This window comes from Peromyscus californicus, unplaced genomic scaffold (genome assembly GCF_007827085.1).
Source record: "Peromyscus californicus insignis strain IS unplaced genomic scaffold, ASM782708v3 Scaffold_5__1_contigs__length_169319896, whole genome shotgun sequence".
In the NCBI taxonomy this organism is placed as follows: Eukaryota; Metazoa; Chordata; class Mammalia; order Rodentia; family Cricetidae; genus Peromyscus; species Peromyscus californicus.
The window spans coordinates 53,119,394-53,627,235 of record NW_026294573.1 but is presented as its reverse complement, the minus strand read 5'-3'; the positions used below and the strand labels follow the sequence as shown (position 1 = coordinate 53,627,235).

Below are 507,842 nucleotides of genomic sequence, written 5' to 3'. Positions count from 1 at the left end.
GGTGATACACACCTTTAATCTCAGTACTCTAGAAGCAGAGGCTAGCAGATCTCTGAATCTGAGACAAGTCTGGTCTACAGAGCAAATTCAAGAGCAGTCAAGTTTAGACAGTGAGGGAAAACAGAAAGCTAGTGAAGATGTAATTAAACATGGAGCCATGTTCCAGCGCCAGTAAGCAGCAGAACTTAGCAGCTTTGGCCATGTGGTTCTAGAGTTACGGACAGAAGAAAGGGGCTATCCAGTTTGCCTCCATATCTAAAGAAAGCCACTGAAGCCAGGCATGTGTCCCTGAATGGAGGCCTAGAGAGGCCATTTTGTGAAGCTGTGAAGTTGAAGCCTGGATTGAGTTGGAGACCCCAAGATGTTAGAGATGTCAGAGCCGTGGGATACCAGCTGAGGAAAGCTGCTAATAGGGGGTGGAACCAGCACAAGAGAAAGAAGTGTGTTATAGTCACAAAGCTAAAAGGAACTGGAGATTTGTTTTGAAATCAGACATGGAGATGCAGAGTTTTGGAGTGCTTTTTGGTCTTGCTTTGGTCCAGTATTTCCTCATTATGCTCCCTTCCCTATGTTTTGGAATGCTAATGTATATCCTGTGCCATTATATGTTGGAAGCATGTAATCTGCTTTTTTATTTTGATTTTACAGGGGATTGCAGTTCAGAGATTGCATGGATCTCAGAAGAGACTTTGAACTTTGGACTTTTAAACATTGTTGAGACTATGATAGACTATGGAGACTTTTGAAGTTTGACAGAATGTATTTTTGCATTATGATATAGCTATAAGCCTTTGGGGACCAGGAAGTGGAATGTGGTGGTTTGAAAGAAAATGACTCCCAAAGAGAGTGGCACTATTACGAGGTGAGGCCTTGTTGAAGGAAGTGTGTCACTGTGGGAGTGGGCTTTGAGGTCTGTTTTGCTCAAACTTCCCTCAGTGTAACTATTAGTTGACTTTCTATTGCCTCTGAGTCAAGATGTAGGACTCTCAGCTCCAGCACCATGTCTACCTGCATGCCACCATGCTCCCCGCCATGATGATAATGGACTGAACCCCTGAAACTGTAAGCTGCCCCCTCAAATAAATGTTTTCATTCCTAAGAGTTGCCATGTCATGGTGTCTCTTCACAGCAATAAAAACCTAACTGAAACAATCCTACCACATCTTAAGAACTCAAGTGAGACTGATTTGAAAAGTAGTGAACTAATTTGCTTAGAAGAGGAAATTTCAAGACAGGACAACATTCAAGTTGTGTTTTTAAATGGTTATTCTACATTTACCTATTTAGTTGTGTAGGAATACATGGTATGTGCCACAGCATGCACATAGAGGTCAGAGGGCAACGGGTAGGAGTCAGTTTTCTACTTCCACCACGTGGGTTCCAGGAACCAATCTCCAGCCATTTGTCTTGGTGGCAAGTGCTTTTGACCCTCTGAGCCATTCTGCTAATCATAAGCTGTGTTCTTATTCAGGTCTGGGGATAGACGAGTGAAACAAAATGATGTGGAATACATGCAGTTTAGTCAGGAAATGTGTGGTGATATATTGTGTACCCTAATAAAGCTTGCCTGAGGACATAGCCAGCCACTAGATTAGACATAGAGGCCAGACAGTGGTGGCACACACCCTTAATCCTATCACTCGGGAGGCAGAGATCCATCTGGATCTTCGTGAGTTCAAGGCCACACTGGAAACAGAGCCAGGCCGTGGTGGCACACACCTTTAATCCCAGTACTGGGAAGCACACATGCCTTTAATACCAGGAAGTGATGGCTGGGCAGAGAAAGGTATATAAGGCATGAGGAAACTGGAACTAAGGTAGTTCAGCTGAGACCCTTTCAGGTGAGGACTCAGGCTTTCAGTCTGAGGAAACAGGACCAGCTAAGGAGTTGGTGAGGTGAGGTTGGCTGTGGCTTGCTCTGCTTCTCTGATCTTTCAGTTTTCACCCCAATATCTGGCTCTGGTTTTTTACTATCAGACCGTCTAAGATTCAAACAACAGAAATGAGCATGAATGAGTTAACGGTTGCAGGCGAGGTGGCTACAGACAAAGTAGCTGTAATTGTTAAGTGGTCAGCACCATTGAAGAGAAACTTCATCTCTGTACTGGGACAGTTAGAAAGATGTCACGAGGACAAGGCATCATCAGTGCTAGTTTTTGAAAATACAGAGGCTCCTGCAACTGTGACCCAAGGGGTGAGCTGTATCTCCAGCTGGAAGTAGAATTTGGCAGTGTCCTTCACTCGGTCCTGTTTTTTCAGACATATAAGATGCAAATGTTTAAAGACCTTGAAGACACTTACCAAGCTTCCAGAAAGGTGCTGGTGCCAATTAATGAGAACAAACTTGGACTCCCTGAAGAGCAGCTTTGAGAAGCCAATGCAAGAAGCTAGGAAGATGAAACTTGGGTTTCAATAGAGACAAAAGAATGTTGAGTACTAAGACCATGGGATGTTCACTAAGAAATACTGCAGGCATGGGATGAAACCAGACAAAGAGAGAGGTCATACATGGTATAAACAGCAGATCTGGAGGGACTGGGATGCCCAAGCTTGTTGGAGCCCCTATGGTTACATAACAAGCCCCAGATGCCGAAAGGACAGTGGTAGGGCTTGGTCTTTACCCTGTGGGTTTTGGTATTTCTTTGACTCATTCTTTAATTTTAGAATTTTAATTTTAATTTTACTCTGGACTGTAGTAGAATATTATTTTAAGGTGTGTTACTTTTGTTTATGTTGTATTTGTTGAACTCTGTGAAACTGTGCTACTGTGCCTTTCTAAAATACCTGATGGTCTAATAAAGAACTGAATGGTCAATAACAAGTCAGAGAAAGGATAGGCAGGGCTGGCAGGCAGAGAGAATATGTAGGAGAAAGGAGATAAAAAAAAGAGAGAGAAGAAAAGAGATGGAGGAGTGAAAAGGGGAACAAGAGAGAAGGAGGAGGATTCCAGGGGCCAGCCACCCAGCCACACAGCAAGCCACAGAGTAAGAGTAAGATTGGCAGAAATAAGAATGGGGAAAGCCAGAGGCAAAAGGTAGACAGGATAATTTAAGGAAAGCTGGCTAGAAACAAGTCAAGCTAAGGCTGGGCATTGATAATTAAGAATAAGCCTCCATGTGTGATTTATTTGGGAGCTGGGTGGCAGGCCCCCAAAAGAGCAAAAGTAAACAACACTGGACCATTGCATATGGAATGTATGTAAATTGTATTTTGATTTTACAGTAACTCATAGTTAAAAGATTGCCTTGAGTCTCAGAAGAGACCTTATCCTTTAGAGCCATGTTGAGACTGTTAAAGACCATAAAGACTTTGACAGTGGACTGAATGCATTTGCATTATGAGTAGGCTGTGAACCTTAGCAGGGACAGGGGTGGCATGCTGTGGCTTGAATGTGAAATGTCTTCCACAGTTCATGTATTTGAACACTTGGTCCCTTGTTAGTCGTGCGTTTTGGAAGGTTGTGGAACTTTTAGGAGGTATAACCACTCTGGAGGAAGGAGGTCACAGGTAAATCTTGAGTTTTTATAGCCTGGTTTCTCTTCCTGTCTCTGCTTTGTTTCCTGACTGTAGATGTAACCGGTCCAGCTGCCTCATGTTTGGGCTTCTGCGCCTTCCTCTCCGTGAGGGACTGTATGTATCCCTTCTTAGCCTGCCAGCCAAAGTCAATCCCTTTTACTTTAATAGCTTTTATCAGGTGTTTGGTCACAGAAAAGAGAAAAGTAAATAAAATGCCCACCTTAAGGGACTGCTGTGATGCCAGTGTGACCATAACATACATCCTCCTTAGTAACACACAATCACTGCCTTAGTGACTCCTATGTACTCCCTGCCTTCACTACCATGCACATCAGTCTTTTAGTAAATTATTTTTTAAAAATTACACCTAAGCCGGGCGGTGGTGGCTCACGCCTTTAATCCCAGCACTCGGGAGGCAGAGCCAGGCGGATCTCTGTGAGTTCGAGGCCAGCCTGGACTACCAAGTTAGTCCCAGGAAAGGCGCAAAGCTACACAGAGAAACTCTGTCTCGAAAAACCAAAAAAAAAAAAAAAAAAAAAAAAAAAAAAAAAAAAAATTACACCTAACATACAAAATGGTGTAGTGCATTATGACATTTCCATCCATTGGACTTTACTCATATTTTTTTCTTCTATTACATCTCCCCTTTACTACTGATCCCTCTCCTCTCCCTAAATATTGTTCCTCTGCTCCCATGTCACACATGCATGGAAACCACAGAATGTTAGATGCCAGAACTCTGGGATGTCTGCCAAGGAAAGCTGCAGACATGGAGTGGAGCTGGCCAAAGAGAGAGGTCTGAGGACTTGAGTGAGGCAGAATTAAACGTTATGGGATAATTTGTTTGGAAAATTCAATACAGGACAGCTGTCAGGTCGTGTTCTTCTTATCCAGGTCTGCAGAGAGAGAGTGTATGTGTCTTAGGGTTTCTGTTGCTGGGAAGAGATACCCATGACCACAGCTGCTCTCATAAAAGAAAACATTTAATTGGGTGGCTTACAGTTTCAGAAGTTTAGTCCATTATTATTATGGTGAGATATGGTGACATACAGGCAGACATGGTTCTGGAGAAGGAGCTGAGAGTGGACAAGAAGCTACATCTGTATCTTTCAGGCAACAGGAAGTGATCTGAGACACTGGGTGTGGCTTGAACATTTATGAGATCTCAAAGCCCACCTCCACAGTGACACACTTCCTCCAATAAGGCCATACCCACTCCAACAAAGTCACACCTCCTAATAGTGTCACTTCCCTTGGGGGCCATTTTCTTTCAAACAAACACACACACAAACACACACACATACAGAGAGAGAGAGAGAGAGAGAGAGAGAGAGAGAGAGAGAGAGAGAACACAGCAGGTAGAACAGAAAGATATGAAGGTGTGTAATTTGTCAAGGGAAGGAACGTATGTTTAAAATTACAGACAAGGTGGCTACAGACAAACCATCTGTAACTGTTAAAGCCATTAGCAACATCAAAACACACTCATGCACACATTTCCACATAAAAAAGGAAGCATGCAATATTTTGTCTTCTCCCATCATCTTCTGTTACTTTTTTCCCACTCATTTGAGACCCTTTCCTCTTCTCTTACAGTCTCCATCTACTTTTGTGTTGCACACACACACACCTGCACACAGACACACACACACTTAAATCTATAATACACATGAGTGAAAACATGCAATGGTTTCTTCTAAGTCTGTTTTATTTTCCTATTATGATTTCTAGTCCCATTCCATTTTTCTGCAAAGGACATAATTTCTTTCTTCTTTATAACTGGAAATCATTTCCATAGTTCACAGGTACAATATTTTATTTACCCATACATCTATGGATGTACACTGTGAATACTAACAGCATTGCTAGAAACATGGATGTCCAGTTCATTCATTCCTTGGGTTTGTTACTCTGCCCTATTCCAAGTGACTGAGAAAGCTGTTAGTTTTGAGTGGTGTTCTGTGAAGGCTGCTCTGTCACTTGGGCCATGTGATCCCACAGACCTGATGGCACTTGTGGCATCAGTGGCAGATAAGGATGCTATTTTGAGTCTTTGACAAAGCTCCATAGGTGAATCATAGTGGAGGCCCTCAGGATCTCAGAGAAAGAGCTTACAGTCATCTGCAGACAATTAACACAACATGTGAGAGAAAAAATTCAATGTTTAGCTTTCTGAGTCTCGCTCATTTTGCTTAAAATGATCTTGAGTTCCACTCATCTTTCTATAAAGGACATATTTCATTACCCTTTATGGCTATCCAAATCTCCAATGACTATTTATACCACATTTTCTTTACCCATTCTTCTGTGAATGGAAGTTGAAGATGTTGTAAATATCTTGGCTGTTGGAACAATACTACAGTAAGCACATATTTCCAAGTATCTGTGATATGCAAAAGTGGTGTAGCTGGGTCACATGGTAATTCCATGTTGCAGCCAGTGCTCTTAACCACTGAGCCATCTCTCCAGCCTGGAAGATTTATTATTACTGTGCTGTGGAAAAATTGTCTTGTACTCTGTAAAGATTTGTCACTTGAATTGGTTTAATAAAATACTGTTTGACCAGTAGCCAGGCAGGAAGTGTAGGCAGGGTGACCAAACTAAGAATGCTGGGAAGAGGAAGGGTGAAGTCAGGAGTCGCCAGCCAGACACAAAAGAAGCAAGATGAAAATGCCATATTGAGAAAAGGTACCAAGTTATGTGGCTAAGCAGGTAAGAATTATAGGTTAATTTAAGTGTAAGAGCTAGTTAGTAATAAGCCTGAGCTACCAGTCAAGCATCTATAAGTAATGTTAAGTCTCCCAGTCAATTATTTGGGAAGCAGCTGCCAGGTATTTGGGAGTTGCTGGCCAGACACAGAAACTTGTGCCCACATTACTGGCTCAGCCCCATTAAAGGTATATTTAAATAGTCATAAATGTCTTCTTGATATAACATTGGAAGTTCATATGTGTCTAGGAATGTATCCATTTTCCCTAGATTTTCCTGCTTTTTGAAATATATGTTTCAATGTATAAATGGCAGGTTACACAAACCATTGCAAACACTTATTTGTGGTCATATTTCTAGACCATACTAATACATGGATAGTGATGTATCATCATGGTCTTGATGGGCATATACGCATTTCCTTAAAAATGGATGATAAGCAATTTTTCTTTCTTTTTTATGACTTACTTATTTGCTTTGCATTGCTTAATTATTTTTTCTAATCAGACCACTTAACAGAATTTTCCCTGTCTCTTCAAAAAAATGTTTAAGTAAATTAATATACAGATCAATTCATTATAAAAAATAAAAATATTCCTTAATAATCCTCTGGATTCCATTGGTATTTGCTATTGTTCCCCTAGTTTTCACCTCTGCTTTTCTCAGTTTGGGTCCTCTCTTTTTTTTCTTTGGTTAATTTGACTAAGAGTGTATCAATATTTTTTTCCCCAAGGAACAATTATTTGTTTAATCAATTCTTTAAACTTCTCTATTATTCTCTGTCTTATTCATTATTGTCCTGTTGTTTTATTATTCCTTCCATTACAGTTTTACAATTGTTTTTATTTGTTTGTTTGTTTTGATATAACTTGTTCTTGTTTTATAACAATGGAGAAAACCATCATTAGGTTACTTACTATTATTTTTATCTGGTTTTAAAAATTATTTGGAAGATTATCATATGGAAACCTAATATGGCAGAAACTTCCTAAAATACATAAATATATAAAAAGAGTTTAATGGAGTCACCATATAGTGGAAAAGACTGTACCTCAACAAGACATATTCTACCAAATAAAATTCTCAGGATCAGGAATGGATTACATCCTTCTGAGTTGTTGTCCAAAGAGGTCATATAGACACCGTCCCCAAAATATTACAGACTGTTGTCAATGCTATTGGTTACTTTCTGAAGCCTGACAGTACAACCATATTACCAAAGATAACAACATACTTATGGCATAAAACATGGAGAAATCAAGCTGGTGCTCATCAGGAAGCTTCACCAGAAGGTACTATATACCCAAAGAGAGGAAGGTAATTATCAACCTTAACTAATTATGAGCTCTGTGAGCTACAATAGCGACCTGATTGTAAGATGTGCCAACTGGTGTAATAGAGACACAAATGTTACTTGATTTCAGACATACTCCATAGGATAGAACCCATACCTGACACTTAATGATTCCAAGAACCTGAGACTAGATGGGTCATAGGCCCTAAGGGAAAACTTTCCACTATTATTCTGTTAAATGGTCATAGCAATAACGAGACTCCTAATGACATATTTCTATACCCATAGATCAGTACATCACTCAACCCTCATGAGAAAAGCTTCTTCTTGAAGTAGATGATAATTAACAGAGACCCACAACTAAACAATGCACACAGAATGAGAAACTCTGGAGCACTCAGCCCTAAATGGGATGTCTTCATCAAACCTCTCCTCTCAAGGCTCAAGGATCTATGCAGAAAAGGATGCAGAAAGACTATAAAAGCCAGAGGTAAGCCGGGCAGTTGTGGCGCTCGCCTTTAATCCCAGCACTCGGGAGGCAGAACCAGGCGGATCTCTGTGAGTTCGAGGCCAGTCTGGTCTCCAAAGCAAGGAAAGGCACAAAGCTACACAGAGAAACCCTGTCTCGAAAAAAAAAAAAAAAGCCAGAGGTAGTAGACAACTTCAAGGAAACAGTGTTCTTCAAACACAACAGGACTGATACACATATGAACTCACAGAGACTGTGACAGTATGACCAAAACCTGAATACTTTAAGCTGGACCAAAAAAAAAAATCTCAGCACAGAAAAGATAAAGTGGGCACAAAGTCCTTTCTCTTGCCAAGGAGCTACTTAAAAATAGTAGTTTCTGGGAAAAAGAAAATCCGTTTTCTCCAAAAGAGCAACACTGAGCATTGTTAGAGCACTCCAGGACAGGCTGCATGCTCAGAAGTAGTTGGCCAACACAAAACAGACACTATGATTTTTTTTTTTTTTTTTGGTGCTTTGTTTTGTTTTGTGTTGGATTTTGGTGGCTTTTTTATTAATTAAATTTATTTATTTATTTTTACATCTGATAGCAGTTTCCCCTCCCTCCTCACCTCCCACTCCCTCCCCCACCTCCCTTCTGCCCCACCTCCACCCACTCCTCCTCTGTCTCTGTTCAGAACTATGCAGGCCTCCCATGGATATCAGCAAAGCATGGTATATCAAGTTGAGGTAGGACTAAGCTCCTCCCCTTGTATTAAGGCTGGGAAGAGTAATCCAGTATGAGGAATAGGTTCCTAGAAGCAGGGCCTGTCCCTAAGACTTTTTTTTTTTTTTAAATAGAGAAAGATAATGTGAAGTTGGGTGTGGGAAGGATCTGAAAGGAGCTGGAAGAGGTGAAAGAATATGTTCAAAATATATTGTATGAAATTTTTTCAAAATAAAGTAAAAAAATAAAAATAAAAGGGTGCTTTTAAACCCAAAGAAGCAAGAAATATCACTAAACGTCCTGGGGACTGGGACAGGAAGGGCACAGCCACAAGAACCACGACACAACCCTGTGAGATTTATGGATGTGTTGCTGTTGTTGCTGCTGCTGCTGCTGTTGTTGTGGTTGTTGTTGTTGTGGTTGTTGTTGTTGTTGTTTGGCTCTCTCATCTTCAGAGCTCATTGGGATAGTCTGGTTTCTGTGCCTCTTCTTAAAGGAACATCTGCATGAAGCTTAGCTGCAAGGAATGGGGAAGCCTGGTGTTGACTACTGTCTTAGTTACTGTTCTATTGCTGTGAAGAGACATCATGACCAAGGCAGCTTTTAAAAGAAAGCATTTGATTGGGAGTTTGATTATAGTTTCAGAGGGCGAGTCCATGACCATCGTGTGGAGGGCATGGCAACAGGCAGGCAGTGCGGCCCTGGAGTCATAGCTAAGAGCTTAGATCTGATCCAAAAGTTGCAGGCAGACAGAGTGAGACTGGGCCTGGTGTGGGCTTTTGAAACCTCAAAGCCCATGTCCAGTGACATACCTCTCCAACAAGACCATACCTCCTAATCCTTTGTAAACAGTCCACCAACTGGGAACCAAACATTCAAGTATCTGAGCCTATGGGGACCATTCTCAATCAAACCACAATTATCAAATGGTTACTGAAGTGGCCTTGTCTTGGCTATATGCCAACAGGACCAAGGATGAAGTCAAAACCTTGGATTCTATGAACCCCTGGAGGCAGGATACCAAACTTCAGATCCAATGAAGCCTGTTTGCTATCAGGGGTCTGTGGTTAGACTTGTCCAAAGTGACCTCTGGGACCTCAGAGATAAAGACTCTCTATCCTGCAGAGGCCCTTAGTACCTCAGACATCAGAACCCTATTCCTGTATTTACCTCAGATACTACTGGAACCAAAGCTCCTGTTTCTCAGAGGACCCTGAGCAGTTGGGGCTGCACTGACCTCTAAGCGGGATGGAGACCTGGTCACTAAGTGCTCACTGGTTCCACAAAACTACAGGCCTAGTAACTTAGTACTGTCTGGTCTGGCAGAAATAGCCTGGAGATCTTAAATTAAATCTTGGTTATTGGCCATTGCTCCTTAGAACTGAAAAGGCTACCATTGTCTGTTTCACACTATCACCTTGAACACCAGTATTCCCAACCTGCTACCTTCAAAAAGCCTAGAAGCTTTGCCCTGCTAATTTTTTCACTGTCATAGCTAAACTTAGCTGTCAATTTGACATACCTAGGAAGAGGTAAAAAGAGTTATTATTATTATTATTATTATTATTATTATTATCCTCCTCCTCCTCCTCCTCCTCCTCCTCCTCTTCCTCCTCCTCCTCCTTCTTCTTCTTCTTCTTCAGGTTTTTCAATAAACATAAATGAGGCTTAAAGATATTAAGGGATTTGTTAAATGTGTCTTGCAAGTCAGTGGCTAAAACAGGATTCAAAGTCAAGATTTTGAATTGTAGACAGTGTAAGAATGGACCAAACATAAGAAGTAAAGGAAGAAATCAAGAATGTAAAAGTTATGATGATGGAGATTAGGTGCTCTGAATGTGAGGGAGCAGAAAGGAAAAAAAGTATTTCTGGCCCATCTCTAATTCAGTCTCTTTTGTTCTCAGACAGGCCTGAGATGTTGATGCCAATATCTCGTCTGATGAGTGAAGTGTAATGAATGTGTGCTTTTCTTTCTTGTACAGATGTGAAATAGTTTCCCAAAATAGCCACGTCCAACTGTTAAAATCCCCAAGTTCCCAAACTCTCTCAACAGGAAGTAAGTAGTGGACATCCAGATGTTTCTCCTCACAGTGTTTGTGCAATGTTTACATTTATCTTTTTCTTGTCAGACCATGACTTTATAAAGTACTTCATTATGGCCATTGGTCAAAGACACTAAGAAGGAAAACGGAGGGAAGCATGGATCCTTGGTGCCACGTGGCCCTTTAGCAAACAGTATATCTCAAAAAGCACTCTGAGAGCTACCATTCCAGGAAATGCCTAGACACAAGAAATACATCAAGTACATGACTCGGGTGAGATGGTCCCATTTCTAGAGAGAGAGAGCTCACATAAGGAGCAGCATCCCTGATGGGTTCATCTTCTGCAAGTTGAGAAGAAAATGGATCTGTCTGAAAATCAGAGTCTGCTGGAGGCATGCATATCCACCCAATGTTTTCTTGCAGGAAGCAAGCAAGCATAGTGCATAGGCTACTGATGTGGGTATTTCTGGTTATCCCTGATACTGTGCCAGCAACTGGGTTCCAAGTGACCAGCATTTTGTATGCATGGCCTCATCCAATCCTCACAACAGTCCTAGGACATGGGTATGATTTTTCATGCCCTGTCTATATAGAAGAAGAAGTTGAAAGTCAAGAAATTGCTGTCATTTGAATGTGAAATATCCTCCACAGGTTCATGTGTGTGAATATTTATTTGCTCCACCAGCTGGCCTTGCTCTTTGGGGAGGTTATAGATCTTCTGGGACAATGGCCAAGCTAACCTACGTGAATCCCTAGGGGTAGGTTTTAAAGGTTATATCTGCTTCCAGTTTTGAACTGAGCTCTCTGCATCCTGGCCACCAAGATGAGAGACACTGCCACACACTCTCACCACCACAAATTCTGCCATGATAGGCTTTAAACTGTGAGCCAAGATAAATCTTTCCTCCCTCCAGTTGCTTCTGTCAGGTATTTTGTTACAGCAATGGAAACACACACACACACACACACACACACACACACACACACACACACACACACACACACACACACACACACCAGCTAATATGTTAAGCAGCATACTGAGTCAGACACCTGGTAATGGCTGAGCTAAAAGTCCAGACTAAGTCTACATGATCCAAAGACATGGGATTTTGCCTCCATTCCTAACAGTGTGGGGCTGCCAGTTTTAATTAGTAGCTAGTCTAAAGAGAGTCCTTCCCCACCTCATCTGTAGCAGCTAATTTGCTTAGAAGATGGGCCACATCTGATTCCTTTCCTTCCTTCCTGACTGCTGGTGTTTTGTTCTTTCTCTGAGCTCCCAAAGCAAAATACAAAATGAGGGTTACATGTGCCTGGCGGGTCACAATGGTTAGCAGTGGAGAATAAAATACAGGCTTGGATGCTGGAGGCCACTCTCCTGCCAGGTAAAGATGACCAAAGAGATAACTTTTCACACTTTCAACTGATAGCACACTTGACTTGTGGGTCTTTCTTCCTCTTCAATTTTAATCTTAGGAAAACCCCATTTGTCCCACTACTAAAGGGAGCAAGGGAGGAAAAACTGAAAATGAATATGGCTAATATTGTTTATGTAGATCTGCTATCCCATTAGCAGGTTTATGATTTGAGTGTAGAGTGGCATTTAGTCCAGAAACGGCATTTTCTTTGTTTTATTAACTGGGAGTTTAATTGGTTTGTCCCCTTTGGCCCAGCTGGAGAAATGGCTGCATCCTTCATGCACACACTGTACATAATAATAGTCCAAACAAAAGCCAGACATCTGCTCACCAGACCTGCCCCTCCGTCCTCCTCAGCACCAAGGGAAGCATCTCCACCGAGTCTCCAGTTGGACTTTGCAGGAATGTTGGATCTCGGCAGTGGTTTTCCTCTCACCTTTCCTGCGCGTTTATAGGGGCCTTTGAAGTTTCTCGGAACAAACAGGGTCTCTGTGTTTCACTTCTTTCTGAGCCAACCCTGGGGCCTTGGTCCCATCAGCTCCTTATTAAGTGTTTAGTAATTTCAGTATCCACCTTTCGGTCTTGCTCGCTTTGCAAACATCTGGAAAGAATTAGCTTCCAGGCCTCTGTAACATACCTATTTTGTGGTTCTAGGGAGAGTTGTGTGCTAGGGGATGTTGTTGCCCTTAATGAGCCTTCTTTATGGTGTTTAACTGTAAAAGGTCCCCTCGTTAATATTAATAGACAAAGAAAGCAATGCCACTCCACCCCTATTTGACAAGAAGTGTATTCTGAGCAAGAATTTTCATGCTGAAAAGGAAAGAGAAATCATGAAAATGAGATGGAAATACAAGATAAATTAAGGCATTATAACAGTAGTAGGGTAAAGTGCTTGAACTAGGTACAAATCTATACACGATGTATTCTATAGGACAAACTACTAGCCTTGTGTGGCTTTCGAAAACTAAAAATGAGACTGTTCAGATTAAAGTGTTGCTAGGTTTGATAATACTACACCTGCAATTCCAACACTCAGGAGGCAGATGCAGGGGGGTTGCTACAAGTTTGAGAACAGCCTGGACTACATAGAGGAACCTTGTTTCAAAAAACCAAAATGAAGCAAAAAGATTAAAATTTAATATATACATTAGATTTTTTAACCAAGTATTTAAAACATAAAATACCTCATTAGTTATTTTATATAACTATATATTGAAAAGATAATAATTTTAAGATGTTAGATTAAATAAAACATACTGTTCTTTTCACCCATTCCCTTTCTTCTTCAGTGCAGCCATTAGAAAGTTCAAAGTCACATAAGTAAGTCGAACGGTGCCTTGCACCATCTCTCACTGGGCAGCAGGGCATTAGAGAACTGGACAGATTTCTCAGCAGGATTAGAGCAGAACCTAAATGATTCCAGTTACTGGGAATCCACACATTACAGCTGAGGCTTCTAAAGAGCCTCACTGGATCACAACACCAGGAGCAGGCAGCTGGCAGAAACTACCTATTCATAACATTGTTTGTCTCTCTTTGGTTTTCAAGACAAAGGTTCAGAATTGGTTGCTAAATGCACTTTGGAACAAACTCAGAAATAAGAAGATGATTACAAGGAGCTGCCAGAATTAACTAAAGCCCAAACACACTTCGTTAAATTCATTTCCATTTTTAATTAAATGACTAGACGGACAAATCTAGGGAATTATAGAAAAATGTCTGGTTTCAGAAAACTATGGGACAAATCTTCTGATGCAGCCAATGTACTTAGCTCTCTGAACGCCATGTCAGAGATCAATGGCAAGCAATCAATGTTCTGTTACTGTATGTCTTCTCTGAACCCCAGACTGGGAAAGAGGTTAAAATGAGGCCTGGTCTTTGTGCAGTGGGTGGCTGTAGGACAAAGTGTTAAACGATCTTATTAATAAAAACCCAGAGCCAAAGACTAGGGTAAAAAGCTGAGAGATCAGAAAAGCAGAAAGAAGCCAGCCACATTCTTACTACTTGGAGATCCTCCACCAAAGAGAGTTATTTCCTGTATACCTATGTCTATATGCCTTTCTTTCTTTTTTTTTTTGAGATGGGTTTCTCTGTGTAGATTTACACCTTTTCTGGAACTCACTCTGTAGCCCAGGCTGGCCTTGAACTCACATAGATCAGCCTGCCTCTGCCTCCCGAGTGCTGGGATTAAAGGCGTGTGCCACCACCACCCAGCGACACCTATATGCCTTTCTGTTCTGCTATCTCATTTGCTCTCTCTGTCCAGCTACATCACTTCCTCTTCCAGCCCAGCTCTGTCACTTCCTGTCTGTCTGTACAGACCTCTAGACCTTTATGGTTAACTACTGTTGGAATTTAAGGCATCTGCCACCATGCCTGGCTCTGTTCCCAGTGTGGCCTTGAACTCACAGAGATCCAGATGGATTCCCTGCCTCCCAAGTGATAGGATTAAAGGCGTGTGCTACCATTGCCTGATGTATATGTTTAATATAGTGGCTGGCTTTTTCCTCTGATCCTCAGAGAAACTTTATTGGAGGACACAGACAAAATATCACCACAGGTGCAGTTAATAGAGGGCCACAACTGGTCAAGGTAAAAGGAATAAGTGACTATAGAGTGCCTGCCTCTAACTAGGACATCTATATCACATGATCTCCCCACCTAAGTTCAGGGAATATCATGGAAGAAGTAGTGGAAAAAACTGTAAGAGGCAGCAGTCATGGAGAAGTGCTGGGAATTGGTGCTTTCTTGCCATGAGGAGGCCACTGTACTCACAAACTCACAGAAGCTGTGGTTGCCTGCACAAGACCTGTACAAGACCAAGCCAGTCACTATTCCAGCCTACACAGCATGAGGCTTCACCCCTAGCTGTAGATGTAACCAACTGTCTTATTAAATATGAAACACAGAGCCGATTCAGAGAAGAAAGCCAAGAGGTCAGAGCTACGAGCCTTACCCTTCCTGCTTCAGCCAAGAGAGCTCTCTGAAAAGGAGCTACTTCCTGTGTGTTTGTCTTTATAGCCTTTTGGTTCTGCCTTCTCATTGGTTGTAAACCCATGCCTTGTCACTGCCTGTCTGTAAAGACTTCCAGGTCTTCTATGGTTGGGATTGAGATTAAAGGCGTGTGTCTCCAATGCTGGCTGTATCCTTAAACACACAGAGATCTACCTAGCTCTGTCTACCAAGTGCTGGGATTAAAGGCATGCGCCACCACCGCCACACTCTTGCTATGGCTCTAATAGCTCTGACCCCCAGGCAACTTTATTTATTAACATACAATTAAAATCACATTTCAGTACAAGTAAAATAAAGAGCACTGCCTGCTCTTCCAAAGGTCCTGAGTTCAATTCCCAGCAACGACATGGTGGCTCACAACCATCTGTAATAAGACCTAGCTAAAGTGCTTTTGGCAGATTAGGACTGCTGAGAGAAGTGAAGTCACTTCTTTAGCAGTGTGGCCCCATGGTAGTATGTGCAGGCTCCAGTGGGTGACCTCACACCCAGGCACACATGGGTAGCACTGATTGTACTCAAACGGTTATGAAAAAAGAAGAGGCCGGGCGGTGGTGGCGCACGCCTTTAATCCCAGCACTCGGGAGGCAGAGCCAGGCGGATCTTTGTGAGTTCGAGGCCAGCCTGGGCTACCAAGTGAGTTCCAGGAAAGGCGCAAAGCTACACAGAGAAACCCTGTCTCGAAAAACCAAAAAAAAAAAAAAAGAAGAGAAGAAAAGAAGTTGGGAAGTGGAAAGAGGATGGAGGTGTCTGAGAGAAATTGGAAGGGGTAATAGTGGATATGTTCTAAATACATTATGTAGGAAATTAGCAATAAATGAATAATGAAATCTTAAGGGTAACAGGATATGGAATGGGGACGGGTAAAGACTAACACACATAGAAAAACCAGAATATTTTAGGATATGGAGCATCATTGATCATGTAGGTCCATGCTAGTGGAGCTCAGAAGACAGTAAGATGGGATTGGGCTGTAGCTCAGTGCAAGAGCCCTTGCCTAGCCCTTGCCTTAGCACTTGTGAAGCTCTGGACTCAGCGGACAGTCCCATGAAGGAAAACAAAAAGCAGTAAAATATTCAATGAGTATCAAACACCCCATGTTCTATGTGAGACATTACTCTTTTTCTGTCCTGATTTCCTTGTACACGGCACTGTGTTCCACAAGAACATTTTCACACAAGCTTATAATGAACTTGTAATATTCCCCTCACGCCCCACCGTGTCCCCTTTTCTCATCTTCCTCCTCCTAGCCATGCCCTTTCTTCCTCTAGACAACTTCTTTTCTACTTTCCCATCATATGAACATTTATGACCCTATGTGTCCATATATGACCTTATGGATCTGCATAAAATCTGGCTTTCACTTTCACATCATATGTGCATTTATGACTTTATGTATCCATATAAAATCTGAACCCAGAAACGAATGAAAACATGCAACATTTGTCTTTCTGAGGCTGGCTTAATTTATTTGCATAATTATTTACAATCTCATCTATTTTCTTACAACTAACATCCCTGTGTTTGTATTTATGACTGTATCTTAACCAGGTTTTCTCAAGCCACTCTGTTAACAAGTGTCTAAGTCTTTGCCACTGTGAGCTGTGCTGCATTAAAGATCCATGTACAAGTGTTGCTGTGACGTGTTCAGTGGGGTCCCTTAAGTAAATAATACCCAGGAGTAGTGTAGCTAGGGCCTGTGGTAGGCCTATTTTTAGAGCGTGTTTGTTCGCTTTGGTTTAATTTTTAATTAACACACAATATATTTGGTTTCTTTATGGCATCTCAAACACAATTTATTTCAATCAAGCCTCCTCCTTCCCCATCCCCCTGCCCCTCCTCATGCCCTCCTAACCCTGGGTGCCTTTTATCTGCTGTTCTGCCACATGTGTCTGGCCACACCTGCTTCTTCCTCAACACCTCTTTCTCCCTCTTAGGATCCATTTTCTAGTTTCAAGACCTATAACCATGCTGATCCCCATATATATGTACATACACATAAACATTCAAAGTTAGGATCCACATATGAGAGAGAGCATATGGTATTTGTCTTTCTGAGTCTGGATTATCTCACTTAATATAATAATTTCCAGATCTATCCTTTGTCCTGCAAATTCCATAATTTCATTTTTCTTGAAAGCTGAATAAAAATTCCGTTGAGTAAGTACACCACATTTTCATTATTCATCCATCGACTGATGGCTATCTAGGCTGATTCCATTTCCTCGCTATTGTCAATAGAGCAGCACAAATGGTCAATAAATTTTTTTTTTAATGTTTGATGTCCTAAGCCATCAGGGAAATGCAAATTAAAACTACTTCGATATTCCCTCTCAACCCAGTTATGGTATCATCAAAGCAAAAATGACAGTGAATGCTGGTGAGGATGTGGAGAAAGATGAACCCTTTTTCACAGGTGGTAGGAACGTACACTGGCATGGTAATTATGGAAATTACTATGGAAGTTTCTCAAAATATTAAAAATAGAACCTACCATATGGCTCAGTTATTCCACTCCTGAGCATGCACCCAAAGGACTCTGTATCCTACTTCAGAGTTACTTGCACATAAATAAATGTTCATTGCTGCTCTTCACCTGTGTTTTTTATCTTTTCAAAATATAAATGATTGGGCCATAGGTGATGGTACATGCTTTAATCCCAGCACAGGGGAGGCAAAGGCAGGAAGATTTCTCTGGTTTGAGGCCAGCCTGGTCTACATGTGAAATCCAGGCTAGCCAGGGCTACATAGTGAGACCCTGTCTCAAAACACAAACAAAAAACAAAAAAACAAAAGATCATGGCTGTATGTATGTACATACACATAGGTACATATATTTTCTTCAGTACTGAGACTTGAAGACAGGGAGGGCCTTGAACATACCAGACAAACGCTTACTGCTGATATAAGCCACCAGCTCATTGCTGCTTTTCTTTTAGTTATTTCGGGATCCTTAATACTGATTTCCATGGTGACCAAACAAGTTTACATTCCAACAAGCAGTGTGTACGCATCCTCACCAGTAGTTATTGTTTCAGTGACTGCTGTTCTGACTGGGGTGGGAGCTGGAATTCCGATGTAGTTTTGATTTGCATTTTTTGATGTCTGGCGAGGTTGAACATTCTCTCCTATGTTTATTGGGCATTTGTACTTCGTCTTTTGAGAAGTGTCTGCTGATCGTTTCACTGAGTTGTTTGATTTCTTGTTACTTAGCTTTTGGGGGAGGAGAGGAGTTCTTGGTATAGCGTAGACACTGATTCTCTGTCAGAGGCACAGCTGGCAAAGCTTCTCTTCTCTTCTACAGGCTGGCTCTTCACTTAACACTACCTTTGCTGTGCAGGAGCTCCTAAATTTCATGGTATTCCTCCTGCCCGCTGTTTGAAATATTTCCTAAGTAGCCAGAGTCTTCTTTGGCTCTCAAAGCTTATGTCTCTGCCTTAAAGTGTTTTCCCTCCCAGAGGTTCAGAGTTTGAGGTCTTCCGTTGAGGTCTTTGACCCATCTTGAGTTGATTTTTGTCCAGGTTGAGAGGCCGGGATCTGATTTCATTCTTTCACATGAGGTAACCAGTTTTGTCAGCACCATTTGTTGAGGAGGCTGTCTTTACCCCCATTGTATACTGGGGCATCTTTGTCAAAAAATCAGAGTTGGAACTGTGTGGGCTTATGTATGAGTGGTCCATTCTGTTCCATCTGCATGTCTACTTTTGTTCTAGAACCATTCTATTTTCATTATCACGGGTCTGGAGTAAAAGCTGAAATCAGACATGTTAATATGACCCTCCTTCTCTTCCTATAATTTTGATTGAATTCATTGTTTGACAATTTCATAATTGTAGAAAGTGCATTCTAGTTACAGTAATCCCCATCCTCTCTAATCTCCCTCCCATGAAACCTCTCATCCCTACATTCTCTATGTTCTCTCTCTGATATTCATGTCTCCTTGTTTTGGACCCAATGAGTTTAACTGGGGTTATCTGTGTGATCATGGGTGTTTGGCAGTAAGTACAAAACCAAAGATAATAACAGCCCCTCCCCCAGAATCCATCAGTAGCCAATACTTCAGCAAGGGAGTAGGGATGCATGGGCTCCTCCCCAATCAATGATTGACTTTTGATGGGCCCAGTGTTGGGTAGGCCCACTGCAGGCATCCACAGCTGCTGTAAGGCCATGCCTGCATTAACTGTGCCAAGCTGGAGGATTTCACAGTCGTTTCCCCTATATCCCAGCTCTTACATTCTTTTTACCCCTGCCTCCTCAATGATCCCTGAGCCTTAGAGGTGGTGGTATACATGTCCTGTTTAGGGCTGAGCACTCAGCTGTCACTTATTCTCAGCACCATGAACAGCCTTGCATCTCTGTATTCACTATTACAAAGAGGGACTTCTCTGATTAAAGCTGAGAGTAGCATTTGTCTATGGGTATAGAAATAAATATTTAAAAGGTAGCTTGGGACCAAAACAATTTAGCTAAACAACAGTAGTAAATTGACCCCTAGGGCCTAAGATTCTTCAGCTATGAGTTTTTTAATGAGGTTTGTAGTATCAGGCTGAATTATTTCTTGTGCAGTAGGCCTCAAACCCAACCCGTGAGCAGTGAAACAAGCATTATTGTGAAGTTGAGCATTTCTTGTCTGGCAGGTTGGTATTGTAAACCGTAGGGCTCACCACTTAGAAAGACCATTGATAACAACACATCACACACACACACACACACACACACACACACACACACACACACACACACACACACATAGAGCTTGTATAGCACTTTCCAGTCCCATGAAAACTAGCCATTAGAGAGGAAGTTTCTAGCTAAGTTCCAGCTTGATTTCTCTAAACATGATAAGCAAGGAGTGTGGTGTCTTCAGTAAACAGGGTCTTACCAACTAGCCCTGATGGGCAACCAGGGAAAGTGGCAAGAGCCTGAATTGTTCTAAAGGAGTCCTGGAGCATCCCTGACCAACAGCACATGAGGATGCACACACCTGGCCCTGGGGTTTTTGTCTAAGAACCCTACCCTTCAGAAGTAGCACTGCTCAGACAAGCAGGATATTTCCTTCTAATGCTTTTTTGTTTCAACTTCCATATTTTTAACTGACTTACAACGAAGCAAGTTTCCACATGATTTTTTTCATGCAGCCTTAGTTTTAGTTCATTCTTCCTCTCTCCCCCTCATCACCTGTCCCCCACTCCCCATTTCTGCTTCAACTTTCTCATCTCTGCTTTGATATCATCTATATTCTGCTCTCCTCCCTCCCTTAGGGCAACCCTAACCCTAACGGTCCATTGAGCTTCCTTACCTCTTCAGGTACTCAAGCCTCTAGCATGATTCTTTTTTCTCAGGATTGCTTGAACCACCTAAGATCTTTTGTGTTTCCATGTAAACTTCAAGAATTTTTTCTCTGTGAAGAATGGCATTGGAATTTTAATGGGGCTTGCGTTGAATCCATAAGTTACTTGTGATAAAGTAGTCATTTCTGTGACCTATTGTCTAGAAGGAAGGAGTGTCCCCTGCTTTGGATGTCAGACTATTGAAATGATGAATCCCAAGGAACTGGAATTTCCCTCCAGGAATCTCATCTTGGCGGAGGGAAGAAAAGGATGAAAACCTAAGCCGTGTAGCCAGAGGAGAAATTTGTCTTCTTGAAAGAGAATAGCTTGTAGAAGAGACTGGAGCTGGGACAATGAATGGTCATGGAAGGGTGGGGTTGTACCTTGGCTGGGAATGTTTACCTATATATAACTAAACCTTTTGCCAGGACCTTGAGGATGGACTTGGCAGTGGTGGGAGATGGGAAGTGGGTGCTACAGGATCTCTTTTTCCCTCTTCCTCATGTGGACACAATGACTAAGTCTTCATTTTTTGCTTTCACTATTAATGTAGCTTTTTTTAATTGACTTACTAAGAACTGCTGGCTGAGCCTGGCTTGTTAGAGCTTCCAGGGGCACAGGCTTTGACCCTAACACTAATAGCATTTTTACAATATTCATTCCTATAATTTATCATTATGTTCTTTCCATCTTCGAGGTCATTTTCCATTTCTTCTGCGTTTTAAATTTTTCATTGTAAAGGTCTTTCATTTCCTTAGTTAAGTTTACTACAAGTGGTTTTTGTTTTGTTTTTTTGTTTTGTTCTTCTTTTTTGGTTTGGTTTGGTTTTCTGTTTGAGGAAATTGTGAACTAGATTGTTTTACTGAGTTCTTTCTTACCATGTTTGTTACTGGTACATAGGCAAGCTACTAATTTTTCTGTGTTCGTTTTGTATCCTGTCACTTTGCTGAGAGTGTTTATCAGCTCTCAGAGACCTCTGGGTGAAGTCCTCAGTGTGTCTTATCTATAAAAATCATCCAAAAATCTTACCTTATTTATAAAAAAAAACAAAGGAAGCATGCTTTAGCATCTTCCTGTCCTATGTGCATCCCTATCATCTCCTTCTCTTCCCATGCAGGGCTACCTGAGACTTCCAGCACTGTACTGAGTAACAGGGAAGAACATGGGCATCTTTGTCTTACTCCAGATGTTAGTGAAAATGCTTTGAGTCGTCCCCCCCCATTTAACACTACGCTGACTGTAGGTTTGTTGTTTATAGCCTTCATTGTCTTGTCGTTTTTCTTTTTCTTTCTGAACTAAGACAGCCTAGTGCTGGTGTAAGGCAGTCCTAGACTTACAGTCCTTTTGTTCAGAGCAGCAAGTAAGAGAATCAAACAACTGCTAGGTAGAGAGTCCAATTACCCCATCCCCACTATCCTCTCTCTCTCTCTCTCTCTCTCTCTCTCTCTCTCTCTCTCTCTCTCTCTCTCTCTCTTTCTCTTGCTCTCTCTCAACAAGGAACTAAATGTCAGGAGTGCTTCCTATGTAGACTTAAAGAACTTACCATTAATATCAGCAGGGATTTTTAATAGATTTTTTACAGTGCCTTAATAATGCATAACACCTCCCCATGCTCAGAGAAGTAGATTCATCTATCTTACGTTCACATATACTTATACTTCTGTTGCATCCCCTTTATCACTTCCTGCCTCCACTACCCCCCTGCTTCTTGTGTGCTTAGCAAATGTCCACTGAAAAGTTATGGTTGTTGAAATGTCCTGGCCTCTGTAAGATATAGCCTCTGTGTAACTCATCTACTGGCAGAACAATGTTGCTTTCACACTGATCTTCTTTATTACAGTAGAGGCACAAACGATCTTTGAATATTTGGTACCCGGCATTGTGCCTGACATTAGATGATGCTCAATGTATGATTGGCCAGAGAGTTGCCACGTGTATCATTCCATATGGAGGAAGCCCAGTTTTGGAAAAGTCATCATTGTTCAGGTACTTATCCTAGAATTCAAACTGAAAGAAGTGTTCAGAAATTGAACCTCTAGTCATAGAATATAGGTCCCATTTCAGCTGACCATCTCTTAAGCAAGCTCACCATTGTAGCAAGCTTTCTCATAGGGCTTTCTTGGACCACCAGCCTGCAAATAATGAAATGGAAACTTATTATTAATTATGAAAGCTTGGCCTTAGCTTAGGCTTGTCCGACTAGCTTTTATAACTTAGATTAACCTGTTTCCATTAATCTATGTTCTATCACGTGGCTCAGTTACCTTTGCTCTGTACTGTATGTCCAACTTCTTCAGAGTCTCCCTGGCATCCTCGCCTTTCTTCTTCCCAGAGTTCTTGCTCTCTCTCCCCGGAAATCCCACCTATTCTCTCCTGCCTAGCTATTGGCCATTTATCACGTTATTAAACCAATCAGAAGGTGCTCTGGCAAAGATATATCCTCACAGTGCACAAAAAGATTATCCCACAATACACCGTAATTCAGACCATATGGACACATCCCTAGGTAGATGACTTTATGATCCTCAGAGCTGTTCGAGTATGGTTTTCCACGTCTCTAGCAATAGAAGTTTCTCTGTCTATGCTTCTGTTTCAAGGATAAATTATTCTTATTTAAAAAAAAAATAAAAGCACTCCATGCTCATTAAGGAAAATTTGCAAAGCAGAGAAAAGCAGAAGAGAACAAAACTGTTTCCAGTTAGTGCCTCACTATGTAAATAGTGGGGCTGTAATATTTTAGAGTATGAATTACTCTCTTATTGATGCAATGTAATAAAAGCCAGATGACAGCACGTGCTGTATACCAAAATAAGAGCCAGATCTCACGGAAAACACGTAGGTGGATGTCATAGTCAGTTTCTGAAAAATACATGCAGTCAGTTACTCCAGGCTCAGCCACACTGTGGGAGAGATGAGTTCCTGGAGTGAGAGGTAGTGCGCACTCATGAAGAGTGCATGGTACTAACCCTGAAGTCAGGACAAGCTCCAGACCCTGTTCCCTCCAGTGCCTGTTTATGCAATTACTGGTCAGTACCTCAGACTGCAGGGGTAGATGCAAAGCCCTTCGTAAACGTTACAGAACCTCTCCAAGCCTCATGAGCTCTGTGGCTGGCTTCCCATGTGCTGCCAGAAGATCAGTGGTGCCTGACACTACACCACTATGCCTATTCCATTCGTCTGGCTTTATCTGATCATGCAGGCACTGTATCATTTTTACACTATCACAGGAAGAGTGGGTACAGTACAGTAAGAGTGAGAGAAAAGGTAAAACAGAGTAAAGCCACATAATCCCACAGTGTACTGTTTTACCATTGTTCTCTTCTATTAGTGGTAATCAGTGTTCATTACTTTCCGTGTCTGATTTATAAGTTGAGCTTTATCGTAAGCATGCATATGTAGGAATATATATATATATATATATACATATATATATATATACACATAAATATGTGGTTGCATTAGTTGCTTATTAGTTACTTTTTTGTTGCTGTGATAATACAACATGATCAAAAGTGACTTAGAGAAAGGCTCATTTTGGCATAAAATTCCAGAGGGAAAGTCTGTAATTGGGCTGGAGAGAGGCATGGCAGCAGGCAGCTGGAGCAGGAAGCTGAAGGATCACACTTTCAACCACACTCAGGAAGCAGAGAGAGCAAACTGAAAGCATGGGGCTATAAATTCCCCAGGCCTGACCCCAGTGACATGCTTCCTTCAGCAAGGTTGTACTCCTAAAAGTTATGTAACCTCTCCAAATAGCATTACCAACTGGGAACTGCATGTTTAAATACAAGAGCCCATGGGGAGAGTTCTCATTCAAACCACCACCACGTTTCAGGACCATGGTTTCAGTTACACACTGGGATCTTGACTATCCCTTGCAGATAAGGGAAGAGTACAGTAAGTAGGTCAAAAAAGCTTTCGGACGAGGAAAGTATACCATTAGGAGGCTCTACCAGAGAGCTCACCCTCCTTCATCTTCATGAAGCAACTAGCCCTGACAAAAGTGTGTCCTGACTTCTTGCCACTGCAATGGATTCCTATATGTGCATAGACGTTTGTTTTAGTTATTGTTAGAAGTGTTTTTTGAACCCAGAGTAATGTACCCCACTTGCAACTAAAGTGGGCTTACCTCTACTCTTTACAAGGCATGATGCCGGCTTCTGAACATACAAGGAAGCAAGAGGCAGTGTGGCTAAAAGACTACCCTGCCTCCCTATGTGAGGACCACAATGTCACATCTACTGATGTGCCAGTCATTGTGCTCAGCATTTTTTCAGATCTAAGATACCTAATCTTCATAACAAAGTATGAATTAGCCAGTGTTTCTTTTCATCTCCAAAAGAAGAAACCAAGACTCATACCTATGCATTTTCCTAACTCACACTCCTGGGATTTTAAGCAAAAGCTCAAAACCCACACCCCCATGAATGTGACAGAGTTAACAGTGAGAAGCCTTTCACTGAGGGTGGAGAATTTGGAGTTCAAGTTCACTGCTGTCTACATCGCCATTTTCCCTGTTAGCTCTGGTTCAGGAATGACCTGTCACAGGAGGCTGTTTAAGTCAGACTGCTCCAAGCAGATGACTCCTCAGCTTCCTGGGGCCCTACTTGGAGAGATGCATTTAAATTCTGTCTTTCCTTCCAGCTAAGCTTCAGACTTAGCTTCCTCCTTTATGAAGAATGCAAGGAAGGACTAGAGGAATAGATTTAGCTGTAGATTCAGTCAGACTCCTCTCTCTCTCTCTCTCTCTCTCTCTCTCTCTCTCTCTCTCTCTCTCTCTCTCTCTCTCTCCCTGTGGCTTCAGGTACATGTGTTGTTATTTTTGAGCTCTAGTTTCTTGTCCACATACTGTGGCTCTCTCACAGGAGTGTTGTGGTTTCTCACCTCAAAAAGGTCATTCACCACAAATGAGTTCAATCCCTTTCAGAGATGAATGGATGGTTCAACTAATGCAAATCAATAAATGTAATGAATCATGCAAATAGACTTAAGGATAGACATCGCACAATTATATTAATAGATGTAGAAAAGGTTCTTGACAAAATCCAACATCTCTTTATGATGAAACAAGGAAGAAACTAGGAATATGTGAAACATATCACTGTTGGCTTGTCCAACTTTGACATGATGATTTTTAATGTTATCTTATCTTTTATTTTGTTATGTTTGGTTGTTATCTCCTAGAAGCTGGTTCTTTTCTAATGAGAGGGAGAAATGGAGTAGATCTGGATGGGAGAGGAGGTGGGGAGCAACTGGGAGGAGTAGAGATAGAGGAAACTCCAATCAGATTAAAAAAAAAAACAAAAACAGAAACAAAAACTGGATTCTGAAGATGGTAAGTTTTAAAGGCATGGGATTTATTTTATTTCCCTTGAACCAACTCAGGTAGGATGTTATTAAACGTAAATGTCACTCATCCTAAAAAAGAAGCTATGAAAAGACAACTACGGAAAAACTGCAGCTGGTCACCCCAGGTCCTGAAGGCACAACCTCGCCTGGGCTGTTTGAAGCGGTTTGTACCACACCTTTGCTATCACAGAACCTGACAGACTCCAGATGGCTCTGAAACCATTCCCACATTGGTCAGAAGGAGAGCACTTCCCCTAGTGGAAGATCTACTGTGACTGATGCGGAGAGGCAACACCATGATTGGACAAAACCAGAAACCTGGATGGCTGGGGTCAGTACTAAGAAGCAAGGGTGTAATTGGCTCAAATAAGCAGCTATGGCTGGCCCCAAAATAAATGGCTCTGATTGACCCAAATAAATGGCTGTGACTGGTCTAAACACTACTATTCAAGCTCACTTAGTGAATCATCTGGGAGACATCTGGGCCCTGGCTTCCACTGGCAACCACCACATGACAGCTGAAGAAGTGGTAGTGGGACTCTCCCACCTGGTAGATGACCCCACCCACCTGCCATTGATCCAATAGTCAGAGGACAACCTCTCACTGAGCGATCCTGGATACAACACAAATTTCCCAAGTGGCTATTGAGCGCCCAGCTCCTGAGCAGCTATAGATCCTTTGACTCACATACCTGTCTCTGTCCAGAAGAAAGAAAGAAAGGAAGAAAAAGAAAGAAAGAAAGAAAGAAAGAAAGAAAGAAAAGAAAGAAAGAAAGGAAGGAAGGAAGGAAGGAAGGAAGGAAGGAAGGAAGGAAGGAAGGAAGGAAGAAAGAAAGAAAGAAAGAAAGAAAGAAAGAAAGAAAGAAAGAAAGAAAGAAAGAAAGAAAGAAAGAAAGAAAGAAAAGGACTAACAGCTGGCAGGACTCTGCTCATGCTAGCACTAAGCTGTCTGGAACCCTCCCTAGATACCTTGAGACAATTACGAAAAGATTGCAGGTCACTGCCCCAGCTTCTGAAGATGAACAGAAGAGTCCCTTTGTTCTACACATGCCGGAGATAAGTATTCCAAGTCATCCCAGCAGTGGCCAGTGAGTTACAGAAGAGGCAGGGCAGTCAACCGCCTGACTGCAGAAGCAGCTGACCAACGTGAGAGTAGTCCGTTCAGGAAGAAGGAAAGCATGGAGAGGAAAATCAGAGAGCAGAGAGCTGATAGAGGCTGGAAGGAGCCCAAGAGCGGAGCCTGCAGGCCCTGGTTACCACCAGAGTTTTAGAGGGCAGTCTAGGAGTCCCCATCCCCAAGACCTGCAGAGAGATACCACTCGCTGCGGCTTCCACCTGATTACGGTGGTTGGCAACTACTGACAAACACAGAGGGCAATAAAAGGTCTAAGGACCAGTATTTAAAGTGCATCTCCTTGTCTCCCCAAGATTTCTATCTGTGTCGAGCAAAAGAGCCCTCCAGTAGCTACCTAGCACGAAAAGTATGAAGCGGAGCTGGGGAGATGGCTCACTGTGTAAGAGCACTTGCTATGAATTCAGATCCCCACCACACACGGAAAAAGCTGGGCATGGTCATGTGTGCCTGTAACCCCAGTGCTGTTAGAAGCAGAGACAGGAAGACCGCTGGACTTGCTGACAAGCCAGTCTAATTGAAGGAAAAAAAAAAAAAAGTGAGGCCCTGCCTCAAAGGAATACGGCAGAGAATGATAAAGCAGGACATTTGACCATCTACTCTGATCTCTGTGCACATATAAATGTGGCCATCCAAACATACATGTGCTCTCATACTACACGAATACACACACACACACACACACACACACACACACACACACACACACACACACTGCATCTGACTTTTGAGGATAAATTATAAACTAACTAGCACACCACATTGATTGTCAGGACTCTAAGACCTAACCCATATACTTTGATGATGTCAAAGACATCATCATCATTGTCCCAAGGAAGAAAGAAGGCTTATTAATAGGCCACCATGCCCTCCAGTCCTATGAAACACTGACCAGCCTTGCCATGTACCCAGCAGGAGTATGGGGATGATACAAGAAAACAGGACCTTACCCTTCAAAATTGCTCGACGATCGAAGAGTCCCTTTACTTACTTTTGGTGAATAATGAAGTCTGAGGCTGCCTGAGCATTCAAGGAGAAACTGTATATCAGGGCAAGATGAAAATTCTGCTTTTCCGGAGATTCTTATTTTTTTTTTCCAAAAATAAATTACCTTTTAAGGCACTTGGGGTAGGCAAGTACTTTCTGAATAGAACACCAATACCACAGGAAGCACCCCCAAGAATCAACATCTAGGACTACATGAAATTTTTTAAAAAAAAGTCTCTTTGTAGCAAAGGAAACTACCGGCAGAGCGTACGGGCAGCCCACAGGAGAGAAAATCTATACCAGCCATACTTCAGACACGGTGCCAACATACAAGACCTCCAAAGAGCTGCAGAAATTCCAGCCATACTTCAGACACCGTGCCAACTACGGGACCTACAAAGAGCTGCAGAAATTAAATACATACATAGTCAACAAGTGGACTAATGAACTGAGTCCACAGGTTAAAAAAAACCCAAGTGGCCAATAACTATTTTTAAAAAGTGTTCAATATCCCCAGTCATTAGGGAAATGCAAATAAAACCACTTTGAGGAACCACTTCAACCCCGGAAGGATACTGTCATGGAGAAGTCTGACAATAAATGCCAGAAAGGATATGAGGAAGGGGAACCCTTATTCACTGATGATAGGGGTGCAAATTAACACAGCCACTATAGAAATCAATATAGAGTTTTCTCAAAAAATTAAAAAAATAACACCATATGATCTGTTATTCCACTTCTGGGCATATATCCAAAGAACTCTATACCCTGCTATGGAGATATTTGCATATTTGTGTTTATCACTACTTTATTCACTATAGCAAGAAAGTGGAAGCAAACTAGATATCCATCAACAGATGAATGGATAACGAAAGTCTGGTAACATATAAAACAGAATATTATTCATCTCTAAAGAAAATGAAATTTGCAGGAAAATGGACGGCTTTAGAATGTATTTTATTAGGTGAAGTCACCCAATCTCAGAAGGAAAAAAAAAATGTTCTCTCTCATATGTAGATCATAACCTATAATGTAGCCTGGGGTGGTGGCACACGCCTTTAATCCCAGCACTCAGGAGGCAGAGACAGAGAAATCTCTGAGTTCAAGGCTAGCGTGGTCTACAGTGTGACCAGGACAGCCAAGGCTACTGTCTTGAAAAAAAGAAAGAGAGAGAGAGACAGAGAGAAAGAAGAGAGAAAAAAAGAGAAAGGAAAAGAAAAATGGTATGAAGACTGAGTCCTAACCACTGACTAACCTATAATGTATACATGTATGTGAACAAACACACATGTGAGTACAGTACAACATATAGAAAGGGTAAAAGTAAGTGATGAGGAAGGACAGGACTCAGGAGTCATAAAAGTATAGAAAACTGTTTTTAGTTTTTATTCTGCCATGGTTCCCTCTCTCCTCTCACATTCTTTCCTCTCCCATTTACCCCCTCTCTCTTTCTCTCTCTTCTATCGAGGACTAGGGGGCGTCCAGCCCCTCGATAGTCCCCCTCCCAAGGTCTGGGAAGAATCTACAACCAGCTGATAATTATTTTTTTTGTTGTTTTTTTTGTTGTTGTTTTTGTTTGTTTGTTTTTCGAGACAGGGTTTCTCTGTGTAGCTTTGCGCCTTTCCTGGAACTCACTCTGTAGCCCAGGCTGGCCTTGAACTCACAGAGATCCTCCTGCCTCTGCCTTCCAAGTGCTGGGATTAAAGGCATGCGCCACCACCATCCGGCTTTGATAATTAATCTTTGAGGAAAAGACATGAATCTATGTACACGAAACTCCTTAGTCCATACACTTTATTATTCTGTGTCAGTTTTTTCTCTACACAGCTTCAGTTCTGTTCTTGTGCCTAGCTCCTTTCTTACCTGATTTCTCTCTATATTTATCAACTGCTCCCTCTAAGTTTTATCTTAATTCCCTCATCTTAATTCTGTCTCATCTAGGTACTTTTCATCTCATTCTTACCCAGCTAGTATTTCCCCATCTGACTCTTCCTCATCTTCCATCTCGTCCACACGTTCTCTCTGGTCAAAATCCTCCTTATCCCTCTCCATTCTCTGTCTCTCCGTTCTCCACGTTCCTCCCCAAGTCTCTCAGGAGTCCAGTTATAAACCCAAGCCATAGCAGTCCCCTGGTCAAGCAAGATCACCAGGCTTGAATTCTATGAGGTCATAAAGGTAGGTAAGAATGTTCCTCAGGCAGTGACCACCAGGCTTCCAGGGTCAAATAGAGGGGTGATAAGAATCACATAGAGGGGCAGTAATTGTTAATTACCATTTGCAACCCAAAAGGGATGTGACTAATGAATTAACTAAAGGCTAAATTTGGATAATATCTAAGAAGAGGGATCTTATGTGCTCAACTATAATCTTAAGCATGATTGGTAGAAAATGTTAAGAATCTGTAAGTTGCTTTGTCAATGGGAGAAAATAAAACTGCCTTCTTTTTTCCTGTGGCTCCTATCTGTCCAAGCTATCTGCCATTTTTCTGCAGGGTGAGGGAAAGTGTGCTTAGTCACTAGGCAACCTGTGTACAGCTAGATGCCTCTGGTGATAGTTAAAGAGAGATCTGGAACTAGAGGTAAGATTTGGGAAAGGAGGAAGTTAAGCTTAATTGGCACATCCATCAGGCCTTCTCAAACAGGTGGACGCTTAAGAGAGTACAGAGGTGTCTCTGATAAGGTACTTTCTTCTGTCTGGGGATGGATCTGGCCGGATGCTGCCAATGACGATAATTACAGAGAGGCTTGAACTGGGGTTCTGGCTCTGCATAGCTGTCAGCGCAGAAGGTTATCTAAATATTCCTTTAGTAGAGGGGAAATGGTGCCCCATAAATGATGGAACAGCTACAACAGCACACAAGAAACTCATAGCAGGAAACGGCTGATAATCAAAAGCCAAATATCACCAAGACTCCTTGAACCTTAGCTTGACCTCTGGAAGGCCCATGGCTTCTTCCAGGTATTAGCTTTGTCACAATCAGCTGAAATCCTACTTTGTATATTTTTGTGGTTTGCAGCTTGTTCTCTCTCTCTCTCTCTCTCTCTCTCTCTCTCTCTCTTCTCTCTCTCTCTCTCTCTCTCTCTCTCTCTCTCTCTCTCTCTCTCTCTCTCTCTCTCTCTCCTGCTCCTCCTCCTCCTCCTCCTCCTCCTCCTCCTCCTCCTCCTCCCTAACTGCATAAAAATACAATTGATAGTGAAGTGTATAATCATACAACCCTAAGCAGAGGTCCACAGCTTCAGAATGGCCATTCTAACTATATAGAAGTTCATTGAGAGGTGGAGAGTTTGGACTGCGCAAGTGTGTGCTTGAGCAGTAACCTTCTTTTTGTTTGTGTGTCCATTTAAAGCAATTTTTATTTAGAAAATGAAGATGAGGCTATTCCCTAGACAGCCAGGAAAGTGAAGAGAGTGGTTTTGCCACCCATGCTGCCCTGTGTCTGAGGCGGCCTTCTAAGCCAAGAAATAAAAAAACGGTGAGACCATTTTAATCATTGCTGAGCTCTCTTGTAACATATCAAAAGGGAATCCCAAATGCCTAGCCAAACACCTTCAAATTGCCTTTCACTACATCTGAGTCATATAGATTCCCCCACATCATGGCTCCTCCTCCTCCTCCTGACTTCCTCCCTCCTGCTCTCTCTCTGTCCCGTCCCGTCCCCCCCCCCACCCCCCTTCATAAGCAGAACTTTCCACTCCAGCTCATGCCGAGCCTCCTGACTTATTCCTCCCGTGGCTGGTAGCTCTCTCTTCCCTCCTGGAGTAAATCAGTCTCCCCCTTTCTGGCCCCCGTTCCAGTCACCAGCACTGTATTTTTGTATTTGTGGCAGAAGTTTAATAGGTGGGATGCAGGGGAATTCTTTGCAGAGGCCAGAAAGCCCCTGAGAAAGATTTGTTTCCTTGTGGTCTAAGCAGCGAGCACTCCGGGGCCTGCTGGCCTGCTTTTCTTTCTGAGAGCTCCCACATTTTAGGCCATTGCTCACTCTAAAAGCATGAAACCGGCGTCATCAAAGCTTAATATAAGTCTCCCTTCTCTAACGGACTCAAGCCTTTCCACTTTGTCCACAGCTAGGCAAAGCCTGTGTCCTGCGGGTAGCCTGCTCTAAGAAGGCTGGTTTTTAATGCCACCTTCCCATAAGGTAAGGACCCTGGCCTCTTCATTAACCATCAGCACTGTGTCTGGAAAGGGGGACGAACTCACGTGTTATTACATCTAATATTTATTAAAATGGATTTAAATGTGCCTAAATTTCCTAAAGCATTTTCCGTCCTGGAAGCACGAACTCCGTGTCACTCAAGTCATGACACCTAGAGCACACACAACCGAGTTCCATCCCGACTCCAGCCGCCATACAAGTGGGTCACCAAAACGCCCTCCTTGTAGAGGTTGGCCAAGCGTCTTGGGGAGGGAGAAGCCATCACTTTTTCTTTACTTTGACCAGACTCAACCCAAAACTCATTCTGGCATCTCAAGAGTTAATCTGCTGCCATCTAGTGGCTTTCGGCCAGCATGCAGGACACCCAACTCTCAGGAGAGGGATAAGGGTGACCAGATTGGAGGTGGGGTGCCTGGAGGCAGGGGCGGGTCTCCGTCCTTCCATCTCAGAGGATACTGGTGGAGGCTCTTTTGAAAATAAATCAATCTCTCTCATTCTCCCTCCCCCACCCCTCCCTCTCGGTCTCTCCTCCCACCGCCTCCCCCCACCCCCTTCTCTGAGGCAAATAGGGCCTGTTTCCTGCCGACCTGAGGCAGAGCAGCGGTGCAGGCTGGGATCTCTTGCAAGTTTTCCGCTGTGGGGTGCCGCAACAGCTGTGACCCTTTCTTGATTTTGATGTAGACTTCAAGGGCGCCGTCCCCAGCAGGGGAACATTTTTACCTCAGGAGCCTATTCACTTTGGTAGCCTTGGCAGGGAAAGTTCCAGAAGCTTTGATTACACAAATACCTCTGCTAGGTACAGGCCCAGTCTTGGCAACCTGGGGAGAGAGAATGTGCACGTAGGCTGATTAAACCAAACGACCTGTTTCCTTTGCTGGGACTGGGGGCTGGGGGGTCTTCGGCTTGGAAATGATGTTTTCCCTTAGCTGCGTTGCCTGGAGACTTGAAGGGTTTAATTAGGACTGGGGAGGATTTTTTGGCTTCTGCAGCTGCCTTGCTCTCCCCCAGGGTTGCAGAGTGTGTGTTTGTGTGTGTGTGTGTGTGTGTGTGTGTGTGTGTGTGTGTGTGAGAGAGAGAGAGAGAGAGAGAGAGAGAGAGAGAGAGAGAGAGAGAGAGAGAGAGAGAGAGAGAGAGAGAGAGAGAGGAGAGAGCGCCTGGGGCACAGGCCAAAATGTCTGGGAAGGAACTCGGGACTGAAACAGATGTGGTTCCTTTGACTTCCATCGATTTCACTTAGTAACTTAACCTTCTGAACCACAGTGAGACTGTGTGGTTTCTGTGTCACACCCTGGAATCAGGACAACTCACTGGACTGTAACTTTCCTCCTTCTATCTAGGGCCCTGCTTTGGAAACTTGTCTAAACATTCCCATGCAAATACAGGAAGGACCGCCTTGGGCCAGTGTCTCCCAGACTGTGAGTTCCAAGGAAAGAAGCAGGACAGCCTAGGGAGTTACTGCTCTTGCTTAGAGAAAAACAGCCAAAACCATAAAACCATAGTTGTAATCCTTCACTGATAGCAGTGTCCTGCATTAATCCTCTGCGTTTGGAAGGCTGGAGGGAGAATTTCCTTGCTTGCTTTTCTGTAGCATGTATATGCTTACAGTACTTATTTTTCAATAAGTTATAAAAGGATTAAATACATAAATATAACCCCTTAGGCTCAAAGCCAGGTTTTTCTAGCAATGGTCAGGGTTTTGATTTTGTCATGTTGCCCTGCTCTATCTCCTGTATGGAGTGCAGGCAAACAGACTACAAACATGTCTGCCACTTTCCCAGAGCAGCCTGAGCAGACAGGGATGGATTAGTCAGTGAAAACCAGTTGTCTCTCAGAAACTGAAATCAAAGACACCGGAAGTGCTGCAATCCTTACCTTCTTACACAGGTGCTGTACAGGAGGGTGTTCCCACCCCTCCCCAGCCGCTGTTTCGCTGTCCATCTTAGCTTATGGACACGTGGCTCCAATAGCATTTCCCTATGTGTCACTAAGTCCAAAAATTACATTTTTATAGGAATATCACTGACACTGTGTTAAGATGCACTCCAATGACCTGAGTCTAAACGGTCACTCTGTATGACAACACAGAAGTATCTGGATTAAATATTCCACATCACTTGAGGTGAGAAACTTTCGCTCTAACATCAGGTAAAGCGTGGCTATGTGTGTTGGAATTCCTGGCCACTCCCCCAGTTACATGATGGCACATGCACTGTCCTTTGAAATTCGTGTGCTGCATGGTCATGTAATTTGCACGTAGTGTGATTGCATAATCTATGCACATGCGTGGCGTATCCACATAAGCCCATATGCACATGTGCGGGAAATCCATAAAAAGCGGGTCACACACACACACCCCCACTCCTTGTACAACCATTTCCATAGGCCTAAGCACACTCCCCTCTGTTCTCTTTCCCCTAATAAACTCTTATAGTGGGTTTTGTTGTGCCTCGTGGCTTTCCTCACACGGTAAACAGCTCCACTTAATGAATAACACAGCGCCACATAATAACTAACAATGTGTACTTGGTGCTACAGTAGAACTTAGGAGAGAACGTCTTTGGGTTTTAATTTTTTTTTTTTTTAAGATTTATTTTTATTGCATGGTTAAATCAGGATTAATGGAGGCTAAGGGAAGTAAAAGGAAAACAGGCCTCTCCGGAAGCAGCGTTTTTTTCCCTTCATGGAACAGCCAAAGGGCCGTTGTTTCTCCGCATAAGTGCAGTCTATGCATGCATGGCATGGGGTGCTTGAAGGTCTTATTGGATGGAAGAGGGACCATAGGGGATGGGCCATTCACCGGCAGTCTCTAAGTGGTAGATACTACTCTCATAGAAGTCTGTTGGTCTTCTTATCAGAAGCATCAGGACCCCCTCAGCCTACAGGTATCATCAGAGACCTCAACCTTCCTGCCCAGGGCTTCTTGAAACTTTTAGGTCATTAATCCTGTAGTGTGTACACAAGTGTTTGCCTGTGATATATATGTGCAGCACACTTGCAGTGCCCATGGAAGCCAGAAGAGGGTGTCAGATCCCCTAGAACTGAGGTTAGACACAGTTATGAGCTGCCATGTGAGTGCTGGGAACGAAGCCTGGGTCGTCTGTAAGAGCATTATAAGGCCCAGGAAGGAATGTTGAAAACAAACAAAAGTAAAATGGTATGATAGATGACTTTAACTGCTATTTTTTGTTTTGTTTTGTAATTGCTATTTAAAAAAAATCATGTGAATATATAGAAGCAGAGAAAAGAATGGTGGTTACCAGGAGATATGTGAAGGCAGAGGAAGTGGGAAGACACAGGTCAAAGGTTACAGACTTCCAGTATATAGGAGAAGCCTACAGAGCTAATGCATTCTATCAAAATCATTCTTAATAACATATTATATACTGGAAATTCACGAAGGGAGTGGCGTTTCAATGTTCTTACTATAAAGTACATGGATGAACACACACATAAATTTCTTAATTAAAAAATCATTTCAAGAAGTAAATGTACATGGAAACATCATGTTCTATGCATTTAATATATACAATAAAAAGGAAGGACAGGGGGCTGGAGAGATGGCTCAGAGGTTAAGAGCACTGGCTGCTCCTCCAGAGGTCCTGAGTTCAATTCCCAGCAACCACATGGTGGCTCACAGCCATCTGTAATGAGATCTGGTGCCCTCTTCTGGCCTGCAGGGATACAGGCAGACAGGACTCTGTATACATAATAAAAAATAAATAAAAAAAAAAAAAAAGGAAGGACAGCCTATGCATTATTGAATATGCTAATAGAATACACAGTGCACTTCCATACACACCACCTTCTCTGCATAATCTGAGTGACCTCACTTGCACATTTGGATTCCCTCAGCCTAATTCTTTTTTTTCTTCAAGTAACTCTCTTAGATTAGTGTTGTGCTACCTCCCCCCGCTCCACACACACACATTTATTTGTGAGAACAAAGTCAGAGTGTTCTTTTTAAAATGTAAATTTAGGCTGGGAGGTGGCTCAGTCAGTGAAATTCTTGAAAGGAAGCCTGAGGATCTCTGTTCCATCCCTGGGACCCACATGGAAGAAGGAGAGGACCAACTCTCAAAAGCTGTCCTTTGACCTCCACATGTACAATGTGGCACAGACAGACACACACATGCACGCACACGCAGTGTGGCACAGACACACACATGCACACACACACACACACACACACACACACACACACTAAATGAAACCCTGCACATACACTTTCTTGACAGCTTGTGCTTTCACCTTAGTTACATCACTAGACTGAACCAGAAACATCCTATGCACAAGGATTTCCCCCCTGTCTTGTTCACAGCCTAATCTTAATAGACAGGACCAGGTCTAGTATATAGAAGAGAGCCCAAAAAATGCTGTGGAACAATCCTTTTCTACACTACAAATATGTATTACTCTCATTTGCTAATAAAAAGCTGATTGGCCGATAGCTGGGCAGGAAGAGACTGAGTACAAGAGCCAGACTAGGAGAATTCTGGGAAGAGGAAGGGCGGAGTCAGAGAGATACCAGCCAGTCCCCAAGCAAGCAGGATGTGTAGGAATGAGCCACATGGATAGAAATAAGGGTTAATTTAGCTGTAAGAGTTAGCTGGTAACAAGCCCAGGCTATCTGCCAATCATTTATAAGTAATACTAAGCCTCTGAGTCAATTGTTTGGAAAACAGCTGCCAGGTATTTTTGAACAGGTGGATGGGAGAGAAATGTCCGATTACAAAAAAATGTTTATGCAATAAATTCCATTTTGCCTTAGATGTTCTCCGAGATAAACCAATTGCTAAATAATGAGAGTTTGGAGCCTAAAAGGTATGTAAAATTCTTTACCTGGAAAACTGGGCTCGGTGCCTGTCTTTCCTCTCCCCTGTGCAAACAGCCCTAGATGTCCTCAGGACACTTGAGTTGGTGACCAGACTTCTCTCAGCTCATTCTGATGACCCTAAACATGGAAGATCCATACAACTATGAAGAGAAATGGAAACACTTCCTTTTTGTTTTTCATAGCATTCAGGTTGCAGTGACAAAGCTAGCAAGTCATGTGAAGATTCTTATAAAATGACCTGAGCAAGGGTCTTTCTCTGTTGTGGAGTTATGGCTGCGGTAAAACATGTAAAGGTCACCCCAGATTTTTTTCTCAGTGATATTGTTACTTGAGAAAAACAAAACCTGAGGCCCAGTGTATATGAGGATTGGAAGCTTTGAACTGCAGCTGATTGCCCCCTCATCTGAAAAATGACATAGGTTAACTAAGTGCCCTCTAAGGCAGCTCTGAAATGCTCTGTAAGAGTTTTTCACAAGAACTTCTGGCTTCCAGAAAAATACATTGCTCTTGAGGAAATCAAACTTTTATTGCAGGGTTTAAAAAATATATAAACACCTTTATGTATCTGGCAGGGAATCCAGTGACAAGCACTGTGGAGGTGAGATCTGCCAACAACCACACCATCTCCAGCTCAACAGTTAGTGCTCAGCTCAGCATCAACTCAATGCATTCAAGAAACTGACACCTTCATAACAGCTTTAGAGGAACTTTGCAGAGACGCAAAAGTGAAGTGTCACCTGCCTGTATGGAAAGAATTAAGATCCCTACAAGTCAAAATAAATAAATAGTAAGGTGATTTTATATTTTGTATTGTTATTTAATCAGTATTCACTAGCTTTCAGCTCCCTTCCCATTGGTGTTGGGTCCAGCCATGCAATTTACTTTCGTCAATGAAGTATTTGTGGCTATGGAACTTCTCCTAAGTATGTTAAGTTGGTTTCACTTTAACCTTATACACTGATTATCTGCCTTGAGACAGCACCTGGATAGCTCATGTCTCCATAGCCTGGACTAAAAAATCAAAGCAACAACAACAACAAAAAAAAAAAACATAATGTCAGAGTTGTATCTTAAATACTTATAAACATAGCAGAAATCAACCAAATCAGTCAAATTATAGTTGCTCTACAAGTTTTTGAGTATGAGAATAAATGATGTTAATGTTGTTCTTAGCCACAGTAACACAGTATTACTGTGTTAGAGAAAGTTGACTAATACAGAATGCAGCATTGTGTTATGAGACACTACAGGCAGGACAGTTAAGGGTACAATTTCTGAACTTTGACATACCTTCATTTAAATCTCACTCCTGTTGTTTACTAGAGGTGAGATGATATGTAATTGAAAGATTATTTTATTTTATTTTATTTTATTTATGTTTTGTTTTAGTTTGTTTTTCAAAACAGGGTTGTAAGCAGAGTTTTCCTGTCCCAAAGCCGCTCTCAAATAATCATTACTCATTGGCTTAATATTACTTATAAATGCTCAGTCAATAGCTCAGGCTTGTTACTAACTAACTCTTACATTTAAATTAACCCATTTCTATTAATCTATGGATTGGCTCATGACTCATGGTTTATTACCTCATTTCTACACATCCTGCTTTCTCGGCAGCTGGTTGGCTGGTGTCTCTTCTGACTCTGCCCTCCTTCTTCCTATCATTCTCAGTTTGGCTTTCCCACTGAACTTCCTGCCTGGCTACCAGCCTGTCAGCTTTTTATTAGCCAATGAGAGTAATACATATTCACAGTGTACAGAAGGATTATTCCATAGCACAAGGTTTCTCTGTTTAACAATCCTAGCTGTCCTGAAAATCACTTTGTAGACTAGACTGACCTCGAACTCACAAAGATCTACCTGCCTCTGCTTCCTGAATGCTGGGATTAAGAGTGTGCCACCACCATCCAGCTATTTTTTTATTATATTATATGTATATAGTGTTGGCCTGCATATATGTATGTGCATCATGTTCATGCCTGGTGCCAAAGGGGGCCAGAAGAGAGTGTCAGAGCCCCTCAAACTGGAGTTATAGACAGTTGTAAGCTGCCATGTTGAGACTGGGAACTGAACCCAGGTAATCATAAAGAACAAGTGCTCTTCACCACTGAACCATCTCTTCAGCCCTGGTGCTGTTAACATCCTTATGGTTTACTATCTTCATCTACAAAACAGAGACAACCATGGTACCAATTTCATAACACCACTGTGTAGTCAGAAATTTTTCTGTGTCCTGCCCAGTCCACAGCTGCTCAGACCCAATAAACACACAGAGGCTCATATTAATTACAAACTGTATGGCCATTAGCTCAGGCTTATTACTAACTAGCTCCTATACTTAAATTAACCCATAATTCTTATCTATATTTAGCTATGTGGCTTGGTACCTTTTCTCAGTTCTGCCTTGTCATCTTGCTTCCTCTGTGTCTGGCTGGCAACTCCTGACTCTGTCCTTCCTCTTTCCAGAATTCTCCTGGTCTGCTCACCCCACCTATACTTCCTGCCTGGCTACTGGCCAATCAGCATTTTATTTATCAACCAATCAGAGCAACACATATTCACAGCATACAGAATAACATCCCACAGCATCTCAGTATAGATCAAATTTATATAATGTACATTGAGCAGCTAAGATACTGCCTGGTACACAGTGGAGAACCATAAATGTTGGTTTTTATTAGTGATTAAAAAAACTGTTTGCCTTTCTTTCCTATTAACTGATACTATAAAATTAGATTTTTTTTTATATAACTGGGGATTTGGCTCAGTGGTAGAGTGCTTGCTGAATGTATGTGAGACCCTCATTCTGCCAACACCACAGGAAGGAAAAAGAGCGTTCTAAGAAGAAAGTAAAGTAGAAAGCACTAACAACCTGCCCTCCCCATGTAGAATGCCATTGTCTTAGTCAGTGTTCTGTTGCTGTGAAACACCATGACCAAAGCAACTTGGGGAAATGTTTCATTCAGCTTAGTGTAGACAGATGGTTCTTGCCTATCTACCAATTTCCAAATAACCACTCAGAGGCTTGATATTACTTATACATGCTTGGCTGGTAGCTCAGGCTTATTACTAACTAGCTCTTACACTTAAATTAGCCCATAATTCTTACCTATGTTTAGCCATGGTACCTAAATGACTTGGTACCTTTTCTAAATACAACACTCTCATCTTGCTTCCTCTGCATCTGGCTGGTGACCTCTGACTCCACCATTCTCTTTCCCAGCATTCTCAGTTTTGCTTTCTCACCTAACTTCCAGCCCAGCTACCAGCCTGTCAGCTTTTTATTAATAATGCACATAATCCACAGCAGCTTAGGCTTCCACACCACAAAAGGAAGTCAGGACAGGAACTCAAGCAGGGAGAGAACCTGAAGTCAAGAATTGATGCAGAGACCAGGGAGGAGTGCTTCTTACTAGCTTGTTCATTGTGGCTTGCTCAGCCTGCTTTCTTACAGAATCCAGAATCACCAGCCCAGAGATGGCACCATCCACAATAGACTGGGCCTTCCCCCAATCAATCACTGATTAAGAAAATGCCCTACAACCAAATCTTATGGAGTAATTTCTCAATCAAGGCTCCCTCCTCTCTGATAACTAAAGCTTGTGTCAAGTTGAATTAAAACTAGCCAGTACAACCATACTTGTAGAATCTGTCTGCTGCAAATATTTTGGAACTCTAGAGTCTATTAAATGCTTGTAATTGTGGGAGGGGGGTTGGAGAGTAAATCATATTTAATTATGGTCAATTTTAGCTCTTAGGCCCATTAAAAACTTCCCATCCTTCCTCTCAAGCCTCATGGCAGAGGCAATGCAGGTGTTCCTGCAGTAGTTTGCACACAGCTTTGAGAACCAGGATGAGGAAAAATCTTTCCATATCAAAGACCTGAGCTCTGCTTTCTATTGCTGTAACTGACCACAGAGCTGCCAAGAGATGGGAAGCCACCATTGTACCCCTTGTGTTGCTGCACGTAGGCCTGCCTCCTAGCTAGAAAGTGTCTGTGCATGCTCAGGGAAAGGCAGTAGGCTAGACAGACATAAGAAGGAAGACATAGCCTAAAACAATAAAAATGAAAAAGAATTCACAGAAATAGCAATGGAGCCCAGCAAACTAAAAGTGGATAATCTTATTTCCTAAGTTACATTGTTAGATTCAGGTGCCCAGTTTTCAACAACAGCAACAAAAAAAAACCCACAAGGCACAAAAAGAAATAAGAAAGTGTGATCTGTTCTAAGGAAAAATACATAAATCAATAGAAATTTCCCTAAAGAAGAACTATTGGCAGATCTCTTAGACAGGAACTTTAAGGCAATCTCCTCAGAAATACTCAAAAAAGTAGAAGAGAGTGTGGGGGAAGTCAGGAGAAAAATGTGAGAACAGAAATGTCCATAAAGAGCTAAGAAACATAGAAACCAAAAGCAAATTCTGGAGTGGAAAAGCACAATGATTGAAACGAAAACGTCACTGATGAAACTCAAAGGCAGATTAGAGCAAACAGGAAATGAACCAGCGTACTCAAAGGTAAAATCGAAAGTTACTTCCAAAAAACAGCCCACAGAAGGTTCTATAAAATAGCTCACATTTGAGGCCAAAAAACTAAGCCTTTAAAATATCCAAAATTATCAAAGTAATGTGGTTTTTAGAGCCTGATTAAATAAAACTAATAGCATGAGAAGCCACAATTAAACAAATGCATGGAAACAGATATCATTTAAAATGATCCTTGAAGAAATCACAGAGGGAGATAAAAAGCATCCAAAATCAAATGAAAAGAAAGTACAACTTATTCAATCCTTAGGAGCAAAGTTTATGTTACAAGTGTTTAAAAATATATTGGACTGGTAGAACAGTTAAGAGTGCTTACTACTCTTGCAGAGGTGCTGAATTCAGTTCCAAATAGCCACATTGGATGTCTTACAACTACCCAGAACTACAGCTCCAGGGGATCTGATGCCATCTTCTTGCATGCATCTTCACCTACATGCACATATTCTTGTAAAAATAATAACAACAACAACAATAATAAATAACCAGAGAACTCTCAAATAAATAACTTAATGATGCACTTTAAGGTCTTAAGAAAACAAAAACAAGCTAAACCCAAGAGCAGCAAATAAAAAGAATAATGAAGTCAAGGCAAAAGTATGGTGATATTTTATTTGTATTAAAATATTATTTGTATGTTAATAAATAAAGTTGCCCGGGGGTCAGAGCTATTAGCAAGCCATAGGAAAGCAGGGCAGTGGTAGCGTACGCTTGTAATTCCAGCACTTGGTAGGCAGAGCTGGGTAAGTCTCTGTGTGTTCAGGGATACAGCCATTATTGGATACACATGCTTTTAATCTTAATACCAATCATGGAAAACCTGGAGGCCTATACAGACAGGCTGTGAGGAGGCAGTCATGTGGTTGGGTTTACAACCAATGAGAAGGCAGGACAGGAACTCTATATAAAGACTTTAACACAGGGGTAGCTCTGGTTCGGAGAGGTAGGACCACCGCAGGAGGAAGGGTAAGGTTTTAGCTCTTAGCTCTGACCTCTTGGCTTTCTTCTTTGCATTGGTTCTGTGTTTATTATTTAATAAGAAGGTTGGATACATCTACACAAAAGTTCATTAAGTGGAGACTAAAAGAATAATACAAAGAACGAATAGAACAAGAAGTTGGTTATTCAAAAAAACATAAGCAAGATTGGCAAACACCTGGTCAAACTAAACAAAAGAGAGAGAAAGTTCAATTTAATAAAACTGGAAATGAAAGAGAAGGCATTATGACAGATATCAATGAAATTCAAAAGATCATTAAGAAATAATTTGAAAACTTACATTATAAAAGGCTGGAGAAAAATCTAGAAAAAAATTAATAATTCCTAGATACATATAACCTACCAAAATTAAATGAAAGATATTAAAAACAGCTTGGATAGTTTGCTTTAGTTAGGGTTTCAATTGCTGTGAAGAGACATCATGACCATGGCAAGTCTTAAAAAGCAAAACATTTAATTGTGGTGACTTAGTTATAGTTCAGAGGTTTAATCCATCATCATCATGTTGAGAAGCAAGGCAGCATGCAGGCAGACACGGTGCTAGAGAAGGAGCTGAGAATTCTTACTCTTGACTCACAGGCAACAGGAAGTGGTCTGTCTCACTGGGCATTGCTTGAGCATATATGAGGGCTCAAAGCCCACCTCCACAGTGACACACTTTCTCCAACATGACCACACCTACTCCAACAAGGCCACACCTCCCAATAGTGCTACTTTCTTTAGGGACCATTCTCTTTCAAACCCACTGCACAGTTCTATAACAAGTAATGAGATTGTGGCAGTAGCAAAGATTCTTTCAAAAATGAAAAGCCTAGAACCAGACAGACTCCCTACTGAATGCTCCCAGACCTTCCAAGAACTAGCATGAATGCTGCATGAATTGTTCCATGAAACAGAAAGAAAATGAGCCAAACTCATTCTATGAAGCCTGTATTACCTCACTACCAAAACCAAATAAGAACACAAGAAAAGGCTGGAGAGATGGCTTAGTGGCCAAAAAGCACTGGCTGCTCTTCCAGAGGTCCTGAGTTCAATTCCCAACAACCATAATTGTGGCTTACAACCATATGCAATGAGATCTGGTGCCCTCTTCTGGCCTGCAGGCAGACATACAGGCAGAACACTATATAATAAATAAATAAATAAATAAATCTTTAAACACAAACACACACACACACATACACACACACACACACACACACACACACACACACACACACACACACATGAAAAGAAAACAATTCTCAATAAAACACTTGCAGGTTGAACTAAAGAACACATTCATATACCACAACCAGGGATAAAAGGAAAGTTCAATAAACACAAATCCATACAACTAATAAAGCAAATAAAAGAGACAAAAATCACATGATCGTTGCAATAGATGCAGAAATGGGCTTGGACAAAGTTCACCATCCCTTCATATCAAAGCTGCAAAGAAGCTAGAGCTAGGAGCGATATAAATCTGTATACGACAAACCTACAGCCAACATTATACCAAATGTGAAGAAACTGAAAACCTTTCATCCCTAAGGAGTGAGGCAAGAACGCTCACTTTCTCTGCTTTTACTCACTATGGTGTTTGAAGTCTCACCTAGAGCAATAAGACAAATTAAAGGGATGTAAATAGAAAAGAAAGTAGTTGAACTATCCCTGTTTGTAGATGACGTGATTCTATACCTAAAGACCTAAAGGAATTACCAAAGGTTTCATGGCTCTGAGAAACACTTTTGGAGCAAAGTATCAGGATAAAGAATCAGCATACAAAAATCAGTAATTTTTCTAATTATCAGTAACAACATTGCCAAGAATGAAGTAAAATTTAAAACCCCATTCAAAAAAAGCTTCATAAAAAATTAAATACCTAGGAATAAGTCTGATGAAGAACATGAAAAATCTTTATAATAAAAATTTAAAACATTAAAGAAAGAAATTAAAGAAGACACTAGAAGATAGATTGGTAGAACTAATACTGTAAAAAAATGGCTGCTGCCAAAAGTTATCTACACATTCAATGCCAGGCATCAAAATTCTAATAGTATTTGTCCTGGTTAGCTTCAAATGTCAACTTGATGCAACCTAGAGTCATTTTGAGAGAGTCTCCATTTGAGGATTGTCAGACAAGGTGGGCCTGTGGCCATGTCTATGAGGGATTACCTTGACTGATTATTGATATAAGAGGGTCCAGCCCACAGTGGGCAGCATAATTCCTAGGCAGGTGGGCCTGGGGTATATAAGAAAGTGAGTCAGAGAAAGAGCCATTCATCAGTGTTCCTCCAGGCTCTGTACCTCCAGGCTCAGTCTTGAATTCCTGCTTCCCATTGATGGATTTTGACCTGGATGTGTAAGCCAAATAAATTCTTCCTTCCCCTAATCTGCATTTGATCTGAGTGTTTTATCACAGCAACAAAAAGGAAAATAGAACTATATTCTTCACAGAATTAGAAAAAAAAAATCTGAAAGGTGACATGGAAACATAACCGACCCCAAATATCAAAGCAATCCTTAGCAGAAAGATTAATACTGAAGATATCACTGTATGTGACAGCACATTACACCATAGAGTTATAGTAACAAAAATGGACATGCAGATGAGTGGGCTAGAACAGTGGACCCAGAAATAAAGTTATGAATTTATAGCACCTGTTCACAACACACATCTGAAAAAACACAATAAATGGTACCGGGAAAATTGAATATGTGCACACAGGAAAAAGAAACTAGATCCATATCTCTCACCCTGAACAAAAATCAAGTCAAAACAGATCAAAAATACCTCAGCAGAAAATCTGAAACCCTGAAAATACAAAAGAAAGACATTTTAAGATAAAGTCACAGGCAAGGGCTTCCTGCAAAAACACTCTAGTCACTCAGGAAATAACCACAATTGCTGTGGGATAATGCCCTTGTACACTGGTTTAATAAAACACTGATTGGCCAGTAGTCAGGCAGGAAGTGTAGGCGGAGCATGCAGACAAGGAGAATTCTAGAAAGAGGAAGGACAGGGTAAGGAGGTACCAGCCAGACACATAGGAAGCACGATGCAAGGCAGAACTGAGAAAAATACCAAGCCACATGGCTAAACACAAGTAAGAATTATGGGTTAATTTAAGTGTAGGAGCTAGTTAGTAATAAGCCTGAGCTAATGGCCAATCAGTTATAAATAACTGTGATTATTTTATAAAGGCTGCAGGACTGTGGGTGAGAGATTTGTCCCAGCCACAGGCCAGGTAGGACACAGGAAATCTTCCAGCTACACACAATGATTGACAAAAGGAATTACATAAAATTAAAAAGTTTTTACATAACAAAAGAAATATCCAGGGGAATGAGGAAACAGCCTACAGAATGGAGAAAAGTCTTGACAATTATATACTGCCAAGGGATTATTATTATATAATATCTATATAGAAAAACAAACAAAAAAGCCCTAAAAACTAAGCACACACAAAAAAAAAATCAATTTAGCCATCAATAAATGGGCAAATGAGTTCAACAGTTCTCAAAAGAAGTACAAATGGCCAAAAAACATGGAAAAAAATGCTCAACCATTCTTACTTAACAGGCAATGGCAAATCTAAGCTACATTGAGGGGCTGGAGAGACGGGTCCATGGTAAAGAGCACTGACTGTTGTTCCACAGGACTGGGTCTGATTATCAGCACCCACATGACAGTTCATAAACACAGCTCCAGTCCTAGGAGATTTGACTCATTCTTCTGATCTTTATGAGCATCAGGCACACACATGATGCACAGACACACATGCAGGCAAACCACGCAAATACATAAAATAAATAATTTTAGTAAACTACACTGAGATTCCACCTTACCCCAGTCAGAATGGCAATAGTGAAGAAAAAAAAAAAACCAGCAAATACTAGTGAGGATGCCAAGGCAAAGGGAATATAAAGTAGTGGAAGCCAGCACAGATGTTTCTCAAACAACTAAAGACTGATCTGCCATTCAACCAAGCTGTTCCATACCTGGGCATTTGCAAAAAGAATCCAAATCAATATGTAAGAGATACAATGTAATGAAAGATATTTGCTCATTGATGTTGATTGCATTACTATGCACAATAGCAAAGATATGGAACCAGCCTAGATGCTCATCAATGGCTGAATGATAATGGAAAATGTATTTTTTATTATATATATATATTATATATATAAAACAGCCATAAAGAAAAATGAAATTATGTCATTTTCAAGAAAATGTAATGAAGCTAGAGGTCATTCTGTTAAGCAAAATAAGCCAGACTCAGAAAGATAAATATCACACTTACTTTCATATGCTGAGTCTAAATTTAATAAGTAAATATATATAAATTATACACAAAAACACATACATGTGGTACCATGTCCTGTGCTCATTGCATGAGTCGGCTGTTTGAAACCTGGGGCCTATGCAGGATTGCTTAGCTCGGCCTGGGAGGAGGGGACTGGACCTGCCTGGACTGAGTCTACCAGGTTGATCTCAGTCTGTGGGGGAGGCTTTGCCCTGGAGGAGGTGGGAATGGGGGGTGGGCTGGGGGGAAAGGTGAGGGGGGCGGGAGGGGGGAGAACAAGGGAATCCATGGCTGATATGTAGAACTGAATTGTATTGCAAAATAAAAATAAAAAAAATTAAAAACACACACACACACACACACACACACATGCACATGCACATGACAAAAAAGCTAAACTGGAACTATTTGGAAAAAGAAAGAGACCAGTTAGAGAGGAAAAGAGAGATGGAGCAAGATATTGGGAGGCAAAAATGAGCAAAATGTATACAACATATGTGTATTAAAAAGTCATAATAGGCCGGGTGGTGGTGGCGCACGCCTTTAATCCCAGCACTCGGGAGGCAGAGACAGGCGGATCTCTGTGAGTTCAAGGCCAGCCTGGTCTCCAAAGTGAGTTCCAGGAAAGGCGCAAAGCTACACAGAGAAACCCTGTCTCGAAAAACCAAAAAAAAAAAAAAAAAAGTCATAATAAAACCCATTTGGTGTGCTACTGAAAAAGTTAACTAAAAATAAAAGCATTATTAACTTGTTGGGGCATTCACTATATAAAGATGTAATTCTATAATAGCAACAGATGGAAAGTGTTGTAATAGACTGAAAAAGAATGTAAAGCATTTATGTTATTGATAATAATCTGCTATATATTCAAATTATATTGTTATAATTTTATGCTGTTGTATGTAAACATCATTGTGGTGATGTTTTATTTGTGCTGAAATGTGGTGATATTTTATTTGTGCTTTAATAAATAAACCTTGCCTGGAGATCAGAGGAAATAGCAAGTCATTTTAAGTAAACAGAAGTCAGACAGTGGTAGCACCTACCCTTAATCCTATCACTTAGCAGGCAGGATCTCTGTGTGTTCAAGGCCACACTGGAAACAGAGCCAGGTGTGGTGGCACACGCCTTAACTCCAACACCAGTTAACCATAGAGGTCTGGAGGTCTATACAGACAGACAGAATGCGACAGAGCTGTGTAGGAAAAGGAAATGATGTAGCTGGGCTAAGAGAGCCAATGAGAGAACAGAACAGAAAAGACATAAACATGAGTATACAGGAAGAAGCTCTCTTTGTAAACTGTGGAGTTGGTGAGGCGAGGATAGCTCGTGGTTTGTCTATTCTTCTGATCTTTCTCTCGGGCTTTAACCCAAATTTCTGGCTCCATGTTTTTTATTTATTAAGACCATTTAGAAATTCGTCTACACTTGGCATCCAACTTGTGGAGCAAGAATTCACAAAAAAATGCCACTTGCCTGTGGCCTTGCAGTTCCCAGCTTAGGTCCTAGCTGCACGCACACTGGTAGTGGTGGCATGCGCTGGTAGGATTTGCTGAAGGAGGTGGAGGCAAGAGGATCCCGAGTTCCAGGCCAGTCTGGGAGGTTTGCTGAGGAGAAGCTGTGACCAGGGCCGGGACAGGCCACAAAGGGTGGAGGCAGGACCATGAAGGCAGCGGATGCAGTTCTACGTTGCCAGTTGCTTCTCATCATGTTGGTGGCAATGGCGATGCTGTTACTAGGGACTGTTTACTGCTGCTTGTTCAGAGAATAGCCAGGACCATCCTGTTACAAGAAAGCATCAGCAAAGGTCAGTTTGGAAAAGTTTGGCGAGGCAAGTGGTGGGGAGAAGAAGTTGCTGTGAAGATATTCTTTTCTAGGGAAGAACGTTTATGGTTCTGAAAGGCTGACATTTATCAGACTGTGATTACTCCAAACCACAGAGGAAGAACAACAACAACAACAAAAAAAAATCTGCAAGGAACCAGGACCACGCCTAACAGTGACTTTGAAATCTCCAAAAGGATGATAGGATCCCACAACAACGATTCCACATGGACTATGATAAAGTCATCAAGCTGATTAATACCACTCAAAGATCATCTTTGGACTACAAACTGCCCGGGACAATTTTGAGATGGCTAGCTAAGATGATCCAGATTCACAGACTACTCGAGCAAGGACTTGAGACAATTAACCCAAAAATTTTCTTTTCAGGATCCCCTAAAGATGTCTTCACCCCCAGAAAGCAGGATGTAATTTTAAGAACACGATGCCCACATTCCCAAGAGGTGGAGTGGTGGTTTTTGGTTTTTCAATGGGTTCCGGATAATTGTCATTGTTTAGGATTGTTGGTTACAAGTTGTTATTGTTATTAGTCAGGAAAAAGGCTAAACAAAGGAGATTAGATTTAAGGTTTTTGTTTGAAAAAAAGAGAAAAAGAAAAAGAGGATATAGATAAGAGGTAGATTATTGAATCTACTCTGGAAAAAAAAGGAAATAAAGAAATAATAGGATAAAAGGGTAGAATATTGAATCTACTCTAAAAAGAAAAAAGGGAAGATATAGAAATGATAAGATAAAAGGTAGATTTTTGAATCTACTCAGAAAAGGAAAAAGAGAGAATATGGATATAATAAGATAAAAAGGTAGATTATTGAATCTACTTTTAAAAAGGAACTACTTGTTTTAAATAGGATAAGCAATGGAAATTTTTTGTCTGAATTTGTCAAATGTTAATGGACTGGACATTGTTAATGTATATAATGGAGTTTTTTGTCTGAATCTGTCAAATGTTAATGGACTAGGCATTGTTATGTAATTCTTGACTGTATATATTATATATACTTATTGGATATAGTTTTTATTATATTAGTTGTAACTTTTTTATTTTAAACAAAAAATGGGAAATGTGGTGATATTGTGTTTGCCAATATATTGTACACCCTAATAAACTTATCTGGGGTCAGAGAACAGAACGGCTACTAGATAAACATAAAGGCCAGAAAATGGTGGCACACACACTTTTAATACTATCACTTGGCAGGCAGAGATCCATCTGTAGCTTGAGTTTTCCTGCCTGGCCACTGCCAATCAGTGATTTATTCATTGACCAATCAGCAACACATTTGACATACAGACCATCCCACAGCACTTCCCCTTTTCTTTTCTTAAAAAGGAAGGTTTTAACCTTTACACATCTCCAAAGTCAGCTTGGTATATTTGGGAATTTGGGCGTAGCTTCTCTTACTACTTCCTGCTGGAGGGGGGCGCTGTATCTTCTGGGGAAACAAAGAAAATTTTAGGATCATGGAGTAGTCCATGAGGCTGTATCATCTGAGCCAGTTGTCTTGAAACGGTTTTGGATGTTGGATCATCTGGGCCATGGTGTCATCAGAGACCTTTCAGGGGGTCTTGGCTGGTCAAACCTGATGTGTCTTACTCTGGAACAAATCCATAGCCTCTTGCTTTCTGTGGAAACAAAAGAGACTCTTTTCCAAAGCAACATATCCTTACATCCAAATTTTGAAGTCAAAGTATCTTTAAAATATACATACTGGTTTAACTCAGCTTCCTTTACAATCAAATATCTCTCTGTAGTTAAGAATCCCAAAGACAACACAATCCAGACTCTCTCTGTAATAGTCATCTCTACGTGGCTTATTTTTTATATTAATTTTACTGTCTCTTTAAAGACTTTATTTTTTAAAACCATGTATTTGTTTCTATACTGTATATATCACCTTTTTTGTCTCTTTCAAGCCTACGTATATTTTACACACATTTTAAACTATTACATCTGAATCTGTCTTATTGTGAATCTATTGCTTTAAGCTGCAGCAGCTGTGGCTGCTGGCTCCGCCCACCTCAGCTTCCCAACATGGCGTGGTACTTTACCACCAGCTCTGGGAGCTATCGTGGGTCTATGCTTTTATCCAAGCAGCGTGTAGCCCAGAAACCTCTTTTTTTGTTTTGTACTAGCAAAGGCTAAATCCACAATGTAGCTTAATGTGCCACTTGTAGAGGCCTCATTCCCGCCATACTGCAGGTTGAGCGCGCACGCCAGCAACCCGCCAGTAGCTCAAACCGGCAGCTGCCGCTCATTTGAGAGAGATAATTAGGAAGCTGTTTTTAGCTCCGTTTTAGAATCTTTTTTCAGTTTTTAGGTGGAAACTCTTGCCACCACGTTGGACGCCATTTGTAGCTTGAGTTTTCCTGCCTGGCCCACAGTCAGGGCAAATCTCTCTCACCCGCCAGTCCCAAGCCGCTCAAACCCGATCAAGTAAACACAGAGATTTATATTGGTTACAAACTGTATGGCCGTGGCAGGCTTCTTGCTAACTGTTCTTACAGCTTAAATTAATCCATTTCTATTAATCTATACCTTGCCACGTGGCTTGTGGCTTACCGGTACTTTACATCTTCCTTGTCCTGATGGCGGCTGGCAGTGTCTCTCCCACCCAGCTTCCTATTCTCTCAATTCTCCTCTCTGTTAGTCCCACCTATACTTCCTGCCTGGCCACTGCCAATCAGTGATTTATTCATTGACCAATCAGCAACACATTTGACATACAGACCATCCCACAGCATCCATCCAGATCTCTGAGTTCAAAGCCACACTGGAAACAGCCAGGCATGGTGCCACATGCCTTTAATCCCAGGAAGTGATGGCAGGAAGCAGAAAGGTATATAAGGCATGAGGATTCGTAACACGAATCTTAAAAGGTCTTACAGATAGATAGATAGATAGATAGATAGATAGATAGATAGATAGATAAACTCAGGAGCCAGGTATTGGGGTGAATGCTGAAAGACCGGAGAAACATAACAAGCCACAGCTAACCTCTTCTCTAGTTCCTGGTCCTCATGCCTTATGTACCTTTATGCTTCTTGCCATCACTTCCTGGGATTAAAGGCGTGAGTCACCATGCCTGGCTGTTTCCAGTGTGGCTTTGAACTCACAGAGATCAGGATGGATCTCTGCCTCTGGAATGCTAGGATTAAAGGTGTGTGTGCAATCATTTTCTGGCCTCTATGTCTACCTAGTGACTGTTCTGTTCTCTGACCCCAGATAAGTGTATTAGGGTGCAAAATATATTAGGGGACACAATATCACCACAAGGACCAGGAACTAGAGGCTTTTAGGCTTTTTGAGTTTTTAGACTTTTAGCATCAGTTCAGCTGAGTTTCATTCGGATAAGGACTCGGAGGCTTCCAGTCTGAGGAAACAGGACCAGCTGAGAAGCTGGCAAGGTGATGTTAGCTGTGGCTTGTTCTGCTTCTCTGATATTTTTAGAATTTACCCCAATAGTTGGCACTGAGTTTTTTATTTAATAAGACCTTTTAAGATTCGTGCTACACATCATGGCAACCATAGAGGCAATTCCATCTATAATGCACAAAGGGAATAAGAAGGAAATTTAGATGCTGCATTATTAATAAAAAGTCAGCTATAAGCAAACAGCAAGATAAAAAAATAAGGTAGCCAGTGTCAGGGAAGAAGACTAAGAAACCAAAAGGCATCTAGACAGGCAAAAGCAAAATGGTGGAGTCCTGCTGCTTTCTATCAGTTATTAATTTAAGTGTAAATGGTTTGAACTCTTTCATCAAAGACAGAGATTGTCTGGGTATGACACAAGCCTGTAATGCCAGCAGAGGTAGGAGGATTGTGAGTTCAAGGTCAGCCTGAACTACATCACTAATGCCAACCCAACCTTCCCTATGAGACCCTAGTACAGAAAACGGTATACCAACAAAAAGACAGATGAGCTGATGAACATTTACAAGCAGAAAAAGATGCTTGTGCAAGGGCTGGAGATGTAGCTCAATGGTAAAGCACTTGCCTGGTATGCCCAAGGCCCTGGGTTCAATTCAATTTTGTTTGTTCTACAAAACAAAACAAAACAAAAATCCCATGAAAAAAATTATCAAAAGACAGTGGAGGTAAGGTAAAATAGCATTTAAAATACAAACATTTACAAAGAATAGCTCATGTTAATAAGAGACTCAGTATAGTAAAAAGATATAATTATGAATAGTTGTATCATACACTATGAAGTGAAAACTGACAGAACTGAAGAGACCACAGAACTCTAACGATAGCAATTGAAGACATTTGGCGACCCTCACTAAAGGAAAGAACAACTGAAGGAGGAACCAGGCAGAGGATGCAAGCAATGCAGCAGGTCAAGCAGACCCAGCAGATGTGTAATCGCTGTACCACATGCAGCATGCACATCTCCTCCAGTGAATGTGGGGTATTCTCTAGGGCAGACCATATTAACTACATTGGACATTGCCGGCCACTAGGAGAGGGAGAATCAGTTTTCTTTAAGAGTGTTGTCACTGGTAGGTGGACCAGGATCCAGAGGAAGGTCACACATCCATGGATACATGGGCAGCACAAATTGCACTTGATGGGTAAAAAAAAAAAAAAAAAAAAAAGGACACAAAGTTGAGTGGGCAGGGAACAGGGTGGAGGTCATTCTGGGAAGGGTTGGGGGAAGGGTGAATATAGTCAAAATTCATTATATGGAATTCTCAAAAAAGTAATAAAAAGATAGATATCATGTGAAAAACTCAAGGTTCAATACTCTGTACTAAAAAGGGGGAGGGTGGGTTCCAGCAGTACTTGTTACTCATGAAGAGCACATGGGTTTAATTCTCCACACCTACACGTGGCTCACTACCATCTGTAACTCCAGTTACTGGGGACCTGATGACATCTTCTGACCTCCAAGGGTACCTAGGCATACATGTACATATACATACATACAGGCAAAACACTCATACACATAATAAAATAAATCTAAAAAATTTAAGCTAGATAATATAAAATACAGTTATTTCTGAAGAAAAACTGAAAGATTCATGTAGGTAGAGTTTTCCTCTCCTGTCAATGATCCTAAATAACTGACTCAGAAACTTAATATAAATTATAAATGCTCAGCCAATAGCTCAGGCTTGTTTCTAGCCAACTCTTACACTTAAATTAACCCATTTTTTTTCTGTCCTTCCCCACATGGCTCATAGCTTGTTACCTCATTTTCTATATGTCATGCTTCCTCAGTGGCTGGCTGGTGTCTCTCTCTTTCTGCCCCTCTTCATCCCAGCATCATCAATTTGATTGTCCAGCCTAATTATATCCTGCCTTGCTATAGGCCAATCAGTTTTTTTATTAACCAATGAGAGTAATTCATAGTCACAGTGTACGTAAGGATTATTCCACAAAATTTCTCCCTTTTTGTCTAATTGAAAAGGAAGGTTTTAACCTTAATATAGCAACACTATATGTAACAAAACAGTTATTAAGTAAGAATTACAGTTACAACATCTAGTTTATTTTTATTTGGCAAAATTAAAGAAAATATTCTATCATCTATCTTATCTTTGTGATCCAAAGTTTCGTATCTAATTTACCCTTTATCATAACTAAGGAAAACTAGAACTAGAACTATTTAGTCTTCAACTCCATCAAAGACCCCAGAAGGGAGAAATGTTACCTAATGACAGGAACATCTCACTGCCTGGACAGTCACTCCAAGTTTCTTTGTAATGTTGGGGGATCCAATTCTGGACCACAGGCCTATCATATTTGACAGACTTTCCTGGGAAGCATGGAATTCTGAAAGACTGACCTACCTTGTTTTAGTGAAGTTTGGCAGTCGCCTTTCTTGTATTCTGCTGGTCTAGTTTGGACAGTATATTGTCAGCAATTGAGGCAAGGTCAGTTTCTCTGCCTACATGACTAGCTTTTGCCATAAAAAAAAAAAAGCAAACTCCATGTGGAGTTTCTTTGATGTCCATCATCTTCTCTGAAGTAGATCGGTGCTACCAGGAGCAGACATGTCTCGCTGTCATGAAAAGCCTTAGGTTATTAAAAATATTAAAAGTCATATTCTGCAGGTCTTTGAAGTGTTTGAAGACTATCTATCTAAATATATGTGTATGACCTTGAAAACATATCTAACATGACAATAAGTTTGACTATTATAGATGACTAATTATTAATCTGTATTTTAATTATACATTACATTTTTAAATGAGCTGCATAAGCACAGTACCCCAAAAAAAGAGTAGAAATATACATACAGTATAACAAAATTAACTTTAAATTTGTTCAATAAACCAAAATCCATACCAATATAAAATATTTAAGATTAATAATTGTTTTTTGGATTAATGTAGATTCAATAATCGACCATTCCACATCAGTTTCACACATTGTTGACATGAGGCTAGAGAGAGAGTTCAATTACTAAAGTGCCTGCCATATACATATGAATATCTGAGTTCAATTCTCAGAACTCACATTTAAAAAGATAAAAATTAAATTAAAGACAGTAGTGGTACACGCCTTTAATCCCAGCACTCCAGAGGCAGAGGCAGGTGATCTCTGAGTTTGAAGCCAAACTGGTCTACAGAGTGAGTTCCAGGACAGCCAGGGCTACAGAGAGAAACTCTGTCACAAAAAATAAATAAATAAATAAAGGCATGGTGAAGCACACTTATCATCCCAGCACTTGGCAGGCTGAAATAGGCAGATCCCTGGAGCTCGCTTACCAGCTATCCTAATCAAATTGGTGTGGTTAGGACCAAAATGAAACAAACAAAAGTCTGTGTGTGTGATGTTAGTTATTATTCTCTCCATGCAAACAAGTAATTCTGTGTCTCTTGTCCATCTCTGGACTAAATATCCAATATCTTCTTTTCTGATACAGATATAGCTGATATACAGATAGATAGATAGATAGATAGATAGATAGATAGATAGATAGATAGATAGATAGATAGAGATAGTAGGTACATAGATATTAACAGAGGAAAATAACTCAGATGCTATTTTTAAAAGGGACAAAAATCAGAAAACAAGTACCATGAAACCAGTGATTGGACCCAACCTCTGCAATAACACAAAGGACTTGGATTGAAGTCTAAGAAAATCTATAGATGTTTTCCTGCGCACATGTGAAACTCACCAAGTACTTATGACTCTCTTACTATACTGAAAGCAACACAATCTTTGGTGGCTGGCTGTGGACCTAGCCTTGTGCCAGGGGAAAATCTCACCTGTTTTTCCAGGGGAAAGGCACAGAGCTGTGAAATGGGAGCCAAGGTGGGGAGTCAGCTCTAAGGTTGCCATGGACCCTGAAACAAACTATTACCTTTCAGAGTCTCTGTCACACCACTGGAAACAGGCCTGACGATCTCAAAGCCCTTATCAGCCCTTCACTGTCCTCATGCCTGCTCTCCAGGGCTCATTCCAAAGAAAACAAAAAGCAGTCAGTGACGGACATAAACACACTGTAATGAAACACATCCGATTGCCATGGCTGCTCCACTGACCTCTGAAACTGCTCCCTTGAAGGTACAGGGGTAATATTCATTGTCCTGCAAAGTCCAATGCTTCAAACAGAGCAGTCACTGCCTCTTCCAAAACGGATTAATTTTAAATTTGTGGGATCCTAAAACCTTGTCTCAGAGACTGGGGTCCCTGTGACATGGAGATGCTCCATACCACAGCACACCCTGTAATGATATGGCGAGGGAGGACTTGGCGGGTTGGGCCAAGGTGCCCTAGTGGTGAGGGAAACACGCCATGCAGATGCATAGGTCGGCAGCTGAGTGGTGGAAAGTTACTCATACCATGCAGACACAGCATCCACGTGGAGAGTTTATTATGAGAGAGGGAGAGGGAGAAGGGGAGGGGGAGGAGGGGGAGAAGGGGGATGGGGAGAGGGGGGGAGGGGGAGAGGGGGAAGAGGGAGAGGGAGGAGAGAGGGACAGGGGGAGAAGAGGGAGAGGGGGAGGGGGAGGGGGAGAGGGGGAGGGGGAGGGGGAGAGGGAGAGGAGGGAGGGAAAGAGGGAAAGCGGAGGTGTGCACACCTCATGGCGAGAAAATGGAGGAAGGGGGAGAGGAAGAAGAAGGGAGGAGTCTTTCCCCCAAAGGAGGCCTTACGGCAGGACACAGGGCAGGCCAGAATGCCAACACACCCCACCCCCTTCCTTTCTACTAGAGGACAGAATCCCCAGTGAAGTTCAAACAGTGCATAGTTTACTCTGAGGTGAAATCTTTTGAACAATAGATGGATGTGAATTCTTCCCTGGAGTTTTAAGATCCAATTCGATGAGACATCCCCTTTCCTCCAGGGGGCGCTGTAAGGTACATGAAAAATTCTAAATTTGCCCCTTCAACAGACCATCAGATCTTGCAGCTTTCAGAAAAGAAAGAGCTGGTGTTGCAACAGAGCAAGCGGTTCCTGCTGCCTTCCAGCACCAACAGACACAAGTGCCCAGAGAGCACAGTCATTGGAGATGCTGGCCTGCCTGCAATGCCGAGGCCGCAGGCTCTGTGCACATCATAAATGTTTCTCTCTGCCTCCCACTCGGCTCTGCTCCTTCCATTAACACAGGAGCTGACAGATTGGTTGAGAATCTGCAACTAATATTTTGAGGCCATAAGAGATGATTGTGCTGTCTCTAATTACAGAGTTGATCATTTTAGCAGATCATGATGGATGACTCATGACGGTGGTCAGCGCCTCCTGTATATTTTTAGGTGGAATGCTTTCTTTTGACATACAGTTTACAGAGACATATGTGCATCCCATTTTAATTAATGGAAGAAATGATTCATTCACAAGTGAAAGATTTAATTAAATGAAGGGTCAGCATGGGTCAGCCATGAATTGCAAAATACCCTGGATGTTCATTGTGGTCCCCACCATCTCTGCATGCTGTCTGGAGTGTGCATAGCAATAAAGACACCCCTGCAAAGGAACAGAATGAGATTCATTCATTCACTCAACAAATATTAATTGGGCCCCCGCTGTGTCTGAGGCACTGTGCTGGGCCCTGGGGAGGTGATGGATAGACAGAAATGGCTGCTGTTGGTATGGCATTTACAAGAAAGGGGGGAAAAAGACAAGAAAATGGGACCTAATTATTACAAATCATAGTGTGTTTGGGGAAGGAAAAAATAGCAGGATGTTTTCTGCCAGTGTTTAGGAATGGTTTCTTTAGAAGCTTGACACCCATCTTTACAATAGTATACTTGTTTAACATTGGAATATATATCAGAAGCCAGTCTGGTTTACATCCAGTAACTAAAATATTTTTTTCTGAAAGTAGCAGTCATCCAAATGAAGTGACTGAGGACATGCTGGAGAATACAATTGTTATGTGCATTAGTGAACTCTGAATTGACCAACCTTGTGCTGTCAAGCCAGGCACAACCAGGCTTCTCAGTTGCCCCACCTTAGGTGGTGACATAGTCTTTTGCTGACCTGGAGAAGTAACAGAAGTATCCTGTGGCTGTCAGCCAACACATGGATGGCCCAGTGGCAGAGCAAGGCCCGGTCAATGTTGACAGTTCACATTCTTAATACATGATTGCTACAAGTAGTATTTTCACTCTCTTCTATAACTTGCCTCATTCTACATTTTTCTGGTTGTTTCTATTCTTTTCTTGTCCCATTAACTGATGACAGAGGTTGTAACTTTCTTGCTACTGGACCCAGCCAACATAGACTAGCCCTCAGTAAGTAATTGTTGAATGAATGGGTAACGTTCATGCTACCTGATTTAGGAACTGAGCAGAGAATAAACTGACAATAAACAAGCCCCCTCAAAGCTTGCCAAGACAGTTGAAATAAAACCTAAATTGCCAAATCTAAATTGCCTGTCATGGCAAACTACTTGCCTTGCCCTCTGCCTGCCCCTCCAGTCTCATCTCCTACCATCTTGCTCACCTACACAGCATGAGCCACAGGCCTTGTGTGGGATGCTCATGGCTTCTAGACTTTCTACCCCAAAGTCTTTTCTTCAAAGGGGACTTTTCTGATATTCTGATCTGTTGCTTTCTATCTCCCTCACCTTAATATAATGCTTTTTTTTTACATTTTAAATGTTTACCTATTTATTATTATGTTTATGTGTGAGTGTGTCTGCATGTGGGTGTGTGCACCATGTGTACACAGGTGTCCTAAGTAACCAGCAGAGGGTGCTAGATTCCCCTGGAACTGGAGTTACAGGCAGCTGTGAGCTGCCCAATGTAGGTGCTGGGATGCAGGTCCTCCGCTAGAGTAGCAAGCACTCTGAGCCACTGAACCATCTCTGCAGCCCCGGTTTCTCTTTCCTTATAGTGGTATCACTAGTGGACATTAAATTACACATTTCCATGTTTATGAATGTACTGCATAGTCCCCCTACTTAGAGTGTATAAACTGTTGAAGGCAGAAGACAGGTCTGTTCCTGATCAGCCCTGTGTCGCCATGCCATTGAATGAATCGGGAACAGAGGATCTGGGTTTCCTTTTTCTGGCAAAATAGTATAAAAACTATCTAAGTAGTTCACTTCGTTTACTAAGTAGGGTTGCCTCCAAAACACGCCAATGCTCCCAAGGCCCTTGTAGTACTGGTTAACTTCAGAATGACAGGAAGGAGGAAATCACGGGTTTTAGTCTCACAGAAGATGAAAACACAGCCAGTAAGAGGCCTCCCAGTCTCCAAACGTGACTAGATCTCCTCTGCAGTTTCTTAGCATGGATCGGGTCCTTTTGCAGCTCACCACCCCTGAGATTAAAAGAGAGTTGAACAGAGCCCGTGGCAAGCATTTGCCTAACGACCAAGGCCCTGGGTTCAATCCCTAGCATCATGAGGGAAAATGAAGCTGTGAAGTTAGTCCTGATTCCAAAGCCAACAAACACAGGATTTCTAAAGCTTTCACATGATCTGGCTAAAAGCATACTGATAGGGAAACTTGGATGTTTCCTTTGGCGGCTTCCACCGACTGAGAACCAGAAAACTGAAAAGACAGATGCCTGTATTTGCCTCAGATGTCTTGGTGATAGAGAGGCAGAGCGAGAGCTGTGCTCCAAGATATTGTCGGGGAAACAATGGCTGTGACTAACACGAGCTGGATTGGAAGCAAGGAGGGACAAGCAGGTTTTCTTTCACTCTTGTGTGAGCAGTCGGAGCCTTGATATACTGTGACTTGGGGTGGGGTAGGGTGTTCAGAGCATTTTGTCCCGGAAGTCTGTCCGGAGAGCCAAACAATGTGGGCTGTTCCTGGCAAGGCCTGGGCTGGCTTACTCAAATCAGTGTTTAAGGAGAGGTGCTTCGGGGTAACAGAACTGGCTCCATTTCTACCATGACCACATCGGCCCTGGTTTCCGCTGTGCAAAAACAAAATTCTAAAAAATGTCTGTACCAAATTGTATGTGGCTTTTGTTTTATAAACATTTTTTTTTTCAGTCTGTGGAAACTGCAATAAAAACCAATACCGTATCCAGTTGCTTTCCAGAGAGCAAAATCAACTTGGGAGATCTGTCCTCTCAGCACGGGTCCTGTCTTCGATAGCAGATATGTGACTACAGGCAAGGACAGAGCGGTGGGTAGCTGGCACCTCATCTTGGAAACACAAGCTTCCTTAAGCTTCAACAGGGAGATATTTGTAGTGAAGGAAGTGTTCTTGGCAAAGGCAGGGGTCTGCTACGCAAGGGAGAAATTTGCGTAGTGAGGGCGTCATGCTTGCTGGGCCCAGACACACCACAGGCCGTGGAACTCTCCTGAGAGCTTTGCTGTTCCCAGCCTCTTGGACCCTTCCCTGAAGCTCACCCCTCAGCTTTGCTTTCAACGTGAATCCATTTAAGGCAAGTGGGTGAAAGCTTACAACAGGATGTCGTTTCCTTTCAAAGACAAAGCAGACCAGGGTGACAGCATTAACGGAATAGACACGTTCTAGAAGAAAATAATCGAGTCAAATTCTCATCATTTGAACACACGAAATCACAAGAGTTGAGGGTCAGGGCTCTTTCCCTTGTGTGGAAGAAAATGTGGACCTCTGTGTCTCTGAGGATACACTCATTCACAGCCAATCACAAATAGACAATTCATGACTTATACAACATATATTTTATTCTCAGTAAGACTGCCGTTGTCAAACTCGACTTTTGTCAGTCACAGCTGTGTCTCAAATTCTGCATATTTTCTTTTTTTTTTTTTTTTTTTTTGAGCAGGCCAGGGGGTGGGGGGGTGGGGGAGATAGGCTTACTTAAAACTATTGTTATGAAAATTCAATTAGATAATAAAGCACTTGCACACTGTCTGATCTATGCTAAACTCTTCATAATGGAATCTGTGAAGTCATCATCATTACAACTGTAATCATTTGACATTATTATAGCATTTGCTGTGAATAATTCTTTTAGTTATAATTTTTTATTTTCTGAAATTATGATTTCATCATTTATCCTGTTCCCTTTCTTCCCTCCAGTTCCTCCCAGGCATGCATCTTTCTCTTCCCCAAATTCATAGCCTGTTTTTCTTTAATTATTCTTACATATGTACACACACACACACACACACACACACACACACACATTCCTAAATATATAACTAAAACCTTCTCAGTCTGTACAATGTTACCAATGTCAGGCCAGACCATTTGGTATTGGATAATCTACTGGGGAGAGGATCTCCTCCCTGGGGAAGATCGCTCCTTCTACTCCCAGCATTCCCCAATCGTCTGCAGTTCTTCCCCTTTCCACACTGGCATGGCCATCGGTGTCATTGGTGTTCAGGTCCTGTTTGGGCAGTCATGTCGGTTAGACTTCGAGCATGTAGCTTTTCTGACTTTTGGAGGAGAAACAATCTCACAGCAAACTTCCTGTTCCTTTAGCTCTTACCGGCTTTCTGATCCCTTTTCTGCAATGATTTCTGAGCCTTTGGTGCAGGAAGGATGCTGTAGATGCATCGGTCGGGATCAGGCACCACACCATCTCCTGTTCTCTGCATTTTGATCAGTCGTGGTTTCCTATAACGGTCTCTGTTGCAAAGAGAAGTTTCTTTGATAAGGGATGAGAACTATACTTCTCTGTGCATAGAAGCATAAATATTTAGAATGTAGTTAGAATTATGCTGATTTAGTAAAGTGGTAGTTACAGGTTCTCCTCCAAGATCCATGACTTCACAAGCTAAAAAGTGGAAACAACCTAAATGTCCTTCAACTGATGAATGGATAATGAAAATGTGGCACTTATATGCTATGGAACACTATTCTGCTGTAAAGAAAAATAAAATCATGGAATTTGCAGGTAGATGGATGGAATTAGAAAAGATCATATTGAGTGAGGTAACCCAGACCCAGAAAGACAGTGCCAAACATTCTCTCTCATCTGAGGCTCCTCGCTCCAAGTCTTCAGATGGGAGTGTGCATTAGGAAGCAATTGTAGAAACCATGAAAGTAGAAAGGGACTGTGGGAGGCAGGAAGCAATGGAGAGGGGAATCGCAGAATACAAATGACTTGTGGGGGAGAGAAATGGAAAAATATGGAAGCTTTAAAGTGAAGAGGAGGATAAACACAGAAAAATGAAAGAAATGAAATAACAATAAGAATGTCTGAAAAAGTCATGAGGAGCCAGGCAGCGGTGGTGCATGCCTTTAATCCCAGCACTTGGGAGGCAGAGCCAGGTGGATCCCTGTGAGTTCGAGGCCAGACTGGTCTACAGAGCGAGATCCAGGACAGGTACCAAAACTGCACAGAGAAACTCTGTCTTGAAAAAAGAAAGTAATACGGTAACACATTCTTATCTACCTAAATTGCATGCAACACATTTAAGTCTGTGTATACATATATAGTTCAAATGAAATTTTGTCATCTGAGCTGACAATGCTCCCTCCAAGAGATGGGACTGGAGAGATGGCTCAGTGACTCAGAGCACTTGCTGCTCTTGCAAAGGATCTGGGTTGAATTCCCAGCACCCACCAGCAACTCACAACCATCTATAACTCCAGTTACAGAGGATCTAATACCCTCTTCTGGCCTCCACAGACATGCATGGGGTGAATAAACACACATGCAGAAAAATGCCCATACACATAAGATTAGAATTAAAAATAAAATATATAAACATGCCCATAAAGTAAATTTCTCTGAAAAAAATACTGCAGAGGATGCTATAGAGTTCTTGAGGTATTTTCTTTGGATAATTCAGATGAACAGAGAGCACTTGAATCAATATGCCTGTCTACCTACACTAGAAGATCAACCCCTGTTTGGCATCCTCTTTACTCCTCTCTCCTCAGCTTCTACACCTAGAACTGATCAAAAGATATTTGTTGTAGGTCTGCATGGCTCAGAGAGTGAAGATACCTGCCCCACAAGATCTGTGATCCACCTGAGTTCAATTCTCAAAACCCACATAAAGATACAGGAAGGAACAAACTCCGCAGTGTTATTTTCTGACATTGACATGTAAACCATGCCCCCCATCATACATACACATGCACAATAATAATACATAATAATAATACATAAGTCAGTACTAAGATATAAAATATATGTGTTACAGATTGTGTATCTGTAAACATGGGAGAAATTAATGCCTGACTCAAATTACTCTTGCATCCAACACTTTTCTAACAAAGCAATTTTATATATTTATATATGGTAAAGATAAAAATACTAAGATAGAAGTGGCTGTGGACAAGGGGACTCTTCCTTCTTGTATTTCACCCTGCCTGGTGGTCTGTGTTAAACATATCTCACTCAGAAGAAGCTATGTGGCCTTTGAGAACATTCTCAGATGTGTCATTTGAAATACTGACTCATTATTTTAATTGCACCTTTCTTAAATTAGGGTCAGAATTCTTTTCCTATCATCATTCTTTTCATCTATTTTAGGAAAGAGCTGTCACTGTCTTATGTCCCAACTAATTGGATAAGTGATTTCTTCTGACCTTGAAACAATTAAGTGGAAAGTATACCCAGCAACTATAAATTGATAGCCTTCACCTTTTCAAACTGCAAGGTATAATATGAAATTCATTTGAACAGTGCTTTGAATTCCAGAGTCCTCTTCTGAAAGAGTATACATGAGTCAGCAAAAGATGTGGAGTCGACAGTGGAGACATCCAAACACAGTTCAAGCCAAGTGTGGAAAATCCGCTGGACCACACGGAGAGAACGATGTGTTGTTCAAGGGCCATTGTGGCCTCTAGTGTAATTCCCATCTGGGAAGTATGAAAGGAAGCTGGGTAATAGCATAAGTGGCTGCCTTGATGCTGGAGCCAAGAGAAGGCTGTTGGGTTCAGGGCAGTCCTGCATACCAGACCCTTGGTTTGATGGTACAAGGGCACTAGATTGAATGTCTGTGTCCCTGACCACAGGGTTTATTATATACTGAAAAACATAAGTCCAAAGTGATGACATTAAGAGGTGGGACATTTGAGAGGTGATTAGGCCATGAGGATGGAGTGTTCATGAATAAGATTAGTGTCTTTGTAGCAGAGACTCAAAGAGATCCTGTACCTCCTCTCCTGTGGACACTATCATGAGATGCAGGCAGTATGCAACCCACGAGTGGGCCCTTAGCAAACAATAAGCCTGCCGGAAATTTGATAATGGAACCACAGCCTTATAAGTAAGAAAAATAGGTGTCTACTTTTTCATAAGCCACTCAGTACAAGGTATTTTGTTATAGCAGCCCAGATTGACTTGGACAGCAAGGTATGGACATTTCCTATGAGCCAGCATGGACAATGCTGAGGAGAAAGCTGAACTGTAGACTTCAAGTTCTGTCAAACTAAACCCACTGGGTAAAGGGAGTCCACAATGTGAGCTCATGGGAAGCAATCCCTATTCAGCCAGGGCCTGTGTAACAGACTAGTCAGATCAAAGGAAAAAGTGTCCTAAAGTTACAAGTAAGAAGTCCAAATGGAAATCACCAGAAAAGCCCTGAGATGCACTATACTAGAGAAAGGACCAGCATGTAGAAGGAGGAGGAGGAGGAGGAAGAGGAGGAGGAGGAGGAGGAGAAGGAGGAGGAGGAGGAGGAGGAGGAGGAGGAAAGGAAGAAAGGAAGGAAGGAAGGAAGGAAGGAAGGAAGGAAGGAAGGAAGGAAGGAAGGAAGGAAGGAAGGAAGATGAAGATTTTCCTGTGCTTCATCCCTCCTCCCCTCCATTGCTCAGGCATGGAAAGAGTCAGAAACTAAATAGGAATTTGAAAAGAATGGAAGATCTAGGAGAAAGACACATGAAATTCCTCCCACACCCTACCCCTTATAGTCTCCTTCATTCTCCATAGCATCCAGACCCTCCAAATTTGCTCCCAGCATATAGCTTGTGTACCCAACAGTCCCTCTATCTGAAATATTCTACCTCACCCTGAGTAGATCGACCATCAGTGTTGGGTATATTTCATTTTCTATAAAAAACATGTTGTAATTTCCATCAATTATTATGGTTAGTTTCCGAGGAAAGGTCACTGGGAAACAATAGCAAAGACGGTCATACCAGAAGCTTGGCTTAGTCTCTGATCCCCATGAGTTTCAATAATGCCTTGGATCAAAGTGACAAAAGAGGAAGTGTTAAGAAGTAGCCGGGCGGTGGTGGCGCACGCCTTTAATCCCAGCACTCGGGAGGCAGAGCCAGGTGGATCTCTGTGAGTTCGAGGCCAGCCTGGGCTACCAAGTGAGTCCCAGGAAAGGCACAAAGCTACACAGAGAAACCCTGTCTCGGAAAAAAAAAAAGAAGTGGTAGAAGTATGAAAATATTTTGAAGATGGTGTTCATAGGACTTAATGAATATTCCAAAAGAGAGCAGTCTTCTTTGGCTACAAAGTTTGTGATCTGGTCAGTTCTCCCAAGTGAATGAATTCATTATTAACTAAATGGGTCAGTATATGGGGAGACTGAAAAGCCTTTCAACACTGAAGTCAGGTTTATGTTTCAAAAATGTACAGTGGCAACACAGTAAAGTACAGGCTGGGCATGGGGACCAAAAGCCACTAGACAAGTTAGAAGAGAAGACTACTGCAATATCTAGAGGAAAGATGCTAAGCCCCGGGATACTGGTTCTAAGATGACTTTTGAACGCCATGATGGACACACGGGTATGCCATCCAGATCACACTTCAAGGTGAGGCTTTTCCTTCAGTTATCAGGCATGGTACTTATAGACATCCTCTAGGCTCAGACCTTCTGGATTTGCCTCAGATGCAAAGAGCCCCTGGTCCAAGGTCACATCCTTTCCTTGGGTAGCCACCTATGTGCAGGACACGATGTCATTGTCACTGAGTGGCTTAAAATCACAACCTGTGCCTCCACCAGCCAGGTTCGGTCACCATCCTCCATAAGTCAATTAAAAGAGCCGAAACAAAAGTGAGATGCAGAAAAAAGAGATTTATTCAATGTGATCACAGTGGAAAGACCCGGTGACCACCCCCAAGTCCATCTTTGGGGTCCTGACATAAAGTAAGGTTTAAATAGAAGGGAAAAGATGTGAATAACTAAGTAGTCTGGCTAAGGTGTGGTCCTGCCCAACAACGTCTCAGCTCCAAGTCTCTCTTGTAAGGTTGTCTGACAAACTGTAAATCTCCAGGAGACAAGTTCCTCCTCTCAAGTCCCTAGGACTTCAGTCTTTTCTTGCTCCGGTGGGAGATTCCTTGGAAGTTCTAATTTATTGGGGTTCATTGTTGTAAGAATCTGATAGCCAAAGAGAGGGTCACAAATATCCCTTTAGAATACATTCATTCCTGCCAGGCAGGCTAGTTATGGGATCAGGGTATAAAGGCCCAGATCTTTTGCCTCACTCTGAAATAGAGCCAACAAACATGTACATTCTACAACTTCCTGTGGAGGGGCTAAAGCTTCCTCAAGTTTCCCCCAATCTTTAGACGAGAACAAATCATACAACATGTTTAGAAGATAGTCAAATTATCTGTTCCATTTATCTTTCATTTACAAAACAGAAAATAAAATAATAAATAAATGTTATAAAATCAGTAGCTTTCTCGTGTAACAGATGTAACTAATTAGAAAATACAAAGGGAAAACAATCCTCTCTCAAAGTTAGAAATACCTAGAGATAAGCTTAACAAAAAAATAGATAAGATCTGCATAGATGAAAAAACTTAAAATCTAAAAAGCCAAAATGTGGCACTGAAATAATAATAATCTATGAGAAGATTAAATAAAATAAAATTATTTCCCAACTTAAATATTTAATAAGTTTCCAGAGAAAAAACCCACAAGCAATTTTGAACCCAACACAAGCTTAAACATCCAGAAAGATAATCATTCTCATATAATTTGATGAGAACAGAAGCTGATAAAATTGTTCTATGGGGTTGGAGAGCTGGCTCAGCAGTGAAGAGAGCCTGGCAACCCATCACAAGGACCAGAGTCTGCATCCCAACAACATGTGGGGCAGCTCGCAAAGACCTGTAACTCCAGCCACAGGAGATCTGATGCCTTCTTCCGGCCTCCACAGGTAACCACACTCATGTCCAGACACACACACACACACACACACACACACACACACACACACACACACACACACACAATGAAATACAACTTCAAAAATTATCCTAGAAGACAATTTAACTATATAAATCTAGAGTTCTTTTAAATGCTCATATACTTTGGACCAAAATTTTAATTTTACAATTTTATCTAAAGAAATGATTAGTGGGCCAGCAAGATGGCTTAGCACAGACACACAAGCCTGATGACCTGAGTTCAATCCCTGGGACCCACAATAAAAAAAATAAAAATAAATAAAAATTTTTTAAAAAGCCAAATGTGTTGCCGGGCGGTGGTGGCGCATGCCTTTAATCCCAGCACTCGGGAGGCAGAGCCAGGCGGATCTCTGTGAGTTCGAGGCCAGCCTGGTCTCCAAAGCGAGTTCCAGGAAAGGCGCAAAGCTACACAGAGAAACCCTGTCTCGAAAAACCAAAAAAAAAAAAAAAAAGCCAAATGTGGTAGCACCCATCTGTAAAACCAGCACTCCTATGGCAAGATGGGAGTCAGAAACCAGAGGGTCACCTGGACGCTTGAGGGCCATTCAGTTAGTCTGTAGGGCAGAAAGCAGAGAGACCCTGCCATAAAAAAAGTGGAAAGAGACCTAACTCCTGAACGTCCTCCTCTGACTTTCCCATGGGCTCCATGGCATGCGTATGCCCACCCTCCCACACTCTCACACACACTAGTAATAACAGTGTCACCAAGAACAACAACACATATTTATCAATGAATGCTCAAAGATATGGGGGAAAGCTGAGCTGACTCAAAGCACTTGCCTAGTAGGCATTGAGTCCGTGGGTTCAGTTCCCTGACTAACAAACAAACAAACAATTCAAAGACATTTGGAAGTTTAATATAAATGTTAAAATATAACATTTCGATCTTTTATATAATGAGACACATGTATGCATATGTACATATGTATATAGACATATATGTTTACATATATGTTTCTATATAGAGAAAAATTTAACCAGTGGTTAAACCTAAGTGATAAAATCATCACTATTTCTTAGTTTTAGTCTTTATTTTTTGTGACTATTTTAATTTTACCATGAGGATATTAACCACAAAAATTTCTTTTCAAAAGGAGAAGCACTTGATTTCCTCTAGTTTTCCTTTAAATTTTTTCATAGCTGTTATTAAGTGGATTTGAACCAGGCACTGTCACAGTCTGCCAACTTGATCAGAGTCCTAATTTCCTTAAGGATCAATAGAAAACGGACAGGAAAGGCAGGTGGAACAGGTAACATGTGGTTTTGCAGACCACACAGGGAGCGTGGACTCTTAGCTTTTACCGTGATTGCCCTGAAGGAAAACTGGGACTGTAGTAAAAGCCTGGGGTGGGGTTGGAGGGGTAACCTTTGCTTCCAGCCTCCTCCCTACACTGTCACTGGAGAAGATGATTAAGTACCACTCCACAACTCATGACATTGGGCTGCTATTTCTAAATTATACAGACTAAATCAATGGACACGCTCTCCTTACTGTTCAAAGTGGATAGGAGCCATCTGCACTCAAGTCCTGGAAAACATAAAGACCACGGAGCATCTGACAGTAAGAAGGTAAATGTGGTTAAAAGTAATTAGAATTGATTTTTAAAAGATACTTGTGTGTGTGTATGTGTGTGTGTGTATGTGTGTGTGTTTTCCTGAGTGTATGTATGTGTACCACATGCATGCAGAAACTTACAGACATCGGAAGAAGATACTGGATTCTCTAGAATTTAAGTCACATGCAGTTGTGAGCTGCCATGTGGATGCTGGGAACTGAACCCAAGTCCTCTGCAACAGCAGCAAGTACTCTTAGTCACTGAGCCATCTCTCCAGCTTCGTTAGTGGAATTGGGGGGGGGGGAGTGGAGCATAAAAAGTCTAAGAAGTCTTTTTGTTCCTATCCCTACTGTAGACAGGAAAGTCCTTGACACTGTCCCTGATGAAGCCATCCAGATTCTGGGATGCATATATTTGCATTGTGGTCTTCCACCAAATACTTACCCTGGTTCATTGTGATGGTGAATTGTGGTGCCATCTACTGAGTTACCAAAGCATGGAGAGTAATCATCATTCCAGACTCCTCTTTCTCTCACTAACAGCATCTCATCAGTCGGCAAGTCCTCAAAGAGACATCAAGAGAATCTCCAAAGTCACATTACTTAAAACACCTGAAACGAGGCAAGTTTTTCTTATTTCCCTCATTTGATGTGATAAGTGAGAAGGGGCAGGGATGCAGAGGGGGCCAGGGTGGAGGGAATGAACGAGAATGAAGTATAGTGACACACGTGTGTGAACATGTTCTCTATTTCATTCACAAGACTTACTTTGTATGCGAAACTAAAAATAATACAGAAAAAGAAATAGTAAAGTGATAAATGAAAAAAAATCCACCTTGTCTGATCAAAAACCACTGAAGACGACTCAGGAGTGCTGTGTGCCGCTGTGGAGGGGAGCTTTGACCGCAGCGTGCTGGAGCCTTGACCGCCGGGTGCTGGAGCCTTGACCGCAGTGTGCTGGAGCCTTGACCGCAGTGTGCTGGAGCCTTGAGAGAGTGGCCAAAGTGTGGAAACTGAGTTTCCCTCTTGACGACTAAGCCCTCAAGTGTCTAGTGACCAAGAACTCTGCCTCACATGTGTTGAAGTAGAACCTGAAAGCCATTACCGGGTTAATCTACTTCATTGGTTTGGGCGAATAATGGTGCATTCTGATTAATGAACAAATTTCATCTGACTTCTACTTTTTCTCCATATAAAGTAAATGTCCTATTCACATTTATTTCTCCATTTTCAAAGAAATCTAGTCCACTTTCAACATACATGTGAAAATCATAACATCTTACATCCTAAAAATTATTTAAGGTTCTTCAAGTTATAAGCAATTCTGCTTGAGAGTTCTCAAAAGAAGTGCAAGTGGCTAGTTAACAAAGATTTTTTGAAGTGGGCTGGTGAGAAAGCTTAGCAGGTAAAGGCACTTGCTGACAAGGCTGATGACTGGCATTTCATCCATGGAACCCACATTGTGGAAGAGAGAACTGACTCACACAAACTGTCTTCTGATCTCCAAACACAAGCATGGCAGATAACAAATATAATGAAATAAATTTTAACTATTTTGAGAAGTGTTCAATGGCGTTAGCCTCCACTTATGGAGCAGGAGAGATGGCTCAGTGGCTAAGAGCACTTTCTGCTCTTGCAAAGGACCTGTGTTCAGTTTCCAGCATCCACATGGCAGCTCACAACTGCATTTAACACCCATTGTACTGGATCTAGTATCCTCTTCTGACATCTATGGGTGTCTGCCTGCATGTGATGCTCACATACACACACACATTCTGTCTCTGTTTCTGTCTGTCTCCTTCTCTCTCTATTTCTCTCTGTCTGTGTCTCTGTCTGTGTCTCTGTCTCTCTCTCTCTCTCCACACATAAAATAAATATTTTTTAATATTGACTATCATCAAGAATACAAATGACAAATTTTGGCAAGGATGTGGGGATAAGCAGACCCTTACTCAGTGTTGATGGGAGTGCAGATTTAAAGAGTCACTATGGAAATAAGTTTAGTGATTTCTCAAAAAGCTAAAGATAGAACTACCATATAATCCAGTTATGGCACTCCTGAGCACATCATCAACAGACTCTGCAACCTACTACAGAGACACCGCTCATCCATGTTTCACTGTTGCTCAATTCACAACAGCTAGGAAATGGGATAAGTCTAGATGTCTATCAGCTGATTAATGGAAAATGAAAATGTGGTACATATACACAGTGGAATTTTATCCAGCTGTGAAGAAAAATGAAGTTATTAAATGTGCATGAAAATGGAAAATATTACACTGAATGAGGTAACCTAAGCCCAGAAAGACAAACACTGCATGTTCTCTTTCATATGAGGAACCTAGCTTTGGATCTTAAGCTTTGTATCTTTTCCTTGGTATGCCTGTAAAGTCCAGGAAGCTATAAAGGGACCATTGAGGGAAGGGAAGAGGCCTTAGGTGGGAGGAATAGAATCTGTGATATGAAAGTGAGGAGCAAAGTATTGGGGTGCAAAGGTTTAATCAGAGATGAGATTGGGGGTAGGAAGAAGAGGGGAGGGTTAGCTAAAACTAAGGATGTATGGGAAAATCATTTGGAAACCTGTCAGTTTGTAAAGTAATTTAAAAAATACAATTAAGGGCTGGTGTGATGACTCAGCCAGTAAGGACACTTGGTGCTGAGACTGGTAATCTGGGGGCAATCCCCAGAATACACGTGGTGAGGCAGAGAACTGATACTTGCAAGTTGCCCTCTGACCTCCACACACATATCATAGCACACAAATACACACACACACACACACACACACACACACACACACACACACACAGAGAGAGAGAGAGAGAGAGAGAGAGAGAGAGAGAGAGAGATAGTAAATACATCTAAAACTTTTACTGTATTTTGTAAAGATTTTGAATGGAAGTATCTTGTATTAGTAGAATGCTGCTCCCAGAAGCCATAGGTGATTAAACAAATGTCCAGTGCAAGGTATGAGACATCTTTCTACAAGTTGTTGATCAACGAAGTGGCCCCCCAAAACAATAGACTCTGTTGAATAGAGTATATGACCATTACTCTTGGTTGCCCAATAACTAGATGGTAAAACTCTGTTGCTGAAGATAGCACACACTTTAGCTGCAGGACATAAAGAAATAAAGCTGCAGCTAAACTGGAAGCTTCCTCCCTGGTGGTGAATTTTCATAGTGCTAGCAGGGACTTTGCAGGCTGCTGAAGAAGAAAAGTCATCAATGGTCTTACCAATCTGTGAACCCCGAGAGCCATGATACCAACTTTCCAGGAAAGATGTGCTCTTTGATACAATATTGGAATGACTGTTATATGGGTGACCAACCATTTTCTAATTGATTTTGAGACCCACTCCATGAGAGGAAAATCATGACAGTTTAGTACTGTCAACCTAGCCAAAAGCCCAAGGCTGGGGAAATCATAGGCCCAGGGAGGAACCTACTACTACTGTTTTGCTAGGTGAATGTATTATCAAAGTGCCTTCTAAATATTTATGTTGATATCTTCCTCTCAGGGCAGCTCTGAGCCTTGGTTTCAAAAGTTTCATTTTGCTATGGGTGATGATTAACACAGGGACTCAAAACTGGTCAAAATATGTAGAAGAAGTGACTGATGGGCCTTCAGCTATACATGGACATCCACACCGCCCCTACAAGCCTCAGGAAACATCACAAAAGAGGGAACAGAAAGAGTGTAAGCATTGTAGGACAGGGAGGAGTGCTATAAAATGCTGTGTTCTGTACATGACATGGTTATGGTACTCTTGAATTCATAGCAGCTCTAGTCACCTGTACAATACTTGCACAAGATGGGGCCCATCAACATTCCATCCTGAAAGGCAGAGGGGCTCATGAGGCCCCATCCTTCCTGAGGAGCTATTGACAGTTAAGAGTTGGGGGAATCATCTTTTACAATGGTGTAGGCACTGATCAGTTGCTCATGTTCCAATAATACTCCCACCCATAGTTATGCACATAATCCTAATTAAATTCAGTGGGTCACAAAACAAAAACATGAAAATAGTTGAGGGACTTGTCACAAAAAAAGGTAATTTAACAAGAGTAGGATGGGTATGAGAGAGGGTGAGGTGAAAAGATAAAATGTATTATATGCAAGTATGAAGTTGTCAAACAACAACAAGTATTTTTTTAGTGCTACTTGAATCTACTGAAACTCACCTAGATATTTGATCAAGGTCAACAAGAACGCTTCTGATGTTGTCCCTTTCCATTGTTTGCTAATGTCAATTATCTAAAATTATCAAAAGTATTGTTTTTCACAACAAACAATAACTACATAAAGAAAAATAAAAAGCAAAACCTAAAAGTGCTTGTGTGCTCTTGTATGGTTAGGAAAATCTAGATGTGTACTGTGGTTTCTGTAATAAAAACGCCCAAACCAGGCAAGGTCATGCCTGTGGAGTGAAGCCCATCAGAGCAGTGTCTCCGGTTCACCTGTAATGATTTGCAGTTGTGACCGGGTTTTTGCCTTTACAAGGAAAAGGCAGGGATCATTGGGGTTTGGAGTAGGGTGCAGAGGGTTAAACCGCTCAGTAGAGACCTTTGGAAGAATTTGAAAAAGCCTTCTTGTTTCTGGAAAGGGGCAGAAGAGGGAAACAGGCAAGTGGCTGAAACTAAACAAAGAACTTTCAAGAACATCTGTGCCTTATATATTTACTTTTTATTGATACAATACATTATGCTGTAATCCCAGATACTTGGGAGTCTGGGGGTTGATTGCTTGAGCCACATGTTAAAGACTAGCTTGGACAACAAAGAGAGACCTAATCTCAAATAAATAATTAATGCCTATTGTGTTTATATATGATGTAAAATATGATGTTTTAAAATATATATTCAGCACACTGATTGGTTGTGATTTTCTGTACTGGTCTCTGTTGCCAAGAGAAGTTTCCTTGATGAGGGGTAAAGACTACACTTATCTGAGCATATAAGAACACATGTTTATAGATTGTTGTTAGGGATTATGCTGGTTTAGTTAATTAGTGGTTGTAGATTCTCCTCCAATCACCATGATTTCACTAGCACGTAGTAGTTAACTAGGTTTCCAGTGCCAGGCATGGTTTCCCTCTTGCTGAATGAGTCTCAAATCCAATTAGAGAGCAGTTAGTTACCATGAAGATATGCTCCCTTAGGGTTATTGTACCATGTTAGTCATTAATGTGGTACATAGATGTCATAACTGGGTAGGACTTGAGTCCCTCTCTCCTTTGGAAGCTTGCATGGAACCTTCTCGTACCATGAAAGCTAGTACTCAGGGAGGGATCCTTCAGGCCAGTTCTGACTCAGGGGTCCCTGGGCCCTGTTTTTGAAGTGCATGGAGTCTTCAGCAATGGGGACTTACCTTCCATCTCTGGGAGGTAACCAAGGGCAACAGCAATAGGCTACATATTTGAGAGTTTCTTAGACAGCCCTGGCCAATAACCCAAAAGAGGGTTTCCTGTGTCTGTTATTGGAGTTTTTGTTAGGTAGTCTTTGGTTCTTGAAGGAAGTGTTGTCAGCACAGATGAGAAAAGTTCCTTAAAACTATATATGTATATTTATACATTGAATTAGGTGTGTTATGGATTTTTTAGGTAAATAGTTAATAATACAATTCCTGTGTCTTCTTTTTTTTTTCTTTTTTTTTAATTTATTTTAATTTATTTTGCAATACAATTCAGTTCTACATATCAGCCACGGATTCCCTTGTTCTCCCCACTCCCGTCCCCCTCACCTTCCCCCCAACCCCCCCCCCATTCCCATCTCCTCCAGGGCAAAGCCTTCCCCACAGACTGAGGTCAACCTGGTAGACTCAGTCCAGGTAGGTCTAGTCCCCTCCTCCCAGGCCGAGCCAAACAATCCTGCATAGGCCCCAGGTTTCAAACAGCCAACTCATGCAATGAGCACAAGATCTGGTCCCACTGCCTGGATGCCTCCCAAACAGATCAAGCCAATCAACTGTCTCACCCATTCGGAGGGCCTGATCCAGTGGGGACCCCTCAGCCATTGGTTCATAGTTCATGTGTTTCCATTCATTTGGCTATTTGTCCCTGTGCTTTATCCAACCTTGGTCTCAACAATTCTCGCTCATATAAAACCTCCTCATTCTCGCTAATTGGACTCCCAGAGATCCACCCGGGGCCTAGTCATGGATCTCTGCATCCAGATTCCTCAGTAGTTGGATGAGGTTTCTAACACAACAATTAGGGTGTTTGGCCATCCCATCACCAGAGTAGGTCAGATCGGGCTGTCTCTCGACCATTGCCAGCAGTCTGTTGTGTGGGTATCTTTGTGGATTTCTGTGGGCCTCTCTAGCACTTTGCTTCTTCCTATTCTCATGTGGTCTTCATTTACCATGGTCTCCTATTCCTTGTTCTCCCTCTCTGTTGTTGATCCAGCTGGGATCTCCCGCTCCCCCAAGCTCTCTTTCCCTCAAGCCTCGCCTTTCATTACCCCCACTCATGTCCAGGCTGTTCATGTAGATCTCCTTCCATTTCTCTGTCATTGGGCGATCCCTGTGTCTTTCTTGGGGTCCTGTTTTCCAGGTAGCCTCCCTGGTGATGTGAGTAGCAGACAAGTCATCCTTGTTTCATGTCTAGTATCCTGCTATGAGTGAGTACATACCATGTTTGTCTTTCTGAGTCTGGGTTACCTCACTCAGGATGATTTTTTCTAGATCCATCCATTTGTCTGCAAACCTCATGATGCCATTGTTTTTCTCTGCTGAGTAGTATTCCATTGTGTATATGTACCACATTTTGTTTATCCATTCTTCAGTTGAAGGGCATCTGGGTTGTTTCCATGTTCTGGCTATTACAAACAATGCTGATATGAACATAGCTGAACAAGTGCTCTTATGGTGTGGTTGAGCATTTCTTGGGTATATGCCCAAGAGTGGTATAGCTGGATCTTGGGGGAGATTGATTCCCAATTTTCTAAGAAAGCGCCATATTGATTTCCAAAGTGGTTGTACAAGCTTGCATACCTAACATAAATCCAGCTACTCTGAACCTGCTAGAAGAGAAAGTAGGAAGTAGTCTTGAACGCATTGGCATAGGAGACTACTTCCTAAATAGAACACCAGTAGCACAGACTCTGAGAGAAACAATCAATCAATGGGACCTCTTGAAACTGAGAAGCTTTTGTAGAGCAAAGGATACGGTCAACAAGGCAAAGCGACAGCCTACAGAATGGGAAAAGATCTTCACCAACCGCACATCAGACAGAGGACTGATATCCAGAATATATAAGGAATTCAAGAAATTAGACATCAAAATGCCCAACAGTCCAATTAAGAAATGGGCTATAGAACTAAACAGAGAATTCTCAACAGAGGAAACTCAAATGGCCGAAAGACATTTAAGGAATTGCTCAACATCCCTAATCATCAGGGAAATGCAAATCAAAACAACTCTGAGATACCACCTTACGCCTGCCAGAATGGCTAAGATCAAAGACACTGAAGACACCTTATGCTGGAGAGGATGTGGACCTGTGTCTTCTTTTGACCACCCATATTGTTGTTTTACCTACCAACCCTCTTCTCCTTCCCTAAGAAGCATTCCTTCCCCTACATATCAACCGTGTCCTGCTATTCCCCTTTACCCTCCTCATATTTACACCCTTCCCCTCCCTAAAGGATCTCTTCCTTTTCCCAGTTCCCTGATCAGATTACTTGTGCCCAGCTAGTCCCCTCTCTATTGCTCCCCAGTACCCCTATCCTGGCAATGGTCCTGCACAACCAATCAATACGTGGAGTTGCAAAGCCCGGTCCCAGATACAAAAATACTCCCACACCTAAGGCTCAGGGAACACTGGGAAAGAGGGGAAGGGAAAATTGTAAGAGCCAGAGGATCAGGGAGGTTGGATTGTGGCTCCTAGGAATGTCAGAAGCTACACCAATAAAATCTCACCAACATGACCACTCTAACATGAGCTGAACAAGAATGACACCAATGGACATGCCAAACTGCACAGGGAAAAGGCCACAAGGCCTCAGTCCTACACAAAGAACTACATGCAACGGAGTAAAGCTAGGAACCCCAGGAGGTGGCACTATCTAGGGAAGAGCACACCAATTGGTTGTTCAGTGCTAAATGGTCGACCCTAAAATAACCATAGAAGTAACATTATATGGACTCAACAGGTTATCTTTGGAAATATAGATGTATATACAAATACATATATGCATGCAGTAACAATTGATGAAAAAGGAAGCCATGAATTTGAAAAAGAGTCGGGAGGGATATATGGGAGGGTCTAGAGCAGTGGTTCTCAACTTTCCCTTTAATACAGTTTCCCATGCTATGGTGACCCCCAACCATAAAACTGTTTTGTTGCTACTTCATAGTTGTAATTTTGCTGCTGTTATGAATCATAATGTAAATATCTGATATGCTGGATATCTGATATGTGGCCCCAAAGGTGTTGAAACCCACAGGTTGAGAACCATTGGGCTAGAGGCAGGAAAGGTAAGGGAGAAACATTGCAATTAATTTGTGTCTCAAAATATACATATGTATATATGTGTACATATATATATATATCATATGCAAAGTGTAAAAAAGCAAAGCTGAATAAAAACAAGTAAATCTGTGCTTTATTTCTAGATGGTTTTTGATAACTAGTATAAATCTCTATAAATAATTACAATATTCTATCATTTAAGAAATAATGAAAGTCTGTTCATATTCAGGTGTGTGTGTATGTGTGTGAGTGTGTGTGTGTGTGTGTGTGTGAAATGTTCAGGGTTGGAGATATAGCTCCATAGTAGAGAACTTGTCTACCTTACACAAGGCCCTGGGTTTAAATCCTTAGCACTAAAAGAAGAGGGAGGAGGAGAAAAGAAGAAAAAGGAGAGTCAAATGTTTGTGGGAAGGTGAGTGTGTGTTTGTGGAAGTGTATGTGTTTGTGGGAGTGTATGTGTTTGTGGTTTGGGATGTGTGGGTGTGAGTGTGTGTATGTGTGAGTGCATGTGTGAATGTGTGTATATGTGTGTGTGCATGTGTATGTGTGTGAGTGTGGGGGGTGTGTGAGTGTGTATGTAAGTGTGTGAGTGTGTGTGTGTGCGTGTGTGCGTGTGTGCAGCAGATTAGCAAAATCAAATTAACTTAAATATTCGTTACTGTCTTAGTTAGGGTTTCTATTGCTGTAAAGAAACACCATGACCACGGCTACTCTTATAAAGGAAAACATTTAGTTGGGGCTGGCTTACAGTTTCAGAGGTTCAGTCTATTATCATCATGGTGAGAGCATGGCAGCATGCAGGCAGACATGGTGCTGGAGAAGGAGCTGAGAGTTCTACATCTGGATCTGCAGGCAGCAGGCAGGCAGAGAACTGGCTTGAGCTCCTGAGACCTCAAAGCCCACCCTCTAGTGACACACTTCCTCCAACAAAGCCACACTACTCCAACAAGGCCACACCCCACATGAGCCTATGGGGGCCATTCCTATTCAAACGGCCACATTTACCTTACATACTTACTATTCATTCACAGAAAGAGCACTTTAGCCAATTCTTTATCTGATTTTCACTGGGGAGTATCTATGCTGCTATGTCTCCCCTTTGTCTTATCAAGTCTTAGTTTATCAAGTGCACAGAGGACTTTTGTGAATAAAACAAAACAGAAGAATAAATAACAACAGAGTATCGTGCCAAAGAGGCTTGCGTATGTAGATTAGCTGCCTTTTAAATCATGGCAGGATAGATATGAAAAGCAAAGGATAGTAACTGCCCACAGGCAGGCCTGTGTAGAGGAGGGCCAGCTTGAAAAAATCTGCATTGTGTTTACAGATAAGAATGGTTTAATACCATATTATTATTTCTCTCTGGATGTAGACACATCATTTGTAAATACAGCAGAAACTGTAATTATAGAAAATATCTAACACAGTCTTTAATATTTAATTAGTCTCCCCACTGGAAATCAACCACGTAGAAAAGAAATGCTTTCTCAATAGGTTAATATTAATTGCTTAACAACCCTGACATCGATATTTATGGAATACTTATGAAACAAGCCTTCATGAAGTGGGAATATGTTCATCCATCTTCTGGGGAAGATTTTTCAAGGTGTCAAATTCATTTTGCAATCTGCCTCTTCATGTTGTGAAAATTTTTAAATTACTGTTGATTTGAAGGCTCTTTGAAAGGCTTTTTTTAAAATCCCTATCTGAGAAAAAATCAGAACAGATTAATCTGGTATTCTTTATGTATGTCATTTCCCAATCTTGCATGAGGAAGAGGATAATTTTATGAAGAAAAGAAGCATGATGAAGTAAAAGAAGCTGGAAAGACAGTATCAGCATATGCAGTTAGACACAAACGTAAAGAATTAAAGCCAGGAAATGCCTTATCAGGAAATTGAGAGTTGAGGGTGTGGCTCAATAGCAGAGTACTTGCCTAGCATATACAGGGACCTGGGTTCAATCCCCAGCACCAGGGGAGAGAGGGAAGGGACAGGAGAGGAGAGTGGGAGATGGAGAAAAGGGGTAGGAAAAGAAGAAAGTGAACATTTTCTGTGATTTGAAGAATTACTCTTTCGGTAATATATAATGACTATTCATCTATCCATTTACTCTTTCAGTAATATATGATAAGTGTCCACTCTGCCCACCTTGGTCTGGGCACTGAAGACACACAAGCAAGAAACAGATACAATATACTACGCTAAACTCACTACATACTACACAAACAATACCAAAAATAGTAATTGTAGGAGAGAAGAGGTAACCATGTTGAAAATCTTCATGATTCAAAACATTTCTCCTTAGTACCTGGAAATTCTCCGATGAGCTGATCCTGTTGTGAAAGTCATTATGTGATGGCACAAGGTGTCCCCAACTCTAAAACAGCTCTGGAGTTGTCCAGAGACCTCCAGCAAGTCCTACAGGCCTGCGCAGCTTCCTCTGTAAAATTAGTACATTTGTCTTGATGAACTCTAAGTGATTTGTCAGACTTGCTGTCTATGATACTTCATTTAAAATGCAAATGTTATTTTCAAAAGGTGATACATGAAGCCAATGGGACTTTATTATGTATTAGTTAAATTAGTTAATTAAATTACCTAGCCTGTCACCTTGCAGAGCCCCAGAGAAAAGAGACACAGGTGGGGCTTATCTCAAAGGATGACAGGAGTGGTTCTAGATTAGGGGAGGGTGACAGGATGGGTAATCTTGGCAAATAGAAGTGAAAGGCACTGAGCATCCAGGGAAGGCATCAGAGAGAAAGGAGAATCACTAATGTAATTTTAACATATTCTCAGCTTCGCTTTCAGAAGGAAGCATTGGAACAGGTAATGAGATCAGGGACTGGAGCAGCTCCTTTTCGGGAAGGGCTTGAGCAGCTCAGGGACCTGCCTTGATACGTTTGTGTTACCTTTACACAAACTACTTCTGATTGAGTGATAGGTTTATCTGGAATGACAGCTTTGTTGAGGAATGAGGATGAGTTTTCACTGTACAGGGAAGGATAACTAACAATAAAAATCTTGGGAGAAATGTCACATGGAAGCCTACTACTATAGGAGCTTCCTAAAATCTATACCCATGTGTGTGTGTGTGTGTGTATATATATATATATATATATATATATATATATATATATATATATATATATATATATATATAAGAATCTAAACAGAGTTTCTCTCTAACAGGGTAACAATGCCTATCAAGTAAAAAGCCTAGGAATGGGTTACTTCCTTTGGAGCTTTTGGTAAATGAGGCTCCACAGACCCCAAATATCACAGGCCACAGCCATCGCTCTTGAGTAACCTCCAGAACTTCATAGTAACACCCTACTGCGGAAGACACCACCCACTCAAGTAACAGGACGTGGAGAATTTGAATAGCCACCAACCTGGGAGCTTCATTCTCTTCTGGAGAGCTATCATAGTGCTGGAAGGTGCTGCACGTGTAACTGGAGGAGAAAAGTAATCGACTTACACACCTATGAATAAACCCTGGGATTTACAGAAATCACTGATTTGACAAGATTTGCCTACTGGTATAATAGTGACACAAATGTTATGGGATTAACCAAATAGCTTCCATCTGGGTTTACAACCCCTCTATAAGATGGAAACCACAACCGGCATGATTATCAAGGCCAAGAACCTGTGTCTATATAGGTCATAGACCCTAGGAAAGAACCTTCCACCGTTACTCTGGAGTATTAAACTGTTCCCTAAATTCACACTTTTTCTTTTGCTTGTTGATTTTGTTTTTGTTTTTGAGACAGGGCCTTATTATGTAGTCTTTGCTGTCCTGGAACTCACTATGTAGGCCAGTCTGGCCTCCAAGTCATAGAAATGCAGATTAAAGACATGTGCCACCACACCCATTATGGTACTTATCTTTATACACATGCATTAGTGTATCTCTCAACCCTCATCAGAGAAGGTTCTTTTTGTGCAGTTAATGGCAGTTAACAAAGAAACCAACATCTGTAGAGTGTAGGAGATAAAAGACAGTAAAGCACTCAGCCCTAAACGAGACATCCGCATCACATACACTCTGCTCCCAAGACTCAGAGATAATCATGGAAGAGAGGAAGAAAGACTGTAAGAGCCAGAGGTGGTAGATAGCATCATCAAAATAGTGTTTTCTGGACACAATAGCACAGTTGCACATGTGAACTCGGTGGTTGTGACAGCTTGTACAAGACTTGTACAAAGGTCAAGCCAGACAAAGTACCAGCACAGAGGGGGAAGCCATCAAGAAGTCCCACCCCTAGCTGGGTAACTATTGGCAATTGATAGCTGTTGGGAGAGGAAGTGTGATAGAAAGTCAGTTTTCCTTATGGTTTGATCCCTAGCAGATCAACTAGGATCCAGTGGATGGTCCAGACCCAGGAGTTCATGGATGTGCAAATGGTATTCAGGGGGTTATATTTTTAAAGGACATGAAATTGTGGAAAAGGGATGATCTTGGAAGGCGATCTTGGAAGAGTTAGTGGGAGAACTTGGAGACATAAATATGGTTAAAAGACAATGCATGAAATTCTCAAAGAATAAGAATCCTTTAAAAAGAAAATGCCTCACAGACACACTCCACAAGCCAATCTGATTGAAGTAGTTCCTCAGGTGAGGTTCCCTCTTCACAAGTATGTCAAGGTGAAAACCAAGATTAGCTATCACAAGTTAACCTCTTGTCAGCTTGACTCACCAACTCATCATGGGTAACTGTAGCCTTTCCTGCTTCCTTTGTCTCCAAAATCTCATGATAACTTTAGTTTCACATTGTAAAACATGGTCTGATTTTTAAAAATCTCACAGTCTTTAAATTTTTCAACATTTAAAAGTCCAAGGTCTCTTTAAAAATCAGAAGTCTCTTAACTGTGGGCTCCTGTAAAAAAAAAATTTAATGTTAAATATTTCCTTATTTCAAAAGGAAAGAGCCAGGGTATGGTTAATATTAAATCAAAGCAAAATCCAGCACCCAGCAGTGTAAATCAAATTCTCTAGCTCAATATTGAGCAGTTGGACTCATAATCTTCTAACTATAAAGGCCTCAGCCAGATCCACTTCTCTAGTCCTGCCATCCACAGCACACACATCTTGTCTCAGAGGCTTAGCCAGCTCCATTCCACACCCGTTGCTGTCCATGATTCTGGCATCTACAGTATCCTGGGGTCTCTGCTACAAATGAGGCGGCACCTTTACCAATGGCCTCTCCTGGCCTCTCTTCCCACCCTGCCACACAGCTCCAAGTCTCTTGCAATACGTATGCTTTTATGAACTTGCTTGTTAGCACAATAACAAAAGGACAGCAACCTCTGTTTTAGACTCAAAACTTTTACAAATTCATCAAAAACAGAACGTAATATGCATATAAAATGCTAGCAGCCTAAAAGGCTGGGCAATGTAGTTTTTAACTCTCTAGGCTCTCCAAGGAGATGAGAATGGGTGCTGTCCAGAGGATGGAAAAACTAAGAGCTTGTTTTGTGAGTGGGTGTCATAGTTAGCTTCAGCTCTCAACTTGACACAAACCTAAAGTCACCTGTGAAGAGGGAACCTCTGCTAACTGATACAGGAAGGCCCAGCTTACTGTGGGCATTGCTGTCCCTGGGCTGGTGGTCTTGGATTGTATAAGCAAGCAAGCTGAGCAATCCAGAGAGAGCAAGCCTGTAAATAGCACTCCTCCACCATCTCTGCTTCAGTTCCTGACTCCAGGTTGCTTGCTGCTTTGAGTTCCTGCCCTGGTTTCCCTCAGTGATGGACTGTGAACTATACAATGAAATAGGCCCTTCCCTCCCCAAGTTGCTTTTCATCAGTGCTTTATTACAGCAACAGAGAAGCAAATTAGAACGAAGTTGATACCAGAGGGTGGACTATTGCTGTAACAGACATGACTGTGGTGTTTTGTGGAGGACTGTGGAAGGGTTTGGAATTTGGGCCTGGAAAAGCCATTGAGTACTCATAGCTTAGTGAGCTCTTCTGTGGGTGCTTAGAAGATAAGAATGGTGAGAAAAATGCAGACGGTGGAGGCCAGACTTGTGAAATTTCAGAGGGAAGGAAAGACTCTCTCAGGCCTGCTTGTGTGATATTTGGGGAATTGAACCTGGGTCCTCTGGAACATCAGCCAGTGCTCTTAACCACTGAGCCATCTCTCTCCTCTCGGTGTGATGTTTTGGATTAAGAGTCTGTGGAAGTGAGATTTTTGCTCCACTGGGATAATAGATGCTGGCTCGCTGGGGCTCACAAGTTAGCTGCAGTGAACAAGAGATCAACATCATTGAGGTAAAATCTTCTGGGAAGTATTTCCTCGGTGTCAGCTAAAGCCGTGGTCCAGGGAGACCAATGCTGCATATAAAGCTGAATGCTGAACTTGCCAATGTGTAGGAGTCTCCCTCGGGATGCCAGTTTGAAAGGAATGGAGTAGAAATGGAGAGCAGGTGAGACTGGGCAATGGTAACCAGACTTAGTGTATGGCTAACACCTCTGTGGTTGTCAAGAAACTTTCAGTGGTAGTAGAGGAAGTGGCTTCCTAACCCAGTCGCCTTATCTCTAAATAGGATCTATGATGATGAGCATTAAATTTAATAGTTCCATTTGTGGTTTCCTGATTCATGTTACTCCAGCATTTTCAAATATTTTTAAAGCACCTCATTTCCTGTATATGATCCTTTCATGCTTAAAATACCCAGAGAGTTTTCTCTCTTATATTGACTGTGACTAATACAGATTTCAAAAGAAGAAGTAGTTACAGACAGCAGACTCCCAGCAATAAGAACTTGACAGTAATTATTTGGCTTTGTTGGCTTGAAGGTGATATAGTGGTATTTTTCAGGTATTGACATGACCTTTGTCACCATGAAGTAGAGTTGCTATGGTGACCTACAGAATACCTTAGCCTGTAGTCACGACAATGAAATAAGCAGATGAGGACTAGGTTATAGTAATGATAGTGAGAGTTCAAATCTTGAAAGTCTAACCACTGCTTCCTCTTACCCCAGAACATTTGTTTTGGGGGGTTGCTAGAAGGTATAGGAAGTAGAACTGACTAAGGGTTAGGACTCTCCAGTGGTTCGGCTGATAGTGTGTATGGGAAGTACCCTGGTGGTTTAGCTGCCTTGAGTTATCCAATCTCCTGTAAATAATCCTAATAAACTCATTGGTTCACTAAACTGGATTTGGATGGGAATCCTTTCTTTGATTGGTCGGCACCCTCTCTGTGGAGTAAGTAGGCATTTCTTTACACCACCCCAGGAAAAGTCACATGACTGAAGGCAAAGATAATTCAACTCCTCCTGAAGAACAAAAATGGGTCAGTTCAGGGAACAGTCACAAATATAGTTACCTAAACCATCACATTTTTAGTGGTCCCACAATATAGCATCATAATAATCTAAGGTGTCATTTAATTGTGTGTCTAAATCAGGCAATACCTCAGTGGGTCAGTGTAGCAGGAATACAGTAAAAAGAGACTGTGGGGCTGCAGAACATTTCTAAAGCAATGGAGAGCTCATAAAGGGAAATTATAAGCTCAGGCTTTTTAAGTTTCTTTGAGTTCTAAGCTCTATAGGGTGTGTCTAACCTGTAGCTACTGAGGGGACAGCTGTGAATAATACCCAATACCAAATAATAAACTTACCTAAAACACTTGGATGGCTTTTTGTTTGCTTGCTTTTTTGCTTTCTTGCTTGCTTTTTGTTTGTAACTAGAGTGCATGATTCTTGAATGTGAACTTCGTAGGTGATAACCTCAAGTCACGATGTCAAAAGGTTGGACATGCCTGCAGGTTAGACAGAATTAGAGAACTGGACAATTCTTTAACTGCCATCAGACAATCTTTAAAATCCCTTAAGCCAGTAGAATGATTTCAAAAGTAAGGTGCCAAGACTGAGTTTTGAATTCAAATTAAATTGAATGTATAGTCTCACCTGGTCATCTATGCTTAAGTTAGACTTTGCTTAGAAAAGGGTGAAACCCTGACATCTGAAATGAACATATTTTGGTAAATTTATGTGCATATACATTCCCATAGCTCCCGGAATCCACAGGCTTCTCTCACTAGCCAAAACTTCCCCTCCTCCCCATCAAATAAGCTACTTCTGCCTTGTGTGGGGATTCTTCTCTGACCTTCTTTCCAGGGATGCTAAGAATCCTCACATTGTGCTCTTTAGTTCAGCACCAGCTCTGAAACCCAGCACACACTAGCACAAGTTCCCAGGCCTCCATCCAGCAGCCATCGCACATGTGGGTAGGAACCACGTTTACAATGGGCTTTAATCATTTCATTGTCTCTTGACCTATGAGTCACATCAATCATATATCAAGGAGAAAAGAGTCTTCATTTATATATTTCAAACTTCCTAGTTATTAACACATATAAAAACTGAATATATATCATAATATATTTATATTGAGGGAAGGGTAATCAAAGAAAAAGGAATTGTGAACATAGATTATTTGCTAGGAATTTTTAATTCAGCAATCTAATTCAAGAGCATATATCTGTTTGCTTAGTTGATCAGATAAAATTTAGCCTCAAAAGAGGCCTACTCCAAATGAGACTGAACATAATGTAAAATTTAAAAAGTCCAAAGACTTAAAGAGCTAATATTGTTGAAATGGAAGTATTATATGTAAGTTGGTCATCATCAAACACACCAAAGGATTTGAAGAATGACCCTTCACTAAGACATAGAGAAGTACATCTATGGTTTAATCACATGTACCCCTTAAACAACAGGTGGGTGTCCTTTCTTTGTAGTAGGTACAATGTCATAATGGCCATTATACTATCATAATGTTGGCTTCTGACGTCACAAAAATGTGCTACCATAATTACAATAGTGCTTTGTGACAACATAATAAACCAATGTGCCATCATAATGCTCAGTTGTGACATAACAATGCTACTTTGTGACAACACGATGAACCAGTGTGCCATCACATTGCTCCTTTGTGACATGACAATGTTCCTTTGTGCCAGCACAATGGTTCATTGTGACATCACAGGCCTCGACTATGCCATTACAATGCTAATCTCTGTCATCATAATCGTCCTTTGTGATATCACAATGGTCCATTGTATCATCCTAATGCCACATTGTGTCATAATAACAATCCAATGTGACATTGTAATGACTCATTGTGCCATTACAAAGCTATACATCATGCCATCACAATGCAATATTGTCATCATCACATCGCTCCATTGTGTCACCACAATGCAATACTCTGTTATCTCATTTTTCTTTTGTGACATCATAATGATTCATTGTAGCATCATAATGATCCAATGTGTTATTACAGCGCTCCACTATGACATCGTAATGATCCATTATTCTATCACAATGCCACATTGTAGCACCATAACGATCCAGTGTGTCACTGCAATGCTTACAAAACTCCACTGTGGTATTACAATGATTCATTGTGCCATAACAAAGTTCCATTATTCCATCAGAGTGCAACACTGTTTCATCATCACAATGTTCCTTGTGATATCATACTGACAAATTGTGCTATCACAATAAGGCATTGTGACATAAAAAAGCTCCACTGTGCCATCACAATGCCATATTGTGTCAACACAATCCTCCTTTGTGACATCATATTGCTCCACTGTGCTATCAAAATCCACCTTGGTATATGACAGTGTTCCACTGTGCCATTACAATGATCTATTTTAATGTCACAATGCAGCATTTTAGCAACATAATGACTCTCCATTGTGCCATCACAATGCTATATCATGACATTACGGTGCTCTATTTTGCCATTACAATGCTAAATTTTGACATCACAAACTCTGTTGTGGCATCACAACACTGCACTGTGCTATCATATTGCTCCATTGCTATATCACAATGTTCTATTATGCCATCACAATGTTGAATTTTGACATCAAAGGACTGAATATGAAAAATCACAAAGATCCACTGTGCCGTCATAATACTTCATTGTAACATCAAATACTCCTTTATGCCAGCAAAATTCTGCATTCTGACATCACAAAATCACATTGTGCTATTATAATGTTGAATTTGATTTCACTGCTATGTAAGAAGCTCCAAGTTCAGTGATGATGATGGGACCGTTAAGTGTCACTATCCCAAGGATGAGTGTAAACTATTTCCCTGACTTCTAAAAAAACACACATCAATTTTCCAAGATGAATATATATTGGAATAAGAAGAATATCTAGGTTTCAGAGTACTGATAGACACTGATACTCTGCTCCTTCAGAGCACCAAAGTCAATTCAACTATAATCAATTAATAAGATTAAGGACTCAAGAGGGTCAAGTAATATATGAAGTTTGGGTTAGAATCCCTCTTGCAATAGAACAAGAAAGTTCACCAACCCATTGAATACATATTTTCCAATTACTATACACAAAGTTGAAATAACATTTTGGCAGTTGATAAAATCACCACATTGATTCTATCATCATAAAGGAAAAGCACAAGGGTAGAAAGCAACTCTCAGGGATATACATGTACCACCCTCAAAGACTGAAAGGGGATGGCAGTGACAGTGTGTTTCTGGATCTTGCTGAGTCCACCCATACTGAAAATTTATAGAAGACCAAGTTCAACCAATATTTGCAGCAAAAGTGAGAGGCAGCATATCCCCACAAATCTCCAAATTCTGATTAATGGAGAAAAAATACCAATAGCAACAAGATCTGCACGTTGCCAGCATCTGTGCTAGAGATGTGAGAGGAAGCACCGATGAAGCCGAAGGATTTAAAACTCCTTCCCTGTACAGATCTTTACTGTTGAGGGTTGGCTCTAAAGTGTCACCCCAAAGGCTCATGCATTGAAGGTTTGGTCCAGCTGGTGGCGCTGTTGAGATGTGATTGGATCACAAGGTCACTAACTTCACTAGTAGATTAGTTGAATTTAGAGCTAAATGGAGCCTTTAGGGGAAAATGGGTCACTGGGGTGTGTGTTTAAAGAATTTGTCTTGTCCTTGGTATCTTTCCTTGCTTTCTCTCTCACTCCTTTCTGACCTCTATGCTGTTAGTTAGTACCTCGTCTATGTTATGTTCCTGCTGCTATCATATTCTGCCTCGCCACAGGCCATGGAACCACCCAGCCACGGACTGAGACTTTTGAAACTGTGGGCTGATATTAATCTTCTTTCTATAAATTGGTTTTCTAAAATAGATTGCTGCAGCGGTGAAAACTGACTAGCACACTGACTAAAAGCTTCAGAGTCTTCAATAGTGGTTGGCTGCAGGAGGCCAAGCGCGAGGCCTGGGAGGGGCTGAAGTAGTCCCAGTGGATTCGTAAAACAGACCCAACAGGGCTTAGTCCCAGGACAAAACTCTACAGGGGAAACTGCTAGAGATGGAAAAAGAGTAGTGGGATAGGAGCACCCTCAGAGGTAGATGAAAATCAATGATCAGATCCAAGTACGGGAGAGGAGGTGAGCCAGGCAACCTCAGGAAGCAGGCCACCATGTTTATGAACATTGATGGGTGAGAAAGGAAAGGTGCTCTTCAAAGTGGGAGACTTTCCAAGGCAAACCTCATTGTAAAAGTTCAATTAAGCCGGGCGGTGGTGGCGCACGCCTTTAATCCCAGCACTCGGGAGGCAGAGCCAGGCGGATCTCTGTGAGTTCGAGGCCAGCCTGGGCTACAGAGTGAGTCCCAGGAAAGGCGCAAAGCTACACAGAGAAACCCTGTCTCGGGGAAAAAAAAAAAAAAAGTTCAATTAAACCAAATATAAATTCAAATGGTAACAAACGAAGACTGTACCAAGATTAACTCCACTATGAAATTACTATTGAAGGAAGAAGAGGAAGAGAATAAGGGATGGGAGAAGATCCCTACAGACTATGAATATTCCCACATTTGAAAAACAAAGCATATCAAAACTGTAATGAGATGTTCTCATTTCAATATGATGCTATAGTAAAACCTTCTGACCAAAAGCAGCTTAAGGTAGTAAAGAGCTTATTGACCAACATTCCCAGGCCATCATCCTTCACTGAGGGAAGAGGAACTCAGGGAAGTACTTGAAGCAAGCAACCATGAAGGGACTCTGCTTGCTGCTCTGTTTTCTGGCTGTACTTAGCTAGCTTTCTTAGAGAGCCCCAGACCATTGTTTAGTAATAATACCACCAGAGTGAGCTGGGTCCTCTTATATCAGTTAATAATCAACACAACCCCACACAGACATGCCCACAGGCCAATGTGATCTATGAGATTCCTCAGCTAAGGCTTTTCTGATGGTCCCCCTTGTAAATTGAAACACAAACACATCATTTTTAAATCATAATCTTTTCTTTCATGTCCGCAAGATCTCGTGTTAACATCAAATACAAACACAGCGAGTCCCACACTCATTTTAAAAATTCAACAAAGCTCAGTGCATCTTCAAAAATCTAAAATCTCTTACCTGAAGCATTTTGCAAAATCAAAAACTACTTTTATACTTCTTATTCCAAAAGGGAAGAACTGGGGCATAGGATCCACCAAATCAACACAATCAGGGGTATATATCCAAAAATTTTAGCTCAATGTCTGAAACTTGGGAGTCACTAATAATCTTCCGGGCCCCACAGGGGTTTATCAATCCCACTTCTCCAACTCTGCCATCTATAGAACACACAGCTGTCATGGGCTTAGAACAACTTCATACCTGCCACTGTCCTTGATGGCTACCCTGTGGTCCTGTCATCTCCAACACCCTGGGTTCTCCACTGCAACTGACACTGCACCTTCACGATGGCCTCTCTTCATGGACTAGAACCCTGTTGCAGGGAGCCAATTCTAGATTCTCTCCATGACTCTTTAAATGTTGCAGCTCTCATGCCTTCAAAATCAGTACCACATAAGGACTCTTACACATTGCTAAGTTTGGCTGCCAGCTTAAGATAGCCTTGGCCACAGCTTTGGTTGCCTGGCCCTGAGGAAATCTGTTGCTGTTCACAAAAGATTTTACTTCTGTGATGTTGATCTCCTACAGATCACAGCTTAGTTTTAGCCCCAGCGAATAGGCATCTCATTTTCTCAGTGAAAAAGTTCCATCACAGTGGTGCTGATCTCCTGTGAATCACAGCTGATTCTTCACCCCCAGAATGACCAGCACATGCAAGTTCTTAACCAAAACATCAACGAATGGCCCCTAGTTCAGTCCACATTTCACTCAACATCGTTTTCCACCCTCCCACAAGAACATCTCACTAAGCTCTAAGCACTCTTATTTTCCAACTCAAAGTTCTAAAAATGTCTCTGCAATCCTCCAACAAAATATTCCAAGGCATAAAAGCTGCATGTTCAGATATATCACAGCAATACCTGACTTCTTGGTATCAATTTCTATTATACTTTCATTCTGTTACTATGATGAAACACTCTGACAAAAGCAACTTAGGGAAGTAAATGGTTTATTTGACTTACACTTCCATGGCACAGTCCATCAGTGAAATCAGAACAGAAACTCAGGCTCATGCTTAAATAACTAATATAGATATAGATATGGATATGGATATAGATATAGATATGGATATAGATATAGATATAGATATACCATCTGTCTAAGGATTGCACCACCTACATTGGGCCTTCATACATCAATTAATGATCAAGATAATTCCCCTAAGCCAATTTGATCTAGGTAATTCTTCAACTGATGTTTTGCTCTCAAATTATTCTAGGCTGTATTAGGTTGACAATCAAAGACAAGCTGAAAGACATTCAGAAAATAACATAAGTAAAATAACAAATCAGAACCAGAAAGGCAGAAATGGCATGAGCAAGAAAAAGTTATCAATATAAAGAAATGCTTTATAAAAATAAAAATGATCTGGGTATGATATCAATATAAAGAAATGCTTTATAAAAATAAAAATGATCTGGGTATGATAGATGTGGTGGTTTGAATGAGAATGGCCCCCAGAGACCCATATGTTTGAATACTTGGTCCTCTATTGCTGGAACTGTTTGAGAAGAATTGGAATGTATGGCCTTGATGGAGATGTCACTCGAGTTGGGCTTTGAGTTTTCAAAAGCTCACAACATTCCTAGTTGTTTCTGCCTCTTGCTTGTATAGCAGATGTAAGCTCTCAGCTGCTGCTCCAACACCATTCCAGCCTGCTACAGTGCTCTCTGTCATAACGGTGATGGATTCACCCTTTGAAACTGTAAGCCTCAATAAACTTTGCCTTGGTCACAGTGTCTTATCACATCAATAAAAAAAGGAACTAAGACAATGGTACACGCCGTTAATCCCTGCATTTTGGAGGTAGAAGCAGGCAGATCTCTCTGAGTTAGAGGCCAGCTTGATCTATGTAGAGAGTTCTGGGCTGGCTAGGGTGACATAGTGAGATCATGTCTCAAAAAGTAATTAATAATCAAATAAAAATAATGGTGATAGGAGAAAAATAAAAGCAAATAGATGTAGTAATATGTTAACAGTTGGAAAGTAAAGAAAATTAACAGTTTTATAAGCAAGAAAAAATGAAGAAAAACAAAAAGAAACAAAGGGAAAAAAGAGATAAATATTGAAGTTGAGCAAAGAAAGTCCAAGATATGTAAAGTAGTGATTCCTGAAGAGCCCCAAAGTAGAGAAGAGACAGAACATAAAATCTTTTTTGAAATAAAAATAACAATATTTGAAACTACATGTGGAAATAGCACACTCTATGGCTAAGTAAAGATACTCAAAGTAGCTGTACATTTATGAAGCTATTGTATCTCTTTCACAGTAAACGTTTCCTGTTGTAATTGTTAATGTGGCTTCTGCCTCCTGATTGGACACCAGCTGCTACAGAACTCAGTACCTGGAGCTCTCTTAGGCAACAGAGCCTCAAGGGTCTCAGAGATTAGATTTGGAGATTGATTTAATATTCATGAACTAGAACAAAGTGCTAACCTGCTGTGGAATATTAGTTTAATGATGCAAAGATGTGTTGCATTCTCTTATGTTGCATTTGTTTAACTCTATAAAGTTGTGTTACTTTGCCTGTCTAAAAGACCTGATTGGTCTAATAAAGAGCTGAACAGTCAATAACCAGGCAGGAGAAAGGATGGATGGGGATGCCAGGCAGAGAGAATAAATAGGAGGAGACAACTAGGCTTGAGAGAAGATGGAGGAGCGAGAAAAGGAGAAAGAAAGGAGGACATCAGTGGTCAGCCACCCAGCTACACAGCCAGCCACAAAGTAAGAAGGAAAGAAAAATGTATACAATAAAGAAAGGTAAAAATCCCAGAGGCAAAACATAGTTAAAGAGAAACAGGATAATTTAAGTTAGAAAAGCTGGCTAGAAATCTTTTTAATTATGTGTCCAATATGCATAAATGATGATGATGGTATCAGCACTGCTCCTGGGAGAGGATGATGTTATCACAGTGTATTACCAAACATACATATACAGTTGTAAAATATTTCAATTCTGACATGCTCTTAACAATCATGGTCTTAGTGCAGAAGAAAAACATAAATAACCAAAGGAGAACAGAACAAAATCCTTTAGCCTATACTGGAAGTCAGAGGTGACTATGCACACCTGTAATCTCAGCACTCAGAAAGTGGAGGCAGGAGGATTTGTGTTCCAGCCAATCCTGGGTTATCTAATAATGAGACGCTATCAAAAAATAAGAGAGATCATCTGGGCAGGTTAATGCATCTGAGGAGAACTGAGCTGGTACTGGGGACCCTTTGAAGTAAAGAAGGATCCAACATGGTAAGTGGGTGACAAGTGGGCATGGAAAATAGTTATCAAAAGAGATGGGTGATGACCAGAAATCTCTTGTCTAGTAGCAAAATAAAGCAGGGAACTTTTAAAAACAGAACAGAAAAAAAAAAAAAGCCAGCATCTGGGATTGGCACAGTCAGGAAAGCGCCACATTCCCAACAAGAGGGCGTCCAGAGATGTGGTGGTGCACTCCTTTAATCCCAGAACTCCGGAGGTAGAGGCAGGCAGATCTCTATGAGTTCAAGGCCAGCCTGGTCTACAGAGTGAGATCCAGGACAGTCAGGGCCATTACAAAGAGAAACAGTTTCCTGAAAAACCAAAACAAACAAAAACAGAGAGGCTCAGAAAATTGGCACTATACTGTCACTTACAGGCATTTTAAAGAGGGGGAGGGGAAAAAGAGGAGGCAAAGAAAGTTGCATGTGGAGGCAGTAGAGGGGACACACCTAGAAAATCTTCCGGGCACAGCAGCAGTACACCACCTTCTAAAGGTCCCTGATTAACTGGTGGCTTGACAATGCCAGACCCTCTATGAGCAGCTCAGGCTCCCTGGATACTAAGACCGATTGTCATTGTACTATATGCTGAAACTAGGCCTGCAGAGTACCTACGAACTGCAGGGAAGAAACTTGGAATCAAAACTATACAGTGTTTTCATCGCATGTGGTTTTCTCCAACAGTCTCTGTTTGTTGCAAGAGAAGTTGCCTTGGTGAGGAGTGAGAACTAAACTTCTACAAGTGATCAGATTTCAGAGTCATGGATCCCTGTTCCAATGGGTATATCTACAACACAGCTATTACCAAAGAGGGATCAGAAAGGTTGTAGGAGCCAGGGGAACAGAGAGTTTACTGTGAGAGTGTTTCTCCTGGGAATGTCAGGGAAGCAACACCCATGAAGATTCATCAGCATGCCTATGTATGACATGAACAAGAATGACACCAATCGACACGCTAATGTGGACCAGGGAAAGTTCACAAGGCCTCAACCCTAAACCATTTACCGCACTAAGGGCAGTGGAACCTGGGAAGATGGAGCCTAAAAATGAGGTAGACTAAAGACAACTTATATTCTGAGGGTTAAGAAGAAGCATGAGTAAAGTGTACAATCACAAGGATAAGCAGCACATGAGAAAAAAAAAACGTGATTTAGAGGCAGATAAACAAACAGCAGTAACCAGTTGTAATAAATAATCGGAAGTAAACTCACTCCTATCTGCTATACCTAGGAGGGGCACGAAAGCACATTCCAAGAACAATTTTGTGCTCTTGAAGAAACTGAGATCTCAAGTCTCTTGTCTTGTATTCTTGGAGTTTTCTCACAAGCACTCAGAAGTCCCCTCACCCGATTCCACTCTTGGACCGTGTTCTGACACTAGACATAGAACTACAGGCTACTAAGGAATGTTGAAAGTAGAAGTTGTCTTCCCTAGGGAAGAGCACACAGCATTTAGTTATCTAATATCAAATAGTCAGTCCTGAAAATGTATACATACAAGTAACATTATACAAACTGAGTGGGTTGTATTTAGTATTCACACACACACACACACACACACACACACACACACACACACACACACACACCAACAGTTAAACAAAAAAAAAGAGGCCATGAATTTGAAAGAAAGCAAGCAGGGGCAGGTACATGAGAAGGTTTGGAGGGAAGAAAAGGAAGGCGTAAGTGATGCAATTATACTAATCTCAAAAATATTTCATAAGAAATGTACAGTCTTCAGTGAGGTAGAAACTGGTCAGATCTGGAGCCTACAGGGAAACACAAACATAGGTTCCAAAGGGTGAAATGGACTGCCAAGGCCTGGAGCCAATATTCCCAACTCAGTCTGTGAAGATGGGACAAGAACTTATCACCTGACCTCCCAGCAGACTGTCCAGGGGTAAGAACAGCACTTACAACTTGACCCCTGAAGGTCCTCCAGGATGTGTGACCAGCATCAGTGATCTGACTATCCAGGTGTGTAAGAGGCGACCAGAAATCAGGCAGGACTGCATGCAGACTCTAAAAGCCTCATGCCCTAATGACTGAGCTAGCCATTCTATGGCTGCCTTGGGGAACAGCCTCCAGCAGCACAGGGCTCAAAAGGAAGTGCTAAGACTTTCCTGTCTGAGGGGCTTAAGGGAGAAAGACACTCATACTCTCTCTTGAAGGTTTCCTTCTTTATTCTTCTATGTCCTTCTATGTTCTTTCTTCTATGTTCTCTCTACTGTATATTTTTTTCTACAGCTTGTATACCCCCAACCAAGTTTTTCAGGCACTATAGGAATTACAGTGTGGTTACATTCTGTTTTTCAAGTGAATGATTACAATGAATACAAAACAAACAGTAAAAAAAAAAAAAAAAAAAAAAAAAAAACAGCGTGTTTTCCATATCCCTTACAAGATTAATTATTTTATGTATTACGGGTGAAAAACAAATTATTCCAAGAACCCACTTACATTCATACCCAAGCAACTTGTTATAGATTAACCATGTGGGCAAGCAAGATATTCTTCTCAGTCAGGTCTTTTACTGGCAGGCTGTATTTTGCAGTTACAAAGAAAGGGCTAATTACTTTATTGCGTATCTTGAGAGGTAATCTTATAAGGAATCTTAAAGGAACCACAAATGTAACTTTTATATATGAAAAAGAGTCAGTCAGCTCTACTTTAAATATTTAGGGTGTATACCCACTCACCAATAGTTTTTTTATATCAGGAGATTGAGGGCAGAAATGAGTATAATGTGTTAATCATCACCTTTGATCACCAACCAACCTAGCAAGGAAAGTATGCCAGCTAGCAACAATTGGGCTGCTTTGTATTTTTGACCCTAACCTAATGAATCTATAATTCAGCTATGTGTCCTTGTGAACTTTAGATTAATTTCTGGGGTTTTTCATCTTTAAATTATTATCAAAGCATCTGCTCTAACCTGAAGTTACTGTAAAGCTTTGTTTCAGCTGATGATGCACACCAAAACCTATGACTGCATCTTTCAGCATTAAGGGAATTAGAGGCAGCCTGGCTCCTGGAGACTCAATTATTTTCCTTAATCATTAACCTGAACTGTGATCTATGCACCTCCTTAGGTAAAACTCATAGGCCCTAGCTGTATAACATTTCCTCGTATCTATTTTTATTCATCAAAACCTTGTATAAGCTAACATTATTATTACCAATTAGACAGTATAGCTTAGGGAGGAATCATCTTCATAACAGTCCACAGGTAAAAATGCCCAGTAGAATGGGACATTTCCATGAGATGAACACACTACATTACAGGCAGTGGGGATCTCTCTCCACCCAATCACATCATGCCAGATACACATCTCAGATACCTGAGAAAGATAGCAGCAGCAAACATGTAAAGGCACAGCGGAAGCAAAAGACATTCCAGGGTCTGGGGTCCCAGGGTCTTGCCTGTCCAAGGTTGACCCATCAGAGAGCTTTTTCCTGGTGGGCTGACACCTTGAGCTTCAATTGCCACCTGCTGCTCCTCTGACATGGCCACAGGCACCATTCAGACTCTTCTGTCTACTGTTTATTCTTTCTTTTTTTTTCTTGGTTTATCTGTTTGGTTTTGCTTTTGATGAGGGTTCAGAGATGCACTAATCTAGTATAAAGATAAGAACTTAGGGGTCAGTTGAATGCTGTGTTTATTTAGAAGAATACTAGCATTAGGGGCTCCCCAGGCTTATGACCTAACCAGTTGCAGGTTTTGGGCCTGGTTAGCAGTATCAGTCATGAGCTCTATTTTGTGGAGTGAGCCTTAAATCCAATCAGAAAGTGGTTCGTTACTGTGGTGGTTTGAATAGGTATGGCCCCCATACACTCATGTATTTGAATGCTTGGTCATAGGGAGTGACACTATTCAGAGGTGTGGTCTTGTTGGAGGAAGTGTGTCATGAGGGGCAGGATTTGAGGTCTCAGAAGGTCAAGTCAGGCCTGTGGGTCTCAGTCCATTCCTGCTGCCTGCTGAACTGGATATAAAACTCTCAGCTACCTCTTCAGCACTATGTCTGCCTGCATACTGCCATGCTTCCTGCTATGATGAAAATGGACTAAACTTCTGAAATGTAAGCCAGCCCCAATTAAATGTTTTCCTTTATAAGAGTTGCTGTGATCATGGTGTCTCTTTACAGCAATAGATATCCTAACTAAGATAGTTACCATAACATTCATACTACCATTGCACAAGTGGGCATATCCTTCCAGGCCAATCATTATTGTTACTTGCTGGGCTTACATCTGAGTAAAAAGGTTGATTACTTTTCTCCTTAGTAACATAAATAGAATGTTCCAGCACTATGAAAGCTATCCAGTAGGGATGGATCTTCTAGGTCAGTACCAGCTTGATTTTTCCATAACCTATGATTCAAGCACATGGTGTCTTTGGCAACAGGGTCTTACTATCAAGTTCTGGTGGGTAGCCAAGATCAATGGCAATGGCAATGGCCTGTAATGTTTGGAGGAGTTTATGGGACCCCACTGACCACCAACTTAAAAAGAGATAACCTGGCAGTGAGCTAATTATTTGAATGCCTAAAGTAGGGTGACAGAGGCATTGTCTCCCAATTACAGGTTATGGAGTAGAGATTTTTATTACTTAATTCACTACTATAGACATTCATAAAGGTTCACATATTTTGTAAAATGATTACAGAGTCCTTTAGTTACATGGCAGCACTGTAATATTCTCTCTCTCTCTCTCTCTCTCTCTCTCTCTCTCTCTCTCTCTCTCTCTCTCACACACACACACACACACACACACACACACACACACACACACACACAGCACCACCTTTTTTGTATTGCTGGAGATCAAACTGAAAACCTCAAACATACTGGCAAGAAGGGCTCTAGCCCTAAAAATGGTTTCTTTACCAGAGCAAATCAACTCAGAGGCTGGTGCCTACAATGCCAGTGTTATTCAGATAAACACCCTGCTCTCTGCCTGCAAAGCAGGCTGTACCACATGAGTTCACTTCATCTAGCAAGAAAGTAGTCCTACTTCAGGACTGAAGTGGCTCTGGTTCTCAATCAAAGCTGAGTCGATAAAAGGGTAATGGAAGGGTAAATACAATTGAAATACTTTATATATGTGTGTGGAATTACATAATGAAACTCATTATGTATAATTTATATGTGAATAAAAATATTTAAAATTTTACTCAGTGAGTATGATGGCTACTCTTGGGTATCTATATCAAGCTTTTTCTTTTGGACCACCAACCAGCTTCCAAATCATGACACTGAGACTTCTTATTAGTGATGAATGCTTGGCCTAGCTTAGACTCGTTTCTTGCTAACTCTTTTAACTTAAACTATTTCTCTTCACCTATGTTTTGCCTCGGGGCTCTTTACCTTTCTTTCTGTATGTCCTATTCTGGCTGGGAGCTGCCTGACTGGCTGGCCCTGGGTGTTCCCCTCTCTTTCTCCCTTGTTCTCTTCTTCTTCTCTCATTCTTGGATTTCTCCTCCTACTTATTCTCTCTCCCTTGCCAGCCCCTCCTAACCCTCTCCTGCCTAGCTATTGGCCATTCGGCTTTCTATTAGACCAATCATGTGCCTTAGGCAAACGAGGTGAAACAGCAACACATCTTCTCACATACAGCAGAAACAAATGTCACACACCTTTCCACAGTTAATGTTCCACAGCAGAAACCAATGTAACACATCTTTACATAGTTAAATACTCCATAACAGGTATCAACTTGACAACATTTGAAATTAACTAAAACCCAAGTGGCTGGTACACTAGTGAGGGGGCTTTTCTTGATTGGCTCATTTGACATGTGAAGACTCGTGATAAATCTGGATAATCTGAGGTGGCACACGGCTTCTGGTGGGAGCTTATATAAGGACATGAAAAAGGTAAGCTTGCTCTTTGCCTGTTTGCCCTCACTCTCTGTGACAAGTTCATTCTTTCACTGGTATTAAAACCTACTTCTCTGGCATTTCTATTTATATTGAAGACCACCTAAGACATCCAGACTCATCGATAGAACAACTATTGGGTTCTTGAACTTGAGAAACAGCCATTGTTGGAATTGTCAGACCACTGCCTGTAAGCCACTCTAATAAATACCGTGTGTGTGTGTGTGTATACATATATATAGAAAGAGATTCATGCTATCAGTTCTTTTTCACTAGAGAACCCTGACTAATACATGTGTAGATTATACATACATACATATATACTTAAAGAAGAGGTTGTGAAGTTGAGAAGGAATGGAATGATGAGAAGGGAGGAGCTGGAACAGGGAGAGTGTGGCATATAAATGACGTAGCTACAACCATCAGGTATAAAATTCTCAAAAATAAGATCTTTTCAGTTGGAAGGTTGGTAACAAAGATGACGAGGAGAGAGTAGTAAGGACCAACATCATAGAATGTAGTGTGAGAATATTTGCATCCTGTGTGAATGCTCTCACTGCAGAAGATTCTCAACAACAGTAGAAAAGATGGTCTGATCTGTGTCAGTCACAATTTGACCTACTAAGGTCCAACCATGTTCATTGTGTTCAAGATTAAGGTGGTCATGTTGGCAGAGGTGGTTGTTATATTTATGGATTCAATAACTGTCCTAGTTAGGGTTTCTACTATTGCAAAGAAACACCATGACCAAAAAGCAAGTTGGGGAGGAAAGAGTTTACTCAGCTTACACTTCCACATCACTGTTCATCACTGAAGGAAGTCAGAACAGGGACTCAAACAGGCAGGAACCTGAAGCAGGGGCTGATGCAGAGACCATGGAGGGAGCTGCTTACTAGTTTGCTTGTCCTGCCTTGACTTGCTCATTCTGCTTTCTGATAGAACCCAGGACCACCAGCCTAGGGATGGCACCACCCACAATGGGCTGAACACTCCCCCATCAATCACTAATTAAGAAAATGCCTTACAACTGGATCTTATGGAGGAATTTTCTCAACTGAGGTTCCCTCCTTTCAGATAACTCTAGTATGTCAAGTTGACATAAGTCCAGCTAGCACAATAGCAATGAAAGATTTCTATGGCTCAAATAACATTGACAGATTTCTCCCTTCCTTGTATTGGATCTGGAAGTAACCAGTACTGACAGCTCACTCTTCCAACAGCAGAGAACCAAATTTAGCCCCCTACTGGAAAATAAGGCTGACACTCAGACAATGACAAATTAACTGGGCCACGTTTATAGCAAAAGGGGCAACAATTTGTCCTCTGTGGAATTTAAAAAAAAAATGTTTTGGGTTAGGCTCCATCTGGATTTATCATAGTATCATAGGTATATCCCCAGAAAATACCTTCACCATTCTCTCTCTCTCTCTCTCTCTCTCTCTCTCTCTCTCTCTCTCTCTCTCTCTCTCTCTCTCTCTCTCTCTCTCTGTGTGTGTGTGTGTGTGTGTGTGTCGAGAGAGAGAGAGAGAGAGAGAGAGAGAGAGAGAGAGAGAGAGAGAGACAGAAACAGAGAAGAGAAGGAGGAGAAGGAAGAGGAGAAAGAGAAGGAGGAAGAGGAGGGGAAAGAGAAGGAGGAATGAGGGGAGAGGAGGAGGAGGAGGAGGAGGAGGAGGAGGAGGAGGGAGGAGGAGGAAGAGGAGGAGGAGGAGGAGGAGAAAATGAAAAGAAAACTGACCATGAGGGCCAGGATCAGTTACGGCTAAGGCTTGTGAGCCAGATCCAACTTTTTACTCTCTGAATACTTTACATTTGTAACATGTTGGGGAAAAAAATCAGAAAAAGAAAGCTTCTTGATACATGAAAGTGACATAAACTTCAGAGTTCAGTGTCTGTCAATACAGCTTTACTGGAAGCAGCCACACTCATTTTATGTTATATAACAGTGTCTGCGCCACACATCAAACCTGAGTGGCTGTGACAGAGGTTGTACAGGACACAGATATTTACTATCTGGTCTTTTATAGGAAAAGTGTGTTGACCTCTAGATCTCTCAATGCTCAGAGCACTTTTTTTTTGAGAATTTCACATGAATATTGTATTTCCATCATTTCCATCTTTCCAACTCCTTCTACCCCCCAATTCATGACTTCTTTAATTATTAGTGTATTATTGTTACACATACACACACACACACACACACACACACACACACACACACAGAGCATGCTCATATGTACATGGATGACCATTTGGGATTAGATAACCTCTCAAGGGGCTCATCCCTGGAGAACACTGATTCTCAACTGCAGTTAGCTGATTGCCTGTAGATTATCATGTAGGAGTGGGGTCTAGAGAGTACAATTCTTTTATTATTATTTTTGTTATGTGTATGAGTATTTTGCCCATCTTTATGTCTACCACATGTGTGCCTGATGCAGAAGAGGTCAGAGAACAACATCAAATCCCCTGGACTGGATTTACAGACAGTCGTGAACTGCCATGTGAGTGCTGGGAATTGAACCTAGGTCCTCTAGAAGAACAGCTAGTGCTCCTAACCACTAAGCCATCTCTCTAGCTCTATAGAGCAGAATCCTTAGGAAGACACTGATACTACTTTGCAAATACTAACTCCTTCACTCCAATTTCTTCTAAAGAAATAAAGTAGCTCTGTTTTCCATCTGTTTTCTGTGGCTCCAGTGCTGTGGGATGGTCTGTATGTGCTCTGATTGGTCAATAAATAAAACACTTATTGGCCAGTGGCCAGGCAGGAAGTATAGGCAGGACTAACAGAGAGGAGAATTGAGAGAACAGGAAGGTGGAGGAAGATACTGCCAGCCGCCGCCGTGACAAGCAGCATGTGAAGATGCCGGTAAGCCACGAGCCACGTGGCAAGGTATAAATTCATAGAAATGGATTAATTTAAGATATAAGAACAGTTAGCAAGAAGCCTGCCACGGCCATACAGTTTGTAAGCAATATAAGTCTCTGTGTTTACTTGGTTGGGTCTGAGCGACTGTGAGACTGGTGGGTGACAGAGATTTGTCCTGACTGTGGGCCAGGCAGGAAAACTCTAGATACACTCCAGGGTATCATTCGTTTCAAAACTAGTTAGCATGATTATGCTTTCCTCCGCCATGCTTGAGATAAAATGAGATATATGGTAGCCTAGGTGGATTAATACAAATGGACAGGAGACTGATAAAGAACATGGGAAAGAATGATGGGACACCACATTCTGGCACACATATGAAATCCATAAGGGAATCTTTCCTTCTGTCAGCACCAATTCAATTAATACACTTTGGTCCTCCCATATTGGTACTACTTTCATTGCAATGAGGAGTTTGTTGCAATTATTGATACAATTGTGTTAACACTGCCATTTGCTGCTTTGAAATTTGACCCTCATTTGGTGAAGCTAGGTCTTAATACATTCTAAGTTGGGTACAGTGTTGCACATATGCAAACCCAGCACTTGAGAGCCTGAGGCAGGAGAATTGTTTCAGGTTCAAGGCCAGACAGCCTGAGACCCTATTTCAAAGTAACAACAACAAATATATATTAACATATTGAAGCTTATGAAAAAAACAACAAACTCTGCCAAAAGAGAAAAATTAAAGAGTATCTTTTCTTGAAACAATGATTTTCAGTAAGTGTTACTTTGTTCTCTTTACAAAAACAAGAGTTGACATATTTTTGTTATTTAATGTCTCTACCAACTTCTAAAAGTAACGCATCTCTTACCCACTGTTTATCTTTAGAATAACCACATGCTGGTAACTGGATTCCCTTGATTTTTCTTTACATTCCAAAAATTCTCTACCACTTGACTTTCTCACAACCAAACAGAGCTTTGTCCCTATTAGAGTGACAAGAACTATTTCCTTAGTTACCATACATGGATAACTCTGTTCCAGTGCTGCTCAATCAGGGAAGATTTACTACCAAAAAAAAAAAAAAAAACCGATTTGCAAAAAGGGAGCTATATCTAAGTGCCCACAGTCATGGTCTAGTTTTTGAAATCTGTAGCTCTTAGGGATGCTAGGCATGGAAGGATGAGCCACTGACAGAGGGGCGCAAGGCAGGCAAGCGGACCACTTTAGCACTCACAATGTTGCAGTTCACAACTGCCGTTCTGAAAGTAACCCTGGTGGGTACAGAACGCAGCTCCAACACGGTCCTGACCGCACTGCCATCTCCCATTGCAGAGCCCAGAAGGCACTCGCTCTGGATTTTGCGGGCTCGGGTGTTTACTGCACCGAGGATCGTTTTCTGTTCCTGGGTAGTGTACTGCAGCACTCATGATTAATGAATTGTTGTCAAGGACAAACGGAAGCCCTTGCGTTTCACCAAAACAACGTTTTATGGAACACAAAAATTTTCCAGTAGACAAATGCATACTTAGCAGTTTGTATTTTTGTTAACAAGTTAAACAGGATGGTCTGATGCAAGAAGAAGATCAAATGAAAAGAAACTTGGAAAAGTAAATGCAGGTAGCAGACTTGAATTAAGGCCAAACATGGGCAACATGACTGAGCCCTGAAGCTAAGGAAACCGTCTCCATTACTACTGACTGTTTTTCAGAAGTTAAATTGGCAATCACCAACTGGACAGTGTAATGCATGCAGGTAATCCCAGCACTAGCAGGATCAAGAGTTCAAGGCCATCCTAGGCTACACAGTGAGTTTGAGGCCAGCCTGAGCTACATAAGACCCCGAGCCCTAAAATAAAAAGAAAAGAGAATGGCAACCACCCAGTTGTTTGACCTTTTACTAAGACCACTAGAAGATAACACTTCTAACCAAACTCAGGATGTCATTCCCTGAAAAATGTTGTGCACATTTGGTCCATAAAGGCCAAAAATCACAGAAATGTTGCATTTTGTTTTTAATCTTCTCCAAACCATTCGGTTTTCTTGGGTTTTCTCCTTACTTCCAAAGCAAGCCTATATGAATCCTTGTAATCTTGTCTACCCAGCAACTCTTTGACAGTGATGTTTTCAGTCTGAAATGTCTCCCACAGACTCATGTTTTGAAAGCTTGGCTCCCAGCTTGTGGCACCATCTTGAAGGCTACAGGTCCTTTAGGATGTAGATCTGGAGGATGGAAGCCTTTGGAGGTGGCAGCCAGCTTTTCCCCACCTCCTGATCTGTGAAGTTAGGACCCTCCACCATGCCCTTCCCACACAATGCCTTCCCTGCAGAGATTGACAGGACTCCATGAGCCAATAGGAACCCGCCCCCTCAAGTTTTCTCCATAGAGTAGTTTGTCACAGCAATGCAACAAGTAATTAATACAGACACAATTTCAACACCTGAGGCACTTGTAACTTGCAGCTCCATCTCCAGAATAATCCGCAAGTCCTTCTGGGTCCCTCAGGTTAGCCTGTAAATTCCATTACACTAAGGTACATCCAATCTAGGCCTCAAGAAGCAGGGAAAAGAGCATAAGAAAAACTGATAAAAATGAAGATTATTTCTTAGTTCTAAGTCATGGATACAAGGATATTCATTGCTTTCTGTACCTGGAATATAAGTTTTGAAATTGTTTTTCTAAGGGAAAAAAAAAGGTAAGGAAGTCATCAGGTGCTGAAATTCTAAATAAAGAGATGAAAAAGAAGAAGGAGTAAGTGGAATAAAACTGCAGTCTCCAGGAGGGACAGTGATCTAGGAGGTCCCTCGGAGCAATATTCCTATTGCGCTGAAGGAGGCTAGCCAAGATACTTGTAAGCTCTGGAGAACCCTTAACACAGGAAGCTATTTATCATAACAAGCTTGGTTGATACTCTTCCCATACTGAACCAATTAGGTTCCCTATTTCGTCATACTTCATAACTCGGGATGATAGGCTTCCAAGTATGGTACAGTGGAGTAATTGAATTTTGATCAAACACACATGGCTCATAACCCAGTATGTGAAATTTTCAGAACAGTTCACAGCTTTTAAATATCCAGTCAACATGTTGCCAAAAGTACAGGATGTACTTGATGCAAGGGAGGAGAGGGAAGGGAGGGCTGGATCTTGGTAGAGCTGTAAAACAAATATGTTTTTTTCTCGTTCTCATTCTGATGTTTCAAATAGAGAGGGGCTGGAGGACATCACACCGAAGCTCCAGTCTTCCCTGGCTTGCTCCCCATGCACAAACATCTCAGAGTCTTGTCTCAGGTGAGCTTCTTTGTTTACGGTATAAGACTATTTTCATGTCACATGTCTGTAACAGATGCCTGCTAACATTTCTCATTATATCAATATCCAAAAATTGTTTCTTGCCCACCTGGTATATGTTGGGCACTGGCTGAGAGGATGAACACTTTTGAGCAAGAGAAATGATCCCTGTTTCGTGAGATATACTGTGCATGGAAAGGCAGACAGGAAATAAATCAAAACCAATAACTTTATACTTACAACCTACAATGGAAGCAGGAAGGAAGAATCAGTAATGTCGATAATGGTCATCTGATTTTTCCAGAAGGGATGGAGTAGGGAGAAGTATGGGGTAGACCTCTAAGGACATGCTCTTGAGAGACTGAACACTGAAGGTATTCTCAGAAGACCACAAGGATAAACCTTTAAGAATGGTAAGAGTTTGGCCAGACAGTGGTGCTGTGCATCTTTAATCCCAGCACTCAAGAGGCAGAGGCAGGTGGATCTGTATGAGTTCAAGGCCAACCTGGTCTACAGAGTGAGTTCCAGGATAGTCAGAGTTACACAGAGAAACCTTGTCCCTAAAAACCAAAACACACACACACACACACACACACACACACACACACACACACACACACACACACACACACACAAGAATGGTGAGAGTTTGGCAAGTTCAAAGACATGAAGCACAATATATTAAGAGTGGCCAAAAAGATGAGGTAAGTAGTGGGGACACCACACAAAGACATGCAAAGGAATATGCAAGGCTTAAGTATCTCAGGAAACTGAAATTGAGGCCTGATCTCTGAGAGAAGACTGAGCAGCCTGTTATGGCATCTACTTGGTCCTTTCAACCTTGTCCCTAAAAACCAAAACACACACACACACACACACACACACACACACACACACAAGAATGGTGAGAGTTTGGCAAGTTCAAAGACATGAAGCACAAGATATTAAGAGTGGCCAAAAAGATGAGGTAAGTAGTGGGGACACCACACAAAGACATGCAAAGGAATATGCAAGGCTTAAGTATTGAAGGGCAGTAAGACACGGAGACTGGAACCAGAAAGAAGGGGCAACTGTCTAAGTAGGAACTAGTAATGGCTTAGGACAGAGCAGGGCTGGAGAGCAGTCAATAGATCTGAAAGGTATTTCCAAGAGGTGACATGACTTAATGAAATCTAAACATGGGAAGCAGAGGAAAGGGAGGCCCGAAGGCCATCTCCAGGGTCCTAGCCCAAGCGACTGAGTGAATCAAGTCTGATGAACACAACTTGCACCTCTAACCCTTAAGCCTACGTGAGGGCACAGGAGTGCATGCAACACTCCTAGTTCACAGGACTTCAGTGGGTTTGCTCCTGTGCATGAGCATGTGCTGGAACACAGGAGTTTCCCATCTATGTACTCACCAAACCTTCATTAGCAGAAGACTCCCTCTGAGCTATGGAAAAATCACATGTGAACATAAACTTGAAGCTTCTACTTTCGGCGGCCCTACAGACATACCTAGAGATCCTTGACAGTGGGACTAGAAGAGATTTCAAAGCTGGCCCTTTGGAATCATTTCAAACCAGGTGTGTTTCCTTATCATCCTGCGGCGTTTCCCGAGCATCTTTGATGTCAAGGCTATGAAGTGAATGAGATATATGCCTGGCCTGGGCAAACAATATATTCTCTCAGGGAAGAGAGCAGGATAAAAAATAAATAAATGGACATAGCACAGCATGGTATGTCAAGCAATTAGTCACATTTAACTTGTGGCAGGATTACTAAATCTCCAGGGGTAACCATGCATGGGCACAGCTGTGAAAGACTCGAGAGCTTGTGTTGGGAACAAGTTTTAAAAGAAAACCAAAAGTTTGCTAATCAGAGAAGAGGATGAGGAGAAGTTCTAAGAGGGGGAAACAGCCCTGCAGAAAACAGGAGGGTAGCTGGGTACAAAGGGCCAACACTTAGAGAAGAGTTGGAAGGTCCTGAATCCAGGTTGGAAAGGGAAATCCAATTTCTGGTTCACTGTGGGACCTGCAAAACTCAGTCTACAGTGGATTGTTGTCACCCGCCCCAGGTAGAAAATTCTAGTTTGCAGGGGCCCGGACGCCTATAAACAGTGAGCCTCTAACTGCAAACATGGCCTCCTTGCTACTCAGTTCTCATGAGCTCTTTTTACCTCCTGAGTTGGGAGCACCTCGCTCTCAAGTCTGCACTTGACCACTTCCATAGAACCTAGACCTCCTGGAGTACCTGAAAAGATGTACCCATGGATGGATCTTTCCGTGGGCTGGAGAACGCAGACAAGAGAATGACTATAGAATCTAATCTCAATCTGCAAAGTGGCACCATTGCCCTGGAATGACAGCGACCTCCACCAAAACACAAAGAACAGAAGTGTGTGTGTGCGTGCACGCGCGTCCTTTAATTTTTAATAGCTATTCAGACAGTCCTTGGAGAGGGAATTGGCAGGTTCAGCAGGAGGCTACTCCCCCACCTGTCTCCAGGCACAGCAAACACAGCTGCCGGAGGAGAGAGCAGAAGCTTCCAAGGAAAGAAATGATGCAGAGAGCTGGGGACGGGAATAGTCCGCCTTTCACACAAGCCCACTGGGGACTGGGCCTGTCTAGCAACTGCAAAAACAAGCCAAGAGGACACAGTCGGGCTCTCTATACAACTTCATGTTAAGTAAAATCATCCAAGACCCAGCTCAACAGTCACTTCAAAATCTTGATTTTTGTTTTTAAGTGTGAGAGGGCAAGGTAATCGGCAGCTCTGGCGAGGCTCCCGTCAGGTTTTGCTACTTGAATCAAGATGAACCTTGAGGATTTATGCACTGTCCTAAGACTTGAAGCCACATAACACAAAACACCAAACTTTCTGGTACAGTGCTGAGGAACATCTTTATCTGTATTTCCCCAGGCTGAAGTGCACACACGGTTAGGTTGGAACTCAACTCTTAAAGGGAGGGAGGGAGGAAGGGGAGGAAAGGAAGGAGGGAAGGGAAAAAAAGAAAGAGAGAGAGGAGAGCCAGAAAGAGAGCCAGAGACAGAGAAGCAATCAGCAGAGGCCAGATTTAACCGCCCTGATGCAAATGTTAGCGATTCTATGGTGGTTAGGGGCTTACCGCTCCCCTAAAGTAAGGCGGCAATTAGAAGAGGGGAAGAGGCCGTTTTAGAAGATGAAAACTAAAGCAAGGAGGTATTTTCGGTATCGTTTTAATCACAAAATAGCACGAATGTGGTCTGGGCCTGCGTGCTACCCAAACGTCGATTTCAATACCACTGAACGCTAGTTTGAAAATTTCCATTTTTGCAATTTGCTTCCCTTTGTTAGGCCAAGGCTTGAGAGAAACCTGGCAGCGTCCCCAAGCCTGGCACGGGTTCGCCTCAGACGCACTCGGCTGCTCGGGAGGCGGAGCGCGTGGCACCGGACCCGGCGGGCGGAGCCAGGCCAGCACGGCCCCGCGCAGCGCCTACCGCCAGGGCGTCTGGCGCCACCTACCGGCGACCGGGCAAGCGCCAGGGCGACCCCAAACCAAGCTGCTGTGAGCCGGCTGGACCTGGCCGCGGCTGCTAGACAGTCACCAAGTCAACCCGTCCTAGTCTACCCGGCTCAGGGACGCCTGCCTGAAGGAGAAAAGACCCCAAGCTGAATGTTCTGCCTTAGGAGTTGATCTAACTGCTTTATGTAAATCCCACCTGAGGACAAAGGTAGTGTGTGATCCTCCCCCCAGTTCAGGCTAGGCGAATGTGTGCTCAGACAAATGAATGAACCAACCCATCAAGGAATGAAACTAGCCTATCAAAGGACAGAAAGCTAAGCTAAAGTGTTTTTTTTTAAAAAAAAAAAATCAGATATATTTATGTTTGCCAGACATTTTGTTGATGGCTGGTAATTCTACAAAATCCTGCACTGTGCAGACTAGGGTAGCGGCCCCTCTTCGTTATATGCAGCAGTAACTGACAGCCGCCAGGTTTATCCCACCGCCTCCTTTTACAGATGAGTAAGGGCAAGTTTCAGAAGGTTAAATGCCTTTCTCCACGTCAGTTTGTGGGTGGTAGACCCAGTTTGGGCCTGACCTGTTTGTATTTATTTTTGTAAGGCAAGAGAATCATTTTGTCTTTCTGTAGGCTAGCCTGCCCTGACACATAGTCTTAACTGACTGGCTCAAGGAGGGAGTTGGCTCCACCAACTACCTGCAATTGATCCCGGAGCTTCTGTCCCAGCTCCTCCGAGCCAAGGCAGCTGCTCAAACGGTTTTGCTCCAAAAATCAAGTGTTGCTGATGCCAACTGGTCTAAACGTGTGAGTCTGTTTCTTAGGGCCTAAAGCAGAGAGTCCTTGAGCTGATGTTAGTGAGCTACAGGCAGGTGCGGGTTTTTGTTTTTATCAACACAGGTGTCCCATAGCCAATCTACCACCTCGACCACTCCAAGGTGTGGAATGTGCAGCTGTGGAGTTTCCCAATGACAGCTCTATGTGAGATAGTATTTATCAGCTGAAAGGGAATTTTTGCTGTAGAAGTGGACACCCAGATTGTAAATTAAAGGGTGCATATCCATCCGGCACCGGGCTCTGTCTTCATTATGTCACGTGACTATGATGCTGGGAAGGCTGGGATCCAAACCTCCGGATTCAGATCACAAGCCACTGATCAAGTGGAAATCACATTGTCATGACCCCTGATAGGATGGAAATATATCCTAACTGTTCATTGTGATGGTAATAAAAGCTTTGCATGACTGTCAAGTACTTTCTACATTCCAGGCTCTGGGCTAACCACAGGATGTATACAATCTACTCCATTTTCACAATTCTGTGAGAGCTTGGAAAAAATAAGAATATTGAGAGCAATGCAGGCAATAGAGGCCTAGCTGGTGATGTTTCAGGGGATGTTTGAAAGCCCCTTAATGATTCTATCAGGGCCATTGAATATTTTGAATTAAAAATCTGTGGTTCTGGTCAGCTGTGACTGAAAAAAAAAAATCAGCCATGATTAACAAGAGACCAGAACCATTGGAGTAAAACCTTTGCTGTATCGGGACAACTGATCCTGGTTAGCTACAACTGAGAAATTAGTGGTGATTAAGAAGAGACTAACATCATTGAGATGAAATCTTCTGGGAAGTGTTTCCTCTAAGTCAGCACACAGAAGCTGTGTTCTAGAAGTGGCCAAGGTTGTACCTCAGGCTGGCAGCTGAACTTGGTAGTTTAAGAGTCACCCAGGTGGTATTTGTTTTGAAGGCAGGAAGAGCTCATAGAGAGCAGTTGAGGCTGGGCACTGTGAGAGGCCAGGAGAGACCATTGGAGAAGGTATAGCCTCAGTAGCAGTTGAAGGCCCAGAATTAAAGGAATCATACAGAGAAGGTGAGGCTTGGCACCATGAAGAAAGTCCAGGAAAGGCTGTTGCAGTAGGAGACCCCAGCATTTTGGAGATGCCAGCACCATGGGATGACCACCAAGGACAGCAGCCATAGTGGCCTGGAGCCAACTGGAGCCTAGAACACAAGCTTTGTGTCCTGCAGAGAGTGGAGCCAGAGAAGTGACCCAAGCCTTTTGGAGGAGCCCAGAAGATTGTGAGTGGATCCCAGACATCAGACGTTGAGTTATTTACACAGTTGGGGTTTGGTTTTGCTTGGTTGTGCTCGGGTTCTTCTCTCCTGAAGTAAGAAAGTATTTATTTTTGATTTTACAGGACCTGGGATGGCTAGTTTTATATCAACTTGACACAAGCTAGAGTCACCTGAGAGATGGGAACCTACCTCAATTGAGAAAATGCCTCCATAAGATCAAGCTGTAGTCAGGCACGCAGGGCGTCTTCTTAATTAATGACAGATGGGGGAGGGTCCAGCCCATTGGGGGTGGGGCCAGCCCTGGGATAGTGGTCTTGGGTTCTATAAGAAAGCAGGCTGAGTAAGCCATGAGGAACAAGTCAGTAAGCAACATTCCTCCATGGTCTCTGCATTAGCTCCTGCATCCAGGTTCTTGCCCTGCTGGAGTTCCTGCCCTAACTCGCTTCAATGATGGACTATGGTGTGGAAGCATAAGCCAAATACACCCTTTCCTCTCCAAGTTGATTTTGGTCATGGTGTTTCGTCACAGCAGTAGTAACCCTATCTAAGACAATAAGCAACTCAGGTCCCCAGTGTAAATGGAAAAGTCCAGGAAACCTGCTGCTCCTTCACAAAAGGAGCTGACTGCAGTATCCAGTGTTTCTCTAGGATACTGTGGGGTGAAGGGAGCACAAGCCGAGAGCCATCACGAATGTACCTACACCTGTTCCCATTGCCCACTTTTTCCTTTTTGTTTTTTTTTCTAGATAGAGTTTCTCTGTGTAGCTTTAGAGCCTGTTCTGGAACTCACTCTGTAGACCAGGCTGGCCTGGAACTCACAGAGATCCGCCTGCCTTTGTCTCTCAAGTGCTAGGATTAAAGGTGTACGCCGCCGGGCGGTGGTGGCGCACGCCTTTAATCCCAGCACTCGGGAGGCAGAGCCAGGCGGATCTCTGTGAGTTCGAGGCCAGCCTGGACTACCAAGTGAGTTCCAGGAAAGGCGCAAAGCTACACAGAGAAACCCTGTCTCGAAAAACAAAAAAAAAAAAAAAAAAGGTGTACGCCACCACGGCCCGGCTATCCATTGCCCACTCTGATTCAGTCCTTCCAGTGCGGTGTACAGACAAACGGAGCCCAGTTCAGGACCTCTGAACTGAAGACTGGGTTTTTGTCTGGCCACTCCTGTGCCCTGAGGCAGCAAGCAGAAACCATGAAGCAGAGGGGCAGTGCCTGAACGGATCTAACCGTTCCCAGGTGTGCACTCTGCTTTTGTTTGAGAGACTTCTGGCCACAGGCAAGAGAGGAGTAGCAAAGTGTCAGCCACGTCTGTAGACAGTGGGGCAGCATCGCAGCAAGGATGGGCACCAACAGAGGTGTGCCCCCCCCCCCACCAGCAGCAATGGTTCGTCTTTAGTAGACCTGCACAAGAAGAGTGACTTTGGTAACCTAGGGAAGAAAGCTCTTCTCATGAAAGAAATGCAACACAGAACTAGAGAAAAAAAATACCCAATGGACCTGAGAACATCCCTGAATGTTCTAGAACTATCAACAGAACCTGAGAACATAGCCAGTCTCCCAGAGAGGTCAGGGTAGAGCAGAGATACCGCTGACTGGCCATCACTCCTGGCTTAAGTGACTCCAGTGTACCTATTTTGGAAAAATATGTCATCTCTAATTTAAAGGTCAAAGTTATGGGATTCTCAGATTCCAAATCTTCCTTCTAAAACCCCATAACTTTAAACTGGCCTGGTAGCATAGGCCTATAATTTCAGCTACTGAGAAGGCTGAAGTAGGAGAATCTCAAGTTCAAGGCTAGCCTTTGTACTTAGAACATGTCTGTCTCAAAATGAAAAGTATTTAAAAGATTGTTGATATAGCTCAGTAGTAAAACACTTATCTAAAATGCACAAGAACCTGAACTAAATCCCTAGGAACACCCAAGTGTGTATACACACACAGACACACACACACACACACACACACACACACACACCAATAACAATAATAATAATTTAAATAAAATCCCATAGCTTTAAAGAAACAGAGTAAGGACAATTACGCTTAGATTTTTACATTTTAATTAACAAAAATCTTCACATTTATTTCTGTATGTACATATAGACGTATGTTTATGTGTATTGGTAGGTCAGAGGACAACTTGAAGAAGTTGGCTCTCCCCTTCCACCACATGGCTTCCTGGGATTGAATTCATGTCATCAGCCTTGGTGGCAAGTGCCCTTACCCACTGAGACATCTTGCCAGCAACAATACACTTCTTAGAAACAGGATAAAACCTTGGTGTGAAGACATGAGCTCATAAAGGTCAAAGTTGTATTTGTGACACCAAGCTCAACAGATACATGCAATGCTCTGAAATAGTCACTCCAAACATCGTGTTCACTAAACGCATTGCCATAATTTTTATACCTAGTTTCAAAACAGAAGAGCTAACCTTATGCACCAATATGCCTGTTTTCACAAAGCCTTTGCCCACAGTCTGTAAGTTGTCCTAATACTAAGACCAAATGCCAAAAGCAATGTTTTTGCCTTGAGAAAATCTGGAAGAGGTAATTATACTAAAACATACGACTCCAAAGGGTCTGTTGCACTGCTTGCTTGTGGAAGTGGTGTAATTAGGCCTCTTCAAACCACACAGTATCCTGAGCAAAGAGCTGAAACTGGATAGTCAAACTTCTCATTCTCATAGCCCCTCCATTTTGACATCCTGAGTGGGATATTCCTTATGGAAATAAAATTTAAAATTAGATCTAGTCATAGCATGAAGAGTTAGGGTCTTTAGACAACTGAAAACACCCCTGCTACCCTACACAGCCCCTACACACCAAATATCACCTCTGAAGCCGCAAGGGGATAATGTACTAGTCAATACCAAAGCATCAAGCTGGTTTTTAGTATTTGTGGATTCTTACTAGGCATGTAGTACAGAATTTCAAGTTACATAGATAAGAAGGAAAACATCAAAATAAAACTTTACCACTACCCAAATTTGGCTTATAAGTTAGTTAAAGAGAGCATTGTGAACACAGAATAATGGAAGACGATATCCATCCCTCAAGCACTTGCTGCCTACTATATGAGACAACCGGGACTCTAACGCTGAACACTTACTGTATTTACTGAATATATTGGCATATACTTACAGAATACATTAGGTCTGGGTGGGGCCTGGGGTCTTGTATTAGCAGTACCCAAGGGATTACTTGTGCTGCTGGTCCACAAACCATGTGAAGTAGTGAAGAATGATGCAGTATCCTACTTCTTGGATATAAGGACACAAACAGGATAGCCAGAGCCCTTGTTCTCTTGAGGCTTATATTCCAAATGTGAATATCAATGTTAAGGAATTGCATTAATGTACAATAGTAAGGGAGGTTAAGCCATTTTGAGAACTTTGTGTCAGGGATACTAACACTTTACCTAGGAATCAAAAAACCACTTTTTCTGAAGAAGGGATATTCCTAGTGAGAGCAATTTGCAAATGCCACAGGGAGGAAGAGTACATCAGGTGAAAGGAATGTCATGTTTGAAGGCTTGGGGTCAGGAGGAAAACTTAGCTAACAAGTGCTCACCGAGTCTTTCCACTGCCAAGCTCTGCCCTGGGCATGTGGAGGTCTGGTCCTTGCCTCTGAGGACAGAGCCTAGCCGGGAAGTAAGCAAGTCACACTATATGATGCTGATTAAAATGCAGTATAATCAACACCTGACACACAGTAGGTCCTCACTGAGCATGTGTTGAAAGAGTGAATATTCAAATGCAGTGTCAGTGGTAGGTAGTAGGCACACTATAGCCTAGATATGCGAGTACTAAACTGAATGTTGCTAAAGAGGAGTTCAGAGCACAAAGAACATTCTCAAGAAGAATGAGAGTGGGATGCCTGGCAGTGGTGACGCACGCCTTTAATCCCAGCACAGAGGCAGGCAGATCTCTGAGTTCGAGGCCAACCTGGTCTATAGAGTGAGCTCCAGTACAGGCAGGGAAACACAGAGAAACTTTGTCTTGAAAAACAAAAACAAGAACAAAAAGGATGAGAGTGGGAACCAAATTTGAAGAGGTAATGTTCTAGTTTGATCGCTGTTACTGTGATGACATACCCTGACCAAAAAAAAAAAAAACAAAAAAAATCGTAGAGGGCAAAGAGGGTTTCTTTGGCTTACAAATGAATAGGTTATGCTCTATTAATGAGGAAACACCGAAGCAAAAACTCAAAGCAGCTAATCACATGACATTCATGATCAAGAACAGAGAAAAACAATCGTCCCCCAACTGACTGCTTGCTTTCAGCTTTCTCATGTCCTGTGTGGTTTAGGAGCCCCTGCCTAGGGAACTGTGCTATCCACAATGATCTGGGTCTTTCTACATAAATTAACAATAAGACAAACACCCCCCATACCCCCTCCTGCACACACACCCTACACCCACCCCTATCCCCCACACCCCCCACACCCCACAACCCCCACACACACACATCCCACACACCCACCCTCCCCTCCCCCCCACTGTCCCCTACTCCATACCCCCACACCCCCACCCACCACACCAACAGACCAACCTGATAAAAAAAGTGACTTCTTTGAGACTCTCTACCCAAGTGACCTTCATACAAACTGAAGACATGACCAACCCTTGGTATGGTTAGGGTGGAGGTTATTGTAGACGTAAGGGATGTAACAGCCAGAGGCATCTGGAAGAATCCAGAGCACAGAAAGAAAGTAGTAGACTGAACATGGCCAGCAGACTGGACCTGGCCAGAAGAGAAGCAGGAGCAGAGTAGAAAGAGATGGGGGTGTGGAAGAGTGAGAGATGAAAACAATAAGAAAGGTGAAAAGAGAAAGACTAGCTGAAATAGCAGGGTTATAAGGAGAATGGATGGCTAGGGGAAGGGAAGCCCAGGAGTTAGAGAAGTTTAAGGTGGGAAAGGTGGTGAGAAGAGCTAGGGACTTTTGATACTGAGGGAACCTGGAGGCCAGCATGTGCTTTGGTATGCTAATAAGCACTAGAGATAGTCATTTGTCCCTTCTGCCAGCGTTAAGGAAATGGCTTTTTTTTCTTTTGTTTTTGGTAGAGGGGAACCAGTTTCACAAGTGCCCGAGGAATGCTGACTTTTTTTTTTTGTAATTTTTATTATTGTTTATTAGATGATAGCTTATTTTTGAGTTTATTTGTACAGCTTTTATTATTTATTTATTTATTTTTGTTTTTTTGTTTTGTTTTTTTTTTTTTTATTTTGCAATACAATTCAGTTCTACATATCAGCCACGGATTCCCTTGTTCTCCCCCCTCCCGTCCCCCTCACCTTCCCCCCAGCCCACCCCCCATTCCCATCTCCTCCAGGGCAAAGCCTTCCCCACAGACTGAGTTCAACCTGGTAGACTCAGTCCAGGTAGGTCCAGTCCCCTCGCAGTGTTCTACTCACTTCTTGAGGGTCCTATAAGAGAAGAACTGTGAAGGAGAAAAATAGTTTGAGGGGAAAGTTTGGGTCCAAGGGAGCCAGGGAGAATATTAGGTAGGAAATATGGGGCCCAGGAAAATTACTGGACATAACTGGACACCTGGAACACATCTGTTGATTTTCCCTGTATTTTACTTTTCTCTACCATTAAAAAGATCACTAAGGTTTGGGTAACTATTAAATGTGAGATCTTATCACCTCCCTTCACATTTTGGATATACTATCATAAAATTGATATACTCCCCACAAAATTTTTCTGCTAGATGGAAAGACAACATGAAAGACAAATATTATTTTTCAGCATTAGAGAGAGATTGAATACAAAACTTCACATAGGTACCTTCAGCTCTTGCCTTTAAATTCAATATCTTTTAAATTTGATTTTATTGTTTGTATGTATAGGGTGTGGGGCCTGCATATATGTATGTGCACCAAGTGCATTCCAGCATACCCTCAGAGGCAAAAAGAGGTGCCAAACTCCTGGAACCGGAATTACAGATGGTGGTGAGACACCATATAGGTTCTGGGACTTGAACTCGGGTCTTTGCAGCCAGGACTCTTAACCACTAGGTCAGTTCACCAGCCCCACTGCCTTTTTAATTTTATTTAGAGACAAAGCCTCAACAAGTTGCCTAGGCCAGTCTCAAGCTTGTGTTCCTCCTGCTTCAAGCTCCTCAGTAGCATGTTAATGTCTGCCCTGGTCAGATATCTGATGTGTGTTTCAAAAAAAAGCAAGGCTGGGTGGTGGTGGCACAAGCTTTTAATCCCAGCACTCGGGAGGCAGATCTCCGAGTTCAAGGCCAGCCTGGTCTACAGAGAGTTCCAGGACAACCAGGGCTACACGGAGAAATACTGTCTTGAAAAACCAAAGTAAATAGATAGATAAATAAATAATAAAATAAAAGCAAGGACTGGCAGAATGGTAAATAGGAATACTTGTTGAATAGATGAATGAGAGGTTTATTTGTTTATTTTGTGTTTGTCCATGATATGTGTGTGTGTGTGTGTGTGTGTGTGTGTGTGTGTGTGTGTGTGTGTGTGTGTGTGTATGTGTGCAGGTGTTCTGGTGTCATGAGGAGGTCAGAGGCCAACCCTAAGTATTGGTCTTCAGCTTGTTTGGGACAGTCTCTTTTATCATTCCCTGTTCTATATGCCAGGCTAGCTGGACTACATTAGTGTCTAAATTTGCCTTCTGTTGTGGGAATAAACACCATGATCAAAAGCAACTGGGGAGGAAAGAGTTCATTTGGCTTACACATCCTAATCTGGTACTGAGAAACATAGAAAATGGTATAAATTTCTAAGACAGCTCTGGCCTGAAACAATCAATAGCAAGGGACAGACCCATCTGAAATCAATGCCATTAGAGAGTATATGGCAGATGGAACTGGACCATAACAGACTCTTGGGTCATGGACTGCTAGCTTGTGGACATTCCCTCCTACCTAGGACTGAAGGGACAAAGGAACAGTTGGTGCAAACATGGAAATGGAAAAAGAAAGTAATGATCAAGGCCTGTATAGGGAAAGACAGGGGAAGAAAAACAAGAAGATGAAATACTTAATTATTCTATGGGAAAGGTAGCATTGATGGAGCATCTATTCCATTTTGAAGGGCACATTCATATTTGTTATTTTATTTAATCTTCACAAAACCTCCACTAAGTGAGTATTATTAGTCTCATTTTTACAAAAGAAGAAATTAAACATCTAGAACAATCAAGTAATTGCTAAAAGGCAGATTCAGTAAATCTGATTCCAAAATTCACAGTCCGTTGCTTCTTTTTGCACCCACAATAATCTCAGCCCCTCTCTGAGGAGGAATATGACACCTTCACACCAATGCACATTAAAAAAAATAAGCTAAATAAATTATAAAGAAAGAAAGAAAAGAAAGAAAGAAAGAAAGAAAGAAAGAAAGAAAGAAAGAAAGAAAGAAAGAAAGAAAGAAAGAAAGAAAGAAAGAAAGAAAAGAAAGAAAGAAACTCAGAGAAGAGGATTAGGGCAAAATGTTCAAGAGAATGATCAGAAATAATACTGGAGACCCGAGTAAGTGTGCACACAAGTACTGTAAGCCAGGGAAAAGAGGCCTCAAGCAGAGGAAAGCAAGAACAGTGTCTGGCCTCTGACACAGAAGACGATTGTTTGGCTCGAACTGTTTGGGGGGCACCCAGGCAGGGGGATTAGGATCTGTCCCTGGTGCATGGGCAGGCTTCTGGGAACCCAGTGCCTGTGGTGTGACACCTTGCACAGCCTTGGTACAGTGAGAAGGGGCTTAGACCTGCCTAGGCTCAGTGAGCTGGGCTCTGCTGACTCCCCATGGGAGACCTCGATTTGGGGGATGTGGGGATGTGGGGTGGCTTGGGAGAGAGGGCTGGGGGGGTGGGAGGAGGGGGGGTGTCTGTGGATACCATAAGGAGTGAGTAGAAAATTTCTTAATAAAGAAAAAAAAAGAAAAGAAAAGAACAGTGCCTGGAGGAAGGAACCCATTGGTATGTATGAATGTGACAGCCTCTGGGGCAGTATCAGGAGAGTGACACACTCTCATTTAATTTTATCTCTGTAGCTACTGTGTGGAGAATATCCTATTGGAGTGTAAGAGCACAGATGTGCATAATGGGCCAATAAATGAGATTTAATAAATAATAAGTCCCTTTCTGAGACCTCTAAAAAGATGTGATATAGTAGTAGGTTAATTTCTGTCATGTCTCACACTTCAAGTTTCTCAGTCACAGACTGGATAGAGAAGGCAGGCCTCCTTCCTGGGGGATCTATACTGCAATAGTAACAGAGTAACTGAGTAACATCCAAAGCTTGACTCTTTCTAAAGTCAAAGATGAGACTTGGAGTTTTCTTTATCACACCCTCTTACATAGAATATTAGCTCATGTGATTAAAGGCTCCAAAAACCACATTTTCTAGAGAGTTTTGGTAAAACATTTTTCTTTGGGATACACAGTCCAAATAGCTCTAACCTCAATCATTTTTCAAGTTTTAATCTCTACATGCTTGGCGTAGTCTGATAACATTGACAAGTTAAAAGCAACAGTGTGTTGCGTGGCTCGAGACTGCTTGCAATAAAAGGTAATTTAGGCAGAGAGTCTACTGCTGCCTCACTGAAACTTTTCAAAATTGATTAGATAAAAATCTCGAGAGAGCTTTGGATTAAAAGCAGCAACAAGCCCTGCAAGTAGCAGCCTCCCTTCACCCAAGACTCTCAAAGTGGGGAGGTGCCGATAAGACTAATTCTTGAGAAAAGAGAGACATTTTTGGTCTTTATTACACCCAGTAGCTGCAGATAAGGACAATTATGGAGATAAGAAAGTGGAGATAAGGAAAACTTAGGTAAACATGTCTAAAGAAGGCACATGACTTCCCTTCCAGAGACTTTGAGCCTGATGATTTGCTCATTACGTAACCACACTGTAGTGAAGGTGTAAGGAAACTGGTTCATTCCAGGTGGACTTAATAAATTCCTGAGTCTAGTCCATCCCTTTAAAGAGTGACAACTGTTATAGATCGCGTCATAGAGACTTTCAATATGACCTGGTGCCATTAGCCAGCCCTAGCCACACAAAGACAGAGGGGCTCATAATGGTCACATGTTGAGTCACAAAAAACTCAAGCTCATTTGATTCCAATAGCTGTGCTTTTCCTCTTGCTACTGGGATGCCAACACTGCTAACATTTCCCTAAAGCTTATCTATTGTTTCAATGATCATGGCAAAAAGCACAGTGGATATATCTGGAGAAAAAAAGGAGAGTAAGATTAAGATGCATGTGGGTTCTTTGTTCTACTTCACTCATCTTCCACTGTGTCAAATAGATCCATGAAAATCATGTACTTTTGTTGTCAAAAAAATGTAAGAAGCCCAAAGACTGATTTGCAAACCTACCACCTACAGATATTGATAGCTTCATTTGTCCCTGGCAAAAATACACAGAGCCAAACAGTCTGGTCCCATTGAGTATCTCTCCCATTGCCATACAAATACAATCCCCTTTTTGGGACATCAGTGTGCTATAGATGACAGATAAAGAGTAAGCCTTCTGGTTTTGGCAATAATCACTTTTAATCTCGTGTTGGTATTCATGAAACATTTTTGGCATTTATGTCTCAAAACAAAACAACTACCGTGACCACAAACCACAGAACAGAATTAAATCATTTAAGATACATGATGAGCTTAGCACAGTGATTGCATGTGGGGAACAACTTTTAAGAAGTTAACATTTGAAATTTTAAGATTTGTACACCTTATCATTTTTACAAGTGTTTTTCTTAAAAATATTTTCTAGAAATGTAAAGTTGTGTCCTCTGTCAGACAGTAACTTAGCTTTAAGAGAACTGGTGTTTTGAGGAAGAATCTACATGACGCTCTAAGATGACCCAGGAACGAGTAATTCTTACCACACTGAGCTTAGCTGAGCGTTGTTCCAAACCTCATTTTAGCTACTCAGAGCCGCTCAGGACTCAAGGGCTTGGAAGGTGTAGCTCAGTGGTAAGGGGACGTGTCTGGGCTCAGTGGTAAGGGGACGTGTCTGGGCTCAGTGGTAAGGGGACGTGTCTGGGCTCAGTGGTAAGGGGACCTGTCTGGGCTCAGTGGTAAGGGGACTTGTCTGGGCTCAGTGGTAAGGGGACGTGTCTGGGCTCAGTGGTAAGGGGACTTGTCTGGCACGTGCACCACTGGCTCGTGTGCCAGGGGGTCCTTCTATGTATCCCAGGCTGGCTGGCCTCAGAACTCAGTTTGTAGCAGAAGCTGGCCTCAAACCTTTGGTCCTCCTGCCTGAGACTCCTGAATGCTGGGATTGTGGGCGTGTTATGCTCTCCTCCCCCAAATTTATTTCTCTCTAATCAGTAACTTTCTTCATTTTCTAAATCTATTTGCCCCTCTTTCCCTCTCAGCAGAAAAAAAATGAAGACCGTATGAACAAGTGCCCTCTTAGAATCAATCACCTCTCCCAGCACGCTGTCTGGGAAGCAACTCGATGATACCAGCCAACCATTTGACATCCTCTGGCACTTGGCCTTGCTCCTTCCCTCGCAATCCGTACAGCCTGCCCTATTCTCCAGAAGCTTTACTCCTGTCCCAGGGGCCCTCAGAAGTGAAGAACACCAATCAAAACCAATATAAGCAATGGCTTGTGGACAGCGAAGAGCAGTCTCTGCAATGCATGGTTCACATTTAATCTGCACCAAGGAAATTGGGAAGTTACCACAATTTTCTTTAAACTTGGGTTTGGATTGTTAGACTTCATTTCTTCTCCATTACCCTGTTTAACTGACACTGCACATATGAACAGCACTCGGGAGGCAGAGGCAGGCGGATCTTTGTGAGTTCGAGGCCAGCCTGGTCTACAGAGCAAGATCCAGGAAAGGCGCAAAGCTACACAGAGAAACCCTGTCTCGAAAAAAAAACAAAACCAAACCAAAACAAAATAGGCTTCTGAATAACTCTGTGTGAAGGTGTTTGTCCTGCAAGCCTAGCAACCTGAGGTAGTGTGCTGGCTAGTCTTATGTCAATTTGACGCACAAACTAGTTATCTGAAAAGAGGGAACCTCAGTTGAGAAGTTGCCTCCATAAGATCCAGCTGTAATGCATTTTCTTAATTAATGATTGATGGGGGAGGGGAGGGCCCAGCCCATTGTGGGGGGTACCATCCCTGGGCTGGTGGTCCTGGGTTCTATAAGAAAGCAGGCTGAGCAAGCCATGATAGCAAGCCAGTAAGCAACTTACCTCTGCGGCCTTTGCATCAGGTCCTGCCTCCAGCTTCCTGCTCTGTTTTAGTTCCTGTCCTGACTTCTTCGAAGATGAACAGTAATATGGAAGTGTAAGCCAAACAAACCCTTTCCTCTCCAACTTACTTTTTGGTCATAGTGTTTCATCGCAGCAATAGAAACCCTAACTAAGACAAGGAGATCCCAAATCTAGGGCAAAAGTAACTGGTCAATATTGCTAGGATAAAGTGATAAAGGATAGAATAAATTTGGCATAGACATAGAATATTCCACAGCAGTTAATTTTGTAGCCAGTTATGGTGGCATATGCTTTTAATCCAAGCACCCATGAAGGAAAGGAAGATAGATCACTGTGAGTTTAAAGGTTGGTCTGGTCTATATCATAGAGCTGTAGGCCAGCAAGGACTAAATACTAAGATGCTGTCTCACAACAACAACAACAAAAAGAAACAAAAACAAAATTTAAAGAATATTTATGGAGGGCTGTCTAGAAGGTTCTGTGAGTGGGTAAAGGCATTTGGTGCCAAACCTGACAGTCTTGAGTTTGATCCTGGATCCACCTGGTGGAAAGAGGGAAGTAGTTCCTGCAAGTTGTCCTCTGACCTCCACATGCAGGCAATGGCATACACCCAACACGCATACACATGCAAGATACATAAATGTAATAAATATGAATAATTTTTATTTATATATAAATAGAAATAAATGTAAAATACAAATTAAAGATATTGACTGAGACAGAAAAATCTTTACAAGGTGAAGCTGTCATAACAGTATGCATAGTGTATCATTTCTGTGAGAAAAATGTATAAACATGTTGTATGGTATTTTGTTTGTATTCTGACAAATAAAGCTTGCCTGGAGATCAGAGGGCAGAGCTGGCCTCTAGTTAACCATAGAGGCCAGGCAGTCACCTTTCATCCCAGCACTAGGGAGGTGGAGACAGGAATATAAGACAGGTGGAGACAGGACCTCGGCCCACTCAGTCTGAGGATTCGTAGAGACAGGATCCCCCCATTTCAGTCTGAGATATATCATAGAGGTAAGAAGTCTCTAGTGGCTAGGTGCTCTGCTTCTCTGATTTTTCAGTTTTCACCCTCGATATCTAACTCCGGGTCTTTATTATTAAGACTAATTAGGATTGCACTTCATAAGCATGCACAGAAACTAGCAGAAACAGGTTTTATTTTCTTTGTGCTTTTTGGTGTTTTTCTTCATCAGGTATGTGTCGTTTTTTGCAAATAGGAAAAAGCCCAAGAGCTGCTGGCAAATAAGCGGAGAGGAAGGACCACAGCACACACTGGGTACGCCCCTTCCGAAAGAGAGGCCTGCATCTTCAGAACTCACTCTCGTCCTTGCCGGTTTCCCACTAGTAGATGTTTTGGCAGCCATTAAGAAAACAAAGAACTAATGCTGGTGAGGATGTAGACAAAAAGGAGCCCTTACCCACTGTGGGAATATAAATAAGTCCATTGTGGAAATCAATATGGAGACTCCCCACCAACTAAAAATAGACCTGCTATGTGACGAAGCTATACCACTCTCAAGTATTACTCAAAAACTCCCAGTCAGCAAGTCACAGGGAAAGTGCACACCATTTCCTTCAGCACTGTTCACAACAGCCAAGTTAGGGAACCAGCCTATGAGTACATAAACAGAGAGGTAGATAAGGAAAATATGGGATCCTTTCCACCATGAGGAATGAGAGGCTGGAGAGATGGCTCAGTGGGCAGGAGTACTTCCTCCGAGGGCACAGCTGGACAGAGACTTGAGTGCCTGCAACCCCAACACTGGGGGCAAAGACATTTAGAACCTCTGACATCTCACTGGCTGGCCAAAGTCCTAGCTAAAACAGTGAGCTTCCGGTTCAGTGAGAGAGCCCGGCCCAAAGCAGAAAGGTGGGAAGCAATACAGGACACACAGCGTCTTACTCTGTCCTCTACATGCATGTGGTGTGTATGTCCACACCCACATGGACACACCACACATACAAACACACCACACATGAAGATTAAATTTAAAGAACAATGAGGTTGTGTCATTTACAAGAAAATTGGTGAAAGCGGAGACCCTCATACAACACAAACTAAACCTCAGAAAAAACAGATCTCACACTTTCTCTGAAGTACAGACGACATGAGAGTAGATGAGATGCCATCTAGAGCAGCTGTTTCTCAAGCTGTGGGTTGCGACCCCCAATTCGAAGAATGCTTTCACAGGGGTCACCTAAGACCATCGAAAACACAGATATTTACATTATGATTCCTAACAGTAGCAAAATTACAGTTATGAAGTAGCAATGAAAATAGTTTTATGGCTGAGGGTCACCACACCATGGGGAACTGTAAAAGGGTCACAGCTTTAGGAAGGTTGAGAACCACTAGACTAGAGGAACAAAGGAAACTATTGGAAGGGAGTGAAGGGGGAGGGCAGTGGTTGTGGGGGAACATTCTCAAAGTACATTGCATACTTGCATGAAGATGGCCCTCAGTAACTCAGTATACTACAATAAAAAAAAATTCTAAAAGAAACAGAAATAGATTCTTTAGCTTTTTGGGTGCCTATCAAATATACTACTTGACATATTCTTATACATTTAGGTTAAAATGATGGGGGAAGGCCTAAGGATGTAGTTCAGAGGCACATTGTTCACTTAGCATGTACAAGGCCCTGGTAGATACCCAGCACTGGGAGGGGATAAATATAGGAAGGGAAAGAGGGAGGGAGGGAGGGGAGGGGGAGGAAGGAAAGAAATTTTCTGCATAAAACAAATCATACTCATAAAAATTTATATTTATTATGGTCTTTGTGGATCTGTGAACTGTGGGAGCCCGCTCTTGGGTTCCTCGTGGCTTTACCCAGCAGGTCCACATAGAGGATGATTAGGACCACGGGCCTGAGTGCAGGTGTCTGAGATGGTCTGCACTTGGCTGTGCTGGGGGAGGAGGTCTTTTGCTCCACCCCTTGGCGTCTCTATAAAAACCCTGGGGCAGAGACAGTCGGGGGCCGTTGGAATAGGTTCCAGGCCCTCTCGAGGCTATCCTTTATTTTCTATCTGTTTATCTCCGCGATATTCTCCGCAATAAATCCTTCTATCTAATATTTCCTGCTGCTTGCACTCAAGAAAACTCTGGGGAACTGTGGGGGTGGATGGGTAAATGCCCCACAGTGAACAAATGCTGGCTGAGATCTCTAAAAAGGTGCTTTAGTTTATCTATGTGGTCCTATGTAGTGGGTAGCCATTCCAGCTTTGGTCTGGAAGTTCCAACCCCCATTGAGGCTTCAGTAACTATCACGCGGGGCCAAGGGAGGGCCCTGAAGACCCAAGATGTGAATGCGCAGCGCTCTCTTCCTGCTTGGACGCAAGACTGAGGTGAGTTCTCCAGAGAACACCGTCGGACTGCGCTGCGTCTTTCCCAGAACCCGCCACCTACCTATCCCTTCATTTGTAAGTTACGCCATTAAATAAATCTCCCTTTTAACTACGTGGAGTGGCCTTAATAATTTCACCAATAGTCCTATCGTTTTAATTTCCGCCCCCCAAACTCACATACTTGGTAGTACATGGATAGTATATATGGTAGTCTAGGGGTAGAGCCTTAGGGTATAGTAGGGATTGTGAAGTCAGTAGGGTAGGAGACCTGGGTTCATTTGCTCTTTTCCTGCCATGTCATGATATAGCTCAGCACCTCAATATTCAATTTCCAAGTCCCAGCACTGCAAAAAGTGACCTTTGTTTCTTATAAATGACCTAGGACCTGACATTCTATAATAGAAGCAAAAGCTGGGACTACAGCTGGGTACAGTTACTCCTGGAAACAGCATTAACCATTTCAGGTACATCTGTAAATGACCACCACAGCTGTGGCACTAAATGTTTCTGCAGGACTGAAAGGGTCCATTCCACTGACCCCTGAGGGCTTAGGAGTAAACTTGTAGAATGACTGAGCTAACCTACTTCACAATTCTGCCTACTACTTTAAAAGCAAGGGTAGTCATATAAAATTCATACACACTAATAAACAGTCATGATGAAATAATGCTTGACAAAAGGAAAAAGACTGACAAACTTGAATAGAATAAAAAATGAGTAACAGAAGAAACATCTGTTAACACATTACATGTATAATGCAACAGAGAACTAGACAGAAGTGTTCTTGTCATAAAAACTGTATTGAAAAGAAAGTCGACCACTCTTTTGTAATACAGTGTATACATACGAGTGAATAGATACGGAGAAGTGCCTGCTTGGGGCTAAGAGATGCTTAGTATGTAGAGTACTTGTCTATCATACATGAAGACCTGGGTTTGACCCCTGGCACCACATAAACTGAGTATGATGGTGGATATGATCATCCCAGCACTTGGGAGGTGGAGACAGGAGTATTAGACCTTCAAGGTGATCCTGGACTACACAGTAGGTTCAAGGCCGGCCTGGGCTATGAGATTCTGTCTTAAAAAATAAATAAATAAGCCGGGCGTGGTGGCGCACGCCTTTAATCCCAGCACTCGGGAGGCAGAGCCAGGCGAATCTCTGTGAGTTCGAGGCCAGCCTGGGCTACCAAGTGAGTTCCAGGAGAGGCGCAAAGCTACACAGAGAAACCCTGTCTCGAAAAACCAAAATAAATAAATAAATAAATAAATAAATAAATAAATAAATAAATAAAAGTAAAAAGAAAAAAGCACTTGCTATCCCAGTCAAATTAATGACTACAACCTTCATGTAGGAATCAAGGTAACTTCTTCATCTCTGACTGCTGTGAAGTAAACTATTCTATACTGATGTACCACAATGAACCATGTACCTATTAATTTTCATGTTAGCATGTCAATTGCTAAAGGAAGGCTGGGCAGTATTTTGGAGACCTTACATTTCACAGATTTCATCCTTTTTGGGGGAGGCGGGGTTGAGACAGGGGTTCTCTGTACAGTCCTAGCTTCTAGAACTCACTCTATAGACCAGTCTGGCCTCGAACTCAGAGATCCCTTGCCTCTACCTCCTGAGTGCTGGGATTAAAGGTGTGTGCCACCACCGCCCGGCTGATTTTCATCTTCTTAAAGACCCTCTAACACAGTAGGAAAACCAGGCGCTAACATATAGGTGTTGCTTCAGACCCCAGGGTGCAGGCACCTGCCTGGCAGTGTCACAGATGGCACACAGTGATCATCTGGCTGCTGTTCCCACCTTGTCCACCCAGTGTCAGCTGCAACTGCTGTGAGCTGAAACAGTCACACCTGGCCTTCCACAGTCAATGTATCACTCTCCAAGCAAGAAAGACATCTCAGGTGGACACTGCAGCTCCAAACAGTGTGAACCATGTTTGTTCACACCGTGAATTAACTGCTTCAAAGGATCATAATGTGCAAGATAGCTCCATTCTTAATAAGAGGGTAATAAGATGTGAATAAGTTACAGTTTTTATTTTTCACAAATAAAAATGACAAGTGACATGTAAAGGACAGTACAGTAATACAATAATAGTAACAGTAACAGGCTAGCTATCTCATAGAGATAGAAGCCCACAAAATACTATTATACTGATTTTTAAGAAAGACATTAAATAAATTCAGAAATAATACTTTTAACTAAATCAACAAATCAAAATCGAGCACACACCAAAACATCATCCAGAATCCATGAAGTGGTACTTAAGGAAAAGGAAAATCTGGAATTCCACATCCGAGGCTCTATTGAAGTCAAGGAGGCTCAAATCCTAAAACAAAAAAGTAAAAGAAAGTTAAACAACGCTCCCATGAGGTTCCACAGACACATTTCTGTTTCTTTCCCTTTTCAGCTGGGGATGTAATGTAGGGCCTCATTCATGCTAGGCAGTGCTCCACCACTGAGCTATCTTCTAGCTCAGGATGGACACTTGAACACTTCATCTGCTCAAGACATTTTTTTCTTACTCTTACAGTAGTTTTATATGCTAAAGAAAAGATCATAAGGGAGGTGAGATGACTCAGTGGGTAAAGGTGTTTGTCACTAAGCCTGATGAGGTGAGTTCAATCTCCAGAATGCACATGTGGGAGGAGAGAACAGACTTCCTCAGGTATACCATGGTAAGGACATTCCCCAGGTATACCATGGTAAGCACATTTCTCAAGTATACCATGGTAAGTACATTCCTCAGGTATACCATGGTAAACACATTCCTCAGGTATACCATGGTGAGTACATTCCTCAGGTATACCATGGTAAGCACATTCCTCAGGTATACCATGGTAAGCACATTTCTCAGGTATACCATGGTAAGCACATTCCTCAGGTATACCATGGTAAGCACATTCCTCAGGTATACCATGGTAAGTACATTCCTCAGGTATACCATGGTAAGCACATTCCTCAGGTATACCATGGTAAGTACATTCCCCAGGTATACCAAGGTAAACACATTTCTCAGGTATACCATTGTAAGTACATTCCCCAGGTATACCATGGTAAACACATTTCTCAGGTATACCATGATAAGTACATTCCTCAGGTATACCATGGTAAGCACATTTCTCAGGTATACCATGATAAGCACATTTCTCAGGTATACCATGGTGAGTACATTCCTCAGGTGTACCATGGTAAGTACATTCCCCAGATATACCATGGTAAACACATTTCTCAGGTATACCATGGTAAGCACATTCCTCAGGTATACCATGGCAAGAACATGCATTTATGTGCGCACACACAGATGTTAGAAAAATAAAATAAAAACTCCTCTTATTTTTAAGAGATTGTTTATATTTTTATTTTATTTTTAATTATTTATGTGGAGTGAGTAGGGGGTGTTCATGCAAGTGCAGCTCCTCTGAGATTATAGAAGATGGTACTGGAAACCCTGGAGTGGAGATATGGGCAGCTGTGAACCACCCAAATTGGCTACTGAGAAGTAAACTCAAGTTATTTGGGAGAGCACACAATGCTCTCTAAGAAAGAATTTGAAACACAGTATTGTGGCTAATGCCTGTTGTCCCAGCCCTGAAGAAGCTAGGACAGGAGAATGAAGAGTTTTAGGCTAGCCTGGGCCACACAGTAAGTTTCAGGCCAGCCTAGACTGTATAGTGATAATCTGGAAACTTTTTGGACAATCAGTTTTGTATTTTGCAGGGATGGTCACTATTCAATCCTTTAACAATCATATGTATTCAAAAATTTCAGTGTAAGAAAACTAATCTCCCTAATTGGGCAAACTTATGCATTAGATTCTATTTATACACCACAACACACAGAACAATGTCTCTTCATTTTTTGACCTCTAGAACAAGTCTCTGAGATGGAGTTCTATGATGGAGTCTGGACATCTAACCTGCCTTTCTTCAGCCTATCTGAGAGTACATGGACAGTTGAAGGTGGGCTTTAATATAAAACGAGCCATACATGCTACTGCATGCTTTACAATGCTTCTCACTATAGAGAATGAATGGACCAGGAAACAGCTTGCCTGACCTACCCATGTCCTTCTGAGGAAAGCCAGACAGCACTGGAAATTATTAACTAGATTAAGACAGTAAATGGCGTAAATCTTTGTAGTGGCAGATACCCAACCATGAAGACTGCAGCACCTCTCATTCTAGCTGGTGACCTATTAAAAACTGAAACCAGTTAGTAACCTCATGGGGAGAGCCAATCTTTAGTACTTGTAGATAGGGAGGGTTTGGATATCCCAGCTTTTAGATTTAGGGAAGAAGAAAGGGAAGGTTAAAAATCCTATTCATATTAGACATGTTGGCACATGCCTATAATCTTAGCATTTGGTAGGTGCAAAGTGGAGGACCTGGAGTTTGAGGCCATGCTAGGCAACATAGCAAGTTCTAGGTCACTCTAAACTATCTATCTGAAAAACCAAGAAACAGGACAGGGATGGAGCTCAGTGGTGGAGCACTTGCCTGGTATGTGCTAGGCACTGGGTTTAATCCCCAGAATTGAAAAAAGAAACGAAACAGGCCATCAACATTTAGTCATGGATAGGAGAAAGCGGTCCCTCCAGGGAAAGCTATTGGTAGCTGGTGGCCAATGGGATGGGAGAGTCTTGGTCCTCAGCAGTGTAGTCACTAGTGATAAGCCCCTGTCCAGTGGTTAGTGCCTCATTCAATGTGTCACAAAACAAAAGCACAAAGACATGGGAATGGGAGAGAACCTGTTAGGAGGAGGGAGGCCATCAGTAGAGATGGGAAGTAGGTAAGAGAGGGTGTGGAGGTGAGAGTGAGCAGACCAGAACATTTTGTATTTCACATGTGTGAAATTGTCAAAGAATAAATTTAAAAAGAAAAAAAAAAAACACTATCAAAACCAAATCAAAAATCAAACAAGTTTGGTGGTGGTGGCGCATGCCTTTAATCCCAGCATTTGGGAGGCAGAGCCAGGTGGATCTCTGAGTTCGAGGCCAGCCTGGGCTACCAAGTGAGTTCAAGGACAGGCACCAAAACTACACAGAGAAACCCTGTCTCAAAAAAACTAAAAAAAAAAGACAAGAATCAAACCAAAGACTACTATCCTGGTCCCAGAGAACTGGACAACAGAAAGCCTTTCATCCAGAAGCACCACACACACCTCACTATAACCACCACACAGTATTGCCCTGGTGAAAACCATGGAGTCTGCGGAGGAAACTGCAAGCACTTGAGCAGCATAAGAGAATGCTGTCAGTGGACGGGGACACTCACACATGTGGACCTGAATCTGCTGGTAAAGGAAGTGAGAGGTTTAGAGCACTAAATGATCTCTGAAGTCTGTCGATGGTTCCATCATCGACTAAGTGCACGAGAAACCCAGAATTAAGGTGAGATAGATAGATAGGTAGATAGATAGATAGATAGATAGATAGATAGATAGATAGATAGATAGATAGATAGATCACTTACTGTTCCTCTTTTTAAGCATTTATGGATATAACTGTGTTTTTCTAAATGTTTCATTAGTAATGCTGAGTCTTGTAAGTCTGGTTCCATAATAGTCAATAATGTAACTACTTCCATCTGATGGTCCAACAATCTAGAAAAGATAAAAATTTAAAGTTATTCCTTTTACTTTACAAAAGATATTTGAGTTTACTTTTGTTAGTAGGCAATAAAATTATTTCAGTGGCCACAAAAAAACCAAGTCTAAGAAAAAAACCAAAGTAAGTGAAGTGGAACAGTGCCAGAGAGCTCCCAGGATAGAAAGGAGCTAGAGGAACTGGGTTCTGGCCTACATGCTGTACCTTACTCTGGCCTCCCGACCCCTACGCTCTGCTTTCATTCTCCCTACAGGCCACCAATGCCACAATCAAGTATTGCCACCTCAGCCTTCTCCAATACACTTCTCTCCCCCACTATTTACACACCAGTTCCAGGGAGGGACCTTCACTGACCTGTTTGTGGTTTATGACTATGGCTGGAAAATAACCACATCCAAGGAAATAAAATCTAGTATGACTGTCCAGGCCAGACTCCCAGAAGGAGATGGCAGTGTAATTAACTACAACTACCTACAATGCAAAAGGAAGAGGTTCAGTGGACACACACATGTTGGGGTTGGAAAGATGGCGGAGTGGTTAAGAATACTGCCTGCTCTTGCAGAGGACCCAGGTTTGGCTCCCAACACCCACACAGTGGCTCACAACCATCTGTAACTCTAGTGCCAAGGGATCTGATGCCCTCTTCCGGCCATGAGCACTGCAACTGCACGCACATGGTGCACAGACATACATGGAGGCAAAACACTCATACACATAAAATTATAGATTTTAAAAATATATTTATTAAAAAAACCCACACATGTTCATTACAATCATCTTGTCCACAGTTAATCATATCTGTACAGTTAACAAGGTTTCTGTAATTATCATTCAAGACAGATGTGGCCAGTGAGACAGCTCAGCAAGCACAGAGAAGCTTTCTTACACCAAGTCTGCTGACCTCAGTTTGATCTCTGGAGTCTACTCGGTAGAAGAAGAAAAACAACTCCAGCAACTTGTCCTCTAACCTCTACATGTGCCTCCCCCCCCCCCCCCCCCCGCACATAAACAAATGAACAAACAAACAAAAAACCCTGTAGCCTTAACAGTAGTAGATAAGAATTTACCAAGTTGTATGTGGGCCCTAGGAAGTTTTTATAAGTATCAATACTCTATAAAACTTATCTGCCTGGCACCAGGCTTCAGTAAACATGTTACACTGTTTTTCTGTCCTGTGTCCCCTCTCAATGTGGTCATTTCTCGAAGCAGTAGCAGAAAAGCTACCATCAAAGCCTACCCCAAACCTTACAAAAGCAACTGCCCCTAACTATAAAAGCCATTGAAGATATTTGGTCCCATGGAGGCCACTGGGCCAATGTGTCACTATCTTATACCTTGGGCCTCAACTGTAGCCGCAAAATCCCTGGTCTGGGCTGACCTTGGACCATGGGAGTTTATCTCTAAAGTCCCAGTGAGCAGCTTCCTCAGTTCCAAACACAGTGTGAAAACTACTGACAGAAACCGGTGAGGCTGGGGTATCCTACGTTGGTATTTCAGCTGCTTACACCAGGATTCTCCACAGTTCCAATGTGGTATGTGGTAAGTGAGGCCTTACATGTAGTAACCAAGTGTCCATGCATTGCCACAGCAGGGGAGCATCAGGACAGGCGTGGCGGCACATGGCGGTGAGGCAGTTGCTCCATGCACTTTTAAGTTTCAGTCTCGAGACTCTAAGGGTGCTATTATCCACTTTATAGATGAAGAAACGGGAGCCTGCGTTCCAGCATCATGGGAGTCGCTCTGAATGAGGAGCCTGCACATGCAACTAAGAAAACCCCTTCAGATCAGACTGTCAGGATAAAAAGATGGGCTACCAAGGGACATCACACAATTCAGTGCTTTGTGGTAATTAATGCATTGAAAGCAGTTTCCTCAAGTTTCCATCCGTGTGTTAGGGCTGGCTGTTGTTTCTAAGTTGTTTAAAGGGGTATTAAAAGATGTTTCTGATAGATTATTAGAGTCTATTGGTCTTGGTGGTAGTGGGGAAGGTTTTTGTGGGAAGAAATGCAACAGTCAGGCAAATGCTTGGAGCGCAGTGTGCTGGGATAGTTCATCCCAAATGCCTACATGTCTACCAATCAAGGCTGTGTCAGCCTGCATGCCAGTTACAATTATCTCATTTTCCAGAACCTGTACATATAGGCATTTCATATTTTAAGTAAAAAAAAAATTATTATAGTTTGTGAAGAGTTTATTCCTTTCTTTATAAAGTAAATGACATTTAAAATTTGTGGTATTTATAGTCTGTTGGGTACATTTAAAAATTGATGTAACAGTTTTATTTAAACATGTCAATATTTGAAATGACATCCTATGCAGCTATTTAAATTTATGATAGAAAACTTAAATGTCAATTTAAAAATATGCAGAGGGTACAGACTTAAAAATATTCTTCTAAGGGTTATTCAACTAGAGTGAAGAAAACTGCCACAAGCGCTTCTCATTTCAGTTACTTCAGAGCTGTATGCAGACCTGTAACCCTGGCACTTGAGGACACAGAAAGGGGGATCGTCACAAATTCAAGGCCAGCCAGAGCGACACAGCAAGACTGTCTCACAGAAAGGAACACACAGGGTCTGGAGAGATGGCACAGCAGTAAAGAGCAGTTGTCGCACAGGCAGAGGACCTGGGTTCAGTTCCCAACACCTACATGGTAGTTTACAACCAATCACAACTCCAGTTCCCAGGGGCCTGACACCCTCTTCTAACCTTAGAGAGCACCAGGCACACATGTGGGGCACATACATACATGCAGGGAAAACACTTATACACATAAATAAAATAAATAAATCTAAAAGATAAAAACAAAAAGAACTTTAGTTTAAAAAAAAGTAGTTCATTCAGTGTCAAAAACAGAACAGGCTAGATGCAATAGTTCATAGCTATAGTCCTGGGTGTCTGAGGGTGGGGTGGGCGTGGGGGTCTGAGGCAGGAAAACCCAGGAGTTGAATTGCTTGAACACAAGAACTTGAGGCCAGCCTGGGCTACATAAATGAGAACCCATCTCATAAAAACAAAAACAACTCAACAAATACTTAATTCCTACACTATTCCAGGAAGGTCCTAGACATTTTGCATGTAACAGTGACTAAGATACCATCCCGGCCAACAGGGAGCTTCCTCTAGTGGATTCAACTAATGCTTACATAGCCAGACACCATGTCCGCTGCAGTTACGCGTGTTGACTTCATCCCTAAAGAATAAATTAACCTGACATTTATGGATGCTGTGTATAAACTTAAGTAAAAATTAATGCATCTGTGACTTTTTTGTGGGTAGGGTCATGAAGAATTACTAGGAACATTAAGCTGAGAGAAAAATGGGTAATTAGAAGACAAGATATTCTGAGACTTTATTAAGAAAACAAAAAAGTGAGGTTTAGCTGGTGGAAAGGGGCCAAATAACCCTGTAAAAACCGATCTTCTTGGACTATATAATCAGACGGGAACTGAGCCTTTTGCTCTATTACCTTTTTCTTCCTGTACTATTTTTCCTGATAATTGCATTTACTCATTGATGAAAAATATACAAATGTTAGAAATAAGGTGATACATGATTGGGTGACTTTTTAATATCATGCATTTCTAATAAGCCCATCTGTAACTCATTCTAAGCACAGATGTTTTACAATATGTTAGCCACTAACTTGTAGAAATGCTACATGTTGGTGTGTTGGTCCCCTTCCTCTTTCCTGTACTGAATATGGCACTCACTGAAGTTTACATGAATGTAGTTCAATGTTATATATAATGTAGCAATCATATCATAACATTCATTTTCCCTTAAGTTAATGTTTTTTGTTTTGTTAAGACAGGGTTTCTCTGTGTAGCCCTGGCTGTCCTGGAACTCACTTGGTAGCCCAGGCTGGCCTCGAACTCACAGAGATCCGCCTGCCTCTGCCTCCTGAGTGCTGGGATTAAAGGTGTGCACCACCACTGCCTGGCTCCCTTAAGCTATTTTTATTAGTTCTTCAAAGTTCCTTGTCATACAAGTAGGTGAATAAGAGGGTCAACATAGAAGGAGGAGGAGGAGGAGGAGGAGGAGGAGGAGGAGGAGGAAAAAAAGAGGGCCAACATACTCTAAGAAGCACTTTTGGGGTCAATGAGATGTCTCAGTGAATAAAGGTATTTGTTGCCTAGTCAGACAGTCTGAGTTCAATTCTTTTTTTTTTTTTTTGTTTTTTGTTTTTTGTTTTTTGTTTTTCGAGACAGGGTTTCTCTGTGTAGCTTTGCGCCTTTCCTGGGACTCACTTGGTAGCCCAGGCTGGCCTCGAACTCACAGAGATCCGCCTGGCTCTGCCTCCCGAGTGCTGGGATTAAAGGCGTGCGCCACCACCGCCCGGCTTCAATTCTTGGAGCCCACAATGGAAGGAGAGATCCAATTCCACTGAGTTGTCCACTGACCTCTACATCTGCATATATGCCATAGCATGCATACATGCTATGGCATGTATGCACACACACACACACACACACACACACACACACACACACACACACACACACACTGTAAAAAAAGTTGAATTAAAATATCTAAATGACGAAGAACTTTCTATAACACACATTAATGTCTCCTTAGTACAAAGGCCTACAGCCACAGAATTAAGACTCAACTTTAGTGTCCTAAAGCTGCTCTAACAAATGACCACACATTTTGTAGGGTGGCAGACATTTACAATGCTGGAAGACAGAAGCTCCAAGCTTCTTGAGTCAACTGGCATTCTCCGGCCAATTATCACACTGAATTAGGATCCACACAGTAAACCAAGATGACCTCCCATATCAAGACCTTTAACTTGCCTGGCTTAGAAATGACACTCACAGTTTCCCTTGGCCTGGACTGCCCATGGAAAAGGAGGTGGCCTGGAGAGAACTTCTTGTTCTTTACCCTTAATGTCTTTGGTCTAATTCTCCATAACAGTTCCTTCACCCCACCCCACCCCCCTGCAACATACACTCATATCCACCTCCCCCAATCCTCCCACTTATAGGTACCCACATACAGAATAGGCACACACTGAGCTGCCACATGATTTGAATCTGTACTTATTCTTAGAAATGTGACATTCTTTGAATAAATATCTACTTTAAATTTACCTAACAGTGGGGCTGAAGAGATGGCTTAGAGGTTAAAAGCAGTGACTGCTCTTCCAGAGCATCCAGATTCAATCCCTAGCACCCATACAGTGGCTTACAACTTCAGTTCGAGGGGATTCAATGCCCATTTCTGGCCTCTGTGGGCACCAGGAATGCATCTGGTACATGGACATGCATGCAAGCAAAATTCTCATATACATAAAATAAAAATAAATGTTTAAAAAAATTTTGCAGGCCAGGTGATGGTGGCACGTGCCTTTAATCCCAGCACTTCAGAAGCAGAGGCAGGCAGATCTCTGAGTTCGAGATGAGCCCGGTCTTCAGAGTGAGTTCCAGGATAGCCAAAGCTATACACAGAGAAAGCCTGTCTCGAAATGCAAACCCTGCTCCCCAAAAAATGTGCTTAAAACTTTATCTTATAGTATTGTGCTACAAATCTTTATAACTGAAGAAATCTCTTTTCTTTTTTGCTTATTTGTTTATGTCCCAGGGCAGGATTTAAATCAGGGACTCCTGGATGCTTGGCAAGTAGACTAAGCAGTCTCATGGATACTTTTCACTTTTTTTTGATACAGGGTTTCATTAACTGACCCAGACTGGCCTTGAACTCACTCTGGAGCCCAGGCAGGCCTTGAACTTGGCAGTCTTCCTACCACAGCTTCCCAAGTAGCCAGGATTATAGGCCTGAGCCACCAGGCCTGGCTAAAATTATTGTCACAGAAAACTATGATTTTAAGACATTTTCATGCTGCTATATACACATTTGGGTAAGTACTGTTGTAACTACTGTCTAATGTTACAAAGGATTTCCCTATTAGTGGGCAGACCTACAAGCAGAGATATAGTGGACATCTTTGTGCATGCTCCCTGGCTGACAGAAACATGAAGTTTTTGAGTACATGCTCAGGAAGATTTCCTTATTTGCTTATTAGTTATGTGAATAACCAATTCTGTCAATTGCCTATTAATTTATTATGCTCTTCTACTAGGCTATCATTTTTTGTTAATTTGCAGAAACTGACTATATAGTCTAGATATCAATTCTTGTTGTTATCCTTTTACTCAGTCTGTTAACTCTTGATTTAGCCTATTGTATCCTTTTAAAACCAGCATTTCTCTGTGTTTGTTTTTTTTTTGTTGTTGTTGTTTTCGTTTTTTTGACACAGGGTTTTCTCTGTGCTAGGACTAAACAAGTGTGCTGATTCACACAACTTGGGCTTTGTTATTTGTTTATGTTGAAATGCTGTTTCACTGTGTAGTTCAGGCTATTCTGGGATACATGCAGTAGCCCTGGTTAACCTTCAACTCAAGATCATTTCACCCATGAGTGCTCAGATTACAGTCATGAGCCAACATACCTTTCTGTTCTACTTCTAACTTTCTCCATAGAAAGAATGCAAATTGTTGGGGCCCATCTGGGTTTCCTGGTGGCTTTATCCAGCAGGTCTGCATAAAGAGAATGACTGGACCACGGGCCTGAGTTTCAGGTGATTGGAAGGGTCTACACTTGGCTGTATGGCGCGCGGGGAAGGGGGTGTCTTTGCGCCTCCCTTGGCACTGTCATAAATAGCCCCTTGGAATAGAGTTCTGGGCTGGTGGGTTTGGACCCAGGCCCTCCCAAGGCTCTCCTGTGTTTCTGTCTTTCCTCTCATCTAGGTTTCTCCTTCTAGCTAATATTTCTCATTTCTTCCTGCTCAAGAGTAACATGGAGCCAGGCGGTGGTGGCGCACGCCTTTAATCCCAGCACTTGGGAGGCAGAGCCAGGCGGATCTCTGTGAGTTTGAGGCCAGCCTAGGCTACCAAGTTAGTTCCAGGAAAGGCACAAAGCTACACAGAGAAACCCTGTCTCGAAAAACAAAACAAACAAACAAACAAACAAAAAAAGAGTAACATGGAAGAATAAGAGGGGGCTGGTCTCCCTTAGCAAATATTAATACTGACTGGACAAAATGCTGACCAGATCAAATCATCTCTCAGGGAGCTATCAAGCAGTGAGAAAGCAACTGACTCAGCTGTCGACTATAAGACAACAATGATGCAGCCATGTCCATCCCAATGCCCCAGACAAGCACGTCTCTATCTCCTAAAAGTTGAATTCCACTGTGTCCATATTGACTTCTCTGCATGTTTATTTTTTATATAAGGGCATGAAAACCATCTTACCAGGATCACATTAAATTAGCATCAGAAAGCCTACTTGAGTACCAGAATTTATGGATTTGGACCATTTGACTTCATTTGCTTTTAACAACTGATAATTGTAATCTAAATGACTAATATAAATATTATTCTTTACGTAGTAACACTCACCATGATGTCTCCTGAGGAAAACACAGCTTAGGGACTGGTCAGACCAGCTTTAAACATTTGTTATTAAGTCACTAAATGCCCCCACAGGGTAAGTGAACTGAAATCTACCTAATTAACTCAGAGCAGAAACAACACAAACTAATAAGTCACCTTAATTTGCCAATTTATTTCCCCCAATAAATAACCCTAGGGTTAAATGAATAATGTGAGAACCCGTGGACAGATTTGATACTTATCCATCTTGTGCTTTTCTGTACTGCTGCCCACACCAAGCATCCCCTGAGTAAGCTGTCAAGGCTCCAGCACTGGCCGATTAGAAGGGAGTACATGTAGTTCTCCTTCAGTCAGTGGCACACATGTCAAAGGCCGAGGGGTATGCAGGGTTTTCTCAGAACAGGCTGCCTTTCTCCACAGTTAGCCCAAGGCTCTGACATCAATTATGTTCTAAGATAAACTGAAAAGTCTAGGATCTTCAACATTTTAGCAAAGTTGAAAAAAATTATTCAAAATTAAATCAATATTGTTTGTTTGTTTGGAGAGAAATTGTCCTGAATTACTGTGTAGCTGGCTTCAAAACTCTTGCCTCAATCTCCCAAGTGCCCAGATTACAGGCATGAGCCACCAGAGCTGGCTCAAAAATAAAGCTCTTTTTATTTAAAGCCTTGGTTCCTAAGGAAATATTTCTGTTAAAAAGTAGAATCTACTAGCAAACCTCTCTTGGGATAGTTAGGACTGTAAAGTCCAAGGACCTAGAGGAAGGACTCAACCATATTATCCTGTTGCTCACTAAACCTGTCTATATGACAGCACCACACCTACTGCAGAGAATTTATTTACTATTCTTAATTATACTTATTTTGTGTGGGTAGGGCTAGTAGGCAGGTGTGGGTGCACATGCCATGGCACATGTGAAGAAATCAGAAGATAACTTGTAGAAGTGGGTTCTCACCTTTACATGGGTTCCAGGAATTGAACACAGGTCTCAAGCTTAACAGCAAGTGCTTTTACCTGGTGGGCTATCTTGCCCACTCTGCAATTTATCATATCAGCTTTCATTTTTATTCATTGGTCCTCATAACCCTATGAACTTTGAAATTTTACGTAAGGACCTATTACAATATGAATGTGTCCCTCAAGTTTAATCCCCAATGTGTTGGATTTAAGAGGTGGGGACGTTGACATAACTGGGCTGTTCCAGGCCTATATGGGTTATTCAACAAGACTCAATCTCCAACAAAACAAAACACCAAAAAGGGTCAGCAAGATGGCCCAGCAAGCAGGTCAAGTACTTGCCTGGAGACCTGAGTTTGATCTCTAGAGTCAGTGTAAAGGTAGAAGGCGAGAACTGACTACATGAAGTTGTCCCCTGAAGGCCATGCCCACACATACACACAATACAGAACATGAAGTTGTCCCCTGAAGACCATGCCCACACATACACACAATACAGAACATGAAGTTGTCCCCTGAAGACCATGTCCACACATACACACAATACAGAACATGAAGTTGTCCCCTGAAGACCATGCCCACACATACACACAATACAGAACATGAAGTTGTCCCCTGAAGACCATGTCCACACATACACACAATACAGAACATGAAGTTGTCCCCTGAAGACCATGCCCACACATACACACAACACAGAACATGAAGTTGTCCCCTGAAGACCATGCCCACACATACACACAACACACAACATGAAGTTGTCCCCTGAAGACCACGCCCACACATACACACAATACAGAACATGAAGTTGTCCCCTGAAGACCATGCCCACACATACACACAACACACAACATGAAGTTGTCCCCTGAAGACCATGTCCACACATACACACAATACAGAACATGAAGTTGTCCCCTGAAGACCATGCCCACACATACACACAACACAGAACATGAAGTTGTCCCCTGAAGACCACGCCCACACATACACACAATACACAACATGAAGTTGTCCCCTGAAGACCATGTCCACACATACACACAACACACAACATGAAGTTGTCCCCTGAAGACCATGCCCACACATACACACAATACACAACATGAAGTTGTCCTCTGAAGACCATGCCCACACATACACACAACACAGAACATGAAGTTGTCCTCTGAAGACCACGCCCACACATACACACAATACAGAACATGAAGTTGTCCCCTGAAGACCATGCCCACACATACACACAACACAGAACATGAAGTTGTCCCCTGAAGACCATACACACAACACAGAACATGAAGTTGTCCCCTGAAGACCATGCCCACACATACACACAATACACAACATGAAGTTGTCCCCTGAAGACCATGTCCACACATACATACAATACAGACCATGAAGTTGTCCCCTGAAGACCATGTCCACACATACATACAATACAGACCATGAAGTTGTCCCCTGAAGACCATGTCCACACATACATACAATACAGACCATGAAGTTGTCCCCTGAAGACCATGTCCACACATACACACAATACAGAACAACAACATGAAGTTGTCCCCTGAAGACCATGCCCACACATACACACAGTACAGAACATGAAGTTGTCCCCTGAAGGCCATGCCCACACATACACACAATACAGAACATGAAGTTGTCCCCTGAAGACCATGTCCACACATACACACAATACAGAACATGAAGTTGTCCCCTGAAGACCATGTCCACACATACACACAATACAGAACATGAAGTTGTCCCCTGAAGACCATGTCCACACATACACACAATACAGAACATGAAGTTGTCCCCTGAAGACCACGCCCACACATACACACAATACACAACATGAAGTTGTCCTCTGAAGACCATGCCCACACATACACACAATACACAACATGAAGTTGTCCCCTGAAGACCATGTCCACACATACACACAATACACAACATGAAGTTGTCCCCTGAAGACCATGTCCACACATACACACAATACACAACAACATGAAGTTGTCCCCTGAAGACCATGCCCACACATACACACAGTACAGAACATGAAGTTGTCCCCTGAAGACCATGTCCACACATACATACAATACAGACCATGAAGTTGTCCCCTGAAGACCATGCCCACACATACATACAACACACAACATGAAGTTGTCCCCTGAAGACCATGCCCACACATACACACAATACAGAACATGAAGTTGTCCCCTGAAGACCATGCCCACACATACACACAATACACAACATGAAGTTGTCCCCTGAAGACCAGTCCACACATACACACAATACAGAACATGAAGTTGTCCTCTGAAGACCATGTCCACACATACACACAACACAGAACATGAAGTTGTCCCCTGAAGACCATGCCCACACATACACACAGTACAGAACATGAAGTTGTCCCCTGAAGACCATGTCCACACATACACACAATACAGAACATGAAGTTGTCCCCTGAAGACCATGTCCACACATACACACAATACAGAACATGAAGTTGTCCCCTGAAGACCATGTCCACACATACACACAATACACAACATGAAGTTGTCCCCTGAAGACCATGCCCACACATACACACAATACAGAACATGAAGTTGTCCCCTGAAGGCCATGCCCACACATACACACAATACACAACATGAAGTTGTCCCCTGAAGACCATGCCCACACATACACACAACACAGAACATGAAGTTGTCCCCTGAAGACCATGTCCACACATACACACAATACACAACATGAAGTTGTCCTCTGAAGACCATGTCCACACATACACACAACACAGAACATGAAGTTGTCCCCTGAAGACCATGTCCACACATACACACAATACACAACATGAAGTTGTCCCCTGAAGACCACGTCCACACATACATACAATACAGAACATGAAGTTGTCCCCTGAAGACCATGTCCACACATACACACAATACAGAACATGAAGTTGTCCCCTGAAGACCATGCCCACACATACACACAATACACAACATGAAGTTGTCCCCTGAAGACCACGTCCACACATACACACAATACAGAACATGAAGTTGTCCCCTGAAGACCATGCCTACACATACACACAATACACAACATGAAGTTGTCCCCTGAAGACCATGCCCACACATACACACAATACACAACAAAACATCAACAGATAAAATAATAAAAGAAATGACCTATTCTAAGGTGCTTGGTTCTAGCAGTCGAATACACTAAGGTCCTAAAGGGAGACAAACATGGCTTACTAAGCTACTACTTCTAGCTTTTCTACTTGTTTGGATCTGTAACTATTCTGTCTCACAGGTTTGCCAGAGTACACATTGGTGATGCTGATTTGAAATTCTCTGATTACGTACAAATGGAAGAGGTTTCAATACAATCAAAATATTTTTCTCTTCAAAAAAAAAAAAAAAAAAGAAAGAAAGAAAAGAAACAAAACAAAAAAACTACCATTGCTCTAGAGGTAGAGGCAGGAAGATCAGGAGTTCAAGGCTAGCCTATGCTTGTGATACTCTGTCTCAAAATAAAAACAAACAAACAAGGTGTATTAAATTTTGGATATCTTAATTTGAACAATACCAATAGAACATGACTTTGCTGCATCATCATTTAAAATGAGAAGTCCATTCTAACACCTATGTGCATAGGTGCCTTTGGCTCTTCCTGCCTATACCTGTTCCACGGTTAGACAGGCTATCTGGCTAGGCTTGTGGCTTGTGTGTAAAGGCAGGAAAAGTTCCACTTTAAAACCAAATATCTGCTGGGCAGTGGTGGTGCACACCTTTAATCCTAGCACTTAAGAGGCAGAGGCAGGTGGATCTTTGAGTTCGAGTCCAGCCTGGTCTACCAAGTGAATTCCAGAATGGCCAGTGCTAGAACTCAGAGAACCCCTGCATAGAAAAACAACAACAACAACAACAACAACAACAACAACAACAACAACTATTTTCTTGTATCTCATTTACCCACAAGCTGCCCCCTCCTCACAGTACAGAGTCAAAATTACTCAGAGTAACCGGCTTTTAGAGCATTGACAGTAACACCAAGCAGCCAGAACTGAAGACTGGCAGTGCTGAATGAGGGCAGAGCAAAACATGATTTAAAGGCACACTGACACTCACTCAGGACACTAGGTGCTCTACAAATGCTTGCCCCAGTGCTGCTCGGCAAGATTCATCCTTGCCTCTAACGTAAGAAGCTTCGTGAGCAATCACAAGCAGTTTAGTATTTAAGAGAACATATGGTGGCACTTTGAAGTGCTTAAGGACAGCATCTCATAAACTATGCCAGTCACCAAACCCACTGTAGCATGAGAAGGTGAGGCTGTCACAGAGAAACAGGAAGAAATCTCGAGTAGAGAATAGAAAATCTGTATGGATTTTGTCTTGCTTGAGGCTATCCACTACTAGAAACCATGTGGAGTACACACACACTCCTTTGTTTATCCTGTAAGTTAGCTAGATTACAATTTCTGTCATTTGCACAGAGTGCAATTTGTAGAAAGTGCCTATGCACTTCGAAAGAAAATCTTACTTCTCTCCTGAATGTTCATATATGTGCCAGAGTCCTATCAATGCATCCTATTCTGGTAACTGACAAGGGGATCAGGACTGTCAGGCAAATAAATTCTAAGTTGGAGATATAATTGTAACCTGCCTTAGAGACTCATTACAAAATATATTATTAAAATTATAAAGATTTCTGGAAATTCTCCAGTAAAGAAATATCTACTCACTTGAACCAATATCTACAGTCACCTTTGAACATGCAGTCCTTTTTGAAATAAGTATCCTATAGCTTTAGAGCTACAGTTTGAGAAATGTTTACTGAAACTGCAACCAGATCCCTCAGGCCCAGCATCTGCAGCCAAGTTGTAAAGCATTCCCCTTTGTTTCCTAATGTATCTGAAGTGTCACATACGTGGAGAGGACCACCAAACTCCCATGTGGACTGTAGTTTACATTCCAGACTGAAACTAACTTACCTGCATTGAAATGAGAACGAAATCAATTAGGCTCCCAATTCCACAAAATCCTACGGTGCAAAACTTTAGCAAGCCTAGGAAAGCACAAAGGAAAGTAATTCACAATACAGAAAGTCTTGTAAATACTTAAAATGTTTCTAGCTTTCTACCAAGCTATTATATAGTCTATAAATTCTACAGTATGATAAAAAGTCGAATCTGAAAAAAATCAAATCTTCACCTAAAAATACAAGAATGTTTTAAAGGAACCTCATATACAAAATAGTTTAGTAACTAATATAACAACAACAAAAATAGTAAATAAATAAAAAAATATATACTCTACAAAACTTAAAAAGAAAAGTGTTTCCATCTACCCACATCCGGGCCTGGGGTAGAGCTCTGTATGTCTGTCCAGCAGGCACAGGGGTTGCAGCAACACAAACAACAGACCCTCAGCACCCTAGAGCTGCACAGTACCTTTTAGTAGCAAACCCTTTATTGATCTGAACAGACAAAATACATTATGTGATACAAGTTTAATTGAGCAGAGCAGAAAGTTCAAATCTATACTGTCAAGCCACAAAAATGTTCAAGAAAAATACTGATCTTGTAAAATCCAAAATCTGGCCAGGCAATAGTGCACATACCTTTGATCTCAGCACTCAGGAGGCAGAGGCAGCAGGATCTTCGTGAGTTCAGTCTGGTCACCAGGCTGTCCTGGTGAGGTCCAGGACAGCCAGGACTACACAGAAAAACCTTGTCTTGAAAAACAAAACAAAACATACAAAATTTGACTAGTAACTCAAATATCTGTAATTCCGCCAAATAAATACATGTAAAATAAAAAAAATAATAAAATAAAATGATGTTTTTAAAATAACTGCTCCACATACAGCTACACAGATAATCAACTCAAAATTGTTAAGAGTAGATGAGACCACCTCTCAAACCACAAAGCTGCAAGTACATAAACGTACAAGAGCTGCTTTCTTCTTAGGGCTGGACAAGGGCGGAATACTACATGCACTGGGGTAGCACACGGCAGTAATTTAGTAACAACCACTAAAAATCCAAAAAGTAAAGAAACACTGCTTTTAGTTTTCTCCCAAGCACTTCCTATCAACCTTTTTACTACCTGTCTGCTGGAAGCTCGGTTATGACAGGGTTTCTGTGTGTCTTGTTTACGTCTTCATCCTAAGTGCCTATGGCATTGCCTGGAACCTAGTAGAGGGTTACTATCTGTTAAATAAATGGATGAATCTCCTATCCCAGTTCCTAAGATCTCAGTCATTGTATCCAGTATTTCATAAAGTAATTCCTGCAGGTATGCTGTGGAAACACGGCTGCTGACATTAGCATTTTAGTGAAAATTTGGAGATATCATACATGTACTGTGGCATGTGGGTGACACCACATACATGTATATACACACAAACAGACACAAAATAAATAAATGTAAATGTCTAGAAAAATGCAATGCTAAAAATGCTTTAAATAGCCAAGCATGGTGGTGCAACCTTTAATCCCAACACTTGGGGAGGCACAGGTGGTTCAAGGTCAGCCTAGACTGCATAGTGAGTTCCAGGACAGCCTGGGCTACATAGAGAAACCCTGTCTCAAAACAAACACACACACACACACACACACACACACACACACACACACCAAAAAAAAGAAAGAAAGAGAAAATGCCTCTACAAGATGGTGCTATAGGCAAGCCTATAGGGCATTCCTTTTAATTAATAATTGATGTGGGAGGGTCCAGCCCATGGTGGGTGGGGCCATCCCTGGGCTGGTGGTCCTGGGTGCTATAAGAAAGCAGGCTGAGAGAGCCAGTAAGCAGCACTCCTCTACAGCATCTGCATCAGCTCCTGCCTCCAGGTTCCTGCCTTGCTTGAGTTCCCGTCCTGACTTTAATGAGGAACAGTGATGTGGAAGCCTAAGCCAAATTATTTCCTCCCCAAGTTAATTTGGTCACAGTGTTTCATCACAGCAATAGTAACCCTAATTAAGACAAAAATATACACTGTAATCTTCATCTTTCCTTCCATAATTTTTATGTAGCTATTTTTTCTTTTAGTACATTTTATTTACTTGTGGGAGTGGGGGGATACACATGCCATGACCTGTGTGCAGAGGTCCGAAGAAAACATGAGGGTAACTTGTCCTTCCACCATGTGGGTCCCAGGATTGAACTCAGTTGCTTAGGCCTGGTAGCAAGCTCCTTTACCTGGTAAGCCATCTTGCCAACCTGTAGCTATTTTCTTTGTTTGTTTGTTTTTTTCTTCAGACAAGGTCTCTCTGTGTAGCCCTGGCTATCCAAGAACTCATTATATAGACCAGGCTGGCCTTAAACTCACAGAGATCCACTTGCCTCTGTCTCCCAGTTGCCGAGAGAAAAGGTGTGTACCACCATGCCCAGCTTCATTTTCTTTGTTCACTAAGTCAACACTGACTTTTATTTATGTACTGTAATATTTAGTTTCAGATACGAGTAACAGAAATATACCTCACACCAACCCCACATGAAAGACTCCTATTTGCTCTATGGTGCGCAGTTACATGGAAAGACTAGGGTTGCCGGTTGGGAAGTCGAGCATTCAAACTTTACATTTGCTCAATATGCAAGTAGAATCCTATAGTAAATAAAGCATGATCTCCAAAGACAGAAAATTTGGGTTCCTATTAAGCTAAATGTCCTTGGATACTATCTCATAATCTCATGACAATTTTCTTATCTATAAAAGAAAGATTATAACAAATACGTCACAGAATACAGCAAAGCCTCTTGGCTCAGTAAATCCCTTAACCTCTCTGGTGAATTTCCCTAGGCTGAAGAGGATTTAAAGAGGGTGATAAACATAGAGTTGTAAGTCTTAAATATAGGTAAGCATATGGAAGTTTAACAAAACTCAAGGTCAAACATAAATGCATTAGTAACACCATGGCAAAAGGGAAACATATAGTTAGGATGGAGGGGTGGAGGGGTCAGACTCTCAACCCAGCTCATGGTGATCACCAAACACCACTCTGTCCTGAGAGCAGTTGTTTCTATTCGAGGGCAACAGGACAAGGACTCTGGCAAATGACACTCTTTTGGAAAGAACACACACTCGTTGAACATACTGTACAGCCACTGCGTGCCTAGTACAGCACAACAGTTCCAGTCAAGTGACGAGCCTTCACCCTCGAATATGTTTTCCAAAAGGTGAATGCACTGGAAAGGCCAATATTGCCTGCTTTAGCTGAACTGCAGAATGAACACTCTCAACTCAGAGAAAAATGTACCCATTCAACTCACATGAATCTTATACATGGAGAGATCTAAATCATAGGCATATATTCATTCAACAAAAACTCTAAACAAGTTTCACAAGGATTTTCTTTCTTTTGTTTTTGAATGAAGCATACTCACCTAAGGCAGGGTATCCGAGGTAAAATCGATCTGCTCCCAGCCAACCCAAAAACAGAGATAATGCAACTGCCACTTTGTACGAGTAACCATTTCTGCAGAGAATTAAAACCTGAGTGTTACAGCCATGCATTGCCAACATGTGAGCATTTTAGAAAACAGATCTGTGCGTTATTACCTATTTGTTTAGTGGCTCACTCATTCATTCACTCATTTGTCTTTTGGAGGTTTTGTAACTAACACTATTCTAAGCTTATGGTATGTATTAATGAATAAAAGCAACATAGATTCCTTGTCCCTCAGTGGCAGTAAACAAAAACCCAAACATATTTAAAAATCTAATTATACAGTTTATTAGAAAGTTACACATATTAGGAAACAAAAAAGGTGGAGCAGATGTTTACTGAATTCAGAATTCCAGGGTATACAGAAAGTCCAGAATACTGGGGCCTACTTAATGACAGGACAGTGCTATGTGAGGAAAGTCCTGAGGATCAGCTAAGTCGTGTCAGTCTCTGAGGGAAGCAGCAGCTGCTGCAAGGCGGTTCCCCGTTATGGATGGGGGTGGACTAAGGCCAGTTGAGTAGAAGCAGATTTAGGGAGAGAGGAGAGCAAACCAGTGAGCGATCGAGGGAGCAGGGATAGGAGGCTGAGAATCCATGCACCACCATAACACTCACTCTGAAAAAACCGGGAAGCTATCACAGGATTTTAAGCTGTGGTAGGATCTGGTTTACACTTTCAAATACTGTGGTTGTTATGCTAAGAACAGATTGTCATGGAGTATTTGTCAACTAATGTCACAAGCATTCAAAAAACAAACCCCCAAACCCAATGGCCTACAGCAATAAGTGATTATTCTCCCATTCTACATGGCAGACTGCGTGGTTCAGCAGACAGCATCTGGGCTGAGGTGCCGTGAACTTGAATACAGGCTGCAGATTCACTTACGGTCTCAAGCTGAAACTGAGACTTCTGAGGTTCAAGCTGAACACGTGGCAGACACCTGAGGCAAGTTCTTTTCAGGATTATCTCATCAAAATACAAAAGGAAAACTGAATTTCACAAACACACTTAAGCCTCTACATGTTACATGCCTATTAACCTTAAGCCAAATTAACCAATACAGCCAAGCCCAAAATCAATGGTATGGGAAATACACGTTCTTCTGTTAATAGGAATTGAGGGCTGAGTATCTGCTAACAAACTCAAATTTATTTTTGAGCACAAGGACAAAATGTTTAAGTGCTTTTCAATACTCAGGTGAGAATTAATAATGGCTTGACTGAGTAATAGAAAAGAAATGCTGAGAATCATCAGATCCTTGGATGTTTGAAAGTATGTTCAATTTTCTTATCTGTTAAATTCAGGGTATGAAGAGGAAAAAGAAAGGAAAGAAAGAAAGAATAACAGCACTCCAAATTTTATCCTAAGCATTAAAAAGTTGAAGGGGTTGGGAAAGAATGCAGATGGATAGTTCTTCAAATGGAAATCAAAATTGAGTTTGGATATGTGAGGGTGAGGTGTCCATAAGACACCCAAATAGTGCTGAATTTAAAAAATCAGCTGAACATTACAAGTGTGGTGTTGGGGGATAATCTTTTTGCACACTGTAAAGATGTGTCTCTGCCTAAGGCACCTTTTCAACAGTTTAATAAAGAGCTGAATGGCCAATAGCTAGGCAGGCCTTCAGGGAGAGAGAGGAACTCGGGGTTAGAATCTAGGAACATAGGAGATGCCATCGAGACACTGGGGAAGGCAGGCGTACAGAATGGAGGAGAGGTAAAAAGCCACGTGGCAGAACACAGATGAATAGAAACAGGTTAATTTATGTTATAAAAGCTAGTTAGGAATAAGCCTAAACTAAAGGCCAATCTTTCATAATAATAAGTGGGGCTGGCAGTCCAAAGAAAGCCTGACGAGAAAAAGTGACTACAGCGTGGATTTATGGAAATAAGTCTAGGATACAGACAGAAATTAGACAGTCAAGTTACAAACATACAGGAAATACTGAGCATCAAGAGACTGAGGATGGACGTGGTGGTACACGGCTATAATCCCAGCATTTGGAAGATGGAAGCAAGGGGACCAAGATCCAAAGATCAACCTTGGCTACACAGTGACTATGAGACCAGAAGAAAGAAGTGAAGAAAACACGTAGACACTAAGAAAGCAGAAGCAAGCAGACTTCATATGGAGGTTAAAGGAAATGAGAGAATGACTCTAAAGTTCTGGCTGGATTTTCTGTTTTCTATTTTCTGTTTGTTTGTTTGTTTGTTTGGGTTTGTTGAGATAGGGTCTCATCACATAGTCCAGGCTAGCCTCAAACTTATGATCCTCCTACCTCTGCCCACCAAGTAATGCAACAATGCCTATACTTAAAAATGGGTAGAATAGGTGCCATTCACTGTGCCAAAAATCAGAGGGGAAAGACATCATCATGTACTTTTTTAGGTACCATAATAAAGATGATCACATGTAAAGGGTGGCTAGATCAAAGGCAAAAACAGGGACTCTCTCAGGAAGCCTGAGCCTAATCTAGGACATACACTACTGTGTAACACACACACACACACACACACACACACACACACACATATTGGGGAGAGATAAAAACTGAATAAATCTCAAAAAAAAATAGAAGCTAAAACATAGTAATAAAAAGATTCTTATTTGAGTTTATATAAGAAACCAAGAAAAGAAAGCATTTTTAAAAGAAGGAAATAGCCAACGTTGCAGAGTGATTTTAATATGGAGTATAAATAGTATTTAATAGAGAAGGATTGCTGGTAAATTCCAGTATGGTGCTACACAGAATGTTTGATAGTTGATGAGAAAGTATTATAGAAACAGTTATTTAGAAGTTTAACGGGTAAAGGGAATGAAATACAAAAGCAATTAGCTATGTATGTAAATCATGCTGAAGAACAACCTGGTAGGGTAGAGACTGCCTAGACATTCACCAAATCATTTCTAATTTTCACATCAGCTGAACTACATTTCCTAGCTAGCCTTGCAACTGGGTGCAGCCATAACTGTGTTTTGGTCAAAGGAAAGAAGGCTGAAGTAAGTGCTATTTCTGGATTTCATCCTTAAAATATACTTGCAAAGGGTTCCCTCTCCTCTCTCATCTACTGTCTGAATGAAAAGGACTCTAGAGGAAGCAAAACCACGGAGAAGCCAGGCCCTACATGGCTGTGTGGAACCACCAGCACTTGCTCATACCATAACCCAGAACTCTAAGGCAACCAAACTAGATCACATCATGAATAAAAAATAACTCTTATTGTCATTACCAAACTCCAGTTTCTGGAGACTATATTACAGAGTGTCTATGTCTGTAATACTGAAATGGAGTTTAATTGAGTATTAATATTACATATTTTCAAAAATATGCTAGCAAGAGTAGAAAAAAAAACATGTCAATGGAAATGGAATACTCAGCAAATAGTTTGCTAGTGAGTCTATTCACAGCTAACCTTCTGCAGCACACATACAGTGTATTCTGATAAAGGAAATGTGACATAGCAGGACATGCTAAGTGTGTAACTTTTACACTAAAGCTATCCACTACTGGAATCTCATGTTCTGATTCAATTCTTACAAAAAAAATTAATTGGGATCTGTTGATTTGACTATGAAAGGAATAAACTGGCTAGGAGACTTGGAGTATCTATTTTCCCTAATGATTATATTCATTATCAAAACTGACATCAATGCCTTGTAACCTATTTAGCACATCTCAGTCTCTCTCAGCCTAATTTACCCTGAGACACTGTAAGAAAATTCAGACTAGCTTGGAAATTAAGTAACAAAGCATAGATACCATGACAGGCAATAATTATAAGAGCCAACCTGAGCAAGCTGGGATTCTCAACAGATGAGTTTGTTAGTTGTATTAACAGCCATCATATTTTTCTCATACCAGCACTTAAAATATTATCTGTCCTGACATTCAGAATGTGCAAGGTAGAAATACCAATCTATAATTTAAAATTGAATAAATAATACCTACATGCTAGGAAATAATTCCTTTCAACTATTTTTATTTTGCTAATCCTTTCTAAGAATTCTGGAAAAAGTTGAAAAAAAAAATCCAAACATTAGCTATTTCTTAACATGACTGCAAATATGTACCATCAAATAAAATGCAACTATTTACAGTTCTAATACATAAATATGATACCAGGAATGAAAGAAGGTGGGAAAAGTAAATCAATTCTTTAGTTCATGGCAGAAAAAGTGAATGCAAGCTTTCTAATAGGAAGAAAATAAAACATTCTCTAAATAGAAACCATTCCTTTACTATCCCACATTCATCCAGCTTCTGAATTCTGTCTGCCTAATGTTACTACTCATCTGCTACAGAAAGTTGCTGTGGATATTGCTCTATATAAATAAAACACTGATTGGCCAGTGGCCAGGCAGGAAGTACAGGCAGGACAAGGAGAGAGGAGAATTCTAGGAAGTGGAAGGCTGAGAGAGAGAGAGAGACCTACCAGCCACCGCAATGACAAGCAAGATGTAAGGTACCAGTAAGCCACGAGCCACGTGGCAACTTATAGATTAATAGAAATGGGTTAATTTAAGATAAAAAAGGTAGATAACAGGAAGCCTGCCACGGCCATACAGTTTATAAGTAATATAAGCATCTGAGTGATTATTTTATACATGGGTTGTGGGACTCCAGGGCTTGGTGGGACCTGGAGAGAAATTCTCCAGCTACAGAAAGTAAAACCAGTGTGTGATGGCTAATACTGTCAACTTGACAAGATATAGAATTACCTAGGGACAAATCTCTGGCAAGGAGTTTCTAGGCTGGGTTGGGGTATAAAAACACACCCTAAATGTGGACAGCACATTCCATGGGCTAGGGTCCTGGACTGAATAAAAAGAAGGTAAACTGGGCCCAGCATTCACCTCTCTCTGCTTCCTGACTATGGACACATGAGACCAGCTGCCTCCAGTTCCTGCCACTGTGGCACCCCTGCAAGACTGCCCTGTTCCCTTTAGGCTGTCAGCTAAAACAGATCCTTGTGGAAGTTGCCTTTGTCTAGCACTTTGTCACAGCAGTGAGAAAAGTACCTAACACAGTGCACAAACAATTAACAATACTGCTTTTCTGTTACAATAAGTAAATGCCTATTTGTGCTCCAATTTTGAAAACAGAACTTATCCATAACTTACTTACTTGATGGCATAAACTCACCTGACAAGGCCTGAGTCAACTTCAATCCTTTACTATCTCACAAGTTAACCCAGCTCCTGGCTGGTGAATTGTACTTATAAACTAAACTAGAAGGTTGTCAACATAAGCAAGAAGATATGAATTATATTTGCAGGACTTCCCTTAACATGTCTCTTTTATTTTTCACTCCACCAAATCAAGATACAACATTTTAATTTTCAGTAATGTACTTACACATTCCGGCAAGATATGGGCTTGAGAAAACCAACTTCATTTCCAGTAAAATGTGTTTCATTACCGCTGTAATCCTTACAAATTATGTTGGGTGCTGGAAAACACTGAACTAAAAACAGAAAAAGTAAATTTTTCCCCCCAAGATTGGCAAAGCACAAAAGAACCTATAACATTATAACAAACTACCTCCCATTGTAACATGTGACAGAAGGCTTTAATTTAGACTGAAAGTTAAAGAATTGTATTATATCTATTAAATACACATATGGAAGATAAATGATAGCAGTCTCTTCATACAATAATATAAATATCGCCATACTGTTTTAGATGTGTGCATGGCCCATCTAGTTCAGTTTCTTGCCTCTGATGACAAAGGAAGAACTGAAAAATATTACTGGGTTTTTTTTTTTAATTTCACCTCTAAGATAAATACTTGAATTTTTGTTGGTAATTATCAAGCCACTGTAACATAATCTATGGTTTATCTCTCCAGCTTATATTAATTATTTGTGATGACTAATCTTGACTGACAACTGGATGGGGATATAAGCACCATAGAAACAAACCTCTGTGCATATCTGAGGAATTCTATCAATTAAGGCTAACGTCATTAGGAAAGACCCATCCTAAATGGGGGCAATACCATTCCTTAGGCTGGGACTGTAGATTAAAATACAAAGGGAAAAGTGAACTGATAATAGCATTCATTGCTGCTTCCCCACTACGGACATAACGCAATCCGCTGCCTCCTGCTCCTGCCATCAGGACGTTCCTGCCACCGTGGACTGTGTCTCCTGACACTGGGAGGGAAAACAACCCCTTCCTTTGTCTATTTTTATCAGGCATTTTGACACAGCAACAAGGCAAGAAACTGATGATACTACCGTACCGTTGACAACAGCTTCCATAAATATATTTCTATCTTGACTCCTTCTCGGTCTTGATATAATGTTATTTCAGCATTTAGCAATATCAAGTCACACTCACAACCCAAGACATAATATAAACAAATAGTGCAGATGTTACTATGTGGACAGGCAGACACTGTCCTAAAACTTTTACAGCCTCACGGTATAAAGAAGAACTTTGAAATAAGGATGACCTTATGTGGGTTATTTTTGTCTCTTTCAGCTCTTGGATTCCTTGCAGGTAAAAATAACACTAAGATCACCTACATCATAGGACCATTGTGGTTAAATACATAAAACTATGTACCATAAAGTATATAGCATATAGTAGGTACTCAATACATTTGCTTGTTTATTTGAGACCAGGTCTCATGAAGCTCAGACTGGCCTTAAACTACTTGTATGTGGCCAAGTTTACCTTGAAGTCCTTCATTTCCTCACTTCCCAGTCCCAAGAGCTGGGATTAAAGACATGTGATACCATGCCTAGCTTAAGAAACATTTTCTTCTTCAACATTTGTGTGCATGTGTATTTGTTACGAAGGATTGAATTTGGGGCCTAATGCATGCAGGCATGCACTCAACTTAAAAATGGGACCTTATTTGGAAACAGGCTCTTGGCAGATTTAAGATGACATTATTAGAGTAGGTATTAACCTTTTATACAAAAAGGAAAATGGCCAGGCATGGTGGCACACATCTTTAATCCCAGCACTGGGGAGGCAGAGGCAGGTGGATTTCTCTGAATTCAAGACCAGTCTAGACTACATGGTGAGGTCTAGGCTAGGCAAGGCTACATATTAAGATCCTGTCTCAAAAACAAAACAAAACAACAAGGAATAACAAGAATCACTGGCTGACTTAGGGCTCCTATTGCTGTGAAGAGACACATGACCACAGCAACTCTTATAAAGGAAAACATTTAACTGGGGTGGCTCACTTACAGTTCAGAGGCTCAGTCCATTATCATCATGCAGGCAGACATGGTGCTGGAGAAGTAGCTGAGAGTACTACATCTTGTAGACAATAGAAGTGGTCTGTCTCACTGGGTGTGAGTTGAGCATATATGAGACTTCAAAGCCCGCCTCCACAGTGGCACGCTTCCTCCAACAAGACCACACCCACTCCAACAAGGTCACACCTCCTAATAGTGCCAATTCCTTTGGGAGCCATTTTCTTTCAAACTACCAGACTGGCTACCATCAGAAATATGGAAGGATTGTGCTCTAAAGCCTGAGAGGAGCAGGGCTCTGTAAACACTCTGATTTCGATTTCAGATTCCGAGCCTCAAGAGCTCACATAAAGATGGAAGGTTAGAACCAATGCTACAAAACTGCCCTATGACCTCCACATATGTGCACACCTGCACTTACACATACATTGTCTATTGTGATAAAACACCATGACCAAAGCAACCTGGGGAGGAAAGGGTTTATTTCAGCTTACAGTTTCACAGCACAGTCCACCACTGAGGGAAGTCAGGGCAGGAACTCAAGCAGGACAGCAACCTGGAGGGAGGAACTGATGCAGAAACCATGGAGGAGTGCTGCTTACTGCTGTTCCTCATGGCTTGCTTACTCTGCATGGCCCATAGAGAACTGGGCCTTCCCACATCCATCATCAATCAAGAAAATCTACCACAGGCCAGTCTGGTGGGGGCATTTTCTCAACTGAGATTCCCTCTTCTAAAATGACTCTAGCTTGTGTCAAATATTTGGTCTCTAAAATAACCATAGTATATCAAAATACCCCAAATATCTCAACTGTAAGTCCCTGTAAAATCAAACGTAAGTTACTTTTACTCCAAGAGGGAAGAATCAGGGTATAGTCACAATCAAATCTAAGCAAAAGCAAAGTCCAACAGTTTACTGTAAAGCTCAATGTCAGACTTCTGATAGGCCCCAAGAGGTGGGGCCTGGTGGAGGCCATAGGTCACTAGGCATGGTTTTGACTATCCTCCTCTCCTGTCTGTCCTTTCTTTGCTTCCTGGTTGCCAAAATATGAGCAATTTTCCTCTAGCAAGCCTTTCCATCATAGTGTTTCGGTCTTACCACAAACCTAAAAGCAATGGAGTCAGCTAGGCATGGATTGATACTTCAGAAACCATGAGTCAAAAATAAACCTTTCTTCCTTTCAATTTGTTATTTCAGGTATTTTATTACAGTAACAGAAAACTCACACATGTGGGAAACATTTCCTTATTATACAGCCTTGTTAGCTCTGTCTGAGACTATCTAAAATCAGGTCTTCAAGAGACAAAACAGTATTTTTTATTCTAATCATGATTCTTTTCTCTCTTTTCTGTTTTTTTGTTTGGTTTTTTTTTTTTTTTTTTTAAGACAGGGTTTTTCTGTGTAGCCCTGGGTGTTTTGGAATTTGCTCTGCGGACCAGGCTGGCTCAGACTCAAAGACCCACCTGCCTCTGCCTCTGGAGTGCTGGAGGTAGGCTATGAGGTTTCAAAATCCCCTACTAGATCCAGTTTACTCTTTCTGCTGCCGATCACACTGTAGAACTCTCAGCTTCTTCTCCAGCACCATGTCTGCCTGTGTGCCGCCATGCTCCCTGTCATGATGACAATGGACTAAGCCTCTGAAACTGTAAGCACACTCCCAATTAAATGTTTTCTTAATAAGAGTTGCCATGGTCATGGTGTCCCCTTGCAGCAATAGAACATGACTAAGACAGGAAGCAGTCTATTAATTTCACCTAGCTTTACATATATTTAGAATGAGAGAGGCTCCCCTCAATCATTAGAATAAGGTGTTATCCACTATCCAACACTTCTTTGATATATTTTGATAAGTGATACAGCTATAAAATCTTTACCATACTGTTTTTCTATGTAGGATATACTAAAGTCCACGTTTTGAGTGTATAATATGGGTAGGACAGTTCTGTGTAATTTCCTGAACAGCTTCCTGCCCCTTGTAACTCTCTCTCTCACTATAGAACCCAGGCTGGCATCAAATTTGCTATATAGACCATGATGGTCTCAAGATCATAATCTTCCTTCTCACCCTCCCTGGTGCTAGGGTTACAGGTATATACTGCCATATCCAGCTTCAAATTCTTTTCCAGTAATTAAAAACACGTGTCCAAGGGTGGGCAGACAGCTCAGTGAGTAAGCACACTTGCTGCCAACCTGTCACCCTGAACTTGATACCTGAGAACAGGGTAAAAGGTCAGAACTGACTACTGCAAGGTCTCCTGACCTCTACATATGTGTATTGCATATTCCCAGAACCTACATCCACAGGTAACTCTAATTCTAGGGGATCCAATACTCTCTTTTGACTTCTACAACCTCCTGCATGCACATAGTACATATACATATACTCAGACACATACACATGAAATTCTTCAAAAATTTTAAATAAGAAAATGAAACATGGGGGCTGGAGAGATGGCTCAGAGGTTAAGAGCACTGGTTGTTCTTCCAGAGGTCCTGAGTTCAATTCCCAGCACCCACATGGTGGCTCACAACCATCTGTAGTGAGATCTGATGTCCTCTTCTAAATAAATAAATAATCTTAAAAAAAAAAAAAAGAGGGAGAAGGGTCACATGCCCCTTCTCCCTGCTCTAAAAAAAAAAAGAAAAAGAAAAAAAAAGAAAATGAAACATTTAAAAGTCCTAACTAGCTAGGCACCTGTGGTACTTTGAATAACAATGCCCCCCATAGGTTCATATACTTAAATGCTTAGTCATCAGTGAGTGACACTGTTTGAAAAGGATTAGATGTGGTCTTGTTGGAAGAAGTATCACTGGGGGGAGGATTGAAGGTTTCCAAGCCCATGCTAGACCCAAAGTGCTACTCTCTGCCTGTGGATCTGGATGAAACTCTCTGCTACTGCTCTAATGCCATGTACTCTGCCATGCTCCTTGCCATGAGGATAATGGACTAAAGCTCTGAAATTGTAAGCAGGCCCCAATAACAGTTGCCTGGGTCATGGTGTCTCTTCACAACAATAGAACAGTGACTACGGCAGCATTATCTTTAGTAGCATACCGCAGTGCATACCTTTAATGCCAGCACTGGGGAGACAGAGGCAGAAAGATCTCTGTGAGTTTGAGGCTTACACAGTGAGACCTTGTCTTTAAAAGATATAATTAAAAAACAATAACAACAACAACAAAACCCCGACTAAAGAATTATTATTTCTGTAACAAAGCTTGGGAAGTAAAAGACTAGAAATATTTAAAGAGTTAAGTATCACACACACACACACACACTTCAAAACATTTCATCATACAATACATACAATAGTTATATATTCATGTATCAGTTAAAGATAAACTTAAATAAAAATTAAAACACATGAGCTCTATAAGGGGATTCTAAAGTTTTAAGATAAGTATAAAATAATAGAAAACATCCCAGTTTATATCATTTAGAAAAATTTGCTTTTTAACTTAAAAGAGTGGCACTGGGTACAACCCTGGAAGAGCTGCAAGAACCCCTGGGTTCAATCCCAAGCACCAAAATTAATTAGTTAATTAACCAATCAATTAATCAAATGTTCATCATTTTTAATCAGTTTCCAAACCTAAGCTGTTCTGAAAACTGAACAATCACATCTAACACAACATAAAACACATTTATTAATTACCCTTAGGTGTTATGCATTGCTCCTTGAAATAGGTAAAAATCTTACAAAGAACTTTAAAGACGAGATTCTGAAAATCTTACCATGAGCTGTGTAGTTTGTACAGTTAACTGGTTCTTGTGTAGCATCATTTATTTTTGGTTCTTTACAAATATATGTTTAAAAAGTTAAGGAAATTTGAATTACATTTCTAGCATATAATGCTATGTTTTAAATGTCTTATAACTCCTGTCGATTCACATGTACAAAGAGACTTTGAGTTTGTACTAGTCAACAAATTCAGATACAAACGCACTTTTAAACCTAGGGTAGTGGTGCATGCCTTTAATCCCAGCATTTGGGAGGCAAAGGCATGAGGATCTCTGTGAGCTCAAGGACAGCCAGGGCTATGGAGAGAGACCTTGTTTCAAAACAAAACAAAACAAAACAAACCTAAATACACTTTTAGTGTTGCTTAGATAGTAGTTCAAAATTAAATTATTACAGAAAAGTCACATAAAACAAATTTTGACCAGAAGTTCTAGCAGATGATGTCATCTTCAAAGAACATCAATTAGGGAATAAACACAAAGCAACAATCAAATTAAAAATCTTGCCCCAAGGTGGGGACTCATGATCTACTCAGGTAGATCTCTGTGAGTTCCAGGATAGCCAGGGATACACATGAAAACCCTGTCTTGAAAAAACAAAATAAATAAATAAATAGAAATCTTTATCAAATTATTTTAAGTTTAAAAAAAATCAGTTTCCAGAGCTCTGGATTCAACTAATTCACACTGAATTTCATATAACACAAAGAGGCGAGGAAGATACCCCCCTTTGTTATTCCCATGCCAAAAAAGCATAGCTGAGGTTCAAACTTTGAGTGGCTTATCCAGTCATGTAAATGATAGGCAGCAAAACCAGGTATCGTAATTCTAAGCCTGGGACACTCTGCATCTGACTGCAGGTAGTTGACTGTTTTCTGTGTGGTCAGTGACTTCAGTAGGATTTTAAGTTTCTGAAAACCCCTCTAAATAGATTCTAAAACAATAAGAATGTTTTTTAAGTTTTATTGTCTAAAGATTTTATGATTCACACTCCAATGGAGTAGGTATGGTACATACAAGATGTCTAGTCATAGCTTGACCCTTATTTAGGACTTCGAAATCACTACTAGAGATTTCATCCCTTAGTTAGGTCATTAAGACGAGGTGCAGTTTTCGACATCTCAGAGTTCTACAGGCAAAGTCCCTTCTTACCAGGGTTCAACAGTTCATAATTAGCTCAGTTACTTCTTAGAAGAAAACTCATGTTTTTCCTAAGACGATGCTAAACTCAGTGTGTCAGAAACTTCACTCCTGTTGGGATTAGCAAATTATGAGGTAGTCTGTGAAAATCTAATAGATGCCTCTCCTCAATTTGTATACAGACATTATAGAGTTTTCTTAATTTTAACATTTTTCTTATTCTTTCTTGCTTCTGCAGGTTTGAGTATCTGTATACAAACGTTTGAGGAATTGTGTCAGTACTCAAAGCTCTGTTCATTCACAGTGATTTGAGTGTCACACACATTTCATCTTGTCTCTCTATTTCAATTCTGTTGTAATAAGACAATTCATCTAGTCCTAATTCAGATTTGCCATCTGTAAATGACAACACAAATGTCGTACTAATTAATATAAATGCCCTTTAAGTTGGGTGTCACTGACACTAGATGTTTTATTCATAAGAAAACAGACATAATTTGCCATTTAAGAGCCCCCATCCCTGAGAAGCTACTGCCAGTTGATGGCTTCTAAGTTAGAGCCATAGTTTTAAGGGTGTGGTCCCAGGTAAGCCAACCAGGCTTCAGTGGACAGCCCCACACCTCTAAGGATATGAGCAGCAGAAATCTGACTCCCTAGGTTTGGGTAGGTTTTTGTTGTTGTTGTTTTGTTTTGTTTGGGGGGAGGGACGGACGAAGTTAAGAGGGAGTGAGAGGGTCTGGAAGGAGTTAGGGGTTGAAAAGTCGCTGTGAATATACTCAAAATCCATTGGATGAAACTCTCACAAAGTATTAGCACAAATATTACATTTAAAAATATCTAAGAGGATCTCTTATTTTAAAACATATAATAATAATTTGTCTAAGATCACGAAGTGAAGCCGTCAATTGCCTGGCAGTCCATCTGAGGCTGGCTGGAGGTGATGTATGTAACGTTAATGACAAACGAGAAACAAGCACTGGCTCACGAGTAATATTCGTCTTCCTCAACGCCTGCAAACTTTGAGGGGAGCTTCTATCAGTTTCTGCATTTCTAGAATCTGGACAAAGCCTGTGATTGTGTGTGTGTTTGAATAAGCGAGCGAACCGGTAAAACACACGGTCCATGAGAAAAAAAGGAAGTGCCAACCACTAGTCGGTCCAGGGTGGCAGCACACGGTGCTCGGCCCTCGGTCCCCACAGCCCTCCTCACCTCCCGGGGTCCACTGGTCACTAAAGCCGCAGCAGAGACCCCGGTGCCCATCCCACCGCCCCGGGTCCTGCTGAGCGCTTTCCGGAGAGGGGCGGCTTTCCGGAGGATATTGTCCCACTCTGAGGTCCTCACACTTGGGCGTCTCCTCGCTGCCGACGGCGCCAGAGGCAGCAGCCCCCCAGTGTCCCGCGGCGACCGTCACGAGCCACAGAGTGCGGAGGAGGCCCGGAGGCCCCGCCGCTGGGGAAGCCCGACCCGCGGGCCAGGCGGCCGCCATGTTGGGCTCCGCGTCCTCGCGCTTCCGGTTCCGCCTCCGAGACGAGGAAAGGCCTTAAAGGGGCCTGGCTCCAATGGGGCAGCCTGGATGTTCCGAAGCCTGCTCCCTGGGGTAAACTGGCACAATCACATAGTCGAGATTTTTTTTTTTTTTAAATGTTTTCTTCTCATACTTGTCGTACGCAGGGGCCATGCTAATTTGTGTATCGTTCCAATTTCAGTATATGTACTGCCAAAGCAAGCATGGGTAAAGGCACTGGTTCCTAAACCTGACATTCTAAATTCAATTCCTAGGATCCACAAGGTGGAAGGAGCAAACTGACTCCCCCAGTTGTCCTCTGACCTCCACGTGTGCTGTGGCACACACACATAAAATGAATGAAATGAATATAATAATAAAAAAATACACAATTGGGGGTCTTCTCAGGTAGAATTCCCCAAGAACCCTCCCAAGGAGATAGTAATAGTTCCTTGTGATGAGCCACAACGGGCATTTTAGCACTGGGAGAAGGACCCAGAGTTCACCCAGGCGCTGTCCCAGCTCCTAGTGGGCACCACCGTTGATCCTGGAGGCCCCAAAGAATGGGGGTTTCCCTATGGTTAGGAGAATTTGGATTTAGTTTGTCTAGAACTGCCGAAAGCCCATTCACCTTTGACCAAAGTACAATTACAATAGATGCTATACACATTATACAGTGTAACAAGATAAATGACTGGTTTTCAACGACTATATAAAATACAAGGCTAAGCATCGGAGTATCAGCAGGCAGGGGTGACGTACATCTTTAATCCCAGCTCTCAGGAGGCAGAGGCAGGCAGATCTCTGTGATTTCGAGGCCAGCCTGGTCTACAGAGTGAGTTTCAGGGCAGCCAAACCTACATAGTGAAACCCTGTCTCAAAAAACAAAACAACAACAACAAAATCAGACTATCAGGATTGGAGAGATGGCTCAGAGTTGAGAGTACTTGCTGTTCTTACAGAGCGCCCGGTTAGGTTCCCAGCACCCATGTGGTGGCTAAAGACCTCCTGTAATTCCAGCTCCAGGGGATCCAAGTTCCCCTCTGGCCTCCTTAAACACTGGGCTCAGTGGGTAAAGACCCTTGTTGCCATACCTGACAAGCTAAATTCAATCCCTGGGACCTACTTGGTGGAAGTAGCAGACAAACATTCATACACATAAAATACAAATAAATCTTAAAAAAAAAAGAATCAGAATATCAGTTACACATATTACAAGATGATAAAAGCAACTTCCTTTTTAACTATTACTTGGACTTGAAATGTTCTAGTTGATTTTTAAGATACAACATAAAGAAAACCAAAGGACTAAAGGAAGCAGTTTTGTGCTCAGGTTTATTGAAATTATGACAAAATTAGATGGTTTCCTGCTGAGTGCAAGAATACTGCTGATCTGTGTATCAATTTTAGTACACATTTAAAACAATTACTTAAAACTGCTGATGCTTTGCTGATTAATCCCATTACAGAATCCATTTTTATGGTTTTAATGATTATCTTTATTCTCTTCTACAATATGTAAATTTAAAAGAATTAAAAAGGTTCTATAGACAGCAATGCAACTCTGAAACTTTTGACTCTTGAACTGGGAAGGTGGTGGAGTTGCCTAGCATGCACAACTCCCTGGACTTAGTCTCCAGCATCACTTGGACAGAAAATTGACTCTTGAATTGATGATGTACTAGAGTATTGATGATGTATCACTTCTTTGCAATAGCCCCTTAATCTGTTATTTGTCTGTAAATAAAATAACTTCTCTTTTTGTAGTCTAATGATCATATGAATTACCATGATCACATGACTGTTACATTATTGAAATTTGAAAATTTGATAAGAACTTAAATCTCAATATTTTTAGACCAAGTTTCTTTGTCATACAAAGTGCCATAGAAACTCTGCAGACTTCAACTGAAAGCAAAGGACATGAATAGCAGTCTCACTGTGTATCCCAGCTGGCCTAGAATTCACTATATAAACCAGGCTGGCATGGAACTCAGAGAGATCTGCTTGCCTCTGCCTCATGAATGCTAGGATAAAACATATGTACTACCATGCCCAGCTTTGTTGATTCCTAAGATTTCATATAAATATATCTTAATTTCATCAAAGATTAGTTTTGTACATAGCAAATATCTGAGAAAACAACTCAACACCTATCTCTATAGTTATAACAGTACATGAGATACAAGATTGTTACTCAAATCTTATTTTATTTGACTACACATAACATGAAACTTTCCTCTAGTAATAACATCAGGAATCTTTTATATCCTTAATACACACTTCTGTACATCATTTTATTCTATAATCATGCTCCTGCTTCACACCTATTATTGTATACCTTGTTGCAGTAACCTAACTACATGGACTCCAATTATCCAATTCAAATAAACCGGCTCACCATTTAAGGCCTGTTCACAACTGGGGAGATGGCTTTTGGTTAAGTGTTCATCTCAAGGGAAGAGATGGGGATCTGTGGTTGGTGTGCAAAATGAATTAAAATTTTTCTTAATTAAAAAAAAAGTGTTCTTCTCAAAAGTTCAAGGGCCTGAGTTTGATCCCCAAAAGCCATGTAAACAAGCACACACCTGGGGTATGGTAACGTTTGCTGTAATTCTTTTAATTCAAGTAATTCAAGTACTAGGGAGGCAGAGGTGGGTTGACCCTGATCCCTGGAGCCTGCTGGACAGCCAACCTCGCCTAACTGGCTCCAGGTTCATTGAGAGATCCTAGCTCAAAAGGACAAAGTGGATGGTGGAGTAAACCCAAGGTTCACCTCCAGCCTCCACATGCAGACTAGTGCACCCATTCTGGCATATGTAGCCACCACCCTCCTCCCGCAACACACACACACAAAATAAAGCCCACTCTTTTTGAAACCGTTCTTTTAGATTTATTTTTATATTATGCGTATGAATGTTTTGCCTGCCTGCTTATGTGTGCACCATGCACATGCCTTTTGTTTCCACTGGAACTGGAGCTATAGGTGGTTGTCAGTCACTGTATGAGTGCTTGGACTTGAACCTCAGACCTCTTCAAGATCACAAGTACTCTTAACCACTGAGCCATCTTTTCAGCTTCACGACCCACTCTTGTACGCCAAATATATTTCAATTTAAATGCCATAGGGAAGATCTAAAACTCATTTTAGCAGAGTCCTTCTCATAAAAAAAATAATAAAAACAAAATAAACCATCTCTTCTACATTTCACTGCCAACATCGCTTCCTATGAGATTCAAAACTTGGAATCAGGGTTCTGGGGAGATGGCTCAGTCAGTAAAATTCTTGCCCTACAAGCGTGAGGATCTGAATTTAGGTTCCAAGCACCTACGTAAAAAGCTGGGCAAAGAAATGTACATTGTAATCCTTGTGCTGGGGAGGTAGAGAGAGGTGGGCCCCTGGGGTTTGTTAGCCAGTTAGTTTAGCTAAATCGGTAAGCTTCAGGTTAAGTGAAAGAACTAGTCTCAAGAATGAGGTATAGAAGTAATAAAGGAATACACCTGACACTCACCTCTGGCTTCCACTTTGTACACATGTATAGTCACCACATCTATACACATAAAATTTGGGAACATTTTTTAATTTTCTTCTTGTTTTGCAATATCTTCATCATTATAGTCATTAAGCAACGAATACCATTGTTTTTATTGGGAAGGCAAAGGGGTAAAACAGGATCTTGCTATATAGTCATGCTGACCTTGAACTTAATAGTAAGATTCTCTTGTCTGTCTCCTGGTGAGGGATCCACCACTCCTGGCTATTCTTTTTTCAATACTGTATTTTCTTTCTTCTTCTTCTTCTTCTTCTTCTTCTTCTTCTTCTTCTTCTTCTTCTTCTTCTTCTTCTTCTTCTTCTTCTTCTTTTCTCTCTCTCTCTCTCTCTCTCTCTCTCTGAAACAGGATTTCACTGTGTAGCCTTGGCTGTCCCAGAACTAGCTCTGTAGACCAGGCTGGCCTCAAACTCACAGATATCCACCTGCTTCTGACTCCTGAGTGCTGGGATTAAAGATATGCTCCACCACCACCTGGCTGTCAAACCTGTATTTTTACCCTATTTCAAGTTTTCTTTGTTTCCTATATTCTTTGCTACAGTGACCACTTTTGTTTCATAATAGGCCCCCTCTCTCCCAGGTCCTCAATCCATTTTTGCACACAATATCTAGACAAATCTCTCATTTAGAATAAAGTCTCTACCATATTTAAAATTGACAGTTTTCAGGGATGAATAAAGTGGCATAAACCTGTTGTACTGGTTAGTTTTGTGTCAACTTCATATAAGCAAGTATTCTGAGAGGATGGAACCTCAATTAAGAAAAAGCTTCCATTAGATCTAGCTGTAGACTGGCCTGTAGGGCATCTTCTTAACTAGTGATTGATGAGGAGAGGACACACATTGTGGGTGGTGCCATCCCTGGGCTGATGTGCTGTGGAATAATCCTTTTGTACACTGTGAAGATGTTTTGCTCTTCGGGTAAATAAAGAGTCAACTTGCCAATATCTAGGCAGAAAGTCTTTAGGCTGGAGAACCAGAAGGAACTCTGGGAAGAAAAAGGGGCGGAGTCGCCAGCCAGAAGCAGAGGAAGCAGAAGATGAATATGCCGTGCTGAAAAAAGGTACTGCTGGGGTTGGGGATTTAGCTCAGTGGTAGAGTGCTTGCCTAGCAAGCACAAGGCCCTGGGTTTGGTCCTCAGCTCCGGGAAAAAAAGAAGAAAAAGAAAAAAGAAAAAAGGTACTGCCAAGTGGTAGAGTGTAGACAAGAAATATGGGTTAATTTAAGTTGTCAGAGCTAGTTAGTAACAAGCCTAAGCTATTGAACAAGCATTTATAATTAATAAGTGTCTGTGTGGTTATTTGGGGAATTGGCAGTACTGATGAAAAACTCTGCCTACTCTGCCTACACTGGTGGACCTAGGTTCTATAAGAAAGCAGGTTAAGCAAGCCATGAGGAGCAAGCTAGTAAGGGACATTCCTCCATGACCTCTGCATCAGCTCCTGCCTCCAGGTTCCTCCCCTGCTTGAGTTCCTGCCCTGAATTCCTTCTTTGATGGGCTCTGATGTGAAAGTGTAAGCAAATATGCACTTTCCTCTCCAAGTTGCTTTTGGTCATGGTGTTTTATCACAGCAATAATAACCCTAACTAAGAGACCTGTGAATTCTAAGGACTTAGGTGGCTGAGACAGGAGGAGTTATATGTGGTTCTGAGCTACCATTGGGTTGCTGGGAACTGAACCCAGGACCTCTGGAAGAGCAGCCAGTGCTCTTGACTGCTGAGCCATCTCTTCAGGCCTTAGTTATTTCTTTGATATGCACAAATTTCTGTGATAAAATTTCAATTTGTCTATTTTTTGTTTTGCTTTGTTTTGTTGTTTTTGCATTTGGGGGTCTAATTACAAAACCACCACAGGGGCTGGAGAGATGGTTCAATGGTAAAAAGCACTGGCTGCTCTTCCAGAGGACCTGGGTTTGATTCCCAGAACCCAAACGGTGCCTCAAAACACAAACTCCAGTTCCAGGGGATTTGGTGCTCTCTCTTCTTCTTGGGACCAGGCACACACATGATGCACAGACATACATGCAGTCAAGACACCCACTTATGTAAAATGATTAAAAAATAATCATTTACACAAATGTCTTAAAGTGTTACTCCTATGTTCTGGTAAGTTATTGGCACATCTTTCACTTAGGTCTTTGAACTGTTTTGGTTGATTTTTGCACATGGTGACAGACAGGGGTCTACTTTCATCCTCTTACACGTGGTTATTGTTTTCACAACGCCATTTATTGAAACAGCATTTACTGAAGAGACTGTCCTCTCTCTGATGTTTGTTTTTGATACCTTTGTTGAAGACCAACTGGCTATGGATGCATTTTTTTTTCTTTTGGTCTATGTGTGCTATTTCAGTTGCTTGAGCTTTATACTATACCTTGGAGTCAGGTGTTAAGATTCTGCCAGCTTCATTCCTTTTGCTCAAGATTGCTTTGACCACTCTGTGTCTCTTGTGATTCCAGAGAACTTTTAGGAATATTTTTTCTCTTTCTATAAAAAGCCTCATTGTATTTTGGTATGGATTGCCTGAAATGCATAAGTTGCTTTGTGTAGGTGGACTTTCGTTTCCTGCCTGCCAGTTCCCAAATAACTGACATGGAGTCTTTTTCTTTTTAAGATTTATTATATTTTCAGTGTTTTGCCTGCATGTATGCCTGCACACCAGAAGAGAGCACCAGCTCTCACTATAGATGGTTGTAAGCCACAATGTGGTTGCTGGAAATTAAACTCAGGACCTCTGGAAGAGCAACCAGTGCTCTTAACCTCTAAGTCATCTCTCCAGCCCCTGGACATGGAGTCTTAATATTAATTATAAATACTTGTCCCATAGCCCAGGCTTGTTACTAGCTAACTCTTACATTTTAAATTAACCCATTGTGGTGATAATGTGTTCCCCAATATATAATGCACTCTAATAAACTTATCTGGGGTCAGAGAACAGAACAGCCACTAGACAGACATAGAGGCCAGAAAATGGTGGCACTTACACCTTTAATCCTAGCCTTCTGGAGGCAGAGATCCATCCGGATCTCCGTGAGTTTAAAGCCATACTGGAAACAGCCAGGCATGGTGACTCACACCTTTAATCCCAGGAAGTGATGGCAGTAAGCAGAAAAGTATATAAGGTGTGAGGACCAGGAACTAGAGCTAGTTAAGCTTTTAGGTTTTTGAGCAGCAGTTCAGCTGAGATCCATTTGGATGAGGACTCAAAGGCTTCCAGTCTGAGGAAACAGAATCAGCTGAGGAATTGGCAAGGTGAGGTAGCTGTGGCTTGTTCTGCTTCTCTTATTTTCCCAGCGTTCACTCCAATACCTGGCTTCAGGTTTGTTTTTATTAATAAGACCTGTTAAGACTCGTGCGACAACCCACATTTCTTATCTACCCTCTGCCACATGGCTCATGGCTTATTACCACATTTTCCACATATCCTTCCTCTGCCTCTGCTGGCATCTCCTCTGACTCTGCCCTTCTTCATCCCAGCATCCTGAGTTTGACTGTCCCACCTATACTTCCGGCCTGGCTACTGGCCAGTCAGCTTTTTATTAAATTAATTCAAGTGACAAATCTTACAGTGTACAAAAGAATTATTCCACAGCATCTTTGTGTGGTTTCAACAGCTTAACAGTATTAATTCTCCCAACCTGTGAACATTTGTATTTGTGTGTTTTTCAACTTCTTTCATTAGTGTTCCATAACATGGTAGAGTATTCATTTCCACTGATTGGCCATTGGCTAGGCAGGAAGTGTAGGCGGGACAAGGAGGAGAATAAAGCTGGGAAGTGGAAGGCTGAGTCAGAGAGACACTGCCAGCCGCCACGATGACAAACAGCACGTGAAGATGCCGGTAAGCCACGAGCCATGTGGCAAGGTATAGATGAATGGAAATGGATTAATTTAAGCTGTAAGAAAAGTTAGCAAGAAGCCTGCCACGGCCATACAGTTTGTAACCAATATAAGTCTCTGTGTTTACTTGGTCGGGTCTGAGCGGCTGTGGAACTGGCAGGTGAGAGAGATTTGTCCTGACTGTGGGCCAGGCAGGAAAACTCTAGCTAGAAATGGCGTCCAACGTGGTGGCAAGAGTTTCCACCTAAAAACTGAGAAAAAAGATTCTAAAATGGAGCTAAAAACAGTTCCTAATTGTCTCTCTCAAATGAGCGGCAGCTGCAGGTTTGAGCTACTGGTGGGTTCCTAGCGTGCGTGCTCAACCTGCAGTATGGCGGGAATGAGTCCTCTGCAAGTGGCACATTAAGCTGCATGGTGGATTTAGACTTTGCTAGTACAAAACAAAAAAAAGAGGTTTCTGGGCTACACGCTGCTTGGATAAAAGCATAGACCCACAATAGCTCCCAGAGCTGGTGGTAAATTACCACTGCCATGTTGGGAAGCTGAGGTGGGCAGAGCCAGCAGCCACAGCTGCTGCAGTTTAAAGCAATAGATTCACAATAAGACAGATTCAGATGTAATAGTTTACAATGTATGTAAAATATACATAGGCTTGAAAGAGACAAAAAAGGTGATATATACAGTTATAGAAACAAATACATAGTTTTAAAAAATAAAGTCTTTAAAGAGACAGTAAAATTAATATAAAAAATAAGCCACGTAAAGATGAATATTACACAGAGAATCTGGATTGTGTTGTCTTTGGGATTTTTAACTGCAGAAAAACATTTGATTGTAAAAGCTGTTGAGTTCTGCCAAAATGTATATTTTAAAGGTACCTTGAATTCAAAATTTGGATATAAGGATGTGTTGCTTTGGAAAGGAGACTCTGCTTTTGTTCCCACAGAAAGCCAAAGGCTATGGATTTGTTCCAGATTAAGATACATCAGGTTTGACCAGTCAAGACCCCCTGAAAGGTCTCCAATGGCACCATGGCCCAGATGATCCAACATCCAGAATGTTTTGAAGGCAACTGGCTCAGACGATATAGCCTCACGGACTACTCCATGATCCTAAAATTTTCTTTGTGTCCCCATAAGATACAGCGCCCCCCTCCAGCAGGAAGTAGTAAGAGAAGCTACGCCCAAATTCCCAAATTATATGTAATTTTACTTTGTTAAGGTTAAGACCTTCCTTTTTGAAAAAAAAAAAAGGGGGGGGGGAAGTGCTATGGGATGTTCTGTATGGCAAATGTGTTGCTGATTAGTCAATAAATAAAACACTGATTGGCCATTGGCTAGGCAGGAAGTGTAGGCGGGACAAGGAGGAGAATAAAGCTGGGAAGTGGAAGGCTGAGTCAGAGAGACACTGCCAGCCGCCACGATGACAAACAGCACGTGAAGATGCCGGTAAGCCACGAGCCATGTGGCAAGGTATAGATGAATGGAAATGGATTAATTTAAGCTGTAAGAAAAGTTAGCAAGAAGCCTGCCACGGCCATACAGTTTGTAACCAATATAAGTCTCTGTGTTTACTTGGTCGGGTCTGAGCGGCTGTGGGACTGGCAGGTGAGAGAGATTTGTCCTGACTGTGGGTCAGGCAGGAAAACTCTAGCTACAAGAAAGGTCAGTTGGTTGCTTTTTGGCTTCTCTGATCTAGCAGGTTTTTGCCCCAATATCTGATTCCCACGTCTTTATTGGTAAATAGAACTTAGATAAAAAACAACATTACAGCAGTAGTGGTGACCCCTTGTCACTGTTAGGCTTCAACCTTTCCTTTCTTGTTCATCTTCAAGATTACCTATTAATAACACCACAATATAGAAATATCTTACAAACTTAAAAATCCCCAATCTTTACAAATTCAAACACCTTAAAAATCTAGTCTCTTTTAAAACCTGAAATCTCTTTAAAAATTTAGTCTCACAACTGTGGCCTCTTGTAAAAAGAGTAAGTTAAATACACACTTCATGGGGGAAAAAAACCAAGGCACAGTCACAATCTAACCAAAGCAAAGCCAAACTCCAACGGTATACTTAACATCCAATGTCTGGGATTCACGCACGATCTTCTGGGCTCCTTCAAAGGGCTTCATCACTTCTCTGGCTCTGCCCTCTGCAGCACACATAGCTTGCCTCCTAGGCTCTGAGTGGCTCCATTCCACTGCTGCTGCTGTTCTTGGTGGTCATCCCATGGTACTGGCAGCTCCAAAATGCTGAGGTCTTCTGGTGCAACTGGACTGCAGTTTCGCCAATAGCCTCTCATAGGCTCTCTTTATGGTGTCAAGCCTCAACTTCTCAGCATGACCCCTCAGTCCTGGGTCTTCAATTGCCACCAAGGCTTCATCTTGACCAATGCCCTCTCCTGACCTCCAACAGTGCCAAGCCTCAGCTACTCTCCATGACTCCTTCATGCCTTCAAAAACAGCACCACTTGAGTGACTCTTAGACTCTCAAGTTCAGCTACCAGTTTGAGGTACAACCTTGGCCACCTCTGAAACACAGTTTCTGTATGCTGACTCTCAGGAAAACACTTCCCAGAAGATTTCACCTTAATAATGGTAGTCTTTTTTCTTTTCTTTTTAATTAATTAATTTTTATGTGCATTGGTGTTTTACCTGCCTGTATGTCTGTGTGAGGTGTAGAGACCCACAGAGGTTTCCTAGTGAGAATTCACTCAGGGTCTGAGAATCTGAGCTTGCTTTACCCATCAGGGCTTCATAAGGGGGTAATTTTGCCCATGGGCATGCTTACCAGGTGTTTGGAAGGGTCTGTACTTGGCTGTTCGATATGCTTTGATCTAGCAAGGGGGAGGTCTTTTGCCCTGCCCCTTAGCATTGTTATAAAAAGCCCTTTTGGAGAGACAGAAGGGGCCAGTGGATTTTGATTCAGGTCCTTCCGAAGCTATCCTGTGTTTCTGTCTGTCTCCTCTCCACTGTCTATCTAAAAGTTTCTTATTCTTCTCTCCTCCTCGTAGGAACCCTTTAAAAGGTGGGAGCTGGCCTCTCACACTGAGGATGTTCGATCTTGGAGTTACAGACAGTTGTTAGTTGTCATGTGGGTGCTGGTAGTTGAACCTGAGTCCTCTGGACAAGCAGTCAGTACTCTTAACTGATGAGCTATCTGTCAAGTCCCCTGCTGGTCCCTTTTTAATCCCTGCTAATTGCTCAGCTCCAGTCGACCAGCATCCAGTATCCCAGCAAAGCAAAGGTTTCACTTTTAATAGTTCTGGAATCTTGTTAGTCATAGCTGATTCTTCAGCCCCAGCTAAGTAGAACCATTCCAAACAACAAATGGCCCCGGATAGTCTTTAAACTTCTTTTGAAACTTCACAAGCTAGGCTTCCATCTTCTGCATTGCCCTCAACATTGTTATCTTCCAAGCTCCTACAAAACAGCTCACCAAGCATTAAACATTCAATGGCTTTTTCCCCCCACCAAGTTCCAAAGTTCTTCCATAATCTTTGCTGAAACAACATGGTCAGATCTGTCACAACAATATTCCACTTCTGGTATGGGGTTTCTATTGCTGCAATTTAACACCATGATCCAAAGGAAGATGGGGACGGAAGGGTTTATTTTGCTTACAGTTCTATACTGTAGTCCATCATTGAAGGAAGTCACATCAGGAACTTAAACAGAGAAGGAACCTGGAGGGGCAGGAGCTGATGCAGAGGCCATGGAAGAGTGCCAGTTATACTGACTTGTTCTTCATAGCTTGCTCATTCTGCTTTCTTACAGAACCCAGGACCACCAGCACAGGGATGGCACCACGCACAATGAACGGAGACCTCGTCTCACCAATCACTAATTAAGAAAATGCCCTACAGCTGGATCTTATGGAGGCATCTTCTCAATCGAAGTTTCCATCTTTCAGATAACTCTATAGTGTGTCAAGCCGACATAAAAGTAGACAGCACAAGTAGGAAAGGAAACTATGATATCGGGGTTGTGTTTGTGTGTGTGTGTGTGTGTGTGTGTGTGTGTGTGTGTGTGTGTGTGTGTGTTTCTATTTTTGCTGTTGTCAATGGGGTTGCTTTCTTGATCTCATTCTTAGCAAGTCCATTATTTGGTATCAAAAAACAGCTATTGATTTTTAAAATTTTATTCATTTATTTTTGAGACAAGATCGGTCTCTCTATATATGTACTTCAGTAGCCTACGCTGGTCTGAATTCACTATGTAACTTAGGCTGGCTTTGAACTCATGGCAATCCTCTTGTTTAACCACAGGAATGCTGGGATCACAAGCGTGTGTGATTTTTTTCTGTCTTTTCTTTTTTACATTTGTGTGTGTGAGAGGGCATGGCCCATGGTCCATTGGAGTTGGGAGCATATGAAGGTCAGACAACTTGCTGGAGTTGGTTTGACTCTTTTACCATAGGGGGTCCTGGGATAGAACTGGAATGCAGGTGGTCAGGCTTGGGCAGCAAGCACCTTCACCCACTCAGCCATCTTGCCCACCCAACCTTGATTTTTGTCTATTGGTTTTGTATCCTACCACTTCACAGGTTTGCCTACCTTTAACACTTTGACGTTCACAACTGAGATATTTCGCTTGCTTCTTTTCTATTAGTGTGACCTTTACTTCTTACCTTTTTTAGATTCAGGGACTTAAACAATACTACTTGAAACTCCAGAGTGCTGGGATTCTGCTCAGCACTACCTGTTGCTTACTTTCCTTGCCTGCTGCTCCATTTGAGGTTTCCCATAGTATGCTGAATAGGACAGGTGAAAATGGACACCTTTATCTTGCTCTTTACATTAGGGAAAAATTGCATACCTTCTTACAAGGCCTAACAAATGTCATCTCCTTCAAAATAAGCATTCGGCCATAAACTACCAAATGCGTAACCGGCAAATGTCCCCGTTTTGCAGTTGTTTGTATATATCATCTTTCGAATATATATATGTATATATCGATATGTATCATCTTTCGAGGATACCATTTTATCTATCATCCCGTCAATCACAGTGTTTAATAGTTCATTTATTCAGTAAGATGTCTGATGATTGATCCTTTTTAGCATTGAGTGGACTGTATTTGATAAAGTAGATGCTTATCAAAATTCTAAATAAAAAAAACCCTCCTAATTACACTTAGGATGATGGGGACACAGAGATCGACATTCACGAATTTTATGTCGACTCAGCATATCTAGAAAACAGAAGGGACACAAGAAGGCCGGAACCGAGGGGCATAGGGATTGGGGCTAAGCCGACTTGACCCAGCGGTTGCAAGGATACCGCCCTTCAGTGTCTTCTTTGGGGTCTCGCTCTCGGATCCGCGCCGGTGGCTCACACCTCCGCACCTGCCCGCACGGCCCTACGCCTCCTCTCCACGCTCCGTAGCGTCACTCACCCACGGAACTTCACTGGCGCCTAGAAGCCCACGGGCTCCCGCTGGCCTCGCCCCGCCCCGTCCCGCCCCGCCCGGGCCCCGGCCGAGGTCGAGAGAGGGCCAGGTGAGTAGGCCGCCGCCGCACTTCCGCCCAGGTGAGTAGGCCGCCGCCGCACTTCCGCCCAGGTGAGGGCAGCCGCCCTACTTCCGCCAGGTGTGGAGGCGGCGCCCGCGCAGCCCTGGGGCTTTCACAGCGCTGTCGCCTGACCAGGTAACGCTTGTGGCGCCCCGAGCGGGGGCCTCGCGGGAGCCGTGTCCCCAGCCCCGGGAGGGTGCTCTGGGCAGCTCGCAGGCCCCAAGGCGGCCTGCGGCCCGGCTAGTGTGTCCCGCGCCGAGGACTTCCAGGCCGCCGCCGCCGGGCCTGTGAGCTCAGCGCCCCGCGCGTGCTCGCGGATCTAGTGCCCGCGGCCTCTCGGAGCGGGGCGGAGCCTCCCCGCGGACCGTGGGAGGGAGGGAGGGAGCGGAGGGCCGAGCTGACCCCGGGTGGTCCTCGCGCCCCCCGGGCTTCTCTCTGAGTAGCTGGGGTGGTGGCTCTCAGCCTTTGGGAAAGTTACTGCAGTCCTGGCCGACATCAAGTTCTGGGAAACATTTCCAGATCTTCCCCACCTTTCGATTGCTCCTGCCCTCCCCCGAAAGCCGAATCTTCCCCTGGCGTGTTCACTTGCACTTTGTCTCCTGTGGGCTCTTATCACTTTGAGGATTGGAATTCCTGGTTGACTGGTTTGCCTCTGCCGTTCAGAGGCCACACCTTGTTGGGCCTGGTTGCTCTAGCTTGCCGCATCTCGCCTGCATCTGTCCTGTGGTCTCACCATCTGTTAGGGGTCCAACCATTGTGTCTTGGATGAAGAAGCCTACTGAGACCTAGAACAATCTCCGGTCCTTTGAGACTGTTAGACCGCATTCCAGGCGGACTTGCCTCACCCCGGCTTCGGATTCACCATTTCTAGGGAAAGCTAGGGAGAGGTGGGACAAACGGGAATCTGTTTATTTTGCGGAATTAGAAAATGGAAGGTCATGACCTTTTGCTGTTTATCGGGCCCTAACAGCCTTTATAAAGATGATTCAAAATTTAAGATATTTTGAAAGTTAATACAGACGTGGAAGATTTTTTTTTTTTTCACTGCTAGAATTTGTAAACTGCAAAGCGATTGCACCTATATTAGTTTAGATGCCATTACTGGTGGTATATAATGGACTTGTAATCGGAAGAATGATTTGATCTAAAGTTGAGTTGTCTGAAGTTGTCACTCGCATTGAATCTAGTCTTAATAATCTCCAGTTCTGGATCGTTACTGTTCCAGTGGTGAGGGGGTTGCAGCTAAGACCACACACATACTGAACAGGCGCTCCAACCCTAGAGTTCCGTCTGCAGCCGTTGTGCTTGTATGACGTTAACATAGATTCATTGTAGGGTAAGCGAGAATTTTCAGAAAGGGGACAAAACAGAAATAGACATGAAAACAGGAGGGAGACTGGCTGTGAAGAAGGTGGGAGAGGAGGAGAGAGGAGTAACGGGGTGGTTTGTGGGTGGAAATGACCAAAGTCCGTGGTATACATGCCTGAAATTGTTAGAGAATTAAAAGAGGAAAAACGGAGCTAGCAGCAACCAGAAACCCACTTCACTGTTGAGAAAAAGGCCGTAACTAACACGACTCTTTTCCTCTGTGTAGTCCTGACTGCCCTGAACAACTCTCTGTAGACCAGGCTGGCCTGGAACTCACAGAAACGCCCCTGCCTCTGCCTCCCGAGTGCTGGGATTAAAGGTGTGCGCCACCACGGCTGGGCTCATTTTGTATTTTTAAAGATAGAAATATCTGCGTTTTCTTGTAATGAATTCACTTTTAAAACTTTGGATTTTTGAGACAGTAGCCCAGCATTTCCCATTCCTTACAGTAGGGTTTAATAATTACTTTTATGTCAAACAGCCAAGCAGTCTGAGCTTGCTTGCTTTGTTAAAGTTTAACAAAAATGCATTAGTTTGGAAAGCCACAAAAGCGGTTAGTTTGCTGAAGCCTTTGCTCATCTCCGTAGGAGAGTTAAGTTCTGGTGAAAACAGGGCTATTCTCGCTTAATATTTGAGATCATACAACTATTGCTACTTTGTTTTCTTCTTACTCTGGGATTTCCATATAGATTGGGACGTCTTTTAGAGCCCCCAGTGCAGTTCTGTTGCAAATGGAAGGGAATTTAGTGCTGGCCAGTGCCTTGCTTTATTTGTATTATTGGTACTGAGGATGGAAACCCAGGGCCTTGCACATGCTGAGCGCTTACCAACAGATAATACATTTTTAGTGAGATGAATAGATAGAGCTGAGACCTAGTAGAGTCTAAAGATGAGCATTGGTCCCACTTAGGACTTTTGGCAAGTGATTTGTGCTGGTTCCCCATTGGGAAATGATCTGCCTCATTGAGAATTGGAGAGGTTGAAAGGAAACAGTTCTAGAATGTGTCTTGTGGCAGCAAGCTATTTTTCTCCCACTCTGGTCTCTGCTCAGATGCAATCAGGAGGAACTCAAGCCTGTAAGCATTCTTACCTGGATAGTCAGAGACTGAGCTGAGAAGCATACGTCTGCTAAAAACATTGCAAAGATCTTTCCGAAAAGGCCTAGGTTAATAGGTCAGGAATTTGTTGTGAAGACAGAAAACTGCTGGAACAAGTGAAATGGGGCTCTTTGGGACTGAGATTTATTATAAATGTGAAATGCACACTAGATTCTGAAGACAGTGTAAAAAATATTTTTACATGCATATTTAAATGATGCTTTGTATATATTGGATTAAGTAGAATGCATATTAAAGTTAATTTTGTCTTTTATATGATACTATCAAAACTTTAAGATTTATTATTTTTTTATTTTTTATTTTTTTGTTTTTTGAGACAGGATTTTTCTCTGTAGCCCTGGCTGTCCTGGAATTCACTCTGTTGACTAGACTGGCTGGCCTCTGCCTCCTCTGGGATTAAAGGTGTGTGCCACCATTGCCTGGCTATTTTTATTAATTTTAAAATTACATGTATGTGTGGTTATGTGGGGGCATGTTGTAAACCTTTCAACGTGCAAGCGAATGCAAGTGCCTGTGGAGGGAGGCCAGGTTAGTGCCCTGACATGGGTGCTAGGGACTGAATTTGGATCCTCTGTTAAGAACAGTGTACACACTTAACTGTTCAGCCATCTCTCTAGCCCTTGCTAGAAATTTTAAAATTACATTTGTGGCTTACATTCTATGGAAAGACACTAGATAAGGATTGCATATGTATTTACCCTTCAGGGGGAATGATGTATTGAGGCATTAACACTCCAATATAAATTGACTTCTGTTTGAGACAGTGTACTCAAACTCACCCTCCTCTTGCCTTTGGAATGCTGGGATTACAGACTTGAACCATCATGCTGGCTTTAAAGGCCTTAAACTGTCTTGGTGGTGTCGGGTGTTCAGAGGGACAATCAAAGAAATAGCATCACTCCAGAATGTAATTCAGGCTCTGAGGCAGCTAGGAGGAACAGTCTCCATGAACTGAACCTCAAACGGTCATGCAGAAGTTGTTTTATTCATTGATTGTTATGCAAAAGTTGTTTTTGGGGTAAAATAAGTTCCTCATACCAAAGCCCCTGATCTAATCTATGTTTATAGTGTACTGTTTGCAGTACCCAATAATGCAAGATGTTCCAGGTATGCCAGGATTGTCTTGTGACCAAAGTTAGGCGAAGAGTGTAATGCTTCTTCAGAAAAACAGCTCTATAAATCACAGAAAACAGTCACTGTTTTCTACAATGATTTCTCTAAGGTCTAAGTACCTCCAACAAACAACTAATACATTCTAATGTTGGCCCTAGATACAATGATGCTACTAATTTTTCTTCTACATGTTAGTTTATGCCTTTAATCCCAGCACTTGAGAGGCAGAGGCAGGAGGATCTCTGTGAGTTCCAGGATAGTCTGATATATATAGAAATTCTGGACCAACCAGAGCTACATAGTGAGACCCTTTCTCAAAACAAAACAAAACAAGATAAAACAAAACACCACCCAAAACAACAACAGCAAAAACCCCAAAGCAAAAATAAAACAAAACTTCAGTATATAGGCCTTTACTTGATCTTTTGTTTTGTATTAATTGCACTGATGAAAAGTTTTATTGTTCAATCTTCTCGGTATTGACTACATAGCAAAACCACAAATGACGTATTGACTTCTTTCAAATTCCAAAATGTCATGTAATTTGATTGAAAAGAGATGCTAACAACAATAGCCATTGTTTGTTGAGTGTGTGCCATGTGCTAGGCCAAATACTGTATTTTATTTAGTCCTCTCAACATTTAGATATTTAAAAAGATTCTTTAATGGGCCAGGCTGTGGTGGCACACGTACACATTTTATCCCAGTACTTGGGAGGCAGAGGTAGGTGGATCTCTCTGAGGTCAGCTACAGAGTGAGTTCCAGGACAGCCAGGACTACACAGAAAAACCCTGTCACCAAAAACCAACAAACAAACAAAAACAAGGCCGGGCGGTGGTGGCGCACGCCTTTAATCCCAGCACTCGGGAGGCAGAGCCAGGCAGGTCTCTGTGAGTTCGAGGCCAGCCTGGGCTACAAAGTGAGTTCCAGGACAGGCACCAAAAACTTCACAGAGAAACCCTGTCTTGAAAAACCAAAAAAAAAAAAAAAAAAAAAAAAAAAAAACCAAAAAAACCAAAACAAAAAAACAAAAAACAAACAAAAAATCCTATTCTGAATTCTTTTTATTCTCAAAAGGGAGATAAATGAATGCACTTGACCAATTCAATTTGAAATTTCTTATTTTTATTTATTTACCAAGAAAGTCTTGAGCATTTGATTGTTCCCTCCCCCATGAAGTTAATTAATTCTCCTCAGTGGCATCTATGCTTCCACCTTGTTTTCATGTTTTTTCAATAGCGTTGTACCCTTGTGTTTTAAGGATTTATGAAATACAGATAAGACTTTAAGAACATTAAACAATGTTATACAGAATGGCTTTCCATTGTACAGAATAGATGCTAAAATAGTTAACTTAGCAGACAAATACATTCTCTCTGCCCGCCCCCTCCCCCTTTCTTTTCTAGAAAGAGATTGAGATAGGGTCTTCCTCTGTAGCCCAGGCTGACTGGAACTCACTCTGTGATCTAGGTTAGCCTGAATCTATCAGCAAATCTTCCACATCAACCTACAAATATTTGAACCACAGGTTCAAGCTACATACCCAACAGTAGCAGAAGAATGTTGGAAAAAGGAGAATGAGCATTGATGGATGGGTAAGGACATCCAAAACCTAGAATGACCTTCCTTGTTTACTGGGTTGTTTTGAATTAGAAAAAAAATGATATGACCATAGTTCCTGGAGACTTGTGCGGGCACCGCCTGCATGTGGGGGAAATAGACCAACGTTGAGGCAGGAGCTAATTGTTAGTGGAGTCTGAACATTCAGGTCCTTTTAGTAGAGGACTTCGATTGCTGTATCCATTAAGAACATGATCAGAGATTTAATAAGTGTGAAAATTGGTCAGATTTGTTATTGTTGTTGCTTGTAGGGAAACACTGTCACAAATAGAACCACACAAGTATAACAGAGTAGTTTTACTTAATGCAAAATCAACCAAATTACAGAGAAAGTACTGACAGGAATTGATTCACCTGAATGTTTCAATGATAAAATTCATATTTTGCCAACTGAACTATTTTGAAGAACTAACTTGATTTTTCTCATGGTATCTTTCAACTTAGATTTCAATAGTTCCTAAATATGTATGTTCAGATGAACTTAAAACATTGCATGTAGCTTTAGCATCTAGCTTCATTCTGAAATTGCTTTTTCTTACAGTCAGGGATGTGGTATTTTGACAGTGGAGATACATTTTTTATATTCAGTTAGTTTAGGAAAGCTTTCACCAGGCATTTGTAGGAAACCTAACTTGTGTTGCTGGAAATTTTGGGGGATCCTGGTGGAGTTGCTACATGTTACCAGGGAATTAGTATACTCCCTTCTTGGAGTTCTTAGTATTGTTATTAAAAGAATTTAAGAATGAACTCAAAAGGAAGCTTGAGGACAATTTTATTAGAGTTTAAAAGAAAAACCCCAAGGAGGACCAACTGTAAATCTAGGCAGCTGCCCAGAGGAGGCAGATAGAGAAGAGGAAGAGAAAAATTCATGCTATTTGAGTGAGTCATGGAGGTCAGCCACACAGCCTCAGGACAAAGAGGGAGCAGGGCTCCAGAGAAAGAGCAAGAAGCCCAGAATAACAGAAAGGCATTCTTAGTCTCTGGCCAACATCCAAAGGGAAAAAGAAGGGAGGAATCAGGAAGAATTATGCCTTTCTGAGTCAGGACTTGGGAGGGCAGACCTAACAGAGCTTCCTGACTTTCCAGGGTAATTACTTCTCCTGTCTCTTTAACATGGCTTAAGTAGGATCAAGCCTTCTTGAGGCTGGTCCCTTAGCCAGGTGATGGACCTGCCCAAATGGAATGTTAAGTTTCCAACCAGGCCAGAGATTCCATTCTCCTGACCAGAGGGAAATAGCTTTCCCTTAATAGGCTGTAACACTTGAGTTTGTATTGCATGGCAGTTATTTAGAGTCCTGGGGGCAGCCACCACCACTCTGGTCTGGATTCTGTTTGTTATTTAATGAACATCTAGTAAAGGTTGATCTTTGAGGACAAAGGAAGATGAACAAATCTTGAACTTTGACTCTGAAGGAAGCATAGTTAAAGCTGTTTATGGACTTCAGTTTTTAAATAACTTCATCATGACTTTACATGTAATATTAAGCTCACAGATTTTTTTAAGCTTCCTGGTTCAGTAAGCTCTAGAGTTACGAACCACTCAGTTGTAATGATCAAGTTCACATGTGCACTTAATGAGTGTGCTTTCCCAGTAAGGTAGCCAGTGACCTTATTTTCCAAGTTTTTTAAATAGATGATCAGATGTTTGTTAGGAGGAAGTTGAATTCTCATGAGCTACTGAAAGTCTGTAAAGTGTGTTTCTTTGGGTCCTTAATTTGTCTTGGAGTTTTTTTCCCCCTTGAGATAGGGTCTTACTATGTAGCCCAGTCTGACCTTGAACACCCAGAGATCAGCTGCCTCTGCCTCATGAGAGTGCTGAGATTGAAGATGTTCACCATCATATCTGGCTTTTGGATTCATGATCTGAGGAGTTAACAGAATTTTTTTTTTCAGTAAATTTCCTTCAACAAGAAATGTAAATTAAATTCAATTTCATTTTCTGAGTCATCTTTCCCCCCCAACTATTTCATCAGTTGGAAGTGGCATAGGACATGGATTTTTAAAAAGCCACAATATTGTAATTTTCCTCAGTCAAACCTACAGTTGATATGAAAAATTCATGGCCTAATCTCTCGTATTCAGTGATGGACTAGCAACTGCTGAGCATAATAGACTTGTTTTCTGTGTATGTGTGGTGTTTTTTTTTTTGTGTGTGTGTGTGTGTGTGTGTGTGTGTGTGAGACATGTATATGACTGTGTGGTGTATGCATGCATGTATGCCTGCTCACAAGTATGTGGATCTATGGCATGCATGTGGAGGCCTGAAATTGACATTGGGTCTCTTCCTTGGTTGCTCTCCACTTTATTTAATGAGGTACTATCTCTCTCTGAGCCCAGAGCTCACCAATTAGGCTAATCTAGCCTAATTGTCTAATCTAGCTATCTTGTCTGTGGAATTCCCTGTCTCTGCCTTCCTAGTTCTGGGATTGCAGGTGGCTTCCATATCTGTGAGGCTTTGAAGTGTGAGCTGGGAGTCCAACTTCTGCTGCTCACACTTAAGTGCTCTACCCATTGAGCCATCTCCAGTCCTGTTGGGATTCTTTCATACTGTGTCCTAATGTTTTAATTTCTAACTGTGCCAGTGTAGGTAGCCTATCTGTGGCAAATTGTATTCAGTTTAAACATATTCAAACTGTGAGCCCAGTGCTCTAGTTTCATTTCTGTTGCTGTGACAAAATATCTTGACAGAAAGCAACTTAGTGGAAAAGAGGAATATTCAGCTTGTAATTCCAGGCATACACTCCATTATTGGAGAGAAGTGAAGGCAGGAACTACAAACTATCACATATCCACAGTAAAGAGCAGAGAGAAAAAAAAATGCATGCATCTTTACTTCCTTGCTTATGCTCAGCTAGCTTTCTTCACTCTTCTACAGTTGCCGCCTAGGGAATGGTGCTACCCACAGTGGGCTGGGCTTTCCCACATCAATTAAAAAATCTCTCACAGACATGCCCATAGGCCAAACCAATGTAGGTAATTCCTCATTGAGACTCTCTTCCCAGGTGATTCTCAATTGTGTCAAGTTGATAGTTAAGCTAGTATCATACCTGTGCTTTTTTTTTTTTTTTTTCCTTTTGGAGGTGCTAGTGCCTTGGTAATATTAAGTTAAGTTGTGCATTGAGCTGTTCCACAAGGCCCAGCCTGTTAGTTTCTTACTAAGTAGGTCAGATATGTTTGACTCTACTCTGCTGTAAAGTCATTGTTTATGATTTTTCTGCATTTGCCATGTACTTTTTGAGTTTTAGTCCCCTTCCCAGATATTGCCTGAAACATAGAATTGTCCCCTTTTTTTTGGTTTTTTGAGACAGGGTTTCTCTGTGTAATTTTGGTTCTTGTCCTGGCTCTCACTTGTAGACCAGGCTGGCCTCGAACTCATAGAGATCCGCCTGTCTCTGCCTCCCAAGTGCTGGGATTAAAGGTGTGCGCCACCACTGCCCAGCTGGCTAGCTGCTTTTTACCTAATCCATACTGAGGTGATCTCTGTTCCCATAGTTTCCAAGATGCCTCCAATTTTATCCACTTTGAGGAAGATAATAGCACAATTAAATTTTTTTGAAGATTTATTTATAGTTATGTGTATGCATGTTTCTATGTGGGGGTATGTGCGAATGAGTGCGGTTGCCTACAGTGACCAGAAAAGGCCATTGGATCCTCCTTGAGCTGGAGTTGCAGATGTTTGTGAGTAGCCTGATGTTAGCAGCCATTCTGGGAATCAAACTCGGTGCTCTGCAAGGGTAGTAAGCACTCTTAACTGTTGTGTGATATTTTGAATGTGTCCTGACAAATAAAGCTTACTTGGAGTCAGAGGGTGGAGCTAACCCCTAGCTAACCATAGAGGTTTGGAGTACTGTAGAGAAAGGAGACAGGAAGTGGTAAGGGGGTGGTTTAGAGAGGATCTCAGCCCTTTTGGTTGGAGGAACCTGAGAGGTAGGAAGCTACTGTGGTTGCTCCCCTGCTTCTCTGATCTTCCAAGTTTTTACCCTGATATCTGTCTCCTGTTTTTTTTATTGATAGGATTAATTAGATTAATGCTTCATTTAACTGCTGGGCCATCTTTTCAGTTCTGATAATAAATTTTAATTGTTAATTTTTATTCTTTTTAAAGTCTTTGTTATGCATTTTTTAAAGAGTATAAATAGTAAAGTAGTATTTTTATTTTTTTAAATTTATTTTGTGTATGTGTGGTATACCTGCATGCATGTAGGTGCTCATGTATGCAAGTGCTACACATGTGTAGAAGTCAGAGGTTGACACCAGGTGTCTCTTGATTGCTTTCCACTTTGTTTACTGAGGCCAGGTCTCTCACCATACCTGGAGCTGGCTGATTTGGCTGGTCCTCAGGCTTTGTCTCCCATGTCCTGGGATTGCAAGTGAACTTCCACAGCTGCCCTGCATTTGTGTTGCTGCTTCGGATCAGATCGTGGACCTCACATTTTACAGCATCACTTTATCCATTGAGCTCTCTCCCCAGCCTCAGTAGTATATTTTTATAATATTAAAAAGTAAGCCGGGAGGTGGTGGCGCACGCCTTTAATCCCAGCACTCGGGAGGCAGAGCCAGGCGGATCTCTGTGAGTTCGAGGCCAGCCTGGGCTACCAAGTGAGTCCCAGGAAAGGCGCAAAGCTACACAGAGAAACCCTGTCTCGAAAAACCAAAAAAAAAAAAAAAAAAAAAAAAAGTAGACAAAGACATGCTAGAAACCTCATCCAACTACTGAGGGATCTGGATGCAGAGATACATGGCTAGGCCCCGGGTGGATCTCTGGGAGTCCAATTAGCGAGAATGAGGAGGGTTTATATGAGCGAGAATTGTTGAGACCAAGGTTGGATAAAGCACAGGGACAAATAGCCAAACGAATGGAAACACATGAACTATGAACCAATGGCTGAGGGGTCCCCAACTGGATCAGGCCCTCTGAATGGGTGAGACAGTTGATTGGCTTGATCTGTTTGGGAGGCATCCAGGCAGTGGGACCGGGTCCTATACTCATTGCATGAGTCGGCTGTTTGAAACCTGGGGCCTATGAAGGATCGCTTGGCTCGGCCTGGGAGGAGGGGTCTGGACCTACCTGGACTGAGTCTACCAGGTTGATCTCAGTCTGTGGGGAAGGCTTTGCCCTGGAGGAGATGGGAATGGGGGGTGGGCTGGGGGGAAGGTGAGGGGGGCGGGAGTGGGGAGAACAAGGGAATCCGTGGCTGATATGTAGAACTGAATTGTATTGCAAAATAAAAAAAAAAAAAAGTAGACAAAGAACGTTAAATCTATGTCCAACATTTTTTATTTATTAACAGTATGGCTTGAAACTCAGGACTTTCTGTATGAAGGCAAGCACTCTACCCCAGCCCAACATATTTTTAATGATGGAAATTTATGCTCAGAAAGTTTGAACACCATTGAAGTATATTTATTTATTTTTGTATGTATTTGCACACATATATGCATGTATGTATGTACTTTGAGACAGGGTTGTAGCTCAGACTAGCCTGGAACTCACTGTGTACACTAGGTCACCTTCAAACCCATGGCTATCCTCTTGTCTCAGTCCTCCAAGTGCTTCAATTAAAGACATGCACCACTGTAAGATGAATTGCTAAATGGTCTTATTAATAAAAAAAAACAAAACAAAAAAACCTGGAGCCAGATATTGGGGTAAAAACTGAGAGATCAGAAAAGCAGAAAGAAGCCAGCCACGTTCTTACCACTAAGAAATCCACAGATAAAGAGAGAGCTACTTCCTATATACTCACCTATATACTTTTTGTGCCTGCCATCTGTATAAATCAATCTCAAATTTGTAGTAACATACATAATTTATATATAATATACAAAAATCCAGTCCATTGTAAAATATTTAAGACTAGTAGTTGCCTTTTAAAAGTAGATTCAATAATCTACCTTTTTATCATATCTATATTCTTTATTTTCAGAGTAGATTCAATAATCTAGATTTTATCTAAATCCTCTTTTTGCTTTTTCTTCTTTTTTTTTTTTTCAAACAAGAACCTTATATCTAATCTCCTTTTGTTTAGCCTTTTTCCTGACCATTAACAGTAACAACTTGTAACCAACCATCCTAAACAATGACAATTATCCAAAAGCCATTGAAAGACCAAAAACCACCCACCCCACCTCTTGGGAATGTGGACATCGTGTTCTTAAAATTACTTCCTGCTGTGTGGGGGCAAAGGCATCTTTAGGGGATCCTGAAAAGAAAAAAAATTGGGTTAATTGTCAAGTTTCAGGAGAGGTAACTATATCATTTGTTGTCCAGTCTCTGCATAATGTAAAAGTGCAGGGCTTATCTCAACTTCTTACTCAAGTAGTCTGTGAGGTTGGATCATCTCAGCTAGCCATCTCGAAATTGTCCTGAGCAGTTTGTAGTCCAAAGCCAATCTTTGGGTTGTGTTTGTCAGCTTAGTGGTATTATCATCGTCCTGATGAAATTGTTGTTGTGGGGCTCCATCTTTTTAGAGACTTCAAATTTGATATGGCTTTAATTTTTCTCTCTGTCCTTCTGGCCCTATACATTTGACCCATGTTGCACTCTGTTTCACTTGAGATAATGTTCCAATCCCTAACAACTGAACATTTCCCTCCTTAAGAGGTCAATTTGGATGCCAAGATTCTGGTGCAATTATTGTGACATCTGCACCTGTGTCTACAAGACCCTCAACAAGAATGTCATTCGTATTTTTAATTTTGGTCTTTGTTCATTTATAGAAGTTGGCCAAAAATTCGCTTTATGGTTTCTCCTGAATTTTCTGTTCTCTCTGCTATAGCTGTTCTATCACTCCAAGCAGTATGGTTTATTACAATAGGCATTTGGTTATTTAATTGCTCTGAGGAGTTTCTTCTATGATGGCAGGAAAGGACTGAACTTGATTTGCCATGGGGGCCTGCGAGAGGCCCCTCAGGGAGTTTCCCAATAGAAAAGGCAAAGGATTACCTTGTCTGTCCTATGTTGATCTACATTCATTCGTCCAATGTTTACCTTTACCACACCATCTGCATAATCCAGAAGGGAGGGGTGTTCTGTTGCTATTGTTGCTTGAAGAAACATTGTTTGTAGGAATGCCCTGTTTATACTCCCTTTTTGGTGGCCTTGTTTACCGCAATTAAAGCATCTGAATTAATATTTTTCTTCAAACCCCTTGAAATCACCTCTCCTATCCATGTATCATCATGGTGATGAGATTTAGTATTAATTGTATCCCTGATATAATCCTCCAAGGGTGCTGATCTTGCCTTTAACAGCCTGGTTACCCTTTTGCATGCTGTATTAACATTCTCAAAAGCCAAAGATTCAAATCTGTCTAGCTTCTGAATTTGGTATTGTTCTATTTACTGCTGAAGCTAGCCTTCATAAGAAATCTGTGAAGGTTTCTTTTGGGCCCTGTATAACTTTCGTAAATGACTCAATTTTCTTCCCTGCTTCTTCAGGTCTGTCCCATGCATTCATGGCTGCCATGCAGCATAGAATTAGGGGTTGGTTATCATATAAACATTGTCTTTATATATCAGCGTAATCGCTTTCTCCAAGAAGTTGATCCTGGGAAATGCCCACACCTCTAGCTCTACATGATTGTTCTACAGTTTTAGCCCCCTCTTTCTACCAGGTTCTCCACTGTAATTGTGGCCTAGCCTCTAAGACTGCTGTAACCAAGTCTTTCCAGTCCTGAGACATAATTCTATTACAGTTTGACCATGAGTTTAACATCTGCTTTACAAATGGAGAATGCATACCAAATGATACTATAGCTTCTTTAAATCTCCTCAAATCAAACGTTTCCACCAGAGTACAATTAGCTTGTACACACCCTTGAGCATTTGGAGTTCCTGTAAGGTTACTGGGTAGATTAATGTTTGTTGTCTGGAAACCTTAGGCTGTTTCTTTGTAATTGTATAATTCAGTGCTGAGATATGTTCACCTTTAAATTCTTCTGTCTGGGTCTGAATTTCTCTATAAATCATTTCAACAGGTTTTTCTAATACTTTTATTTTGGCACTCAAATTGACAAACCTTTTTAATGCTAAAATAAAAATGATCAAACAAATAATATTCATAATTGATGTTATGTACAACATTAATTATCCTCTCATTTAATTGTTCCTTTTTCAGAGTGCCTAATGTGTTGTCAGAGACCAAATTCCCTCCATTGTAAAAATGTTTCCTGTAGCATGAATCTTAAAAGTTCTTATTAATAAAATCAAATCTGAAGCCAGTTATTGGGGTAAATGCTGGTAGATCAGAGAGACAGAACAAGCCACAGCTATCTCACCTCGCCGGATCCTCAGCTGGTCTTGTCTCCTCAGACTGGTGGCCTCTGAGTCCTCATCCAGAAAGGGTCTTAGCTGAATTGCTGCTCAAAAGCCTGAATGCTTAACCAGGCCAAAATGCTTAACCAGCCAAAATGCTTCCAGTTTCTGGTCCTCATGCCTTATAAATCTTTCTGCTTTCTACCACCACTCCCTGGGATTAAAGGCTGCTTTCTGGGATTAAAGGCATGAGTCACCATGCCTGGCTGTTTCCAATGCGGCCTTGAACTCACAGAGATCCAGAGGGATTTCTGTCTCTGGAATGCTAGGATTAAAGGCGTGTGCTAACATTTTCTAGCCTAAGTATCTTGTGGCTTTTCTGTTCTCTGACCCCAGATAAGTTTATTAAGGTACACAATATTTTGGGGAACACAATACCACCACAGTTTCCATTTTTCAATGTGGAGAAAAAAATTCTCTTTTAACTAATTGCTTCCTTTAAGATATCTTTATTGACCCGCCAAGTCTGTTGACTGAGTAGAAGTCCAAGGGTTTCAAAGCAGCTACCTAGGGTGGTAGCAGTCCAAGATGAGAATCCAGATAGAGCCCACCACTCACCAGGAGAGAAAAAGCCAAAGAGACTCCAGCCCACGTAGGGTGGAGACTCTGACCACATGCAGCTTGGGCCTGAGCCAGAGGCCTGTAAGGCCACAAACTGCTTTTTAATGAATTCTTGCTACAAACGTTGGACCGCCAGATATAAGATGGATTGCTAAAAGGTCCTATTAATAAAAAACCCAGAGCCAGATATTGGGGTTAAAACCTGAGAGATCAGAGGAATAACAAAAGCCACACCAACTTCACCTTACAGACGCCTCAGTCTCCAAAGAGAGCTACTTCCTGTATACCCAAGTCTATATGCCTTTCTGTTCTGCCGTCTCATTTCTTCTCTCTGCCTAGCTACATCACTTCCTCTTCTTCCCCAGCTTTGTCACTTCCTGTCTGTCTGTACAGGCCTCCAGACCTTTATGGTTAGTGCTGGAATTAAAGCTATGTACCACCACACTTGGCTCTGTTCCCAGTGTGGCCTTGAATTCAGAGAGATCCAGACCAATTTCTGCTTCCGGAGTGATATGATTAAAGGCACGTGCTACCATTGTCTGACCTCTATGGTTACTATAGTGGCTGGCTTCTTCCTCTGATCCTCAGATAAACTTTATTTGGGTACACAGATAAAATATCACCACAGCTAAGTCCACAATGGCTGCTCAATCCTAGATGCTCCTTTGTGCGTCCCAGGTCCCACCTGGGAAAACCTACTCCACTCTTAAGTTACTATTATACCTAAGCCTTCACAATATCCCTATACCTAAAGCCTATTCTACTCAATATACCTAAGCCTACATTTCTCAATTAAACTTCACAATACTTTTATGACTTACTTTAATAGAGAGAGAGAGACACATAATGCACATAAACAGAGACAGAGATAATTTGGCTGTAGCCTAACTTTAACTACTCTTCTCACTAGATAGCCTCTGTAGGCTCTCACTCCAGTGTGACTAGATATGTTGTGTTCTAACAAGGGCACACCCTAAACCTGTATGTGGTTAATTTGTGGGTTCTGTGCTGGCAGCACCAGGCTCACATGAATGCTTGTCCGCAATGCAAGTCTCAGGACCCATCAGACCTACTACAAAAAGCACTAAGCAAGGTCCAGTAACTTGAGGTTTGACAGGTGCTACAGGTGATTCTGATGGGAGAGCAAAGTTTGAGACTCACTGACCCTGTCTTATGTCATTAGCAGTGCCTGAGACTTGAGCTTATCCTATGCAAATGAACAAAAACGGTCATTTTATTTTCACTTTTCTACCCACCCCTCTTTTCTTTTAAAGTGAAAGGATTTTTTTCTTTTCTTTTTTCTCCCTTTCTCCCTCCTCCTCTTTCTTCCTTTCTTCCTTGCAGTGTGATGATCCCATTATGGTGTTGCTGTCTTGCTTTATATCTTGTTCTTGTTAGACCCTCTTAGCCATTATCTTTTTGTTACTTTTACTATATTTACTTACCTTTTCTTATTTGTTGAGGTTGGGTCTATTTTATAGCCTAGACTGACATCAAACTCAAGATCCTTCTGCCTCAGTTTCTGGTGTTCTGAGGTTATAGGCATACATGTTGCTATGCTCAACTTGTTTTTGTCACTTTTTGCGATGAGGTCTGTCACATTGTGTAGCCCAGCCTGCTCTCAAACTTGAATCGTCCTGCCTCTGTCGCCGGATTGCTGGGATCACACCTGTGTGGTGCCACACCTGTCACTTTCACCACTGATTTAAAACTGCAAAATTAGTACTGTTTTTTTGTTTAATTTATTGTAGTAGTGGAGAATCAAACTTAGAGTCTCACACATGCTAGATAAATATTCTACCACTGACTAATTCTTAATCCATATATTTTGAATAAAAATTCAAACAATCCTGAAATCTATAACATAAAAGAGGGTAATTTTTGTTTTAATATTTTTCTGTAGTGTTGGGGATTGAATTCAGGGCTCATGCATGCTGAACATATGTTCTGCCACTGAGTTATAACCTCATCCCCCAAAGACTAACTTTTAAATTCCTCTTTTCTATTTTCTGGAAGCAATCACTATTACTTCCTAAATGTTTTTCTAGAAAAATTTCTCAATGTACATTTTTTTTCTTATAGAAGTATGTAAATAATGCAAATATTCCCCTAAATGCAGCTATTCCCATCACTTGGGCATGTTGTACAACTTTCCTGTTTTATACAAAGGGTGGGTTTTCCGGCATGCTCTGGTCTCATGTGAATTCAAGATCTAACTCAGTTCCAACTGTACAGCAGAAGTTAGACACAGATAGCTGTCCATTCTGAAGGATCCCCAGACAGCAGGTAAAACTCTCAAGAATGTCACTTCCTGCACTTGACAGCACACTGCCAGCATGCTTCAAGTCCTCTGTTTGATAAAATCATAGGAAATCACCTCTGAGTGCATTTTGCAGCATCTTACTGAAATTCTTTTGTTTGTCCACTGAAGTAAAATTCAGGCTCAGAACATGTTTATTTTGAATAGTAAGTGGTTTGTTGGCAAGTAGATGATTTTGATGCCAGTAATATGTTCTTTTTTTGAACAGGAGAGAATAATGAAGTTCAAAGAATACTTGCCGCCTGTTAGGAACGTCATGTAGAATCACAAATCTCTCAAACTTAGAGAAGATTTATCCTCTTACTAGTTCATTGTGGTCAGAATCACACAGCCTGCTCTGTAGAATTAGATAGTTTAATCACATGGTAACCAAACATGACCTGTCGGCACATAATTATGGCTTTTAAGGAAGTACGACGGGGCTGGGCATGTGGGTTGACTGCACAGTGCTTTCCTAGTGTGTGTAAGGCTCTGATCCACGACTCTTGGGTGGGGGGCAGGGAGGATTAGACTGGTGGCGATGATTGTGTCTAATCCAGTAATTGCTTTTTAAATATTTGCTTTCAATCGCTTGGAGACACTTCTTTTTTAAAGTGGCATACTTAAAAAACCAAAAAACCACACACACAAAAACTGGGGCTAGAGAGATGTCTCAGACATTAAGAGCACTGGCTGCTTTTCCAGAGGACCTGGATTCAATTCCCAGCACCCACATGGCAGCTCACAACTGTTTGTAACTCCAGTTCTAGGGGATCTGATATCCTCCTAGAGATAGACATGCAGACAAAACACCAATGCACATAAAAAATAAAAATAAATCATTAAAAAATCTGGAAAAATTTGAGAACCATATACAGAAATACTTTTCTGAAAGAAGCCCTTCTTTTTTAAATTTGTTTTTACATAGTTATTTTATTTTTATGTATTTCTTTCAGATTAAGTCTTGCTGGCCTGGAACTCAAGGAAACCTTTTTTGTCTTAGAAGCCTTTATTTCCATAAGCCTTTCTTTACTTATGCAAACCCAAAATGTCTCTGTTTCCTGTTTCCCAGCCAGCCATGCCCCAGGAATCCATGGATTTTCAGACTGTATACCTGACATTTTAAAATAAAGGTGTTTGCGAAGAGGCCTACAGTTTGGGAAGGAGAGAGCCACTTACTGTGACATTTTTTCCTGCACTCTTAAGCATACTCAGGGTTAATCTATCTTTTCAGTGACTGGTGATAATTGACTTTTGCAGGAGTTTTTCTGTGTAAAAAGAATGTAAAAACTACTCATGTATGTACATCATTGTGCCCTTAGAGAGAGAGAGAGAGAGAGAGAGAGAGAGAGAGAGAGAGAGAGAGAGAGAGAGAGAGAGAGAGAGAGAGAGACCGAGACCCAGAAATTGAAATTCTGGGAAAAGAGAATGTAAATTAAATATACACCTCTATATTTGTAGGCATTAAATTGTCCTAAAAGATTGTGAAGTCTTCCCGCCTGGTTTTCAGAGATTTCTGGGTACAGGCTCTTGCTGTTCTTTTAATGCACTAGTCCTTGACAAGTTGCCATTCAGCTATAACAATGGCATCTTACAGTTTTGAGCTTGCGTTCTTTGCTTTATCAATATGGATTGATTAATGGCCTTCAGATTGGTTTTGGGCTCTGTGCTCATCTAGAAAAGGATGGTACTGTCCTGGCTATCCTGTTCTTATAGCTTCCTGTTCAATCGTTGTGAGGGTTGTGCAGTTGGTGATGCTGAGCACATGAGGAGTGTTTCTGAGATGCTCTGTTCACAGGTCTTTGGGGAATTTTCCCACCGAGGAACATTTGCATAGACTGCTTGGACCTTTACCAGTGCTGATGACAGCCTTACTGGTTTTGTTGTTGACATGTCATCTCTTGTAGCCTAATCTGGCCTTGAACTCCGGGTCCTCCTTCCAAATGTTGGGATAACAGTTATGCACCACTTGTAATCTGTTTTATGTGGTGCTGGGATGGAACCTGGGGCTTCCTGCATAATAGTCAAGGACTCTACCACCTGAACCACATCCCTACCCCCAACGCCACCCTCCAGCACACTATTTTCGGGATTCATCCTTATTGTATGTGTCAGCAACTTTCCCCCTGAATGTTATATTTATGTAACATTTATTTTTTTATCCACTTGCTTATGATTGGGCATCTCGGTATTCCTAGTTGGGGCCTTTTACAAATCATACTATATAGTTTCACATACAGGTCATATTTTCATTTCTTTTGGGTAAATATTTATGAGAAGAAGATGTAGATTATATAATTAGTGCATTGTTAACTTTATAAGAAACTACTTATGATTTAAATTACAAAATATTCATAAAAATAAATTACTAAATAATTTTCCAAAGTGATGTGCTATTTTATTTCCTGACTAACCATACATGATAGTTCTAGCTGCTTTGTAGTCTCGCCAACACTTACTCTGGTCTTTTTAAAATTTCCCCATCTGATGCGTTGATGATGCTTTTATGTGGTTTTAATTTGAATTTCACCAATACAGTCTGGACAAAGAGTGTTCTTGAAGTTTGCTTTAGTTTCCCCTGTAGGACTGCAGACAAACTTCTATAATTAATGTTAATTTTTTCCTTTAGGCTTTTTGAAAGTGATTGAAAAGGATAATCTAAAATGCCTGAAAATCCTGCTGCAGGTATAGAAGCTATGTATTTTTATTGTTAAATTACTTGATTCAAAAGTAGATTATGAGATGGTGTCTAACTTGAGGTCTGATCACCTTTCTCCAACCAAGAGAAAATGCAGGTCTTGCAGGTCCTTGATCGCCTGAGAGTGAAATTGCAGGAGAAGGGTGACACGACGCAGAATGAGAAGCTGTCTGCGTTTTATGAGACGCTGAAGAGTCCTCTCTTCAACCAGATCCTTACTCTCCAGCAGTCCATCAAGCAGCTGAAGGGACAAGTACGTTATTCTTCAGCCTCACCTCGAAGGCTTCAGATCAGCAGAGGGGTGTGGGAGGATTGTAACTCTTAGTTTAGCAAGCTGTGGGCAGCATTGGTGGATGCTATAAGTGCTGATGAAGTTTATGTTGGGTTTAAAGATCTCAACATTTTCTTCACAATTACACAATAGCTTCTACCTTTATTTCTTTGTTACATGGTGTTGAGATTGAGCCCAGGGCTTTCTGTATGCTGGAACTCTACCACTGCCCTCCATTCTTGACATTTATTATCTGTTTATTTACATTGTCATTACATTTTATGTTGTGTGAGTGTGTGTATGTATGTGTGTAGTATGTATATGAGCATGTGTGGCACTCAAAGGACAACTTGTGGAAGTTGGCTCCCTCCTTATGCAATGAGGGTCCAAAGATCCAACTCAGGTCATCATCAGGCCTGGCATCAAGTGCCTTTATCCTCTGAGCATCTTGCCTACTCTCTCTTTTTAATGAACTCATATGTTGGTTGATTGATTTTCCTGTGTATATGATGAACGTACATGCTTGTGTGGGAGGGTGCATGCAGAGGCCTGAGAACAGTCTGAGGTACTGTTGCTGACCTTCCATGTGTGCCTGGGTTTCAGGAATCTGACCTCAGGTCATCAGGATTGCATAGCAAGTGCTCGTACTCAGAGTCCTCTCCTGGCCCTTGCCATTTATTTAATAGTAGATTGTCTGTCTTTATTCTTTGTTGACTTCACACAAGTAAGCAGTATATTGTGAACATATTTTCCCCAGCTTCTACCCCCTTTTCCCCAGGTGCCTCCAGTATATCCCTTTCCCCACTTCATCCACCTCTTTTTTTTTTTTTTTTTTTTTTTTTTGGTTTTTCGAGACAGGGTTTCTCTGTGTAGCTTTGCGCCTTTCCTGGAACTCACTTGGTAGCCCAGGCTGGCCTCGAACTCACAGAGATCCGCCTGGCTCTGCCTCCCGAGTGCTGGGATTAAAGGCGTGCGCCACCACCGCCCGGCATCTTTTTTTTTTTTTTTTTTTAAACTCACTGAATCCAATTAGTGATGTCTGTTGGAATGTTGACTGATCATCTTAGCTTGATCTTGTTTGAATCTGACATTTATTCTTTTTTAAAACATTAATTTTATTATTCATTGTTTATTTATTTGAGACAGGGTCTTTATTGTATAGCCCTGACTGTCCTGGAACTCACAGAGATCCACTTGCTTATACTTGCAAAGTGCTGGGATTAAAAGACTTGTGCCACTGTGCCAGGCCCTTATTATTTTTTGAGAACTTCTTATATAAGTACTCAATTTATAACATTTCTACCTTATACTCTCACCCTTCCAACCTCTCCCGTGTCCTCCTGCTCTCATTAAACTTCATGACCTCTTCTCCTTTAATTACTATTCGCCTTTAATTATTCATACACACACACACACACACACACACACACACACACACACACACACACGTGAATACAGTCTGCTGGGCCCATTTAGTGTTGCTCATATGTATATGTGTTGAGGGATGACTATTTTGGATTTTTAATCTATCAGGGGGCTGTCCCTGAAGAAGACTGACTCGCTCTCTCTTTTAGCAGCCATTAATTGGCTCTAACTCATCTAGGGTGGGGCCTTCTGAGATTCTCCCTATCCATGTAGGGACGTCAGGTGGCGTTGTCATTATGTAGATCTTGTTTAGGTGACCATATTGTAAGGTAAGGATTCCATGGGTGCAGCTCTTTGTTATACATAGAGGACACCATCTTCACATTTATTATTTTTTAAATGTATGTGGATGTTTTGCTTAATTATTATAGATCTGTGCACCTTGTGTTTGCCTGGTACCTGTAGAGGCTAGAAGAGAGTGTTAGATGCCCTAGACTAGAGTTAGAGATGGTTGTGAGCCACCATGTGTGTGCTAGGAATTGAACCCAGATCTTTTGGAAGAGTAGCAAGTGCTATTAACCACTGAGCCACCTCTCCATCCTCCATGACATTTGTTATTAATGTTGCATTATTCTAAACACACACACACACACACACCCCTACCTTTTACTTTTCCTTTCTCCCCTCTCCCTGTCTGCCTCTCTCCCTCCCTCCCTGCCTTCCCCCCTAAGAAAGAGTTTTACTCTGAAGTCCTGGTTGGCCAGTAACTTGCTAAATATAGAGCAGGTTGACCTTGTACTCACAGAGATCCTCCTGCTTGTGCATCTGAATACTGGATTTAAAGTCATGTGCCACCATGCTGCCCCTTTACTTCTTTAATATGTATATAAATTACATATATAATGCAATAGATAGAGATTGTTTCTTTTCTATAGATTTTTGCTGATGATTTTCTTTTCTTTTTCTCCAATAGCTTAGCCATATTCCCTCGGATTGTTCAGCCAACTTTGAATTTTCTCGAAAGGGTTTGTTAGTGTTCACGGATGGTTCCATTACAAATGGGAGCGCCCACAGACCTTGTAGTAATTTAACTGCATCTGGATTATTTCCTTGGACCCCAAAGTCAGGAAATGAAGACTTTAACTCAGTCATTCAGCAGATGGCTCAGGTAAGGTTATGTCGTGTCACTGAGTGTTTAGCTCATTAGTTTTTCTTCTGTTTCACTTTAAAAAGGAGACTTATTCTTTTTGTTTTAAAATGTGTTACTATGTATTTTGTTTGCTTATATTTTTATATTGGTAGGAGGAATTGGCACTATTCCTAACCAGTGTGTTGGAACTTGTCATTAAATTACAGAAGAGTAGGGCATGCTGGCAAAAGCCTGTAGCCCAGCATTCCGCAGACTGATGCAGGGGATCTCCAGTTTGAGGCCAGCTTGAGCTGCATAGTGATGCCCTGTCTGAAAAGAAAAGGAAAGCAAGCCAGGCGGTGGTGGTGCACACCTTTAATCCCAGCTCTTGGGAGGCACAGGCAGACAGATCTTTGTGAGTTCGAGGCCAGCCTGGGCTACAGAGTGAGTTCCAGGAAAGGCACCAAAGCTACACAGAGAAACCCTGTCTCAATGCCCACCCCCCAAAAAAGCAAAACAAAAGAAAACAAAACAAAACACTATAAGAAAATTTGTTTTAATTTTTTATCAAAACAGAATTTGTGAATTACAATTAATATAATGTGGAAAATCTAGGAAAACATTAGAATGGATAATTTAACTGTAGCCCCTAATACCTACCAAGAAGTAAATGATAGACAACTGAAGTTTTTAAATTTTTTAAGAAAATTTAGAATTTCTTGTTGAAGGTTTGAGTTTGGTTTCTAGCACTCACATTGAGTGGCTCACAAATGCCTATAACTCCAGCTACAGAGACCCAAGCCCTCTTCTGGTCTCAGTAGGCAGTTCATATGCACATACCAATGCACAGACTTGTACCCATACCCATCATTCAAAATAAAGTCAATATTAAAAATAAGAAGCTGGGTTTGGAGGTACAGACCCTTTTATTCCAGCACTTGGGAGGAAGAGGCAGGAAGATCTCTATGAGTTCAAGGCCAGCCTGGTCTACATAGTGAGTTCCAGAACAACTGGGACTCTATAGAGAACTCTGTTTCAAAAAACCAAAAGAGAGGAAAATAAGTCAGTCAGTAAGTAAATAAATAAATAGATTTGCGCTTGAGAATGTAAAAGAATTTGTTTCAAGTCATGCTGGTGGAAAAATATTCTAGTTCTTTAATGACTTTAAGCTCCAGCTGCACTGTGTGATACACTTGTGATTTGATTATGTTTATGAAGCTCTCACATCGTACAGGCAGTTGGTAACTAAAATGGTAAAATACTCTGCAGTCCTGGTACTCTGTAACGTTTGAAATGATCAAGTGAATGGAGTATTAATTCATTGCTAAAGAATTTAAAACAATGATATAAATGCAGCTGGTTGTGACTAGGTTGAACACAAGCATGCTTCTGGCATATCTGATTTTTCTTTCCTTTTTAAAAATGTGTTTTGCATCAAGAGAATTTAATGACATTTATGTACAAAGTAATTGAGAGTTTACTGTGGGAAAGGGTGTTTGTTTTCAATTTTTGTCCAGTCCAGAATCGATCTCATAATGTGGATGAATTGTAAAATGCTTCTCAGTGCTGTACTCTGTGCTATGCTGGAAACAGTCAAGTTAAAAGGTTTCCAGAGCCAGCATATTATTATATTATTATATTATTATATTACCAAAACCCTGAGCATGTTTAGACTGACAGTGATAACCTAGGAGAAGCCACTGTATGCTGCACAGTTTCAGTTCTGTGGAAGGTGATGTTTAAATGCACATTATGGTTTTTTGTTTTTTTCCTTTTCTGACTTCCCCCTTCATTAGGGCCGGCATGTTGAATATATAGATATAGAACGCCCTTCAACTGGTGGCCTTGGATTCAGTGTGGTGGCCCTGAGAAGCCAAAGTCTGGGATTAATTGATATCTTTGTGAAGGAAGTCCATCCAGGGAGCGTAGCAGACAGGTGAGGAAGTTCATTCTGAACTTGGCTCATGTTTTCTTGACAGCTCTGAATATGTTCCTATGAAGAGTAAGAAACTAGCAATAAAAACAGTAATGATAGCAGCTAGTGCTGGTTAGCTCTCTAGAGGTTCCTTAATCCCACCATCTCCACATGTGCCTGCTGTTATACGAGGGGTTCCACACAAAGTCTTTGTCTCTTTGATTTCTAGTCTTTGATTTATGACTCATTCCCTAAGTTCACTATTCAGATGTTCCTGGTAGAATAATAGCAGTGTGGCAGGATATGATTACAAAATTCTGTCCATAATTTTTTTTCACATTTATTTCCTGTTTATAGATGATTACTTCTAGTCTCTTTAACTCAAAATTTAAAATAATAGATCTACTGGGTTATAATCCAAATAGTATAAACCTTACATTTTGAAGCATACAATTTTGAAGTGATGTTTAATATACTTAGTGTTTTGCAATCATTCCAATTATTCTAGAAATAGTAAAAATTCTAGAAATTTCATCAACTAGATAAAGAGCTCCCATCCTGTTGTATATGTTGACAGTCACTCCCAACTTCTTCCTCCTTTCATTTTCTGGCAACAACTTGCTTTTTTACAACAGCATCTATCTAGAAAGTTGTGGAACATCGTGGGAAGTGCTGGAATAATATCTCGGTTGTCCTTCCTGACTGTGTGTGTTGGATGGTCTGATACATGATGCTCCCATCTGTAATGTGAGAGTGAGTCTTCCGTGCAGCTTGACTTTCTGCTGTGTAGTCAGTGAGCTGTCAGTGCACACAGACATGTGTTCCTGCATTCAGCATTTACGTCTCCGCTCCTTTCAAAGATGACTGGGAGGCTCAGTCTTAGTTCATTTTGCTATAACTGAATGCCTGAGGTTTCAGAACTTGTCATGAACAGAGATTTATTGGCTTACAGCTCTGAAAGCTGGGAAGACCATGTCAAGGTGTTTACAACTGGCTTGGGCTTCTTGCTGTTTCATCACGTGGTGGTAGGCAAAATGAAGCAGGGTAACAAGGAACTAACGTGCCTTTCATGAAGACACCAATCTTATCCATGAGTGGATAGTCCTTACAGCCTGAAGTCCCATGTTTTGATACTTTACAATACAAAATAAAATTTCCACAGGAGTTTAGAGGCACGGACATTGGAACCATGGTAAAAACCTTTCTAAATACCCTGTTGATATCTTGTCATCCAGAATGTTTCCCCTAGGCCTGGTGGTGGTGGTGGTGGTGGTGCACGCCTTTAATCCCAGCACTCGGGAAGCAGAGGCAGGCGGATCTCTGTGAGTTCAAGGCCAGTTTGTTCCAAAGAGAGGCTCAAAGAAGATTAGTCAAAGAAGTCTTGTAGTTTAAGGCTGGATGTTGCTTTTTCTCTTCAGCTGTCCAGTCTTGCTCAAGTGACTTAATTTTTCAAGTTTCAGTGTCTTGAGTAAAACGACAGTGTTAATATGACATAGGATGGTGTAAGAGGAGCATGGGTGCTAGTGGAGCCCTGATTTATAGAGGGACACTAGAGCCAGCTGTGTGAGTGTGTTCAGGTTGTCACAGTACATAAAACAAATTCTTCTTTTCTTGTATGACTAGAGATCAAAGATTGAAGGAAAATGACCAGATTTTGGCCATTAATGACACCCCATTGGATCAGAATATTTCCCATCAGCAGGCAATTGCATTACTACAACAAGCCACTGGGTCTCTGCGTCTGGTCGTGGCCAGGGAAGTGGGCCACACACAAGGCCACACTTCCACCAGCTCAGCTGATACGTCTCTGCCTGAAACGGTGAGTCATAAGCTTGGAAACATATTTATTCTAAATTCTGTTATTCACTATAAGAATAGTTGGTAGTCGTTGGAAGTCCTTCCCATTATTCTAGGTCAATAAAGGTGATCTTATCTCCAAAGGCAATATTACAAGATGTTTATTGGAGGAATTTGATTTGTTTTTGTCTTTTTAATGTCTGGTTTGTTTCCTTATTGAAGATTATTGTTTAATATAGGGGCCAAATTAAATATTATTTTTAACTTACTTGGTGTTAAGATGTCTTGTGTTCTTTGATGTCATAATAAGTTAATCTGTGTGTAGGGGGAGAGGGGAACCTGCAATGTAGCCCAGGATGTCCTTGAACTCACAATTCCCCTGGTTCAGCCTCCTGAGTGGTAGGATTGTGGGTGTGTGCCACTGTACCTATGAGTTGCAGAGGTTTTAGTAGAAGCTTACTGTTGACTATCTTAAGAAGATGTGGTTATTTATTTTTTAAAAATCTCATATTTATGAGTTATAGTAGTTTATGACTAGATTATTGAGTTTATAAAATCATTGCAGTCATTTTTTTCATATAAGTTTAAAAAGAAGAAAAACAAATGTCACTTAAAAATTCAGTGTTGGGTCGGGGTGTTGATATACACACCTGTAGTCCCAGCACTCAGTGGGCAGGGATAGGTGGATCTATGTGAGTTCCAGGACAGCCAGGGCTACACAGAGAAACCTTTTCTTGGAAAACAAAACAAAAAATCTATTTTTGTTTTGTGTGTGTGAGTGGGGACAAGCATGCCACAGTGTGCATAGAAAGGAGAGAGCAACTAGTGGGAGTTGGTTCTTTACTTCCACCATGTGGGTCCGGGAAATCGTCACGTTGTCAGGCTGGGAAGCAGGCACCTGTACCTGTGGAGCCCCATCTTTCTGTCCTTAGTTGTCTCTTGTCTTGAAAAAAAAATCAATGTCTCTTTTATCTTTTAAGCTTGTTACATTTTATGAATTTTAAAAATGTAAAAATTGGGTTTAATCCCAGCACTCAGGCAGAGGCAGGTGGATTTTTATGAGTTTGAGGCCAGCCTGGTCTACAGAGTGAGTTCCAGGACAGCCAGGGCTACACAGAGAAACCCTGTCTCAAAAACCAAAGAAACAAATTGTACGTGTGCACATGCATGTGCAGGCAGGTGTGCTTACCTGTCCGTGGGCACGTGGAGCCCAAAGTTGATGGCAATGTCACTGTCTTCTGAGTTATGGTCTCATTAATCTTGGAGGCTCAGACTTTTAGCTAGCCTGGAAGGACCGGGACCCTCACCTTGAAGTCACAAGTTTGTGCCACACATCAGCTTTTATTGGTGTGTGGGATTTGAACTCGGGTCATTCTGCAGGTGGGGTGTGCACTTTTCCCATTGAGCCATCTCCCCAGCCAACATCTTGCCGATTGTGGCCTGTGTCTTCAGAGTGAAAACAAAGTCTGTTTTGCTATTGTTGTAAGGTTTTTTGGTTTTGTTTTCGTTTTTGAGGTAAGATCCCACTATGTGACCCTAGCTGGGCTGGAACTCACTGGAGATCAGGCTGGTTTTGAAGTTGTGATCCTCTACCTCCGCCTCACAAATACTGGATTTATATGTGAGCCTCCATGCCTTGGCATAAGTCTTACTTTCTTGTAACACCGAGTGCTACTTTGTTTATTTAATTTTCGTTTGTTGGGACAAAAGGGAACTAATAGACTGATAAAGCAAAGGTCACAACGCAAACTAACAGGTAAGCATTTTCCTTATAATCTGTAATATTGATGCAGCACAGTTTGTATGATAAATAGGATGAACAAAGTGGGACCTTGCTTAGCATGTGCAGAATGCAGGCTCTGGAGTCAGGCTTTGGTGTTTTCCAATCCATTGCCACCCCTCCCTGGTTGTATCCCACCAGATCCTTTACATGTCCTTTACATGCCTATTAGTTTATTCCTTCTCCTCCTCCTCTTTTAACTTTTAAATATTGAGACAGGGTCTCATGTACCCCGGCTGGCTCAAACATGCTGCATAGCCGAGACCGCCTTGAATTCCCTCCTGCTGCTGCTCCCAACATGTTGGGGTGCAGGCATAGACCACCATGCCCGCTTCCAGTTTCTTCACTGTTGTGTGGAACCAGTAATGGTATCTACTTCTTAGAGATGTGAAGAGAAGGTAGGTTTATGACTAACTGGCAGTTTCTGGTACCAGTGAACACTGTGAATGGTAGCTGCCATCTTCTCTTCAATTTTATTTTAAAAAACATTGTATCTAAGATTGTAGGTATTGTTCCAGACATGAATGTCTTAAATATTTCCAATACTCCTGTTTACTTCACAGTTAACTTTCTTTCAATATTTGTTCTTCTCTCATATATTATATCCCAAGCACAGTTTTCCCTCCTTCCTCCCCCCACCCCCCCACCCCGGTCTTCCCCTCCTTCTCCCCTACTCCTCTGTTTCCCTTCAGAAAAGAGCAAGCCTCCCATGGATATCAACCAAACATAGCATAACAAGATACAATAAGACTAGGCACATACCCTCATATCAAGACTGGACAGGGCAATCCAGTAGGAAGAAGAAGGTCCCAAAAGCAGAGAAAGGACCCACCCCCACTGTTAGGAGTACCACAAGAGGACCAAGTTACACAACTGTAACATATATGCAGAGGGCCTAGGTCAGTCCCATGCAGGCTCCCTGATTGTCAGTTCAGTCTCCCTGAGCCCCTATGAGCCCTGGTTGGTTAATTCTGTGGGCCATGTTCTTATGATGTTCTTGACCACTCTGGCTCCTTCCTCCCCCTCTTCTTTGGGGTTCCCTGGATCTCCACCCAATGTTTGATTGTGGGTTTCTGCATCTGTTCATAGCAGTTGCTGGAGGAAGCCTCTCTGATGACAATTAGGTCTAGTCTTTGAGTATAGCAGAATATCATTAGGGATATTTCATTGACTTTTTGTTGTAGTTGTTGCCAGTCATGTTTGGTTCTGTCATAGGTCTCTAGGCTATTCAGCCTGTGGTTCCTGGCTCTCCAGGCAGGAGAGCCTCCCTCTTGTGGCATGGGTCTCAAGTTGGACCAGTCATTGGTTAGCCACTCCGAGAAGTTCTGTGCCACTTTTACCTAGCACATCTTGTAGGCAAGACAGATTGCAGGTTGAAGGTTTTGTGGCTGGGTTGGTGTCTCAGTTCCTCCACTGGAAGCCTTGCCTGGTTGCAGAAGATGGCTGGTTCAGGCTTGGTAATATTGTAGAATAGAAAAATTAACTAATGAAGATGACTGCATTATCTCATGGGAGATTTTGTTCTGCAGTTGAATTATATGAAGGTATGTGCATTTGTCACAGAGTCTGATAGAGGAAAATTGCTTATGTCTTTTTGTATGATTATGTTGCTAGTATTTTGAGTTGAGTGAGCCTCTGTCTTCCCTGATAAGTGTTCTAGTCTGCCACATCCTTGCATGAGTCTGGGAACCCTGACTGGGAGGCAATGAGGAAATGAGGAAAGAACTGACACACAGACACATGGTGCACAAAACGATGAGATTGGGTGGACTGGGCTGTTTGATGGCGAAGCTGCAGCACCCTGGAAGCTCAACGTGATCATTGTATGCAGTTGAACAGGGAGCTAGGGCTATTGCATGCAGCAGAACAGGAGAAAGACTTAGCTGATCTGTGGGAGCAGTCTCTGTGGGAGAGCTTCTGGAAAAGCTATGGTGGACATGTTCTGCACACACTATCAATGTCTGCATGTGGACCGGAGGAAAACTTTGTCATTTCCCTGAGCCTGAGACATGGGTCCTTGATACGGCTATGCCCATGTCAAGCAGTACATGTTCACTCAGGACTTCACTCTCCCTACACTTTTTAGTCAGAGTATTAACCTTTGGTTCTTCACAGTGCTGACAGATTAATTTTCCTAAGTCACTGCTTTAGTCTTGTTATTCTTTCCAACCTTTGCCTCATTCTGTTGTCTGGCCCAGCTTTGTTCTTGTGTTTCCCTCTTATTGAATGCTTGCTTTCTTTGTATTACATTGATTTATTTCTATGAGCATGGTCTTGTGTAGTTTAGGTTTTCCTTGACCTCACTATGTAGCCGAGGTTGGCTGTTAATTCCTGATCCTCCTGCTTCCACCTCATGAGTGTTGGGATCACAGGTGTGTGCCATTAGTACTTGTAGTAAAATTTAAATTTCTACTTTCATTCAGCTTTTCAGGATTCTTCATTGGTATATATTTTTTATGACCCTTCCTTTCCCCCAGCTCCCTGAAATCTTTGTAATAGTCTGCCTGTCTTTCAGCAAATGCATATTCATTGGTTCCCTATGTACCCTGTACTAGGTTGTGGGTAGTATGTGTTATATATTACCATATAGGAATGTGCTTTACCAACACTGGCTCTGTCCTGCCATTCATTTGCAGGTGTGTTGGGGCCACACTGAAGATGTTGAGCTCATTAATGATGGCTCTGGATTAGGGTTTGGGATAGTTGGAGGAAAGTCAAGTGGCGTGGTGGTGAGAACTATTGTTCCTGGAGGACTGGCAGACCGAGTAAGTTGACTTTGTTTATCATTTTGCTTTTATAAAATTTGACTTGTATGATTTGAAGTCAATTTTATAGCATGAGTTGTTAGGATACATGACTCAATAATTAGAGTTTATGAAATTTGCTTTATTTAAACAGTTTCTAATTCAATTTTTCTCACCTCCAACAGGGTTTTGATTACATAAGAAGAAAATTTTTTTATTGTAAGGAATTGTTAATGAATATCTGCACTTTGAACATGTGTGTTATTCTTTAGCCTATCTTGTTTTGTTGTTGTTGTTTTTTGTTTGTTTGTTTTTCGAGACAGAGTTTCTCTGTGTAGTTTTGGTGCCTGTCCTGGATCTCGCTCTGTAGACCAGGCTGGCCTTGAACTCACAGAGATTCGCCTGCCTCTGCCTCCCAGTGCTGGGATTAAAGGCGTGTGCCACCACCGCCCAGCTTCAGCCTATCTTTCAAGGGCTCAATGATAGAATCAGAAGATTTTGTCCTGGGGTAGGTGACATGGCTCAGCTCGTAAAGGTCCTACAAAGCCTGGCAGCCTAAACTTGATTCTGGAACCGATGTACTGATAGAAGAAGAGAATGAACTCCACAGTGTTGTCTTATGACTTCCACATGTACCCCGTGACACACACCCTCCCTGATTAGTAATCACTTAAACAGAAGTCCATTTGTCCCAACGTTATACCTGTAAGATTTCACTTGGTTATTTTCTGGTATTATAAGACAAGTGTGTACCTTTCTTGTTTAGCAGTGTTTCAACAAGTAGGCCATGTAAGAGCTTGACCATTTTCTTTTCCGTTTAATTTTACATGGAAGAAAATGTTAAATTCTATATTTGTTTTTATTTGTTTACTTATTTATCGGTATATGTGTGTCTCTGTTTGTGTATGTCACGTGTGTGGGTACCCATGAAAGCCAGAAGAGAGTGTGTGATATCCTGGACAGGAGTTACAATCACTTGTGAGCCTTCTATGTAGGTGCTGGGAACCAGACTGGGTCCTCTGGAAACCAGCCTCCCATAATTAGATTTAGAAATTACTGTAGAAATTTGCGTTTGAGCTCATGTTGTATAGAATGCTCATGATAATTCAGAAGTAACTTAAATTCTACAATCAGAAAACACATAAAAATCTCAATGATTATTATGTCTCCTTGTAAACATATCTCTCCTAATACACTGTTAAGTAAACATGATGAATTTGTTGTACAGATTCAGCTTTGAGGCAGATAGGTTCCTCAGCTCCTTATTTCTCACAGAGATGGCTGAATCTCATGAAATTATTTAGCCTCACCCTTCCTCCTGTCCTTTCTGCATCCAAGTATATTTATTTATAGAAATTCTTAACATTTGGTCTATGGGTACCTTGGGGTCTTATGCCTTTCATGTGTCTTTGAAATCAGAGCGATTCTTATAGTATTAGTAATAATTATTATTCCTTTCCACCTTTGTTTGCACCTATGGCACAAAAGCAGAGGGAAACTAGAAATTAATGGGAAATTAGTGAGACTAAGGCAGGGACCCCAGACTTGTGACAGCTGTCAAATTCACTTAAGTTCTGTATGGTACAATAAAAATGATTAATATCAGTGAACTCTGACCTTTCAGTACATGTGTGAGGAGTCCTTCTTGATCGTCTTAAAGCATTTGAGTGAATTAGCCATTAAAAAATACGGGGCGTGGGAGCAATGGCTCGGTGTTTAAGAGCACTTGTTGCAGAGAACCTGAGTTTAACTCCCACCACTCACACAGTGGTTCACAACCATCAGTTCCACAGAATTCAGCACCCTCTTCTGACTCCACAAGCACATGTATTGCACATACATCCATGCAATCAAAATACTTATTCACCTAAAGTAAAATAAATCTTAAAAGTTTATTTAAAATATACATTATTCAAAAATTTGAAATAAACAACAGAAAGACTGTGAATCTTTCCCTCATCTTTAGCTTTTTGTGCCTTATCCTGTCTTTAAAGTTTATTTAAATATAAAGGTGCATTGAGGGCTAGAGAAGTGGCTTAGTGGGTAAGAATGTTTGCTGCACGAACAAGAGGACATGTGTTCAGATCCCCAGAACCCACATAAAAAGCCAGGCAGGTGTGGCTTCCTTTGCCCGAAACTGTGCTATGGGGAAGGAGATGAGAGGGATTGCTGGGGCTTGCTGCCTGCCAGCCTCTCTCCAGGTTCAGTGAAAGACTGTGTCTCAAGGTAAGAAAGTAAGGAATGATAGAGCAGGATATCCAACGTCCTCTTCCGTTCTCCACACACATGCAAAGATGTATGCACCTGAATATACTTATACATATAATACACATACATGCTACATCCAACACACATGTGTGTGACTAAAATGAGAATGATCATTGTGTGTGTTTTTAAAACATACCTATAGTGGATGCTGGAGAAATGATTCAGTTGCTAAGAGCACTGGGAATCCAACACTCTCTTCTGACCTCTGGAGAACACCAGGTGTGCAGCTGGTGCACTTACATACATATAGGGAAACCACTCATACACATAAAATAAAAGATATTAAGCAAATACTTCTTTGTGTGTATGTCTGCAAGCACAGTGTGTGTATGAGTTGTGAGCATGGAAGACAGAAGAGGGTGTGGGATCCCAGAAGCTGGAGTAACAGGCATTGGCAGAATACTGGGCTTTTTGCGTGAGTGCTAGAATTTGAACTCCAGTCCTCATGAGTATGCAACAAGCATTCTCAACTGCTGAGCCATTTTTCCATCCCTGAAATAAATCTTTAATTTTTTTATTTTTATTTATTTATTTATAACCTAGGAAGGAGTGAGACATTGTAGAATATTCTTATGTTTCTCTCCCTTGTCCCCTTCCCCCTAGCAATTTTAACAGGCTTCTTTGCTGGATGGGATGACATTTGCAAAGTGCAAAGTGCAGCAGTTATTTTGAAAAACAAAGAACCAAATAAATTTAAATGAAATCAAATAAGTTCCTTTACTGTAAGAATTTTCCGAGCTTTTTAATATACTAATGTGCATTATAAGTTTTCACAAGGACACTGTGATGTGCAGAGTTTCCCAGATTAATCCCATTGAGGCACTGTTGGGAAAAGCCCAAGTCTGATTCTCACCCTTTCCTGGAAGGGATCGTCACTGTTTCAGATCATCTAGGAGGGGCTAGGGGCCTGCCCATCACAGCTTTGTAATGGAGAAGCAGGAGCTTGTGCCAAATATTGTCATCTGCCTAATATACATCATTTTAATGTAATCCTCAAAACAGTCTTAAGTTTTATTTCCAAATTATAGGTATGAAAACTTTAAGAAATTGTTCAAAGTTGTACAGCTGGAGAGTGACAGAGCTGGTCTTCTTCCTGCTAATGTCTGATAAAATCCTCTAAATCCTCTTGCTGTAACCATCATGTAGCACCCCAGCATAGCCTTGAGGAGTTCTCTCAACACTCCTAAGCTAGTGCATTAGCTACTTTTCTCATTATTATCACCATATGATTCAAGATATAAGAGTATGCTCCATCATGATGGAAGAAAGTGTGGCAGAGTTTATAGCAGTTTGAGCATTTAGCTAGGTAGGACTCCTTATATCTGGGTAGACCAGAAAGCACAGAGCAGGGAATGCTGGTGCTTAGCTGACTTTCTCCCGGTCATTTGTGCAGGGCCCTAGCTATGGGATAGTGCCATTTACGTCCAGTGGGTCTTCCTTATATCACTCTGGAAACACCCTCAGAGACATTCCCAGAAGTATGTCTCGTAGGTAATTCCAAATTAAGTCAAATTGACAAGGAAGATGCGCCATCCCAGAGATCCTCTCTGAAAGGGAAAAGAGTAGCAAGGCAGCTTAAAAACTGGGTGGGAGTACACTACCTGCCTCTGCCTCCCGAGTGCTGGGATTAAAGACATGTGCTGCTACCACACCATCCTTTAGAACATTTTATTCTACTTTTGCATAAGCATTAAAATGTTTTCAGAAGTTAGTTGTTTTGTTTTTGTTCTTGAAGTACAACTACTTGGTGGCTGAGGCAGGAGAATCACAACTTCAAGGCCTTGCTGGCTATAGCACAGCATATTGTGTGCTCAGGTGTTGCACAGTTCTTTATCAGCTTTCATTGATTTGTGATTTAAAGAACAAGAATATCTATAGATACATTGTGGAAAGAGAATGGTAAGAATATCAGTGAAATGCAGGTTTGAGGCTGCTGGACTCAGACAAGGCAGCTGCCATTTGAGCATCTTTCCTATCAATCTGACGGATATTTTTGCACTTACTAATTCCTTAGAACACCTGCTTTTCTGTATGAAGATGTTTGACTCTCAGTGACAGATGCAAATTATCTACATGATTTTAAATTAAGAATTGAAGTAAAATAGGGAAAAATCATTTGAGAAGTGACTAAATATATACTTGATGGTGACATGTTCTTTGTTTGCTAAGCCAACCTTCTTTATTATTTTGGCTAGGCCCCACTTCTGTTCCTGATGGTCCAACTACCAGGCAGCTTTGCCCATTTTCATCAGTGCCACTGAAGCCCTCATTCTTTTAAAATTTTTATTTGTCACTTTGAAAATTTGTGTGTGTGTGTGTGTGTGTCCCAGGTATCAAGCTCAGGTTGCCAAGGCTTGTACAGCATCTTCTAGGTCCCTGAATATCCCCTTAAGTGTAGGTATTTATTTTGCCTAGGATATTTCATGGGTAGAAACAGAATATCAATTCACCATCATTAAAGTAGAAAGGCAGCTAGTCTTTATTCCCTTCCTCCAATAGTTTTTTCCTTGTATTTGTTTCTTTTCTTAAACCTTTCCAGATGTTTAAGGATTGAACTGCTATACCACTTTATCTTATGTTTCTAGAACCTTCTATAGCATTCACAGCACAGAATATAGCTTTGTACTCAGTATTTTGATCTGAATCCTTTCTGCATTCAGAATTGTGCAGATTCGAAAAATAGGAAGAGTAGCAAACTGACCTTTTTGTCTTTAGTCTTTTAAAACTTCTCCTTCAGTATTTCTTGCATGACTTCTAAATGATGCCACCTGGAAGCATGATTATGAAGCTCAGAACAAATTCTCCCAGCACTCACTGCTTTACACGCAAGCCCTTTGTGTTCCAAGTTGCAAATGTCTTTTTTCATGTTCATTCTATTAAAAATCTTTTGATAGTGATAGACAGTTTCTTGGTGAGTAGGTAAATAATAAACATCTTATGTACTAGTATCCTTGTATATTAGAGAGTGACCTGCTGTATATCAGTGTACAGCTTGGATTGAATTTTTTTAAGTCTTATGCAAGCCAGGCACTTCGAACTTCTATGAAGCCCATAATGACCTTGAACACCATAGTCTCCTTCCTCCTATCTGCTGGGATTATAGACCTTTACCACCACGGCCAGACAGCCAGTAAACCACTTTTGGATTGAGCTTTGGGATTGCTACTTAGTAGTCTTTTGAACCTGGTTAGATCAGTCAACATTTTCTTTTATTTATTTATTTTTTTGAAAGACAGCATCTCACTGTGTGGCATTGGCCTGTACTTTTCTATGTCGACTAGACTCGGCCTTGAACTCACAGAGATGCAACTGTCTCTGCCTCCTGAAGGCAAATTAAAGATGTGTGCCACTAGGCCTGGCCAGCCAATCTTTTAAACTAAATTTTCTCATTTTAAATTTAAATTCCCCTTTGAACAAGATTGAATTAATTAATTCTCTCCCTCTCTTTTTTTTCTCCTTTATTTTTGGTTTTCTTTCTTTTGCAATAGGGTCTCACTATATAGCTCTGGCTATCCTGCCACTTACTTTGTAAATCAGGCTAGTCTTGAATTCACAGAGATCCATGTGCTTCGATTAAAAGGCAAACACCCCTCACCCCGCTCCACGGCTGGCTGGCTTTCTTTTTGGTTTTCTGAGAAATTATCTCACTATATAGTCTAGGCTGTATTCAAATTCTTTATATGGTTCAGGGTGGCCTCAGTTTTCCTGCCTCCATATGCTGAGATCATAGGCATGTGCTGCCATAGCTGGCCATAGGAGTTATTGTAACCTGTAAGGTACTTTGCAGGCCTGTATACTTCTAGACCATCATTGTTGATATTTTGATATCTTTAATATACACTACTGAAGGTAATTTTAATAGGATTCAAGTTTTCAGATGAAATAAATTTAGGCAAAATGCAGATGGATCAGAATTTTCACAAAGAGGGCATATATAAATATCTATAAATAATTTTAACTGGTGTATATCTTCATGAATTATATCTTAAACTTTTCTGTGATGCAGTATATATGCAATACACACATGGATGTACACATTTCTATTCCCACTCATCTGTTACTCTTTAGTCTTTAGTCTTCTTTAGCACAGTTCATGATAAGTCTATCTTTTCTAGTTGTATAGGCTAAAATGTTGGGGTTCTAGTTCCTTCTCCCTTTCCTTGACATCACGTGTAGAAGTTATCAGTCATCCTTGAAGTGTGATCTTAATTAGTCTAATCAATGAAAAGTAGGAGTCAGATATTAAGGTAAAGCTGAAAGATCAGAGAAGCAAAAGAGCAGTCACTAGTGACTTCTTACCCTCTGGATCCTCAGACCAAAAGGGGGGCCAAGAGCCTGTTTCCACCCGACTTATATTCCTGTCTCCACTTCCTGAATGCTGGGATTAAAGGAGTAAGCCTCCTAAGTGCTGGGATTAAAAGTGTGTGCCACCACTGCCTAGCCTCTGTGGTTAACTAGTGGCTAACTCTACCCTGTGATCTCCAGGCAAGTTTTATTTGTCAGAAAAACAAAACAAATACCACACAACACATCCTGTTGGTGGTTCTTAGAAAATACATGTAGCTCTTCCTTCTCAATTTGAAACTAACTTGTCCACGCCATGTAATCTTGAGGTCATTGTTAGAGCCTCCCTGCTGCTGTCTCTGCTTGAATTGTTTCCTCCTAAGTCTATTTTAAGCACAGAAGTTGGCAAGATCTTAGAAAATTTAACTAGTCATGATGTCACTCCTTTGCTGACTTTGCTTCCCAGTCATAGAAAATGACTCTCCATCTATCTGTCTGTTCTAGCTGCTCATTACTATCCTCTTTTCTCTGCCTCTTTTGGCCATGCTGGCAACTTTCTGTTACCGGTCATGCTACTTAGCATTTTGGCCTTAGGAGGTCCTTAACTTTATGCTGGAACCTTTCATTCTGACCATCCTTCTGGAAGTCCTCAGCTTTTGATCTTTTCTTTACCTACATGGTCATTATACTCTAGCTCTACACTGTCAGACATAAATTAAAACCCTTGAGCAGAGACCCATTTTTAGAGTTCTGATTACTTATTTCATTTTGGACCCTTCCGGTTTGGTGTTGTTCTACAAGGAATTGCTTTATCTTTTGTCAGCTGAGTAGATCATTAGAAGTGTTACGTTTGTCCAGCATTTGAACTGGCTTTGTCAGTCATTTTGCCAGAATTGAAAGTTTGGTGTATTTTTACTAAGCTGTTAATTGATTTCTCTGAATAATTTTGTTTTTCCTTCTTGGATCAAAGGATGGGAGACTACAGACAGGGGACCACATTTTGAAGATTGGTGGTACAAATGTGCAAGGGATGACCAGTGAACAAGTTGCTCAGGTGCTAAGGAACTGTGGGAATTCAGTAAGGATGCTGGTGGCCAGAGACCCTGTTGGTGAAATTGCAGTAACACCTCCTACCCCTGTATCCTTACCTGTTGCCCAGCCTGCTCTAGCCAACAGGACCCTTGGTTCTGTGAGTATAAAACCATTCTTTTTACATCAGATGCTGCCTGTGATACAATGCAAGATATGCAATTCCCTAGTATAAGTCACTTCCGTGCTCACATTCGAAGCAGAGGAGAACTCGTGTTAGACATGTGTGTTTCTCTCTTCCCTTTTTTTGGTGTGGTGTGTGTGCATACACAGGGGCATGTGTGCAAGTACATGCACACACATATGCCTTGAAGCCAGAAATCATTGTTTTCCACTATTGCTCTGTGCCTTATTTTCGAGATAGAGTCTCTCACAAAGTTGAACTTGCCATTTCAATCAGACTGGATGGGCAACAAGCCCCAGGATCCTGCGTCTGTCTCCCCAGTATTGAGAGTACTGGTATGTGCTACCATGTCTGGCTTTTAACATCTGGCCCTAGGGTTTTGAACTTTGTTCCTCACACTTGCGCAGCAAGTGCTTTGCTGACTGAACTGTCTCCCCATTCCTCCTCCCCATGAATAAAAGTATGAAGAGGCAGGAAGAGAAGGAGACTCTGTTAGAACACAGGGAAAGCTAGCACTTACCTTCAGAGACATCACTCACTGGGTACCATATGAACAGGAGTTTTCTCTCCTTGATATTAGCAGTTAACTTTTAGTTTCTTCAAGTTGTATGCTAATTGATACCAGTTTCCTTCATTACTCAAACTCACTGAAGTCTTCTCACCTAGTCCACAAGGCTCTGTGATGTGTGGCTTAGTTTCTGATGCTGATGTTTGGAGTTGAAAGCAGTGTTAGTGTTTAGATATCTTATCCCTTTGCAGAAATATTTAAAGATGGTATTAAAGTTTTAGAGCCAGTTTTAAAAATACTATATATTATAACTAGTTTCCCCTTGGGTTCTAAATTGTTAGGCTTGTGATTCTTTCAGAAAATAGAGCCTGAGGTTTTTCTAAGTGGCTGTATTAATTTTTTCTTGTTATGTTATAAGTTGTTAGTTATTTAGCAGCTGTAGATAATACCTTTGGTCAGTTTGCATTTCTGTAGTTCAGAATTCAGAGTGGGCTTGGCGGGGTTTTCTGCCTAGATTCTTATAAGGGTAAATGAAAGGTCTTGGTTCATCTGGGCTCTGTTCGTGACATCCGGGCTCATGAGCTTGTTTCAGGTTGGGGGAAGAATACAGTTCTTTGCTGTAGGGTGGAGGACCTTTTCTTTGTTGGCCTCCATCTTTCAAGCCCTTAGGGTCCCCTTGGTCCCATCTTTCTTGTATGACCCCTCCACCTTCGAACCACAAGCTCATCTTTAAAATCTCATGTTTAAAATCTTTTTCTTTGCCCTTCCTATTACCAGCAGGGGAAAATTACTTATAATGGGCTTCTTTGATTAGATTAGGCCCACTTGAATAATCTCCCCTTTGCCATGTGATTTTACAAGCACAGGGGCAGGTCCAGGGATGGGAAATCATGGGGATCATCTTAAAATTCAGTTTGTCACAGAAAAAAACTTGGCAAACTGGGTGCACAGATTGACTGTGTATATAGTTATGCAACTAAAAATGTAACAATGGGTGTATTATTTCCCTGTAGGACTGTTCTCTTTTTGAAACTTACAATGTTGAACTTGTTAAAAAAGATGGACAGAGTCTTGGGATTAGAATTGTTGGCTATGTTGGAACAGCTCATTCAGGTAAATGAATCATTTCTACCTCATATTTTGGATAATTATAAAGGATGTTAAGGTTTCTAGATAATAAAATTAAGTACCTACAGACTTTAATTTAAAACTCAAACAATAAAACTGTGAATCTATAATAGCAAGCAGTTACTTTTCAGTGATTAGAGTCAGATTTTGCCTCAGTAGTTTAACAGCTAGCTTTATAGTTAGTAACAAAGGAATTTAATGTACAGATCGTTTTGTACCATTGGGACTTCACTTTCCTATGCTTCTAGAGTAATTCTGTTTTGAATATTGTGTGACTGTTAACATTTTATACAGTATTATGTCTGGGATAAAGTAAATTGATCACTGCATATGTTGTATATTGTGACTGCCCAAAATATATTTGTGTTTAATCATGAAAAAAAAGAGAAAAGTATTTCATTAGAACTATTTTTTTTCATATAAGGGAAGTGCATTGTGAGAATACATGATTCTAATAAAATTGTTTTCTTTCACTGTTAGTTTTCCCTTGGTTATTGAAGAATTACTAGGTTAAGTAAAAATAAACCTTTAAAATATATTTGATAGTTACATGAAAGTTTAGTTATGAAATATTTTAGTTTTTCTGACAAATAGCAAGTATAGAAAGTTAATTCCTTAAAAAAGTTGTCATCATGCATTGGAGCAGGTGGGGAGATTAAGAGTGCTAATGTATTCATAGGCCTGAATGAAATTCCTGTCAGGCCACTTTGTGCTATTTCAGCCTAATGAAATATCTAATTTCAAAACTTCTGATTCTTCTATGTGCCACCCTTTTTAGGTTCAGAATTTAAATAAGTCTCTTAAAAGCTAAGTATGGATTTAAAAAGTAATGTTGCAGAAAACATATTGAGTTGTTATCACTATCTTATATCTTGTTAAAGTTGAGTTGTGGCTGAGTTCCTAAACTTATGCCTCAATGCCTAAGCCGAAATTAATGAATGAGAGAAAATTTGATCTTTGTCTTACTGAGTACAGGAAAGAATCTTTTTACTTCTCTACTTTCAAAACATGTGTGGGCTTGGGTGGTTTTGAGAGGATGAGCAAATGTGCAAAAAAAAAAAATGAGACACTTGAAACAGCAACAGCTTTCAGAAACATGTATAGAAATAACTTGCACTTTATTCCACTTATTTTTGGCTTATTGATTTTGGTGCTGGGATTTGAACAGGCATGGTGGCATGCTTCTGTGACCTCAGTCACTTTAGCAGCTGAGTTGGAAGGGTCACAATTTGAGGCCAGTCTGGGCAACACAGAGAAACTTCATCTTAGAAACCCAAACAAACAAAAAGTCTATTGAGGGAGTATAATTAAAGTTTAAAACTCTTTCAGTGTTTGAAGATAACTGGAAATGCATGTTTTAGTAAAGACACGCAACTGTTCTAGCATGGCAGATGAAAGATTGAAGTTGAGAGAGACTTGAAGCATTTGTGGTAGTGAGGAAGGCAGATTAGATGGGGAAGAAGCAGACTTGTAGAGTTAGGGAAGCCCTTGGCATTGGTGCAGTGTCAGTCTGGGTGTCAGACTTTGTGGAAGGAATAATGTGGAAGATGATACTAAAAAATAAATGATTTTTCCTGATATGAAAGACCTGGGATATGACTCAGTGAAGTTTATGTATAATTATGCTGGCAGAAGGAACTTAGTAAAATCATTAACAGGTAGTTTTTTAAATTTTCAGTTTCCTTTGTACTTCTTTCTCTTGGGAATGTACTTTTTATATGGTTATAATTTTTTAATAACTATTTGTGGTTAAATATTTAATTTTATAATATAAGGATTATTTCATGCTGCTGAGGTCATTCTATTTTTTAAAATTATTATTGTATGTGTACAGGGATGTGTGTGCCTGTCATGGGGTCCATGTAGAGGTCAGAGGACCACTTTGTGGAGTATTTCCACCTTTATGTGTATTCCTGGGATTGAGCTCAGATTGCCAGGCCATCTTACTGGCCCCTATACTAGCTTTTTAAAAAGAACACATGTGCTTTTCTCTGTATCTAGATGACACACATGAGCACTCAACTAAATATAGGCAGGAATATGTGTGACTCGCCTTAGTGCTAGTGAAAAATGATGAGTGCTTGCGCTGAGTCAGCAGTTCAAGTAACGATAGACCAGGGTTCATCCTGGCCCTCTAGAATCCCAGCTTAGAGAGAAATGCATTCATCAAGGTTCCATTACTGATTATTTTTCCAGAAGGGTATTCATCAGTCAAATCATTTTGAATTCAGGTCACTTGTGATGGTGACAGTTTGAAATAATCCATCAATTTCCCTGCATGTGTTCAAAATAGTATTTATGAAGTCTCTAGTCAGCCTCTTTAGCTAATTAACCTCTTGATAAGAATTTTGCAATCGGGTCCTAATTTTAGCTTTCTTCCTTTTTTCTGTATGTCTATGCACTTTCAGGGGAAGCTTCAGGGATTTATGTGAAAAGTATAATACCAGGCAGTGCTGCATATCACAATGGCCAAATTCAAGTGAATGACAAAATAGTGGCTGTAAGTAACGGCTGTCTTTTGTACATTTGAATCAAGTTGGAGAAAGGTTAGTTTTTCTATCATATGCAGGAGAAGATGGCTTAGTTTCATTTTGTAATTTTAGTTTTATTATTTTTAGTGTTTTGTTGTTGTTCTTGTTTTTGCTCTGTTTTATTTTGTTTTTGAGACACAGTCTCACTATATAGCATTGGCTGGCCTAGACCTGAGTTTGTAGACCTGGCTGTCCTTGAATTTAGAGATTTACCTGCCTCTGCCTCTCAAGTGCTGGGATTAAAGACATGTTCCACCATGCCCAGCTCATAAGATTTTAAAAAATTAGCTTTACTAGTGCAGTGAAATCTCATTGATTCAGGCTCTTATGATTTTAGGCTCTAAATATGATTTATTCCAGTCAAAGAGGAAATATTCCACTAAACATATTGGTAGGAAAAATTATACATTTACTTAAATAAATGTATGCATTGAAATGTATCTGAAAGATATTTTTATATCTTCTAGGAAATATTTTTTAAGAATCTGTATGTGCCACAGAGTGGTTGCACATGCCTTTAATCTCAGCACGGATCTCTGTGAGTTCAAGGCCAGCCTGGTCTACAGGGCAAGTTCCAGGACAGCCAGGGCTACACAGAAAAACCCTGTCTTGAAAAACCAACCCCCTCCCCAAATGTCTCTATACATTCATCTATTTGATATAGTGAATAATCCATTTACCAGTTCTTCTTGCTGCTTTTTCTAAATAATTTTGAGTACATCAAAAATGGAAATACTTTATATATTTGAGAATATAACTTTTTGCTAGTAAAATTAGGTGTATTTCCCCCCTCCCCTTTTTTCTCATTTTTGGTTTTTTGAGACAGGATTTCTCTATATAGCCCTGGCTGTCCTGGAACTTGCTCTGTAGACAAGGCTGACCTCTAAGTCAGGATCCATCTGCTTCTATCTCCTGAGTGCTGGATTAAAGATGTGCGTCACCACTGCCTGGCTAGTCTCCCCTTTTAGTAGAAGTAAATTATGTCTACACGCTTTGCTTTCTGTTCACATTGCACGTATAACACTGAGTTACATAGTATCAGATGATGGGTGATGTGATTAGAGTTCATCTAAGGAAGCACCTTTCGTGAATACTGGCTTTTACCTTAAAGATTATCAGATGCTTTTGACGGTGTGTAGGGTCTGGAGGCCAGCAGAGCATTGCATGCTTTGAGAAGTTAGGAGGAAATCTAAAGCAGTGGGCTGGCCTGCCAGGCTTTCACACGTACATTTCTCAGAACACTAGAAGACTCAATGGTGTGAAATCAGTGTGTTTCTTTGGAAAATATTATGTAGTGATGCTACACAGGAGTAGCTCTTCAGTGTTGGTAATGAATTTTATAGGTACATTTGAAAACTGTAACAATTAACCAGGTTTTATAGCTTTTTAATTTTTAAAAATTTTCATTATCATTAGACAGTAAAGCCTTTTGCCTCTGTCAGACTGATATTTAAAATGTGTGACTTAAGAATATAAGTTTGACTTTATTTTCTTATTTGCATGTAAATTTCTCAGCAAAACTAGTTTTTAATTTTTATTCAAAAATACTTTCCAATCTAATATGCAGTATTTGGGGAGTAAAATTAGTTACCCCATTTTATTCAGCACTGCCAAAATCAAAAATGGAAGTAGTTGATAGGCACGATGACTCACATGTCTCTAGTTCCAGCATTCAGGAGGCTGAGGCAAGAAAAACATTGTGAATCTGAGGCCAACTTGAGCTATGTACTGAGTTGGTTTCTCTGCGCTACATAATAAGACCTTCTTTCAAAGAACAAGACAAAAAGGGTGATAGTTTACTTAAAACCCTGTTCTGTCTCCTGATGTCATAGGTGGACGGTGTGAATATTCAGGGTTTTGCCAACCAGGATGTTGTTGAAGTATTGCGAAATGCAGGGCAGGTGGTGCAGCTAACTCTAGTGCGCAGGAGAACATCTTCATCTGATCCTCCACTTGAACAGCCTTCAGACAGAGGTAATGAATGCTCCCACCCCTCTCTTCTCCATGGAGCTGAGTTCGGAAGGACGGCAAAGGTATGGTCTGGGAGGTTGAGTAGGAAATGTCCCTTATCTTGTGTACTGCAGTGGTGGAGAGATGGGCCAGTCTGTCTCCTTCGCAGAGTCATTTCCCTGGCCTGCTGCGGTGCACCAGCCCAGATGACAGGAGGCAAGCACTGGTTGAGCAAGCCCAGAGTGCCTCGAAATGGAGATGGCAATCACTTTTGATCCAGGACCCTTCATTTACTTATACCTTGACTTTTCTCAAGCTTCAGATCCTAGATTGCTTTTATGATGTGTTTTACTTTAGTTATCTCTTGATTTGTCTGTTGAAGTATGGTGAAAAAATAAAAACAAATTTTTATCAAGAATATTTTTATTAAAAGTAATATTTTTGTCAATAATATTATAAAATAGCAGTCTTCATTGTGGAAAAATATACATTTTTTTTTGGATATCAGAGGGCTTCTTTGGGGAGACAGTTTTCTCGCTCTACCATATGAGTTCTGGAGATTGAACTAAGGTCATCTGTCTTGGCAGCAAATCCCTTTACTGGCTGAAGCATCTTCCTGGACAGTATTTGGGTCTTTGTGGCATACAGTCACACTGTGCTGTGTTATTAAAGGTCTCATTGTATTTGACTGTATTTCTGTGCTTCCTCAGGAGCTCTGGTTGGCATTTTATAATTTAAAAAATTATTCTATTACTTTGTTTGTATGAGTGTTTTTGTTTGCATGCATGTCTGTACACCACACATGTACCTGGTGCCTGTGGAGGCCAGAAGAGGGCATTGGATCCCTTGGAAGTGGAGTTACGGACAGTTGTGAACTGCCATGTGGGTGCTTGGAATGGAACCCAAGTCTTCTGGAAGAGCAATCAGTGCTCTAAACTACTGAGCATCTTTCCAGCTCTTCTGATTCGCATTAACAAAGAAACTATTATTAACTCCAGTTTCACCAGGCATGGGATGCATGTCTTTTATCCTAATACTATAGAGACAGAGACAGGCAAATATCTGTGAGTTCAAGTCCACCCTGATCTACTTAGTAAGTTCCAGACCACTAATGGTTAAATAGTGGGGCCTTGTCTTAAACAAACAAACAAACAAACAGCAACAACAACAACAAAAAAAGCAAATAAACTTAACTTCCAAGGATCAAAATCTTCTTTTTTGATCTCTCTAGGCGTGAGGCATCCACATGGTCAAAATACTCATATACGTAAAATAAAATAAATCTAAAATGAAAAAGTTATTATTATATTAGTTGCTTTTCTCGTTGCCATGACCAAATACTTAATCAAGAAACAATTTAAGAAGGGAAGGAAGGGTTAGTTTATTTCCTCTGATCTCCAGGCAAACTTTATTTACTAACATACAAATTAAATATCACCTGTAGCTAGAGTTTTCCTGCCTGGCCCACAGTCAGGACAAATCTCTGTCATCCGCCAGTCCCACAGCCGCTCAGACCCAACCAAGTAAACACAGAGACTTATATTGCTTACAAACTGTATGGCCATGGCAGGCTTCTTGCTAACTGTTCTTATATCCCAAATTAATCCATTTCTATAAATCTATACCTTGCCACGTGGCTCGTGGCTTACCGGCATCTTCACATGCTGCTTGTCATGGCGCGGCTGGCAGTGTCTCTCCCACTCAGCCTTCCACTTCCCAGAATTCTCCTCTCTCCTTGTCCCGCCTATACTTCCTGCCTGGCCACTGGCCAATCAGTGTTTTATTTATACAGAACGATATCCACAGCAATCACCACATTTCAGCACAAATAAAATATCACAATATATCAACCACAAAAGCCCATCACATCAACTTGACACTCTAGATTCACCTTCACACTGGGTGTGGTGGCCATGCCTTCTATTTCAGCACTCAGAAAGGCAGATGGATGACTATGACTTCAAGGCTAGCCTGGTCTACATACCAAATTCTAGACCAGCAAGGGCTACATAGTGAGACCCTATCAATAATAAAAAAAGATTCTCTGTTGTTAACTTTGTGCCCTTTGTTGACTAGCCTATCCATAGAACTTCCCCATCCTCTGTGATTAAAACTTCATGTCATTAAAGTCAGTCTTCCCTCCTTGGCAGCTGCCTTTTTACTGTTTCTTTGAGTTTGACTATGCAGAAAACTCAAATGGGTTGAGCCATGTAGTTAGCTCACCTTCTCTAGTGAGCTAATTTTATTTCACATAGTGTCCTCCAGGCTCATCCAGGCTCTAACAATTGATTCCATTTCCTTTTTAAAGAATCAATAATATTTATTATTTTTGTATATACACATTTTATTTATGTATTTATGCTAAGTGTTCACTGAAGCTGTTTCCCTGTCTTGGTTATTATAAATAAATAATGCTTCAATTAATGATTGGCATTTCTTATCCTAGTATTATGTATATGCATTCATTTATGACATTAGTTGATTAATGATCTAAAAAATACTATTTGAGTGGTTTTAAAGTCTCATGTTACAGTCATAGGAGTTTAATTGTATGTTTAAGCTCTTTGTTGTTAAAACAGTTCAAGCATATAGAAAAATGAACAGAACAGAATGAAAATCCAGTTACCTTCCACTTAGATCTGATAGTCGCCATCTCCCCATATTTCTTCTGAACCATTTTAGAGTGAGTGGTGTGGGCATCATGGAAATACGGATATTTTCTTAAACAATCATACTGTTATCACAGCAAAGAGAAGTAGTATTATTATCTAATATCAAATACTTTGTACATATATGATTTCTCAGTTGGTGGTGTCAGGTGTATTGCTCTGTGGGTAAAAGGGTAAGAATGCTTGCTATCCACAGCAGCAAGAGCATACAGCCTTCTGGTTGTTGGTTTCTTTTTCTTTTTTTTCTAAAGCTATATTGTAAGAAATCTATTCCTGTTTTGTCATGGACTTAACCTTGCTTCTCACCTTCATTTTCTGTATTTCCTCATTCTTTGAATACTGTCAAACTATTTTTTTAGTATTAATTAGTTACTTTACTGAAAACTTTAGTACTTAAGGAATCAGCTTCAGTGAGGTCCTGCAAAGTTGTGAATGGGAGTGAAATAAGCTTATATGAATGTGCTACCCCCTGCCCCTTCCCCCATAGGACCAGTGATTCAAGCCAGCAATTCTTGTTTTAGGAACTGTTGCAGAACTACCTAAAGTACCAGCCCTAACTGGATCCGTGGAAACAGAAACTAATTTGGGTACGGAAGCAGAGGAAATTGGAGAAAACCCGGATAATCTAAAAAAGAACAACGTACAAGCCTTAGAAAAACCAGGTAGCCTTTTCTTTGGAGTACTTCAACCTTTTTGTTTATTAATCCTTCCTCCTCTATAGTTAATATGGTTTGGTATCTGCGGAATCAGACTCAGACCTATGCTATAAAGACAGTAGTATTACACCAAGAACTTTGTAAAGCTACAAGTATCCGAATAACCAGGGAGCAACTAGAGACCTGTGTAAAAGCAGTCTCTATCTGATGGAAGCTCATGCTGTAGAGGCGTCTTAGAGATTTAAGGTGGCATATTTTGCTAGGGATGTACCACCATGGTAGAGTGATAGCCTAGCATGTATGAGGCCCTAGGTTGAGTCCCTAGTGCTGCCACCAGCCTCACCCTCCCCTAAATTTTAATAAAATGGGGTGTTTTGACTATAATCTTAATATAATCAACACATTTGGCAGTAGAGCACCAAGTGTATTTTTGTTTAGTCTTTGTTTAATTGTGTTTCAAATGCATATTTATTAGTATGTACTAACTACGTAGCATTTTAATTACTATATATTCTTACTTGTGTGCTGTAGTTGTATTTATATCTAATATTATAGCTGTCTGTTTATATATAGAAGTGTTTCCTCTTCATAAAAGTTAACATGAATTTTCTATATGTTGTATCAAATGGCAGGCTGCTATATATTTATATTAAAAATTTCGAATTGTTTCCAACTTTGACCTTTTACATTGTACTTTGTCACTCCAGCTGTTAGCAGGACTCGTGTTTGCAGGCATGCTGAGTTATAGCTCATTCCTTTTACAGAGTTACTCGGGAAGGCTTTGCCAGCTAAGGGAAACTGCTGAAAAGATTGAACACCATCCATGGTCCAGAGAAGCTGGCCTTGGGCTCTTTGTATGTTATCAAAGGTAGCTCAAAGGAAGGTATTAATAATGTCTCACTCAAGATCAAGGTTAAGAGCCACCCCCATTCCCTTTTGGATCCAACTAGAGTGCAGTTCATTGTTACTATTTTAATTTAGTTGATCTCAGGTGGATATCAAAGAACTAGGAGAAAATCAAATTTGAAATTAGAAATAGTTTTAGAAATATGGTATCTCATTGCTATTGTCATTATTTTGTTTGTTTTTGAGAAAATGTATTACTATATAGCTCAGGCTAGCCTAGAACTCACAGTGCTCCTGTTTCTACTTCCCTATACTGTACCCATGCCTTTTTTTGGTTGTTGTTAATTTTTTAAAATTTTTTTTATTTTTATTTTTTTGTTTTGAGATGGGGGTCTTACTGTGTAGCCCTGGCAGCCTGGAATTTGCTATGCAAACCACAGGCTGGCTTCAACCTCACAGAGCTCTCCCTGTTCCTGCCTTCAGAGTGTTGGGGTTAAAGGTGTACACCACCACACCTAGCATGTGCTCATGTTTTTTTTTTTTTTTTTTTGGTTTTTCGAGACAGGGTTTCTCTGTGTAGCTTGTGTAGCTTTACGCCTTTCCTGGAACTCACTTGGTAGTCCAGGCTGGCCTCGAACTCACAGAGATCCGCCTGGCTCTGCCTCCCAAGTGCTGGGATTAAAGGCGTGCGCCACCACCGCCCGGCTAATGTGCTCATGTTTTAAAAATAAGTTTCACTGTATTTTTTTCCTTCATGCATGAGTATAATTTCAGTTTGCAAGTTTGCCTGCCTCTTCTGGCTGCTGTGACGGGTTAGTCTGTCTCACCTGCATGATGGTTGCTTAAGATAATCTTGTTATCTCTTGTTTCATCCCCTTGTGCAGCTTTTTTTTTTTTTTTGCTGCTGTTGTTGCTGCTGCAAGTAGATTAACTGCCTTTCTCTGGCCCTTAGTCCTTTGAGCTGTGCTTTAAAATACATAGCTGTCTGTGCTTTCATTGGGTACCTGGAAGGTAAAGACAGTCCCAAGGGGATTGAATCACCGGCGTCGTCTTTTACTTGGATGAACTTCCTGCCATCTGATAGCCATGCTTGTAAACTTAGAATTCTCTCAATACGTTGTAGATTTTGTTCAGACCCTTTAGCAGACCTGAAACTGCACCTGGAAGACACTGAACAGGCAAATTGTTGACACTCTTAAAGAATTTGGTAAAGGGGCTGGAAAGATGGTTTAGTGGGTACAGGCACTAGCAGTAAGCCTGAAAACCCAGTGCTGATTCCCAGAACCCATGTAAGGCAGAAGGAGAAAGCCAGTTCCACACAAGCTGTTCTCTGATGTCCACATATGTGCTGCAGCTTGTAGACTCTCCCTCCTGCCCTCTACCCCACACTAATAAATTTAAAAAAAGGAAGAAAGAAAGAAAAGAGATTGTAAGAACTCAGAATTTCTTAAGGAAATATTCACAGGAATACATGCCACCCAAATGATTTTGATACTTATTTTAATAGTAACTTTGATTAGCTGCCCCTAAATGTAATCTAGCGTATCAATGAATATAGTTATTTCCTGGATGTTCTTTTGTAAATGGAGTAATTTAAGTTCTTTAGTGTTCATTAGTCTTAGTCTCTGATTCTGAAGTTAGCCTATTTAACTTAATGATTTGTAGTATGTAATTAAACGTTCTTTGCAGCCAAAGTGAGCTGCTCTGGAGATGAAAAGAGCTGATGCTGCATGTTACATTTGATGGTAGGCAGATGGTTATGTCACTTGTGATAAGTGTTCTGTGACATGTCCGATCTTACAGCAGAAATGAGGAACTTAACTTAAAAAACGTGGAACCTTTTTATCCTCTGTATTAGTATGGATGTAAGTGCAAATGATAGTTTTAGTACTTTGACTTTTATCTGTCAGGCATTCTTCAGACTCTGAGAGTCTGGGGAAGATTATACGGAGGGTAGGCCTGGCACTTTAAATATGTCTGCTTTTAAAATGATCTCACCTGTGCGATAATGACACCATTAAATCAAGAGCATTGAAAAGGTACAAATATCCTAATAATTAAGCAGAAGCAAAAGACTGGTGTAAAATTAAAGTTTCTACCCGAAGAAATTCAGCTTACAGCCGGACCGCCTCTCTGTCCGTCCTGGCGTGTGGAAGCAGCCGGACAGACAGCCTCTCTGTCCGTCCTGGCGTGTGGAAGCAGCCGGACAGACAGCCTCTCTGTCCGTCCTGGCGTGTGGAAGCCTGGCTGTGTTGTGTCACTGGCTTGTTGACTACAGTGCGAGCTCCATACACACTTACATTCCAGTGAAGAGGTGGAATGGTGCTACTTTGAAAAGATTTACATTTAAATCAAATTGTAAACTACCTACAAATAAAACTGAGCCAAATAAGTGGGATATCTCCATAGAAACTATATATTCAAGTTTCATTTGTAATTAATCACTTCCTCTTCCCTTTAAAATATTCCTGAACAAGTTTGTCCCGGGTGGCTTTACATTTTGTATTATTCTCCTAAGTCACTTTGGTTTACATTACCAGGTAGATTTAAATGAATACATTTTCCTTTTTACTCGTTTCTCCCTTTCCTGCTGAAGCTGAGCTCTTATTAAAGAATTTGTTAGTTAAGTATGTTTGGCTCATAGCAGCTTCAATGTTCTTTTTCTTATAGATATATATCCAGAGGAAGTCCCAGGCCCCACAGAAAATGAGCTGAAATCCAGATGGGAAAACCTACTGGGCCCAGATTATGAAGTAATGGTATGTTAAAAAAATATTTTAATAGAAAGTTTCATTTCATGTTACACTCCTAACACTATAATTTAAAATGACATGGGAGAGTCAAAGAAGATACAGGCTGCTTCCATTGTTTTCTTCCTGTCTTTCTTTCCTATTAGAGCAATCAATCAATTTTTAAAGCGTTTTAAGCTATAAGAACAATTAAGGACTGTGCACAAACTTCAGTTACAATTAACAGACACTCAGTTCATGGTGAAGCCATTTAGGTCAACAATAGGCAGAAGAACATTAGGAGGGTGAAAGCCGGCCTTTGAATTTATAACTTGAATCAGCTGCTTAAAATGGCTGGCATCTTTATGATTGCTTTTATGATCTGTTTGTTTTATTGTACACTGAAAGGGCTGTGGATATTAGTCCTATGTTTCACAAAGAATCTTACAGTTTTATGAGAAAAATGAAAGAATGATTATGAAATGTATTTAGAAGAACAGGAAGTAATTTAGGTGAGGTATGAGTTTATGGTGCCAGCAGGCCATTAGACCTCCTTTCACCTGTTATTAGATTTGGCCAGTAAAGGATTGGTTACATTTCCCCAGCGAATCCACATGAAAGCAGAAAGCTGTGTTAGAACAATCTCGTTGGTGTTCATCAAACATGGCAGTAGATATCTGTTGTCTTTCAAATTTTCTTTTTTGAAACAAGGTCTTGTTATGTAGCCCTGACACATTCTTATGTATATGGTCATTAATACTGGGTTGTCATTAATACCTGACAGTATATTTTGTGTTTGAATGTCTGGCCACTGTCACCAGAGCAGCTTTAGTGTCCTTAAGATGAATCATGTGGTCACTTTGGTGTTCATTCTGGGCCTGCACACTAGTTCTTGTGACTGTGGGGTCTCCGGTTCATAGAGTCCTGTCACTAGGCTGCTGCCTAGAAAGTCACACATTCTTGTGTGTGTTCAAAGAACATGTGGCTCACCAGTTATATGACAGGATTTTTATTTTCACTTTTTTGAAGCAGGGTCTCATGTCGCCCAAGCTGCCCTCGAGCTTGCTGTGTGGCTAAGGATGACCTGGAACTTATGTTCTTCCTGCTTCCACCTCCTCAGTTGTGGGATTACAGACATGAACTATCCTGCCTGATTTATGACAGCTCAAACTCAGGGCTTCCCTGCATGTTAGGCAAGCTTTCCACTAACAGCCATACTGGGGAATAAAGCTCTGTGATAGGGGTGTGTGTGTGTGGTGTGTGTTCAAGTTTTATTCTCTACATATCAGATTTTTGTACATCACATGTTAAAGTCGAGGCTGGAAACGGGAGAGAGATTTTTTTTTTTCTTTTTTCTTTTTTTTTTTTTTTTTGAGACAGGGTTTCTCTGTGTAGCTTTGGTGCCTGTCCTGGATCTCGCTCTGTAGACTAGGCTGGCCTCAAACTCACAGAGATCTGCCTGGCTCTGCCTCCTGAGTGCTGGGATTAAAGGCGTGCTCCATCTCCACCCAGCCAGGAGAGAGATTTTAAGTTGGATCTTTACAGTGATTCCTCTAAAGTTATAGGGATACAAGGTGGAAGCCTGCTAAGGCAGATGAGTAAATGGATGCATACATTCCACTGTTCCTTATTGCACTTTCTTCCAGAGTCCTACTAATCTGATATTTTTTGTTTGCTTGTTTTCTGTGGAGGGGGGGTCTACTGATTTGAGACCAGGTCTTATGTAGCTCTGGTTAGCCTAAAACTGTAGTTGAGGCTAAACTTGAACTCCTGATCTTCTTGCCACACCATCTCCTGATGCATGTCCATGTGACTAACCTACAGAATTTAAGACCTGAGTTTGAAGTTTTAAAATGGCAATGTTCTCAGTTTTGTCAAGAGTTAAAACAAAAAAACAAAGAAAAAAAAAAAGCTCCCCCCCCCCCCCCCCCAATACAGGGTCTCACTGTGTAGCTCTGACTGTCCTAGAAGTCTCTTTGTAGACCAGGCTGGCCTCAAACCCACAGAGATCTACCTGCCTCAGCCTCTTGAATGTTGGGATTAAAGGTGTGTGCCATTATGCCCGGCTAAGAGTAAAATTGTTTTTGTTTTTGTTTTTTTGAAACAGGGTTTCTCTGTGTAGCCCTGGCTGTCCTGGAACTCACTCTAGACCAGGCTGGCCTCGAATTCCGAGATCTACCTGCCTCTGCCTCCCAAGTGCTAGGCTACAATTTTTTTAAAAAAATATATACTGTGATTTTGCATATGGATATGGGTGTGAATGTGGCCTGGTGTGTATGTGGAGATCAGAGGACAACTTTGAGGAGTCAGTTTTCTTCCACTTTTGTGTTTGTTTGAAGGGTCGTTAGGCCTGTACAGCAAAAGCTTTTACCTGCTGAGTCATTTAAAAAATATTTATTTTATTTTCTGTGTAAGTGCCTATGTATGTGCACCACCTATATGCTTGGTGCTACAGAGGCCAGAGGATGGTGTCAGATTCCTTAGAACTGGAGTTATGAAGGGTTGTGAGCCACTGTGGGGGTCCAGGAATCAAACCCAGGTCTTCTGGAAATGCAGCCAGTGTTCTTAAATGCTGAATTATCTCTCCAGCCCCCTGGTGAGCCAACTTGATGGTACAAGAGTAAAATTTTTACAGATCTAATATAATGAAGATTTTATGAAAATTTGGAGGATCATAGAATTTAAAGTTGGTATAGTTAGACCTTCATATTTGGCTCCATGTTTATAGATTCCACATTGTCACTATAGTTTAAACACATTTGGGGGAAATTTTCATCAGAACTGAACAGGTATAAACTTTTGTTTTCATATCATCATTCCTAAACAATATGTATGGCATATGTATGTAGCATTTTCCTTGTATTAAGTATCATAAGTAGTTTAGAGCTGATGTCAGTGTATGCACATAGTACACCTTCATGAAAACTTGAGCAACCTCACAATACCAAAAGATGGATGTTTATGTGTTGTTCAGATATTAGTCTGAGTTTTATTGGTAGACATGTTTAGAAATGAATTTCTTGCAAGGAAAAGTACTTTACTAATGACTTGTATCTGTAAGTTGTTAATAAAATGAAGCCCATGCAGAGGGAGGGCAAGAATTCAAATTATATGTCACCTTCAGTTCAACTGCTGCATAATTTATGATGAAAAGATTAGTGTAGAGAGACTAACAAAAAAATCAAATGTATTGGTATGTGCTATACTTATGGATTTCAAAAATACTGGATATTTTCAGATGAGTTATCAATGTGCTGGGTTTGCTGATATATCAGAAAATAGGAGGAAATGAAATTATGCTCATATAGATACGGAAACGTTTTTCTTGTAAATGTAGGTAGCTACTCTGGACACACAGATTGCAGATGATGAGGAGCTACAGAAGTATTCAAAGGTAAGCACTTGGCTTTAAAATACTGCTGTGTTTTATTGTTGTGATGAGCTTTCTTTATATTCTTGATGAAGAAACTGAGTGTCATAACCTAAAGTCTCCAGAATTTAGTCATAGATGTTTCTCATAAGTGAGGTAGGCTCTCAGCTATAAAAGATATGAGTGGTTGGATAAGGCTGGGAAGAATGGAATCCGTACACCATTTCCAGAAGCCAAAAAACTTGGGCTTGACTCTGTCACAGTCATTGTGAAGGTGACAGGTGAGTGTGTCAGCTCTTCAGGTGTTGCAAGGAGACTGTTGGTAAAGGTTTTCCTATAATTGGGACCAGGGATAGACTTTGAAAAGCATGATGTTTGGATGTTCAAGAACAAAAAAAATGGTTGACCTCCTGTTTGTTATTCTTAAACTGTTTGAGTTAATCTTTATTGCTGTCGAGAACATGGGGTCATGTAACTTGGACAGATTTTTTTTCCCCCACACTCTTACTGTCTTTTCTTACAGATCAGTTTGTACTTTCTATTCTAGATAACCAGAACCCAAGGCAATTAAAATGTAGAAAAGCCTTCTGAGTGGTTTTCTCAATAAATAATAGAAAAGGAAAGATTTTTCTTGCCCAGAGAGTTTCGGAAACACTATTGTACTCCTACATGAACCCAGAAACTGAGCCCAACTTAGACTCTGCATTTAGATGCAGTATTCAAAATGCGTTCTTTGGGGGCGGGAGAACTGGGTCATTGTTTAAGAAAACTTGCTGCTGTTCCTGAACACCTGAGTTCTATTCCCAGCACCCAGTTTGGGTGCTTGTAACAGCAGCTTTAAAGGACCTGAAGTGTGACTTCCATGGGTACCCACAGATATGCTACACACACGCATGCATGCATGCACGCACGCACGCACAGGCACCTCATGCCATAGTGCGGAGATCAGTGGATGACTTTCCAGATCTGGTTCTCTCCTGCCACCTTGTGGGAACTGAGGATTGAACTCAGGTCAACAGGCATGTGAGCAAGCACCTTTTGCTTAGCTGTCTTGCTGGCCATTGCTTGGGCTTGGGTTCTCAAGGCTGATAGTGGAGAATATTTCTTTCCTTCCTAACTCATCTGCGTTTTAAGTCACTTCCTCATGGAGGCCATGTTGGCTGGCTGACCAGACTCTCCTCAGATTTACAATGTAAAATCAACACTGCTCTTTACAGCTAGTTGTAAATTACTTACAGTGTCATCTTTCTGACAGTAGTTGTTGATTAATAAATCCATCTAAATAAGTTTGGAGATATTTCATTCAGAAGGGGAGTAGAAAATGTAATAATCCATCTAAATTCAGTAGTTACTTTACTTTTGAGAGTTTTTCTAACTAGCTTTAAGCCTCCCATTTGGCTGAAGAGCTTTGGAGACCCCTTTGGCTTTAAAACGTGCCTTGGCTCTGACTCAGTTCATCACAGCTTTCCTTTTGTTATCTGTTCCCATGATGAAAAGCATTGGGCCAGTATCATACTTCCTAACAAGCAAAAGGGGACACAAAGCATGCTTTGTGTACATTTGAAGAATCTGATTGTGCAGGCAGATGGTATTCTCATGCCCTCATTCCTTTGTTTTCTGCTACCAACCTAACTCTACCTTCTCTCCTGCTCCGCCTCTGTGCCATGTAGAGTTCTGTCCAGTGACTGGTATGAAAAGATGAAAATTTCGATCTTGAGAACCAGGTTCTAAAATCTACCCATACATTCAGCTCTTCATTCATCAGATAAGGATATCTGCTCTGCCATGTGCTGTGGAGTACAGTTCAGAAGATGATCCTTACATTGCTGTATTGGTGAAAGAAACAACAACAAAAATAAGTCATTTACTGAAGATAACATGTGACTTGAGACTATTAGGCCTAGGTAGTGGATCCAGGAGAAAAAAATGGCTAAGAACTTTAGACAGGAAAGGCTTCTTAAAGATGGTGACAGTTGGGTTGGAGAGGTGGCTCAGAGGTTAACAGCACTGACTCCTCTTTCAGAGGTCCTGAGTTCAATTCCTAGCAACCACATGGTGGTTCACAACCATCTGTAATGAGATCTGGTGCCCTCTTCTGGCCTGTAGGCATACATGCAGACAGAATACTGTATACATAATAAATAAATGAATCTAAAAAAAAAGGATATAGTGACATTTAAGAGCCCCCACAGTTGTCATCACTGTGACGAGTTCCTGCCATCTTGCCAGTACTAGTGTGGGAGGTACCTACATCCAGAACATTTTGAATACAATCTTTCAAAAGCTCTTTCCCTCATATGCTGTTTTTAAAGCATTTAATTATTCATTTGAGATTGTTTTTGTAGTAGCAGTTTTTCCCCCACAGTAGACAAAAAAAGGCAGCCCAGATTGCATTAGTCTCTTCACATTTCTCTGTTCCCTGTGTATGTTTGTGTATTTGCAGTCAGTATACTTATCTGTTCGTTTAATATGTATGACACAAAAAGGTGTACTTTCCACCTAACATTTTCATTTGTTTATCTATACTGATTTTTAAATTATTAAGGTTCATAGGCTATTTTTCTTTAAGTTACTGGCTTATAACCTGCTGTACAATATTATTTTAAGGTATGTTACTTTTGTTTATGTTGCATTTGTTTAACTCTGTGAAGCTGTGTGACTGTGCCTGTCTAAAACACCTGATTGTCTAATAAAGAGCTGAATGGACAATAGCGAGGCAGGAGAAAGGATAGGCGGGGCCGGCAGGAGAGAGAACAGTAGAGGGAGAAATCTGAGGAGGAGAAGAAGAGAAGAGATGGAGGAGTGATGGAAAGGAAGGAGCCAGAGAAGGAGGAGGACCCAGGAGCCAGCCAGCACCAGAGTAAGAGTAAGATTTAGAGAAGTAAGAGAATGGGATAACTTAAAATTAAGAAAAGTCATCAGGAAATAAGCCAAGCTAAGGCTGGACATTTATAAGTAAGAATAAGCCTCCGAGAGTGATTTATCTGGGAGCTTGGTGGCAGGCCCCCAAATGGGCAAAAGAGCCAAAAAAAAAAAAAAAAAAAAAAATCCTCAACAACAGTAACCTGAGCACTATAACTTTTAAGATTTGTGGGTTTTTTTTTTTTTTTTTTTTTTTTTTTTTTTTTTTTTTGTGTGTGTGTGTGTGTGTGTGTGTGTGTGTAGAGAAGATTTTAATGAGCCAATTAAAACCCATTCCACAGGTGAGGTTATGGGAGGCTGTATAAGTTGAACAAAAGGTATGCAGCTAGATAATAACAGTGACAGACTGCAGCTTGGTGTGCAGTCACTCATTTCTGAAACATCTACAGTAGCATCCCCACTGTTTGCCAGAATGTGTGTTACCATTTGTGCGTAGAAATGGATAGTTCTCTGATCCCATGGAGCTCAGAATCTGGGCTTGGACAGGGCACTGGAGTAGACAGGCAAAGGACCACTTGATAGGGCTTTGTGGACCCAGAGAACTGTTGCAAGTGAAGAAATAATGTGAACAGAACTGGGCAAGACTACTTTGTTATTATTATTCGTATTCTTTCAAAGATTTAATCTATTGATTTTTTTTTTTTTTTTTTTTTTTTGTTTTTTTCGAGACAGGGTTTCTCTGTGTAGCTTTGCGCCTTTCCTGGAATTCGCTTTGGAGACCAGGCTGGCCTCGAACTCACAGAGATCCACCTGCCTCTGCCTCCCGAGTGCTGGGATTAAAGGCGTGCGCCACCACTGCCCGGCTAATCTATTGATTTTTAAAGGGACATGAAGGACGAGCTAAGTAGGAAGAGAGTATAGTGTTGTATATTTCAAAATACCATAATGAGCTGGGGAGGGTGACACAGCGCTGGGAGACTGAGGCAAGAAGATTGCCTCAAGTTCCAGGTCGAGCTGGGATATATAGGGAGATCAAAGAAGAATGAAATCAGTGCCGTAATGAAACTCACTGCTGTTTATACTGGGGTAAATAAACATATGAGGGAAAATGACTAGATTATCAGGAATGAGAAGAACTTGAGTTGTCAAATATACATTGCACAGCACAGTGAAGCATGTGAGAGGCATCTTACAGTTGCTATCCTGTCTGTTTCCAATTGCCACTGCCACTCTGCCATTTTTATTTTAATAAAACTTACTTTTCAGCTGTAAAAAAGTTTAATTTCTGTAGTTGGTTGTTTTTGGTCTCTCGGGGAGCCTGCCACCCATCTCCCAAATAAACCACACATAGAGGCTTATTTTTAATTATAAATGCATGGCCGTATCTTGGCTTGTTTCTTGCCAGCTTTTCTTAACCTTAATTATCCCATCTACCTGTTGTCTCTGGGCTTTTTCTTTTTCTTGCTTCTGTTATCTTACTTGCACGCTTAACCCATGACTGGCTGGCTGGCTGGCCCCTGACATCCTCCTCTCCTTGTTCTCTTGCTCTTTTTTCCTCCCAGATTTCTCCTGTTTATTCTTTCTGTCTGCCAGCCCTGCCTATTCTTTCTCCTATCTTGCTATTGGCTGTTCAGCTCTTTATTAGACCATCAGGTGTTTTAGATAGGCATAATAACACAGCTTTACAGAGTTAAACAAATGTAGCAGAAAAGAATGCAACACATCTTTGCATTATTAAACAAATGTTCCACAGCATAAACAAATGTAACACATCTTAAAATAATATCCTACAACAATTTTCTTCCATGGAACATATATCCTAAGACTCAGAATAAATAGCAGAGTTAGGGAAATTGAAATAATATGTACAATTTTCCAAAGTCATCTTGTTTGTCTTTCTTTGCGAAAGCGATTATTTTCTTTGTTTTCTTACCAGAATAATTTGTTCTTTTTACTTTCCAAGTTGTATTCTTTTTTTAATTGATACTTAATATTTTTATTTCTAGGGTGTATATGTATACAATGTATAATTATCAAATCGAAATAATTGACATTTCTCAAATATTTTCATTTCTGTGTGTTGGGAATCTTCACTCCTTTCCTGTAGCTATTTTTACATTCATTTTACATGTGTATGTATTTATGTCTGGATGGGTTTCTGTGCACCATATCTCTGCTGGAGCCTGTATAGCCTAGATGAGGGTGTTGGTTCCCCTGGGACAGGTGGTTGTGACCAGCCATGTGGGTGCTGGGAACTGGACCCCAATCCTCTGCAAGAGCAGTAAGTGCCATCTCTCCAGTCCCTCCAGTGGCTTCTTTAAATGTCTCTAATATATTATATATATAAAGTCTCTATATAATATATACTAATATTATATAGTTACCTTAGTGTGGTGGCACTTCCTTGTCCTCTAATTGGCACCCATTATTTATTCTCTCTAGTGACATTTATTTTTCTCCTCCATGTGGTCAGCCAATTTAGAAAAGGCCACTTTGTAGACAGGGAGTTAGGGAATGGTCCTGAACGTGGTCTTGAAAAGAAGAATGTGGCAGGCTGGGAACTCAGCAACAGCCCTGCTGTGGCAAAGGACTAACATGTGGGAAGAACAAAAGTTGTCTCAGTGGATCTGGGTCAAACTTAGCCATGGGAAAATGTTAATTGAGGTTAATGAGGGTGGTAGGTATGGACTTTGTCCAAGATACTAGGGGCCGTGGTAGAAGGTTTGAAACAGGGGTCCAGGTTCTTCTAGCCTGCAGTTCCCTCAGGAGGATTAGGTTTCGAGGCCATAAGCAAGTGTCACCAGCCTATTGCTTTCTTTAGGTGATTACCTCCCTACAGCCAACCTTGGGAAATTCAAGATCTTTACATGTGGCAGCTTGTGATAATAGATAAGGTTTTCCTGTGAGGTAGACGCTCTGTACAGTGGCTTGAACATTAGCTCCTCTGCTTCTAGGAAGCTGTAAATCATAACTCCAGCACAGTTTTCCCGCATGTGAGGATACTGCACTTTTAGCAATGGCTTTCTTGGCAAATGTTTACTGTTAAGATGAAAACATTAGCCTCATGACTTTCTGCTGGTTGTCCAGTGTAATGTGAGTGAGCACCAATAATACCTCAGCTATGAGAAACAGAAAGAGCAGGTCTTGTTCTCGAGCTTGGACAGGACAGATGAACAAATTCCCTTTATTCTCTCTTGAATATATTTCATGAGCCAATGACCATGAACATGTGGTTTTCCTGTCCCTCTGTAAGGAGCAAACACATTTTGAAGATGGTAAATATTCTGGGCTCTTTGTGAGTGAGTGGAAGAATTAGTAAGAACACCATGGGTTATTGTATTCTAAGCCTATAACATTCTCTTTTCTTGTTTTTTGAAAATAAAATCTTTATTAATTCTTTAGAAATTTCATACAATGAATGCATTTTGATTATACTTACCCCTCCCCCAACTCCTTCTAGAGCCACCCTCAACTGTGTAGTTCAGGTTTGTCTCAGATTCTATGTGTTTCAGACAGTCCTCAAACTTGGAATCTTCCTATTTCTGCCTTCCAAGTCTTGAGATTATAGAGAAGATATTTTTCTTTACGTTTTTCAAAATTTTCAAAAATTTAAGCTTAAATTTTATTTTGTGTAAGAGTGTTTTGCCTACATGTATGTGTGTGCACCATATGCCTATAGTCCTCTTGGAGGCCATAAGAGGGCACTGGATCCCTGGAACAGGAGTTATAGATGCTTGTTAGCCACCATGTGGGTTCTGGGAACCAAACCTGGATCTGCTGTAAAAACAGGCTGTGTTCTTAATTACTGAGCATCCCTTTCTCCCCTCCTGGAAGGAATTTTTTTTTTTTCTCGAGACAGGGTTTCTCTGTGTAGCTTTGCGCCTTTCCTGGATCTTGCGCTGTAGACCAGGCTGGCCTCGAACTCACAGAGATCCGCCTGGCTCTGCCTCCCAAGTGCTGGGATTAAAGGCGTGCGCCACCACTGCCCGGCACCTGGAAGGAATTTTAATCTCATCTTTTTCTTGCTGTGTTGAGAATGACTCTGAAGTATTGTTAAAATGCTTAATGCATGTTCAAGGAAGGAGATGGTACTTCCTTAAGACAGATGGAAAATGCTTATTGGGAGGATGCCATTTGTACTATATTTTGAAGAATGGATTTGGAAAAGATAAACTGGATATTCTAGGCGAAGAAATTTCGTGATCAAAGGTGGGAGAGTCAAGTACAGTGTTAGGTCAGGGATTAAAACTCAGACATCATGAAGGCCAGGCAGGTGACCCAGATGGCACCTACAGTAACAGATGGCATCCTTGTATGAGTAAGTTGTGAGTATTTTTAACATAGTACATATTTCTGAATGTTCAAAATTAAAATTGTAGAAGGGAAGAGATAAGCAAATACTGAATAAGTGCTGCTTTATTGGATTGATTGATTGCATGCCTTCTAAGGGAATGAAGCTCATCTTCCTTCTTGAAGACATGTCGCCTTCATCTTGGAATGTTTTTTCTTGATAATAAATTTAGTAACTTCCTACTTTTGAACAACAGTGGGTTTTTAATACTTTCATTTAGTGTGTTTATGCATATGATGAGAACCAACCCCGGAGTTCCTTCTGTTCTGTTGTGTTTTGAGTTCACTGTTGTTTTGGAAATATCTTCCCTCACCCCATGGACACCTCCTTGGAGCAGTCCTTTCCAAAAGTTTTTCTCCCCTGGAGCAATAATATATATATTTCCAATGGACTGTTTTGATGTCTTGTTTTAGGATCCTGAAAGTCAAGCTTTTACCAAATGCATGTGCTGTAGTTTACTTCATGACAGGCTTCTCTACTTTGACTCTAGCTCTCAATCTCATTTTCTTCATCATTTTAACATTGACAATACACCTATTGGTCACACCTTCCTCAGATACATTTCCTTATTCATACCCTTTACCTGTCATGACACGATCAAGAGAACTCCACTGCTCATTAGCTTTGTCAGTTTCAGTAGGATCCAGGAAATGCATATTGAACAAGCATCAGAAAGCGTGGTAAGTAAGCAGGGATGTGTCAATCACCTGCTGTACCCACCCCTGTCATTTTAGCACTTTCTGCTCTCCCAAAGAACTCAGTGTACTGAAGGGGTGGACAACTAAAAGACAGATGAAATGGTTGACTTGTTTGGCTGTAAATGCAGATGGGACAGGTAATTAAACAGTTCTGCTCCTGCAGAGAAGACGGCAGCAACGGAACATGTCATCCCAGAAACCCAGCTGCACTCCATTTAGATTCAGAACTAATATTAGGTAGGCTTCCCCCAGATTGACAGATTTCGTAAACATCATTTCTGGTTCATCGTGATTGAAGATGAAGCATGTATTTTGTTTGCAGATTAAGTTTTCTAGAGAGCATATGACATTTATAGATACTTGAAAAAAAAATAGCTTTAAAGGGCTCAGCCCTGTATGTGGAGAGCCAGGCATGCCATGAGTGAAGTCTGCCCTGGTCCTCTCCTGTTCTTGTCTTCAGTATCCCATGGAGGTGGGGGGTGGAATCCACTAGTTGACTAGATCAACAGTTGGAGGGAGCTGGAAGGGAGATTAGCAATACTTCCCTTGTTTTATCTTTTTTATCCTTTTACCTTTGATAGGGTATGAAGTAAAGGTCTGTGCATATGGACAGCAGTTTTGTTTACATGTATAATGTAATTTGGGTAGTTGTTTCCATATAGAAACAATCACCACACCATCTACTCATTTGCTCCCATACAAGATGTAACAGTTACCCCTTTTGTTCACCTTCTACAAGAGGCCTCAGCAGACTGTTCATAGAGCTAATAATACATTTTATCTTTCAAGTATCACCTCACAGGCCTCTTTCTCTCTGCGCCTATCTGGCCAGTTTTACAAACTGACCTCTACCAGTTGTGTTCCTATGTTAAGGCCAGAGCATATCCGTGTAGCACTTACTGGGATTGATACACACTTGCTTATCACTAGCAGTCATACTTGGTTTCATTCTTTACTGTGTAGTCTCATTTTAATCATGCTTCCTGTTGGCTGGTTGATTGTTCACTCAGACATTCTTTCTTTCTGCCACAGTGGATGTTGGTTCTGAAGGCCAAGGCTGTTCCCTTTCATCCACCTTGCATTTGTTGCTCAATTCCTTACATGCAATATACAACTTATAACCTAGAACTGTGGTAGATTGCTGGTGTAACAGTTTCTTGCCCCCAGAAAGAGAATGAAAACACCCTAGTTTGCAGCATTTACTGATATCTGTGGCATACATACTCTGTCCTGGCCAGCGCTAAGCTGCCAAATGGTATCACTGATGACTGAATTGGAAAGCAGCTCACAAGTATCACTTTGTTGTCACACAGACTCCTCTGCAGGGCCAGGACCTGTCCCAGCTGTATTTGGCAACTAGACAAACCAACCGCTTCATCTGCTCCTTTGCCTCAGTTGTCCACCTGATGGGTATTCTCTGAGGTGTTGAAACATTCATGTCTTACAGATATACATCACTTCAGGGAAATAAAATAATAAAATATAATAAATAATTAGGAAGTTATGACTTTGAGTACATATTACACTTACTTTTAATATGATTTAATTGCAACTTTATACAACATAATTTCAAGGCTACATTTGACAGCTGCCTTTCAGAATTTCTGGAAATTGAACAATCTGTTTTCATAATCTTGTACAAGATAGCTCCAGCACCCTACGAGAGATGGTCCTGAGAGACACCACTCCGTATCATGATGTGTGTGGCTCACAAAGGAAAGGAAGGCATGGCCCAGGAATTGGTTGGAAAACTTCTTACAGAAGCATTTCCCAGAGAGTCTTGGCTCACCTCTGCTGAATGAATGAAGAAAGTGACCCAGCTCCTACCTTAGTATACATCATTTGACAGTGACCACACAAGAGAGTGGTATGGCAGTAATGAGAAATAAACCACCAGAGGGAGAGTAGTAAAAACAACCCAGGTCTTCATGTAGGGTGCTAGAAAAGCCCAGTGCTTGGTGGTTAAGAGTAGTTCTTTTTCAGAAGCTAGCCTGGGGCCAAAAGTCCCTTGTGCCTATTGTAAACTATTAGTCAGCTGAACTGCTTGCCACTTCTCATTGCCTGCATGGCTGTCATTGGATGGAAGTGAGCTCCAGGCAGAGACTGAAGCAAATCCTACGCAACTCTGGATGCTTAGAACAGATAAGGAAAGCAGCAATTGAGGGATGAAGGGGTCATAGACAACAGGAAAAAGCCACACTGGGGATGCACTACTACCTGTAGAAGATTGTCTCCTTATCTAGAATAATTAGAGCTGGCGCTGGTGTGCAGATGAGCAGACTTGATACAAAGAATGTAAAACATAACGTAGTATTTACCACATTTGAGCTTAGGCAACTATGATGAAAGTCATTGGTTCCACCTTGAAAGCTGGCTTGGTGAGTGTCCCAGAGTTTTATAGCCAACAAAGATTATAGCCTACTGCAGCTAAGAAACTCATTTTCCTGACACTGAGTCTTTCAACATTGACTCATGCTATAGTTCGCAAGAGTCCTTCAAAACAAACAGAAGCAATCCCAGAGTAGAAATGACTGTTTTTCCCCAAATCAGTAATGTTCTCATGAAAGCTGACTGAATAGAAAGGGGCATCTGTTAGAAACTAGTTCACATAGCTTCCAGTGCATCATCTTCAGTGCCTAGCACTGTTCTGGGCAGTCAAGAAAACAGGATCATATGTGGATGTGCTGGTGCCCACCTGTAGCACTTGAGAGGTAAAGACCAGAGGATTGCGAATCCTATGCTACACAGCCATCCTATGCTACACAGGAGCCTGTGTTAAAAGAACAAAAACAAAAAAACAACGACTGGAGCTACTGTTCAGTGGTAAAGCTCTAGCCTACCATTTCCAAAGCTTTGAGTTTCACCCCCGCCTCAGGAAAGAGAGAGAAAGAAGAGAATTATAAACACCGTGTGTTTGAACTGAGATTGAGATCTGTTCAGATTGGTCCTGACCTCATTTGGATGTTTATTAACTCGGGATTCCTGGAAGTTTTATTATTTTGGTAGTAAAGTGTAAGTGGAGGTTAATTAGGTAATAAAGGGAGTTGGGATGTTTTGGGATGGGGAACAATATAGAATGGTGACACTGCATGTGTGCTGGGGACTACGGGAAGGATGGGGAATCTGGAGCTAGGACTTGAAGGCAGGCTCTTTTGTTTGTTTTTATCTCCAATCTCAGAAACTGAAGGGAAGCCACAGGAGAATAGAAAGAGCAATGATTCCATATCTTTAATTTCTGCCTCTTTTCCCTGTATTGTCTTTTAGGATTTTAGTTATTGGTTCTAAGAGTTGGAATCTAAATGACGCCTAATGAGGGGCTGATTAATAGCTGTCTTGTCCCTATTGTGTTTGATGTTATTGCTCTGTACTTCCTGCAGCTGCTGCCTATCCATACTCTGAGACTTGGTGTGGAAGTGGATTCCTTTGATGGGCACCATTATATCTCTTCAGTTGCTCCTGGTGGTCCTGTGGATACCCTGAATCTCCTACAGCCGGAAGATGAACTTCTTGAGGTAAAACATAAAGGGATGAAGAATACATAGCCAGAATTTTAAGTTCTAGGAAAATGTGTTCACCAATTGACAATGTCACTAATGCCAATGTAATGTGAGCCATTATAATGCGAAATACCAACAGCTTATTAGGTAGTACAGAAAGTAGATACCACATTTTTAATGTATTTTTCTCTAGCTGTTATGGCCTTTGAATCATTTTGAACGATTGATTGTGGGAGACCAGCTCTGACCTGTCGAAGGGTTCTTGCGGAGAGGAGAGAGGAATGAGAAGTATTAGATAGAAATATAGGCAAAGAAGGAGAGAAAGACAGACACAGGATAGCTTCAGGAGGACCCTGGGTCAATACCCAGCCACCTTGAGGTTTATTCTAATGGGCTTTTTATACACTGCCAAGGGGAGAGGCAAAAGACCTTCCCCTTTCAAGATCAAAACACACCATACAGCCAAGTGTAGACCCTTCCAAACACCTGGTAACCACACCCCTGTCCAAATCATCCCATTGTGGAGCCCTACTGGATAAAGCCAGCTCAGATTCTCTGACCTTGAGTAAAGTCTTCCTGGAGAGCCTCTATGGGCCCCCACAATTGATATGTAAGTTTGATATACATATATGAGTGTTTTACCTGCATGTATTTATGTGCACTATGTACGTGCCTAGTGCCTTTGAATGTCAGAAGAGGGCTTTCGGTGCTGGGGTTTGAACCTGGGAGTCCTCTACAAAAGCAACAGATGCTCTTAACTGTCTTGCCACCTTTCCAGCCCCATGGTTCCTGATTCTTCTTGGCAACATGTAGTCATATTTATTTTCAGGTTCTGTTGGTTATTTCTGTAAGGATTTGAGCTGAACAACTTCAGGCTGTGTATAGCTTTAAGATTTTCCCCATGGGATTTCCCTCTTAGTAAGACTGACTCCAATGGCTCTTTCAGGCTACCCGTTCTCTTGTCAGCTTAGAGCAGTTTTAGAACAGAACTCTTTGTCACCAGAGCAATTTTTACACAACCCTGTGTATATAGGTGTAAAATAGGTATAGACATTTACTGATAATAAATCATAACTTTATGTTAAAATGACTCTTAGGCATGCACATATTTCTGCCACTTATTAAAGATGGAAGCTAGTTTGCACACTGAGATGGACATCCTTGTTGGCTTTCATATAAGGAACTAAATCTTGGCTGACTTCGGTATGGCAGGAGCAGAGCATCTTCAGTGTTTTCCAGATCTGATCAATATTTAGATTTTGTAATTGCCAATATTGAATATTTTGTTTTGCCTAAATACATAGTACAAAGTGGCAGATGTTTAGGACTATTTCAGAAATTGTTAAAATTCTGTCCTTATCCCAAGCCAAAATTCATTTAACAATTTTTTAATTCTCAAGTCAACAGCCAAAACAGTAATTTTAAAAAATCAAACATTTTAATGTAATATGATGTCAGTATGTACTAATTTGACATTTACAAGCTGAGAAATGATGGCAGGAAAATAATTAAACCATTATATTTTAGGCCTGTGTACCTCCCATCCCCATTCTAAGTGGTGCTGGGGATTAAAATTGGGGCCTCTGTTATGCTGGCCAGTGTTGAACCCACTGAGCTATATCCACAGCGAAAACTCTACATTTCTATAATGAAAACAGTGATTAGTAACAGCGTGGTTTCCATTCCGAACCACTGTTTTAGGCAGTGTTCGTTAGTATTTTATGTCATGGTGGCATGCATAGTCCAGTGCATGTTGTGTGTTTACAACCAAGGCCACAGTGAGCTCATGTGATGTAGCATGGGCAAGTACTGCCAGAAGAAAAATCTTGGATTCATTATAGGTTCGATTTTAAATTCATTTGTGCTTATTGTACATTCTGAAACTCTTTACTATTAATATTTTCATGGAAATACATTCATTACACATATATTACTTTTGTCTTTTTATAAACTTTATTATTTAAAAAAAACAAAAGCCTTTCAAATGAAGAATTTTACACAGAAATTAACCAGACCCAATCTCAACAAATTCCTCTACAGTTAGAATGGCCGTTTGGAAGTGAAGCTCTATAGCTTCACATTGAATTTTACAATTTTACTATTGCATACATTTTTATGGACTTACCCATTACCATAAACTAAAAACCCATGACAGAGTTAGAATTAGAAAAACAATTAGTTTTATATTCTCTTTTACAACTCATGTCTATCATTTCCATTTAGTCCTTTCTCATGCTCTAATTTATATGTAGCCTGTTCTGTTATTTTTCCTATATGTTGTACTGTACCTAAATGTAAGGTTTTTTTTGTTTGTTTTTGTTTCTTTTTACATATATACATGTATTATTACCTAGATCCCATATATTGGGGAGAACATGCATTTTTTTTCTTTCTGAGATTGTGTGATCTTATTTAATATCATAATTCTATCCATTTTCTTGTAAATTTTGTGATTACATTTTTTTCTTTAGAGCTGAATAGCATTCCATCTTATATATGCACCTGCCGCTCTTATCCATCCACCTATTGTTAGACAACCGTGTTCTCTTTTCTTGCTACAGTGACTAAAGTTGCAGTGGACATGGACGTGCACATATCTCTTTGGCAGGTTATGACATTTTCTGGATATTTGCCCAGGAGTGACATAGTGGGGTCATATGTTAGTTCTGTTTTTAATTTTGAGAAACCTCCAAACTGATTTCCACATGACTATATTAATTTGTTCCCCCACCAAAGTGAATAACCCACACCATCTTCAACAGTTGTTGTCAGATATGTTGATGATAGTTATTCTATAGTTTTAATTTGCATTTCCATGATGACTAGGGATATTGAGTGCTTTTAAAAACAGTGATTGGCCATTCATGTTTCTTTTTTTGAAAAGTATTCAGTTCATTTGTGTTGATATGGAGGCATTTAATTTCTACAATCCTTGGTAAATTCTATATTTAGCCCCTTGTCTGAAGTGTAGCTGGTAAAGATTTTCTCCCATCCTCTAGGCTCTGTTGGCACTGCTGTCTATTTGCTTTACACAAGCCTTTTATTTTGATGCCATCCCTTTTGTTGACACTTGGGTTTAATTCCTACGCTATTGGTGTTCTAGTCAAAAGTTCTTCCCTAACCCAGTATCTTGAAGGCTATCTCCTATGTTTTCTTCTAGACATTTCTGTGTTTCTATATGAAATTAAGGTCTTTGATCACTTTGAATTTATTTTTGTACAAGGTGAAAAATAAGACTATTTTCATTATTTTGTGGGTAGAAATGCAGTTTTGTTGTTGAATAGGCTATATCTATTAATGGGATAGCATGATGTTTTGATAAGAGTAGATGTTTTGTGTCGTTTAACTCAGGTTGAACATATCCACCTCATATATTCATCATTCTTTATGAGGGAAAGGTAGTTATTTTTAGATCACTGAAGGGAGTGGCCTTGAGCTGCATATAGAAGATTTATGCTATGAATTTTACTGGATAACTGAGGCTCTGTTTCTGGTCCTAAGATTATGTCTTGCCGGGCAGTGGTGGCACACACCTTTAATTCCAGCACTTGGGAGGCAGAGGCAGGCAGATCTCTATGAGTTCGAGGCCAGCCGAGTCTATAAAGTGAGTTCCAAGACAACCAGGACCATTACACAGAGAAACCTTGTCTCAAAAAACCAAAAGGAAAAAAAAAAAGATCATGTCTTTCCTGATTAATAAGGCATGGCCATAGCTTTGAGACAATAGTCTATGGAGTGGAGAACATTGCTGTGATATGTAATTATTAGCTGTTGAGAAACAAGATATATTAGAGATGCAGACAGAATAAAATTGACTTAGTTAATTTAGTTTAGTTCTAGGTGGCAAGGTATATGCAACTAAGTTTACCATGTGAGGTTCAGTGACTCAGAGTATACAGCACTTGATATGTGGTGGATGTTAGAGCAGTGTTGAATGGGTTAGAGTGGATCAAGCATAGCATGCCCCCACTCCTACTCCCACCCTGTCAACCGACTTCTCTGTTCTCCAGCCAAGGCCTCTACGTCAAAAAACAAAGCACTATAAAAGGAGTGTAAAGATTTTGGGGGTGGGAGTGTAATGAACTTTTTACATTAACACATAAAGTCACATGATTTCATAAATATGTTCTACTTTCTTCATTTTTTAAGGGTTTATTTATTTATTATGTATATACTGTTCTGCCTGCATGTATGCCTGCAGGCCAGAAGAGGGCACCAGATCTTGTTATAGATGGTTGTGAGCTACCTTGTGGTTGCTGGGAATTGAACTCAGGACCTCTGAAGAACAGTCAGTGCTCTTAACCTCTGAACCATCTTTCTATCCCCTTGTTCATTCTTTTTCAAACCTGCTCTTGTGCATGGGAGGCATGTGCTCTGCTCTGAGTGTTATTCATGGTCTCAATAGTTTGATATGGAAAGTATAGATTTCTGGTTTAAAAAAAAAGTTGAGATACAGAGAGAAGCCTAGATTGAAAGGCAGAGAAGTGCTTTGGGTTCTGGATTTGCCCCAGCCCTGCATAGGGCATGGCATTTAACATATTAGAAAATGGATTGCTTCTCCTTCCTCAATGGAATATTTATGAGGATCTACACAGTGACCATCCATGTAGACTGTAGAGCTTCTGTCACAAGGAGGATTGGCTCTGTTATCAGTTTGGCAGACAAGTTACCAAGCTTATGTGTAAAGTCAGTGCTCTGGAAGCTCCTACTCACTTGTGCAGTTTCTAACCAACAAATCTACATGATTAAGACTTGATGGCACTTAAAAGAGGGAGGGTCTCAGGGTGAAGGACTGTGAGAAATATTGTGAATTCTAAAGTAAAATTGACTTCTGAGTAAGTGCATGGAGACATAAAAATCTTTTAGTTGGTTTCTTCCATCCCTCTCTCTCAGCTCCTCTCCCGCTCTTGCCCTCTCTCTTCATTTTTCTTTCTCCACCCCTAATGTGTTTAATGTACTTCTTAGAAATTAAAACCAGAAACACAAATATGCTTTGGGGTTAGAGGACCATGCCAAGTCTCAGCCCAGAACAGCTATTTACAGCAGCCATAAATCCCCTTAGCTAGGAGTTGGTAATGGGAAATGTGACCAATCTTTTTAGCAGTAGATAGTGAAGAGGACTACCAGGCACTGCTATAATAAGTGGAGACAATTCCAATGAATAAATAATGAACTAAATAAATATTTCAAGGTACTCTAAGATAGAAACCTGGAAAGTGACTTTCTAATTTGTTGAAGCACAAACTAATAATTGTATATAGGTAGAGTTTCTGTTTCCATTGTATCTCCCTTCATATTTAATAGAGGTTACTGTCCAGTTGACTCTAGAACTTTCTGTGCTAATTTCATAAACTGGTACTGTGGATATGATGTGAGCAGGGATAGCTCCCTGCCCCTTCTGTGTAGAGGTTGACTTGAATTCTTCCAAGGAAGACTGCTTGCTCCTGGCCTTGCTGTTCCTCAGACTCCTTTATAGTCATGATGACTTGAGAGAGGCAGAGAGGGGGAGAGATTGAGATTCTTTGTGGTGGTTTTGTTGTTACTGTTTTTAGCATGTGTTTGAATAATTGAGAGACAGAATGGTGTGTCCGGTTTGATGGCTCTAAGTGCTGGATGTGTCACAGCCTTGAGAGTGGTCCCTCCGGACAGCTGATTCCAGCCACTACCCACTGTGTTTTCCCTGGTCCAGTGGCAGATCTGTGGAAAGGGTACTCCCAGTCTAGTCAGTCCTGCCTATTATCTGAGCATTAGTGCCATGCCTTTGAGAGACTGATGCCACAGGAGAAATACTAAGTTGCTGCTAACCCCTCTTAGGAAGGCAGAAGATCCAAAGAAATTATTGTTGGCTAGATCTTGTTCCTTCCTCTTCAGCTTTTAGGAATAGTAGCCAGGTCACTCTTGGTGACTTGCAGACAGAACTGAGAGAACTTTGAGCTAAAACTACATGAAAATCACAATACCCTCAAATCTAGATTTCTAAACCATCTTTGGTCCAAAGTATTATTATGTATCAAAATATAGATATTGTTGTAGAATATTATTTTAAGGTGTGTTGCTTTTGTTTATGTTGCATTTGTTTAACTCTGTGAAGCTGTGTGATTTTTGCCTGTCAAAAACACCTGATGGTCTAATAAAAAATGAATGGCCAATAGTGAGGCAGGAGAGAGAAATAGGTGGGGCTGGCAGGCAGAGAGAGAGAATATATAGAAGGAAAAATCTGGGAGGAAAAGAAGTAGCCAGAAAAGGAGGAGGACACCAGGGGCCAGTTACCCAGCTACACCACTAGCCACAGAGGAAGAGTGAAAGTAACATTACAGAAGTAAGAGAACTGGAAAAGCCCAGAGGCAAAAGACGGATGGAATAACTTAAAGTTAAGAAAAGCTGGCAAGAAACAATACAAACTAAGGCTGGATGGACATTTAGAATTAAGAATAAGCCTCTATGAGTGATTTATTTTGGAGCTGGGTGGCAGGCACCCCCTCAAAATTGAGTAAAAGGCAACAACAATATGATGTTTGGTGATAGGGATTAATCATTGACGAGGAGAAATTACCCTTTTGAAAGGCAGGGAGCGCACATGTGAACTTGGGAACTGCACACTTGTGTGATGCTGCACTAGCTCAGCATATGGGAATAGAAGAGGTGCTGGTGACACCTACTTCTTCCTGTAGAAGCGTTTGCTAAGGTGATGCTCTTGCTGTGGGCTGAGGAAGAGTGCGCTGACTGATAGTAAACCCCAGCTGCTGAGTACCCTAGATGTGGTCACACGTTGAAGGCGAACAGTGACAACACAGAAGGAAATGGTGTAAGAAGGCTGGCAGGGACAGTCAGTGCATTTAAGGAGGAGTGAAGGGGCGGGGGGAAGCCAGAAGAATACAGCATTGGATTGTGTAAAGGAGAAACTTCAGAGATGTGAAGCATTGGATCTCTTACCCAGGAATAGTGCTGCCTGGCATACATTTTATACTTTATTCTCCCCATTTCAAACGAGATTCAGCCTTAAATTTTTAATCAAGATTCAGCCTTGATTTAGATGTTTTAAGTTGTTAGTAAAATAATATGATTAATTTTAGGCCCTTTGTTTGTAGGAACAGTGAAATGTCTTCTTTTTGGTGCTTTTTAATTTTGCACCTGTTCACAGTTGACATCCCTTGTCGTCCTAGGTCAATGGTGTGCAGCTTTATGGGAAGTCTCGCCGAGAAGCAGTCTCCTTTCTTAAAGAAGTGCCTCCACCATTTACCTTGGTTTGCTGTCGCCGGCTGTTTGATGATGAGGCCTCAGTTGATGAGCCAAGGACCATGGAACCTTCCCTTCTCGAGGCAGAGGTATGTGTGTTTATTATGTGTGTCCTTTTACCAGGGTCACTCCAAAGAGGGTGTTTCAATATAAAGAGGGGCCCCTGCTCTACCCTGCTTTTTTTTCATTTGACTAAACAACGGTGTAGAATGTTTCAGATTCTGAATTTACATTTGGATTTCTACAACTCCCTGAAAATGTTAAGACATTGATGTATATCAATCTGATTTAAAAAAACCATTAAAAAAACAACTATTTTTAAAATTAATTGTCTAGAATCATGGCTTTTGACTTCTATTTCAACTTATTTCACTCTAAAAAAGTTGTGGTGTTGGTGAGTATTGACGGTCTTAGTCTTCCCTTTCTGAGAACCTTAAAAATATGAATAATTCTGATAAGTTTCAGTGTGAGTTTAGAAGCTACCATCAATGGAAAAGAGTCAGGATATGGCCTGGTAGGTCCTCTGCTGTTAGATGTCTTGTTTTAGGAGTGCTGTAATCTGGGGAGGAACTGTGAAGGCAGGTGCTGTCACCAAATACCCTTTGGAGCCTCCTCTTTATGCCACTTACCCTCCTTTCCAGACACAAGCAGTTTAATGCAGGGCCTTGCCTTTTACTTACCCATGCTTTGAATTAGAATTCAACTCAGTTCATCTTTGAAGTTGTGTGGGTTTCCTACATACTTTGTGCACCTTTGAGCAGATGCCCTTGACTTCTGTTTTCATTGTGATGAATGCTGTAGTGGTTTGAATGAGAATGGCCCCAAAAGGCTCATTTGTTTGAACGCTTGGTCCACAGTTGGTAGAACTGTTTGGGAAGGATTTGGAGATGTGGCCGTGTTGGAGGAGATATGCCACTCGGGGCAAGGTTAGAGGTTTCAAAAGCCCATGCTAATGTCAGTTAGCCCTCTCTCTCCCCCTCTACCTTATGCTTGTGGATCAAGATGTAAGTTCTCAGCTACTGCCCCTGTTCCATGTCTACTGTTCCCCACTATGATGATCATGGATTCACCTTCTGAAATTGTAAGCCCCAAATAAACTCTTCTTTAAGAGGTTGCCTTGGTCATGATGTCTCATCAAAATGGTAGAGAAGTAACTAAGACAAATGATAACTGTTCACAGATCTTAGAACACTTGGGAGCTTATGTGAGAAGGAAATAAAGTAACGTGTGCCAAGCTCTTAGCATTATGGTGAATGTCAGTGATATTCCTGATGCCTCCCATCCAACATCGTTGTTTCTGATTGACTAAATTACCAGAAAAATCTAGAACTGCTTTACAGTCTAGTGCTGTGCTATAGATCCTTTGGCATGAATATATCTTGCTTTTTCAAGAAAGGGCACAGGCCATTTCTTAAAATTTTCTGTAATCTAATGTTGCCTTCATTCTGTACTACACATATGAACTACTCTTGATTGACGGCTTCTTTTTCCCCCCTTCAGACAAGGTTCACTATATAGTCCAGGTTAGCCCAGGACTGGCTTTTATCCCAAGTCCAGCTTCGAATTGAACTCATAATCCTGCCTTTGTCTCTCCAGTGCTGACATAATAGATGTGTGCCTCTGTGTGCCTGGCTGATTCCTGTTTTAATGTAAAGGAAGAAAAAAAATTGACGTGTCATATACCTTTAATCTAAGCACTTGGAAGGCAGAGGCAGGCAGAGCTCTATGAGTTCAAGGCCAGCCTAGTCTATATATCAAGTTCCAGGCCATCCAGAAACTCTACATAGTAAGGTCCTGTCTTGAAACAAAATAACATAAATTTTAGGAGGGGACTCTAGAGATACTACTTTGTGACTTTTACTGTTCTTAGTAAGTTGAAGTGTGGGTGGTGACTTCCTGGTGAAGCTGGATAAAAATACCGTTAGTTTAATTCTGTCAGGTGTAAATCATCAGCCCAGCTTGCTGACTCTGCTCCCATCCGTCATACTGCACAGTGGTGAACAACAGCCTGAAGCATGCCAAATGTCAACATTGCTGCCTGTTAGCTGATTGCTTTCTCTTCTGTAGACTGGAGTTATGTAGAATTGATGTATCAGAGTGACATATTCCAGGTCGGTGTGGAACGTGCACCTAGGGTGCCATGACATTTTGATAAACTTGGACTTTGTGGTTATATGTGATCTCTTGAAATTTTGGCTCCTTTTCAATTGTTCTTTGTTTTTCATTTATCCTGAAACTATCATTCTTTTTATTAAAAATTATTTTTATGTATACATATGTGTGTCTTTGTGATCATATGCCAAGTGTGTGCCCTTCAAGGTCAAAAGAGGGTGTTATATCCACTGGTGCTAGAGTTACAGGCAGATGTGAGCTGCCCAGTATAGGTGCTGGGAACAGAACTTGGATCCTCTGGAAGAGCAGCAAGTATTCTTAACTGCCAACATAGCTCTCCAGTGCTGTATTACGTTGTTAAAGTGTCTGGTTAGGTGGCATAGCAACAGTTCTATTTCTCACTGATCAGTGAGTAAGCACCAATATTATACCAATCATATTAGCCTCTAGAACATTCTGTTGGGAGGTGGAAGTATTTTCTTTTCAAAATATCCCTTCCCAGGTGGGTGAAATGACTCATCAGGTTCAATTCCAGAACCCCATGAAAGGTAAAAGGAGAGAACTGAGTCTACTGAGTTGTCCTTTAATATCACACATATGCCATAACACATGCATCCACACATACCATAATCATTTTTTAAATAATACAAGAAATAATTCCTCACATCAAACTGAAATATGTGGAGATTAGGAGTGGAGAACATTCCCTCGCTTCAGGTTTGGTCAGTCAAGAACCAAGAAATTATTCCTGTGTTTAGGTTCTGTTCAGCTTGGCTTAGGTGTTCCATATCCTGCAACAATAATTTGAGAGCTGAACCACTGATTTCGAAGGTGGTTTTGTTACTCTTCCTCATTATAGAGCCCTCCCGTTGATACCATTAAGTGGATTTTCTTATACCAGTGACTTAGTTCTATTTGTAGAAATGATACATTTTCATTTTATTTACTGAGATTCTCCAAGATTTTAAGAATTCTGCTTTGAGAAGTTGTTATTTAGCCACAAGTGTGATTCATGCCTGTAATCCCAGTACTCAAGAGTCTGACACAGGACTGCTGTGAATTTAAGGCCAGCCTGAGCTACCTAGTGAGTTCCAAGCTAGCCTGAACTGCAGAGTAAGACCTTGCTTCAAAAAACTAAATTGTTATTTAGTCTGTGGAGGGACAAGGTATTTTTGGAGAGATTAATCAGCACAAATCAATATAGTGCTATAAATAAAATGAAGACTTCTGAAGCACCCGATGTCCCATCTAGTAGATTGGTCTCATTTGACTTCACTGGGATCCTGACAGGACAGGAGTCCAGAAGAGAGGATGTCAGAGTATGGGAATTAACAAAGAACCTGTGTGCTCGGCGCTTGTGCGCACTCATTTCCTCTAACACCAGATTGGTTATTCCTGTTTCACTCGGAGAGTTACACAGTGCTCGAGGAGTTGGTGGTGGTGGCTGCTGGTGCTGCCACAGCTCTACTGCCCTCAACGTTGCCTCCTCTCTTCTTCCTTCTTCCTGTACTTTTCCAGTAAAACTTTCTTGAGATCTTCTGGGAGCCACCAGGAGCGGCTTCTCTGTGCCCTGGCTGGCCTTTCTGTCTCTGACTAAAATTATGACAACAGGATTGCTTTTAAAACATCTGTTTGCCTCTTCTTTGCATGAAGTTTACATTTTTACTTAAATTACCTATTTTTCCTTTTATGCTTCTAATGGGATGACAGAACTCATTGAAGTATAAGAGGTCAGTGTTAACACTTGCAATGAAACCATTTGAAAAATGTGTGAAAGATCTGCGGTTCTGAATGCCTGAATGTTTTATGAAGCTTTGATCCTTGATTGTGAGTACCCAGTGCATGCCCCCTTTAAAAAGATCAAAAGCTAACCGAGCATGCCAAAGAGACTTCCCAGTTTGAAAAGAACCTGAGTTCTTTCCAGAACAGAAAGGATGGCAGCTCCAGCATTTCCCTTCTTTGTTCTTTCAGGTGGGCCGCAGGGTAGATGTCAGCGCTGAAGACGATGATGATGGGGAGTTAGCCCTGTGGTCTCCTGAAGTCAAGATTGTGGAGCTGGTGAAAGACTGTAAAGGCCTGGGATTCAGCATTCTGGATTATCAGGTATAGGGGGGTTTGGTTTAGGGTTTTAGTTCTGTTTTGTTTTGCTTTCAGAGCTTTTAAAAATGGGTCCACTCCAGCTTTATTTTATTTATTTATTTTATTTATTCAGTGCCAATCTGGGTTATGTAATGAGACGCTGTCTCTAAAAGCAGAAGCAAAAAGAAAGAAACTCTATACACATTAGCAACATTCCTAACTCTCATGTTTCTATCCTTCCTGTCATGTGAAGGCTTTTGTGGTTTTGCTTATCTGTCAATCTCAATGAATTTAGGTAGAAATATTCTTGGTGAAATTATCTGCTGATGAATGCATAACACCTTTGTAGTTAAATATTTATTATGACTCCAGTTCTAGCTAGAGTAAGGTTGCTGATAAAGGGTTGGGAGCACTGGAGTGCATAGTAGGACACCTGCGTTTTATAGCAGCTTGCCACCTGATGGCCTGCTGTTGGACCTCCGATTATGGAGGAGACTTAGAGCTGTTGACAAATCCCTTTACTACTAAGATGCACACTTTAAAACTGGTGTGACTTAAACATAATGTTAATAAAGCAAGATGTTCTCTGTCAGAGCATATAAAATGCAAAATTATATAAAACCAGATTTAAAAATTGCATTTATTTATTCACTCACTGATTCATTCATACAGTGGTGTGGGTATGGGTGCATGCACAGGCCATAGCACCCACATGGAAGTCAGAGGGCAACTTGTGGGAGTCAGATCCTTCTTTGCATGCGCTTGATTGGCCCTGTAGATAAAACTGAAGCAATCAGACTTGTCAGCTAGGGCCTTTACCCACTGAGCCAGAGTGCATCCCTGAATCTTTATTTATTTTTTTTAGAGCTTATATATTTTATGGTTATAAATGTTTTGCCTCCATGATCTATGTGCACCATGTTTTTGATACCTGCTGAGATCAGAAGAGGGCATTGGATCTCACGGAACTGGAGTTACAGATAGTTGTAAGGTGCCATGTGAGTGCTGGGAAGTAAACTTAGGTCCTTTGCAAGAGCAACAAGTGCTTTAACTTCTGAGGCATCCCTCCAGTCTGTGAAATTGTTTTAAATATAATAAGGTGATAGATAATAGATAAAAAATACTTTCAACATTATGTAAGATTTAAATTACTGATTTAAAATTCCTGAAATGTATTATTTCATTTTTGCTGGCATATTTCTGTGCCAGATAGGCCTCTGCTCTTAGAATTTCCTCTTAGAATATTATTGAATTATAAGTTGTTGACTTGAAATGAGCATTTGGGGAAACAGTGTTATCAGAAAGTATCCAATCGTAAGATTCTGATAAGAACTCTTGGTTCCCTACCCATTGTAGAGGTGTCACCCAGCCCCTCAGATGTTACCGATAAAGGATTCAGTGAAATTTAGGTCAAACAGAATTCACTGGAATTAAAGGAACAAATGTCAGTGAGACTTATTGACCATTTTGATGATGAGGTTTAATTTACAAACACTTTTTAAATTCTATATTGGTGTTCAGCTACCTTTCCATCGTCTTAGAGATCTCTCTGTACTTTCATTGTTAATAATAAATGGATTACTTGTAGACTTTTTAGACCACACCATAGGCCTTAAATATTGATTGATTTGTCTATTTTGCACTAGGTGTCTACATGCTCACCATTACATGCTAACATTACAGCCCTGAGCTACACTCTCAGCCTGGACTTCATGGTTTTAAGTGTTCCACATCTTAAAACAGAAAATTGTCTCTGAGCTTAATAGAATTGTGAAAGAAAGAAAGAAAAACTTGTCAGCCTCTTATGGGTTAATTCCCATAGTTGACAAGAAAGCACTAACAGTTCTGAGCTTTATGCTTTTCAAGACAATTGTTCTAATGTGAATTCTGTTTTCTCACTGTGTTCTCAGAGCTGTGCATGCTCGGTTATGTTGTTTTCTTTTTTGAATATTGTCATTTATAAAAGTGTAGGTACTTTTGTTTTGCCCCCACCCCTCCAATCTGCGTAAATAGTCATTGATTTCTGTTCAGGTTGTATGATGTAATTTTGCTGCAAAAAATTAGTACTAGATAATTCTTTTGTCTTTGTGTTTCTTGGAGAACTGATAGAAAACTTCTTAATTTCCTAAATGCTATTTTTATTCAGATAAAAGGAGTCAGTTCCTTTTCTTCTATAGCCCAACTTTGGAAGGAAAAATACCCACTTTTATGTGTGGTATTTTTCGTCAGTCAAACATTACATGCTCTCACAGTTGTGTATAGTACATTTGTATCATTTGTCGAGGGTATGAAAAATTGTTTCCCACTAAAGTGTTCAGACAATAGGAAATGCAATTTAAAATTTGATTTGTGATATAAGTTCATTAATTTGTTTAATTGTATGATCTTTATAATCAGGTAACAATTTCTAAAGTTGAAAAATAGTTTTTGTAAAACTAAGTAGAAGTGTAGCAGATGCTATGAAAGGCTTATGTTCCTGGTGATTTCCATATTTGATGTTGTTTTGTATAAATTTATTAGGTAGCTGAATAGGACTAAGGCAGATTCCGGCCCTCCTAAGTATAGCACATCTACACTAAGTACTGTAGAAATATTCTAGCCACAGCCTTTCTAGTTTTAGGAACATGGAATAGTTTCTGCGTGGTCAGGGCGTGCATTCGCAGTATTGAGGAGAATGTGCTTTTACTTTTGAGTATTCATTTCAGCTAACTGTTTTTTCTAATTAATGAATTTTCCTCTGCCCCAAGAACTGAACATTGTGTACATTTGTCTCCTTGATGTAACATCTTATAGGTCGGGGATACTAATGTCGCATGAAAGGATCATATGGATAAGTGAATCTGTGTGTAGGGAAAAAAAAAAATCTTCTGTTACCATGAAAAATGTGAGCATTGTTAACCATCATTCAGTTTAGAAAATCAGCATAACAGTTGTTGATACCTTCCTCTGAACTAGTGCAATGCTACAGTCTGTTTAAATGATATACATTGTAGCTTTATAGTTTAGGGAAATTAATAAGTAGATACTTTTTTTTAGTGGAGTTTAAATTTATCCATGAAATTGTATTCTATCATCCCGCCAACTTTCAGAGCCATATGTGAGTTACCTGTGGGTTAGTGGTCAGAAGATTAATTTTTACATAAATTTAGCTGAGATTTAGGAAAGTATGAGTGAACAGATAAAGATCTTGAATTGATCCATGATGGGGTGGTTGGCTTTCTCAGCAGGTCAGTGGTTACTAGGACTGACGGAAGCTGTGTAGCTTAATAAAGCAAAGATGCCTGCTCCGAAATGAAGGAGCTGAGTCTGATACAAAGTTCGAGAGGGCAGTCATGTGGCCACAGAGCAAATGTGGAAATTCATGTCCATGAATTTTAGACTAGATTCAGACAAGGAAAAAGAGAAACAGTAAATATAGGTTAGAGTAAAGCTTTCGTTGGCTGTGATCTGAGCAGAGATTAAATCTGTCCCCCACAGAAGTTGGCTAAAATTCTGTCTTATGTGTTTAGCATGTGTACCTCCATATCTTGCAAGGTCGGGTGGTGGAGACAGTGCATTGCAGGTTGACGATCAGCTCTTTTCCAAAGCATCAGAGCACTTGGGAAATTTGGCCATAAGTTTAAAAAAATTTAATTCTGCCAGGTGGTAGTGGCACACACTTTTAATCCCAGCACTTGGGAGGCAGAGGCAGGTGGATCTCTGTGAGTTCAAGGCTAGCCTGGTCAACAGAGCTAGTTCCAGGACAGCTAAGACTGTTACACAGAGAAACCTTGTCTCCAAAAGCAAACAAACAAAAATTTATTTCTATTTTTATTGTTGTGTGTGTGTGCGCGTGCGTGCCCAGGTGCATGCGTGCACTCTTGCGTGCTTGATCGTGTTCCCAGGTGTGCAGGTGCATGAGTGACAGAGTGCATGTATGGAGGCCAGGGGACAGCTTTCTAGAGTAGGTTCTTTCCTTACTGTGGAGCCTGGGATAGAAATGAGGTCAGACTTATACAGCGAGTACTTTTGCCTACTAAGTCATCCTCTGGCACTGGCTGGAAGTTTTCATAGCTTCTTAACATATATTAGCTTATATATTTCTCACAAGAACCATGTGATCCCCATTTAACAAGTAAGGTAATTGAAGACGGATATGTTAGGTGTTAAGTCCAAGCTCATACAACGTCGTGCATATGGAGGAAACAAAATTTGACCTCAAGTAGTTGGGCTGACATCTCACTGCCGTTAATCATACTATGTTATTTCTTTTTGAGGATTTTGTGTACATTTTTTAGTAGAGCATCCCTATAGTAAATTGATTACAGTGAGTGTTTTTGTTTTTCTAATTAGAAATGTTTTTCGAAAAAGTAAGCTACCGTATAGCATTCTCCTTTAGTGCTATATGAAAATATATTAAATATCAAGAATTAATTAGTTCATTGTGTCCATATGCACCGTGTAAAAACTAGTGCTTACTGCTTCGGAAGAAAGTGCCTGATAGTTTGAAAGCCTGCTCTTATGGGTTAACATTTGAGAGTCTGTAACTTCTGATTTCTACCAAAAAGCTTGCAAAGATTGAACTATATGGATTTTACCTTCAGTTGACCCTATAAATTAAATGGAGCAAGTGGATATTTTCTGGTGTTTTGATTTATGCTGAACTTTGAATAACCCCTCATGATTATAATTCACTGAAAATGTTTGACATTAGCCACGGCGTTGCCATCCTCGGTACTTTTAAATTTCAGTGATTTAGAAGGCAAAATTTATTAACCAATAATTCTCCCCCCGCAACACACTTACATCCTAGTCTTCATTTTTCTCCCTTCCTGCATGACTCAATCTTTGCCAAAGCAGACATTTTTGAAAGACTTTGGGTTTGTCTCAGGGAGAGCTGTATTACATATGAGGACTGTTGGTCCTACCATAAGCCTGTTTGGAAGGCCATATGCAGATAATGCTGTTAAACAGCTGAGTCACATTCCATGTTCTTGGTCATGCTACAAGCCTATGAAAGGCCATCGGCAGATGGTAACCTTAAACATCGAGTGGACATAGTTCTTTCTGTGGAAACAGTTTTCATGAAATGAGTTGTGGAAACAGAACAGTATGAGCAGAAGCTGCTGCTGAACCTGGAATGGTTGGCCTTTGGATCTGTGAGGAGTTCATGCAGTTTCAGCTCTTACCTTGGAGGATCCATTTTTCTGTTTGTTTTGCAGTCCTGGAGAGCAGACCCAGAGCCTGAAGTGTGCCAGGCAGGTGCCTTACCACTCTGCTGTATCTTTAGCCCACAAATTCTCTTTATAGAAAACTTTTAAAAGTTAAAGAAAGGGTTATAAAACACTCATTTATAACTTAAAATTATCTTTGCATTTTTGAACACATTACAGTATTTTTAAAGTTGGTAATATATGTACATGCCATAAAAATTCAAAAGTACATGCAGGCCTTTTGTGACAGTCTCTCAAGGCTCTTCCAGGAAGAACTATTGTATTTCATGTCTTTCCTCCAAGATGTGTTTTATAAACATAGGATTAATTACATAAATAATAGTTTTCTTGTTATATAAATTTTACATTTTTGACACGTAAGATATATCATATACACCTTAAGTACTTTGCTTTTTTAAACCAATTACATCTTTTTTCACTTTTTTATTTATAGAGCTACCTAGTTCTTTTTAATGACTGCACAATACATTATTGTAGATAGGCAATAATTTATTCATCTAGCCTCCTCTACCCAAGTGGGGTACATTAAATTAAATGAGATTGTAGTGGATTGAAACTGTGGCACTTGAGCTAGGGACAGATTTCTAGAAGAGAGCATGCTAATCAAAAGAGCATATACATTTTCGATTTGGATACATTTTTACCAAATTGCTGGAACACCATTTTGAGACACATGTATTTAGATGAATTACAATTGATGTCTTATGTGGAGTCATTTCTTTATTCAGATGGTTCTCCTGGAAAATATAAGCAGGTGTGTAATTCATGAAGTTAATGGTCTTCCATGATGTGGAAAGACTAAGTGATAGCAATATGTAACTATCAATTTAGTTTGAACTTTAATTATGGCAGTAATTTATTGTCTTTGTAGCTAAGAGAGTAGAGTATTAATATTCACTCTATCAGTGCCCATTAGTCTGTTCCTAAGTCTGCCACCAATCTGAATCTTCTTCATCAAGAATTGAGCTCTAAAATGGGGTGGCGTATTAGGACTTACCTTTTTGTCAAGTGATTTGACAATGTGAGTAAATACTGCTGTCAGTTGATCATCTTAGAGTTCATAGAAGCCTAATATCTTTATGTACATTCTAGGTGACAAGTGTAGAGGACCTAGCTTATATATTTGATAAGTATTGACATAATTTTAACACATAGTAACATAAATAAGTCAGGTGCAAAACTCCCCTTTTTCTAGAGTATAAAATGCAGAAGTTATTGGTATATGACAAGTTATACAGTTTCATTGTGATGCTTAGGCAAGCTTTAAGGAAACTGTTGGCATCTGACATCTCTACATGCTTGTCATGTAGCTTGCTATTGACCAAAACACACAACTGCATTTGAAGGTCACCTTTTGCTCAAAGGACTTGGAGGAACTGACAAAGTACTTTTGCCCATTCCTGATGCCTGTCCACATTTGTTTTGATGAACATCCAAGTACTATAAGCTCTAGTACTAACTGGGCTAAAGATTTCTTCCTCAGAGGATTTGCTTCCTTTGCCTCTGTGAGAAAGTTCTGTATCCTTTAAATCATTTAAGCTGCTTCATTTGGAAACTGTGTTCATGTGATGGGTTGACTGTGGCTGCAGGGGAGTTCTCTCATGACTTAAGCACTGTTTTTCAAGCCTGTGGAGGGGGTGGCTAGAAGGAGCTCCACTCCTGGTGTGCTCCGGATGGTGACCAACCTCCAAAGCAGCAGGTCGAAGGCATCAGGAGATTAGAGCCTCTTACTAAGAGATCAAAGAGGCTGTGTGTATAGCATGAGGTCTGGATAGCACTAATCAAACCTCACCTGAGGAAGGGAGGGAGGGATGAAGTTAGCAGGCAGCCTCAAAGATCTTAAGTCAGGCCTGATAACTAAACTTTGGGGGAATTTCATGGATTTGGAATATGAGGTTGGAAAGAAATCTTACTGGTCTAATAGGGACAAAAGAGAATAGTTGGCATGCAGTAAATGCTTGTCAGCTAGATTCTCCTTTCTTGTGGAGTAACTTTCCCTTTAACAAATGTGTTGGCGTCCATTTTGGCTTCACCCTAGTAAACTGCTGAGGAGACTGAAGGGATCTGCTTGTATTACCTTTGTTGAGTATTTCAGAAGTGAAGGAACACTAACAAGTAGTACTACTGTGGTTGTCAGGCAACTGCCAGCCCATAGATGGCTCTTGTTTCCTGGGAGAATGGGGGTTGAAGATGCCATACTGTTGTAAGCCTCCTTTGTGTGCCTTTGGACATTCAGGTCTGCCTATTCAAAGAACACAGACCAGTTCTAAATTTTCATGTGATATGACTCAGGTGTGATGAATGGTCCAGCAAATGCTAGCACAGTGGGCCTTGGTTGCATGTGCTCAGTTGGAGGTGAAGGAATAAGTTTGCAGAAATTGGTATCTCCTCAGGTCTTCCTTGGGCCTCTGTGTTTCATTAAGGTCACAGTTTCACAGTAGTAAGGGTAGCAGTGTTTATAAATGATTACTGTGGGCTTCCTGGGTGCTGTGCATGTACTGTGATCTCAGTTCATGCTTTGGTAGCTCTCTGAAATCTTTGCTATTATCTCTACTCGAGAGGAGACACACCTGTCTCAGAGAAAACAACATGACCATTATCACTCAGCTAGTATTTTTGTTTAAATTGAAAGTAGTTTGCTTAGAAAAGTATAATAAATTCCAAAACTAGTGTTTGAGAGGTTTGCTTCAGCCATTTTTTTTTCAAAAGATTTTTTTTACTGTGTATGTGTATGGTCTGTTAATTGATTTGTGATGCTTTTTTGCTGATTACAAAGTTGAATCCGTTGGGTGGGGCTGGAGTTACAGACAGGTGTCCAGTGGCCCCATGAGGAACTGGAAACAGTCCTCTCCAAGCCAGCGTTGCCCCTCAGCTCCTGAGCGTTTCTCCAGCCCTGTTTAAGAGGTTTTAAAGAAAGTTTTACATGTCTGTACTTTCCATGCATCATAGTGATTTATCATAGTGATTTTCAACTGCTGTGTTTTTTCCCCTTGAAGATACTAGGGTATTTCTTACTTCTAAATTCACTTTCTACATTTTTTTTTTTTTTTTTTTGGTTTTTCGAGACAGGGTTTCTCTGTGTAGCTTTGCGCCTTTCCTGGATCTCGCTCTGCAGACCAGGCTGGCCTCGAACTCACAGAGATCCGCCTGCCTCTGCCTCCTGAGTGCTGGGATTAAAGGCGTGCACCACCACCGCCCAGCCACTTTCTACATTTTAAACATTCCCGGTTCAGTAATGTTAAGTATATCTACATTTCAATAGTGTGTTTTCAGTTGTACTTCAATACGGTCTGCCTGATGGAACCCCAGGCATTTCAGCTAAATGATGGGGCTTTTAGATAATGGATATTGCCTTGTTTTATTTTTATTTGCTCCCCTCCCCAACCAACAGAAGGCCTGACTGATTGGTGAGTATGTGAATAATTATAGCATGAAATGAAAGTTTGAAATAATGAAACAACTAACGGGCATATTAATATCCAAGGATAACATCTAAGAAGAGGGGAAGGAGATAAGGGAACGCAATCCTCTTCAAGGAATGATTGCCTGGAATTCCTCGGGGAATAGTGTTGATTAGCTGTTTAGTCTGTTTAGGTAGCTTCTTAAATTCAGTGTTGGCTGCCACTATTTTGCCAGCCTGGACACTGACATTGTTCTGCCAGTAAGGTCTTGCAATCACTTCATTCTCTGTAAAGGACTCTGTACTCTAGTAGGTTTGGTGTGTGTACCACACAGCCCCAAACTGTGGCATACAAGTACCCATGTTCTTCTTCATGTGAGTAATAGTAGTCCAGTTACATAATTTAATATACTCAGTTGACAGTAAGTGTCAAGGTTATCAAAGGGCCCTTCAAAATAGCTAAGTAGGTATAGGCAGTTACCATCAAGCTGAAGACCTGAGTTTAGATTACTAGGACCCACATGGTGGAAGGAGAGAATAGATTCCTACAAGTTGTCCTCTGACCTCCACATGCTTGGTGTGGCATACACACACACACACACACACACACACACACACACACACACACACAAATGAGTAAAAATAAAATACAATTTAAAATATTCTCAAATGGGATGGAAGATTGTTCAGTAGTTGCTGCTGTTAGAGAGGATCCACGTTCAGGTCCCAGCACCCATATGACTGCTTATAACCATCCATAACTCCAGTTTCTAGGGGATCTGATGCCCTCTTCTGACTTCCATGGTCACCAGCCACATATGTGGTACAGACACACATTCAGGCAAAACACTCATATATATATATACATATATATATACATATATATATACATATATATATACATATATATGATAATAATAAATATATCTTAAAACATTTTCAAAGGCAAAGAGCTTCATGGACAAATTTTTATCTGAAATAAACTGAGGACTGTCTTCTGAACATCCTGCTGTGTGGTCCTGAATCTCTGACCTGTCAGTGTTTTAAGTATTGATACAGAATAGATTAAATAAAAAAAATCCACAGAAGCTATTTTATATTATTACTATGAATAAGCTGTCACACTTTGGTTTTTGATTTTCTTTTTGGGGACAGTACTGCAAAACATAGAGATATTCACTCACACCCCTGTTATCTTCACTAAAGGCTTCTTCCTTAAATATTTGCCATGTTATTAAACTGACTGGCTGTCTCCCTGACCTGTGCATTCTCCTTATGCAGCACCCCTGCTTCATGTTTTCTGTCAGTTTTTCCAGGGCTACTTTGTTGTGTGTCTCATGTAGATTTTTAGAAAAAGCATGGGGCTCTGTACATCGTGTTCATGTCTGTCACTGGCAAAAGCTGTGTTTGTGGGTAGCCTCCTCCTTGCCCCAGGTGATGTGCTGTGCTCTGCTTTAGTTTACATGGAATCTGGTCCTTTGATCTCCGGGAATGGACACAAAAGTTCATATAATACATTTTATAGGCAGTTCAGAAACTTGGAATCCCATCCATTTGGACATAATGACTGTCATATGTTCATTCTATTGCTGTAAGTGTGTTCTCAGGCGCACCAAATGATTGGATTCTTGAGAAACTAAATGTAAATTAAAATTTGGCAAAGAAGTGCTGAGTTAAGCTGTCTGGAGACATGCTATACTTTCTGTACTATCTGGTATCATCATCTCGGTCTTGAAGTATAAACCACTAACAACCAAGCGTGATATGTAAAGGATTCAGCTTTACACTGAGAGTGATAACATATCTCCTGCCATGTCTGTATTCTCTCAGTCTTTGTTCACTTAGCAAAAGTTAAATTCAGGCTGAGAAGAAGTTTAGTAGCTAAAATGCATACACTAGAATTTAACTGCTTTAAATTCTGACTCTGCCATTTGCCAACTATGTGCTTTGATGAAATCTTCAGTTTTTCTGTCTTCATTTTCTCATTCAGGAAGTTCAGGTAGTAATGGTGTCCACTTTGCAGTAGTTTGAGGATTAAGCAAGTTCAAATCAGTGAGACCTTCTGGGCTGTAAGAACTTGGAAAGTATGGGCAGCTGTGGTTTATTTATGTATGATGGGGAGTGGCTTGCTTGGGTATGTGTCCAGCATAGACTGTAAGAACTTGGACAGCATGGGCAGTTGTGGTTTATTTACATATGGTGGGGAGTGCCTTGCTTGGGTATGTGTCTAGTCCAGCAAAGACTGTAAGGACTTGGATAGTATGGACAGTTGTGGTTTATTTACATATGATGGGGAGTGGCTTGCTTGGGTATGTGTCTAGTCCAGCAAAGACTATTTTGATAGTCAGTGCCTTGTATGTAGCAGACATCATAGTTGGCCCTCAGGAGAAAAGCAGCAAGCAGACAGACATTCTCTTCCCTCTACTTTTTTCTTTTAGATTTTATTTTCATTTTAAGAATTGTGCGCATGTGTGTGGGGGGGGTGTCATATGAGTGCAGGTGCCTGTAGAGGCCAGAGGAGGGTGGCCAGTCCCTCGAGCTGGAGTTAATGTAGTTGTGAGTTGATGGATGTTAGTGGTAGGAACTGAACTTGGGTCCTCTGCAAGAGCAATATTTGCTCTTAAATGCTGAGTTTGTTTGCTTATTGATTAACTGATCGATTATGCATGTATGTATCCATGTGTGTGCATGTGCATGTGTTTGCATGTGCACATGCCTTGGTCTGTATGTAAGATCGTAGGACAGCTTATAGAAGTAAGTGATTTGTTCTGCTGAGCTACCTCACTGGCCCCGTACTTCATCATTCTTTTGGACATTATAACACTGTGCTGTACTCCCTGTTCGGTTGGTGTATGACTGTACTTTCCTAGTCTCTTAGCAGCTTTGATTAGCATTAAAAAATTATTGTGTTAGTTGCTTTTCTCAGTGCTGTGATGAAATACCTAACAAGATGCAATTTAAGAAAGAAAGGGAGGGTTTTACTTTGGCTTACAGTTTAAGGGACCCTGCCCATCCTGGCAGAGAAGGCATGGTGATAGGAGTGAGACACCAGCTAGTCACAAAACAGGGTGGCGAACAAGAGTTCTTGGCTCACTTTTCCCTTTCTGTTTTTAATAAGGCAGTCATAATGATCATAGTAAAATTACACAATCATATAATAAGGCAGCACAGAATACTCTGGGTACATTTAACTGGTGCATCTAACTGTATAGTATGAAAATATATATTTCATATATATTTATATGGTTTGGAAATAAATATAGCTTGGAAAATATATTATGAGAAGTGCTAAGATTTACCTCACTAAACAGAAAAATATTTTTGTTTCTGAGGAATTGGGAAGGTGTGTTGTTGGAGGAAACCCTGACAAAGACATGGATGAGTGGTAGTGATCAGGGAGAAGAACATTCCTGGAAGAAAGAACAGCTTGCAGTGTCACAAGTTTCAGTAGTTGTATTGTTGCAACAAGATGTGGTAGACCCACAGGCATTCTCTGCAGAAAAGTTAAAGGAGTTAGGACTTGATGCCAAAGATTAATCCTAAAGTGCTGTCATTTCAGGATTTTAAGCAGAGGAACGATTATGATCACATTTTTATTTTACTTTTTAGGTTTTGTTTTATTTTTAAACATAATTTTATTAATCCTTTGGGAAATTCATACAGTATATTTTGATTATATTCACCCCCACAACCTTACCCCTGTAGATGTAACCAACCTTCTTATTAAATAAGAAACACAGAACCAATGCAAAGAAGAAAGCCAAGAGGTCAGAGCTAAGAGCTAAAACCTTACCCTTCCTCCTGCGGTGGTCCTACCTCTCCGAACCAGAGCTACCCCTGTGTTAAAGTCTTTATATAGAGTTCCTGTTCTGCCTTCTCATTGGTTGTAAACCCAACCACATGACCGCCTCCTCACGGCCTGTCTGTATAGGCCTCCAGGTTTTCCATGATTGGTATTGAGATTAAAGGCATGTGTATCCAATAATGGCTGTATCCCTGAACACACAGAGACTTACCCAGCTCTGCCTACCAAGTGCTGGGATTACAAGAGTATGCCACCACTGCCCTGCTTTCCTATGGCTTGCTAATAGCTCTGACCCCCAGGCAACTTTATTTATTAACATACAAATAACATTCTAATACAAATATAATATCACCATATTTCCCCTTTTCTATTTTAATAAAAAGAAAAAAAAAGAAAAAGCTTATAACTAACATAAGAAAAACTATATACAAAAGTACAATAACTATATACAATATAAGTTCATTTGTATTTGACAAATTCAGAGAAAATAATTCCATTATCTATTCTATTGTATCTAATTCACTTTCTATCCTAATTAATCTTCAACTATAACTAACTAATCTTCAATTCCCTCAGAGACCCAAGAAGGAAATAATATTAGCTAACAAAAAAATAAAAACGGGAAGTATATGCAAGCAACTTCCAAAAAATTGTGAGTTGACAGAAGCAGCCAGCTGCCTGGACAATCATCTGAGGTTTCTCCGCAGTGTTGGAGCATCATCTTCAGCCTATAGGCTTAGCGTGTTTGACAGACTCATTTGTGAAGTAGGATGTACACAAGGTCAACAGTTCAACCTCACATTGGGTGAGAGCAGTCCATGTACCAGAAACACCTGAATTCCACTAGTGTCATGTCATGATTCAGGATTTTAAATTCTGGAAATTGTTGATGGTTTTTTAATTCAGCTGTCCATTCTTCTTGGCTGTGTATATATGGCTTCATCTCAGCATCCCGTTCTTCTCCACATCCCTCTATCAAATGCCAGTCTACTATTGAGAGGCGTGAGCTTAGTTACTCTTCAAGAATAACTGTTTCAGCTGCTGTTCCATTGCACATCAGAGGCCATCGGCCCACTGCCTGTTCAGCTGCCTTCGAAGAAAAGGGCACTGTACCTTTTCCGAATTGCGAAGGCCACTTCAGGGATGGTGCCATATTGTCCTGGCTTCAGAAGATGCCTTTTGATAAAGCCATAACCACACTTGTTTTGGCAAGAATCAGTAGTCCTTCGTTTCATGTCCTGTCTGTCCATTTTGTCAGCAGTTGATTCGAGGATACTTTGTTGTCCAGTGGCTAACTTTTGCCACAATGAAAGTTAACTCCATACACAGTTTCTTCAATGCCCATATTTTCTCTGAAGTAGATTGGTACTGCCAGGAGCCAACATGTCTCAAAAAGGAAAAATTTTCTAAGTTATTAAAACATTTTAAATGCCATATTCTGTAGATCTCTGAAGGGTTTGAAGATGACCTGTCTAAAATATATCTGCTCAATTTTTAAAACATATCTAATATGACTACAAGTTCTATTGTAATGTCTAACTACTAACCTTCATTTCTTTATATCCTAATAGTTGGTAATAATAACATTCAAGGATCAGAAAATTGCATTACATTGTTAAATGAACGGTACAATTAGAAATATACATAAAGCATTTTCTAACAATATACCCCTAATTCCTTCCAGATCCTTTCTGCCTCCCTCCTGCCTCAGTTTCCTTTCTCCTTTTAATGGCCCATCAAGTTCCATTTGTGCTGCCCACACTAATGAGTGTAGGGCTGTCCACAGCGGCCTCACCCTTAGAGAAAACTGATTTCCTCCCAGAAGTCATCAGCAGTCAGTAGTTCCTTTGATGTGGGAGGAAGCTTGTGAGCCCTTCCTTTCTCTATGAGTTCATGAGTGCAGAAGACATTGGTTAGTCTGCTCCTTCCTGACCTTTGGCTCTTACAGACATCTTCATTTTATTTGTTTGTTTGTTTGTTTGTTTGTTTGTCTATCTATCTATTTTCGGAACTGGGGACCAAACCTAGGGCCGCTCTACCACTGAGCTAAATCTCCAACCTCTCATTTTATTTTTTTTAGTTTCCATTCTTTCTGTAGTAAGTGTACTGATCAGGATGAAATTTGAGCCTGTAGGCATGGTGTAGATTGTAGCATCTATCCAGGCAGTTGAAATAGTGTGAGACTAAACACTGCAGTGGGGTGGCAGAGGAGAGGGAGGGGTGATAGAAGAGATGGAAGATAATAGATTGACTTGTGAAATGTGCATCTTAGGGCAAGGGCAGGAGGGCAAGTGCATGCTTGTGTGTGTGCTGTCTCCACTTGGGGCTGGATTTCCCAAACATTGCAAAATTCAGTATTTACAATAAATTGCAAATCCTAGCATCACCTTAAGAGTTTTACATTTTCCTTGATGACCTTTTTTCAGACAGGTGACTTAATTGGCTTGTGAGACAGAGCTGACTGACCAGGGCTCCTTAGCTGAGTGGTGAGTGTAGAATGCATACTCTTCTGCTGGCTTCTGTGTGGTGTACCCTGAACATTTGCTGTTCTTAGTTGATTACAGGAAATCTGTCTTTTAAAAAGCTTAACCCTCTCATGAAACATCCTTTCCATAAATGGTTGAATTAAAATAAATATATGGAGCACATATTTTAGAAGATATAATGGCACAGCAGTTTTGAATAAATAGAAATTTTCTAACCAAGACAAGTGTTTCTTGCACTCTACGATTGGTCTTTAGTGCCCTCTCTTGGCTGTTCGCTCTAAGGCAACATCTCAGTTTTCTTTATCAAAAGGGGAAACATGAGGGATGATTAGTGGGCAAAGGCACATGCTGCTGAGCATGGTGACCTGAGTAGGAGAGAACCAACTCCAGCAAGTTGTCCTCTGATACTGTGGTGCCCCCTCACACACACACACACACACACACACACACACACACACACACACACACACACACAATTATGGTGACAGGTGATGATGAGAACGTTAAAGTATGCTTGCAAGGCCTCAAGGTTCACTGGCAATATTGAGAAATATCTTTACCATCTTTGTATGATATTATGGACTGTTTTCAGAAAGTGGACATGTAGAGAAGCAGCCTGGGTCAGGAAGGTGTTTAAACACTTTTCAGGCAGCAAAGCCTCACAATGCAGCCATCCCAGCGGGCAAAAGCAGCTGCTACCTTGATGGTCATGCAGATATCACTTGCTTATTATAGGATGTGGGAACCCACACAGTCAGGAACATCATCCCCAGAAGCACAGTAGCAATTAAGCACGATAGGCATCTTCACAATGATGTGTGTGTGTGTATGTGCACCCACACTTAATTTTTCTTTCTATCAGCCACAAAGAAGCTATCTCTGGGTTCTAGCCTCCACGAAAAAGGGGTAAGATGTTTTGAATAACTATGACACCAAGTCTTAATATTTTAGTAAGCAAGTGCACCTGGCACTAATTTGTGTTCTAAAGGAGACTATGTTCCATGTAAATAAATATTCACATGACTTTGCTGTAATAAATGAAATTAATTATCTTTCCATAGCAGAACTATTTTCATTGTTTCTTAATGAATCTTCCTCATTATATAATGATAATTTTTCTAAGAATTGTTTCTGTCAGCTACAATTAGAAGATACTCATTCACCTGTTCAAGTTTCTGATACAGTGTTATATGAAATGGTATCAAGTATCCACAATGCACTTAGAAAAGTCATTTACTTTTGGTATATTCTACTGTTAGAGTCTTTCTAATAATGTTTAGTGATCATTAATAGGAGACAATGCCAGCTTCCTCCTGTGCATTTCATGTAGTTTCCCTCCCATCCCAATAAAAAACCCTGGTTGACAAAAACTGACTTCCTAAATGAAGGACATAATTGTATAGCTTATTTATTAGTGTGTCAAACTTAAAATGTAATGGTTTCATATTTCAAAATGAAAGCATGTTATGATTCATGGTTGCTGGTAACAAGGTTGGACAACTCTTCCTTATTGCTGCTCTGATTACCTGTGGATACACACTGGGTTTTTGAGTATCTCTGCTCTCTTCCTATACAATAGCTCCCTCTACTTGAAATTATCAGTGTTAATATAGTTTAACACTACATACCTTATTAGTAAAATCCCTTGGTTTTGGTTTGTTTCTTTATTTTAGTTCTCTTGGTGAATATGTGGTGTTAAATATTAGATTATGTCAAGGGTCTGGTCCCTTGGGAGACAGACAAGGTCAATTGAGAAAAAAAAAAGCAAGAATTGTATTTGAAAGCATTCTTTAAAGATTTAGCTATATAGCCTTTGTTGATATCAATATGTATACTTTGTTACAATTCTGTGCAGTGCTTTAAAAAGGATGTTGCTGTCTAAAGCACTAAGGTGTGGAAAACAGAACCAGAAATCTCCAAAAGAGCCACCAGCACTTCTCACAGATACAGCCTGCATTTTGACAAATTTTCGCTTTGTTAATTTAGTCTTACAGTTGTACGACAAAATCTCGCAGCTCCTTTCTCCCCCTCCTCTCAGGAAGAATTCAATAGAAGCAGCAGCAATAGAACCCTGTTCTGCTACCAGGGCCTATGTAGAATGGTACCTGCAAGACGAAGCAGCAGGAGCAAATATGCTGTAACTCGTTAATGAAGAAGGCTTGGCAACAATGCCACATCACATACCCACACCAGCAATACCAACAGAGCTCTACTGGGCCGTAGGATATCAGCAGCAGGGTTGCATTCCACCATTCAGAGTTCTTCCTGACAGTTACCATGATGCAGAGAAAACAGCAGAGCTTGGTGGTCAGGAGTAAGGACTGCCCAGCTGAAGTCTGGCTCTACCCCTAACGGCGGCTAGTGGTGTCCAGTTTCCTTAATTTTCTCAGTATCACTTTCTGTCATCTGTCAGATTCAGACAGTAAGCATGATATGGTAGCTCACCTGAGGCAAGAGGATTACTTTGAGTTCCAGATTAGTTGTTCTACAGAGTGGTATTCCTCAAGCAGATGCATTGATATGTCCACTATCTTCTGTGCTCAAATAAAATAATACAGTGCTCTCCCACTGGATGAGAAATCCTCATATTGCCTTGCTCATGAATTCCCTTTATGTGCATTGGAATCAGTCTGGTCAGGCCACTAAATTGTCATAATTTTGATTATTTTTAAAACATGTACTGTAAGCACTTCCATGTATGTGTGTTGCTGGTGTGTTGAAGCTACTTTCATGCCAGGAAAACTCTTTACCACTGTTTGTGGGGGGTGTGTGTGTCTATATGAGTATACGTGTAGGGTAAGGAGCATGCACCTTTGCACACTTCAGAGGCTAGAAGAGGATGCCAGGTGCCTTCCTCTATCATTCCTGTCTGTCTTTGAGGCAGGGCCTTTCTTTGATTCTTGGGCTACTCTTTTCTTCAATAGGCTAGAAGCCAGAAAAGCCTAGCAATTCTCCTGTGTCTGCCCCATTTGGAGTTAGGGTTATAGGTATTTACAGCAACATCCAACTTACTATGTAAGTACCGGAATTGAAACCCTGTTTCCTGTGATTTTGGAGTAAGTGTTTTTAGCTGCTGACTCATCTCTCCAGTTCCTAAATACACTTTAAAAATGATCTCTCTCTGTCTCTCTCTCTGTCTGTCTCTCTCTCTGTCTCTCTCTCTGTCTCTGTCTCTTTCTGTCTCTCTGTCTCTCTCTCTCTCTGTCTCTCTCTGTCTCTCTCTCTCTCTCTCTCTCTGTCTCTGTCTCTTTCTGTCTCTCTGTCTCTCTCTGTCTCTCTCTGTCTGTCTCTCTGTCTGTCTCTCTCTCTGTCTCTGTCTCTTTCTGTCTCTCTGTCTCTCTCTCTCTCCTTTTGAGCTTATGTGGTTTCCTAGAAGGATGCTGTATTTGCTCAGCTGAATGATGGAGTGTTGTTTCCTACCTTAATGCTCCTCTTAGAGCCTACATAGGGACCAAAGGGAGTCATGGCCATGTTTTTGTCCCACAGTATAATTATGGCTTGAAAGTGTCAGAATCTTGGCCTAACTCTTCTCAGATCTCTTGTAGTCAGTCACCAAATGTTTAAAGGACAAATTTACATGTATTGAGTACTCAGTCATGCAGATGAAACTGTTAAGTTTATATTTTCACCTTGATATAAGCTGATACTGTAAGATATATAGAATGATGTTTTCATTGATTTAAACCTCTATAGAGTGTCAACAGAGTGCTGGCCGTGTTGGATAAACAAATCAGATTTGTTAAAGATAAGCTTTCTTCAGCCTACATAGTTATTTTCAGGGATCTGACTTTCTTTCATTTAATTTGTAGGACCCCTTGGATCCCACAAGGTCGGTGATTGTGATTCGCTCCTTGGTAGCAGATGGTGTAGCAGAAAGAAGTGGAGAACTTTTACCTGGAGATCGCCTAGTCTCGGTCAATGAGTTCTCTCTGGACAATGCCACACTTGCTGAGGCTGTCGAAGTGTTGAAGGCTGTGCCCCCAGGTGCTGTGCACCTGGGCATCTGTAAGCCTTTGGTGGTAAGTTCTGAACTCAGTTAATATAGGAAGTGATAACAGTGCAATAGTTATCAACATGAATTTGGAAGACAAATATGCCTCACCTGTAAGGCTTGAATTGTGTTAATAAAGGAAATAGAACTAGTACAGTAAAGAACATGGGTCAGGGAAACAATACATCTAAACTCAGAATCTGTCCCACACTGCTTCCCATGTGTTTGACCCTTTGCAAGTTTCTTTCCTTTCTTTTTATTTATTTTTTTAAGATTTATTATTTATTTATTTATTTAGAAGAGGGTGTCAGATCTCACTACGGATGGTTGTTTATTTATTTAGAAGAGGGCACCAGATCTCATTACAGATGGTTGTGAGCCACCATGTGGGTGCTGGGAACTGAACTCAGGACCTCTGGAAGAGCAGCTAGTGCTCTTAACCTCTGAGTCATCTTTACAGCCCCCTTTCTTTTTCTTTTTTTTTTTTTCTTTTTTAACTCAGATTTATTTTATTTAAGTGTATAGGTTTTTGCCTATGAGTGCAGTGCCCAAAGAGGCCAAAAGAGGGCATCAGAATCCCTGGAGCTGTAGTTAGAGGTGCTTGTAAACCACCCTGTGTGGGCTCTGGGAATCAGACTCCGTTGTTCTGAAAGAGCAGTAAGCAGCAAGCAAGTTTCTTAATGTCCTTGACTTACAACATCAGAGCAAGTTTCAGGAATAAAGGCCACGTCATCAGATGTGACACACTGAGTGATTGCTCACTACTGGCGTTTCTAGCCTTGGTTCTGCCACTTGTACTACCATACAGGTTTCTAAAACAGACTCCCAAGTTCTATTCATATTTCTTATATGTAAATTAAATAATTTTGCATTTTAATTTTAGAGCAGTCCTTTTTAACCTTCCCAGTGCTGTGACCATTTAACACAATTCCTTATGTTATGGTGACCCCTAGCCATAAATTATTTTTGCTACTTCACAACTGTAATTTTGCTATAGTTATGAATCATAATGTAAATATCTGATATGCAGGATATCTGATATGTGATCTCTGTGAAAGAGTCGTTTGACCCTAAAGGGGTCACAACCCACAGGTTAGGAACTACTATTTTAGAATGTTAGCTCACAGTGAGCTGAAATTCATGAACCATAGTATTTTTGTCCATATGGGAATGGCATTTTTCTACGTTCCTGTCATCGTCTGTCATCAGCATGTCTGGTGGCCGTACTGCTGACAACTGTTGTGGAGTCAAGCTGACTTCAGGTTGTCTTATGGTTTGATGTACTATGTCCTATGACTGTTCTTGACTGTGCTTCCTTAAAATTATGTTGTTGAGGTTCTCAGTGTAAAACAAATACTTGATTATTTTCATCTAGTTTTAAATGAGCATTTATTATGTACATCACTACGTATTTTAAGCCTATCACATATATTAATTAATGTTATCTTCAAAGCAAGGTTAAGAGTCCCCCTCTTGTCCTTCTCGTTACAAATGAGACACAGAGTTTTCTCTAGAGCTTTATAATTAGTGAGGGGTGGGGGTCAAAATATGAGCTTGATTGGACAGTTTCAAGCCTTGTACCCTTTGTTAGCCACACTACTGTGTAATCTTGCTCTATTGTGATGTCCTGTTTAGTTTATGTGCATGTATCCTAACAGTCATTTGGTTGTGGTAAGTTGTCAGAATGAGTTTCGGGAAGCCCATTTTTAGCTTTGCCCTGAATAACCCAGTGAGTTTCAGACCTAAAGGTTCAAAAGCCTTATCAGTGTCCAGTGGGAGATGTTTATTTAGATGGAGACCTGAGTCCTTCACAGTCTCCCTCCCAGTTGCTCACCTATGTAGTTCTGATGTAGTTTTTCATTTCACAAATGGTGATAAAGTAGACCAGTTTTATTCTATGAATCTTTTATAAGAATGTTTAATGCAGTGAACATCAAGAAGTAAAGTCTTTTCTTGACTCTAAAATTCTTTTACTATGTGAAATATATTAGCATGCTACATGATAGTAGTTCAGACACCTCACTGGCTTGTGTGTGTGTGTGTGTGTGTGTGTGTGTGTGTGTGTGTGTGTGTGTGTGTTGAACAATGTACTGCACTAAGTGTTTTTGCATTAGGAACCCCCTGTGTGGCCTTTGGACTGCTTTTTACATTTTTGGGGATTGATTCCAGGGCCATCCTATGCTAGGCACATACCCATCTTTATCTATTTTTTATTCTATAGAAGTACACACCAGAATGTCTGAATATAACACTCACCAGTTACTTTAAATCATTGAGAATTAAGTCTAGTATATGGCTAACCAGGTTCTTGACTTTTTCAGATATGAAATGTACTGCCATAGGCAACAGATGGTAAGATGAAGTACCCTTGTAGTTTTATATCAATTAAGGAGGGAAAACATTCATATTTTTATGAGTTTCATCTTTTTTTGTGGCAAGTATTTTGTCTGTATTTTCTCTGATAATTATTAGCTAGATTATCATGGCTGCATGGGAAAATCTTTAACCACGTGTGCCCTGTAGGATGGAAGCAACCTAGCCTTTCCCTTGAGCAGTTTTAGGAAGTCTGAGGCAGTGTGACCCACAGAGTACACTTGCTGTGCTGCTTCCTGCTGAGGAAGTGCTGCAGAGACGAACCCTAGAGCACGGCCCAGAGAGGGTTTGGAGCCTCACTGAGAGCTGGAACTTGGCTCACAGTTCTTCCTCAGAGTCTGAGGCTGCTAGGGTAGTTAGGGATGGGAGGCCAAGACAGGGGAAAGTGACTGGGATGGTGGAGCACTCTGAATAAAGAGGGCAGGGTGGTATATGCCTGTGTGGAGGCAGGAAGAATATAGATGAGAAGAGCCAAAGTCAGGCTGGAGCAGAAAGAGTATAGATATGTAACAGAGCAGAATTACTTCTGTAGTTTTAAGCCATATAATAACTATCCTGATAGAGCTACAATGATATATTTTCATCTTATCCATGATAGTAATTTATCTTTTCCTCTGCAAACTTACCTCAAACATACTCGATTCAAAAAACAATGAATTGTCTTTACAAACTACACTGTGTCTTTAGCTTTAGGCAGACCACACTGGCCCTTGGCTGTAGAGCTATGGCTTACTCTGTGGTTCTAAGGTTGTGCACCATGAGGCCTTTTCCCCCCGACCACCAACCTTGCTGAGCTGTAAAATAGGGGTTACATGGAGTGGTAATTGAGAACACAGGTTCTGGAGTCAGATTCTGGACATGTAACTATTGAGTGACTAGTACTGATTGAGCCCTTTCCTCGTCAATAAGGCACCCTCTTCTTAGAGTGCCTGTTAATGACTATCTCGGGAATGTTAAAGTACGTAAGCGTATGCTTGGTGCAGAGATCACATCATAGCTGTATCTGCAAGGCCTTTTTCTGGGTGACTGGTTTTTCTTTAAAGAATACTTAAAGTTGATCAGTTCTGGCCTAAGGTTCATTTTCTTTCCATTGTGGGTAAAAGTTTGCTTTGTTCATATTTGCATAGACTTTGTTGAGTGATTGCACTGGATGAGAACTATCGAAGTTGAAACTGAAGGATTTTCTTCATCATAAATTGGTTTTTATTTTCAGGAAGATGAGAAGGAAGAAAGTTGTTTTATTTTACATTCAAGCAACAATGAAGACAACAGTGAGCCTTCAGAAACTGTTCATGACATACATTCATCTTTAATCCTTGAGGCACCCAAGGTATTTGATAAATGTTTATCAAATTATTTGCCATTTGAATGATTTTTTTGGTAAGTTAAAGTTACTATAAAGACACAAACTTGTCCCCACTCACTCAGCTAAACAGTTACAAATCAAATACTACCCCCACCTCTGTAATCACAGGTATGTCCTACCAGCTTCCTTCTCTTTAATTAGTATTTTTTTCAATTAAATTTTTTCATTTAGTCTTACATTGTCTCTTTAAGTGACAGAAGATGTGGACATATTCTAAAGATAAACACTGTAAGTGCCTCAGTTCCGGCACTTGCCACCATGCCGGACAGGAGCTCAGTCCTTGGAACCTACAAGGTGGAAGGAGAAGGCTGACTCTACAAGTTGTCCTCTGACCTCCACACATGTGCTGAGCACATACCTCCCTCCACCCCAAATTAATCAATCAATGTAAACATATGTTTAAAAGAACAAACCTTTCGAAGCCCTCCTATAAACCTCAAATTTGGGAGAAAGAATATATCATTGAAAACAGACATCATGTAAAATTCTATAGAAAATGGAGCAATTTCATAATTGAATACTTTCCAAAGAAGACTGTCTACTCAAACCCCTTTGATACTGTAATCATAGACAGTATATACTGAGCTTTCCTTCTATCCCTAAAGTCTATGTATTCTTTGTTTTGCTTGATAACAATTGTTTAGTAACATTCCTGACATATATGTACACTGTCTCAGACTGATAGGCATTCCCATAATGCCCATCACACTTTTAAAAGTTTAGACACTTTGTGTTAAAATTTTATAATTGTAAATTTTCAAATATATCCTCTGACTCTGACTGTTTTGAATCAAGTTGCAGTATTGGTTCACTAATTCAATGTGAAGCTTTGCCACGTGGTGTTGTTGGGTTATAAGAAGAAGGCAGGGGCGCAGGTTGATTGTAGGAATTCACACTGGGTAGTGCTTAATGGATGGGTCTTACAATAGGGATGAGTGCTGATCTGCAGGGGATCGGGCCTCTGTGCTCAAGAGCTACAGGCTCCCCAGAGTTAGGACAGCAGTTCAGCAAAAACTACACTGTGTTCATTCCTCTTTATCATATTCTCAGTGTAGGTAAAAATCTTGTTTCTGTTATAAGGGTAATTAAAAGTAAATTATACTCAAAGTACTTGAGGGATATAGCTATGTCTTTAATTTATGAAGGTTATTATTATTATTATTATTATTATTATTATTATTTTGTTTTGTTTTTTAAGGACTAGAGGTATAGCTTAGCACTAGAATGTTGCCTGGCATGTGCAAGGCCTTAGGTTCAATCCCCAACCCTACAAAAAAATAAAAGAGAAAGTGTTCTGAACATTCAGATAGCCTTGACTTCTTTTTAGTTACTCAGGCTTGACCACACTGAGCTTTTCAGACTTTACTGTCTTAAGTATGAAATGACTTTGCATTTATGAACTACATTTTATGTTAGGGATGAGTTGATGGTGCAGTATTTTAACCATGGTGATGGAGAATTGTCGGGTAGTTATTATATGATGGAGCTTTCAGTTCACCTTGGCAATGGCAGGCTTCCACCTCTTTACTCCATGTCCAATTTCTGGGCCATGCAGAATGAGCTGCAGCTTCTTTTTGTTTGGTGACACAGACGCGCAGCTGACTCTGATCATGTGTTGACTCAGGCAGTGTACTGCAGTTAGATGGGCACTTTTTCAGGTTGAGGTGTATAGTGCAGATTTAAGACAAGTAGAACTTAACATTTTTTAAAAACTTCTATTTTACAGGGATTTAGAGATGAGCCGTATCTTGAAGAACTTGTGGATGAACCATTTCTAGATTTGGGAAAGTCTTTGCAGTTCCAACAAAAAGAAATTGATACCAGTTCAGAAGCCTGGGAAATGCATGAATTTCTGAGCTCTCCCCTGGAGGGAGCGGGTGAGGAAAGAGAGATGCTTGTTGATGAGGAATATGAACTCTATCAAGATCACCTCCGGGCCATGGAGTTACACCCACCACCGCACATTCAGGAGGCCACACATGCACCTCCTAGGCAGGAACTCCAGGTTGGCACACAGTGGCTGCCTACTAACCTCTCAGGAGGCGATGATGCAGAGTCCATGAGGAGTGTATATTCCCAGGAGATGCAGCAGTATAGCTACAGCACTACAGACATGGTACGGCTTTGCTACACAGCCTCTATCTCCTCCCCGCTCTGGCCCTCCCTCGCTCATGTTACTCCCACAGACAAAGCAGAAACAAGATGGGCTTTTCACAGTTAGGATGGCTTACAAGATGCATTGCCAGGAGCATGGCTGTGCACATGAAATCATCCTTTTCATGTCACACCACTTCTCTGGAATCTGGGAGCTGTGCTTACCTTGCTGGTTGAGTGGGTTTTTTCCACTATGCTTTGTGTGTGTGATATTTTTCTTCTAATTCCTCAGTTCAATAAAGAGTCCTTTTAATCATTAAGATTTTCTTTTAAATTCCCTTAGGGAAATGTGGTTGTGTGTTTCTTGTGTAGTATGTATGTCAGGGCAAATCAAGGCAAAATTTACACAAAGTGTATTATGCTTTTATCTTTGCTGTTCACAGCATTCTCCCTGCTTATATGTGATGCTTCATCTGTATGTGCCAGAGAGATTTGAGATTTGTGCCTATTTATAACTTAGCAGGAAGCATTACCTTTTAACAGGTTTATCCTTACTATTAAATTACCAGTAAACTTGATTTTTAAATAAAATTATAGTTAATTAGTTGCCTGTTGAATTTTTTAATGTTTTTTTAAATTTGTTTATTTTCTGGCCTGAATTAATTTCAGACCAATGAGAAGAAAGTTAGTATAGATGGTGTTTTTATTTATTTATTTATTTCAGTTCGGTTTTAGTTTTATTATGTGTATAGGTATGTTGCCTGTATGTGTGTATATGCACCATGTCCATGACTGGTATCTGGAGAGGCTAGAACAGGATGTCAGATCCCATGAAATTGGAGTTACAGATGCTTGTGAGCTGCCATATGGACTCTGGGAATCAAACCAGGATCCTCTGCAAGGTTAGCAAGTGCTCTTAACCACTGAGCCACCTTGCCTGCCCTAGAGGGTATCTTTTAAAGTTATGCTGGTATTGTGCTCACACACAGACCCCTGCTCCCTGTGCGCAGTCTGATCCCTTTCTGCATGATGAGCAAAGCAATCGGAAGTTGGGCCTTCTCCTTTGTCTTCCTTGGACATTACATCTCTTTCCCTCCTGCACATCCTGTGGGTCCCTCTGCTGGTGCTGTCCTAGCTGTATTGATGAAGCCTCAAGGATTCCCCTCAGCAGAGGGTTCTCGGCAGCCTACCAGGGAATGGATGTTTGTCATTTGTGAATGATCTTGGATGTGGGAAATAGTGCCCCACGGTTGCCTGGTGTACTCCAGTGACAATGGCTTTCTCTCTTTGCCAGCCCTTCCCTGGGTCCTAAGTGCTCAGTTTCATACTGAATATTCACTTACATAAGCATACTAGAATTAGAGATTACTGAAGAGGTGCACACATTCTTGCTGTGGCTGCTTTTTCCCATAAAAAGAAAAATTTTACTCATCTAAATAAAAGACAATTAGAAATATTGGTTCATTTTGCTTCTTAAACTTTTAGGGCGAGAGATGAAATACAAAAAATAGATATTCAGAATATTTACTCAATACATTAGTCAAACATTCATATCTTAAAAGATATATCAGGCTAATTTTTGCATATATGTGCCTTTAATTATAATTTCATACAAATTATTTCAGTGCATATTTAATGTCTGTCTCTCTGTTCACAGCAATCACTTTCAGATCATTCAACACTTCCAAGTATATCATCTTCATTTTTAGGTAGCTTGTTTGAGGTACGGCAGTTCTTTAATTTGTACTTGTTAGTTTGCTTTTGGCTGCTGTGATAAAACACACTGACCAAAATCAGCCTGGGGCAGGAAAAGTTTGTTTCTGCTTATACTTCCAGGTCACAATCCATCATTGAGGGAAGTCAAGGCAGGAACTCAAGCAAGAACTGAAGCAGAAATACTTACTGTGCTTACTGGCTTGCTCTCTGGCTCAGACTCAGTTAGCTTTCCTACACAGCCCAGACCCATCTGACTAGAAAACTGAGGGCTCAGATCTTAGACTTGAAGAGAGAGAGCGCACTGGGAATGGCACCCGGCTTTGAAACCTCAAAGCTCTCCCTCAGCAAGGCTACAAGTCCTAAGCCCACCCAGACAGCACTACCAAAAAGGGATTGAGTACTCAAACATCTGAGCCACTGGGACAGCCTCGTTGAAACAAGCCCAGTGCCTTACTTCCGTCTTGTTTCTCTTCCTAATTCAGTCATTCTTGCTTGTTATGACCATTTTCTTATATAGAAAGAATAACTTAGACCTCCAAATAAAAATCAGCCTGAAGTACTGGTCCATTTTCACACATAAACTGTTAAGGTTGTAGATTAAAATAGCCAAATATGTGTTCATAGTATTTACACTTAACCATTGATATTTCAAAATCTGCAAAATGTTAAATTTTTGCCTCTTCTCACGTTGAATTATATGATTTAATGTTATAGGACATATTGATGAATATTGTTTCAACTCTCATATATTCTGAACAAATACCACTTGATTTTCTTCAAATTATCCCATGTTCTCACTTGGCATTAACTCCCTTCTACAGTGATGGCAGGGTAGGCTTGGACCTTTATTTGCTTCTCAGTACTGATGGACCTCTGGAACCATAACTTAATCATGTAACCCATGATCCAGTTTGGGTTGAGTCTCCCTGATCTGAAATCCTTGGTACCAGAAGTGGTACAGACTTTGGAGGATTTGCAATATACAATGAAATATGTTAGGAGTGAGAACTAAGTCCCAAACCAGAATTTGTTGGTTTCATATGTGCGTGTATAGCCTGAAAGTTATAAATACTTTGTACAAAAGTAAACGTGGCTTTGTACAATATTTTTAGTGACCTGTATTTTGTCATATGAAGTCACATAATGGAATTTTCCACCTGTGTAATGTTGGTGCTTAAAAATTTCAGATTTAGGATTAAACTAAGGTATTTAACCTATGATATTAACATGTATGAGATATCATAATCCCTGAAAGGATTTAAAACTATATTCAGATGACTTAAGAACATGTAGTTCCCAGCACCTATTTAGGGGCTGCCCTCAAAAGTGTAGAGGAACATTGCTGCTTCTGTCTTTGGAAGGCTGTGTTTGTGATATACAAATAATACCCAAGAAGTTCAACCAATGATCCTCCTCCACTACCCACATATTATTATTTTAGTTAAAAGGTGAACCATGAAAGTTCCTGGATCTGCCCCCAACCCCTGCCAAAATTGTGTTAATGTCTGTATTATGTACTTTTTTGGCATCTAGTTTGTTGGCATTAAATACAGTTACACTGTTGTGTGACCACCATCTCTGTCCATCCCAGGACCCCATCTTCCTTTATGTAAACCCTGAGACCACGGAGCAATGAGTGCCTTCCCCCTGCCCGTCCCCACCTGGCACTAACTGAAATTCTGTCTTCTGTTTAGGAATTGACTCTTCATAGAAGGGAAGTTGTGAACATTATCATTATATGTCTGATTTATTTTAATTAGCATAAGCTCTTCCAGGTTCGTTCATGTCGGTGTGTGTCAGACATCCTTGTTAAGGCAGAATAATTTACCCTGTATGTCTCAATGGGAAATATTTCCTTTTGCCCGTTTTAGGTCCAACCTAGGAGACTATCAGTTAAAGTGAGAGAAGACGTTAGCAGAGAACAAGAAAGGGTTTCTGTGGGAAGAACCAATAGGTGTGTTTAGGAAACATAAATGAACATTTAGGGGACAATCCTGAGATGCGAAAATTTGTGGCAGCGTTTCTTTCTTTAGGTGTCTGAGGTGCTGCCATCCTCAGGTATGCATGTGGATTAGGCCTACTGTTATTTCTGGGAGTAGACCCAGCTGCCATAACATGTAACGGCTTGTTTCCCACAAGTGGCCTCTTGCCACTCCCCTCCTCCTGCCTTTGTGTTTTTTGAGATGGGGTCTTACTGTGTAGATCGGACTGTTAGCCTTGACATCAACTTGCCTCTGGTTCTCAGGTGCTGAGCTCATAGGCATCTGTTGCCGGCTAGCCAAAACTGCTGCTTTCAGCCATGTGAGGAAAGTTCAAAATAGGTGACATCTTTAGCTGAAAGTCATCTCTGTAGCAACTCACAGTTTCTGAGAATGTTCTCACATGTGCCACATTTTGGCTTTCCATGTAGGTGTTGGGTACTGAACCCGGGTCCCCTATAAGAGCTGTGAGTGCTTTTAGCTACCGAGCCATGACCGGGACCATCAGGTTGTTCTTCAGTGATAGGGTCCTGAGAGAGGACCATGAGATCAGAAGATAATGATAGAAGATAGAGAAGATAAGAAGTCTGGAACTGGGAGGTCTTGTACAGGCTGTATCTTAGGCCAAAGTAGTTTATTCTAAGTACAGCACTGTATATACTATTTCTAGGGGAGAAATGGGACAGAGAAAGCAGTCTGCCATACAATGGGACTAAGTCAGCAGGAAGCTAATTAAACATTGTTGCACAAGGGCAACACAGGGTATCTCAAGAGCATTATAAACCGAGCACACAGCAATCTTGGGACTGGTAACCAGAGCCAAATATGGTAGGTTGATTGGGTTCTTGGGATCTGAAGCCACAGTTCCCCAAGGCCCTGGCCTCAGGCCATTACCAGTTTTGCCAATCATATTCTTGCTTTTAGAGAGGGAGCTATGTTTCTTCTCTGTGCATCAGGGAAAGGCCAGGTTGATCAGTCCAGCCATCAATAGAGCCATATCTCCAGTCCTCTACCCTTATTGTTCATGGATAATGTTGCTATAAGTATTGGTTTATGAATATTGTTCAAATCTTGTTTTCAGTTCTCCTAGGTTGCCAGCCTAAATCACAATTGGAAAGTCTCCAAAGGATCCTGGTGTTTATTTGGGAATGACAGCATTACTGTGGGAGTGCACAGGTCACAGTGACCAGTAAGCATTTTCAAGGACTCTAAGGCAGGTTTTTAAGAGAGAGAAATTACAATTACAGTCTATTGAATATGAAGTTTGTGAAGTCCTAAAACAGGAGTTGGCCCAGCCTATTAGTGGAAATGCTTGTTAGGCAAGTATTCTGTCAGAAGTGCCCTGTCTGAATGATTGCAGAGCTAACAAATGCTCCACATCGTAAATGAAATCTGCGTGTTTGTGGGTCATGTAGAGCATGGGTGTGAATGAAAGTGACCCTTAGGAATGTGTTGGCAGTAGCTGAGCATGGAGGAACTTGGGGTGTATGAGCTAGGTGCTTGTAATCCCACCATTTGGGAAGTGGAGGCAGGAGGATCAGGAGTTCAGGATCAGCCTTTGCTGCGTAGGAAATTTGAAGTTAGTGCTGAGCTAGACCCTGACTTACAAACCAATAGGAAAGAAAGACCTTGAAAAGGACCTTAGACATTGTCACCGTCAGCCAAGCCTGTGTTGGAATTCTTCATTCTCTGGTTCTGATCTTATGTTGATGCCATCAGATGGGTTAGGGTTAGTTTTTTGTCAGAGCAGTTATCTGTGCAGTGTTCAGTGTCCTGCTCCTCCACACCCTTGTTAATGCTGGTTTGCCTGAGTTTTTAAAGTTTGTACTTGTAAATAGCAAGTGCGCCCATCTGCCAGTGCAGTGGTTACCGGCCTTGTTCCTGGGAGAGGATAGCCACCCAACAGAAAACCTAAAGGAGAGAGGGTTACTTTAGCTCGTGATTTCGAGTAGATTTCTGCCTGTTAATTATAGCAGGGAAGGCACAATGGTGGGAACAGTTCTTGGTGGCAGGATTGTGTGGGAGAGGTTTGTTCAGTGGTGGTGTGAACAGAGAACAGAAAACATAGGCTAGAGCCAGAGGTGACTGGAGCCCTCAGAGGCTCCTCCCTAGTGGCCAGCTGCTGTCAGCCAGGCCCTGCCTCCTTAAGGTTTCACAGTCCTCAAATATGACCTGAGAGATATTTCAGATTTAAAACAGCACTCTGGCTGGCTGTAAATTCTAGATTCTCTTGCCTTAGACTTCTTTAATCTCAGCTCTATACCCCAATACTTACAGACATGCACCACCACACCTACCTCATTATGACACTGATACGAATTTCATTAATTAGTGTTAAGTAATGTTAAGCATCTTTTTATGTGCTCATTGACCCAGTATGTTCTGTGGAAAACCTATATTGCAACCTCTGCCCATTTTTTAAAGGTCTTGTTTTTTTGTTTGTGGTTTTTTTTTTTGCCTGGCAAGGATTATTGCCAGAATGACAGTATATTCACTTTTTTCTCTTATTTATAAAAAAAAAAAAAATTCAGTTTTCTAAAGATCTAACCATCTAACCTCAGTTTGCTTCACTGAGGGCTGGAGAGCTAGTTCAGCAGTTCAGAGCACTGCTTGCCTTTGTAGCGGACCTGTGTTCCGTCTCAGTACCTATCAGGCAGGCACCAAGGTGCACACATAAACCTGTAGGCAAAGCACCCAAATACATAAAATTAAATTAAACTAGTAAAATTCATATCTGCTTTACTGAAATCCAGATTTGGAGTGATTTTTCTTGCTTACCAGTTACTATCAGCAGAATTGCCACTGACAGTATGAAACACCCCAGTCAGCCCAAACTATTGCAAACTGTTTTCCTTTTTAAGCACGCCATCTTTTTAAGCACTGCCCTCCATCTCCTCCGTTCCCTTCTCTGGAGTTGTTGTTGCTTTTACTCCAGTCAGACAGGTAGTCACGCCTTACTTACTTGTCACCCCCATGTAACATTTGAGCGGTGTGCTGCACTGTGAGCTCCACTGACCGTCTGACTATGTCCTTCTCTGAGATCATGATTTGTTTCGTTTGGGAAAGCTGGCAGGAATTAGCCTAGCAGTTAATCGGCACGCCTTCTTTACCACTGAAGTCTGACATAATTATAATTCTATAGACAATAGATCATTAGAAAATATAAATGTTATATTTTTATTTTGAACCATCAAATTCTCCAACAATAAAAAAAAACAAAAAACAAAAAACAGTGGTACCCTGCATGGTGGTACACTTTTGTAATTCCAACAGTCAGGAGTTGGAGGCAGGAGGATTACAAACTGAGGCTAGCCAGGCTTATAGAGCTAGACTCTGAATGCAAAAAGTAAAACAAAACATTTCTTTAAAAATGCTGTTCACTTAAATTAATTAAATATATTTATATCGTGAGCATAAACTTTTAATTTATGCTCATAGAAATGTATGACAATTTATGTTCTATATCTATGTCTGTGAGCTGCTATAATGGACATACCATTTACTGGGGTGGCTTATTAACATGAGAAATTTATTTCTTACCTTCAGAAGACTGAGAGGCCTAAGATCAGGGTGTCAGTAGCATTTATGCTTTGGGAAGGGTTCAATTTAGGATTCCTAAGTGGAAGTTTCTATTAAGGGGTTGTCTAGAAGTCTCTCACTGGGTCTTTTCTTCCAGGTCACAGATTTCCTTCATAAAGGCTTGACTTCCATGACCCGATCACCTTGCTAGAGGCCTGCCTCCTAACATCTCTACTTGGGAGCTGTGGGGGCAGACAAATCCTGTTTCCAACCTTGCAGAGCCCTGAAATGAAATTGCACTAAGACAGATGAACAAGAGAAAAGCATGCGTGGTTACTTCACAAGTTCATATAGCATGGGAGCCCTATAAGGGAGGACTCAAAGAAGCTACGGAGTCAGTTACTCAGATATGTACTTGCCAAGAAATACTAAGTCGTGAAAGTGTAACCTAGGGTTAGGGGGAGGCTTAAGGCTTCTGATTTTATGCTTGAAGAGGAAGATGTTGCTTTCCCTTTGCCTGCAGGGAGAATGTCTTTCACAACGGGATTTTGATTCTGTCTTTCTGTAAGGAACAAGGTGATCCTTTTGTACCTGCTGTATTTCAGTTGCCTTCAGCTTAAAGTCTGTGTCTCACTACTTAACCCCCTTGAGCAGTTTAATTTAAGATAAGACTTTGGGGGAAGGCACAAGTGTTTCAGCACTCCAACAATATAACTTTAAAAACCCGTAAAAGGAGTGCCCATGAAGGGAAGACAGAAGGAAAGGGCACTGTTTGTCAGTCTGTAAGTTCTATTTTGGGCCAGTCCACATGACAGGCATCTGGTGTGTGCCTATCATCCAGCTGTTGGAAGGCTGAGAGTTCAAGGCCAGCCTGGGCCACTCAGTCAGACCCTGTCTGGAAAACAAAAAATGAGTACAACAACCAAACAAGAGAAGAGCGCTAGGGAAGCAGAGCAAAGGCTGAGAAGTAGCAGTGACATCGTGGTGTCAGAAGAACACATCTAGGGTGCTGTGCATCGCCAGTTGACTTGATTAACAACCAGGTCTTTTGTTGTGTGCTCTGGAATATGATCATTTATACCCATTTGTTCATGCTTAAAATCAAAACTCTTACTAAATATCTAGGTGTCTGTCCGGGCTCATGCAGCACTTGTTGCAACTCATGACAGAATAACCCCCTGGAGGGTGTGGTGTGTGCAGCAGCTTGCAGCCCCGGTTTTCCATGTATTCGCTGTCTGGTTTGAACAACATTATGGTGTTCTTATTGCTTCTCCTCATGCCAAATTTCTTGTTTTCTTCCTTTCAAGATGAAAGAAACATTTGGCCTTGATTCCCAGTCGCCCATACCCTCCTCTGAAGGAAATGGTCTGCACGGCAGATTTGATGACATGGAACATCTTCATTCACTAACAACCAACAGCCTGAATTTAGGTTTGTGGGCTTTGTTTCTTATACACACAAGTTAGAATATTTGCAGCCCTTGAACTTTCTTTATATACAATGTATTATACTGTCACATTTGCATTCATCATGCTGCTTTTAATTTCTTGGAATTAAAACATAATTACATTGTTTCACCCTTGCATTTTCTCCTTCCAATCCCTTCCATGTTCTCGTTATGATCTTTTGAATTTACAACTGTTTATCACTTAAATCTGATTCCGAACAATTTTAGCTGAGATTTCAATTTGATCTTTCAATTTCTGTGTACTGAGAAGGCTTCATATTCTTTGCTTCATTCTGCTTTGTATCACAGCATAGATTGGAAGTGAGACTACTTCCTTACAATGAACTACGTCTCCACTAATATATGTTAAAGTCTCTGATGCTATTAAGTGGAATTGCTAGCTCATTGGATGGAGCTGTTAAATATTAATAAAGAGATGCATATTTTAAACATTTATGAAGCATTTTCTTCACCATAAATTATAGTTGATTCTAGTACATTAGTAACTTAGGTTCCATTAAAGAGTTCTGAAAGTATTATACCTTTCTTTGACACTCCAGAATAGCAACTTTCGTATACTTTTGAAGCCTCAACTTTAAAAGATTTTTTTTTTATTCATCCAACAGTGAAATATTGGCTGTTGTTATTCTATTGAGATCATGGGTAAGACTGTTCAGTCCTCACCCTGGGACTCAGAGCTGTTCAGGATCTGTGCTATCTTTTACTGTTAGACTTTGCTTTGGGGAAAGCTCTCTGCAATGACATTTCACATGTCAGACATGGATGGGAGAGGGCTTCAGAAAGTGATGACAGTTTGGTGTGAGGTCATGAGTGTGTTCAGTGGCATCTACAGAGAGGAGCCCTGATGGCACTTAGAGAAAGCTGTGCAGTGATGATGCTGGTTAGCCCCTGTGAGTGACCAGAGCAGGCAATCACCATGGAACCCTGTGATTAGATGAGTCTGTGCAACTTTTCAGGCTCATAGCTGGGAGAAGAGAGTTTTTATTCCCTGCCCCCTCAAGCCTATAGGAAATCTACTTTGTAAAGTTCTCCCCATGTCCTTGGTTCTCTGATTAATAAGTACTTACTTGTTCACAGTGCATGACAAGAATGAGCAGACCACACTGGCCTGGTCACTGCTGCTATTTTACAGGTGTCTACTTGGAGCCATATTATCCTTGCTTGCTTGCTTGCTTGCTTACTTCCTTTCTTCCTTCCTTCTTTTCCTCCCTCCCCCTTTCTCCTCCCTCCCTGCCACCACCTCCTCCCTCCCTCCCTCCCCCCTCCCTTTCTAATTCTATCCAGTTTATTACCACTAGATCAAATCTTCCAACTATATTTCTGCATGACTGTGCTTGAAAACAAACTTTCCCAACAGGTTTTGAGTCTCTATTTCAAAAGCTCTATACCATTTAATATTATCCTTGGTTTTGATTACTATAAATTAATTATACATACTGGGGTGTATTATGATATTTTCAAACAGATGTGTAATGTATTTTGGTCATAAACACCTCCATTACTCTCTTGTCCCCCCTCACTCCTATTGATCCTCTTCCTCTTTCCAACTGTCACCTTTCTACGTTCATGACTTTTTTTCCCTAGTGACCCATTGAGATTCATTAGGGTTTCTTACAAATAATGGGTGGGCTGTTATTTATAGGAGCATGGACAACTCGTCATCGGTGGTTACATTACTGAAGAAAATGATATTTCCTCTCCTATAAACAATTAATCATCTATAGATTCTCAGAGAGGAGTTGAAGGAGTACCATTCAGCTTTGCAAGACCCTAGGTCTTTGACAATATCATTTGGGGACTGTTGTTAAAGGTAGATATCTTGAGCCTGGTGGTGGTGGTGGCGGTGGTGCACGCTTTTAATCCCAGCACTCAGAGGCAGAGCCAGACGGATCTCTGTGAGTTCAAGGCCAGCCTGGTCTACAGAGCAAGATCCAGGACAGGTACCAAAACTACACAGAGAAACCCTGTCTCAAAAAACCAAAAAAATATTATGTCTCTTGGACTTGTCCTCGCTCAGAAATGGTTCTTAAGCACATACATCTGTGACAGCATGACTAGATTGGTACTCACCATGCTGGGCTAAGAAGATAATGACATGGGCTGGTACACATCACAGCAGCATGTGTCCTGAGTTGATCCCATTCTTATTTGTATTTTTCTCTTGAGAGCTTTGCTCAGCAAACAACAGGCCCTATTTGAATACCAGGCTCCTCTGTACTAAGCTGGTAACCTGCCCGGAGCTTCTCCAAGCCCCCTCTTTCCTCAGTTGTAAAGTCACATTAGGTCTCAGGGTCTTCGAGCCCTGTTCAAATCTGTAGCTCATTGTGCACTTCATCAGGAACAGACCATCTTAGATTTATAAAGCAATTAATTTTAAAATCATTTGTTGATAACCTATGTGTAATAGGCTATTCCTGATCCTGTGGTTGGTTAATCCAAAATAGTGACTTTGGGCTTTGGATATGACTCAATGGCAGTAGAGCACATAATGGTTTTGCCACCAACGTAAACAGAAGCAACAGCAAAAACATACCAACACAATGTTGTTTCTTTAACGTATTCACATTCTCCATGGAGTGTGAAAGCAAACTTGTAAATGAGTATGATTCACAATGAAAGACAAGAAGATGAATTCCAAATAAGGAATACAATCAGTGTGCCAGTGTTCCAGGATTCCAGGAAAGAAACAGCTCTGTTTCCATCTTGCCCACTCCAGAGGGATTTCTGTCATTGTACCCATTTTCAGAATAGTCTCTTACTGTAATCTGAGTTTCTGCGGGGTGAGGCTTGTCACTGGCTCTGTTACCACAGTGTGCACAGTAGTATTTGTCACGTGAGAAGGCGCAGGCTGCTTGTGTGTAGTTGTTGAACTCATCAACTTACTTGGGTCTGTTGCTGACTTCTGCAGCCCCCTGTTCTCTCTGCTCAAGTTCTCCTTTTTTCTCCATGCTGCTCTGTTCTTGCACCTCACCAGGGATAAGGTTTGGAAATTTTTCCCCATTTCTTTTCTATAAGCATTAACTTCCAGGGGCCTTTTTAACCTCCCTGGTTTTGTGTCCATTACAGCCATTGCCTAACAATTGTATTGTCCTCTGGGACATGATTCATTTTATGGGCTCGTGGGTGCTGTGAGCACACGGTGAACAGTTCTATAAAGTGTGTGACAAACACGGTGAGAGGTGAGAAATGGGCATTTGTGCGCTGGCAAAAGGCCAGTGAGGAGGCAGTGGGCAGAGGGCCTGCGCAACAGGCATGAGAAGTGATAGCTAACCTGCATTAACTCGCACAGCGGAGCAGTGGCTGTGGGAAACTGCTCAGCAAGTGGAGCCTTTGCTGTACTTCCAGCCACTGCCTGGGTTCTGCTCCACCTCTGCTTCCCACCCATTGAGTTGAGGTGCACAGGCAATACCTGCAGCTGTCAGACAACGCTTTGACGACCACACAGAAATGAGGTCCTAGCAGTTGGCAGCGAACTGTCTGGGGACAGGAAAGGCAGCTGAGCATGGTAATTCTATTCCCCCCAATCTCTGCTGTATTGCCACTTAATTAGACCTGTTTCTAGTCTAGTTTCTGTTCCTAGACCTAGTCTCTGGACAAGATCAAAAACAAAAGGAGTGGTCGTTTACTAGACAGGTTGTTCAAGGTGAAGTGTGGGTGGTGTTCTGGTTTGCTGGTGCGTCAAGACACTGAAACACGGTAAAGACACAGATTCAAGGAAGGCACTTGGTGTAAAGTTCCTCGTGTTCTTGTAAACATGAGGACAGACTGGTCGAGAGTTTATATTGGGTCCCTAGATATGCTCCAGTGATGAGTAAACTGATGTTCGTGTGGGTGCAGGCCTCTCAATGGACCCCAGCTTCCTCAGTCTGCCCTGTTCTTCTTTTATTGAGCAAACAAGAAGGGAACACAGGTGGCACTTTGGACTCTCTTACACACTTCAGAAAACTAGAAGGGGAGGCCCCTATTTTGGATTCCAGAGCAGAGATGCAAAGCAATCCTGAGAATCTGGAATAAAGTCTCCATTAAATAGAAGAAAATCAGGAGGCTGAGGCATAGGCACAGAGGTAGATCACTTGCATAGCCTGCCTGAGGACCAGGGTGTGACAGGCAGAAACATGGAGAAGAATGAGAAACTGTTTAGACCCTATCCCTAACATCCTAGTTTGGGATGGGAGAGAGGGCTCATATCCGTTTTCTGTTGTCTCCTGGCAGTGGTGGCGCACGCCTTTAATCCCAGCACGCGGGAGGCAGAGCCAGGCAGATCTCTGTGAGTTCAAGGCCAGCCTGGTCTACAGAGCGAGATCCAGGACAGACACCAAAACTACGCAGAGAAACCCTGTCTCAAAAAACAAACAAAAATAAATTACAACGTCTTGCTTAACTTCTGAAAGAAATCTTTTAGGAAACAAATATACAAATCAAATAACTTTAACAAATTTTTTTTTATATTTATTTGTGTGTGTGCCCACTCGTGCTTGTTCACGAGGAGTCAGAGGCAGTTCTCTCCTTCTGTCATGTCACACAGGTTCTAGGGATTGAACTAGGCAACTCAGGTTGCCAGACTTGGTGGCAAGCAACATTCCACTGAGCCATGGCCCCTAATAATAATCTTGATGAAAGTCTGTATCAAATTTCATATTGTTTGGATAAATGCTGCATTATTTAGTGTTATGCAACCCTGTAAAGTAGCATTCCATCTCCTTATATATGTGTGAGCTTTCAACTAACACTTCATAATTTATAGCATTTCACATTTTCTTCAAGAATACAAATTTCAAATAAAAATGCCTTAGGGGAGATTGTTTCAGTGTATGGTTCATGGGTCCTTAAGGCTAGCCCACTGGCCTCAAGGAAGGCTCCTGGTACAGCAAGTCAGGCTCCTCCCTGGTTAGCGAAGTTCCCCACAGCTGGGCCTTGCTAGGTTTCCCATTGCCTGCTTGACTCTGCACAGAACTGTTCATAGTCAGCTCTTCCACCTTGCTGCTTTTCTGTCTGTAATTACTCTGCTTTCTGGACTGCAGCCCAGGTGGCCTCCAACTATGTAGCTAAGAATTACTGTGAACTTCTGATCCTCCTGCCTCTCCTTCCCGAGTGGTGGGATTATTGGTATGCACCCCACAGCTGGTTCATGTGGTGCTAGGGATCAAAGCCAGGGCTCCATGCTTGCCAAGCAGCCATTTCTACCAACTGAGCTACATCCCAAGCCCCATACGGAATCTGCCTGCAGCTAGAGTCCAAGCTGTTACTCTCCCCTTACCAACGTTCCTCAAGGTTATGAGTCCATCTAAATGGAAACCAAAATTACCGGTAAGAGGCTGGGGCTGGGGAGATGGTTCAGAGGGTAAAAATGCTTCCTGCACAAGTGTGAAGATCAAGGCTCTAATCTGCAGAACCTTGTGAAAGCCAGCTCGGTGTGGCAGCTTTCTTTAATTCCAGAGCTTAGGAGACAAAGACAGTGAGTCCTCAGAAGCTTTGAAGCCAGATTACTTATAGCAGTAAGCCCTAGGTTCAGAAAGAGACCTGGCCTCTGTAAGGTAGAGAGTGACCAAGAAAAACACTGCTTCAATCTCAAGCCTCCACACATGAATGTACACTACACAAATCCATGTACAAAATAAACAGTGTAGATGCTAATAAAGGAAGGACACACACACACACACACACACACACACACACACACACACACACACACGGCAGTAAGATGGTTAACTGGGTGAAAGCACTTGCCCTTGAATCCTGAAAACTTGAGTTTAATTGCCAAAACCCAAGTAGCAAAACCAGATGCACTGGCATGCCTTTCTAATCCCAGTATTCCTGTGCTGAGGTGGGAGGCAGAGAGGGGAATTGCCTGGAGGCTCATGCAGCAGCAGGACCATGGAGACCTTCCACAAAATGGAGTAGAGAACCCACTCCTGAAAGTTGTCCTCTGACTGCCACATGTTCAACATACACACACACACACACACACACACACACACACACACACTATAAAAAATTAAGAATAATAATTACGGTTGGATATATGGCTAAGTGGTTAAGAGTGCTTCCTATTCTTACAGAGGACCAGAGAGTTTGGCTCCTAGCACCCATCACAAATGGGTCACTTCTAAAACTGCCTGTAACTCTAGCTCCAGGGAATCTAATGCCATCTTCTAGCCTCTCTGGGCATACATATTCACCCACATACACATAATTAAAAAAGAAATCTTTGTTAGGCATGGTGGCACATACCTTTAACCCCAGCACTTGGGAGGCAGAGACAGACAGGTCTTTGTGAGTCTGAGGTTACCCTGGGCTATCTAGTGAGACCCTATCAAAAAAGAAAAGAAAAGAAAGAAAGAAAGAATAAGAATTAACATAAGGGACTGGGGAGATGACTCACTGGGAGAGAAAGCCAGCTTTGTAAGCATAAGAGCTTGAGTTAAAATCTCCAACATCTATATAAAAAGCTGGGCATATATGTTTGTAATCCGAGATGATATGGGCTGACCTAAGCACTCTCTGGCTGACCTACCAAATCAGGTGAGCTTCCAGTTCTATGAGAGCCCTTGTCACAAGACAGTAGGGCCGGAAGTGGTAGAGGAAGACAGCTGATGTCTTGTTCTGCCTCCCGAAGTATGTACCCATGCATGCATCTGTGCACACTTGTGTATACTCCCCCATAAGTAAATTGAAATAAGAATAAGAACATGGCTTTAAAAAGATAAACATTTAAATCAATTATGGTAATTTCTGTACTTTAGTGGCCAGGTATACATTGGGCCAGCAAAATGGCTTGGCAGTAAAAGGCACTTGCTGCAAAGCCAGACGACCTACGAAAACCAAGTCCTAAAGCTTGTCTTCTGACCTACACATGCACTGTAGCATCTGTGCACCCGGCTTGCACATACCTGCACAGACTAACAATTAGCAAACTCCTTAACCTGAATTTCCCCTTTCATAAAATATAGTTAATAATGCCTTTTCTTTCTTACAATTATCTGTAAAAATAGAACGAGTCAACAGATATAAAAAAAAATCTGGAGTTTCCGAACTAAGCTTTTCAAATTGTAAGAATTCTTACTTAGTTGCTATTCCATGGGGCCATTTTGTTTAAATGAATAAATGCCAGAGTACTCATGATCAGGGTGAGAATGGAAAACTTTGAAGTATGATTAGAAAACATAAGGGGGGTCATCTGATAAAGTAACGATATTGATAAAGTGCCTAGTTTTGTTCATTGTTTGTTTGCTGTGAGGACACACTGGAAATGTAACTTCCTCTGTGCAGCCCCATCCCCTTCCTGTTTCATGCTCTCCGCCATCCCGCCTTAAGGCTTTCACCTCTGTACTTTAATTTCATCCATCTGCTAGCTGGAAGAGCCATACCTATAGTGGGCATCCGTAACGATTTGTTGAATCACTGGGTCTTTATTTCCTGTCATCTGGTTTCCTCAGGCACGATGATTCCAAATGATGTCCACAGTCCTGGCATGCTCGTCGATCTTCCAGCTGTGGCCCAAAGAAGAGAGCAAGAAGATCTGCCTTTGTACCGACTCCCCAGTGCCCGGGTTGTCTCCAAGTCTTCGTCACACGTGGTCACAGTGTCTTCAAGATATGGAAATGCTGCATGGTACAGTGTCCTCCTCTTTCTTCTTCCTTTGAAAACTGTTGTTGAGTTACACAGAGCAGTGTGTCTACCATTTATTATCATTAAATTGTCACATAAAGGAATATGTTTCATCGTGGCGTTTATTTACATATGTGACTTTCTCCTTTATTCTCATTTCCCACCCGCAGACCCTCCCCTGTGTTCCCTTTCCCCTATAGCTGGTTCCTGGTTTGACTTTTGTTTCTGAACAATGTGAAATTTTAGTGTAACATTTAGAAAATATAGAAGGATATTATAACTAAATCTGTATTAGACAATTACTATTAAAAATTTACATAGTACATGAAATTAGATCACAAATAGAATTTTATATTTTTATTCACAAAATGGATTGCATACAGAATTTGATTAGAGAATGGGATATTAATTTACAGTTTCTATTAACAGGCCAGCAAGTGGGCTCGAGGACAAAAGGATGTGTAGACTCAAGCATCAGAGAATCTGTAGGGAGGAATGACTAATGACAGTATATGAGCCTCATGGTTCTGGAGTAGGAAGCTAGATAATGGGACATTAATTCTTTGACAAGATAAAGGCCTGTCTTTATAACAAGTTGGCAGGAAAGTTATCAGGTTATTTGCGGACATGTTGAGGATTGAAATACCCTTAAATTCACAAAGCGAATGGAATCCATTGAATATATCAGTTTGGGATTAATGTGTATTCTGACGTGTCATTGAGAACATGGTCAAGTATAGATGAAGCTTTGAAGGATCTCCCAGGGAAACTCAAGCAGTGAGAAGAATGTGAGCTTTCAAAGTCCTGCCACACAGGGTGCTCTCAGCTTGACTGGAGAGAGGAAGGAGAGGTGGGGGCAGAAAGAAGAGGTGTAAGGAAGTTGATGAATTGCAAACCAGGGGGAGAGCTACAGAGATGCCAAAGATAAGATGCCAAAGAGCAACATTTTCATGGGGCTTCTTAAGCACAGAGCTGCCTTGTTTGTCTGTGTTTTGTTGGTGTTGTTTTGGTGCTGGGTGCCAATCAAACAGTGAGTTGAGAATGGAACAGAAAGTTCAGAAGTTGGACAGGGTAGGCACAGGGTAATGTTGAGAATCCTAGACATGCAAAGAGGCTAGTACAATGCATATTGCCCAGATAATTCAAGGCGAGGAGGGTACACACACCCCATTTTACTAATATTTTCTTACATATAAATGCAGGTGCCGGGCAGCGTGCAGAGGGAAGCACAGGGACAAGTCAGCAATAGCATCCTTTCCCAGAGTGAAAGGGTTGAGGTCATACTTTATGACTTTTATGCGGTCTAATCACGTGTCAGTGAAGCACCTTTGGTTGTTTCAGCTGGCCTTGTACTTAGTGTTAATAGTTGAATCTGATAGAAGTGGAGTGTTTTCTCTGCACGAGAATTTGTTAACTGAAGAATTGGAAGAGATCTAATCACAGGTTGAGCCCATTTCTTTTGCACAGAGAGGAGTGGACATGGATGTGCATTGCTTAATTGTCCCAGCCTCACAGGGAAGAAGCACTCTGCTGCTACCCATGGCTTTCCCTCCTCAAGGAGGGAAAAGAGACAGAGAGACACAGAGGCAAAGGCAGGCACAGGTGTTTAGGCTCCAAACTAACCTTTACCTCAGGAGATCATTCCTGTATTTCAGTGTTGGCTTTGGGTTTGCAGTCAGAGATTTAAGAAGTGTTTAAACTTCAGCAGATTTCAGAGGAGTTCCTGTGAACTGTACTTGCTCTCCTTTCCTAATCCCAAAAGGCAAGACTTAGGCATGAGGCTCACAGGTAACTATTTACTCCACTGGGGAGCCTTCCTGAATAATACACAGGTTCTTTGTCAGAAAGGTAGTCTTCATACTAACTGGCATTTTATTTTCTATTTTTTAATTTTTATTTTATTTATTTATTTATTTATTGGTTTTTTGAGACAGGGTTTCTCTGTTTAGCTTTGGCACCTTTCCTGGAACTCACTCTGTAGCCCAGGTTGGCCCCGAACTCACAGAGATCCACCTGGCTCTGCCTCCCGAGTGCTGGGGTTAAAGGCATGCACCACCACTGCCCGGCACTAAATGGCATTTTAAAGTTTCTTATTATTAACTTTGAGTACAACTCTGCAGAGGTCTGTCTGTGCTCACATGTGCTGAAGATAAGCACATGGTAGCTAGTTATAGAGTTAGCCTAAGTGTCCAACAGGAGAGGAACTGGTAAGGAAAATGTGACACAAACACACAAGGGATTTTGTTTAGCTATAAAGAATAGAACAATAGATGCACTAAAGATTATTGTGCAAAGTGGAATGAGCTGGACCCAGAAAGATGAGTATTGCGTGTTTTCTCCCTCACGTGGAGCTTAGGTGTAGATTGATGTTTGTCTACATTTGATGGTGTGCATGTGACACACACACACATACACACACACACACACACACACACACACACATACACAGAGAGAGCGAGAGAGAGCGAGAGAGAGCGAGAGAGAGAGAGAGAGAGAGAGAGAGAGAGAGAGAGAGAGAGAGAGAGAGCGCAGACTGTGAAGGGAGGTAGAGGTCCAAAGTGAGGGGAAGGGCCACGGAACAGGTAAGAGTGTAAGTGAGGTGACGGCAGGTGGAGGACCTGTTCTGTGTATGTAGGACCACTAAGAGGGGCCTAGGGAGCATGACAGGGAGGTAAATAAGAGCAAAGTGACTGTGAAGTCCATTACTGTGTGTGGTAACTAGAAAATACTAATGAAAACAATCAGAAAATATTAAAATTTCCTTAATGTTTTAAGTTTTTTATTTATTTACAATGTTTTAAGCAAATTTACATCTCAATATGTACAATAAAAGTATTTGATTTGCTCTATTGGATTCTAATTCAGATTAAATGGTGTATACATTCACGGTAAAGTGACTTTATTTGTTCAATTGTACACCCCTTCTGACCTTCTGAAACTTATCCAATATGCATAACGTTCATAAGTTTCAGTCTTCCTTTTCTTTTCTTTCTTTCTTTTTTTTGTTTTTTTTTTTTTTTTGTTTTTCGAGACAGGGTTTCCCTGTGTAGTTTTGGTGCCTGTCCTGGACCTCACTCTGTAGAGCAGGCTGGCCTCGAACTCACAGAGATCCACCTGGCTCTGCCTCCCAAGTGCTGGGATGAAGGGCATGCACCACCACTGCCCGGCATCAGACTTTATTTTCTATGAAATAATCTGATGACAGTGTATGTATCCCAACTCCTTGAAGAATGATAATAGGCAATGAAAATGTAGTGAGCCTCTTCCAGTAGAAGAATCCCTGCATTACATCCTAATCAAAGAAAACCAATTTTTTTACGTGCTAGACAGTGTCTTGCCTCCTCCCTTCTGTGAAGTTCTGAGAACTAGATGTGTCATAGTTAACCTCACCTGTCAACTTGTCACAAACCTAGAATAATCAAAGAGGACATTCCGTGGGGCATTTTCTTGATTGATAGTTGTAGTCGAAGGGCTCAGACCCCTTTTGATTTGGCTGTATAAGAAAAGTAGTGGATCCTAAGCTGTGGAACACTCTACTCAGCATCATTTTTGGGGGTCTCTGCTTCAGTTCCTGACTTTGCTTCTCTAGATGATGAGACTATAAGCTATAAAATAAAAAAGACCTTTTCTCCCCAAATTGCTTCTGGGCATGGTGAGGAATATAATTCCTATATTGACAATGTAAATGGGCCATGGAAACCATTTACACTGTCATTAGGATTTCATCCCTTAACTGAAAAAATCCAAAATCAAAGCAAACTTTCACAAATACCAAGGATTGCTTTTTTTCCTAAAACTAAGAATTTTTCAAACCTGCTTGCTCTAGTGTGCTTTCTGTTGCTGTGATAAGCACCATGTCCAGTAGCAATCACATTGCTGCACTAACTAGTTACTCTGTAATTCAGCCTTTCTTTTTATCCAGGTCAGCAAGTTGACCTAACTTGAGAGGTCAGAATAAACAGTGAGTTCTGGACTGTTCATCTAGCTGGTCAGTCAGTACAACGTTTAAGAAGCATTTTAGGCCAGGCGTAGTCACTCACATCTGTAATCCTAGTACTAGGGAGTTGAGGCAGGAGGATCGGTGCATCTTCCATGCCAGCCTGGTTACAGAGTGAGACTCTTTATAGAACTACAGAAAAATGTTATATATTGATGATACTGCAAATGTGAAATTGTACAAACTAAAGGCAACGAGTCTCATGTTTTACCAGGTTTTCATCATTCTGTGATGTTTTGGAGCTATGTGGGGGGTTGCTTTGTTGACTATCAAAGCAGTGAATGTTTGCTTTGTCTATTTACTGATGTGAATACTTTAAAAGGTTAAAAATTAATTATTTACCCATAGATCATGCAATTTTGAAACTTCCAAAAACTTTTAAGAATAAGAATGTGTCTTATAAGTTTTGTGTTTCTCCTTACAGGGAGTTACCAGAGAGAGAGGAAGGTGAAGGAGAGGAAACGCCCAACTTCAGCCACTGGGGTCCACCAAGAATGTGAGTGTGTGCCATTACCGTCCTCAGTACAAGCACACCCTTGTGCCTTGCTTCAGCCTCTTTAGTCTACTACCTAGTCTTGTGTCAACTTTACCTAAGCTGGGGTCATCTGAAAGGAGGGAACCTCAATTGAAAAATTGCCTCCGTAAGATCTGACTGTAGGGTATTTTCTTAATTAGTGATTGTTGGGGGGGGGGGGAGCAGCCCATTGTGGGTGGGGTTATCCCTGGGCTGGTAGTCCTGGGTGCTATAAGAAAACAGGCTGAGCAAACCAGTAAGCAGCATTCCTCCATGGCTTCTGCATCCACTCCTGTCTCTGGGTTCCTGTCCTGACTTCCTTCAGTGGTGAACAGTAATATGGAAGTTTAAGCCAAATAAATCCTTTCCTCCCCAACTTGTTTTTTCTATTTTCATAGCAATAGGAACCCTGACTAAGACACTTAGTCACACTGTAATTGATACTTAAAATAAGTAATATCCTTTGTGCTAAATTTTAGTCCCCTTTTTTCTTCTCTAAAGACTCTTAGCCAGTATTAATAAACTCTTTGATGCTGTCTCAGAAAGCAACTTGCAAATGTCCCTCTGAGAGTAGCCACTGATGGACATCATGCTGTATCATGTGTCAGTTACAAGTGAGGTGGTGCTGCCTTGAGTGCTCTGAAGCTTCAGGTCTAGAAACAGTAGTTGAGGATCCTCTCACCTGCTAGCTTCTCTCGCTCCTCTCTCCTGCTGTAGAGTATGCATTTGTGTTTGGTTTGGGCTCACAGAATGAACTCATCTTCTCTTGCATGTGGTTGCACGTAGACGTATTTGTCAGACCACCAGCGTTTTATAGTTACTAAAGCCCTTCAGTAGCTTCTCTCTCTGTTTTTCTGCTGTGTTAATTCCACATCCCCCAGCCTATCATCTTACAGTTCCAAGTTCTGTCTTAAAAGATTCTGAAGACATATTTTCTGAGTCATTTTTAAAGTGAATTGACTACTAGTCATGCTTTTATAGTTAAAGCAAAATTTATATAGGACATACTCCTTTTTAAAGTGTCATTGGATTTAAAAAAAAAGTATTTGTTTGGGTATATGTGTGGGTGTATAAGTGATATGATGGCACTTGCCTACAGCGCTTGGGAACCTGAAACAAGAGTACCAAGTCAAGGTCAGCCTAGCTATATAGGGACACCCTATATCAAATAACAGAAGCAAACAAACAAAAACAGTGATGTAGAAGGAGAAAGCAAGAAGCCCTGCTAGCCTTCAGAGCAGATAAAAGTTGCCCTTCTACAGAGATCCTCACGCTTAAACCTTCCCTCTGGGAAAAGCAGTGGGTTGTGCGCCACTCACAGTAAGTTTATTTTACTCTGCAAAGCTGAGGCTTTATTAAAATGAATAAGTGCTTGCTTTAGTCTTCACCCCTTTGTTATTTGCTCAGAGTCTCTCTGCTACCATTGTGCATATGAGTGAAGTGACTGATGGTACAGTGATAGGAGAGAGGCATGTCAAGCCTTAGCTAGCTCATCTCTGAATTCAAAGAGTTCTTAGTTGAGAGATCTAGCTTGTCAAAATTTAAACTTTTACATGTCATACATTTTGAGTGTCTCATAATTTTTGAGCTAGCATCATTCATATAAAATCTATAAAGTACATTAGGAAATTTTAATAAAACATGAGCCACAGGCTATGCAGCAGATGGAACACTTACAATGACAATATAGCAAGTGAAATTACCTTATTCCTGAGTGTGGTTTCTTTGTCCCTTTACAGTGTGGAGATTCTTAGAGAACCTGGCGTGTCTCTTGGCATCAGCATTGTTGGTGGACAAACAGTTATAAAACGCCTAAAGAATGGAGAGGAGCTCAAGGGTATATTCATCAAACAAGTGTTAGAAGATAGTCCTGCAGGCAAAACCAATGCTCTTAAAACTGGGGATAAAATACTTGAGGTAAGTGAAGTTGAAAGCATGTTTTACTTGAAACGTTTGAATCAGTAAAAGAATCACTTTGGCAAACCTCATGTTTAATATAATTGGATAGAATTGGTAGCGTCCATTTGTGACACCTTAGTTTGTATACCATAAGCATACTATATGAACTTCTTTAGCTTGTGAGGGGAGAGCAAGTCAAATACTAAAGGCTGACTGAAGGATTTCGCATAATGTTGCATGTAGACCAGGTGGACACTTGCTTCCCAGAATTTTTAGCAAGTTCTAGGTTTTGTGCTTGTATCTTGTCTACAGAAAGAAGTTAACCCTGGAAGGGGATGGATCCATGTTCATAATGTGTTCAGTTTTATGAGAACAAATCTTATTTATTTTAAAGATTTGCTCATTATTTATTATTTTTATGTGTATGTCATTGCTGCATGAATTTATGTCTATCTTGTGCATACAGGAGACTGCAGAGGACAGAAAAAGGCTTTAGATACTCTGGAACCTGGAGTTAGAGGTCGTTGCTAGCTGCCATGTAGGTGCTTGGAACTGAACCCAGGTCCTCTGAAGGAGCAGCAAATGCTCTTAACTTCTAAGACATCTCTCTAGTCTTGGGACATAAATTTTAAATGGACATGAAAACACTAAAAATGCTCTGAGATCTGAATGGATATGTGCATTTGGCTTGTTGGATGATACCAGAATAGATACCTCTAGTTCCATGTAGCCCACGTTGGCCTTGAACCAATTTGTTTGTAGCTGAGGCTGGCCTTAAACTCCCAATCTTCTCATCTTCACCTCCTGCCAAAATTACAAGTGCGTATCACTAAACCAAGTGCATAATTACCAAATGCAAACAAGTCTTTATTTCTCTGGAATAATGTGTAAATGCTACTTGCTAGTCTTTATGCTAATCCATTTGTAAATTTGAATAGTGCTATCAAACTATTTTCAGGAGTGACTGAGCTATTTTATTTCCCTACAAGCCATGAGTAAATGATACAGTTTGTCCACATTCTCAATCTGGTGATGGTATTACCAGTTTGGCATTCTAATAGGTATACAGTAATACTTCACTGTGGTTTCAGTTTGCAGTTCTGTCCTGGCTTAGTGATGTGTGTTCTCATGTGCTTATCCTCTCCAGTGAAGCCTCTTAGCATGCCTTCTACTTGCTTTCTGGTGGTCTGTTGCTTTATCTTCTATAAATTAGGAATTGGAGGATTGGAGAGATGTCTCAGAAGTAAGATGTCTCAGTAGAGCCCGACTTCTGTTCCACAGGACCTGATATGTTCCCAGTACCCTCATCAGGCTGCCCACACTAGGGCTTATGGCTGTAGCTGCAGGGGGTCTGATGCCTTCCTCTGGTCCCTGAGAGTACCAGCACATATGTGTGCATATACACATAAATAGATCAAATCTTTAAGTTTTTTTCACCTTATCTGCTAGTTTTTTCCAAGCTCCCAATGGCACTCAGAGGTTACATTTTACTATGCATTGTGCCAACTGTAATGAATCATTTGCTCTTTTCCTGTGATTGCTGCTATAAAGTTTTTATTTGGTTTGTTTTTACGTAAGCCAGTGATGAATTCTGTCTGTATGTTGTAAACAGATTTCTTTAAGCAATTACATGAAAGATTTAGATACATAAAAAGAACTTCTTTAAGAAGTTAGGGTTTATTTCTCAGAAGTAGGTCTTCATCCATGTAGCCACTTGAGTTCCTGCTTTCTAATTCTAAAGCCAAAAAGAACCAGGATTTGGTGTCGCAGTGTGTCAGAGTTCCATTTGTCCCTAGCTCCACCATCAACCATTCCCATCTCGAACTATGGGGTCTGTCAGGAGAACACTTGAATTCATCCTTCAGTCCTGCTACTCATGCCCTTAAAACAATACACTCCCCACCCTACTGACTAAAACCCACCCCAACAATTAAGGCATTGCTCTGTTTGGGTTTGAAACCCTGGGTCTGTGCTCTTTGAGAGCTGTGGGCATGCTATTAAGTTAGGCTCTCTGAGTTTCCATAGTAAGCAGATAGAAACACTTTTAGTAAAAGAACCTGTGTGTGTTTGGATGCTCTTTTTGTTAACACAAATTGAGAACTATTCAGTTTCTGGATTGTAATAATAGTTTACAGAGAGACAGTAAAAGTTCAGAAGGTTCCTCACTCCCACTCAGAATCAGGCTTCTGTTACATACTGCCCTGTGCTATTGCAGAGACATCATTGGAATGGAACCTTACCAGCTCCCAGGTTAGGGTCAGTATGTGAAAGTGAGACTGTTGTTATACTGGAACTGTCCTCTTTGCCCCAGGGGGAGACATTATTTTCCTTGATCAGAGTGGGAAACAGTAGAGCATTCCATGTGTGGTTGGTCCCATTTCCTGACTGTGGTCTCACTCATTAGTTTCTGGCTTTTCTCACACACAGGATGATACACACGAATCTGAGCTAACCTGTGCCTTTCTAATCAGAATGCCGTCTTCTGTGTTTTAGGTATCCGGCATAGACCTGCAGAATGCCTCCCATGCAGAAGCCGTGGAGGCCATCAAGAACGCAGGAAACCCTGTGGTGTTCGTGGTACAGAGCCTGTCATCCACCCCAAGGGTCAGTTCTGCTTCCTATTTCAGCACAATTACTCTGCTAACCTTTGTCTCCCAGTATTTCCACCTTTTCACTCTTCCTTGGTTTTACTGGTAGAAAAACTCAATACAGATTTAGTTTTTTCCTTCAGTTTCATTTTTTAGGCCCAGTTTTGATCTGCTGGCCAACATTGCGTACATTAGTTCAAATAGGCCTGAGAATCACGCAGTCCTGACTCTGTTCCCTCCTGGCCTGCTTGCCAGCTCTGCCATCACAGCAACACACTACTGCACTTTTCTTAGTTATTTTGAAGTTAAGAAGGGTCAGGTATAAAGCCCTGTAGAGGGCCATCAGGGGTTTGCATGTTTGAATCGTGTAAATACGGAAACGTTGTCAGTGCTGTGTGGTGTGGTAACTGCTCATTCCGTGGAACTGGAACTCTGACACCAAGGTGTCAGTGGCAGCTTGTAGATTTATCCATAACAAATCCTAGAAATGGAAGCAATATGTACTTCTGAACAGTTGAAAAGCTATATAATTAACAGTATTTCCTGTGTCTCAGTACTGTAATGTAGTCCTTCAGGGAATACAGATGATAATACTTGTGTGGAAAACAGGACAAGTGGATCACCAGGTGTCCCAGCACCCCAGCTTTGATGGGGTGCTTTGCATGCAGGAGAGCAGTTGCTGCATAGTGGCGGCCACCATGTTCACAGTGGGCAGCTCTGTTGTTGGGATGCACCACCACTGTGTCTTCCATCCTCACCCCAGCAAGACTAACTGAGAAAGTGAACTGTATACAATCCTCGCATTTTCATATGACTTGAGATTCAATTTGGCTTTTTGGAGTCCAGTTTTTAACCTATGTTTTATAATCTTGAGAATGTCGTTGTGACTATGCTTTTATTCCTAAAACTGTGTTCAATGGGAAATTTAGTCAGATAATTCTTTGCCAAATGGTACTTCCAAAGAAACAATTGTGAGTGAAAATGAGTCATCCAGGATATACATTATGTGGCCAACCTTAAGTGCCCTGCTGAAAAATATTTAGAACATTTGAATATGTTATAGACTCAACTAAAAATAATCAGGCCTCTAGCAGCTTTTTCTAGTGAGCTGAGATAGGAGGTTTTTCATGGATGACGTAAACTCGGCTATAAAAACAGGAGCATCTCCTCCACATCCTCTCATGCCCATGCCACTTGGTCCAGGAAGCGGAGCAGGCTGCCACACTGTAGCCTCTGGCCTCCAGCCTTGAGTGGAGGCTAACTGATGGTGTTAGTCACTAGATTGACTTCCTCTGCTTTTAACCTGGGTCAGCACAGAGTAATTCCTGAGCCAATGGCACAAACCAAGTTTCATGCCTTTGCTAAAGGGTTTGGCTTGAGTGTTGGCACAAGTCCTCAGGCATAGGGTGGCAGATGCAGATACTACCTCACGGTTTCATTGCTTTCTCTAGTTTGCAGAACTAACCATAGAACTCTGGGGCTTCACGCATGGTGGCACTGTACTCCTAGCTACACTCCTCCCCAGCCTTCCAAAGTTTGTGAAATTAGTCCCCAGTGCTAGGGATCAGCCCAGAGTCTCTCACATGCTAGGCACACACACGTCCCCGACCTTCCACCTTCAGCCCCTAATTTTTATTTGAGACCAAGTTTTACTGAATTGTCCAGGCTAGTCTCAAACTCCTGATCCTCCCGCCTCCCACATAGCTAGGACTACAAGTGTGGCCCACCTTGCCCAGCTATCTTAAACATTTTGACCAGTTCACACTAAATTTTGAACTTTCTTCAAAACTCTAAAAGATTTCCAAATGCTGTGCCACTCAAAGGACTAATTTGTAAGTGTTTTTGTGCTGAAACACTTCCCAATACTGTCAGCCACACAGTGGTTCATGTGCTACATAAACACCAGCATGAACACATCCCTTTCTATGAACCTTTGAATCCCAGCTCTGTGTACAGCACTTACTTCACCTAGCAACTGTTCATTTGCTATCAGAGTCTATGCTTCATACTGCATTTCTCTTTGGAAAGTTTCTATGCCGAGGTAATTTTTTCCATATAATAATGTAAGTACTTTTGATAGTAGCATTGTGTGTATTTTTTCATATCCCCACCCCACCCCCACTTCCTACAACAAAAAACCTTTTGAAATTGTAGCCATCTCCTCAGCCATCCCTTAAGTATCATTAAGAATTAAAATTGAAATTGAACTTAATCTCTAAGCACTTAGTGAGTATGGCTACGTACCAGACCATCTAATTTCCCCAGAAGCAGTGTGATGTGCTGTTTTCTTCCAGCGCCCTGGCTGTGCTTCCTTATCATGTGGCTTTAGAACGGTACCTTTCATTTGGTATATGCACATTTTCCGTGTTAACCGTATAAATTCATTTTCCACTGTTAGGTGAAATGCATGGTCTTCTATTTTCCTGTAGGAGGTAGTGCTTTTGGTGAGCATTTTCTCTTCTGAGTTTGCCAGTGATTAGCATACGCAGTACCATGTCTCCACTATTCAGAATGTAGACATCATGAGAGGCAGCTGGCACCGCTCAGGTCACAGCTTCTGCATGCCTTTTCTCTCTGCCTGCTTTTGTCATGGGCAGAAGTAGACCCCAATTGCTCTGTTTCTGGATCCTGGCAAGACTCACCTGCCCAGAGCCTGTGACCTTGTACTCCAGCAGATTGTTAGTGTATGTGAGGAAGACAGAGGCACAGAGCACAATGCTCCTGCGGAAGCTCTGGCTGGACGTTAAGACGTTATCGCTGGAGCTGGAGAGAGGCCGGGAGCACTTGCTGCTCTTGCAGAGGACCTAGGTTTGGTTCCTAGTTCCCATGGTGGGCAGCTCACAACTGCCTGGAACACCCTCTTCTAGCCTTTGAGGGGACAGACACGCACACACATATACATGGTGACACAGACACGTGGACACAAGTGCACATGGACACGAATGCACACATACACATATGAATAAAAGTAGGTCTTTTGAAGAACTTAGTACAGTTGCTTTTATTGAGGTGAAACATTTCTAAGACCTTACTAATTCTTAACTTGTTATAGTAAAAGTGAATAGAATTTCATTTTAAATTGCATTTAGATCAAAGTGGTTTAATTTTTGTTTTGTTTTTAATATTCTCTAGACAGGCAGTTCCTTTAATTTTCTGAAAAAGGGCTTTTTTTCCCTACTTTCATGTCAGCCACTAGGTTTTATGCGGAAAATTATTTCTGTTGGCAATTTGAAGTGTCTCCAGACATTACTAATGGAGAGGAGCATAGCTTAGGAGTAGAGTGTCTAACTTGGCTCTGGATTCAATCTCTAGGACTAGGAAAAAATCACTAAAATTACTATATTTTCCTAAGGTGTCTCGTAGATAGCATTCCAAAGAGACATTATTTGGGAAGTAGCAGCCACATGCCAGAGACAGCTGCTGCAGAGGGAGAGCCAGCAGGACAAGCCAGCTCCTAGGTTTGCCTTTAGCTGAGCATGGTAGTTCGCCAACACACTGGAGGCCAGCTTGGGCTACACAGAGTTCTAAGTAGCCCTGGAGTAATGAGTGAGGTCCAGTCTCAAAAAAAAAAAAAAAAAAAAACCAAACAAACAAAATAAGAAAGCTATGCTATCAGCATCAGTAAGAATTAAAATTGTTTTTATAAAATTGATCTTCATGGGCTAGAGAGATGGCTCAGTGGTTAAGAAACTGGGTACTCTTGCATAGGACCTGGGTACAATTCCCAGTGTCCATACAGTGGTAATTCCTGTATGCCTGCTGCCTGTAATTCCTTTTCCAGAGGATCTGGTGCCCTCTTCTGACCTCCATGGAGACCAGGCACACATATAGCAAACAGACATACATGCAGGCAAAAACATTCATACAATAAAAAATAGAATAAATATATAAAATTTAAAAAAAAACCTTAAACTTCATTCATTTATAAATACTTACTGAATGCAACTATGTATCAGACCCCATATGCCCACTACAGAAATTACAAAAAATATCATCCAATTCCTTCTCTCATTGGATAGTAGGAATAAATTTGTAATTTATCCTTCTGGTAACAGTGATAGTTAGATATTATCAATCCATGATATCTGCTAAATAACATATTTCTGCTGGGAGTTCCGAAGTCAAATAAATGAGGATGCCTATATTCTAGCATCTCACTTAAGTCACCACTGAAATTTCCTTTACAGATGAGATGTTTAAATGACAGTGGTCTAACTTTGTAGTTTTCTCTATCTTCACCTTACACACAAATCTTTAATGTATTTGTTCTGGTGACATGATTTTATAATGCATATTTTCCCCACTTTACCTACTTTTACTGATTGCCTTGAATTGAACTTCTCATATATTTACCTTGAGATGAAGTCACTAGGTTCATTAAGTCTTTACTGTTTAAAAACACAGAAACAAAGGCTGGAGATTGCTCAGTGCCAAGCATGGCATGAGCCACGGCACTGATTAATAAACAGACAAAAAGGAATGTATCAAAGCCCAGTGCATGGCCCCCACCGCCACAGCCCTCACCTGTTATCCTCAACTGAGAAGATGATGTACACAGCAAATTCTAGACCAACCTGAGCTGCACAGAGAGAAAAGTCACCTGTACCACACTAATCAGGAAGGTGGGAAGAGAAGGGGACATCCCCCCCCCCCCCCCCCACACACACACACACACACACACTCTGTATGTAGCCCTGGTTGGCCTGGAACTTACTCAAATAGATCCTTATGCCTCCGCCTTTGGAGTGCTGGATTAAAGTCATTCACACTTTTTGTTTTCTTTTAAAACATTGTGTCTCCCAAGCTAGCCTTGAACTCACTGTGTCGTTCACAGCCTCACAAGTGCTAGGATTATGGGTGTGCACCATCACACCAAGTTTAGAAAAAGACATTTGAGCTTGCTCATCCTTCCTTCTTCCCCCCTTTCTTTGGTGGTGGTAGGTCATCCCAAGTGTGCATAACAAAGGCAAGTCACCTGCCAGGAACCAGGATCAAGACATTCAAGAAAGAAGAGCAAAGGTAAGCCAAGCCTCTCCAGCTTCTGAGGACTGCTTTGGTTTCTTTGTGCCTAGCTGAACAGTGGTGGGTGAGATCGGCCAGGTGTCCTGTGGATTTCTGCTGGGTATGAACCTGGTTCTTGACAGGATGAAGCAGGGACCAGGTGAAGCATAGGTCAAGTGGCCCGTGAAGACAGTCACGGACATCTGTGGCTCTCTTTCCTGTTTGGTTCTGCAGACTGGCTAGCCATTCCCAGAGCATGCTGCTCACAATTGAAAGTTTTCATTTATATATTGCTTTTCCCTAAGAAGATTCACATCAAAATTTATCTCTACTGGGAAAAAATTGCTTTCATAATCAGTTAGAATTAATCACCTATTTTGTTTTCCTGCATTTGTTCTAATAGAATTTATTGACCTAAAAATTATCTTAGGGTATGGTATCAGGTAGGATGAGTCTTCATTTTTTACCCCATCAAGGCAATTGGCTCATTATTTTAAAATAGGACTTGGTGGGCAAAATAGGATTTATAGTGCAAGTCTGTCCTGGCTGGTGCTGTGGGAGGAGGCCATGCTTCTGAGCTTGCCCTTCAATCAGCCTGTCTATCCCTACATGCTCTGCTCCTCAGTTACTGTTGCCGGGCAGTCAATCTTGTGTTCCAGTGGAGTGGTTTGTTTGTTTGTTTGTTTGTTTTTCCACATCTCACTTTTTAGTTGCCTAGTATATTTTTCTCTCTATGAAATTATTTCTGTTCATTGATATTCATAATCCAGAAAAGTATAAAGCCTTGATTTTTTTCCCCCTAGAAATGCTGCATTTTGCTTGTGAGACTGTATTGCTTTCTAACTTATTTCAGTTTATAATCAGATTGCTGTTTGTATAATATTACTGTTTTGGAATTTGTTGAGAGAATTCTCAAGTCACTTTGATCATGTGAATCTTGATTTGTATTTTTTTTGTTTGCTTGCTTGCTCTTCTTTTTCTGAGAGGGTCTTGTGTAGTCTAGGCTGTCTTTGAATTCACTATCTAGCTCAGAGAGGCCTTGATCCTTCTACCTCTATCTCCCAATGCTAAGATTATAGGAGTGTCTAGCACACATGTCTTTGAATCTGGATTCTCACATAAAAACGTTTCTCCGGGATTAAGTAGAGCTACTGTAGGAGAGCTGAGTTCAGTTCCCAGCACCCATGTCTGACCACTCAGAGCTGTCTATAACTAGAGCACCTGGAGGATCCCACGCTTCTGGCCTCCACAACTCCTGAGCTCAAGTGCACAGGCCCCTAACATCTCCACATACACACTCTTGTGTGTGTGATTAGATTCTTATAAAGGTTCTGAGATAGTGGTTAAATAATACCAGTTTGTAAACTAATGAGAAAAGGGTTATTTTTTGTTTTCACTTTCGGGACTGTTAGGCCTTGTTAAAACACATTGAAAATGAGCAGCAAGAACTTTCCTCCAGAGACTCAGCTTCTAGCTGCTGTCCTCACTGAGTAGCCCTATGTTCTGTGCAAACACAGAAATGCAAACCACCTGTCTGTTTGTCAGAGAACTGTTTCTTTAGCATGAAATCAAACAAGAAACTAATAGCCACGTTGTCTATTATCAACCAGTGGATGGCAGATCCCCATAATGCCAGCTTGGAGGGCCTTGTCCTCCCCGATAAATGCCACCCAATGGCGAGAACAAAAACCAGACTCCATTCATTACTGCTGCTGCTAAGTTACAGCCCAAGTGAGTAGCAGATCAGACTTAACCTAGTACCAAAAGCACACACACAGAATTGGAAATAAACCACAAAGAAATAGGAAAAAGTGATGGAGTTCTGTCTCTCAGAATTTACTATGTGAGCCACCAAAAAAAAAAAAAAAAAAAAAAAAAAATTAAGTAAATGGGTTTAAACAGCTCACGAATTGCATATCCAAGGCATCTCTGTTTAGTTAGTTCTGGAAGGTGGGTCTCCTTGAGCGTCTCAGTGGGACTTCCAAAACTGTCAGTGTATAATTAAAAAAAAATTTAGACAGTGTTCAGAAAACTATGCAAAATGTGCAGGTGCCAAATATTTATTTAACTCACTAGTGAGAGCAGTAAGAGGTGGTAAGCCTGGTGCAGGAAATAGAAGAGAATTAAGTAGTCAAGCTTAGATACAAAGTTAGTCCATGCCTTACAGGTCAAGAAAGCTGTAACTTTGGTGCTGTCTTTCATAAAACAAACCATTTGCCTCTCTGCCGCATAAAATCAATACTCACTGCTGTCAAGTGAGAATCATTTGCAGTAGTTAGGGTGCACATGCTTGAAATCCTGGAACTTGGGAGGTGGAGTTCAGGGTCATCCTTGGCTACATACAGAATGAGAGGCCTGCCTGGGCTGTAGCATGTTGGACTGTGTCTCCAAAAACAAAAAGAATTGCTTCCATCACTGTCATTTTCTGAAAGTTTATCTCTCAGGCAACAGCATGAATAAAGGCAGTTATTTAGACAACCAGCAAATACTTAGGGAGGTCACCATGTGCCTGGGAGTAAAGCAGAAGGTACCATTCAGTGTGTCTTGTTCTCTTTCTTGATGGTGTTGTCATTCCTGGCCTTCTTCAGCATTGGGAGCTCCAGCCTTCTCCATCACTGGAGGGTTTGGTCATGTGTACACTTTTCTTTAATGTGCAGCAGGAGGGTGCCTGGGGGACTGGGTGTGGTGCGCATCTTAATCCCTGTACTCGAAAGTTAAGCTGAGAGATGGTGGGTTCCAGGCCAGCCTGGGTTAGGATGTGCTTACATGTGTTCTTCTCTCAAGAGTGTTGAATGCAATCAAATAAGCTGGAATTCTTAGCTCTCAATAGCACTTTCAGCCCCTGCCCTTGTTTGAAGGATCATCTTTGACGTTGGATGATGTGGTTCTGAGAAAAGAAGGGGTGTTTTTGGCGCTGGGTGGGCGGGCGGTGTCACTTGATTTTGACTTTTCATTTCAATCACCTTTTTTCAACTTGAAGACTATAGCTGTCACATTCTCACTTGTTTCTTTTTTTTATTAAAAATTTTAAATTTTTTAACTTTATTTTATGAGCATTGGTGTAAAGGTGTCAGATCTCCTGGAACTGGAGTTACAGACAGTTGTGAGCTGCCATGTGTGTGCTGGGAATTGAACCCTGGTCCTCTGGAAGAGCAGCCAGTGCTCTTAACCACTGAGCCATCTCTCCAGCCCCCTCACTTGTTTCTTAATAAATGTTTCACATTTGACTTCTCTTCATTACTTTTACATTTTAATATTTTGTATTTTCCACACATATAATCACTGATTTCATTAACATTATACTCAAAGAATTTGGGAGTGCTTTCTTTTATGAATCCCAGAGAGTTCCTTCTATTCTGGAGGAATTCACTATTTGTCTTGTTATAATGGGCCAGTGTCCACTCAACAGAGGTATACCTTGCATTAGTGGTTTTGTCAGATAAAGCATAATTGAATGCACTTTAGTGAAGTCATATAGGAAGGCAGATCCTAATCTACTCATTTGGGTGCTGTGAAGGGCTTGGGCATCTCAGCTCCTACTCTGCAGTAGCTGGCATCTCTGGAAAGTTTGGCATGTTTTATTTTTTCTCACGTTCAAGAATACGTCTTCATTCTGTGAAGGTAATTTAGCAATAGAATTTTGTTTCACTTTATTTACATGAGTCACATTGTTGTTCTATGTTATTTGCTATATAAATTTAGAGTATCCTTATTCAGAAATAATTATTCATTATAACCACCTCCCTTTTAACATTAAATGTGTATGATCATCTACAAACTCTAAAGAGAATGTACATGGCTTGCTTTTTCATGGGGAAAGAAGTGTGTTCTAAGCAGGGCAGTGTTCTTCCAAGCTGTGCTTTTGAATTTCTATTTGTTGCATTGCTGTAGTTATATAAAATTACTTTTATAAAATCACAGGAACTAGAGGAAATAAATTATATTTATTCTACAGTCCTTGTAGAATAAATGGTCAAAGTCAGCTGCAACCAGACTATTTTCAGATTATTTGTGTGTGCGTGCGTGTGTGTGTGTGTGTGTGTGTGTGTGTGTACTTTTTGTCACTGAAGAAGAGAATTGTATGAAAATTATTAACCCATTTCTTGAATTTTGCATCTTCAGAGGCATGGAACAGCTCCACCTCCAATGAAACTGCCTCCCCCTTACAGAGCTCCATCTGTGGACAGTGAGGAAAGCGAGGAAGAATGTGCCCTGACCGACAGTGAGTTCCTTTGCATTATTTAGGGTCGATTCAAAATTTATTAAATTATGTTGTCATACCTATTGTGAATCACAAATATAGGACTGTAGGTTTTCAGAAATGTGCATGAGCAAGTGTTAAAAATAAAGTTTTTATCTTCAAATCTCCTGTGGCTATTATTTACTATGCTTTTCTATTTGAAATTAACAAAGGATACTTATGAAAGCCAAGTTGCACAATGCTTTAATTTTACTAATTAATTGTGAAACAAAAATGCTAAGTCCTGGAAGTTGGGGTTCTAATCCTAATAATGTAAATTGGGCATGGGTGCCAGTACTTGATTGCTGTCCTTGAAGAGAATGCTGACATGCTGTGTGGAAGCACAGAGACTCATCGTGTCATGGGGAGGCATTGGGAATCTGTTTCATGATTTCATTGTGCAATAGTTGAACCAACTATACATTTGGCAGAGGTTTACTAGAGGCTCTATTTAAAGAAGCCACTTTTCTTTTGCGTGTACAGTATGTACAATTAAGCTTGGTTGCCATATATACACTTTCTTTTGTGGGATAAAAAGTAGATAGTGACAGTGCTGTGCAATTTGTAAATGTACAAGAAGCTATTGACCAACATTTCCAAGGATGAATTTTGTGTCCTTTGAAATTACACATTGCATCTTACTTTAAAAATGTTCCCTACCATAATAGAGAAAAGTAATTTTATATAAAAATTGAGAGTTGAAAGTAGGCTCTGGCAGTTTTTAGAATGTGGCCTTAAGTGTGGCCTCTTCTTAAGAGTGGTCAGTGTTTTGTGTGGTGATAGTGAGGCTGAACGACGTAAACAGGCTTCACTGAGCCACAGGGCGGTCTCCAAAGGGCTTTGCTCTTCCTGTTGCTGGTCATATAAGCAGGAATAAATAGAAATGACATATAAAAATGTAACTGATCAAGTTAGCGTTATGAAAGTAGGATGTATACGCTGTAGAGTTCTTTGTCTTGCTTCATTTTCACTAGTAAACAAAGCCTGATTGATGTGATCCACTGTGTAGAAACAGTATCAGCTGTGAAATGAATAAACAACCCCTTTTCCCTTGGTGGAGTCACCAGCATAACGGAGTATATGAAGGTTTGGGAGAGAGCACACAGTGGCGGAGAAGCACTCGTTCTGGGCGCTGACAAGCGTGAGCTCACTCTCTTGTTATCATACAGATAGTAAGGCAGCTACTTAGAGTGCCGATTCTAACCCATCTGTGGCTCTCGTTTGCTTATCAGTGGGCATGGATGCCCTATAGTCCTCTGCTTCGTAGGACTGTTGTAACAGGCAGAAAAGCATTTAGAGAGCAGTGCCTGGTAAGTACTCTGGTTACCATGTGCCAGGCATCTTTCTGAGGCATGACTTATATGGCAGCAGTGTGATAGCTGTGACAATTTTCATCATAGAGCAGAGAAACTGGGGTTTAAAGACATAAAGGAATGTGTCGAAGTCATACAGTTAATAAATGGTAGGAATGGGGTTCCCACCCAGGCACTGTGTAGAGTTTCACTGCTGCTTAAAATGCCTTACAGTCCAGACAAAGGAACTAAGTGGTGTGGACTTCTCACTCCACTTTCATGCCGTAAGATTTGAGGAACAGCAGCGTCCTCCCCAAGTCATGTGTGCACACACCCATTTGCACACATCAGTGAGGACAGGAAGGATCCCGGTTTACACTAAGTGTTGAAGGATTTGTAATTTCTCTTAACTACAGGAACGTTTATTTCATGGTTTCTCCAGCAAATCCATATCCGTGTATCTAAGACTCTTCTCTCCATTTCTTTTGTCTGTGATGTTTTTCATTCTCAGTGTTTACGCCCTTCTCATCTTACACAATTGATTTCACTGTTAACCTCCAGAAATGCTGAATAGCTCACACACCTCCTGACAGCCTAAGCCACTGGTATCCTGCACTCCCTTTAGAATAGACCTCAGGAGTTTTCTTTATTCTGTAACTCTTACAGATTTAATATTTTACTCACTTGGCCTAAACTACAAGTCAGTCAGGTTACTGTTTACCTCAGTTTTACTGTCCCAGGCCTCAGTTGTTTGCATTTTATGAAATACATTCCATAACAGTTCCCAAGGTCTGTGCAGGAAGTACATGGTTCACATTCAACTGTTGCTTCACAAGACAGTGCTGACTTATAAGAAAGATCGCAGACGTGAGATTCAGGACTGCAGAGCCCACTAACTGCTTGTTAGTTAGTTCTGGAGTTCATGTAGGTAAGGTTTGTTGGATGGATGTTACGCATGGGTGGATATTATTGAGGTGTAGTGGGAAAGTAGCCGGGAGTGTTTTGTTATGAGCTAGTGTTCTAATGAAGGAGAAAAGTGACAAATAATAAGCTACTTTAATAGTGATTGGCAATGAGTAAAATACAGTGGAAGTAAAAATGAAAGAGAAGATAAAATACAAAAGGTAGTATGAGAAAAGTCAGTGCATTGTACAAGACCATGTGAAGTAGAATGGTTCAGAGACTAAGACAGGACCCTTGTGACATGGAGTTAAGTGTGGCTCATGCAGTCTTCAGATAGTTGAAAATAACTGAAGCCCTGCCCTTCAACAACCTCTTAACTTTGTCAGCTGTCCATCCCTGTGAGAAAACACCGAGAAAGTCACCTTCTAAGAGGAAAAGGCTTCTTTTCTGATGAGGTCGCTTCACCCTGTGGATCTGAGCCCGTGCCTGTGTAGCACATCAGTTAGGAACATGTGACTCAAGATTTGGTCAAATCGTAAAGCATAGAAGAGCGGGAGGAGAGGGCGAGGAAATGAGACACCTGAGGGGTGTGGAATAAGAGAAAGAGGAGAGCCTGAGTTCCAGTATCCTTTATGAGCACACCCTCAGCACCTGACTTTAGCTCCCACCTAGACTGTAGAGAGAGCCTCCCAACAGGCCATAGACTGGCTGCCATGCCTTTAACAAATGAGACTTTTGGTTTTTAGATTTATTTATTTAATTTTATGTTTTTGAATGTATGTACCACACCTATACATGCCTGATGTCCACAGAATTCAGAAGAGGGTCTTGGATCCCCTAGAAATGTTAATGAGCCAGCATGTGGGTGCAGGGATCTGAACATGGGTCCTCTGCAAAAGCAGCAAGTGCTCTTAACTACTGAGCTATTTCTCCAGCCCTAACAAATGAGATTTTGAGGGACATGCAATGTCTAAACCATGATAACCAGTACAGATGCATGTGTAGAAATATGCATGTATATTTGAGACAAAAGTTACACAAATACTACTTTACAATGTGATGAATTTTGTTATTTTTCTATACCTTTTTTTGGTTTTTATGTGCTGGTTATAATTGGATTTATTTAATGACCTACATTATGAGAAATATTAATCTAGACTTAAAACTTTCAAATTTCAGAGTTCATCAGAAACTCTTGTGAAGGAAGATTGGCAAGGCATTGATTAATAGTCCTACCCACAGACTCAAGAGTCCTTAGATGTAGGAGGACCTAAACATTAATATCTCTAAACAATTCTCTGCTAATTCTACCACTTCAGACCCAAGAGCCACCTTCTGAAAACTACTGATAGGGGCATTACAGTCATGGGAGCTGATGAATTTACTTAAGAATAATGTGGCCGGGCGATGGTGGCGCATGCCTTTAATCCCAGCACTCGGGAGGCAGAGCCAGGCGGATCTCTGTGAGTTCGAGGCCAGCCTGGGCTACCAAGTGAGTCCCAGGAAAGGCGCAAAGCTACACAGAGAAACCCTGTCTCGAAAAAACCAAAAAAAAAAAAAAAAAAAAAAAAAAAAAAAAAAGAATAATGTGATGGCTTAAGAGATTGCAGAGCAGTTAAGTGTACATACTAAGTGGGCCTGAGTTTGGTTTCTAGCACCCATGCTGGACAGCTCACACTCACCTGTAGCTTCAGTTCCTGGGAGATTCAATGACTCTGGTCTCTGTAAGCACCTGCACTTAAATGCATATACCTACACATACATATAATTAAAAATTATATGAGGGATAGCACCTGCCTAGTGACCCAGCAAGGCGGTTTCCAGCAAGCACTTCCATGAGCTTCTAAGGCAGTGTTTCAGGAAGGCTTCCCTTATTCAGCTTCAGTGGCTAACCGTGACATGCCTCTGTGGAGGTGAGGATGCTAGAAGCAGGCAGCCCCTGAATTTAGCACCAAGTGATTGATATGGAAGAAGAGAGGGATGATGCTTACTAACATAACCTTAGTAAATACTGCTCACATTATTGGGAGAATTAAATACTATACCCAATACCCACTGCATAGTATGTGAGGCATTGGATTTTAGATGCCTTATCTTGCCTTGTTGAACATATTTCATGTCATACTAGAAACCAATTGTAAAAAGTCTTATAATTGTAAATTAATCAAAGTTGCTTGAATATTAAAATTTATGAAACAAGAATTAAGAGATAACAGACCGAATTAGTGTTTAGCTATTGACAATACTCCTGTTGTCAGAATTGCAGGATCCCCCTGCCCCCATGACATGCGCTGATATTGTGAAACTGATGTGTTAGCTTTAGCTGTCAACTTGAAACAGGCTAGAGTCACTGAGAAGGGAGTCTCAGTTGAGGGACTGCCTTCACCTGAGGGACAGGTCAGATTGGCCTGTAGGTGTGCCTGTGGGCAGTTCTCTTAATTGTTAATTGACATAGAAGGGCCCACCCTACGGGGCAGATGGTCCTGAGCTGTGTAATCAAGTTAGCTAAGCATGAGGCTTGCAAGTGAGTCAGCAAGCTGTATTCTCCCGTTGTTTCTACTTCAAGTTCCTGCATGGTTCCTGACCTGATTTCCCTCAGTGATGGACTGTGACCTGGAAGCATAGGCCAAAGAAATCCTTTCCTCTGCTTTCTGTCATGTGTCTGTCACAGAGACAGAAAGTAAACTAGAACAGTATGGGATAGCCTTACATACAAAACTGAAAGACATGTTTTTTTGGGGGTTTCAGGATCACCAAAGGACCGCACATATTCTACAATGACTTCTGGATCTGTTTCAGTTCTCTCTGTCTCCCACTCAGATTTGCATTTGTCTGAGAGAGCTGCCCTGAATTTTTCCCACTAACCCTGTAAATCCTCTCAACAAAATGAAATGTTAGGTTCTTGTCACAAGCCGTTGTGGGCCATGACGCAAATATAGCAGATAGCAATTGATAATTCAGATATCAGCCCACCAGATGAAGAGTTCTCTGATGGAGAAGAACCCCATTCAAGCAAGGCTTATGGGCCACTGACTCTGAAAACTGTTGCTTCTACCTGTAATGTCACATGTGCAAAAACAGCTGGGGAATCTCCCCATTACCTTGCATTTTCATGTAATGTGTACATGTAATGTCATAATTACTTCTCAATCTTATGGGCACATATATCTGTGGATGGTCAGGAAGATGACTTCTCATTAAGCTGTATAATTTTGATATATAGAAAATAAACTAGGATATGCTTCATAACTAGACCTGTTGTTCCACAAGGACTGTAAGACACTTAGGCCCTGTTTTTTTTTTATCACTAGCTCAGACTGCCATAAAGAAAACAACAATTTCTTCTCAGTTCTAAGATAGCCACATACTATTGGCTGGTTTGGGGCCTCAGAACAAATTCAAACTAGACTGAATGTCTCTGTAAATGGATGATAAGTTAAAACTTTACAGATATGCATAAGGACAGAGCCACAGACATCTAACCAAGGTTATTAACACAAAGAAAGCTAAAATACTATGCTAGTTTCTCTAGCCAAGTCTGCCTGAAAGCACAGACCAGCAGCCACTGTCCAGAAAAGTACCAAGTACCATGGTAAATGGCTCCGTTCATTATCATTAACTCAGGGAATGTGCTATGACCTTCAGATGTAGCTTTTGTAATTTTTTTTTATTATTGCAAAAAGCCTCCTGTTGAATGCGTATATAGCTGTGTAGAACAAAGGAGAACTAGGAGGAATTAGAACTTAGGAAGAATTAGAGCTGTAGAGAAGAATTAGAGCTATAAAAGAGAAAAAAAGAGAATGAAGAGAATTAGAGCTGAAGAAGAATAATAGAAAATGACCCTCAGATCATGTGTGAGTCTTTTTCCCTCAGATAGATAGAAACTTATTCCTAAAGATCCTCAGATAAGAAAGTTTCCTAAAGCCTCGCTTCTTTGAGGCATTCTATTTACAATTCTGGAGCAGTTCTGGGAGCTGGACTCCCGGGCTGTGTTAGGTTCTGCCCAAGGCTGACCTCTTAGTTTCTATTCTCAGTTTTGGTTTAAGCCCTTACTGCCTCCCATCCTCTCTTCCCAACTGGAAACTTCTATTGTTTATTGTTTCTCTTCATGACAAGTAATGTGGATGCAATTCCATTCCCAGTCCCTGTGTTTGAAGCTACATTCTTCATTCCATGGTGTCTTAGTTAAGGTTACAATTGCTGTGATGAAACACTATGACTAAAGCAACTTGGGAAGGAAAGGGTTTATCTCACTCACAGTTCCATATGACATTTCGACATTAAAAGCAGTGAGGGCAGGAACTTAAGCAGGGCAGGAACCTGGAGGTAGGAGCTGATGCAGAGGCCGTGGAGGAGTGCTGCTTACTGGCTTGCTCCTCATGACCTGCTCAGCCTGCTTTCTTATAGAACCCAGGACCACCAGCCCATGGGTCATACCACCCACACTAGGCTGGGGCCTCCTCCAGCAATCACTAATTAAGAAAATACAGCCAGATTTATGGAAACATTTTCTCAATTGAGGCTCCCTCCCCTGGTGACTCTAGCTTGTGTCAAGTTGACATAATACTGGCCAGTATACATAGTTACAGTAACATGCTAACAGGGTTTACTGAGGGCAGAGTGTGTAACATAGTTCTTGGTAAAGCTTCAAATGCATCCTCATTTGATATTCAGAAGAATCTTGGAAGCTGTACCTGACTCCTTAACCCAGTACATGGCCCTGTCTTATTCTTTTATAGCATTTGGCACAATATAGCTTTCAATGGAAGTGTTAGATTAATTATCTGTTTTCCTCACTAAACTCTAAGTTCTAGGAGGTGGATGTCCACAGAACTTATGTTTTGTGGGAGTACATTGAATTTCAGTAGTGGAACAAATAAATGACAGAGAGTGTCTGATCCATATAGGACACAGTAGGGACAGGATGAGAATACTATGCTGCTGCAGGGATACTCTTTCTTGCTGACCACAGCATCCATCCAGTATCAGTGCATTCTGTTTTCACATTTTAAAAATTAAGATATAATTTCATCATTCCTTCCTTCCCTTTGTCCCCTTCGTTCACTCTCTCTCAAATTCATGATCTTTTTTATTGTTGTTGTTGCATATATATGTGTGCATAAATATAACTATAACCTTCTGAGTCCATTTAATGTTGCTTGTATGTATGTGATTTCAGGGTTGATCTTTAGTTACTTGGTAACCAATTAGGGGTCTCCACTCTGGGGAAAATTTCTCCCTGTCTCAGTAGTCTTTGTTCCCTTTGTCCAGGGGTAGAGCCCTCCAGTGTCAGAGCATCTCCCCCAGCAGCCTGACCCCTTGTGTTGCTTGCTCACACCCACCTCATCTCAGCTGCGGTCTAGAAAGGCCACTCTAGCTGCTGGTTGGCTTTACACGGGCCGTGTTTTTTTTCAAGCCTTTGACATTCATTCTGCTACATTTTTGAAACCACCAAATAAGAAATTTTACATGAATTTTTAGACAAATTTATGGTCAAGAAAAAGAACCAAGAGATAGGGATATGGATTAGTGAGTAGAGTGCTTCCTGTGTGAGCCTGAGAATCTGAGTTTGAATCCCCAGCACCCACATGAAAAAGCTGGAAGTGGCTACATGTTCCCCAAAGGTCTAACACTTGGAGACAGATAGGCATAGCCTGGGTGCCTGCTGGCCAGCCAGTTGGGCTGAGACAGCATGCTTCAGGTTCAGTGAGAAACTCGTTTGAAGGGAATAAGCCAGAGAGCAATAAAAGAGAACACCCAGCAGCCTCCTTTAGTCTATACATGCATGCATATGTTTATATGTACACACAACATCATCCTTTAGCCTGTACGTGCATGCATATGTTTATATGCACACACAACATCATCCTTTAGCCTGTACGTGCATGCACACGTGTGTATGCACACACATTCACAAATAAGTATTTTTTTAATGAAGCAGCTAGAACCACACAAACCAACTAGTCTTGAACTGTTTGTTGTTACCTAGTTTTCAAGTGGAGAACAGAGGTATAGTGCCCACCGTGGTGGAAATCCTACTGCCCTTCTCTGATGCGATAATTCCAGAATAGAATATTGTCTTTGTATTTCGTTTTTTCATCTTTTCCCCCTCTTTATCTGGGTTTATTATGAGCTATAATATACTTGCATGGCTTTTCTCATCTTTCCTTCCCACAGTCACGTGTTATTGGTAGAATACTCACCTAGCACAGTATGTCAGTTATGAAGCATGATGATAACCTCCCATGGTGACCTGGCTTATGCAGATTATCAGACCTCATAACTTCATGTTTTGCTTCAGTTCCTGGTTTGTTGTTGTTGTTGCATTTTTGTTTTGTTTTCTGAAACAGTCTTGTTATGTAGGTCAGGCTGATCTTGAACTCATTCCCCTGCCTCAGCTTCTTGAGTGCTGGGATTATGGGAAATGAAGTTTATTAATGAAACTGGTACTGTGAATTCAAGTATTTATAAGTGTAGGAGAGAAAACCAATAAAAAGTTCCTGCGGTGGAACTCATAATTCACTGTGGACCCCCTTCCAGGGTGTGTTCAGTGTCTTTGCTTCTTCTAGCAGAGCCGTACAGCCTCTGCCAGTGTCTGTTTCTCAACACTCAACACATCATCATTAAACTGTCCCCCAAGCTTTACTTGTCAGCACTTATTTACTCCACGTCAGATTTCTTCAAATGTTATTTGTGTGCATATACAAAATCACATACGTACATACACACACACACACACACACACACACACACACACACACACACTTTTTGATGTTAGAAATAGTTTTACAGGAAATTCTTGTGTGTTTTCATGCAAGAGATGAGGAACCTGTCCCAGAAAACAAAAAAATCTATGTTGAGTTTGGAAGAGGACAGGGATGTTTGTTAGGCTCTCCATCCTAAGGAAGCTAGCAGAGCCTGGAGCTTAGCCCCCGCACCCCTCCATAAACAGAAGAGCAGAAAGAACAGTTATCACACATGACATGGTTGTCAATTTAAAAAAAAAAAAAATTTAAATCTAAAATTATTTTGGCTACGATATGCAGGAGTACGTATGAATTATGCATGTGTTTGTATAAACACACAAACACAGATATGTGCACCTTGCCAGTATTATCCACTTAGAAAAAGTTATGCATTTCCTAATACTAGAGAAAAACTAGAAACTGTCATGGTGCTGTCATCAGGAGTATAAAACGGTTGGGATATACAGTGGCTGAAAGCTTGCCTCACACTCTCGAGGCTTTGGATCTCTAAAGCAGTCTAGAAGAGTGACATGAGGGGCTGGAGAGATGGTTCAGCTGTTAAGAGTACTACTAGCTGCTCTTCCAGAGGTCCTGAGTTCAATTCCCAGCAACTACATGGTGGCTCACAACCATCTACAATGAGATCTGGTGCCCTCTTGTGGCATAAAGGCACACATGAAGATAGAGCACTCATACATTAAAAACAAGTAAGTCTTAAAGAAAAAAGAGTAACATGATTTGAATCCAAATCCTAAGTGAAATATACTTTTAGTTAATATGAGAATTTGAAGCTCTTTTGACTTGTAAATGAAATGCCAGGCAATTTTGGAAAATAAAAGAGAGTGGAGAACTATCCCTTCCACTGCTCTGAATTGGCGGTCGCCCCATTCTGTGTAGAGCTTGTACCTTGTGCCACCATCTCAACTGAGTGCTTTGTTGTGGGGCTGTCTTTTCTTGGGAAGATACGTTTCAGCATCCCAGGTCTCCATGGGCTAGATGTGGCTAGATGCAGCAACACCTTCCCACCCACTTTACGTGTGAACATGAAAAATAGCTGCACACATTTCCAAGTGTCCACTGGTCTCAGTAGAAATAGAGGTTCAACTGTCACTGGCTGGGATTTGAAGGGATAATCCTACACACTGAGGTGTTCTAGGACTAGGGCTGAGCTGACATCAGGCTTCATGGAATTGTGAGGGTTGTAGCAATGTTCTAAAATTGAGACTCTGTACTGAACCAAAACAACTTACATTAGAAAGTAGGCTTTTGTTCTACAGGAAGAGAGTAGGTAGCCAGGAGGAAGCCATGGGGCTAGGAACAGAAAGCGGAGAATTAATATCTTGATTGCAGACAAAAAGCTGAGAGAGTGAACGGAAAGTGGGATGGCCATAAACTCTCAAACCCTGCCCCCAGGGACTGACTTCCTCCAGTGAAAGGTTCCATGACCTCCCCCAGACAGCACCACCAACTGGGAGCCAATACCTGAGCCTGTGGGGACACTTCTCATTCAAACCACTACAATTCTTTAAGTTTATTAAAGTCATAGACTTGTGCATTTGTAATTTACAGTTCTACTTACTATAGATGTTCCAATCATTACAACTTAAGTTATGAATTAAATATTACACGTGCAAGGGATAGTGAAGTTGTGAACAGGTCTCTACGAAAGGAGGAGGAGAATCCAAGTAGCATGCTGCCTTAAAGAAGGGAAGGAAAGTCAGTGTCTTCTGTAATAAGAGGAGGGGGTTTCAGCGTGGTACAGCACACCTGAGGTTTGTCAAATTCTGAGGCTGAGAATCCTGAGACCAAGAGTCATTAATTGCCCCAAACTACAAAATGGGGTATTGATGAGGCAGGACTAGACCCAAGTGTCTCTTGTGGGCTCCGCCCCCCAATGCTTGCCTGTAAACATGGAACAAACATATGGCAAACAAAGGTCTATTGAGCAGCCAGTGTGGACTCTAGTTATCTCTGCCTTGCCAATAGATGTCACTACAGTCAACAGTAGTTACTAGCCAAGCCTGTAGAGAGCTTTGAGAATGATCACTGCCAATTAGCAGGCAACATGAGGAGCTTCTGCCAGCTCTTACTAAATACATCCGCATATACGATCTCCTTTTTATTTTTGATAGTGCAAAATTCAGGGAAGATGTAAGAGTACAGGTTAAGATTAAATGTTTTAGTCTTATAGAAATGATTTTCCTTATTTCCTATGTAGTTTATTTTCTTTCATGAACTTTTCCTATTTATAATTAAGTGAAATAAGTAGTATTTGTATCCTAGCTATATGATTAGAGGTTGGTAGGACTGGTTTCCTAGTTTAACTTTTTTGAAATGTTCTAAGCTTCAAACCTTGCTGTAATTCAGGTGAATTTAACAGAAGCGTACATTTAGAAAGGGCATTGTTGAATACCTTTGAACTGCATTTAAATTTAAATTATCCTGTGTGTTCTTGACTTTTTCCCACTTAACTCATGGTGCGGTAATCATAGTAATTACTTTTTTATCTCCAGTTTACACAGAAAATTTTGTGTCTGTAGTTCCTACAACACTGAAGTGATTGACAGATTTAGAGTGTAATGGAAATGACAGACATCTTTGCAGTTTGCTATATGCTATTTAGGTGTGCCGGCCTGGGCTGGGCAAGGTAGGGTGGATGAAGCGGCTTCAGTTTTTTGTTTTGTTTGTTCTTCTAACAGTTTCTGTAAATTACTTCCCCACCCCCCCTTAAGTTTTCTTCCCAAAGCTAACTTCTATTTAAAATGTCAGAGACACTAATGAATCTAATGAAAACATTATAGTTTGGAATGATAGCTTTGTAATAAACATGATTTTGTGCTGGAAGCAGTGAGGAAGAGAGACGTAGATGACTATTCTGAACTGGGGTCAGACTCAAATCGATAGGTCCTTTTAATTTGCATTGGAAAGATACTGTCCCCCAAATTACTGCTTTTCAGCAGGAAAATTGGACATTAACATGATATCAGTTGAAGTTGGCCACAAAATAAATAGTTGCATTTATATTGCCTCCTGCTCTGAAATAGAGCTATCTTCTCTGTGTGAGCAGGGTGACTAGTGTCACGGCCCGCAGTATGCAGTCCCTATGTGAGCAGGGTGACCGAGTGTCACAGCCAGAATCGTGCAGCATCCGAGGATCTGACTGGAGAACCAGGGATTTTTGCCTCTCCCCGGCAGACTTCTCCAGGCAGCTTTCTCCTACTAGCAGATGTGACTGTTAGCTTGAGGGAGCGATTGAAATTAGCTTAATTGATTGTTTCTCATGATAGAAACAGACTGATAGGTTGCCCTTAAAAAGAATAAAATCTGAGAAAAAAAGGAAATAGACCCAAGGTCGTGAGAAGAGAGAGGACAGAGGCTGGGGGGAGAGTGGAGCTGCTTCCAGCATCGACTGTCAGGAATGCAGAAGCCCTGAAGGGAGCACTCCTGCAGCATGGTCCACGGGGGATTCCCAGGTAAGGCTTCTGTTGCTGATGAGATCTGCAGGTCTTGCTGAATGCCGTCAGATGCTGTTTGAATGCTGGTGCAGGCTATGGTTCAAAGATCTCAGCAGCAGTAAGTAAGCTAAGGCATCTCTTAAGTGAGAGAGTGAGGGCACTTAGGCTTGTGCAAGGTGGACGCATGCTGGAAGCAAGCCTTGCTGTGGCTGGAATCGTTCTTAGGAGGTTTTTGGAAAGTGAGGCACTTTATCAGACTGTCAAGAATATGCTGATAGTTTCTGCGCCAAAATCCTTAACACTCGGGGCATGCAGTATACTTGCCTTTCAGCATCGGGATTGAGAAGTAGGTCTCCTGGACATTTATTTATTAGTATTATTGCTGCAATTTGTGGCTTCACTATGATGAAAAGGAAAAGGTATTTATGTTAGAATGAGGTATTCTGATTAATTTTAAAACTAAGCAGTCAGCATTTTAGATGTAGATGAAAGCAGAGTATCACTAAGGAACCAGCAGCACACAAAAGGCTGCTTTTTCTAAACTGTAAATAGTCCCTGAATACTATTTGATCATTGTGACTGGTCGGCAGTCTCCATCATTCGAGCCTGCAGCTTTGATTCATTAGGTGTGGTGGGGGCTCAGCCTCCACAAGCATCACCAGCAACTTCTTGTTAAATATACATTCTGACTCTCAATAGCATAGCTCCTGTCTGACTTTTTAAAAATCAATGTGTTAGAACCAGAGCTCTTTTTTATCCAGTTAAGATGTGAGGTCTTTAGAACCAATAAGGGTCTTCTTAAGTACCTTTGTCTATGGAGACAGTTTTACTCAGAGTCTGATGCAATGTGACTTTTTTTAAATTTTCAGCAGAATGACTCCAATTGGGTTTTCTCCTGCACCAGCAGGACATATGCAGCAGTCCCAATTTAAGTGAGCAAGCCTTATTCCTGGCTGTTCTCTCAAGACCCCTGAGCATGAACTTTGGTCTGGACTGCCACATCACTTCTGGGCATTTTGGTGTGAGGGTGCTTCATGACCTGTTATTCAGTCTGCGTATTTAGTTTCCAGGAAACATCTGAGCTGTTAAACATATGCGTCACAGATTGCCCATGGGAACAACTGTCTACATTGTGTTTGTTTCTGTTCTGCAGTTAGAACTGCTTTCGGTAGCTAACTGTCAGCTTTTCAGTATTCCTTCTCAAACTTACATTGACAAAGAAACTGTGGGGATGACCTAGAGCCTGGTGGGCCGGCTGCTTCACTCTAGACTCCTTAAGCCATTGGCCCATTGTGTTTGTGTTTCAGTCTCTCAGTTTTTGTTTTTGTTTGATTGGTTTTGTTTTTCTTTAGATCAATCCAAATTATACATACATTTAAATCTCCTCACAACCCTGAAGTTGCTATTGCCCATGCTTCAAAGCTGTGGTAAAACCCCCGGGAGTTGCCATAGCAGCTTTCTGGAAACTGCATTATGTGGATGCAATAATTAGGAATTGTCATGTCCATTGCATTTAATCAAAATAATATTTTTGATTTTAAAGCTGTGATTAGCTATAAATACATGCTGTAGTAGGACATGTGTGTGCTGTGTATTTTGTTAATATGCTTCTGCTCAGGGTTAACTCGTCATGATTTTTATAGTCAATATCTTCAACATTAAAAAAACTCCTATCTTTATGCTTTTAACTCCAAGTTTGTTTTTAAAGATTTGTTTGATTTATTATCTGTATGGATGTGTGCCTGCATGAGGTTATGCGTACCATGTACCTGCAGGTACCCACAGAGGTCAGAAGACAGTAGATCTGGAGTCACAAAAGGTTGTCAGTCACCTAATGTAGGTGCTAGAAACCAAATCTGGGTCCTGTGAAAAATCAGTAAACACTCTTAATCACTGAGCCATCTCTCCAGCCCCTAATTTCAAAGTGTATTTATGTCTAATGTCATGGTGTTCATTGTTTCTGCACTCAGGTAATTTTACATGTGTCTGTCTGTCTATTTATTTACTTATTTTTATTTTGTTTGGAGTGGGGAGGCTGTTGGTGTCTTAGACAGGCTTAAGCATGATGTAGTGTCTAACATGATCGCTTATTATTGCAGCATTTGAAGTCTGAAGTACAAAGATTCTTGTGACTTTGAGAGTAGGCTAGGCTACATAGTGAGACAGAGAAACTGGGGGCAGGGAGAGTCGGCGGGTGGGGTGTGGGGGAGGGAGGCAAAGAAGGCAGAGAGGGACCAACAGAGACAGAACAGAAAGTCCATTGAGAGCAAAGAAGCACTGTAGGAAGGGCAGTGGGAGGGAAAGGAGAGGAGCTGACCAGGTGCTTCTCACACTGTATTCTAAAGTCTACAAGTTCAAGTTAGGACACTGACATGTAATTTCTAGTTTTATTGATTTCCTGTTTTAAATGTTTACTGTATACCCTGCTAAATGCTTTGTACACTTTATTTTCTTTATAGTTTCTCATATAGCTTTATGCATTATTGGCCTTATTTTATAGGTGAAGTGTACGTGACTCCATAGTCTGTGTTTTTTTTTTTTTTTTGGTTTTTCGAGACAGGGTTTCTCTGCGTAGCTTTGCGCCTTTTCCTGGAACTCACTTGGTAGCCCAGGCTGGCCTCGAACTCACAGAGATCCGCCTGGCTCTGCCTCCCAAGTGCTGGGATTAAAGGCGTGCGCCACCACCGCCCGGCTCATAGTCTGTGTTTTTAACAAGTATTAACTGTACATAATTTCAAGTAATTCATTCCATTTGCTGAGTCTAGTTGACAACTTTCCTCTTAGTTGGTAATATTTTTTTGGTTTGTTTGTTTGTTTGTTTATCTACTCATTGGGCAGATAGATGTGCAAATTAGATTAACTTACCTCTAAAACATGCTGACGGTCTAAATTCTGAAAAAATGTCCACTGCATTCTCCAGCACTCCACATTTTAATATTGAAGGTTCCCATTCAAGCAAATGAGACTGAATTGGGAAAATTACAGTAATGGAGGCGTGCCATGAGCTGAAGGGCGTACCTCATGGTTTGAGGCACAGTGCAGCATGAGCCAGACCTCCCTTCCAGCACCAGCAGATTTCTCTTCCTTCATTGAAAAATTAGTGCATTCAGAGAAGTAGCAGGTCTCCTGATGTTAACCAGATGGAAATGGGTGAGTTGGTGGCTTCATGAAATGTTTAGAGAAAATTTGGAAAAATTGTACTTTGAGTCATTTCTTATTTCCGGGTTTGTCCTGATTGAGATGGGTGGTATTCGTATCTTATTCAGTAGTGTCTTGAATTGCATTTGGGTCTTAGCTCGGTCTTAGCTTCAGGTACTCAATATCCTGCAGTATCTGCTGCCTCAAATCTTAACAAATAGTACAGATGCAGGTACATCCTGGGAATGGGAGTCCTCAGAGTCTCATGAAGCAAAGATCCTGCAGTATACAGCATTCTAGGAGAGAGATTGTTGTCTGATGGCTAGAGGGCTAGCTTCCTAGCTGAGTGGTCACCGGGAGATGATGATGCTTCTTGGTTTCTTTTTTTAGTTTGTTATTTGAAAAGCGTAGCCCAGTCTGGCCTGGACTTCACCATGTAGCCCAGGTTGGACTTGTAGCGGTCCTCTTTCCAGGTGTGGGAATTTCAGACATGAGCAACCAGACTTCTTAGAAAAGTTTTGATGTGTCTGCAGGGATATAGAATGCTGGTATTCAGTCAGTTGTGACTGCTGATCTGTGCTGTGTGGAACTGCTGAAGCCTCCTTTTCATGTTCGTTGCTCTGCTTCTTCAAATGTCAGCCATTGTGATGTATGTTTAATAACTTGTAAGTTATTTAGTTCCTGGTTTTGATTGTTCTTTAATAAGTGACATTGTGGTAGGTAATCTGGGTTGCAGAGTAACAGAGTCTGTGGCAACTTCCTGTTCTTCAGCCCTCTGAGATCTGTAATATGTTTTCTTAGGTTTAATTACTACTTTCCTTGTGAACGTGGTGTCTGTGGCTTATAGTGCTGTGCTGAGATTAGCTGTCTAGATTTTGTTTTTCCTTAAAATAAGAGTTTAAGTTGTTGTCTTCAGTCTCCCTGCGTATGTGTTGTGCCTTTTTTATTCTAAGTGAAAAGTTACAGAACCTTTCAGTGAACAGAATAGTTCTCAAAGTATGGCCCACTAACTTCGATAGGAATGTTTTACTTCTGTCTTTGACCCCATGAAAGGAGGACCAAAAACATAGAAGAGGCTGAATAGTTCACTAGCCCAGGAACAGAGTACTAGGTAAGGCGAACAAGAGGGTGTGACAACCTGAAGACTGTGGGGTGTAATTGTTACAGATAATACACAGATGTGAGGCCTGGGATTATGAAAAGGAAGTGAAGCCCAGGAAGGAAGTAGGGCCATTATCAGATGTGCTTCAGGGCATTTCACTATGCACTCACAGGCAATCCCAGCTCAGAATTGCTATGGTTTTTACATTGTATATTAAACATCCTGGGAAGTCTAATCAAAGGCAGCCCAAGGTTTTCAGAGCAACTGGAGAGATGAGTTTAGGCCCATGTCCAAACCCCAACCCACACTCTTCTTCCTTGGCTTTGTTGAAGAAGCTGAACACTCAGGACCTGGACCTGGAGATTTAGGAGATTGGGTGGCTTTTGCTCCCTCAAAGCACTCAAGAATTAACTCTTGAGAGACTAGATACAGGCCTTCACCATGACTGCAGGTGCCCTTCAAACCAGGCAGCAAGACTTTGTCCTATGAGCACCTCCTTGACTGATTCTGGGTGATGCTAGTAACATAGAATTCCACTAAAGTTTAAGCAAAGATGACTTGCCTGAAAAGGGTAAAGTATATTCAGTGTCCCATCCTCAACATCTGAAGGCCACAGTCCTGCATGAGTTAGCTGTGTGCTTTCTGGGTGCCATGTAACATTGATGTCTTGGGGATATAAAAGTAGGTGGAACCTGGTTCTGGTTGAGTGCCTGTCCTCTGAGGGAGATAGCTGCAAATACCTTCTCACTAGGCAGGAAAAGTGTGGCTTCAAGAGCTGGAGGTAGCTTTTTGAATCCGTGACTTAGGTAGAACGTGGGCTTGTTTTCTACAACATAATATTTTGGGGCAGTTCACTTAGTCCCTCCCAGCGTCCAAAGTTTCTTATGTCTCAGAGGGTCTATGGGAGTATTATTACATGAGATCATTTATTTGAAGGTAACTCTCTATGTAGCATCATTGTCATTACAAACTGGAGTTGGGATTGCCCCTAAGACTGTAGGCTGGTGTCAAACAGTGGCTTCTAGGCTTGCTTTCTCCTTGGCTGTGCCACTCACTTCTTCCTCTGAGGTCCAGCCCGTCGTTGTCTTTTCCTTCTCTTGTGAGGATAGCACTTGGTCACTGATGTGTGAAATCCTGTCCTGGTCCCTCCTGTCAGCTGCTTTCAATGTGGGATCAGGTTAAAGCTGTTATATCTTTGTGTCTGAAAAAAAAATATTGCAAAAAAAAAAAATGTTAAAGCTCAAAGCAAGGTCATAAATGCTTTACAACTCTGCACAATACCAGCCCCTGAGCTAACATCATCTGCTGCTCTGTGGGAAGGGTGTGGGTGACAGACATTATCTGCTGGTTTTGACAGTCTTTGGTATCTGTTTTGTGTCATTGTCAGAGTTCTAGCTGCCGGATGTTCAGAACATAATGGTTTTTTGCTAGCTTTTTCAGGTATGTGGGAAAAATGTCGCCTCCCTTGGAGAACTTTATGTGCAGCTTGTGGTCTCCTTCCTGACTCACTGGTTGTTTAGATAAATGGACACCTAGGTCACAACAGAACCTGAAGTACAGTGTTAAGGCTGGGCTTCTTAGAATAGGTACTCTTTTGTTATTTAAAAAAAAGTATATATAATTTACCACCTAATACCCTTTTCACGTATATGGTTTCATAGGGGTTAGCGATTTATTTTATTGAGTGTGTGTGTGTGTGTGTGTGTGTGTGTGTGTGTGTGTGTGTGTATGTGCACATGTACTGCACGTGTGTAGAGACCAGGAAATACCTTGCAAATTGGTTCTATCCCTCCACAGTGGGTTCCAAGGATTGAACCAAGGTTGTCAGGCTTGGTGGCAAATGCTTCTTACTCACTGAGCCATCCTGAAGGCCCGAGGAGTCAGCTGTTTACACTGATGCAAACCAGCTCTTCAGAACATCTTCATCCTCCTAAACTGAAACCCTACAGTCATTAAACAGCACTGCTTCCCCCCGTCCCTAACCTCTTGGCTCCTGGTAACCACCATTGAATTTCCTACCTTTGTGATTTTGACTATACCCCACTAAAGGGAGTCATACAGTATTTGACCTTATGTGATGATTTATTTCACTTAGCACAGTGTCATCAGGGTTCTCATATATATATGTGTGTGTGTGTGTGTGTGTGTGTGTGTGTGTGTGTGTGTGTGTGTGTGTGTCAAGATTTTCCTCATTTTAAAGGCTGCATGGTATTTCACTGTGTTAAATAATTAAATACACATTTAATTATCCATTCGTTCATTGGTAGACACTTGGGTTTCTTCCACCTCTTGGCAGTGGTAATAGACACTGCTACGAATAAAGAGGTGTGGAGCTCTTTAAGACCTGATTTTAGATATTTTGGATGTAAATTGAGATTGCTCAATCACATGTCAGTTAGACTTGTAAGTTTTTTGAGGAATTGTCTTATGTTTCCATAGAAGTTGTACCATTTCACCATCTATCAACCATACATGCACAAGAACCCAACTTGTTCTCACAAGTTCTCACAACATGTGTATCTTTTATAGTAGCCATCCGAGTAAAATAATAATTGACTGTGGTTTCAGTCCTTATTGGGTCATGCTTAGTAATGCTGAGTATTTTCTCACATGCATCCTGGCAATTGTATATAATTTTGCAGCAATAGCTCTTCATGCCCTTTGCTCATTTTTTAAGTGAGTTGTTTCATTTTGTTGATGAATACAAGTCTTTCAGTGTATATTCAAGATATGAACCACCCATGGAATGTCTTCTTCTTTCAGATTCTGGCTTTTCAATCTGTTGATGAATGAAACTTTAATTTTGTTATCATCCCTATTTGTCTGTCTTTACTTTTGGCATCATGTTGAGGAAATCACTACCAAATTCAGGTCAGGAAGCTTTTGCCTTGTTTCCTTCTAGAAATAGTATAGTTGGCATTTGGACCATTTTATAAAGCCTGCGGATGAAAGCAGGCAAGATTTCCATTTAACCCATGACCAAACTGAGGCTTAACTAAGTAAATGATATGCCCAAGATTTCTTGTCTAAGAAATAGAGGCAAGTTCTTAACCCTCATCAGTAGTTCCTCCCCACAGTTCCACACTGACGCCCCATGGCCTCAAAACTGTGTGAACACCCTGATGCCCTGTGTATCAGTAAGGAGATCTTGCTGGTGGCTACTTTCTTCACCTGAGGTCTCTATGTGCTGTTTATTTCAGAAATTCTGGCACTTAAGCTCAAGGCTCTGTGTGTGCAAGGCAAGTGCTGTACTGCTGTGCTGTGCTCTCAGCTCTGTTGAAAACCTCAGAGAAACTCAGAGGCCATGGATAAAATTGTTAAATACAAGTATTTAGTATTGCTTAGTGTTATTTGAATGAAATGAATTATGTTTAGGTCACATTAGAGCAAATGATAAAATTCATGGTTTTTACTATTAAACTAGTTTCAAAGGACTCGTGGGATATTTTTTTTGTCACTGTTTAAGAATTAATTTCTGTGCAACCTTGTGACTGTTAGTTAAACCCTCACAGTCTGTTTACTCTTGTGTAAAATAAAGACAATTATAACAATAATTTTAAAACATGCTGTGTAATTAAAACTGGTTTAATGGAGATTTTAAGAGCTCTCTAGGAGATAAGGAAAGCTGTGTCTGCTGAGGGAACAAACTTCAGGCACAGAGAACTGGTAGGTAGGAGGCACCATGCTGTACTCTTTACATTTCTAACAAGGTCTGGGGTTCCTTGGGCTGGACAAGGGATGGAGATGAAAAGTTAACTACTTTGTAAGAGGCGAATAGGTACAATGTAGCAAAATGGAATTTGAAAAGTAGCTTTTTCTTTAACTTTGCCATGTATCCTTTAATAAAGATCTTTGACCCTAAAGTTTGTTTTTAAATAATAAATAAACATGTGAATGACCCAAAAGACATCATTACTATTATTACTATTTTAATCTTTCTAGGCTTTTACTCATTGCAGTAGGAGTGTGCGTGTACATGTGTGTGTTAGGGACATTGTTATTGTTGTTAATATGAGGTACTGAAGGGAAAAAACCCAGGGCCTGCCCTGCATGGTGGCACTTAGGAGGCAGAGGCAGGTAGGTCTCTGTAGCTTTGAGGCCAGTCTGGTCTACATAATGAATTCCAGTACACCAAGGGATACATAGATCTTGTCCAAAAATCCAAAACCCCAGACCTTGTGTGTGTGTTTGGCAAATATTGTACCATTGGACTGTATCCCCATTCCTAATAAGAATCGGTTTAGGTACTAAAGTATTTCTAGGTTTGTGTTTTTATGTATCATTTATATATTTATGCTGCCCCTGCAGCTCTGCCTCTACTATTCAGAGGTAGTTTCTTCCCTGCTGGTGCTAACAAGACAGTGTGGAACAGTGAACGACTAACGACAGACAGCTCAACAGAACGTTGTTGCATCTCAACTAGAGCTCTGCTTCCTTCCTCTCTGAACCTTATTCTGACAGTTATTTGAAATAATACTGTGTTCAAGGCCTGATTGCAAGTACATGGAAAGAGAAGAGTTGGCTTTCATTTTCTGTCACTAAGGGGCCAGGTCACCGGGCAGATACCACATCATAATTCCTTTCTACTTTCTTCTACACTTTAATTATCTGAAACTGCCATTTTCCCTCCTCCAGAAAATATAATTAAATACCTAATGCTGGCAATGCCAGTGCTGGTGACAATGAACTGGTGCCCATAGGGACTTTTGCTAAGCAGCTTTGCATGAGGCATTGACTGGAAACAGAGTCTACCCAGTTCATTCACCTCTCTGCTGTGCTTTAACCTCAAGGTATTTGTAGCACAATACCTCTGTGGAGACTTAAACAAAGAAGAAACCACCCCTGTTTTGAAATGCACATTGTACCACAAATGATTATAAAGAATGCTTTTAAAATTGTATACTGTTTTTCTCAGTGCTGTTTTCAAATTGGAAACATTTTTGGTGATTTCTCATCCTTGGGTCTTGTTTTCTGGCAACTCTACCACTGACCCACATCCCAGCCCATCAATAGTCTATAGAGGTCTACTAAAATAATATAATAAAGCCAATTCCTTTGTCCTATCTCCAGAAGGTGACAGTTTGTAGATTTGACAGAGAAGCCAGATAGCAGTGAAAATGGAGCACTACCTCAGCTGATCCATGGACAATAGTTTGGGAAATACAGATGGAGTAGACTGTTGCTCTGGCAGCCAAGCCTCATGGGCACAGAGTGTAGCAGGAAGCCTGTGTACTTGAACATGGGGGCATATGGTACTTTCTTCCCTACTGACATGGATATGCTTCCCCTCAGGACTAACCTGACTTCATGTTGTTTTAACCATAAGATGGTCAATGAACCTGTATTTGTCTTTGTAGATTGATCATTTATCAACTATCTTCCCCACTACATGATTGCCTCAAAGCATCTTCACATCTCTCCTTACCAGAGGGCTTTTGCTGAGTGGTCAGTCTCGTGGCCTGAAATAAAGGAAGAAGGAGCTGGGCCAAGACCTGTGGACGTGAGAATCGAAGATGGCCCACCAGTAACTCCAGTTCTGACCTGACCCACTTGCCTCAGTGTTGAGACTGATAGTAGAAAAAGTGGCCTGACTTGAGGAATTTTTGATTCTCTTATTCAATGTGCCGTGTGTTGAGATTAAGCTCTCAGACCTTCAGTGTCCTTGATTTACATTTTGGACTGGCTTCTTTGTCTCTCCAAACTAAGTATGGCTGTTAAGAGGTTAGGTTTGTACATGTCAAATCACTGTCTGGTGTCTCATGACTGAAAGAGCCCGATGGTACTTGAAACTTTCAGTGTTTTTGACAATATCTAGTTCAGTCTGTACTTTTTCTTTTAATTCACCCCTATAGTAAGTAGCACAGTGAGTTACGGAGCTGGCATTCAGAATTTTTAATGAATAAATGGAGTAAAATTAATTATTACTATGTCTTCTTAAATTACTTTTGCTCTCTTCCCCTGGATACCATTAATCCAGTTTATATCCATTTCCTGTCACTCGTAGGTGCAGAGCTGAGTCTTGCTAAATGGCCAGGTTTGCTGTTCTTCCTTGAGCCATCCTTCCCACTCCGAACACTGCTAAAAGCATTGCAGGGTCTCTACATTTGTAGCTTCTCAAACACCTAGCTCTAGCTGTAGTTCCGGAATTGTCTTCTCCGTTCCCAGACTCCAGAGGGCCATTGTCCACTGCTCGTCCCTAAGCCAGCCCATTGTCACCTCCTCCGTTTCTCTTCTCTGGGCTCCCTTGTCTGCCTTCCCGTTCCCTTACTCAGACTTGCAGACAGCTCACCACCCTTAACGCTTTTGTCTTTTTCGTTTCTGTTACAATACACTAGTTTTGCCTCTTTTTTCTCATCACTCCACTGTGTTCTTCTTGATCTTCCTGTACCCTCTTTCTTTCTCTTCAAGTAATGCTGTGTTTACCACTGACTAGTTAAACTCCTAACTTCCGCCCCAGAGTTGGATGATAGATGTTCTTTCTGTGTTTCCTCCTAAGTTAGAAATTCCAGAGGCTGGAGAGATGACTCAGCACTTAAAGAGCACTGGCTGCTCTTCCACAGGACCTGAGTTCAATTCCCAGCACTCACATGGCAGCTCACAGCTGTCTGTGGCTCCAATTCCGGGGGATCTGGCACCTTCACAGATAGGCAGGCAGGTAAAACACCAATGCTCATCAAAAAAAAAAAAAAAAAAAAGATAAACAAACAGCTAAATAAAGAAAGAAAAAAATCCAAAACAACGTAGATAAGTTTAACCTTTTCCTCCTTCCTCTAGCTGATATGAATACAGCATACATCTTTATTGTGGGGAAACATGCAGGAGTTGGAGGGGAGCACATCCAGACCTGACCCCTTAGGAACTGTACACTGAGCAGTTTCCAGACCTTGCACTGGCCCCAGTTTCACTGTCTCAAGGAAAGAACAGTTGCATGTCATAGGCTTGGTCAGATGATTTTGTGCTATTGTCTTTCAGTTGTGATATGTTCAAACATTTGCAACTGTTAAAGAACAATGGATTCCCACCACTGTTTTCCTTAAATATATACAACATATACTGTGCTGCTTAGTTTTATGTCAACTTGACACAACCACGCGTCAAGTTTTAGTCACCTGAAAGGAGGGAACCTCAATTGAGAAAACGCCTCCATAAGATCCAGCTGTAGGGCGTTTTCTTAATTAGTGATTGACATGAGAGGGCCCAGTCATTGTGTGTGGGGCCAACCCTGGGCTGTTGGTCCTGGGTTCTATAAAGAAAAAAGAAGTAGGCTGGGCCAACTATGGAGAGCAAGTCAGTATGCCGCACCCCTCCATGTCCTCTGCATCGGCTCCTCCAGCTTCCTGCCCTGTTTGAGCTGCTGCCCTGACTTCCTTCAATGATGGACTACGATATGGAAGTGTAATCCAAATAAACCCTTTTTTCCCCAACTTGCTTTTGGTTATGGTGTTTCATCATAGCGATAGTAATCTTAACAAGGACATATACTATTCTACCTAATTCAGTAATAATAAACTTTTTCTACATTTCTTGTATCTGCACACTATTTTTCTTTTCTATTTGCATTCCTAGATACCTTGTCATTTCATATACACATATCCACCGCTTAAAAATGCAGCTGCTGTGGCACGCACCTAGACTCCCCGCACTAGAGAAGCTCAAGCAAGAGTATCAGAGTTCAAGGCCCAGACTGTGGAGATCTGGACTTAAGAAAGAGAAAACACCATTAAAGTACCGAGCACTCCTATATTGTTTTTTTCTAAAATATAATCCATCATCAAATTTTTTTATTAGATCAAAAATTTTCTACTTGGTTTGTTCATATCCAAAGTTTATATATATTTGTAAATGAACATTGAAATATATGCTCAGTAATCTATATTAAAGTTTCCTGAATTTGGACAAGGCCTTATCCAGTTCATTAACGAGAACATGACAGCATTGAGAACTGCATGCCTCCTTTAATTGTTTCTTTTCTGTTTCCAAAGGCTACTTCTTCCTTGACATCTAAAACCAGAGATTAATTATGTTTGGTTTTGACTGTAGACATAAATGGAATCATGGTACTCACACCTTCCTGTCTTATTTTGCTCAGCGTTGTGTTTCTAATATTCGATGATGTTGTTCCCTGTGAAGTACTTGCTTTTGTTGTTGTATTTCCAGTGTAACAATGTGCAGTGATGTGTATTGGGCGATCACCTCAGGTCGTGAGGAATTGAGTCAGGCAGTACAGTCAGCAAGAGCCCCTAGCCAGCAGGAATTGCTTAGTCCCATTCTGATTGTTCTGCTCCACCTGCAGAAACAATGTTTCCGGATGTGGAAAATAAGGCATCTTGCTTCCAGACAAACCACAGAAAATAGCTGTAACTTCCTGGTAGCTACCGGTGAATGTGTGTGTGTGTGTGTGTGTGTGTGTGTGTGTGTGTGTGTGTGTGTGTGTGTGTGTTTACAGTACCTCTAAACCTGCTCAACCTTCATTCCTTGGAAAGTTGAGCCTCTCTCTGTTCCAATAAAGCAGGCCCAGCCTGTTGATTGAGTCTGTCTGTTTCTCTGCCTCGTTTTTCTTGTGTTTGTTTTCTCTACTGTAAGTGGATGTTGTGAAGATTCTAATTGATGATTTAGAGTGTGCCAAGAGGTAACCATAGTGCCTAACAAGAAAGGAAGGTTCACCTTAATTTTATTACTAGTATAAAGCCTTGTCTTAAAGTTTTCTGTCCGCATATTGTTTGGTTTAGTTTTGATTCATCTAATGGGAAAATTGAAGATTTCTCTCCTAGTTGAGGCCTCCCCCACCCTCTATACACACACACACACACACACACACACACTCTCTCTCTCTCTCTCTCTCTCTCTCTCTCTCTCTCTCTCTCTCTCTCTCTGTATGCTGTCTTCAGTAAATAATGAGTCTTGCTCAAGTTGACTCTCTTACTTTTTATTCTAAATTTGTTATTTTATTTTTGTATCGAATACAGATTCAATTTTTGTGAATAAAGGGAAGTAAATAATTTTAAACTGTAGTACTTTTTAGTTCCCGACCAGATTCTCTTATGGATTCTAGAGGCAAACTCTCTGAGGTGCACAGCTTCAGTACCCACTCCTCCCTATAGATTCCTTCCTCCAAGGATCTTCATCAAAACCAGAGGCGTCCAGCTGTCAATGCTGGGAGCAATGTCTAACACGTAAGAGCAACCTGAATATTAGTTACTCTTGTGCTTAATGGCTTCCTGGTTTTGTGTTTTGATTGTTAATTTCCCATATAGATTTATATAACGTTACCAAGCCTACATGTTGGCAGAAATGCTGACTATACTTCATAGCCTGCTTTTTGTTGCAATGTTAGTTTCTTTATGCTCCTGTGTTATCATCATTTTCTGTTTGATATGAATATTCACCTGATACATGCCACTTGAGCTCACTCACATTTTGCTTCTGATTAGCTTTGGTTTTCCTTCAGATATTTTTACTTCTCAAGTCTGCATATACTAACTCAGAAAATTTAAAAAGTTGTTAACTGACTAAGGAAAAGAGAGACTGGGGTGTTTATCATAACTGATTTTTAACAAATGACGTTATTGTCCTTTTGTGGGGGAAAACGTTTACTGCCTTTGTAACACTGGACCCGTTGCTCTTGGAGGAAGACCAGGTAGCTAAACCCTCTGAAACTGCATCGAGTCTCTATTCCAGTGGGTTGAGCATTTGCTATTAAAATACTGGGCAGTGACTTGAATTAAGTGTTTTTCCGGGAGAAAGGCTTTGTTACTTAGCAACACCTAATATCCTGTGATGATGGCAAAGCACTCTGAGGCCCACTAAAGAAATCCTTCTGACTTCCTTAGACAAGGAAAAGACATCTAATGCTTTAATAGGGAGTTGTGAGCAACTGGAGTGTTTTGATTTTTTTTTTCTAAATAACATTGTCACAGGAGTGGAAAATCCATATTTAAAACAAATGTGACTGCTGAGCTGAGCCTCAAGACTATTCTGTCCAGTTATGCTGATCTGATGTTCATTCAGGGTGCATGAGTAAGCCTAGGGTAGAGAGAAGTAGGTGACTTAATTCCTCATCTGGTCTCCAGTTAGAAGGGGAAGAAGGGCATCCAGCTTGTTTGAAATGGGAAGCACAGCCACTTCCCTGGCTTTGTAGAACTGTATAAAGAGAACAGCATCTTTCCATCTTAGGTCCTGGTGCAGAGTAACAGAAAAAAGAAAACAACTTTTAAGTACAGATTTTGTGTGGCATGGGAACTTTGGGGAAGAAATAAGTTTCAAAGAAAAGAATAAACTTAATTTAAAAAATGAGTAGTCTTGGAGAAGTAAGTGGCATATGTTCTGATGGTGGTAAACTGGGGAAATGTATCTGTGCAGACTCTTCTCTGAAGTCTTGTGTTTTCAGGTAAACATATACCTTTTCCTGGTATAGACAGGGTATCAGAGGTAAGCATGTTCCTTATCCCAGTGTAGACAGGGCATCAGAGATAAGCATGTTCCTTATCCCAGTGTAGACAGGGCATCAGAGGTAAGCATGCTCCTTATCCCAGTGTAGACAGGGCATCAGAGGTAAGCTTGCTCCTTATCCCAGTGTAGACAGGGCATCAGAGGTAAGCATGTTCCTTATCCCAGTGTAGACAGGGCATTAGAGGTAAGCATGTTCCTTCCCCAGTATAGACAGGGGATCAGAGGTAAGCATGTTCCTTATCCCAGTGTAGACAGGGCATAAGAGGTAAGCATGTTCCTTATCCCAGTGTAGACAGGGCATCAGAGGTAAGCATGCCCCTTATCTCAGTATAGACAGGGCATCAGAGGTAAGCATGTTCCTTATCCCAGTGTAGACAGGGCATCAGAGGTAAGCATGCCCCTTATCTCAGTATAGACAGGGCATCAGAGGTAAGCATGTTCCTTCCCCAGTATAGATAGGGGATCACCTTATCCCAGTGTAGACAGGGCATCTCTGCAGTACCCTAACAACCTGTAAGAGAGCTGATCAGAAAACCTTTCTAGGCTTTATGGCCTGCTTCAGGGAGATGAATAACCTTGTTTCTGCCAGTTTCTCAGTTGCCAAGCTCTGTAATGTTGGGAGGACAGAGTGAGTCCTGCACCCAATAAAAAAAGTCAACAAAACTTAATAAGATTGGCAATTTGGGTGTACCTGTGGCCCCAGCTTCTTGAGAAGTGGAGGAAGAATCTTGAATTCAAAGATTTCTCTGGGAACTTAGGCAATGAAGTGAGAGTGTCAAAGAAAGAAAGAAAGGGGGGGAGGGAGGGAAGGAGGGAGGGGGGAAGGAAGGAAGGAAGGAAGGAAGGAAGGAAGGAAGGAAGGAAGGAAGGAAGGAAGGAAGGAAGGAAGGAAAGAAAAATGAATAAACAAATGAGAGTGTAACTGAGGTGGCTTCTCCATGGTTGGGTACATGTCTAGAATGGATGTATGAAGCCTGGGTTCATCCCAACACCACAATGAATAACGTAAAATAGAATCAGATGTGATTAAGATCCTACATCATTATAACACTGTTTTATTGTTTAAAGCTAGTATTACATAATTTGTGAGTTGGTATGTCTGGGTTTTGTATATATGTTTGTGTATACAGAAAAGAAAATATGAGTTTTAAGTTGTTATTTTATGGGAGAGTCTGGCTGGATATTAGTACAGAAAATTACACTTTGTCTTACCACTTTAAAACAATACATTGTTGTGGTGTTGGAGTTAAGAGAACTATTCTCTTACACACTGTCTTCCCTCTCTGCTAGCTGTCCTGAGCTCAGCCCCACATGGGATTCTCCTGCTGCAGAACCCATGTCTGATGTTACAGAGCTGTTTGTGCTGACTGGCAGCCCAGAATTGAAACTTCATAGCTAGTTTATAGATACAAATATAGACCGGGTTCTATGTTTGACCAATGTGCTAGCTTGACTTTTCTTTCCCCAATTTAGAATTATAGTTCATCTTTTATTATACCTACTGAGTAGCATACAGTTACTGGCAATTGCCTGGACCTGGGCTAGATGGAGGATGTACTTGGACATGGGAAGGAGGAGAGAAGTGACTGGGATTCTAAAGTTATCATTGTATGGCCCAAACCTCATATTTAATCCTGAGTCATGTGGTAGAGAGGGAGTTTTGGTGATGTGAGACTTGTGAAGGGCTGCCTTCTACCTGCTCTCTGGGTGTTTTCATGATTGACTGTCATGATCTGAACTGGAAAACATACTGCATTGCATGGGAGAGGATTCCATGGTGACCCACAAGAACCATGTCAGTGCTTCATCATGGTAGCAGATTCCCTGCCCAAGCTCATCAGTGTGGAATCTCAACAACCGAGGCCCAGTCACTGTTTCTTCTCATAAGCACCACAGTTGACAAGTAGTAGAGGGGAAAGCAGTATTGTTTTTCTTACCTCAAGGTTTATGACAGAGACAACCATGACAAAAAGTCAAATTAACAGAAGAAAACTTTTTTCATATTATAGTAATGTTTATTTATTGTTTGTTTGCTGTGATGTACATGTGGAGGTCAGAGGACTGCTTGAGTGAGTTTGTTCTCTCTCTCTCTCTCTCTCTCTCTCTCTCTCTCTCTCTCTCTGGGTGTGTGTGTTTGGGTATGTGTCCTGTTGAACTCATATTGTCAGGCTTGGCAGCAAGCATTTTTTTTACCTATTCAAACCATTTCACTGGCCGCAGTCATAATATTTATTCAGCTAAAATTTTATGTGATACCAGATCCTTTAGAAATGAAGATCCAAAAACTCAGAATACTGTCTTTAAAGGCCGGCATACAGAAAGATGGTTGGAGGATAAGGGATGTGGTCTGATGGTGCTGTGCTACATTGGGCAGAATTCCACAGGGCCTGTTCTCAGGTTCTTGCCTCCCTATTTTTTTTCCCCTTGGGGCATAAGGCACGGCACCTGTCACATGAACTTCAGTTAAGAGAAGAGGGAACAGGTCAGAGGGTGAGCTTCCTTGGCTTCAGTGAAGAAGACACAAGAGGTGTTCTGGTCCCAGGAACCTGCGTGAGGGGCTGGGTAGCAGGACTTGCTTCTGTAGTTTTCTCAGCTCCTTGGTGTGATTCTCATGTTTGGGATGTTGCGTTCTGAGTGCTGACAGTAGCTGGCTTGACCAGTCCCTGGGTGGATAGGCTGGGTAACCACAGTTGCAACTCCTTACAGAGGACTTGAGGATCCTGAGCTTAAGGTCTGCCAGGGTCACCAGCAGGACCTGCCTCAAAAAGAAAGATAAAGTAAGAAATGACATAAAGGAAGCTTCTTAACAGCCCCCGTCCCACTCATCAGAGGGAAAGCTGTAGTGTGCTGAACAGATTGTACCCCTCGGGTCCCGCAGACCCAGCGGAACTCTGGCCAGATTATCCCAGGAGCCTGGCCGTCATGCCATCTGTGTGGGAAGGATTCAGAGGCACAGCGTGTGCTCAGGTCTCCCTCATGGAAGGAGCGATTGGGAGAATAGAAGATTTCTAAACTAAACATAGCACCTCAGACTGAAGGAGAAATCTAAAGTCTGTTTGTCTAAAAATAGCATTGGGTGAATTTAAGATGACTTCATGGCCTTTTATAAGATCTTTCTTCTAAATTCTTTATCTGTAAAACAGAATTCTGGAGTCCGAGCAAGGGGCTGTAGGAGAAAGTCCTGTTTCTCTAAGGGATGGGGGAAACACAACAATCAATGTATCAGAAAAATGGGATCATCATCTTTTAATCGCCTTCTAGCTGTGAATCTAAAAATAAGTTGTAGAATTACATAAATTCTGCGACTGAAAAATGTTAGCAGTGTGTCCTGAGCAGGCATTCAGCCATCCTAGTGAATGAGAAGCTGCAAGTCATCTGAAAGGAAGGAGCCTCAATTGAGAAAATGCCTCCATAAGATGGGACTGTAGGCCAGCCAGTTGGGCATTTTCTTAATTAGTGATTGATGGGGAGGGCACAACACAGCATGAGTGTTTCCATCCCTGGCCTGATGGTCCTGGGTTCTATAAGAAAGCAGACTGGCTGGGCAGTGGTGGTGGATCTCAGTGAATTCCAGGCCAGGCTGGCCAAACAGACCCTGTCTTAAAAAAAAAGGGGGGGGGGGGAGATGTTTAATCCCAGCATTTGGGAGGCAGAGCCAGGTGGATCTCTGTGAGTTCGAGGCCAGCCTGAGCTACAGAGTGAGTTCCAGGAAAGACGCAAAGCTACACAGAGAAACCCTGTCTCGAAAAAATAAAAGAAAAACAAAACAAAACAAAAAAAGAAAGCAGACTGAGCAAGCCACAAGGAGCAAGCCAGTAAGCAGCACCCCTCCATGGCTTCTACATCTGCTCCTGCCTCCAGCTTTCTGCCCTGCTTCAGTTTCTGCCCTCACTGCTTTGGATAATGAATTGTTATATGGACCTGCGAGTGAAATAAACCCATTGTTCCCCAAGTTGCTTTTGATTGTGGTTTGTTTTTTTTTTTAATCACAGCAACAATAATCCTAATTAAGACAATACCTGTGTCAGATTGGGAAGCTGCATATAGCAAGATTGGAATTGATGGTTTAAAGCCTGATAGCTGTTCAGAATGGCAGTGACTGTCAGCACTTCCAACCCGAATACATGTCCTTATCTCTGCAAAGGCTGGTGATAAAGTTTTCCTTCTTGGCAGTCTGTTAATGTGCTTTATTTTAATAACCTCATTTACTTAATGTCTCATTTGTTATTTGGATAATCATTTATTTGGGTAGATGGCAGTGGAGATAGGACTCAGGGCCTCATGCATAATAGGTTCCACTCCTGGTCTACAAACCCTGCCCTGGATAGTCCACTTAATTTGCAATTCTAAACTTACTGGTAAATTTGACCATTTCCTCACATACCTGAGCCTTTTGAGCTTTTGTGTTGAAGCTAGAGGTCTTTTCTGCTTTATCTGTATAACTTCTATTTATTAAATCTTTGGTAACAAATCTTCTCCGTTATTTTTTTCTGCCTGTGGATATAGTGTCAGAAAGTATCCTGTTTTACCACCTATTTGTTTGTTTATTTATTGGTTTTTCGAGACAGCATTTCTCTGTGTAGCCTGTTCTGGAACTCATTATGTAGACCTGGCTGGCCCCCAACCCAGAGATCACTTGCCTTTGCCTCTCAGGTTCTTGGGTTAAAAAGGTGTGCGCCAACACAGCCCCTTTATTTTTAATCTTAAAAATGCATGGCTATCTTTATCTATTAACATCATCTTTGAACTCTGTCCTTTAGGATCCTGCTATGGTGATTTTCCGAGAGAGATGTCCTGACTTTTGACTGTTGAGATTCCTGGGATTTATCTGTCTTCCAAATATGTTCTTAGTTTGAATCATATTAAATTGTTTCATGGTGTCTAGGAAGCAGAGAGTTTGCTTTTATAACACACACCCCTTCCCCGAAGTTCCTTAAACTGTGAATCCATAATGGATTATTTCACTGATTCAGTCAGAGCCATTATGATCCTCTCAGTCCCCAGGCCCTGGCCCAGCCCCATTACAGAACCAAGTCTTTATGCAGAAGCCATGAGGACATTTCAGACCTAAACCACAAACTGGCAATTACATAACAAGTTTCATAAGAGAGCCATCTTTTTTCCTTGCTGAATCTCTTGTCTGTTAGGGGAGGGAGAAATCTGAGTATGCCAGGCATGAGTGTTATACCCGTCACTCCTGTCATTTGGGAGATCAGACAGGAGGGCCAGAAGTTCAAGGTCATCCTCAGCTACATACTGAATGTGCAGCCAGCATGGGCTATATGAAATCCTGCCTCAATAAAGAAAAGCAGCAGCAAAATAAAATTATACCAGCCACAAAAACTGATACGACATCCAGACCAGGGGTGAGGGGGCAGGGGTGCTCAGTAGGTAAAGTGCTCGCTGTGGAAGAGAGAGGACCTGAGTTGGGATCTCCAGCACAGAAGCAGGTCTGAAACTCCAGCACTGGAGCAGAGACAAGATGAGCCCTGGAGTCACTGGCTGCCCAGCCTTATCAATCAATGATCCTCGGATTCAATATGCCATCTCTTCAGCCCTAAAAATGACACGCACATGTATATTATACATCTTGACTGTTTGTTTGTGTTTTCTGGTTTGTTTTGTTTTATTTTGTTTTTTTGAGGCAGGGCCTTGATATGTAGCCTAGGCTGGCATTGAACTGACAATCCCCCTGCCTCAGCTTCCTACATGCTGGGCCTAAAAGCATTTTCTGTCACATCCAGCTTTGTCATATGCATGTTTACATCTGCCAGCATGTAATTTGTACCACCGTGATCTGTAGCCATTCTCATCTAAGCAAGCTTGTCTGCATCTATTTTCCCTGTTTCCTTCTGTAATTTACTTCCTGAGCTGGCGCTCTGTGGGATTCAAGACCAGCTTCGAGCAGTATTGTCTCCTATTGATGTACTGGTGTGGTTTTGTTGTACGGAACCAGCACAAGTGAAAAGTGGCCCAACCGGGAGCTGAGCTAGGTGGTTTAGACCATAGTGTAGACGTGACAAGGCTCCTTAGCTTGCTTTCTGTTGCTGTGATAACACACTGACCAACAGCAGCTTGAGGGGGAAAGGGTTCATTTATTTCAGCATATTGTTCATAGTCCATCATGAAGGAAAGTCAGGGAAGGAGCTGAAGCAGAAACCATGGAGGAACACTGATTACTGGCTTGCTCCTCAAGGGATAAGCAGCCTGCTTCCTCATACAACCCCAGAACACCTGCCTGGGGCTGGCATCACACACTTGGGCTGGCCTTCCTTTCCCAATCATCAATCAAGAAAAGGCACCACAGACTTGCCTATAAGCCAGTCTGATGGGACCATTCTCTCAATCAAGGTCCCCTCTTCCCGCTTGATGCTGTCATGTGTCATGTTGACAAAATATTAGCCAGCACACAGGTGAGGTAGAAGCTGGAAAGAGAGAACTGATAAACACATATAAACCATGACTATTAGGACCTTCAACACCATGAAGGAGAAGTAGAACCCCATAGAGATAAAACATCACATTGATTGATGGATGTGTGGGTGTTTATGGATGGCTTTTAGATCTGACAGCTAAACGGATATCCTTAATTCCTCTTCCTTTTACTTGATCCTTTTTTTTTGTTTGTTTTGTTTTTGTTTTTCAAGACAGGGGTTTCCCTGTGTAGCTTTGTGCCTTTCCTGGAACTCACTTGGTAGCCCAGGCTGGCCTCGAACTCACAGAGATCCACCTGGCTCTGCCTCCCGAGTGCTGGGATTAAAGACGTGCGCCACCACCGCCCGGCTACTTGATCCAATTTAACTTTATGCTGTTTCTATATTTTCAAGAGTGCATTATAGGGTATGGGCTATGGGCAAATGGAAAACCTCTTGCCAATCACACACATGACCTTGGAGTCAATCCCTAGTGTGACAAAGAAATATTTTTAAATAACTATTTTAAGCCTAATAAATTGTTGATTTTCTGACCAAATCTTAAGTCCACGAGAGTAGGAACAATAACAGTTTGGTTCAATATTTCATCTCTAAAACCAAATACTTTTTTCATACTTCACTTTAGTAAATTTTCTAAATCTTGTGACAAGGTGGAGGCTTGGGCCCATTATTTCCCCATATTTTGGTAACTATCTGTAGGAAAAACAGTCCATGAAAGGCTAAGCTAATGGGAACCAGAAGTGGGAAGTTGGGTGGGCAGTTTAAACTTATGTGGAGATAAAAATAATTGCTAACTATAGCTTACCCACAAGGTCATGAAAACCTTAAGTGATTTATTCTAAGAGAGCACTGTAGATGAACTACACTAAGTATGGAGAATGCTGACATCTCTATAATATAGACTCATGCTCTATTTTTTTTTTCATTTCTAATATAGAAAAGATCAGGCAAAGATATGCAGACCTGCCTGGAGAATTACACATTATTGAGCTGGAAAAGGATAAGAGTGGATTGGGACTCAGTCTCGCTGGCAATAAAGACAGGTCACGGATGAGCATATTTGTGGTGGGGATCAACCCAGAGGGACCTGCTGCTGCAGATGGACGGATGCGGATTGGAGATGAACTGCTAGAGGTGAGAGGCATTCATTGTCAACCTGTCCTTTGGTGCACAGACTAGGTACTGGAGGTAGCATACAGGAACGCCAACTTGGATTCTTTTCCAAATCAGTTAGAGCCTACAAAGTCTGTAGACAGCTGGGTATGATGTCACTGCCTGCAATCCCTGGGCTTGGGAGGTAGAGGCAAGAGGATCAGGAGTTCAAGACCAGCTTCTGCTACATGGTGAGCTTGAGCCATCCTTGACTATGTGAGACCTTCTGAAAGGAAAACAAAATAAACCGAGATACAAAGTCTATGGAATTTTTATTGGGAATTGGTAACAAGTCAAGGTCACATAGCTTCCTTACTTAGAGAGAGAAAGCAGGAAGTAGACTGGTCCCCAGGTAATTACTGTCTGGATGATTTCATTAGTAATCTCCAAAGGTTGTTCTGTTTTCCTAACCTTAAATCTGGTGCATTGTTTTAAATTTATAGGAATTTAATATTAGTTTTCTTCACTCATTCAGCTTACATTTTTCCAGTATTCATTAGGACAGAAGGAAATGAGCACTGATAGTGCCTTCATTCAAACAGCCTCCAGTTTAGAGAAAAGAGATAAAAAGAAACAGATATAAAGGAGGCCTTTGTATTTACAAACTGCAAAGTGTCATAAGTAACAGATAATGCACTCTTGGTCCCAGACACAGCCAGCCGTAACCCTCTTCTAACTTCTTGATTGTGTTTGTCCACTGCTGAGGCCTCATGGGAAACAGGCTCCAGCATGTGGCTTTTAGAGGAGGCCAGTCACAGGGCCCTGGCATCACACTGTCCATATGAAGCAGTGGCCTCTGAGCTTGTGTGGATGGTTTTCCCTTCAGAGTTAGAACATGCCTTATCATCTGCAGCCGATGCAAGGAGACTGTAGCATCTCCCTGCTTCTCTCCACCTGACACCTTTTCCTGCCGAGGAGCCCGTCCTGGGAGTGTGCCCTTCTTTTCTTGTTCTGTAACTCGGTGTCACAAAGAGAACCCACACCAGGGATTGGCACCAACTAGTATAATTACTAAACAAGTAAAGGTGAGATTTGACAGAATATATATATAACCATTATACTCCATGCTTCAAGTTTATTCCCTTTAGCTCCTGTTTAGAACCCCCTTGGGAGGAGACTGAAGTGATGGAGGTAAACAGTGGTGAAAAACTGTCACTGCCAAGTCTACGCACAGGACAGATTTGTCTTTGATGTTCTTAAGAGCCTTGGATAGAAATTATTTCTCTCATTTTATGCATAACAAAACTGGATTATAAATGCTTTATATTACAGAAATGAGTGTCTAAACTTGGATAAGAACTCAAGCTTAAAGGCTGGAGCGATGGTTCAGAAGTTAAGAGCATTTGCTGCTCTTACAGGGAACCTAGGTTCTGTTCCTAGCACCCACATGGTGACTCACAGCCGTCTGTAACTTCAGTTCCAGATCTGATACCCTCTTCTGACCTCCATAGGCACCAGGCACATATGTAGTTCACATCCACGTGTTCGGGCAAAATATCCCTACACATAAAAATAATTAAAAATGTTTAACAAAAAACAACTTAGACTTGGCAGACTCCAAGAGCCATGCTGTGAGCACTGATGTCACTGTGTTCCCTGTGGTACTTTAATAGACTCTGTGACTTCCTTCTCCCTCCCCCTCTCCTTCCCTACCTTCTCCCTCCACAAGTGTGCATAGGCTGAGAATCAAACCCAGTACCTTGAGCCGTGCTGGGCAGGTGCTCTACTACTGTGCTTGCATATCTGTGCCCTTGCTCCATGTCTTAACTGTTGCTGCTAGAGGCACATTGCCATAGGTCACAGTGTGAAGAAGACTTTCTTCTTTCTTCTTCTCCTCCTTTTCGCCCGTACCTCCCAACAAAAGATTTACATTGACTCATGGTTCCGGTCCTGGTTAAATAACCACACCTCCTGATGACCTTGTTGCCTGTCCAGAGGCACTCAAGGCCTCAGAGCGAAAGATGGGGAGTGCTTGAGAGACTGAGCCACACTGGACATTAGAGCAGACCAGTTCTTGTTTGTCAGTTCCATGTGTGGATTAAGGGAGTCCTGAGAGCAGAACCCTAATTCCCCATTGAATGTCTCATCTGGGCCCATATTTCCCTCTTCGTAACAGGATTTAAATTTTGACACAGTTTTCAAGAGGACAATCACTGCACTGCATTTGTTTAGATCCATGGGATTCCTGGTTTATGATGTTCAAGTCTATATGGAGTCACATCTATCAAGTCACTCTGGGTATTGGGTATGCTTAGACTCAGAGTCCCTCCTGCATGGTGGATAGAAACGTTTCAGTAATTGGAAACATGTTGATTCTCGTTGTAGCTTTTCTGCCTTATTCAGGCTCAAGGTGGAATAGCCTATGGGATCCAGCCTTACAGGAGCATTGTGCTGTATTCCTCATCGGACACTCATTAGACACTAGTAACAAATGCACTGTAGCCACAGAGTAGTGTGCCTCGTGTCTTACAGGCCAGTGTCAGAATTCAGCCGTAGATGGGCCTGAGAAGATCCAGTTTTTGCCCCAATGCTTTTGACAACTAATACAATTGCATTCCAGTGTGCTTAGCATAGTGCATGCAAGAGACCAACAGTTTTTCATCTTCCGTGTAGTCAGCAACACCAGCTGACCCCAGAAAAATAAGAGGGTTCCCTAAACAACCTGCAGTTCTTGGATGGATACCTTCCTAAATTTATTCCAATCTGGTACCTATTTACATGGAGATAGCATCTAGCTCAACAGGACACACATTACTTACCCTTCATTTCAGGTATGCCTGCCAAGCCACATATTTAAGTTCCTAATACTGCCACTTTTTGGTTTGGTGCATTTGTTAGAGCAACTCCTAGAACACAGGGAAACAGTTCACTCAGTGTGCACCTGCCTATGCAGTCTAGAGAACACTACAGAGGGCATTCATACACAGCACAATGGAAAGACAGGGTGCATAAGGGACACTGGGGGAGAGCATTCATGCTGTCTCTGGTTGTGCCACCCTCCAGGTACTCTCACACGGTCAGCAGCTTAGAAACTCCCAATCCTGTTGTTCATTAATGGGGTTTGTGTGCTTGTATGAGAGTCCCACCCCAGCCTCCTAAGTGCTGGGACTACAGCATGAATGATGAGCACACTAGCTCATGGGATTTTTAGAGTGGCTTCATTACAGACACTCAGTCTCTAGCACTTTGTTCTTCCTAGATCATGGGGGATGGGCTGTAGGTTTAACACTTTTAATCACTGCTTTATTCCGCTGATGTCCAGGCCCACCAGGAGCCCATTAAGAGTCACCTCATGGGGCTGGGCAGATTGCTCAGTAGTTAGGAACACTGGCTACCCTTCCAGAGGACCCACATTTGATTTTCCAGTACATTCATGGTGGCTCATAATAGTCTGTAACTCTGACATATTCTTCTGGCCTCAATGGGCATCAGACATGTAGATGATACACAGGCATATAAGTAAGCAAACCACTTGTACACATAAATTAAAAAGAAGAGTAACTTCAACTGGGTGGTCATGGCACCCACTTTTAATCCAATACCAGCACTCAGGAGGCAGAGGCAAGTGGATCTCTGTGAGTTCGAGACCAGCCTGGTCTACAGAGTGAGTTCCAGGACAGCCAGGACTACATAGTGAAACCCTATCTTGATAAATAAAAACAAAACAAAAAATTAGAGTACAGGTGTAGCTCAGTGATAGAGCACTTGTAAGTGTGCCCAGACCCTTAATTCCATCCCTCATTAGAACAAAAATCAGGACTGGGAGTCAGAGGCCAGATCTTAGAACAAAAGATGAACATAGCATACTGATCAACTAGAAAACTACAGAAGGATTACCTCTGTGCCAAAATCTAAGGATGGAGACCAAATCCATGTATCTTCTGATGGCATCATAATGCAGCATAGCAAAGGGTTAACTGCTATTTAATCCTATTTCCTACTTCATGCATAGAAACGTCAGGTGTTTGCTAGGCACGGGGGCAAAAAAGAATACTATAATTTACCTTGTACTTCTCCCTTTCCTTCTCTAGCCTTCTGAATCTGGTCTATTTGTTATATCTAGTCATATATTCAGTTACAGATGCAGAGATCAAGAAGATTCTATGTGGCCGTGTCAACTCCTTTTTACCCTCCCCAAAGATGCTCCATTTCTGCCAAGTGGCAACAAATAAAAATATGTTGGGACACAGATTTTATTGTCACATGCCATCTCTCTTCAGGCTCAGCTATTTCAAATCATTTAGTAAATATCTTCCTGAAACACCTAAAAATAAGCCCAAAATACATATACTTGTTTTTATGGCCTCTCCCTGAACTGAATAAAATTTCCTTTGTCTTGGTCATTTTGGGAGCACCACTGTTTGCTCGTGTTATTTCCAATTATTGCTTCATCATTGTTCTTGTTTTTAAATATTACCGCTTTGCTCACAGCCTCTCTGGGTTTATAGTTGGTATGACTTGCATCAGACCCATAAATGGTGCTGTCTTGTAGCAGGTACTGCATAGACTGGGTCCTGTTTTCACAGAGCTAGCCATGCAGTGCTAGGGCAGCATCAACCTTGGGGCAACCCTTCCTTTGGGGAAGTCGGTGATAATATGCTAAGCTAGGTGTTGCCACGGTCTCTAGCATACATTAGCTGATAGGATCAAAAACTGTCATTCTGTATTTGTGTATTTCTGTCCTTTTATTTTGTTTATATTGATACTAGTGTCTCTGAAGTCATGTCAGAGCAGTGTCTTATTCCTTGATAATTTCATGTAGCCCCTTAACAAACACCCAAATCTTAGGCAATTGTAATCCATCTTCTCTTGTAACAGTTTTGACTTTAGGTCAAGGATGACAGAAAATAAATTGATGAGGGAAAATATTCCCTGGTTCTTTTTATAGCTCAGGGGGAAAAATGCAGTCATTTCTCTTTAATATATGAAGAGTTGGAATGTGCTTGCTAGCTGAGACTAGGAAATTGATTTAATGATATATACCAGTAAAGCTAAAAGCTAGCGTGACCATGGACATCGCAGAGCATTAGGTGGCTGAGAACACTGCATTGTGCAAATGGGCTTTTAAGAATGGAGCAAACCATGGACATTTGCTAACTCTCACCCAAAATACGGTTGTTTTCATAGCCTCAGCCCTGAATGTGGTGCAGTCATGTGTCTTGCGTACTCTCAGACTCATCATTACTTGGCCGTGACTGTTACATTACTCCTTCACTCGCTGCCTCCTAAGATGTATAGTTGATTCACCTTTTAAGACTCTGAAGTCAAACTAAGAAGTAAAAGATTTATCAAAAACATTTCCTGTCTTCATTTAAGTCAGAAACTCTGCTTTTCTCCCAGAGCCTTGTGTGTGACTGATCTGGGGCCTGTGGTCACCGTGGTATTGTCGGTGTGCCTTTGCATTATTGGAGTAGAAGAGTCGGAGAGTTCTGTGGGTCGATGGCACAATTCATGTGTGAAAGAAATTTTCTATTAAGCTCCTAGAAGACAGTGTGATTAAATCTCAGCTCCTTTACCCTTCCTTTCAATTCTAATGTGGGGGTTACTGAATTCATTTCAAAAGGCATTAGCATATAATTACCATGCACACAGAAGGAGACTTACAGGAGAGCACTGGCTTTCCCAGAGCAATTAGGCCCAGAACATGTGCAGGCTGGGGCATGGTGTGGCCGTGTGAATATCGGATTTATTTATAACCCTCCCTACAGTGCAAGTGTGGGAAGACGGGGTCAGTGGTGCTGTGCAGGGTGTCGGAGTAATATGTCAGGTTAAAGCAGAAGCAGGAAGGAGCAGACTGGATGGCACAGTGGGTTAGGCTGCTGTGTGGAGCCTGCAGGATAGCCTAACCTGAGTCCTGTCCAGTACGTGTACAGTGGAAAAGAAAAGGCGGGAGTACCTCTCATACCTTCCAGGGATAGAGACATAAAACTAGGGGTAAATTCAGATCTTGTCTTCTGATATTGTTTTCATATGGGAAAAAAAAAACCACTCTAACCACAAAGGTGAAGTGATTCACCCAGGTGTTCTCCAATGCTCCATGAAGTCTTGGTGTCGGCGCTGGCCTCTGTTCCTTGTCAGCTAATCATATTTGAAACATTTTGGAAAGCTTAGATATGATTTGGACTGTGGTTTAGAAGCTAGTAAGTAAATCCGTGGGATAAAATCTCTTAATTTACACTCAGAAGCTCATGTCATCCACACTACCACACCCTGGTGTATTTATCAAGCGTTTTTATGAAATAACTTTGCCCTAAGGTACTTCATGTAATAAAATCTCCTGGTGTAGAATCAGTAGTCTGAGGCACAGAAAGAGCAAAGGATTTCAAAATTGAAATACAATTATGTTTCTCCATAATTTTTTGACAGACTGATACTTAGTATCTAGTCATGCAGAATTGATCAACCAGGTTTTTGTTTTTGTTTACTGTGGCAGTGACTTCATTGGCTTTGACACTTTATATATGAATACATTACATATTAAAGCTCTATTTGGCCAGATGTGGTGGCACTTGCCTTTAATCCTAGCGTTCAGGAGCCAGAGGTAGGTAGATCTCTGTGAGTTCAAGGCCAACCTGGTCCACATAGTGAGCTCCAGGTCAGTCAGGACTAGAAACTGAGACTCTATCTCAACAAACAAACAGCTGTATTGGAGCTTTAATATCTGACTATTTAAACATGGATTGGTTGAAGCTGACACAAATGAGTATTGTGAGCAGGTCCTGAATACAACCTTCACACATGCCAAGGTAAAGCCATCCCATTTTGTGATTCTTAAAACAATCCGTTTGCAGCCTGAAAAGCTCACAGAGCAGGTGGTGATGGCTGAGTGAGTAGTCAGCCTCACTCACAGAGTACAGAATCCTGGTCACCACAGCACTGTGAGCCGTAGCTATCCAAGTTTGCTAACCATTTCCTGACACCATCAAAGGTGGATCCCTGAGGATGAAGGACTTGCTGTTATAAAGGGGCCAAGAACTGGGCTGTGTGGAGGGAGTTGTGCAAATACTGAGTCTTAATACCAGTCAGAGTTGCTAAGTCTTTCCATGCATCTTGTCTGCCAGCCCACAGCAACCTTAGAGAGTTTACGTGTACTTTCTGCCCCAATCCTGTAAGCAGGGAGACTGGGGCAGCAACGGGCAGATCAGTACACGTGCTGACTCTAACACTGGGGTCTTATTTAGTGCTGGATTAAATTCTGGGTAGTTGTAGTGTGAATGCCAAGTATCCCCATAGGTTCGCTTGTTTGACCGCTTGGACCCCAGCTAGTGACATGATTTGGGAAGGTTGTGGAACCTTTAAGAAGTGGACCCTCAGCTGGACATGGTGGCATACATCTTTAATCCCAGCACTAGGTGGCAGAGGCAGGTGTATCTCTGAGTTTGAGTTCAACCTGGTTTACATAGAGTGTTCCTAAAAAAAAAAAAAAAAAGTAGACCTGCACTGGAAGAAGTGGTCACTGAGGGTGTCCTACCCCCTCTTCCTGAGTGTGCGTGCTTCCTATTTCTGCTACCACCACCCCAACCCCCCAGTGGACTCTGTCAGCCAGAATAAACCCTTTCTCCTTTAAGTTGCTTTTGTCAGAGTAATTTTTCATAACAATGAGACAAGTGATGTAGCAGATGTAGGTAAATGCAGTTAATTCAGAAGTTTAATGTATCTAGTCGAGTTTTGTCTTGGGTGAGAGACACAGCTGTTGCCTGTGGCCACCTGAGGAGTTTCTTTAAAGAGTATCACTCAGATGAAGGTGAAATTCTTGACTCCACTATGGAAAAGTATTTCAGGACAAGTTAGTTTGGAGAAAAGCTGTTTATTTATGGGCCTGGGAGATGGCTCCATGGGTAAAATGCTTGCCATGCAAGTGTGAGGACTGGAGTTCAGATTCCTAATACCCATGTAATTGTTGGTTGGGTTGGGTGACTGTCTTAGTTAGGGTTGCAGTTGCTATGAAGAGACACTATGACCCTGGCAAAACTCCTGGAGTTAACTTCAGTTCTCCATGCACACACATGCAAACATGCATATATTCACACAAATTACACACACATTTTTTAAATAAAACTTTAATGTACATTTAAACACAGGCAACTAAGCCAGGCGTTGGTGGCACATGCCTTTAATCCCAGCACTCGGGAGGCAGAGCCAGACGGATCTCTGTGAGTTCGAGGCCAGCCTGGTCTACAGAGTGAGATCCAGGACAGGCACCAAAGCTACACAGAAAAACCTTGTCTCGAAAAAACCAAAAACCAAAAAAAAAAAAAAAAAAAAAAAAAAAAAAAAAAAAAAAAAAAAAAAAAAGCCACAGGCAACTAAGGGACAGAGAATACCTCTTGGAAAACAACCAGCTCATATCAAGGACATGGGTGTGAACTCTGCAGAGTCATGCTTAGTGTTAGTCATATATATTATTTTAGTGACTTCTGAAGTTACTTTCTTTACTTGAAGGGTCTCTGAGAAACACCCCCACCTTTTTTTTTTTTTCTTACTTTTCTTTTGACAAGTCAAAAGAATACTTAACTAGGTCACAAGAGACTTAAGACAAGTTTTGACTATAAATAAAGTTTATAATCTTGTTTATAGGATTTTAAGAAATACATAGGTTTATAGCTGGGGAAAAAATAAGGTTAAAACTCAGTGGTCACAAGTATTTAGGCCTTAAGCATGGTTAGTTGCTAGTGTAACATTCTTATTTTAAATACTTCTGAAAATGGGAATATTGTCTCTACATATGTAATCTTTTTCCCCCCTTTAGATCAACTCTCACCATGTAGCCTTGACTGGCCTAAAGTTCTCTATGTAGACCAAATTAAATTTAAACTCTCAAAGATACAACTTCCTCTGCCTCCTTAGTGCTGGGATTAAAGGTGTATGCCATCACATCTGGCCTATATAGACACTCTTTACACCAAATTTGTTAGTTGTGTCAAAATTCTGGACTCTTAGCTCAACCAGGCTCAAAGAAAGCCTCCTGTTCCTTCCTATGGTCCCTGAACTTGGCTTTTCTATCCTGCCTCAGTTTCTGACATTGCAATTCCATATAATATTATCCATGTTAAAATGTAGTACCACTCTGTGTTTATTAAAAGAAGAATGTAATTGATAAAACCATGCTCATCTTTTAAGAACCAAGGAAGGAAGGCATTCCTCCTTTGGATTTGTTCATGCACAGCATGTGAGCTTCTGAACTTCATCATTGAAGAGCGTGCCCTCGTTTCTGCTACAGAGTTGGGGTTTATTTTCAGGCATAGAAACTACTGTGTAAAACCTAGTTCACATCGAGTGTCCTGGTTCTTTCTGTTGGAGCTTCCAGCAGTGAAGTCTTTAGCTCTATTTTTGCAATTTCTGTTTCTGACAACAGCTTATTAGGGGAGGAGTTTTGAATTATTTAGTTGCACCTCATTGTCTTTCTGTCAGTGAAATATTTTGGCTGAAGTCTCTGCTATTACTGTCTTAGGGGAAGGGTGACAATCACTCACTTCTTAGTGCTGTGGTCTTCCTCATTGCTCTCACAGAAACTCTGAGATCTCTGCAGTGAGCAATTGATCTTTAGACCTTAGAGAGAAAACAAAGCAAAAGTGAAGGCGTTGGTCATTTTCTCATTGCTATGACAACGTGCCTAAGAAAAGCAGCTCGAGGAAGGAAAACATCCACAGCAACTGGAGCAAGGAAGGGTTATTTTGGTTTATGGTTCAAATGGACATAGTCCATCCCAGCAGGGGTGTTAGGCAGGAACGGGAGGTGGCTGGTCACATGGTTCCACAGTCAGGAAGCAGAGAGATGACTGTTAGTGCTCAGATTATCTTTTCATCTTTTACCTTTTGTTTTCCAGTCCAGGACCCTAGCTATGGGATGGTGCCACACATGTGTCTTCCCTCCTTAACTACAGCTATCTGGAAACACCCTCTCAGATGTGTCTCCTAGGTGATTCTAAATCCAGCCACATTAGCAGTGAAAATGAGATATCAAGAGTGGAAGAAACAGATCATTAAGGAAAATTGAAACAGGGATCAGGTGCAGGGAAGGAACATGCCGTTGGCCAGCGATGGCTCCCTTGCCTCAGGTTTCTGCAGTTCTTGGTGTGTTGCAGGGCTGGTGATGATGGCGCTGTACTCTTCCAGCCCTCCTTTATTCAGCGTGTTCCTCCTTTCCTGTCTTGTGACTATCTGAGGTACCACCTAGTAAACCTACACTGAGGTTATTCTGAGTGGTGTTGACCACACACACAAAATCTCTTTACATTTGCATAATAGGAATTTTTACTTTGCTAAATTGTACAGTACAACAACCCCTCCTCCAAGGTGATACATTGCAAGACCCCTTATAGGATGCCTGAAACCATGGGTAGTACTGGCCTTTCATAATAAGGCTCATTACCATCATCGTTATTTTTTTTTATTTCGTTTTTTAGACAAGTTCTAACTCTGTTGTCCAGGCTTACCTAGAACTCACTAAGGAGCTAAGTGTGGCTCCAAACTCAGGTCAGACCTTGTGCATTATTAGCCTCTTGACCTGGGATTGCAGACGAAACCCCAATACCTAGATTATACTACATTCTCCCATACATACATACTAATGACAGGGCTGGCTTTATAAATTAGGCATAGTGCAATATTAACAGTAACTCACAAAGTATAACAATGAGACAAAAGTTTCACAAATGAGTTTTCTGTTCAAGTGTATTACTGTATTTTTCTCTAAAGGGAACATTTTTTGACTTTCTTTTGGATATCCGAGTCACCAGAATAATGTTTTATGGCTTGTGGCAGTTATTAAGTGAAGTGTATCTGCCTGAGCATATGTGATCTGATAGCTGAGTAGTCAGCAGCAGGCTGTGCAGTGTAGACCCCTGGACAAAGACTGGTTCCGTTCACAGTGCAGAACCCAAGTTGTGAAGTGTGAGACATGAACGTGGAAAGGGGCCTCTGGGGAGGATAATGCCAGCCTAGGGGGAGGGACGGGGTCAACAAAGACACGGTCTGTGTGGAGATGACACATCAACCCTTGTTTGTATTCAGATTTCAAAAGGGTTTTTTTGTTTGTTTGTTTTGTTTTTGTTTTTCAAGACATGTTTCTCTTTTTAGCCCTAGCTGATTTGGAGCTCGCTCTGTAGACCAGGCTAGCCTGGAACTCGGAGGTCCACCTGCTTCTGCCTCCTGAGTGCTGAGATTAAAGCCATGTGCCACTACTCCCAATTCCAAAGACAATTTTTTTAAAGAATGAACTATTTCTAGAATTTTTCATGGAATACCTTCAGACCGCATTTGATCTGAAATCTTAGAAAGCAAAACTGCATATGGGGACATGGGAGTCCACTGTATGTAGTGGACTGTGTTCTCACCTCTCAAGCTAGCAAACATGGATGTTACCAGACTTTAGCTAACTTAATAGATTCTGGGTATGTATATTGTGCACATTAACATAAGGAAGTATGAAAACAGTGCTATTCTCTGATGAGGGGAGAGTTTTGATCATATTTACCCCATTACTCTCGCTTGTCCTCTCCGCCTGATCCCCATTCTCTTCCCCACCAGTCTCCCTTTTACTTTCTTGTACTTTTTATTTTTGATGACTAGAGTTGCTTACAGGAGTATGAGTGAGGCTAGGTGAGTGGTTAGTGCTGGAAATTTCTTCTACCTTTACCATGCTGAGAATTGGGCGGTGGGGACTTTTTTTTTTTTTTTGGCCTGGGTTGTGAGTTGGTCAGGATAGGATATGGGTGATTGGTTACATTAAGGATTAAGAGAATCTAGGGAGTTCCCTGACACCTGCTGAGTATTCTCTTTACATGTTCCAGTGGCCCCGACTTACTGGAGGCTTTGGGATCTGGGGACGTGGGCCTGCTCTGGCAGCATCACTTCATACCTTAAACTCTTTTATAAGGCATTGAGCTTGTGAGTCTCTGTGTCCTCCTTACACCAGCCAGGCCCTCCTGTCTCATGGCCTGTGCTGAAGGGCCGTGCTAGACTATATGAGGTATGTGCTAAATGTTCCTAGGTGCAAAGGATGGCATCGTGCCTCCTCAGGACAGTTTTTTTAATAAGGTGACTGTTAAAATGAGAAACGAGGGCCATGAGATGGCTCAGTGGGTAAAAGTACTTGCCATGCATGCCTAAGACCTTAGTTTAATCTCCAGAATCCACGGTGGAAGGAGGTCATCTACTCCTGCAAGTGGCCCTCCACATGTGGTTCGTATATGCACCTGTGAGGGTGCTCACACACACAGACACACACCATAAACACAATACTAATAAAATCTGAACACATTTAAAAGGAGAGAGAAACTGGAACTCTAAGGATGTGAGTTAGGAGAGTCTGGTGATTGAGTTTTTGAGTATGTCTGTAAAGGGACTTATAAAGCATTTTGAATGTGAGGAAAATACAGTAGCTAAGAAGTGGGGTAGATTTCTAATCAGGTCCACTTTTTATGAGAAAGAAGGAAACCTTGGGCTAAGCATTACTAGAGGGCATCTTACCTTGATATTCTCTTTGTTCGGCTGATGGGTTTTTGCTTGTTTTGAGATAGGGTGTCACTATGTAGCTTGCTGTGTGGACCAGGCTGGCCTTGAACTCTCAGAGATCCACCTGCCTGTGCCACCACACCCAGCTTGATATTCTTGGTGAAGAAATTCCAGGTCACCAGTAACCTGAGTCCTATTTGCTTATCTGGCTAAGAATACCATGAAGAGTTATGCCTGGGCTGGAGAGACAGTCATTTGGTACAGTGCCTACCACAGTAGTATGAGGACCTGAGTTTGGTCCCCAACACGATGTAAAAAGTCAGTTGGGGTGGCAAGGCCTTGTAGCACCAGTGCCGAGAAGGTGAAGGCTTGCTCTTATGGGGGACAAGAGTTTTGTTCCCAGCACCCACATCGTGTAGCTCACAACTGCCTGTAACTCCAGCTCCAAGAGATCTAATGTTTCTGGTCCCTGTGGCATACACACACACACACACACACACACACACACACACACACACACACACACACACACAGAGCCCAGGTTGGCCTCTGGCCTCCACATGTACCCAATTGCACAGGTGCACATGAACATGTACACACACACAAAAGACACATACCCTCAAAGGTTATGTTGAAGTATCTTAAATTCCTGGGAAACCACCATTTTTTCTGTAGAATTAACAGCAATTTTTAAGAGATAGATTATGCTATTTATTTATCCCCTCCTATTGTCTGAAGGTAATAGAACACCTTCTACCTTCTCTCCCTTTCTTCTTTTTATTTCTTTATTTTTTTAAGGAAAAAAAATAAATGTGATTATTTTTTCCTAAAGTTTTTGTTGATTATCGCAAAGCTGTGTTTCACAGACAGGTGTCACAATGTAGCCCAGGCTAACTTCCAGCCCACAAACCTGCATCAGCCTCCCTATGCTGTGACCACAAGCAGACACCATCATGCAGATAATCATTGGGAAAAGCACCTGCCACACAAACTTGATGACTGAACTGGATCCCCAGAGCCAATGGTGGAGGGAGAGGACTGCATTAATGCCTCCATGCTCATGTCATGACAGACGTGCATATGTGTGTGTATGTACACACAAAAGAAATAAAATGTGACAAAGATGTTAAAGTACTGACTCCTAAAACTGTCACCACAGAGCCCACCTGTTAGACGTAGTTCTTTAGACCCACACAAGAGCTTTCATTTTAAAAGTACTTGTTTGCTCCATTTTCCACTCAGTACTGCTATCTTTTTATGGCCGTACATCTAGACAGACGTCACCTTCACCAGTTATTTTTAGGGAGATTGTTTTCTATTGTTGCCATGATGACGGGGGTAAACCTGCAGTTTTCCTGCTTTTTCTTAATTTGGAGTATAGCTAGGGTGACATCTTAATGCCTACCTTTTCACCTTTTTAGGATAGATCCATAGAAATGGAATTATTTGATCCAGAGTTAACTGGCAGCTGCATATGGTGTTATGTGGCTGTAATCTAAAGCAATTTGTTAAGACCCTATCTCAAAATAAAGTTTAAAAGGTTATTAAGACCCTATCTCAAAATAAGGTCTAAAAGTTTAAAATGTACTTCAGTGGATGAAAACTTGCCTGGCATAGTCCAGGTATTGGGTTTTATATTCAGCACCAAAACTTTTAATAGGCATGATGGTTATAAATATAATGTGTTGATTTTTTTCCCACGTGATTTATTTTAAGTAAAGGTTGTTTTAAAAGTTAAAGTATAGGTTCTAAAGAATTAAAATACAATGTTTAGAAGGTGCTTCAAAGTAAAAATGGGGAAGGACTTCGATTTCATTATCAGCCACTCACATAATGAGTTTCAGTTCAGCTCCCTAATAATATGTCATTTTGCTTTAAAAAGAAGAAGAAAACATGGGTGAGAGATGGTTGGGTATAATAAATTATGGCATGATGTTCAGACCTTGGGCAAATCTGTTACTTGAACTAAATTTTAATTTTGTATAATTAATATTTTCAACCCTAGTTTAAGTTAATTAACTTTTACTTCCAATTTGATATGTTGTTTGAGTAGATTTAGTTGAGCTGCTTTTCAGCATAAATTTATATTCCTGTTCAGACGAACTATGGAAAATTAGGAGTAGTTGTAACCTTTTCTCTTTAATATTTTTGCATAATTAATTTGATTAAGACAAATCTCATTAAAGACCTTTAAACGTTTATGCAGTGTTAGAGAAGGATTGACATTGGCTGAATCTGCACTAGGTTAACCCTGATTCTACTTCTGCCACAAGCTACAAAGACGGGAACTAATTATCTCACCCTGGCCAGGATTGCCCTCATGTTACAGTTTTGTTCTTTCTCACTGCAGAGGCAAAAGCAACCCCTGAGAGGGGAATCATGTGCATGGAAACCTGCAGTATGACTCACCAGCTTTGGAAATGCAAGCCTGGCTGCTGTCTGGGCCCTTGGAATCCAGAGCTGCTATAATTGTTCATAAATGGGATTTGAATTTCAGAGCCTGGGAGAAAAATTAACTTGCCCAAATATAACTATAATAGCTTTTCTAGGACCAGGGCTCAAGAGCTGAGACAGAAGTTAATATCTCGAGAGTCGCAGAAGTTCCCCCATTGTCAGTGATAACAAGAGGAACCCAAAAGCAACTCAGAAAACCAGAATGGTTGGTCAGGCACATAGAAAACACTAGTGGTGGTGACGAACAACTTTAATCACTGTGCTCAGGAGGCTGAGGCAGGAGCATCACATTGTCAAAGCCAGCCTGTACCACATGACAAGTTCAAAGTCAGCCTAGGCTACGTAGTGAGACCTTGTCTCTAAATAAATGATTAGATGATGATGAAGATAGATAGATAGATAGATAGATAGATAGATAGATAGATAGATAGATAGGGGTAGGCAGGCAAGGAGATATGTAGTTGAAGTTTTTCTATGTCCCACCTGGCCTGTGGTCAGGACAAATCTCTCTCACCCGCCAGTCCTGCAGCCGCTTGGACCCAAGTAAACACACAGAGGCTTATATTAATTAAACTGTATGGCCTAATGGCTCAGGCTTCTTGCTAGCTAGACCTTACATCTTAAATTAACCCATTTCTATTAATCTGTAAGTTGCCACGTGGCTTGTGGCTTACCAGTACTTTTACATCTTGCTTCCTCTGTGTCTGGCTGGCAACTCCTGACTTAGCCTTCCTCTTCCCAGAATTCTCTTCTCTGCTTTTCCTGCCTTCCTGCCTGGCTACTGGCCAATCAGCATTTTATTTATCAACCAAATCAAAGCAATACATTCATAGTGTACAGAGCGATATCCACAGCAGAGATAGTTATAGAAAAAGATTGGGCTGGGGATATGACTGAATAGAGCACCTATTCAGCATGTGTGAGGTCCTGTTTAATCCCCAGTACCAAAGTAATAGTAATAATAATAAAATAATAAAATAATAATAATAATAATAATAAATATTTCAGAAATTTCCTGTGGACAGAAAGTCTGTTTCCTCTTTCTTCTTTGTGTGTGCCAAGGCAAAGAGCTGGATATCTGAGAGCATCAGACTCTGAGACTGCAAAGAGGGTTAGGATTAACGTAGATATTTAAAATGACAAGAAACTGCATCAGTGGAGTTATTCCATTTCAAGAGCAAAATTAGTTCAAGCAATTGCCATTGTCACTTTGGGTGGCTATAACAAATGCCAAACTGGCTGAGGTCTCACACACACACACACACACACACACACACTCACTCACTCACTCACTCACATCTAACAGTTCTGGAGGCTGGGAAGCCTGAAATCATGGCACTAGACTCTGGCCTCTGGTGAAGACTCCTTCCTGGTTGGCAGACCAGGATACTGCTGTGTCCTCCCATAGCAGAGAGATTCTCTCTCTTCCTGTCTCCCTTCTTCTTCCCATCCCTTCTCTTCCTCCCACTCCTTCCTTCCCACTCCCTCTGTTGAGCAGAGCCTCCTGGTGTAGCCCAGGCTGACTTCAAACTCGCAGTCCTCCTGCCTCAGTCTTGCCAGTGCTGGGATTACAGGAATGAACTACGATACCGAATCATATGTCTTCTTGTAATGATACCAATCCAATTGATTAGTGCTCTCATTTCCACACAAACTGTGTGCAGGTGAGTGTGTGTGTGTGTGTGTGTGTGTGTGTGTGTGTGTGTGTGTGTGTTAGAAAACAGCTTGTGGAAGTCTGTCTCACTTTCCATCATGTTGGTCCCAGATAACAAACTCAGATCTTCAGACATGGCTGCAAGTGTCTTTATTCACTAAGCCATCTGGTCCCTGGTTACCTCATTTTTAAAGCCGGAAAGAAGGCTTTGTCATAGCCTTTTGGTTGTTTTTGTTTTTGTCTGGAGATCTTAGTTTTCCTTTTAGATTTACAGTAGTAAAGTCAGGTCTGCTATGTCTTGAGTTGCTTGCTCTCTTCCCAGTTTCCACTGCATAGCATTTCTGAAGCATTGCCAGGGAGCAGCTGCCCCCACACTCGAGGCCACGCTTGCTGGCACTGCAGAAAACAGCAGCAGCAGCAGCAGCAGCAGCAGCAGCAGCAGCAGCAGGCATGACACTGTTCTGTCAGAGCCTTTCTCATTACTGTTAGAACCTTTGCCTGGTGACTGAGGTGGAGAAGATGTTATTTAGGTTGAGTGTCCAGCTGTGTGCCGAGCAGTCCATATTTAGTGTGTGAAAGGACCTGAGTTTAGTCTCCAGTACCAAGAAGGAAAAACAGGAAAGCCAAAGGAGAAAGGAAGAAACAGTATGTCTTTCGTCTGTGCCTCTGTGTGTGTGTGAGTGTGTGCATGTGCGTGTGTGTGTGTGTGTGTGTGTGTGTGTGTGTGTGTGTGTGTGTGTGTGTGTCTGTATGAAAAATAAAACCATGAAAGCATTAGTACATTTGTATTAGTATTGGAAATCTGGGGTGCAATCACATTATTGAATGTGTGAATATTAAAATTTAACAGCAGAAAAGATGAGTGTCTGAGTATGTGAAAGGAGTATTCCTTCAGGTATCAAGAGCATATCCATGAACTGTGACAGCTTTTCTTCTCACAGTTCTCAGGACCACTTTGGAGCAGCTGCTTGAACTCCTTTAGAGCATAGGAAAGCGAGCCAGAGACAACTGGGAGTGTGGGAGTCAGTGCGTTTCTCTGAGACTAATGAGCTCAGCCAAGAGTAAAACCCAAGTAAAGAAGAGTAAGAGGCAGAGTGAAAAAGTAGCCTGATAGCCGTGGCTGTACCTCCGTAGGCAGAGGATGGACTGGCTTCCTTTAAGATGGTTAAAGTATTCTGCTTTCATCCCATCCTTTGAAGTGTTTATTTCCCTTTGCTTTCTCGTTGTAACCACCATGATGAAACAGTCTTTTCAAAGATATGTCAGCTGTGTCTTCAGATTCAACATTACAGAGACATCAAGGGCCAATGGCTTAAGCACCGATTTCAAAAGACTCTAGTCCCCCTGAGTATAATGGAGTGTACTATAGCATCCCTAATGTTACAGAAGTTATCAAGGCCATAGCTACATAGGGATAACCTAACAGTACAGGTCCCTAGTTCCTTATCAAACAGACGGGGAGAGCAGAACTGGATGGATGGTGTGAAAGGTTAACTGTAGTTGTTATATAATATATCAGTGGGAAGATCTGAAATGAAAACAGTTTAGATCTACTGATCTATCATATTTGAGTGACTCCAGTCAAATTAGAAGTCCAGTACACCTTGGGCATGAACAGATGACTCATGGGTTATCTACAATTAGGTGTCCTATGTAATTAGTTGACCTAAAATTCAACTTAAAACAGGTATATAATATTTATCTCCTGTGGTAACAAAATTTATTCTATGTAATAACCATGACACACTTGTAGCACCATGTTAAATGGGCCCTCCAGAGCTCTGTATATACTATAGTTTGATCTGTTTTCTCTATATTCTTTAGGAATCTGGAAAACCATAGAAAATGAAATATCTGTCATAAAACTTTCCATTGAGCTCAACTACCATTCTCATAAAGTTTAGTAACAGGGTCAAGGAGTTTAGTCTTTATTCACTGTAGCCACAGCTGAGTTTAGGAGGCTTTTCAGAGTTGCTTAGAATTACCTTGTGAATCTGTAGTACAAAGAATATTGAGATTTTTGCCATTAATGAATTCTATATATGCACTTAAAAGTAAAGACTATATTATTTAATTCTAAGTGTATACGTACATAGCTATATATGTGTGTGTGTATTTATTCATTGTGTAAAATACACGAGTTATATTTTTACAAGTATATTTTATTTTTTCCCAAACAGATAAACAATCAGGTCCTTTATGGAAGAAGTCATCAAAATGCATCTGCCATTATTAAGACTGCCCCCACCAGGGTCAAACTGGTTTTCATTAGGTAAGATAAATGGGTTCTCTAAATATACACTCTCCTCTGCAGAGACCATTATTAGCATAAGACTATTTTATTTTTGTTTTGTCTAACAAAGTAACTGTATTCTACGCTTTCCTTTTCTGTCACTTTAAGAAAACCATGGACTGTTTGAACGCTAAGATTTTTCTTGTTTTTTCATGTTTCACAAGATGGAATTGGTAGTTGAGTTTACTGTTGTTTATATTTCAACAAGTATCTGTATGCTGAACCTTACTTTTCTGTAGAGATGTAATGGAGCCCTTTCACTGTTTTCATCATGGTTTTGTATATGCTGGTTCACTATTGTCTTTATGAAAGAACCAACTATTAGAGAACATAGGAAAGTATAGGAGCTTCTTACAGGAGTGCTGGTGACGGCTGTGGTATATTGAGGTGTTAGGGCACTTGCTAGTATTTGCTAGATCTTGGATTCATCCCCAGCACCAGATATGGTAGTGTGTGCCTATAATCCCAGCAATTGGCAGAGATTGGAGGGAGTCAGAAGTTCAAGGTCGTACTTGCGTACATAGAGAGTTGGAGGCCATCCCGCTGCTTAAGACATTCTCATTAAGAAAAAAAAAAGTGCTGGTCTGAGATGTAGCCTAGGAAAATCAGCTCTGCAGAGTTTGGGATTCCACATGCAGCCCACTCCACCAACCGGCTCCTAGAATGCTTGCCAGTAAGAGTTGGGAGTCTGTATGCCTTGCAGCCAGTTTTCTGTATCAGTAAGAGATGAGGTTAAGTCTCTGCTATTTAACTAAAATGAAAGTGAAGTTTAAATAATTTGTAGGTGGTGTAAGTAACCATGTTTGGTAAGTATTTCTGGGTGTCTTTTTCCTCTATGCTTCCATGACCATTTTTAAAGTGGACACCATAAAGCATCTACCTCCTTCATTGTTTTGTTTCAAAACTTTAAAATGACAGGCTGGGCTTTTTCCTCTATGCTTCCATGACCATTTTTAAAGTAGACACCATAAAGCATCTACCTCCTTCATTGTTTTGTTTCAAAACTTTAAAATGACAAGCTGGAGAGATGTCTCAACGGTTAAGAGCACTGGCTGCTCTTATAAGGACACAGGTTCAATACCACCATCCAAATGGTGATTTACAACCACCTGTAGCTCCAGTTCCAGGAGATCCAATTCCCTCTTCCTTGGGTATCAGGTGTGAACATGCTACATATAACAGGCAGGCAGAACACTTGTGCACATAAAATAAAATAAATAAGCCAAAATTTTTGAAAATAATCAATATAGGTTGGGGATGCAGCTCAGTGGGTAGAGCACTTGCCTAGAATACTCAAGGCCCAGGGTTTCATCGCCAGCACTGCAAAACAAACAAATAAAATGGTCAACACAATGAGAAGCATAGGATAAGGGCTGAAGGAATGTTCACTACCTTTTAAAGATGAAAATGATTGTTATTTTTCCTTTTGTCACTAATTACCATCAGTGAGACCTCTCCATTGCTGGGAACACTGGCATTCGAGGGTAGTTTTGTTCCCAGGTTGGGCAGTGGTGCAACTGGACACCCTTCCCCCACCTTTCAGCCCTACCTTGTACTTTTTCCTGATGCAGTCCTCCAGCTGCATCCTTTTTCCCTCCCTAATAGCTCTTTCTTCCTGTCTAGTTTTTTTGTTCTGGCTTCCAAAGGGGGAGATCTTCTTGTGTGTCTCTGTGTATTAAGCCAACTGCTGGGGCTTCCTCAGCTGCATCCTCTTTAGGGTTTCTTGTTCTTCTGATTGTCAGGAGTGTCAGATGAATTTGCTTATGGTAACTTGAGCAGATTTGAAGCAAGCTCAGTCACTGAAAAGGCTAAGATGTTCATTGAGAGAAATCCACACAAGTCACAGGTTCAGACTTGACTGCATGCAAAGCTGTGTGAGAATTAAACAGATGTGTACCTGCTGTGGTTTTGGTGTCGTTGTATGTCCCACAGGGTTCATGTGTTGTAAGGTTTGGTTTCCCATGTTGTCATGTAAAGAGTGGGTCCTTTGAGAGAGGGGTTTAAAAGTTGGTCAATCACTGGGTACTGCCCTTAGAAGATTAAGGTACTACTTCTCACAGATTTAGAGTTAGTCTTCTTGAAACTGAGTTCTAGCTTTGGGGCTAGAGAGAGAGTTCAGGGGGGTGTTTCCCTTCCAAGGAACCTGAATTTGGTTTCCAATACCCATATCTGGTCATTCACAACCAGCTGTGATTTAAGCACCAGGGAGATCAGATGCCTCTGTTCTCTTTAGGTGTCTGCATTCACGTGTACACATGCACAAATAAATATAATTTAAAAATTTTTAAAAAAAGATGCACTTGGGATGGAGTTGTAGCTGAGTAGAGGGCTTGCCTACCATGCATGAGGCTCTCAGTTCCATCCTCAGCACCACAAAGAGATTGAAACAGACAAAGAGAACAAATGAGCCTGATTGCGGAATCACTCTCTGCCTTCCGGGCTTCTCATGATGACTCTCCCTCTCTTATAAACTGCCCCAGTGGTGTCACCATTTATATAGGCACTCGCCACAGCTTGCACAATGCTGTTTGGATGCTCAGCCTTTGAAAGCATGAGCTAGCCCTCATCAGAGAAGCTGCTTCTTGTAGTAGATGGGAACTAATCTGATGATCCACAAACTGGGCAGGAACTAACCTAACAATCCACAAACTGGGCAGGAACTAACATAATGATCCACAAACTAGGCAATATGCAGAGAGTGCAAGCCTGGCACTCTGTTGTAAATGGGATGTGTTCATCAAAGCCCTCCCCTCAAGACTCAGGGATCTATGCAGAAGACTTGGAAAGATTGTAAGAGCCAGGCAATGGATGACTCCAAGCAAGCAGTGTCTTCTAGACACAACAGGGCTGATACACACATGAACTCAGACTGGCAGCATGCACAGCATCTGCACAGGTTCAAGCCAGATGGGGTCCCAGCACTGAGAAAAGGAAGTGAACATGCACTCCCACCCCTAACCAAGAAGCTATCTGCAATTGACACCCACTGGCAGAGGAAAAATCAGTTTTGTCTAGTAGAGTATCATTGGGTATTTTAACCACACTTCAGAGAAGACCCCATGCCCAGGAGTAGTTAGACCAACACAAAATGATCTCGATATATTTTTTTTTCACTTGTCTGCTTTTGCTGTCTTTGAGCATTTTTTTTTCTTATTGGTCTTTTGCTTATTTATTTTGATTTCCATTTAGAGCATGATGTTTCTTGTTTTTTGCTTATGTTTATGTTTGTTTATTTGTTTGTTTTTAAAGAGAAAGAGGAAAAGAACATAAATTTGTATGGACAGGGAGGATCTGGTAGTAACTAAGGAAAGAGAAAGCATAATCAAAATATATTATATGAAAAAAATATTTTTCAATTAAAAAAAGCCATGAGATAAACAAGTGCCTTTATAAGCTACCCAGCCTTAGGGACTCTATTAGATATATGTTTGAATTTGTATTGTATTATAGCAGTAAACACTTGGCTTTCTTTGTTCAGTGCATGGCATTGGCTATAGGTACAAGTGCTGTTACTGCTTCAGCATGGGTGGGGCCTTGCTTGCTAATTCTTGGCCTCCTGTTTTAATGAAGCAGAAAGGAAATGGAGTAGGGTCCAAAGGAAATCATTTCATGTAGTAAAGGATTTGGGAGCCAGAACCCTCCTCCTCCTGTAAAGAAAGACAAGCAATGTGAAGTTGACCATAGGGGACAGAGCTGCCTAGAATCTCAGGAGCAATGAGGACCTGTCAGCTCATTTTTCAGATCATTTCAAGTTTTTGTTCGTTTGTCTGGTTGTTGTGTTTAGAGCAGGGTGAATCAAATGAGAATTTGCTTGCTACGTTAATGGTGTACAAGATTGAGGAGGCTACTAAGTGTTTATTTGCTAAGGTGATACTAAGCAATTTAGAAGTTATCAATGTACACTGAAAATATTATTGAATGACTCTCTTTTAAACTGCCACAGAGCAGTTGTAGATTCTTCTACAAAGTAAAAATGATAGTAATTTACTATTGTGTGGATTTAAATATATATATTGTATATGTGTAATTCAAAATTCTTTCTAAGTCTACCTTTTTACAATTTTCCCAAATTAGTAAGTTTGAAAGATTTTTCTCTATTTTTATAGAAAAATAAAAAAGGATTAGCAGGGTAGCTGAGTGGTTGAGAGCTTGCCCAGCAAGTATGTGCAGGTTCCTGGTTTCAATATAAACAGTGCCAAAAGTAAAAACAACAAAACAGAAGAATAGGTCCATAGGAGGAACAAAGTTGTAGAGGTGATTCTGTACAGTGTCTTGTATCCACGTTGAAAGTTACAGGAAAATGAGCTTCAGCTGAATCAGGAGAGATGTGCATTGTGCCGACAGCCAGGCTTTATTGGACCGAGTTGAGACGTGTCCGGTATTTTATGTGCAGACAATGAATTAAGCCCCACTTGCCCAAATGGAAAGAACTATTGCCCTGGCTTATTTAGAAAGAGGAATCCTCCTCCCTCCCCCAGTTCCTGGATGAAAATTTGAAGAAGAAAACTTGGGTCCAGCAGCCAGGACTTGGAATCCAGCTGTTAATGCCTCAGCTGTGTGGGCTTAGTCAGTTTCCTGGTGTAATGGGGGGGATGAGTGCCTGGCCATATCGACCCCACAGTGTCTGCTGCTGGGGGACAGCTGTGAATACGGCAGGAAAAGCTGAGAAGGAAGGGAGAAGGTAGGTTAAAAAAAAAAGTAAGAAAGGAAACGGCACCAAAAAATGCAGAAAATGCACTCTCTCCTCTGTGTTCTAGTTTCAGGATGTCGGGAGCGTGCGTGCGTGCGTGTGTGTGTGTGTGTGTGTGTGTGTGTGTGTGTGTGTGTGTGTGTGTGTTCACACGCGAGTGCACAGGCATGCATGAATGAATGTTCATGTGTGTATGTATTTGGGGGGTTTATAGGTAGTTCATCTTCTACAGCATGAGTGTGGAGGTCAGAAAGTAACTTGTGAGGTCAGTTCTCTGCTCCCACCCTGTGGGTCTCATCATGGAACGGGGCTTGTCAGGTTTGCTGACAAGCACTTCTTGTGCTGCCCCAGGTTTGATACTGTTACACAAAGCAAATCTGTGCTGTAAGAATCTTTCATTACATCACAATGAATAAGCACTAGCGGCAGGGCGGGGGGGGGGGGGGTGTCACCAACCAGTTCCCAAATCATGACAGTCTTATTAGTTATGAATGCTCGGCTTAGCTTAGGCTTATTTCTAGCTAGCTCCTTTTTTCTTTGTTTGGTTTTTCAAGACAGCATAAACAAATGTAGCACATCTGTACATCATTAAACAAATGCAGTAGAAACAAGTGTAATACACCCTTACACAGTTAAAGTAATATTCCACAGCATAAACAAATGTAACACATTTTCACATAGTTAAATATTCCAAAACAAGGAACAGTATGTAAAACCAATTCCTGGAAATGTTATTAAAGGGATCAAATCCCCGTCATTAGCTTATTTTTTAAGTGAGGTTCACACATTATTAATAACAAGGAGTAGAATAACTTTGATAAGGGAATTGCAGACAAACACCTAACACAGTGAATCCCCATGTCAGTGAAATATATCCGTTTTCCTTGGGTAAGTAACATCAAATCATGTCACCGTTTGAAGCACGTTTTGTTTCTCATCAGATCTGTATAGGACAAGTGGAGATCACTGATAGATTTGCAGTGGTTGTCACTGGAGCTCTGGGTAGAGGACTGTCATGTTCATGTACTCGTCTGTCACCTGTTCTGGCCTCTGGAACACAAGTGGTGGCGTTGTTTCAAGTTTGTACCTACGTGTGCTCATTGTGGCTAACGCAGGAGGTTAGTGTCCATCTATCCACAGTGGCTGAACACCATAGGTGCTGGCCAGCATCTCATGCTCATGCATTGCCACTTTCAGACTATAACAACCCTGATTTTGCCCATTTGAGAAGCAGATTCTGAATGAACTAAAAGTTGATTTGTTATGAAATTTCAGCAAGTTAACTCTTGAATCATCTCAGCACCAGTGATGTGATTAAACTCCATGTCACTTGTACTGGGTTATGTTAATTTAAAAATGCATTTATATATACTATATTTTCTATAGTTGATACTTCTATTTGGAAACAGTTACTCCCTTCGTTAAAATTACTAATTTTCTAAGCCTTTCCATTATACAGAAGTTATTGGCTTTTGTACTTTGGTGACTCTTTTTCAAATTTATTGACCATTGAAATAAAATGAGAACTGTCCATAAGTTGTGGGATATAATTAGCACTGAGGAAAAAAATACTGTTACAGTGTGCTACAAGTAATGTTTTAGTTAACTAACAAAGACTATTGGGGTCTGGCTGTGTGACTGCTTTTAGCACAGTTGGGAGATGTATATCCAAATCCTTTACTTGTATAGGAACATTGTGCCCAATGAATGATCAACCCACTGTTCTAGGAATGGAAAAGCTACAGTGGCACAGGAGAAATTCATAGCAGGAAATGGCTAATACTCAAAAGCCAGTATCACCAAGACTCTTTAAGCCTTGACTTTATCCTCTGGAAGGCCCTTGGCTTCTTCCAGGTATAGCTTTGTCAGAGTCAGCTGAATTCCTACTTCATATTTCTGCGGCCCGCCAGCAGTTAACTGGGTCCCTTAGTCTGTAATGATGTGTGTACATATGGTCACACCCATGTCCTGTTCTCTTAATACTTGTATTCATTCATGTTAGTTGACCTGTTATTTGGTAAGGTCTGTGAGCCTTTAGTGCACATGAGTTGCTCTAAGTATCCAGAGTGTACATAATTACTTACCCCCTTTCTTTATATATGATTATGTTTTAGACAGTTCCATAAACTGAATCTGAAACACACAGCTTTCATATGCTAAGTTATTCACCTCTGCACCATTTGGGTGCATATCACAATCTAGGCTCTTGGTCAGTGCCACATACTTTACTTTGTGTGCTTCTCCTCTATGCAGCAAGCCAGTTTACACAGAGGAGGCTGTGTTCATACCAGGGATGAGTGGCTGTATGTGGCGTGCAAGGAGCCAAGGAGATTAATGATCTTGCCTGTGGCTCCTGTCATGCCTTCCCCCACTATGGAAAATTAAATGTCATGTATAACAACTCACTCTCCATTATGTGATTACATGTGGAAAATGTGTATTGTGTAAAAACTCCTGGGGCTAAAGGAGGCAAATGAAACTGAAACCCTTGGAAAGATTTACTGCTAGCTGCCAGACCCTACAGAGTAAAAGTGAACTCACCACGGGAGCCACCCTGCTGTATCAGTTGAACATATGTCTTGTTTTGGCAATTAAAAATAGTGTGGCCTGCACATACTCCTGAAAGATGATATTGACTTGAAATTAATGTGAATGTCAGACATCTCTAGGCAGCGCCTATCCAAATAATCAGCTTGGATCCCTGCTTTAAAACACTCTCACTGAGCCGGGCGGTGGTGGCGCACGCCTTTAATCCCAGCACTCGGGAGGCAGAGCCAGGCGGATCTCTGTGAGTTCGAGGCCAGCCTGGGCTACCAAGTGAGTCCCAGGAAAGGCGCAAAAGCTACACAGAGAAACCCTGTCTCGAAAAACCAAAAAAAAAAAAAAAAAAAAAAAAAAAAAACCACTCTCACTGTACTCTTGACTCATGAGATCTAACTTGATAAATCGGAGGGAAGGATTGTATGTTCAGTATGAGATTTGCTTTTACAGAGGATCATTCATTTGTTTATTTAACACGAGTTTACTGTTCTCATCATTGTAGTCAGTGATGCAGAGAATGTAGTAGCAACCCTAAGGTGAGGCAGTGAGCAAGACAAATAGTCTAGCCCCTTATCAGCCTGTAAGTGCTGTGAAGATACAGGAATGAAGAGCAGACTACCTATGTAGCCTTCAGGGCCTCTGGGAAGGAACCACACACAGGGAGAGATGCTTAGCTGAGACTCAAAGGACAGGAAGCAAGTATGTCCAGAAGCCAAGGCTGGGTGTTAGCCAGCGCATGTGAACACTGAGTAGCAGGAAAAAGCATTCCTTCTTGAAAGAGTACAGCTCTCGCTCTCTCGCTCTCTCTCTCTCTCTCTCTCTCTCTCTCTCTCTCTCTCTCTCTCTGTGTGTGTGTGTGTGTGTGTGTGTGTGTGTGTGTGTGTGTGTGTGTGTGTGAGATTTCAAATCCTGTAAGGAGGTGTCTTCAAGAGCACAGTGGGTATCATCCATGCTCTATGTGATGGAGAATTTTGAGGAAGAGGCCTCCATTAGCACTGACATCCACAGCAGGTCCGAGGAAGAAGACAGCACAGACATTTGTCATCCATGCTATTTCTCTGTTGTTGGCCAGCATGGTGGACCTGTGAGGGTCCTCCACAATGCTCTCAAATACTAACTCTTGCTTAATTTCTTCTAGTACATCTTTCCTGTACAGAAATACCCATGTTTCATGTGTCTTAAAATTTTTTGTTTACTTACTATTATTGTGTTTGTATACATGTGCGTGATATGTGTGTGTGAGAGTATGGGCGTGTACACACCACAGTGTGTGTGTGTGTGTGTGGTCAAAGGATTACTTGAGTCAGTTCTCTCCTTTCTTTCTGTATGTGGGTTCCAGGGATCAAACTCAAGTTGTCGGAGTTGGTGGCAGCATTCACTCCAGGGAGCTCTCACCACCAGTATACCTTCTAAGCTTAAACTGTATTCACGTCAGTTTATAAATTACGCCATTTTCAGAAAAAGTCGGGCTGAAGATTATTTGCATTTTGATCTTATGTTGAAGTCATTGATATGATCACGTGAGATTGGACATTTAATCCAGTCATGATTCCGTGCATTTCTGGAATTGTCTTAGATCTTTGACATATCTGTAACAGTAAAATTTCCTTTTTTGAGGAAGTCTCAAATGGTCAGGTGTTTCACAGGACCGTTCATGAACATGAATCACATGAACTCACCAAACTAAGCCCATCTTTTTCTTTTCTTTTTCTTCCCTTTAATATGGTACTGGAGATTGAACGCAGAGCCTCACACATGCCAAGGAAGCTCTGTGTGGCTAAGCTACACCCCAACCTCCATCTTTCTTGAATAATTTTTAGTGTCTTTGAAAATCAGGGATTTGTTTGTATGTTTGTTTTTGTGTCCACCCCCCAATTGGAGAGAGTGGTAATTTTTTCTTTGCTACTCCTACTCCTTGACAGTACAGGCAGATGTCAGTTTGCAGGAATTATGACTGTATTGTTTGAGCCCTACCCACTGATGTTCAAAACACCCATTTATGAAGTCACTGGGGATCAGCTTTTCTCTTAGTTGACATTTAGACTCTGGGACTGTGGGTGTAGCTGAGTTCTGGAAGCACAGTTGCCTAGCACATGGAAGGGGCTGGGCTTGCTCTCCAGTACTGTAAGTAGTAAATACATAAATAATAGCCCAAACAAAAACCCAAACAAACAAACAAACAAAACATTAAGTCCAGCTGCCTGTTCCGACATAAAAGCTGGAGGAGCATGACCTTTCTCTTGGTGCTGAGGTGTGAGCAGTGGGTGGTCATGTGACCTACAGTTGTGTAATGTGCTGCCTTAGGCTTAGAGTGGAAGCAGGCAATGGGAAGCCTCTTAGATGGGTGGCTTTCGTTCAAGAGAGCATGCTCCCGTTATCACATCCCCCTACCTACTGCTCTTTTCCTCAGAGGTCCCTTGTTTCCTGACTGTTACATGCCTGGTCCTATGACCTTTCTGAGATCTTTGTGAGATCTCAGTGTCCCTCCAATAAAGTCTGCTTTGCTTAAGTTGCTCCAAGTTCATTTCATCACTTATGCCAAAGAATTCTAATGACCGGGAGGTGGTGAAGGGAGCAGGCTGAGCAGACTGAGCTACCACAGCCATTTCCTCTTTGCTGTCCTTGTCACAGGTAGGCTTTACCCTGGACTTCTGGGTTGGTTAGCCTGCGTGTATCTTCAGCAGAGCGTGAGACCTCTGCACAAGTCCCCACTGAAGATTCCTTCCACTTCCAGCCTGTCACTGGCTTTGGATTGAGATAGCATTGATCCTCAGGCAGGATTTGTCAGTGGCAGTTCCCTGATGGGGAGGGTCATCTCCCATCGCTTGGCCTATGGTCAGGGCTGGATATTTCAACATGTGGGTTTTCCCAGCCTGGAGTCAGAGGGGAGAGAATAAGGCTATGTGCTGCACTGCCTTTTACCACAGAGAGAATCTCTGTGGTAAGCTGTTTAGGCTAAGTCACTCACCACATCTTAAAGCTTCCCAATTCATCTGTCTTCCCTGCCAGTGTGGACTCTCAAGTATTCCCTGAGCCTCCTTTTCCCGTGGACTCTGTGACGCTGTTGAGAACTTGCTGGGGACACTTTGGTAAACCATGGGTCAGGATGCTAGGTGACTCCCTGCGACCCTCAGTGGGCTTCGAACTTTCAGCTTGGTATCCTAAGCTCTCTGGGTGGTTTCTTTTCCCAGTTGTGAGCTGGAAGTTTGGTCTTCTGGAATATTTTCAGAAAGGAATTTTGTTCTCACAGAGATATAGTAACTTGCTTTGTTTTACATGTTACTTCTGTGTCGTTGATATGGAGCTTTCCTGGCTGAATGTTAATTCACATTTTACATGTTACTTCTGTGTCATTGACATGGAGTTTTCCTGGCTGAATGTTAATTTAAATGTCAAGTTCCAGTTAGTGCAGCAAGTGTGAAGTTTATTGTTTTTTTTTTTTTTTTCTGTCTTAAAAAGTAGTTTTCAAAGAGTAACATTCGGCCCTCATTAGACATGTTTTGTTCTCCTTTATTCAATATGCTTGAGATATATGTACACCTGAATGGTGTCCTGGACACCAACTGGATTGTAATTTTGTTAGATGAACTTGCAAATAAATTTACACAAACCTGCTGTGCAGTTCAGGCACATGACTGCTGCTCTTGGTACAATGTTACTTTGCTGGCAGCATGCAGCGTTCAAGCCTATAGATGTGGCAAATTATTTCACAGAGATGGGCACAGAGCAGTCATGACAGCAATAGTGATTTCCAGTGATATTCTAAATAGATCAAATATTATTACTTATCACACTTGCACTTTTTTTCTTGTTAATGCTTTTAAGCTATGGTCACATACATGTAACATTGAACTGGTGGTCTTAACCATCAGTTCACTGACACTAAATACATTCATATTGCTGAACAACCATCATCATCCATCTTCAGAACTGAAATTCTATGTTGTAGTTACTCTTCTGTAGGTGGAGTTTTCTCTCTAGACTGCCAATCAATTTAGTCCTGCCAGCTAAACAACATGGAAACTTAGTATTAATTATAAATGCTCGGCTGAGAGCTTAGGCTTGTCTCCTGCCAGCTCTTACAACTTAAATTAACCCATTTCTATTCATCTATGTGCTGCCCAGAGGCTCATTTACCTCTTCTAGGAACTTCCCATGTTGCTTCTTCCATGTCTGGCTCACAACTCCTCAGACTCCACCCTTCTTCTACCCAACATTCTCTCTGCTCTGAAAATCTGTCTAGCTATCAGCCAATCAGCTTTTTATTAACAATGAGAGCAACACATTTTCAGTGTACAGAAAGATTATTCCACAGCATTTCCCCCTTTTCATCTAAATAAATAAAGGAAGGTTTTTAACTTTAACATAGTAAAATTATATACAACAAAAATGGTTATCAAGTAAGAATTAGTTACCATATTCAGTCCATTTGTATTTGGCAAATTTAGAGAAAATATTATATTTATCTTACCTTTGTGAGTCTAAGGTTTTATACCTAATTTACCTTTTATCATAACTAAGGAAAACTTGAAGTCTAATTATCTAGTCTTTAACTCCATCAAAGACTCCAAAAGTGTGTAATATTAACTAATGACAGGGACATTTTGCTGCTTGGACAGTCACCCAAAGTTCTTCTGTAATGTTAGGACATCCAGCTTTGGCCTACAGGCCTAGTATATCTGACAGACATTTTTGAAAAGCAGGGAATGTCCTACCTTGTCTTGGCAAAGTTTGTCCGTCAATTTCTTTTGAGGCAAGAGCAGTTTTTTTGTTGTTTTTGTTGTTGTTGTTTTTCCCAAATGGCCAGCTTTTGCCATAAAGAAAGCAAACACCATACAGAGGTTCTTTGATGCCCATCATCTTTTTTTGAAGTAAAGTGATGCTGTCAGGAGCAGACGTGTCTCACAGTCATGAAAAGCCTTAGGCTATTAAACATATTAAATGCCATATTCTGTAGGTCTTTGAAGTGTTTGAAGACCATCTATCAATGTAAATATATCTGTGTATGACCTTGAAAACATGCCTAACATGACTCTAAGTTTGACTTTTATAGATTATTATTAATTTGCATTTCTTAATTGTACTAAATAGTTTATAATAATAACTTTCAAGGACTAGAAATTTACATTACATTGTTAAATGAGCTACATAAGTATGCTACATTAAACAAGAGTAGAAATGCATGTACAGTATGTTCTAACAAAAATAACCGTAAATTTGTATCACTCTCCTAGTTCCTGTTACAAAATACCTGACAAAGGCAGCTTCAGGAAGAAGGGATGTGTGTTGTTTGTGGGTACAGTCCATCATGGCAGGGAAGGCAGGACAATGGGAGCTGGGGCAGCTGGTCACTCTGCACCCACAGTCAAGAAGCAGACACTGGTGGGCGCTGATCGCAGCTCACTTTGTCGTTTCTATTTAATGTGGGACCGAGATTCATAGCAGTTCTTCTCTTCCAGTTGCTCCTCCCTGAAAGCACTCTCACAGACACACCTAGAGCTGTGGTTTCCTGGTAATTCTACCTTCCGTCAAGTTGACAGTGAATATGAACCAGCACACTTTGTATCTGCTCTTCTCTCCCATACACTTTGACAGCAGGAATTTGCCATTTAGCCATTCAGTGTCTGCTGTTGTAAGACTCCCCTCTGCGTTCTCTCCCAAAGGTCTTTACAGTCTCAGCTCCTGTGTTTAAGTCTTTGATCCTTTTTGAGTTAATTTTGACATCGAATAGAAAGGAAGGATCCAGTGTCGTTCTGTGCATGTCACTGTCTGGGTTCTCCAGCACTGTTGAAGAGATCATCATTTTCCATATTGAGTCCCTTTGCTGCCCCTGAGAGTCTTTCAGTCACGTAGAAAAGGGTTTATTTCTGGGCTCTTCATCCTGTTCTGATGGTTGTGTCTTTGTGGTAAGTTTTGATGTACAGAAAACCTTCTATGCTGTTCTTTATCAAGATTGTTTTCACAACTTAGAAGTAAACTCAAAATTTTCTATAAATTATAGCAGAAAGCATGCTTTTACTTTTTTTGCCTTTTCTATAGTGTCTTTTTATTATTATTAAGAAATTTTCTATTCACTTTACATACCAACCACAGATTTCCCCCCCTCTTCCCTCTTCCCAACCCCCAGCCTTCCCCCCAACCCACCCTCCATCCTCACATTTCCCAAGTCAAGGTCTCCCATGGGGAGTCAGCACAGCCTGCCACACTCAGCTGAGGCAGGTCCAAGTCCCTTCCCCCTGCACCAAGGCTGTGCAAGGTGTCACACCCTAGGCACTGGTCTCTAAAAAGCCCGCCCATGCACCAGGGACAGATCCTGATCCGCCTGCCTGGGGACCCCCCCCAAAACAGTTTAAGCTAAACAACTGACATGCTTTTACTTTTAAAAGAAATGAACATTTTCTAGTTTCATCCATTTGCCTGCAAATTTCATGATGTCATTGTTTTTTACAGCTGAGTAATACTCCATTGTGTGTATTTTTTCATTTGTTTTTAGTTTTTTCAAGACAAGGTTTCTCTGTGTAGTTTTGGTGCCTGTCCTGGATCTCACACTATAGACCAGCCTGGCCTCGAACTCACAGAGATCTGCCTGGCTCTGCCCCCAAGTGCTGGGATTAAAGGCGTGCACCACTGCCACCTGGCCCATTGTGTATATGTACCACATTTTCTTAATGTATTCTTCCATTGAGGACCATGTAGGTTGTTTCCAGGTTCTGGCTATTACGAATAATGCTACTATGAACATAGTTGAGCAAGTGCTCTTGTGGTATGATTGAGCATCCCTTGGGTATATGCCCAAGAGTGGTATCATTGGGTCTTGAGGTAGATTGATTCCCAATTTTCTGAGAAGTCACCATATTAATTTCCAAAGTGGCTGTACAAGTTTGCACTCCCACCAACAGTGGAGGAGTGTTCTCCTTGTTCCACATACTCTCCAACATAAGCTGTCATCAGTGTTTTTGATCTTAGCCATTCTGACAGGTGTAAGGTGGTATCTCAGAGTCATTTTGATTTGCATTTCCCTGATGACTAAGGATGTTGAACAATTCCTTAAAAGTCTTTTGGCATGCCGGGCGGTGGTGGCGCACGCCTTTAATCCCAGCACTCGGGAGGCAGAGCCAGGCGGATCTCTGTGAGTTCGAGGCCAGCCTGGACTACCAAGTGAGTTCCAGGAAAGGCGTAAAGCTACACAGAGAGACCCTGTCTCGAAAAACCAAAAAAAAAAAAAAGTCTTTTGGCCATTTGGGATTTTTCTGTTGAGAATTCTCTGTTTAGATCTGTAGCCCATTTTTTATTTGGATTGTTTGGTATATTGATGTCTAGTTTCTTGGGGTTCTTTATATATTTTGGAGATCAGACCTCTGTCAGATGTGGGGTTCTACAGAGACAACTGAGTCAAGCTCATCGGAACTCATGAACTTTAGACCAACAACTATGGAACCTGCATGGGACCGGACTAGACCCTCTGAATACAGGAGACAGTTGTGTAGCTGGGTCTGTCTGAGGGGCCCCTAGCAGTGTGATCAAGATCTATCCCTGGTGGGCTTTCTGGATCCTATTACCTATGGTTGGACACCTTGCTCACCGTTGAGGCAGGGGGGTGGGGCTGGGTCCTGCCTCAACATAATGTACCAGGCTTTGCAGTCCCTTCCATGGGAGAACTTACCCATTTGGAGGAAGGGATGAGGGGTGGGTTGGGGGAGGGGGGTTAGGCTGCAGTGGAGGGCGCTAGAGGAGGGATGAGAGGGGGAATCTGTGGTCGGTATGTAAAATGAATTTTAAAAAATTTTTAAGGAAAAAAAAGAAATGAACATATACTTTAGAAATATCTCAGATTGACCAATGAGAAATGATAGCATTTTACAAACACATCCACCCTACCTCGTGAAATGTCTATTTTTACTTTTCGTCATCAACCAGAAATTATTGTGATGGGCTCACTGGGCTTCCTAAAAATATAAATACCAACTGTGTACATCTTTTGTAAAGCCATGCAATTAAAAATTAAGACATGTGAATAGGTGCCTAGAACAGCACAGATGACAGTAAGTCTTTAATTGATTCTGGTCTCAGTGAGAGGGAGTGGTTTGGATTAATGCAGATACAGGTCAAGGAAACCAGTAGGGACTGTCTTGTCATAGTCCAGGCCACTGATACAAGTGGATTAAGTAGGTTCATGGGATGAGAAGAAAGAAGAGCAAAGCCTTTAGAATGAAACTGTTAAGCTTGGTGCCTTGGGTAACAGCTGATATGTTAATGGTAATAAGGACCTAAGGCCTGGAAGTCCAAGTGTCTGAGACTCAACATCACAAAATCTTGTGATTATGTTCCAGAGTTAGAAAATACCAAAACACCACCATCTAGTTCTAATTAGCCAGATTTTTATTTAAGCTGTAACTGTTCTCAGTTCCCTAGTTGGATTTGAGTCTGAGGCCCAGCTAAAAAGGGAGAGTCACTTTTAAAGGCAAAGGCCACAATTTGCTGTGGTGGAAGTGCACTCCCACAGGGGTGAGGGAACATCTTAGGTCTTTGCATTCCTGGGATTCCTGGTGTTGCCTTAACAGCCTCAGGTTGCTCTCAGGGCTGGCTTCAGACCTAAGATGAGTTCCCAGCTGCTCTCCTCCCCACTGGCTCTGGCTTCTATGAATCAAATCATTGATTCACATGTATGTTTATATATTCACATTTATATATAGTTAATATTGTAACTGTGTTGACTCTCCTTTTTATATATTTAAATACACAGTTTATGACACAAGGGCCTATGGTACTATCCAGAAAACAACAGAAGGAGAGGACTTTAGTTGGCAAATGCGGTTGGGGAAGGACGTAGACCTAGACCAAAGGACTTCTCCCACAGGTTTCAATTTCTGGATGATCAGCAAACAGTTTTCATAACCTTTAGGTCAGGGACACATGCTATAGGGATTTATAGCTGGTCTAAGTGACCAGAGACTAGTTTTCCCAAGATAGTTTAGATGGCATAACTATAATTTAGTAGCCCATGACCTTCCCCACTGGTTCTAGGAGAATGAGTCAATGTGGGGGATTTAGTTTTAGGGCCTCTGGTGTCTATAGTGTTGTTTTGTTTTGTTTTTGATTGGCTGGGGGAATACGAGGAGGAAGACGTTGACAACAACAAGTAAGCATCAGGGTGCAGAAGCAGTGAAACAGAAATAATAAACCTGCTTCACCCAGGTCAGATTCTGTAACCATTGAGTCACCGTTCAGTCAGATCACAGCACCCGTCTTGAGAAACCCTTTTGTAAGGTTTGTAACCCTCTGATTTTTTTTTTAATTGATTACTTGGGAATCTCACATCATGCGCCTCTTAGTCCTCCCATGTCCACCTCCCCTCCCCCACGACCTCCCTCCTCATCCCTCCCCCAAAAAGTTCATTTTGTATTGTCCATATATTCACTGAAGCATGGTCAAATTCTTAGTGGCCAGCCCCCTTAGGAAGGATGTGTCTTTCTCCACCTGCATCCGCACCAGAAGCCATCAGCTGAGGAGAGTTGTACTGTGGCCTGAGCCAGCTCTCCCGCCCCCAAGCCACCACCTGTGTCACTGGCACAATGTTGGGGGCCAGCAAGGGGCAGGGCAAGTTCTCCTTTCACACAGGGACATTAGCGTGGGTTCAAGAGGCAGCCCTGACCTCAGGCATGTGCATGAGCTTTGGTGGTAACACAGGCCATAGATATCAACACAACCCTTGGCTATATCAGGACTACTGGTTCACTCATGGCCCTCGGTGGCTGCATAGGCCACAAGCCTCAACGTAGCCTCAGTGGTCACACATGTCACTCACATCATCTTAAGGTAGCAAAGCCTGAGGACATCACCAGGGCATCATACAGCAGCTCAGACTGCATACATCCACATGGATCTCAGGTCTCATCATGGCCTGGGGCAGCAAATGGACCACCAACACTAATATGGCCTCTGGTGGCATCACCGGCCATGGCGGTCCTTCCAGGAGGTCCAAAGGTGATCCTTTCCCAATCTCGGGCCTCCATTGTTGCCCAGAGCCAGGGGTATCCCACAGCCATGTGGTAGGTTCAGGGCTGCATCTGCATTGCTTAAGCTCCAGGCTGTTGTACACCATCCTGCCGACCCCCCCCACCCCCTCCACCCCCCCACCCCACCCCCCGGCAATGACAGTATGTGGGTCTCAGCCCTCCCTCTCGCCTGTCACCACCACCAAGCCTCCAGTTCTGCCTCTTCTATAGTGCACATACTGCTACGTTTTTCTGTCTTTTTACCTCTCCATCACATATTTGTTCTTTGTAGTGGTGGTGCCCCACATACTCCCCTGCTTCCCCCCCCTCCCCCCGCCACTGCCCCTCCCCCCCCGCACCGGCCACAAGGCCAGGTGATACATCAACCCTCTAATTTTTAACAGGTTATTTGTAATAATGAAGGAGCGTGGAGCCAGCATGGGCCCTGGTATGCCAATAGGCACCACAGGTAGCCATTTGTCCTTTCTGCCAGAGAGAAGGGAATTGACTCCATCTGGTAGAGAGGAACTAGTTTCCTTTGGACCTAACATTCCTGCCTTTCGTTGAGGATCAGGGCGACATACTCTCTTCTGTAATTGCTTCTCAAATGAAATTAGGTAGTCGTCAGGGCCCAAGAAAGGTGGAATGCCAGGAGGCAGCAGGGGACATCTGGTTCATTGCCCAGGTTCTGCTGGACCATCTGGGGCTAGCAAAGTGCAGGACACTTTGGAGTGATCTGGAATGTTGGTCCAAGGCAGGTACTTAAGCTGGTAGGAAATTCCATCAGAAGTATTTGGTTTACATCAGCATTCAGCAAGGCTAGGGCTCACTAGTTCCAAAGGACCACCTGAGGCTGGCATGTTTGGAGCAGTTTGTAGTCTTCAGTTGACTGGAAATCTCCTGGGACAGATGTAGAGTAGGGACAGATAAAGTTAAGGCACCTAGGGGAAAACCTTTATCTTGGGTATACACTTGAAACTGTGGTCCTGGCAGCTCGGGCAGTGGAGGGGTCCCAAGACTAGGGGGAAGAGAGAGCCCACCCTCATGAATAGGCAGTCGGTGGGAAAGCTTAGGCTGATGACTGACTGACAGGAGTACGTACCTAGAATCCATTTAACCTGTGACAAGTGGATCCAAGTCACAACTCTCTGAAGCCTGCATGACTTTTTTTAAGTTTACAAAGAAAGATAAAAGTTTTAAATATATCAGCATTACCACTGTTGTAGTCTGCACTGAAATCCTCATTGTAGGAAAGACAGTTGACAAGTCTGTAAACAGCTGGAGCAGACTGTGCCTTTGAACCATAGCAAAAGCTTAAGGACTCAACAAATGATTCAGGCTTAAAAACATGAACACTCTTTCCTCTTTCCAGGGGGACTGGATGTAGATTGGATGGATAGATAGATAGATAGATAGATAGATAGATAGATAGATAGATAGATAGATAGGACAGAAATGTTTTTAGCACAGTGAGAAATACTTTTAAGACTATATTTTGAGCCAGGCAGGGGTGGCGGACGCCTTTAATCCCAGCACTCGGGAGGCAGAGCCAGGCGGATCTCTGTGAGTTTGAAGCCAGCCTGGGCTACAGAGTGAGTTACTGAGCTACAGAGAAACCCTGTCTCGAAAAAACAAAAACAAAAAAAACCCAAAAACCAAAACAAAAACAAACAAGACTATATTTTGAAAACAACCAAAGGACATTTAAATTTTGAGCTTGTGACTATGATAATAATAGTCAGTGGTTTACCAGGGCTAGATTAATAGCTTATCAGAACTTCATTGATTAATGTTAAAACTTTGAAATTAATATAATAATAGCATAGTGTGAAGGAAAGAAATCTGAAACATTTTCCATATAGCTTAAATCATTTCCTCGGACCTTTATAATTTTCATTTACATACCTTAAATTATTTTCTTAGATTCTCACAACTTGCATAAACTTTGCTGGTTTTTTTTTTCTTTTCATTCCAGTTATTTGCCATGAGACACAGATGGTTGACTACTAGACAGTCCGTGCAAAGCAAGTCCCCTTAAATAATGGAATGGTAAAAAGTACAATCTTAGCTCATAACAGCAGCATGATGCCTTGAGTTTGTTTTTACATTGAAACCTGTTTGGGGAGTCTATTGCTTTCAGTATGAAGCCTGTTAGCAAGGTAAACTGTCTGTGAGTCTGTCTTTCTCAGCAAACCTAGTAACCCTAGAAAATGCAAGGCCTGATTTCTACGGGAGGGGGGGGGGGGAGCTGACTAAACTGATAACGCTCTAGTTAGCCATCAGCAGCATCAGAAATCTGAGAAGGATAAATGTGAGTATGAAGCATAATCCAGATGTCCTTTGTATCAATTAAAATTATAGTGAGTTACCCACCTGGACAATTACCGTAAGCTCCACCATGTTATCATGTTCTGGTGGTTTCTTTGCGGGCAGAGGTCAGGGAGGTATCAGTCTTTGACTGCCATACTGGGCAGCATCAACCTTAAGCTGCCAGGCCCGGACGGTCTGGGTGACTTTCCAATTGATGAGAAACTTGAGAGACTGGCCTGCTTTGGCAAGGCAAAGAGGGGCAGCTAATTCTCCTGTGTCCTGCTTGTCCACAGCTCTGGCAGGATCCTGGTAGCAGGTGAGGCATGGGGCATTTCTTTGCCAAATGGTTAGTGTTCCTACAATCCAGGAGGACTTGTCTGTGTCCCATCATCTTCTTTGGAAGAGACCTTGGGGCTACTTCTAAGGGCTGGCATTTTTGTCTGTCATGGGAAGGTTTTTTCATTAAACATTTTAAACGCCATTTTCAGTAGATCTCTGAGTTTGAGGTCCATCATCTAGTCTATTAAGTATACCTAATTTTAAACAAACTTTACTTGTTTTTAGTTACTTGCTTCAGGCCTATCCTTGATAACATATACAAAAGGTTAAATAAAGCTGGTCCCTATAAATGAAATGTACTTAGCATGACTGCAAGCTTAGTTCTGAGCACATTAAAGAATCTGATCATTTATATGGTGACTGACCATTAACTTGCATGTCTTAGTTATCTTTAACAGTTTACAACAAGTTAGCAGCTTTTACAAAATTAGGATTTTATACTTTTATCCTCGTTAAGTTTTAGCCTTAAAATTTTGAATTGAAGATTTAATTAAAAATCCTTTAGCAGCAAAATAAAACTTAAAACCATAAATACCATCCACAGAATGACTTGGGAACCTTCTCTTTCTGGTCCTTTTATACTGTACCTTTATTGAATAGCACAGTTTCTTATATGTTAGTTTATCCTAATAGCTAAAACTTCACAAAGTTATCAAAGACACAAAGGCTATCCATATATGTTCAAGTCAGTTTCTGCTAGCCTGAACGGACCTTAGGTATTTATAAACCTTATTTATCAAACATACATTGTTTTTTATCTAAAATTTTCTGGAACATTGGTGTTGAACACAGTTAGCAAGGACTTAAGTGGTCAGACAGACATCTGTTAGCCTGAGTAGAACTTTAGAACCTTTGGAACTTACTAACCTTGATTAAGCCTACCTTATTAAGCATACATCTTTTTTTTAATCTAAAATTTTTACTTTTAGGGCAAAAATCATCATACAAAAACCCATGCTAATCCAAAATATCCTGGGGACCTGTTGTTGCCTCCTTAGTTTATAAAGGAGATAGAATGATAAGAAGAGGCTCAGGAGGACTAAGAAGCTTTATGGGTGCTGCCTTACTTGGTTTACCTCAGTCAAGATGGTGAAGTCACAGGGCATGCACTCTCTTTAACCTTAGTAAAGATGTCTGCCAGTCACAATGTTGCTTATGAGGTCATCGGCCAAGATGCCTGCCAGCCCCATGGGGTGCTTTCATCCAGATGGAGTCTTAGCCAAGATGGCACCAAGCCATATGGATGCGATTTACTTTCTCTTTTTTAAAAAATGTCTATTTTTGAAACAAAATCAAACAAAAACAAAACAAAACAAAAACTAAAAGAGTTGATTCCAAATTACATACAAGCATGAATTAGCAAATTAAGATTACCTATGTATAGATCTTTAACTACCGACCCTTTTGTTAGAAGTTGTTTTTTTAATGATTTTTTTGTCTGTGCACTGGTGCTTTGCCTGCATGTATGTCCATGGGAGGGTCTGAAATCCCCTGGAGCTGGAGCTCCAGATAGCTGTGAGCTGCCATGTGGGTACTGGGGATTGAACCCAGGTCCTCTGGAAGAGCACACTGTGCTCCTGACCGCTGAGCCATCTCTCCAGCCCCTTGTTATAAGTTTTAAGTTAACTTTTTGTTACAGATTTTACAGATCTTTAACCATACCCAGTAAACTTAAAAATCTTGAGGTACAGAAAGTTTACACAATAGCCTTACAAATCTTGAAATCAAGTTTCTACTTTAAAAGTTTTAGAGAGTTAATAAAACTGAGAAGAGGAGGATGAGATAAGCAGCAGTAACTCCTACTGGGAACAGCCGCCTTTTCAGCTGTCCAAAAGCATATTACATCTTCTCCTGGGCTGTCCTGTTCTGCTCTCCCTTTGCCTGTCTCAGAGTCGGATGACTGGCTGACTCAGAACAGAGATTGGAGGGGAAGGGACTTTTAAACAAGTGTGTTTGTGTCAGGAAAGGGACAGCCATAGTCCACTCCAAAGCCTGTTTTTTAATAAAGTAAAACAACATAAAACAACATTTTAATATTATCCATACCCAAAATACACCTGGATCCCTTCAAATCTGAATCCACTGACCAGAGGGAGGGACCAGAGCAAGCAGAGAATGAGAGAGGCTGGGGCCCTGGCCTCAAAGGACGTGAGGTTTTGTTCTTGGGAACTTGGCTTTTCCCCCTGAAGAGACTGGAGTTAGCCCCAAGGCTGCTGTTGACTTGGTCTGTGACACCGTGATAGGCCCTGTGATGTGCCCGCTGTTCACTCGGTCTGTGACACCGTGATATTTACCCTGTGGTGTGCCCGCTGTTCACTCGGTCTGTGACACCGTGATATTTACCCTGTGGTGTGCCCGCTGTTCACTCGGTCTGTGACACCGTGATATGCCCTGTGGTGTGCCCACTGTTCACTCGGTCTGTGACACCGTGATATTTACCCTGTGTTCCCCGTGTGCAGCATTGCCTGATTAGCCTCCTGCCGACTTCATCCCATTGTGTGCCAGCCCTCTGGCACCTCTGCGGACACCGTCCCATTTGTCTCCTAGAAGTAGTAGATACGATGCCGGATGCCGGACTTGTTCTGTGCGTGCATGCGCCGTCAGCTTTGCAAGACCTCCTGACGCCAGCCTTCCTATCCTCTTTATGTTCTCACCTCCTGACCCTTCCGACCTCCTGACCCCAGCCTTCCTATCCTCTTTATGTTCTCATCTCCTGACCCTTCCGCTTAGGACCCTGCCGCTGAAGACTGACCTGCTGGTCCAGGCCAGTGGTAGCTATCAAAATTTGTTCCTTTAACTACTGAGTAATATTCCATTCTGTGAATGTACAAAAGTTTGTTGATCCATTTTCCTATATGTAAGCATTTCTAATTTTTAAGTATTAAGAATAAGGTATAAGCATGATCTAAATTATTCTTCCACAAAATGATATACAGCATGTTTGTCACAGGATAGAATCAGCTATGCTTCTGTAACAAATAGTAGCCTAAAGTAACCCCCCCCAAAAAAAAAGAAAAGAAAAGAAAAGGTGCTTGTCACACAGGTCTGATGACCTGAGCTCAATCTCCAGAACTCACATGAAGGCAGAAGATAGAACCAGCTCCTCAGCTGTCCTCTGACCTCCCATGTGCACATACATACATACATGCTGGTAATATTAATAAATAAAATAACTGTTACCGTATTTCATGTGTGTGGGTATTTTGACTGCATGTATGCCTGTGTACCGTGTGCATGCCTAGTGCCTGCAGAAGCCAGAAGAGCATTTCCGTTCCCCTGCAACTGGAGTTACAAGCAGTTGTAAGCCTCCAGGTGGGTTCTGAAAATCCCACTTGGGTCCTATGGAAAAGCAGTGTTCTTAACTGCTGAGCCATCTCTCCATCGCTTAATATCTATCTATCTATCTATCTATCTATCTTGTTAGTCAGTCAGTCAGTTAGTTAGTTAGTTTGGTTTGTTTTTCAAGACAGGTTTTCTCTGTATAATAGTCCTGGCTGTCCTAAAACTTGCTTTGTAGACCAAGCTGGCCTCAAACTCACAGAGATCTGCCTGCCTCTGCTTCCCAAGTGCTGGGATTAAAGGCATACGCCACCACTTTAATAATTTTTAATGCCAAAGATTTATTTCTTTTTCATGTTATATCCCCATCAAAATTCAGCAAAAATTCAGGCCTCTCCAATTCGCCCTGATCACCCTATGCAATGTCAGTGCACAGACATTCCATGTCAGCTTGTCTTTCCATGCTCATCAAAGTAGAAAAAGAACAGTTAGTTAATTACTGGCCTGGCTTGCCAAGAGAAGAGGAGTGCACGCCAGAGGAACTTAGGAGCAGCCTTGTAACGGTGATCAGGTAACTGAGGGAATTATGCTCTGCTGTGTTGCTTACTGCTTGCCCTGCCACATGCTATTTAAAATAGTAACATTGTAAGCATGTGTTAGCCATTATATCCATATAAAGGGTGGACAATGTAAATATGATGATCAGGGAGACGGCAGTTGGTAGAGTGAACAAGCTTGGAACAGTGTGTTCCCTTAGGAAGTTTAGAAAATGGACTTAAGAGAAAACTGTGGCCCTGTAGAAATTTCCCCAGGGTAGGTCTGGTTAACTTGAGCCTCTAAGAGAAGAGGACAGCTGTGGCTCTGGGGCAGGTGGTGACACTTAGTGCAATGGTTCTGAGAGGAAGCTCCAAAACCAGACCATGGTTTTTGAATCAGCCCTCTTGTAATTTAGTAACCTTGGCGGGTTGCTTCACTGGCACGTAAAATAAAGAGAAGATGAAGAAAATTCTAGCTACCCCATGGAGACCTTCTGGTTTAAAGGGTATACAGTAAGCACTCAAATGCTATTTCTACTGACCATGGATTCCAAGTTGATGACAAATGCCTGTTATTCCAACACCCAGGAGGCTGAGGCAGAAAACTTTATAGTTCAAGGCCAGCCTGGCCACATAGTGAGTTCTGAGCCCTCATGAGCTATGTAGTGAAACCTTGACTTTAAGATAGATAGATAGATAGATAGATAGATAGATAGATAGATAGATAGATAGAAAAAGTACCACAGTTTTCTCTTTTTGTATCATATATTTTGCATCACTCCAAATTCAGTGGCTTACAGCACCCCCACCTGTTGGCTTATGGGTTCCGAGATCTGGACAGGAGCTAGGTTTTCTACTCAGGGTCTCACAAGGTAGAATCAGGGGTTAGTGAGTCTTGAGTGTGTGGGCTGTGGGAGCAATTCTCTTGTGAACTCCTTCTTATTGAAACCGTTTCCTTGCTGGCTCAGGTTGGGGTGTGCCCAGTCCCTCCTCCTCATCAGGCAGCTCCCTCAACCCTGAGATCAAGGTGTTCTAGGAAGAATTTCCTTCAGCTTAGAATTCACGTAAACAGTCTGATTAAGGGGTCAGGACACTGCATTTCTGAGACAGGATGTTTCTCTAATGGCTTCTCCTAATTAGTTCAGGAGCAGTCAGGTAATCTCCCTTATCCTGAAGTCAGTTGTGTCACTTAACATAAGCTGACGGTGTAAGTAAATCCACAGACCCACCTGCACTGTTGTGTGGACGAGGGAAGGAATCTCAGCCCCTCCTTAGCACTCTGCCTAATCCATAGTGCATGGTTTTTATGCCAGTGCATCTCTGTGGGTGTGGTGCATGTATTTGCTTGTGTGCTGCTCTGGCCTCTGCATTTAAACATACAGGGACACATACATGCATCACATATACATCACCTCACAGCTCCCCACTGCCCAACACAGGATAACATCTGCTACTCTGTTGCCTTAAGACAGGGTTTTCAAAGAACTGGAAGCTTGCTAGTTGAACTAGGCTGGCAGCTGTAAGCTCTTAGAACTCTCCACTCCTCAATATTAGGGTTGCAGGCATGCGCAGCCACACCCAACTTTTTGTGTGGGTGCTGGGGATTTGAACTCAGATCATTATACTTGCAGAACAAGCAAGTGCTCTTACCCACTGAGCTGTCTTCCCAGCCCCATAAGTGTGTTTTCTTAACAAAGAAGAATTTAAATCAGGACCCAAAATATATTTGCTATAAATATATTCTACAAATAAGAGACTGAATTGGTAGTGTTCTTAATAGCCTATTGAGAAAAGCTAAACTGACAGCCCCAGGGTAGCAATTCTACAATTGTAATTTTCTGTTTGTTTGCTGTAGTCCTCACTAATTGCTGATATCATCAAGGCAGCAATCATGTTTTATTCATTTTTATATTCATATTGTAAACATGTGTCAAATATATGTACATATTCAAAATAAAATGAGCGATATCATTGAGCTTCAACTAATTAAACTGTAACCAGCTTAAATTAAAAAGAAGACAGGCCTGGGGTGTAGCTCAGTTTGTAAAGTACTTGCCTAGCATGCATAAAGCCCTGGGTTCTATCCCAGTACTGTACAAACAAGTGGTCCTAATGGAAGACTGTAACCCCTGCACTTGGAGGGTGGCATCAGGAGGGTCCGAAGTTCAGAGTCATTCTCAGCTGGTGAGTTAGAGGCCAGCCTGGGATATGTGAGACTGTCTTGACAAAAAATGGGGAGACACTGTTAGGAGAGTGCAGAGACATCTCGCTGATTGTCAACAGGAACCACTAAGACTTCTGAAGAGAAGGCACCAGGGCATCGTTAGAGATGTCCACACAGGGGAGTTGCCAAGCCCTGTAGTAGCCAGAGGATTGCTTTGGTAGTGTCTTAATGACACACCACTGAGCTTTGTGTATCTGCTCTAAAATGTGAGTCTCTGGGATAGAGAATTTGCTTGCCCCGAAGGTAACTATCTGCTCCATACACTTCCATTGAGGCAGGGTGTCTGTGTTATCTAGTGTGGATATAATATACCATCCAGGTGTTGCCAATGAGCTGGACATACACCACATTTCCTTCATGTGGGGAAGTGCTGATTACTGGCTGGCTACAAGCAGCCTGTTGTCATTGACTCATGGAAGCAGGTTAGAAAGCACAGGACTTAGCTTAATCACACTGCCTTCCATTCCTTGCTTTCTAAGGTCACTCATTCTGTAGGTACTGTAGTGTGCACACTCTCTTGCTAAGTGGCCTGCTATCAGCTGGGATTCCAAAGACATAAAATGTCATTCCTATGCTTGTAGTGGAAGAAAGAACAGCTCAAGCAGTTGTCATAGGGCACAGCAGGTACAAAGATGGACATTTCCTGCCCGTTAGCCATGGTCTCAGTTACCCGGCTGTTAACCAATGTCTGCAAGTATTGACATTTTTTGCTATTTGAGATACTAGCCTATTCACATAACAGTACCTTGTTACTGCCCTGTGTTGTGTTAATGTCTCACTGTGCCTGTATAGAACCCATCCAGATATTCATATGTCCTAGTTACCTCTAACTATCAGCTTGACACAGGGTCATCTGAGAAGGGAGTTTCAATTGAGGGATTTCCCAGGTCAGACCAGCGTGTGGACATGTCTGTGGGGGTTGTCTTAGTTGTTAATTGACATAGGAAGGCCTAGCCCCCTGTGGGCAGCACCATCCCTAAGTAAGTGGTCCTGCGTTTTGTAAGGAAGCTAGCTAAGCATGAGCCAGCAAACAGCATTTCTCCATGGTTTCTGCTTCAAACTCCTGCTCGAGTTCCTGCCCTGACTTCCTCAATGATGGACTGTGTCCTGGAAGTGTAAGCCGAATAAATCCCTTCCTCCCCTAAATTTCTTTTGGTCAGTGTTTTTATCATAGCAACAGGCAGGAAACTAGAACACTGTGTATGAAAACTGAGTATAAGCAGGGTCCATTACTTTGGTCTTAGGCATCCAATAGGTATCTTCAGACATATTCCCCAGGGATTGGGGTTACTGTGGTATCCACAGGGAAATGTACCCTGGAAGTTCTCACTCTTATCTGTGGTGGAGCTTTATTCTCTCTGTCTCTCTGTCTGTCTCTGTCTCTCTGTATCTCTCTCTGTATGTCTCTCTCTGTCTCTGTCTCTCTCTGTCTCTCTCTCTCTCTCTCTGTGTTTAAGATAATTATAAAAACACAAACAACTGCCACTCCAGGTGGGATCTCATATGGGTGCCTAAGAACCTTCCACTGTTGTTTAAAAGCTTGATTATAAAGCAGACAGATTTGACTCCTTATGAGATCTTAGACTGTTGAGGGCTGGAAGTTTCCTCAGGAGTCCCTAGCCCACTGCTTGTGTGCGGTAACAATAACGTCACCTGGCCCACTGCTCATGTGCAGTGACAGTGTCACCTGGCCCACTGCTCGTCTGCCATGACAATGACGTCACCTGGCCCACTGCTCATGTGCAGTGACAATGACGTCACCTGGCCCACTGCTTGTGTGCAGTGACAATGTCACCTGGCCCACTGCTCGTCTGCAGTGACAATCCTTTTCTGGTTTCCTTCTCCTGTGTCTTTACAGTCACTATTAAGTGGATTATAAAAGACTATGAACTGTAACTTATTCTGCCCATTAAGAGTAATTGCAAGTTTTCTATGATGTGAGATTTAAAGAAAAACTAGTGGACTTTAAAAGGCATTGAAGTCATACTAATGTGTGGAAAATCATTAAATTTTAAAGAGATAGCTTACCTGATTTAAGCTGTCCTGAGACAATTAATCATGACCTCGAAATATATGGGCAGCCATGTTTTCAATGCTCATAGCCTTTAGGAAAGGAAAAGCCATCTACCTAACTACTTCCCAGTGTTCCCTGCCCTGTGAGCTCTACATCTGGAGCAGGTGTGTCCCATTGGCTTTTTGCTCAAAGCTTCATTGAACTCTGCTGTGTTATTCAATAGGAAAAATTACTTGCTCCATGTTACCTGATTGCTTTTTCTATGTGTGAGCAGCTACTGAAGAATGGATTGGAGTCCTGTAATTGTAATCTTCTAATACTGTATGTTCAAGGCATCAGTAATGCTGTCAGGAAAAACAAATTCTTCATGTTCTATAGCAAATGTTTCTAGATGTTGATTTTCTCACATTTGTTTTGACTTAGTTCAAGTACTGGACAATCCAAAAAAGGGACAAAATGAGAAATGACACCTATACTTTTTAAAAATGTGTGTACATAAATTTATGTATACGTATATTATGCAGGTGTTTTTGCATGCAATTGGAGGCAAGAGATCAGTGTTGAGTGTTTCTTCTATCATTTTCTACTTTATTTCTTTGAGACAGAGTCTCTCATTGAACCTAGAACTTGCCAGTTCTTCTAGGCTGACTGCCCATGAGCTCCAGGGATCACCTGTCTCCGCCTTCCCAGCAGATTACAGGCAGGAACCTTTACTTGGATGCTGGGGATCTGAACTCAGGTCCTCAGCCTTGTGTGGCAAGCGCTTTATCAACTTAGCCAGCTTCCCAACCCCTTCATCTCCTTATACTCTGCCTCATTTCCCAAAGAATATTCACCAGCTTAGGATTCTGATAGTTCAGTCTGCTTCTATTAACAGTCTAGAAACAAGAACTTTTGAGAAGTGATTTCCCCAAAGGCCCACAACTAGAGGTGGGATCCTCCCACGAGTAACACAGTAGACTGCCTCCTCAATGTAATAAGAAGCTGTAGGATGATTTAAAGCCAGAATCAAAGTATAATAACATTAGGTAGGAAGGTCAAAAGTTCATGGTCATCTTCCTCTACGTAGGAAGTTTGAGGACAGCCTGGGCTACATGAAACGGTTTCAAAACAGAGATGATAATGACAAAGAGGAGGAGGCAAGGGTGGTGATTAATATAGTCAGATTTATCTATTAAAACCATAATAATTTTGCTGTGGGAAGAATGGACTTCAGTGAAAATGCTGAGAAGCATAAGACTATCAGATAAAAAGCTCTCTTTGATCAGGGTGAGAAATGGTGGTGGCCAACACATAGGGTAGGCTGGGAAGTAGTGAAAAGGTTTAAGATGTATTTTGAACACAGAGTCATAAGACTTGTTCATGGATTGGAAATACCACTGAGAGATGAGTTTTTTTCTAGAAAGATTCTCCGCTCTCCACCTATGCTCATGCAAGTGACCCTAACTAAATGCAGTTGGACACACACAGGTAGGCATGAAAGGAGGAGAGGGGCTCACAGGGAAGAAGAACAGGTTCAGTGGTGAGGAAGGGATGAGAGAGTCATGGGGGTGCTTATGATCAAAGTACACTGGCAGAATAAATTTCAAAGACTCTTAGTTCCCGGTTGACCAGGAGGGCAAGTCTTCATGAGCACTCAGGCGAGAATAAGCTACGGAGCAATCTGGAGACAGAGTGGAAGAGCGAGTTCTGTTTTCTCAAGATGCTTGTCAGACATGTAGTAAAGAACTGTAAAGTGGGGAAATGCAAACATAAAGTGGTGAGCTCAGGAGAAGACCCAAGTTGGCTATGTCAATGTAGAAAAGGTAAATGTGGCCCTGTTAGAGGAGTCAGTCATCTTGTTGAGGTTATTCAATCATACTGGAGAAGTATGGGGAGGTATTTATCAATTGACTAAAGGTAGACCTTTCAGGAATGTAGGGACATGACTATGACTAAGGTCTAAAGCAGGAATGACATGGACCAAGGGACTTGTTACCCAGCTGCCAAGTCAGGTAAATCACCTTTCTATGTGGAAAGACATACGGGTCTTATGTTTATTTATTTTGCCCTTTTTACTACTAGGGTTGAAGTCAGGCCCTCATATATAGTCAGCAAATGTTCTAGCATTGAACTACATCACCAGCTTTCCTGTGTTAAGCAGAAAGCATCTGTGTGAGTTTTCATGCTTTTATTTGTGAAAGGTAAGACTTCACATAAGTAAATCGTATCTTAATTATATTAGTCCTGCAGGATGGGTGAATAGTGAATGACAGTCATGATCTCCCACAAAGCATTGCTTACTGTCTGCTGGTAACACAGAAATGAGCTAGATAATCAGAACTGACATTTTAGCCATGGCTGTGCACCTGTCCCCCTGCTGATTACATGCCAGCTCCTCCCTGCCCTGCTCATTTAAGATGACAAGCAGCATTCACTTAACCACAAGGCATTGTCTTTCTAGAGCACTGCTCTCCCCATCCATCACTCCTCCTCACAGACTGCCATGTAGGGCCTGTATAGATATCTTGACATCCTTCATTCACAGAGCAAAGTTTGAAGACAAATGAGGCAGCTGGGGATATTTCCAGTTCAAAGAACACAACGCTGTAGACATGAGTGGGACCTAGAGGCTGTGTACAGTCATTTGAAAAATTGACATTCCACAGTGCCGAAAGAGTTGACACCTGTCCAAAATTATCTTCTACAGCATCGGATGTCCTAGGCCGGATTTACTAACTCCTAGCATCATCATTCTTTGTTATTAGTAACTGTATCTGAGTGTCTCTCAAGTGTAGCAGCTTGTCTTTGTATGATAGCTTTGCATGCCGGATCTCTCCTTATACATGTTTAATTCTATGGTGTTATGTGCACATTTTGAACTAAGAACTAAGGAAGTACTTGTAATTGGAGTCAGGAACTTAACCATTTTCAAGTACTGATCTTCCTGTATGACATTTCACAGAAACGAAGATGCAGTCCATCAGATGGCCGTCGCTCCCTTCCTGTTGCCATCGAACTCCCCATCACCTGTTGAGGTAAAGCTGTTCAGAGAAGTGCACTCAGAATTTTTCAGCATTTCCATAAAACCTTACTTTTTTATTTTTAACCACATAATATCTGTTAACTAGCAAATTTTCATGTCTAAGGTAGAAGGCATTTGAGGTATAGAAAGTATCATAAGGTATAAAGCATTGTTGAATAAATGTATTGGAATCAACTCACTGGTATTACCTCTTTAGAGTTACAAAGTTGCTCAGATCTATTGGATGATCTAGCAGTGGTCATTTATATACTCAAAACCCAGAGAAGCCTACAGCTGCTCCATCCACAAAGCTGGAAGCCTTAGAACAAGGGGGACTGCAGTGTAGTCCACCTTGGCTGAAGGTTGAACCCTTGGGGAATGGTTGGTGTGAGTCCGCACGAAAGACAGAAATAGCTGGACTCATCCTCAAGGCACCACAACAATGATAGAACTTGTCAGGAAGAATGGCACTTGTACCTGTGGGCTGGTGTCTCCCTCTTCTTTTCCTTCTGGACACTCAGCCTCATGCATGACTGCTGGCTTTCCCCCTCAGTTTCTCCTCCATAGATCCACTGTCTCTAGAAAGATCCTCACATACACACCCTGAGGTGTGCTTTACTAGCCCCATCTCTGAATCCAATCAAGATCAGTCACGATTGAATCAGAAGCTATTCCAGTTACAATTTTTATCTGTTTTGGCCAGTTATTGTCTTAAAAATTTGTATCAATAAACAGTTTCCATCATTGTGATTTCAGCAGTCTTGCCAACACTAGGGTTTTTTGTTGTTGTTGTTGTTTGTTTGTTTGTTTTTTAATTTTAAGACCTCAAAGGGTCTGGCGATGTAGCAGTAGGATTTGTGCCTGGCATGCACTAGGCCCTGGGCTTAGTGCCTAGCACCAAGAGATTGTGGAGGGAATGGAGAGGAAAGACATGGAGTAGATAGAAGACATGGTGGCAGAGGACAGCCCCGCAGCCAAACTACCAGTTCAGATCCTGCAACCCTATAGAAGCCATGGAGCCTTGATGAGTTGTAGTTGCAATAACCCTTTGACCAACACTTTAATTTTTTTTTTGCAAAATAATGACAGTAGCTTCTGCCTCATTGCTAAGATTAAATAATGTATGTACAGAGTATGTTCTAAGACCCCCCAGAAGATGACTGAGACCACAGATAGTACCCAGCTGTATAGAAGCACCATGGTTTCATTGGTTTTCTTTTGTCTGGAGTGGCTGTGAATATCAACCACAGGACTTCTTTAGTATGTCCCTGGCCAGCTGGGGTTTGCAGCTTCCTGCTCAGGGGGCTGCACTTGGCAGGTGATTGAGGATGCTGCTAGCTGTGCCAGACCCTGGCTAGGTATTTCCAGTACTGCTTTCATGACTCCTATATCCAGACTGAGAGGCAGTGTTGTTATTTTCAACCTTAAGAAGAGACTAAATCACATACCCATGGGCCCTTGTTCAGGTAAGCCAGTCGGACCTGGCCATGACCACCAAGCCCAGCACTTGTCATGGAGTGGGAAGAAGCAGTACATATGGAGTACTTAGTACAGCTCCTGCCACAAAGCAAGCATTCAGCACAGGTGAACTGTTTTGTCATTTGAATCTTAGTCAACCTTTATAGTATATAATACTAGCTATTGCAATTCATTTTAAAAATAAATGTGCTAATCACAGAAATGGTTAGAATCGCTGTTGAGATAGAATTTAGTCACCTGTTTAAAAAAAAAAGATTTCTTTTTCTTATATCTTAATTTTGCTGAATCAGTATTAGCCAGAAAAAGTAGCTTGGTGTCATTCAAAAGAACTTCATTGTCTTATGAACATTTAGAAGGCTGATTTTGCCATTTTTTTTTCTTTTGAGGCATGGTCTCACTCTGTAGTCTTCGAACTGTAGGCTAGAACTCTTCTATAGACCAGGCTGGAGGCCGGTCTCAAACTCATAGAGATCTGCCTGCCTTAGCCTCCTGAGTGCTGGGATTAAAGGTGAGCACACCTGGCTGGTTTTTGCTTTTTAAGTAAAGCAGGCTGCTAATGTATATGAAGTAGAAATGACATCGCATGTAATTTTCAAGATCCTCATCACAATAGCTGAGTTGTAGTATGCCATTGTCAGCATTTCATTTGAAAGATAAGGAAGTCACAACTAGGTGCTAATACAAGAAATAGTTTCCTTTAAAAGAATAGGGCTCTGCAACTTCTGTTATAATGTTGCCATTGGAGTTACATTCTTTAGAGCTGCTAGCTCTTGGCACTGCTGGCTCTAGTGACTGTCACCTACAGAAGAGCACCCGCCTATGGGAATGAAGTTTATGAGCGCTCTTCACCATTCCGTCCTTCTTATTTGCCTACATGCCAGTCCAGTCACTCTGCCCTTACCCATAGGCGTTTCTGTGAGTGTTCACGCATAATTTATAAGGTGTATGACAAAAAGAACTGGTTTAAACCATAAGCCATACATTAAGTGCAGCCATGCCACTGTTAAGTTGAACCTGACAACAATAATTCAGGCTGACTTTATTGCATGCTACTGACATCTCACATTCCTTCCCTGTTTGGTACATATTTAGTAAGCTCTTACATCTGGCATAGTTCTAGCCAAATACTTCATGCAGTTATGTGCTCATACAGTCAAAGAGAATATACCAGCAGAATATTGAACTGGGAGTGTGATGGTTGATGTTGAGTTGCTTGACTTTCTTTCTGCCAGTTGTCTGTTGGTCATATGACCTTGGTAAAGGCAGTTAACCCCGGAAAAGCCCCTCTTCTCTGTGAAGCCTCTTCTAAGTATATCAGAAGTGTATGAAAGTCAGGTCCTATGTCGGAAGAGTCTGCACAGCCATTCATGTTTCTGCAGCGCTGTTAGCATTTCTGTAGAGCATACTTGGCCACAGTGAGACCATTGCAGCATTGTGTGGCACAGTGTGTAAGCACAAGCTCAGAAGTCAGGCAGATCTCACTTCTGATCTTCATCCTGGAAGGATTAACACTTTGAAATGCTTAGACGAATCCTGGCATACGCTGGGAGTTTATTTTGGTTGTGCTCATATTATCCCAGCCTCTAGCATACATTCCAGCTTCCATCTTGAATGGTTATGAACAAAATGGGATTTATTCCTTTATTAAATTATTTAATTCTTGAATTGACAAATGAAAAGTGTTTATATTTGCCAGTATCAACATTGTTTTTGGAATATGTATGCATCGTGAGATGGCTAACCCAAAGTAGATAGCATGCATTCCTTCACATACATAGTTCTTGTTGTTTTGTGTGTGCTAAGATTATTTGAAATCTCCTAGAGTGCTGCATGCAGGTGGTCCCATCATTGAGGCCTGCGGGGCGTTTACCCACCAACCCCACAGTTCCCAGAGTTTTCTTGAATGAGAGTAGCAGGAAATATTAGAAGGATTTAGATTGTAGAGATAAACAGATAGAAAATACAGGATAGCCTCGAGAGGGCCTGGAACCTATTTCAATGAGCCCTGAGTGTCTCTGCCCTAAGGTATTTATAGAAACGCCAAGCGGTGGAGCAAAAGACCTCCCCCCAGCACAGCCAAGTGCAGGTCATCTCAGACACCTGTACTCAGGCCCGTGGTCCAATCATCCTCTCTATGCGGACCTGCTGGGTAAAGCCACGAGGAACCCTGAAAACGGGCTCCCACAGAGGCCAGAGACAAAAATAGTGAGTTTAAGGCTAGCCTGGGCTATATAACAATATCCTAACTCAATATCTAACACACACACACACACACACACAAAAAAAAAAAAACCTCTTAGTGATTTTCAAGGCTGCAGGCATTTTTAATTAGTCTGATTACATGTCTTTTACTTAATTGCCCAATCTAACTGAAATTTGGAGCCTTTGACTTACATTTCCTCAACTCCACCACTAGTAACCACCATGCTACTCTCTGCTTCTGTGAGATAAAAATTTTTTGAGAAACCATAGTTAAGTGAAATTCTGTAATATTTTACTTAGAACACCGGGCTTGTTTCACTTAACGAAGTTCTCCGTGTTTACCCATCCTATCACAGGTTAATTTTTCCAACGCTGGTAGATTTACACAGTGTATACATGAGACTCGTTTTCCTTATCCAGCCATCCGCTGACAGTGCTTAGGTGATTCTGTTCCCTGGTCATTGGGGATAGTGGTGCAGCGAATGTGAGTGTGTATTTCGTTTCTTTGGTTGGATTTTTAAAAATGTCTTATGTGGCCAGGTGTGCCTCACAAACCTCCCAACACTGAGGCTGAGGCAGGAGAATCATGAGCCCAGCCAGGCTGGGTTACAGAGTGAGACTCCGTGTGCCTAAAAATGGTTTCGTAGAACACGGGCATAGTACCAACTAAACCACAGAAGAAGAAACAAAGAAAATGTGGTTGTCGGGGGAGTAAGAGAGGGATGTGAAATGAAATGAAATAATGGAAGATGTTGAAAAAATAGACTGAGGTTACATGAGAGACTTGAATTCTAAACTCCAGAAGGCCTCAATGACAAGCTGTAGGCACTTGGAGTTGTTGGAAGCATCTTGAATAAGACCAGCCGACCAGGGCTGTAATTCAGGATTAGTTGAATAACAGTGTCAGAGGTGTCTTAAGGCTCAGTGTGTAAAGGCACTTATGAAAGGCAGTGTTAGAGGTGTGAGATGGCTCAGTGTGTAAAAGCACTTGTGACGGGCAACGTTAAAGGTGTCTTGAGGCTCAGTGTGCAACTTTATGCAGAGCCAGACGACTTGAGTTCAATTCCAGGAACCAAAACAGTTCCCACAAGTTTTCTGACTGCCACACGTGTGTGCTTTGGGATAAACGTTTCTTAAAGAATGCCGTCTTGATTGGGAGGGAAACCGAGTTAGAAAGTCATTGCAGGGGTCTCATAAGAGATGGTGAGGGCTCGGTAGAATCAGGATGTTGGATATTCATGGCATCCCTTCATGAGGAGGCCTGGATCTTGGAGACATCTTTCTACAACAGGAGCTTTGGTTTTGCTTTTGCTCAGAGGCTGTGCTTTTCGAATGCCTCCCGAGAGGAGGGCCAGCCACGAAGAGCTGAGGAGATGGTTGCAGAGGGACAGCCATTGCCCTGATTTCCACTTGTCCTTTAGTTGTGCACTGCTGTTCTGGAATTCCAACTCATCTAAAAATATGTTCATGGTAGTGGTTAGGAAAGAGAAATGCCTAGTAAACAGGATTTTTTTTTTCCAAAAAGAAATATTTATGAACTTCTGCTGCAGTGAGAATTAAAAGTCCTATGGGGTGTTTTGAAAAATGCATTGGATTTAGGAACACAGTCGTAACATATTCTAAACCAACAAACATGGACCTTATTTTAAAAATGAAGAAACAAGCCAGGTGTGATGGCCCATGACTTCAATCCTAGCACTCAGGAGGCAGGGGCAGGCAGATCTCTGTGAGTGGGAGGCCAGCAGAGTGAGACCTTATCTTTAAAAATTGAAAAGAAAACAAGTTCTAGTTGTACTGGGTGGCATGTTAGGTTTTTCAAGTATTATGTTGTTTGGTGATATCTCAAATTAAAGGAGTTATTTTTATTGATATGTTCTTGTCACGTTGGGTGAGGAAATGGGAGGAACAACAGTACCGTTCACCTGGTGGGAACGTCTTTCTAACCCACCAGAGCCTGCTTAGCTTGAGTGGTGCTCTGCTCTCAGAGAAGGTTCCTGCCCTCAAGCTTCTTTCTGTCCAGTCGGTAAGAAACTGTGGGTGAATTGTCCAGCTGAGAAACAAAGTAGCATAAAAATAAAATAGCAGGCACGGTGACAGGACATCCTGCAGTCCCAGCTCTCAGGAGCGGGAGACAGGACTTAAGTCCAAGCCCAGCCTAGGCTGCATAGTGAGACTCTGTCTCAGAAATTATTAAATTAGGAGGCCGGGGAGTGAGTCATGAGCATGAGGGCCTGAGTGTGAATCTTTAGCACAGGTTTGAAAGCTCTACAAGGCAGAATATGTCTGTCACCCCAGTGCTGGCCAGCCGTCTAGCCAGTCAGTGAACCCCAGGGTTAGTGCTTTCTCTCCTGTGTACATGCTCATGTGCGCGCGCACGCACGCACGCACGCACGCACGCACGCACGCACACACGTGCGTGCGCACACACACACACACATTTTTTAACTATTGAAAATTCATACAATATAATCTGATCATGGTTTCTCCTTCCAGACCCTCTCCAGTCATCCAACTCCATGCCTTCTTTCTCTATTTAGAAAACAAACAGGCAAATAAAAAAAGGAAATAAACCAGAATAAAAATAAATAGCAAAAAAGCACAAGAAATGCACACACAGGTATGCACACATACAAACAAACAAAAACAACCATAAAAACAGAAAATCGGGAACCATTCAAGCAAAAGACCAGTGAGATAAAAAATGCCCAAACAAATCAATATGAGACAAAAAATATCTGCAAAAATACCATTGAGTTCATTCTGTGTTGCCATCTACTGCTGTGCCTTGAAGTGTGGTTTATATACCCAGCAAGACTCCACTGGAGAAAATTCATTTTCCTCTGCAAGCGGTTGTCACTTGGAGATAGCTTCTGGGCTTGTGTCTCCTTCCCACTCTCAGTGCCAGGAGCCTCTTTGGCGTGAGTGAACCTGTGCGGGCCCGTGAGTGTTGCCACAGTCTCTGTGAGTCAGTGTGTCAGCCCTGTTGTGTCTGGAAGACACTGGTTCCTTGGTGCCATCCATCCCCTCTGGCTCCTACTGCCTTTCTGCTTCCTTTTCTTCATATTTCCCAGAGCTCTGAGGGGAGGGGTTTGATGAAGACACCCCATTTAGGACTGAGTACTCTGAAGTCTCTCACTCTCTGCACATTGTCCATTGTGGGTCTCGATGTACTGTTCCCATCTCCTGCAAGAAGAAGCTTCTCTGGTCCAAGTCCCAGCCCAGTGTAGCCCTATTCCCCCCCCCCCCCTAATTAAAAAAAAGTTAAAACATTAAACTAAAATAAATGAAAAAACAACCATCATCACCTTATTTAGGAGATTCCCAGTGAACCCAGTAGAGGAAGAGAAGTTTGGAATTTTAGAAGGTGTGCTAAAAAATGTCCTTAATAGGATACAGGGAGACACACACACACACACACACACACACACACACACACACACACCCCTATACCATCTTTGGGTGATGTTGTGTTGATCCTTTACCATTTACTCATCTATGGTCCTGACTTCCTGTGTTTCCTGACTTTGGTCTTCCTGGGGAATTGTTGCCATGAGCAGCCTTGGCCAAGCCAGCCACATTGAACAGGTGGTTTGAAGATCAGCAAGAGAGAAGTGGACACCTACCCCCTGGATTAACAGACTCATCCTGTCAGTAGCCATTTTCCTTCAGCCAGATGGTCCTCAAGCCACCAGGGATCCTTGTTCCTTAGAGTCATGCTTCTGACCGCCTTCCTGTCTCTGACTGTTGGCCATGTTTTAAGCTCTTGGCAAGTGGGGTGATTTAATGGCTCCTTGCCCTGTGAACCATTCAATTCTCAGAGTGGAGGTACAATTTTGTTCGTGGATTGTTTAAGCACTCATAATCTACTTGTAAACCTTAGCTTGCCTAGAAAGTAAATGCCTCATCTCCAGCCATCCTCAATTCCTTTTGGATTTTGACTTCAGGTCTTCCTCAGTGGAGGTGTGTCCAACTGAAAGCAGAAGAGAGTGTTTAAATTGTGACTGTAGTACAGCTTGGAGCATGGCCTTTGAAGGGAGGCAGACCCAGGAGGGATGAATACAGCATCAGACAAAAGGGCATGAAAGAAGCACAGATGTTGGCATCAGATTCCCCGCATACATAATTAGGATGGAAAAGAGATGCTAATGAATGTTTCTGGAGAAACAGTAAACATGAGACGCATGAGTGCTGGCAGAATAGTACACTGTCTTACAGAAAAACATTTTACGAGATAATATGAAGTATAATATAATGAATACGTAAATCAGTAAGTAGTTGTCTATCGTATAATCAAGTAATAAGCATGGACACAATTGTATTGCTGCACTTTCATGTGACTAGTGGCACTGTAGTTTTATACCAGCATCACCATCAATGTGTGATGCATGTGCTAGTTTTTATGTCAGTGGCACAGGTTAGAGTCTTTTTTGGAGGAGAGAACTTTGAGAAAATGTCCTCGGTAGATTGGCCTGTAGGCGAGTCTGCAGAGCATTTTCTTAGTGATTGAAGTGAGAACAAGCCATGAGGAGCGAGCTAGTAAGCAGCAGTCCTCCACGGCCTCTGCATCAGTTCCTGCCTTCAGTTCCCACCTGACTTCCCTCACTGATGGACCTTGATTGGGACATGTGATCTGAAACACACCCTTTCATCCCCCCATAGTTACTTTTGGTTGGTGTTTTAGCACAGCAATAGAAACCCTAAGACATGGAACTCCACTATGTATATGGTCCATCATTGAAACATCACTTTGTGATGGATGACTGTACCCAATACTTGTTTCTTTGGGGGCTTTTTGTTGTTGGTTTGTTGACAGGTCCTTGCTGTATAGGCTGGACAGCTCTTTGGGGCCCATCCAGTGGTCAGAGCTGGCAGCTTCTCTTCCCTGGCTCCTTACAGCCTGTTATCCTCCATCAGCTTCACCTTCCTGGCCTGTTTTCACTCTCCTTTGCTTCTGCCCAACCTGCCTTATAAAAACAGGGAAGTCATGGTTTCTACTTATTGAGCAGACATCTGATATTTCATATGCCCTTTGAGTGGTGTAACTTAGTTCTCAAATATTCATTCATTTCTTTTATTGCATTATTGATAAATGGTCACGTGTGGTGGTTTGAAAGAAAATGGCCCCCAAAGAGAGTGGCACTATTTGGAGGTCTGGCTTTATTAGAGTAGGTGTGGCCTTGTTGGAAGAAGTGTGTCACTGTGGAGGTGGGCTTTGAGGTCTCCTATATGCTTAAGCTTTGCTCAGTGTGATATTCAGTCTACTTCCTGTTGCCTGCATATCAACATGTAGCAGCTCCTTCTCCAGCACCATGTCTGCCTGCCATGATGATAGTGGACTAAACCTCTGAAACTGGAAGCTGCCCACTTCAATGAGATGTTTTCCTTTTTAAGAGTTGCCGTGGTCGGGGTGTCTCTTCACAGCAATAGAAACCCTGAGACATCATGTATCTTAGTGACTACATCAGTTCAACGATATGCTTTATCTAGGCGCATAGAATTACAGTTCTGTGGGAGAAATAATTTTTCAGTGTCTATTGGCTTGTGAAAACTGAATATGTGGACATAAACATCCAGCTAATTAGTAAAATACAAAGAAAAGAGAGCCAAAGATGAGGAAAGAACTCCCAGCAAGCCTTCAGCACATCTTTCTTAGTCTTGTTACCAGAACTGACAAAGTTCATTGTCCAGGTTCCTGTTCCTGACAAACTGTTGACAAGAAGAAGGGAACTGACCTGAGACAGCCAGGCCTGTGCCTAGGACAGAGCAGGGACTGGCTTTCCTGAGGAATACTACAGGCAGCCGGAATCAGTGCCAATAGAGCAAATGGACAGACATGTCTGCTGGCCTAATGGAGGTGGCAGGATGGCTTCTGCAGAAGTGGTGTCCACATAGCATTAGGAACACTGCACCCACAGCTGTGCAGTGTGTGTGGTCTGAGACAGAGTGAATAAAGAATGACATCTTTTTTGCTTTTCTTTTACTGTCCCACAGGATCTGGGTAGCACTGAACCTGTCAGTAGTGAGGAAGACAGCAATGTGGACGTTAAACACCTGCCTGACACGGAAAGCCCCAAACCGGTAAGAATCCTAGACTGGGAGGGCTCAGGGCTTGCACTCACTCCCCCTAGAGGAAGGACTGGCTGCCTCTTATCTTGGCCACTAGGTTCTTTGAGCTCTGAGACAGGAAGGGCTTTCCACTCAGCAAGTGAGTGGCTCTCCCTGCACACTGCCGCCCCCACCACACTGGAGCTGTGCTGTCTAGGACTACAGCGGCAGCTGAGCACTCCTTCCAATCCAGTCCAGCCCTGGGTATCTCCAGGGTCTGGACTGAAGGAATCTTAGCCACACAGGAGGAGATGGTGTCTTAGATTCCTAGTAAAAGATACTTAGTCGCCCCAGATGAGGGAAGGTGTGGCTCCCCTACCAGGTGCACAGGATATCTTGTTGTTTAATCATCTGCTTTAAACCAAGCTCTGTGCTGTGTTCTGCCTCTGGGAGAGTGGTAACTTATTCACCAATAAGGGCAATGGCTGCTTTGTGCGCATGCTCTCTGTATCCATGCCTTTTTTCATGATGTGCTTTCTGCTTTGTAGCCCATCACTTCCAAAGTTGGACTGCAGTTGTCAGAAAGGAATGGGGTTGGTTTTGGTTGTCGTTGCTTCCCTGCCCCTCTGTGTTTCAAATGTCTGTAGACCTCCAGAAGTCCACCACTTAGATGATTTTAAATCTGCCTGAGGTTTTATTTTACTTGAAGGAGTTTGAGATGTCATCCATTTCTTTATCTTCTTTCAGCTTTTAGAAAAAATATGAGTCGGAACTGCTTAGATTTTATCTCCAACTAAGTGAACTGATTTATTCAGGCTTAAAGAAAAGGTTACACCAGCAAGAGTAGAAATTGTAGCAGACCACAGTTGGGCGAACCTCTTGGGACCCTAGACTCCCAGTATCAAGGGGAGCAATAATAACACATGGGGACCCCTGCTCCTCTTCCAAGAGACAATGCACATCTGCACTGAAGGGCCATTCATTTAAATACAGGTTAACTTATTCTTTGGGATACTGTGTCACTATGGATACATTACAGTTCTTAACCTTCCTAATGCTGTGACCCTTTAATACAGTTCCTCATGTTGTGGTGACCCCCAACCATAAAATTATTTCGTTGCTACTTTATAACTGTAATTTTGCTGCTGCTATGAATCATAATGTAAATATCTGATATGCAACCCCAAAGGGGTCCTGACCCACAGGTTGAGAACCACTGCATTAAAGGAAAGTATTTTAAAGCAACATCATTTCTCTAGCAGCCCTCAAATCAATCCCCAGAAGAAATGGGAGAGAAGGAGGGAGGGGAGGGGGGCATCCTCTTATTTCTTGAAGAGTCTGATCATACCCACAAGGCTCTCCTGGAGGCTGCAGAGAAAAACCATTCTTTATGCACTCTGCTCCTAGGCACCAATAGTGAAGAGTTGGTTCACAGACAACTTAAGAGGCCTGAAGTATAGAACTTCATTTTAAAATTGTATATATGTGTGTGTGTGTGTGTGTGTGTGTGTGTGTGTGTGTGTGTGTGTGTGTGTATTTTGCCTGCATGTATGTCTGAGTACTACATATGTGCCTAGTCTGGGCTTATTTTTAGATATCAACTCATCCGAGAAAAACTGGGTCCCCTCTCTTGTTATGTCTCTCTCCCCTTTTTTCCTTCCCTTCCCATCTTCCTCGTTTTCTGGTATTCTAAAATTTCTGTCATCATTCCCAGTAGAACCTATCCATGGTCTAACTGAGAGAAGAAAGATAACCTGAATTTGGACACATTTTTAGCATTATATAAATGGTCTCGTATAAAATATTTTCGTTTTTTGTTTTTTGTTTTCTCGAGACAGGGTTTCTCTGTGTAGCTTTGCGCCTTTCCTGGAACTCACTTGGTAGCCCAGGCTGGCCTCGAACTCACAGAGATCCGCCTGCCTCTGCCTCCCGAGTGCTGGGATTAAAGGCGTGCGCCACCACCTCCCGGCTCGTATAAAATGTTAAGAATTTGGCCTTAGCCTGTTGTGGTGGCACATAACTTTATCCCCTCAGTTTATATTCCTAGTAAAGGGTAGAACCGGGGTTTGGATCCAAGGAGTCTGGCTCCAGTGTTTACTAGTCTCAAACTCAGAATGATCTTCCTGCTTCAGCCTTCCAAATGCTGGGATTACAAATATGAGACACCATACCCTGTCCTCATAATCCCCAAGTGAGGTGATGTTGATTTTGTAATTCTTATTAAAGCATTAGCAGGTGGTAATGAAAGGATTGTGTTCAGCGTGGTTAGTGTACAACTTGGAAAGGTGGAGTGCACTTTTCACCCCCAGAATGAAAGCTCTAACCTACTGATGGTTCTCCAGGGAGAAAGATGAGTAAGATGGGTGTGTGAGGGAGGGTACCAGGGAAACTGACTTACTTGACCGCAGAGTCTCGGAAGCCCCACAATGGGTTGTCTGTAAGCTGAAGAACCATAGAAGCCAAGTCCAAAGGCCTTAGACCCAGGGATGTCACTGGGACAAGTTGTGGGATTCACACGCTGGAGATCCTGGGGCGCTGGTGTCCAAGGCCAAGAGCTGGTACTGCTGCTCCAGGAAGGGTGGGGAAGAGGAATTACTCTAAGCTCACCTGTGAAAGCAGTAGTAAGAGACAGGGAACTGAGATGCTGAAACATGAACCAAGTTGCCTAAAACCACCCAGCTGGGAGGCTGCTCTCTAAAGCACTGTGTAATAGTGCCAATCACAAAGATGCAGACACAATGAAACCAAAGTCCACCAACCACGAGGATCATTCTCTGATCTACACTCTCTCTCTCTCTCTCTCTCTCTCTCTCTCTCTCTCTCTCTCCTCTAAATCATCAACTCCAAACATCGGAAAATTTTGAGATAGAAACAGGTCATTAAAGAGGTGAATTTTAATGGCTCAACAGTTAAGAGCACTAGCTATTCTTCCAGAGGACCTGGGTTCAATTCCTGCACCACATGGCAGCTCACAACGGTCTGTTTTGTGAAACTACTTAGCAACAATGCAGGTGTGTGTCAAGTGACGCCTGGTCTTTCAAACTTAGTTCATGGTTCACATATACAGCCTCCATAACATTTCCCATTTCTCGCAGTTTTTTAAAAGTTGTTTCAGATTTTTGGTTTGATTTGTTTTCATGCTGTCAGTGGCCTTCGTTGCTACTATTGTCTGACCCTTAGCACAAAATAGAGAAGTGGGAGAACTCTAGGTAGCAAGGTGGCATACAACCTGGAATTTCTCTGTGGTGATTTTAGAATTTATAGGGTACCAAGATGCCTGGGGAAGTGTAAGCTGTTTCCGGAATCAACTTTCAACTGACCTAAGTAGTCTGTGGTATGAAAACTCAAATGGAAGCCAGCAGCTCATTTCACCACTTCAGGGTTTCATCCACTGGGCTGCCTGGATCTTAGGAGCACCCTGCTCCCTGCCTTCAAATGCCTGGCCCACGTAAGCTTTGCAAACACACTTCAGGGAAGATCAGTTTCCAAATGCCAGCACTGTCAGGTACAAACGAAGAGCCTGAGTCTGTAAAGACCTGAATCTTCCTCCTCCAGTCAAGGGCTCTGAAAAGGCTCACACTGCCCATCTGACTCCTCCTCCAAGCCTGCCTATCTGCTGCCTCTTTGTTGTGGGGATTGAGTAGATTCTGCACATGAAACTCAACAGCACTTGCCTGAAGCAAGGCTTAGTCTGAAGCAGCTAGCATTAATACCAGATTCTGCCTAGGTAAAATCCAAGTGCCCCAACGCCCTCATTTGTCAGCCTGCATTTTCTTAGAAGCTGTAGCATGACTCTCTAAGAAGAACACATAAAACATCATTCAGGGCCTGGAGAGATGGCTCAGCGGTTAAGAGCACTGGCTGCTCTTCCAGAGGTCCTGTGAGCAACTACATGCTCACAACTATCTATAATGGGATCTGATTCCCTCTTCTGGTGTCCCTGAAGACAGGTCACTCATATACATTAAAAAACAAACAAATAAATTAAAAAAAAATCATTCAGATTCAGAAGTACAACTTGATCCAAAACAGAGCTCACATTGGTGTCAGGGGCCTGACCACCCAGCAAAGGTCTTTCCTTTGGTCAGTACAGTGTTCCTAAGAGGGTCAAGCCAAGTTTTAGACATAGAAGCTTTTAATTTTTTAAATATGTAATTTTATAAATTCCTTGAGAATTTCATTGTGTTTTGTGATTATACTCCCCCTCACCTCCACCCATTAACTCCTCCCAGATTCGTCCCCACCTCCCTGAGGCCAACCTTATTTCTGCTGTCTGCTGGTTGAATTCCTCGCAGTGGCTGTGCCTTTAACACTAGCAGCCAGCCGCTGAGGCCGTAGCCTGGGGGGAATCTGTTCCCCCAGACAATGGCTCTGCTGCTGTGCTAAAGGCAGCTTTAACTAAATCTCTGTTGTTCTAATAAAACTTCAACTCAAAGGCTAGAGTGGAAACCTGCGAGCTGGGAGAGTAGCGACTGGCTGACTTTCTCTCTTAGCTGGTGTCCTAAAAGCCACTCTCCTACACCGCCCCAACTGAAAACCCATGATACGCTCCTCCGTTCTACTTCCTGTCAACTAGTTGCTAACCCCACCTCTCTGAGCCTAGATTAATTTTATTTATTCAACGCAAACGCAACACATCTTTACGTAGTTAAACAGATGCAGCATAAACAAATGTAACACATCTTTGCCTAGTTAAACAAATATTCCAGAACACTCACCCCCCTCTAACTTACTAACCCATCGGCTCCAGTTTGTGTGGCCATTCAATGGAGCGTGGTTGACCTACAGAGCCCAGACCCTTAAAGGACACTGACTCCCCTCTGCCAGCAGCCGTCATTGTCCACGGCTCCATAACTACAGATGGGGCTCCTCTGTATGGAGCTTTTATACACAAATCCCACTTCCCAGGTTTTCTTTGCAGGTGGGTGAGCAGTCCACCTGCCTTTCCAGTTTGTTTTTCCCCTGCAGCCTCCCCATTCTCCCAGCCCTTCACTTGCCTCATTTGTCCGCATCGCTGAAAGTGCCCACACCTGCAGTAAGGATCGAACCCTTCTCTATCCGACTCACTGATGTTGAAGTCTGGAAGGCAGCGTGAGCCACAATGCTTCTCAGACGTGGTGTTGGCCTGGAAGAGCAGAAGTCAGTTTTTCAGACCACACCTAACCTGTGAGGAGAGACACCATGCCGGGCACTGCCAGACTTGAGAGCCCAACGAAGCACTCTCCTGCCCACAGTTACTAGGAAACAGGAAGAGTGACCACCAAAGAGTTCTTCACAAAGCTCAGTCTATAATCAATGTCATGTCCACTGTATCCTGTCTAAATTCTTCATTTTAGATGGCCCTTTTTTTGATAATAACACATGGTGGCTAGCCTCGTGCTGATAATCATTCCTCACTTACAAGGCTCCAGGTTCGTGTATTACACCCTAATATTACTTTGTGTGGTGGGGGGAGGGTGCACATGTTGGGGATGGGAGCCAGACGTCAGCCTCCAGTCTCTCCCTCAGGCACCATCTACCTTGTTTTTTGAGGCATTCTCTCACTGGCCCGGAGACTCCCTGGTCAGTCCCTAGCCCCTGGGATCCAGCTATCCCTGCCTCCTGGAGCTGGGATTTCAAGTGTGCACCACTCTGCCCAATTTTTATGTAGGTTCTGGGGCATCAAACACCAGACACACAACAGACACTTCATGCACCGAGCTACATCCCCCACCCTCCACCTAGTCTCGCTTCAGTCTCTCTTGCTGTCCTCTGGAAAACCAGCTGCATCCCCAAAGGTCACTTCCAGAGTTTCACAGCCTGTTGAAACTGCTGTCTGAGAAAAGTCCTCTTCGTTTCACGTTTCGTCCCTGGATTAAAGAGAGCACTGCACACAGTTAGATGAACAGACAGGAGGGAACGAGAAAAGGCTGCCTGTGCTTTAAACCTGATCCTGAGAGGCTGGGACTGGCTAACTTTAAAGAGGAAGGGGGTAGGAGGGAGAAAATGTGCTGAGGCGATGCCGTGGTCACTTTGGAAGTCTGTCTTTGTTTCTACTTTCTGTTGTTGTTTATCAAGTGGGGCTGCTGAGCTTAAAGTTCTCCCCCGATTTTGGAACTGACACTCAACTGTGGCACATAATCCTACGTGATTTTCTAGTGAGTGTAGGTGTGTGAGTTGACTTCCTGGCTGGTATTTCCAACAGATGTGACTGTGCACATCATCATTCCTGTCCAGATCCACCATAGAAATGGCATCCACAGCAAGGGTCTGGAGATTCTCTGTGAGGAACAGGAGACCGGCTGAGCCAGCACTGGCCCCTCTCTTTTGACAGTGCGCACATTGCCGATGTGGAGTTCAAGTGCATTCAGATGTGTGACATTTTTCACAGCTCATTGTTCTTTATATCTCCATCTCAGAGACGACTTGGGATTTGCTCAGATGATGAATTTCCCTTTTCCTAGTCATAAAAATGACAGTGGACTTCTAATCAAATCTATTTCATGGACATGCAAGAAAAAGCTTTTGGCTTTTTCATTCATCCCCTTCCCTCTTGTATGGTAATGGAAACCACAGAGACAGAAGAACAACAAGGCAGGCAACTTCATGAATGCAAGGATGGAAGCTGCGGGGGGGGGGGGGGGGGCATTTTAACACTGGTTTACACTTCTTGCTCACCTCCACCTCACCCCACCCCATTCCTCCTGCCCAGTGAGTTCACCCCATTCCTCCTGCCCAGTGAGTGACTGGCCCACTGAGGAGACTTCACTTGAACTTGTGCTTACATGGAAGGAATCACTTGTTAGCAACATTTTTTTTTTCTAAATGGAGAAAGGGCAGGGCACAGAACTCAGCTGCCTTGCCCATACCAGGGGCTGACTGAGGCCTGGGCTTCTTGGAAAGCAGTACTGCTCAGCACTGGCCTGTGAGGGAGAATTAGCTTCCTGGAGAAGCCTTGCTTGCTGGTATTATATTAAGACTCCGGAAGCTAACACCTGTGTAGGCTGTGGTGTCTTTCAAAGGAAACTGTAAGTCCATAGAATCTTTCCGATGTAGACCATTTGTACCAAAGACCTGTGTGTCCTGGGCACATCACTGACCGTAATGCCCATGGCCCGCTCTACCCAGGAGCTTCCAGAACTGCTGAGAGTAGTGGCGGGCTAATGTTTGCAGTGTTCACTGTGTACTCTGAAAAGCATCACTCTACTCCATACTGTATGGGAGAGTGAAACCATTTTTAGGTTGGTCCTAATATTAACCCATGTTTTACTTGAGATCAACCCTACTATTAACCCATTTTATAGATAAAACTGAGGTAGAGAGAGAGAAGTGGCACAGAGAGGATTGAATACAACTTTAAAGAAGTGATTATTAGGACTGGAAATATGGAACAGTGGGTCACGTGCTTGCTCTGTAAGCATGGGGATCTGAGTTCAAATCCCATGGGAAGTAGAGAAGGAAAATCCCCAGACATTCTTACGCCAGCTAGCCTGGCATATGCAGCGACAAGGAGACCCTGCCTCAAACAAACCTAAGATTGACCTCTGACCTCTGCATGCATACTCAGACATGCACACACCGCACACATTCATGAATATACATATCACACTCAACTTGGGAGACTGAGAATTTGACCTTCTAACACATCCAGACCCCACCTCCAGATATTCTTGGTGTTATAAATATTAAAAGGACAGTTGGGGTCCATTCTCTAATAGCCTGGGACAGTTGCTGTGAAAGACATTTACTCCTCTTGGTGTTTTGGTGACACCCCAGCTGAGCGTCTTCATTCTTGTGTTGTCGGAGCCAGTTCTGTCACCCTGGGAGTTGTCACTTCCTTTAGCTCTAGCAGAACCAAGAGAGGAGAACACAGATTTCCACAGCAATTATTCTAGGAAAGATTCGGAGGCAGTGGGGAGGGCTGGTATCTTTCAGTGTACAAACTCACTTTGGAATGTAAAGAATTCCTTAGGGGGCTGGAGAGATGGCTCAGAGGTTAAGAGCACTGACTGCTCTTCCAGAGGTCCTGAGTTCAATTCCCAGCAACCACATGGTGGCTCACAACCATCTATAATGAGATCTGGCACCCTCTTCTGTATACATAATAAATAAATAAATCTTAAAAAAAAAAAAAAAAAGAATTCCTTTGGGTTGAGCTCCATCGACATTTGCCACTGAACTGTGTTCCTGAACTGTGAAACATAAATATGTGGGCTAGGGATAGTTTCTCTCAAGTTTAACAAATTTTTTTAAAGAAAAGTTTGCGTGCTATGGGAGTCTTTAGTGACCTTACATAGCCAAAAGTAGAAATTCACTTAAAGGCTGCAGATGTTGTCCATGTCACCTGTAGTCACTGCTGGGATGGAATTATCATTCAGCTCAGGAACAGTTGGTGCCAGGGGTGTCTCAGCTGTGCTCATCAGGCAGATACCCCCCCTCCCCAGCAGGGTGTGCACATCACTCCTGGGGCTAAGCCTCTGCCAGACAGAGCTGACGTCTCCTCCCTTGAGTCACTAGAATCTGAAGATCTCTGTTCTTGTTTGATCCCAATGTCTACCCTTAGTCCGTTACTGTGTCCATAGAGAAGGGGCGCTTTAATTACCTAGTTGCAGAACAGGAGTATGGTGATTTGAATGAGAATGGTGTTTGAATGTTTGGTACCCATTGGTGGAACTATTTGGGAAGTATTTGGAGGTGTGGCCTTGTTGGAAGATGTGTCATGAGTAGGCTTTGAGGTTTCAAAAGCCCACACCATTTTCACAGCACTCTTGATGTCCTCCTCTTACTGTCTCCTCTCTCTTGCTGTCTCCTCATTCTCCCTCTCCCTGTCTGTCTCTGTCTCCCTGCCTGTGGATCAAATTTAGGCCTTAGCTCCTGCTCCAGCACCATGCCTTCCCAACTGCTGCCATACTTCATGCCATGGTGCTCATGGACTCGGCCTCAGACACTGTAAGCAAGCCCTAAAAAACTTTGTTCTAGAAGTTGCCTTGGTCCTGGTGCCTCTTCACAACAGTGGGAGGTAACTAAGAGGAGGAGTCAGGCTGCCTTGAGGATTGCAGGCAGACCTGCCTCCCATCGTAACTGGCATCTAGGAGAATCCAATATGGCCTTAACAACTAACCCTCTGAAGTACCATCTGCTGATCCATGTGCCTTTGTTGCATAAACAGTGTCCATTAGGAGCTCCCATGCTGTGCTGAGGCCTTCGGTGCCAACCAAATGTGCTGTGTCCATTTGTTTCAGGAGCTAAGCTGCGAAGTCAGCGTCTTAGAACAGAGCTCCATTGTGCAGTGGCTGGAAGGTGAGCCAGCTCCAAGCCAGTGTGTATGCCAAGGGAAGGAACCCGTGCCGCTGCAGGGCCATGAAGTGCTTCTGTCTTCTTTGAAATCTCAGGTTAGAAACGAACAAGTACACCTTGTTCTGACCTGGTAGCAGATCTAAGTACAGAGTCTCTCTGCAAGACTGAGGACCTTCTGGCAAAGAGTGCACTCTCTTTCCCTCATGGTTGGTGCCTTGATTAAGAGCCAGCTGTATCTGCTTGGGTTCCGGCTTAGTACTACTGTGTCTTCTCTGCCTCTGTCACTCAGACTCTGAAAACAGATGACGGAGTTTGGGGGTTTTGTTTTGTTTTTGGTTCGTTTTAGACAATGTCTCCTGTAGCCCAGACTGGCCTTCAGCTCACTATATAGCTGAGGATGACTTTAAACTCTGTGTGTGTTGTCACCCCAGGTACTGGGATTGCATATGCACCCCGACACCCAGTCTAAAACGGACCTGAGAGTATCTAACACAAGCCCATTGTGCACATCAACAAACACGCAGCATGACTAGCTCCGAAACTGGCATATAGTCAGTAGTTGATAGCTTTAACTGTCATAGTTGGCACTCTCATTCTGCACAGCCCCTATCCCTTCAGCCGGAAGTTTAAGGTAGTCAGTGTAAGAATAAGATGGTGTGCTGAACCACACATCACATTTCATCATGCCATCCTGTTGCATTTCTGACCTTGAAGGAAGATGCAGGAACTAATGATTTCCTGGTACCTCTTCGTTCCCCTGGTCCATGCAGTATCATTCCCTTGTGATTATTCATTTCCATAATCATCCCTCCAACTTGTAGGAAAAGGTGGTAAGCACTGGGGCTCCTCTGCTGTCACGGCATACCTGCTCTCTAATCAGATGTTGGATTCAGGCTTGCCCACCAGCCCCTTTCCAGGTAGCTTGTTACTACTTTCCTACTGTTGAAAGAAAAAGGGGTAAATGGACCTTTCTAAACCCTCCTCCTACTAATCAGAAGTCAAACCAGTTGGAACCCATATTTTCTGGCCCTTTTTATTTGCAAATGTAAGAAATATCAGGGGGTGCTGTTTCCTCTTTTACCAGGACCCATCAACATGGGCCGAGTTCACACCAAGACTTTGAAGAAGGCAGCCCAGGTCTTCATTGAGAAGTACTACATGCACCTGGGTAATGACTTCCACGCTAACAAGTGCATGTGCCAGGAGAATGCCATTATCCCTGGCAAGAAACTCCCCTACAAGATAGCTGGCTATGTCACACATATCTGATGGAGAGGATTTAGAGAGGTGCTGTGAGAGGTATCTCTATCAAGTTGCAGGAGGAAGAGAGAGAAAGGGGAGAGAATTATGTTCCTGAGGTCTCAGCCCTGGATCAGGAGATCATTGAGGTAGATCCTGACACCAAGAAAATGCTGAAGCTTCTGGACTTCAGCAGCCTCTCCAACCTGCAGGTCACTCAGCCTACAGTTGAGGATGAATTTCAAAACACCATGTGGAACCAACCGTTTGTTGTCGTATTTTCAATAAATCTAAAAAAAAAAAGAGAGGAAGAGAAAAGAAAAGAAATATCAGGGGCAGCAAGTAGCTCAACTGGTATGAGTGCCGGCCGGCCGGCCTGATGACCTGAGTTTGACCCCTGGACTTAATAGAAAGAACCAACTTCCACAAGTCCTCTGACCTTCATGCACTTGAGTGCTCACACATACACACACACACACACACACACACACTAAATAAATGTAAAAACAGTTTAAGAAAAGGGAAAATGAAATTAGTAGTTGTTCTGAGAAATATGTAAATTAGGGGTTTTGGGTCCATAGCTAATGTTAGAAACCAGTTCAGGTCACAAAGAAAGAGGCCGACTTCTGACCAAAGTGTCTAGATCAGGCAATACCCTTGGGCAAGAGGATGCACTCAGATACTGAGGGGACTCACAGAGACAGGAAATGCATTGGGTTTTTGTTCTACCTCAGGAGGTAGCTGTGTCTTCTCCCCGTTGATGGGGGTCTGACTTTAAGGGCTCATTCAGTTGGCTAGTCTGAAAATAATTGGCACACAGGAAATGGAAAAAAGGGAAAAGGGCTGCAGACCTTCAAATTCCTAGACAGACCTGTGGACCTTTGAGTAAACAAAGGTTTTACTGGGTGAGGAACATTAGAATATTTGCATCAAAGTCTTACAAGGCAGGAAAGATAAAGATTGCTCTAAACACAATTGTTCTAAACACAGTTGTTATAGTATTGGATAGAGAAGACTCATATTTCTGACACTGGAGAAGACGTCCTTGTTGTCCCTCACTGGTTGACTGGGGATGGTTAAAGCAGGTTTGCAGTGTCAAGGTGACAGAAGTACTTGCTTTTGACGTGCACTAGAAGGACTAGCACCCACGGTCCCTGTTTATAATGCAGCCTGGGCTTTACTCTGCAGTTTCCCATCAGGGTTACTGACCTTTCCATGCCCTTATCTCACCTGTGAAGGCCACACAGTGGAGGCCACAGTCACACATTCACATGTATCCTTTGATGGCCTGTCTGCAACTTACCTAAGTGCTTTTAAAATCAGATTCTTTTTGTTTGTTTGTTTGTTTTGTTTTTGGTGGTGGTGGTAGTCGTGGTGGGGTTTTTTTTGGGGGGGAGTTAATTTTTTGGTTTGTTTTGTTGTTTTCTTTGTTGTTGTTTTTGTTTGTTTGTTTGTTTTTGTTTTTGTTTTTCGGACAGGGTTTGTTTTGTGTAGCTTTGGAGCCTGTCCTGGAACTCGATTTGTAGACTAGGCTGGCCTCGAACTCACAGAGATCCACCCGTCTCTGCTTCCCGAGTGCTGGGATTAAAGGCATGCGCCACCACCTCCCAGCTTAAAATCAAATTCTTAATATTTGATGCATTTAGTACTCATTTAGATAATGTTTTATTCCACTAAATATTAAAGAAAAACCTTTTAGAGAGAGAAACAGCTTGCCTCAAAAAAACAAAGACAGGGCAGGGTGGGGGAAGTACAGAAAATTGATCATGCTGTGGGAAAGGTACTAGCCAAGGGCTCAGGAAAGAAGTATGGTGTGAAGTGAATTATGAATTCATCTTATATCCTAAAATCTACTGCGTAGCCAAGTGCAGGGAGCTGGGTGAAATGGATTCTAGGTGCTTTTTCCCATAAGGGAATGGCAGAGATCTAAATGGGTAAAATACTTATGGCCCTAAAAAGTAAGGGACTAAGGATAGTCCCTATTATTTGGAGGACCTAGGTGCTGTCTGCAAATCCATGCTGAGCTTCAGTCTCTCAGGCTGTAAACCAGTAGAGAATGGATGACCCAGGATGAGACTATGGGTGAGATGAGATGGTTTACATCCTGCCTTATTTGGCTTCAACTGTGATAGGGGCTGTGGAAGAACGGGTATGTGAATATACCCAGAGTGGGGATCCTATGCAGATCACTGACTGGCTGATAGAGTCTGGTGGTACAGTTGAGAGCATGAGGCCAGCATCATTTAGTTCCATTCACTGTCACTGTGAGTGTTTTTAGTGGATCTGGGTATTTGCTAGGTACCATGGGAAATCCATTTATGGGATCACTTTGTTCAATCTTTTCAACGTCTCTTAATCCCAAAGGAGAAAGACCACTGACCCAAATCATCATGGCCAGAATAATCAAAGCAAGGTTGTTTGTTTGTTTTCATTCTTGTACACAGGCTTCATCCACATATGACTGGGTTCAAGAGGTCAGCATTGGACATGGGCAAAATAAGGATTTTATAGCTCGGGATAGGAGGGTTCTAAATGGGGGGGTTGTCAGTCAAATAGGCGGGGTTACAGAAGCAGAACATACGAGATGGTCTTAACAACAGTTGGTCATATAACCTTTTGAAACAAAGGTATGATTGCTGTTCCTTGGAACAGGCAGTACAGAACCATTTGTAGTTAAGGTTACAGGTGGGGCATTGCTCAATCTTTGAGAAACAGATTTAATAATAAACAAGAAAGAATCAATTTTGTCTTTATCATAACTTTCAAGCCCAAGATGGAGGCAGGCTGGCTAATCACATCCCATAGTGAGATTACAGAAGGAAGGAAGGAAGGAAGGAAGGAAGGAAGGAAGGAAGGAAGGAAGGAAGGAAATAAGGAAGAAAAGAAAAGAAAGAGAAGGACATGACTGCTACTAAGGGGTTGAAGTTTTTGTCATAGATGCAAAGGAGAAAACAGGCAGAGACAGAGACATTGGAGAGTTCAGAGTGAACTTGACCAACAGACTGAACCAGGCCAGGTTGAGGAGAAGGGAGAGCAAAGGAAGGGAACCAGGAAGAGTGGCCAAGAGAGCAAGATGCCAAGAGGTAAAAAGGGCTGGAAGTAGCCAAAATATCTGGGTTATATAGGGAAGAGCAGCTCAGGGAAGGGCAGCCCAGCCCAGTTTCTGGGCTGGAGAAGTGTGTGTGTGTGTGTGTGTGTGTGTGTGTGTGTGTGTGTGTGTGTGTGTGTGTGTACACGCACGTGTGCATGTGTGTTGGAGGGTATGCTAGCCAAGAGGACCCTGTTACAGGTAGGGACTGAAGGGTGCTGGGAGAACCTGGCTGCCAGCATCAGCTTTGATACATTAATAGGGCACCTCGGTTATCTGTTCACCCCAGGTTTGAGACCTAACACCCACACATACCCATTTATAATTTATGCAGGGAATTAAGGCTGGAAGAGTCAAGTACAGACTCAGATTTACTTGAGTCAAAGAACTAGGATCACAAACTCCTAACACTCCATGGCACAAGCCACCCTGTTCTCATTTCCTGCTCCCCGACACTGCACAGCACCCCTGAGTGCCAGCACAAACACACCCAAATCAACATCTCTTTGCTCTCTTTGTTGTCCCTGCCTTGTCCAAGCCAAGTTGCAGGAGCTCATGCCTTAACCTAAACCATCAAATGATGCTTTAGCCTTAAATTCACCTACACAAAGGGTGAAACATGTCGATACAGACATGCACACTCTGGCCAACATTTCAGTTGACATGTCTGTGTGTCAGTCTGAAGACTAACTTACCTTTCTTTCTCAGTGTCTCTATCAGGTGTGCGCTTAGCCTCTAGATAAGCATCTTAAAGGTGGAGTAGGGGATTCTAATATTCGGAATTGAACCCTGGGAGTGATTTCATATTCAGCATCAACTCAGATCTAGGAAAGCTAGTGTAATAGAGAAGACCATCAAAGAATATCTGATAGGATTAGCCTGAGCTCACTTATGCAGGTTCATCCAGGTAGGGGATAGAGAAAATATATGTGCTGTTTGGGGTCATTTTTGAGATAGACCAAAGCCCAGGTGACTGCCAGAGGTGGAAGGTGCAGTTGAGACCTGTAATGTTGCTAATTGATTGTATTTTTACATTTCAGGAAGACCTGTCTGAGGTGGTTGATCACAGCATAGTGGCAGAGCAGCAGAGGGCGTTGGAGTCGCCTGACAGTGTGGTAATTCATGTTTGGGATTTACTCTGTTGGGGTAGTGTGTCATGTGAACTATACTCCACAAGAAAAGGAGAGGATTGTAATGTCAAATCCTTTCCTACTGGCAGAAGGTTAAGGTGTCTTAAAACCTGGTGTCAGTGCACAGTCGTGCCACTGATCACACTCAGGTGTGCAGAAGTGTCCCTTCTTCGCCATTCTGTTCTGGTCGCCGAACCAGGTATTTAAAAGACTCCCTTGAGCCAACAAGATGGCTCAGCAGGTCAAGGGGCTTGGTGCCAAACCCGATGACCCGAGTTCAATCACTGAGATTCCCATGGTGGAAAGAGAAAACGGACTCCGAAAGTGGTCCTCTGACCTCCACACTCAATCGACAGCAAGCATTCACGCACACACAGTGTGCCCGCACACAGATATTTTTAAAGACATCCTTTTGCAGTTAAATTTTAAGACTGCCCTATCTTAACACAATGCCATGAATAAAATTTCAAATGGAAGAATTTGTAGTTTGATAAAGATACAATAACTTCAGTGTTCCTTACATTTTTAATTTCATTTTTCTTTAAAAGCTAGAGGTCTGGGGACATCACTGAGTGGCAGAGTTAAACATCTTGTATGTGCCAGGCCCGAAAGCTTATGAACTGGTTGGTTGGTTGGTTGGTTGGTTGGTTGGTTGGTTGGTTGGGTTTTTGCGGTGAGGAGGGAGACAGGGACTTATGTAGCCCAGGTTTGCCTCAAACTCAGATAGCCAAGGCTGACTGTGAACTCCTGCCTCTGCCTCTCAAGTTCTGGGATGTGTGGCTTCAGCCCCATACCCAGCACGCTATCAACATGTGTGTATCAAATGTTTGTTGCTATTAATTTTTTCCTTGCTTTTTAATCCTGGTTTTCATTTCTATGTACTAGTTTGTACTTTAAGAATTGTTTTTATTTTTAACTATGTGTACTTGTGAGTGTCTGTACATGAGTATGTGTACATGTCCTAGTTAGGATTACTATTGCTGTGATGGAACACTATGACCAAAAGCAAGTGGGGAGGAAAGGGTTTATCTTGCTTGTACTTCCTATCACAGTTCATCGTTAAAGGCAAGCAGAGCAGGAACCTGGAGTTCGGATCTGACCCAGAGGCCATGGAAGGAAGGATGCTGCTTCCTGGCTCACTCATCATGGCTTGCTCAGCCTGCTTTCTTATAGAACCCAGGACCTCCTGCCCAGGGTTGCCCCCCTCACAGTGAGTTGTACCCTTTCCCATCAATTACTAATTAATGCCCTACCGGCTTTCCTACAGCTAGATCTTATGGAGTCCGTTTCTCAATTGAGTTTCTCTCCTCTCAGATGACTCTAGCTTTTGTCAAGTTGACATTAAAAAAACAAAATGAAACAAAAACAAAAACAAAAAAAACCCCAGCTAATTGATCCCTAGTCAGCTTGATACACAAACACATCACTTTTAACTAGAACATTTCCTTTCTCATTTGTTCCCAAGAAAAGACATGTTAATATTAATTTTGCAATATAAAATACAAATAACTTTAAAAGTCCCACAGTCCTTACAAATTCAAACACTGTAAAAATTGTCTCTCTTAAATATACAGTCCCTTTTAAAATCCAAAGTTTCCCTAAAAAGTCTAGTCTCTATACAACTCCAAAATCTCTTTAAAAGTTTAAAGTCTCAGCTGGGTGGTGATGGCGCATGCCTTTAATCCCAGCACTCGGGAGGCAGAGCCAGGCAGATCTCTGTGAGTTCGAGTCCAGCCTGGTTTACAGAGCGAGATCCAGAACAGGCACCAAAACTACACAGAGAAACCCTGTCTAGAAAACAAACAAACAAAAAAAGCAAAAATATTTAAAGTCTCTCAGCTGTGGGCTCCTACAAAATAAATAAATAAATAAATAAATAAATAAATAAATAAATAAATAAATAAATAAATACTTTTTTACTTGAAGAGAGAAGACCCAAAGCATAATCCCAAATTTGTGGGGGTCCCTACAGATGCTACAGCTGACAGAGGAATGATCCACCCAAGGCAAGAAGGAAACCCAGTTCAGCATGACTTAGTTAGCTGGGCTAGTCCAAACGTCCAGAGTCTGACCCCAAGCGGTTTATTTCTGACATATTAAAGCCCAGTACAGCTCTGGGGAAAAGTTCCTCATGATAGTTATCGCAACAAAGCTCAGGGCATGACCACATGGAAACTCCTTTGCAAAGCACATCTCTTTTGCAAAGCCCTGTGAGCTCTTTCGTAAGGATGGGCTCTGTTGACTGAGAAGCAGTGCTCAGGGTCAGGACCTAGCAGGAAGAGGATGCAGTAAGCACAATAGTAAACTCCTTTGCAAAGTACTTGGGACTTCTTTCATACGAATGGATTCTATGGAGTCTGGGGATTCTACAGAACAGCAAAGATCGCCAGACTATTAACAACATCACTCCCAACCTTCTGGGTGGAAGACAGGTGTAAATTCCTTCTTTTGGAGAGAAAAGCCTGCATGTGTAGCATTCCTGGTTTCTCTAGTACTATCTGTAAGCAGGAGGACTTCATGCCCTGTGCACAAACTCAGTAAATAACTCAGTAATCCAGTGTCCAGAATTCACTCCCAATCTCCTGGGCTCCTCCAGAGGGTTTGTACAGCCATCCATAGCACACGCAACTTGTCTTCCAGGGTTAGGCTGGCTCCCCTCTTCAGCTGCTGTTATTCTTAGTGGTCATCTCATGGTGCTGGCATCTCCAAAATGCTGGGGCTTCCTGCTGCAACCAGGCTGCACTTTCACCAATAGCCTCTCCTGTACTCTATTCATAGTAACAAGCTTCTTCAACTTCTCCGAATAACCCCTTTAATTCTGGGGCCTCAACTGTACTGAGGCTGCACCTTCAACAATGGCCTATCCTGACATTTCACATGGCCAAGCCTCAATTGCTTTCCATGACCCCTTCATGACTTCAAACCAATACCATCTGGGGGGACTCTTAGACGTGATGAAGTTAAGCTGCCAGCATGAGATACAACCTCAGTCCCTTCTGGAACAGAGCTTCTGTGTGTTGACCCTGAGGAAACACTTCCCAGAAGATTTTGCCTCGATGATGCTGGTCTCATCTTAATCACCACCTGCTTTTCTGCTCTGGCTAACTAGTATCAATTATTCAATTAAAGCAAAGGTTTCACTTCGGTGGTATAGGTCTCTTGTTAATCACAGCTGATTCTTCGGCTCCAGCTGACCAGAAACCATGCATTTGTAATTCAGAACAACAAACTTACCTCTGAACTGCACCAACAGGCCTCCATCATTTGCGTTTCTCTCAACACTCTTGTCTTCCAAGCTCCCACAGAATACCTACCCAGGCTTTGTCATTTCCAGCCCAAAGTTCCAAAGTTCTTCAACAATCCTACCAAAACATAGAGTCCAGTCTGTCATAGTAATACCTCACAACCCTAGTACCAATCTCTGTCTTAGTTTCTATTGCTGTGATGAAACACTATGACTAAAAGCAACTTGGGTGGGGAATGGATCATTTTACGTACACTTATACATCACAGTTCATCAAACCCAGTCAGGGCAGGAACTCAAGCAGGTCATGAATCTGGAGGCAGAAGCTGATGCAGAGACCATGCAGGAGTACTGCTTACTGGCTTGCTCCTTATAACTTGCTCAGCCTGGACCCAGGACCATCTGCCCAGGTTTGGCACCACCCACAGTGGGCTGGGCCTTCCCTTCTCAGTCATTAAGTAAGAAAATGCACCACAGGCTTACCTTCTGCTGATCTTATAGATGCATTTCCTCAGTTGAGATTCTTCTCTCATATGACTCTAGTTTGTGTCAAATTGACATAAAAACACTCAGATGCTGATGCCTACAGAAACCAGAAGAGTATGTCTGGTCCCCTGGAGCTGGAGTTACAGGTGTTTTTTGAGCCACTTGGTATGGGTGCTGGCTGGGAAGCAAACCACATCCTCTGCAAGAGCAGTCCAGACTCTTAACTGCAACCTCATCTCTCTATCCCCAGTTTATATTTTTACGTCACTAAAGTTTCCATTATTCAGGAACTACAGATAACAAGAGTATATAGAAAGTATACAATAGCTGGGTGGAGTGGCATATGCCTTTAATCCCAGCACTTGGGAAGCAGAGGCAGGTGGATCTCTGAGTTCAAGATCAACCTGGTCTACTGAACTAGTACCAGAACAGCCAGGGCTAACCAAAGAAACCCTTTCTTGAAACAGACCCACAACCACAAAAACAAAACAAAACAAAAAAAACACCAAAAAATTTGATATTTCAAACATTTCCAAATAAAATGCCTTTGAAAATTCTCTAAAATTATATTCTAAACACCTAGATAAAAACAAATATATGTAGTCCTGGGGATGTGACGTGGTAGTAGAATACTTAACTAGCATGTCTGAGGCCCTAGGTGTCATCCCTTGCACCACAAAAAGAGAACTTTGGAAATACTAAAGTCTGGGCTGGAAAGATGATTTAGTGGTTAAGAGCACTAGCTGCTCTTCCAGAGAGGACCTGGGTTTGATCTGCAGTGCCCACCTGGGGGCTCACAACCATCTGTAACCCCAGTTCCAGGGGATTTCTTCTGGCCTCCACAGGCACTGCATAAACATGGTACACAGAATACATACAGAAAAAATACCCATGCACACATAATAATAAAATGTTTTTAAAAATAATTACATTCAATTCAATCAAAAGTATTTACAATTCAAAACCTACTGCTGCATGCATTCTGATGTCAATACTGCTGATGCTCCGACACTCTGGACACTCACCGGTTCAGGGAGTGCAGCAGGCATCTCTGTGGTTTGGTGGAGTCTTAAACTTCATCTGCCCATTCTCTTCCCTGCTGAAGAATGTGCACGTCACCTCCGGAAGGTGATGGTGCTTTTCCTGTGACTGTAGAAGAGAATGGCCCGTGGAGGTGGGCAGCACCACAGCAGGGCCGGAACTGCTGGCTTCGATGGAAGTGGATGTTGTGTTTCTAAAGTTTCTGACCAAGAGCTTGCCAGTCATGTATAACCTGTTCGGGGTGGGGGAGGGTAGGCATTGCTGGAATTAATTCCTCTTCCGCCTTTACAACCCCCTCACAGCATGCACCTCACAACCCACTAGCAATGCCCAGATGAGGAAGCCAAGTACCATCTGCAGTCACAAAACTCATTAGTGGCTGCAAACTCCCCTACTCTTGTATTTTTTTGTGTTCTTTGACGTTGTGAAGACACTGATAAGCATGACTTTATGTGATTATGAATTTTTTTCCCTTTTTTTTGGTTCTTCGAGACAGGGTTTCTTTGTGTAGCTTTGCACCTTTCCTAGAACTCACTCTGTAGCCCAGGCTAGCCTTGAACTCACAGAGATCCGCCTGCCTCTGCCTCCCGAGTGCTGAGATTAAAGGTGTGCACCACCACTGCCCAGCATGATTATGCATTTTTTACAGCCCTGAGTTAAGCAGCCATGAGCCACTGTGCTACCCCTCAGTTTTTAGTAATAACCCCTCCATATACACTTTATTCTTGTTAGTAAATGTGGAAAGGAAAAGGCTTTTCAAGTAAGGATCCAGTCGTATTAAAGATGATGACAGAGGGCTACTGTGATTGTTCAGCAGGTGAAAGCCTTGCCTAGCAAGCTTGTCCACCTGAGTTCTGTTCCCAGAACCCACATTAAAAAAAACCAAGTGCAGTATCTAGTACCTACAGCAAGGTGGGAGACAGACACAGGACAATTGTCTAGAGGCTGGCAGATCAGCTGGCCTGAAATACACAGCACAAAAACAAGAGAGACCCTGCCGCATTTGGGTGGGAGCTGATAACTGACTCCAGAAAGTTCTCCACTGAACTCCAGACATTGCACTAATAAAAATAAGTAAAAATCAAAATATTTTCTTATAAAAAGAATCAAATGAACACCCCTAGAACCACGGCCTAGCAGCTATTCCATAAGTACTCTGATTATAGCATTCTCCAAGAACTGGTGACCAGCCGATCTCTTTCTCTAATTAGCTGTGTGATGATAATATCTGATACTGAGGAATGTTCTTGTGACTGAGGTATCCATACAGCTAATAGTATCTTGAAAACTCAGAAGCATAGTATGAATGCTCAGTGGTTAGAACAGCCTTAGTTCTTGCATACTGCATGGTGCCTTGGACAGAGGAACAGCCTTCCACAGACAGAATCTTAGAGTGTTATGGCTCTGGAACAGATATTTCTAGAGTCTAGGGACAGCCTGGCACTTACTGGAATCCAGCAGGCAAATCACGTCACTACCTCCACTTTTTATGTGACTCTTGAGAAGGCATGGGGTCCTTCATTTTTCTTAGTTAGTTAATGCTAATATTCACTAGGGGTGTTGTCAGCAAAAGCACAAAACTGAAAGTTACTGTTGCACTTACATCCTGCTCCCCTTTTTGACCAAGCCTCTACCCAAGTATCTTAGGAGCAAAGCTAAACAGGAGACGATACAAAATCCACCTGGCTTTCCCTGCCACCTCTCTGAGCATCCTGTTGTCTCAAAACACGTTTTTGACGCTCACCATTGCTGTGATGACAACAACACAGCCATTTTACAGTGCTCTTCTTGCTTCTCTCCTTCTTGACATTCATGTAATTTTCCTTCCTTTTGTAGGCTGCCTGCCAGATGAAACAGCAAACATATTCAACACAAGCACCCGTCAACTCACAAGAGATATCACCAGCACCAAGTCCGTTATGTCAGTCAGAAGATGGAGACCTCACAGACTCTGGTACGACTCTGTCTAACCAAAACTGCCTGTGAACCTTTGGAGAAGAAAGATGTCATGATGCTCTGAGGAATGAATGTGACAGGAGGCAGGACACCGGGCTCTGTATCCCTCCTCTACTTCTGTACTTTGGAGCTTGAACACCTCACTTCCTGCACTGTTTCCTCAATACTTAACCATCTGCACTGCCCAGTAGTTACTGAGTATAAACACAGAGGAGAAGACCCCTCCAAAGAGGCATTTGATGAAACTAAAGCCCACAGACTGCCTGCCAGTCTCTCCCAAAGACCAAGGTTGAGTCATAGATAATGTCTCCAAAACCATAATGAAGGCAGTTTTTAACACTATGTATATTGATATAAGCCATGGAGGATTTCAGTAAAGAAGCTGGTATTCAGAGCCAGGCATGGTGGTGCCTGTAATCCCAGCGTTTGAGAAATGGAGGTAGGAGGATCAGGAGTGTTCGGTCCTCCTCAGCTACATAGTGAATTCAAGGCTAGCCCAGGCTCTAGGAAATCTCATCTCAGAAAGAAAGAGGAGAGGGAAGGGGGGCAGGGATGGAATTCATGTTGTAGCTTAAATTATGGTGAAGAGTGAGAGTTCAAAGTCGAACTTCAAAGCAAGTCATCAGTATTTCCACCTTGCTTTAATGCAGTATTTATCAGTAAAAGCAGTGGGGGTGCTGCTGCTGGAGAGGTGGCTCAGAGGTTGAGTGCTTGCTACTCTTCTGGAAGACTAGAGTTTGAGTCCCAGCACCCACAGCAGGCAGCTCACAGTTACCTGTAACTTGAGCTCTTAGAGATCTTTTTTTCTGCTCTCCGTGAGCACATGCACTCGCATGCTCTTGCCCACACACATATGTATGGTTACAAATAAATAAAATCCCAGTACTCAGGTAGGCAGATCTCTGTGAATTGGAGGCCAGTCTGATCTACATAGTGAATTCCAGGCCAGCCAGAGCTACATAGACAGACCTAGACCTTGTCTCAAAAAAAGCAAACAAACAAAAAAGGCTCACCAATGGCAAATTTATAACCCTGTGCTGACTAGCAGTCTTTTAAATGTTACTCTGTAAAAAGTTTAGCAAGCAGGCATTATTTGGTTTTATATTAAGGTACTTGAACATCATCAGAAAACAAACTGTGACCTACAGGTTAAATATAGCCCACCACCTGTTTTGACTTCATCCAGGAGCTAGAGAGGGTTTTATATTTTAAAGACTGAAAACAGCTAAAAGCCAGTTTTATGAAAACTACATGAAATTCATACTCCAACGTTCCTTAACATATCATTGAGCATTGCTTACATATTGTCTGGCTGCTTGACTATTCTGATGCTCTGTGATGGAGTTATGCAGCTCTGACAGACAGTGTGGCCTAAAATGCCCAAACTTGTATACTTGGCCATAGATACATTTTGGGGGACTTATTAAGGCAACTCCAGGTAGTTAAAAAGGAGGTTTATTTGGGGGATAACTTCCAGCTAGTTAAGGGGTTGGTTACAGGATCCGGGAGAGGTGAGGTGCAGTCCCCCTGGGTTCTCTGGAGAACTCCGCTCGGTCTACCATCCAGCGTCCAGGATCACGAGGAACCAAGAGAGCTGGCACATCTGGATCTTGGGTCTTAAGGGCTCCCGTCTCAGCCCCGCCTCAGGGGCAGGCCATAGGTAGGCATGACAGTTACCGGAAGCCTCACTGGGAGTAGTACTTCCAGGTCAAAGCTGAAACAGCTACCCACTACAGATACAGATCAGGAGGGGCTGGCTAATGTTCATCATGCATTCATACCAGGTAATAGCAATGCATGGCCCTGTGTTTAAAGATACAGAAACTATATTCGCCTCTCATCCACTTAAAAAAATGTTTATTGAATACTTGATATGAGCCTGGCTTTGAGTTGAGTTCTGTGAGAGAGACAAATGCAAAGATTGACAGAAAGATGGCCATTAAGAAAGAGCATTTGCAGCTCCAGCGGGGGACCAGATTTTGTTTTCTAGCATTCACATAGGGCAGTTCATAACCACCTGTAACCCAATTCCAGGGCATCTGGTGCTGTCTTCTAACCTCTGTTGGCGTCATGCACCCATGTGGTACACTGGTATACACACAAGCAAATCACTCATTCCCATAAAATAAAAATAAATCTTTTCAGGCACAGTGGCACACGCCTTTAATCCTAGCACTGGTAGGCAGAGGCAGGTGGATCTCTGTGAGTTTGAAGCCAGCCTCGGCTCCATAGTGAGTTTCACGATATCCAGGGCTATGCAGAGGGACCCTGTCTCTAAAAACTAAAAATAAATCTTATAAAACAACCAAAAAGTGACTTAGGACAGGGAGGTGGGGGGAGGGGAATGCCATCTCTAGTATCTTCCTTTTCTCTCTCTTTACTCAGACAACTAAACTAGTTACTCATAAAAGCAGAGTAAAGTTTGAAAAGCAGCCATGAATTGTGCCAGCATTGTGTGCCATGTTTATGGTAGATTAATGGGAAACAGCATGAAATATATAGGCTGCAGAAAGGAAGGAAGGAAGGAAGGAAGGAAGGAAGGAAGGAAGGAAGGAAGGAAGGAAGGATGAAAGAAAGAAAGAAAGAAAGAAAGAAAGAAAGAAAGAAAGAAAGAAAGAAAGAAAGAAAGAAAGAAAGAATAGAAAGAAAGAAAACCATAGAAAAACTTAATGTTCTCATTCTGAAGTTGTCCTTTTTGTTATTTCTGGGGCTGTATCCCTGGATTGCTCCATCTTTGCTAAGAGGTCATTAGATCAGCAAGTCCCCTGTGTAAGGCAGGGGCAGCTGGGTGAGTCCTGGAACAGGCCAGGCTGGAGGCGGGCACCTCACCCACACTGCTCTGTCCCTCTTCTGACCTGCTGAGTAACGCTTAACTGCATTTACTCGTCAACAGCGAGCCAGTTTGACTATGTAGGAACCTGCTGTTTAGGTGCCTGGATCTACTTCTATACTTTTAAATCCAGCTCCCCTGTGTTATCAAATCGTAATTATTGATTAGAGAACTCCCACAGGTCCCCTTCCTTTGCCAGCTTCCTTTGTTTTGTGCTAGAAATCCTCCTCCTCCTCCTCCTTCTCCTCCTCTTCCTCCTCCTCCTCCTCCTCCTCCTCCTCCTCCTCCTCCTCCTCCTCCTTATACCCCCTCCCTGATCTGGAGCAGGGTGCAGGAAGGGGGACTGTGTCTTGGTTTTGTAACCCAGGATGGCCTTGAATTCAAGGTGACCCTCCTGCCTAAGTCTCATGAGTACTGAGATGACAGTAGTGTGCCGCCACACACAGCCAGAACCAGACTTTTCTATAAAGAACTGTGTAGCCAGTATTTGAGCTCACAGGCCACACAGCCTGCTGCAGCTTTTCACTTCTACCTGTGTGGTACAACAACGTAACTAAGAATTAGTGGGTCTATGTTTCAGTACTGGTTTATGGGCACTGAAATTTTGATTTCATATAAATTTTACATGTCTTAAAATATGATTTTTCTCTTTTTGTTTTTTTTTTCCTTTTTAAATTATATAAACCCTCTTGTTATAGATAGTAGCCTGCCAATACCTGCTATCACATAGGCAGAGGCCTGGCATACCTTTGAAGCCAGGTCTTCTAGTTTCCAGGCTTTAGAAACTACTGAACAGTAGATGGCGCTACTGCTGTCATCCACCTCTATGGAGCTCCCTGGACCCTTGTGGTGATCAGACTTGGTTATTGCAAAGCTGTCTGCAGAGACCTCTGTAGACGTGATCTCAGATCAGAGCACCTGATACATGGGAAATTTAGTTCTTCATTCACTAGAGTTGGGTTAGTTATATGCAAAATACATGTTTGGAAATAGATAATGGGTATTTTAAGCGTCTTTCTTGGCCTAGAAGCTTTTTTCTGTTTTAGAAATACACTCTTTTTTTTTTTTTTTTTTTTTGGTTTTTCGAGACAGGGTTTCTCTGTGTAGCTTTGCGCCTTACCTGGGACTCACTTGGTAGTCCAGGCTGGCCTCGAACTCACAGAGATCCGCCTAGCTCTGCCTCCCGAGTGCTGGGATTAAAGGCGTGCGCCACCACCGCCCGGCTAGAAATACACTCTTAAACAATAATTTAAAAAAAAAAAAAATTGACCTTTAGGGGCTAGAAAGGTGACTCAGCAGTTAAGAGCACTTGCTCCTCTTCCAGAGGATGGAGGATTGGTTCCTAGTACCCATGTGGCAGCTCACAACCATCTGTAACTCCAGTTGCAGGGAATCCAATGCTTCTGGTCTTCTGGCATAGCACTCATGTGCACATACCCATATGCAGACACTCACAATACACCTAACTAAAAATAATAAAAAATAGTAAGTCTCTTAACTAAATGAGTAAACCTTTATACAATATTATAACTCCGTTAACAACAGTTTTATTTATGGCCTCGGAAAGTAATTTTTTCATATTTTTATTATACTACAAATGTGTGCATACATATGTGTGTGCATGTTTACCTGTGTTTATATGGGTTGAATAATCTTGACCAAAATACTTGGGACTAGAGATATTTCAGATTTTGGAACATTTTCATATACATAAAGAGATAGATTGGGAATAGGATCCAACTCTGAATACAGAATCCATTTATATTTTATATACACATTCTATATACAGCCCGAAGGCTGTTTGGATGGGTCTATATTTTGAGTTTCTCCTATCGCATGAAGTCATGTGTAAATTTTCCATTTGTGGGGTCATGTCAGTGATCAAAAACCTTCCGATATCTGGATTAGGGATGCTCATCCTGTGATATTAGAGATAAACTTTAAGTAATTTTTATCTTCAGTCATATACTTTATTAGTTAAATCCCTTGTACATCTTAATTGATGTGTTGTACTCTGATTGAAAGTATTTAGGCACAGTTTTTTCTTATTCTTTGTTTTGTTTTTCATTTTGCAGTATGGGAGATTGAACCTGGGACCTCCTGAGGCAAACATTCTTCTAAACTCATGGTCTAATGTCATAATAGTTTTTATACTCATTGCAATACATGCTTTTGTGTACCTAAATATTTAGTCATCTGAAGTTTTTCCGTGCTGATTTTCATGGTGTGTTTTGAGGGGTTTTGTTTCTTTTTAATTAAGCATACCTAAAATTGGTAAGTTGACAGATTTGAGGAGGTGATGTTTTCATCTCAGAAAGTGCCTTAGCGGTGCCGTGTTTCATCCTGTGGACGAGGAGAGCAGTGACCCAGCCTTTCCCTCTGTAGTGCCTCGTGTGCAGGGAATGCAGTGACAAGCAGCCCCCGCGTGCTCCAGTGGATGCCGGGCGAGCTGCTTCTCCTACTTGCTAACCATTGTGTTTTATCACCTTCCAGGGAACTTCCAGGCTCCTGTCTCAGTGGACCCTGCAACGTGTCCCATTGTCCCTGGACAGGAAATGATCATAGAAATCTCCAAGGGGCGCTCAGGGCTTGGTCTCAGCATCGTAGGAGGAAAAGACACACCTTTGGTAAGTGTCTAGAAGTAAATTATGTCTACTGTCCCAGAGTTAGTTGCTGAGGCTCATTATGGCCCAGGATACTTGTACTGGAGACCTGACAAAACAAACAGGATATAAATACTCATTCCCTGAAACAAGGAAACTCAGGAGCTGCAGGCGTTACAGAAACCTGGTCCCCCTGTTCCTGGTCTGCAGGCCTCGCCTCTCTGCATCTACCCACCTGCCCTAGAGCATGTTGGCCTTCAGCCAACTCTCCAGTGCACTACCCAGCCCAGAAGTAAATGTGCTCTGAGCCTGATGTTATTGACCAAGGATTTTAACTTCTTATGCTTGATCAAAACATTGCGATTGAGGACATTTATGTCCTAACTTTCCCCTCTGCCTCATATGGCATCCTACGTAAGTGTGATGTCCTTTGGATACTGGACTTGCCCAGGCCCCACAGGCAGTTGAACTGCCTGCCCCTTACACAGGCTTCTGCTTCCATACTGCTCTAAACTCCTGCATTTCTTTCTCTTTGCCTAGCGTGGGATACTGTGTCTGTCCAGCTCTTGTCATTGAGGAAGGAGAGACCTTACCTTATAGCCTTTCTTTTGGATGATATAACTAAGTTATATTATTAAACAATATAATATTCATATATTATTTTAGTAATCTTGACTCACTGGGTTGTAGTAAAGCTTGGAGATTTTATAAACACCAGAAAATGGTTTATAACAGTGATCCTTGCCGTATTAAAACCATTGGAATAGTATTGAGAAACTATGCCCTGACATGGGTGCTAGCACCCTCCTAAAGGCCTGTTTTCCCCCATTTTCCCAAAGAGATACCTTAAATACCATAGGAAGTGAATTTGTATAAATAAAGCTGTATTTAAATAAAACAGGGAAATTAAATTTTAGAGTAGTTCTATACTGAATTCTTCCATGATAAGAATTTTAACTCTTTGGGGGCTGGAGAGATGGCTCAGTGGTTAAGAGCATGGGCTGCCTTTCTGGAGGACCTGGGTTAATTCCTGGTACCACCATGGTGTCTCCCGGCTATCTATTAACTCCAGTTCCATGGGATCCGATACCCGGGCATTGCACACACATGGTGTACATACATAAACATAAAATAACAAATTTAACCATCTGATCTCTTTGTTGTAGATAAATCTCTTTTTATGACTTAGCTTAAGATAGAACTAGATTTCCCAGAAGACTCCTAAGAATGGAGTCAGCTCAGCTGAGCAATCATGACCTTGCTCTCTCACCTCTGTTGATATTAATACAGTTCTGCTCTGTGTGGGACCCTCAGGATTCCTGACCCAGATGTGTGCTGTCCTCTATCACTGGCATGTGTTCAGTCCTCTGGCTAAGGGCACTCAGCCTCCTCTCCCCGCAGCCTGAGGCCTCACAGAACATCTTGCTCTGCTTCTCTTGACACCTCAAGAAAAGCAAAGATAAAAGTTCTTCAGGAACATCTTGAAGTTCCTAATAGTCCTGCCATTTGAGACTCTAAATCCCACTGTCCTTGAAAGATAAGCAGCACTTAAAATGAGAGATGGGACACAGCTTTTATTTCCTAGCCTCATCAAAAGCCTCCAGTTAGAATCATAGAAAATATGTAGGACTGTCATTATTTTTGCAGCCCAAAAAAGATAGATGTAGAAAGTTCTTAAACACATTGTTCCTACAATGAAGATCTTTCCCCCTTTTTAATACTCCCCCAAATTTTTACCTGAAGCATGAAAACTAACACATGGATCCCATTATCCAGCCAGCAGGAAATTTGCAAACAAAGATGGAAGTTTGTGAAAAGAAGTTGCAGGAAATGATGAGCTGGGTATGAGCAGAAGCTCTGCTATTTGGACTTACTTCAGCCTTGGTGCAGGGAAGGGCACATCTGACTCTCCACACCTCCCCTCCTCACCCCTCCCAATTAGAATCCCATGTCCTTTTTGTTATGTAGCCAACCGATTGTGGCCATCTGTAGAGTTGGTCTCTTGACACCTCATCAGTCCTCTGCCAGGACAGATGGCTTCAGAGATCACAGAGGGGGATCGCATGTCCTGTCCTGTGTGTTTGCAGCCAGTCACCTGCACCAGCCTTTGAAAGTGCTGAGCTAATGACAAGGGTGAGCTCCTAGAAGGTTTACCTCGGAGACAGCCTTCTGCCTCTGCTGTTCCTGTCTGTGATGCCACTGCCAGGCTGGCCTCTGGAGAGCACGGTCTTCTGTGATAGTTTGCATATGTTTGCTCAGTTCCCTTTGCTTTGACCTGAGTTATAAAACTGAGTGACATTCCCCTGCCTTCAAAGAGTGCACACATTTGCTCATTAGCTCTACTACTGTTTAGTGTCTGTGGTCTACTTTTGGTAGGAGATCAACCAAGGGGAAATCGTAATACTTCTAATCTTTAGAGGATAGGAAAAAATAATTTAACTCTTATAGACTAATTGTTGTATGATAAGTGGAAGCCAGGAAGCCAGATAAAGCACATTGCGCAGCAAAGGTGGGATATTAACTCATATTTTATTCCCTTCCATTGATATGCATATAATTCCATCTTTTTCCTGTCTTCCCTTGCTCTTGCTGGCCTTGTTGAAGTTTTCGTTTGCCTCATAAAACACCACCCAGTTCCTCCATGTCATCTAAGCTGCAAGTAAAGGATGCAGCGTGATTACCCTGCTGAAGACTCTAGTGCTAACCCCTCCCAGACCTGCCAAAGGCCCGTCTCAAAATGTCTGCCTCCTGATTGAGAGTTTTTATACCCACATTCTTGAAGAAACAAAATATGGCACCCCAGAATATTTGAGGTTATTTTATTGCCAGATGTGGGGATGCTAGAGAAGAAAAAAAAAAACCTCAAGGCGTAAGTCTTTATCTTGGACCACTGGCAGGCCCCTTTTCTAGGTAACAGTTGCCGGCAACTGCTGTGTAGACTCTGTGACTGCACCCTAGCTGCAGCAGAGCAGAGCACAGTGCTGATTCTTGGTGTAAGAAGCTCAGACTGTTACAAGTAAGGCACTGTGCAAGTGTTAAATGAATACTGAATGGGTACTGTAGCGGTGGTGTTGGCAAAAGTCTACCCTTAAGGTTATGTGCATTAGCTAAGATTGCCAAGTGCCCTCAGTTGTTTGAGTGGATCCTGGACTTGAGAGATAACCCAGTCGGTAAAGCGCTTGCTGTGCAAGCCTGAAGACCCGAGTTCGAGGCCCAGCATCCAGGTAAAGAGCCTGTCGTGGTGGCACATGTTTGTAATTCCAGAGCTGGGGAGGCAAAGATGGGCAGATTCCTGGGGACCACCCTAGCCTGATCAGCAAGTCCAGGCCCCATTGCCAAACCTTGTCTCAAATAACAAGGTGGACTGGAGAACTACTGAGGGGAAAACACCCAAGGTTGACCTCTGGTGTGTACACACACACACACACACACACACACACACACACACACACACACACACACACACGGAGATCCCTATTTCTCTTCATCTTATACCTCTGTATGTTTCCCATGCCTGAAATATGACTTTGTTTCTAGATGAATAGATTTTTTTTTTTCAGTATCAAGCTTCTAAAATCTGCTGTAATCACTCTTGTTACATAATTTGCATGTATCCTCACAACACCCTATGGGAGAAGTCGTAATAATTGTAGAATTTTCAGATGAGAGGGAAATTGTTAGGGAATTTCTCCAAAGACATATCCTGGCAGTGGGAACAGGTGTCGTTTGGTCAGATGATCCGGCTTTAAAGCACTCTTTGCGTCTCTGTGCTAACTCTACCACTGTGCCATCTGGAGAAGGGAGTTATCCTAGCTCCCAGACCCTACGTGCCATTTTAGCATGGGTATCTAGGAGTCATGCAGTGCCGTACACCCTTTAAACAATGCCCCTACTCCAGGCTCCTGAACCTACTGGCCTGCTGGCCTCACTCAGTTCCTCTAGTGAGTGCTGCTCCTACTGTGCAAAGCTTTGTGACGTCACTGGCTCTGTGAAAAGTATCTGTAATGGGTGTTACCTGTTATTAGAGTCCCTGATCACTTCGGGGCACAACTAGAACAGTGTTCACACCGCATCATTGGAGTGAGAACTGCAAGGTTGGGAAAGAGACCAGAGGGGCTGTTCTGGCCTTTTTCGAAACTTTAAGATTACCTTCTGTGGATAAAGGATGGGAATGATCCAGTGCTCACTGTCCTGAGAGTGAACCTCCTCTTGTAAAACATAAGAGACTGTTCCAGGTGTTCCCAATGGGCTCAGTGACAGGCAGGTATCACATTATTGTTGAGGTCCAACAAGTGACCTGCCAGCACCCAGTGAGTGTGTCGTCCCTAGAGAACTCCTGGGAAAGGCTGCACTCAACTTCTGCATCAGTGTAACTACTCAGCTTTTTGCTTTTTAAACAAAGCAGACACATTTACACTTATGGCTCTTATTTTCAAGATAATGGTGTGAGAAAGCTCTGTACCCCCATACTTGACATCTCACAGATTGCTTAACATTGAAGTCTAGAGAGTTGTTTTATCTTGTTTAACTAGGGAATAAGGCCAGGTTATTATGGGATTTGGCTTGTTTGTTTTATGAAAGTTAGAGTCTTTTATCACTTTTGCAAGGAAAAATTTATAAATAAAAGTTAGTGTCCTTGCCCTGCCTCAGAGTTTTGTTACAAGAGAAAAACTGACCAGGCGCTGACTTGGCTTTTATATTTTGGGTGCCATTCCTTCAAAATGAAGCCGGTCAATTCTTAAGAGAAATTGTAAAATACAGATATCAAATCTATCACATGTATTTGTTTATTTAGAGTGTGTGTGTGTGTGTGTGTGTGTGTGTGTGTGTGTGTGTGTGTGTAGGCATCCACGCACCGCAGTGCACGTGTGTAAGTCAGAGGACAGCCTGCTGGAAGTCTGTTCTCTCCTCCACTGTGTGGATCCCAGAGGTGAAACTCAGATTGTTTCCCTTGGCAACATGAACCTTGACCTGCTGCTTTCTCACTGACCCTCTTCTTACTGGTTTTTCTAATTCTTGACAATTTCATGTATACAGAGTATCTTGATCACATTTATTCTTCAGTCCCCACTTTGACTTTGTAGATCCTTCCCAATATGACCCCTCCCATCTTCATGTCCCTTTTTTTTTCTTTGTTTATAAACTCATTGAGCCCAGCTAGTGTTTCCTGTATTACATGGGTGTAGAGCCATCCTTTTGAGCATGAGAAATCCACTAGCAACCTTACCTCTGAAGAAAAATGACTGTCTTGAACAGGCAAGATGGCTCAGTGATTGAGAGAGCTATCTGCTCTTGTAGGGAACTAGAGTTCAGTTCCCAGTATTGAATAGCTTACAAATACCTGTAACTCTACCTCTAGGGGATCTAGTGCCCTCTTCTGGATGCTCTTGCTATACACACAGAAAGAAAGAAAGAAAGAAAGAAAGAAAGAAAGAAAGAAAGAAAGAAAGAAAGAAAGAAAGAAAGAAAGAAAGAAAGAAAGAAAGAAAGAAAGAAAGAAAGAAAGAAGAGAGAGAGAGAGAGAGAGAGAGAGAGAGAGAGAGAGAGAGAAAGGGAGGGAGGGAACGAAGGAAGGAAGGAGGGAGGGAGGGAGGGAAGGAAGGAAGGAAGGAAGGGGACTCTTCCTGCCCCAGTAGCTCCTTAGCTAAGGGTAAGGCCTCATGAGCCCCTTCTCTATCCACACTGTCATGGTGACAGGCTTGGTCCTGTGTAGGTCACCACAGCTGCTGTGAATTCATGGGTGTGACAGCCATGGCATATCCTGATGACATTTCACAGCATTACTGTCCTCCGGCTCTCACATTCTCCTGCCCATCTTCTGGGATGTTCCCTGGGGCTTGGACAAGAAGGTAGTGATCTAGGCGTCCCGTCTAGGGCTTAGCATTCGGCAGCCACTCTACTCTCAGCTCCTTGACTGCTTATGTGTTTCTGCGGTCATTGATGTCTACTGCAGAAGGACCCTTCTCCAATAAAGGCTGAGAACAACACTGATGTATCTGTGCCTATGAACATAAACACTGAAAAGACATTTTGACAGCATGAACATTTAGCAAAATATAACAGTAATAGGTCATGCCCACTCACCCATCCAGGGCCCCTGACCTTGCCAGTCATGGGCTTTTAACCAAGTTTCCAGTATTAGGAACTAAACCCCTCCTATGAAGCAGGCTGTAAATCCATTTCAAAAACAGAAAAAGAAAGAATGGAAAGAAAAGAAGAGAAAACGCTGTTGGTTCCTCCCGTAACAGTCACGTCACCATTGTACTCGTAGGCAAACCTTTCCTAGCACATCAGTGTTGTAGCATGAGGTGCTGAGCACTAACGCCCATTCTCTAAAGCAGCCGTCACAGCGCCTCCGGCACTACGTAAGCCAGCCAGCAGGGAATACATTTCCTGGTGAGTTCCAACCTGACTCTGTCCAGAAACCAAAGTGTGTGGTATCTTCAGCAGCAGAGTCTTACTATCATGCAGTTATGGTGGGCAGCCAAGAACAATGGCCATACCGTGTGTGTGTGTGTGTGTGTGTGTGTGTGTGTGTGTGTGTGTGTGTGTGTGTGCCTCTGGGGCCTCCCTGACCACTAACTTAAAAGAGGTATTCGGTGCCTGGGACTCAGATTTTCCCTAAAATAACCTTCTAGGAGCAGCAGTGTCTGCCCATCAGAGTGCCTCAGTTTAAACTCTTTTTTTTTTAGTTGTATTTTTAATTAGCTCATAGCTTAATGGGTTTCCGTAAGACTTTCTCATGCACTCTCAACTTTGGATAGCTCACTTCCTACGCTCTCATCTTCCCGGTTCCCTCCGCTGTCCCCTGCCCCACTTGAACCTTTACTCTCCGTTGACCTTGTCCCTCTCCTCTCTCATGAACCATCTCTAGCTTCTTGACTTCTACAGACACTCCAAGTTAAACACACAATTCTCAGAGTTTGAAGCTGTGACCTTTATATGAGGAGATTGTGAACTGTTTTCTTTCTGGGCCTGGGTTATCTCACCTTGTATAACATTTTCCAGTTCCTTCCATTTTCCTGCTTTAAAAAATGTAGATACTCTTAATTTTAAAAGCCTTTAGACCAGTGTTTCTCAACCCATGGGTTGTGACCCCACAACACATATTAGAAATCATGCATATCAGCCAGGCAGTGGTGGTGCACACCTTTAGTCCCAGCACTCGGGAGATAGAGCCAGGTGGATCTCTGTGAGTTCGAGGCCATCCTGGTCTATAGGGTAAGATCCAGGACAGGCACCAAAACAACACAGAGAAACCCTGCTTTGAAACCTCCCCCAACCCCCCCAAAATCCTACATATCAGATATTTACATTAAGATTAATAACAGTAGCAAAATTACAGTTATGAAACAGTAACAAAATAATTTTATGGTTGGGGGTCACCACAGCATGAGGAACTGTATTAAAGGGTTGAAATATTAGGAAGGTTGAGAACCACTGTTGTAGACTGTCAGATTTAGAATTTTATCATTTCTGTCCAAGTTTCAATTTTTCTTTTTTATTTTCACACATGATTTAATATTTATCTACATGCTAGAGGCTGGGCCCCAAGGATTCACACACATTGTGCATGCACTTCACCACCAAGCTGCAAGATAGCCCTAATAATCTTATTTACTACTACACACAGATTCTACAAAATAATACCAATTTAATCCATCTCTGTTACACAGTTGTGTAAGTCAGATGCATTATACATTAATAAGACATCAAAGTAGAAGGCCCTCTAGCATTTGGACATTATATGGCAAAGTTTACCTACGGAGAAATTAAAGTGGAGAATACTTTCCTTTTGCCACAGCTATATCTATTCTGAAGTAACTCCATTTGACCCCCATCATATTATATGCTCTCGCTTATTTATTACTGCTTTTGACAATCTGAAAGTAGTACTACAGTGATCTAAACTCCTGGATATTTTTTAAGTAAGCAGGGTAGAAAGCTAATTTACATTGATTGTTAGCGGTTCACCTTCATGTGAACTCTGCACAGTCTGTCTCGCAAGGAGCATGGTTTGCTTTGGCATGTAATCCCCAAAGCCCAGCCTCTTTTATCATCATTGCTTAAGTCATATATTTTTACACAAAACATCTTTTTACCTTAGCTTTATTTTAAAATCAAGTAGAGTTTACAAAACCTCTCCGAATCACACTGGAGGAATGTTAACGAATAGTACCCTGGATCTGGATGTTCAGGACGTAAGAATGTGACTGCAAGCAATAATATTATGCAGGCTGAGTAAAATTTCAATAAATAAGAACAAATGGAACTGTGGGGGCTTATAAAATGTAATGCATATACATATATGCATGCAATAACAATTAGTGAAAGAAAAAAGAAGCCATGAATTCAAAGGAGAGTGGAAAGGGGTATATGAAAAGCTTTGGTGGCAGAAATAAAATAAGAAATATAATGATCAAAATGTAATGCAAATATTATCCATTTCCTTCAATAAATCTATATTTCAGCATGGACAATTATACATATTCATGAACATCAACTTTTTGTTAAATCACGCTTGGCACAAGAACTCAATTTTAGGTAAACATAAACTTCGTTTTTGAGCTTGAGAGAAAGCTTGTCACAGTGTTAAAGTCTAACATGTTTATTAGTTCTCAGAACAGTTTTTGTGTCAACTCTTATGGCTGTGACTTTCATTTCATATATTAATTACGGGGTAAATAGTGTGCAACAGTTATAACCTCTGAAAGTGTCTGTGTGTGTGTGTGTGTGTGTATTTGAGAGAGAGAGAGAGAGAGAGAGAGAGAGATCATATCAGTTGCATTGAAACAGTTCAATCTATAGAACTGGCAAGCAGTGATGACGTCAATTTGACAGAGACTGTATTTTTTTTAATACCACATTCTGTTGATGTATAGAAAGCAGTATATTTAATGAACACTTCGCCCATCTGTTGACTTCATTTTGTCTTCAGTCAGTAATGTTCTCACAGGTACTGAAATTAAGTACCTGTATCAGTCAGGAGCCAAGTCTTTGGCATGCCGGTGGAAGAGGAAGTCCACAGCTTGCCTTAAGCCTTGTTGGAATTATTCCTTCATTGCAATCTGTTTACGTTCTGATTTGAAACTGGGCCTCACTAAGTTGTCCAGGCTTTCCTTGAACCCATCCTGTAGTACAGGCAGGCCTTAAATTTAGTATCCTCCTGCCTCAGACTCCCAAGTAGCTGGGATTACAGGCCCATGTCAATAGACCCAGTTTGTTCAATCCATTATTAGTGCTGGAAATAGAACCCACAGCTACTGGAGAAAGAATATCCTGAAGAAAAAAAAAAAAAAAAAGACTATGAAGGGGGTGGATTTGGGCAGAGTTAGGGGGAGGAAAGGGGCAATTATGATCAAAATACATTGTGTGTATGTATGACATGTTCAAAGAACTAATAAGATGTTATATTTTCACCAAGAAAAAAAAGCAACAAGTTATACATAGGAATTTCCATGGTAACAAGAAAAGTAGACATGTTGGCATTCCTCAGAGTCTTGCATTTAGACTATACTGACATATCTTCCTCCCTTTATTTACTAGCTATACCCCCTGAAACTTAGATGTCTATGTTGGGGGGCTTATTATTCAATCAATATCTACTGTATGGTAAATATTGTGTGTGAATGTGTGGAGAGAAAAAGAGAATTTTCAAACTGGGATGACATAGATGTCATGTGGATCAATTCAGTGCTTCACTGACATTGTTAAGTGTCACAAACAGAGAAAATTAAGTAGGCTACCTGCAGAATGTCAGAAAATATAATTCCTCAAGCTCCCAGTCCTGAATCTTCCAAACACTGCTGCACTCTATTTTTTCTAGATCAAGCTCTAATTGAAGTAAAATTGAAAAGTTTTCTTCTTAAAGCATTGGGTTAAGAGGCTGGAAACAGCTCAGTCGTAGACCACTGAGTCAGCATGAATACATGAGGCACTGGGTTCAGACACACACACACACACAGGATCTGGGTTGTAAGAAGAATCAAAAGAACTAAAAATCAAAGGAACTATGTTCTTCATATTTAAATAGATAGTTTGAGCTTACAATTTTGCTCAAAATGAGATCAACTCCATCAGCTTAACCCAACGTTTTATATTTAGCTAAGTTCAGTCCTGTGTTTTCAGTGAATGTTTGAGTGTAGTTTAGGCTTTTATTGTCCTCACCACATTAGCCCCCCTCATTGGTCTGGCCTGTTGGCTGAGAGCACAGTGCACCGCACTTCCTCGAAGGCATGTCTATGTGATTTCTGAACAGTGACAGCTCAGAACTCAATTAAGTTGTCTTTGAAAGCAGCACAACTCACAGAGGTCTGAGCCATGGTTTCTTTCAAAAAAAAGAAGTGCCCATTTAATACAGAATATATTTAATATTGCTTTTGGTACCCATGGGTCTTTCTCATTAGGAGCTGTTTTTCCCTGAAGGCAGGATAATGAGATCTGACACTTTTTTGGAATACTGATAAATGTTTTCCATCTTAAATGTGAAATTTAATGTGGAACTTTTCTGTGGTTAAAATATCCCTTAGGAGTTCTTGTGGGGAGTGTGGTTGGAGGCTTTTACGAGTGTGGCAAAGACTGCTTTTCCTTCAAGGGTGACCCAAGCTACAGAAAGCATGCCTGCAAGCAGGAAACAAAACCATGTGGAAACAGACCTTCATAATTATCTACCATGGAGTTCCCAGTCAAATTTTGTCTGAGTTTGTTAGACTGATATACCAAATATCTACAAGTGTTAAATATAAAAATCTCATTCATCTAGAATAGCTTGCCCTCAATGTAGAGCTTTGTAAACTCTTTCAGCCCACAGAAGACATCACTTAATTTTTCTAACACATGGTTTCCTTAAGTGTTATGGGCCTATTGTGACAACGATAAAATTGCCTTTTGCTGAGTGATTGGTGTGTTTATGAGTTACTTTATCTACTTGTTGGCAGCTTGAACAGTAAAGAAAATTTGATTGATGGGCTGTAGTGTGCAGTGACTTTGCCTCCGTCTAAGGCTCTATTATTACATGTTATCAAATTCTTTTCCAGCAATTCAGAGTTTAATCCCCTTGGAGGAATTTGGGGATTTTGTGGGACTCGGTGATAATTAAGTCTCTCTCATGCTTGGCTCCTTTAAATGGTTCTCTGAGCTAATGTAAATTCTCTGGGAATTCATATGGCTTTCATATCCATTTTTTGTTGAGTATTTTGGTTTTGTATTGTTAATGCTTTGCCATCAGAAGGTTGGATTGAAATAGAATTAAGACATACTAACTTTACCCACCTCCCCATTCAGAGTCATTTTGATCTCTTTTTCTATTGTCAATGCTTTCTTGATCAACATTGAAGAGAACACTTAAGAGTATTGGCTCCAGGTCAGCAGCGGGACACAAAGGTGAACTGGAAGCAGACCCAGTTCTGAAGAGAGGCATCAGGATGGGAGGATGGGTCCATGGACAGACAGACAATGGTGGTATTCTGATCCATGCGGGGTGTCGTGGTGACTCACGAGAAGAATGAGTCATGGAGAGTGTGACACTTGGATGATTTGAGGAGAATGTCAGGAAACAAAGGAGGTACCAGGCAAGAGAGAGCAAGGCCTTTCAACATTTGAAGGCTTCATCCTTTCTAAGCGCATCTAAGAAGATATCTCTATAAGTATTTAAGTATCAACCTATCAGTGGTGTATGGTGTGCTGTTGGCTATATTATCCTGCCCTGTAAAAAAAATAAAAAAACATTTAGAAACAACTCTGGAGAGGTAAGGCAGGAGAAGAGAAACAAGGGAATCAGCGGGGTTAACGGAGAAGCTTGTTTGGGAAGGGGGGTCACAGTGCTGCAGTGGGGACCAAGACCTTGCGCCAACCTTCTGCTACTGAGATCTGCAGATGTCAACGCCTTATTAGTCTCAAGGCTTCCTTTCACTTCCCCAAGTCATCTTTTTCTCCACATTCTGTAAAATGATCCATTCGTCGCCCTCGAGGCTATTGCTGTGGAACTGAGGTGACAGTATTTCCACAGAACTGATCATATGGGAACCCCCAGCCTTTATAGAAGACACAGGAAACTATTCAAACAGATCAGTCACATGGTGGGAGCCCAAACTTTCTGTAAAATGATCCATTCGTGCCCCCGAGGCTATTGCTGTGGAACTGAGGTGACAGTATTTCCACAGAACTGATCATATGGGAACCCCCAGCCTTTGTAGAAGACACGGGGAAACTATTCAAACAGATCAGTCACATGGTGGGAGCCCAGACTTTCATCTGTCCTGTCAGAAGCTGCAAAGACCTGTTGGGAACTGAAGCCCATGGGCCTGCATTTGCTCTTCTGCAAGCAGGATTAGCAGTGCTAGGTTGCTTAGCCGTTAGGAAGACTGAGTGCCACAGCTGGAAGTGTGTGGTATCTCTGCGACATAGGTGTCCGCTAACTAGTAACAGGAGAACTTATCATTCTCTTACTCATGATAAAACTTGGCAGTCAGCTATATGTGTAGATAATAAATTGTTCCATTCCAGAAGAGCTAATGGCCTTCTGCAGGCCCATGGCAGGGAGTAGCACTGCCCATCTTTGAACAGAGAAAGCCTATGCCAGAGGCCCAATTCCTAATCACATCCTAATCAGTCCTCAACCTCTCCTCATACTAAGCCGACAGACACCTACAAGGACATGACTAATAGGCTACATCGAGAGTAGATGAATACCACAAACTGTTAGTTTCAAGATCATATGTTTTCTCTCAGATACCAATTCTAGCGCTCTCTCTCTCTCTCTCTCTCTCTCTCTCTCTCTCTCTCTCTATATATATATATATATATATATATATATATGGTATATATGTGAGTAGAAAGTGTACTATGTGGAGGAAAGAAAGAGTCTAAAGGGAGATAGAGCAGGGAGTAAGATAGGAAAGTGAGGAGAAGCCAAATCCAGGTGTTTGCATCTGGAACTAGAGGAGAATAACGCAGAAGACACTGTGTGGGGAAGAGGGACACAGGCAAGAGGGAGAAGGGTCAAGGAAGGAAGGTACGAGCAAACCACACAACTCATATATATATGGAAATGCTATAAAGAAATACTGTTTTGGTTGTGTGGTGATGGTGCACTCAAGAGGCAGAGGCAGGTGGATATCTTTGAGTTCAAGGCCAGCCTGGTCTACAAAGTGAATTCCAGGACAGCCAAAGCTGTTACACACAGAGAAACCCTGTCTCGAGAAAGAAAGAAAGAAAGAAAGAAAGAAGAAAGAAAGAAAGAAAGAAAGAAAGAAAGAAAGAAAGAAAGAAAGAAAGAAAGAAAGAAAGAAAGAAAGAAAGAAGAGAAAGAGAGAGAGAAAGAGAGAGAGAGAAAGAGAGAGAGAGAAAGAAAGAAAGAAAGAAAGAAAGAAAGAAAGAAAGAAAGAAAGAAAGAAAGAAAGACTGTTTTGTATGCTAACTAAAAAGATTCCGAGAAGTTGCTGGTGCTGGTAAGCAGTGTCTGAGGACCCCAGGGAGAACAGTGGTCTTTATCTGTGCAGACCAGAAGTGGGGCGGAGACCAGAACTCTAGGAGGGCAGCTAGTAAGAAAAGAAGCCACCATGCTTTTATTTAAAATAATAGCTCAGTTCCTTATTAACGGCCCATTATTTCCATCTAATCATACGTTTCCAAAGGCAAACACTAGAAGAAGTTTAATATAATGTCGTTGAATAGACCCTGAAATGCCCTAACCCGGTATCTTCTTTCTTTACTGCCCTACCCTGAAGTGCCAAACAAAACAAAGTTGACCTTCTTTCGGTTCTCCGGCATACATTTCCAATTTCGCTCTTGTCTCCATTTCTGATCTTGTCACCCCAGTTAACACATCTGTCAGAGCTTCGTAAAGCACTCTCAAGTGTTAGAGTGCTCAGCAAGAAAGGCAGCCATTCTGTTGACAGGTTACAGTGTCGTGTGTTTTCTTCTGTTTTCATGGAGTCAGAGACATCATAGCAGTGGTCAAGCAAAGGCAAAGACATAAACCAGGAGTTTCCACAGGAGGATTCCCATGTCACACACACCTTTGGCAACGAACCCAGCGCTTCTTTGAAACTCTTAATGGTGTCTTGACATTACAGCTAGTGTTTCATGGGCACAAGAAGTGTGTAAAGAGATTTGGATTCAAAAGTACTCTTTTTAGTATTTTTTTAACTTTCTTACCAGTATATAAGCACACTCCCCTCACACATCTCACTTACCCTGCCCTTCCTCTTCTTATCCTTCCCTTCCCATTAACCCTTTGGGGACTTCTGCTTTCATTTAATCTATAGATGCATGATTTTATGTGACTATATAAAATCCAAGTGCCACAAATGAGAGAAAACGTGCAATATATGTTTGAGACTGGCCTGATTTGCTTAATATGATTGCTTCCACTTACACCAATTTTCCCCAAATGACTTGATATCATTCTTCTTTATGGCAGAAAAAATTCTGTTGTCTGTCTGAACTACATTTTCTTTATCCACTCCTCTGTTGTTGGACATCAGGGTTGGTTCCATAACTTAGCTTTTGTGAATATGGCTTCAGTAAACATGGATGTGCAATAATTCCTGTGATCCATTGACTTTGAGCCATTTGAGTAGATACCCAAGGGTGTTTGAGAAACTGCTACACTGGTTTCCATAGAGACTGGGCTAGTTAATAGTTCCCCCAGCCCCACCCCACCCCCAGCAGCATATAAGAGTTCCTTCTTTTTATTTCACCCATCATTTTTGTTGTTTTCTTGATGACTGCCATTCTAACTGGGGTGAGAAGAAATCTCAACATAGTTTGGGTTGCCATTTCTCTAATATCTAGTGAGGTTGAACATTTTTCATGTTTAATGGCCATTTGTATTTCCTCTTTTGAGAACTGTCTGTTCATTTCATGAGCCCATTTTATTGATTGGATTGTCTTCTTGTTTCTCAGTGAGGTTGCTTGTTGGTTGGTTGGTTTTTCAATTCTTTGTGTATTCTAGATATTAAGACTCTGCCAGGCACATAGCTGGCAAAGATTTTCTCCCATTCTTTAGGCTGGTTCTTTGCTCAGCCTTAAGTGTTTGCTTTGCTGTGCAGAGCTTTTCAGCTTTCCGAGATCCTGCCTGCTGATGGTTGCATTTATTTACTGGATGGCTGAGGTCCCGTATAGGCAACCCTTGCTCACGCCTACTTCCCCCACTTAACAGTGTCAAACTTAGGTCTATACTAAGGTCTTCAGTTCATCTGGAGCTGAGTTTTGTCCAGGTGAGAAATAAGGGTTCAGTTTCTTGTACACCTCAGTTTTCTCTGCAACATTTGTTATAGAGGACCAAACTGCTTCATAGAATGAGAAGTATATGGGTCTTTGTCTTCCTTTTGGATATGAATCAACAGAAAACTTACATTTGCTGTTTAGAATGTTCTGAGATCTGAGAGCTTATGTGAAAAACAAGCTTTGTACTCAGTGGGAGACTTCCAAACCAGGAATGGTGAGATGTTACAGACTGGCATCATCCAGGCTCCCTGTAGACCACGGTCCAAGTGACCCTTGATGCAATCTGGAAGTGTGTTGAGATCACTTCAGGCCACGGGCCCAGTACATCTCCTCAAAGTCATTCCCTAGAAGCAGCAGAAAAACAAAGACTTGGCAATAAAAACATTCCCTGGATTTAGAAATGTTGTTAGTTAGTGTTAAAATCCACTGCTGCTACAGGATCTGAAGTGCAGATGGATCAAGGCTCCTAGCCCAGCTCTGAACAATTGTTATAGTAAAGCGTGATTTCAGAATTGTATTGTAATGAAATGAAAATGCCCTGAAGGTGTTTTGGGTTGATTATAGACATCTAACTTTGTTGCTTCTCTTCCCTAGAAGTTGTGTTGGATTTTTTTTTTTTTTTTGGAAAGTTGTTTCTAGCCTAGCATGGTGGCACACGTTTTCTAAATCCAGGGTGCAGTAGGAGGATCACAGTGAGTTCAAGGCCAGCATGGGCTACTGAGTGAGACTTTGTCTCACAAAAAGAAGGACTGGGGATGGTGGCTCACACCTTCAATTCCAGCACTCGGAGGTGGAGGCAAAAGCATAGAGATCTCTCTAAGTGCAAGGCCAGCCTGTCTGCATAGTGAGTTCCAGGCCAGCCAGTACAAAATAGTGAGACTTATTCTCAAAAAAAAAAAAAAAAAAAAGGAAGTGGGGGGCAGGGCAGAGGGAAGGGGTAAAGGAAGGAAATGTAGGCCTCAAACTTAGATCTGTCTTCATCTGCCTCTCAAGTGCTGGGATTAAAGCCATGGATGACCATGCTTGGTCCTATGAAATTTAGATTTAAATGAAGTCACCATATAATGAGAGAAGCAATGCCCCAACTAGACGTCTTATACCACCATAAAACCTCCAGTGCCAGGAGTAGGTTACCAAGGGGTCCTGTATAGCACCCCCACTAAATATCACAAGCTATTGCCAAAGCTATTGGTTCCCCTCTACAACGTAACGACAAGGCCCCGTTGTGGGAGAAATCAAGCTGGTGCCCAACTATAAGCTTCACCCGTACTGACTAGTGTTTGTAGTGTTTGAAAGATTTTGCATACTACTAGAGGAGAAAAGTAATCAGTATCACCCAGCTATAAACCCTATGACCTACAACAGTGAACTGCCAGACATACATACATATATAGATAGATATAGATACAGATATATATGTACAGTAGTGATAAAAATGTTATGGGTGTATCCAACTACTTTTTATAGTTTTAAGGGCCATTCCATGAGATGGAACCCATACCTGACACTCTAAAGTGGCCAAGAAAACGAGAGTAGATAGCTGTTCAGAGAATGAGAGACTTTGAAGCACTCAGTCCTAAATGGAACGTCTTCCTCAGACCCCTCCCTTCAAGGCTTGATGATCTGTGTGAAGGAGGAGATGCAGAGGTTTTAAGGACCGGAAGTTGTAGGTGACTCCTAGGAAGAAGTGTTTTCCAGACATAACAGGGCTGGTCTTCTAGAAACAACAGGGCTTGTGCACATATGAACTCACAGAGACCATAACAGCCTGCACAAGCCCTGCACCAGTTCAAAGCAGACAAAATCCCAGCACAAAGAAAGGGAGATGACACCTAACCAAGGAGCTGTTTGCAAGTGATAGCGGCTGGGAAGGGAACCTCACTTTTCTCCAATAGAGTGATACTGGCTCTATCAACCACACTCTAAGGCAAGCCCGGTTCCCAGTAGCTGGGAACACAAAGCAGACTCCATGTTGTTGGTAGTGCTTGTTGTTGGTTTGGTTTGCTTTGGTATTTTTTGTCTTTAATGATTTTTGTTTGTTTGTTTTGATTTTGGATTTTCTTCAATCTTTTTTTGAGAGAGAGAAAAGAAAAGAAAGAAAGAAGAGGAAGTTGGGTGAATAAGGAGGTGGGGAGGACCTGGGAGAAGTCAAAAGAGGGGGGAAATGTGACCAAAATATGTTATATGAAAAAAACTTGGATAAAAAAGTAGAGAGAAGAAAATAAAAAATGAGATTATTAATATGAAGAGATGCAAATTGCTTTTAACTCGTTAATGAAGAATTACCTTTTAGCCACAGGTTACCTGTCATAGATAGTGTCCTACGATTCTGACCTAGAGTGTTAAGGAGTTCCAAGCCCACAGCTGACCTGTGCTTGGGTTTCCGAGTGCTTCCTCCCACAGCCTGCTTTATCCTTCAGCACTAGCTCATTTCACCAAGTTCTTTCCTTTCATTGCCCACGTAATGAGGCCACACTTCTGTGCTGAACCCTTGAGCTCTAGTAAATACCTGAAACTGTTTAAAATTACCAGTAAAAAGTAAATGACGCAGAGTTCACCTCGAGTTTGAACACAGGAGCAAATGTTCAAGGTCAACAGAAAAAAACAAGGGAGAAGTTTAACATGGAATCTGAGGCAAATCCCATCCTAAAGGAGTGAAATAATCATCTTTGGAAAACAAAATGGTACTTCTAAACCTGGAACTGTGCTTCTTATTTATGTTTACACCAAGCAAGTAAACATCATTAGCAAATTGCTAATTGTGAATTGCTGCCCTTCATCTGGATGCTTGCTTAAGGTTGTTTCTGGTTGTTAGGAATTAATGGAAATTTTTTTTAAATAGGATGCTATAGTTATCCATGAAGTCTATGAAGAAGGTGCAGCAGCCAGAGATGGAAGACTGTGGGCTGGAGACCAGATATTAGAGGTACTTCATTCTGAATTGCACTTTGTTAGCAGTGAACATGGTTGACCTTGGTTCATAAGATCAAATTGTCTGTCTTTGATTCAACTATTCCAGCAGTGATTTCTCTGCTGTGGAACAAACATATGTCATATCCTCTTCTTTTTCAGTGTTGCTGAACAACTCACTGGTTCATAATCATGACTTTGTTGATCTAAATCTGAGAAAATGTTTTTTCGTGAAAAAGAAAACTACCTCTTATAATTCTGTCATTTTAGTATCAGACTGTATGTGACTGCATGTGACCCTTCTCCTTTTAAGAGATCACATACAATGGCAGGAAGCACTGCCTCCTTCAGGCCCTATAGCCCAAGGTCATGGGTGGAGCAAATACCACTCACTATACATACCTACACATAGACAGACACACATACACATATACATAATTAAAGTAAGAAAAATACATCTTTAAAAGTAGGACAAGCAAAAATCATTAAATGAATAATTTCCATTGATGACATTAATATGTTAAAAATACATAAACAGTGGAACAGTAGGCAGTGTGATACTAAAGAACAACAGGAAGCCAGTCTGTAGTCAGACTTTCTTGTCAGCCTTTTTTTGGGCTGCCAACCCCAAATAATGACATGGAGCCTTATTATTAATTATGGATACTTGGCCTTAGCTTAGACTTGTCCCCAGGTAACTCTTACAACTTAAATTAGCCCATTTATATTAATCTACACTCTGCCACGTGGCTTGTTACCTATCCTCCATGATGTATGTCTGACTTTCTCAGTGTCTCGCTGGTGTCACCCATGTGACTAGATCTAACCCTGAGTTCCTCTCTCCCCCCAGAAGTCTTCCCTGTTCTCTCCTGCCTCGCTATTGGCCATTCAGCTCTTTATTAAACCAACCAGAAGGCACCTTAGGCACATCATTACAGTGTACAAAGATTATCCCACAACACCAGTCAATTCCAGGCACTCTGGTAGGTGGAACTGAAGAGAGTTTCGGTGGTGTGAAACTTTAGCATCTTTCACTGAATGAATTTAATGGAAGAGACTTTGTGGTGGGCATGTGTAATTTTTGCTTTGTATCTTTAATATAGCATATTATGAATGACATCATAGAATTTTATTTCTCTCCTTGGTGGCTCATTTCTGCCTTCCAAGATGAAGACAGGGGTATAATCAAGAGTGGAGAACCTAGATGAGAAGGGTAGAAAGAGAAGCCAGGCTAAGTGCAAATTAAGTTCAGGTCTAGCTGCAGGGTTTCTCTGCAGGCCTTGGCTGTGTGGCACGCTGGATTCGGACTCATCCCCAGTTCACTTATTAAGGCACTAATGAACGAGGTTAGAAAAACAAACAGGGCCTCTTTGGGAATTAGCTTGGATGCTTTTGCAAACAACACTGGTTTTTAGTGGTCAAAGTCTGGGGGACTTCTGGTTTCTGTTTTATCCTTCCTAGATTTTCTGGTCAGTTGGCGTCGCCATAATTGGCACTTCAAGATGAGTGCCTTTAATATTAAAATAGGAGCTGCAGAGTTGGCTTAGCAGTTCACTGCACTGCAAGACCAGAGGACCTGAGCTCAAGGACTAGCACCCACATGGCAGCTCACCACCGTCTGTGATGCCAGTGCCAGGGGATCCAACACTCTCTTCCAGCCTCTGCGGGCACCAGACATGCATGCAGTGCACAGCCGTGCATATAGGCAAAATACTGATACCTAGACAACAGTTTTTTAAATTCAAATGTGTATACCTGATTTTCTATAAATTATACCTTATTCGAATTTCCTGCCAGGCCTGATGGTTCAGGCTTATGATCCCAGCACTCAGGAGGCTGCATCAGTTGAAAGCCTGCCAGAGATTTAGAGTGAGTTCAAGGCCAAGGTAGGTGAGACCTAGTTAAAAATAAAAACTTAAACAAACCTTTTCTAACGTTTATTCATGTATTGACTATGTGTATGAGCATTTGTGTGTGTGCACGCATGCCACAGCACACATGGGGAGATCAAAGGACAGTTTACAGGAGCCTGTTTTCTCCTTCCATCATGTGAGTTTCAAGGATCAAATCAAGTCATTGGACTTGATGGCAAGTGACTTTATCCACTGAGACATCTTATCAACCCAAACTAAGCCACTTTGTTTTTATTTTGAGAGAGGACCTCATACTGTAGCCCAGGCTAGCCTCAGAATCACTATATAGTTGAGACTGGGCTTGAATTCCTGATACTCCTGCATCTACTTCTCAATTGTTGGCTTATGGAGATCAGCCACCACACCAGTCAGAAACATATTTTAAAGTGCTGGGCACGGGGCTCAGTGGTAAGGTGCGTGGATTTAATTCCCAATACCATTTTTAAATACTACTCTCCCTCTTTATCATACAGCTATAGCTGCTTTCTTCTCTAAGTACATTTTCCGCTCATGAGCATCCTCTGCATTCTGCAAGCCATTCCGCCATGGCTCTAATGATATCTGTTCGTAATTACTCATCTCATTGACACAACAGAGTCCTTGACAAAAGAAACTAAAGGGAATGGCTTGTCTGGCTTATAACACCAGGAGATAAAGCGTGCCTGTCTGGCAGGAATGAGTGACAGCTGATCCCAATGCATCCACCCTGAGGGTGCAGAGAACAGCAAGTGCCTATGCTCAGCTCACTTTCTCCTCCTTCCTCAGTCTGGGACGGTAGCCCATGGAATAGTACTACCTACCTACATTAGAGTGGGTCTTCCTACTTCAGTTCGTCTAATCTGGATAATCCACAGAGGGTCATCTCTTCAGTGGTTCTAATCTTGTTGAATTGACAATCAGTCTTGAATATCCAGTATCATAATGTTAAAATTAGGATAAGCCAGGTTTTGTTCCAGAGACACAACCAAACAATTTCTGACATTGATAAGCTTGGACTGTCTCCTTCCTGGTTGTTTTTTTCAGGTCAGTCCCTTCTCTTACCCTACCTTATTGCCATTATATCCTGTGTAAGTAGGATCAGAACGAGAGTTAATTTTTGATTTTACTCATGAACTAAAATAATGAGTAAAAAAGCCCTAGTCTGGCAATGGCTTATCCACTTTTCACAGACCCAGCCTTCTGACAGGGGGATGACAGCAGCGCCTTCAAGAGCCCTTCTCAAACAGGGGACCACTCGCACCCCCCAAGATCAGTCAGCACTGCTGTGAATACTGTCTACAGTGCTTCTGGAAGGCACTTGAAGTGGTGTAGAGGCACACAAGGCTCAGGCTGCCTGTGGCACATGGAAACCAGGCTGAGGTCACTCTGATCTGAGCAGGCCCCCTAGTGCCAGGATTTGGTCAAAATTGCTTTTGTACTATTAAAGTTCAATGACGATGCCTCAATTATTTTTTGTATTTGCTAAGGCCTTTGAGAAGAAGGCTTACAAAGTTCAGCTTCAATCCATGAAGTTACCTTGTGTTTTAAGTAATAGAAGTGGTCTTGTGTGCCATCTATTGGACCACAGGAAAATAATCAGCTTAGCTCACATTTCCTAGAAACAGTTTTCCCCTTGTTCTGTGGGCTTATTCACTAACAATGCAAAAGTGGCCTGGAGGAATAGCAAGGGGTCCTGTGCAGAAGAAAACAGCTCTCACAGCATTTTCTTTTGGCCCATCATTTCTTTCTTACAGTAAATACCTATGTGCTGAGTCTCGAGCCATAAACCTGACAGGGTTTATTTCAGTCAATTCTTACAACACAAAGTAGGTATTTTTCCTGCCTCCAGCTCATGAATGACACAGAAACCCAACTGAAGTCATTTCTATGGGTTTCACAAAGCCAGGAAGTCACCTTTTGTCTGAACCCATGTCCTTAACCACCATGGCTCTGGATGTCTGTGAGTGCTGAGATACACCAGAAAAGAAAAAATGTCTTGGTGATGGGTAATTGACTCATAGAATCAGATTTAAACAACAGCCCAGTGGGGTGGGGAGAAAGCTCATAACTAGCATGTGCAAAGCCCTGGCTGGGTACAACAAAATTAATTAACTAGGTGATTTTTTTTAAGGGCAGGCCTAAAGAGGTGGCTAAGCAGTTAAGAGCATTGGCTGCTCTTCTAGAGGACCCAGATTCAGTTCCCAGCACCCACATAGTGGCTCCTAACTACCTGCTACTCTAGTTCCACAGAGTCTAACACCCTCTCCGGGCTTCTTTGGTCACTAGGCATACACGTAGTGCACATATACATGGAGACAAAACATCCATACACATTAAAAATAAAATAATTTTTAAAAATTTTAAACACAGCCCCAAAGTCACCTTCTTCAAGAAGAGTCATTCTTCCTTCCTTCTTGGATGCCTAGGGTCCCTGGTCTTAGGATATCAGGATTGGAAAAGCCTTAGACTGTCTTTTACTGAAGAGATGAAGGGACCAAGTTCAGAGATGGGCTTGACTTCTTGGGGCACACAGGGCTATATCAGAACAAGGGCTGGAAGTCACATGTCAGGAGCTCTTCCACTCCTGCCATCTGTCTGGCCATAGTTGGGGCCATGTTTCCCTTTATTTGGCTCTTTTCCAAGATGTGACCTGGATGGAGGGAATGACTAACGTTGAATCCAGAACCACCCTGTCCCTCAGTTTCTTCTTTGTAGAAATTCACTAATCAGTATCAATTATTTGGCTGTTTGTGGTAGATCCATCTAATAACCCCTTCAGAGCCTAACTTATGAGACCGTGTGGTAAAAGGACTAGAATGGGAAGATTGTCTGGGTTTGGAACTGGAAAGATGAGTCAGTGGGCAATCCACTTGCTATACAAGAGTGAGTGCTGGAGTTCAGCTCCTCAGCACCCACAAAGTATCAGGTGGGCATGGCCTGTAATCCCAGCCCTTGAGAGGTGGAGACAGAGAATCCCACAGCAAGCTGGCTACTGAGACTAGCCAAATTGGCAAGCTCTAGGTTCAAATGAGGGGCCCTGCCTCAATATATAAGGTAGGAAAAGAACAGTCAGTGTGTCACCTTCTGTCTTCCACATACATACATGTGCATGTACACACACACACACACACACACACACACATCTATATAGGAAGGAGAAAAGTCTGGGTTCAAATATTGACTGTTTCTCCACCTACTGGTGTGGTCAAGTTCCTTGGCCTCTCCAGGCCTTGGTTTCTTCGTCTGTAAATGGTAATGCTAACAGTATATATTGAGACTTTAGACTATAGCCATTCTCCCCACCATGATGATCATGGATTCTAACCCTCGGGATCTGTGTGCCCCAGTAAATGCTTTCTTCTATAAGTTGCCTTGGTCATGGTGTCTTATATCAACAGAAAAACAACCAAGACAACCATAATTCAAGACTTTCAACTAGTAGGGAACAGAGGAGAAACAATTGAGGAGCGGGCATAGGCAATGAATTATTTCTGAATAAGACTCCAGTAGCTTAGGAAATAAAGGAACTGACAAGTGAGATCCCATCAAGTTCAAAAGCTTCTGCATGGCAAAGGAAGTAGATGGCCAGTGTGAAGAGACAGCTGACCGTGAGAGGAAATCTTGGCTTGCTACTTAATTCCAACAGAGAATTCATGCTCAATATATAAAGAACTAAAAAGTTACACACTGAAAGAACAAGAAATCCAGCAAATAAGTGGGCAAATTAATTGAACAAACACTTCTCAAAAGTAGTAAAATAAAATATATAAATGGGCAATAAATACATGAAAAAATGTTCAACATCTTCAGCTATCAAAAAACTGTAAGTCAAAAATATGTAGGCCTGTAATCCCAGCTGCTTAGAGTCTGAGGCAGGAAGATTATGTTTAGATCCTTCCTGGGCAGAGAACAATCTTAAAGCAAAAAGCTGCCATTATAGTTTAGTGACAGAGAGTGGGCATGAGGCCCTGGAGTCAGTCCCTGGTATTGAATAGGTACTGGGTGGGGCGGGGCATTGAGAGTCTCTCTGGTCTGAATGACTGCTGCTGTGTTTTGAATATACCGTGAGTTTCATTGCTTGGTGCCCACAGCTGTTTGGGGAGACTGTGGAAACTTGGAACGATGTAGATAGAGCCTAGCTAATGAAGGTAGACCACTAAAGGCAGGCTTTTCAGGTTATAGCTCTAGCCCCGCTTTGTGATCTGAAAAGACGGGAACAAACTGAGCCACAGGCTGCTGCCACTGGGGACCCAGCGTTGCAGCCACGTCACCCTCCCTGCCGTGGTGGACCGTTCTCCGTGAGACTAAGCCCAAATAAACCTCCCCTAAATTGCTTGTGTTAGAGATGTTGTTACAACAGGGAGAATTACTAATGCAAGTATTTACAACAACAACGAGCAAACAGAAAGACCAATGAGATGGCTCAGTAAGTAAGGGAGCCTGGTAACCTGAATTCCGTCCTGAAGCCATGTGAGGAGGGAAGAGATCCAGCTCCTGCAGGTGTCCTCTGACTCCACATGCATGCTGTGGCAGGCACTGACACAAACCCTAAAAAAGAGCCGTGTGATCCAGATAGACCACTCCTGAGCGCGTAGCTCACGGTAATCTTCATCAGCACGCAGCAGAGGTGTCTGCATATGCTTGTTCACGGTAGTACTGCTCCATCTGGGTTTTGTTTGCTTTGAGACAGTTTTGCTGTGTAACTCAAGTCAGCTTCAGATATGTGGGAGTTCCTGAGTGTTGGGATTATGGATGTCCAACCCCCTGTCCAGCTTTGTGGTACATTCTTCTCAATAGCCAAGTCATGGATCAGCCTAGATGCCCATCTTTGGATAAAGAAAACATGGTATACACACATATGCACACAATGGGGTATCCTTCTGCCATAAAGAAAAATAGAATCATGTGTTTGCAGGAAAACTGATGGGACTGGGTACCGTCGTGTTAAGCAAAGGAAGTCAGACTCAGACAAGTATTTTGTTTTGTCTCATGTGTGATGTCTGGGTGGGAGGAAGTCATGAAAGTGGAAGAGGGATTGTTTAGAAAATGAAGATCAGGAAGAGAGTGTGGGGACAAGAGCCGGTCATAAGAGTATGCGTATGATCAGAATACATTATGTGTATGTGTGGTGATACCACAATGATAGCCAGTATTTATATAGCTAATATTCACTAATAAGAATGAATAATAAAAAATAACTGGGGGGAAAATCCATGAGGACGGGCATTACAAGCACTATGGAAATATTTACTTAAAAAAATAAGTTGAGAGCTGGAAAGATGGCTCAGAGGTTAAGCGCACTGGCTGCTCTTCCAGAGGTCCTGAGTTCAGTTCCCTGCAACCACATGGTGACTCCCAACCATCTATAATGAAATCTGGTGCCCTCTTCTGGCAGGCAGGGATACATGCAGACAGACCACTGTATACATAATAAATAAATAAATACATAAATAAATCTTTAAAAAATAATAATAAGTTGTCTGTGATCTCCATATAACAGAGCAAGAGAGTGAGGCTAAAAGAGGTCAGCAGACAGACCACTGTGTACATAATAAATAAATAAATCTTAAAAAAATAATAATAATAAGTTGTCTGTGATCTCCATATAACAGAGCAAGAGAGTGAGGCTAAGAGAGGTCCCAGGTTCGTGTGACTTGCCAGCAGTGCGATGGCTTTGAGGACTGTTCCCAGTATTGTATGTTCTCTGTTGGTGGGCCTCTCTGTGTCCATGCCATCAGATTCAAATGTGAACCTTCAATGGCTTCTTTTTTGTTTGTTTCGTTTTGTTTTTCGAGACAGGGTTTCTCTGTGTAGCTTTGCGCCTTTCCTGGAACTCACTATGTAGACCAGGCTGGCTCACAGAGATTCACCTGCCTCTGCCTCCCGAGTGCTGGGATCAAAGGCGAGCGCCACCACCGCCTGGCTTAATGGCTTCTTGAAACTGTTGGAAACATCTGTCCTTTAATTTCCTTCTAGGCCAGTTCTAAAGATGATGTGATCTGAGCAATTAAGAGTGAGAAGCCAGCCAGATTTGTAACGGTGCAGACCTTAAAACCAGTGCTCAGGAAACAGGCAGCAGATCTCTGTGAGTTTGAGGCACCCTGTTGTACATAGCATTCCCAGGACAGCCAGGGATCCATAGTGAGACTGTCTCAAAAAGGCAAAGACAGCCGAGCAGTGGTGGTGCACACATTTTTTTTGTTTGTTTGTTTGTTTGTTTTTGTTTTTTCAAGACAGGGTTTCTCTGTGTAGCTTTGCGCCTTTCCTGGGACTCACTTGGTAGTCCAGGCTGGCCTCGAACTCACAGAGATCCACCTGGCTCTGCCTCCCGAGTGCTGGGATTAAAGGCGTGCACCACCACCGCCCGGCTAGGTGGTGCACACATTTAATCCCAGCACTCGGGAGGCAGAGGCAGGCAGATCTCTGAGTTCGAGGCCAGCCTGGTCTACACGGTTCCAGGACAGCCAGGGCTACACAGAGAAACCCTGTCTTGAAACCCCCCACCCCTCCAAAAAAAAAAAAAAAAGCCAAAGCCAAACAAACAAAAAAGAGTGAGAATGTCATGTCCAACAAGCAAATAGCCCAAAGATAATTGCTAACTGGTCTAATAGCTCTACTAGCTACTTCCTTCCAACCTCAATAAGTAACCATGCCCCACCCCCAACACACACCCAGCTCCCCTAACTCCACAATGAAGTTCACAGCTGTGTAAATATAGACCAGGCACACCAACTCACCCTTCTGTTCTTTGTGGAATGGAGTCTTTATATGTAAAGCAGCTCATACTCTTGATGGTTGTATGGTGTTCTTCGAGAATGTCTGGAACTTTCTCGAGATTCCTTACCAGTTGGATCAAGGAGCAGCAGCAGGCTGAAATGCCTCCACTGTAAGCTCCCCATCTCAGGACGGCTGTTGTTACAGGTTAATGGGGTTGACCTGAGGAGCTCCAGCCATGAAGAAGCCATCACAGCCCTGAGGCAGACCCCCCAGAAGGTGCGGCTGGTGGTATACAGAGATGAGACACAGTACAGAGATGAGGAAAACTTGGAGGTGTTCCTGGTGGATCTGCAGAAGAAGACTGGCCGAGGACTGGGCCTCAGCATTGTTGGGAAACGGTAAGAATGGGTTGTTCAAGTCAAGTTCAGCCTTTCTCTTCAGCATATGGGGACTAATACTTCTAAACGCTGAAAAAGAAAGCCTACTGTAGAGAAGTGATGGGGTTTCTAAGACGCGTCATGTTGAGATGCAGCTGGACCCACTGGGCACACCCGATTCCAGCTGGGCTGCTGGATCTGCACTCAGCTCTGCAGTAGGGTTAGAGTGGCCGCCTAGGACAGTATTTGTGGATTTCTCTTGCATGTGTGAGTGCAGAACGACTGTGGAGACAGAATGAGCTGCTTTCTACTTACCTGAGGACACTCCAGAGAATGGTAGTTCCATTTTGTGTTGTTTGTTGAGATGTGGTCTCACTATGTAGCTTAGGCTAGTCTCAAACTCTCAGCAACCCTGTCTCAGCTGGAATGCACCACCACACACGGTATTCCCCTTACCACACACGCTGTTTCCCTCACCACCACACATGGTGTTCCCCCATCACCACACACAGTGTTTCCCCCATCACCTAGTGATAGATGCATAGTCTGCATGCATCTGCAATACAGATCCAGTTTGAAAAGAACATTTATATTCTTTAGCATGAAACTTTTCATTGTAAAGGATGTGATGCATTTCTTAAGGTTACAAATCCTTTTGACAAGTAATTCCACAATTCCTTAAAGATTTGCTTGCAGGTATTTATTGCACATCTTTTGCAGTAACTAAGGAATAGGAAAAAAAACTCATCAGCAGGTCTTCAGTTGTCAGAACACACTCCAAGAACGGAGTCGTGTGAGAATTCTGAGTTCTTGTGAGAAAAGTCCAAGAAAACAAGAGTTTAGGACCTCAGTTTCTTCAAAACACAGACTTGTTCTTGGAATGTGTGTTCATGCTCACTCCCAGGTGTAGCGGATAGGAGTGAGCTTACTTCAGCTGTTGTTATTCATGTGCCTCTGTGGAACAGCCATCTTTTGCCGTGTGTGGTTGGTCTGTCTGATTGCACACCTGATTCAGGTGGTTCTTATTAACCTCAGAGTACAAATTGCCTGATGCTCTGAATAAAGTTGGCTACTGCTTGAAACTTTAGTCCACCTCACTTTTAGGCCCTGCTCTCCCAGGTTCACACCACCAACTAGAGAGGTAAACACTGAATAAGTGAAATTATGGAATGTCCACAATATAGTGTATAGCCATAAAAATGGGGATGCTGCAGGTGCTAATGAAGATCAGTAGAGGTAGGGAGATAGCCCACCTCCAGACCACATAGGTAGCATATGTGTGATCTGTCTTCAGCCTTCAGCATACCTCCCACAAAAATCAATTGCCATGGTGTATCAAAATTAAAAAAGACAAAAGTAAGGTAGCTCACACTGTAATTCACATCTCTGGCAGCCGAATCACACAACTTTGATGACAGTGTGGACTACATAGTAAGTTCTAGTATAGCCTGGGCTACAGAGTTAGACCCTGTTGAGAGAGAGAGAGAGAGAGAGAGAGAGAGAGAGAGAGAGAATGCTGGAACCATAGATGGTTGTAAGCCTCCCAGTGTGGGTGCTGGGAACACTCTGATCCTCTGAAAGAACAGTAGATACTCTTAAGTGCTAAGCCATCTCTCTAGATCCAAGATACACACTTTTTGACCTCTTCAATTTTGAAACAGATTTATTCAGCAAATAAAAGAAGTGAAGACTAAAAATAAGAGGTTGGGGGATATAGCTCAGCTGGTACACTGCTTGCCTAGCATGCATGAAGCTCTGGATTCGATTCTCAGCACTCCATAAAACAGTCATGGTGGTACAGGCCTATGATCCCAGCACCAGTAGGTGGAGGCAAGAGGAAGTTCAAGGCCAGCCTGCCCTAAGGGAGACTTGCGGGGGTGGGGATGGGGGGCAGTGGGATGCATAATCAAGGAAGTGCAAGAGGAAAAGGAAATTAGAGACAGAACTGTTAGGGGCTTGCAAGAAAGATCAGTGGGGCAAGGCACATGCCATCAAATTGATGACTTGCCTTAGATCCCTGGGACCCACATGTGAAAGGAGAGTAACCCCCCACATGTTGTCCTCTGACTTCCATGCATGTGCTGGCGTGCACATATCTACCTACATAAACATGTGAATAATAAAATTTTTTAATAAAAGGAAGTTACTAGCAATGGGCTCTTCTCTAAGCTTGCTCACTTCATTTCTGTACGGGGTGCTGGGATCACCCCAGGGTCACACTTACACCAGAAGGCAGTCAGCCACAGAGCTGTACTCCAGGGCACAAACTCTGCCTCTTTAAAAAGTCAATTTCCACTTTTCTTTACTAAAATCATCACCTCCCGAGTGCTGGGATCACAGGTTTACACCACCAATAAAAATAAAGCGCAGTAGACGAAGGCGGAAGTACAATACAAAGCACAAAGAGGCATATTCTGATTGTGAAGCTTATTCTTCAGAAAGTTAATGGACGGCATTGGACTTAATGGGTTGGTTTTAGGTCTTAGCATAAGTCTTCATAAAGTAAGATCCAATTGTAATTAATAACTAACTGGCTGTGCCAATCCCACATTGCTTGGTGATGTTCACAGGAGCGGAAACGGAGTGTTTATCTCTGACATTGTGAAAGGTGGAGCAGCAGCCCTTGATGGCAGGTTGATTCAAGGAGACCAGATCTTGTCTGTGAATGGAGAGGACATGAGACATGCCTCGCAGGAGACAGTGGCCACCATCCTCAAGGTGAGTCCCTATGCAGCTTCCAGCATGGCTGCAATGAGCGACGTTCATGATGTTCACGGAGCTGGCCCAGTCTTCCTGGCCTTGGTTGGATGTTTTTGCTCTGTTCTCACTGGAAATGTAATACCTGATGACCAAGAACAGCTTTTTTTTTTTTTAATTAAGAAAATTTTTTCATTCATTTTACACACCAATCAAAGACGCCCCTCTTCCCTCCTCCCACTCCCCCTCAGCCTCCCCTGCCCAACCAAGAGCAGCTTTAAAGGAAAGCTATTGTGCTGACTAAGCAGACCTAGGGAACTGCCTGGGGATTTTGAGGTAGTTTCTCATGCTAGTGACTATTCAGCTGTCACACTTGTCATCCAGCTCACTGGACAAAATGTGCTCTCCTGGAGCATGGAGTCCAGCCCCTCCCCTCTACATTAATCAAACCCAATTTTGATGCCAGAAGGAAACACTAACGCTCGTCTAGACTGGCTTCTCGATTTCACAAATGAAGACAGAGTCACACAGCTCTGCTTGAGTGGGTTGCTCCCCCCCCTGGGCTCTGGTGAGCTTGTGGAAGTCCGCAGCTCAGACTTCGAAGCTGAGGGGCTTCTGCCTCATGAACCTCCTTCGCCTTTGGTTACAACCAGTGGATCTTAAAAGCAGCTGTGGAGGCTTGTGCAGACAGATGGGGTTTGTTTTAGTAATCAGGGTTCCCGGTACAGACACCTCAGTTACTCTGCAAAGGAGGCCTGGGTTTGTGAACTGTCTCCAATAGGATTTCCCACTGTGCTCTTTCCCGCTTCTGGACTGTTTTGTTCTTTTTGAGCACTTTCACCAGAAGGGAGGCGGAAGGGGAGAAAAGCAGTTGCTATCTATCAAACCCATTCGGTGCGTCCGAAGGGCTCGCGATGAAGCTGCTGGCTTTCTGTGTTGTTTGGGTTTGGGACGACTGGTTCGGTACCCTCTAGGAAGCCTCGGCCGCAGAAGACTGGAGGCCCAGCTCTGATGCTTTAGATCATAAATGCCACTGTGTTTCACTTCTCTCTTTTCTTGTCTTCCAAGGGCCCGGCTCTGATGCTTTAGATCATAAATGCTACTGTGTTTCACTTCTCTCTTTTCTTGTCTTCCAAGTGCGTCCAGGGCCTTGTGCAGCTGGAGATTGGGAGACTCCGAGCCAGTTCCTGGGCCTCCTCTCGGAAGACCTCTCCAAACAGCCAGGTTGTTGATGCCACTCACTCACTGGCCGGCTCCCGCCGGGGAAGTTGCTCATTTCATAAGCGGTTATTTAGAGATGGTGTCTGATGCACCACATAGTCTCAGCACCAGCTTCAGGGCGTTCGCATAGGTTTGAAATACAAATGAAAGGGGAGGTGGAAATTCATTAAGTCCCACATTTCTCTTTCCTTTATTGCCTCTAAGTGTTTTCTTAGAACCATTTTTCTCTCCCACTAGTCTGTATTACCTGTGCACACACGTACACAGCTGTGTTTATTTTAAAACAGAAAAAAAAGAGGTAACATCTGGTGGCAATTTGACCCTCATTAGCACAACATTGTTCTGTTCATCCAATTAAACATTGCTATAAAGTTAACTTGTGAATAGCCACTCACACATGCTGAAGGCAATTAATGGTGTATTCCTAGGAGAGCCAAGTCGGGGGGTCTCTCTTATGGCAGGGAGGTATTAGTGGGTGACATTTTGTGAGTTAGCAAATATATTTTTTTGCAAGACTGATGTCAGTACCACCTTTTTAATGAAGTATTTTCACGGTAACTTTGTGTGTGTGTTATAATGGCTGACACACTCAGTCTACCTCTCTTGGTCCCGCTTGGCACATGATTCAGCTGTAGAAACTTGCACATAGCCCCTAGTCTCTCTGAGAGTTATGGACAGCCCCCCTTTCTGAGGTTGAAGTGTGACTGTTAGTCCTCTTCTGGTTGCCTTCTAGCTCCCTTCTGAGGTGTCCTGGCTTTGTGTTGGCATAGCTGCATCTGCAAAGCTGTCGGCTGCTGAGGCTGCCGGCTGCTGCTTTGCCCATGAATTAGAAAATGGCAAAAAGATGTTCCCGAGGGCCAGTGAGTTGGTGGGGAAATGCACTGCCGCCAAACCTGATGGCCTGAGTTTAATTCCTGGAACTCTTGTAGAAGGAGAGAAGTGACTCCCAAAAGTTGTCCTCTGACCTCCACACTCATATTATGGCATGTGTTTGTGTACACACACACACACACACACACACACAAATAAGTGTAATACAAGAATTTTAAATGTATATCATTGATCAGACTTGATCACAGACTAGCTGCTTTGACTTCAAGGATCTTCAAAGCGGGCCCAGCGAGATGGCTCAAGGGTTACTTGCTGCTCTTCCAGAGGACTCAGGTTCAATTCCCAGTACCTACATGGTGACTCACAACTGTCTTTAACTCCAGTTCTAGGGGATCCGACACCTATACTCACACAGACATAAGCACACATAAATAAAATTTTTTTAAAAATCTCTAAAACAATCAAACCTAATCCACACTGTTAAATTTGGACCCTCCCTCCCGTTCCCAGCTTCTATAATTAGCAGCAAACATAGACACTCATAGTGCTGCTTATTCCACAAGTGAAGAGTCAGGGATGCGGTGGAGACTTAAGTTACAGTGGGCGCTGCAGATACACGACAGCAGTCCCAGGCCTGCTGCTCCTCTGGTGGAAGACCTGTCCGTGTCACATGGTTCCTTTAAGCCTCATTGTACATGGGAGACTAGAGTGAGTCCATACTGGACATGAAACTGTGATTCCCACTGGCCTAACAGTTGAGGCAGTGGGTAGACTGGGTTTCTGACTCCTGGAGGAATGTATATAAGTATCGTCATGATTCATAAACTTCACAGTTGAACCCAGGGCATCGCATGCTAGGCAAGTGCTGTACAGACTGAGCCAATCTCCCTCTTTATATCTTGTTTTTCTACATCTTACTTAACTGTAAGTTTGTACAGTTTGGTGTTTGACAGTGGCTAACTGCTGGTTCATAAATTTCTATTCCAAGCACCATATAAACTGGGCATGGTGGCACATACCTGCCATCCTAATACCCAGGGAGACAGAGACAGGGTCCCAAGCTCAAGGTCATGCTCAACTAGATAAAGTAATACATAAATAAGGTAAGATCAGCTTAGGATACATGGAACCCCTGTGTCACACCAAAGAAAAGTGTGCCTATCCTAAAGTATACAGATATCTACACTCTATATGAAAATGAACGTTAAAAGATGAATTAATTGATGAATGGAAGGTATGTGATAAAGAAAGTGGAGGGCCTGGAGAGATGGCTCAGGTGTTTAGAGCACTTGTTATTCTTTCAGAGGACCTGGGTTTAATTCCCTGCACCCACATCATGGCTCATGACTATCTGTAACTCCACTTCTAGGGGATCCAGTGCCCTCTTCTGGCTGCCTCAGGCTGGTGCATATGGTGCACATGCAAGCTAAACATGTGTATAAAATAAAAAGAAATTATAGACATCTTATTTTTCAGTTTGTGTTTTTATGAAGGAGACTTTGTTTGTGCCCAGGGTCAGGATCCTCTTTCTCCACTTCCCTCGATTATACATGTATGTGTGTGTCATGAAAATGTAGCAGATTTTCAGTTATGGAATCTGAGTATATCTATAATTCTTATTAACATTTCTGCTTATTTTAAATCTTTCTTATTTAAGAAATATTTAAATGTTTTAAAGCTTCTTCTACAGTTAAATAAATGTTCACTAAGGTGTGGTAGGTGTAGCACCTGCCTGCCATGCATGAAGCCCTGAGTTTGATCCTTAGCACCAAAAAAAAAAAAAAAAAAAAAAAAAGAGCTGAAGCCAGGTATAAGGCATAATGGCACACACTTGTAACTCAGCACTCATAAAGATCTAAGTTCAAGGCCAGCCTCTATTACATAGAAAGACCCTGTCTCATAAACAAAACACATTATAATTTACCAAATGGTCATAGTGATGTTAGTCGTAGCTTAAATTTTCAGTGCAGTTCCGCATAGGCTTGATAACCAGGGAGAAAAGTTAGAGATGATACTACCTACATTAGAAAGGGCCTTTGCGAATTTTGTGTGTGATTTTGGATAGTCAGTAGCTGTCTATAAATGTCAAATATCTATTTAAGTGGGGGAAACAGTTAAATAACAGGTCTAGCAGGTTGGATTGAACCATTTCTGATTATGAGACAATGTTTGGGATAAAAAGTAAGATACCCATAAGTCAGCTCTTTCCCCTCCATAGTTGCCGCCTTCTCCAGAAGTCTACTCAGCCACTTTTGATTGAGCTTCATACACTAGGCTAGGCGAGGCATGGGATGTAGTTGGGGTGACTAGGGGGGTCAGGTTGTTTGCTTCCTCAAAGGACAGGGCCAGTCACTGAAGACTGTAACACTCTGGCAGCCTAGGAAAATGTCTGACTTCATGTGCAGCAAAAGCAGCTGGAGTTATCTATTCTTACTGTGACCGTGATGCACATGTCTGCAGTGGGGACACAAAGGAGCAAGCGTTTAGATGGGGCTGGGTGGTGAGGGGTGAGGGCAGTGACTAGTTTTCTTTCTTGACTGCTAACCTCGGCCACTGTGGACTCTGATTAAAGATGTATCTCTGGGGCTGTGGTAGTGCCTGCACGCAAGTGACCACAGTGTTTCTTTTTCAGGGGGATCAGCACAGTGCACACGGCAGCTGCCGGCCTTCCTTCGCCCCTGTCATCACTGGCCTACAAAACCTGGTTGGCACAAAAAGAGCTTCTGATCCTCCCCAGAAATGTAAGTTCAAGGCCAGCCCAAGCTACTTAGTGTGGCCTATTTCAGAAGGAGAGGTTGGGGGTGGGGGCACAGATCCCATAAGGCACAGAAAAGCAAACACTTAGAGTGCATCAGAAAGTAGATCTCTCTTTTACAGAGAGAACCTGGGAACATTGCAGGTGGCTGGAGGCGGGGAAAAGTGCGTATGTCCTGGAGAGCAGAGTGGGCACAGGGGTTTTGAAGTCCTTCTTGGGTAAAGGTTGTCTTTGAGCAGAGCAGAAAAATGCACAATGAAACACAAATGTGTTGTTCCCAGCTCTGAGTCACCATGTTCCAGGCCAATGCTGCTGCAGCCTGTCAGCTTTGGTCAGACCAGACGATTATTATGTCCACATCTGTCCATGCTGCAACACTGCCCCTGAGGACTCAGTTGGGTCCTGATGCTGAGGAAGGGTTTGCCTGGCTTGCTTTAGTCTCCTTTCTTGAAGCCCTAGAAGAATGCTCCTGTCGTTATGGGAATGTTATGTCTTAAGTATATTACCTCTGATGCAAAAGCATTAATGAGCTGTCTTACTTCTTTCATAGGCACAGAGGTGGGACCAAGGACTGTTGAGATAATCAGAGTAAGTCACTTACTGTTTTTATGCTAGTTTGTACATTTTCTCCCTGAATGTAATTTATTGGGTTATTTGTTCTTTCAAGTTAGTAAAGTAAATATGTAACAGAAATAGACTTTTAAAAAATAGATTGAGCCAGGCGGTGGTGGCGCACGCCTTTAATCCCAGCACTCGGGAGGCAGAGCCAGGCGGATCTCTGTGAGTTCGAGGCCAGCCTGGGCTACAGAGTGAGTTCCAGGACAGGCTCCAAAGCTACAGAGAAACCCTGTCTCGAAAAACCAAAAAAAAAAAAAAAAAAAAAAAAAAAAAAAAAAAAAAAAAAAAAATAGATTGAAACACATGTGACCATTGTGAATATTTTAGTATATCCTTTTCATAATAGTGTGTGTGTGTGTGTGTGTGTGTGTGTGTGTGTGTGTGTGTGTGTGTATGTGTGTGTGTTTAAATTTCACACAACAAAAGCGTGTTGGACCTTCTCTTGTAGCTCATCTTCTTTACCTTGTTGTGTGAACTTGGAGTCATGTCAGTACTCTTGAAAGCACAGAGCATGGTTGTTACTGCTGATGTAATAGTCACTTCACTGTCCTGGTGTGCCTAGAACTTTCTTAATCAGCTTCCTTGCATTAAACAATCTGCATACTTCTTTTTATTTTTTTAGGTTTTTTTTTATTTTATGTGTATGAGCGTTTTGTCCACATGTAGTCTGTACACTATGCATTCCTCTGTACCCACAGAAGCCAGAAGTGGGCAATGGATCCCCTGGAATTGGAGTTACAGATGGTTGTGAGCCACCACGTGGATGCTGGGAGTCGAACCCACATCCTCTGCAAAACCAACAAATGCTTTAACTGTTCAATGTCTCTCAAGCCCCCATGTTTAATATTTACGTTATATAACAAACATTGCTATATTTACATTTTGGCCTATGTCATGAATAATCACCTCAGGATTAATCCCTTCCTTCAAAAGAAGCTATTAGATCCAAAGCCATGCTTGGAGCCAGGCCGCAGCTTGGTTGCAGAGCGTTTGGCTAGCATATGCATTCCATCTTGAGCATGGTGGGGTACTTCTTTTTAAAGGCTGTTAGATGTGGTTGAATTGCTCTTTTGAGAAGATTGTGTGAGGTTTACTCCAGTTCTTACATTTTCAGATGCTGATTTTCAGCTCGTGTGTGATATCTGGAATATTAGAAGGTAGACTATAAACTTGAGGTTCAAGAGTCGTGACAGGACTACGGCCCTCTTGTAATCAGTATAACCACCTGCAGCAAGGTGATTCCTGCACAGCTTGGCTCTCTGGATTCAGTCATAGCTTATGCTCTACCACTCACGCTTTGACTGTGTTTATTTGGGAGAGCTGCCAAACAATATTATAGATTGGGTGTCTTCAATAGCAGATGCTAGTTTCGCACAATTTTAGAGGCTAAAAGTTCAATATTAGGGTTAACTTTCTCTGAGCTCTCCTTGGCTTATAGATGGCTGCCATCCTGTGGTGGCCTCATGTGACCTGTCCTTTATGTGTTTCCTCGTCTTTTTCCTGTTACGTAGCCTCTCTCATGAGGATTCCTGGTTGGACTGATTTAATGCTCACCCTAGTGGACTCATTCTAAAGACTGTCTCAAAATGGAGTCATGTTCTGAGGAACTAGAACTTGGGGCTTCAATATTAAACTTTGATTGGACACAATCCATCTATAACATCAACTCACTGATCTTTCATTGAACCAGCCTCAATTTTGCCATCTATAGCATGGGCTTGTAAAAGTAACTCATATTCTAGACCAATATGGATTAAATGCTGAGCCTGCTGCCTCATGCCTGCAATCTCTACATTTTGGAGGCTAAGAGAAGAGGATTGCCGTGAGTTCAAGACCAGCCTGAGCTACATAGTCAGTTCCAAGCCAGCCTGGCCTACAGAGACCCTATTTCAGAAATCCAAAAATAAATAAATGAGATAAGATATATAGAGTATGTAATTCTGAGTCCCCCCTACAGTTAAGAAAGGGCATCTGTCCTTCCTGGCTGCAGTTTAGCCAAACTTACTTGTCCTGTATCTTCTCACTAGAGCGGCAGTTGAGATGCTCTGTGATAAAGAAGGTAGATGCACCAATAGTGTACACATTTGCAGATAAAACACAGATGGAAGCCGGGCAGTGGTGGCGCACGCCTTTAATCCCAGCACTCGGGAGGCAGAGCCAGGCGGATCTCTGTGAGTTCGAGGCCAGCCTGGGCTACCAAGTGAGTTCCAGGAAAGGCGCAAAACTACACAGAGAAACCCTGTCTCGAAAAACCAAAAAAAAAAAAAAAAAACACAGATGGAGCTAAGGCCAAAGTATTCTGAGACTCTGAAAATATGTCATATATCCCTAGCTAGTTCAGTCCTTTCTTTTTACAGGCTTCTGTAATAGGCCTGCTCATACCCCCTGTGCTCACATGGTCCATTCACAGACTTCATAATAAAACATCTCTTGGGAACTAGAGAGATGGTTTAGCAGTTTAGAGCATTGGCTGCTATTCCAGAGGACCTGGGTTCAGTCCCCCAGCATTAGTCCACAAGAGTCTAGAACTCCAGCTGTAGGGTATCTGTGGTGGTTTGACTGAAAACGGCCCCCATAGGCTCATATATGTGAATGTTTAGTTCCCGTTTGGTAGACTATTTAGGATGAATTTGGAGGTGTGGCCCTGTTGAAGAAGGTGTTGTCACTGGGGTGGGCTTTGAGGTTTCAGAACCCTACAGCAGGCCCAGGCCCACTTCTATCTGCTTCGCCAGTGGATAAGATGTACGCTCTCAGCTACTGCCCCAGGACAGGATCCAAGACCCTCTTCTGGCTTCTTTGGGTCCTGCACACATGTGGTACACAGGTGTACATGCAGCCAAAACACCCATACACAGAAAATAAAAATAAGTTAACATCTCCTGGAATTTTGCACAGAAAGCATTGCTATTGATCAATGCATTTAGAAGGTATCAATTGATCACAAATTCCGTAAATTGAGATAAAAATCTCCCTGGAAGTGAAGCATTGCATATATCCTAAATTACCGTTATAGCATGGCAGCACTAATGATAAGAAAATAACAAATCCTTCTGTCATCTAGGATATGGGCTATGTATGTGATGTATGCATATCGCAGCTCACATGTGGAAGTCACAGGACAACTTGGGAGTCAGTTCTTACCTTCCACCTTGTTGGGACAGGGTCTCTCTAGTTTCTGTAGCTATGCAGCGTGCTCCAGTCTCGCTGGCCCAGGAGCTTCCAGGCACTTCTCGGGTTTCTATCTGCCATCTCACTGTAGGAGTGCTGGGATAACATGAGTTTCAGGGATTGAACTCAGGCCAGGCTTGGGTTTTTATCTTCTGAACTACCTCCATGGCCCTAAGGTACAGTGTTTGGCCTTGCTGATGACATTTTATTTGGTTTGGGCTCTAGAGATTAAAGCTGGAATATCATGCAGACTAAGGCATGTTCTGCCATGAGTGCCTCTCAGCCCCTACAAGTCTGTTCTTTTTTTTTTCTTCAGTCTTTTTTAAAATTATTTATTTATTTTTATTTTGTATGTATTGGTGTTTTGCCTGCATGTATGTCTGTGTGAGGGTGTCAGATCTTAGAGTTACAGACAGTTGTGAGCTGCCATGTGGGTGTTGGGAATTGAACCTGGGTCCTCTGGAAGAGCATTCAGTGCTCTTAACCACAGAACCTTCTCTCTAGCTGAGACAAGTCTGTTCTTAAGTTCTCTTCATGTGGACCTTTTGGAGGTGCTTTTCTGTTTTCCAGCTTTATTAGGATGTAAATGATGATCACTAAGCTATGGAAGGTGTTGTTTCTTTTATTTCTGTTTTATTTTTTGAGACAGAGTCTCACTCTGTAACTCTGGCTAGCCTGGAACTTGCTATGTAGACCAGGATGGCCTAGAACTCACAGAAATCCGTTTGCCTCTGCCTCCAGAGTACTAGGATTATATTCATCTTTGGCTATGAATTTGTTTGTTTGGTTGGTTGGTTGGTTGGTTGGTTGGTTGGTTATTGTTTTTGTTTTTTGAGACAGGTTTCTCTGTGTATCTCTGGCTGTCCTGAAACCCACTCTATAGACCAGGCTGGCATCGAACTCAGAGATCCACCTGCCTCTGCCTCTTGGAATTAAAGGCGTGTACCACCACCACCACCACCACCACCCGGCAGCTATGAATATTTTTAGATGCTAAGTTTCAACTACAGAAGCTGTGACCATGTAGATCTTCACCTCACAGAGTAGTACTTATATACCCTGCCTCTGTTGTTGGGTTTCCCCTTGCTGGGGTCCAGCCAGGGGCCTGATACAGGTCACTCATGTCTCTATAAAACCGTGTTCCAGTGTTTGCTTTCAACTGTCCTGCATGTTCTGAAGAACCTTAGAGGAGAAGATGGTCACATTTTCCTGCATGGTAACAAGCTTACGATTGCACCCTGGAACTCATGAGTGTTAAGTTGTGTCTGCCCTGAAGAACAGTGGTGCCTGCGATTTAGCAGGCAGTCAACCCAGTTCGCCTGAGAGTGCAGTGTCTGTCTGCCTTTGTTTAATAATCAAAAGATGTCACAGAGAAACCTTATCTCAAAAAATAATCATAATAATCAAAACTTTTGGTGTGCTGGTGGAGGTCTCTTCTACACTTAGTGATCAGCACTGAACCTGAGAATCCCGTGCATTCGTGCTCAGAATTGGGGTCTCTTTCTAACTTTCCACTCTGACTATCTTCTCTTATTATCCAGCAGCCAGATATGCCTGTTTTAGGTTCTTCCAGCACCAAGGATGGGGTTTACATCAGAATGTCAGCAGTTTAGCCACCTTTCCAGCTCCCAGTTTAAAAATGAACACACGTGCATGTGCATACGCACACACATACATATGCACACATGCACGTACCCACACACATGCCCACCTGCATGTGCTCACATGCACGTACACTCACAAGTGCATGAGCACCAGCACGCACACATGGTAAAGCTGAAGGCAGTGTGCCCCTGCTACTGTCAATTCTCCAAATTTCCACTTATCACCCAGTTTAGTGTCTTTCTGCTACAGAAGCAATGGGCTGTCGTTATCTGCATTTTGACAAGACTTTTCCACTATAGACAGCAGGAGCGATAGATAGACTTGGTGAGGGTGCCAGCCTGTTAGAACTGCAACTTGTCATTTGTGCCTTCAGTCATTTTAAAAATATTAACCCTCCCATGATGGGGGGAGGGGGCAAGAGCTGGATCTCTGCACAAGGGTCCATCTTTGCAAAGAATTTTGCTACTATTTTACTTCTCTCTCAAAACTGTTGTCACAACAGCGGACACCCTCTAAGATCCTTTGTTTAAGGCAGCCATGCAGCTCTTTTGAAGCCAAGTGTGTTTGTTCACACCCAGAACATGATATGCGTGGCAGTTTAATCATAAACACCATATGAGAACACACTTGCCAAGACTGCGTCAAATGGGCCGCTCCACTGAACAGTGAAGGCTTTTGTTTTTTAATTTACTGCTGCTATTGGCTTTTATGGAGCCTCTTCTGTAGGCCAGGATAGCACCAGTTATCTTATTTATACTCAAATTACCACCATGTACTATGCAGTCTATTTCCCATCTTGTGCATAAATTGGAGGCTTCCAGAGACAGACTTCTCTGAGGCCCCAACAGCTACCTGACTTCGCAGGGTGACACAGGCCTTTTTGATGCCCTACACTCAGCTCCCGTGTTATGCTGGCCTTCTACATTAAGGAGAGTTTCTGTTCAGTGCAATCTGAGGACAGTCTATCTATGCCTATTACTAAAGATGCAGGTCTTCTCTTCTCTCTCTTTTTAGGAGCTCAGTGATGCCCTTGGAATCAGTATTGCTGGAGGAAAAGGAAGTCCTTTAGGAGATATCCCGATATTTATTGCCATGATTCAGGCCAATGGAGTGGCCGCACGTACCCAGAAGCTTAAGGTAAATGTGAGGGAGGCGATTGGCAGAAGGCTGCCAGCTTGTGTTGGCTGGGGAAGGAGGTTGTAGTCACAAGGACCTTGTTTAAAGTTGGAATTGAGAAAGCGATCAGCAGCCCATGCTGAGGGCAGACTACATTAGCAAGACTGCAGGCCTGAAGTTCATTAAGTCCCTGGACATATAAAAATGTTGTTTTTATCAAAGCGTCACGGTAAAAGAAGGGCTCACAGCTTCTTCCAAACCTCTTGAACCCTTTTAGCATGTCATTTACCCAAAATTGGTTTTTAACTCAGATTTGATCTTGGAATCTTCCACCCACCAAAAGTATCAACATTTTTTTTTTTCCTATTGTCCCTTAATCTTAACAGAGGTATAAAAATTAAGCAGAAAACACTTGGCTTCCTCATCAGAGCTTCATTGAACAACTAATTTGTGCACCCCACTCTTACCGGTGAGTGGATGTATAAAACACCACTACTACCAAAATACAAAAGTGACCTGCAGTGCCTTTTAGTAATCAAATCTGACCCCCTTCTTGTTTCTCTGATTGGGCTGCATTTGGGGAAAGGCATAAAAATCCCCCACGCTCCACAGAGCCAGCCCTCAACAACAAGACAGATGGGAAGTACAACTTACAAAGAGTTTTAGGCACTCTTCTCAAATTTAATTTTTCCTAATGATAGTGATTTTCTCCCACTTTTGTCCTTCCAGGTTGGAGATCGGATTGTGAGCATTAATGGGCAACCTCTGGATGGACTGTCTCACACAGACGCTGTTAATCTCCTGAAGAATGCCTTCGGGCGCATTATCCTGCAGGTATTGCGATCAATGGAGAACCAGCTGGGAGAGGCAGATAAGTGGCTGCAGAAAAGACAGCAGAGCGTCACTGGCAGTCGGCATCGCCACCCAGCAGGCGGCTTGCTGATGGGAATTATGAAGGTTGAAAGCGAGAAATTATTATTTTTATTCAGAAATTCTTTAATGCCACCCATACAGGCATGAGCAGGATTATATGAAAGTATAACAAGGGGAGAAAAATTACTCTCAGCTTCATGTGATAAATCAACAAGGCTTTTAGCTTCCAGCATTCTTTTGTAAATTGAGGTTTGCGAGGACTAGGAAATGATTTCCTTTCTTACATCCAAAGACTGGTACTGGGCAGCGCAAGCACTGTTTCCTATCCCTTTAAAGGCAGAGGAAAATGCTCTTTCTCTGACGCTATGAATGGTTGCCAGCACCCTGCAACTCTTCCTGCCTAGTAGTCATCAATTAAGGCAGACAATTATTGATCAGCTGTGGCCCCATGAGGATTGTCCAGGGGAAGAGGGAAATAGAGGAGGAAGTCAAAGCAAAATGGGCTGTTAATTTCCCCTCCCTCCATCTCAGCCCTTCACGTGTCTCTATGATTGATGCCCTGCAGAGACATGAGAGGCACATACTGGCGGTGACTCTCACTAATGAGTGACCCTAAAATGAAGGATTATAATCACCATACTTCCGAAGAGGTAGTAGAAGATGATTTATAGGTAAAAAGAATAAAACCCACACCCAGCACTCAGATTATCCTAGTCTTTAGAATAAGAAGATTGAATGGAAGAACCATGACATTGGAGAGAAGTGATTTGTGGTGCTTAGCTCGGAGACCTCAGGGGTCTGGGTATAAGTATCGGAGCCTTTAACAAGGTAAAGAGCTCTTGGTACACGTGGTGGGGGTCATGAAACACTGTGGTTTCAAACAAGAGGCCGAATATTATTTGGGTCCTTAAGCGTCTGCTGAATGCCAACCAAAACAGTGCGTGGACAGCCTTGGCGCTGCTTCCCCTCGGCTGCGCTGCGTGGACAGCCTTGGCGCTGCTTCCCCTCGGCTGCGTGGACAGCCTTGGCGCTGCTTCCCCTCGGCTGCGTGGACAGCCTTGGCGCTGCTCCGTCGGCTGCATGACAGCCTTGGCGCTGCTTCCCCTCGGCTGCGTGGACGCCTTGGCCCTGCTTCCCCTCGGCTGCGCTGCGTGGACAGCCTTGGCGCTGCTTCCCCTGGTCTGTATGGACAGCCTTGGCCCTGCTTCCCCTCGGCTGCGCTGCGTGGACATCCTTGGCGCTGCTTCCCCTGGTCTGTATGGACAGCCTTGGCCCTGCTTCCCCTCAGCTGCGCTGCGTGGACAGCCTTGGCCCTGCTTCCCCTCAGCTGCGCTGCGTGGACAGCCTTAGCGCTGCTTCCCCTCGGTTACGCTGCGTGGACAGCCTTGGCCCTGCTTCCCCTCGGCTGCGTGGACAGCCTTGGCGCTGCTTCCCCTCGGCTGCGTGGACAGCCTTGGCCCTGCTTCCCCTCGGCTGCGTGGACAGCCTTGGCCCTGCTTCCCCTCGGCTGCGCTGCGTGGACAGCCTTGGCCCTGCTTCCCCTCGGCTGCGTGGACAGCCTTGGCCCTGCTTCCCCTCGGCTGCGTGGACAGCCTTGGCCCTGCTTCCCCTCGGCTGTGTGGACAGCCTTGGCCCTGCTTCCCCTCGGCTGCGTGGACAGCCTTGGCCCTGCTTCCCCTCGGCTGCGCTGCGTGGACAGCCTTGGCCCTGCTTCCCCTCGGCTGCGTGGACAGCCTTGGCCCTGCTTCCCCTCGGCTGCGCTGCGTGGACAGCCTTGACCCTGCTTCCCCTCGGCTGCGTGGACAGCCTTGACCCTGCTTCCCCTCGGCTGCGTGGACAGCCTTGGCGCTGCTTCCCCTCGGCTGCGTGGACAGCCTTGGCCCTGCTTCCCCTCGGCTGCGCTGCGTGGACAGCCTTGGCCCTGCTTCCCCTCGGCTGCGCTGCGTGGACAGCCTTGGCCCTGCTTCCCCTCGGCTGTGTGCTGTCCTCGCTTAGGGTGGAAGTGCCGGCCGTAGTGATTCACAGCTTTGTTTCTGGCTGCCCATCCTTCCGTGCCACTGACCCCTTGTCACCTGTTACAAGCGCACCCTTCAGTCTCAGCTGCTCACCACAGGGCATGCGAGAGGAGAGCCTCAGTGGGAACTTGACCACTGAGCCATCTTGTCAGTTCACTAGAAAAAAAAATCCTTTTTGTTTCTAATTTTCAACCTTTCTTTGAGGATATGAGAGGGTAGGGGAGCATGTCAGGCATTTCTATCAGAAATTTGTGGAGATGGCTTTGGTAGATGGGTAGATTGAGACAACATTAATTAAACAGATAACCCAGACTGGCTTCACTATGCAGCTAAGGCTAGCCTTGAACTCCTGATCTCAGTGTCTCATCTTCTTTTGTTCAGGATAATGTGTCCTTGATGGCATTGTACTTTTAGGGACACTGGTGTGGGGAGGCTGAGCAGCCTCATAGCCAAGGGAGTGTGTCGCACATGCTCAGTGCTGGAAATGAGGGCAAACTGAAGCCACTTGAACTTTCCAGTGTTGACACCCCATTGCCTGACACAGTGCACTTATTAAATACTGGTTAGATACATGAATCAAAATGGAAGAGATGGATCACAGAGCCTACGAACATGTTGGAGGTCAGAAGAAAGTCTTTAACTCAAAGAGACAATACTTAAGGGATTATATACAAAGTCGTTCTTTGGGTCGCCCTTCACGGGCATCCTCCAGGTCTTGTAGAACTGATGTAAGAGGCCCCAGTGGTAGAAGAGATATTAAGATAGCATGGAGAAAGAGTTGGAGATGTGGTTCAGCTGAGGAGACTTGCCCTGGGTTCAATCCATAGTACAAACCATGAGTGAGGGAGAGTGTTGGTTTTACGCAGCACTGTTTACCCTGCCAGGAAAAGTCACGAGGCACAGTGAAACCTACTGTGAGAGTTCATTAGGAGAAGGGAGGCACAGGAAAGGATGTGATCAGGCCTGTTTGAAAGGCATGTGTGGAGAGGGAGAAGTGGGGAGGGGTCTGTAACCCGCTTTCTATGGATTCCCCTGCACAGGCACATATGGGCTCACATAGCTATGCCACGCATGCCCGGAGATTATGTGATCACGCTGCTGCGTACAAATTACGTGACCACGCAGTGCATGTAGGGCATAAAGCCCCTTGTTTGGCTACTGAACAGCGCATGTATGGTCATGTAGCAACAGAGAGCAAGGGGACCAAGGGATTAAGCCAAGAAATCTAATGTCCAACAAGTAGAAGTTGTAAATAGAAACACAGAGTTGAAAGAGGAGAAAAAAATTAAAGAAATTTAAAGACCCATTAATCAGTGCAAATATTAAATAATAAAAGAATAATACCTACCTAGGCTTTACATTTTTTCAAGAGAAAAGTACTTGCTAGCAAGGCATTTAAATGACACTGGCTTTTTTGAAATCAGTCTTCTGAGAGAATTACCTTAAGGTATACTCCAACAAATGAACAGAATAAAACAGAAGAGACCAGAGTCCTGGACACATTACAGTCTTTGACAGTGGCACAGAGAACAGCTGGAACAGGAGGAGGAGCACGTCAAGAGAAACTCCTCTGAACCAAAGAGGGAAAAAGAGAGGGAGGCGGTTCCGTGGGTGAGGCACTTGCCATGCAAGTCTGATGACCTGAGTTCCATCCTGGCTGCCGCACTGGGAGGAGAGGATAGGCTCTTGGAAGTCGTCTTCTGACCTCCACACAGTAAAATAGTAAGAAAAAAACTAAAAAGGGGAAAAAGAGGGACTGAGTATCAAATATATGTAACTGTCCTGGAAGTTTGAGGTGAAGTAGAAAATGTAAAGCTGATCTAATAAAAAAAAAAAATGTGTTAACTATGTACTCTGGAAAATAAATTCACGCCATAATCGAGGAAACATTAAAGTATAAGAGGTAGTAAGAATAGCATTTAGAGGCAGTCTAATCCCAGCACTCAGGAGGCAGAGGCAGGCGATCTTTGTGAGTTTGAGGCCAGCCTGGTCTACAGAGTGAGTTTCAGGACAGCCAGGGCTACGCACAGAAAATCCCTGTCTTGAAACACGCCCACCACCACCCCAAAAAAAGAATATCATATAAGTAATGACCTTCAGGACTGTTCTGTCTTCATTTTGTTATTGTTGTTATAGGACAAGTTCTTGTCATATAGCCCAGGCTACCCTCAAACTCTAATATAAGCCAAGGAAATCTAGTTCTGGGGGTCCCAGAGAACCATGGGTGGCCACTTGTTTCAAATGTTGAGAACAGAGTCAAGGGATGGTGAATGCTAGGAAGGAACTTGTTTTCCCCCCATGGAGGGAACGAGGCAGAGTCAAGGGGGGTTGCGTAGTTCAGTCATGGTCGGGTCGTTCTGGTTGATCATTGTCCTAGGCCTGGCCATCCAGTCTTATCTGGACAAGGAAGTCACCACTGCTAGGGGCAGTTTTGATCTGCTTCACAGGATGTTTGTCTGTTTGACTTATGGTCCTGGAATCCCAGGAGAGAATGACACAGAGAAAGAAAGCAGATGACAAGATGGAGTTTGTTAGGACAACTTCAGGTTTACAGCAAAGATTAGAGACTTCTAGGTTCCACTCTGGAACAGGAAGTTGTAAAAACTGGTAGTCGGCCATGTGGTGATTATGATGTCTCCTGCACATCTTGCAAATACCTTTGCTATTCTTATCCGGTGCCTTCAGCCTTGAAAGGGGAGGCTGCAAGAGGCACATCCTTAAATGATTAACATGTCTACTGTACAGAGTTGAACAGGAATCTGACCCAAAGTTGAAGGTAGCGGAGGAAACGGTGGAAAACGAAGCTGAGATGGGAAGCTTGCGCAGTTCCTCTTCGATTCTCCAGCCCTCATTTTACATCCGGCTTGGAGCAGGGGCAGCCGAGCCTCCTTACACTATTAAACAAGTAGATGCCAGGAGCCTGGTGCAGGAAACAGGAGGCACGTGGGGGGCATGGCACTTCAGTGGAAGGTCAGAGGGGTTCAAGCTTGTGTTATCCACACAAGGACATGATTAGATGTTCTAAAAGCTTGTCAGCCAGGAGTGGTGGCATGTTCAGGAGGCTGAGGCAGGCAACTCATCACAAACCAAGGCTAAAAAGCCTGGGCTAGCGGAGTGAGTTCAAGGCCAACCTAGGATCAACCTAGGCTACGTACTCTATGTACCTTGTTTCAAAATGCCAATGGACTAATTTGGTTAAATCAGCAAATAGAAGTAAAATTATGTCATTTAGGAATATAGAAGCAAATACTGAAAGAAAATGCTTAAGAGTTGGAAGTACTGTAGAGAGAAGGGATGGAGGCTTTCATTAAGTGCTGGTGGGTGATTCTGACTTTATTATATTTTTTTATTTATTTTGTATGTCTGTGTGTGTATGTGTGGTGGTCAGAGGACAGTGGGCAACAGTCGGTTTTCTTCTTCTACCATGCAGGTCCTAGGGATCCAGTTCAGGTTGCCAGACTTGCTGGCAAGCACCTTTATCCACTGAGCCCAAGTTTGACTGTTCAGGGGGCGGGTTGAGATGGGGTCTCTCTGTGTAGTCCTGGCCTTGAACTCACAGAGATTCCTCTGCCTCTGTCTCCTGAGTGCTGAGATTAAAGGCCTGTTTTGTTTTTTGCTTGTTTCTTTTGGACTTTTGTTTGGTTTTGGTTTTGTTTCAGATTTTTGAGATAGGATCTCACTATGTAGCCCTAGCTAGCCTCTGCCTGCCTCTGCCTCCTGAGTGCTGGGATTAAAGGCATGAGTCACCATACCTGGCCTTAAAGTTACTGGAAAATATTAGAACTACAGCATATGTGTTAGAAACATAAAATGCCCAGCTTGGTAGAGCACTCCTAGATCCTGGAGCTCAAGAGGCAAAAGCAGGAGGATTTTGAATTTGAAGGTAGCTGGGGCTACATGGCAAGACCTAAAACAAAAGAAGAGGGTAAAGACAAAGAACGGAGGAGAGAAGAGGAGAGGAAACAAATAGAACTTAAACAATGAGAGCTAGCATGTGGTAGTGCGCACCTTTAACCCCAGCACTCGAGAGACAGAACAGAAACAAGTGATTTCTGTGAGTTAGAGGCCAGCCAAGGCTGCATGGTAGGAACCTGTCCCGAGGGAGGGAGGGAGGGAGGGAGGGAGGGAGGGAGGGAGAGAGAGAGAGAGGGAGGGAGGGAGGGAGGGAGGGAGGATGGAAAAAAGAAGTGTAACTCAGTGTGTAGAGTCCTTGACTGACATGGGCAAGGCCCTAGGTTTGATCCCAAATACTGCTACATATACATATATACATACATTTAGGTGCATAACATATATGTTAAGTAAAATAATCTGACATACTTCATTTTCATCTGTTGGAACTTAAAGTCAGTAGCCATCATCAAGCTGATAAATTTTGGGCTTGCAAGATGGCCCATGGGATAAAGACACTTGCTGCCAAGCCTAATGAGCTGAGCTTGATTTCCAGGACACACATGGTCGAAGGAGAGAACTGACTCCCCCAGGTTGTCCTCAACCTCCATACACATACCATAGCATGTATGATGCCTCCACAGTAAGTAAGTCAAGAATAAGTTCTATAATGGATGATAAATTCCATCACCAGAGAGGTCCATGCAGGAAGATCACAAGTTCAAGGCCACCCAGGACTAAAATAAGATACTGTCCAAAAATACCAAGGGCCGCACCCGAGGCAGACACCTAGGAGATGTTGCTCACATTCAGTGGGTTGCTGGGCATGCTGATCAAGTTGAAGGACATGAACTTGGGTATGAGGGTGTGGCATGTGAGAAGTCCTGGATTGGAGGGAAATCAGGTGGAAGAGGGAGGAGAGAGTGCATGTGGGAATGAATGGGTGCAGTAGGGTGAGGGGAGAGTGAATGGGTGCAGTAGGGTGAGGGGAGAGTGAATGGGTGCAGTGGGGGGAGGGGAAGTGAATGGATGCAGTGGGGGGAGGGGAGAGTGAGTGTGGGAATGAATGGATGCAGTGGGGGGAGGGGAGAGTGAGTGTGGGAATGAATGGATGCAGTGGGGGGAGGGGAGAGTGAGTGTGGGAGTGAACGGGTGCAGTGTTAGTTTGGTCCAGAGCAAGCTCAGCCAGGGCTGGGATTTTGGCAGATTTGTCCTAGAGTTCCAAGCAAGCAGCCAAGACATGTGAGTATAGTTAAAGGGATGGTTTGTGAATCCTACACCTGATGCCGGGGGGGGGGGGGGGGGGGGGGGCGGGGGGAGCTTCTGAAAATGCAGGAAAAGACAAAGAGCTGTGGAACGTGGGGGCTGAATGCAGCGTAAGCTGGTGCCTCCTGCAGTCTAGAAGGTTCCTCTGTGGCACACATCGCAGCTCTCCCCTGACAGAGCTGCCGAGGACTAAGTGGGGTACAGGGGACAATCTCACTTTCATTATAATATCTTAGGTGTGAGGTCCGGGAATGACAAAATGCCTTTTGATAGCATAGAAATTGGCTTGGGGTGCAGCTTGGAATTCCTGCCTAGCAAACACAAGCCATGGGGCCCTGGTTTTAATTCCTGATACTAGAAAAATAAAATTTAAAAAACCCTTGGAGAAATTAGTATTCCAGGTGACTTTAGGGGTGCAAGCCACTAGAGGGCACTATGTTCAGCAGCCACCCTTAGATTTTTATTGTTTAAGAAGCCTAAAAATTAGTGTGTCAAGAAAGTCATTGTCAGTGAGTTCTAGATAAACACTTTCTGCTACTTCAGATTGTAGCAAGGCCAGTTCTGGGCTTTTGTGGATCTTTAGAATGCCCATTTTCTCGAGGTCACCTTGGCCTCACAGCCTCTGTCTACTTTCTGCACATCTGTACCTCTGGATCGAGGATGCAGGCTGGGTGTGGATGTTGAGTTTTACATCTTACACCAAAAATATCTGGGCCTTGACAAATCTAATAGTGTTCTCTTGCTCATTAGATGCTCAGGAAAAGCTCACTCAAAGAGCGTGGGCTTGCATGCTGTATAACAGCCCACGTTCCCAGAAACTGTTTGACTTCTCAGTTCTCCAAGACATAATCCCCAAAACCTTTTTTTATTTTTTTGTTTTGTTTTGGTTTGGTTTTTAGTTTTTTGAGACACAGATTATCTGTGCAGCCCTGGCTGTCCTGGAACTCACTCTGTAGACCAGACTGACCTCAAATTCACAGAGATCCACCTGCCTCTGCCTCCCGAGTGCTGGGATTAAAGGCATGTGCCACTGCCACCGAGGTGGGGGTTGGGGGCTCCAAACCTGTTTTTTTTTTTTTTTTTTTTTTTGGTTTTTCGAGACAGGGTTTCTCTGTGTAGCTTTGCGCCTTTCCTGGAACTCACTTGGTAGTCCAGGCTGGCCTCGAACTCACAGAGATCCGCCTGGCTCTGCCTCCCGAGTGCTGGGGTTAAAGGCGTGCGCCACCACCGCCCGGCCCAAACCTGTTTTTTAAGAAGAGCTACCCTGGGGCTGGTGAAGTGGCTCAGAGGTTAAAAGCACTGACTGCTCTTCCAGAGGTCCTGAGTTCAATTCCCAGCAACCACCTGGTGGCTCACAACCATCGATAATGAGATCTGGTGCCCTCTTCTGGCCTGCAGGCAACATGCAGGAGTAATATTGTATACATAATAAATAAATAAATAAATCTTTAGCCGGGCGGTGGTGGCGCACGCCTTTAATCCCAGCACTCGGGAGGCAGAGCCAGGCGGATCTCTGTGAGTTCGAGGCCAGCCTGGTCTCTAAAGCGAGTTCCAGGAAAGGCACAAAGCTACACAGAGAAACCCTGTCTCGAAAAACAAACAAAAAAAAGAGCTACCCATCTTGTGGTCCATGCAATAAAAACATACACAAATGACTCAACTAGAAAGTTTAATTGAACATTGACCTCCCGCTGAACGTAATGCTGCAGTTGAATTCAGCTCTCCTTTTAAGTCCGTTAGTGCCCGCCCCAGTAGCTGCAGCACAAGCCAGTTTGTCTGATGAAATAACCCTCTCTCAAGGAGAAGGGCTTGAGAGGTGAACACCGATCAAGAAACTGAAGGAATTGCAAGATGAAAGAGAAATGCCATTGGACAGGGAACCACAGTGAAGGAACAAGGCATTTGGAGGGGGAAAGACGGAGTGGGATGTGAGTGCTGTGGGAGGGGGGGAACACAGACTGGCCAGAAAGGGCAGTGGGAGGGGGAAAGACAGAGTGAGGTGTGAGTGCCGTGGGAGGGGGGAACACGCACTGACGGGTAAGAGCAGTGGGAGGGGGGAACATGGTTATTGGCTCATCTTCCAACCACGTGGTTAGCCTGGGGGACAGAGCATCTTGCCTAGCATCCCTGTCCCCCAGCTTGCCCTCTTGAGATGGTTGCCTCTTCCCCTCCTCTCCCTTCCTGTTGGTAGCCTCCCAGGTCTCTGTGGGTGGGCAGGTCTGTGTTCCCACTTCCTTCAGCAGGTGGGTCTTCTCGGCTTCCATGGCTGCTCCTCTTCTCCTTGCCTTCTCTGGATGGGTCTCCTCTTCCTTGGAAGGACAGGTCTCCCTACCTCTTCCTTCCTGTTGGGAGTTTGGGGTGGGCAGGTCACATACTTCTCTTCTTGGCCTCTACCTCCTTGGAGAAGTTGGAAGTCTTCCTTCAGGCCCCTGGGCTGCTCTGCCTCAGGCCTGTAATTACTAAGTGTTTAATAATAACTACACCTGGACGGGGGTACGAAATACTTCCACTAAATGTCTAGGGAAAAATGCACTTGCTAAGTAAGGCAGCTCTACTAAATGTAATAGTTTATCGCTGTCGGCCAAGAATTCTGCATTTAGTCTCCCACTCTGACCACCTGAGCACTACAGCACACTGTTCCTAACAAGAGGCGCAGATGTAAAGGCATGCCTGCTGTGACTGAGCAGGATGACATCAGCCATGTTTCCCAACTGTCCTTTTCCTCTGGGGAAAGAGGGGAAGGGTGCCAGTCCACATGAGGCAGAAGGCCAGACCACAGATCCTGGGGGGGATTGTTCCCGAACCCAGGAGTCACAGCCTGTGCTCCAAGCCATCCTCAACAAGCCAATTAAAAGAGTCTTATCAATAGTGGGAAGCAGGAACGGGAGATTTGTTCAATGTGGCCACACTGGGAAGGATGACAGAGAGGTCCAGTGACCACACACACAGTCGTCTTTGGGTCCTGAAGTAAGTAGAGGACCAAGGACATGCACATCTAAGCAGCCCTGGCCAGTGCGACTCCCCCACCACTGACCTTCATGGTCTAGACTTTTGTCTCATCCTCTAAGGTATTAGAACTGTGTGGCGTCTCTTTCCTGAAGGCAAGTTCTCCCTCTAGCTGCCACCTTTTCCTTCTCCCAGCATAAGATTCCTGGGGAAATGCCCATTTTGTTGGAGTCCATCCTTTCAGTGGTGGGATAGATGGAGAGACACGGGTGTCTCTTTAGACTGTCTTCATTTCTGCCTAGCCAGTTCCAGGGTCTCACCTATCCAGGCCAGGGAACCAGAGGCTAGAACACCCGAAGGTGCAGAGACCATGATACCCCTGGTCTCATTAAGGGTCTCTAAGCTCCGTGTCATCCCCTCCCCGCGGTGACCATCACTGTATCCTGCCGCCCCTCACAGGACACTTACTGCATGCCTCCCTGAGGGCAGGACCACTTCTTACCCGTGTTTTCCCGGTCGCTGTTCTCAGAACCCAGTGAAGCTGAAAACAAGTCCAAGATTCACTTGATAAAGAAAAATAAAGTACATTTCCTGTCAGCCTTTTGGCCTTCCCCTGCCTCCCCAAAGGACCCCATGCTTACCTCATACCACAGTCCCCAGTCCCTGGTGTTCAGAGGCAAGACTGAGCAGGACACCTAGGTCGCACTTCAGTGCTGAACTTGTACACCACTGACCTAACCCTTGGAGAGTAGCTCCTCCCCATTCCCAGGCCAAGCCCCAGGGAAGGTTTGGCCACTGCCTATCGAGTTACTTGTCAATCAGTTCTCAAGGCAAATGTGCTGCCTACAAATGTCGTCTTCCTGCAGGAGGCAGATTTGCTGTCCTGGTCTCCCCACAAGAGACCGTGCAGTCCTTCATATTTACCAGTTGGCCTGAGGGTTCTACTCCGCCAAGATTGGCAGGAGGGTTCGGGGTGACTCCCTAGGATTTACTGGTGGCTAAGAAGCCTTTTAATTTTAGAGCTAGTTGTGGGGAGGAAACTGTAGGATTTTTACATTTTCCTGCTAGATGGTAAAACTTTAGGATGAGTGTAACTGAAGTGTAACTGGGGGCTCACCTGTGTCTGGGAAGTAAGGTCTACAGCTCTTTTTTCCCTCACGACAGGTGACTGCTTGCTCCCAAAACTCTGATTAAAGAGTACTAGATTCTCCCCAGACATAGTGGTGGCTTCTGCCTGTAGTTCCAGCACTCAAGAGGCTGAGGCAGGACTTGTGAATTTGACGTTAGCCTGGGCTACAAAGTGAGCTGCATAGTCTCAAAAAAGAAAAGGGGTGGGGGCTGAATGTGGTGGTGCATGCCTGTAATATCAGCACGTGGGAGGCAGAGGCAGGTTGGTCTCTGGGTTCAAGGCCATCCAAGTCCATATAGTGAATTCTAGGCTAGCCAGGGCTACATAGTAAGACCCCATTTCAAAAAAGAAAATAAGAAAGCAAGGGAGAAATAGTTCTTATGGCTTCCTGGCCTGGCTCCACCTGATAGGGACATGACAGCCCCATCCGATAGCCTGCGGTGACCAGTCTGAGCCTCTTTTTAGATGCGGGTTCTCCTGAGATTCCTGTTTTCACTATGCCTTTCTGTTCCACCATTGTTCAGTTCTAACAGTTAGGAGCCCAGATAGACTAGGCTCAGCTTCTTTTCCCGCAAAGCCTGAGCCTAGTGGCTCACAACTACCCTATACTCTAGCACTCAGGAGACTGAGGCAGGAGGATCATGAGTTTCAGGCATGCCTAGACTACATAGGAGACCCTGTATCAACTCCTCTCCCCACCAAAAACAGAGACCAAAGGGACAAGAGCATGGCGAGGACAGGAAGGAGCGTGAGGAGGATGGGAAGGAGTGTGGGGAGGACGGGAAGGAGTGTGGGGAGGACGGGAAGGAGCATGGGGAGGACAGTAAGGAGCATGGGGAGGACGAGAAGGAGCGTGAGGAGGACGGGAAGGAGCGTGAGGAGGACGGGAAGGAGCATGGGGAGGACGGGAAGGAGCATGGGGAGGACGGGAAGGAGCGTGAGGAGGACGGGAAGGAGCGTGAGGAGGACGGGAAGGAGCGTGGGGAGGACGGAAAGGAGCGTGGGGAGGACGGAAAGGAGCGTGGGGAGGACGGGAAGGAGCGTGGGGAGGACGGGAAGGAGCGTGGGGAGGACGGGAAGGAGCGTGGGGAGGACGGGAAGGAGCGTGGGGAGGACGGGAAGGAGCGTGGGGAGGACGGGAAGGAGCGTGGGGAGGACGGGAAGGAGTGTGGGGAGGACGGGAAGGAGTGTGGGGAGGACGGAAAGGAGCTTTATTAAACAGGCAGGGTGACCACACCAGGAACAGCAGTGATCTAAGAACCTAGGCTCTCAGCTGCCCACAGCAGTCCTGGGCACACAGAGGAGACACAAAGGATTCCAGGGTGTCTTGGGCTGGCTGGCCTTCGCTGGTTGATCCTTACCTTGGGCCGCATTGGTGCCGACAGTCAGTCTGTTACAGTTCCTGAAGTCCAGAGGAAGTCACAAAGACTCAGGAGAACTCACAAGAAAGGAAAAGAAACAAGATGGAGTCCTAAACATACCGGAGGGCTGGTGAGGGCCAGCAGGTAAAGGCACCTGCTTCCAAGCCTGACGACCTGAGTTCAGACCTGGGAAGCCACATGGGGAAAGGAGAGAACTGACCCCCACGGGTTGTCCTCGGCCCTCCACACACATATGATGGCACAGACAGGTTCCTCTTGCCCCTCACACCCACACAAAATAAACAAACATAAGGAGAAAAACTGGGCGCTGGAGAGAAGGCTCAGTAGTTAGTAGTAGCCCTGACTACTCTTCAAAAGGACCAGGGTTCAATTCCCAGCACCCACATGGCAGCTCACAACTGTCTGTGACTCCAGTTCCAGGGGATCCAACGCCCTCACACAGACAGACATGCAGGCAAAATTCCAATGCTCATAAAATTAAAAATGTCATTTGAGAAAAAGCAAAATCAAAATGTTGTTAGCTGGATTAGTCCCTGGGTCTACGTTAAGCCCTCTGTCATTACTCCATTTCTGTGGAGTACATTTCCTCTCTCCTTAAGGGACCAGAAACCTGTCTCCACATAACCTCCTCCGTCTCCCTGCCCCTTGAGAAGGCTTCAGACCTGCTCATCCTCTCCCAGGTTCTTCCTCAGGGGGAGTTTATGCTGGAGCACCAACCTGCTGCCGTGGAGTCTGAGATGAGATGGGAAGCAACCCATAGCCACACAAACACACACCGTCACCATCCCGAGAAACGGGTTGAAAACACAGAAGAAACAGGAAGAATTAACCTAAACAGGGCAACTAGAGAAGGTCACGTGAGGATCGGGACTGATAGTTAAACTGATTTGTGTAGAGATCCCCAGAGAGAAAACTCTAGAAGATTTAGGGGAATGGGAAGAGAGAAATGGGATTAGAAGGGGGGGGTGTCCTACATGTGTTTAGAATTGTATCCCAAGAACAGAGGGAAAGAGCTGAAAGGTTGTATATCTGGGAAGATGCCTGGGGAGAGTAAAAGACTGAAAGATGACAAAGGACAAGGGAACAGATGGAAGAAGCGTTCGGAATTCTGGTGGGTTACTACTCATTCGGGAGCAGGAAGTACCAACGTAGACAGACTGAGCACCTGTGTGGATAGCACCCCAGCGTGTGTCTCAGATAGACAAGGCACCAGCCACAGCAAGTTTTCAGTAGTGTACCTTATTCGTTCATGATGGGGGAGCTGGAGGTGTCACTGCTAAGAAGCAAGAAATGAAAGGGAAAGCTACCTGAACGGGGGTGGGTTTGGAGGTCAAGAGTTTGGAGAGGAAGTAGGATGGGGCTGCATGGTGTTTTCACATGCTCCGAGAGTGGAGCTCGGCACGTGCTCTACCCACTGGTCTACATCCCCCGGTCCAAATTTGGAGTTGTTGTTTCATTTTGAGATGCTGAGAGACGTCAGATGAAAATCTCAAGTTGAGGACCGGACAGAGCCCAGCAGCTCGGGTGTAAGCACACCGTTGGAATTTAAAGCCGGGGAATGTATGTGCTGTGGTTTGAGCCCGAAGCCGCCTGGGCCATGCCTGAGTCAGGCGGTCAGCCAAAAGATAGCAGAGAGCAGACCCCAGCAACAGCAGGCAGGTCAGGAGGGTGTGGGTCAGGGAGGCTCAGGCTGGCTGCTGGGGTGTAAGCTAGAATGGATGTTTGTGAAGACAGCGGGCCTTCAGAGCAGGCGTGTCCTCCCAGGCTCTGCAAGAAGAGAGGCTTGCACGGTCTGGCAGGGACTGACCTTTCCTCCTCAGGCCTTTGTCCTGAACGTCTCCCCACTCAGTCATCGTTGTCCTATGACTGTGTTTCTAGAACACTCAGCACTTGCCTGTAACTGTTTTCCCCTGTCTGCGATGATTCCCAAATGCGTGCTGACCCCTCCTCTGGCCTTTTGCCTTTCCTCCGCTTTCCTGGCAGTGCAGCTGTTTCACAGTTGAGGCACGGGTGCCCTCTGTTGGTCTGTCCTGAAACTGCGTCAAATCAAGTTCCCTCCCGCACCTGCCTGAAAACTCTTCTCAGGATCTGTGCAGTATTACAGCCAGCCCTCCAGATCCCTGGGTTCTATTCTGGGGTGGGGGTGGGGGGCAGCAGGAGGAACAGTGAGGTTGGTATGGTACCGGGGCATGTTAGGAGAGCTGCCACAGGGCAGGACACCTTGAAGGTTATAGGACTTCAGCTTGTGGCCCCACAACCTCTGGTTCTCCACAGATGGCTCCGGGCAGAGTCTGGTGTAGTTATGCTCCACGTTAACGTGGTTCTGGCCGCTGCCGTGAAACAGCTCCGCCTGAACTACACACAAGATGACTTTGTGGGTCAGCCTGTAGCATCTAAGAGGACTGTGGGCTTGGAGACAGAAGTCAAGTATGGTACCAAAGTGTTTATGAAACTTCGAGAGCAGGTCATGGTCATCTGGGATGCAGAAGGGTACAGGGGCACAGGCCGTGGGGCAGAGGACATGTTAGCTATGGGTTCCTGATGAACACCGCCCTGGGGAGCTCAGTGGGTACCCATCATGTGGATTTGGACTTCAGTATGGTAGAGCTGGAGATAAAGAGTTGGAGATTATCATCACTAGGTGGTATTTAAACTCAGCATGAGACACTGTAGATGAAAAAGACCAGGAACTCAGGAACTGGTCCTGTCACCCTGCACAGGGCTCCTCAAGAAAGGAAGGCAAAGTCAGAAAGGTGGAAGAGTGTACTACCTGGAGCTGGGCCCAGCGGCCACAGCCTGTGATCCCAGCAGCTATTGGGAGGCTGAGGAAGAACCAGCCCCCAGATGGCCTATGCAGGAAGACCTGCCTATTCTGTTCCGTTGAAGTTTTAAAAAGAGGGACTGGGGCACAAGTGGGTGATAGCGTGCTCGCTAGGAGGCTCCGTTCAGTTCCCAGTTCCACAAAAGAATGAAGAAGGGGTGGGGAGGCAGCCGTCACAGGGAGTCAAGTGAAGGAAATGTTCATGAGAGGATCAGATCTTCCAGCCAAGCACCCCCATGCACTGGGGGGGCTGCAGCAGGAAGATTACGAATTCAGCTTCCTGTCTTAGGAAGTGGGGGAGAAGAAAGGGAGAAGCCTGGGGAAGGAGAGGAAAAAGAGAAAGTGGAGTAAGGGGAAAGAGAGAAAACAAGTAATCCATGCTGTCCAACGCTGTATGTAAGCTGAATGAGGATTGGAATGCAACCACGGTTTCTCTAGCACTCCTGCAACTTATAGTAAAATATCTTGTCATCCCCCTCCCCCAGGTTGTGGCAGATACCAATATAAGTGCCATAGCAACTCAGCTTGAAATCATGTCTACAGGCTCCCAGCTTGGCTCTCCGACTGCTGACGGCCATCCGGAAGACACGGAGTGAGTATTCTAATGCAGAGCGGGCCCAGCTCCTGAGCTCCAGGTTCTAAGGTGTATGCGATGTCGAAGTAGAGAAATGTGCATGCTGCGTTTTCCGGATCTAGACTAGGTCTGACCAGGTACCAGGGCTCCTCATTTCACACAAAGCTATGTTCCACCCTAGGATCCTTCAGAGACCACGGCAGGGCCGGTGCTCACACTGTTCTTTGGTTTTTTTGACACGAGCCTGTGCTCTCTATCCTAAGGAACTGCAGGCTGATAGCCCAGGTCCACCCTGCTCTAAGATGCAAGGAGTCACATTTCCTTAACTCACTAAGCTAAAACCTTGTTCCGAGGTGAGATCTTGCTGACGTGTGTCATTACAGCTAGAACTGCAGTGGTGTAAGAATAAGAATGGGAGGCCAGCAAGATGGCTTAGCAGGTAAAGGCACTTGCCACCAAGCCTGATGGCCCGACTTCCATCCCTACGTCCCACATAGTAGAAGGAGAAAACCAACTCACAAACTGTCCTCTGCTCGTGGAGACTCTGAGGACATGGTCCCCAGGAGAGTCGGGCATCTGGTCTTAGCAGGTTCCCTAGGGTTATTCTACCAGACAGGCGGAGGCCAGCTGCACTGTGAGCACCGCTGCCTGAAGCTGTCCCTCACTCCCAGCACCTGGTCGCAGTGTGTGCTCAGCACATGTTGTTGGTTGATAGTTCACTTAAGGGGCTCATGGTCACAGCCATCCACAAGGGGCTTTACTTAGGGGGTCTTAGTTTATCAGTCTAAATGATACTTTGGGATGTGTCTGATAAAGAATATTAACTTAGCTCTACCTTTTCCTCATAATACATGCCATCAGATGTGCTGAAATACTAAAATAGCATTTCTGTAGAACAGAGTCAGAGAGGAGAGACCAGGGCTGTCGCTCAGTTGGTAGAGTGCTCCCTAGCGTTTCCAGGGCCCTGGGTTCAGTTCTCAGTACCGAATGACACTGAACATGGTAACCCACACTGAGAACCCCAGTACCCAAGAGCTAGGGCAGAAGGGCCAGACGTCCAAACTCAGTCTTGATTTATATAGCAAGCTTAAGACAAGTCTTGAGTACATGACATCCTATCTGTAAAAAAGAAAAAGAAAAAAGAAAGAAAGAGAAAGAAAGAAAGAAAGAAAGAAAGAAAGAAAGAAAGAAAGAAAGAAAAGAAAGAAAGAAAAAAGAAAGAGAGAAAAAATCTCATACACGTAGTCCCAGCACTTGGGGCTGATGTTGGCGCTTTGCAAGGCAAAGGCCACCCTGAGCTGCATGATGAAAACAGTAAGATTAAAGCCCAGGTCTTCATGGAAGAATAGTGCTGCCCTTCTCTCTGGTCCTTTGCTCTAACTCCACAGCTTCTGGGAGGGAGCTGTCAGCACAAACAGATCCACAGCTAACATCGGAGTGTATTAAAAAAACGAGTCTCTGCCAGGCATAGTGGTCACGCCTTTAATCCCAGCGCCAGGGAGGGAGAGGAAGTACTCTATGAGTTCATAATAGAGAAGTACTCTATGAGCTACATAATCGAGAAACCCTGGTTTGAAAGAAAGAGGGCCTGAGAGATGGCTCAGTGGCTAAGAGCATTGGCAGAAGTCCTGAGTTCAATTCCCAACTGTATGGTGGCTCACAACCATCTATAGTGGGATCAGATGCCCTCTTCTGGCATGAAGTGTCCATGCAGATAGAGTACCATATACATAAAATAAATAAATCTTAATTATTTTTTTTAAAGTGAAAGAGAGAGAAGGAAATGTTAAGGCAGGGCTTGAGAAGGTAGCTCAGAGGTTAAGAGCACATACTGTTTTTCAAGAGGACCTGAGTTCAGTTCCCAGCAGCTGCATTAGGCCGTTTGCGGTCACCTACAACTCCAGCTCCAAATGAGCCAACACCCTCTTCTTGACTCTGCAGGTATCTGCATTCCCACAGACACACAAACACCACATATTCTTAATTATAAAAATAATTTTCAAAGAAGAAATATTAAGGTATTATGAGGTAAATTGACATGCTCCAGATGACACACGCTCCAGATTGCGAGTGGGCCCAGGTGTGCAGGTCCTAAGGACTAGGTGGCCCTGGGACTAGTTCTAATCTGATAACCTTGAGCACCTTAATTTCTCTCCCAATGTCCTTGGCAAGGGGGGTCATGTCTGCAAAAGCAGCCAGAATCAGGCTGGGTCCAGCTGCTAGGCCATCGCTGAGCATGCTCATGAGGCCACAGAGAAAGAAAGGCCTAGCCTTACTCCTGATGTCATCACCGTTCCATGTAGGGACAGTTTATTATTTCAACAGATGTTTATTGAGCACCTCTCTAAGGCCAGGCACTGTCCTGGAACTGAGTTCTGAGGATTCAAACACAGGAATGTTTGTAAAGATGTAGCCCTACCTAGCCTGAATGGAAAAGTAGACCTGTAAACTAATGACTATGGAAGGACTAGTAAGGGTAATTAAGTTTAGGGAGCTCAGGGCCCTTGAAGCCATTGCCATGGGGCCTGACTTGGGGTGTGTGTTGGTGGGGGTAATTGGAGAAGCTAACAGTGAGTTCTGAAAGAATCAGGCTAAGCAGGGTGGCATTCAAAACCATCTACAATTTGTACAGCACAGACTACAGCAGTGGACAACTGCTATTTAAAAAATAAAATTACATCAACAAGCAATGATTACTAGTGTCAGCCAGATGGAAACCAACCCAAAAATAAGTTAGGCAAACTTCCAGGGGATGTTTAATCAGAACCGCATAATCAAAGGTCAAATACCCCTTCACAGTTTTCTGATCCGTGAATGGCTGAGTTCGTAACAAGTGACTCTGCCTCTCAGACGTGCATGCTGCCACAAAACAAGGTATGTTGTCAGTACGGACTGTGTACATCCTGGAACCAGGCAGGCATGGTGATCCACACCTGTAATCCCAGCACTGGAGAAGCAGAAGCAGGAGGATCACTGTGAGTTTAAGGCCAGATAGGGCTATATGGCACAGCCCTGTCTCAAAAGGAAAAGAAAAAGACCCTCCCACCACAAACCAGAAGGAAGGGATGGAGACCCCAGAATTCCTTTGGGTTTTAACCCTTTGGATAGCATAATATGGGGAGAAGGGCTGAGACGTAACTCAGTTGGTACAGCACTTGCCTAGCATGCATGAAGCCTTTGGTTTGATCCCCAGTACCACATAAAACGAAGCCTGATGTTCCAAGCCTCTAATCCCAGCCGTTGGGAGATGGAAACATAAGGATCAGAAATTCAAGGTTACCCTTGGCTACAAAGCCAGTTCAGGGCCAGCACTGGCTACATGAGACCCTGTGTCAAAAGAAAACTAGTAAGCTGAGATTAGATGGCTTGCGCACACATGGGTGATTTAAATTTTTGTAATGTTGTCTGAGAGAGAAGACTTCCACACTGACGAAAATCTTAGTCACACATTTGGAACAGGTTGTCTTGACCCATCTTGCTTCACACTGGTGACCCACTTCTCTCCTGGATCTTAGTTCCTGTTTATACAGCTATGGTCATGAGTTTCCTGGGAGCACGTGGATAGCTAAGATAGAAAGAACAGGTAGCCAGGGAGAGGGAAAGATGTGCTAATTACAATAGTGTGGAATCGGGACCAGGGACAGAATGACTGGGCCCATCCTCCTGAAGGATGCAGGTGGACTGGGAAGAGGGTCTTCCCACCCTAGGAGGAGCGCTGGGGCACTTGGACAGGAAAGGGCATCAGTTCCCAAGTGCTAGCCTGTCACTAAAGTTAGGGGCTCATCTAGGGAGGGCAGGCTTCCATCATGCCGGCCTGACCTGTGTACTACTGGCTGTGCAATCCACTCGTCTCCTCCTCCTTTAAACAGAGTAGGTCAGATTTGAAACCACAGCATAGCTCTGGATTTTTGACTAAGATAAGGTTAAAAGCTTATCTGGGTGTGAGGTGGCTCATGCCTGTGATCCTCACACTCAGGAGGCTGAGGAAAGAATATTGATTGCTGTGAGTTCAAGGCTAGTCAGAGCTACGGAATGAGTTCCAGGTTAACCTGAGCTACAGCTCAAAGCATGATTCAAAATGGGGGGAGGGGGCTTGGCAAGATGGCTCGGTGGGTAAAGGCACTGACTGCCAAGACTGGCAACCCGAGTTCAGTCCCCAGAACCCCATGGTAGAAGACAGACATGAGCCCTAAAAGTTGTTCTCTGACTTTGACATGTACATGCACACAAGCACAATAAAGTATATATATGTTACATATAACACATTTAAAATTAGGCCAAGCAGCCAGGAGATGGTAGCTCATGCCTTTAATCCCAGAACTCGGGAGGCAGAAGCCAGTGGATCTCTGTGAGTTCAAGGCCAGCCTGGTCTACAGAGTGAGATCCAGGACAGCCAGAGCTGTTAGATATAGAAACTCTGTCTTGAAAAAAACCAAAAAAAAAAAAAAAAAGAAAGAAAGAAAGAAAGAAAGAAAAAAACTGTACCAAGCCTTGTCATACATGCCTAGAATGCCAAGAATTCCAGTTGCTCAGGACACTGAGGCAGGAGCATCATGATCTCAAGGCCAGCCTGAGCTACATGGTGACCCTTCATAACTTAGCAAAACCTGTCTCAAAAATAAACTAGAATAAAAAGAAAACAGGCTAGGGGTGTAGCTCAGTGCTGCAGCTCCTAGGAGCCTAGCAGGCACAAGGCCATTGGTACGATCTCCGGTACCACACACACACCACACAGACAAGAGGCCAGCCTAGGCTACACAAGATCCCATCGGAATGACATAAAGTGAATGAATTAAGAGGCAAGCATAAAGATGGGTATAATAGCTGATGCCCAAAATCTCGGAACTTAGGAGGCTAAAGGCAAGAGGTTAAGATGTTCAAGGCCAACTCAGGTCACATAAGAAAGGAGGAGGTCGAAGCCATGCATGGGGAAAGGTGTGTTGCCGTTGTAGTGACTATTTTAATTAGAAAGCAGTGGACTCTTTGCAAGAGAGAGCCCTAAACCACAAGAACATTGGTGATGAGCTGATGTGGCACGAAAAATGTACATTTCCAGATCGCTCGCTCAGAGTCTGATTTGATAAAATGGCATTCATAGCTTCTCAGTATGGAAGTCTCTCTCAAATCTGTGTGCTTCCATTAAAATGAACTCCCTATCAGTGTCTGCCCTCAAATTAAACAGCATGCATTGTGCTTTCAGAACACCTGCACCTAAGATTATTACTTTGGAGAAAGGCTCTGCAGGATTGGGGCTTAGTATTGTAGGGGGTTATGGAAGTCCACACGGAGACCTGCCAATTTATGTCAAGACTATATTTGCAAAGGTATTTTTTTCCTTTTTACTGTTCTTTTAAAATCAAAGCTAGTGAGATTCTTAAGTGCTTTGTACTGGCTTGCTGTGGGTTGCGCTAATGGGAGGGTGGTATTTCATTTAGGTCTCATAGGAAACCGCCTACCAGGGAAGACAGTGTCACAGCAGTGGGATCCTAAGAAGCAGTTTTCTTTGTACTGTGGTGAGGAAGCTGGCACTCACAGATCTGAGGAGCATCTTCAGCAGCGCCCGCTCTGGAGGCTGACTTCGGATGCATTATTCTAGGCTGAAAGGGATTCAGCTTTGTGCTTTAAGAAAGAAAATCAGGGTCTTGGTGTGGTGGTGCACACCTTTGATCCCAACACTTACACTCAGGAGGCAGAGACAATTGGATCTCTGTGAGTTCAAGGCCAACCTGGTCTACAGAGTGAGTTCCAGAAGAGAGTGGGGGATGGGGATATCATGGGGCTATAGAGCTGGCTTAGTGGGTAAGGCGCCTGCTTTGCAAGCATGAAGACCTGAGTTGAGATGGCCAGCACTCACAGAGAGCAGCACTGTGGGGCAGAGACAGGCGGTCCCAGGCTCTCAAGCCAGCCAGTCCAGCTGAAGGGTGAGCTCCAGGTGTGAGAGACATTATCTCAAAAAGTAAAAGTGGGAATAAATAAGGATAAGGATAGAGGAAGATACCCAACATTAGCCTCTAGCCTCCACAAAAAATCATGCAGAGGCCGGCACACACAACTTCATGTATACACACACACACACACACACACACACAACTTCATGTGTACGTACTCACACAATGCCAGGCAGCAGAGAGCTGGGGTAGAAGCTCTGCAATCTTCAGATCACTGAGAAATTGTTGGCTTAAGTTTCTCCGCTGGGTACTTGATAAGCTGGTCTAATACCGAATCATAGGGATTCAGGAAGTAAACACTATTTCCAAACCAGGTATGGGCACACACCTGTAATCCCAGCACTCAGAAGGCTGACACAGGTCATCACTGTACGTTCAAGGTCAACCTGGGCTACATTTTAGAACCTGTCTTAAATAAAGAAAATAAAAGAGCAAATAACAACCTCACACTACTCTCAGCATGCCCCCGGTAATCAGTGTCCTCTACTCCTGCTGCTTCTGTATGGCTTCTAGAATAATCACTTTTAATTTCGGTGTGAGTTGTAGATTAGCATTTAATGTATCTTAAACTTTGAAGACCTGTGAAAAGTCCTTAGGATCAACATCCCACCTTTCTCTTTCACTTCTTTGTGAAGTTATGTTTTGGCTCGCTCATGCTGTAACAGCTCATTCAGGCTGCCCTGGAGCTGTCTTGCCTCAACCCTTGATCCCCCCGATCCTACCTGCGGAGTGTGCGATTTCAGGCATGTGCCACCACACCTGGCTTCTTACTGTTCATTTTTAAAACTACAATCGTTTATTCATTAATTGATCCAGTGGCTTTCTATTGAATCACATTCCTAAAGAAATAAAGGCTCTTGATGAAAATATATTGTATGAAGTTCTCACCGAATTAAAAAATATTTTTAAATATTTATTTGTTTGTTTGTTTGTTTTTTTCAAGACAGTGTTTCTCTGTGTAACAGCTCTGGCTGTCCTGGAACTCACTCTGTAGACCAGGCTGGCCTCAAACTCACAGAGATTCGCCTGCCTCTGTTGGGATTAAAGGTGCAAGTCACCATACCCAGCTATTTTTTTAAAAAGAAAGAAAAGGTTTTTATTGTTGTTGTTTTTTGTTTTTGTTTTTGTTTTGTTTGTTTGTTTGTTTGTTTGAGACAAGGTTTCTCTGTGTAGATTTGACTGTCCTGGAACTTACTCTGCAGACCAAGCTGACCTGGAACTCACAGAGATCCACCTGCCTCTGTCTTCCAAGTGCTGGGATTAAAGGCATGCACCACCACGGCATGACAGAAAAGGTTTCCAAAGAAGGAAAGATAGATCCTATATCTTCCTAGAAAGTTTTGCTAATATTAACACAAGCTTGCTGTTACTTGCACACATCTTGCCTGCTACCTGGACTCTTGAATCAATGGGTGTTTGCTTTGGGTAACTCTAGACAGCCCCAGATTTACCCGTGTGTCCCTCTTGGTGGAGTGTGGTTATCGCACCTAGGCAGAAGTGGGACTCGGCCGATGAATGGCAGCGAATCATCAGAGGCGGTTTCACAGGGCTGGTGCCCAGCCTGAGAGTCCGTGAGGCAGATACACACTCTGGCCTCCAAAGACACGTGTGACAGCACAAGTAGTTGTGACCATTATTTGCAGGGGGCACTGTTGCAGTTGGTTGGCTTTTGGCAGCTTCCAGTCTGGAGTGTAAGGCTGCAGGGGCCCCACCATTCTGCGTCTGCCTCCATGATACATCCAGCATGGCTGTGTAGCAGGAATCTTAGAAGGTCTTATTAATAAAATCAAACCTGAGGCCAGTTATTGGGGTGAATGCTGGAAGATCAGAGAAGCAGAACAAGCCACAGCTACCTCACCTCGCCAATTCCTCAGCTGATCCTGTTTCCTCAGACTGGAAGCCTCTGTCCTCATATCCGAATGGATCTCAGCTGAACTGCTGCTAGAAGCCTAAAAGCTTAACCAACCAAATGCTTCTAGTTTCTGGTCCTCACCCCTTATATATCTTTCTGCTTTCTGCCATCACTCCCTGGGATTAAAGGCTCACTTTCTGGGATTAAAGGCGTGAGTCACCATGCCTGGCTGTTTCCAATGTGGCCTTGAACTCACAGAGATCCATTCTGCCTCTGGAATGCTAGGATTAAAGGCGTGTGCTACCACTGCCTATCCTCTATGTTTAATATTGTGGCTGTTCTCTTCTCTGACCCCAGATACATTTATTAGCATGCACAATATTTTGGGGAACACAATACCACCACATGGCTGACTCACTTCATGATGCCCATGCCTTGTTAGCTGTGGTCCAGAAAGCTGGAAGGCCTTTGCCTTGGGCTAGAGAACAGCCAGGTGGCTAGCTGCACCTGTCTGTACTTCCCAGAGGCCAGTGTGGGTGGGGATGTCATCAAAACACATAGCTGAAAGTGACATTGGTATGTATCCCGGTGCGTTTGAAAGCGACCATCTCCAGATATGTTGACACGTGCTTGTGATGGCAGCGTTTGGAAGACTGAGGCCTGGGAGAGAGCACCTTGAAGTTTGAGGCTAGTTTTGGCTGCAGAGTAAGACACTGTCTAAAAATAAATAAATAAATCCAAAAAAGAAAATCAAAGAAGGAAAATAATGAAAGAGACGATCATGACATCGGAGTGGGATGTAGTGAGTGGGAGTGGTGAGCAAACTGAAGTGCTGTGGGAAGCCCTTGGCGGACATCCCCTGGACAGGTGTCCTCTAGAAGCTCCCAACGGAGTAATAGCTCTACTGGTGACTAGTGACTATCCTTGTAAGTTGTTTTCCTTTGGTTTTGTTGGGGGAGTTGTTTCACTTTTGAGATAGGAGCTCATGTAGCTCAGGCTGGCCTTGAACTCTCGATGTAGCCAAGGATGACCTTGAACCACCCCCATCTACTCCATCCCATCCCCCTACCCCAAGGCCCTGCACCCAATACCTAGATTGCAGGCATAAGTCACCACACCTAGCTTGGTTTTGGGAGTTGTTTGTTTGTGGTGTATTTTATTTTTTAAGGGATGTGTTCTTTTGTTTTGCTTTGCTTTGCTTTGCTTTGCTTTTTGAGATAAGGTTTCTCTGTAGCCCTGACTGTCCTAGAACTAGCTCTGTAGATCCTCCTGCCTCTCTGCCTCCTAAGTGCTGGGATTCAGGGCATGCACCTACCTGGAATGTGATTTTTTTTTTTTTTTTTTTTTTTTTTTGGTTTTTTGAGACAGGGTTTCCCTGTGTAGCTTTGCTCCTTTCCTGAAACTCACTTGGTAGCCCAGGCTGGCCTTGAACTCATGGAGGTCCGCCTGTCTCTGCCTCCCAAATGCTGGGATTAAAGGCGTGCACCACCACCACCACCACCACCACCACCACCACCACCACCACCACCACCGACGTGATTTTTTTTTTTAAGTGAAACCTACCTAAAAATTAAAATTTCTGAATTTAAAAAAAGAAAAACAATGTCTAAGCCCTGGTTCCTAGCCCACTTGGTGTAGTCAGTCTTAGTAGAAGGCTGCTCCTGGGGCTGTCAAGATGGTTCAGTTGCTGCAGGAACTTGTCTGCAAGCTTGGTGGCTTGTCTTTGATCCCCCAAACCAACATGGTGGAAAGAAAGGGCTGACTCCCAAAAGTTGTCCTCTGACCTCCACACATGCGTGACAGATGTGTGCGCGCACACACACACACACACACTAAATGTAAAAATATTCTGAAAGCATATTCCAGTGCAAATAACAACAACCACCGTTACTTCTGGCCCTGTAGCATTGGACATCACTGAGCCTTCCTTTTTTCCTTTTGCTCGATAAATTTGGCCAGGATATCCGAGTTACAAAATAAATTAGAGAATCAATAAACCTAAAGCTGACATGGATTCTCCCCCCCCCCCCCCCCCCCCCCCCCCCGTAAAGCTTTTCTAAAATGATCCTGGCATTGTTTCTCCCACACACAGAGCATGGAACGCTAATGTACCCCAAGCTGCCTTCAGATAGGACACTTGCCTCAGAATCTCCCCCTTCTCGGGCTTCTGGAGCCGTGAAATGTGGGGTGTGGTTCATACATCAAAACTTTTTGATAATTCTCTTCCTTGACTAAAAGGTTATTTAATGTAGCCCGTAGTGACATGTCTACCTCACAGGTGCTGTGAGCACGTGGAAATTGAGAGTCCCTCTGACTAGCAGGCTCTTAGATGCTGCCAGTCAGTGCGTGATCAGTTGAAAACCTCAAATTCATGAGCTGGAAAGATGGCTCAAGAGTTAGGAGTGTGTGCTGATCTTACACAATTGGGCTCCCAGCACCCAGGCACTCATAACTGCCTGGAGCTGCAGCTGCAGGGGAGTCTGATGACTCTGGCCTCCCTCAGGCACCTGCACTCATGTGCACATACCTACACACACAGGCACGTAGTTTTTTAAAATAAATCTTAGAAAGAAACTTTCAAGTCAAAGCCACCTGAGGTCTTGGTCCTCTCAGCAGCCAACAAGAAATAGGCCTCCTCAAGAGGTAGAGACAGGTGATCTCTATGACTCTGGGGCCAGCCTGGGCTACATAGTGAGTTCTAGGCCAGCAGAGTTACATGGTGGGACCCTGTAGAAAAAGAAAGAAGGAAGGAAAGAAGGGAGGAAGGGAAGAAGAGAGGGAGAAAGAGAGGGAGGGAGAAAGGGATGATGATGATACATGCTAATTTAGGAAATTTAGGGGTGCTGTTTGGAAGCCCTGGGCAGTGTGAGACATGAGTTTGAGCATCATGAGAGCAGACTGAGCATGCCGTATCTGAAGTCTTCAGGACAGCGCTATTTTGGATTTGGGATGTTTTATTCAGATTATAGAATATTAACATATATGGAAGGGAATTCACTAGAGCTTCATATATACTTTATATTATATATAACTGAAGGTAATTTCATGCAATATTTCTAGTAAGTTTGACATGTTTCTTGTTCATAGGGAGCAGCAGCAGAGGATGGCCGATTAAAACGAGGTGACCAGATCTTAGCTGTCAATGGCGAGACCCTGGAAGGTGTTACGCACGAGCAAGCTGTCGCCATTCTACAGCAGCAGAGAGGGACTGTGGCCTTGACTGTGCTGCCGTGAGCACAGGTCCTGATCATGATATATGAGACTATGACAGCATTCTGTGGCTTTCAGTTGGGATGAAAAGTTGCCTCAGCTAAAACTCAGTATCCTCATTGGCTCTGATTCTGTTTGTAGAAACTGGAGCTGCCAGTTCTGCTTCCTAACCCACATCCCTCATTCCCACAGAGGCTTAACTGCACGCGCCTGTGGTTTCCTCTAATGAGTGGAAACAGAGGTTTAGCTTGTCATCTTAACTCGTGATTTGCTTATGCTAATTTGTCTCTTCCAATAAGGCAGAAAACATTAGCAGTGTAATTAACTTCCTCACAATGAACTCTTCATACTCTGCCACTGGGAATCTCTGCAGTCTCTCTCTGTGACTGACTCACAGGCCAGGAGGTGCAAGCCCTGGACCACACTGTAGAGATAAGCAAGTTTAGGCATCCTCAGCCTATTCAGAGTGAGTGACAAGGGTAGTTTGCCTTTCCCTTACCTCCATGCCAGCGTGCCCAGAAGCTCAGCCTGTAGCAGCTGTGTGCAACACTTGAACATAAAGTAACGGAGCAGATGACCTGGGAATCCAGTGCTCAGCTTAAGTTTCCCAGGTTCCTCCTCCTGCTGGCTGAAGTTCTACATCTAAGAAAGTAATCGTAGCAGAGTGTAAGACGACTTGTAGAGTGAAATGGGCTGGAAGGGGGAGATGCTCGTCACTGAGTTCTGTAGAATCTTCTGTTGGAAACAAAGGAGAGTGCCATGAAAGGTGAGCACAAGGTCAGCAATGGCCGTAGTCCGGCATTATTAGCTATAACTCAGTGCTGCATCACCAGGACTTAATGGGCCCTAATGTAAAATGTTATTTAATTAGTGAGGATTTTAACTGAGGTTCCCTTTGAGTAGATGTAACCCCAGAGTGCATTAACTCTTGGTGGAATATTTGTGTGGCTAGTCCAAAGGAGTGCCTCAGTTTTACGTTGACAGAGCATTTCCGTGACTGCTATTAAGGTTTTTGAGATTCCATGGGGTTTTTAGAATTTCTAATGTAGCCAAGACACGTGGTTCTGTTAGGGTCCCGTCTCCCAGTTCAGGAGAAGCCTCCAGCCTCAGTGTTCTGTGGGAATGATGCCTGCAAGAGCACCTCAAGCAGCAGAGGCCGAATGAAGCCCAGGTGAAAATGCACCTTAAAAGATAAAGATAGGGGCTGGAGAGATGGCTCAGAGGTTAAGAGCACTGGCTGCTCTTCCAGAGGTCCTGAGTTCAATTCCCAGCAACCACATGGTGGCTCTCAACCATCTGTAATGAGGTCTGGTGCCCTCTTCTGGTATTCAGGTATATGCAAGCAAGCAGAACACTGTGTATAGATAATAAATAAATAAATCTTTAAAAAAAAAAGATAAAGATAGCTGATTTATGCTCTCCAAGTGTGATTCTGCTTCATTTTGATGGAATGACCTTAAATACACATTTTGAAATAATACATTGTTGTTGTGTCTTTCTTTACACACCATCCTTTTAGGGCATGCTACTAAAAGTCTATCAGTGAAATAATTGTGATCCTTTATGCGTCAAGTTCTTCAGGGGCCCTTTCTCTTTCCACAGGACTAGTGAGGAGTTGCTGTGCTAAAAAAGGTTTGTTGCCCTCAGAACTTACTGTACACCAAGAAGACAGTAATTTGCAAAAGTAGTTTTCTTAAAATAACATATTATTTTTTGGCCATTTAAGTCTACTATTAATGTCACTGACTAGAGATAGCCAAAGAAGTAAAGTGAACTAGAAAAAAATTAAAACTACAGAATGTTTTTATGTATAGATAATTCTAAAGGTTGTAAATCAAGGCAGCTGGCTAAAAGGCAGGCAGAGACATGGTTTATTTTGTTCTTTAGTTCATCTTTTCAGTGTCCTGTTACGATCTGCAGTCTGGGTTAAGGATGTAGCTCAGTATGTAGAACGCCCTCTTCTGACGTCAGTGGGTACTGCAAACACTTGGTGCACAGGTCCACATGCAGGCGAAACACCTCTGCGTATAAAATGAACTATATTTAAAAATAAAAATTGTAGTCTTTTTTAAGAAGATTTATTGTGTGTTTGCCTGCGTGAGTTTTATGTAGCACACAGATGTAAGAGCCCAAGTGGGCCCGGCACAGAACCTTAGATCTCCTACCCCTGGAATTACGGTTGTGAGCCACTATGTAAGCGCGCTGCAGGAGCAGTCAGTGCCCTTGACTTAAGCCTTAGCCGTCTCTCCAGCCTCCAAAATTTCAATCTTGTATTTTTTTTAAGATATAGTTTATTATTTCTAGTTATGGGGGGGACACAGTGTTCACATGAGTGCAGGTTTCCTTGGAGGCATCAGACTCTTTAGGAGCTGGAGTGACACACAGTTGTGAGCCAACTGAGTGGGAGCTGGGAACTGAACTCGGGTCCTCCAGAACAGCAGCACGTGCTCTTAACCACTGAGCCATGTCTCCAGCCCCTTTGTTCCTTTGGTTTTCTGTTTTTGTTTGTTTTGAGATGGGGGTCTCACTATGTAACCCTAGCTGGTCTAGAATTCCCTATAAAGACTAGGGTAACCTCAAACGCATCGAAATCCACCTGCCTCTGCCTCTTGAGTGCTGGGACTAAAGGCATGCCTAAATTCTGTAAAATGAAAATAAATCTTTTTAAAAAGAGACATCTGGCTTTGCTTACAGGAATGCCCCCTCCCCACCTTCCTGCATCCGTGGAATGCACAGCTTTACCCTATCAGTGTCATCCTGCCCTGTACACCTCAGCCCCTGGACCCTTCCTGCACCCGTGGAATGCACAGCTTTACTTCATCAGTGTCATCCTGCCCTGTAGACCTCTGAAATCTCCTGTCCAAAATCCTAGCAAGCCTTCCAAGACAACAGCTTCAAAACCCACCAACATAGGAGACAGCACCATTTTAAAGAGAGTGAAGTGGGACGTTAGGAGAAACCCACACACAAGTCTTAGACTTCCAGAGTCTTCTGTTCCTTAACCCTCTCCTGAAAATCTATATTTAAAATGCTTTTTAATAAACATCAATTCTGCTTCATGTTGGCTCATCTTCCGGAATCCTTTTCTGCGGGAAACCAAGGGTGGGGTTTTACTGCAGTCGGGGTACCTAACAGACTAAGGGAAGTCGGGCTGCTGAAACCGAGAGCTCAGGGCAGGGAAGGCTACCCTGTTTAAGCACCTTTTAGGCAAGAATGAAATCTAGACAAGAGCACCCCATCTTCCTAAACTCTCCTACCACTCCCTGTTGCGGGGCTTTGAAGTAAGAAGCCTGCAATACCTCAGATGAGCGCGTGGTGGCGCAAGAGACACCGCGAGTATGAGGTTTTGACTAGCGCTCCTGGCAGGTAGGTGGGCAAGGAGTCTGACATGGGAGATCCTCCTGCAGTGAGTGGTTTCATGGCTTCTCTGAAGCCAGTTCTCAGATTGTTAGCCTCACATCCAACCAGGCTCTCAACAGACAGAACAGGAAGGAATGTATCCTTCGGAATTGATTTTGGTCCCTAAGGTCAGGTTCCATTGCCTTCCAATTCTCCCCTTCCCATGGACCAGCTGGATCAGTTGCCCTGGACCACCGTGCAGAAATACATGAATGTGAGTGTTTGGGGACTTGGGGCCCCACCCCAACCCCTTTCCCTGCCTCCAGGATGGGCACTGTTGGGGATCCTTGTTGCTAGAAACTAATCGTGTTATTGTGGGGGTGATGTGGGGGGGGACACACATTCTAAATGCTATTGAGGAACTTAATAATAGCAAATTGAACAGTTAGTAAAACTGACCTTTGCTGAGGATGTAACTCAATTGGTCGCCTCGCATGCACAAAGCCCTGGGTTCCATTTCTGGCATAAACTAGGGATGGTGGCACATGCTTGTCATCTGAGCATTCAGGTCACTCGAAGATCAGGAGTTCAAAGTCACCCTATGTTATATAGCAAGTCTGGGGCTACATGAAACCCTGTTTGTTTATACATAAAACCCACAGATGAGATACAATAAGGTCTTTCATGTATCTGCAATATGCATTAAGGGCTCAGGAGCTAGAAACTAGATAAGACGTGTTTCCAGGACAGACATGGTGGTACACACCATAGCCCAGTACTTAGGAGATGGAGGCAAGAGAATTTCTGCAAACTGAGGCCAACTTGTTCTATATAGCAAGTTCCAAGCTAGCCAGAACTACACAGTGAGACCCTGTCTCAAAAAAACCGCACGCACGCACGCACGCACGCACGCATGCATGCATGCATGCATGCACATGTACATAAAAATGAATACATCTTCGAAACGGGAAATTTGCAAGTAAATGGATAGATGTGGAAAATATACTGAGTGCTCTCAACCACTCAGCCACCTCTCCAGCCCCTGGGGTGTTGTTGTTGTTGTTGTTGTTGTTGTTGTTGTTGTTTGGTTTTTCAAGACAGGATTTCTCTGTTTAGTCCTTGCTGCCCTGGAACTCACTTTGTAGACCAGGCTGGCTTGGGTTTTGGTTTTGTTGTTGTCTGAGTCATGACAGAAATGGTAAGTAGGCGGGAGGCTCCTACAGCTTCATCTGTCAGCTTCTGCCAGTTCTAACAGCCCTTTCGTGTTTCTGTCCACAGTGTCTACTCTTTACAGACCTCTCTTATGAATTCTACCCCTGGCTTTGAGCTCCTCCTCCTGGCATGACAAGAACCAATCCCTTAATAGCATCATCTAACAAGATCAGGGCTAAATTTCCCTTTGCTCTCAAATGTTGTGTAGGCTGTGCGTCTCCGTCAGGACTCACACAAGCTCAACAAAGTGAGACCATCTTTGCTTTTGGTTGTTGTGACTGTTATTGTTCTGTTTTTCTTTGCAGCAGGGTTTCATGTAGCCCAGGCTGGCCTCAAACTTGCTAAGTAGCTGAGGTTGGACTAGAATGTTCAATACTCTTACCTCTGCTTTCCAAGTACCAAGATTACAGGCAATTGCCACAGTACCCAGCCTGTTCTAAATTCCTTTTAATAATTGCACAATTGAATTTTAATCTATAGCTTCTTCCCTGTCCTCTACCCCTTCACTTAAAAAGTATTTATTATTTGTGTGTGTGTGTGTGTGTGTGTGTGTGTGTGTGTGTGTGTGTGTGTGTGTGTGTGTGTGTGATGTGTCTGTGTTGGGTACATGCATGTCATAGCACATGAATGGAGCTCAGAGGACAGTTCTCTTCTCTTCTCCTTTTACTTGGTTCCAGGAATGAAACTCAGTTTGCCAGGGTTATAAGGCAAGCACCTTCACAGATGAGTCATCTCGCTCTCTTTCTCTCTTTGATGTGTATTCATTTGTTTGCTTAACTTGGTTTTCAGAGACAGTGTCTCTTGTAGCCCAGGCTGGCTTCAAACTTCAAAATCCTGTCGCCCCTGCCCTCCTCTCCCATGTTCAGAGAATACAGGGACTTGCCCACAAACTCTACTTAGCTTTTGATATTTGCTGTTGAGGAAATTGGGCCAATTTGTGTAGATCAGTGGTAGAGGCCTTGCCTAGCATATTTAAAAGCAAAAAGTCCCCCACCACTACAAATAAAAAGATTAGGGACTAGAGAGATGGCTCAGAGGATGAAGGCACTTGCCACCACTGATGGCCTGAGTTCCAGTTCGGGGACCTGCATGTTGGTGGGAGGGAAGTGACTGATGAAAGTCCTTCTGTGACCACCACACAGGTGCTGTGGTGCACTCACAGACCCCCTACACAAACAGACTAAATAGTAATACAATAGCATTAAAATAAGAACAGTAAGTAGAACATATTTGCAGGACTAATTCTGCAGTCTGAATTGTTGCCTGCATCCCTCCAGTACACCTAATACTGCACTGACTCAAGTGTTTCCCTGAACCCTGACTGGCATTCAGCCTCGAATGTGCACATGTGTGTGTTGCTGAGGACGGAGTCCAGGGCATTTCACACGCAAGGCAAGTGCTCTACCACTGAGCTATATATTTAGATTTCCTCTCTATCTTCGTTTTTTGTTTCTTTTTCGAGACAGGGTTTCTCTGTGTAGCCCTGACTGTCCTGTAACTCACTCTGTAGACCAGGCTGGCCTTGAACTCAGAGATCTGCCTACCTCTGCCTGGAATTAAATCCTGTGCTGGGATTAAAGGCCTGCACCACCACTGCTGGCTCATTTTATTTTTTATTTAAGGGATTTTATTAATGTGGTCATTTAGATGAGAATGGCCCCATAGGCTCATTTGTTTGAATCGTGGGTCCCTAGTTGGTGGAACAGTTTGGGGAAGATTCAGAGATAGGCCTTGTTGGAGAAGATGTGTCACTGGGGGTGGATGGCTTTGAGGTTTCAAAAGAGTGTCGCAGTCCTGGGTCTCTTTCTCTCTCTACCTCATAGCTGTGTCTCAAGATGGAAGTTCTCAGCTAATGCCCGGTGCTGCCTGCCTGCTGCCACACTCTCCACATGATGGTCATGAACTCTAACCTTCTGAAACTGGAAGCCCCTCATAAATTGTCTTGGTTACGGTGTCTCCTCACAGCAATAGAAAAGTAACTAGGACAGGGATGTCAAAGAGGAAGTAAAATATAGAACAGAAAAATTCACTTACATGAACTTAGTGAGGTGACTATTTGTGAGGTAGCTGTGTGCCCTAATACAGCCCACCTTCCACCTGAGTCCAGCCACCCAGAACCCCAAAGTCTCTAACTCAGGACAAATGCCCGGCACACCCTCCTGGCACACCCTCGTTTTTTTTAAGACAAAGTCTCAGTATATAGCTCTGGTGGTTCTGGAACTCACCAGTGTAGAGCAGGGTGTTCCTTGAGCACACAGAGCTCTACTTGCCTATTCCTCTCAAGTGCTGTGATTAAAGGTGTATGCCGCCACATCCAGCAAACTACCCTTCTTTTTCATTTATTCATTTTATTTTATGTGTATTACCTGCACGTGTGTGTGTGTGTGTGTGTGTGTGTGTGTGTGTGTGTGTGTGTGTGTGCGCGCGTGCGCGCGCGCGCGCGCGCGCCACCCATATGGTTGGTGCCCTTGGAGGTCAGATGAGGGCATCAGACCCTCTGGAACTAGAGTTACAGATTGTTGTGAACCACCGTGTGGGCGCTGGGAATTGAACCTGGGTCCTCTGCAAGAGCAACAAGTGCTCTTAACCGCTAAGCCATGTCTCTAGCACCAACCTTCTTGATCCTGCAGAAAACGTGGACCACGTTTAGCAATAGCATCTGGTCGGCCGTGGCAGGAGGGGTAGGCTCTCTTATGTATTTCTTCATTCCATAAGAGGCTGTAGAACATGCTAGCCATGATCCTGGATACAGTGACTAAACGTGGGAGTGAGAAAGATACTGTCTTGTCTGGTTGGAATTACGTTCTGTAAGGGAGTGGGGACTAGAGAGACATGGAAAGGAAATCCAGTTCTTGAATACATTCAGCGCTGATAACTGGGAATCGAGAGCATGGAGAATAAATCAGGGCATAGTGTGCACCTGAAATCCCAGCACTGGGAA

At 42.2% G+C, this 507,842-nt stretch overlaps 2 protein-coding genes across 9 annotated transcripts; one reads left to right on the top strand and one right to left on the bottom strand.

Annotated features, from left to right (window-relative positions):
* Positions 1 to 126,982: 126,982 nt before the first annotated feature.
* Positions 126,983 to 160,999, bottom strand: Tm2d1 (TM2 domain containing 1). Its single transcript, XM_052715960.1, has 7 exons — positions 160,803 to 160,999; positions 158,338 to 158,411; positions 152,742 to 152,850; positions 147,323 to 147,414; positions 143,926 to 143,999; positions 130,442 to 130,571; positions 126,983 to 127,296 (listed from the first exon to the last, which is right to left on the bottom strand). Exons 1-6 carry the CDS (start codon positions 160,967 to 160,969, stop codon positions 130,461 to 130,463), a joined length of 627 nt encoding a protein of 208 aa, XP_052571920.1. The 5' UTR covers positions 160,970 to 160,999; the 3' UTR covers positions 126,983 to 127,296; positions 130,442 to 130,460.
* Positions 161,000 to 173,768: 12,769 nt separating this feature from the next.
* On the top strand, positions 173,769 to 501,830 carry Patj (PATJ crumbs cell polarity complex component). 8 transcript variants are annotated; one of them, XM_052718902.1, is made up of 46 exons: positions 173,769 to 173,877; positions 192,914 to 192,969; positions 193,069 to 193,235; positions 195,592 to 195,786; positions 197,544 to 197,683; positions 199,286 to 199,481; positions 203,876 to 204,004; positions 211,506 to 211,724; positions 213,270 to 213,369; positions 215,793 to 215,884; positions 217,748 to 217,889; positions 221,056 to 221,196; positions 224,707 to 224,795; positions 228,103 to 228,159; positions 239,424 to 239,558; positions 246,707 to 246,868; positions 250,863 to 250,994; positions 269,684 to 269,893; positions 273,452 to 273,568; positions 275,331 to 275,720; positions 284,220 to 284,343; positions 291,817 to 291,991; positions 296,410 to 296,481; positions 298,239 to 298,416; positions 300,892 to 301,002; positions 305,928 to 306,005; positions 310,110 to 310,209; positions 344,684 to 344,880; positions 363,642 to 363,733; positions 394,627 to 394,699; positions 404,359 to 404,445; positions 413,634 to 413,783; positions 419,056 to 419,130; positions 425,753 to 425,870; positions 431,196 to 431,329; positions 449,379 to 449,462; positions 458,260 to 458,453; positions 461,003 to 461,150; positions 462,267 to 462,353; positions 465,814 to 465,922; positions 466,487 to 466,524; positions 472,342 to 472,464; positions 473,173 to 473,277; positions 489,252 to 489,358; positions 494,541 to 494,664; positions 500,228 to 501,830. In XM_052718902.1, the coding sequence occupies exons 2-46, from the start codon at positions 192,948 to 192,950 to the stop codon at positions 500,372 to 500,374; spliced, it is 5,865 nt and encodes a 1,954-aa protein (XP_052574862.1). In that variant the 5' UTR covers positions 173,769 to 173,877; positions 192,914 to 192,947; the 3' UTR covers positions 500,375 to 501,830. The 8 variants fall into 8 exon arrangements, with proteins under 8 accessions (XP_052574862.1, XP_052574861.1, XP_052574863.1 ...); XM_052718901.1 differs by lacking the exon at positions 173,769 to 173,877 and adding an exon at positions 173,885 to 174,024; XM_052718903.1 differs by lacking the exons at positions 173,769 to 173,877; positions 413,634 to 413,783 and adding an exon at positions 173,885 to 174,024.
* Positions 501,831 to 507,842: the final 6,012 nt, after the last annotated feature.

Coding starts and splice junctions, on each gene's coding strand:
- Tm2d1 (XM_052715960.1), bottom strand. CDS start 160,969: ATGGCGGCCGCCTGGCCCGCGGGTCGGGCTTCCCCAGCGGCGGGGCCT. Junction 158,412..160,802: donor GAGGACCTCAGAGTGGGACA/ATATCCTCCGGA, acceptor AACTTTTTAAAC/ATATATTTGTAAAGAACCAA. Junction 152,851..158,337: donor TACAAACTACACAGCTCATG/GTAAGATTTTCA, acceptor TTCTGTTTTTAG/TTCAGTGTTTTCCAGCACCC.
- Patj (XM_052718902.1), top strand. CDS start 192,948: ATGCCTGAAAATCCTGCTGCAG. Junction 449,463..458,259: donor CTGGAGACCAGATATTAGAG/GTACTTCATTCT, acceptor CTGTTGTTACAG/GTTAATGGGGTTGACCTGAG. Junction 473,278..489,251: donor TCGGGCGCATTATCCTGCAG/GTATTGCGATCA, acceptor CCCCTCCCCCAG/GTTGTGGCAGATACCAATAT.